General features: G+C 41.8%; 12 protein-coding genes and 4 long non-coding RNA genes across 36 annotated transcripts in view; 7 read left to right on the top strand and 9 right to left on the bottom strand.

Annotated features, from left to right (window-relative positions):
* The window catches only part of LOC110357150 (uncharacterized), a 69,157-nt gene extending 43,497 nt beyond the window's left edge, over window positions 1-25,660 (bottom strand). For both annotated transcript variants that reach the window (XR_010473525.1, XR_002410626.2), the window contains exons 1-2: window positions 24,943-25,660; window positions 21,457-21,556 (exon numbers count right to left, since the gene is read on the bottom strand). This is a non-coding gene — a long non-coding RNA (uncharacterized LOC110357150). The remainder of the gene's footprint in view (window positions 1-21,456; window positions 21,557-24,942) is intronic.
* On the bottom strand, window positions 3,927-17,029 carry LOC110357146 (uncharacterized). 2 transcript variants are annotated; one of them, XR_002410621.2, is made up of 4 exons: window positions 16,589-17,029; window positions 14,490-14,648; window positions 10,859-11,117; window positions 3,927-8,997 (listed from the first exon to the last, which is right to left on the bottom strand). It is a non-coding gene; the product is annotated as an uncharacterized LOC110357146 (long non-coding RNA). The 2 variants fall into 2 exon arrangements; XR_002410618.2 differs by having other exon boundaries at window positions 3,927-11,117; window positions 16,589-17,028.
* A 32,884-nt stretch (window positions 25,661-58,544) lies between the features above and the next one.
* HIF1AN (hypoxia inducible factor 1 subunit alpha inhibitor) lies at window positions 58,545-68,032 on the bottom strand. Its single transcript, XM_065067471.1, has 8 exons — window positions 67,769-68,032; window positions 66,391-66,641; window positions 65,500-65,648; window positions 63,579-63,724; window positions 62,993-63,099; window positions 62,481-62,544; window positions 62,127-62,237; window positions 58,545-60,955 (listed from the first exon to the last, which is right to left on the bottom strand). Exons 1-8 carry the CDS (start codon window positions 68,015-68,017, stop codon window positions 60,911-60,913), a joined length of 1,122 nt encoding a protein of 373 aa, XP_064923543.1. The 5' UTR covers window positions 68,018-68,032; the 3' UTR covers window positions 58,545-60,910.
* Window positions 68,033-69,935: 1,903 nt separating this feature from the next.
* On the top strand, window positions 69,936-73,739 carry NDUFB8 (NADH:ubiquinone oxidoreductase subunit B8). Its single transcript, XM_065067472.1, has 5 exons — window positions 69,936-70,102; window positions 70,272-70,398; window positions 70,998-71,097; window positions 72,668-72,823; window positions 73,511-73,739. The coding sequence occupies exons 1-5, from the start codon at window positions 70,006-70,008 to the stop codon at window positions 73,601-73,603; spliced, it is 573 nt and encodes a 190-aa protein (XP_064923544.1). The 5' UTR covers window positions 69,936-70,005; the 3' UTR covers window positions 73,604-73,739.
* A 2,167-nt stretch (window positions 73,740-75,906) lies between these two features.
* Window positions 75,907-109,873, top strand: SEC31B (SEC31 homolog B, COPII coat complex component). 5 transcript variants are annotated; one of them, XM_065067466.1, is made up of 27 exons: window positions 75,907-76,041; window positions 80,587-80,675; window positions 82,212-82,335; window positions 83,121-83,316; window positions 84,120-84,215; window positions 85,291-85,431; window positions 85,966-86,108; window positions 86,360-86,459; window positions 88,245-88,406; window positions 90,323-90,475; window positions 91,197-91,427; window positions 92,680-92,754; window positions 93,340-93,423; window positions 94,381-94,486; window positions 94,873-95,051; window positions 95,731-95,857; window positions 96,980-97,125; window positions 98,321-98,494; window positions 99,127-99,315; window positions 99,988-100,201; window positions 100,584-100,910; window positions 101,924-101,962; window positions 104,792-104,847; window positions 106,097-106,243; window positions 106,663-106,779; window positions 107,274-107,345; window positions 108,059-109,873. In XM_065067466.1, the coding sequence occupies exons 2-27, from the start codon at window positions 80,597-80,599 to the stop codon at window positions 108,236-108,238; spliced, it is 3,657 nt and encodes a 1,218-aa protein (XP_064923538.1). In that variant the 5' UTR covers window positions 75,907-76,041; window positions 80,587-80,596; the 3' UTR covers window positions 108,239-109,873. The 5 variants fall into 5 exon arrangements, with proteins under 5 accessions (XP_064923538.1, XP_064923541.1, XP_064923542.1 ...); XM_065067467.1 differs by lacking the exon at window positions 75,907-76,041 and adding an exon at window positions 77,387-77,467; XM_065067468.1 differs by lacking the exon at window positions 75,907-76,041 and adding an exon at window positions 77,836-78,092.
* Window positions 109,874-113,122: 3,249 nt separating this feature from the next.
* On the bottom strand, window positions 113,123-126,711 carry WNT8B (Wnt family member 8B). The gene is made up of 6 exons (XM_021284276.2): window positions 126,369-126,711; window positions 120,463-120,496; window positions 119,026-119,164; window positions 117,526-117,651; window positions 115,479-115,621; window positions 113,123-115,050 (listed from the first exon to the last, which is right to left on the bottom strand). Exons 1-6 carry the CDS (start codon window positions 126,425-126,427, stop codon window positions 114,493-114,495), a joined length of 1,059 nt encoding a protein of 352 aa, XP_021139951.1. The 5' UTR covers window positions 126,428-126,711; the 3' UTR covers window positions 113,123-114,492.
* Window positions 126,712-152,488: 25,777 nt separating this feature from the next.
* Window positions 152,489-173,801, bottom strand: SCD (stearoyl-CoA desaturase). The gene is made up of 6 exons (XM_005500035.3): window positions 173,499-173,801; window positions 169,432-169,717; window positions 162,628-162,758; window positions 158,990-159,195; window positions 157,486-157,718; window positions 152,489-156,252 (listed from the first exon to the last, which is right to left on the bottom strand). Exons 1-6 carry the CDS (start codon window positions 173,523-173,525, stop codon window positions 156,053-156,055), a joined length of 1,083 nt encoding a protein of 360 aa, XP_005500092.1. The 5' UTR covers window positions 173,526-173,801; the 3' UTR covers window positions 152,489-156,052.
* Window positions 173,802-186,781: 12,980 nt separating this feature from the next.
* LOC135579769 (uncharacterized) lies at window positions 186,782-188,702 on the top strand. Its single transcript, XR_010473518.1, has 2 exons — window positions 186,782-187,055; window positions 187,644-188,702. It is a non-coding gene; the product is annotated as an uncharacterized LOC135579769 (long non-coding RNA).
* Window positions 188,703-194,338: 5,636 nt separating this feature from the next.
* PLCE1 (phospholipase C epsilon 1) lies at window positions 194,339-349,267 on the top strand. 12 transcript variants are annotated; one of them, XR_010473517.1, is made up of 36 exons: window positions 194,339-194,543; window positions 222,064-223,656; window positions 263,787-264,072; window positions 293,068-293,384; window positions 306,371-306,516; window positions 308,325-308,583; window positions 309,304-309,512; window positions 311,976-312,017; window positions 313,694-314,360; window positions 314,848-315,030; window positions 315,926-316,043; window positions 316,405-316,561; window positions 321,841-321,963; window positions 322,050-322,186; window positions 323,109-323,347; window positions 324,363-324,424; window positions 324,572-324,737; window positions 326,595-326,702; window positions 327,136-327,252; window positions 327,334-327,492; window positions 328,429-328,555; window positions 331,378-331,419; window positions 332,174-332,298; window positions 333,016-333,133; window positions 337,293-337,424; window positions 338,556-338,846; window positions 339,636-339,799; window positions 340,729-340,990; window positions 341,585-341,703; window positions 342,766-342,894; window positions 343,648-343,857; window positions 345,618-345,779; window positions 345,908-346,126; window positions 346,886-347,095; window positions 347,622-347,701; window positions 348,154-348,294. XR_010473517.1 is itself a non-coding variant. In XM_065067453.1 (35 exons), the coding sequence occupies exons 2-34, from the start codon at window positions 222,475-222,477 to the stop codon at window positions 347,063-347,065; spliced, it is 6,945 nt and encodes a 2,314-aa protein (XP_064923525.1). In that variant the 5' UTR covers window positions 194,339-194,543; window positions 222,064-222,474; the 3' UTR covers window positions 347,066-347,095; window positions 348,154-349,267. The 12 variants fall into 12 exon arrangements, 11 of the variants coding, with proteins under 11 accessions (XP_064923525.1, XP_064923522.1, XP_064923524.1 ...); XM_065067453.1 differs by lacking the exon at window positions 347,622-347,701 and having other exon boundaries at window positions 314,848-315,018; window positions 348,154-349,267; XM_065067450.1 differs by lacking the exon at window positions 347,622-347,701 and having other exon boundaries at window positions 348,154-349,267.
* LOC135579770 (uncharacterized) lies at window positions 348,749-350,403 on the bottom strand. Its single transcript, XR_010473520.1, has 2 exons — window positions 350,266-350,403; window positions 348,749-349,313 (listed from the first exon to the last, which is right to left on the bottom strand). It is a non-coding gene; the product is annotated as an uncharacterized LOC135579770 (long non-coding RNA).
* Window positions 350,404-353,105: 2,702 nt separating this feature from the next.
* NOC3L (NOC3 like DNA replication regulator) lies at window positions 353,106-370,236 on the bottom strand. The gene is made up of 21 exons (XM_065067465.1): window positions 370,081-370,236; window positions 368,605-368,812; window positions 368,080-368,206; window positions 365,702-365,859; window positions 365,540-365,596; window positions 364,387-364,517; window positions 363,577-363,738; window positions 362,727-362,820; window positions 362,342-362,517; window positions 361,995-362,123; window positions 361,412-361,543; window positions 360,936-361,016; window positions 360,249-360,349; window positions 359,708-359,780; window positions 359,567-359,630; window positions 359,408-359,479; window positions 358,234-358,415; window positions 357,879-358,007; window positions 357,142-357,239; window positions 355,293-355,377; window positions 353,106-353,615 (listed from the first exon to the last, which is right to left on the bottom strand). Exons 1-21 carry the CDS (start codon window positions 370,087-370,089, stop codon window positions 353,484-353,486), a joined length of 2,400 nt encoding a protein of 799 aa, XP_064923537.1. The 5' UTR covers window positions 370,090-370,236; the 3' UTR covers window positions 353,106-353,483.
* Window positions 370,237-370,374: 138 nt separating this feature from the next.
* On the bottom strand, window positions 370,375-415,630 carry TBC1D12 (TBC1 domain family member 12). Of its 4 annotated transcripts, none has more exons than XM_021288361.2 (14): window positions 415,557-415,630; window positions 397,148-397,271; window positions 391,783-391,839; window positions 385,296-385,411; window positions 383,130-383,212; window positions 381,396-381,513; window positions 381,107-381,213; window positions 380,418-380,498; window positions 377,528-377,622; window positions 376,737-376,808; window positions 374,683-374,811; window positions 374,278-374,387; window positions 372,327-372,585; window positions 370,375-372,072 (listed from the first exon to the last, which is right to left on the bottom strand). In XM_021288361.2, exons 1-14 carry the CDS (start codon window positions 415,613-415,615, stop codon window positions 372,004-372,006), a joined length of 1,479 nt encoding a protein of 492 aa, XP_021144036.1. In that variant the 5' UTR covers window positions 415,616-415,630; the 3' UTR covers window positions 370,375-372,003. The 4 variants fall into 4 exon arrangements, with proteins under 4 accessions (XP_021144036.1, XP_064923535.1, XP_021144038.1 ...); XM_065067463.1 differs by lacking the exon at window positions 415,557-415,630 and adding an exon at window positions 413,699-414,768; XM_021288363.2 differs by lacking the exon at window positions 391,783-391,839.
* Window positions 415,631-431,484: 15,854 nt separating this feature from the next.
* LOC102088684 (D(1)-like dopamine receptor) lies at window positions 431,485-439,007 on the top strand. Its single transcript, XM_065067449.1, has one exon. The coding sequence runs from the start codon at window positions 432,230-432,232 to the stop codon at window positions 433,589-433,591; it is 1,362 nt and encodes a 453-aa protein (XP_064923521.1). The 5' UTR covers window positions 431,485-432,229; the 3' UTR covers window positions 433,592-439,007.
* An 18,225-nt stretch (window positions 439,008-457,232) lies between these two features.
* On the top strand, window positions 457,233-458,571 carry FGFBP3 (fibroblast growth factor binding protein 3). The gene is made up of 2 exons (XM_065068643.1): window positions 457,233-457,383; window positions 457,805-458,571. The coding sequence occupies exon 2, from the start codon at window positions 457,893-457,895 to the stop codon at window positions 458,400-458,402; it is 510 nt and encodes a 169-aa protein (XP_064924715.1). The 5' UTR covers window positions 457,233-457,383; window positions 457,805-457,892; the 3' UTR covers window positions 458,403-458,571.
* A 17,184-nt stretch (window positions 458,572-475,755) lies between these two features.
* On the bottom strand, window positions 475,756-505,843 carry TNKS2 (tankyrase 2). The gene is made up of 27 exons (XM_065067448.1): window positions 505,463-505,843; window positions 499,020-499,244; window positions 497,945-498,040; window positions 497,589-497,625; window positions 497,182-497,257; window positions 496,015-496,109; window positions 494,797-494,863; window positions 492,970-493,156; window positions 491,929-492,050; window positions 491,331-491,422; window positions 491,161-491,239; window positions 490,320-490,491; window positions 489,524-489,603; window positions 488,948-489,093; window positions 488,362-488,527; window positions 487,848-488,067; window positions 487,319-487,428; window positions 486,415-486,603; window positions 485,400-485,652; window positions 484,718-484,800; window positions 484,016-484,136; window positions 481,813-481,910; window positions 481,107-481,181; window positions 479,951-480,056; window positions 478,648-478,834; window positions 478,311-478,467; window positions 475,756-477,990 (listed from the first exon to the last, which is right to left on the bottom strand). The coding sequence occupies exons 1-27, from the start codon at window positions 505,662-505,664 to the stop codon at window positions 477,928-477,930; spliced, it is 3,504 nt and encodes a 1,167-aa protein (XP_064923520.1). The 5' UTR covers window positions 505,665-505,843; the 3' UTR covers window positions 475,756-477,927.
* Window positions 505,844-530,554: 24,711 nt separating this feature from the next.
* Window positions 530,555-534,963, top strand: PPP1R3C (protein phosphatase 1 regulatory subunit 3C). Its single transcript, XM_065067447.1, has 2 exons — window positions 530,555-530,712; window positions 532,407-534,963. Exons 1-2 carry the CDS (start codon window positions 530,699-530,701, stop codon window positions 533,350-533,352), a joined length of 960 nt encoding a protein of 319 aa, XP_064923519.1. The 5' UTR covers window positions 530,555-530,698; the 3' UTR covers window positions 533,353-534,963.
* The last annotated feature ends 29,311 nt before the right edge of the window (window positions 534,964-564,274 follow it).

Raw genomic sequence — 564,274 nt, 5'->3', positions numbered from 1 at the left:
CTTCAGACTGGACCTGGAAGACAGTATCCTCATGTAGGCTGACAGAGCCAGAAGGAGTCAGTCAGTGTGCACATGAACAAGATATCACTGGAGGCTTTGGATGAACATCCCTCCTATCTGGAAGTCCCTGTCTCTCAAGCACTACACATGACCACCAGACACATTGGACATCCCAAATGGAAATCCCTGGCAATAAGAGGTTCCCCATTTCCCATCCAGCTACCAAAGATCCAAGATAAGTGGTGCCACACAGATTCACCAGAAAAAAAACCAACAACCACACCTTATAGAGAATAGTTGCACTGAATTCAGAGGGTCCAAGCCCATGCCCATCACTAGTAGTTTTTGATCTACTCTGTCTTTGGTGTTCATGATACACTTACTGCAGCATTCTCTAAAAGACTCTCTGCAACCTTGTTTCAGAATCAACCATGGTAATTATCAGGAGCAGAAGTCTTTTCCACAATAACATAAATATACTCCAACTGGGAGTGGTGTCGCTTGAGAAAATTCCATGGAGCTTTGCTGAACCAGCAGGATGTTCCTGCAAGATCATTCAAACGCCCTGTTTTTATGGCTCTGCTCATAGTCCAGATGCCACTGAGAGATACAGCTAAACCTGCGCTTTGTCGGCAGACTGAAATTGAAAACGTTTATCAATCTCTGTAGACTAAAAGACATGCTGAATTCTCCTAGAATCATTTTGACCATTAGTGAGTGAAAGTGCAGATAGTTTGCTATTCATCCCACTGGTTCTCTGCAGAGACGCATTCACTCTGACACAGGTGTGGGGAGCTTGTCTAGAGACTCCATCCAGATAAAGCAGTCAAGAGATGCGTTATCTTTGGACTTCTCTTGTTCAATCTAAAATACCAGTATCTGACCAACTACCCTAGCAAAATTTTTAAACCACCTTTACAGAACCAAAGCGATAAGGGTAATAGCAGGTCTGAAGCTTGCAAAACATGAGGACACATAATCACACGGGGAGAGCTCGTTTGAAACATGGCTTGGTGCAGGATCACCAGGACGAGGTGTGGGGTAGCAGACTTGGAGAGGAATGCAAGTTACTGCGAGGAATCTCAGCAGGGTATCCTGGCCAAGGACCATGTCTGTGTCCTCTCCAAGTCACCTGTCTGAGCCGTTATTGCAGAATGCGAGCATCTCTCAGTCTCTGAAGAATTACTCCCCACTGCTGCCAATGAGACATGGCACTCCTCTTATCTCCAGTGTATGAGAGACCAAGTGATTTACCCAGGGACACCTAAAAGGTGATGGCAGAACAAAGACCTGAACCAGAGGTTTTCTGAACTTCCAAAGCATCCTCCCTGCCTGTCAGCCCAGCCACACAACTGCATATTTCTGTCACCTCCATGTTCAACCATTCCTCCACAAATGTATCACACATCTATCTTTCTATCTGCCCCACACACCTGTGCTCTACCCAAATCTGCCCATCTGCTTCCCACAGCCCTTTGGACATCCAGACCTATGCCTTTCCACATGGCCCCATCCATTCTGCACTTAATGAGATCTGCACAAGAAATCTAATTTTTCTGTTATTGGGGTCTTTCATAGCAGTAGGTTTTTCTTCTGTGAATTACTAATTCCTCTAAACTTTATTGTTTTTCTTTTATGGTGTTCAGCCACCCCCTGTGGCTAAATCAGTATAACCCCCCTCAGACTGTGAGCACAGTTATACTGGTATATGTGTACCTAATACCTGTGTAGCTTAATTTCATGCCTACAAGAGAATAAAGTTAAACTGGTAAAAAGCCTATTTATACCAGTGTGAATGCTAGAGGGAAATTTTCTGTGTTTACCCTGCTGCTACAGTTAAAACTTCTTGTATAGATAAAGTCTAAATGGGAATCCTGCCCATCCACTGTTTCTCTCCTTTTCCTTGTGCATCCCTTCTGCCCCCGTGTTTCTGTCAGCCTTTCCTCCTCTAGAAATCCCCCTCACTCACGCTTGTGGGACAACCTCATTTTGGAGACCACATCTGTCACCAAGGGACAGTCCTGTCTCCCTGCGGAGCCCGACACCCAGCTCTGCACTGCCGAGCAGGGGTGAGGGCAGAATGGTGCACACCTATGGGAAGCGATAGGGTTCTTTTTTCTCCCAGCTCTAAAATTCAGCTTTTCCTGCTAGTTTGTTTTAAGACCAGGAATAACCCTGGATTTTGTGAAGTAAGAAGGAAAGAAATTATGTTTCAGCAAAGAGAAGAACAGATTTTTGTAAGATATTTACTAAGTGGGTAAGACCCAGGGAGGCTGAAACTGCAGGAAGACAGAATCCACTCTGGGGAATGTGTAATCCTCTATCTAAAGGCTGGACTCCCGGCTTATTCCCTTCCCGCACTTGGCCCTCTTGGCTATTTAACTTACAAGATTTTTGTGGCAGAGAATATCTGTACAGCTCTAACACAAGTCCTGGAAGGTTTTCACTTGGCTCTTTACAGCTGTCTGAGGGGTAAAAAGGAAACTGTGCTTTAACATCATACGACACAGGTCAGAGATGGAGCAGCTGGACTCAAGGAAAAAAGATTAAAAGGCTCTGCCAAAGTCATCCCATTAGGCACTGGCACAATTGAGGCATCCAACCTGCCACATCCTATGTCCTCTATGTGAAGCAAGAGTGTTAAGGAGAGACAAAAAATAACCTGCTAGAATGACAGAAGTATCCTGTTACCATGCAGAAGACACTGCAGCCTTTAATGGCTCACATTGGATGTGAAACCCATCTAACTCTTTGACTGTCTCCTCATTTTCAAACATACATATAAATCCACCCAAGACATGCTTTAGATCTGGGCTTGCAGGCAGCCGACTAAAACCAGACAAGAAGCTTTCAGGACAAATTCATCACTGGAGTAACTCCATTGACTTCGGGGCAGTTAAATCGCAGAGGGACTTGGCCTGCTGCTTTTAATTGTAGTCACAAACCCAACCGCAGCCTGATGAGCAGAAAATAAGATGTTATTCAGAACCATGCACTCCTCTATCCTGCAGAAGGCAAAAACATGCAGGAACAAGAGCCTTAGCTGGACTGATCCCAAGGCCATATTGTTTGCAGGTCTCGGAATCTGGAGCAGCCCAGATGTCTGTGTTCTGTTTGCACCAGCATCAGGTCTAAAGTACTGCGACATCCAGGATCAGTTCAGCATCAGGTGATTTGCTCATTAATTTCATCTATAAATCATGTTCCTGCTTCTAAACTGGCAAGGACAATAAAACACACAGTAAAACGTATGAAAGACACACAGATACATATGGTGAGGGAAGATGTTTGCAAATATAACCTTCTATATATAAAATAAAGATAATTTTCAAAACTGTGTAAAAGGCACATAACACTCTCCTAGGGAGCGTCATCAAAAGGGGTGCAAACTTCAGGAACTTAGGGACTCTAGTAGAGGTTGGAAAAATGCAGTAATAGGACACCTAAACCATCACTGAAACAGAGTCACTCCTGGGGAGGAATTCAGCATCTTACTTACTAGTGCCACTCAGCAATTAAAGTTACTCTTTAAATCCCCAGAACTTCATGTGTTGGATCCCTAGCACACGCTGAAATCCTTCTCTGTTCAGGAATTATTAAATCCATGACAGGCAAAACAAAAAAGATAATTCATGAATGTTCAGTCCTTCTTTGGAAGGTTAGAGTTAAATATGCAGTTCTCCTACTAGTGTATTTTAATATTTAAATGCAAAAGAAACCAAAACATTATCACTGAAGAAGTTCTAACAACAATAAGAATCAGTATAGCTGTTCTCTCCATATTAGAATTAGCAAAAGCTTTATAGATGTGAAAAACAGAGCTGAACCTGATGAACAAAACAACAAAATTCTTACTATAATTTACAGGAATACACACACACAAACACCTATCTATCTGTGTATCTGTTATACCCAGTACCTGGTATATAAAAATTTTATTGCCAGATTGAATACCAAATAATAAGTTAAGCTGACAGAAACATAAAGATGAGTGTTAGATGGCACCCAAAGGAAGGCAGAATTTGCAATAGGAAATTGCTCGCTACCCCACTGTGTTTCATGGAGAATTTGTAAGGTACATGGGAGTCGCTGGGACATTTTGAAAGCATGGCTATATACATCCTGGGCAGAGAAACTGGGTCCTGATGAGGGAAGTGGCCTTTCTGTTTTCAGGGCACACATTTGAGCTGAACTCCATTGCAAGTGTTGAGTCCATGAACAATTCTTTCACTTTCTAAGAACTCAGCAAAGGGTTTCTAGGTACTTTGAGAAAAGCAAGGGAGAGAAGAGAGACCGACAGGCTGTTCTAGGTGTCGTGCTGTGGTGCTGCATTGTAGCACGAGATTGGGACCAAAGAAAAGCAGTGTAAGGCAAGAACCAACTTCTGATGTGCAGTGAGGCTGCACAAGCCCTCCCCTGTGTAGGTCCAGTGTGGCTTTGTTTGGCAGAGCATCCTTCAGCCCTCCCAGGGCTGCATCAGGCCAGTGGATATGGTGCAGCAGCTGCACTCAGACAGCAGGACAAGAGGAAATACAGGGAATTAACCAAGACCTGGAGATGTGGGGATATAGGGGGAAGAAGCTATGTTAGGAGGCAGTTTGGATAACATGTCCACAGCATTTGAACGGTTTGTCTGACACACTGGAGATGTATGGGGAATTACTGGCCCCACAGTGCACGCAAGGTGCCAGCTGATGGGAGGCTCGCTTCTCCAGGCTGGTCACTCCCCTTCAGGTGTTTCGGAGTGTGTGTCCCTTTGGAGGCACCCCTCCTCACTCAGCAGCCCGGGGCAGCGCTTGCAGTCCCTGCCAGGGGTGCTTCCTTGCTAGCTGGCAGGGGCAGCTGGTGGGCAGAGGCAGCTGCCTTGCTCCTGAGATGCAGTGAATGACAGGCATCACTGCCCCAGACACCAGAGGACACCTTTCCCAGTGTCCCTCATGGCCAGGAGGGGTGGGAAGCTACTGCCCTGTTGTTTTGAGCTGCCAGGCAGTGAGTGGAAACCCTGCAGATAGCAGAATGCAAAAAAACTGCAGGCAAACACAAGCCCTATTTTATGGCTGTAAGAGCCAGAATATAAAAGATTATGGATAAATTATTGATTTGCCTCTCCAGAAAAGCTGGTCCTGAAATCCCTACTTGTGAAGAGAAAGTAGTGTTTTAGACAGCCTCCAAACCCAGGGTAATCTGGTTCTTCTGTGGACAGAAGTGCTCCATCATTTGGAGCATCCAAATTCTGCCTGGAAATAAAGTGATCAGCTGTGTTATCCTGCATGGGTCCCACAAGTTCAGCGTGTAGCCTCATGGTTTTGTTCCAGGGCTTTGATCAGTCCTGTCCATCCCTGCTGGGCTTCCTATGGACTCCTGCCCCAAAGATACCAGCAGTGCAACACATCCAAAGGGAAATACACACCTCTGGATACAAAAAAGGAGCCCAGATATGAAGCCTCTCATGTCAAAACGGGAGGATCAAGTTCCACAAGCCTAATGTTAGTCTGCCCTGGTCAAGATGCTGAAATCAGCCAGGTAACTTGTATTACCTCTCAGTATAAGTTTTGAACCCTGTTACATTGAACTGAAAGCACCCATGGGGAAGCAACAGTGCCTTATTCAAGGGAATGGTGAGAGATACTACAGGGGTCCTTTCATGGGGGGGACAGTGACATGCTTCAAGAGCAATACAAAGCCCAGGCACTCTATGCCTTCAACATAAGCTGCTAAAAATGGGCTTTTCTTTCAGCCCAGAGGACAACAAGAATTAAAAAACAGAAAAACCCAACTCCCTGTGCCTTTGCTGCCACCTCCCTTGCTCTCCTCTGCTTGTGACAGCCAGCTCAGGCTGAAGACACGGTGCCGAGGTGAGTGTGTGTGCAGGCGTATGTGCACGCCTCTTGGTGCAATTCCTCCTTCCTTGCCAAAACATCTCTTGCTGTTTATTTATTTATTTCTCTCTGATAACGGAAGGGATCGTGTTTCCGGAAGAGTGCCAGCAGATGATACGAGCCCAAGACTGATACTGCCAGCAAACCCATGCCAGCCCTTTCTGCCGGAAAAATTTCATTTTTTCCAGAAGGAAGCCATGAGTGTGAAGCAGAATCCAAATCCGATTTCTCGGCATTTTTTGTTATCGCTCAGCAGCCCACCAGGTGGGGCAATGGAGGGAGCTCACTCAGCTGCAACTCAGTGCCTTAATCCAATTTACAGCTTCTCTTGGAGAGATAATTACAGCCCTGAAACCAGTTAACACTGTACAAAGAGGCTCTCGAACCAAAGCCCGATCCCGTCTTTCAAATATTCACCTAGAGTGTCAGGGATGCCTTGGAGAGGGAGGGGGACACTTGAGCTAAGCCACTGTGAATGGAGAAGTATGTACACAACAGCTCTCCCTGGGACACATGTGCCTCACACACTCATGCAGGTTTCCTAAAGCCCCATGGGGAGTGGCAGTGTAGAACTGTCACCCCCTGGTTCTCCAGCTATGGACACACAGGCAGTGGGAGGATGCAAAGCCTTCTCTGGCAAGTATCGCTGGCAGACTGAGGGGGTGAGATGGGTGGGGGGAAGAGAAGGTGGTCAGCCCTTTCCCTGGCCATGGCCACACCAGCTTTCCCATTGAGGTTGCTCCTGCAGCCACCCTAAGGAAGCCAAACCTGTTCAATTTTTACCCAGTGATCAGTAATTGCCCTTGGTTTAATTCAAATGTGCAACCTCACTTTGCAAAGGCACCACTGGCTTACAGCATCTCACCCACTGAGCTGGCTATCCCTGCAGTTGACTCCTTTCTTATGTTTCACAACAGCTGTGCCTGAATTTTGCACCCTCATTTATCCCCCCCACTTGGCTCTCATGCAGCTGGTCAGACTAGAATCTAAGCTGTGGAGCTCCAGGGCTACTCATGGATTTGCAAATGGTGAAAACAAGGAAGCCACAGCTCTCTGGCAGGGCAAAAGGCATGCAGAGGGATCTATGCTCCATGAATATCTAAAAAACACTTGTATTTTTCAGCACCACAGCCCTTCCCCATCACAAGACACAACAGGTCACATCTCTCCCAATACTGTAACAGCATTGCCTTGTGCATCCAGAAAAAAAAAACATCTGAGAAGATGAACAGTGGTAAAGTCTGTGCTGTACATAACTTTAAGATTTCTTGTTGTACTTGCACAGTGATGTGTGGGAAAGGGGACAAGCAGCCAGCATTTACCTGGTGACAGTTGGTAATGGACATACTGGACTCTATACAAATTATAAAGGATGAAGCTTGGGGATCCAGTGGGTTTCCTTAAGCCATGTTAACCAAGCTGTAAACAGTAAATTAATCTCCTCTGGCTTAAAGATCCTGATTTTCATCACTCTGATGTATTCTGGTAGGTTTTCCTTGCAGGTAATTTTCGCTCTGAGTGGCATAGCCTAGAGAAGAACCCAGCTCTTGGGATTTAAGCATTAAAAGGGAACAGAAAAGAAAGAAGCAGCCTCTTGATGGTAAGAATGGCAGCTGGTATAGAAGCAATTCAAAACCAAAACACAGAGTGTAAGTAATCCACTCAGGGGCTGAGGGGAACTTTCTTTCCCTGCCTCATGCAGAACTAAAGGAGTCAGGCTGGCTCCCTGGCAGAACATCCTCTTCCAATGGGCCAGAAAGACCATGGCAAGTCTGCAGCTACAGAGCTTTCCCGAGGGAAAAATAAGCTTCTTGTTGTTCAAACACTCAATCACAAGTGGAGAGTGTACTTGGTTGGGATCCAGGTTGAAGCCCTTACTCTTCCACTCCTTTCCTCTGTGTCCCTGGCCAAGTCTCTCCACTCAGCATCAACACTTGACAGCAGGCACTGTCTCTCTCTGGGTGTGCCTGTGCTGGCAGGTACAGTCAGAGCTGAGCTCTGAAGCATGGCAACATGCAGGAGAGTTCAGAGTTGGCTGGATTCAAGAGGCATGGCTTATTTGTTCATGCGTAGCCCTGGAGGAATGTGCCTAGACACAGGAGCTTGCAGAACTCTCTGCTTGGGCTATTTTGCAGGGCAGACATGCCTCCATATGGGCTTGTATCTGAATGGATGTTATTGCATAAACAATAGATGTTATTTTAATTGAAGCCTCCCAACAATTACCAGGACTCTGTGGGTTGGTCACATAGAAGTCTGTGTTTTCTCTAGCAGGAAAGGAAGTGGCAGAAATCAGATGTCAAGAGCAGAGGCACTCTGTTTGAAAGTCTTTGGTCTCTGAAGCATTTGCAGAAACACCTCTTTCTTATAACAGAAGCCCATTACTAGGCTTCAAAAAACATGTATCTGCTGTGTATTGGATACTCACACACTGGACAAGTTTATGAACTCCCCAGCTACCCTCACCCTGGCCATAGCTGCAATGTAAGGGCCACAAATATATTCTATGAAAGCAGCTGCTTATATTTCCTAGCAGTGTATTAGCATCTAATCCTCTTAGCTTCATCCCCTTTGCATAATATTGTCCAGTAATATCAAACACAGAAGGTCTATCTCAAACCATGATGTTCCTCCTTTGATTCAGGTCTTCTGAATCAATGTTTTAGCCATGACACTTGGTTTTTCCATTGACTGCTCCTGTGGCATTTCTGTCCCGCTAGGAATGTGGCTAAAGGGCAGCTTTCAGTGTGGTTCATCTGAAACATTGCGTACCACTCACAGGGATGCCACCCCTTGTACACGTGATATCTGTTTGTTTTTCATAGCACAGGTCTTTCAGAACCAGTCATCCTCCAAGAGTGTAACAGGGATATCTTACAGTTGATTTGCTTGTATAGATGCTTGCAAATACCTGGAATTTCCTGTATTTAAGAAGTCATCTGCCTCTCTATTGCAGCCACCTCTAATGTGGGACCCAATCATCCCATTAACAGGATATCACATGGTTCCTTGAGAGGCCTGGAGGGAAATTAAGTATATTGGTCTCAGCAGTCAATTGAGTTGAAATCCATGGATTCCTTCACTTGCATCCATTTGGCATCTGGGAGGTGATATTTCACTGGGAGCAGCAGAAAGACACAGGCACACAAAAATCACCATGCTGATCATGCAAGGGCTGGAGACCCACTTGCAGCAAACCAAAGCACTGGACCAATGCTGACCCAAAGGGGAGAGTAAGGCATTAGGCCCTCTACTTCTGACCCCTCTGGAAGCTCCACAGTGGATGGCCATACCCACTGCCCCTATCACAAGACTAATTGCACCCCAAATTAGACAGTATTGGGAAAGTCCAGGAGACTTTAGAGTCCCACATAATACCATGTCTTGTGAAGAACTCAGACCAATGAGACCTTATCCTCTGGAAAAAACTATGTGCTCTTCATCTCAGACTTTTTCCAATACATAGGCAAAATCCATAGCCACTAAAGGAGTGCTAGTATAGTCATTATATTAAATTGAATTACTATGCCTGGGCTTCAGGGTGTTTTCTTGTTGGTTTTGGTGCTTATATTGTTGGCAGGTTCTCTTATCAACAAAGCAGCTAAGGTACAAGAGGGGCTGGACCTCTCTAGGTGGAAGGGTGTGTATCCAGCAGCAACAGATCAGCAAACTTGTTTTAACCATGACCTTTTACAAATAACTGCATCTTTTAAAGAGTTTCTTATGCTAAGCCAAATTCTGAAAGTCTTGATTTATCTCAGAACTACATGATTAGGTCTGGAGTCTTTTTTAAGCTATATGCCTGGATCCATGGAGACATATTTCATAATCAGCACTGAAACCACACTGCCATTAAAAACATGGGAAATACAGAAGAGATTGTTGGAAAACAACATAGGGAAATGAAAACAGTCACCTCTGGTCAACCTGGTGACTTCAAAGGGCACTGAATGGTTCCAATCTGTGACACTCAAAAGCTGTGGTTCACATAGCCTCAAACTGGGTACATAATCCTTTTTTGAAACCTCATCTTTTGTTTCTGTTCTAGCTTTATCTAGGCTCTGAAAGCACCTGCATGCATAGAAGAGAGAAAAGCTAGGCACTCATCTAGAATAAACTGGTGAGCATCCCCTATTCCCAGCAGCCAATTAAGGGTTGGGAGGGAGGGACAGCATGATCTTCTCTCAAGCCTCCTTTGTCTGGTGTAAATGGCATCTTGAAGGATTACAGGAATTTTGCCCCTCTCTCTCACTGTGATCTAAATCAGGAATATTGCACTGAGGATGATGGAACTGAGTAAAACAGAGCAATGCAGCCAGAGCAGCTGCCAAGTGGCCATCAGGTGAGACTTCGTCAAGGGACCCAGGGACCTGGGCTAGGACCCAGCACATCCCTGTGGGCTTCTGACCCTTTCTACCAAGTCCAGGGCTCTTCCCATCTCTCTGGCAGCAGCACAGCTTCCCCCAGGCCTGCTGCTGCCACTGAGCTGTGCGGCTGGAGGGGATGGCACATTGAAGCAATTTTCCAGGCTGTGTGACAATTACTGACACAGATGCTCCTGTGTCAATATGGGCTCTTCTCTCCATTCTGGTTACAGCGATGGGTGTGCCTGGCGGGGACTCCTCTCAGCACAGGCCAGTAGGATTATGGGGTTGGGAAGGGGCCATCTCTGCCTGGGCTTACGAGGGCAGAAGCAGCCTCAGAGGCTGTCCCTACTCCCACACCTCCTCTAGCCTGTTTGTCAGGGTCTCCAGCTGCCTGACACCCCCACACATCGCTCCCTAGCCTCCACTACCCAAATACTGTGGGCTTCCCCCTGCAGCATCACTGCCTTACTGCCTGTTTGGTGGTTAGGTAGTTTTTAAGAGCGTCAGGACAGGCATAAGGAATTACAAACTCCTTCACCCTTTTAACAGCTCTGGGATCCACCCTCCCCTGCCAGTTTTTTGACTGGCAACAAACTCTATGTTTTTGCTCACCAAAACCTGAAAGATAGGGAAAATGCTCAGATCCAGTATTCAAATATTCTCAAACTCCATCCAATGAGAGAAATGTCATCAAGTTGATGTAAGGACCTCATTCAGGTGCTATTAACAGCACAGGTTGCCATCACCCAGCACACATCGTTGTCCTCCTGATTGCCTTGGATGATTCCAAGACCCCAGAGATGTAGCACAACTACTGATCAGGTCTGTATGAACACAAGAGTCTCTCCCCTGGCCGCAGCTTTAGCACCTGCTGGAGAGAAAAGCAGACTTGGGTCATTTGCTGTCCAGAGCTTCCTGACCGTGTGCCTGCAGAGGAGGACCAGAGGGGCTGTGTTCATGCATGATGAGCCTATGCCTCATGGCTACACCTTCACCAGTGTCTGTCCCAAATTTAGACACGGCAGTCAACGCTAAAGGCTGAGCCATGAAGCAAAACTGGGGGGAGATCACATCTGTGACAGACCTTGTTATCCACAGCCCAGCACAGCCCCACCAGAACAGTGCCTGCTAGTGCACACTGTCTAACACCGAGCCTTTCCTTCTGGAGAAGGCCACCACTGCTTTAACTCCAGGATGAAACCACCTCAGGATACATCCTTAGTGCCCTCTGTCCTCTGAGGAGGCCAGCATATGGGCTGCCATTACTTCCAGCACTGCATCAAAGCAAATAGGTCTCCCTCAGCCCCAAACCAGTTTCTTCCTCAGCCCTTCTCTGCCAAAAAAACCCAAAAAACTGCACGGCTCCTTTAAATGTGGTGCATGTTAACAAAAAATTGACAAGCTCCCTCACTCTCAAAAGAGTGAGAAATTTTCATTGATTGATTTCTTCATGGCTTCTTAAACAGATAATTAATTCACCGTGAACCTGTGGACACACCGTCGTGAGTCGTTAATATTGTAAATTCACATATACTTCAATAATCGCCTGACCCCCCCATCACCCCGAAAAACAGATAGCTGTGCAGCGAGGAGGAGGGGAATGGTGGAGAATCGATTTTCGAAGACATGAAGGGATCACCCAGCATAGGGAAGCTATTGATTCTCTTTTATAAGACACTGCTATAATATTTATTCTTTTGTAAACAGAATTAACCCAGCATCATGGGTCATTCCTATCGAACAACTTTCCTCACATGTGCACAGCAATGCTGATTGTATCAGATGAGGTAGAAACATCCAAACTGCACCACACCTCAGCATCTGCTCAGCTCACACTTGCTGGGTCCTACCACAAACCCAGCTGGTGCTGGGCTGGCTGCAGCAGGGCTGGGGCTGTGCAGGCAATAGCAGCCCAAGAAGCAGCTGCGCTTTTCTGACTGAGTGCTGCTGGCACCACGGTGGTCCTGGGATGCCTCATGCTGGGAGGAAATGGATGGTGTAAGGACCCCATCACATTCAATCTCCTTCCTGCCCACCCATGCAGGGGCTGCAGACCAAAAGGTCCATGCATTAGATGCAGACCAAAGGGTCCAATGCAGGGCATCATACACCAGAGCCCCAACTCTTGGCAGCCCATCACATGGGGACAAGGAACAACAGAGCTGCCTGCCACTGAGGCACAAGCTGTTGTTTCTAGGGGAACAAGTGCACTTCACCTGAATAAAAGGTCATCTCAAAAGGAAATTAGGGCCTTGATATCGAAGGCAATAAGCTAACACCAAGGGGAGGATTCTGGATCAAGCATCCCAAGGAAGATCCAACAAGATGAGATTTAGTCTGGGAAGGATTTGTACATCCTGGCTGGAGCAGCTTTCTTTCCTTGTATTTATCTGCACAAACATAACATCTCACTTCTCCATAAGAAACTAGTGCATCCACTGTCACTGAGGTCCCCTGAAGATGTATCTGTGTGGGACACCGAAGTGTGTTTTGTGTAGAAGAAGACACAAAACTCTGCCTCGGTTACAGACTCACCAGGGGTGTGGAGAAGTCTAGAGGATGTGACTATGAAACTCCTGGATGCCCATCAACTACTGAATTGCCCATCAACTACCCAGTCCCATGAAATTCAAAGCAAAGAAAGAAACCGTAAAAAACTATGGGATTCCTTTCTTTTGCCTCCCAAATATGAAATCATGTTTTCCAATAATGTCTTCCCAAGAACTTCTAATTCCAGGACCTGTCTCCTAAAAGCTGCCAACACACCACAATAGATATAATTCATACTTTTAAAAAAAAAAAAAAAAATCACGTCTCAGTCACATTTCATGGGCTAAACATGCATTTAACCACCCAGAGCCCATGGGGTAGGGAGGTGGCATGGGGGTTTTAAGCTGTGAGCATTCTCTCCAGATGAACCCTTACAAAGGTGGTCAAGCTCCCCAGGCCCACAGCCCATGGGACGGTGGCACACCAGGCGGGACATGCTGGCTTTGTCCAGGGCTCGCAGTGCTGAGATGGCCCCATGCCTGTCCCTCCGGCTGAGATCCGGACGTGCCAGGCCACTGGCTCTCCGGCTGGCTTCTCTTTGCCTTCCTCCCATCCTGTCCGGCAGCCAGGGCAAGTGAGAGCGAGCGCTAAGTTGTGTCAAAGAATTAAAAAGCGGCGGAGGGAGAGGCAGAGGGGGGCTGGGCAGCAGCGGAGGGGCAGGCATGGGCAGCGGAAGCCCTAATTAAAAGCAAGGCCGCAGGCAGGCATGGCTCCCATTCAGAGGGCTGACAAAAGGAGGGTCTGTGGAGCAGAACCAGGAGGCAGTGAAAGGAGAGGGCCCCGCGGTGCCCCTCGCCCGCCGGCACAGCGCGGCAGCCCAGTCAGCAGTGCCTGGCTGACCCGGCCTCTCCAGCTGCCTGCGCTCCTGCCACTACCGGACGCCATCCCCTGCAAATTAGCTGAGCCACCGCTTGCAAAGGGAAGCCATGGTGGCCTTTCCCGTTCTCACACCCCTTCCTCCCACCCTTCCCAGCAGCTGCCTCCCTTTGCCCTGGCTGACACAGAGGAGACCTGGCCAACGGCGTGGAAGGAGGAGAGTGGGGAGCACCAGCCCCCCAGGTCACCTCCCAGCTCCCCACTGCCAGACAAGCGTCTTTCCACTCCAGCAGTGCCCCTGAATGTGCTAATTAGCCCCCAAGCCTGGTTCTGGGAACGGCCACACAAGTCATATGACAACCACAAGTAGCCCTAAAGGGAGCATCAATGTGCCCTACTCCTCCCCACATCCTCAGGTGGGGACATAGCGGAGGGAAGCCCAGGATGGGGGGGCGCCAGCCCTGTGGTACACCCCTCTGTAAGGGCACCCAGTGGTGTGGGGGCTCAGGAAGGGGTCCGCCTCCTGCTGCTGGCCCCAGAGGTGCAGCAGAAGGGTGAAGCGGGGCTGCCCAGCCCTGCTGTTTCTGGGGGTCTATGCTGTGAAAGGCTGGGGAAAGAAAACAATAAGAGGCCCAGAGCTTGTTGAAGGGCAGCCTGTACATCACAATTAATTCAGGGATCTTTCCAAAACAAAGGCTCTCTATGGCTTTCAACATGTTTACACAATAGTGCACAGAAAGAGCAGCAAAGTATAATCTCAAGGGCCCCCTCTCCATCTCCTGCCTCTTCACCTTCCCTCCCCACACATTCAGCAAATCTTCAGCATTGTCTCCTTCTCTTCAGACCCTTTCTTCCTCCAAATTCACATTTTTCTCACCTGCCACACACACTTAGCCTTCTAGGGACTTGCCAAAGCTTCACTGTGAGGCATCCACAGCTGCGACACCCCACGCACTCTCATTCAGCGACACTGAGTGCAGGCAAGTTCATGGCTGCTTCAGAAGTCCATCCTAGCTCTGGCCTCTTTCCTCTGGACCTGAAAAGCATGAGACTCAAGCCTTAGCAGAGGTCACCCTATTATATGTCCCAAAGAGGGTTCTGTAAAAAGAAGGGAGAAGACCATGTGCTTTAGGTCAAATAGGAATCCCTAGGTTAAATCAGTGGCTGTATGAGGGCTACATGGTCTTCTCCATCTAAAGAAGAAGACAGCACACCAGCCTTCACTTCCTAGCAAACAGAAGAGAGGTACAGGGAGATACATGAGATCCCAGGGATAGTGGTGGAATTTGTGACAAAGCCATGGTGAGAGGAAGGTCACACACAAAGACCAGGGAAGGTGGTTGGGTCATAAATTCCTCCCCAGTTCTGTCCCACTTGTCTCCCCCATAAACACAAAGGTGATGGCAAACAGTTTCCTCCACCTCATGGTCTCCATCAAGAATCAGCCCAGGCAGAGGACATCTCAGTGCACATCTACACCTCCATATGATACCTTCTCTTTGGGGACCGCACCCTAAGCAGACCCCAAGACTTCATATCCTTGCAGTAAGCACATGCCAGTCTCACTTAACTAATGTGTATCAGTTAAACCAGGCTGATATATCAGCTTTTGCCCCTGTGCCAACACAAAACAAAACATATCACCTGATTTAGCTGACCATGTTATGAAGCCCAAGGATTCACCAGCTCCCAGACCCTCTGTTATGGTGCTTGCAGCCCTCACAGCCGTATGGCGTCCCTCACCAGCTCTCAGAGCACTCCAAAAACCTAACAGGAGTCAAAGCCCTTCACAAGGTCTGACATGCTGGTGCAGAAAAAACAGCATGGTATAGAGGAGTAAACAGCAGGCAGCAAACCAAGGCCATGGATTAACCAATTCATCTTTGATTTTCTTCCCTCCCTCACGTCTTCTCTATCCAGATTCCAAGGGCTTCCAGCTGGGGCCCCTTTCTTACCTGTACCCCCCTGAGCCCCAGAGGCCACCAACACACTCCGGGACTCTGAGAGTGACTGCAAACAGCCAGGAGGCCTCACACAGAAACCCAACAACCCTAGAAAGAATGTAATTGCCCTCAAAGCTTGCAGTGCTGCTGTGAGAGACTGCCTTCAGTATGAACAGCCTTTCCAGCATCACCCGCCTCACCCAGGTGCACAACATCTTTTGCAAAGGCCCAAGGGACTGAAACAGCTCTGCAAGGACTTAAGAGAAGGGAAATTGCTATCAGAGACTCCTGTTGACTCCACAGCCCACCAAGGAGGCTGCTGGCTTCTACAGGCCGTCCCCCATCTGTTGGAATAGCAGGAAGTTTTATGTTAGCAATAAAAAATAAAAAATGCTGGAGTCCAACTGGTGACTGAAGTCTGGTACCAGGCTCTGCTGCAGAGACATCACAGCTGCTTATAGTGTCTACTCTGAAATAGGTGCTCATTAAACATTTGCCTTGGGTTTATTTTCCCTGTTTGCTAAAATCAAACATTCACAACAAAAAACTATAAGGGAAGGCTGCAAATCAAAAGTTTCATTTCATGAAAACAAGTACTACCAGCCATCTGATTCTGGGTTCTTCTTTCTTTGCCCTCTGTTTTTAGCCTTTAGTGGTTACTTTGAAAAGCTCACAGTCACATGCACTAGAAATGATTTTTATTTTCTAATTGAGAAACCTGAGACTTTCAACTGAGAGATTGGGCTTTTTCAGAAGGCCCCAAACAGCTGATATGTTCTTTAGAGCTGGCAAAAAGGGTTTCATGTCACAGAATTACTTCATGATGCAGAAAGGACTGTTTTCTAAGCCGAATATTTTTGGCAGAGTTCCTGCCTTTTTGCTCAACTGCTGAGATGTTTTCAATAACTGCAAATACCTTCCATACATGACCCATGAATACCAGCAGATCAAGGCTGAGAAGCTGGTCAACAAACTGGTCTCCCCAAACACAGGACACACACCAATACCAGGTTGCTAGTAGAAAAGCTCTTACCTGCAGGACCAAAACAGTAGAGCTGTAGACAGAATTCAGAAATCCCAACATGCAAATGTCAACAACACATCAGACCTCCAAGAGCAGTGGGAAGCCTACTACTAACAAGCTATACAGAGCTCTCAGCTTTACATTATATAGCCCAAGAGCACCTGAGCTTTTTCCTCATTAAATTTCATTCAGCTGCACCTGAAGCCATTTGCAAAGTTTACTTAGCAGGTTCCCCACCCTACCCTGGAGCCTGGGAAGTTCTTGCAAGCTCACATGCTGCCAGACTAAGGGCTGAGCCTCCACATCTCCTACTGCCACCATCTCAGGAAGCTAGTGCTGCCCAGGCACTGCTGCTTTCCTTACACACCATGCTGGAGCACTGCTGTGCAGCATCTATGGGAGCATATCACCTGCCCTTGCACTTCAGGATCCAGCTCTCCTCAGGCCCACCCTTCTCCATACCAAGCCCATCTCTTCCAGCTCTCTGAGCACCTGGGGGAAGGCAGCCTCTGTGCTGGGAGGCACTGACACGGATCGATCCACAAGCTGCCCCCATGTTCTCCGCTTCTGATTGCTACATTTTTTGTGACAAATTGATAAACTGCATCTCCGCTCAGTTAAAGATTTGATCTTGCTCTCTTAATCCACTATCAATAAGATATTAATCGTGTACCCGACCCGTTCTGTTCCCCGCCTGCCTGCAAATCCAATAATCATTTCAGAATTCACAGCTGAGTGGGGCACTCCCTTCAAATAATTAATTTTGGGGGAGTCTCATTTATTTTCTCTGTAACCCTCTGCCCCTCCCCTGTCTGCCTGTCTGTCCCCTCCTCTCCCCCACCATCTACCCATCTGAAGCTCCTACTCAGCAGAGACAGGAGGTGGGAGCACAACTTTGGGAGCTGGAGAGATACCGCTGAACTCCCTTCCCTTTGCTGCTCCACACAACTGATTAAATGCCCCTTAACTGGCGCCTAGGTTTCTTTAAAGGTGGAGGCCAAATTCACCCTGAATTTAATGCCCTGTGCCTGCAGCCTGCTGCCCTGCAGGGCAGAGGGCCACGTCCTCGTCTGTGTGGAAAGATGGTGGATCTGGGAGCTGCAGCTCCAGCTGCAAACTGTGTTCAGCAGACAGAGCCTTGCCAGTGGGACAAAGGCTTGAACCTCCACCCCCTGGGGGTTCAGCCTCCACATGTCCCTGTAAGGAAGTCAAAGGAGACCTCCCTCCCTCTCAGGTCATGCCAATGTATCCACCCCACAGACCGGAGGCAGAGCTCCCCTGGCATCACCCTTGCACTGTGAGTGTTGGTACCCATGCAAGAAACCGTTGGTGCTTGCTCACCAATCCCACAGTGACAGAAGGAAAGACAGTCGCTAAAATCGGATAATCATCAGTACTGCATAGCCTCTTTGCCATCTCCTCAGGCTTAGTTCTGCCAGTGGCTCCAGGTTTACAGCCCTGGGCAGCCAGGGCAGGGTTTGTCCATGCCCAGAGCCATGTGTCTCAGGGAAGCCTAGATAAAGGGCAGTTGGGCAGGAAGTCTCTGTGTGGGCCATGAGGATGGTGACAACTGATGACAACAGAGACTTATCCTCGTATGCCCTTGACATCTTTTCTTAATATACCACACTGCAATTTGCGCACTTCTTGATTTGGACTTCAGAGGTTTTACCTTCTCCTTATGGTCCAGAAGAGAACTAGGCTTCTTGGACAGCTGTGCTCTCAGGTGAGATCTCATTAGAATCATTTGGTTGGGAAAGACCTTTAAGATCATTGGCTCCAACCATTAACCCAATACTGCGAAGTCCACCTCTAAACCATATCCCTAAGAACCTCATCTATATGTCTCTTAAATACCTCCAGGGATGGTGACTGAACCACTTCCCTGGGCAGCCTTGAACCATTCCGTCCCCATCCAGCCTCTTCTGGCATTGCATCTCAACAGCCAGCACATTTCTGGTGGTTCTTGTAGGCAAATTAGTCTATGCAATCATTTCTAGCCACAACGTTCACGTGAAGGCCAACTACACAAATTAATTTATGCCTCTAACTTGCTACCAAAAGTGCTGGAGACCAAGCACAGAGCCCGTGAGGAGGTAAAAGGCTGCAGAAAGCACCACAGAACATGCAAAGTCCTTCATTGTCCATGTAATAAATATTAGGGGAAAAGTCCAAATTAAGATTGTCCCTCGCTGTCAAAGGACTCCCTCCTGATATGCTTCTTTTTCTTCATCCTCTTTGTCATCCTTCCCCTTTACCTCAAAACCCACAGGAGACAGAAGCGCTATGACCAGAGACAGGAAGGGCTGGGAGAGCAGAGCTGTCGCCAGCAATAGCTGCTGTTGGCATCAGCAGGAAGGCGAGAGGAAAGAGCATCTCTGCTCCTGTGCAGGGACAAGAACAGGGCCCTGACAAGCTCTTTAAGCTCCCCAGGCTCCAGAAAATGCTGCGCAAAGTGTTTTAGCAACAAAAGTCTTGAGAAGAACAAACACTCTAATCCCTTAATGAGCCGGCTGATCCCCCATTTTGGCTCTGGCTTCTCTAAAGAGCCACACGCTCCCCTCCTCCCCAGCCGCTGGCCCCCCCCAGAGCAACCCACCGCGGCCGCCTCAGAACCAATTCAAGGTGCTCTTTGGGCTCCAATCCAATTACCCTGCGTCCTGCTGAGCGGCCCCACAGACCGACGGCTCTTTCAGGGCTGAGTCTTATGGCCTGTTAATCCTCCCCTCATTAAGAAACCTTGTTCCTCCCTCCTCAGAGATGAAAAAAAAAAAAATCCAACACAAAAAAACCTCAGCCCCACACTGGGAAAACTTTGTGCAAGACAGCCCGAAAGCAGAGCATGAAAACGAAAGCTGTCCTGCAAGCTGTGGGCTCTCCCTGCTTTCAGGGGTCACCTCTGTGTAACTTGGGGGTGTCCCTGTCTCCTTCTGCCTCGAGACCTGGCTCACATATGAAGAAGACAGGCAGGCAGCCGGCCCTCGCACTGTTCTTGCACTGTGGCTTTATTGGCTTCTCTTTAATGGGCCTGTCATTAAGCCAGGAGGAAGCCGGGTGGGAGGGTTCCCATAAAACTAAGGCCTCACAGCTAATGAACGCAGCACCCAGGGGAAAGGAGAGAGGAGCAGCAGTTGTAGTTGGTCACGCAGGGCTGAGCTGGCCTTCGACAGCCTCACAAGGACGGGGACCCTCCTTGCTGGGAGAGGAAATGTCAGAGCAGCCTCCTCTGCCATCCACCCCTCTGGTTGCACACACACAGGAGGGACTGAGGTCTCCAGCCCACAGGGTGGCCATTCCCACACCCAGGAACTCTCCTCAACACTTAGCTGGAGGGATGAACTCAGCATCAGTTAGCTGCAACCACCTCCTAACAAATGTACAATGCTGCCTCCCTTGGGGTGATTTTGCTCCTCTTTGCTTTCTCCTGTCCTGAATATGCAGTTGCAAACCCCAGTATTTTCCCTCCAGGTGCACACGTTATCTAAAGTCTGATCAGCTCAGATTCAAATCCACTAGTCTTGCTCTAGCTACTGCTACCAGTGCCAGTACCCATTAGTCCACCAACAGAATGTAATGAAGAGCAAGACTGCTCCTCTTATGAAGGAAGATCTGCATATATGCAAGCCAGTCCCTCCCTGCAGCAGGTATCTGCGACTTACAGGGCAATAAGGAAATATGGTAATACTTCACAGTCAGGATTTTCCAAAACAAACAGTAATTCTGATCGTCGCTGTCTGGTAAACTGGATTTACAACCCCACCAACACATCAGAGAGCAGAATTTCAGTCTCAGGTCCCAAGATGTTAAAAAACATTGCAAAAGATGGAGACAAACCTGGAAGTTCGGGTGGAAGATAATAACAAGAACAAGGTTAGGTAGGACAGTAGGATAACAGGAGAGACTTCTCTCTAAAGATAAGCAGACAAAAATCAATCAGAATAAAACTAAGGTTGAAACTTCTTGTCAGCAAAACTCACTAGGAATCCTCACTATCTAAAGCTTTTGAAGATTGCATTGGGGAGAAAAGGCTACAGGGAATATTTTGGTTCCAGAAAAGCCTGCATGGATGTTTTGGTACAATAGGTAACACAGGGCCTGGGGAATTAGAGTTTTTGTTCTTGATCCTGATATCAGTTTACAGTAAAGCCTTACCACAGACCAAATTCAACACATGCTCAGATGTTGCTCCCATCCTTCCTACCATCTACATACAGAAGTCTCTTGCAAATTTAGCCTAGCTAGTCAGACTCCTGCTTAGAGATAATCTAAGCATCATGACTTCTTGGCCCAGGAGAATGATAATAATTCCCCCAAGTCTTCTCAGAATTGAGGCAGGCTCACAATTCACTTGAATGCAACTGCAGAGTTGGTCAGCTTCTCCCCCGAGTTGCAAGAGTTCCTGGCAGTTGTAACAACATGTACAAAAAGGAGCCACAAGAATGAAGCAACTCATTTTTGTGGGACAAATGGCTCATCACAGCTTGGGCTAACCCATGCACTGGTGAGTCAGGCTCTGCTCTGGCTGTGCACTATTAGGAAAATTTGTAACGCCACACCTGTGATGCTCTGATGACATAGGGCTCAGCATTACATGTGGCTGAGAAGGATTTCTGTGATAACAAGAGGCATGATTAGGTCTTCCTAGAATTTTGTCATAGCAAGAAATTGGAGGATTGACTTACTGAACATTTTCACAGTCATTATCTGAATTTTTTTCAGACAGTCAGGGGGAGCAAACAAATGAAGCCAGAAATGATATTTTTCAGTGGGGTTTTGTTTTAAGTTAGGGAGAAGAAAAGAAAATAAAAGAAAAGAAAAAAAGTTTCTTGAATTTCTGACAACTACTTCTTTCCCTCCCCAGCAGAAAAATTCCTTACCAGTCTGTCATGGGTCCCAGGGAGGTGAACTGCATGATCTAATTGGGCATTATCTCAGTCTTCTCCAATTTCTCTCTTGTCACACAGTCTGCTTTTTGACCTATGCCAAGAGAAACAACGTTGGCATGCATCCTTTTTGGCTTTGACAGAGCCTGTTTCTGCTCAGCTCTCTTCCACAAATTCTTTCTAGTTATGCCATCTCATCCGTTCACTTCGCACTTGCACATTTAACACCATAATTACAACACACAAGATTAGAAATCAGACTCACCTTTTCCCACCTAGTGCTGTTTGTTTCTTGTTCTTTGTACTCCCTTCAGTAGGACCACTGAAACTCAGCTACTCTGGTTCACATTTTGTTAATGATCAGGTTCATTTTTTATCCTTTCCTATTGAGTCCAACCTTCTGCAGAGAACTATTTTGCTCAAGAACTTGGTCTCTTTCTCTGCTCATCAGTTGTCTGTCATCAGCTGATAATTCCTCCTCACTCGGTGTTTGAAATTATTTTCTAAATCATTTCTGTGAATTATTCAAACTATCTTGGTCAGCTTTGACTGGATGGGTGGTCACGCACTTCATTTCTTTCCCTGTGGGTTTTCACTCACTTTTGAAGTCAGGTTTTGGGTAAAAATCTTGGAATTTTTAGAACAAAATGATTTTCCATTAGCTCCCACTAAATTGTACTTAAAAGTGCCTTATTTCACAAATAGTCTGGCTAGTAAACCTGTCTGCTAGAACACCATCAGAAAACACACATCCAAAAGAAAAATCCCAAGGAAATCTGGTTTTGTTGGATAGTACATTAACAGAAAATGCTTTCTGTGTGATGACTAAAATTGTAGGCTCAGTTCAGCAATGCTGCTGCAAACACAGAGCTGATCCTTTGACACCACACAGTATGCTGAGAGTCCTGGACTTGATCCAGCAAAATATTTAAGCACATGAATAGCCTAAGAAATGAAGGGCATGGTCAAATATCTAGCTAGATCAGGGCCAAAACATTTGGCATCTCGCAGGATTGCTCCATAAAAAATACTTTTCACTCTTTTAAAAAAGGTCTATTTTTCATCAAAAAATAGATTAGGAATTACTGGCTTTCTACTCAGATGCAAATGAACATGGTTATGTAACTTAATATCACACCCTTTACCCTTCTCTTTGCAGGCAGTTATTTGGAGGAAAGGTTCTTATATGTTGTCACTCAGTTACACCACGAAGCTTATTTCTTGCTGAGATTTCAACCTGGGAAGCCCCACACAGTTGTGATCAGTCTCAGCAGGTCCCAGTAAGGAATGAAGGTGGTCTGAAGGACACAAATACGCAAAGACTCATAATTTACAAGGAGTATATTCCAAAACAGTGTTTGTAGCTGGACATGAAGCAGCTGGCCCAGATGCGGAGGTCAGATACACATGTATAAGCCAGACTTGCGCTCTCTCTTTGTCGAGCAATTACTTGCACTGTGGTTGGCACAGAATACTGTGAGATAGAGATCAGAGCCCTCTGTGCTAGCTACCAGAGTGAACGCAGAGTTACTGTCCCATAGACAGTCTATCACAATAATCATGGCAAAGACTGGGAGGGAAAACTGAGCCTTTCCAATGGGCAGAGCAAAGAGTTTTCTTGTCTTTCTGCCCAGAAACAGTTACTAGGGCTAGCGGTGGAGGAGATGTTGGCAAGATCTATTCCTTTCTGCATAAAATACCACCTCATGGGTTTAATGGATCAGACATATGGCCCACTGAATTCTCCTCTGCCCACTGACACCTTCACCAGTCTATCCCATTGTCCAGCCACTGGGGACACTGCATGCCCATGGGGGCAGTGAGGTACACCAGTATCTCCCAGAAGGGACAGGTCAAGAGGAAGTTAAGTTGGATGGCATTTTACTGAATTCTCCCTCTCAAGGCCATAAATAGCTCTTTCCTCTGTGACCCTCGGCCTCCCGTAGCCCTTCCCACTTCCACCCCCACCCCAGAACAGGCTGCTCCTTGCCCTCTGCAGATCATTGTCTCCCTGCTAATTGCCGTGTCTAGGAGAAACAGGTCAGCAGCTTCAGGTGAGAGCCAGAGAGAGCTGTTAATAAGTAAATGATAAAAAAAAAAGAAGTTACAGAATGAACTTGTTTCTTGCAAGGACTTGCCTTAAAATTTGGCAGCCACAAGTGTCCTGTTGCAAAATGGCTCAAGCTCTTTTCCTCTCCTTGACTGAAAATCATGGCAGTAACATCAAGCTCAAAGAGGGGACCCCAGCTCCAAAAAGTGAGCATGTGTGTTTTCATGTGTGTGGGCCTTGCCAGCTCAGAGTGGCAGCTGCACTGTATGGCTGTGTCTGTGTCACTAAATAAAACTAAGCCTGCAAACAACATGCCCCCAGCTCATCCATGATGTTTAATTAACTACAGGTTCTCTGGCTGGGAAATGATCAGGTCTCTCAGGCCATTCCTGGGCATGGCATGTGCCACCAACCAGCCCCACCCGACAGTAAGGACAAAACCTCCCGTGCCACGCTAGCGGGCCTTGCACTCATTGCATGCCACACCTCAGGCCCCCATTGTGCTCTGGAGAGGCTGGTTCCTGAGATGTAGTGGGGAGGTGCAGCACTTTGCCGTGATGGCCTTTCTCAGCATGAGGCCAATGCCATGCAGGAGCCATGGTGCTGCAGAACCAGCAGTCACAGCGATCCATTGCTGCCTCTAAGTGTTGCAGAACACACTGAGCACACAGGAAAACTCTCAAAACCAAATGCAACAAGAAAGTGATCTGCTCCCCAGCCAGCAGCTCCATTCCACAGGAGACATTGCAGGAAGAAACCTCTGACATTAAGACACCTCAGAGCAGACTTGTTCCCAGCCCCAGAATCGAGCATCGGCCAAAAGGCCCATATTGCCCCTGAAGACACCACCCTGGACTCTCTGCCATCTGTCTCACAGGAGATGCTGTGGCTTCTGTCCCTCTCTGGGGCACAGTCACTCCTCTTGCTGCCCCTTTCCAGGAGAAGGTGCTGCAGGGTGGTGTCCAGACTCCTCCACTCCCTGCTTTTGTGAGCCTAACCCTGTGGGGTCTTGTATTCCTTTGAAACCCAAGTTGTGTTGATGGATATATTTGCTGGGTGCCTCCCGTCTCTCCTAGGCTCAGGCAGTCCTGTCTGGAGGTTCTGTGAGGGAGAGGGGTCTGGAGTTTAAGAGCGTTATTGTTACCGGAGGAAGGAATTTTCGGTCCTATAAATCAGAGGCAGGCAGCAGTAGGGCCAGCATACTTGGGCTGTGTGAACAAACTTCATTTCCTGGGAGACTGGCCTTCAATCACCCTCTGTCATACTCCACTGATCAGAGGTGGACATGAGAGGAGTTCATTAAGGTGGAAGAAAAATAATATAATAGGTCCTCCCCATGCATGCACTATTCCCGACCCCTGGGGGTGGCAAGACACCCCTTCCTTGCGCTGAGATCCAAAACACACACGCACACACACAGAGTCACTCACCCTGAATATGCTGGTATTCCTCTGCCTGAGCAAATTTCCTTCTAAAAATGGACACCTCGAACATAGCCCGAGGCTTTTTCTGGCTACTTTTCAGATGAACTCAGTTCCACTGTCTGTTGACTCGCTTTGTAATTCTTGGCTGCACTCTGCCGGAGAAGAATCAGGCCCAGCACTTGGTGCAAAAGGAATCGACAACTTTCCCGAGCAAAACAGAAAGCCCAAAGCTCTCCTTGTTGATTTTGTTTCCTGGCTTTCTGAATGGATCTTTTTTATATTTTTTAGGGGGATAATCTCTACTGGTTTTCTTTGCCATCCTTCAGCATTACTGATTTTGAAAATGATTGGAATTAGGAAAAGGGGCAAGAATGAAAAGTAGGTGAAAATTAAGAAATTCAACTCAGTGAATAGAAAGAGAAAATATTTTGAGTAAGGGATATGAAAAAAAAAAAATCCAAAGGGGGCAATTGTTTACAAAAAGCCTTGTGTTTTCAAGAACAGATTGTGAGTTGACTTGCTATAGGGAAACACAGAAAAGAGTTCTAATGCTACCCAAGAGACTGAGCTGGTGTCTGCTGTGGAGTGGTGCAGTGGTGATACCAAGTGGAATAAAAGCTCTTCAGACTTCTGATCTCAGTTGAGCTGATGGCATCTATTTATATGCTTTTCACAGAAAGCAGAAATTAAAGACACAAACAATTGTTCTGATCACTTAGAAAACACTTTTCTTAGGAATTCTTAAAATATACAAATACAAACCAGAGTGTCTGGGCCCACAGGACTCAGACAACTGACACAAGACAAATTACATTATTTTTGAGGTGCTGCCTGAGCCCAACTTGAGGCTGGTGGACAGCTGGTGCTCTCCTCCTCCTGCGTGGTAAATAGAGGCACCTATGAGTTAGTGAGCTCCTTGCAGGCAGTTTGAACTGATGCCTGGTTGTGCCACTGGACTCAGCCCTTGGAGAGATATGTGGTTCTGACCAGGCAGACAAGGGAGCACAGGCACAGACATACCCATTGGCTTGACTTTCCATCTGTGATGTCTAGAAGCACCAAATCCACCCAAGAGGAAACAAGAGAAGGATTTTGCCTGAACTGATCCTGAGAACAGACAGCTCTGGAACCTGGAGAGTGCACCGTGGAGTGGGAGCCTCTACTCACAACCCTGACTTCACATGGCAGCACCTCCCTTTCCTCACCTTCGCACAGTTCTGCTGTTGATGGTTGTGCACATCCCAGCAGAGGTGGCTGGCTGCTGCAGAAGCATTCCTACAGTTTCTGTTGGCAAGGGAAAGCCCAGAGACCCACATCTTTTGGGAAAAAAAACCCCGAAAGTTGGTGACTTTACACAGACTGAGGGATACACAGATTCAGTGCATCCTCTGTGAAGATCGTACCAAGGAAATTCCTTTCCTTATGATCTCTTTTGAGAGTCACAGTCTCCAAAGAAGGCAGCAAGGTACCTCCACAAGCAGGTGAGCTATTCTAAGAAGCAGCAGACTGCTGGTTTGAGAAGCAGCTCTTATATTGGTGGGTATACAATAAATCGTTTCTGTTTAATATCAAGAGGCTGGGTCTGGATGGTCAGGCAAAACATAGTATTTAATCATCCCAGAAAATGCTGGAGGATATTCTCAGAAGGGTTCTTGTAGGGACACTTACTGCATAGAAAACATAGAACTGTGTGGTACCAACGTCTTCTCTAGAGAGCTAGATAGACATTTTAGTGGCACTTGATGAATAATCACTGAAGGATTTCACAAGCCTCCCAGATGAAAGTGGTTGCTGGAAAACAGGACTATAGGGTGACTTTTCCACCCTGGCTGTTCATCACCAGACAGGAGGTTTGCAAACCTGCCTTTTTATTTACTGTGTGAAATCTGATTTTTTTACACTATTATCTAAAAGGACAGCTGTGCTGTTGTTAATGAGTATACATCTCTGTTGGCTTTGATGCTGTTTAGCATATCTGCATTAAAGAAAAGTTCACTAGGTTTGTTGAGAGGTGCCAGAGAACAAGGATAAATTAACTCCAAGTTCTGCTGGACTGAAAAGCAAAGGGAATAGAAAAAATTAGCTAAAAAGCTACTGCCATTGCTGCAGCAGAGGGGAGAGAACAGCATGCAATACCAGTGTACTGGTGATGCACTGGGGCACACTGGCTGGGGTGAAGGGACTACGGCTGGTAGATATCCAAGGACACTGTCAGAAGAAAGAAAGTATGTGATAGAGGTGTACCCTGTACCCAAACACGGCTATATGCCCCAGCCCACTCCCACTACATCAGAGCTCTGTTTGGGTCATTAGTGCTTGTTTTAATTTATTTAGCCAATTTTATCGCTGGAAACACACGGTGATTTACAACCTTTCCTGAGTGCACAGATTAATAAGCCTTCTCCTCACTTCCCCTAGAGACAATTAGCATGTAGCCATGATGGGAAATGACTATGAGGAACACACGGGCAATATGCTGAGAGAGCTAGACATCAGGTTGAATTCTCCCTACAGACAAGGTCACTTGAAAACTACCACCCATGCTCAAATCCTTACCTGGAGAGAAAAGCTTCCCCCATCACTGATCAGAATGCACAACAAAACAGACTGAACTGCTCTAGGGGTACATCTGGCTGCAGGGCAGAGAATTTGGATACAGAGTCCTACGGGGAGTTGGCATCTACTGTCCAGAAAAAGACAGACACCCAGCCTCCTGCCTGTTATGCCATTGGAGCCCCTTCTACTTGCTTAGACTGCTACTGTTTTTGGAGAGAAGAGTGGCTTCTTACTGTGTCTGATTTGGGGGTTGACCCTGCTTTGGGCAGAGGCTAATCTAGACACCTTCTGGGGTCTCTTCCAAGCTGAACTCTTCTGTGACTCTGAGACACTCTGCTCTAAACACAATAAGACCTCAAGTTAAACTCAGTCCAAGGAAGCATTGTAGCAACTGTCCTTAAAGCTACAGACTTGACTGCCAGCCTCAGAAGGCTTTATAATTAGAGATGAAGCAGAGCCAACAGGAGACTGAAAAAAAAAAAATAAATCTGGTTATCTTCCTCTTTTTATTTCAGGTTCATCTGTTGTTTTCTTTTCCTGAGCTGTCACTGTTTTCCCCTTCCCTTCTTTTGTTTTGTGTCAGTGGCTTCTGCCACAGGCAGAACATGCCTGGCATGAACTGGGCCCCATTGCCTGGCCAGGAAAGGACTACCATTTTGTTGTGGGCTCCTCCAGTGATGTGGGCACCACAGTGCCACTGGGGATTGTAGGTCCTGTCAGTCTACAAACATCGTGGATGGACAAACCAAGCACTCAGTAGGGAGGAGACAAAGCCCTGAACATGGAGGTGTGTGCAGGGAAGAGGAGGGATGAAGGGGCTTTCTGAAGGCAAGCAAATCAAAATCCCACGTCAGTGCACTTCTTAGGAATGGTAAAGAGTACTCTGTGTGCCTGTGATACTTGGTCCACCATCCCTCTCATGTTTCCAGGCAGCTCTCTCCCTATGAGTGCTCTTAAAATTGGATTTTGAAACAAGCACCAAGTATTCCAACTCACTCTTTCAAAATCTAAGGGAAGAGAGATGGCAAAAATGTGTTGTCTTGCTCCCCTCCCAAAATGCCATCTACAAGCATTTCAGTCTAAGCCAGAAGCCCTAAGGAAAGCCTGGGTGTGACTCCGGTGGCAGCCCAGCACCTTCTTGGAGTTTGCTGGTCAACTTGTACTTTCCTGTGCCTCAGGGCACCTGATCATTGGCCATCAGCTCTGTATGTGCCCACTGTCTTTCTGATAGCTGCAGCTCACAGGTCTTGCGGGGCATATACCCACAGCAATGGTATAGCCTCTTGAATAACATTGCTGTGATTTTGTTCTCCCATTCAGGTTCCAGCGACTGCATTGTCCTGGCACATTGTCCATGGCCCTCCATGGACTTCTTTGCCATAGCAGGGCCCACATGGATGTCTGAAGGACTCTTTCTAGGGCTAACTTCAACATCATCGAGGAAAATAGTTTCTTTTTTGGAGTGTCTTGTCTCAGCCAACAGCTCTTCCTTCTCATTGCTCAGACTGCCCAGGGTTGCTTTCGCCCCCGGTCTCCACAGAACCCCCTCTCCCTTCCCAGAGCAGCAACCAGGTCTGAGGTGGCAGCAGGACTACAGCATGATTCTCCAGCAGATGATGGGTCAGAAAGGCCGAGGCTTTTGGGTTGTAACTATGCAGACTGTGTTGCCTTTCCCTCCTCTCTGAACCCAGCCCCGCTGATCGACACGAGCGGGTGGGAGGCTGGCTCACTCCAGAGAGCCTTTGACATAAAGGGAGTTTTCACCCCACCTCTCCATCCGTCAAAACTTAAACTTATTTGTGCTTATATGCTACTTCTTAAGTAGAGAAAATAAAAACTGGGTTTAGGAGAGTGCAAATATTTAACAATAAAAAAACCACATTAATTTACCCTCTTTCATTTCTACAGAAGGAACCTTAATGGAGTCACATGACTCTTATTCTAAGTGATAAACCACAGGTCATAAAGCACCACTTTATCACTCTGCACAAGCAGTATAAATAACAGCTATTACCCAACCTCACTCCATCTGATAAGCTCTGAGATTTTCTAATATACATTTCTGATTTTTTAAATAATATTCATGATCATTTCCTCTTGAGCGTTATGAGTCTCTGGCTATGTGGCCCTTGAAACCAGGGCCTGCAAGCCCTTGTACCATCTCCCTGATTTATGGCCATGGTGGTTGGCACTGACGCCCTAATGAAATCTGTGACACTGCATTAATGGGGCTGTTTGTTACCACCGGAATTCAGCGCCTGGCGGTGGTCTCAGAGATGTGCTTGGTAGGCACACGCAGAGTCTATAAAACCCACCCAGTGGGCAGCAAACCCACCCTACCTGCCCACGCCGTAGCACCAGCCCACGCAGCAGCTGCCTGGCCAGGTCTGTGACAGCCGTGGAGGGTGCACAGGGCAGGTCATGGCTCTACACTGCACGCCGCAGCTGCACAAACACAGGGAGCATGAAACACACTCAGGGTCTTCCCCGGGACCGCAGCTACACATCCAGACACATGTCTCTCAAGCGTGTAATTAATACCCAGCCCCCTGTGCGCAGTCATTCAGTTGCACAAGCCCCAGCGAGTGTGCACGATCAGATAACCCACTAACAAGCACGTGTGTACAGAGTGTAATCAACACACATCCCTTCTACCTGCAGGAGCTCTGCAGCCTCAACACGACACGCGGACAAACAAAAATTGCCCCACACCTCTCTAACGTCCTCCCCGGGCTGGTTTCCCTCTGGCTCCAGACCAAAGCCACAGGATAGCATGTACACAACAGAGATCTTTTGGGTATCCACAGCACAATAAAACATTTCTGCAAGACAGTTATTTTAATACCAATACATCCTATATAGAGACACGTTATCACAAACTCAATCTTGAAGCTACCATGGTAAGCAGAGAGAACTCCAGTGTTCAGTAAGCAGGGTGGGTAGGTACCTCTCCTTGGGCTAAGTAATCACCTAGAATATTTTAACATATGTATGCACTTGAGTATCTAGACCTACTCTAGACTGGATAAAGCTGCTAGTCCCTTTCTTTGCAATAAATCAGCACATACTTTATCTTGAGTTTTATTTGTTCCCATCTTTGTTTCATTTTTCATTTTTTTAAAACAGTTTATGAAATCAAACGCAAAAATTCATGTTTGTGCAATGCAGAATCCTGTGCAACAAGAAATAAAAATGCTCAAAGAGAATATTTAGCCTTAGTTCTGCCCTGGGATAAAACACCTAATACCATGAGCTGCTATAACCGTATATTACCTACCAAATAACGCAACACAGTAGATACTTTCTTCTACCTTAGGTACACAAATGGAAGAATCTTCATTCCTCTGTGCTTCGTTTTACGGCTTTTAATGCAGGCCGATTCATTGAACTGAAAGCCTTCTTCAGAAACATTTTGATGTGAAAAGTGACAATACTAAGGAATATTTTGTTGTGCCCCTTAAATTCTGTGCCTTTTTTCAGAATGGCTTTCATAATATTTTCAATAGTCAAAATGGAAATGGCTTTCTGAGAAATCAGGGGTTTTAACAATTCACGTCTGCTGGAATTACTAAATAATTACAAATAATAAAGCATTGAGCTTAAAAATGACAATTTAAAATCAGTAATATTGATATGTCTGAGTTTCATTTATCCTGGAAAGGAAACGGCTCTGACAAGCCCATATTTTTTAATAAAATGAGTGTGCCGTTTTTCTATCAGGTCTCTCTAATTCCAGCATCATAAAAATGTGGTATATCTTTATTGATAGACTTTATCTGGTGAATTCTCTTTTCTACAGCATATATATGTTAATGATTTTCTCAACACTGACATACAATATGTTTAACCAGACGATTTTTCCTTTCACTCAGAGTTACTTCTCTGAGCAGTAATTTAGTGGGCAGTTCTCAAATGACGATTCTGATAAATACACACACCACATCTTGTTAAGAGTGCATTTTAATGATGCTCTTGCTTGACCATGTTTCTTTTTTGCAGAATTGTAAATAATTCTTGCTCTTCTTGTGACCTATAGCTGGCGGGACATAGGCTGGAGCATACCAAGTATCTGATTGAGTCCACTGCATTTGCAGTCACAGGTGACTTTGCAGCAGGTGTTTAGTCCAAAAGAAACCACAATATCCCTCTCTATGCCACCAGCCACAGATTTCCCAAAATCCTGAACCAATCCTACTAGAGCTCAAAAGACAAAAGTAAGAGGCGGGGGTTGGAGGGTAGCACATCACAGGAAAGAGCAGAAGATACCTAGAGCCAGAGCATCACCCACTGCTGGGAGCCGCATGGGCAAGGAAGTGTGGTAAGTGAATAGTCACAGCTGATCTCAGCGCATTGCAAATATACCTCTAGTCAGGCAGTAGGTGTACTCTCTTTAATGATATTACTGAGCAGATTACATAAATGAGTGAGAATTTATGTACAGAATTTGCATGTGTTTGCAACTTATCTGAAACTTATAAATACATTTCTGTATTTACACGCACAAGTAAATTAATATTGATTTCCAACCAGCAGCACCACCAAAATGGCATTCAAGTGCATGTTTCCAGGTGCGAAGTATTTAGCTGGAGAGCAAAGCAAGTGAATTTGCAATGAGAACAGTGAACCTGTGGATGCTGATCTGGAAAGGATGATTTGCATTGTTTGTGTTGGCAGCAGCGCTGGGGGGCTGCAGACACCCTGGGTCTCTCCTGTGCAAGGCACTCTGCAATCGCATTGCAAAGACGCTTCTCCCCAGCACCCGCTAGTGAGGCAAGTGCCTCATCACAGCAACAGAGGTCTAATTCCCAAGTGGGTGCTCATTCCCTGCCCAAAGAGCTTTATTATATTGGGTGCACAGCTCAGCTAAATGGGTAGGCCATTAAAGATTTACAAGCCATTGACACTAGCTAGCTCAGGGACATTGTGGCTACTTGCAAGTACCATGCCTACTCCTGCATTGCTTCATTTTCAAACCCCTGCACTTCATTAGCTCCCTGGATAGCTGCCATCTGCACACACTCAGCACTCCTGCTCCCTGGCTTCCCACCCCTCCAAGCCCAAACATACCCATGCATTCACCAAAGAGGACTCTCTCCCCAACTACCCACTTTCGTGAGCCTGTATCCGCTCCTTCCCTCACCTTCCTACTTACCCTTTTACCTTTCCCAGAGCCCTGAGTGTAGACGCTGAGGTCCCTCCCTGTCCTCCTGCTGGGTTGGGTGTTTCAGGACAGGGCTGGAGAGGGCAGGGGGAAGAGGAGCTGCTGGGACTGTGTGAGTCCAGTCTAAGCCCCTCGCCACTGGGGAAGGCAATTACTTTACCAAGGCTTTGGTTTTTAACCAAGGTTTTACAGTCACGTCTCTCTGGATTTTTTTTTTCCTCCTCTCTCTGAAACTCCTCCTGATGTTTGGTGCATTTTTCCTGGGTATGCTTTGTTGGTTTTGGGTTGTTTTGTTGTTATTGTTGCTTGCAGCCACTAGAGAGTTCCCCTTCCCCTGGTTAATGGCCCGTTAACTAGCTCTCTCCGTGCAGGGGTAGGGCCTGGGAATTGCTGAGTTCTGGAAAATCTTCACCAGCAAGGAACCTTTCACCAGCAACAAAATCGTCTTTTCAGAGGGGGTTGTGTGAAATGGGGCAGCTAGGGGGACAGTCCCTGGGTGGAAGGGATGGGGAGAGAGCCCACAAGAGCATGGGGTGCAGGCAGGAGGGAGCCTGTGTTGTTGCTGTTTCTTGAAAAAAGGTGCTGGCTGTGGGGAAGAGGAGGGAGAGGAGATAGGAGCCGGATTGTTAAAGGATTCAATGAGCTGTGCCCAATGTATTCGAAAGGTGCTTAAGACAGCCAAAGCTCCTCACCAAACACACACCACTGCGAAACAGCACAGTGTGCACCCACCGACTGCAGAGAGGCAGCCTAGCTCCCCCCACCCTTGCACATCACATCCCCCCAAAAAAAGTGGCATCCCCTCAGCCTGTGCCCCATGCCAGCAGACCATGGCCAAGGTGGCAATGCTCGCACCCAGGAGCACACACACCTGGACCCATGACCTCCCCAAACCATCCCTGATATGTTCAGGTGTACCCCCCACATGGGCACCCCACACCAGGGGCAAAGAGAAGCCCAGCTCAGACCTTTCCCCTCCCTCCCATCTCCTTCCTCCCAGTTGCACCTTTCCAGGTAATGTGCTGTCACTGGCTACAAGCCATGTGCTAGTGGGCCACTGGGCATGGAAGTGTTGTTGGCCAGCAGAGAAGACAAGTGGAGTAGTCCATCGTTGCCACCAGTATGAACCTCTCTTCTTTACCCCATCATTAACTTTGACACATGCGCAGAATAGTTTGGTGGGCTCTGTCCTTGTGTCCAGTACGGCTGACATTGAGACATAGGTTAAATATTGTGATGAGGAATGGGACAAATGACAGACCGTGCAATTGCTTAAGCTGCGTTACCTGAGTTTAAACTTAAAGACGATGATGGTTCCAGTTTCATCAGTGTCAAAATGTATCCTCACCTGCATCTACAGAACACAGCACAGCTCAGGCTTATGACCACAAGCGATCAGCTTGCCACAGTTTAATCAAGCAACTCCCATAAGCTAAGCTGCAGAAATCACTACTTTTGAGGGTCTTGTGGCCTGGCTGCACTGCACAGATGAATGTCAGTGTCAGTGTCAGTGTTCCTCCTGCCAGTTTCCATGCTCAGCCAACCCATCCTGAACACTGCAAACACATGAAGCCACTGTCACCATTTCTGGTGCCATATAGATGCCTACCTGCAGCATCTCTCAGTATAGGAAATTTTTACTCTCTCAACACGGCTATGATAGTCTGGTACTAAGCCCTCTGGACCAAGATTATGAAAAGGAGAGGGTCAGGCTAGGTCTTAAGGCCATGTAGGAAGTCTGTATCAGAAAAGAGGAGTGAAGCCCAAACCTGGATCTCCTTATCTTTTGGAGCAATCCTGCAGACTGCCTGCACACACCAGAGCACGCGTGTGTGACACACCACAGTGGTGCTGGCTCTGGTGTTGAGGGGTACGTGGCTGTGCTCATCTGGAACACAGAAAAGCCAGATGCCTGATGCTGCTTTTACAAGGGATGGTGATACCAAAACCACAGCCCTTCTTGAGCTGAGTGTGATACCACCAGCCAGTACATACACTCACAGACACACACAACCAGCACCTTCCTAGGGTTCTTCTCATGCAGCATGAGGGGTACAAGGTGCTGCACAGAAGACAACCCCACAGCAGAACCTGCTGCCACCCTCATGTGCAAGTGAGACCCACACGTGGGTGCCTGCACAGAGCACACTGCAGCTGTGCACAGCTGATACTGCCTGCCCTTGCCGAGATAGTCCACAGCCACAGCGGAGATGCGCGAAAGCTGATGCCACGAGTGCACTGGCCCCATGGCAACACTTGCCACCACTTGCTGCTCCGAAGTCACCTGCCTTTGTGGCCATGGTCCCAGCATAGTCAGCTACCTCTTTAAGAGGCATTTTTGATTTGCACAGTATCCGTTCACCTGAAGATTACCATGACTGATAATAGGAACAGTTTCTTACCTTGCATTTTTCATATATCCCAAAGTTCATCACAAATTAAGTAATCATGATCTCCACCATTTTAAAGGCAGGGAACTGAGGCACTGAGTGGTGGATGACCCAGTGACTCCCAACAGACTGGTGGCAGGGACCACAGAGACACCCAGGTTCCCTAAATTTCAATCCAGTGCACAGGGACCAGATTATCATGTGGACAGTATTCATGGTGTGGGCCCACACCCACACTAGTCTAGGTGACAGCTTGTGCAAGAGCAGCTTTAGACCCAGGGTGGTCTAGGACTTGAGGGTGGCAGGATGGGAAGGAGACATTCCCTGACAAGCTTTTGCCTGAGAGAAAACCCTGAAAAAAAGTTCAGCTCGAGGTCTTGGTGAAAGGATGCCTGCAGGGCCACCCGCACCGCTCTCTAGTCCCAAGCAGTGAATTCATCTGGCTGCAGTTGTGGCGAAAGTGAAAAAAATACATTTGTGGAGACAGAAACTGGCCCCACCGACCACTCACACTGTTTGACATTAAAAAGTGCTGACAGCGAAGAGGGAGGAAAGGAATGGACGAAGGGCCACTTTCATCTCATGACAGTCTCCTGCCAGCCCCAGCCACTGTGTCTCCCTCTCACCCCCCCTCCTGGCCCCTTGCTTTCCTAGGCATTTTATTAAATAGGGTCACAGCCCGCACTAAAGTCCCTCCCACGGCCTGGGCAAAATGAAAACACTCTCCCACCCCCATGACCCCCACTCTCCCAGATCTCTGGCTTCTTTGCCATTTCCCCCCTCTCCAGAACTGAGATCTCCACCCCACTGCAACCTTGAAGTTTCGTAACAAAACATCAAGGCAAAGGGCTCCAGGGAGGGAGAAGGTCTACCCCATTTTTTTTCCTCTTACATTAATTATCTCATTTAGTTGAAAGAAAAGTCCAAAAATGGATCTTTCCCTTGGTAATTTATGATGCTGGAGTAGTAATTTATAGCTCAATACAACTTTATTTTGCTCCTTCTTTACATATGCACACAGAGAGACACACACACATACATACACTTAAGGAGACACTAACCTGAATTTATCACACTAAGTACCTGCCTTCTAAAAGTAAAGAACTGAACATAATTTACAAGGCAGGATGGGGAGTGGTTCACATGTGGGGGGAAACATTTAGAAGAGTTAATGTTTGAAAGTTACTCTTTGAAGATAGGAGGCTCCTCTGGATAGAAAGAGAAAACCTAACTAATTAAAACTGATGTATCAGTTTCAGAAGAAGAATGTGCTGGTAATGAAACTGTGCATGGGCAAAAACAACAGGCGTCCAGGTTAGCCACAGTGGCTTAGCACCCTCTGGGGAGAAGATCGTGATTTCAGCATCAGACCAACAGGTTATGAGATCTAATTCACTGGGACAATAGCCAAAACCTCTTGTCAAAGTGGCTGGTCTGACACAGGACACACAATTTGGGTGCAGAAGCAAATGTGGGTCATCAGGAGGCTTTGAATCATAGCCATGATGTGCCAGCAATGTGCTCACCTGTTAATGAAGGCTTACCTTTCCCAGATCCTGTGCTGGCTGAAACCTGAGTTGCCACACTCCCAGCTTTCCAGGCTGTACCGCCTCCAGGGACAATGTGAAAGAGACAACAAAGGGGAATATCTTGGCTTCATCTCTGTATTTTCCAGTGTACATTCCTGAATCGTCTTCTTCCCACCTAGAGTTTCCTCTGGGGGTTCCCCTAGCACCTTCCCCAGCCAGCCCTCTTCTCCAGACCTCTGTGACTGATGTCCAAGGGAGAAGTCCTGCCACACGCTGCATCCAGGAATATAAAGGCCATGAAGTCTCAGCAATTAAGAATGCCAAGACAAGAAACATGTGAAAAGAATCTCAACTGCCAGTTGCTTTTTTTTCTGCACACATGAAATTTCCTAACTTCACGAGGCATCTCTATCTTCCAGCTAGGAATCTGAGCCATAGGACTCATCCAGTAACTTGGACCTGGGTCACAGAGCAAGCAAATGCCTTTAAATCTATGTCAGCTGAGTGCCAGGTGAAAACCCTGCAGCCAGGCAATTCTGCTCAGGGGGACCTGCACTTGATTTGGTCCAGCACCAACTTTAACCTCTATTAGACAGACCCACTGCCTTTGTACAGGACCACATACACAGTTTCCTCCATATCACAGAATCCTTTTGCCCTCACAACTCTCAAACCCCTAAAACCATTAGGATGGGAGGTAAGCATGGGTATGAAGGAAGAAGGCAATAAATGACATTTTGTAAAAAAAAAAAAAAAAAAAAAGGAATCATAAAAACTATTTGAGAAATGCTCAAATGCTCATTAGCCAAATGCAGGTTCTTTCCAAAATGTACCTTGCTGAAAACTGTGGTCAAGCTGTGTCACTTTAAAGCTATGGGGCTCTACATTCTCAAAAGTACACCAGACAATAGCCCCTGCTTGTCAATTCATCCAGCAAATTTTTAGAGCAAACCAACAAAACTCCCAGAAGGTGATTTGTATGTAAACACAGAATTCCTGCTCATTTTGGTAGGGAAGGTGTTATTTTTCTTGCTGCTTTCTCTCGTAGACATCAGCTTGTTCACAAATCTTACAGTAACCCACAGCCATGGCATTAAACAGGTGGGGAAAATAAGGCTCTTTTCTTATTGATTTAGAGATGGTTTCATTTGTAAGCGAAAGGGCAGCTGTCAATAGACTGCGTGATCTAAGGCACCAATCCAGAGAAATCTTAAGCACGTGGGTGCTCGGGAGCAAGCATGGGATTCAGGGCTGTTGAATCGGGGCCAGCAGACTAAACCAGGCTTTATTTCATGTTGCATCATAACTCTGTTGCACGAATGAGAGGAAAGTGCTATTAAATGGGAGGATGAAAGGGAAAGAAGAAGAAAACATGTCTCTTTCTTGTCTGATAATGTTAGCAATATATTTATAAAAAAGAAACAAGACTAATCTTCATTCTTCTGGGCTTCTCGGGGAGTCCTGTCTGTGCTGTCCATTTTGTTTAGATTGCGCACTCTTCATAACAGATATTATCTGTATTTTGTGTCTTGTAAAGCAGTGGACATTTTTATATAATGGTAATAATCTATAAAGTACACAAATAAAAGGATCAGAGCAAGCGAGTGATGTTGCAGAATTGTTTCTGCCTGAAAAGAGCAGCAAAAATCCAGTTAAAAACAGCTGTTTACTTTGATAATAAAACATGTGTGCTTGTGATTGTGCATGCACATGCAGATATATGTATCTATATGTGCATACTGTAGGGAAAGAGAGTCAGGGAAAGAATAAGTCCATCACATCCATAAGTATGTGGCACCTAAGCATCATGCAAAGTACCCTGGGTGCAATCAAAGCCTTCCGACGCTCTGAGGGACTCACTGGAAGTGTGGAGAATATTAAGAGTGACAAGCCATCAGGACTGCAATATCAGACCAGTGGGGAAGGAAAACTGAAGCAGGGTGTCAGCTCGAATTGTCGTTATCCCTGTTCAGGAAATGGCATCGAGCAATGCAAAGTAGTGGCAGGAAGAAAGGAGGTCGGGACATCTGGGAACTAATCCCCCATCCCCCAGGGATGCTGCACCCATTCAGGACCTGGAACCGACTGACCTCCGCATCACTCCCGGTCCTGCTTTTGTCATCCTGAACACGGGGGTGACCATTTGCTCCTGGGGTGGGGGAGCGAGGGGGCGGACACATCCCCCCGCCCAGGGCTGGGTGCCGCCGCCGTGGAGGAGCCGAGTGGCACAGTGGGAGCGTGTGGCACCGGGCAGCACCCGGGGTGGGGGGGAGGAAGGGAGCTGGGGAGGGGAAGGCCTATAATCCCCTTGGTAAATCCACGCCTGAACTATAAAAGGATAATCCATGTGCAACCCTGGCCCCACTTATAGGATTTAGCTCTTAGTGTAGAATACTAATATTTGGCTGTTTGTTTACCCCTGTGAACTAATTTGGCAGATTCTTATGATTCTCACAGGGAGAATTTATTTCGATTTTGATATTACTCAAAGCCTTGGGTCCTGGAGTCATAGGATTATATGCAAAGCTCTGAGCAGACTTTTTAAATCCTTTTTCTTAAGAAATAACTATTTGTTGTGGATACAGCAAAAAGCTTGAAAGCTGGCCTGCTGTTCCACAACACAATGGCATCAGAAAGGAAGCCACTTGCTAATTCCTTTTTCTTTTTTTTTTTCCCCCCCCTCTTTTTTTAACATGGTGATTTTAAAACCAGTCTTGCAACTGTGAAAGGTGAATGGGGATAAAGCCCATGAGTTTTGAAGAGTCGGCACGGTCAAGCTGGGCTCTGCTTGTAGATTCACGCTGGCTTGGGGAGCTGGAGTGCCCAGTTGCCTGCTCCTCTCGCAATGGCATTGCCTTGAGAGAGTGGTGTCACGGGCAGAAATGAGACCCTCCCAGCTAAAATAATATGTGAACTTTGGGAAAGAAGGGAGCACAGGAAGAAAAAGGGCATGTGTTAGGATCAGAAATTCAGCCTTCAATTAAAAAGTAACTTTCTAACCTTTGACAATGCAGAGAATGGCTTGAAAATGTGACATACGCAGCCCCTTAAAAGAGAAACCTAGTACAGGAATCCCAACTATGTTATTTTTATAATATTGCTGGTTGGAGGGCTTGCTCTCTGATTTTTGAACAGCTGACGTTGTGAATACTAGTGAAGAGGTGTCCTTTTTTAAAATGTAAAAGCATTTCATTGCAAAGTGTAAAGAAATGGAAGGAAAAAAAACAGTTCTCTCTGAATGTATTTGTGGTTGTCTCAGGACTCTCCCAGTGTCCTGAGAGAAATTAAAGGTTGCAAATGTAATCACAATTAGGAGCAGTGCAAGTCGGGATATTTGCCCAAGATTTGACTCTCAGTTTAGGAAAACATTTCATTTTAATTCTGTGCACAAAACCATTTCTGCTGAGGTTTAAGCACATACCTAAAGCAGAATAGCTGCAGAACAGCTTCACCAAATCAGGACCTTGAGAAGAAAGCTGGCAGAAAAATAACAAAATTTATCATTATAAAAAAACTATTTTTGTTAGTAAAAATGGAAGTAATTCATGGAAAGGAAAGGAAAGGAAAGGAAAGGAAAGGAAAGGAAAGGAAAGGAAAGGAAAGGAAAGGAAAGGAAAGGAAAGGAAAGGAAAGGAAAGGAAAGGAAAGGAAAGGAAAGGAAAGGAAAGGAAAGGAAAGGAAAGGAAAGGAAAGGAAAGGAAAGGAAAGGAAAGGAAAAAAAGAAAAGAAAGAAAAGAAAAGAAAAGAAAAGAAAAGAAAAGAAAAGAAAAGAAAAGAAAAGAAAAGAAAAGAAAAGAAAAGAAAAGAAAAGAAAAGAAAAGAAAAGAAGGGGAGAAAGGGAAAGAGAGAAAGAAAGAAAAAGAAAGAGAGAAAATAAAGAGAGAAAGAGAAAGAGAGAAAGAAGAAAGAAAGAAAGAGAGAAAGAAAGAAAGAAAGAGAAAGAAAGAAAGGAAAGAGAGAGAAAAAGGAGCCTTCATAAATCAGGCAAACAAGACAGGCAGATGAAAATTATATCAGACAGTGGAAATGAGGCAAAAATAATGTAGATTATTCACACATTTTGAAACTTTGCAGGACTGAGGAGAGAGGGTGAAAACTTGGTGAATAAATCCGGGACATGAGCAGAATTTGTGCCTGGCAGTTTAAACTGGAAACACTCGGTACAGCTCCTAGGAGACCAGCAGCAGGAAGTTTTCAGCAGGCGCGTGTGCATCACTGGTACCTGCTTCATTTTCCTGCTCCCCAGACCCTGCCGTGACCGGCTGTCCCGCAGAACCGCAGCTCCCCAGGCGGCCTCGTCCCAGAGCTGCCCGAGAGCAAACTCCCGTCGGGGCAGGTTCTCTCGCCGCCCCAGCGGGGCTCCGTGCCCGAGCAGCACGGCAGAGCCGGAGGAGATGCTCGGGCAGCCCACAACCCCTCCTGTAATTCCCAACAAGACCCTGAAAATCTGTGTCTGCTGAAATACACAGAGCCGTTGTCATTTTTACCCTACACTCAAATGCTGGCAGCCAGTTCCATCTCTGGTAATAGCTGTTAATAATTAATCTGAAATCACATAGAGATTAGGAAAATATCTTTCGGGTGAGTGACGTTTTCCCAAATTTGTTCCAAAGACAACAAGAAGGGAAACAATGTATTCGTACAGACAAAGGGAAGGGAGGGTTTGGCTGTCTGATTTTCCAGGGCTTTGGACTTATTTCTGTTTTCTCCTCTTCTCTTCTCAGCTTGTTTCTGGTGGCGGGATTGAAGAGCCCCAAACATTACTCCAAACTGGGGGAAAAACATACTACATACTACAGATTTGAAGGGAGCCATTTGTTTAGTTTATTAAAAAGAACAAGTGGTGACTTGCTTCCTGCATATAAATTTCTTCCTGGGGAAGAAATATCAGGTACTAAAAAACTCTTTAATCTGCCAGAGAAAGCCGTAACAAGAGGCAATGGATAAATGCTGAAGCCAGACAAGACCCAATTAAAAATAAAGTACTGAACCTTTTTTATTTTGTTTTACTTTGTCTGAGGAAGTCAGGGTGATTAACCGCTAGAGCAGGCTGTTACGGGAAGCGCTGGAGTCGCCCTTTCTCAACATCTTCGGCTCAAGACTTGTGTTCTTTCGGGAAGAAAGTTATTGTATTCAATAAAGGCATAGCAGGGACAATCTCTGGCCCATGTTACACAGGCAATCCAATAAAATAATCTGAAAGTGTTTTGTGAATATAAACTGAATAAACAACTTTATGTCCTCCAGCCTACTTTAGGAAAAAAAAAATCAGGAAAGCAAGAAAAAAATCCTCTACAACTGAACAATCATTCCTATTACAGAAAGAAAAAAAAAAAAAAAAAAAAAAGAAAAAGGAAAAAGTGAAAAATTTGTAGCAGCGAGAAGGGATCTGAAGCAAAACGGATGCCAGGATCCAGGACAGAGCGAGGCAGCGCGTTCGCTGCTGCTGGTCGGGCTACGGGGCTCCCCCCAAGCGCCGCGGGCCTTTGGGAAGGAGCTGCTCAGGCTCCATGGAGAATCCTGCCCTGCTGATTTCCAGCTGAGCAGCTTTCCACACTCAATGGCTGTCCCTGCTGCTTTCATGCAGGGATGTACTCTAGCTCGGAAGAGAGCAGTTCTGTTTAGATAGCCCCCAATCCTAGCTTTACCTCATCCCTTCCAGCAGAGTCACTGTAATTAAGATTTGTTAAGGTTTGGAAGAAATCTCATTAATCAGATAAGATCTGAACTTTATTTTCTTTTTAAAGACCCAATTTGATCTCTCTTGCTTGTGATAATTGCTCTCCTCTTCTGACATGGAAATTCATTTTCCAGGCACATAAAACACAATAGATTTCCATTGTCAACAGCAGCAACCCCAGGAGAGTTAAAAATATTTCTCCAAAGGCTAAAAAGAGCATTAGGAACAAATCCAGACGCAGGGAGGAAGAGAGAGCATGAGACGGGGTGCTGTCAGAGAGAGGCTGGGAGGGAGGAAGTGGTTTGTATGGTCCCAAAAAGGGGCAGAGATGCACCAGGAAAAAGGAGGGCACCCGGACCTCCACTGTGACCGTCAGTATATGGTGCTGAGCTGGTAGGTCCTACTGAGGGACTCTGTCTAGAGAGGAAAAAAACTAGTTACCACTCTTGGTCCCTGACCTGGGGGGAAAAGCATCCTTCTCCCGAGTTTATCAGAAACCACTACTTCAAAGAGCGATCAGAAAAGCTCCTGGACGGCTGACATTTCACATGAGGCAGCACCAGGATAAATGACATGGTGTGAAATATACTCCACCACATCAAATCCTATCCATCAGCAGGATTCCTGGTTTCTAAATGTCAGGTGTGGAATAGGAACTCCTCGGGAACATCTGAATCAGAGGGCAGCTCTGTTCCCTGCCAGCCACTCCCCAGCTCTGCTCAGACCCCAGTGTACCTCGGGGGACTCTGCCTCCCCGTCCACCCCAGCACGGCACCACGCCAAGCCCAGCAGGTGCTGGGCTGGGAGATGTGCACATGCAGCCCCGGGACAGGGCAGGGGGTAGGTGTAACACCTCTTGCCCCAGGGCCTGCAGTCCCCAGGAGGGGCAGGACAGAAGCATGTGGCATCCCCCTGTTCATCCTTCAGCGTCAACCCGTCACATCAGCCCAGTCAGCGGGCAACAAGCCAGGCACTGGGCTCACCATCTTCCCCAGGGCCCTGCTGCCCAGCAGGCACACCGGTCCCTCCAGCCTGTGCCTGTTCCTTACACCACCACATCCCTGATTTCAACCTGGACCAGGAGAGTCTGCACCAAGAGGCCAGTGGCTACAAGCAGCTTCCGTTGTCCTGAACTGTCACAGGGAAAATAACACTGAGCTGCAGATTTTCAGCACTTCCAGGGCTTCACAGGATCCTGTGGTAGCAGCAGCAGTCTCCAGCACAGCTTGGCCCAGCCACTTTCTGGAGATGCTGAAACTTTGGGGAAGCAGAGAGAGAGTGAAACCACTACTGGGCACTTCGTGGCCTCCCAGAAATGGGATCTCTCCGGGGCAGCTGGCTAGCAAGGCTGGCTGTGGGTGACCAGGGAGGCCAAAGCAGGAAGAGTCCCCACACCACTGGCCTGGGGAGGCAGAGATCGGGCTTGGCTGGTGCACACAGAGGTGCTAATAGAGATCTAGGGCAAATGTCCCAGCCCTGCCTGCCTCTCTCCCTCTCTTTGCAGAGAGAATCTGCAAACACATTAATCTCATCTCACACACAAACCCTCCGTCCTGATCCCAGAATCCATATATTAGGAGATTTACATAAATTACCAGCTATCAATAGGGCACATGAGGTGCAGGGGCTGACAGCCAGCACCCTTGCCAAGAAAACCATACAAGAGGATTGGAAAGGAGGGGAAGGGAGGGGGCTGCAGAAACAGGCTGGGAGCACAGCCTTAGTGAGCAGAGGTCTGGGATGGTGGTGGCTGGCTGTGCTGTTTGGGTCTCTGAGTTGCTCATTGCAGCTGCCGTACCCTGCTTTGCGGAAAAAAAGGCCTGGCCTCCTTCGCTGTACACCCTGCGGTGGCACCTTCCCTCTATATCTCCCTCACGAAGGAAGGGCAAGCAGCCCTCCTTGCCCTCTGCTGCTCACCCCAAGGGAGTGCTGGGGAGCACCTGCCGGGCCCAGGCCCATAGCCTGGGTGTTGTGGTAGATATATAACTAGCAGGGAAAAGGGGATTCACAGGACTGCCTTGCTTTATCTGGGGCTTTGTATTTGCAGACTAGTTCAGAGCTCGCCCTATTCTCTGGCATCCCCAAGTCTCAGGTGCTCTGGAGACCCAGAGCTGTGTGGCTTCACCAGGGAATTCAACAAATCTTTGACTCCGTCTTGTTTCTCCCTGAGGGGCTTTACCTCTGCTGGGAGCAGAGGAAGGCGAACCTTGGCCACCACCCCCACCTGGCCAGTGGCAGGGTGCTCTCCCTGTTATGTGCACTGAAAAGGGAATTCAAGCTTCTCTGAGTCATAAAAAACATAGGTGATGCTTGGTGAGGATCGTGAGAGCTATCTACAGAACCCTGGCATGCAGATGCAAAGAAAACCACCAAAACAGACCCCCTTCCAATGTGTTTTCCAGGACAAGACCTGCTCTGTGAGGGGGACAATGGTTGAGCATAAGTCAGACCCAGAAGTGCTCCAACAGGCCCCATGGCCAGGGCACACCAGTGAGACACTGGTTTGCCTGCTCCATGTCCTTGTCATCAGGGCCTGTGGCACAGCCCCATTACTACCACCCGAAGTCTCAGATGCACAAAATAGACCCTGGGCAAGCCTGAGGTGAGCCCTGGTCCCAAGAAGGGACGGGACTGGGTCCCTCCCGGGGCGGGCAGCGTGCCTGACCTCTCCTGCAGCATCTTCTGAGCCTCCCAGACGGCAGCCCTGGAAACCCCCCGGCCGGTGAAGCGCCCCAACTCGGGATCCCGTTTGCCACCAGCCGCCTCTCCCGCAGTGTGCTGCTGCCCTCGCGGGTCCAGCGCGCACATTGCAGCCCCGCACCGCCCCGGCCCGCACCCTCCCCTGCGGAGAGCCCAGGCACAGGGTGCTCCTTCTACTGCCGGCAGGTAGAGCAAGGGAACAAAGGCAGGCACCCCGCTGGTTGGGGTCTGGACCAGGGGAATAGAGGAAGCAAGCATTCAGTGGGGACCCAGGGAAGACACGGGGCAAGTCCCAGTCCCAGCCCCACTGGTGGTGGAAAAGAGGGTGAAGAAGCCCCCTCTGCACCAGAGAGAGTGTTCACAAGAGCGTCACCTCTGCTCTGGAAGGGTTACCACAGGTCATCTGTCCTTCCTCCTTTTCTCTGAACAGGCAGACATCACAGCTGAGCCCAATATGTCCACAGACTGCTGGGACTGCTCGATGGACAGCTGTGAGTACAACAAGGTCCCAGAAGCTTCTTCTGAGCCTGAAATACACCCCAATGTTATTTCTAGTGCTGGGAAAGATGGAAAAGCAGCCAGTAATGCAAGGTAACAAAGCAATGTGAGCCAAATAAAACAGGCCTGGACTTGATTTACCTGCTGGAGAAGCAGATTAAATGGGAGAACTTTTGTTTTACGGTAATGAGGAGGAAAAAGAAAACCAAACACTCACTAAGGAAAATGTGAGTAGCCAATATTAGCTCTCATATACACAAAATCTCCTCCCAGCAGTGCCACTAGAAGCACACACAGACCTCAGCAGGGTTGTGTTGATACAGGACAACATACGTGGCACAATGGAAATATGTCTTGAATAATATGTTTGTAATCGTACAGCACCTAGTAGACCAGTCAGCATCCTCATGCTGCAATACCAGTGTTCAGGTGTAGGTACCTGTTCTTGTGTACGTCCCCAGCACCTGTATGTACAGTCTAGAAGAGGCAAGCCCAATCCACGTCTAGCATCTGGGTTCCAAAGCTGAGGCTGAAATTGGATTCAGGTTCATGCCTAGTGCCTCTGACACATCAGGACTCTGTGCCAGGAGGGAGGATTTTCACGTGAAAGCTGCTCCTGTGAGACCCCAGTTCAGGATTAGGATGTTGACCCTCCTGATAGCTCAGCCTGAAACCCCTGCAGCGGCTTGGGCACCGCTGCAAGCCGAGAGCATCGCCCCGCGGGCAGCCCCGTCCCCGCGGGCAGCGCCGCAGAGCTCCGCACGGACCGCGGGCTCCACGCTGTGGCCAGAGCGCAGCAGCGCAGGGCAGCTCCGGGACGGGACTGCCAGCCCCGCGCCGGCGGGGCACCCGCCGCTGTGCCCGCACGGACACCGCCCGTGTCACTGCCGCACACCCACACAGCGGCAGGTCCCCGTCACTTCCCTCGCCACCTGTCTTACAAGGGAGGGTGGTGGGTTCGTCTGTCTGTGCCTTCCTCTTAGGTGGGTTTTTTCATTGCCCTCTCCCCTCTGCTTACCTCACACACCTTGTTCTTCATCAACACTGGTGTTCCCAAACCTGATCACAGCCCAGACGCTTTAAAACTCAGCCACTTGAGGTCTGAGCTCTCCTCTCTTTGGAGCCAGAGGATGGCTCCTCATTTGCTCTCTCATTCTCCAATTATTCAGCTGCCTTTAAGAACTTGAAAAACAGTTCCATGCCCTGAACTGTCAGATCCTGGGGCTTTCCTATCCCATCACAGCCACCACCTTTCATCATGCAGGGCCAGATGGTTGGAATTTGTCCACCCACCCCTCTTCTTTTGCTGTCCCACTGTGCATGGGTGCTTGCAGACACAGCTGGCATCAGGTATTAATAGATGTGTTTGTCCCAGGGCCAGTCTGGTTGTGCCCAGGTGCAAGACCAGCATTTGATAGTGCCTTTCCATGTCAATATCTAATAAACCAGCAACAACAGCCCAGCCTCTTGCATGCAGGAGGCAATACCTGCATCATCAGGCGCTAGCAGCAGCTCTACCCCGCTCAGCAAGGAGCAAGAGGGTCTGATGGCTGTACAGCAAATGCCAGAGGGGACAGCAGTGCCTTGGTGGCTGCACCAGGGGAGACAGCTCATCACAGCTGCTCCCAAGGAGCAGAGTGATCCTCGCAGAGCTGGAGAGCCACTTTGGGAAAGGCAGGTCGTCATCACAGCACCGGAGGCTGCAGGCAGGGTTAAAGGCAGCAGCCGGCCTGAGGGCAAATCCTCTTGCATGCTGGGCCAGGCTGGCCAGCAAGGTCTGGCTGCTGCCCAGCATGGACAGCTGCAGGCCAGATAAACCAAAAAACAGCACAGCAGGTGAGGCAGCACCCAGAGATCAAAGGCAACTTGAGTATTGGGGTCCAGGGGAGTATGCCTATTTCCACACAGGTGCCTGATGCTGACAGAGAAAGAGAAGAACCTACAGTAAAGCCAGACAAATTTCAGTCAAAAAATGAGATCCAGTGATGGGTTTTATATGAAGTGATGAGGGCCTTTCACCTCTGGAGCAAATTCCTCAGAGCAGCAGCAGATTTTCTGTCCCAGTGCCTTCAAACCTTGACAGGAAGCCCTTTGGGAGGGAGGGGTTTAGACAAAAGAAACCAGGAGAATTCCCTCAGTTACCCACAAGCTTACACTGAGTGACTGAACAGCTGCTTTTTGACTTAAAATCTCTCCCTGGCTGTTCTTGTGCTGTACAGCTCTTTCAGGTGTGACAGGCAGACCTGCCTGCAGTACCATAGCCTCCATGTGGGTGGGGACAATGGGACAGTGACTCAAGTGGCTTCATAATCTGTCACAGGAACAGTCAGCACATGCACTCTATCAACCCCACCACAGGCAAGAGGATCATTTTTCTGTTCTTGATCTGCAGAAAGAATACCAGCAGTTACCTGTCTCAGAAGAGCACTTGAGCCATGGGAGCAGTGGAGGTGACTGTATCTGCTCAAAGAGAGCAGTCTTCTAGTTCATCAGCTATCTGCAAAGTCTCTCATACAATTGTCCATGGACTTTCTTCCCTCCCCTGGTCATGAGCCAGAAGACAGACCCATGTGTGATCCTCCAAAGGACCTTCACCAAGGTGACAGCAACTGCACTGTAACCCCTGTGCACAGAAGCAGCTGCCGGTGCAGGTAGGAACTATCTGCACTTGAGGTCTGGAGGCAGATACTGGTTTTCCACAGGGAACCATAAAGTCCCCTCTCTATTAGTCTTCCTCAGAAGCACCTCAGCCTTGTGAGCAGCTCAGCAAAGTCTCTCCCTACTAAGCACACATTTTCCCAGCAACTCTCTGAGGAAACCGGCACACATAAGCTCGAAAGCACAGGGCCTTGCTTCAGCCTGTTGTTCGTTCACTCATGCTGAAGGGCAATGCCATGACTGAGAGCTCTTGTAGAAGCCCCCTATGATGCCAGACACTCCAGACCTCTAGCTGGGCCAATGCATGCCTCAGGCAAACACACTATAACAACACCTCCAGGAAAATCCAGCCATCACGCATTTACTTGCATCTGTACTTGAGTCCCCTCAACGCCCACCACAGTTCTGCTCCCTTCACCTGGAGGCTTCCTTCCTACCAGTGAACTGACTCCAGCTCAAGGGCAGGATGGATGAAATTACCTCTGATGTATTTGAAATTCAAGGAACTTGAAGCAAACACAAATAACAGTGAAGAGCCTTGAGTGGTCCATAGGTCCTGAGGATGAATTTTCATGTAATACCGTGCATGCAGGGCTCACAAGAGGATTTATATGATGGACAGAGAAGGCAGCAGATATTAGCTGGGACTGATGATACCAATGCACCCAGAAATAGTAAGCCTTATTGTTCTACAGTCCTGCACTTCCCCGCAGAAACTGAGCATTACATCACCTAAATCTCAGCAGATATGATCCCCACTCTCAGCTGGCAGGAGGTAAGAGCTGATGTTCTCAGCAGAGAACTGAGGTAGGTAAAGACTGGCAACAAGCTACAGTCCGTAGGCAGCAAAGCAGAGAGTGGAACAGGCAGGGAAGAAGCTCAAGGAAATGCAGAGCCCTTTAGAAGTGGCAAGTCTTGATACAAACTTCACATTTGAATTTGACCACAGTAGCACATTTTGTGGGTTTTCTGGGCAGTCCTTTGAGGGCTGGCTGCATCTGAAGGTTATAAAGACAGGGGAATTCTGAAGGTAAAAGTAGCCCTAATCAATAGAAGTAGGCATGCCTCACCAGCTTAATTTGATAGTAGGACAATGAGTTCCCTATAGTACTCATGTATCAGCAAGTGCAGGAATGCTTATAGATGTAAATACCATGAGTGCCTAAACCAGCAGATGACACAAGGCAAGAAATATAATCCTTTTTTCTAATATACCACATTTAAGCAGATAAGTTTAAAAGCAGGAATTTCTCAAATTGATAAAAAAAATATGTAATAAAACAAATATTATTAATAGCAATTCATTAAAAGCTTCTCCCACCGTTATTCTTGCCAATTCTATGCAGAGCTGAATACACAAGTGTGGCAGGTAGGCTGTCTTACTGAAGTTCAGCCTTAGGCAGTTCGCCAGCTTAAGTTGAAGGCATCAATATAGTAATCTCACTGAAGTTACATTTTGCTCAGTTTCCAGGTTCAGATCCAAGAAAAAGCATGTTCCATGGTTGTGTACAAGTTAGCAGGAAAATGAAAGGTCCTGTGCAGATAGACTAAGAGAATCTACTCAACTCACATCAGCTTAGGGCCCCAATATGTTCCTTACATTCTTGGAAAGCAGTCACTTATGGCCCAGAAACACTGATTTTGTTTATTTTTGTTTCATTCGGGCAGTTCTTACTGACACCGGTTATTTTGGGAAGTTTTTTTCCGCAGACAGGATGGGAATCAGCCAGGCTTTGTTGGACCAAGCTGCAATACCCTTGGGACTTCCCATTTGGTGCCTTCTTTATTCCTTCTTCAGAAGCTCTTCCCTCATCAACTGCTGAGCAAGTTTGGCCACTAGATCCAGGATCTCAGGGCAGTCAGTAGAGCCACCAAAGCTATATTCCCCCTCATATTCAAGCTGCTTTCCTGTATCCATTAGGAAAGGTACAGCCGGGTGACACTGGCAAGGTGCATTTATCCTCCCACTCACAGGTAACCTTCTCCATGTCAGAAAAAGGGAAGTCAACACACAGCAAGAGAAGAAAAACACCTTTCTGGTACTTCTGTTACTCAGCAAAAAATCACTTTCATATTCTGGCCTGACATGCCTTTGTCCCCTCTAAGCAGCAGGATCGAAAGGAGAGTTTTGGAGATGGACAGCTAGCTCAGGCAGTGAAGTCCTATGGTGTTAGATGTGAAAGATCCACATGCCGTTCCAATAGATGACAGAGCTCCCTGGCAGTGTGCAGAAGCGTTGCCCTCAGGAAGGATTTGGACTGCTGCAGGCTCTGCAATAGCTGGGAAGGTGCTATCCCAGGCAGCATAAGCAGATGGAGCCTGTAGGCACAGGAGGTGGACAGGACCCAGTGCTCCCTTTCTGGGAGGCCAAGCCAGCAGTTAACCTGCAGAGCCTCCATGGCTCCCAACCTGAGCCAGCCCTGATCCACCTAGCTCATCAGTTCTGCCTCATTGACCACATGCAACCTCTTCCAAACGTTGCTGTAAACAGCAGGCTCTTGGAGGAGGCTGGAAGGTGGCACTGGTAAGGTTCACGGGCCACCTCCTGGCTCTCTCCTCTCCAAGCACAGCCACCTTGCCACGTGAAGGAAACCTTTGGCAGCTGTCTTGTGCTGGGAGACAGGGCTTGTTGAGCTTGGCTGAGTAATCCCAGCCGCTCCCGTCACTGCAGCTGCATGCATCCTCGTTCTTCCAACTCAAGGATCGCTGCCTCGCTGAATCACCCCATTAAATTGCTAATATCTTATTGTTCTTTAAGATTTCGAAACTTGCTGCGAAACATTTACAGATAATTTTTTTTTTGCCTGCAGTCACTGTGCCTAATGCCCAGTCATTGAGTGCCATATGTGTTTATATGCACTGCAATTTTCCACTTGATTACATTTTACCACAAACACTTTCATCCACTCCGCAAAGACAGCAGCAACACATCCATAACGTTCAGAGCAGCCCAGATAGACAGAGCCTAGACATAAATGTCTCTGCTGGCCAAGGCACCTCGAAATGTGAGATTCCTCAATCCAACCGAACCAGCCTTTAATTCTGAAGTCCCCAAGGGCACAAGCACCTCTGTCACCTAAAGGAACATGCAAAGTTTGCTTCACGCTCCACAACTTTCCCATTAAGGACCAGGTACTGCTTGTAAGTCTGGAACATCTGCACAACACAGAGATATTTGCCAATAACCAAGGATATCTCAGATTTTCCAGGAGACAGGGCATGGCCCAGGCCACTACAAGGGTGCTTAGCAACTGAAGCTGCAGAAATCCATAGGGACAGCAAAGTGCAGCATGTAGCACAGACCAGTTCTGAAATTAGATCCCACACTGGGCATAGTCCAGCTTGTCCACAGTGGGGATCACAGCTCCTGATTGCAACACCTTCCCATTTGCAACTAGGCAAGTCATCTCATCGCCTCGTCACAGCCTGGCCAGAAGGTCAGGCCCTGGCTGAGGAAGGGGATGCCCTTAACTCCAGCTCAGTCAGGGCCACAACCTTTCAGGATACGACAGGCAACAGACACATCTACAAATCAACACTGAGCTCATTTATTTCACCACTTCAGCACAGCACTGAGCAGAAGACACCAGCTCAGCTGCAGTGGTAAGTCCTCTGCAATATTGAGCCAAGCCTTAACACTATGCTGATGTGGTGATGCTGCTTTGGTTCTGCAGTCAAACAGCTTTGTCTTTGCCCTGCGATGTCCCACCCTTTTGACTGCATGGTACGGACACTCATAGGGGGAGGAAGTGACAAGCATCTGCCACGTGATCTACCCAAGCCTGCCTCAGTAGCCAGCTCTGCTGACAGACACAGTGCAAGTTCAGGGAGGGAGTTCTTCATAATCCTGGACACCAGAGAAAGTAGCCTACAACATCAAGGCACAAAGGCTTCTACATAGAAAAACAGAATAATCTGATACTTGTCTTACATTTTGGGTTATCTGGTCTCAATAATCATTTTATGGGGTGGGATGAAATACAGCGATTCAAAGCCTCAGGTGCATGCAACAGGCAGGAACTCTCAAAGACCTAGACCTCACTAGGGCTGTTGATGATTTAAAACAGGCTTTCTAGGATAGCCAGCATTAACTGCATTGGTTGGACTTTTTCTGACTATCTCATACATTTTCTCTGAAAATTATCAGCCCTGACATAAACAGTTTTAAACTTCTGCCATGTTTCCTTCTTATGTTATATTCAAGAAAGAAACATTACTACCTATTACTGGATGTAAACTGCCCAGGGACGGGCCATTTTCTGCTACTAATGGACATCTCCCATTCCTGACTAAACACAAGGGAGCAAACATAACTACCCCACACTTAGAGAAGAAGCACTGAAGCCTTTAGTGGTCACTAGCTTGGAAGCCCAAAGCCAGTGTTCCTCACCCTGGACCCATGAGCACAAGCTTGCAGAAAGCAAGCCAGATTAGTGAGTCTAGCTGCCAAGAAGGGCCACCACTGTTCTGCCAAGCATTTACAGCCTCTCGTTCAACAGCACTGCTTAGCACCACCAGCACAAAATCAATACTTCCTTGAGAGAAATGTTAGTTTAGAGAAACTCAGCAGTGACCTTGGCAGAGGCCACTCCCGAGACATGGGCAACACGTCTGTCAGAAGTAGCACTCGCTGCCTTTTCATCTGCTGGGAAGTGCCTGTTGACTCCTCTTTAGTTCAAGTCTTCCTACCTTCCAGACATCTGAGGCAGTCAGCCCACAAGGAGCAAAGATGTTTATTCCAGATGAGTTCACTGCCCTCCGCTTGGACTCAGGCTATATCAGCTTTTAGGGCTGTAGCTGAAGGGCAACCTTTTCACAAGGAGAAAACAAACAGGGAGGTGTAGGAGTGAGGCTGTGTTTTTTCCTTAGCATCTTCACTAAACCCATCCAGCCTGCTGCTAGAACTGACTCTCATGCTTTTCACATAGGGAAAGAACTCAAGCTCCTGTGGTGAACTGTGAGCAGTGACGTTTCATAAGAGGGTGTGAGCTCGCCAGAGTCAATTGGGAACTATCACCAGCCTGGCTACTCCTCCCAGAGGCATAGCTGCATTGGGCTAGGGGGCTTGGCCTTGTGTTGCTGCCTTTTATCATTTCAAAACATGGTGACTTCAAAACAGACACCTCATTCCATCTGCCCTGTTCTTTGGCTTACTTGAAGAGTTGGGGCAGTCTTACTCTAGGGCCTTTCATCCAGGATGAGCCTATTCACTGTCTTCTAGGCTCAGCTCAGGGCTTATTTACTTGTTTAACGGAACCATGAGACTAGAGAGGATCCCTTGGGGTCACTATATCCAGTCTCCTGCCTTATGATACCTGACCACCTTATGCAAGATCTTTTCCATCTGACTTCTAGTACATCATCTTCAACTTCTTTCTCTCCTTCCCTGTCTCCTCCACTTCTGTAAATGTTAGTTATAATCCACTGCTCTGCACAAAGGGCATCTAAATATCTCCAGAAGTCCTGGGCAGAATAGTTGTTCCTGGGTCTCTCCTTCCCACCGTGGAGGATATCTGCTTTCACACTAAAAGGAAGAAGGATAACTCTAGAAGTACAGCATTCCTTGGTTCCATGCCAAGGGGACAGTGGATGCTTTAAAGGTTCATTAAAGCAGATAAAAAAATCCTTTGGGGAACATCACACACCCTGATCCACCCCATTTTCGTTCTAGGTAGGTAGCAGAGCATTTGCAATCTCAAAGTACTGTGGCCTGAGAGCTCTCCTGGCTGCAGGTGAATGGAAGGCATCCTCATGAAAAGACGACTAGTCCAGGTGAACCATGACAGACTCACAGGCAACCTCCTTCCTGCACAAGACAAAGGGGAGTTTCCCAGGAAGGCTTCAACATCCATCTGCAAGATCATCCCCATTCTTTTTCCCTTGATGATCCCAGCCTGATCTTCTTTCTTCTCTGACAGCTTTTCCCTCCAGCCACTCTGTTGGGGCTGATATTTTTCTGAGCAGCCCAATCTCTTCCCCACTGCCTTTGCACTGAAACCGAGATTTGAAGGGGGGCCTGGGGAGAGGGAGGGAGCGAAGTATGACACATTCAAGCTATAGTGAAATGACATATTCATCACAGCTAACAGGGGCCCACATGGCACCCCAACTGGATGCTGCCCCACTGCCCATTTCCCCAGCTGGCTCTGCTGGAGTTCCCCCCCTGCTCCCCTTCACACATTTCTGGTGGTGTCACTCCAAGCGAAGTGGCTTATCTGATTGGCGAGAGAACACGAGGGGTGTCAGAGAAGGTGCTCACAGACATTTCTTGGCTGCCTCAAGGAAATAAAGGCCATCGCCGAGCCTGTCAAAATGATTAATCGCTTACAGGGAATGAAGGGGAGGAGGGAAGGAAAAGGAAGGGGAGGAAGGAGGAGAGAAAGACAGATGGGATGGGGAGAGCTATAAACAAACAGCAAAAGCAGGAGACACAGGATTGCCTCTGTGCTGGGGAGGAGATAGAAGCAAGGGGCCCCAGGCTGTGCTTGGAGCAAACTGGTGGCACATGAATGGTTCCTTGAGAGCCCCAAAAACTCCACTTGGAGATTCACACCCCAGCTCACTCCCCAGTTATGCACCACCCCTGAACACAGGCTCAGGGAGCACTAAGGTCTGCCCTGCCAGAGCGGTGTCAGACCTGACAGCCCAAGTATCATGGTCACACAACTCCCCAGCTCCACAGATCTCGGCAGTTCACGTGGGCTGACAGACCAGAAGCTTATTACCCCGAATGCCAAGCAAGGCCTTACCACCCCATACCCTCCAGCTCTGCAGCTTGTAGTGGCTGGAATTTGACCTAAATACCCACCAGCACCAGTAATTCTTTGCTGCCAGAAGCATTTTATCCCAGTGAAACAGATGGATAAGAGCAGCTTCTGAGAGACTGTCAGAAGTCCTGGCAGAGGAACATAGAGCAGAATCAGTCCATTGCCGGTGGTACTAAACTCCCCCACAGAAACTACCCTCTTGGATGCTGTTTTAACCCCATGTGCCCTCTCTGTGGGCACAGGGACTGTCCTTTTGTAGAAGGAAATGATTTGACCTCACTCCCTTAGCTGCTTTCAGCCCAGCTGGAGCCCTCACACAGCTCACTGCATGAGGCCAGCGGTGCTTAAGCAGCTCAGGGAGCACAGAGCATGCAGCAGATCTTGTAACACATCACCTGTGCACAGGATGGCACACACTCTGTGGCTGCTGGCTTCCCAAGCAGGTTTCAACTCATATCCAGGGGTTCTCCCTGTCAAAGCATTCAATGGCAAATCCTGACTATTCAGGAAACAACCACAACTGAAAATCTGAGCTGAAAGTCACACTTGTTGCTCCTGCCATCCAGCACAGTGACATTTCCTACGGCGAGGGCAATACCCTGCCATGTTAAAGTCTGGGCTTTTTCAGGGTTTACTGCAAGTTTGCAAGGTGAATTTCAAGAGCCAGCCCACACCATCGGAAACTGCCTTACCATCCACAAAAACTGTTAGGTGGACTCCTCCAAATGTAAGCATGCATTTAAATGTTACTGTGAATGAGAAGCAGCCCTCCCCTCACACATTTAAGAAGGGATAAAAGTCACTGCCTGACATAGCTCCCCACCCTAAGCAATGTGACCAGTGATTCTCCTAACTTGTCTCATTATGAGTGCTGGATGAAAAGCCACGTTAGATCCTGTCCTGACACCCACCATTTTCTCTTTCATTTTGAGCTTCTGTTTTGAACAATACTAGTCATGGGAAGAGGCTGAAAATCCAAGCTGCTATAATTTGGCCAAGTTCAGAGCCAGCTGGGAACAAGACAACGTGGCTTCAGCTCTCCCCTTTCAAGGTATCTGCTTTGATTTCCAGTCACAGAAAGAATAATCACACTGATGGAGACCTCTGCCTCAAGTGAATGACCCAGCCTTGCAAAGCCAGGAGTTCGTCACTGAAATCAATGAATCCAGTAAGCTTAAGACTTGAGATGCACCAACAAACATTATATGCCCCACAAATGGTCTGTCATTCCCCCTCCCAAGTTACAGCTGTTGATGTAATCAGAGGCAATGCCTCTTTTCATAAACTACATCAAAATGTTTAACCTGACAAGACCTCGAACGACAGCTGTACAAAAAACAGGTGCCATAGATTTCATGTGTACTGATAATGTGATCAAAACCCACAAAACCCAAACAAATGCATATACTGGATTGCACGCGGCTGGATGATGAGCTAAGCCAGCGCACAACAGCCACAGAGAAGTCACAACTGCCTTCTTTTCTTCACCTGTCATGCAGCCCATCAGGTTCCTCCATGCTCTTGTAGGAAATGACATTATCAGGACAGAGCCTGGAACTGCTTTTATGTCGCTCATCCTAGTCTTTCTGTGTGCCCGTCAAGGCCCATCCCTGCTCTCCTCTGCACCAGAGACTGCAAGGCTGCATGCAAGGTGTGGGGAAAGGAGAGAACAAAACTTTAAGAAGTTGTTTCTGTTTGTTTGTTTTCCTGGCAGTCCGCAGCCAGGCACTGAGAAGGAAACACAAGGTGTTGATGAGGCAAGGAGAGGGCTCCAAGACGTGCTCTCTACCTTACTAAGCAGATATCTGAGAATCACTGAACAGCACGAGAGGCATTTTGCCCAGCTGCCTTCCCCCACAAGCCTTCCCACCCAGCCAAGAGCCTTGCTGCCGCTCCGTACCTTGGCAGAGGGGGCTCTGTAGAGCAACAGCAGCACTCAGTTACGCATCTCATGGACTTCACTGTGGCTCTAGTGGAAACCTCCATTGTTTGTGGGATATTCTCCCCCCCTTCCCTCCTTCTAACAAAGATTCTGATTAATGATCGCTCATTCCTAATTGTCAAATTTCTTTTCCTTCATCCTGTGTCTAATCACCAGTGACAGAAGCCATTACGCAAATGAGAGCAGACGACTTCCCACAACTGTTCTCGTTGGTAAAAGCCTTGTAATTTAAAGCTCCGATTTGTAGAGGAAAGCTGCGTTTCCCCAAGGCGTCCAGGCATCTGTTCCACTTAGACTCCAAGAGCCTCGACTTCCGCTCCCTCCCCCCACAATTAGTCCTCTGCTCGCAACAAATATTTGACTTTGCGAGGCAGTAATTAGAACTTACTTTGCATGTGTTTGTCACAGAAACAGCATTTCTTTCCCTTTCCTTCTAGGCAGCACCAAAGCAGAAAAGCATCCAGGGAAGGTGGTGGCTTCAGGACTTCCTAGCGCACTGATAAGAGAGGTGACTTCTCCAAAACAGGAACGGAAGACAAAGATCATAAACCAGAGGGCAAGGAAGCTCCTCACCCACACACAGCAGGAGCAAGGCTTAGAGAACTGCACCTTGAAAAAAACACGCAAAGGCAGCACTCCCTGTTGCAGTTGCTGTGCTGTCTTCTCAGGGCTGGCACGGCAGCATGGGCTGATCACGCATCAACACAGAGGCCTGCCACAAGACTGTAGAGACCCTGAGTGCACCATCTCCATTCGAGGACTAAAGAGCAGCTGACTGAGTTCAGGGTCAGCTTGCTCATTGGTAAGAACTGCTGTAAAGAAACAGCAGTCTCAGCCCAGGCCTGCTCCTCTTTTCCTCAATAGCCGCTTTGATGCTGAGTGTCTCCTTCCCCTTCACCTTCCCCTGTCTTGGATTGTCCCAGCTGTGTCTCATATCTCCTCTGCCCTGGCCCTGATCCTGACCTGCTGGCTTCACCTTGGACCTGCTTTTTCCCCCGAGGGTGTGAGAATGCCGGTTCTGATACATCAGGTTCAGCCAGTCATCTCTTTCTCTCTCTCCCCATCACCCCAACATCCCTAATCTCTATTCAACTCTTCCTATTTTACTACACATAAAATATTTGTTCAGATTTAGCCAACATTTCACTGATGGTTAGATGCCAAAACTGCTCTAGTTAATATTACCATAAAATAACCTGTGTCTTTTATTAGGTAGAGAGGACTCTGCCACCCAAGGCTGCTAACATACAGCAGAAGTACATACAGGAAGCCTCCTCTGAAAATCTCCTTGACCCAAGTATGTATCGGATAAACCACCAAATGGAGAACAAGCTATCCCAAAGGGTAAGCAACTGATAGAACTCTTTAGACCTAGTAGTGTAGTTTGCTCCGTCATCCCATCAGTGACCAGAGCATGGTGACACCACTTAGGTGAGTAGGGAGAATTCCCTCCTTCCCCATGAACACTTCTTGTTGACAGGGTTCAAGGATACCATCTTATCCCCAGCCTTCCTTTCAGACTTCCAGAAGTAGTATGAGGAAAGCTGTGAAGAGACACAATAGTACAGTTGGTGTTGCTGTTTTGAAGGCAGTTCTGGAGACCAGCAGCTTTCACCAGTGAAGAACCCAAGTGGAGTTACTAGGAAGACTAAAAGGTAGCTTTATATGCACATCTCCTTATACAGCCCTCCCAGACAGAAACTCACAAAGTAAAAGCCACACAGTTCTGTTGTTCAACATTGGTTGTATTTAAGAACTACACTTCAGAAGGTACCGTGTGTTTGTCACACCCCACCCCCTGCACACACACCCCCAGCAGAGAACACACACAGCTTCCCAAGACCATGGCAAGGGGCACTGAAAGCACAAGGTGAAAAGGGAAGGGGGGGAGTCAGTTCATCAGTGCATTGTAAATGAGCTTTCACAAAGTCAAGTGCAGCAAAACCTGTTCAGACACTTTGAAAGTTAGACCTTTGGCAAATAAAGAAAAAAAGGATCCTAAAGTTCTCTAAGTACCATTCTCTCTCCACATGGGATATGAACTCCCACCCTGAGCTTCAAGAGTTGATGGTGTCTAACAACTAGTACTGGAGATTACCATGTGCTGAATAAATAGCACAGAGATGGGATTTCATGTAAGCATCTTTCAGCCAAGGGCATGTGCCCAGGATTCCTGGGAAGGCCTTGCTTTTGGCCAGAGTCAGAAGCTTAGCCTGCTTCCCCACCTGCCCAAAGGCTGAGCATTGCTAAGTATCCAGTTGAGCGACCTTCGTCTGGATCTAACCACAGCTCTGGAGAGTCTGCAACAAGTAACATGGCAGTCAGACTACTCAGTGACACAGATATATTTCTTAAACAAGGACCCTGCAGCTACCAATTACACTTCATTTCCTCTGACGTACAAAGCAGCCAGAAAACTAGCCCCGGGACCTCCTGCTTGAGAAGCTCTTTACCTTTGTACAAGACAAGCTCACTGCAAGTGGTGCATGAGCTGTCCCAACAAACGATGGGACCTGAGGCCAAAGACAGAGCACTTCTTGAGTGCCACGTCCTCAACACTTTTATCAGAATCCTGTGTCAGAACACACCCTGAAGAACAACAGGGAAAACACTGCCAAGTCTCAACAGAACAAATCCCTCACTATTCTCTGGGATGAGATACATAGGCTATGAAACAGCTTTTCCCACCTCTAGCTCTTGGGATCTATTACAACCGCATCAAATACACAGGACCTTTGCACCACCCCCCAAAGCAGGGTGCAGCACTCCTCAGGGAACAAAAAGTTAGCCTCCACATGAGCCTAAAGCTTTCATATGGAAGAGGAAAAAGAAAGCAAAATCATTTTTCATCAGGGTGCTTGCTGAGGACTCTTAAACAGAGGCTTGTCTGGTTCCTGTGACCTGGTCTTGTCACTTACCAGCCTGCCACGTCAAGTCCCAGAACACAAAAAGGATCAAGATAAACTTAACCACTTTTAAGCAGAAAGCCCTGACCTCTTTAACATGACTGTACAAGGAAGGGAACCACACACTGGCATGGATTTAACTGATGGACAGGAGCCACACAACATCACACAAACATGCGCACCTGTGCACAGCCACACACACTTGAGTTCTTGCAGTTTCAGTAAAAAAGGGCACTTTCCCATGTTAGTCCGAGGAGCCTGCACCCCTGGTGGGGAGCAAGTAGGCTCTGTACCTATCTGACACTGCATTTCGACAGTCTAGCTTGGCACCCCTGGGGGAATTTCATTTAAAAATGTGGCTTCATCATTCAAGACTTGGAGAGTGCCCTGGCATTTATGCATCTCCCTTCATAATGCTACATCCCCTTTTAACCACACTGCAGCTTCACAAGAGGGGGAGAGAAGCCTTTGCTCTCCGGAGAGAGCTGTCAGAAAGGAGGTTTATCTAGATTCCTACAACACAGATGTTGTTTGGGGAACAGAGGATTTGGTGCTCACACTCTAGATGAATTGACTCTGGTCTCTACCCTGTACTAAGTCCAAAGCATAAATGTCTTAAGTTGAAGAAGTTGCATCATTTGTCCAGTTGCTCATCACACACAGGCCATCTCACATGCTCATTTCCATTACACAAAAAGGTGCCAGAGTTGAGCGTGGACAGGTCCCCTAACAACAGAGGACTGTGAAACCTGTCACTTCCCATCTTATATCCACTGCAGGCACCAACACATAAACCCAGCCAGGAGGCCCAAGAAACAAGATCACTCCTGGTTCTCCTCCAAGCTTGTCTTCAAATGCCTGAAAATCCTGAAGTGACACATCTGCGTGCCAGAAGCCCTGGTCCTTGTGGCAAGCAGGGCAGAGGGACAAAAACCAAGTTAGTGAGCATGAATCCAGCTTCCAATAAGTGCAGACTCTTTCTCGGGAGGTTTGGTTAGATGACAGTGGAGGATGAATGGGGTACTAACGGTTTTGCAGTTCCAGTAGCCCCCTTTATTGTAGTGGGGCAGGGATGGGCTATGCAACCCATCAGTCTGTTAAGTGCTGCGTGCAATACTAGCGCTCAGTATCTTCCGTTGCTTGTGAACAAAGCAGCTCCAACATCAGCCACCTGGGGCAGTCAGGCATTAGTCATACCGCCCCTTAATCATCATATTCAACAAGGGACCCACCTGTTGAAAGCAAAAACAGACTGTTAGCTGGGACAGTTACACAGAAATGGCAGCTGCAAAGCCTACTGCCTCTGCATCACAACACCTTATCAGCTGACCGCCCCGGGGCAGGGGGTGTCAGCACACAAACTGAGCCTGAGGTACATCGAACCAGTTTCAAAGTATTTTCTAGATAAAACACTAGGGCACCCTTGAGCACACCTTCAAATACTCTATCAAAATTGCAGGGTTCTCTGCCAACATCCAGCTTCAGTTGCCACCAAACCATCGCATTCATAGTAGTAGTTTGAAACTTTTTCACTTCTCAGCCTAGATTTGTGATTTCTCGGTAGATATTACTAAAAGGAGCCAACAGTCCTCAGGTTGCTTATTTTCAGGGCAGAGAAAGAACATTCTTATTCACTGAATGCCCTCTGGTATTTGGGGTCACTTGGAAGGAAGGACAGGACTGATGATTTTGCTAACGTTTTGTTTTCAGTTAAGATCACTCACATTTCTCAGCACTTGGTGGTCACTGAGAGAAGTTCAGCAGTAAGATAATCTCAGGGGAGAAGCATGACCCCACTTAAGTGTGCTAAAAAGCAGGTTCTGCACAATGGTAAGGGTTACAGACCATTCACATGCAGTATTTACACCTTCAGATCAGCAGGAGAGCCTCAAAAGCATATTCTTATTACTTCAATCTGTTTGTTTGAAATAACAGTTGGTGAAAATTGCAAGGAATTCAGAAATCACTAAGGTGTGCATTAAGAGGGAAGCACACAACTTAATAGAAGATACTTCTCTTATTTAAGAGATTTGGATTCAACAGGTAAAACAGTTTCATTGTTTTGGCACATACTGGGTACCGTTGCTGCAGAAGGTTGAGGAGAGTTTGGGAGCAACACTTCCCTAGCAGTGCCCAAAGCCAAAGTACACCTTCCCCCACATCCAAGAACAATTACTCCATTGTTTGTAGTGGTCCTCTCCAGAATGATAAATTAAAGAGCTTGCCTTTTTGTAGCCAAAGGACCTTCTGAAGACAGCAGGAAGAACCATTCACAGCAACAGAGCAAGCTTGCTTTCTCCTACCCTCACTGTGACACCTGCAGAGCCAAATAGTTGGCATCTCGAGTTCTGCATCAAGCTATAACTATTTCAACAGCAGTGACTATATGGTTCTTTTTTGTACCTCTTGTGGATTTCCTAAGGCTTCTCCCAACATCTTCTCAATGTTCCTCATTATGGCCACTTTCTGATGAGCCTTTAATGGATATTCAATTCTCTTAGGGGTTGGGGCACCCTGAAATATCAAAAATAGCTCATTGCATGCATTCCAAATTGGCAGATTATTCCACCTTCTCCCAGCCACACAGTTCTTCATGCACCACTCAAAAAGGAGAAAGTAGCTTTCAGCTTTAAAGCAAAAGATTCGGTGCAATGAAGTTCTCATACTGACAACAGGTGCCGATACATCTCTACCTGAAAAAAAACAATCCTCTGGGATAGAGCTATCCAAGCTGCGCAGGAAGGTGCTTGTACTCACCTTGTACCAGAAGTTCACAGTGATGGTAATCCCCCCGTTCAGGAGAGACTCAATGTGATGCCACCTGCATGGAAACCACACACAAAAAAAAAAAAAAAAAAAAGAAAAAAAAAAAAAGAAAAAAAAGAAAAAAGAAAAAAAAAGAAACTATGGCTGTAGTTTACAGTGAAATATCTTGGATGGATGAGTTCAGACAGCACTAGACAGGCCTTGCCCTATCCCTCCATCATCTAGACCTCAGAACTTCCGGAAAGCTCTCCCTATTCAGATACAGATCCTTTTCTCATACACATTAGTGGAGTACTCACACAATCACGTAGTGTCAGGGAGAACTACCACTCCCATCCAACAGACAGGAAGTAGAGGCAGATTGGCTCAAGATATCACAGAAAATATCACACTTGCTGAAGAAGTCAAAACAAAATTCTCTTAAGAGCCAACCCAAAACTTTAAGCAGAAGACCTTTAAACCTCTCTTTGCTGGTCACTGTGCAGTCTCACCATGCTCCTTACCAGTACATAGGTATGTACAGCACATCCCCCGGACCCACCACCGTCTCATAGCCAACCACACTTCGGAAGTTCGGAAACTTCTCATAGTCAGGATTGTCAAAGTCCACCTAACAGAAGAAAACATTAAGAAATTCAGAACAACTTCCTGCAGTGACCGTCCTCATTATTGGTTCTCTGCATCAAATCATCCTGATCTTCCCTATATGGCTTTTACACTCCTATTTGTGTCCTAAATCCACTGCAAGGTCCCTGCAGCTCCCCACAAAGTACCACCAATTTCAACAGGAGTCCTGTCATTTTTCTCTGAGCAAATCTGTGTTTGAGCAAGTGATCAATGAAACAGAACAGAGAAGGCAGCAACTGCAAGCCAGTTGTGCTGGATGTTTATAGCACTTGAAAGTCAGGACAAGACACAAAGAGAAACACCAGCCCTTCTATCTGTTCTCAGTGTATTCACCACTTAACAGATCTGAACACAGGTTTTGCAAAAGCTCAGCAAGCAGTATCCAGTGTAGCTTCCTCCACCCAGCGTCTCCATAAATGCCCTCTTTCGGCATGGAGCAGAGAACAGATCTGCCACTCTCACCTGACTCTGTCTGTCGCATGGATGGTGCACAGGATAAGGGTAGAGGCATTCAAATTGATCAGGAGGGAACAGGATACACCTCTTGTATCCCTTAATCTGAGCAAAGAAGTTCTGCTGCTCATCATAATGAGCTGGTGTCACATTCCCTACAGAGACAGAAAAGATGATAATCAAGACACTCTCATGCACAGGTTCGAAAGACGGAAGCAAGTTACATTCTATGCTAAGGACAATAAATACACTCTCACATATTCAGAAAACTAAACAAGGAAAATGACCGCAGGAATGTTACAAACTGATCACTGTATCAGTCAGCCTTTATTAAGCAGTTGCTGTCCCACTTAAAATCCATTCTAAATCCATATTCAGCAACTTATGCTCTACAGGATTAAGATTCCCAGCTTGTTTCCATGAACAGCAGATGGTGAATGTTGATGGGAAGCTTTTTCATAAAACACTCTGTTTAGATGACAAGCTGTGGAATGGACTTTCAAAAATTATTTGTCTAGAGAAAATAAGTCTAACAGTCTGATCTTGAAAAAAGTCCTAGTAGTTTTGCAAGAAAATAAGTAAACAAATCTCTTTGTCATTGAAGCTCCCAACAGTGCCTCTTCAGTCTGATTAACAATTATGAAGCTTGACTGTCACCACTAGATCTTAAATTTAATCAAACATTTAAATACAGTAGGTCATTTTGTATCTCTCACAACTATGTTTTTCAGGCTGTTTGCCAATTCAGAGATTATTCTTTGAGCCTGCTCTTTATATATATATTTTACTAAAGAGAATTAAGATAACAGTTAACCCCATAACGTTTTATTTAAAGAGATCATACAATCACGCGTCCCTGTAAAAACAGACGCTTTTCTAGCACACACACTGGTTCAAGGCAATGCCTTGGTTCTTGTGCGTAACCTGCTGATAACAGGATTTCAGTAATCATATTATGACCTCTATGGATGTGTCGGTACGGTGCTTTTATATGAAGTTTTTTATATGTCTCAGCAAGTAAAACAAGTGGAAAAGTAGTGTAAGTTGAGTATGACTTGTCGTAAATAGGAAAAACTATCTGCTGTCAGAACTGAACAGCCATGAATTGCCAAATAATTATAATTGGACAATTATAATTGGATGTGACAGCCACATTGATTATAAGCCATCCCACTTCACAAAACTTTGTATGTTCCTTGCCCAGTTTTTGAGATTACTTTCTACTGGAATGCTCTCCTTGTCAACAGCGTAGTAGTACCTCTGTCTTCTAAGGCACCTGACTATGAGTCAGTCTCCACATGGATTTTGAATTCCACTCTATCCAGATATTTTTAGGATTTATCCATCTTCAAGTTCTGCAGTGCCCTCTAACCTTCCAAGGAGAAATTCAGCTCTTAATTGAAAGAATTCCTCCCCAGCGCCCCAGCTCAAATAAGAACAAATGTTTCACAGAATAATCGGCATTTCCTCCTGGGCAGACATCGCGCATGCTAAGAAAAGTCCAGAAGACTAACTTTGCTTAACTTGCAAACCCTTTTGCATTTTAAATCTGCAGACTCTGAGCATTTTAAATTTACAGCATCTGAATCATTCCGACAATAAACAGGTCTCAGAATATGATTAGCAATTACTGAAAACACTGCCCTACCAGCACCTACCGTACCTCACACAGAGCCTTTCCACAAGAAGACTACATCCAGGCACTTACAGTACAGCCTTGGGGAAACACAGGCTATTCCTTTGGTTGCTTCCTCTCTACAACCCAAGTTGTGACAACAGTCCCTTCCCACCCTAAAGCTTTAAACCGCCTGCTCTGAAGAAACACTTAGAAACTAGTGGAAAAAACATTTGAAAGACCTTCTGGAACTGAAATACACAACTGCTGAGCAAATCTTCTCCCCTTCTCCTCCAGCCAGAGGAACCTGCTTACCTTCCATGCCAATAAGAAGCAAGTTAGAAGTGAGCTGACCCCAGCCACGTTTCCCTTGCTGTTTGTTAATCCAGTTCCAGTTGAAGCCAAGGAAATCCACCACAATCTTTCTTCCAACTGTGTCATTCAGGGTTTGCTGCAGATATAGCCTGTATTTTCCCAGAGAAAAGCAGAAACCAAGTATTAAGCTTTGTCATGAACATAAAGACTTATCTTTGTATCTCTTCAAATAGATTCAAAAACAAAGAGACATAACTTCTAGAGATTCTGTTCTAACATCACACACCATGAACACCCATGAAAATAAACGGTTTCAAAAAGTCCCCAAACTTTCCTGAAGGATTTCCCAGTAGAGAAAGGAACAGAATTTAGTTCTGCTTCAACAATCACAAGGTAAAAAGAGAATTTTAGAGCAAGAACAACTCCCTCACAGTGCAGGAAGAGGAAACTGCAAACAGACCGGCCACTATCAAACATCAAACTCACTCATGCATAATCGCCAGATAAATGTCACCACTCCAACTCATCTACAATGAGTTACCTCTTATGCTAGAAGTGCGTGAGGGCAGAAAAGGGCTCAGGAAACCCAGTGCATTTCAGCACCAAGTTACTTTAAAACCACACTTACATTTAGACATAGAGGATCAGAGGAATGAAAACAAACAAACAAACAAAACACAAACAAAAGGTCTCTGCAGACAATATGAACAGCTAACTAATGGTATGACTTTTTTATCAGGTGACAAGGCTGCTGTCAAGTAGCAGCCCTGTAGGAAAAGCAGGGTGATAAAAAAATGAAAAGTTTGAGAGGTTTTAATCATCACTCACTGGAGAGAAACTTACTTCCTACTTAGACCTGCAGAATCAGAGAAACCTCCGTGTATCACTTACCGCTCCGCACTCCCTTTTTGTTGTATTTCTTTGAGTCTGTCCACAAACTCAGAAAACTTCATCTCTTCCCTGCTAGACTTGGGTTTGAAATTCTTAAAATTGGCCATCTTCTTCTCATCGTAATACAAAAACTTGTGTGTGCTGGCACTGTACACTGAGAAGTCCCCATTGCCAATGTTTTCCTGGAGGTAGTCCAGGTCCCATTTCAGAGCAGGATAAACCAGATTTGTATCTGTCAGCACCACCGGCTCCTGGAGAGAAACAGATAGTTTATTGATTGAAGGATCTCTTGAACCTGAGAATGATCATATCCAGTATTGCAACCACACAAGCTCTTTTTGAAAACAGGGAATTAGAAAAAGCATTTAGAGTAATCAGATACCTTGTTCTAGGGAGAAAAACAAGCAAAACATGATGGGGAGTTTTAAGAAAAGTGGTGGCTTGCTCCTACAGCAAGCTCCTGGTGTCAGTGGGACAGATTCCACTATCTACTTAGCTAATCTGTAACATGAGGTTAGACACGCACCAGCTGGGAACAGTTTTAGGCCTACTTGATCCTGCCATGTAGCAAAGAGACACAGCAGGTTCTGTCTGGTCACTTCCAGCCTCAGCTATGAAGGGGTCGATACTGGCAGAATGATACCTCTGAATCCAGAAACAGCACTTACATATTTTCTTAATGGATCACAGACAACCTTCAGCCATTAAAAAACTGACACTACCCTCTCTTTTCTACACCAAAACAAAAACCATTACAAAAGGAAGACAAAGGTCCACCTGTCTCCTCACCTATAAATAGCAGACAACCTAGACAAGAATGATATCTGCTGTGTTTCCAAGTTGTGCATATAAAATTTCCTTTCTTGCAGGCTTTATCAAACAAACAAACAAAACACACACACACAAAAAAACCCAACCAATAAACAAAACACCACCACCACCACACTAGCAATCTTACCAAAACTAGATTGAGCTTGTCCAGAACCAATACAAAACCTGCTATTGCCAGGCAACCTTCACGACTGTGGCCACTCTCGCTTAGAAAACAACCAACACGTGCTCGTGGTTTCACACATTTCCACGATCTTCATCTACACAACAAAGCACTTAAGCCAAACGTTTCCTGTGCATTTCACGACTGAACACCGCGGCACCGAAAAGAAACGTCCGCTACGGCTGAGAGGGACGGGGCGGCGGCAACAACGACCGGCCCCGCGCGGGGGGGCCCGGCAGGCAGAGCAGCCGGGACGGCAGCAGGACCCGGGAGAGCCCCGCACCCCGCTCCGCGGGCCCGCTCTGCCCGGCCCGGCACCCCGGCGCGGCGGAGCGAAGCCTCCCAGCCCCGCCGCAGCCCCTGGGCCGCCGCTGCCCAGCGCACCTCATTCTCGATGAGCTCCTCGGCGCGGGGGTCACTGTGGCTGAGCCGCGGGATGGGCCGCGTCTCGAAGGAGTAACGACGGAACTGGGAGTCGCTCCAGCCGGGCCCCGCGCCCGCCGCCGACGAGGAAGCCGCCGCCATCGCCGCCTCCACCGGAGAACCCGGAACCAGAAAGTCGGAAGCGGAAGTTTCCCGCCCGTGGCAACGCCGGAAGTGAAGGGCGCAGGGGGGAAGCACGGGGAGTACCATGGAGAGGGCAGGAGGGAGGGGCAGCCGCGCCGAGCAGCGGCCTCGCGCGGGGGGAGGCTGGGGTGGCCTCTGGTGGCCTCTGCTCCGCGCTGCCTTTCACACCGTTTTTGGGAACGTCTGTGGGGGCTGGAGCCCCCGCGGGAGAAAACCCACGGCAGAAAGGGGACGGGAGCGTCTGTGAAGCCTCGTGCCGGCCCTCGCGGCCCCGCGCCCCGCCACCCGGTGTGCCCGCAGCTGGGGGCCCTTCCCCGGAGCGCCGCTGCTCCGCCGCCCGGCCCTGGGGGAGCCGCGAAGCGCCGTGCCCAGGGGCCGGCCCCGGAGAACGTACAGCTGGGGTTCGTGCCTTGAAACCAGAGGCTGGATTAACACTTGCTACAAGAAAAAAATACGTACTGCAGCTCACTGTAACTAACATCCACTTTCTGATGACGAACGGACATCATGCGGCTACATCATTTTAGCAGGACTGCATGAACTGCGTGCCTGGGGCTGGAGCTATTGATGAGACAAAGCCTACATTTGGCTTTTAATCTGGAAGCAGCAAGAATGGTGATTGCTCATTTATAAGAATGAGTGTCGCAGGAGGCACCAGCTCTTCAGAAAATTTCTATCTCTGGTATTCAATCGTTTTCACCTTATGGTGGATGAATTTTCTGTTCCAGCTGTATAAAGCTTTGCCTTCATGAGAATAACGAAATCTGTTTTCCTCTGCTATTCCAAAACTTATTAATATAATTAGTTCTAAGAAAATGAGCACCCTCCCACCCTTTCAATCTACAACACTACTGGCTAAGAAAATTTTTACAACATACTTGGAAGCATATTTGGGTGCTTAGGAAGTAAATAGCCAGCAGTGAAGAGCTGATGTAAGGAGCAGCTGACCACAACCCGAGCCTACAGCAAGCTCTGAGCCCCGACCGGGGCCGCTGCCAAGAGCCCAAGGTTCCCCCTTCCAGCATGACGCCGCTGTCCCCAAAGCTCCGTGTGCGGCAGGGGTGGGACGGGCACCCCGTGCTGCCCCGTGGAAAACACCAGCGGCCTCTGTAGCAGAGGGCTGGGCTCTGAGTTAGTAACTTTATTAAATAACTAATTTACACACTAACTTTACTGCATGCTCAGTTGTAAAGGAGTTGGCTAAATTGAGACACTGGCCATAAAACAACACAACAAGGCCTTTCTTTGGGATAAGTGAAAGGATCCCATTCTAGCCTGCAACAGTGCCCCCACCTCAAGCATGTTAAGTATCACATATATTTTTGTGGTTTACTGCTATCTTCATTCAATTAGTAGGTTTACAATTAATGTTGTTATTAGAAGGAATGACTTTAATGACAAATGGTCCATGATAGTTTTCTGATCCGCGGAGGTTTATAATGTAGATTGTTATAGAGACATTACCCATTATGGTTGATGTGAATAACCGAAGGAAAATGAGTTCAACTACTACAGAGTTTACATAATGAAGTAAACTGCAAAATCCATTAACGTTCATATTGATTTTATCTACAATAATATATTGCTCACATTTGAAGAATAGCATCACTAAATTAACATGCTGTTTCAGCTGTTCACGTTCCCCTGGCTCCACAGAGATAAGACGATTACCTTTGGGTATTAACATTAATAATATCGGTACTGATACAAAGAAGGCAATTTGCATAGCGCTGCCAACCGTGGCACTGACCCAATGGAGCATCGACCTGGCTGCCCTGCGTCTGGACCTAACACCTGCCATCAATTCCCATCACCCCCCTCCAGACTGCGACAGCCAGAGCGAAATACCGCACTGATGCCCTTTCCGTCCATTCGCTTTTCTGTCAGTATTACAGGAACAGCAGCTGGTTAATTAGTGCCCTGGCCGGGGGGTTTGTTCCTCGGAGGGCAGGCGGTGGCTGGGGCCGCCCCGCCCCCGCGCTGGCCCCGCCCCGCCCCGTCCCGGCCCTGGGTCCCTACCGGCCACCGTCGGCCGCGCCTGCGCGCTGGAGGCGATGGCGGCTGCCGGGCTCCGCGGTGTCCTTTGGCAGCGGGCGGCTGCCCGGCTGTGGGCGGCGCGGGCCGTGGCGGCGCCCCCGGGGGCGCGGGCAGGTGAGCGGGGAGGCCGGAGCGGAGGAGAACCGACCGGCGGCGGGCGGGTGTCGGGGGGAGGCGGGCTGGTGACTCCGGGGCCGGGCTGTGAGGACGGTGCGACCTCCCCGGCCTGGCTGCGTCTGCCGGCGGGGCCCGCGCCCACCCGGCCTTGCTGCTCTCCCGCCAGCCTCGGAAATGTCCAAGGACTTGCTGCCCGGGCCGTACCCGCGGACGCCGGAGGAGCGGGCGGCTGCCGCCAAGAAGTACAACATGCGGGTGGAGGACTACGAGCCCTACCCCGACGACGGCTTCGGGTGAGCTGGGGGTCCCGTGGCGCTGCAGCGGGGAGGCGGCCAAGGGCAGTGCCTCCGGCCCTGCGGGGTGGTCCCGCAGCCTCTGGCGAACGCCCGGTGATGCTATGCAGTGAGCTTAGAGCTCTGAAGGCACACGTCTGTGTTTTAAAACAGGAATTAATGGAACGAGTTGGAGGCCTGTGTGAATAGAATATTGTATGACAGACTGTATGCTGTTGTAATGCAGGGCTAAGAGGGATGAACCAAATGCCATCTCTGGAATACAGACTTCAGATGCTTAAAAGTTGGGCAATGCTTTGAGATGTGCAAAGTGCTAGACAACTAGAGTTCTGTATTTCAGTTAAGCTTGCATTTTCATCCAGCTAGCATAGCCTCAAAAGGCCACTTTCAGGATCTCTGTTACAATGACTGGTATCAAGGTGATGATTGTGCTAGTGGCATGTATGCATTTTAAAAAATATATATATGTAGTAGCTATAAAAACAAAGTAACGTTTAAATCTTAGATTTCCGTTGGACTATCCTGTAGTGTCGCATACAAAATGTATCTAAATTAATACAGATTTCTTGTGTGTTTGGGCTTTTGTCTGTTTCTCACAGGTATGGTGACTATCCCAAGCTCCCTAATAAGTCTCTTCATGAGAGAGACCCTTGGTACCAGTGGGACCAGCCGGACATGAGGCATAACTGGGGACAGCCGGTAGGAATGCTAGTAGAACTTTTTGTTATGACTACAATGCTACTGTCACTGAAAACTAACGTGCATATCTTGTTAGTGCTTTCTGTTTAGTTGCTTGTGTAACTGCATCGTCAAGCGCAGGTGTGTGTTGCTTGTGCAAGCAGGAACAGTCAGTTGGAGGGAAACAGACTGTGGTCATCGGGGTGAATATTTTGAAGGTGCTGGGGAATGTTAACCTCATATGTGAGGAGGGAGATTTTACAGACTTAAGTTTCTCTGTGGGAACAGGAAAATCTCATCCATTTTCTTTGCCTGTTCTGAGTTAGTATGAGAGCTTAGTTCAGAATCACTTAGCAAAGAAGCCATTATTTGAGTAAAGTCCTCTTAGTACAGTGGAAGTAGCTATTGCTGTTCTATTACTCCAGGGTTGTTCTGGGATAGAATACAAATAAGGAGGCTTCTCTGAAGAAACTTTGCAAGATATCCTTAAGAAAAATGAATGAATAGAGCACTTACGTCAGCTTTCAAAATCTTAAGTTCCTCAAACTCCTCATCAGGACTAACTTTTCAGTTAGTGCATGGTCTTTCTATGAATGACTGCAATCTGTGATTACTGAACTTGATAATTGAATTGAGATCTCATCAATGAAAGCAGAGGTTATATAAGCATGTATATGTAATATATCATAGTGTAAACATGCAAGAACATCATAGCATGTGTACCATGGTAAAGTTTGAAGTGCATGTTGTAATGATTGTAGAGGCATGTGAAAAAACCCTGTGGTGATTCTGTGTTATCGTGGTGCTTGGTACAGGAAGGCCTGTGTTGGTGCCCTTGCACACGGGGTTGGCAGTGACAGGGGCGTCAGCCCAAGTGTCAGCAGATTCCTCTGTTCAGGCAACTGGATTCTGCTCAGACTGGCTCTCTGGGTTTGACAGCAAACAGCTGTGTCCAAAGGGGGCAGCTGGGGAGCTAGAGGCAGTACTTGAGCTACAAATTAATGAGTCCCTGCTCTCATTAATGTGATTGCAGACTATAGGCAGAACATGCTTGGGACTCTTCCCTATGTATACTCCAAGGCAGAAGCTTAAATGCCCTTCTGCTTGCTACCAGCCCTGCACTTGCCACAGAGTAACAGTGGCAGGTGCTCTGTCTCTTTTGAGGTACCAGCTTCTAAGTGGCAGGTAGTTGCTTCTTTGCTTGAAGTAACACTGCTGCTTCTATTTGAGTGTGTGACTGAACTTCCGTAAATGCAGGTACCAGTTTATACCATGCCTTTTCAACAGTACTGGGGAACAAATTGGAGGTGGAGTGATTATATATATATATATATAAATAAAAACTGCTGCTGTTGTACAATTAAGCATATTGCCTGGTATAAACATAGGAGGGAGTTTGGAGTCCTGAGTTTGTGTAAGTGAAAACTTGCAGTGACTGTAGGTAGATCACTCATCTCCTTCGAGCCACTTCTGAGGTGGAGATGAAGCAGCTTCTGGCAGTTTTGTAAATGTTGTAAAGCATTTTTTTTCCTTCTTAAAAGCAGCATGAGCACTGTTGGTAAATGTGCAGCCATTTTCCTTTGTTCTTTAGATGCATTGGGACTTTGACATGTATATTCGGAACCGTGTTGATACATCCCCCACTCCAGTTCCCTGGCACATCATGCGCAGACACTTCCTTATCTTTTTGAGTACCATGCTGATCATGTTTGGTCTTGGAGAGCTCTATCCATCTTACAGGCCTGTGGTGAGTGACACACTGGGGCAAAGGGAAGAGAAGTAGCTGTGCTTACTGTCACTGCTGATGCCCAGAAGAGTGACTTTGCTGAAGCTAAGTGATGAGTGTGAATGCAAAACCTTGCTGCTGGCAGGGGCTGAGACAAGGGATGTCCTGGGACCTCATCCAGTCTGAGCTGTTCTGCTGACTGGCTGGGCGCAGCTCACAGGTTCTGTTCCATAGTGAGGAGTTCCTGTTCACAGGGAACTAATTTTAAGTTATGCTTCTTGCAGTATCCCTTTTTTGGTCTAGATATTCTCCCCTCTGGGCATCTGCATGAGGGAGATGTTTCTCTCTTCTCTTGCCCTGTATTTTTAGTTATCTCATGATCTGGGTTGTTTGGAATGTACTTCTGAAAAATACATCTGAATACATAGACAGCTTCTGCAGTATATTATCCTGATGCTGTGAGACAAACTGTTGGTCAAGATGAAATGCAAGACCACCTTGATGTTTCTGTTAAAGGACCTGTATTTGTACAAAGAAATCTGTCTCTGAATTTTCTTTCCTTTTACTCTACTATTTCTGCCGAAGCGCTTAAGAAATAGAAATTTTAGTTGTAAGCCTTGATTTGGGTGGGAGTGGGATGGGATGAGACACTTTCCTCGACCCTTTAAGCTGCTTGGTGAATTTGCCACTCTTTATCTCTCCTTGTAGGGACCGAAGCAATATCCCTTCAATGACCTGTATCTGGAGAGAGGAGGAGACCCCAATAAAGAGCCACCAGTGGTGACGCACTATGAAATCTGAAAGTTGTTGGAAGTGCCATGTTTCTCCTGTTTCTGCTGGGGATGGCATCTTCTCTAGTGTTCACTGTGGCATATGTTAATGCTTGTTCTTCAATGTTCAGCCACTAACTGCAGTGAAATATATTGATGATACCTACTGTGCTAGTTGTCTTGTGTTGGTTTCAGAGGGCTGAGCAATGTCAATGAAATTGAATGACCTTTGCCATTTTTCTAAACAGGCTAATGCCTGTGGGGCAAAGTTCTGAGTGCAGTCCTGGGACTGCTGCTAGTTTGTGTACCCTGTGCACAAACATTGCTTGGCTAAGCCTGTTTATGTAGGAGATGCTGTCTGTTACCAAGTGGCTTACTGCAGGTGCTGCTTGGAGTTGGACAAGTGTCATCATTTCATGTGAAATGACAGAATCAGACTGGCAAATACCAGTGCTTGAGAGTCTCATACAGTGGGGATAACTGTCTGTCTTTGCTGGGATTTGGCCTTGGTCTCTTCCTGGTCTAGATGACCTCTCCAGTACAGCTTGCACAACTGGTAGGGAGCACTAGCAAGGCACAGAGACTGTAGACAGCAGTGATAGAAAAAGGCTAGTGAGCTCTGGCCAGACTTGTTCTTTTGTGCTTGCACTTTTGTGCAAGAGCACAGATGCCCAAGCTGCTCCTGTATGGCCTGCGCTCATCCGTCAGGGCTGGAGTTCTGTCTGACCCATGAAGCCTGCCTGTCTTTCTGCAAACCATGGGTCTAGGGCCTCCTGTAGCTTCAGCAGCAGTTTGCTTGGGAAAGTTATATGTGCAATTTTAGTAACCTCCTAGATTTTTCCAGCTCCACTCTTCTCGTAACGTTATTTTTTCCTCTTGTTGCTGGAGGGGACAGTACCTTGAGCACTGATTGGCAATTAAAGTTGCCTCAGCTCCCCTGTGCTGTGTGTTAGATCCCGCTGTCTGGCTGCAGGATGATGGACAGATAAAGGCTTGGGCTCCTCTGGGTGCTCCTAGGAATGGGATGCTGTGCCCTGCTCTCAACACACTGTCATGACTCATAGGTTTGTGCTATAAGAGAAGCAGATATATGAAGACAGTGATTCATGATTTTTCATTCTATAAAGGTTTTTAAGCCCAGATTCTAAAGGACAGCTTGATCTCTGTGCAGGGGTTTCTATAAGGGTATATGTTCAAGGGAATTACATGATTGAATGCTGGGACATACAAATACTTGTGTGTAAATAAAACTAACTTCTTTGGAGGTGCTGAGCGATCACTATTCCTTCTGGCTTTTGTAAGCTGTCCTCTTCTACTTACAGAAGTGCTTACATTTAAGTTATGGACAATGATGTTTTAACCCCAGAAGGCTTTAAGTATTTTTTTGAGCTATGGAGACCTTGAAACTGAATTGTGTTACAAAGTGGTCGGCAGGAGAAAATGCTCCTTGGGGATGCTTGAGTAAGAATTAGCATTCCACAGCAGCTGTGTGACAGTGCTACATACGATGTTGTGACAGTTGTAAGAACCTTCAAGTAAGATGAAAACGGTTGGGGCGGCAATAGGAGCCTTGTCTCAGTGTGTGTAGAATTACAGCGCAGCAGTTGCAGAGGCGGGTTGGGGCCCATCCGGCTGACTGCGGTACCCGCCTCGCGGCCGCCCTGCCCGGGTGCCACATGCCGCCAATTTGGGCAGCTTCGCACCCTGTCTGCATCTAACCGGTAACGTGGTGATGTTTTTCTTCATGGGGAAGGCATAGTGGGTTTGGCTGAGAATATGGCTCAGAAACTCTTAAAAATGGGGTTTGTAGCATAGGCAATTCTTTTTTTCAAGATGAGAGGCAGGGGAGGGAGGGAGGTCTGGGCCTTTCTGTGTTGTGTTTTGTGTTGGTTGGTCGGTTTGTTTTTCTGGCAACTCTGATGTTTTTAGGAAAATATATTCCCAAGCCCTGTGCCTTTCCCTGCTGCCTGCCCTCCCAGGATGGCTTGAATTTGTACCGAGGCAAAGTTCTGAGGGGTGGCCCTTGTCCTACAGCGTGGATCACTTCAGAGCAGTGGATGGAGCAAATTCAAGTATCTCAAAAAGCAGAGAAGTTGTCCGAGAGCCTCTTGTCTTGGGAGCCCCGCGCGGGGTCCCGGCCGCGGTGGCGCCAGAGACACCCCGCACCCTGTCAGCAAGGCCCGTCAGCGCCCCGCACGCTTTGGGACGCACCTGAGGGGCGGAGGCCCGGCCCCGCACGGCCACGGGCTCCCGTCCCTGTGCCTGCGGTGGCGGGTCCCGCCCCAGAGCGCGCCACGGCGGCTGTGGCTGCAGCTGCGCAGGCGCGGTGGGACAGGCAGCACGCGCTCCTTCCGGCGCCGCGGGGGCGGGGCCGCGGGCGGCATTTCGCGGGCGGGGGCTTTTCGGCTCCCGGCGGCCACCGTCGCGAGGGCTCAGCTGCGTGAGCCGCTCGGGACAGCCAGCGAGCCGGTAAGGGCAGCGCCCGCCTTCCCTTCCCTTTCCCTCCCCTCCCCGCCGCTCCGCCTGGTGCCAGCGGCTGCTGCTGCCCCGGCCCTCAGCCCCGCCACCGCGGACAGGGGCTGGGAGCCGCCCCCGGGCCGGCCCAGCCCCGCCTGCCGCGCCCCCGTCCCGCCGGGCCCCTCGTCACCGTCCCCACCCGCCAAGGCTTTGCTGCCCTGCCCTGCCTGCCCCGGTGTCGCTGTGCCAGCTCCGTCTGCAGGTCCTGGGGCTCCGTCCCTGCCTCGGCAGCCCCGGAGCTCGCTTCCCCCCTTGCCGGGGGCAGGTTCCGCAGCGGCAGGCGGTAGCGCCTGGCGGGGCCGGGCTGTTTGACCGGGGCCGCGGAGAGGCCTCTGGCGTAGTCCAGAGCCTGTTTGGTGACTCCCGGTGTCAGGAGCTGTCATGCTTTCTTCCGGGACCTTCCCTCTTCTTCACCGTCACACAGTGTAACGCGGTTGTGCAGGGCAGGCTGGCAGAGGTGCTGCGGCACTCGGCAATGGCTTTGGGAAGTGCTCAGGGCACAAGGAGTTTCTCTGTGTGCCATGGGAGCTGTCGCGGAGGAATGTGCTGAGCCTTACCCTGTAACAACCCCGCCTCGCAGCCACCAGCGATTAGTTGAGATTAGTGCCTGTGCCTTCTGCCCTCGTTAATCGGGGTTTATAATAAGCACTCATGAGAACAGCCTGGCTGTGGGGTACCGGGGAGCTGCGAAAAGAGAGCGTCCGCTCAGCGCAAAGGGAAGGGACAGGACAAAGATTTGTGGGGTGTGGAGATTGTAGGATGGTGTCTTAACCATTGTGTCACGGCTGGGAGGCCTTTTTGAATTTGTAGGGTGGCTGCTTGTCACCTGGGTGACCTTGCACAAGTCCTCTCTGTTCTGCCCAAGTTTCACTTTTAGCTGAGGGGGGTCAGACTATCAAGCCCAGTATCAGCAGGAACTTTTTGAAGAGGAATGATTGGGTGCCCAGTGGAAGGAGGAGGGCTGGGAAGGTCAGTAGGAGGAGATTTCTGATTGACAGTGTTTGAGTGGTGCAAGAGAGAAGGCTTTGCTAGGGTGATGCCAGAGAGGATTATCATGATGGCTTTGAGGATCGATTGGTTGATGCAACACCCACGGTCTTTTACAATGTGCTGTAAAGCCACAAGTATTTCGAGTTAGCGTAGGTGAGGAATTTTTGCCTCTGTCAGCATTGTCTGCGTGGTCCATCCTGATTTGAGAACACATACTTTTACTCTTTGCTGTTCAGCTGTTTGTTCTCCATTTCCCAGTGGTGGGGAGCGCTCTGACCCACTGGGTTTTGCTTTGCAGTGTTGCCTTTTAAAGACTCTGTGCAGGAAATCACGGCGGGGGAGGCTGCGGGGATACACTGCTTGTCCTGCGACTCCCGTTGGGGCCAAGGTTCGTTAATACGTTAGATCTGTAATCGGATGTCTGTAGAAGGAGGAGTAGGCGCAATTGTCTTGATTAATTAATTAGAAGTCCTGAGAAAAGCACGAGCTTTTTCAGAAGTCTGAGGTGCTTTTTTGCGAGATGGCAGCAGGTGGCAGCCTCTCCGTAAAAGTTCTGCCGTGGAAGCGCTCACTGCTTGTGTTTTTTTCTCAGGCAGCCACAAGAGGTTGCTATAGAAGGGCTTTTGCCTGCTTTAAGGACTGTGAGTCTTGACGTGCACAGTGTATAAAAGCACCACTTTTAGAAGAATAAGACTCAAATCAGGCTTCGTTTGTTTGTTTGTTTGTTTTTTCTTTTTCCTTCCCTTCCAAACTCAGAGCCCACTGATTTAAGGAGGAGATGCTGCTGCAATGGAGCTGAACTGATAGGGGATGCTGAAAAGATGATGTGATACTGTGATCTTTTGCCTTTTTATGCATCTCCTGTGGGCCTTCTTGAGTCTGTTGGCCCTACTGCTGCTTGGCCTTGGGGACCAGGAACGCAGTGTACCTATTCGGTACCTGTGATCCTGCACTTCTACAGTTGTTCTGTTGCAACTGAGCCACGGGTGCCTTGTTTGTTTTCCCATGCCTAGGTGAGCTACCACAGCCAAGACACTTTATCTTCATGTTCTGTCCTGACTGAAGTCTGTGGAAAGAGAACAGTAATATTAACCTTCTTGTGCAAAATACTCTGTTGATGAGAAAAACTAGACAATTGGTCAATACTATTCTGCACATTTTTGTGGCGTGTCTTTGTGTGTTAAGTGCAAATTGTGCCAGCCGTGCCGTCAGTCCAGCACAGAGGGTGAGAAGTGGGAGCTTGTACCATTCACCTAGCTAAGTTTGTGATGGTTGCACTCTTCATTGTTTCCTTACCAGTTAATTTACTAGAGGGAAGAGGTCTCATGGCCATTGTCTAATAATGTTTGCAGGGAAGTTGCTCTCTTGAGGCCTGTATGTACAGCCAGCTCAGCTCCTCCAGCTGATGCATTGTAGCTGGAGGAGGAGCAGGTGAGAAAGGGACTGGTGAGGAACACACCAGCTGTGGAGTCAGGCAGTGCCTGGCGCAGTAGGCTATTGCTAGCAGGTTCACCTTTTCATTCCCCCCTGCTGATAGAGGAGACCTGAACAGTGTTGCTGCACTAGTATGGGAGACAGATGAGTGGGCACTGGAGCATCTAGGCAGACAGAATGTGATGGAGCTCTAACGCCTACCCTGCAAAGGGTGTGCTAGAATATAGGAAAGGAAGCTTTAGAGGTCTGTTACCGTGATGAGGAGGTGACCTTTCCACCTGTGTTCCTGGGCTGCACAAGTAAATAGTTGCATTTGTTTTATTGTACAAGCATTCTGTTCAGATTCCTCTGGGCCTTAGCTAATTTGAGATAAGGTTGATGTGAGAATATCAATGGGCAGTTTAAGCTTTGAGAGATACTGGTACAGATTTAATACTAAAAAGCATTACATAAATTCTAATCAAACAGCATATTCTGATAGTGCATGTGGGAGAGAGAGGATGCCCGTATCTTCTGACTGTGGTGGAAAGGAAACCCTAAAAAGGGTGTGGAGCTATTAGCCAGGAGGTCCAAGCCCAATAAGTAACACTGATCAGATTTTCTCTTGTGTGGGTCTCAGGAGGCCACAGCTTTGTATCAGCCACAACATGACAGAATGCTTTTTCGAATCTGGGTGGGTTTTTTGGGGGGTAGTTTGACCAAACAGGGAGCTGGCCAGAGCAAGCTGCCTTTGTGAACCTGGTTATGAATACGCATCTGTACTCTGGCCTGAGTAAGGCCAAACTCGGAAGCACTGACACTTGTAGCCCTGCATGTGAAGAGAGGGCCAGGGAATGCAGACTGTCGTTTAACCACCAGCCCGGCTAACACAAACAGTGTCAAGTCACCAGGAGAGGTTAATCACAGCGAGCTGGCAAGCGAGAGTGTTTTGCTGTGCTGCCTGCTGACAGTTTTACTGTCTTCAGCATGATATAATCTGAGTGTGTAGTTAGCAGCTCTGATCAGCTAGAGTGAAAAGACTGCACTGCAGCCAAGCTCGAAAGGTTTGGGAACTGCTCATGAGAGCAGTTACGACTCCACTAGCCTGTGAGTGATATGTCTGCACATAGCTTACATTGCTGACATGCCTAGAAGGCCTGGGCACAGTCTGGGGTGGAGAGGTGCTGGGTGCTTCCTCCTCAGCAAAAATGGGATACAAGTGGAACAATATTTTGTATTTATACTCAGTTTTGCAGCCTCCTGGCTGCCTGCTGTTGATGTTTGATTTTCAGTTAACCTGCTACGTTATTGCCTAACTTACCTCTGTCCAGTGACATGGGGAAGTTGTGTTCTTGTGTTTTACAGGTGTCAATTGATCTATCTAGAGTAAATAAAAAGAATTGTTGTCAGAGCTGAGATTGAAATGCAGAAGATACTTCTGGATCACTTCTTCTCACCTTCTCCTACCATTTACAACCTTAAGGAGAAAGTCAAACGATTTTTTTTTTCCTTTTGCGTCTGAGAGGAGCGAGAACAAAGTACATTAGCTGAATTGGCACATGATAACATTGCACTTTGTTTTCTGTTGCCACATTACTTTTCTGCTTGGAGTTTAGCCTGCCCTGAGATTTCTTCTGTTCCCTTTTTGCCTGTATTTGTACTGACATCAGGTTGTCCAGAGAGAGAGCAATTAGTACTTTGCAAACACATTTGTTCATATTAATTTCTGCAGCTGATTTAAAACAGCCTGAACTGAAGACTTGAGCACGTTGTTTAATTTACATCACCTTCCTTTTTCTGAAACTCTCCTACTCTCACGTAATTGGGATATACGAAAAAGCGAGTGCTATATATGAAAGAAAATATAGGATCAGACAGATGGGAATGTGTTTTTTTTTTCATTAATTCTAGAATACCCTAATTCACTCCAGTAAAACAGTATTCATTGCTTCAGGAAGTAGCAAGTAGCTTCTCTCTATTGAGAGAAATTTGTTCTTGTGATACCTTGGTAAGGGGCATATTTTGTCACTGGTGCAATTATTTTCATGTTGACTTTATCTGGCTATTTTAACCACTGTGTGAAATTCCTTCTAGAGCCTAGAAAATGAAGTTAAAGGAAATTGAGCGAACAGCTGTCCAGGCATGGAGTCCAGCAAGGAACCACCCCATTTATTTAGCAACAGGTAAAGTTCTTCACAGTTTGTTAGTATTGAAGTATGAGTCACAGGGAGATTTTATGTAGAGTTGTATTGATTGCAACTTTCAACAATTTCCATCTTAATAATCTCTGGAAAACTTATAAGCAATATACCGAAAACATTGGAGTCTTTACTTTTTTTAAAGTGACTGGTAGAAGTTTACTTTTGTGCTCAACCTCGACACCTTAAAGGGTAGTGATTTTTCAAAGAGTGAATACACAGCTTTTTTATTACATCTCACTTCTAACTAAGTCTGTATGAACTCCAGCACTTGCTTGCTATGAAAAATAAAACAAAATAAGGCTACGTACTTGACAAGTTCATTCTAATTATGTTCATTTAAGTTCACTTTTATTTTTGTTGATCTTCAGACGTTATCACGTGGCTTCACAATCAAATAATAGAAACCTCTTCTTCCTAAAGTTGCCTGATTTGGTTAACATTTGACTTTCATTACTTCTGCAGAACCGTAAAGTTGCATTTTGTTGATATTCATTATTCACTATTGTTATAGTAATCATACTTCCTGAGACACAGTCAGCCTGTTCACTTTGTTGGCAATAGGTGAGTTTAGTGTCTGTGTGGAACTGAGAGCCTGGGTTGTCTGTCCAGCCTGAGAACTCAGCTCTGTCTCCTGCCTGGGTTTGCAGCTCTGCCATATTGCTTTGATTGGGTGCTTGTCAAAAGAAAGTGGCAAAAGTTCAGCTGTTGCTTTAAAAACAACATTACTATTTTGGGGGTAGACAGTCTATTTTGTTTTTCTCTAATAAGGCCAGAGTTTTGGTTGGACCAAAGATTTTGGCTTCAGTCTGCTTTCGATCAGAAACTGCATAGTTTCATAATTTGTACTGCCTTTTAATAATCTCCTGGGCACTTTCCATGCCATAGGCAGTTACAAAGCATCCCACTGGTAACTGGGTGACCACTTGCCTGTCAGTGTCCCATTAGGCAATGTTAAATATATTTTTAGCTTTTATTCTGTAATCGAGGGCAAAGGAAGGAAGCCACCACTGTGTGACTGCCAGCTGTCTCTGGGTCATTGCGGGGCGTTTAGCTGGCTAAGAAGAAAGAACTTCAGCTGTAGGCTAAGTTTAGAACGTCTGATCAAGATAGCTGATCGCGGTTGAGGAACGGTATACAAAAGGGTTTGGATCATAATGGTAGCTGCGTTTCATGGTGCGACTGCACTTTTAATTTAGATAAGGACTCAATGTCAGAAATTCTGGCTGCTTGGAAGAGGGTATAAGAATTATATCTAAAGAGAGAAGGTTATTTGTGTAACAGTGACCCTGGTGCCCAGAATTTCTTTCAGTTCTAATTTCTTTCAAAGTCTTTGTCATAATTGTTGGTTCCTTTTTCTGAGGTGTTCACACATGTCCCTTCCTTGATCAGGCACACCACCAGGGTTGTGTTGAAGTATTGCATTGTGTATGAAGAGCAGGTTTCTAAGTGCCTTGCTTTTTTTGTATCTTGTGCTCTTGAAAGAAGTGCCCACTTGTGTTGCGCTTATACTTTTGCTAGGAACATCTGCCCAGCAGCTGGATGCATCCTTCAGTACAAATGCCACCTTGGAAATATTTGAAGTTGACTTCAGGGATCCCGCTCTGGACATGAAGCAGAAAGGAACACTGTCTGCCTCAAACAGGTACTAGAGTCTCATACTGATGTATCAATTGGTGGAACTGAAAAGGGCTTTTCTGGTTCAAGAAAGGAGAGGAAGAGATAATGTTTTGAGGGTATAAAGTGTGATCTTTTTGGATCAGTTGACCTCTGTCTTCAAGAATTGAACGTTTTCACTGACACAAATCATGTTGGGTGTGAAAGTACAGAAGTTGGACCGTTGGAGAAATCTGAAAGGACTTATATGGTGGTCACTCATTAGAGTTATTCCATATCATGAGAATTAGCTGAAGCTAATGAATTGCGGTAAAGACACTAGAGGCAGTGAAGCTTATCTTCCAGATTCTTGATGCAAGTTGATTTATTAGGCTCATCAGTGTGGGTGACATTTGCATCCACTGTTAAATGCAGCCGTGATTTGTAACTAGCAGGTTTTAAAGGGGATAAACATATTTTTCAGATAACAGCTTTGGAAAGGAAGGCACATAGTCCTTTAATCTAATTTTCTTTATAGTGTAGGTTAAAGGATTTCACCCACCAAATTCCATATAAGGTCCTAAGCATTTTAAGAAAAAAAAAAAAAAGAGAGAGAGACAAGTTTTTCCTTTGCAAGTTCCCTTTAAAAGTCTTTGGAAGGAAACTATTTCTTTTTGCATGCAGAAGCCAGAGTCCTCTTAAAAAGGGAAATGGTGCGGACGGATGGTTATGTTTGATAGATCAGAACGTGGATGTGGTTTTCAGTAATGCAGAGGGTGTCTTGACTTCCACCAAATATTGGGGCCTACACCAGCTTTATTTCTTCTTTTTTAGGTTTCATAAGCTGATCTGGGGTAACTTTGGAAATGGCTCTCCAGAGTCCTCTGGAGTGATCATTGGTGGAGGGGATAATGGTGTCCTGACAATGTACAGCGTGCACCGGATCTTGGCTTCAAAGAGTGAGCCCGTAATTGGGCAGACAGAGAAGCATTCAGGTCCTGTGCGAGCTCTTGACTTGAACCCTTTCCAGGTATGTAACATTAAGATTCTTCTAACCAAAGGAAAGTTAACCTCCATGTTAAAAAAATTGTTTTTCCCTTGTGTATAGAGATTTATAAACTGAAGGAACCGTTTTTAACTTGAAAGAGGCACGGTGGTTGTGACACAAGTTGGTTTGGGTCTTGGATTCGAGATCTGTTCACAGCTTTGCCACTGAATTCCCCTGTGATCTTGATCAAGTCTCTTACTTCTCTGTAAAAACATGTCTTCTAATACTGTTACGTGTTAGAGCATTACTTGTCTGAAATCAGAACTAGTTTTTTTGTTTGTCATTTGACGTCTAATTCAGATGTCTCTAATCACTCTTGAATTGACTGCAGCATAAGCAAGTGATGAACAGAACACAAATTCTCATGGCTGCACAAAGGCAAACCGAAAGTTGCCTGCAGACCCTTGTGGAAAGTTGCCTGCAGACCCTTTTCTCTGAAGAAATGTCTTTCGTGCTGGGATGCAGGACAAAGCCTCAGCTGGCCAGAGACAGTGGCCTCCATGCCTGTGGCAGAGTTTCATGATAAGTAACAGCAGCCACCTGTGCATGTAGCTCCCCAGACAAATTTTAAGCCGGTCTGTACTATGGCACAGCTCAAGGCACAGAGGCTAGAGACGTGCTTGGTTTATAATCCAGTTATATCTTTCTACTTACCAGTGGCTGTGAAATGTGGCTCTCATCTGACTTTGGAAGATTTTGGGTATTTTGCTTACATGTATTTTTAAGAAGTCTGTCCTCTTTCCCTGTGAGCAGGAAACTCTGCTGAGCTTTCCTTTTTTCTACAGAGTAACCTCTTGGCTTCTGGAGCCAATGATTCTGAAATTTTCATTTGGGACTTGAATAACTTCAGTGTGCCTATGACTCCAGGGGCTAAATCACAGGTAAATGAGTTTTCCTGTGGCCAGTACTTCTGCAGTTTTATATCTCAGTAGACAAAGCAAAAAGATGTGAGTGTGTGGAGTCCTGCTGGTCTAGTCAGTCTGTGAAGGGGGAATGACCTTGATGTCTGTCAGGAGAAAGATGAATCGGAAGTGACTGATCAGCTTCATTCTGGGGAGGTGGAAAATGTTGTAAAGGGAGGGGGGAGGTAGGCCAGCAAGCTCTGGAAGGATGTGCTTTGCATGCATGGGTAAGCTCTTTGTGGATTTGAATCAAGTAACTGGCCAGTTTATCTTGTGATCCAGCTGGGGCATGTGTGATGGATTAAGAATGCTTATGGGACTTTCTCTGAGGAAAGAATTTATTTCAGGCTTCAGCTGAAGCTTTTCATATCTTATGAAAGTAATATCCCTAGCAGAGCCAGCGAGCCATTTAATGTATCTTGGCTATTACTCCCAGATAATGTTTCCTGAGTTTGAAAAGGAAGAAGCTTCTGATGCTCATTATGTTATTCAGGGCAATCAACTCCTGAAACTGGAAAAATCATAGTAAGCTTGCCTAAAAGCAGGCCCAGTTTTTCCTCCAATAAGCCTCCCATTTGTTTTGTTGCCTGTCTCCTGCATTGCAGTAGATACAGTAACAGCAATTAGCCTTGAATGCTTCATCATTTTCCATCTCGCTGCACTCCTGGAATGTTGCACAAGGTCATCTTTCCATTTAAGTACATCACAGGAGCTGAAGCATCTATATTCTTGCAGTTACAGTTCTCTGTGGACCATTTTATAACACATTTGGCCAATGAAGATTCCAGTACCTACCCCCAAAATGCAAAGGTGCTTTTCCAGGTGACATTTGGCCATCAAATTTGACTGTCCACTGTACTCTCCTACTAAAGGACTTCCCATGTTCCCTAGTCTTTCTGGTCAGTGCTGCTGATGTTTCCAGTTAGTTGATCAGTGATAGAAGAGAGGAATCTATGTATCATCAAATCCCTTAGTTAAGCCAGTGACAGAACCCTGTGATTATTGTTCTCTCAACATGGGGGTAATGGATGTGTGGCCTTTCCTGTCTTGGCAGCCTCATGAAGATATCAGTGTGGTGTCCTGGAACCGACAGGTGCAGCACATCCTGTCCTCTGCCCACCCCAGCGGCAAGGCTGTGGTTTGGGACCTCAGGAAGAACGAGCCTATCATCAAAGTCAGTGACCACAGCAACAGAGTGAGTGGAGGAACAACTGTGATTCTAACTAGCTTGCAACACGCCATGTGTGACTGCGAAACAGTGGCACACGCTCTTGGGATCAAGTGGTTTTATTGTGAGAGCTGTTGGGGCTGGTTCTCTTGGAGCTGTAACATCGAAACACCTCTTCTCTTTTTTTCCCTAATGTAATGAAGAAACAAGAGCCCCAGCTGTTTCTAAAATTAGGGCACCCTTGCATTCATTTTTTGTGTTTGCAGCTCATTTGTGAGAAGTCTCCTGCTTTTTAATCCGAGCTGTCTTCCTAGACAAAATCAACTGTCAGCTTTGTTTCTATCAACTTTGAACTAGTCTTTCAATCTCTGTATGGTTAATGGGTTTTTTTGCTGGGTGGGGAAGGTAGAAGTACTTGCTTCCCATAGCAAGACATTGCTAGACTTGCTTTATGTCAAGCATTTTAGGTTGGTTAAGTGCAAGATAACATGGCTCTGGGCCATTTGTGCTATTGCCACCTTGCCTTGCTGAATTTTCAGCCTGTGCTATTTTTGTCCCTAGATGCATTGCTCAGGAATGGCCTGGCATCCAGAAGTTGCAACCCAGCTAGTCCTTTCCTCTGAGGATGACCGCTTGCCAGTGATCCAAATATGGGATTTACGTTTTGCTACTTCTCCTTTGAGCCAGCTGGAAGGGCACACGAGGTAGGGCCTGCTTGTTTTGTTGCCTTTTCAACGATCTCCACCTTTAAAAGGCAGACATCTGGGAGACTGGACTTAGGAGAACCATGATTTTTTGCTAGACCTGCTTTGTTTTACAGTTGAGTCTGGTTGAGGATATAAATGAGCACTAGCATTTCTGAGCGTGAGTGCTGGTGCATAGTACTTGCTTGGTGACAGGGTGGGAGAGTGGACTGGGTATGATATATGACTGGTTTCTTTCTGATCTGTTACAGGGGAGTTCTCTCTGTCTCTTGGTGCCAGGCTGACCCTGAACTGCTGTTGAGCAGTGCCAAAGACAACCGGATCTTGTGCTGGAACCCAAGTATGGGGCAGGTACATAACCACAACCATAAGTACACATAATCTGCTTGATACAGAGTTGTGTGCTATGTGTGTGTCCCTCTGTACCCCTGTGGAGTGCCAATGTAATTTTCTCCAGTATATTTTCTGCACTTTTCCTCTCTTGAGTGAATGAGAATGTTGTCCATATCCTGACTGAAAACAACAGAGACAGGCAGAGATTTTCCGTGATGTATCTGTGCTCAGAGGTCATGGAGAAAAGAAAGCTTTAACTACTTTTTACTCTTGCTGTGTTCACACATGTAGTGTTCTCTGTGTCCATTTGTTTCTTCTTCTTTCTCCTAGGGAAATAAGTTTTTGGGGGGAGAAACTTGAGGCAGGATGAACATCATTTGTTAGGGTCATTGAGAAGGGAACAATGTAATTAAGTACGTGTGTACACTTTATTTATATTACAGTGGTGTTACATGTATGTGCTTATCTAGTCATGTATCTCAAAATTACCATATTTGAAATATTTAAGAGCACCTGAATTAAAATAGGACTGTGAATTCTGAACTTTGAACAAAGTTTATGCAGTTGATCTTGATAATAGACTGGGGAAAGCAGCTCTAACGATACTGAATGAAGTCCAGCTGGGAGCTCCAGGCTGGATTCATTTCATGGGACCATTTCACTTAGCTGACCACCTTTGCCTTGAAGGCATGGAAAAAATGAATCAATTTTCATAAAATGCAGAAATGCTGCTGTTGTGGTTTCATGGGATTTGATGCTCACTCGGTACAGAGTCTAATGGTTAAAAGAGAATCAGATTCAGAAATGTTCCTGATGTCTAATTTTTACAGAAGTCTTTTCACTGTATTTTAGTGGAAAATTTTTGAAAAAGCAATTTTAGTGCAGCTGGCTCATCTTTTTGTGTGCTGCTGTAGATTTGCAAAATCCTCTAGTTCAGGTTATGCATTTCTGCACAACTATTGTTAGGAGGCTCTACTTGTATTTGTACCAATGAACAGAAAATTTTCAGATGTGGGGTTTGTTGCTTTGTTTGTTTGTTTTTCTTAAGTTAACAGTTCAGATTTTGGTACACAAAAGTGCAAGATTTTATGCCTGAGAAAAGAAAACCAGCTCTTTTTTCCACAGACAAGGAAGCTGTGATCCTCTGTGCTTTGTGCCTGTGAGGCATAAAGGAAATACCTTAATTTTACAAACTGGACGTTCAAAGTCAAGGTTGTGTTAGTGAGTTGCCCAGCATCCGTGAATTGAACTTTGGATTTTTGAGTACTGGACCAGAAACTAGTTGGCTGCAATTATCCTTCATAGTTATCTGCAGCTATTACAGTCCTCTCTTGTTCTGCTTTTTCCCGTAGGCTTTTATTTTCCTTGTTAAATTTGTTGTTCTAGTCTATTCTTTCTGTTTACATGTTCTTGCTCATGACACCTTCTTACCCTTTGGCTTCTGTTTTTCTGTGTTGTTTTCTGGTGTATCTCCCTTGGTTAACAGCACGTGTGACAATGCTGTAGTATTCTGATACAGTAGTACTTAGAAAGCGCAGCAAAACTGACTTGTTTTTTTTGTTGTTTGTTTGTTTTCCTACAATCAGAATCCTGTTGTACAGCACTTTTCTGTGGCTTTCTGCTGTTTGGGCTCAATGCACTGTAATTTAGTCGCAAATGCGTCCTTCAAAAAAACAAAAATAAGATACTCATATACAATGGTGAAATAGAAATAAAGTGTGACACAATTGCCATGGGCAAGTAGTTTGGGGAAAGCAGGGGACTATTTGTGTTGTGCTTCTGCCTCTTCTTTTTCTGTGATAGGTGGTTTATGAGTTACCCATTCGGAGTCAGTGGTGCTTTGATGTCCAGTGGTGTCCCAGGAATCCTTCAGTCTTCTCTGCTGCTACATTCGATGGCTGGATCAACATTTATTCTGTTATGGGTGGCAACTTAGAAGCTCAGCAGAAGACCCAGGCTGACAAGGTAAAGTCCTGTGAACGTCTTATACCTCGAGAGATTGGCAGGTACTCATGTCACTGCTGAGAGCGTCAGAAGCACACATACCACAGGATGACTGAGTGACACAGTCTGTCCTGCCCACCGGGATGTGTAGCTGTAAGGTGTGGAAACCAGAAGCTACCTCTGTGGGGACTTAATATCCACCACGTCCCAAATGGACTGCATTGCCTCTTGGCAAAGGTGTCTCAGTACTTCTTGCAAAATTAATTGTAGTGTGTGAAGAGAAGCAAGATCAACTGTAGTTTTGATGCTATATGTATTTTATAGTTATTATTACTAGACTGAAAATAAAGCAGCACACCTGTTAGAGTAACAAGCTTGTCTTGTCATTAGGTTAAAATTAAATGCATTGATACTAATTAATACAACACATTATTCTTTATTAGTTCGGAAGAGAATGTTTATAAGTAGCTTATAAGCACTATTAGCAATTTTCCTCATCAGCTGGCTATAACTTGGAGCATGTTAGTATTTTGATACTGAAACCCATTACTCAGCCATTGAATAGGTGGACAAACTCTGAATGGATTAAATGTCAGTACTGTCTAAAATTTTAGCTTTAATCTGGTGTCTAGTCTTTTAATTCCCTCCCTCTCTCCCAAACAACAAATGCCTTACAGTACAGATTTTAAGGGAATACATATGAGCTGGCTTAAGTGTTATTTATATAGTCATTTACAACTGTCTGGGTTCAGTTTCATAGGATTTGCAGGAGACAGAAAATACTTTATCAAGCAGCAGCTGTAGAAGATTAATGATTTATTTAACCTATGGAGAATTTTCTTTCTGTGCATTCTTCATGTGCACGTGCCACACTTTCACTCTTCAAAACTGGAGGACAGTAGGGCAGAACAATTCCTCGATAAACAGAACAACAAGAAAGAACAAACATAAGAGGAGATAATGACAATTCTGGAGGCGGGGAGTTCATTACCAGGAAGTCTCTTTCCTCTGGGTTCCATGGTATCAGGACAGAAACTTTGTTGAAGACGTGGTTGGTGTTACTGGTACCCTGGTAGTGTGTATTTATTTTTTGAAGGTTTAGGGTGATTGATCTGTTAGGTATAAGCTGTTCCTTCAGGAAATGATCTGTCTTTGGAATTGGCTTCCCCTCAAAAGAGACATGTAGGTCTTGCCTGTGATTGTTTGGCAACCTTAGCTTGATGAGCCCTGTGATGCTTCTTATCAGGTATGCAGGTCAGTTGTATTTTGGAGCAATGCCCTATGGTTCAGTCAAACTTGAACAGGGTTATCTTTAGCAAACAACAAATATATGCCAGCAATGTTAAAAATTAAGAATGCATGTGAACAGCATTGTATGTATGCTCCATGTCAGAAATCCAGACCAGAGGCCACTTTTGACCCTCTCTTCTATAGGCAAAAAAGTCTGGAGAGATTATTTCACCAGCCTCATCTAAGCTGTAAAAGCTTGAGACAATCCTTAAAACTAACCCATTTGAAAGACCCCAGCAACGGAAAGGGTGTCAGCATTCCTTTGTGAGCAAAACAAGAAATAAGTTGGATAACTTTTGACCATATGTGGTCACTGTCTTGCCTAAAACAAGTAATTTTGTAACTTCTGTGTTTATAAGCTCGGTGCTAAGCAAAGCAGTATTTGTTAGGGCATTTGCACCTTGCTAAGGGAAAATTACTTGAAAATCTCCCATGGTGGAGCTTTCTTGAGAAATAATTTCTGGAATTCTTTGGAAATACTAAGTCTGTCGCATAGAGGCTTGGTGGTGTTCCAGGAAGAGGTGCTGTAATAGCCTCTTTCTTCATCAGCAAGGAAAGTGACTAATTACTAAGCAATTGGTTTTTGTGCTTACTCCATACAGAGAGGAATTGAATCATACCTTATTCCTTTCTCCATCTGATTCTAGATCTCTTCCTCCTTTAACAACCTGGATCCCTTTGGCACAGGACAGATCCTTCCTCCTCTGCAGGTGCCAGAGCAAGTAGCTCAGACCACCGTGATTCCACCATTAAAAAAGCCACCCAAGTGGATTCGCAGACCTGTGGGTGTTTCATTTGCAGTAAGTTAATGGAGCATCCTTACCTTAAAATGCAATAGATGTCATCTTGTGACACAATCCTTTTCTTTCTCTAGGGAAACCTTTTTATCTTCTTGTTGCTAGTTGTTTTAATACCTGTTTAAGGTGCAGTGTGATGTCCCATAGACCCAAAGCTCTTTTTCTCAACATTCAGATATATTTCTAACAAGAAAGAGTCCTGTAGCAGAGAACAGGAGTTCATAAGTGGGAGTTAACGAAGCTATCTTGTAGGCTGTGATGTGCATTCCCATCCTTCTCTTTCTCCTTCCTATCCAGATATTTGATTTTCTTCACCTTTTCACTCCTGAATCAAAAGGCTGAAAGTTCTTTTAACCTTTGGCTTGTCTTGTTCTCTGTCTGTCTAGTGGCTGCCGTTTATATTGTAGTTTTTATCATTGCAGCCTGCCTCTCCACGTCAGAAAAGAACAAACAGTTCCAAATGGTACTTTTTCCTCTGTGTCTCTCAGCTATTTGCAGTTGACTAGGCCTGATAGCACATGTACAAGTGTAATGGTTATCAGTCTTCAGCTGAAGGGCTTGTGATGTGAAGTCCCTCAATGTCCCTGCCATCCATACACATTAAACTGTTTTGGTTCCTTGTGATCACAGCTGGAGATTGAGTCCACCTCACTGAATGAAGAGCTGAATTCCTTTTACCTTTGTTTATAAGAATGCTCACTGTGTCTCCCTCTGTCTTTTTCAGTTTGGAGGAAAACTGGTTACCTTTGGTCTTACCAAAGCTCCTGGACAGCAAATACAGCAAGCCTACCCACACGAGGTGTTCATCAGTCAAGTCACTACTGAAACTGAATTCCTGCTGCGGTCCAGAGAACTGCAGATGGCCTTGCAGTCAGGGAACCTACTTGATTACTGCCAGGGCAAGATCCAGAAAGCCAAGCTACCATTTGATGAGAACCTTTGGAACTTCTTGAAGGTAGGATGGCTGTGTTGAAACACAAATATAAGTTCTTTTAGAGTCCTGGGGTGAAATGTGTTCATTATGGTCCTCTCTAGCCTTTTATATTTGGGGTTTTTTAAAGATATAAAATGGAACCAAGTAGGCTAGTTAGTTTTGTCTAAAGAAAAGTTTTTGCAGTTGAGGTATTAGAGGTTTTCTTATTTTTCAGTAGGAGTGGTCTTTTCAGTGAACTTGTTTGGGTTTCCTGTCAAGGTACTAAAGAGGATTTTTCTCATCTTAACCCATTGCCAGGCTATCTCTGCCTGCTACTTGTGGAGCTCTACTGTTGTTACTTCTCAAGGCAAAGTCCAAAGGGGCAACGAGATTCCCCAGTAAAAAAGAAGAGACCTGTCGTGGCACGAGGACTGACTGTAGCGCTATGTAGGACAATGGTTTCATTGGCAAATTGGTAATATGAAAGTGTTCGGTAGTGAGGAGTGGCAGGGCTTAGACTTGGTAGTGGCTTACAGACACTTGTAGGCAGGCTGTGTGTGGGGTGAAATATTTGGAATAGTGTTACACTTGCATGGAGAATCCTGTCCCTTGAATAGGTTGTCTAGGTAGTCACAGTAGTCTCCGTCGCAAGGGTTGTTGCAATAAGGGTCTTCAGCTGCATTGGCTGAGATACATCAAACTGTCATTCTAGTGGATTTTCATAATCCAGCTGGCCCATGGTCCAGTGAAACCACTTTGACATGTACAAGATCTATTACTATTGGTTGTCTTAAACTACAAATCAAGCTTCTGTACAGAAGGCTGTCCTGCTTGACCATTTCTGCATCTGTCTCCCGTCAGTCTCCTCTTCTTCAGGCTGAACAAACCAAGTGAAGCCAGCTAGGAGTTCAGGCAACCACCTTGTCTCAGTTTCATCCGAGCTGAAATCACTCCCTAGTCTCTATGCAGAGATGAGCTTGGCAATTCCTATACCATCCAGGGAATCAATGACCAAGTACACTACACATGCATACAGTCATAGCCCTGATATGCAGTTGTACCTCAGTTGTAACTACATGACAAACTTGAATTCCACCCTTTTATCATTATTATAACTTAAATTCCATAGATTTTCCCACAGTAGTCATTAGGTGGACTTGTCATAGTTGAGTTCCTTATCTATAAACTGAGCTCTAAACTCTGATGCTTCCAAAAGTAGCCAACTGTTGGCAGTGTGTAGCTGTCTAGGATTTTACATGTTTTCTTGTCTTTTTTAATATCTTTTGGGACTCAGGTGAATCTGGAGCAGGATTCCAGGACTAAACTCCTCAAGCTGCTGGGCTACAGTAAAGAGGATCTGCAAAAAAAGGTAAAGGGTCTTTCCAATAGAGAGAAACATTTACAGGACAGAAGCTGCTGCAGGAGAGTTGTAGGGTCCCTACTGGAAATGACCGAGTGATCTCACAGCACACAAAAGACCAAACTGTAGGAAATGCAGTTGAGAGGCACCTCGAGTATCCCCCATTAAAAAACAACGGGCACCTCTAAGGGTATAACTGTAGCTGTACTGGATCAAACCAAGGGGGTCTTGAGCCCTGTTATCTTGCTTCCAGTTGTTGGTGCTCTGGGAAGTGTGTAACAATGGTGCAGTTGTGAGAACTTCTTTGAGTGTCCAGCTCTCAGGGGATTCCTCAGCCAGGAAGAAGGTGACAGACAGGCTGGCATAGCACTGATGGAGCTGCAGGGGAGGAGACTCTTGCAGCAGCATGGATAATGCTCTGAAAAGGACAAATAACCTCCAATAGGCAGCCAGCCAGGAACAGGGAGAGGAAGAGCTTCCAAACGGGTGAAAGACCTGGGGGAATTATGTCTGGGGCTTGCCAGTCACCTGGTGGCTTTGCTGCCCAGGTGTTTAGCTTTGGTAGGGGCTTCACTCTGTCTGTTGCTTTTACAGATCACCTCGTGTTTGAGTAACAGGATCCCAGATAAACAGACCCTTCCTGAAGCAGATGAGACAAACACTGCACAGCCAGATCGGGTATGTCCTGTACATCTTGTCAGCTGAGAAAGCAGTGGAGGGCAAAATGAACAGGAAGGTTTAATTCCAACCACAAGTTGTTGGGCTTGATGCAGGCATCACAGAGGGCAGTTCACAGGCCTGTCAGCCACTCACAGGGTCAGACTAAGCGATTGTAGCGGTTCCTTCTGGCTTTAAAACAAATCAGTGGATGATGAAGATGGACTTCTGGCTGCCAGCACCGCAAGAAGGCTTGCTTCACAAGTGCATTCTATCTTCAGTGATAGAATTAGCCTCACCCCAGCTTAACTTCATGCTGCAGTTCTGGATTTCCTCTGTGAAGCTTCTGCTGTGGTATTTCTTTTGAATTTCTTTCCTTTTTACCTCTGTCCTTTGAAATGTATTCTCACATGATTTTGGGATGCCCATCTTGAGATGCCTTCCAAGGCCTGGTTCACTATGCACTGTAAATTTTATTCCTCTAAAGTATCTAAAATTGCTGTCCTCAAATTAGGAACTTTCTTCACAAACCTTAAACACTGGCTGAGATATTCTAGGGGTAGCAATTGTGTCCTGCATTTCAACAGAGCACCAAGCATGACTGTGATTCTACCTGTTAGTTACAGATATCACTTGTGCTTGTCCCTATTCCGTCTAAAATTGTTCAGCTTACTCAAGGGCTGGCGGTTGAGTTGATGAATGCTGGCCAGCAGTACTGTTGGCATTGCATGTGTTATACTGTCAGTCTCCTAAGATTTGTCAGTAGCAGCGCTGCTCTTGTTGCTACCCTGGTGAAACTGTGCATGTTGATAGAGCAGTGACAGGAGGCATGATGGGTTTTCAAGTTGCAATCAGATTTATATGAGCATGCTTAACCAAATGGAAGGCAGCCCCATCTCACTCAGTAATCCATTACACTGTTTTGGGCAGGATCTGTGTGTTCAATGGATTAGTTAACCTCTTGCCCTCTTTGCACAGCTTTTGATAAATTCCAGTGATGATGTAGCTGCTGTTTCCTCTTCAGCCTTTTTTGACAACCTCATCCCCCAGAATATGAGCACATTGGAGATTCCTGTCACAGAAGGTATGTTACATGAAATGTGCTTCTGTCCTTTTAGGAAAAGGGGAGAAGAAGGGAAACCAGAAAATTAGAGATACCAGGAAGAATCTGTTCCACTTCTAAAACACATGACCCATCCCAGTGTCATGCAACGTCTATCAGCATTGTGCAAGGAAATACTCTTCACATATAAGAGACCTATTAAAAGTACAGAAGAATCTTTTAGATTATGGAAGACTTACTGTCAAGTCAGTGGTGTTTTTTTAAGTACAAAACCTGATTTGGCTTTCCACATCTTTTAGCTGGGCTTCCATACATTAGTGGTTTTTGCTGCCTGCTCTTTAAAATGAACATCATCAATGCATTTGGATGGTGCCCCTGTGGATTAACTCTGCTTCTCACCTCTGTAGATACAGATGGACTCATCAGCCAAGCCCTTTTGTTGGGCAATTTTGAGGGTGCAGTGGAGCTGTGCTTGAGGGCAGAACGCTTTGCTGATGCCATCATCTTAGCTATAGCTGGTGGGGAGAACCTCCTAAAGGAGACCCAGAAGCGCTATTTTGCCAAGAATAAGACAAAACTCTCCGTGGTAAGTGACAGTTTTGTGTAGCTACTGAGCAGGGCAAGGTGTGTGGTATCTTGGCAGATGTTTGTCTGAATATATGTGCAAATGCTTTGGCAGGTAATAGAATGTCTGCAGACTCTGTGCATCTCCTCTTTGCTAGACGTTTACTCTAATCTCTTGGTAGTTTTATGACAGATTAATGTTGCCTACCTAGCATGTCTGTTCTGCATTCCTTTTCTTTTTTTTTTAATTCAGTGGTTTCTGCCTCAGCTCCCCATGCTTGTAGCCTGTGGAGCATCCTGCCCCTTTACAGCCCAGCCAGGAAGGTCCTAGCTTATTAACTGACGAATGAGGAAGTCTAAGAGGGCTTGGGATAGATTCCTAACACTATATTCCCATTCATTGATGCTAGCTGCTCTGAAACAAGAAATGTGTTAGACAGATCTTTAGTCTTGCCTAATGCGGCTGTTTTCATATTCTTTTAAGTGCTTTGTTGGGCTTTTTTTTACTTTCTTTAGGGCATTGGATTCCAATTACTGTTAACACTGGGATGCTGGGATTGGTGGACCTTAATGTACAGTGAGGTAGCTGATGCATAGTGGGAAGCGTGCCTGAGAGTGAGCTATCCCTGTGGGTGCACTTGCTTAAACAGTCGGCTTATCTTTGTCTTCAGTGACTGACAGGCCTTCTGCTTCTCTTACAGCTGCTTTCCTCCATCGTGCAGCAGAACTGGCAAGATATTGTTTGCACATGTGATCTACAGAGCTGGAAGGAGGCACTGGCCATCTTGTTAACATACTCAAAGCATGAGGACTATACCCAACTCTGTGGTATGCAGTGTACTACGTTTTGGTAGGATTTCCCTTAGGGGAAGGCAACTTGGGACTGCTTACAGAAAGAAATGGATACTGTTGAGGAAGAAAAGTATTCCTTACTCATTACAGCTAACTGGAACTTTTTGAATAAGCAGGGACTGTTCAGTTAGCAGAATGATTTATGCACTCTATAGCTGAGAATCATAATGTAAAGTTATATATGCTGACATTTCCTGTCACCTCTACCAACAGCATGGAAGAAAATAGGATAGGCACTAGACTGAGACACTAAGAGGTTGATATTTATTATTTTATTTTGCAGGGAAGGGGATTTCCTTGACAGTAAAAGGTCAAGTGGCTTCACTCCATCTGAAAGAGGTTTACCATTCCAGCACATTTCCCTCCCTTTTAAGCTCAGAAACAGGGGTTAATGAATATTTGATTGCCTCAGTAGTTTCTACAGTCCTATTAATAGTCCAACATGCTCAGCAACTGGTTGTTCTGAGAGTCAGAATACAGGGACAATCTAGTGACTGAATCTGATGAAGTTACTCGTGTTGCTGGGAACCAGCTCCTGGCTGATGGGAACAGCCAAGTGCTGTTGGAGAAATGCCAGCACTTTATACAAGATGACACAAGTTGAAATGCAAGAAAGCATGACATCTTTTACAGATCAGATTGGAGGTTTGGAAAGTGGTGGTGTGTTAGTGAGATAGTTCCAGCTCACCTTTATCTCCTAGTGTTTGCTAAACATTACCACTACCAGATTACTAGCAGTTCCTGATACTGGACACTACTGTTGCCTGGAGATTTCTTTAGGAAAGAAAAAGCATTAGATTTTTTTCACTGAATTCATCTGTCATTTTTTTATGGGTTTTTCTTTCTTTTGTATGTCTGGGCAGGCATATAAAAATTAGCAGATATTTTTAAAATTATTTCTTTTCTCAACCAAGTTGGCTTTGGGATTCCTTAATGATGCTTATTTCTCTGTGTTATGCAAGAATTAAGTGCAGATGCAAAGCTGTCAATGCGTTTTCATTCCGAGACAGAGCAAGATTGCTAAGAGATGAGCATTGGGGTTAATGAGCTCTTCAAAAAGAGAGTGTTTAAGTGTTGGCTGTATTTCTTTCTCTCTAGACATGCTGGGTGCCCGCCTGGAGTCAGAGGGAGATGCAGCCCTGTCCAATGATGCCTGTCTCTGCTACATCTCATCGGGCAATGTGGAGAGGCTGGTGGAATGCTGGGTGAAAAACCATGAGACTTCGTCACCCCTTGCCTTGCAGGTATTGGTTTGACTCCTCTTTAGGCCAGTCTGGTAGCCCTGATCTGTTTGCGTTATCCTGTCAAGCAGGATATCTGACTCCCAGCTGACAGTGGAGACCTGTTCATAGTCACCAAGATATCTCCTTCTAGCCTGGATTACAGGCTTACATCTAAAGGAGACCTGCACTCTTAAAAGTTAAGGGTTCATGTGTTTAGAGAGTACTAATTACACTGCACATAAATCCAGCCATGGACAGGAGTTACAGCCTACCTGCCTGTCTTTGTATACCAGTGTCATCTCTGAGCTTCCTTTTAGTCAGAGGAGTTTAGACTGTACCTGTTTTCTTACCAGTAGTTGCCTGGGAGTACATTTGCTGCTGTGCTTATCATGTGTCCAGTTATGGTCGAGTTATCTGGCTTACCTTCAAAACAACCTCTGGCAAAATAAAGTCTAGACTGTATTATTCCCACTGCAAGTAGAATGATCATTTGTAGGAAATCACAATTTGCAGATGAATTGGGGCTTCTAAGTGTTGTTTTTAACTACCTGTTACACCTAAACCTGTCCTGACTAAAGCACTAAACCCAGTTGTGTCCAGCAGTCACTAGAATGAACAAGACAAGTCTTCCACTCAGATATCTGCAGATAATGCCCTCTGCTACAGAGTTCCCGGGTTTTGCAACCCGGTGGTGAATAACAGCAACAAAAAGACATCTTCAGCATTCCTGGTTGTGTTTGTAACTGGCCTCCTCCCAATTATCAGCCAATGATGCATATATCATTCTAAAGATATAAACATAACTTTGATTGAAGGAGCTTTGAATAACTAAAAATCTTCTGGTCTGTTTGTCAGCACCAGTAGTTTTTCCTAGCGAATTTCTCCTGGTGTGATTTTAATCCTTCCTCCAAGCTGGTAGCTTGTAATTCATAGAGTTACAGTACAAATTTCCTATTAAAAAGATGGCAGTTGTTTGGAATGTCCTTGTGGCTTCTGATTTTCTTTTTCCCTTGCCATAAAAGTAGCAATGTCAGGGTTTGCTTTCTGGTTCCTGTTTTTTCTCCACAAAGTGCATCTAAGGGAATGGTAATCAGTGGTAGTAACTGATACAGAGTGGAGTAACTTCTGTTCACATTGGACCTGATGTCATTTGAAGGTGGGAAAAGCCAGTTGGATTCTGAGTGGTCTGTTTCTTCCCTCCCCCTGGCTTATTCAGGATCTCATAGAGAAGGTGATGGTGCTGAGCAGGTCCATTGAGATGCTCCGAGGCACAGCAGGACCGGCGCCAGGCCCTGTCTTGGCAGAACGAATCACCCAATATGCCAGTCTCCTGGCATCACAAGGATGCTTGGCAGCTGCAATGAATTACCTACCTAGCAGCTCTAAAGAGGTGAGTGAGAAACGAGTTGTTCTGGGAAGGAGCAGGATATGGGGAAAAATGGCACTTTGTCTGAGAAGGTGCTTGAGTTTTGACATGCATCAGGACTTTAAGTTTCACCTTAACTATGGTAATTTGTGAACAGAGTTATGTGGGTTTTTTTCTAGGACACAGCTTTTGTCTTCATTTGTTTTCTCTTTGTGTAGTCCCTTTGATTCGGGGAAAAGGAAGGGAACTATAGAACTATAAAATGGTTCCTGGAGAACAATGCGGAGAAGCAGCTCCCTAGGGAAGCTGCATCTATTCCTGAAACTAGCTGGTAGAGGGAGGGAATGGGGAGGTCACCTTGTAGTTTGAAACAGATCTGTTGAGTGCCCAAATATGGGCAGAGGTTGCAGAGGGAAAATTCTAAAGATTGGGGGAAGGAACAGTGAGACTTCGTCTGCCTGGGAATATGGCAGGTGAAGTCCCAGATTGTCACTTACAGGTGTTTGGGTTTTTTTTCCCTGGTGGCTGTTGGGGAAATGGTTAGTTTTGCAGGTTGATGCTGGGTGCTTTGGGGTCAGGGTCTGCTTTGAGTGCCTCCCCAGCACCTTCCATCTGCGGCTCTCAAGGCACTTCTCCTAAAGCATAGTTTGTTTCAGCTCCTGATCGAACAGCTTCGAGACCGGCTTTTCCATGCTCAAGGAGAGAATGTAGCTGATCAGCAGCCACCACCTTTTCCCTACACTCGTGTCAGTGTAGGTGTCATTAAACACGTATCTCCAGCAGCCAAGGGTGGTTCAGCCCCTGAAGGAGCAGCCCACAAAACAAGTCCCAGACATCCAGAGAAGGTAGGCCTTAAACTCAGGGGTTTGTGGCTTGAGGAGGGGAAGGGAGGTTTACTGGGTTATGGAAGGCATGTAAAGTAATATGACGTGATGCAGATTGCAGGCACTGAAGAACTCATCGGTGATGTCCTTCACTGAAGCAAACAGAAGCTCTATGATAATCTAAAGTAGGATGTCAGGCATCTTTTCACAAAGCCCTGTCCCACATGCAGTCACTGGAGGAAACTCTTAACAGGTGTAGTGATCCACTGAGATCTCACATACTGAGGGAAAAGGGGGCTGTGGTTCATTCTTCTATAGCCATCTCACCCTCATGTCTCGGTAAAGTTAGTGTAGCATGGTATAATCTCAGTTCTTGCACAAGAAAACTGTTCAGGAAGTTTTGCGTCCAGCCTCTGTTACTTCATTATTGTTCCTTCATTATTTCCTCTGGTTGTGCTTCAAGGAAATTACTGTATGGAAACTGGCTCCTGAGGACTAATTCTTTTGAGAGCCAGAGAAAACTGAGGAGTGTGGTGCCCAGCTTGTTGACCAAGTTACATGGTGGGAAAGGCCTTTGATCCATACAGGACACTGACAGCAACAGGATCTTCTCTTGCCTGAGAAGTGACAGGGATAGAAAGCATCTGCTTATGTCTGTCAGCCATTTGCAAGTTCTTTGTTTTTTGATTGCAGCCAAACTATCAGTCATCATTTGCCCCTTCAGCACCTCCTCAGCCTTCAGTGCCTTCCCTCTTCACACCTCAGCCAGTGCCAGCGATGTCTATGACACCTCACCATGTTGTCCCTCCCCAGACCAGCCCAGGTCCACAAACAAGTGTCTATTCCAGAGGGCCCCCATACCCACAGTACAACTTGGGCTTGGCTCCAGCAACCGTTTCAGGGCCAGGTAAGCATTGTCTCTTAGTCACATCCATTCTCCAGGTTTTTGTAGACTAAAGCCTTCAGCCTGGATGGCTGCTCTGCTTTCTTCCTCAGAAGCCTATTGTATTTGCAAAGAACAAGTCAGCTGTCTGAGAGGCTTTTCAGTGCTTCTGACACATTTAGTTCTAGCAACTGCTGCTGCATGTCCACTGATATTAAACATATACAGGGCTGGAGAAGCCACAGCCAATTTTGTGGTAGAATTTGACTGATGTAGCCTGGATTGTGGGAGATATACCTGGTATGGATATTCTAGGGTATGGCTTGGAGGAGGGCAGACTTAACAGCATGGAGAGCATCAGGAGTAGTTTTCACATGAAACAAGTGATGCTCTTTCTCATTTGCAGCTGTCTCACAGTCTCAGCCATTTGGACCAGCAGGGGTCAGACCTGTTGGTCCTGCTCCCTTCCCCAGCCAGCCTTCTCTGCCGGGACAGTCCATGCCCATGACATCTCCTGGTGTTCCGCCACCCAGACCTGCTGTCTTCACCCCAGCCTCCGTCCCATCATCTCAGCTTCCTGCAGCTTGTCCTCTCCCTGTGCCAAGCCAGCCTCCTCTGGGTTTCTCTGCAGCACCCTTCAACTGTCCCATGAACATGAGTTATCCTCAGGGAGGTCCTGGAGCTCCATCTACTAAACCCCTGCCAGCAGCCAACATTGCTCCTCCTCCCACGGGTAAGTACTGCTTGTGTGACTCAAGTGTCCAGGACACTCCTGGATGGGGTTTGTAGTACATAATGGACACAGACCTTCTGAGTTCTGGTCTGTCACCATAAAGGCTGAGACTAACCTTACAGGCACATTGCTGTGGGAGTGAAACACAGCAAAGATGACAGTTTCATTCAGCCTGCTCAGCTGCTCTGTCCTCCAGATTGTGGCTGCAAGATGCTGTCTCCTCAGGTCCCTAGTGCACCCTGAGTAGTCATCTACTCCAGAGGCATCTGCTCTGACTGAAAGAGTGGTGGTTCATAGGGAATATGTGGTGAAAGGCTTTCTGATCTTGATACTGCTTGTGTAACTTACACAAGAAGTGCATTTGAAATGCTGGGAGAGCAGGATACCCCTTGCTTAGCTTCACAATGAAGTTCCTCAGTCTACTGTGCTCTAGTTCTCCTGGTTTTTCCTGTTGCCACAAAGTGCTTGCCTGGGAAGCACTTCTGGGTTCTTCTGTGCAGTGCTCTAGACCTGGAGCCTTTCCCTTCTGGGTCTGTAGTTTGAATCCAGCCCAGCCTGCAAGTACTGTGAAGTCCTTGCTAGCATGATGAAGAAAAAGAGAGTGTTGTTGGACCTAGTCCCCAGTGGATATGCATTCCCTCTTTCTATTTCCCACAACATCACCACATCTGGTACTTGTTAATTCTTTGTTTGCTGTCTCAGGGGACAGGTTTAGTCAGGCTGGGGACATCTGTAACAACAAGGCTGACAATCCTTAAATTTTTGAGCAGATGCTTCTTCAAGCCACATATATTCTGAGAGCAAGGGAACTGCAGCTTTCAGGTTTGCCTTCACCTGGAGTCCTTTGCTGAGCTGTCTTTAACGAAGAACAGCAAATCCCATTGTGTGAAGCTCTGTGCCAGAGGCTGGACAAATTCCTTCTGAGAAGCTATCAGAGATAGTATCCAGGGATGTTACTCAATAAGTAAAAGCTGTTGGTGCTGATGACTCTCCCACCCTGCCTTGATTTTCAGGTTTCTTCCCTTGGCTAGATCCCCACATGGATCATGCAGGTAGTACTCAGAGAAGCCTCCAGACCTCAGGGGGAGGCAATGTTGCTGTTTTCTGTGAAACGTGGGGTGTGTGCACATCTTGCTGTGTGTGCATGCGTGCATGCTCATTGCTATTTTTTGTTGCTTTGCATGCCTGGGGAGCTATAGAGCTGGGGGAGTGGACATACTTGTCCTGAGGACTAGTAAGTAACAGCTGGGGTGTTGAAAGTGAAGTGAAAGCACTGTGCTCGCACTGATGAGTTGGGTACAGCTTCTTCCTTCTCTACTTTACATCAGTCCTGGAGGAATTAGAGCATTCTCAGTCTCTGTGTCCCTTTGGGCAGTTTCTGGGTCAGCAGGACAGGGAAGCCCGCTGTTTTCCTTCCTCGGGTCTCTAGGCAAGGAACAGGCCAGTGGGTTTTTTCTCCCCGTTACACCCCCAGCCTTATGTGTGGCTTTGCTTGTGCTTTCCCCAGGTGGTTTGAAAGAGGTGGGTCCCAGCATGAGCAGTGGTGGAGTAGAGCTTCCCAAGCAGAATTTGGTGGCTCTGTTCCAAGAGGAAGTGGAAAACTCTTTTGACTTTAGTTACAGGGCAAAGTTTGGCTTCAAATCTCAGCCCATCTGTTGAGGAGAATTTGGGTGGTAGAGTTTTTCTGACTGATACTTTGTACTGATTTATCTCCTTGGGATTCATTGACGATGAAGAGCAGGATATCTTCCAATCTATCTTGTCAGTACATTGTGGTATATTGTGGGCTGTCTCTGCACAGTGACTGCTTCTTGCACCACAGGCCACCTGCCAGGCACAAAAGATTATCTAGAGAGTCTCAGCTTTACCTAGGGAATGTGAATACTCCATATGCACTTAAACCAGGAAGCAAGACTTGCTGTGTGGAGTGGGACTCTAGAAAAGGAGTTTTCCCTTCAGCAGAGAAACAAAAACCACAGTGTTTCCCTTTTAAAGGCAAGATGATTCCATGAAAGGATTTCAAGCACTTCCTCATGCTGAAGATGCCCTGTGGGAATTCTCTGCTGGGAATTTTGCTTCTGGCAACATTTACCCTCAGTTTTAATGGCAGCAGATGACACGTCCAGGTCAGCGGTGCAGATTGGCTTCCTTGAGAGGGATTTCTTGCCTGCTATTTTTGTTCTTGTCTTGAAGGGACCTGTAAGTTCATTCAATCTGACTGGCCAAACTTGCTGTGGAAATTCCTGAACATGATCTGAACAGCTCATGAACACATTCACACTAGCACAATGAAGGGAGATCTCCACTTGTAGAAATCTTGTGCTCCTGGGGAGCATCAGGGGCAGGGTGAAGGACAGCGTGTAGGCTGATCTCCCGTCTGGCTGGGATAATCCCTGACTCCAGCCTGTGATGGTCTTGCTTCTTCTAGGACAGGCATTGCTGGTGATCACTGCCATGGGGCACTCCTTTCAGGGTTGATGAGAAATCTTTCACGACTAACATAGGCCAGATAGTCAGAGTTTCATCCAAGCAAACTGCAGCAAGGTCCTCTTGTCTCATGTCTGATGATTTAAGTGCCTGGTTTAAAGACTGTAATTTAAATAGCTGTTTCCTGTGAGGATTCAAAGTGCCACTGGGTTGGAGTAGTGCCAAGGGCTGCTAGGCCACAGGCTCGGTGGGGGCCATCAGAGTTCTAGGACACAGAATCCTCAAGCTAGAAATAAGTGCCAACTTAATTAAACTACTGATCCAAATTCATCTGAGAGAGAGTCTTGAAATCATGGGAAAAGGGAGGGCAAAAAGAAGCTGCCAGAATTTTAATAATAAAGGTAATTAAAGTAATGAAGCACCTTTTGCATCTTTCCCCTGAGATTTTTAAAGCTCAGTTCAGGATCAGTGGCTCATTAAAGTGTGGCACTGAGCTCCAGCAATTCTGATATTGCCCCTTAGAATTATGCCACTTTCTCACAGATTATTTCTGTCTCATGTGCTTGAGGTTATTAGTACTGGGATGACAAAAGAAGCACTGGTTTTTTGTCTAGAGATGCAGGTACCGTTACAGGAGAGCAGCAGACAAGGTAGTTGGAATTTGACCGTCACAGAATGAAGCGTAGTCACAAGTGTTTTGATGTCATGTTGTCTGATGGATTTTTAATTACCTGAAGGGAGGTTAGAGGCTAGGTACCACAGAAGCATCTGCTGAGACACGCCTTGGCTCCCAAGGTCGTTATTGGTTAAGTCTGTCCTCTTCTAGTTGAGAAGCCAGCAAATTTTGCCAAGCTTTGGTTCTGAACATTGATTTTGGAAGGGGAAAATTTCAACCCACTCCTGAGTTTCCCCCCTTTATCACAGCAGCTGGCACTGCTGTGGACTGCCACCATGAGGCACTCCCATGAATGCTGCTGAGCAGCCTCCTCTCACCCCTAACGCAGCCCTCGCTGTGGTAGGTCAGCACTCAATGCTGTGTTTGGGGAACCCCAGGAATTCCCTGAACCCTGATGTGCACACACATGCAGGTCCCAAACAAGGTCTGACTTGTGCAGCCTGTGCAGGATGCAGAAAGCTTCAGGTAGTTGCAAAAAAGCTTTCTTTGTTAGAGTAGGTATGCACCAGGGCAATCTGATCAGACATCACCTCTTGAAGCCTCTGCACATACTCAGATGCTAAGCATGTAATTAAGAAAGATAAGGGGAAGCAAGAGCAGTTCTTGAGCCTGTGAGCTGGGCCTGAAATTCCTCAGCAAAATTGATCTGAAGGTGCAGTAATGAGGGAATTAGAGCCATGGGCCCTTTTGCTGAGGGAAGTTCCAAACCACGCAAGAAACCATGATTTTTTGCTGTGGCCACCTTCTGACATTTGTGTTGTCTTGTCTCTCCTGGCAGCTCAGGAATCTTGGACTGATCCCTCTGCTGGAAGAGGAGGCCTTCAAAAGAAAAAGGTAAGCTTTCAGTTGCAATATGTCTGTTGTCTTTTAGCTGGGGAGCTCCATGCAACAGATGCATTCCTATAAATGCTCCCTGTCCTGCTCAGTAGGTCTCATTCCATGTTGGTCTGCCTACTGCATTACATGCTTAGCTACGACTGGAGTCTAAGGCATCTTGACCCTTTGCCATCCAAACTCGCGTGCTGTTCTCCAGGATGGCTGTGTTGTAACATGGTTATCATCTGTGCTGCTGCATCCTGTCACTGCTTCCCAGGCTGACTACAGTCACCTGTTGCTAGAAATATGGGTTTAATCTCATCCCTTTGCCCATGCACCTTTTTTGATAGTGGCCAGGGAGATCGTGCTCACTTCACACCTGACAGCTGGGGGCAGCATTTCCCCTCAGCACAGTGAGACCCACAGGGATTTTATTCGGATACTCACTGATGAGACACCTTTGCTGGAAGAAGCTGGGAAAGGTGTAGCTGTGAGCTGCCTGCCATGTTGGCCCTGCTGCTCTCTGCCTTGTAGTGATTGCACTGGAGCACCTGTGAGCTGAGCTCCTTTTCAACAAATGCTCTCAGTACCCCATTTCTATCACTGCTGCCTGCTGGCAGGTGTGATGAGAAGCTTCTTTGGCACCATTCCCACCCCCCACTCCTCTTCTTTAGCTTGGAACAGACTTCTCGCCCTTTTTCTGGCAGCATAGCTGGGAACCTGCTTCAGGCTGTGCTCACTACAACAGGATTAGCCTCTTGTTAAAGCCATCTCCTTTTGATCTAGCCCCGTTGGAGTGAATCTATCCTGACTCTGTGGCTTAGCAGGGGCATGATGAAGTGTTTGCAAGAGGATTCTCCCCCCATGTCGTGGGATTTTCCCCAACACTTGCGCTGTTGGACACTTTACTGCTGCTAATCTCTGCATTCAGGACTCGTGCCGTTGCAGAGCCAAGGCGGCTTTCTGAGGACCAGTGCTTTCATTGGCAACAGATCTGTTTGATTGAACAATTCCAGAGGAGTTTTCTTGCTGTCGCTTTGACTGTTCATCTAGGATGCAAGAGGAAGGGCCCCATGCTTTGGGGCAGAGGGCTGGAAGAACAGGGTTGTGTTATGCATCATCTTGAGAACTCAGCACTGTGCAATTGAGAAAGGGAGTTGAATTTGGCTGCAGAGAGTGTAACCAACTCTCCTTCCTGAGACTTGGTTTTCTTGATTTTTTTTTTTTAATTATTTTTTTTTTTTCTTTTCATTCATTTTGCTGACAGTTGCCTGAGAAATTTACTCCTCCAGCCCCCATCACAGCTCCAGTAATGAACCTGCCTGCTGAGCCCCAAGGGATCCATCCTCAGCTGTCTAGGTTGCAAGAATCTGGCCAGTCACCCCCAGGAGCACCCAAGGAAGGCAACCTGCAGGTACCCAGGGAGAGTGGGATGCTCCCCAGCCACAAGTTCCTTGTCAAGTAGAAAAACAAATCAGCTTTTGAGATTCCTATTGCTTGGCAGCTGCAGGGCTTATGTTGCTCCCTGGCCCTTATAAGACATCTCTGCCTGCCTGTTAGAGAAATTGCCAGGTTGGAAAATGACACCTGGGTATGGCTGGGAGAGAGGCAGGGAGGCCGGGCAGGCTGTCAGCCTGTTGGAATTGGGAATCCACAGTGACCTGAAGTTGTACCGCAGTCTGAATATGATAATCTAACTCCGTGCTTCCAGGTATTCTCTGGGTGTGTGAGGGAGTGAAATTCTTTTGTGTTCATAGTTGCAGGAGAGGAATCTCTCTGCTCTAGCCCTTTATGCTCCTGTTGCATTAATTCAGCTCTTTCTTTCTCTGTCAGTATCACCAGCTACCTGTGGAGAGGGTTGAGAAGAAAGAGGTGCCCCCTGAGCACCAGGCTCTGAAGACCACATTTGAAGGGCTGGTGCAACGCTGCTCTGCTGTTGCCACTGATCCAGTAAGTCCTCCCTTCTCTGATCTTTGGATTTTTTGCCCTCATAGATGTTTGACTGGTGACAAACCTAGAGTGGGAAGGATATTCCCTCTTTTCCTCAAGGAGACCAAGAGGTCTCCTGTTTAGGTCAGTCAGGGTGAGGCTGTCTGAATGTCCCTTGGGTCACCTAGTGGATATTTCTCAAGCTTTGGAAGTTGTCACTCTCTCCTGTGGTCTGCATACACTGTCAGAAGGGAGGAACACCTGAGCTGGGAGATGGGAAAAGGGGCAAATCCACCTTCCTGTTTTGGGAGAGAACATGTGCATTAATATGTGCACAGTGAGGGCATGGCTGGCTTGTGTCACAGTCCCTGGTTGGCAAAGGCTGAGATGCAGCTGACTTGTAAGGTGCTGTGGGAAGAACAGAGAAGAGGGGAGGGACTGAGAGAGAACAACTTTGTTCTGGGAGAGGTGGCTTGGAAGCTCTGACAGAGCTAGCAATAACTGTTTCACTTCAGAAAACCCGAAGGAAGCTGGAGGATGCATTGCAGCGGCTGGAGTGTTTGTATGAGAAGCTCCGTGAGCAGGCAGTAAGTAGATGCCACTATTCCCTTATGGTCTACCCAGGTTCCTGACCTCACCTTTGCACTGGGTTGTGGGCCTTGGTATCTGTCCCAGTGCTACCAGCACAAACCCTCTTGAGAAAGCTAAGGGAGTGCCAAACCTTATAACATACCTTGAATCCATCTCATCTTACTTAACCTTGGTCCAGACAGCTGAAGAGCTATTTGCAGAGTCCCTTTGCCCCCAGGAAGTACACTGGCGTATAGACAGGTTCCAGATGGGAATGGGCAATTGGGGGTAGTTGTTAAGTGTGAACCTAGTGTAACCTCTGGCTTAGAAAACTCTGCAACTGCTGATGCCACTTGCTGGAGGAATAGCTATCAAGAGAAGAATTCTTTTAGCATACACCCTTTTCCTTAGTGTCCATATTAGGCCTGAACAGAGCCAGGGTTCTGTGCTAGATGGGCCTTTGACCTCCTCAGATACCTCAGATATTCAATTTATGTTGAAATGTTATTACTTAGGACCTGCATTCTCTGTAAACCAGCCTGGGTATTAGATTAGTGTTTGTGGGCTGGGAAACCAAGGGAAGAAGCAGGCTGTCCTTCCTGTCAGTGCTTGACTGTGTAGGTGCTGTTTGTTGAGGATGAGGTGGGGAACAAGAGGGAAGGGTGTGGAGGTTGGGGGCTCTGTGTTACAGTGCTGAGCATGCTGACTCATTTCTGCTCCCTCCCCACAGCTTTCTCCAACCATCCTCATGGGGCTCCATGAAATTGCCCGCTGCATTGAGGCTAGGAACTACCAACAGGGTCTCCTGGTTCACACCCAGGTGGTGAGCAGCAGCAGTTTCAGTGAGGTGTCTGGTTTCATGCCCATCCTGAAAGTCCTCATGACCATTGCTGGCAAGCTGAATGTGTAAACAGTGTGGAGCAGCTGGAACAGTGCACGCTGAGAGCTGGTGGACTCCCTCACCTGTTGACATGCTGCAGGTCATGGACTCTCCTTCTGACTCAGGAGAAATAAGTCTGGGCCAGTGCCTGGAACTGTGCTGGGCCAGTGTGTGTGGCCTCACCTGCTCTCCAGACAGCCAACTGGGGCCTGGGACTCCTGGAGACTGTTCTTTCTCTCTCTACTCTCTTAGTAGTCTGAGGCTGCTTCCCAGTTTCAGGCTGCCTAGGTTGCAGAGATCTTCCCTCTTCCCTGTTTACCTGGCACAAAGGGGAAACTGTTTCCTGACCAGGGTGAGATCGCTTTATTTTTTTAGGAGACAAACAGGGCTGGCACCTGCAGTGCCACCAGACAGAAGAGCCTCAGGCTCTATTCCCTGCTCTAGTGTAAGCTGCCTGAGTGGTAGCTGGGCTCCCTTGGGACCTAAGCTGGGGTGTCCCTGTTCTGCTGGGCTGCAGTGGGGATCTCTCCTCTGGTTCCTTCTCCTTTGTTCTCATCTCTTGCCCCTCTGCACCTATATCCTGCTACAACTAGGGCTAACTGCCAGCCTGCTCTGGCCTAGTTTTGGTTCACTCTTCTTCACCCAGCCCTTTCTTTTCATAGTCGAGTCTCCTGTTCACCATCTGTCCCACTTTTATGTTTTTTTCCCCCATAAGCTGCAAGCTTGAGCCCTTTAAATTTCAGGCTCAGGGCTGTTTTCCCTCCTCTAGCTCGTGGTACTCTCCCATTCAGGAATACTAGCAGGTTGGACCGCTCTGTGTGCTCCTTCCCAGAGCTGGTTGCATCCTGTGTTTGGACTAAAAGTTACACTCTCTGGCTCCTGGCCCTTTTCACTTATTTTATGTTGGTACAGTTGGCCTTTTGCCCACTGGCATTATCTGAAGGCTGCCTACATTGGGCTTTTCAGACAGTCTAGGGGCTTTAAGAGTAGCATGGATTGTTCAGGTCCCAGAAAGAATCCCCTCAAGCTACTCTAACCAGCCCAGACTTGAACAGGGGGAAACAGGTCATTGCTCCAAGTGTGGTGAAGTCACTCTGCCAACAGTGACAGATATGTGCAAAGGTGGTTCTTCAAGGCCCCTTAGCATCACCTCGTGCAACGTACATGCCATCAGGTCTCAAGGATACGGTTGTGCTGATGGTTTTTGTCACTTTGGCATTTCCTCTGTGGTAAAACAGATGCATGAAGCCTATCTGTCCTGGGGAAGAAGTCTGGGAAGGCAGATGGGATTTTAGGGCACATCTATGTGTGTCTTTCCCTCTCTTCCTCTCACCCTTTCATTCTAACCAGGCAGTGTAATTCTTGGGCCCTAGCTGGGAGCAAGGCTTCTTCCCCATGTTTGGCTGAAGCCAGCCCCTGCTTCCTCTGCTTGCTACTGGAGTGATAATGCCATCGTGGGCCAGTGGTTCAGTGATTTACATGGATCAGCCTGCTCTACCACAAGACTCAGGAGGGAGTGGATTCAGAGAAGGGAGGGAGAGAACATGTCTCATTCTCACCTTTCCAGGTCAAAGTGCCTCCTTGTTGCTGCTGTGTTGTTTCTATTGCTGCGGTTTGATGCACTGAGAAATTACAGAACAGTGAAATAAAAGCTGTGTTTTGTGATGCTGCTAGCTTTTTTCATGAACTTATCACCTCCAGCTACAGGGGACTTGCCTCAGTCTGCAGGGCCACCCACTGAGTTCTTGGGGGGTGATGGGGGGTGGGATTGAGAATGGTGTGGGGCAAACCAGGATCTGGGCTCTGCTCATGTGGGTAGCAAGGGTCCTTGTGTGGGGACACCTCACACCTTACCCACTCCCTAAAGCTGCAGGGTCAGAGAACTGATCTCCTCCAGATCACCCACCTTGTTGTGACTGTTCATCTGTATCAGACACAAGGGGGCCCCTGGGATGGCTGACCTTCTCTTGGGGAATCACAGCAGCATTGGGGATTTTACACTTGACATTGAGAGTTGGAGGTATGTCAGTAAGTAACCAGCCTGTGATGAGATCCTCTCTGGTTTGGAGGAACTAAAGGTTGAGAAAGACTGTTTGGCTGGGAAAGATTTGAAGGGCTATTGCTGGGAAGGTTTGTGAAGGTTCTGGGGTACTATGGACACAGCACACACACAGATTCAGGGAAGAACAGCCTTTGCTAGTTCTGCTGCTGGCAGAGGCAAACGTGAAGCATCACGGTGTCTTGCAGGTGGCTTTTGCAGCCCAGACTGGGAGCAGTTAGCAGTCTGGCCCGCTAGCCATCCCCTATCAGGAAGATGAAACAACTTGTGTTATGACCCTTCTGATGCTGAACGAGCGAGCAGGTAACCCTGGAGGCACACACATGCTTAACAAGTATGTAAGGAAAGTCCTAGCTTTCTGAGGTAATTTAAGGAGCCTGATACTTCTCAGATTCTGCCTTTCTGGATCCAGTTATAGTACCCTGTGCAGCACAGCCTCTCTCTAACTCAGGCCGCTTGTACCACTGAGAAATAAGCATGCATTCTCCATGTATTTCTCAGGTGTGTTTGACTTGAGTTCCTTCCAGCATGCACCACTCCTGCTAGCCATGGGCTCATGCAGGGACTGGCTATTTATCCTGCCTTTGCTGCATGTCCTTCCTGCTTGCCCCTTTGTCCCACTGTTGCTCAGTTTTGCTTCAGGTTTACCCCAGTGAGCGCTGTCCCTAAAACTCTCATAGGGAAACCAGGTGGGAGCAGTGAGACAACCCACCTGAGGGGTTTTGAGAGGCTTGTGGCAGAAGCCCTGTCCCTGTGGCCCCGCTCCGGTATGCGTCCTCACAAGCCGCCTGGGAAAGCGCTCCTCCAGTTTAGCACTGTCTGTGGGCTGGCTACAGCTTCTGGTCTACAGGCAGGGGCTGCTTGGCATGTCCTCCCGCAGCATCCCTGTGCTGCTCAACAGCGAAAGTGTTTTCTGCTGGGTGAGAAGGCCTTTGGGTTGACAAAGAACTGGGGGAGGAGGGAGTGGTAGGAAAGGATCCCTGGGCGCAGAGAACAGAGCTCTAATCCTGTTGCAGATAACATCATGTCTGCAGGCGAGGCTTGTGTGTGTTTGGGGGAGCTGGAGGGGCAGAGGTTGTTAGGCAGTATTTGTTTGTAAAGCCACTTGCTCTGAAGATAATGCTTGCACTAACTTGTATTGAGGGAGCAGTGTGAGTCCCCACAAAGTCCTTTCCCAAAGTGTCTTTGAAGCCAAGAACCCATTGAAAGGAAGAAAGGCCAAGAGAGGGGATTAGTTTGTTCAGCAGCTGTGAGTTTCAGTGGGAGGCTGATGAACTCCAAAGTCTTTGTTGAGATTTTTTTTGTGAGGAGCCCGGCTGGAGGGAGAGACCCGCACGGGGCCGCGGCCTTAGACAAGAAGGAATCCGAAGCGGCAGGGAGCTGTAAACGGGCCACAAGGACTTTTCCCAAACACTTTTCGGAAAAGGTGTTGTGAAGAGAGCGGAGGGGGATTAGCATGTGAAATGACACTTTCCATTGACTCCGCAGAGGGGAGGGGAAAAGGGCTGGCTGGCTGATTTATTAGCATTTTGTTCCCTTCTCTATTCTACTCCCCAGCAGCCCCCCTCTCCTTGCCCCCCTCCTCCTTGAGCCCTCTAAAGAGGTTTGGATTGGAAAAGGGAGCCGGGGGGGGAGCTGCCTGTTTGTGTGTCATCTGGGCGAAGGTGACCACCTGGGAAGCTGAATGTAAATATTTCTCCTCTGAGGAATGCGCCTTCATTAAAGCGAAATGAATACATGGAAGCATCCAATCCTGCCGCACAATGGCAGCAGTGCCTTTGCCGCTAAGGGCTCCCTGTGCCGGGGAGGGGGGACCCCTCGGCCCGACCCGCTGCTGAGGTCAGCACATTTTGCAGCTGCCTGTCGCCATTTTCTCCCAGAGAAAGAAGCGAGTGGCAGTGGGTCCTGCTTGTGCTGCTCCCAGCGTGTCCCCTTCAACAACGGGCGTCACTGTGCCCAGCGGGCACATCCTGTGGGGCAGTTGTGGGGCTCAATAATGTCAGAAGGGCAGGGATGGGGTGGCACAGCCTGGCATGTGCTGGGGAGGGGGAGGAAATGGGAAACAGCCTCCACATTTTCTCCTTATGTTTCCAGCTAGCTATGGAATGGGGGGCGCAGGGGGACAAGGGGACAGAAGCTGTCCTCTGTGCCTTGCAGTGGTCCTCAAGCCAGCCTGTGCTGGAGCTTTCCCAGCTGGGTGAGAGGCTCTCACCACCTCTTTGCTTTCCTGCCCAGGGATGTGTCCCCATTGCAGGGGAAAGGAGGAACTGCTGATGGAGATGCAAGGGAGACCCAGGGAAGGGTCACTGTATTAATAAGAACCTTTGTGTAAATGACTGGTGGATTGTGTGTGAAGTGAAAGTGTTTCAGCTTTCCTTGAGAATGGGACAAGATTGTTTCTTGCAATTTTTGAAGGGCCAGACTATTGCTTGGCATGCATGCTCTTGCTCTGGTGAGATCCCAGCTTGCCGTAGGTCCAAATTCCCACCCCCAGTGAAGTAGTCCTGGCACCGAGGGGATATTTGATAACTAAGAGACACATACGGACCACTGAGCATCTTTAAAGCACGGTTTCTGAAATGGGCAACGGGCCCCTGTCTGCCCCTCCCACCCCTCTTCCCTCGGACAGCTGCATTGCAGTTGGATGCAAACCTCAGACAAGCTGCAGGAGAGAGCAGGGCCTTTCCCCTCCTGGCAGGGGCTGTGCTGGCGCTGCGTGAGGGAATTGGTCAGCTCTTCTTGTGCTCAACAGGTGGGCAAGTGGCTGGGTTTTAGTCTCCAGAACTGCAACTATCTGCATCCACACATGCAATTGGATGAGAAGAAACCACACAGCTATTTAGCCACAAAAAGCATTTTGCAAGCACTTGGCTACTGATTTATTGCATTGGCTATTGGTTTACAAATATTGGCTACAAGACAGGTCTAATGGCCAGTAACTTAGCTCTGCTGGCTTCTTATCTGGCTAAAGGACACTTCAAACAGCAAAGTAGATGATAACCTCACAGCCCGGGGGGAGATTACTGTGACAGTGCAGTGAGCTTCCACAGGCCCTGCCACTGATGGCTTCTTCCCTCCCTACCCCAGCCGTTGCAAGGGAACAGAGATGCATCAAGCAAATCTTTCTGCTGCTTGCTTAGCCTATAGAATATATACAATAAGCAGTAGAGGAAAAACTGTTATGTATACATCACAGTAACTGTGCAATAAATTAAACTTCAAAGTGCTTCACTTTCCTATTTACAACACCATTAAATAGTAACTGACATTATTTTCTCAGACTAGGAGGAAGTATTTAGTTAGTTAGCTGACAGGGTAAGAGTGCTTGGCAAGTACACCAGGAGGCGGGGAACGGACTCAGCTGGCAGCTCCTCTCTGGGAGAGATTTGGGAGGAACAAGGGACTGGAGAAGCGTGAAGGCATCTTTATGGCGCCAATCAAGGGCTTTGGCAGGGGTGCACGGGTGAAAAGGGAGACCAGACCTGGAGGCTTAGAAGATACAGAGTGTAAAAAGCAAGTGATGGGACTCCTTTTTCAGATAACAGTTCAATAGGCAGGTGAAGCAGCAGCTTCAGTCTTGCTGTTGCCATCTCAAATGCAAAGTAAGCACTGGAGAGCTTAGCAAAGCTGTCAAAGGATGGGGAGCGATGCTGTGGCCTCCTGGAGGCTGGCTTACTGCAGGAAGGAGCTTCGTACTTTTCTCTCATAGTGTAGGGCTTAATAAAGGACAATAACAATTTTATCTGAGTGCCTCTACTTTTTGGGGGGTACTAGATGCTGCTTCTGTTTTAGGGATTACCACTCTGAGTTGCCATCTCGGCTTCCTTGTGCTTTCCTAAGTGCTGATCTCACTCAAAAGCCCAGGGCAGGTGCTTGTCTGGGGAACTGACAAACTCAAAAGAGCAGGAGCCACCAAGACCAGCTGTGTTTTCAGTCATAAAACGATACTCACTGGATAGAGTGACTCTGAGTTGAAGGGACCAAATCTCACCTTGTTTTGTCAACATTTGAGGGTCTTCCCAGAAGTCATCACCCACTGCACTAATGGGAAATGCCCTGTATGGCCAAGGGCTATGGCCTCATGCAAGCCCTTTTGCCTTGCCCCAGCCCCCGTGAGGTGCAATAGGAATAGCCAAAACTAAGCCAAAGGGAACTGGTGCCGGGGGCTGGTGGGGAAGGCAGGAGAGGAGAGGGGTAGACAGGACCATGGAGGAGCAGAGGCAAGTTAGAGTTTTCTCTTGAGCTTGCGGCTGGCCCCGCCACCCCCGCTCCGCTCCCGCTTCTCCTTGCGGACGCAGAAGTACTTGGTGACCCTCTTGCGGCACTGCTCGCACCGCACGGCGCAGCACCAGTGGAACTTGCAATTGCAGCTGGACACCATCTCAGCTCGCCGCTCCTCCACCGCCAGCCCGCAGTCCCCGCACAGCCGCCGGCAGCTCCGCTTCTCCCACTTGCTGAGCGCCTTGCCCCTCTTCAGGCACTCCCTGCCCTCTGTGCCCAGCAGCCCCAGCGTCTTGTTCTCCAGGCAGTAGTCGGGAGAGTCTTCTAAATGAACCAGCTCCTTCTTGGAGATGGAGCTGAAGGTCTCGGCGATGGCACCTCGGTTAGCAGCACTGTTCCCTGCCCCCTGCAGCAAGTCCACCTTCAGGGCTTTGTGGTACCTCTCCTTGAGGTAAGTGCCAACCTCCCGAAACTCGGGCAGCTGTAGCCAGCAGGTCTGGGTGGTGCAGCTCCCTGACACTCCATGGCATTTGCAAGTCCGCTTCATGGTCCCTTTCACAGCCTACAGGGTGAGGAGAGAGAGGGGGTTCAGGAAAAAGCCCAGAGGGGTCATTTCTGTACTGCAGCACATGGAGAAACATGGCTCAGGTCTGTGGAGGAGTCTGTCATGGACCCTCCCTGTGCAATAGCCCTGTCTGGGGTGGTAGGTTTAAAGCTCACAGATTTGCTTCTCCAAGGTACTCCCCAGTTTGAACTGGGAGAATGAAAACGACTGAAGCCATTAACAGTGTAATCATGGAAAGTTTGCTACCATGGACCAAACACCACCCACCATGTCAGTACTGCTGCCATGCCCCACTTTCTCCTCAGCAGGGTAGTTGTTTCTTCTGGACACGTGCTTGTAGCCACAGCAAGTCGTGACCCTTCACAGTGAACAGCCAGAGCAAATCTGGTAGGTGCTGTCAGGTCTGGAGGGAGGGAAGGGCTCACCTTTCTACCTGCCTCGTTGTTATGCAGGTTCATAGCAGCTCTGGCATCTTGTCCAGTCTCCAGGGCATCCACAAACTGCTTGGAAATGGCTTCCCCAAAGCCCACATTATCACTGCAGCCTCCCCACAGCCAGCCTTGCCCCCCTACAAAAGGAGATGAGATGCACACTGTGAGGGAAACAGAGCCTGGCTTGTGGCTCTGGGGACAAGAAAGTGTCTCAGAAGGGATGGGAGGGAACAAAGGCTGTGGGTCAAATCCAGCCATTCGCTTCGCAATGCTCTCCGAATTTCCCCGGCTTGGGATTTCTGCTGAGGCCTGGGCAGTAAGCAGCAGCTCATGCAGGCAGTGAAGGGCTATGTCCCACATGACAAACAGGGATTTATGGACTTCCTAGAGCAGGATTCAGAAGCTGTTTATTATGGATTAGCAGTCATCTAGATGAGACTTTGGGTCTTCAATCACCTTCCCTCAAACCCTGACTCGACCTGATTCCGTCTGACTTGCAAGGACAGCATCTTGCTAATGTGGGTTAGCAAACTGCAGCACACGTCCTGGTCAGAGGGGACAGATTCCCCTCTGCTGGGAAACAGCCCAAGTCTGGCACACATGTATCGAGGAGGTCCTCTTTTTTGTACACCCGAAATCCTGGGATGACCTTGGGCATTTCAGAAGGGTCTGATTTTGCAGTTATCATAAAGAAACAAAGGAGTCAGCACAGAGCGGGGAAACTGCACAGCAAGATGTGGAGGGTACTTTTCTTAACTGCATGAGAGGTTGATAACTTAGCTCAGCTGCCTAGAAAAACATCATGTGGTTTGCTTCTTTTCCTCTGAGAGAAAAAGGCCAAATTCTTTATGAAGATTTAAAATCTGGAATATTCTGACCCTAATGTGCCTTGGCGGTACATCTTGGGATCTGTGTCTTAATGGCCCTGTGCCTCTCTTCTCCCTGAAAGACATGGCCATTGCTCAGACATGTAAAATTGAATCACACAGTTTCAGACAAGCCCAAAAGTTTCCTTTGCCTTCCATGGTTTTTAAGTTTACGATGGAAAATTTTCATTAAAAATAGATATTTTTGGGGAAAATAATTGTAGTGTGACTAACTCAGTTTTCCGGAGAACATAAAATTTGGTGTGTCATTGCCCAAACATCTTGCTCTGCTAGAGATGGGCCATCCCATGCCTTGGACACCTAAGAAGCAGAGGCTGTTTTTAAAACTATTAGCCAATAAAGCAAATTACTAAATACTGGGCACTCTAGCAGAGTTTGTCATAAACTGACATGTACCAACTGTCCAGTACATCTGGGCAGGGAAGGGCTTTTAAAACATTTTGATAATTTGAAATGTGACTTTTGTCCATTCAAAACAAAGCTCCAAAATGTCAATGTTTTCTGTGAAAGTGGAGCAGAGAGCTTGAGCGGTGCATCTGGGGGTTCCACACCCAGGGCTGCCTGGCAGCTGTGGGCCTGGGCTCCGCTGCGATTGACAGGGTGAAGGCCATGGGTTGACACAGTGGTTCTCCTGGTTGTGCTTTCGTGTGCCAGCCATGCTGACAAACACTGATGGGGTCTTATAGGTGCCACCATGCTTTGCCTCCTCGTAATTCTGCTCTGGGGCCACCCTGGTCCTGCAGACACTGGAAGCCTCGAGGTCCCTGATCAGTGCTGCTCTAACCAGACCTGCCATTTAGATGCACAGCATCAGATCTTCTCTGCCTGTATGATGTGGTCATTCCACCCAGCAGCTTAAACAGAGTTGTTCTTGATATGAACCAGGGAAACAGCAACCCCCTTCTACTTTTCTTCTCATTTACAAAGTAATGGTAGACATTAAGGGCTCGGCTTCAGCTGGTTGTAAATTGAAGGTGGCCCCATTAGCTTCCACAGAGCTATTTTGGTTTGAGCCAGGCAAAGCTCTGCTCTGGGCATTATTTCCAGGTGTGGGGACCAGGAGAAGGAGCTGTTTCTGCATGCCTCAGTGGAGAGAGTAGCTGTCTCTTGCTGCCTGGGTCATGAGAGGGGGGTGGCAGCTCGACTCTCCTTACCCAGCTGTCCATTGCGGGAGTCATCACAGCCACAGTTGTCAAAATCCCCCAGGCTGCAGTTCCGGGTCAGCGTGTACATGACGCCCGCAGAGCTGATGGCATGGACAAAAGCAGTTTCTCGGTTTGCTGTCAAGTGGGAATACAAGGAGAGCAGACATACTAAATATTTCACGGCTAGACCAGTGTTAGAAACTACTCCTGCCATGCAGGAGGGTGTGTAGGAAGAGATATGCAATAGGCAGGGCTTTGTGTGGTGGGGAGGAGGCTTTCCGTGTCAGCTTAGCTTAGTCTTGGCTTGAACTGCATGAAGACAGAAGCTCCCAAATTTAATCCAGACTCATACCATTTCCAAGGGCATGGATGAGTTTAGCAGTGGAAGTTCAGCAGTGGGGATACAGCACAGACAGCCAAATGTCCCCCACATTTCACTAATACATCCCAGAGGAGAAGGGGCCCTCTCCAAGGGTCAAAGAGCTCCTTCCCCACAGCCCCCTTAAGCCTTCCCTTCTGCTGGGCACTGTGCAGGGCTCAGGGCAGTGACCATACCTACCACCAGCATCAGTGTGCTGATCATCAGCTCACATTGCTGAGCCTTTGCCTTTCACTTAATACCAGCAAGGTCTAGATTTGAGCAGATAACCTTGATGGGAACAGTTCAGGGACTCACTCCCAGTGACAGGGTGTTATTTTGTGGTGCAATTTCCTCCTCAAGGCCCCACTTTGAAACGTCTGCCTGGGGCCCTCATCCCTTGTCTGCTGACAGTCCCTCTAAGGGCTCTCCTACAAACTAAGATCCTGCTTATACAGGACAGAGATGAGCTCAGCCCAGCAGCATACACAGGTCTAAAGGACCACATATGTACTGAAACATTTCCTGGCACCTGCAAATGGGTAAGGAATGGGATGCAGTGACAAGACCACAGCCCCACACCTTGTGGTGGCACAGGTCATGGATGCTGGAGTTCTCCCCGAGGTGATTCTGACATCAGGAAGCTGTGGGAAGACTTTGCTCCTGCCTCTTCACCAGAGCACAGCTGCTGATGAACTCTTTCCTGCCCTGTTTAGCCATATCCCTCTGCTTGCCACCCCACCACCCCGTGCTGGTTCTCAGCCTCCCTGGGACACCCTGGTGAGAGGCACCACTCAGACATGATGTGTCCAGCAGCTCATGTCACGGGTAGTGGTGATGCATCCTTGTGGGGAGCCAGTTTTGCAAGGCTTGGTGGGACACTCCTGTCCTGCACCAGTTGGGGCTTGGCAGGTCTGGAGGTGACTCTGGCATTGCAGGGCTGCCTTGTCTTGAAGCCAGCTCCCAATGTGTGTCTGGGAGCCGACAGGTGAAGGGGTGTGCTGGAAAGATATCTCCTGGGCATTTCGGGGAGAGGGACATTCCAGGTGGGCATGGGGAAGAAAAGGAGGCTCTTGGGAAGAGAGGAGGCGCCCACAGGCTCCAACCTGCAGTGAGAGGGTCCCCTTAGTGGTATCCAATGCTTTCCTTACCACTGCGCAGCCCACCATGGCTGGAAAGCTGCAGTGCCCTCTCAGGGCAGTTCCAGCGATCCCAGGCGAACTGGAACTTGCACTCCTCAATGCCGCTCTGAGCCCCGGCTGCCACGCTGCTGGAGTAGATGAGATAGGCCTAGGAGCAGAGCAGCGGGTCAGGAGTGAGGACAATGTGTGCCCTGCTTCAGCCCCCCAGCATTAGGCATTAGCTTGCAAAACCAAGTCAGGATGAGTTGGCCAGCAAGCAGAATCAGCCTTGTGAGCAACAGGCTGGGACTGTCCTAGGCTGCTCCCAGGGTCCAGGAGAGTCACTCAGCAGCTCTCGTTTCCATCATAGGCAGTGTAAAGCTGGTGTAGCCCCAGCTGCTCCCCACACAGTGCTGTGGCTGATGCAGGCGCAGCTTTCCTGTACTGCATATTGTGGGCCCTCCTGCTTTGGGGTCTAGAAGGATGTGGAAGCACAGTGCAAAACACGAGGGCTCAGGCTCCCCAGGAGGCTGGCATTCAGCTGAAAATAATCTGCATGCCACCTTAAGGAGACAAGATGTAGAGAGCTGAGGAGGTCTCTCGGGCTTGGCTCCCCTGGGGAGCGGTGAGCAGCAGCAGCAGCAGCAGCAGCAGCAGGGAATGCATTTTCTGCTGTGCTGGGTCAGAGTCTGAGCCTCCCTGGGAGAGAAGGCCAAGCAGAACTGTTGGCTGTTAGCCACATTAGGAGATGTGCCAGCCAGTCTCTGTGATGGGAAACCCTTTATCTCTCCAGTGTGAGAGGAGGCAGAGTCTTCTGCTCAGAGAGCAGGGAGCCTACAGGCCAGCAGGTGCCCAGCCTGCCTCCTCCTTCCCTAGAGCCCCAGGGGGACAGCCAGTGCTTTGGGGCAAGGTTGCTCCACCACAGCATCGAGAGCTGTTGCAAGAGCTAGATGGGCTTGGGGTGATCCTGGGGAATAGTCAGGAACAAAAACTGGGTGATTTTACAGTTAGTCCAAGCTAGGAGGAAAAAAAATATAGCCTCTGAACAAAGGGTGCAAGGAGGAAAGGAATCAGAAACACTGAAAAAGGTCCTGGAAATTCCAGTTGTGCTTCTCAGGGAAGTATGTTTTGTAGGACTTACAGAAAGTGGCCTTCCAGCTGGCTGAATGTGGGTCCTGATGCTAACCTGATCATCAGGAAGCAACAGATGACAGGTGAGATGCCAAGCTGCTGCTTGGCACATCTGCAGAATCTGGCCACAACCAGCCTAAAAGGACCCCAAGCCAGCTTTGCTGAGGGCTGACACAGTCCAGGGAGCTGCAGCTTGTAGGAGATCATTCCTGGCTCTTTGCATTTTGGTGCTAGAAACCTGGGGGTGAGGGGAGCTCTGGATCAAGAAGTGGAGCCCCTCCCTCCCTTCCCTGCTTTAGTGGAATCAGGGACAGAGATCAAAGGGATTTCTCTTACCTTGGGGCCCGTCATCAGGAAATTATTCACTGACCTGGAAGACAGAGACAGTGTCAGCAGGGAGGGGGTGATGGTGGAGGGGTCTAGGGAATGCCAGGCATCCCAGGGCTCTCCCCTCGCCCCCAGAAGCCTGCCTGTCTCCTGGCTGCAGGCACCTTTGGTCTCTCCCCCTGTATCCACTCACTGCTCCCTGCAAGCCAGGATGGTGTATTCTCCATGTCCCCAGCCAGGCTGTACCAGTCTTCAACCCCCTCACCGCTCCCTCCTTTTGCTTTCTTCCACACAGCTGCCTTTCCTACCACTCCCCTTTTTTTAGGGTTTTCCTGTTCCCTCGGCATTGCTTTTGTCTTACCAAGCTGCTGCTCAACTTAACTTAGAGTAGCATTGCCCCTAGCTCTGGGAGGGCCCCGGTTTGTCCCGCAGCCCCGGGAGATGAGCTGTGTGCCAGCCCTGCGCTCCCCACAGGACCATGCCAAGAGAACGGGCAGGTCACACTGCTGCTCCCTCACAGTGGGTGTCCTGGCAGCAACCCCACAGATCATGGTCCCTTGTTACCCTGTGGTGCCAGCTCTGGCTGCCCACATTCTGCTCTGGTCACGTTAGGGTGATGGCTGAGCACAAACACACTTGTCCTTCCCATCCTGCTGGGCATCGTGTGGGGAGTAGTAGGGGCACAAGTGAAGTAGTCCTACCCAAAATTAAACTTTCTGGTGTTTTCCAACTAAAACATGAAAAATTGATGTGAACAGTTTCCAGAAGTGCTTGCTTTAAAGTATTTCTGTGAAATGTTTAACTCTGCCACTGTCCATGGAAAACTGTTCTACTGGAAATGCCAAGGTCTGTTCCAGTAATCTTAAATTTCAGGCTCCTGAAATCTCCAGCTCTGGGGGCCTCATGATCTCTCTCTTTGTTCTATAGGTCAGTAACTCCTTGTATGGAAGAGGAACACTGGAGGCCAGAGAGGTGGCACAAGCTGATTGAGATCTTGCAGTGAGTGAGTGATAGGGCAAAAGCTAGAGCATGCACTGAGAGAAGCTGGGCTCTTCAGCTTCCTCTTGAAACGATGTCCTACTTCAAAGGCTGGTCACCTCCCAGTGGGGAATGCCTCTTATTTTCAGCAAGCCTTAACCTGCACTGTGTCCCCTCAGCAGAGCTGCATGCTCTGCTCTGCAGTTGGGCTACCAGGCATGCAGTGATGCCTGCTGCTTTTCTAGCTTCTCTCCAGTCCCTGAAAATCCCAAGGTGGACCTTGGCTGGATGAATGAGGAGAAAGGCACAGGTTAGGGTAAGGTTTTTTCCTCCCTGTGTGTCTTCAAGCAACGTATCCCTAGTAAGGGAGAGAAAGGCGCTGTCCTGTTGTGCACGGACAGCGCAAGGGCATCCCAAGGTGGACTTGAGCACAGGCAAAAGCAGGCACAGCTGTCCCAAGCCAGGGGACAAAGTGTAGCTGTGCTGCGATCCTGCCATGGACACACACTGACAGGGTGTAGCTTGGTCAAAACCTCAAAACAGCTGGTCTTTGCTATTACTCACAGTTGAGAGAACTAGTTTGCAAAGTTTCACTCTGACAAGTCTAACTTTTCTTTTTGGTGGAATTGTGTCCATATTGATAAATCTTGTGCTGGGAAAGATTCCCTTGAGTCAAAACGGAAGGGAGAGGGCTGTCCCACGGTACCACGAGAGCAGGAGATCCTTTCCCTTTGTTCCAGGCCTGGTATTCAGACCCGGCTGCGCTTCAGCCCCTGTGGGTACTTTAGCACGAAGTCGATGGCTGTTTTGCAGAGGAATTTTCCTTTGGGAGCCGCTTCTGCATTGTAGAGCTAATTAAATATTTCCTGGGACTTGGAGAGACGGCATCTGTAGCCGAGTGATTAGAGCATCGGGTGACCTGAATCACACAGGGCCATGAACCTGGAGCTTTTCAGACTGTGTAAGCTCTGTGGGTCCCCATCCTAATGCAACTGGGTAGCAGCATGAACAAGTCATTTTTCCATCTGGTTTCCCTCCTGTCCTTTGCCTTGCCCTTAAGTGCTTTGCTATGGGGACCACACTCAGGATGGCGTCAGCGTGAATCTGAGCCCCTGCCAGTGGCTGTGAGAAAACTTTGGTAAAATGCTCCTGTGTAGGCAAGATCTAGAGAGTGGCAAGTCCTCTCTTATCTTGCTTTTGTGACCAAAACAAGAGATACATCCCATCTGCATTGCTTCCCGCCTCAGTAGGAAAAGCCAAATTCACAGTGTGCAAGGAGGATTTGCTTCAAACCTTTGCTGGCCTCATCTTAGATTAGGAACATCTGAGCAGTTGCAGGAGTGGCTTTAGGAAGAGGACAGTAATCCGCAAGTTCAGGGTTTACAGCAAACCAGCCTGTTAGCAGGTGTCATTTGACATAACTGCATTGAAGCATGGGATCTGTTCCTCCGGGATAAACCTCAAGGTTCACAAGAAGGCCAAGTTCAGGATATGCCAATTCTCCATCTGCAGCTGAGCAAATGGTACAGTAGCAATTTCCCAGCAGGATATTCTAAACATTTTTATTAAGTCAGAGAGACAGAAGGCATTTTGCCTGAGCTCTCTGATCAACAGGCAGGCACGCTGCTGGGCGGGTTTGTAGGACTTAGACAAGTAAAGGATTCATTTAGACTGGTATACTTGACCCCCCACATTTAACTCTTGCAGCTCCAGGTAGATTCAGGAGAAAGGGTGATGGAATTGCCGTATGGCTGGAAGCTAGCTGAGACTTTTCTTATTTATGCTGAGAGAGAAGGAAAGATAATAATGGAGACAAAATCTGCATGCTTTTTCTTTGCTTGTATGATCTAGCTGAGAAAAATGCATCTCTATTCTGGATATAGTCTTCAGCAAGGGCAGAGCGTAATTAAGCCACTTGTTTCACAGATGTAGTACAATATAGACAATGCTGTGAGAATCACCTCTGTGCTGCAACTAGGAAAATGAATTTCTTTTCATTTTTGTCTCTGTAGTGTGATTTTCTTTATTTATTTATTTCTACTAATTTTTTATACTACTTTAAAGGAAAGCAGAATGTAATCCTAACCAAACTAGCTAGCTACATCCACCATGGGTGTAAAGCAGCCCAATTCGATGACTTGGGTGTCACCACACTGATTTAAAACTTTTTGAAATCACATACATGAAAGGAAATGCTTGAAATTATTTCACTTCTCTGAGAAAGATACAGGGTTTCTAGCTATCTAAATAAACCCCTTTACGTCCACCTTCAAACTGCAGGACAGCGTTACACAGACTGAAGTGGAGCAGAGACAGACCTGAAGAGGTAGCGAGAGGGTCCCACTGAGTCCTGGGGCCCTGGGCAGGGCGCGCTGCTTCCCTCACTGTGACTCTGTGCTTCCAGGTAAAAGGCAAATCTCAGGCAAGTCATTTTTGTTGCATCCGGTATTAGCAAATTACCTCAAAGTTAATGAATATTTATAGCAGGAGTTCTGTATCATAGTTTTATTGAAACTGAAAGCAAATAACCATGCCAAGCAGCTGTCCCATTATATTTTACACATATCAAATACTAATAAGCCTCTGATAACTTCTGCTCAGTTACGACTTTAACCAATAACAGCACTCCGCTTCTCAGTTTAATATGCCCCGAGAGCCTTATTGAATGTCCCATTAAAGTATTTGTTTGATACCTGATCACCCACCCATGCTACTGTGCTGCCAGTTTAGCTCTTGAGAAAATTGTAAAGCTATATTTAGATCTTCACTGTCATTATTGTAAATAGAGAATGGGTACAATTTCACTTTGGATCTGAGTTTTGTTCTCAAGTACAAATGCCCCCAAGTTATTAGAAAACCAGTGACACTGGAAACTAAAGGCAATCCCACAGCTGAAGTGTAAAAATCCATCTATAAACAAGCTGCTGCATTAGAGATTTTTACATTATTCGCACAGGATAATAGACCAGGAGGCAGCTCATTAACATTTGGAGCTTTAACTTTTTGTTTTTTCTTTTTTTCTTCTCCCTTCATTTCTCTCTATTTTATTCTATTTATTAGTTTTTTTAGTTCCTAAATGGAACCCTGACATTTTGCTCATCCAGAATCATGCTGACCATTCAACCTAGTTGACACGGCAGAATCCAATCCACACTCACAGAAGGAAAATGGCCGCATATATATAAAAAAATAAAATTGTTGATCTACATTGCCCCCCGCTCCCAATTCTCGTGATTAAATCACAGGAAAAAATAATCTTGTTGCATTTTAAGCTGTTGGATCAGATAAAGAAGACCAGCAAGAACTGCAAGCAGGATTATTGCATGTTTCCCACGAACCTCACTTTTTTCTCCTCAAGAGTTAAGGAACAGGGTCTGTAACATGACAATTTCAAATACAGTTTGCAGTTTTCCTTTCTTTCAGGAAATCATGACCTATGAGCAACATGCAGAGAGAGGCAGGGCTATCTTGATTTATAAACTTTTCTCTGAGATAAAAAATTCTGAAAGGCAGATAGGGAATTTAGACATCAAATGTCCATTGAAAATGTCTGTCAATTCTGTATTTAAGTCTACTTTGGGCTCTGAAATTTCTCTCCTTTGAACTATTTTTTAAAAATGCTGATTTCCACCCCCTCCCTCCTTTTAATATATTCTAAACCTGTTGAAATTGAGGAAAGCGAGAGACATATACAGAGCGGGAAATAAAGTCTGTGTGAGTTCTTGCACAACCTCTCTGCATAACATACATATTCCCCTTGTTCCAGAAGCTAGTTTTATCTTGAGCTTGCTACTGTATTATATTTATACATATACAAACTGTTGCACATTCCTTTAACAAAGCGGGAAGAAAATCTCTGAAATAACATAAATTTCACTCCTAGCATAGCAGAAATGGGCTCCCGTTTAGCTGAGTTTCTCTTTCTGTAATTTTGGTTTCTCCATCCATGGTAATAACCTTAGTGATCTGCTATGGGGGAGGCAGGAGATTTTAGTAAATGACCAGGAAGACTTTCCTTGCTGTTAGGGATACATCCGTAACCCACTGAGCAGATTCCCCAGGGCACCACAGAAATGCAAGAATAAAGTTTGGGTACTCAGTAAAAATTACATAGGAAAAAACACCTATAGAGGCAGGTCATTTGAGTCCATCTCCACCGGAGCATGGGATAGATACATTCCACAAGGAATGATACGAGATTTTGTGCAAGTGTAATCTCTTTCTGTTCACCCTTATAAAACATTTCTGGAAATAAATGTAAAAGCACATAGAGGCCCACAGGAGACAAGCACAGGTTTGTGTACGGGGGGACTGGTCTGACGGGACCCGGCCGGTTGGGAGCCAAGCCGTAGCAATCTCCATATCGAAAGCTTCTCCCCAGGAAATCCTAATACATGAATTTCAGACATGTGTAATCCTGACCCTGTGCCTGCCAAGGCGCCCAGGTCTCCAGCTGCTCCTCCGGAGTGACTCTCCTGTGGGTCTAACTCACCCCGCCAGCTCTGAGCTCTTAATCGGGGACTGTCCTCCTCAGGGAGTGTGGGAGAAGCCTCATTTGATTTGATTAAGACAAGAGACAAGCAGACTGTGAGCCTCTGGAAAAACAGAAATCCTTGTCTGTCCTGTTGGGTTATCTTCCCAGCTGGAAGTGAGGGGCTAGATCTTACGCTCTCCTCTGCTCTGTTTTACCCCAGCTCAGGATTTGGCCCATGGACTTATTGCTGGGAGGAGAGGGGGGAAAAGGGGACTTTCTCTGCTCAGATTTAATCTCTGCCAGTGAGTGTGTTGAGACTTAGTTAAATGTCTGGTCCCATTAAAGACCAGAACTGAGCTAAGTGGAAAAGAAGGGACATTTAGGAAGGTGAAGAGGAATTTCCTTAGGGTGTCCGGGAAGAGCACCTGCCTGTGATACAGACTGAGGTGCTCTTGATACTCACCAGGCACAGCAGGACTGGAAGAAGGGAGTGAGGAAGAAGATGCCCAGATATGGGTCCATGTGAAATATAAGATCCAAACAAAGAAGGAAAAAGGAGATTCTAAAAAACCCCAAACTTGGGTACCACCACCACCAGAGAAAAGGAAAAAAAAAAAAAAGAAAAAAGAAAAAAAAAAGGAGAAAAAGACAACAAAACCAGAGAAGGGATGGATGGAGTTATTTCCACCCGGCACTGCTGGTGTGATGAAGAGGCGTATGCCCCCTGAATCCCAACTTCTGCGAAGGGTAACCAATCCTAAAGTAAGAGCTAAAGGGGGTTGGTGAAATGGAGCCGCAGAACTTCCTAAGAAGAGATTATCTACTTAATTAAAGATTTTTTTTTTCCCTAAGTCCTTCAGCCAATCAGGACTCAAGTGCCAGAGAGAGATTGAACTGATGAAAAGAACACCCCAGGTTCCTCGAAGACAAATGCACCACGAAAGGGATAAGTAAGAGGGAGGGAAAAGGGGAAAACAAAAAAAAAAAAAAAGAAAAAGAGAGAGAGGGATAAGGAAAGAGACAGCAAATCCCTTAAAGTAATCACTAGAATCAATCTCCACCAGCACTGCCCTGCCTCTCCATCCCCTGGAAGGGCTGCTTTTGGCATGCCCTCACCTCCTCCTGCCTTGGAGACATCGCTGGGGCTGGGGTGTGCTGGGTGCCACAGGATGGGGAGCTTGGGTTCGAGCTGTCACGCCTGCTTTGTGGAGGCCATGCAGCGTACTTCAGGGAGAAGCTGGGAAGCAGATATGTGAACATCGTCTCTGCCTCAGTCCCCCCCAGAAGGTTGAGAATTGGGGCCCTTCCTACCTTCATCTGCTACTCCTTCACCATGATGACCTGCTCTTTCTTCCCACCTCCTTTTTGCCACATGCCATCCTCACCCTGGGAGAAAGGTCTCTGATTAAATCTTAACTTTTTGCTTTTAAGGTTTCAAATAAAGTCCATGAGAGGGGTTCTTTGGTTTGGAAGCATCAGCAGTCTCCCAGTGAGAGCTACTTAGAAGTGCATCCAGACTGTCTCTTCTGGCCATGTGGGACATCCCATTTATGACCACACTGCCCACCACAGCCACTCTGACCAGCCCCAGGGCAACAGGACCAATCTTGCCCCCCTGTCCCAGAGCTGTAAGAGCATCTTCACCATGCTGCACAGCTGATTTTTGTGCTGTAAATGTTACCAGCTAAAATGTGGGCTGAGACCACTCAAACTCCTTCTACCAGGGGTGCAGCCGCTGGGTAAAAAGGCCAGGGCAGGATTTGAAGGGGTGTGAGACTGCACGGCTGGGCCATCAGGCAGGGCTGGCTAGAGGCTGAACTTTGCTCAGGACCACCTCAGGCAGATAAAATGTCCCTCCTGTGTTGCACAGTATCAGAGACGGAAACCTGCCCAGCAGAGATTTGCTCTCAGCTGGACTTTGGCCATGGCAAGACCAGCTCTGGCAGGACACAGCACGCTGGCAAAACCCTACCCTTGCCCCAAGCACTGCCCACCCAACCAGGGGGGACTCTCACCCTGGGAGGTAGCTGGGCAGTTTGCAAGCACCCAGGTGAGGAGAAAATGCAGCCACCAGCAATTGCTCCCAGGGCCAGCTGTGCCTGTCAGCTGCATCCTATCACGGCAAGGCTGATGGTATTTGCACTAATTAAAGCCCCAGATCCTGAAGCCATGAGCATTTTAAAGACCAAGGTGTTACTTACACTGAGAAAAAGCTTGAAAATTTATCTAGTAGAAGATAAAGCCCTAGAAACTGAAAGGCAAGGGAAATAAGTCCTTTTAAAATTTTTTATTATTTGTTATATTGAAATAGTATTTCAATGCTTTGATGTTTATTACAGTTTAATGGTTTTGATGGGCTAATTCAAGTACTGAGGTTACTGTGCTCTCCCTGCTAGAAGAGGCTGTCCCTGGTCTGTTGTAGGGAGCAGCTGCAGAGGCTGATGCTTCCCTGGGGAAGCTGAGGGGCTGCTGAGAGGCTGCTCACTCTGTGGGGCTCAGCCCCACCAGGACAGTGCTGGTGGGATGCAGGGGATGCTGCCACTCTCCACTTGGCATTTATTTCTGATGGCAGGAAGAAGGATTTTCTGTTGTTTCTTGTAATTGCCCAAATGTCTGTTTCAGGACTCTTGAACCAGAGTTTTCTCATTCTTCAGGTCCAGAAGAAACAGCATTTTGAAATCATGCAACGCTTCAGACGTGTCTTGACCAACAAGGAAAGGAAGGACACACTGGGTCTGCTGGGGTGAGGTATTTTTGTTTACTCCCACACAAATTAAGTAAGGGGATTGCAAAAAATAGGAAAGAAATAATTGTGGGTGGGTCAAAAATAGAGAGGAGGAAATTATTTTTTATTAGTTGTTACAAAAGGCAGCTGGGCCTTCTTCCAAGCTTACAGAAGCACCGGCAGCACCAGGGTGCTTTGGAGCCAGCAGCCTCCCCAGTCAGCTTCTAATTTCAATTAAATGCTATAGTCACTTTCCTGGAAATAAGCATGTTTTTCAAGCCAAAGAGGCTGGAGGCAAAGCCTGAAACAAAACTGTCCCAAACATGTTTCAAAGCAATTAATTACAGTTTTCAAAGGCTGTTTCATAGACTCTATGAGGTACTCTCTAAAGAAATGGGATCCAAAAGTGTTTTATAATGTCCCTCAAATTTTCTTATTGTTACTAACAAAAGTTCTGTAAATTTTCCGAAATGGGCCCAGAGAGCATTAAAATACATTTTATGGCCAGAGGGACTTGTATATTATCCCATCTGATCTGTTGGCCAATACAGATCTCTACTGACCCTTGCACTGAGTGCTGTAATATATATTTGACTATTTGCTCATCTCCCAGAATTGCAGACGTGGTTTGAGGACAACATAAGATAGGGAACCTACCACCATCTATGGTAATTTGTTCCAGTTTGTTAAAAAAACAAATCATTAATATAAGACATCAAGGTTTAACTTCCAGAGTACAAAGAAGATCTGAACTGTCCTAAAAGACCTTGTACAAATAATCACAGAAAGACTAAAAAATAAAGCCTCTGTTGCTCTTCCTGCATTTCACCCTGGTACCAACGGATGGATATAAAAAATGAGATTAAGAAGTTGGGGTAAAAATTCCAAACCTGGCTCACAGATATCCCAAAAATTTCTTGGTGTCAATGCAAAGTGCCCAAAGGGCAGATTTATTTAATTTTTTTAATGACCATTAAAAAGACCAAGAAGGCATTAGAAGTCTCTTACTTTAAAAGATATGCAAAAGGTATGAGACAAAAATAAAAAGAAACTAACCTTCTCTAGAGAACACACAGAATTCAACCTTGAAAGAGCTGAAAAAGTCTCAGGAAGATCTGGCTTCCCACAGCAGTAAGCAGACTTTAACAGACTTGACTGCAGCTTTGCCTTCCACATCAGCTAAATGTGGCTTCAGTAGTATCTAATGCCTGCAAAAACATCTGCTAGGACCCTATAAAAGTGTAAGTGTTGCTTGCAGTCCTGTACTAAACATGCCCTGTGCTATTCTCCTCCTACAGTCAAGTGGTTCCAGAAGAAGAGCAAGAAAAAGGCTGTGGGTGTTTAATATCTTTTGTAAGAATAATTGATATGCAATGGAAGAAGCAGACATGTATTTTGAACGTTTTCGCTCTGAAGAGGCATGTAAGGTGCTGGTGTGCCCAGAAGCCTGACTGTTTATTTTTTATTTTTAGCTATATCAATGTGAGATTTAGCTGTCGAAGATGGTATTGACACACAAGGACATGCAAACAGCTGCGTGCCCACTTCACTGTAAGCTTGACTGTGTAACCTTTGTGTTCCCTAACACTGTTCTCTGCGTAGGTGACGCACACTGAGCAGCCTCCCATAAGGTCTGCTTGTGCATTACTGGTATGGAACATATCCTTACATTTGCAGGTTCTCCTTATGGCTCATGCAGGGACAGCTGAGGGGATCCTTCCCTACTGCAGTGAGCTGTGTGACTGGACACATCCAGCACACATCTCCTAGGAAGTGACTTCTGTCGAACTGGGGAAAGGCAGGAGGGGCAGATGTTTAGGCTCTTCTTCAGTTGCTAGAGAAAAGCTTAAGGTGTGTGCAAGAAACCAATAAAATTATTTTATATTAAAAGAGATAGAAAAGTTACAGTGGTTACAGAGGCTCTGTTCAGGGTTCAAGGTGTGGACATTTACAAAGCAGCCAGTTTCAGGGAAAAGCCAAAGATCTCTTGGGAAACAACCTCTTTAGCTGTGGTTCTCAGAAGTAGGTTGTGCCCCCAAGCAAGTGAGCTTAGAGCGCTTCACAAGCTCCAGTTCTTACTTAGCCTGCACTACAATGGTTGCTTTATCGTATACTCTCACTTATAGTACCAGAGAATATTCACTCTGAATGGTCTTGACTTGCCATGGCAGTGACTTGCACAGGCTCATGCTGTGTTGCCCAAAAAATATTTCTTTTGAGAGTCCAGAAAGCAAGTATGGGTCCAGGGCGTCTTTTGCCAGCACCCACTGACCGGGTGGCTGAAGGCTGTGAGAAGAAAAAGGACAGACGGTGGGGTATCTGGGGCTGAAAATGGAAGGAATGTGAGGAGGTGGTGTGCCAATAAAGGACAAGCAAGATCAGCTTGGAGGGAAGGGACTGTGAAGGTGGGAGGGGAGTTATGGATAGCACTCCTGGAAGATATAATTAGGAGGAGCAGGACTGAGCGAGTCAAAGCACATTCTCACAGAATCTCATTGCTGGCTGACTGGCAGGAGGTGAGATAACCCTGCAGGTGAGAAGGACCATAGTGAGCTCCCAGGTCTAGCAGCATACCGCCTGCCAGCCACACCTCGCTCCTGTCCCTGTGCACCTCGAAGGAAAGCCAGATTCCCATGCAGAGCAGCAGCTGCAGCCAGAGGATGAGGTGGGTAAAGCAGGAAAATGGGTCAGCAGAGTGGTGTGAATAATTGCTAGTTTGGGCCTTTGGCAGATCTGAGGAAACCAAGAAAAATCTACTCAGGAGCCACTTAAATGGATCCACTGTTGCACCAGAGACATACATTCTGTTTCCTTTTCAGGCTCCCTGTGCTTCCCTCAATACTATTATTATTAGGAATATTTGGAAACAAAACCACATTTCAAACAGAACAAAATCAAGCCTTTTTATTAAGCAAACTGCCCAGTGACATGCTTTGATCTTTTTTAGTTGAAACCATCCACGAGCTCTGCAGAAGCTGTAAATAGCTCCAGCTGGCTTAAAACAGGATATCCTTCACCCAAGCGATTTTTCTCAGCTCTAGTGCAAAGAGACTGGTTTGGAGCCCCTTTTGTAATGCAGACAGAAGGAGGTTTAGCTGCGGATTTTACACAAACCTGCGGTCTTTTTCATCTGTAATTTGCTATGTGGCTTAATGACCGTGCAGTGGCCTACGGCATACGTAGCTCTGAATCACCCTGCAATTTGTCCCTCTGGGGAGCCAGCTCACTGTTTCGCAGCCAGCAGATGGTGCTCCCGGCTCGGCTGGGGCTCAGTGCTGCCGCTGCAGAGCATCGCTGGATCCCGGGGTGCAGGGAAATGAGCCTGTGCTGGGCATCGTCACATTCAGCAAAGACAACAGGCTTTGCAGAGCATCCGGATTTAAAAATCTCCTCTCCTCCTCCCACCTTCTCTAGGCCAAACACCTTGAGGCCTCAGCAGGGATTATGTCCAAAGACGATAATGAATGATTCCATGTTCATAGCCAGGTGGAAAGGCCAGCAGTGCCCTGATGTGAGCTCTCTGCCATGGTGTGCCTTGGTGCAGCCACCACTCATGTACTGTGGCACATGTCCCTGTGGGCCAACCACTGCGGCAGCCAGTGAGCCTCCTACCAACACCTGGCCCTGTCTCAGGAAGGATCAGGTGCTCAGCCACCCTCGGCAGAGATATGGATATAAAACCATCAGAGGCAGGCACAGAAGATCTGGATCCACCTTTTTCACAGCTGTGGCCCCTAATAGGTCCTAGGATAAATCTGAAGGTCAAAGACCTGGCTTAGTTCTCTGCCCTAAAACAGCAATAAAAAAGGCACTGGTGTAAGTCTAGTGAGTTCCTTCCTCTTTGTCTAGAGATGACTAACGTGACCAGCCCTCAGCATTTACCCGGAATGAGTCAGGCCTGCAAAATCATGAGACTGGCTTGAAAATAATACACAGTGGGAGCTATTTGTGTCCAAGACTTTATGGTACTCTTGGGGCTTGTTTCGTCTGGAATCTGCAGGGCTGGGAACATGCTGTTCTCTCGCATGAAAGGTAAGCTGACAGTCTTGGGCTGTGGCTGATTTGGCTTTCTGATGAACACCGAATGTCAAAACACTTGCCACAAATCACAGGAGGTAGCGAAGCTGAGAAGGTACATAGGACCTCTCTGCATTGCCCAAAACTTGCTGAGTGTGGGTCCTGGCTGTTCGCCTGAGAGATCTCATACGTTCAGTGTTTGTACATTAAAATAGTGGATCTTTTGTGCTCTGCCCTTGGCCAAGAACTCCTTTTGGCCTTCAGTGTGTTACTTGTTGCTACTCTTCACCAGGGGAGTGGCTGTGATTCAGTGGTGAGCATTAGATTAGCCCACAGGGTACTGTAAGGAAAGTTGAATTGTTTCCCAATAAAACCCAAGGCTCAAGATCTGGCTCCAGCTCCAGTGTTCCCCAGTGTCATCTGCACTGCCTGGGACCAGCTGTTACGCCAAAATAGTCAGTCAGTCAGTCCCAATAAATTGTGATGATGATGATGAATTCGGGGGCTGAATCAGACAGCCAAGATGAAGAAACAGCTTCTAGACAGCCAGGATAAACTAGCACCCCAAAATCTATCACCAATCCTTTGCAAATGCCATTGCTGACAGAGCCAGAATCCAGCTTCCTGTCAAAATCTTAAGCACAAGGTACTTTTATTGATGGTTGTTGGACAAACGTGACGCCAATCTACAGGAAAGACTGGAAGAAGGATTTGGGGAATTACAGGCCTGTCAATCTGACCTTGGTGCCAGGGAAGGTCATGGAACAGATAATCCTGAGTGCCATCACACAGCACATAGAAGACAACCAAGCAATCAGGCCCAGTCACCATGGGTTTATGAAAGGCAGGTCCTGCTTGATCAACCTGATGATCTTCTATGACAAGGTGACCCCCTCAGTGGATGAGGGAAAGGCAGTGGATGTTGTGTACGTAGACTTTAGTAAAGCCTTTGACACTGTTTCCCACAACATACTCCTGGAGAAACTGGCAGCTCATGGCTTAGATGTTGGCCTGTTGGGGACAAGTCCCTTTGCTTTCATAGTGTTAGCCTGGACAAGGTTTCACCACTGATGTGGGCCACCACAAAAAGGTGCTTTATTGAAGCATAGCACTCTCTGAAGGAGGTGTTTCTTTTCCTGTCTGAAGGGACAAGACATTTTGGTTACACGCTAAGTGCATGGTCTGTGGCCTGATCAAGATTTTTCACCAAGCCATAAAAAACAATAACCCTTTTCTGAGTGCCAGTGTGGAAGGAGCCAGAAAAGAGGGCTTCATGCTGGTCAGGTGCTGCTGAGGGGAGTCATTCCATTCCAGTGAACTTTGTTCTGGCCGACTATGTTCATTTGTCACAACTGATACCTGTCAAGCTTGCTTTCTCTGGATGTTTTACAGTCATCCTTATCCGACCTCCATCACTGCAGCATCCCAGGACACGGTCTACTGCAACCTCTCAGTGCACCTATGAACTGTCACCTGCTGGCTAGAGGCTGGTAAATGAGGCATGGCACAGATTACGACTTGCCCAGACTCAGGCAGCAAGATGGTGTATTGTATGATGCATCTGAGCTGAAAACAGACCAGAGAACAGCCTGCTACTAGGGAGAGGAAGAGTAGGGTATCCTTACAACATGTCAATACTGAGAAGTGGGGTACTGTACTGAAGAAGATGCAAGAACATCCTGGCTTCTGGCCAGAGGTTGCTGGGACCCCAGTATAAGAGTACATGATGCACTTTAGGTAGTTTTGTCCTTACCTGTTGCACTGTGAAAGATGTGTTAACTCCCAACTTTCTGCTGTCAGATTTCATTGCAGTACCTGTTTGGAGGCAGAGTTCCACCCTTTCTCTTCTAATTTTTCAGAAATATGGCAACATGATTCAGACCTCATGCCATCAGGCTGAGCAAAGAGGAATATATAACACACAGTGGCACTAAAGGCACCAATTTCTGATGCATTTCCCCTGCAGTTCCCTCTCCAACTCAGGGATGGCGATGCTGCCTCAGCTCTTAATTCAGCTAATAATGCACACTGTGCACTCTGGGAAGGGTTTTTTTTGTTAGCACCACAGAGTGTGCTGATAGATGACTGCATGTGACAGGAGTCATTCTCACAGCCGCAGCCCGCCTGCTGTTGCTATGTCCAAAGTCTTGCACGCAACTGCTGGAACAGCCCTTACCTGCTTTTTTGTAACCACAAAAAGAACAAAACGTCCTCAGGAATTAAGTGTGGCTTGTTTCTGGGTGGCCTTTTATTACAGGTATTTACACGCCGTATCAGTCATTGGTAGGTGGTGATGCTAAGAGAAGATAGCAGATCCCACTCAGTACACAGGGGCTTCTAATTTCAGCTCAGCCTTTAACCATAGGCAATTATTTCTTTTTCACATGCCTCAGTCTCCCTCCCCATTCAAGTATCTACTTAGACTGTAAGGTTTGGAGTCAGTAAAGTATCTCCCAGCATGGGTTTGTACAGCACCCAGCACAATGGAGATATTAATCTTGATGGCAGCATTCACTCATTATCCTATTAATGAGTATCAAAGTCTTTATATGAATTAATTTACCTGAACAATCCTTTGGCTATATTGACTCCAGATCATGTGTGATAAGAAATGACAGAGGAAAGTGTGTGTGTAAAACCACTCTCTGGGTTTGGAGTGACTGAAGGTGTAACAGGTGGGTTGTGAGTGGAGGAGAGTGCCCTCCACAGGGCAGCGCTGCACCTCAGACACGATGCGTATGCCGTCTCCACTGCCTGCTGGAAGCTGTCATCTGTGTGGGAAGAAGTCAGCTCCTGATCTTAGATCCCAAAGTGCAATTTAGTGGCAATTGCGGCGGTCCTCCGCAGAGAGCAGCACCTTAGGGAGCAGGGCTAAGAGCACACTGGCACCGGAGAATGAATTGGTACCTTCATTACAAAGGGATATCCTTGACCTGTCTGAAGAGGGAGCAAAAACCAAAGGTTTGAGGACCCTCCAGTCCCTTTTCCGTTTTTAACCACTCACTAGAAACACCATGGGAGGTGGCAGGTATCAGTTCATATGGGAAACTCTCCTTTGTCTAAAAGAAGCCAGACAAATGACATTTTAAACAGGGGGGTTTTGTCAGTTACCATAAATAGTTTGAGGACCACTAATACTGCTCTGTCTGTCAGTAAGAGAGTGAACTTCCCATCCAGCTTGGTGGAAGAGTGGACACCACTGTGGACCTCACCTCCAATGGCATCTCTCCTAGCTTTGTTGGGCTGCAAGGAGCAGACCTGCGTGCAGTCTCTACCAGAAAGAGCCTGTTTCCCTGGCTTACCATCTCTCTTGATCAAGACATCAATCAGTTATCCAAAAGACCTGGTGCTTTTCACTGTACTTCCTCAGGCCAATCTTGTGTCTTCTGTGTCTCCTCTGCCCCAGCTTAGAAGACCCACATTAGCACTGTGCATAATCTTTCTGGCAACACGAGGCGTCCCGAAGTGACAGAGAACCTCTGTTCCTCATCTGCCACCCAGTTTCTAATCCAAGCCTTGCTATTTTTTATCTGGTTAGGATTTCTTCACTCCCTTAATAAATATATAATGTGGCACTCTATAAAATGTCTGGCCAAGGTAGAGCAGTTGGCAATCATTTCTGGCCATACCAGCACAGAAAACAACTGACTAATCAAATGGCATCTTGTTTGCTGAGTTGACTCCAATGGAAAAGTCTGCTCTCAGAGGAAGGTTCTGGATATCAGGAGTCTGTCAGCATTTCCACCAAAGTGGGGGTCTCTCCCCTTTATCCCAAAGCAACTGCATTAATGATATAACAGAGGAGAGTTCAACAGCATCCTACCATGCCCACCATCTTCCCCATGCGCCGAAGGAGCAAGTGCCCTACACGTCACAGGTAAGGTTATAGGAGCTCAAATAAAATCACTCAGTCTTCTGAGATTTCTGCCCTCAATGTCCCAACAAATGGGAACAGTGTCCACTGCCATGTCCTCTCATAACCTCAGGCCCAGCATCTCTTTCATGAGTTATCTCTCATGCAGAGCTGACTCTTCTGTTTGGACCACCAGCAGACATTGCTGGGGCTTAATGTGAGCTGAGCTGTGAGAATGAGCACACACATTCAGAATGTCATAAACCCTATAAACCAGAAAGAAGCTAGCCTTAAATATGTTGTTTGTAGCATCAGCTAAACAGCAATTTGGCGCTGTTCTTCCTCCCCATTTGCTGGACTATTTTGAGAGGATAAATGCCAGAATTCCTAAGGAACTAGTGATTTCTTGTGAGTTGCCAAGAACAGAACTCAGGAACATCTAAGGAAAAAAAGATCTCATAAAACCCTTTGTAATCCTGATTTCCAGAAAAAAAAAAAAAAAAATAGAGCCCTTCCCATCCCCTGCCCCCTCCCCCACCACCTCTTAAAACTGGGTACTTCACAGTTTCTCACTACAAGAAAGACATCGAGGTGCTGGAGAGAGTTTGGAGAAGGGCAGTGAAGCTGAAGCACCAGCAAAGCTGGTGGAGCACAAGTCTGATGAGGAGCGGCTGAGGGAGCTGGGGCTGTTCAGCCTGGAGAAAAGGAGGCTGAGGGGAGACCTTATCACTGTCTACAACTACCTGAAATGAGGCTGTAGCATGGAGGGTGTTGGTCTCTTCTCCCAAGTAACATGTGATAGTATGAGCGGAAATGGCCTTAGGTTGCACCAGAGAAGGTTCAGATTGGATATTAGGAAACATTTCTTCATGGAAAGGGTTGTAAAGCATCAGAGCAGGCTGCCCAGGGAAGTGGTAGAGTTGCCATCCCTGGAGGTGTTTAAATGACATATAGATGAAACTCTCAGGGACATGGTTTAGTGTTAGATTTAGGTTATGGCTGGACTTGATGATCTTGAGGGTCTCTTCCAACGAAAATGATTCTATGATTCTATGATCTTTGGCAGGATTTCCAAAATCACCTTCTGCATATGTAAAACTTGGGCTGGATGCCCTCTATGTAAGCCTAAGAGGCAGATCATTCTCTTATGCTCACCCAAATATGCTAATATATTTCTTTTGGGCACAGTTAGGAGCTCAGTCTGTGCATTTTTGAGAGCTTGTACTAAAATTAGCATAAGTTTCTAACTTCTCTGCTGAGGAAAGGTGGACTGAGCCCTTGGGAGGACCCAGGCTGAGCCTCAGCTGTGCCTGCTCCCCACTTCCAGGTGGGGTGATCAGCAGAGGGTAGAGGGCAGCTGAGCAGTGGGGCTTTCCTATAAAAGGAGCCTCCTGGGATAGGAGCTTCTGGAAGGTTATCTGGGAAATAAGAGTATGTAGCTGATATTATGTGCTGGGAAAATGATGGACTGCAGCAAAACTCTAGTGCAGGTTTAGAGATTAAGCTTCAGAAATTCTGGCTGTGGTTTAGGCAGTTGTTTAAGCCGCTGCTAGAGAAAAGGGGAAGCAGATGTATTTGGGGACTATCTATTAGAACTAGTGCCATGTAGGTGAAGGGGAGCCAAGCGATTCATAGTCTGCTCTCAGGAAAGAAAGTATACTTTGAGTAAGGAGCTACATATTTTCTGGGATTAGGTAGGCTCTGGGCAATGTGAAAGAGAAGCTTTTAGGCTCTGATATTGGGGACCTGAAGCAGTCATGAGGCTCAGGAGCCTGTATGTGTTTCTGAAAGTCTGGAGTCTCTTGCCCTTGGGGAATGCAGTGCCTTTGTGTGCCTGGCCTTTCATGTAATCAAGGCTTCTGAAAGTCTCTCTCCTGATGATGATGCGACAGTCTGGCCTCTTACCTGGCATTTCTCTGCTTGTTGTTGGGATATCATTAGGGTCTAGAAGGTTATGAATTAGTTTTGGGGACATAGCTGCTATTATAAGTGTCTTTGTCCACTCTCCTGGGGGCATAGGAGAGCTTTGTTTCTCGGGTCTCTGAACAACGTAGTAATTGATCTGCAGGTTCTTCCCTATGCCAGAACAGGTTTACTGTGGGGTCTCTTTGGCCATGTCAGAACTATTTTTCAGCTGATGACCTCACAGACACTTGAGTGGAGGTGCAGAGCTCGGGAGGTGTTACCTGAGGAGGTCTGTCCCTGAGCTGCTGTCTTGGTTGGGTGATTTCAGCCGTGGTGTTTGTGTGCTGGCAGTGCCTGATCAGGTCATTTCACTTAAGTAACCCCTTGTTCCTCCCATGTGTGTGAAGTGAGTGAGCATCAGTCAGCTGCTTTCCTCGTTGCCTGGCACCAGTCTTATCACCCATGAAGTTTACTGTTCTCAGGGTTTCTGTGGTCAGCCAAAGATTTAGCAACTCTCTGGTGCTTGCAGACAAACAGAAAATCTGTCACTTTTGTTAGTGTGACCATGTCCCTGAAGTGGCTGGCAGGATGAGGGAAAGTTACAGGTGTTTGGTTTTCAAACAGTGTCCATAGGGAATCTGAGTAAATCTGAAAAGCTACCAGCTCTTCTGATATCTCAAGAACAGATATCTTAGCTGAAAGGCTTCCAGTAGCTCTATCCTCTGCTGTTTCATCACTAAGCAAATAAACCTGTTGCAAACCTTTATCCTACTTAATGATGGCAAGGTTTTAAAAGGATTTTGGTCTGAAATTGATATATCTTTTTCTCCATCTGCAAAAACATCTTACTCAAGAATGCAGAATCAAATAGGCCTTGGGATGGTTCAAACCCAACTAATTCCCAAGTCTCTAGCCATCTAGGACAGGCCCAATTATTCCTTTAATGGGTGCAGCAGTATCACAAAATCTGCAGCAGGGGCATGTTGCATAAGGCTCAGTGAAGTGGGGATTATTCCTTCTCGTGAAGAACAAACAAGAGGGCATGGCCATAGTTGCCAGCTGATCAGTGGCAGAGTGGGAAGGAGCATCTGAACTTCCTGAGCCCCAGTCCTGTGCAGGTTTCATGCACCAGGTGAAAAACAAAACAAACAAAAAACAACAAAAACATTTTAAACCTCATCAGAATGAGGGAGAGAAAGGGGAGTCAGGAATTTTTACCCTGTTGGTGAAGAAGCTGGTATGTTCACCTTGTTACCTTGTTGTATATAGGCACAAACCAGAGACACTTCTCTGAGGGGAGGGAATGGATGTCACAGGGGCTTAACTTGAGTAGGTGTATTGCTTAATTACTTCATGCAGGTTCTCTCACACACTCCATCTGGACTGTAATTAATTAAATTCCTAAAGTGATGGGATTTAATCTTAAGGTTCTTGTTGGCGCCTCTCTAGCATGTCTGGTGATACAGCTTTAGGGAACTCCCACTTGATACCCTGTGGGTTTCTAAATGCCACCTTGCCAGACAAAGGTGGCATCTGCTTGGGTGCCTCACTTTGGAAGCTTAGAGGGCACTGGAGCCATGCCATCAGCCACCCTGCTAGCTGATGCACAGGGGGAGGTAGAGGAAAAGGCATGTTGGTTTCTGAAGTAGGAAGGCTTCTGCTTGAAATGTGGGGATTTGACAATGTTTTGACACTGGTAGAGAGGATTGGAAAGGAGTCCCTTTAGCTTTAGAGCTGCTGACATCCCACAGGCTTTCCTTGAACTCTCAGGTAAAGGTGGATGTGTCAAAGGTAAGCAAAGTATTCAGGATTGTCTCAGCAGGGTTGACATCACCTATGTTTCACACAGATGAAAGAGATAAGAGGGGAAAAAAGGAAAGCAAGCTTTGAGAACTTTGAGTGAGTAAAATTCATGACTAATATCATTAAAGCAGAGCTGAGCCGTCTCACTTTTCTCCCGTTCTTCAATCACACACAATTTGACGACTTCTGTTCAGGCACGGAACAAATCCAACAGCTGTAGGTCATGCATGGGCTTAGGAAGTCCCATGGGCTGAGGGACCTTCTTTTGCCCTTGTGGCAAGGTGCTGGGCACAAAAGTGAAGCACTTCATTGTCTGCCTGAGCAGGCAAGTGACAGTGGGAGGTCAGCTGCTGATGGCAAATGTTTGCTGACCACAGCTCACCAGGGGTGCCAGCTCCAGCTGCCTGAACACAGAAATCTCTCAAAGCTAGGATGTCATCAGTGATGACAATGGCATTTGGGCGGAAAAGAACTCACTGGAAAAACACTGCTCCACATCTTAATAAATAAGGATGTTGCAGATATCAGAGGGCTGGGATTGAAGGAGTTACTGGAGACAAGAGGAAGTACGGTCATCAAGCAGAAGGTTTTGCTTGAATGGTGTTTCAGTGAGGTGTGTGTTAGCACCGTGCTCACGTGCTCACAGAGGACAGGTGTGCACGTGAAATTTCAGTGATCAAGGCTGGAACACTGCCAGAAAATCTGGAAGGAAGTTTCATGTGTCAAAGCCTTTGTTTCTTTAGTTCGATATTTTCCATCATGGTTTGGACAGACAGTTTTGAAAATACAACCCAGTTTCAAGAGACTGCATTTGATTCTCAACTTTGCCATGAATGCTTCTGGCTGCCTCTTGCAAGGCAGCTCTGTGCCCGCATCTGTGTATGGGGGTTTTGCCTCTTGGGTTAAAAACTCTCTGTAGGGTAGGAGCTGCTTTTATGTGCAAGACTGTGTGATCTGGTTCAAGCCTTTAAGCACCAGGAATGCTTCACAGAGAATGAGGCTGTTGGTAGTTATTAAAAATAAAGGTCCAGATACAATCTGACTGTTCTTCTGATAGGCCTCTAAGCATCTGCTGCTGGCTGTGGTTACCAGAGATGGGAATGCAGGTTACCTGGAGGCAGACTGAGTGGGAGGCTTACAAGATAAAATGTTGTGGATCTCATTTTTTTGTGGCAGTGTGACTTGTAACACGTGATGTTTTTCTGCATTACGAGTGCTGAGTCTGCATAGTTTCTCTGGACATCAGTGGCGGTTGCAGGGCATCACCTAAGAAGATGCTTTAGAAAAATAGCAGACTCAAGCAACAACCCATGTCTGTAGAGTGACTACATGGCAGAGTTGAGTCTGTCAGATCATGGTCCCCAGCCATAGACTGAAGCATGCAGAGAAGACAATGTGTGGGTGATGGAGCAGACAGTGGTTATCACAGTATCACAGTATGTTTGGAACTGGAAGGGACCTCAAAAGATCATCTAGTCCAATCCCCCTGCTGGAGCAGGAATCCCCCTGTTAGCTGGCTTTTATGTGGGACCTTCTGCCTTTGAACAGATCTTGCCATTACAAATGTGCATATGGATCTTGTCAAGTCCCTGCACAGGGCCTCATTTCACTGAATTTCCTGTAATACATTTCAAGAGGAGGAATATATTCCCCACAGCCACCTATTTCCTCTGGCAAGCAGTGGCAAGGATTTCACTGCAATTTCAACTAACTGTTTAATGGCTACTGGGTTGGTTGGTCAAAGAAGCAGTCCTGTGCTAAGGCTGTCTGTCCTAGCTGGGTCTGCAGGTCCCACCACGAAGAGGTATGAGTGACACTCTGTCTTTAGCATGTTTCTCCCAAACAGGTGGTATACATTCATTTTTCCTTGATAGGGGATAGTGTTGAGGGAAAACAGAGATTACAACCGGTATTTCTTACAATATCTTTTATTAATTAGCTGCTGTTGTTAATAGAATCAAGGTGTTATTAGTAACAGCAGATAACTATTCACATAATACACCATTCATTCATCTTCACTCATTAGCTGGAGCAACCATTGGGAGGCCAACCCCTGTGTGCACACTCAGAACGTCATCCTGATGCACCAGTGGTTTCTAGGTAGGTCTTTAGAAATTCCTTCAGAGGGCACTTTGTTTCACCACCCGTATACATAACTGTAGTCTTCATCTATGTAGAGCAGCCACCGCCCTCCTGGCTGTGGTCCAAGTTATACAACCTGTTGTCGATGCTGATGTGTGCTAGCAGTCTTGTACAGCACTAGACTCTGGAGATCTAAGTTTATCAGTTCTTGCAAATTCATCAGGATTGCTTGTCTCTAAAGCTTATCACTCCTTGGGAAACTTTCATATAATATCTTCTTAGCATATATCTTTCTTTGGCTTGTGATATTTTCTGGTAACTATTTCTCCACCCAAATCTATAGAAACATATAGAACTTAAACACACAAACTTGTACAAAGGTGGCTTTTATGATACCAGGAGGTAGCGCTTTACTGGGGTGGCAGATGATATATGTCCTTGGCAGAGTATGTGATAGTGTGGCATGAGGTAGGCTCAAATTCATAGGGAGTCAGCTGGATAGATCAGTACTTGGGCACACTGACACCATCAGCTTTACATGGATGTAGTGGACATTTATCTACTTCAACTGGTCTAAAAGCCTATATGTGACACAAAAAAAAGACCCCCTGCAACAGCTCTCCTTTATGTTTTGCAGACTGTTTGGGGACCCCCTTTGCTGTTCCCTGGATCTCTCCATCCATGGAGATGCCATTCCCTTCCCATTTTAAAGTGTGTGCTCAGGCTTGTGACCAACCCTACAACAAATCTTCCTGTATCCTCTGTTGACCAAAATAATTCAGTTATAACCTTCAGAGACGCATAAACACGTAACAAGCTCAGATGGACCAATTCTGGTTCCTGATTTTTAATAGTATCTATGGAGTTTTGCCCTGTCTCAGCATTTCTTTTTTTCAGGACACTCCTTCTAACAGACTTATGGAATTGAATCTGGAAATGCAGAGGTTTTTCCTGGTGGTCTAGCCGTCTCATATATGGAGCGATGGCCTCCTCTGATAGCTGTGTTGTAATGCCCAGCCTGACTGCTGGTGAAGAACAGAGCTTCTTGCAGACTCTAGAAGGGTTAAGAGAAGCACTGTAACTCAGCACCTAGAAAATTACATCTCTGCCATACATGGGAATGTAGTAGAGAGGGATGGCCCACGCTTTCAAACCAGGAGCAAGCTCTCTGGGATCTTAGCCATACAGCATGCTGTGCTGATTACTTGTGAAGAGGTTCACTTGAGGGTTTTCTGCATATGTGGTTAATGAGGTAGTCTACTCCTTCAGCAGGTCTCAATTAGTCTGGCTACTTTGTGAGCAGCACTGGCTCACTCTGGCAGCTTCACCAATGGTCTTGGTTGGCTCTCTCTGGTTTTGCCCAGACAAGTCTTGGTTTCCTGTTGCTGAAAGAGGAAACACCTTTGCTGGCTGCACAGCAAGGGTCTCCAAAGAAGTATGGGCTGTAGCTGGCAAGTCTGAATTAAACGCCAGCCAGCAAGCCTGGAGAAAGGAGTGTTTATCATCTTGGGTGTTCACAGAGGAGGAAATGGGTAAGTGCTCTGAAACTCTTCCTAATTCCAGCCCTGCCTTTTCCCCTCCATGGAGTCTGACCCTCCAAAAGGGCTCCTGCCCTGAGCAGCCACAGTGGCTGGGAATAAGGGTTGGGTGAAGGGACACTGTATCAGAGAAGTCTGTGGGCTCCTGGTCACTATTACATGGGCCCTTCCTACTGCAGGATCCCTCGGGTCTTGTTCCTGGTTTTACCAGGAGGGCTGGCTTTCAGGGCGACTGGAGCAGCCAGGAGGGAGCAAGGACCCAGTCAGTCTGATATGCCAGCAGCCCCATGCTCTGACCCACGTCATGGTCAGCTGCAGCGAGCACAGGGAGACTCTCATTAGTGTAACCAACAAAACAGGAGAAGCTGGCCTTTTAGAGGAAACCGGAATGGAGTAACACTTGGAATTAATAACTTCATTTTTGGTGGGGAAAACTGAGAGGGTTGTACTGCTGTGTTTGGCAGCTAGCTGTGCGGCTGTTACCTGTGATAGTGGAGGTGAGGTTGGCAAGTGTGTAGGTTAGCATACGTTGCATGTCTTTATACTGCTGGTGTTTTCTGTTAGGTTTTAAAAACATTCAGAAGTCCCCCACAGAATTATAAATTTAAAACTGGTGATGGCTTGTGGTTCATATGATAAAAAATATAAATCACCAGGAAAGAATGAAAAGGCCATGCTGACACGTCAGTGAAGTCACTAGCTGTGGATTTAAGCACTAAGTGAAGTGCTACAGGTTGTTTCATAAAGCCAAGTTTCTTACTCAGCTTATTACAGAGCCATCATTTGAGAAATCAGAGGCATGTGCAGCCCTTATTGACAGACCTTGCTTTGCATGGACTTTGCTGGTGGCTTGCAGTGCCAAGACCCTTCTCTTTTTTATTTGTTTATGTCACTGTGAGAGACACCCTGCCAGCCATGGCAACTGTGCCATTTGTTACCTGTCATGCCCTTAACTGGAATTAGCTCCCACCCCCGTTTCCCTGCTGGCTCAGTCAAACAGCTCATCAGCAGCCAGGTTATTTCTCAGCCTCTGCTACTGGTTTCTTGGAGATGGTATTCTCGTAATCACTATCTTGAACTAAGAACATTTTTGTATCCATGTCCCCATCTGCCCCAACAGGAAGAGCTGTCTAACCCTGTCTTCTCAGCCATGGAAAAGCTATTTCCAAATAAAGCAGGAAGGCGGCACTTTTTCAGTAGATAAAAATCTGAGCTTTTACTGGGATGCTTTATCTATGCTAGCTAATCTAGAGTGTCCCAGTATTTTTTACTGAGGATGGGGGGAATTATCTGTGAGGAGGTGGACTACTTTAAGTTAATGCACTCCCTAAGCGAGCACTGCTCTCTTTTACTGCTGTACTGGGGTCCCCTTACAACCAGGAATGGATTCTTTTCTCTCCAGTAGCCTTTTAAAGAAGGGAAGAGAGTGCATTTAATAGGGTAAAGTGCTCTGAAGTGGGCTTTGCATGAAAGAAGCAATGCCTGATCCCAGCCTGACCTTATAAAGATCTACTACTTGATATGCCTTGAGCAGTCCTATGCATTTAATCATGGCAGTGGACAGCAAGCACATGTGTGGTACTACCCCTTGTGATAGAACTGAAGTCAGGAGGCCAGGAAAGCAATCTGCCCTACCTCTGGGAGACCAGAGAAGGTCGGGGGCCATTGGCACCGACACCATATGCTATGCCCAGGCAAATATTTGGGTTTGAAATATTTGCATGTGCTGGCCATATGGAAAGGAGGTGTATCTTTATTGTGCAACTAAAGGGTAAAGAGCCTGTCCTGAGCATTCGCTGAAGAGTTTGACTGTTCCCCAGCTGAGTGACTGTGCCGCTGGGTGGTAGAGTAGGGCTGGGCAGGAGACAGAGAAGAGTTTCTTCAGTTGAATAGAAATCTGTTACAAGACAACATGATACTGTGGCTGAATGAAAGTAGCTCAGTGGGCCAGGGAAAATTCAGCTGTGCTGGTTACTGACAAAGACGTGTCTGGCAACTAGTAATCCCTGCAGTATGTCCTGTACCTGCTCAGGTAGAAGAAGGAGCTGACAGTAAACATGCTGCTAAGGAATTAAATGTGTCCTGCTCCCATGGCAGAGACATTCGTTGTCAGTCTGTGCTTGTTTTGTTAGCTTGAGACATCCAGATGAGGATGCAGGAATAGAACACACCAGGTATTAGGAGAGCTGTACCTTAACCCATCAATCATTCAAAAGCATTAAGTATTTAAATGTGCAGTTAGAACTGATTTGAGTCTCTTGAGAGAAAAACCTCTGTGTGCACCTTCTAGGAGAGGGTGCTTTAGTTTCGGTGCTTCAGTGTTTCACATTGCATGGGAGTTTGGTTCTGTCAAGGATTTCTGCAGCAGCAAAGGATGAGATACTATTCTGCTCTGGTTTTCCTCAAAGGCTGAGGGGTAGCCCAAGGACCTGCATTATGAACCTCACAGAAATGGGAATGGCTGAACTCTACATAGAGCAGATAAAACAGAGGTTTCTACCACGGATATTTTGGTTATAACATTCTTAACCACACTCTGGTTTTCCTGTGCTGGGTGTGGAACGTGAAGTCTCTCCTCCACATAGCACAACAGGAAATCTGGGAAGGAGGAAAGCAGCACCTGCACCAGTTCCTGGAGCATTAGGAGACATGCCCAGTATCCTGTAAGAACCGTCAGCAGAGTGGGAACTAAACAAATGCATTAATAGTGATTCAGACTCCAGGCTGGCCCAGCCTAAAGGGTATAAACTACATCATCCTGACCAGATAAATTCCACTGAGGAGAGGATTTCTTGCCAATAGAAAATGTGGTCATCATAACTGAAACACTGCCTGAAACCAGAAATATCATCTTAGAGGAGAAAAAAAATGTTCTATCTATTTTGAAATGTTCTGGTTGTGGTATTTTCAAAATAAAAGGCTTGTTGCTTTTGCTTGGAAAAGACTTTTCAGCTCTGTTTGTGTCCAAATGTGCTGATTGTGTATATTATGATGGAAGGAGTCAAATCAAAAAGAAAGGAAGAAAAACACTGTTGAGGCTGAAAGAGACAAGAGTCTCAGGAACAAGCAACCAGACAAGACATCTGGGAGATGGTATCTTTTTGTCTGCATTCAGATAAATCTGAAAAGACTGGAAGTTTTTCCTTTGTTTTTCCACCTTTCTGAATCCAAATGAAAGCCAGTAGTGGTATCGATAGTTTCTGAGAAACAAAAATTTCCATTTTTGATGCTTCTCTAATACAACTCTTTATGCTCTGCCTGCACATGACTCAGCTTAATTGCTATTGGAGAGACTAGAGACAAAGAAAAATCTCATAAACACTGAAAATAAATCCCACACGGATATTAAAACAAAGCTAGTGCATTGTTAGTAGCGGTTCTAAAGAGCCTTGATATTTCCTGAAAACTCCCATGTGTCTGCAATATCTTCCACAACATCAATCCCAGCATGTTATGTGGTCATTAGTCCAAAGAACATACTCTTTCATTTATGAGTTTGAGATGGGCTTGTTAGTCAGGAGTGGCAAACTGAGTTACGAGCTTCATTCCCGAAGATTCAATATTTATTGTGTGCCATCAGACATCTTGATAATTTGATGGCTGGACTTCTCAGAAGCCTGCAGTATTAAAAACAAAGCCTGGGGGAAGTGAACTGGAAATCTGGAAGGAATTACATGGGAGAAGAGGAGTGCTACGTCCAAAGCCAGGTGGGATCCTGGGGCTGTGACTCCCACCCTCTGTGTCCCCATGCTGCAACAGGGGCCATCATGAGAGCAGAATTTAGAGGAGGGTAACTACTGGCAACTGTTCCTCATCTTGCTGTACCTGCCTGACAACGGTGTGAAGACTTCGCATTGATGATCCACCCTGTCCCATGTCATTATCTGCCACCAGTGGCAACTGGAGAGGCTGCTTAGGGAGAGGCTGCAAGCCTGGGGGCTGTTTGCTGCACTTAGACCTGTGTCCGCAAACCTTTTGCATTTGCGTGTTAGAGGGCACATCTCTACTTTTACCATCTCATTATGGACCTTGTTTACTGTGAGCGTTTCTAAACCCTTTGTGAACCTGTTGATGCTGTCTGCAGCCACGACATCTTACGGCAACAATCTCCAGAAGTTTATCACCTCTTGTGTAAAAACCAAAAGTACTCTTATCCGTGAAATGCATCTAAAATTTTCCAGTTTCAAGTTTCCAGTAATTCTTGGGTCATTTTGAATCTCTTTAGCTCCAAACAAGAAAGCTGAGACGCAGACCAAAGCCACCAGGATGCCTCAGATGGCGTTTCTCGCTCTGAGCACTCAGAGCTTGCACTTCTGTGGGTCACTGCTGGAGAGCCGAGGGCTCTCTTCATTAAAATCCAAGTGTGGAACTCATTGCACCAAACTCATCACCTAAGAGACAGCCATCCAACAACTAATCCAGGTATCCGTATATAGAAATTACAGATGCATCAGCAGCAGGTGATTCATGCTTTTCTAAAACAGGTATCTGAGATTACTGCTGTGAGTCACTGCAGGAACCGCCTCCCTGTCTCTTGACTCTAGAGGATGCTTATTTAACCAGAGTGGATTTCATACGTAAGTTAAAAATTGCTGAAGTTAGTTTAAACCTGCCCGCAGCATTTTTGCCATGTGAAAAGAGACACCTGAACTCTAACTCATCTTGGAAGAATTTTGGCTGAAGGGGGATCAGTGGGGAGCTGAGTGCAGGGCAGCTTAATGCTCCATCACCTGCTTGAGGTGGCAAAACATCCTGACCTCAGTCAAAGCTGTAGCCTTTCAGGGCATTTAAACTAATTATCTTGGCTTTCTAATGATGGACTTCCCAGTGGTCCCCCAAGAACAATGTATTTAAGCGTAGTTCCTTTGGGATTCAGGGTCAGGCAAAATCTATTGTAGGTGATAAAATGGCAGTTAAATGCATGATATTTGAATCACCAGTATAAGTCAGCCCAAAAAGGCAAGGAAGAAAAGCAATATTGTGACTAAGTTTCTCCTGTTTCTGAATATTAAAAATCACATGGCAGGTGTCACAAGAATTAGATAATTAGCTAAGATACCATGAATTTTATATATCTGTGTAAACATGACAGAATGTGAATCCTCTTTGTAGACAGACAGACAAGTATTTACAATCATTTTGTCAAAATGACAATTTCACTTAGGTTATAAAGTGACTGAAGGTCACAGGCATTTTCAAAAGGGGTAGGTGTTTCTTCTGTTTGAGTGCTGAAGATCAGGGTTTTGTAAAATGCTATTTTAGGAGAACAGGAAAAAAATGTAAAACAAGCAGATGTGTTTGCCAAATTGTCATGTAACAGCTGTCGTCATTATGGTCTCCGTTATGAAATACTATTTGTTCTGCAATGTGCTGTGTTTTTCCATGCAGTTTAAAACTAAATAAAAGACATGGTTTTATGTTTTTCAGTTGAGAATTCCAAGTAAGCAAGGATTTGATTGTTTTCATGTAATGCCAGCTTTCAATATACAGTCACAAAATGACCAGATTGTAACACAACTAACACTTATGTGATGGGTTTTTTTTAGAGCCTCTCTCCCAAATTTTGCTTTATGATTGATACTTGTGTGTTTATAGATCTGTATATACACGAGTGTGATGGTGTGTCCTCATGCATAATGGAGAGTCATTTTTTGTCTCCTGGATTATTCGTCCCATCTCTTCAAAGCTAAAGCCACAGCTCATTTTCACATTAAAGCTGAAGTGCTTGTACAGGATGTTTAAAAAAGATGGACCCAGTTTCAAAACAGTACAGATTTCAAATTGGGTCCATCTTTTTGAAACGCCCTCTATTTCCCAGGACTCCAGCACCTGATGCTTTAAGTCCTAACACGAGTACCAGCTGGCGGCGATGGTGCTGATTAGAGGGGGCCGTGCCCACGAGGGGCACCAGGAGAGCAGCAAACGTCTTTTCCGGTGGAGCAACCCGCTGGCTGCTCTCCTGGCGTGTTACTCCCGGTTCGGCTCTTGCAGCCCGTGAGCGGCCGGCAGAACGGCCGCGGGCAGCACTGGGTGGGTAAAACCCCTGCAAGCGCCGCGGGGCCCCGCAGGGCGGCACAGGCAGGGCTTCAGGCTGGGTTTTCCCGCGGGACGGGGCGTCACGGCGGGCGCTGGGGCGGCGTGGGCCTGGACCCGGCCGGGGCTGCGGCGCAGGCGCCGGGGCGCGGATTGGGCCGGGCGGCATCAGCCAAGGCCGGCGCGCCGCGATTGGCCCTGCCCGGGTCAGGCGCTGTGGGCTGCGGCGGTGACCGGCAGTAACCCTCCGGGAAACCCAGCCCGCTGCGTGTTTGGTTTGGGTTGGTTTTTTCGCTTTCCGCTTTGTGCACCGTCAGCCGGTTGCAGCCCAGCCAATGGCCGGGGGGTGCGCGTGGCAGGTCCCCACTCGCCCTCGGCGGCCAAGCAAGGGGCACAGCTAGCGCGGCCGCTGCGGCCAAACCGTCTTTTGTGCCAGTGGCTCTTTCAAGCCCGAGCAGGTGGGGCTCCCCTCCTTTGTGTGAGCCAGCACCGCGGGAGGTGGGCGTTTGTGGTGGGTCGAGCGTCCCCCGAGGCTGTGTTAGTGCGGGGTACAGCCTGCGGGCACCCACAGCCCCACTGCTGGCAGTGGCAGCCACGCGTTGGAGCGCCGGCCGCCAGGGGAATGCCCCGTGCCGGGTGGCTGTCAGGCTCCCCAGGAGAAAGGGTCCCTCTGGGGCAGGGCTGAGGCTATTTGGCTGGTCATTAGGCAAATGCCGCCCACTCCTCCATGTGGCGCGCACGGCTGCTGTGCTGCTATCTCCCCTGCATACTCCACTGGACTTTGTCCGCTTTCCCCGCCCTGCCCCCCAGGAGGTCCTCACAGCCTTTCTGGGTACTTGGCTTCGGAGGCGTAGCTGCAGCTGCGGGGTTCTTGCTGCGGTGGGAGCCTGTGGCTCGGTGCAGAGCTGGCACCCAGCTGTGCTGCTCGGCAGCTCCCAGTGGGACTGCTGCCCTCCCCAAAGCGTTCTCCCCTGGTCCTGTGCCCAGGGTCCTGGGCTGGGGATGCCGGGCTCCTCGCAGCTGTGGTCACTGCATCCCAGCCTTGGAGTGGGAGTTGCAGCTGAGGCGTGTTTCCCCCCCACCCCCCAAAGACCACACTGGCATCTCCTGCATGTTGTGTCCTGGGTGAGAAGATGCAGCAAACCATCCACCTCGGTGCTGACAGCCAGCAGTGCCAGCCGCAGCCTTTCCTAAGCTCACTTGGCTGGATCTGAACAAGCAAGCGCTTGTTTGTCTGTCCTCTCTTCCCAGCAGAGCTGGCAGGCGTATTAACCCTCCTCCTTCCTCCTCTTCCCTAGCAGGTGGGAGATCTTCAGAGAAACAAAGTTGGGGTACATGGGGATTGCAACCCTAATTCCTGGATTACAGAGGAAACCAGAAGCATTGATTGTGCAGAAAACAATTCCATGCAACAAGCTCAAAATGCTGAGCTGGTGCTGCTGAAGAGCTTGATAGTACAGGAAAACATATTTTGGGCAGGGGATTTAATAACAACTTTTAACAAAGAGGGAGAGGCTGAGATCTGAGTTCCACTCATGAAATCCAGACAGAGGGATAATTAACTTTATTTTTAGGCTTGGCTGAATAATCAGGAAGTTTGAGGGTTTGCCTTCGTGTCGCTTGTTTGAGGAGGGGCTGTGCTGGCATAGCTGGGATCAAAAGCACACCGGATTATCGGAAGCAGCACCTCTCTGTCACTGCCAGGGATGGACTTCTGTGACTAGAGCATTTCTACAGCTGCAGGGCAGCCACACATCACATTGCCAGGGCTGGTCATACACCTGCAGGTTGGAGAATGTGACTGTGGAAGAGCCCAGACTTTCCTCCCAAATTACCCTCTTCTTCCTCCCTCCCTCCTGCAGGCACAGGCTCCCGTGCTCTGATCTGCAGTGCCGTTCCACCCAAAGGGCTTTCTGGCAGCAGAAGATGCGTCTGGAAACCAAAGCGTGGGTGAATTTTGCTGAGGAATTTAGCATGCCAGCTGCAAGGAGCTGGCCGTGCCAGTGACTGTGGGCTGGCTCAGCAGTCCCAGGGTGCTACAGGTGGTGAAGTTGCTGCGAACAAGGCCGTCCCCTCTGCCTGCTCCCTCATGGAGCAAAGGAGTGCCATGTAGAGGCGGCCTTATTCGTTCAAAAGGCAGTTGGGTGGGGGTGTGGGGAAGCAAACATCAATTAAAGTGAGATTTGGTCTGGGGATTTCCCCCTTCCCCTTTCGCTTCCCGCCAGATGTAAAAGGGGTGGGGAGATCAGGGATGGTCACTCTTGCAGGATGAAAATTCCCCCTCCCTGAGTTTAATGAACCCGCTCGACACAGTGGCAGCCGTGCCGTGCTGTGGAGATGGGCTGCCAGTATTACGTGTTATGCTGCATGTACATCCGCCAGCCGCAAGGCTCTGGCAAGAGGCCCCGGCTGGATTTAACCTGCAGTAACCCCGCAGCGCAGGGGCAGCCTGGGCGGGTGTGCCGGCTGCGCTGCGCCCGACTATGAAAGCTTTATAATCCACTCATTCAGGGCCCTTAAGGAGCCTGAGGTTTTTTCACTGGTTCTACTGGAAGGGAGGAGGGTTTGGGAAATGGTAACATGTAGCCTTCTCCAGCCCCAGCCTGCCATGTCATCGGTCCAACAAGTTTTAAAGTAACATTTTTATTATGAACAAATAAAATTTCAGATAGCACAACCAGATGTCTGCTTCCGTATTAGTAGAAATTATTTCAAAAAGGTTTTTTTATTTGTTTTCCAGTACACAAAACAGAGATACTACTATGCAGAAATCCCTAAGCTGTGAAAAATAGTATCCTACTCACATTTCAACAGTGACAGAGCTTAGACAATGTGCAGATTCAACTTTCCAATCCTTCTCTGAACACCCAACACTCGGACATCTGCTCTTCACAATACCAGCGGCGCTGGGAACAGTTTTGGAAAACAAACCGGTCCGTGCTTCTGCGGGCAGCAGTGTGCGTGTGGTCCGTACGCCTCCCTGCCCTGCGCTCGGCCGGCCGGCAGCGAGCATCGCCACGCGGCTGGGAGGCAGGGTGTTGCCCCCTGCTACGGATAGGGGAAACTGAGGCACAGAGAATTTTTAAGTGACTGTCCCAAATCACGCAGTGAGCGAGTAGCTGAGCCGTGAACAGGTCCCCGGAGAACGGCTGCCCACTCTAGCCGCACGTTCCCACTGCTGCCTTCTCTGCTTCCACATCTCTCAGACTCATTTAAGCTAAACATACAGACAACGCGTCCAGGATACAAACATGCCACCAAAAATATATATATATATTTATAGTTGTGTGTATATATATATATATCTCAAACAAAGTTCTACTTGAAGTGTTGTATCTGTTTCTTAATCTAACAAAAATTCTAACTCAAATACATTCAAAATCACCTGCACCCACAGTTCAATGTAGGCAATTAAATAATTAAGAAACCCCTCAAATGTTCATAATTCAGAAAAACAAAACAAAAACAAAACCACAACAGCAAATATCTGTCAATACTCCTATGTATATTAAAGAAAGATTTAAGGCACCCAGAGATATTTGCCAATCTACCTTTAAAGCGACTGGGCAAACACCAGGACTGTTTGGTTACCGCTCCTCATCTTCTACCCTAATTCCAGATTCTGGACCCAAATCAGCACTTGAAATTTGAAAGGAACCCTTGATGTCAAACCCTGCTTCTCTGCTGAGAGGATGTGAACTATTGCAACATGTCACAGCACGCTTCTCTACTGTAGGGTATGCCACACAACATGTAAATGGCACCAGGAGCACGGAAATAATTTTCACCTGCTCTTCTCCACCACACACCCCTTTCCAATGACTGGGTGGAGCAAATTTATCCTCTGGAGACTTTCCATGAGTTCAGAGGGGTTTAGACTGCAGCAAAGTCAGCCTGAAACTACAGAGCTAACACTGTTTGTTTTTTTTGTTGTTGTTTTTGAGGGCTTTTTCTTTTTAATGGTAGGATACAATTCCAGCCACAACCCCTTTGCCCCAGGCAGTCATGAGCCTCACAGCACAAAGGATGCTGTCTCCTGACACCATGAGCTGCAGGGCTCACTGCTCCGTTCCTCCCTCTTGTACCTCTTGGTTTGAGACCACATGGCTCCTAATGGCTCAAAGCCTTAGAGGATGCCATTGCTAAGCAGTAAAAAGGCTGTGGCAGTGGCAGGGAAGGGAAAGGAGAGGGCTTCTTTTCCCAGTAACAAGCATGCTCTTGTTAAGGAGAGCATCGCAGAGCTGTCGTGGCTTCTGGTGAGTTTCACAGCAGAAGAAAGCAAAGCTGCAGAGACTTGCTCCTGTGAAGCTTACCTGGCTGCTATGTGGCAGAGGTGATGTGAGGAACCTAGCATCTGCTCCGCCTCTGCCCTCCCTGGCCTGCCTGAATAAGGGAGATGCTGCAAACCCCACTCCAACATGACCTCGTTCCAGGCACCTCCTGTGCTTTCCTCCAGCTCAATTTGGTGCATTTAAGCAACAAAAATTATACTATTGCTACAACTAATAATAATAATAAAAATTAATACTAATAAGAGGAGTTAAGAGGGGACAAAAAAAGCAAGCGCAGCCCAGTGAGAGGCTCGGGGCCATGATGCCCAGAATCTAACCCACTATCTGAACTCAAGCTGTGGTCTCTGCAACTTGCAGGAAACAACACCCACAAGGGCTTTTTCCCCCAGCACACCCTCCAGCTGTATGCCCACATCAGCTCGGTGATACAACTGACCTTTCTGCAGGCTCAGCCGCCTTACTGCCTGCCTTGTGGGCAAAGAAATGACGTGGTGAGATTGCTTGCTGAGGGGGCTGCGAGTCAGGCTAAGGGACAAACGAGGAGCTGCTTTCTCCTTCCCTTCCCACTCCCTCAGGAGAGACCAGAGGTGGCTCACGCTGGCAGCAGTGCCTTGCATTGGTGCTCTCGACTCCCTTGAGACCTCTGTGCTACTTGGCCCTGCGTTGGTTTTTCTCAGGCACTTGTTAATTGACTGAGCAGAGCCCACGTGGAGGGAGAGACTACTCCCATGGACACCCTCACCCTCCCTATGCCACAGGTGCTCCTGCGCCCCACCCCTGCGCTCAGCTCAGGATGTGTATCTGCAGGACAGGCACAGACACCAGGACATCCACCTGCCACCCAGAGGGGAGCCGGTTCCTCCAGCACATAAAGCAGCTTAACTCAGCAGTGGAGCTTTGGTTTACATCCTTTTCCCCCTTTCCATTTTGGAAAAGTCCCATTTGCAAGCAAAAATCTTGTCGTTGTTGGTGAACAAAACCAGTCTGGGTTGGTGCTGCCCCACGGCAGCTGGCAGCACACCCCTCTGTCTGTCCCCCTCCTCGCTGTGGCTCTCCAAAGGGGCTGTGGAGCTCAGAGCCAGGCTCTGCCTTCAGTCCCTGGTGGCATGAGGCACAGAGGGCAGTGCAGGGAGGGAAGCTGTGATGCCAGAGGGAAGAGGTAATATGGCCACCAAGGCTCCCCCTCCAGTGCCCGCTGCTGCCACCAGACCCTCCTGGCCTCCGGCAGGCCTGGCTCTGAGAGAGACTGGGGGCTCTCATCTCCCCAGCCAGAGAGGCTGTGCAGTGGGGAGGAGGAGAGAACACTTCCCAAGAGACACCTTGGAAAGAGACAACTCTCTTTCTGAGGCAAGGGAAGGGACAGGGCTGCTTTTCCCAGGGAGAGCAATTCAGCCATGCTACGTCTGTCAGCAGCCCTTGAGAAAGGACGAGGGACAGAGGAAGGAGTTTTGGGGGGAAGGTGTGGGGGGAAGGTGTGGGGGGAAGGTCACTGACTTTGGCTCAACTCTTCAGCTGGCTGGTACAGGCTTCCATTAACTCCATGGTACACAGCTGGCTGTGAAGGGCCACCCTGGGCTGCTTCCTATCAGTTCCTCTGCTAGGGAGATACTGGGGGGACGTAAAGTGGGAGATGGGCTAGAGGGGCCACAGAGAAAGAACAGAAAAGGAAAGAAGGGAAGAGGGTGGCCTTGTGTTATAAAGGCAGAGTCCTAGATCATCACATAAAACACAGCGTGGGAGGGGGGTTAAAACTCATCAGTAATTAAGCAAACTGGTAACATTATTCAGTAGTTAGTAAACAGAACATTAAACCTTTGTCCAGCGTATTTGGAGGGGTCAGGAAGGGAGAAAAAAGGAGGAAGGAGAGGCGTGGATGTGTGCGTGAAGGGAAGCAGGAACTCAGCCACTCTTGTGACTTCCATCTCCAGTCCGCATTTTCCGAGCCAAGATGACCTCCTTGGAGACCCTCTTGCGATCGCTGGCCAGCCCCAGTAGGCACATGAGGTCAATGAAGGCTGTGGTTAAGTTGAAGCGCCAGCCAAACTCACTTGTGGAATAGTCATAGGGGAAGGTGTGGTGGTAGTTATGGAAGCCTTCTCCTGCAAAACATGACCAGGGAGAGGATATTGCAGAGCTATAGATGATGACCCCCTTTTCTCTTGGCCCAAAGCACCGCATTCCTGAAACAGGCTCTGAATTGAATCCAGGTTCCTTTCTCCAGTCAGCACAATTTCACTTCTCTACAATCTACCCTGTCTCATTTGGGCATGCTCCAGCATGCCCAGGCTGGCGCAGATGAGGCAATGACAGTCACAGAGAACCTATGGTGTTTTAGAGGAAAATGAGCATGTGGCAAGGAACTGAGAAAGGCTCTGGCTCACTGACTGCACCAAAACACCAGGGGAACCCTAACGGCTTTTCCTCTGTCACCACAAGAAACCTTCTTGTACTGAGCTATCAGCTACACCTGCAGCAAGTCCCCAACAAGCCAGGCCAATCAACACTCCAACACTGTCAGTGCTAATGTCAAAACACAAAAGGTGTTTCCAGATGGGAGTAATGCAGACAGACTTCCACTAAGCAATCTACCCCAGTCAGCCACCCTCTGCTCCCAACATTGTCAATGCTGGCTTCAGTGCTCCCCGCTTCAATTACATTGGCTGGACTCCTGCTCCTAACCCAGAGTCTCTGCAGTTCAAATCACTCCCTACCAAAAATCCAGGAGCACACCCTTCAGTGGTGGAAACCAGTGCAGCCCCAGGGACATACAGTGGTGCAAACCAGCTGAAGATTTGGGGTTGGGAGAACAGATCAGGGCAAATGCTGACCCTGGGATGTACTTTTCTGAGTCCTCAAAATTTCAGGGAAACACATGAGTTGATCTGGCTGGTCTAATCCTCAAATACCCCCAAAATTACCAGCTGCCCTGCAAACATGTCCAAATTCGTATCTGCTGGTTTTCAAGTTGACAAATCTAAGACAGATAAGCAGAGACCACAGCACACATTTTTCAATCTGGTGAATGGGTCAGAGAGACCTTCGATCAGGGTAAATAAAATATTGCTATTGAGATAAAGAGGTGCTAAGAGTAGCTGAGTCCTTTCCAGCCTGGAGAGAGGCTGGTGGGAGCTGATAACCCCACTGCCCTTATGTACTCACTGGCCAGCCTGCAACTGGCCACCCCTAGATAGATGCAAAGGCTGGAGGAGAAGGGTGCGGGGGGAAATGGGGACACCTGGATTCACAGAAATTCTTAGAAGCAGCTGTAGCCCAAAGGGGCAGTCCCCACTCTACAGTCTACCCACAGCAAAAGAGACAGATACTGAACATACCTAGAGCCCCCAGGCTGACTAGGGGGTTCTCCCGTGGGTTGATGTACTGATCATACGGCCGGTTGCCAAACATGTGAGCAGCACTGTTCACTAGCCAAGTGGCATTGAGCCCTAAGGCGTAGCGCAGGATGGTTGGAATGAAGAAGCTGATGACGATGGATTCATCCCAGAAGTACCAGGGCACTAGAGTGGGCATCACGAAGCACAGCAACACCACCGAGGGCTTGTAGTATCTGGAAAGGAAGGGACCAGGAGGAGAGTGCTCAGTGGCAGAGGCAGGACAGGAAGAGTTGGTTCAGTCCTCCCTTTGGAGGATTCATGCTCAGCTATACAGGGGAAACCATATGCAGAAATACCTCACTCCTGAGCCCTGTATCATTTGCCCTGGATGTGCAGAAGCCATTCCTGGAGACTCATCTCCAGGGTCTTATCACTTGGACTCAACTCCTGCCCTCCCTGTCTCAGTCTCATGTGTGCACAAAGCAATGTCCTCATCATAATGAGTCTGGACACCAGCTGCTGTGTTTGACCTCATCTGCCATTTTGCTTCTCCGCTATGTTGGTCCCCATAAAGGCAATCCCATGCTTTGCGGAGAAGGTCCCTTCCCTAGCTCTGGCCCAGTGCTACAACTCCTCCTTGCAGACTTGGCCCTGCCTACCAATACATTACACCAACAAGTGTAAGCAAGGGATACTTGCACCATCAAACAGATAAGCGTGTGGTGTCTCTCACGCTAGAGGGATGGGAGTAGAGGAAGCTGAACCACTCTGATGATGCACAAGAAAAAATCCAGGCACAAAAAGGAGGGAAACCATAAACCTTGCTTCATTCATCCGGGACCAAACTAGGGAGCTCCCAAGTGATGGTGGTTACTATATGGGTTCAGTCTCTCATCTCTGCAGCCCTGGTGACAGACTCACCTCCTCTAGGGATCAGTCCCAGTATAGCTCCGGACAGCTGACAGATACCCCATCCAAGAGGCACCAGTGAATCAAGCCTGTCCTTCCCAGTAACAGCCTCTCTCATGTCCCCATTTTCAACTCCTCTTTCACCACACTATTTCCAGGAGACTAATGGGAGAGGAGTAGAGGCATGGCCTGGAAAGTGCACCACAACATCTCCAAGGATGGTCCAGAGGCACCCACAGATGGGCTCCAGGCCAACCAAAGCATCAGCTGGGCTGTGGGCAGACAGGCATGGAGGTGCTTTGCGGTGGGAAGCTCAGACTGCTGGTGGCAACATGCTACAGGGCAAGCAGGCAAGAAGGAGGTGTGGGAGGGCTGGAGGTAGCACTAGGTCCTCAGTACTTCTTATAGAAGAGGCCCAACTCAGTTCTCTCAGCTCATCCCACAGCAAAGTCTTGGGTAGACCAAAGACTCACATTTTTCACGATACCCCCAATCCCCTCATGTTCCATCAAAGGTGCTTGGGGTCCCCAGCCCATTTGCAGAGTCCCTGCTCCATCCCATACAGTTCTGTGCTGGGGCTGACCCCACCACTCACCTCCGCTGGAACATCACCACTTTGTCAGCCTTTATGTCACTCAGGTCCAGCTTCTGGCCCTTCTCTATGACATCCGGGTGCTTGCGCACCAGCAGCCAGCCGATGTGGGAGAAGAAGAAGCCCCGCATGGCATTGTGAGGGTCTGCATCTGTCTCAGAGAACTTGTGATGGACACGGTGGTCCCGGACCCACTCATAGATGTCATTCTGCAAGGCAACAGGAGTGGAGACTTAGGGACAGGGCTGGAGATGTTCCCCTCAAATTAACAAAAGAGTCTAAAATATTTAGACTCCTAAACCCCATTGACCTGAACTCATATCAATCATTTTATCTTTATTTAAAGTTTGGGGTTCTTGGCTTTTAAAAGAGAGGGTGGCTCTTCCTTGCTTGACCACTTCAATTTTTTTTGAAATCTGCTTCGCTGGTGAGCCACCTTTTCTGTTTTTTTTTTTTTTTTTTAATTTGGTTAACTTTAGGCTTTGGTTTGCACAACCTCTACAGCATCACAGGCTCTGATTAATCAGCCTGTTCCCCCACCCTGCAATAGCCAGCCCTCATTGGTCAGGTGGTGCTTCTCCCTCACATGCTAGGCTCTTGTTGGTCACTTGTCCCCATCCCTACATGGTGCCAACTGGGATTGATCAATCTGTCCCTTTCCTTCGCCCTGCCGTTTTCCATGGGTCAGCCTGCCTTGCTTTTCCTGGGATTGCCAAATCAGACATATTTGTTTAACTTGGGGCTGAGTTTTTTTAGTGATTTTTTTTTTCTTTGGAAATCAAAGAGTCTTAAAACAAAGGCCTCTCTTTAGAAATAGAATAAACACACCATTTCAGTGACAGCTATCAAAAATATCCCCCTTCAGCCCCATAACTGCTCTGTTTAAGATGCAAAATCAATGCAGTTTGGAAAATGTTAAAGCTTTCATCATTTGTATTAAGAAATTATTGTTTTGGTTAGTTTAAAGAGCAGATCCTGCATTTATTCCTTTATACCAAGATTTCGATGTGATAAAGCCAGGTATTACACCATCCTAGAAAACAAGAAACTGAGATCCAAGCAAGCCTCTCTTGCCTGTGTTACACACGAGGCTTCTTAATATCCTAAGTACATAGGACTTTTTCTCAAAACACTTTGAAGGCAGGGAAGTGGCATAATCATCCCTATTTCTTGCCTGGAAAGACCAAGTGACTTATCCACACAGGGAGCCTGTAGCAGAGACACAACTCCTCAAGTCCCTCTCAAGGGCTGTAACCACTCCTCCTTCAACTGAGATAAAGTGATTTACCTGCAGGCCATGCAATAAAGCAATGACAGACATGGGCCAAGATTCAACTCTCAGTAATACTGGGAGCTGCTGCCTTCCTTCCAGTCAAATCCTGAGCACCTCCCTGTACCACCAGCTCTCACTGATGTTACCCAGAGCTTGGTCACTCAGCATTCTCTCAGAAGAGGATGGCCCAGCAGCCTTCTCTATCTAGTAAACAGAGAAACACAACCACTACTCATACTGGAAATGTTTCACCTGTGACACAAAGTCTTTTTCACATTCCAGACCCTACACAGCATCATGTAACATGAGAAAGCACAGTCTGAAGGCAGACAGACAGCTTTGGTTTGCACAACTGAAGAGGCTTTCTCTGTCTCCTGGAAATCCTTTTGTTGGAGGCAGGAGGCACAGTTTTGGAAAGAGACCATGTACCGCAGCTGGAGCGTGGTACCATCCCAACCCCCACACCCTGTGCACAAATACAAATCAGGGGTCTCAAAGATGAAAAGTCAATATCTTGACCCAAACTTTAGCTTTTCTACAGATCTTATTTTGGAACCACCTCTAACTGCAACACTGTCTGAAAATTGTGACTTTCTGAGGCCAGCAGGCAGAGCACAGGAGCATAGGAGAATGCCTCCTTTCCAGCTGCAGACTATAACCAGGAGAGCTTCTGCTGTGCTACAGTTGCCTGATCTTGGGGGTGGAAGAGACAACTAGGGGCAGAATTCCCAAATTCTCTGCAATCACAAGCCACAGGTCTTTGAACAACAAACAGGCATTTTCTGGAGGACTCACATAAGATAATCTATAGTCTTCTCTGGCCTTAAAAGTTACCAGTCTCATCTTAGAGCTGCTGCCACTAACAGGAATGAGATAAGTTAAAAATCAACCTTCTCTTGATCTCATTGAAAGTAACTATTAAGAAAATACATCCATAGGGAATGGTACTGAATTTTCAGCAAAACTTTGGATTAGTTCCTATTGAAGCTGAAATATCTGTCTGTCTCTCATCTTTGTCTATTACTATCCCCTACAACAATAGCTCAGCAAATTCTTTCCCCCTCTGCCCTATAACCCTGTGAAAGATGGTCACTGTATGGGACTAGCCAACACACAGCAAACCACCCCATTCCCTTGCTGAGTGCTGGACCAGTAGCTGGAATCAGCAGCTTGGTCCTGCCTCTTTCCCCATGAAAGATTCTGGTTTGGTACTAACAGACAACAGGAAAGTGAATGGTGTTTTAGAAAGTTTTCCAATGCTGAAAAAGCCCATCCCCATCCTGTTCTGATTACATGTCAGTGTCCTCTATGGCTACACTGGGAGGGGGAGGAGGGGGGGGAAGAAGATAATGCCTCTAAAACACCTGGTCCACTTGGGCTTTACCCTTCCCTCATACTTAAGCTGGAGAATTACCTATGGGCACAGCACTGGTACTTTTCTGTTCACCTTCTTGTAGCAGTAAGTGCTGCACCTTGTCACCCTCCAAGGTACTTCCTACACATGAGCAAGCCTGTATGAAGTCCCTTCAAGTACAGTTGAATGATGGAGTGCCATTAGAGCTGCCTCACAGCAGCAAATCCGAGAGACCGCCAGGATTTTTTGCCATGCTAACCTGGGTTTTCACTGTGACTTCTAAAGGGACATCTCTGCTACTCTCCACAATTCCTAAGGACTTCCTGGTTTGTCTGCATTGTGGACTGTGCAGTGTGCTCATGAGTGGTTAGGCAATACCCTGAGGTGCTTATCACTTGGGCTGCTCTGAATGGGCTCAGCCCTCCTCTCCTGGAAACATCACTGACCTGGGATGACTCTCTGGTAGCCAATGGTGTGACTTATAACTGGGTTATTCCTAAGTATCACTCTTCGGAACCAGAGAAGCATCCCCCTAACTGCATAATCTCAACAAGTTCTTGGTCCTTCTGTAGCAACAAGTTCCACAGCCTGGCTCCCTGGGCTGTGCAGGTGTCTGCCCCCTTATCAGCCATGCAGCAAGAGGAATGTGAAGCAATTGGAATGCCAGCAGAGCACTTTGCACTTCCACGCCTCTTTCACAGGACCTGAAGCAAGTAGAGAGAGACCACACCTCGAGGGAAGGGTACATTCCTGCTTTGGAGAGCTTTCCTACCCAGGTCTTTGCCAACAGTCCTCTCCTCACCCAGTTTGTCTCAGTCACCCTCTGATGAGACAAGGTGAAGATAAGAAGAAGGACTCTAGCATCACAGTGTTAGATGGAAGGGGCTGGTTGTTTTCTAATAAGAGGCAATAGGAGAGAGGAACTTCTCCATCAGCTTGTGCCCGGTCTCTGAGACAGGGATTCAGTGGAGCACTTCCTTCTGAGGACCAGCGGCACACTGAGGAGGTGCTTACCTGGAAGGCCATGGAGTTTACAATAGTCAAGAAGATCCGCAGGGGCAGCGTGGCTTTGTAGGACCGATGGCTCCAGAGGCGGTGAGATCCAGCTGTTATTCCCAGAGCACTCAACACGAAACACAGGACACCTGGAGAAGAACACAAAGTGTTGGAGCAGTTAGAGCAAGTTGGCCTGCAGCAAAGTTGCCCCAGTCTGTGCTCCCCATGGGTGAGCAGCTCATACAGCTCCAGGGGAAGGCCTGCCTTTTTATTGCCCTGCACCATTTACAGAAGGAAACTTCAATGCCAGCAATTCATTGCAAGTCATGCCCAAGGCAGAGGCATATGCTGCTGGGCCCAGTTGAGCTTCCAGGCTGCTTCATGCATTCCTTCTCCACACAGGTCAGAAGGAATTCCTTGCTCCTCTGATAGTTAGTAAAAAATCACATCCTTTTCCCTCTGGATCATGTGTTCAGGTCTGCCCTGGTCTGTGTGTCCTCCTGGGACCTCTGGAATTTAACCTGGGTTTCAGCATCTGGTTATAGAGCTAAAATGGAGAAAAAGCCCTGACAGGGTCATAGCAGCAATACACTCAGAAGCTAAGGATAAGGAGAAAATTTGATCTGAAAATTAACTCTTTCTGTAGGAAGGAAGAGTCAGGAACTCCGGCAGATAGGAATCACTGGTATGCTTGACAATACCATTCAGTCGAGGCAAATGGCTCTAATCAACCTTATGTTGAACCCAGAAAATAGATGCTCTGCCAGAAACTTGTCTGGAATCAGAGACCTGAGACATGCAAGGCATTGTCGCCCTGTTCTTTCATTCAAATAACCCAACTTTATTTCCTACTATCTCCTACTCCCTCCTGTCACCTCCTTTTTGTTTTTGTACATTCCAAACCTAATTTCTTATCCACTAAAAGCTGGCCTCTGCCAATTTAACATCCTCCTCTAAACCCCTAAATTTCTATGAACCCTCCTCACTCCCACCCTGCTGTATGACAGTGACCTTCCCTGTCAGCTGATCTGACTGTGACTTCCCATCCCCAACTTTTCCCTTGGCTTCCCCACCTGCTGCCAAGCCTCAGACCAGCACACCTCTGCCTTGTGTCTCCCAGCACCTCTGCAGTCTCTCAGAGGAGACAAGCGGTCACTGGTCATAGCTGATTTATAGGGCATGAAGAGGGATGAAAAGGCATGCAAATGCAGCAGGATCCAGCCTTTGCAAGAGACAATGGAGCTGAGCAAAGCAGAAATCTGGCCAAGCCAGGAAGGGGAGAAGGGAGCGATGCTGGAGCAAGGTGGTTTTTTAAGGTCTCCTTTTGGCCTTACTGACAGAAAAGTACTTATGCTGGACAGCTTGAAGGTCTTATCCAACCCCACGATACTGATTTGAAACTTATAAACTAGCTCATGACCAGTTCCCCATTGGTTCTAGATTTTTAAGTCTCATTTTAAACCAGTCACTATCCCCACAGATTCATGCAGAAGAGCAAACCTTGAAAAAGAACCTAACATACAACTGATTTGCAGAACCTCTCTGGCCTCAGACACTGCAAGAACAACAAACCCCACTCCTGGATGTTTCAGACACTTCCTACTAGTAGAAGAGGTGTGACATACCACCATTCTCCCTTCAACATAAGCAGCTCTGGGCAACTTCACACCCATGGTACACACCTCAGTAGCTGAGATAGATTTCCAAGGGTGACAAGCAGTTCATGGCAGAGCTGAGAGCAGCATCTAGGAGTCTGCATTTAACCTCCAACCTATACAGAGAAGGATGCCATGGATATTGGATCAAGGATGTAGAGGCAACTTGCTGGCTCAAGAGCCCAGCTCTGCACTGTGGGGCAAGCAGGCATGAGTTAATGGTGCTCTGAGGACAGAAAAGCACTATGCAATCTTTCATGATCTTCAATGGCACTAGGAAGTAAAATCCAGGTTAGGTGAGTACAGGGCCTGAGTTCAGGCTTCCCTCTCTAGTGAATCCTCACAGGCTGACCGGGAATTTTTTGGTAAAAGAGGCCTCCCCGAAGATGACTCTGGCTGAGGACTGTGGTATTTAAGCTTTGCAAAAAGGAATCTCATCTGTATCTCTTTTATACAAGCAATTCTCAACCCCTCAGGAAAAGATGACACCAGTAACAAAGACATATGAGCAAGCACAAGGAATCACAAAAGAGACATGGCGGGAACACTGACAGACCCAGAAACCACACAACCCAGTATTTGCTTTCGGGTAGCTTTTGTTAAAAATTTGGAAGTATAACCACTGCTTTTGGGTGCCCTTGCACAAAACAGTCACGATCATCATCCAGAGCCCATTAACTTCAGCAGCTTATGTTGACTTCTCTTGGGGCTGCATCCCAGATCACTAAAATGGATACAACTCTCTAATGATAAACCTGTGCTGCCTTGTCTCTTCCCCATATACAGCAGCTGTAATTTATCTTTCTGTGGGAAATGAGCTGATTCTCAGTCTACGCATACATGGCACCTAACTCCACAGAAACCCAAACACTACTTGGAGGCTATTAGCTTCATCAGACATACCTAAGAGATGTTGCGACAGTGACAGGATATGGACAATAACATTGAAAAGCCTGGTGGAAAACAGAAAAATCCACCACCCTAATGATTCAGTAAGTTGATCACTGTGAACAGGTACAATGATGATCACTGCATATCCAAGGAAGGAGCATCACACGGGGAAGGAAGAAGAAAAGCTTTTCCAAGATCATCCACTCAGAATGAAATTGGAAAGGTATAGAGAAGGTGAAATAAAGTACCACAGATTTTCGTAGGTGCCTTGTGAAGATGCCCCAGACTGAAAGATTTAGGGACTACCAGCTGAGGGTTCAAAGTCATTTTTCACACCATGCTTTGAAGTACCCAAGTCCAAAAGATTGTCAGTTCACAGGTGATGTTCCCAATGACCCATTCAACTGGAATACAAAGAATCATGACCACCAGCATGTGATGCATGCACGCAGTGCTCCAAAAATTAAATCCAAAACATTCTGGATTCAGTCATGTCTATATGACTCGCTAGTCTTTATGTTTTCAGGGCCCTGATTCAGACCTCACGTTATGATGGGAAGCCAGGAATGTGCTAAAGGCATTGTTACCTGCAGTCAACACCAAAGATGTTTACATGAAGAGGTGTCCCTGCTCCAGCAAGTTTCCTCGGACTTCTGCTCAGTGCAAGGGAAAACTACAGCTTTAGACTAGTCTCTCCTTGCCTCCCAGCCCTGCTAGCCAGGTGGGTCACGCTACTCTCAGGAGAAAGATACCAAGAGCAAGAAAATGTGTGTGGGCTCTGTACGTGGGATAGTGTTTAGGAGGAACAATAGGAGCTACTGTTGCTAAAACCTAACTTCCCTATCTGGCAAAATCAGAACTTCCCCTCCACGCTCAGAGAAGCACACCACCTGCTAGTTAAGCCTGGAGAGGACACTAAGTGGTGAAGTGTTGCCAACAGTAGTCTTGATGGGCAAGTGACAAAAAAACGTGTAAACATTTTGCTGGACACATCCCTGGGGGTAGTACTGGCTGATATTTTCAGGCTGTCAAAATTGCCTAAATTATCCAGCAAGATCCTCCTTGGTCCAAAGCAGCAACAAAAAAAAATGTATTAACCCCTGTTGCTGCCACTGCTGGCACTGCACTGTCAGCACCACATCAGAAGGAACTGTCACTGTTCTATAGACATTGCTGGCCAGGGCAACAGGGGTTAACACAAATATAATTGGTCTGCTGCACCTGAGGGCCAAGAAGACAACCTGCAAATCATGTTTCCAGGGAGGCTCAGAGCAGCTAAAGAAGAAACTGCCAATCACCTTTGCATCCTGCCCTTCCAGATGCAGTCTCCACGGTGTTTGGCAAATGGCTTGAAATCTGCCCTTGATTCCTGAAAAGGCCGTGCAAGACTTTATCAAGTACAGTGGAGAAGACAGCAAATAAAAGGGGAGCTGGCTGGAAAGCCATAGTGCTGGAAGGGCTTGGAGAGCTCTTTTTATGGTGAGCTCTCACCTGATCAACAACCCCCGCTCGTTCTGGGAAGCTCTGTACCAGAAAGAGATCAGGGGATACAATGCACACAGCAGTGCAGAACAGCAAACAATGATGAAGGCAGGGCTGGAGAGCTTGAGAGACAAAGAGGAATTAGCACACAGAGAAATGAAAACAAAAGAGGACACAGTCACCAATATAACTGGTTTCAGAGGGGCAGGAACATCAAGGAGATGGACGAAGAGGGTGTAAGCCGCAGTTTGCTCCTTATAATAAAATATAGAAGGCAGATCAGCTATGAGGCACCACAGCTGCCTGTAGTGTCACAGCAGAGAACATCTGGGGCCATGTTAATTTTATATTTTATATACACAGGCTAAGGAAGGAATGATCTGAAAAACAAACAAAGAAACAAGCAAAAACCCTACTAGGAGAGCTGCTCTGCCATGAGCCCATGGTGTATTGCTGGGAGCAAACTAAGTCTCTGCTGCTTTGTCCTTGTGTGTAAAATGGGAACTGTAGTCCTCTCCTTGCTACCAGACAGTGCTGGGAACATGACAGCACATCACTGAGATGGCAGCCACAGTTGCCTTGTATGTGCTAAAGAAAAGTATGAGCTGAGAAAAGGGCAATGCAAGGAGCAAGGAGCTTTTTTGAGAAGCCAGGCCTGTGGAGGATCAGACTATGCCAGCTCCGGTTAGTGCTGGAGGAGAAAGGACCATAGGAGAAAGCTCTGACTTGCCTGCAGGGTGCAGGGAAGGGTGGTCCCTTCTCAAACCAAGTGCCAGGGATGCAGGACAGGGAGCTCTGTGGAGCTACTCCAGCTTTGGTAAGGCAGGATGGAACTTCAGCCATGCCAAGCCAGTGCAGTTCCCCCAAACTCCCTGTCCTTTTCCCATTCCCAGAGAATCTGTCACTGCAGAAGCCACCGAGGAATTTCACAGTGCCTCACTGTGGCAGGAGAGCAACTTGGCACTTCAGCATCAGAACTGACTGAGGGAGGGGAGCAGGAGGGGCTGGCATCAGGTAAAGAACAAGGCAGATTCCCACAAAATGCCATGGGATGCCATACAGACATCTCAGGCATGTGGTTGCAAAAACATTGCCTCAGAGACCATTTTAGGGTAACGTGGGGGTTAGCAGAATGCAAAGCAGCATTAACCTTCTGGATCAAGATGCTTGAGCTCACTTAAGTACTGCAGGGAAGCTCAAGGGAGAAGGGTTGGATGGATTCGGAAATCACAGTGCATCTCAGCAGCTTGAAATGAAAACAGTAAATCCGACTCACCTTTTCCCTCCTCCTTGCCCCAGTGCCCTGAGGATATTTGGCTGGGGTTGGAGGACACAGGCTCTCAGCAAAGTGAGTGAGAGAAGGCAGCTACTTGTGCTGAGCTGACAGCTGACAGCCCAGGGATGGGACTCACAGAGCAGGACCGAGAGCCCTGAAATGCCCCTTCAAGGTCATGCTGAGGCTGCATGTTCTGCCCAGCCCTTCCACCCCAGGAAGAGTGCAGCCTATTAGTTTTTCACAAGGGAAAGGCCCAGCAAATCATTCACATCAGCCCCTTGAAAGGCCACACTGCCTGCACAGGGAACACATCGATGCCTCTGCTTTTGCAGATGCTGTAGCTGGGCTCTGAACGAGTCCAGTGGCCTCCAGTGATGCTTATCCCTCAGGCCTCTGCTTGTGAGAAGCTGAGGTGATTCAGGAGGGAAAGAGCCAGTCTGGTCACCTGGGGAATGAATCATCTCTTTCCCAGTCCAGCTGTGATCCTTGTTGCTCACAGCCACTGGGGGAACAGACTTTGAGAGTGTGACAGACCAGGTGGATATCCCCAGGGCCTGTCCACAGCTGGGCTGGCCAGGACCCTGATCCCAGATAAGCACTTCACAGGAGCACTGCTGAAACCAAAAGCCATGCCAGCAGGTCTCAATTAGACTTTCTGTCGCTCTATTTCACAGGAAGGCAGGAGCTGGATGCAATCTCTCCACCTCCCCACTGGGAGCCATTTGGCTTCTTGACTCTTCCAGGAGCTCACACAAAGCTCCTGGAAAGCGAGGCTCCCCTGCAGCCTGGGCCCTGCGCCCAGCTCTCTTTCGAGCAGTCAAAGGAGAAGTTTGGTTCCTACCCAGGGCAAGGTCTCTGAGAAAGCGGACCTTTGCCTAGCTACCTTCTGCTGGGTTGTGCTTTTCATTGGAATTTGCTGCCTGGAGAGATGCTTATTTATTTTTTGAAAGTTGTCAGGCTTAGTTCCGGGATGATGGGGGCAAATCTGTGCTTTTGTAAGACTGATGAAAGACCTGAGCTTCAGACTTAACTCTTGACTCTTATCTTCAGCACAACTGAATTTTGTCTTTTTCCCTTCACACACACATGGAGGCTCTGCAGGATTGTTAAGGATAGGAATGTTTCTTCTCTTTGGGCAGAAAAGTCAGGCCCTGTACCTTGCCTCCCCAGCCACCCCTTCAAGTGCTCCTTCTTCCTGACTTTCTGGGCCTGCCACAGTACTTCATCAAACATTTTCTGTGCTTCATCCCTGAAGTGGCTGCACATTCAGATGTGGGCTACTTCCAAGCCTAATGCCTGTGAATCAAGTTTCCTTTTCAGGCAGCCAAGCAGTCCCCTGCCAAATCCTTCCCTCACACTACCAAGCCCTCCCACAGCTTGCTATGAACCTGGCCAAGTGGCTTCTTCTAACAGAAGACCTTCACTTCCTTCTTTCTCCTGGTGGGCCTGGAGGAAAAAGAGTATCACCCAACAAATGGGTTTGCAGATGCCAGGAAACAAGTGGAAAAAAGTGCTTACCCCATGCCAATGTCTGGATCTTTGCAGAAGGTATCAGCGTCAACCCGAACAGGGCCCCTAGATGCAGCAGGCTCATGAGGATGATATTCCTCCAGACGTATCGCATGGGGGGCTTGGGGCCCTCCTTCTCCCGGTAGGTCTCATCAAAGATATCATCTATCATGCCCCGGTCTCCTGCCAAGTCCTCGTGATTGGGTAAGTCCTTCTCCATGACGGCATCCCCATTCCTGGTCACCCGGGAAGTGACAGTGCCAACCGTGGTGGTGCTGGAAGTGGAGGAGAACTCCTTGGAGAGGTAGCAATGAATATTTTCAAGAAAAGAAAAAGGGAAAACAAAACAAGAAGTTGGTGGTTACCAATGCAGGGAATTGAAACACAAACAGTTAGGCTGGCAGTACCAAGACCTGCAGCCTGCAGTTTCCCTGTCAGGCTGAGCCCTTGGCACCAAGAAGAGCCTGTTCTGGCCCCATGGAGTCATAGCCTGGAATGGAGAGGGCCTGATCTTTCCGGGGAGAGGGGGTGAATGGTGGACAGGACGCACAAAGTTAAGACTTGGAAAACACTCTTTTTTTCCACTGGTGGCTTTGGTGATATCATTTGAAAGCTGCAAGGATTTTATTTTTCTTTCAGTTTTATTAGCAGGCGTTTTTAGGTGGGCTTGTAGTCTGGGCTTGTGCATAAGCAGACAACAATAAAGGAAATCCTGTGAATGAACAAAGAGGTGGGAGAGAAATACAGTCTGAAACTCAGTTTTATAATAAATAATTGTGCTGCTCCTGATATCCTGGCTCTTTGTGTCACCCCACTAGGGATCACTGGAGGAGCATCAGGAAGATCCATAGGGGGATTCCTCTGGGGTGCTTCAACTCCCCCTGCCTCACCTTCCAGGCTGGGACATGGCAAGACCAATACACTTGGAGATCAGCAGATGGAAGCAGTTAAGTGGTGTGCTTCCAGTTAGACATCCTATCTCATGGCTGCTGCTAAGCCTCTCATCCCTCTCTTCTTTCCACTTACAGGTAAACTGAGGCATGGGAAGACAATCCTCTAAGCTGAGGCCATCAGCAAGCAGAGGAAGTATTAAGCAGCAGGTTGTCTCAGTGTGGCTCCCTCCTGTAACTGTGACACAACATTCCCTCTGCACACGCTTGTTTGTCCTGGCTGAGTGACAGCCTGCCCCATCAGGCATGCATGACGAAAGGAGCAGGCAGGACTGACCCTAATGAGACAGGTCACTGAACCCTGAATCACCGATTTCCATCTCCATCATGACAGCCACGTGCTTGCAGGTGCTCACAACCCTTTGTCGGGACCAAGCCCAAGTGCCCGACTGGGCTCGACATGGGGGTGCCCAGCACGTGGGATGTGAGTGGTGGGAGGGCATGCTGCCCTCATCTCCTCGCTGGTCGGGAACCTGCCCAAAGGACACGTCCCTCCGCTGCCCCCACCGCTGTCCCCATCTGCAAAGAGGCACTAACGGTCAGCGGCAGGAATGGCAGAGCTGGGACCAAGGGAGGAAGCATGGCCAAGCCAGGAAAGTTCCTTCCCCACTAGAAATCTCTCTTGAATTAACACCAGATTCCCACCCGGGTACATGGGACTCATAAAAGACCATCGTCCTGTCATGGCCTAGTTTCCTGAGGGAGGCATTAAAATCAGTCCAAGCAGCTTACGTGGCCACCCCAACTCCTCCCTTTCCCAAGGGTAGAAACTAGAGAGTTACAGACATACCTTCCTATGGGGAGGAGCTGGCAAAGCTGACAGATTCCCCATGGTTTGGGAAATAAAATGATCTCTACAAAGGGAGCTATCTAAGTTTTTCCTTCTGGAATCAAAGGTTAGAAAGGAAAAAAACTGAACATGAAGCATCCTGCTGCTTTCACTGAACCCAGGCAGCTGCTGAGCTCGGGACCAGCTATAGGCTCCTCTGCACCCCAGTTATGAGCTGTCTCCGCCTGCTTTCCTAATTAACGATACTCTGAGCTGCTGGAGAATTTAAAAGCAATTCCCCAAAAGAAGAGCCATGAGAAATGTCTTTTAATGCAGAGATTAGGCAAGGAAAAGTCCTGCCATTCCAGAGTGTCAAGATATTCTGATCTGACATTTTGTCAGGAAGGCAAAATTTTCTTCCTTGGCTGGAAGACAATCTACCAAAAAGACCTAAGACTTGTCTATGCAGGAAAAATTCCCAACAGAGATCTGGTGGTATAATTAGACGGGTAGCACTCCCCATATGGACATGCTGCTTCCAGAGTAAGAATGTGGGGTTGGAGCTGCATTTTTCTCCTCCATGATAGCTTATGTCACTGTCAAAGTTGCACAGGGGCACAGGAGGAGGAGGGAGACCACAAAGGAAACAGCAGAGACGAAAAAAACCTCTTCTTCCAGACTTGTAGTAGCTGCATGGGGAATTTTACTAGCATACCTATGCTGCTGGAATTACACTGATAAAATCAAACTGGTCATTTCTAACATGTAAACTAACCTTAAATCAAAAGGGCTTTAAATCAGCTGTGAAAGTCAGCTCCACCATTGCAGACTTGGTGAGGAGAGCATGGGGGGAAGAGGGAGGAAGAGTGGGCAGTTATTTAGCTGGAGACTAGGGAAATGAGGAGGAAAGGAGGAGAATTTTTACCCCCTCATGGCCATAGTGGCTCCTGTGGCTCCTACTGAGAAAAGTGGTGTGGGGATTGATATGAGGTCTAGAGCTGAGGTGGAAGCCAACTAAATCATTTTCATGAGCTCTCCATCATTTCTGAATGACTTTGCAGCTCTCATCTGCAGAACAGATGTGTTCCCCCATCACCACCCCCACCACTCTTCCAGCACTGAACACGCCATAGGTGATCCTGGCACGCATCCAGCTTATACAACCAACTGCAGCTCAAAGGCTCCCGTGCTGGGTTCAGCCTAGGGGCCCCAGGGCACTCGCTCTTGAGTCCAGTATATTTGAATATGCCCAACGTGAGCCAGGGACAAGTTTCTTTCCAGCCTCCAGGATATGCCCCAAAATACATGTCAAGACCATGAAATGTGGTCTAAGCACACCGCCCTTGGCATCTGTTTCAGGTGAGGAGAGGAGTAAAGTTCTTTACATCACAGCATCCTTGGAAGGTCAGAGCACCTGCACAAAGGACCAGGGGAGACCCCACATGCTGGCAACAGGCAAGAGAGCAGGGCTGTGATTTACCTTTACCTCTCAGCATAGGTAGAACTGGGAAGTATGACAAGGTGAGAGCATGAATACCAGAATCAAGTCTCTGCCTCCCCTTGGGCAAAGGGTGGCTGCCAGAAGGCACAAAAATAAAATCTCTACAGGTTGTTATTCAGACCTTCTTATGCCAAAAATGGGCAGTCTCCCTATTGTATGTTTGCTTGGCTCAGGCAATGCAGACACAGTCATTCATTTCATCTGGGCAGCTGGCCACTTTCACCTTGTGTCTGTCCTAGAGACACTCCCTGCTGCAACATTTGCCTTAAAAACGCTGTAAGTGAAAGCCCTTTCTTATTAAAAAAAAAAAAAACAAACAAACACACACACACACAAAACCCCCAAAACACACAAAGAAAAACAGCAACAAAACACAAAAAACCTCCAAACAAAACAAACCAAAAACCCTAAAAAAAAATCACAGTTTGAGCATTACCAAAAACCTCATGACTTTTCGGCACAGAAGACCTTCCTGAACAGCCCTTACCAGCATGCTTAGATGGATGCTTTTAAGAGGAAGCTGTATTTCATGCTCAGTCTATCCGAGGGCATAGGCTCTGCGGAGATAATCGCAGCAGCGGAGATCCCCACTTCAATTATGGTCCCCCCCTGGGGCTTGGGTGATGTCTTAAGTTAGCAGTGAATGACTTGCCTGATGACTGAGATGCGGCACAGAGAGGGCATACGCACACACATATGTGTGCGTACGTGTGTGCATGGACACGCGTGGATGCCCAGACCCTTTTTCCCCAAGAGAGCAGCAGCGCTGCGCTGCCGGAGCCGCAGAGATGGAGGATGGGGCGAGGGGAAGACAAAGCACCCACACCCCCCGGCCCGCCGGCAGCCCCCCGCTTACCTCCTCCTGCAGCAAGTGCGCAGGCATGGGGCGGCCCTGTCTCTGCTCCTCGGCGGCGGTATGCGGGCGCGCAAGTCCCCGGCGGTGGCGGCGGAGGGAGGCTGGTTCTTGTCGGCCCCTCGCCCGGCGAGCTGTGCGGCCCGGGGAGGCGGGCGCGGAGGTTTTTAAGCGGAGTTGCTCGCTCGGCGGCTGGCGGGGCCGGACTTTCTGTGCCCCGGCCTCCCGGTGACCCCCTGCTCGCAGTCGGGATGCGCGGGGTCAGCACGGAGGGCGGCGAGTCGCGGCGGGGGCCCGGCTCTCAGCGTACCCGGGAGGGGAGGCGGGGCGGACCGGGGGGCGGGAGGAAGGATGCTGAGGAAGAGGAGGATGGCGAGGGCCAGGCTCTCTCATGATGCCTGGCTGCTTTTTTTCTTTTTTTTTTCTGCATTTTTTTCCCCTTCGCCTCGCCAGCCAATTGGCTGCGGGAAATTTGGTGCCACCTCGGCCTGCCCTCGCCATTGGCTGTCCGCAATCTGCTGTTCGCTCCCCGCGGCGCGCACCCTCCGCTCCCGCCGCTATCTGCGCGCACCGCTCCGCGCACGCCCGGGGGAGCGCGGCGGGGCCGGGACGGGGGGGCTGCGCCCCTGCGCGGGCGCCGGGGGTGGGCAACCGGCCCTGCGCACCCCCCCTGCAACGCGGGGAATGCCCCTGGTGAAATTAGAGGCGCCCGTGGGGTGCCGGGGAGCAGCGATGGAGCCCCGCACCCCTTCCCCAGATGGCTGCAGATGCGGCGGCAAAAGGAGGGGGTTCGGGGTAAAACATCTGCTCTGTACAGGCTGGCTTTATGGGGAGCATGATATATATGTGTATATAAATCATATATCTCTGCAAAGAAAAGCACACCCATAACGTCTGGGTAAGAATGTATATCTCTGTAGGTGTTCATCTTGATACGCAAAAACAGTCTGGTAAATGTTGGCTGTAATGTCTTTAAAAGAATCCTGGCCGTTTTCCCCCAGAACAGTTTATTTTGGTGGAGGGCGGAAGGAAAAAGGAGCAGCTCGGTTTACTATCAGCTGTTTTCCATAACAACCTCCTCGCTAGCCAGTAATGCCAGCAACAGGAAAATCCAACCTCTATACCAAGGAAACCTTCACCATTAAAAGTGAAAAAGAGAGATCTTAACAATACAACTTTGCCGGTGGCAGGGCCTGGAGGCAGCTCTCCTAACCCCACCATGTGGTTACTGCGCCAGGCACCCTCATCCGTTTAGCACCAAGGCTTGGTGTGCTGTAGTGCCCTCACCCTGGCCAAGACCTGTTTCAGGTCCTTGCCCCACTAATGGTGTGTCCCGTGTTCAGTCTCTGCCCCCTGCTAACATGAGTCATTCTGGGAGCAGAACAGGGATGTCAAAAGCCATTTTGAAGTGTCTCCATATCCTGTCACACATATCCTGGCCAGGCAGCTATCCTGTAGTGATGGAGCTGACCACAGGAGGTGCAGACAGACAACCAAGATCTTGCAGGGTCTGTCCCTGTGCTGATCATGCTCTGACATAGTGGGGCTGAGTCAGTGGAAGCTGTCAAAAATGAGCTGCATTGTACTCACTGGGATGGAAAAATGACAATGAAAAATAACAGTAGCACATTTGCTCGCTGGATTTAGAGGTGTCCAGCAAAGGGGGAAAAATAGGTGTCTCCTTTTTCATTTTGCTGTGATGGATGAAGAGGTCTGAAAAGAGTTTGTGTTTTAGTTTTACATTAGGAACTCAAGCCTTGCCTACTTTCTGAGACACAGTATTAGAACAGAGAACCCACGTCAGAAGATGTTCCTAGATGGTGAAAGCTGACATGAGTCAGAGACGGACTTCTAACCGTCCCTTTTAAGACTCCCTGTTAATAATTTGGTTAACAACACTGAGGGTTACTGAACACTGGGGAGAAATGTTGTTTTAATTAAAGATTCTACCTACTTTCTATGTGAGTATTGGAAAAAACTATGAACTGCTAAAAACTACCCTAAGTAAATCAGACTCCTGCTATTTCCAAAAGAAAACCAGAAAGCAAATAAACAAATAATAAAAAGAAGGTAGTACATGGAGAAAAAAAATCTGCAGCTCATGCCACATGGGGAAAATAATCTCAGTGCCATGAAGCAGGGGGAGAACTGGAAATGCTGCTGGTGGTTGACAATAAGGCTTTTGGAGATTTAAGGTTTGCCATTTTTCAGACATTCAGACCCACCAGAGCCCTTTCCTTTCCCACCCATTTCTTTCCCCAGATGCAGAGGAAGGCTAAGAGGGAACTTACAGAGCAGCTAGTCTTAGTCATCCTCTGAAATTAACACCACAGCTGGCTGCTTCCGCACAACTGGAGTAAGGTTTCTGAACACTCCCCTGCATGTTATCCTGGGAGGTGAACACCACATTTTTTCTTGGACAGAGGGAGAGATGGATCTTGACCATCACTGGGGCTGTGCTCACCAGGCAGGTTTCAAGTCTTATGCACTAAATATAGCCCTGAGGAAGGCCTTTCACAGCATAGTCAGTTTCTCAAGCTGGCATTTTGATCACTTTTGAAACAGGTTAATGCTCTTGAATGTGGCCACGAGGTTCAGGCATTAACTTCTTGTCAAGGTGTTCAGAGTAGTTTGTTTTTCCAGTGTTTAAATTGCAGCAGCTGCAGCCTTGCCTGTCAAAAGGCATTTGGGCCATTTGCTGCCTGGAGGCTTGGCTGCACCGTGCATGGAATGCTGCTGGCCACGGCGATGGCCAGCACCCCAGCCAGAATTCTTCCCATGGAGAGCTGATGGTCGGGGCAATGGACAGCACCCTGCGCACCCCTGGCCCCACAGCTTGGCCCTGCCCGTCTGAGTCTCTGCTGCAGACTCCTGCCTCAGCTCTGCTGCTCAAGGCTTGAGACAAAAAGGGGGATCCCTGGGCAGCCCAGGTGGGAAACCAGAAATGTCTAGTGTAGATACAGCAATACAGCTTAAGCTGGGCTTTTTCTGCTCTTCTTTGTATCTCTCCAGACAGGCTCTTCTCTCCATCCAGGGAGAGCTGCCCAGCGGAGCCTTCAGCAGAAGTACATTGCTGGTGGAGTTCACTGACACTGCTTAGCAAAGATTTGTCTTCAGACGTCGTCCCCAGGAAACTAATTCAATTCTTCTGCATCTGGTGACTGCTGCCTGAGGTCGCGATCTTTCACAAATGAGCTGATGCAATGCCGGGGCCATGGCACGGGGCAGTGATGGGCAGAGCTATACCATGGGCAGCACAGTCCGTGAACTTCAGCATGGGATTTATTTAGAAATGCATGGTCTAATGTATGGCTCTTTCCACCTTCCTGAGAAGTCCTTCCCACAGATTCATGATCCAGCCAAGGCACTGTGCTAGTGAAAAGCTCTTGAAGAGTACTTTTTGTCAGAGAGTCTCAAAGTTTTTTATCAAGATTGGGGCAAAGAGAGGCACAAACCAGCAGTGGGGTTTATCACAAGACACTGTCTGTGATCAGAGCCCAGGTGAGAAAGAACGGTTGCATCCCTCTCCCAGGATACACTAACCAGCCTGGGTTTGCTTCCACAGTCTAGGATGCAGAAGAAAAACGTCAAGCTAAGGATGTTTCACCAAAACGTTTTCCTCCCTATTCTCCACCCCCGGAAAAAAGAAAAAAAAAGTATTGTTTTTTCATGTAGCAGTAAGTTTTGCAAGGAGATTTCATCCGATGTTGACATCTTGGAAATTTTAGTGAATCTCCTCAGTTACCCCCTCCAAAAATAATGAAAAAGCCACACACACAGAAAGGCTTGCTGCAAGGGCTTTTTGCAAGGTTTGTTTCATGTTATTTTTATTTTCTTTAACAGCATTCCCTGTCTCCTCCTTTTCCTTCTATTTCACAACTGGAGGTTGGAAAAAAGAGAAAAAACAAAAACAAAAACAAAAATAAAATAAAATAAAAAAAAAGAAGATATTGAAATAAGGAGGGAATTGGCTGAAAACTGGGGAAAGAGCCAGACACTACCCCTTCCCCTCTGCTAAAAAGAAAAGTTTTCAAAAATTCTCCTAGAATTATTTTCTGCATCTTCTGCATTGTTTTTCTGAAGAAGTATGAAGCAATTTCAGGTTTAGAGCTTTTTCTAAGGGTAGGAGAATTATGTCATGGGCTTTTCATCCAAGGAGATAAAAGGAGATGGCTTTATGTCATTTCACTGATCCTCCTTTCTTCCTCTTTCTTCTTCTCTTGAAGAATCTGCCCTTCAAAGGCATCGAGCCCTCTGTGCAAAGCAGGTGAACACCAGTGTGGCTCATCACTGCTGCCAGCAGTTTCAGAGGATAATGTTCCCCCTGCTTTTGACAGGGTTGACTTCTGAGCACAGTGAAGTGTTGCGGAGAAATGAGGTGGTGGCCCATGGCTACAGAATGAGTTAGGACAAGACCTTCCTCAGACTACAGGAGTTCAGAGTTTATGCCTGCTTGAAAGATAAGGTGATGGCAGCTGCAGCTCTTTCAGGATTGTCAGTCACAGGAGTCCAGATGCCAAGGGATCAGATGCCAGCTCACGGGGTCTCCACCCTTGTTTAATGTTGCTTTCTGCCCCATGCTCTCTTGTGGGATCTGGTGACCCTGTGTTATATTTTCACATGCTCTGTCTTGGCCAGGAGAGGTAGCAAATGGCTTTCCTTTTGAAATGGAAAGCTGACTCCTGTGTGGTCACCTGGATACAGAAACTGCAACTGGAGGAGTCTGATATCATGGCATTTAAAAAAAGTGAGATTTATGTTTACAAGAACTGGCATCATCTTGCTCGTTTCTGTCAGGTTTCCCCCACTCCTTAAAACATCATCTGCTGCTTTATAAATTCAGTGGATCCTACAAACTCCTGAAGTTCCCCTGTTCCATCCTCAGCCTTAAAGCATGATTAAATTCAGGATGGGTTACCTGAGCAGCTCAGTTAACAGCTGCTATTGGGAGCTCCCAGTAGAACAGCAGTGGCCAAATCCCCAGCTGCCTTCACACAACTGCCTGGGGAAGAGCCAGGGCTGAAAGAAGCAGCTGATGCTCACTTTGCTACCCCACTGCTGCTGAGTGGAAATGTGGCGTTAGAGGGAGGCAATAAGGTAGAAGAAATCACTGGTGTCCCATTGCCAGGGTCAGAGGGAAAGCAGATGTAAGTGGAGTGATGGGCCATGCCTCCAGGCTGTGACCAGGATGGCTAAATTCCCTGTCACTGGTGCAGTAATCTTATCAGCACCAAGAATTAGGCTGATAACAGGCTGATGACTGAGATAGGGTGCTTATCTCTACACTTTGCCCCATCCGTTGCTGCCTGGCTCAGTGCCATTACCCCTGCCCATCCTCCTCTCCTCCTGTTACCCCAAACAGGCTTTGCTCCCCGTCCTCAGGCTGCCAGCAGCAAGAACCCAGCCAGTATTGTCTAAACAGGGCCATACAATGGGCAGCATTGTTGACACTGGATTTTTGCCCTCATTAAAGATGACCTCACAGCCCACCCCTAGGCACTTCAGCCAGCCCCTCGGGACTGTGAGGCTGTCTTCTGAACTCGGGTAAATAAGTTGGGAGGGGAGGGGGAGAAAGGGATGGGGAGCAGGGGAACACAGCAGTCTTTGTGTTGCCACCCTCTCTCCAGCGCTGGTGCTCTTTGGTGTCTTTCTGCCCACATCAGACATGGCAGGCCAGGTGCCAAGGAGCCGGCATGCTGAGCACCCTTCCCCACCCTCCTTGGCCTCTGTGGTTCTGCAGCCTCCCTCCTTCGGTCGGGCTGCAGTTTGCTCTGATCATCTCGGCTGTCCTTTCTACTCCTTCAGGCCTTCTGTGCTTTCCTTCCCACACCTGCAGCCCACACCTTCTGCGCCTTCTCTTCAGGCTGAGACCATCCTCTCAGCATCCCCTGCTGCCAGCACCGTGGAAGTGCCAAGCAGGGACCTAGGCAAATGGCACCTCCTAGTGGCAGATCTGACCCAGTTTGGGTGGCATGGGCAGTGCCACACTGTCTCCTGCTCCATGGTGTCACCCAGGTTTAGATGCAGCTAATGCACCTAAGATGCCAGATACATCTAAGGGTGACACTCCCTGTCTGTGTGCGGAGAGAGGTGATGCTGCGGGACTGCAAGTGTGAGCCCTGGGGATGGATTGCCACGTAGTCAGCACAGAGGCAAACTGCAGCACCAGGAAACAACGTGGGCAAATCCAAGGTCAGTTTGCTGCTGCTCCTGTTGGGCAGAACATGGTGTTCCATGCCACTGGGACAGTAACTTGGTGAGATAGCAGCTCTGCAGAGGAGGGTCACAGCTTGATCTCAGGAGGTGTCAGGCCCTCAGATGCAGGGACCCAGCTCTTCCCCTGCTGCTGCTGGATCTGTCACGGACATTTCTTTCACCGTTGGGGACAGGGTCCCTCCTCTTCAGCATGTGGGTGCTAATGTTAATCTTAGCCAGGGACTATGGGTAAAACCAGCACCAAAATGTCAGTAGTTGACACCTGAGGGAGGGTACTCTTGCAGCATCAGAGGTGCTCAAGGTTTTGCTCTGGATGTCCCTGATCAAATTGTGTCTAATCTCTAGTTTGCTCCAGGCATGACAGGAACAGACAGGGCAAGTTCCCCTGGCCAGATATGAGTTACATGACAGTTAACCAGTGCTGAGGATATAGGTTTGAAGTGCTAATCCAGGTTTATCCCCCAGCCCTAGCCCTTGGACTTTCCCTAACTTATCTGCATGGGATATCTGCATTGTCTGCCCCTGCCAGAAGGCCCTGAGAGGTGGAAGTGTTCCCCAGGTCTCTTGACCAGCCCCTCTCAACATGCAATGGTTTAACTGCAAAGACCCGGGCAACTTTCAGCAGGTGGCTGCTGGTGGGGACTGTGGTACTGCCCTCCATGGCATGTGTCTGCTCCTCACACTGCAGCATGTGGGTGATGTGCAGGGAGCAGCAAACTGCTGGAAAAAGCTTTCCCAGGTGGAATAAATTGCACTCCCTTCATTCCAAACACTTGCACTTGTCCTCAGGCACGACTGACAGCTGAGTGCTCTGCCTAGCTCTTGAAGAAGACTGGCTGCCTTTCACCTAGTAGGCAGATGTCTCTGTAGCTCTGTCCTGGTAGTGACAGGATGGGTCCTGCTGAGGCAGTGCTGGCTCTGTCCATATAGTCTTTATTAACCAGGGTGACTGAGTAGGCAGTAATTGACTGAGTTTAGCAGAGGACAACACCAATCTGGTGTGGGAGGTGAGTGCTGGTGGGACCAAGATTCTCAGTGCTTGTGGCTGCTAGGGAATGTGGTCCCAGGCAGTAGGAGCCAACTGAGGAGGAGGCCGTGTAGACAGGACCAGCTGCACAAAGTGAACGAGGCAGCAAGTGCCCAGGCAGCTGTCCTGCGCTGCCTGGCCCAGGATGCCTTGTGGAGCTGCAGCTGAACCCAAGTCAGCAGTGCCAGAAGGTTGCTAAATAAGCTAACAAAACTCGACCTGTGGCAGCAGGAGCAGCAGAGGTCACTATGTGAAGTCACCCTGACATCGGGAAGGCACTAGTAGGAGAATTGTGCTCAGCAGTGTGCACTGTGCCCTCAGAGAGGGAGCAAATTTTGGGACAATTCAGAAGGGAGTGAGGAAAATAGGAAGGAATGCAAGGTGTGTTCTCAGCCAGAAGAAGCTAATTTGTGGTGGCCACAGGAGAAATTAAAGGAGGCAGGGACAAGGCTTGAGGGAGGCAATAATCTGCTTCCTCTCTGTACTGAACAAGAGAGAGAACCAGGTTATGTTACAGTAAATGAAATTTTCACCAGCCTAACTCTGGCTCACAAATCATACTACGCCTGCTTGGGCTGTGGTCCAGCCTGTGCCCCGCTCCTGCTGTCCTCTGGCCTGAAACGAGAACATCTGTGAAAGTCAGTGGATGAGATGGTTTGCTGTCGCCCAGAAGTGCCATCTCTGTTTGCACCCATTACCTGCCTGGCACTGGGGGAACCCCTGTGGAAAAGGCAGCATCCCCAAAACCTGGGGGCCCTTGGGACAGCAGTAGAGACTTGCTGTGTACAGGCTTTGCTGTGTGGGCATCGGAGGTCTGGGCCAGCTCTGCTCCTGTGGAAGGACCAACCAACAAGGTGGTTTCGATGGGAAAACGGCGTTATCCGGCTGGGGTGAAAAGCACACGGTAGCCCCTCCACCACGGTTCACAAGCGGATGCTCCCTGTGGGCACTGCCCCAGCCGCTGGGGCTGCGGCGGCTCTGCCGTGTCCCCGGGCGGTGGGAGGACGGAGCGCTGCTGCCGCCTGGTGGCCGTGCCCGGGAGGCACCTCGGAGATGCCGGGGCAGAGAGCCCGGGGAAGGTGCGAGCCCACCCGCTTTCCCAGCTGAGTCACCGGCTCCCCAGACGGTGACGGGGAGGGGAGCGGGGATGGGAGAGGGGAAGGATCCGCTACCACCTGGCGCGGGCTCTGCTGGTGCTCTGCCCTCGTCCTGCCCATCACACTGCCACTTCCCTGTTCCGTGTGGTCCTGTGCTGCCACACGGCCCCACAAGATCATGTGTTCATAGACAATTCTACATTTTGGCTGTTTGTGGGGGAAAGGGGAAAATATTGAGAGACTTCTGCAGGGTTGCTGAGGTCCAGCAAAAATTGGAACAATAGAGCTGCAGCCCTCGAAGCATCCCACAGATCTCAGATGCTGAATTGCACCCCAGTTCGGAGGGCAAGAGTCTGCACCCAGATTGCTGAGAGATTTGAACACCAATCTCATGGGGTGCACCCAGAAAGTCCAAAAGGTCAATGATGCTCCCAGCAAGCTTTCCCAAACAAGGCAGTCCTGTGCTGGTTTGTAGCCAAGAGCAACACGCTATAAAATATGTGGGAGCCACCCAGCAAAACTAAGTGGCCTCAATAGTGAGTTCCAGAACTTTACTAAACTCATAAGCCTGTAATCAGTGAGCAAATGGAAAGCAGTGAAGTACAAATAATAGTTAACTAAACCACACAATATTTTGTTGCAAAATTTACTGTGAATAAACTGAAAAGAGCATATGCCTCACTGATGTTTCAGAGAATAAATTCTCTAAAAAGTGCTGGTGCATCTGAAGGTGGGAACACCAGCAGGAACGCAAGTTCAGTGAGAGGGTAACAATCTCACAACAGAGACCTTCTTTTACTAGTGTCCTATTACATGAATTATGGTACTGCACCAGGGAGGTGGACATAGTGATGCTGATTTCCGCCGTGCTTGCTTCTGTTAACAAAGCTCATGGGAAGTGTGATTTCATCTCTCACTTGTGATTCCTCCTGTTACTTTTTCCTTTGCATTCCTGATTACTAGAAAGGCCTTTATGTTGTAATGACTTTCTCTAGTTGTATAAGACATTACATACCAGCTGGTTCTTCATTTTGTGCATAGAGATACCAAAAGAAAGCAGCAAGCAATCTGTCTGAAGAGCCAGTGGCTAGGGTGAAAGGTTCAGAGGAAAAGGCCTTCCCAACAGGCATTTAAAAACCAGCCTCTGCCCTCTTCAGGAACAAACCGAAGAAGAGTGATCAGCCTGCCTTCCTCTCATCACGCTTACTCAAAATGAGCTTGCAACCTGCTGTATTCTTACGGGTATTATGCAGGGACCCACCTGCATCTGTCAGATAGCTGGGTTGGGAAAGAAATCTTTGATATGTGAGTCCTGCTTTGTCTTTGGCAGCGATGCTGGCAGGTGTTTGCTTGTGATATGCCGTGGGACACAGGCAGTGTGTGCTCTTCCCTCTGCTGGCTGTGCTAAATCTGTGATGAAGGAGCAGCCTGTAACCAAAGACCATGCCATGGGCACTGACAGCACCCCAGCCTACAGGAAGCTGCTCTTTGAGCCCCTTGAAGGAAGCTGCTTGGCTCTCTAAGCATGGGTCACCTCTGGGAGTGTCCTGCTGGTTGTTTGCTATGCCAGAGCCTGTTGCATTGCACAGGAAGATGCACCTTTTGCTTTCAAGCCAGGCCCTTAGGGCACTTGTGCTTCTTTAGGTGTGATGCCTACCTGGGTGCTCATTCTTGCCCATAGTGTTTCAAAGATGGACTTTCCTTTCCCTAATGTGAGCACAAGGTTGGCCCAAACAGCTCCTGTGAGCACATGCTTGAGCAGAGATGTTGCATCGGAGCTGTTAGCCAGCTTCTGGTTGTTCTTTCACTGCCATTGCGTCACATCAGGGCTCACCAAGGCTGGACAGGCCCTACTGGAATTGGGGCTATGGCAGCTGTGTGGCTGTTGGAGATTCACTGGTGCAGAAGTGCTCAAGACCAGTGGGAGCCATGGGCCATGAGGGCGTCCCATTCTAGACCCCATTTGCTTCAGCAAGCTGAGACTGCCATGTTCAATGTCCTGGGTAAAACCAGAGGGAAAGATGCCTGCAAGGACTCAAGTTTAGAGAGGGAATGGAGGTTGGAAGTGCAGGCTCTAATGCTTTTTAGCTGATGTGGAACCCAATAGAGAATACTGTAGTAGATGTGTGGGTGTATATGCACCCACACGCATGTGCACATCTGCATGTATTGCAATGGAAGTTTAAGAAAACAACACCCTGCAGAGCGACAGTAAAGGTCATTCATCATCAGACTAAGAGTTCAAGCATATTTAGTTGTTCTATTCTGAAAAGAGGAAAGATGACCCTTGTCTTGTAAAGGTCCTTTGCCTGCTTCTTTCTGCTCCGCCAGGGTTACACAGGGCGTTCAGTGCGAGTCTGCAGCCAGCCAGTGAAATCCTCACTAAGGGCCATTTGCACAGGCACATGAATGCAAGAGAGCTTTCTAGTGTGTTAGGAAAAGTGTTAGTATTTGTTTATACACACACAAACATTTATGTTATTCTTAAGTTGTACAACACAGAAACAAGTTTCTCCTAACAAGTTCAATTTCACTCTGTGCTGTCTAAGATGCAGTTTTCTCCCTCTCCAGCTTCTCCTCTTCAGATAGATTTATCTTGATGGACTGGATACACAGAGGGGTGCTCACTGGTGCAGTTTCTACCCCTTGGTCTGCAGATAGCAGCTTTCACCTTTTGTGTTAGTTCCTCAACGAGCCTCTCATTAGATGGTTTGCTATCTTAGCTTCTGCACATTCCTAGAATGAGAATGATATCAAGTAATTCAAAGGCAGAGTAAATCCAGTTGTTTGATGCTAAAATGGAGATAGAGAAGACTTGGTTTAAATGAAAGGTAATGAAAACATGTCTGTATTAATACACTGTTCTGGGAAAATTTTCCAAATGCAGCATAAACAGCTTAATCAGTACCAAGGTACTCTGCCTGGAAGCCTAGGTGTTTTTTCTGATGTTTAACAGTTGGTTAGTATTGCCACCACCACTTTCCCATCCTCTCACTCTCATGCAATCTCCAGGGATAACCTCCAGCTCAGCTCATGTTGTCTGGAACTGGGAACCAAATGCTTATGTATGAGCTGCATGGGAGTCTGCCAAAAATGGATTATCGCCAAGAGAATGAACATAGCACCATAAATAAGAAAATGGGAACTTTGGTGTTTATTTATCTATGGCTGTGTCTTTTTTGTTTTAGTCGCAGCAAGGGGTGACTATAATATATTGTGTAGTGCTAGAACTTTGTTGTACGAGGCTTCTCAAGAATGAGACATCTGGGAAACCTTAAACCTCTGTGACAATTATTAAGGTCCTGGAAAAAAACTAAAAGGACTATTCAAAATCCAGCCACAAGCCAGTTATGATCTAGAGCTGAGCATTTCAGTCCTGGTCCTCCAGCAAGGGTGTAGGGGTGGGGAAGTGAAAACCTCCAGAGCTGAGCTTCCAGTCCTGCTCAGCAGAGAGTTAGTCTATAGCTGGTGTCCAAGTATCATCTCTAACTGGAAAAATAAGTTCCTCTCAGAGTTGCTTCAGCAGTTGCTGGTGAGCTTCTGGAGAGGTTGTGCTCTCAGGTCTGGCAAGTGGATTTGCCTTTAGTTCTCAACAAGTGTCTGCTCTCTATTGATTGATTGGACCCTTTTCTAACCATGAAATGCTTTGTAGTTCTAATTCATGGTTCAATTCTACTGTTTTGGGGAATTTATGAGGTCTTTGGTGCTCTCTTCTCCTTGCACTAAGGATCTGAGTGGGACACTGCCTAAAGCCATGTATACTTGGCTCAGCAATCAATGAGATCTTTTTCTCTAGCTACATGGCTTCATGATGCGTGCTAAGTTTCACCTCATATTTTCCCTCTTGTAATTATTTCAGCATCTCTGACCATCTTGTCCTTTAGACTTCCGTATTTAGTAGCGTGGAAGCGAGCACTTTGTATGCAAGGACTGTGTGTGTTGCAGCTGCCTTTCTCACCTGGGGCCTGGGTGGAGGACACCGGGAGTGCTGCAGCTGGGGAGGAGAAGTGGGAGGATGAGCTCTACACCAGGGACTGGAGGTGTCCCAAGGCAGACAGAACATTCACATGAGGTGGAAAAGAACAAGGTAATTTGCACATGCAATCTTGACTCTGCAGCAGTGGGAGTGTTTTGGCTGTGGTGTGGACAGCGTGTCTCTGTCAGCAGTTAGAGTGGGGTGGACTCTCCAGGAGAGCGTGAGGGTTTTCACACAGGTATTTGCTGATGCTGGATTATGATGCAGGAAGAGAGTCTGGCTTTGCATAGACGTGCCTGTGAGCTGTAGTACGGAGAGTAAGAGGGCAAGTGGATGTGAAGGGATGAAAATTGGTAGGTAGGTAGTTTGTAAATAGTTTTTTTGGACAGTTTGTAGGTACCTGTTAGATCCAACATAGGGCTGAAAGTTGACTTTGTGTGGTTCAATTTGGATTGGTGCAGAAGGATAATCCAAAGTGAATTTTTGCAAGTGTTGACTGCTATGCAATTAGTGGTAAGAAAGATGCCTGAGCTGCACCAGCAGGAAGGATGCAGTCCTGTAACCTGGGAGGTGGCAACGGCACGCAATCTGCCGTTTCGTGCTGTCCCGAGACCCCTCCCCTCCCACTGTGGTGCAGACGGTGGCACCTTCACGCTCAGGCTGTCCCGGGGCCGCCTCTGCCCGGGCGGGGAGCAACCCGAGACCCAATTCCCGCCTGCCGAGGGACCGGGCACGCGCTCCGCGCGGCACACGGAGGGAGGCGGGGCCTGGTGCTGGGCTTGGACGCGATTGGCGTGTACGCGGGATGGGCGGGTACATAACGGCACAGGTGCGCAGCGCGTGGGTTCGGTGGCGCCTGCTGTTAGTTGAGGCGGCGGCGCGAGGTGGCAGCAGTGCCTGTGAGGGGCGGGAGAGCGCTGGGGAGACCTGGCGGGGCCGCCCTGACACCGGCTGAGGGCGCGGCTGGAGCGGGAAGGACGAGGTGGTTTGGGGAGGGCGAGGGGCAGCCAGCCCATGGGCGGCGTGGAGAGGTGTCGGGTGCTGCACCAGCCGCGGCCCCGGGCGGGAGAGGGGCCCCGAGGGAGACGGGAAACACGCGAGTAGTCGTGAAAGAAGGGAGCCACGGGATGAGCGCCGTGCGGGGCTCAGGTGCTGGCGGCGGGGATGAGGGTGAAGCCCGCAATGGGCAGCGGCTGTGAGGGGACAGCGCCGGGTCGTGACGGGGAACGCGGGAGCGGCGCAGGGTGAGGACGAGCCCGCTGCCGGGCGCTAGAGGGCGCGAGGGGCGGGGCTGCGGTACCTCCGGGAGGGAGGGGACAGCACCGGGGGGTTCGGCGGGAAAGGCTGAGGTACCGCGGGCAGGGGATGTTCCAGGGAGCGGCTTCGGGGGAAGCGCTGAAGAACCGCGCGGGAGAAGGGAGGGGACGGCGCCGAAGGAGCTTTTCTGGGAAAGTGCCTCGGAGAGGGGCTGACGCCGAGCGGGCTTCAGGGAGAACGACCGAGTTACCTCAGGGAGGGGACGAGGTCAGGGGAGGCTTTGGTAGGAATGGCTGAGGTAGGCCAGGGAGGGGTTGGCACTAAGGTGTGGTTTCAAAGGGAACTGCTGAGGTACCTTGATGAAGGGATGCTGGGGTAGGAACTTTGAAGCACTTCGGATGGGTGAAGAGAATGTTTACGGCAGACGTTTCTGCAGTAATACATCACGGTAAAGAGGGGGAGAGTGGCAAAGCTTTAGATCAAGCCTGCTAGGATGCCTGAAGGCTTTGGGACAAGGAAGTTGAAGTTGTTAGTCCTGTACTAAGCATTTCTTTTTTTCTCTCTCTCTCTGGCAGTGCCTTATTGAATGGAGAAGCAAGTGGACAAGAAGTTCCTGTGCCACAAGACAGATAAAATTTATTACTCTCAGGTTTAGAGACCTGGAGCACAATTCCCATCTTGCCTTAAAGCAGCCTTTGCTTATACACTTCTCCCAAGCAGAACACAAGCTGCCAATAAAAAGCTGTATTAAACCCCAGGGCGTACACTCTGCAGCTTTCAAGCCCAGCTCTGTGTTAGCTCACACCTACAATTTTGTACCACACACACAAACTTGACAGTGGTTGTTGCAGTGTTCGGCTTTGGTGAGGACAGTGTGTGTTTGTCAGCAGCCAGTGTGGAGTGGAATCTGAAGGAGGAAGTGATGTTTTCCATGGTAGAACTCATTGATGTTGGGGTTTTATTGTGGAAGTTGTGATGCAGGTGTTTGGTGTTGGTGTATTATTGCAGGATGAGTGGATTTGTAAAGGCTTGTCTAGGCAATGCAGTAGGGAGAGCAGTTCAGAGTGCAAGGAGGAGATGTGTCAGGGTTTTGGATGATTGTCAGTTGAAGAGTTGGATGCTTGCAGGTTAGGTGTAGGATAGGGGGTGAAGCTGACTTTGCCTGGGTGGTGCAATTGGATGGTGTGGAAAGCTGATGTGAAACAGGCTTCTGCAAGTGACTCTAAAACTCAAGATCCAGCTGGCAGCACCAGACACTTCCTGCTGCCAGGCAGGGCTGGGGGCTGTGCAGAGCTGCAGCATTACCAGAGCGCACTGGAGTGATGCACCACGAGCCTGAACCTCTGCACGCTCCAGAGAAATTGTACCATGGTGGGCGATAATGTCTCATACAGGGATGGCGAGTTCTTCTCTGGCCAGGAAGACTAAGACAAACATGCCTCTTTGTCTATTTCTGAAATTACGGTTTAGACGGTATTCATATCATAAATAAAAAGCTTCCCCCCACTAATTGTTTATCATGTTTTTGTAAGTAGAATTAGTAGAGATATTGAAGCTTGTCCTAGCTAAACTGGAAGAAAGGCAACAGCTGTGTGTACTTTTTTAATAAAGATTAAATCAAATCTGCCATCTCAGTATCTTTGAGTGTTTTCTTGTGGTTAACTCCCTCCTAATGTGTTGTGCATATTAAGGCCTGACAGGAACTGCACCTGTTTGCTGTCTAGGATATCTACTCCAGCAGACTTTTTTTTATTAGCAAAAGAGCACATTCTGAAACTGAAGAATCATTGAATTGCGTCATAGATATTAATTTCCCTTTATTCTGCTTTATGCTGTTTATAGCTTTTTAAAATTGATTTTTTAGAAAGGATTTTTATTTTAGCTCTGCAGAGGCAGCCTGATATTCCTTTACCAAGGGCCTTCTACCCAACTTTACCACACCCACATATCGTATGATAATTGCAAATCAGCTGTGCCTTATGTTTCTCCTGTAAAATAGTTAGAAAGATAACCATATAATGATCATGCCAGGAACTATCTTCACAATGAATAGTTGAAGGAAACTACTGCTGATAGATTTTAAATTGTTATTTGGATTATTTAGATGCAAGAAAAATCCATACTTTCTTGTATCCTTTGCTATACAGAAGGTGATTGAGCTTTTTTTTTTTTTATAGCAGATTCAATCACCTGTTGTAAAGCAAAATTGTTATCTCCTGTGAAGAAGCAGGGAAGATTTATTCATGCTGTATAAGTACCATAGAATAGCTATATAGAGGAACAGTTTAAAAATAAACAACAAAAGACTAACAAAGAAATAAAACCAACAACAATAAGGAAGGCAAAAAAAACAAAAACAAAAACCAAACCCCTAAACAAATAAACAAACCAAACCACACAAAAACTGCAAAGGCTTGTGCATACCCACCTGGTGGTGTCAGTTTTCCTGAGGGCCTATGAGCAGGTACCCCCATAATTACAAACACAGGTAAGCCCAACTGTATGATGCCACTGAGAGAAAGATTCTTTATTTCCTCAGCCAGACTGGCTGCCAGCCCTGTGAGAAGCTGGTGAAAAAGGGCAGATTTGGGTCAGGCCAAGAGGTGGGCCACAGGCTCATGGCAACATGTGCTCTGTATTCACAAACTTACACAGCACTTGCTAGAACAGTTGTGAGCACAGGGCATACACCTGGCATGTGTGGTCCTTGTCCCACTGTCATGTTCTGTTCTGTTTCTGGAGATCTTTGTGCAGGATTGTTCAAAAACTATTTCTGAAGGATGCAAAGCTTCCAGAGCTGCAATGCCTGCCCGGCTGCTGCTCAGCCCTGCGTAAGTTACTCCACTGAAGTGTGAAATCTGTCAGACTAAAACTTGTGTAGCCAAAAAAGCGATAATGCAATTATTCCATATTTATAATTAATGATCCTTATCAGAAATATTCTATCCTAGAGACATTTGTAAATAGTGTATGGGAATTTTTAAAGTTTGCTCCAAAATCTTCTGTATCTCTTGCAAAGTCTAAGTGATAGTCTTTTTTTTTTTTTTTTTATATAATAATAATTTGAAAGTCAAGCAGCTGATGTAAATTCTAAACCTCTAAATTAAGTGTTTTGGCTAATTCATCTCTTTAAACAGTTATTTATTTTATCTAGTTTATTTTCACATTCCTAATTGAAATGTCTGAAAGTCTTTGAGCATGCCTGTTAGGCTTTCAGAACTGCCTCAGTGACTGCTGGTGTTTATAATAGTTGGATGAGCAAAAGAGACTTCACATCACGTAAAGTGACATTAAATCTTTACTATAGCTACAAAGCCTGTAGAACATTTATAGTACAGCAGGCTTGATAAGAAACCTCCAGACAAGAGTTAATAATTTAAAAACTTTCTGAAATTCAAGTAGTTTGTCCTCTGTATGTATATTATTTTGCAGCAGTATCGAAATTGTACTGGTTTTGATTATTTATCTAGCAATCACAATAAAATAGTCTCAAAATTGGGCTTTTACTAAAATAATAGTTGTCTTAAGTGAAACTGTCTTTCCATAAAAACCCTTCTCATAGGGCAGAATCACCTTATGCTTGAAATAGCATTGTGCTTTATAGAGGGACCTGACCTCACCAGACAGAGCAGTCCCTGCCCTGCGTCCGCTGGCTGTACTTGTGTAGAATGACAATAGGTCTAACGGAAGGGAAGCATTAATTGTGGATAAGGCCTATGTGTTCCTTCACAAGAAAAATTGCTATCCATTAGTAAATCAATGAAAATTTTGCTGTACTGAAACCAGAATGCAGTTAAGAAAATGCTCTGAGTCCTTATTTTCATATGTTTCTAATTTTCTTTCAGAATTTCTGTTTGCATGTGCACAAGCATGCGTGCTTTTCTTTAGTCCTGGCTGAAGGGTAGATTTTGGAGCAAAGCCCAAGGAAAAGTCTTTTGGCTATTTTTTTAATTTAAAGCATATTTTAAGTGTTTTATGTAATTTGTTAAATAAATTGTTAGAAAATATTGCTGTAGAATACCACAATTAAAGACAAAATATTCCTTTATACACTATACTGCAGAGCTTAGGCAAGTGATGTACAGTTCAGACTAAGAACAGAAAAAACCCCAAGTATTCTTGAGTTCTGATCCTACTGCTGTAGCTGCTTTTTCTTCCTGACATTGTGAAAATCGTTCAAGTAAACTCACATTGCTTTAATTTCCCCATCTGTATAATGTGAATAATACCATGTTGCAGGAATGTGTGGAATTTAATATTTATGCACCACTTTGAATTTCATATCTAAATCAGTTTTGTAACCCAAACTCCAAAGTACACAGTCAGTAGAAGACTGTTACCTGGTAAGTGCTGAAAGACACATCGATATTTTCTGGAAGTCCTGCATTTTTCTCAACATATAGATACTGTTTGTAGAATCCCAGATTAGTGAAACTTCATACCTGAATCTCCACTTTGAGCTTATATGTTGCGAATGAATCTAGCAATACAGTTAATCTGAGCTGCGTGTGTTGTCTCTATGTGGTCAAGCCTGGTCCAGTAGGGCACAGTATGGTGACTCTCAGACAATTCTCATGAAAACACAACGGACATTGATGTGAAATGGGAGAGAAAAGAAAACTGAAGCATTCTCGAAGCACTTTCCGCTTGGCTGGGAATGTTAAAACTGTGACCCACGAGTCAAGTCCAGCGCAGAAAAAATAGTTTCTTCATCTGCTTAGTGCTGAGGTCAGGCAGCTCAAAACTCACTTGTGCAGAACTCAGGCATGGGAGTCCCCTGCGGAGGAAGCGGCATCCTGGATGCCAACGAGCACCTGCAGACCGGTCCCAACCTGGGAACAAACCAGTTTTGAAAGCAGGTCAGTGACTGCTATTGAGAGGAGTTACTTCTGTTGTGCACAGCCAGGAAGAGAGGTCCAAACCCAGTGAATCTTGCAGTAATGGGGGCAGATTACCTGGGTAACTTATAGGCAGCTTTCCAACGTGTCACCAAGGAAATGAAGTTCTTCCCAAGTAAATCTGCTTGCACCACCTCAGTGGATCATGCACCTCTGTTGGAATTGGAAGATGATGGCTTTTCTCAACTGTAAATGTTGCTGTAATTTAATGTTTCTCAGGATCTGTGCATAACTTCTGACTTGTTTTTAAATACTAAAATCACATGTGAAACATTAATTAGCAGCTTATTTTTGTTAGGCATATTATTCTTTCATATTTATTTTTTTCTCAGTCTACGTTACTTTTCAGGGATGCAATTTCTGAACTATCAATCACATAAATACACTTTAGGAAGAGGCCAGCTATGTCAGCAGCGTTGTCATCTTGGCAATTTCTTCTTTCCTACAGTATTCAGACAAGTAAATGTCATCCCAGAGGAAAGGAGAAGCTAGTTATTTTGTAGAGAGCACCTGTCACCACTGTATCTGACTTACAACTTCTGCATTGTTAGAAGTTTTTTGACATCTTCCATTATCATAGTGTTTGAAAATCTTATTGTTATTAAATAATCTTCCAGCTTCGCGGTGTAACATGGAAATCTTCAATTTACAGGTGAGGAGCTGGATCTCAGAAAGAGACCCGTAATGCAACAACTTGTTTGAGCATATTATTGATCCTAGCTATGCTAAGTTTGCTCATTGACATTTGCCTGAAGTTAGACAGATGCCTTAGTCTTCTGTCCAGTTAAGGATATGGTAATTTCTCCAAATTTTACATTCTTTCAAATGTATCACTTTCTTTTCACTACAGAATACCTTTTTATGATCGGAGTTTTGCAAGCTGAAAAAAATAGTATGAACACACCGTGAAGGAAAATTTATATACATTTTCCAGTGGAATAACGTGATAATAACTTTCCTGCACTCTTTAAAACAACTGGAAAAGAAGAAACTGGAAAAAACTTCCATGGAAAAGTTCCTGTTGCCTGTGTGTTTACAGGGTAATTAATTATTACTATTGTAGTGCTGAAAATACATTCTATGGTTTGTTATGAAGTAACTCCTATACCTCTGACACTCACAAAATGTGAAGTACACACAGGTAGTATTAATTGAATTGGGTCAATATTCAGTATATGAATATATGGGTGTACTGAAAAATATACAGATCAGACAGAGCAGGAATTTGAAAAGATTGTCTACTTAAATTTGACTTTTTGTAAAATATTGTATTATGGCATTTTTTGGGTACTACATGCAGTGAATGAAATCCAGGCCACGCTGGAGGCAAAGGGAATATTAAATTTTTTTTTGTAGAACCTGGATTTTATCAAACGTGTACTATATTTCAGTATAGAATAATCAACATTCTGACTTAATTAACTGTATTAATTCCAATTGGCCATGTCTCATGTCTCCCAAGCAATAAATGATTTTGACATTACACTGCTAGAAAGATCAAGGTACTTTACTAAGGTGGATGTATTTTCTTTCACTCATTTAATTATCAGAACGTGTAAACCACTGAAACAGTCAGAGTAGATATTAAAGCCAGGAAATAGTAAGTTAATAAATACAATGACATTATATCTGACCTAATTTGCTACACCCCCCCACCTCCCCCCAATATAAACTTTTTGAAGATACGTAACTTCTGTACTTTCAGTGGATAACACCATTGACTTTTGATGTATTTGTTGAACTGCTAACAGACTTCCTCTGCTGTGATTACTATCTACAAGGCATCAATATGATTGTACTTGTATTATCCCCACAAGACAATTATTGTAACGAAGTCTGGAGTGTTTGCTGAGGTAAGAGAGTAGAACATAAAGTAATAAATCTCACTTTCAAGCGTTAGGATTTGTTTTTCCCTTAGAAAATAGTACTACAAGTTCCTTACACTGGAAGGGAAGGAGGTAAATTAACTGTAAGTTTTACAGCCCTGTCCTGGGACACAATTTCCACATACCTTAGTTATGAGAATTGGTGCCCTTCACATAAAAATGTCCAAAATAACACATCCATTGCCAACTTGCCTGTTTAAAAATGAGAATGCTGCCTTTAAAATGAAAACTTATGATACTGCTTTTTCTTCGTGTTGTACTCTGCGTGGAAGAGGTCGCATGCAAAGATGCACAGCTGAGTTGACCAAAACCGCAGTTAACCGCAGTTAGTTTTCCACAGCACCGGTGGAAACAGTGCGGTATTTCCCCCTCCCTTTCCCGAGCTCCGCTCTCTCTCTCCAGAGATAATGGCTGGCAGCGGGCACCGGGCAGGGGCTGTGGCTGCGCTGCTCAATCGAGCCCTTGTTTCCGCTGCCGCGGGGGAACCAGCACCTTGTGCGGGTGCTGCTGCTGGGGGGGCAGCATTCCGATGCGGTGAGGCAGCCGCGGCCCGGCCCGCCCCCGCCCCGGCTCGGAGGGCGCGCACGGCGATGGCGCTGGACCGGCTCCCGCCGCGGGGGACGGCGCCGTTACTCAGCGGTGCGGAGGCGCAGGGCTGGGGCGCTTGGGCGATGCTGCCCGTTGGCGGGAGGTAGGAGGATCTTCGCGGGTGACTCCTGGGGTGCGCTTTCTGGCTTCGGGGATCCCCTCTGTGGGCGCTGTCTGGTCCTTCATGAGAAGCCACACGCGCACCGGGGAGAGCAGCAGCTCAGTTTGTGGCGTTCAGGGGTACTGCAGGCAGGGTTACCCGCCAAACTTATAGGACGTGGATCGCCCGGAGGGAGCGGAGCGGCAGCGGGCAGCCGCCGCGGACCGCGCATCCCGGTGCTGCGGCGGGTGCGCAGCCCTCGCGGTGCGGGACGAGCGCCTCGCCTGTGGGGGCTGCAAACCCCCGTGCGCTGCAGCCCCTCGTGCCCCCGCCCCGCAGTGCCTGTGCGAGCGCGGGGCTGCCATGGGGCAGGACGAGGAGGAGCTGCCCGCGACGGGCTGGCCCGCATCCCGCCTCTCGCGTGTGCGGAGGACGAGCCCAGCGGGGACTGCCGTCTGGCGGGGGGATCTCCCCCTCTCCCCCGCCGCTGAGGAGGGGCGGTCCCGGGGGAACCCGCCCCGGCGGCTCCACGGCTGAGTCAGCCGGCGGCGCTGCCCCGCGGCACCTCCTCCCTCCATCGACCCGGCGGGGCGGTGCGCGCCCGCAGCCCCCGCCCCCGGCCCGCCGGGGCAGGCGCCTCGATCGCTCCGCCGCCCCGGGCAGCGGCGGCCGCGGAGCGCTGCGGAGCCGGGGACTGTCCCGTCCCGCAGACCGCTCCGCCGCCAAGGCCCTGCCGCCGCTGGAGTCGACGGCCGGCCCGAGGAGGAGGAAGATGCCGGGGGGACGCTGAAAGGTGCGTCCCCAGCTCGCCCCCGCCCGCTTTCACGGGCCCCTTCCCCGGCTCCCGAGCGAGGCTGGCGCCTGCCCTAAGGGCTCCCAGGGGCAGGGCTCCGGCTCCCCGGTCCCGGTTCCTCGGGCTCCGGCGGGGGCCGCGGAGGGCTGCTCACTGAAGCCGTGCCCGGGCGGGGGCTTCGCTTTCGGCCACGTTCCGCAGCCCCGGGCGGGACCCGATGGCCCCCGCTGCCGGCGCCCTCCCTGCCTGCCCTGTGCTTCGGGGCTCCCCCTCTTCCTCCGGGAGGGTTCAAGAAAATCCTAAATACAAAAGCAAACTGGGGTGGGTTGTTCTTATCCCACAAGATATAAATTTTTATAAATAATCCCTCACTTTCTATGTTCTCTTTTTTTTTACTCATTGCGATTGTACAAACAGTTGCGGTGGTGTGGTTTTTATTTTTATTTTTTTTTTATTAGAGCCTGGCTAATTGACAAGAGCAGTGTAGCTCACAGGAGATCTGTCGGAAGGAGCCTCTGGTTGTAAGCGGCAGTGGTGACGTTTCTCCCCACTCAGTGGGTCTTGTTGAGCCCCTCTTGTGGGCTTTAAGCACTCTTTGTGGGCACTGCAGGCCCTGGCACCCAGGCACGAAAGGCAGATGCCTTCCTTCCAGCTCCAGACTTCTCTCTGGCCTGCTCAGTGAAGTGTGGTTGAGTTACAAAGACTGTAAGTCTGCAAACACTTACAAAAGTAGTTTTGCTTAAGTGTTTGTAGGATCAGGACCAAAGTGTCTGGGACTGATACATATCAGTTCTGCTGCACAGTCTTGGGATGCCACCAGCACAGATGATGCAGAGAGGAGCCTGTGAAGTGTGCTTCTGATGAAGGAAGTGTAAGAGTTGGATACGGTGGTAGAGAAATGCATAAAAGATCAGCTGGGCTTCAAGGAACAGTCAAACATTTCGTGTTTCACAGGTGCTTGTGTGAAGAGCAGAACTGGACTTGCTATTGTGTTTATATAACAAAAGTTTTCTAAATGTTTCAATCCTGTACGTTTTATATATTTGTATATTTGAAAGGGGATCAGAGAACCTGCCCATTATGAAAGAGCCACTTAGCGATTACTGCAAAGCAGTGACCATTATGTAGTTTAAGAAGTCATGCGTTTCCAACTAGAGATAATTATCTGTGATCCGTGGTATCTCATCCTGTGAAAAGTCAATGGTAAACAACCAATGTTTGTGGTTGTTACAAAACCAAAATGAAAAATGCGTAAACAAATCTGGGAGCAATGAAACAAACAAGGTGAAACCAGAAACAGACGCAGCATTTTGTGTATTAGGAAATGCTTCAGAGAGAAATGCCCAAGTCATGAAAGATCATGTCTAGTCTGTGCATAAATTTGCACAGATTTAGTAAAATCAATCATTCTTAGTCATCTAAATATAATTTATTTGTGTTATGCCATATTGAGTTATTAATCTAATGTACTGTAATGAGTTCAATCCTATTTTCTTATGTGGTAAGGAGTTTGTTATTAAGACTTCGTAACTGCAGACCAGACAGTGCATTTCTGGTCCTCTCAGTTCACACTGCTTTAGTGTGATGCCTCTTTACCAGTGAAGTGTGATGTTCAAGCCAGAGTTCCAGCAATTTAACAAGAAAAAAAAAAACACAACAAACTTTGAGTTCAAGAAACATGAAAGCCCTACTGCAGAATCAAAAATACTGAAAACTGTATTTACTGAAAATCGTAGAACAGGTTCATGAGAGAGATTATAAGGAAGTTTGAGGTTTGGGAGATTTGTGAAATGAGAAAAAAAAAATGTGTTTAGGTCATCCAAAATAATGTTGAGAAACAATCTGAGCATCATTTGTAAGTACCTATAGAATAGGGTATTTCTTGTATTAAAGGGCTGTTCTATTTAAGACAAATATGAAATATTACGATCCAGTGACTTGAATCTATATTGAAATCCAGTATAGAAGCAAGACACATATTGGAAAGTGACAGTTTAACTGTTCATGAAGGATTGTGGTAGATTTATAATGACTGGAAATGTTTACCTCAAGTTATAGAATCATAGAATCATTTTGATTGGAAGAGACTCTTAAGATCATCAAGTCCAAACATAACCTAACTCAGGCACTAAACCACGTCCTTAAGAACCTCATCTACACATCTTTTAAACACCTCCAGGGATGGTGACTCCACCACTTCCCTGGGCAGCCTGTTCCAATGCTTCATGGCTCTTTCCATGAAGAAATGTTTCCTAATATCCAATCTGAACCTTCCCTAGCGCAACTTGGGGCCATTTCCTCTTGTCCTATCACTTGCTACTCTGAAGAAGAGACCAACACCCTCCATGCTACAGCCTCATTTCAGGTAGTTGTAGACAGTGATAAGGTCTCCCCTCAGCCTCCTTTTCTCCAGGCTAAACAGCCCCAGCTCCCTCAGCCGCTCCTCGTCAGACTTGTGCTTCAGGCCCCCCACCAGCTTCATCACCCTCCTCTGAACTCTCTCCAGCACCTCAATGTCTTTCTTGTAGTGAGGGGCTCAAAACTGAATACAGGATTCGAGGTGCGGCCTCACCGGCACCGAGTACAGTGGAGCGATCACTTCGCTAGTCCTGCTGGCCACACTGTTCTTGATGTACCCAGCTCTTCCTTTTGGAGAAGAGCAGCTGTAACTTAGCAGTAGTTCTTGAATTTGAAACAAAAATTAGTTAAAGGAAGACTTGATTTATAAAGGAGTCATAAAGCAATTAATCTATTATTTCATTAGAAGTCTTATTTGCATAGGGATATTTCATGAAACATTAAAACTAAGTTTAAAAAGATATTATTTTTTTAGCGATCAGCTTAATTTACTGCATGTTTATAATAGTATTTCTTTGTGGATTTTATCTTCTAAAACACTAAAGACAGCACTTTAGGAAAAGGGTGGTTGTTTTGTTTTTCTGCCACAAAATGGATATTGGCTTATGACTATAAGCCCTAAGCTTGATATATGACAATGACAGTGTTATTAGCAATAATTCACATACTTTTTGTTTTTTTCTACTTTTTTGAGAATACCGGTAACTGAAACACTGGTACGAATCATGGCTCCAGCATGGGTAGACTTGCTCTCATGTCTGTTCACAATGCAGCCATTGATGGTTTTGTTTGAGTAATGGCTCTCATTTGATTATACAGACAGCAGGTTAGCGGCTGTCTGCACCTTTAGTATGCAGTTTGATTGATTTTTAAATAATACTTTTCATCATGGCTCTGTCATAGAAAGCTATTAGCATGCTAACCTGAAATCTGTGTTTTTCCTTAGGTAAATTCTGTCCCTTCTTAAACCTTCTTAATCTCACTTAGAAGAGAGTTGCTGCACGTGTACTTGAGGGCCTACATGACTAAGGACATATTATGTGAGAGCAGTCCAGCTTACTCTGCATAGTGCTTTATTTGTCTTGGCAAACCTATATGTATATCTGCTTGTGGGTGGGGTTCTGCCAGATATTGGTCGTATTTCACTCTGAATTTTTTTGAGTGAAACGCCCATCTACTGAAATGAGTCTTGTGTTTAAAGAGCTGGGGATAAAGTGGTGACAGGTTTTCTTTGCATTCCTATACTGGGAGCTTCCTAATATTTTTCTTCTGTTTTTGAGGCACAGAATTTTGTTCTTAACTGCCCAGTCATTCATAAATAATCTAACGTGTTCAAACACATGCTAGATGTGCCATCAGTTACTCCAAACTGATAAACTACAAGAGCTAGAAGGAATGGACTCAGTTCTCTACCGGAATTATCCTTCTTCCAGTGCCCATTGTATTTCTCCAATTTATCAGGTGTCAATGTTGGTGCCACAGGTAATACCAGCTCTTTCAGTGAATGATTTAAAGTAGCAGGGACACACACCTTGTGGAACACGTGATAGGCAGCGAGCTGCCTTCTTTACATCCAAAACTCTTGCGTACTCCAGCATAACTTTTGAGTGTGGAGGCAGCGCAGGCTTGAGTCTTGAACAAGGAACCATATTCGATAGGCCAGTATATTTACTGTAATATTTTAGTCACAGTAGTCCGAGGCATGTCACAATAGTTTAAATAGGCTGTCCACTCTAGGTTACTTTTTATTCTACATTGTTATCAGTAAGTAATATTTAATAATTTTAATGACATTTTCAGTGGAGCCACTCACTAAACAAAAAAGTATTATTGTATTTTTAAATTATTGTAACATTTCTTAAATAAATAAAATAAGTCTTTCAGTATTCTTTATGTTACTTGTTCAGATGTTCTAAGTGACACAAAGTGGAAACATGGAGTGCAAAGCTGAAGCTACCATTCGAAAACATTTATTTTTGGGGTAACAGTTTTATTCTATTAGCGTGCACAAGTGCTGCATAACTTGCATCTAATAATAGTGTGTTTTCTTAAACAGATGACTCTCCAGTTGCGTTGACCTTGCCTGGTGTAGTGGGACCTTGCTGTCTGCTGTTTCAGACAATGCTCTGATGTGAGGCTTTTCCTCCCACGGTATTTTTCTCTGTCTGTGCTACAGCATACAGCAAGAATGCTGCTGCAGGGATCTCTGGTATTTGAGGTCTTTGTTACACTGCATCTTCTTTCTAACATTTTCATAATGCATTCCTTTACTCCAAGTACAAAGCCATGTTTCTTGGATTAGGTTAATTTCTTTCTGTAGCAGTGCAAATATCTTTCCATGGTATTTGGGGAAACCCAACTTGGTTTCCCTTTGGAATTTAGCAAGATAAAAAGGGCGCATGTAGCCGGGGAGCTACTGCTTTGTGCACTACCCACAGCTGACATTAAAGAACAACCTGTAGATTTCCTCTTTAGGAACTTTCTTGATGTGAATGCCTCCTTTTAAATTCCTTTAGGGTTGCTACGATTGTTTTGGATTGCAGCTGGGTACCAAATTTAAAGGGAAGAAGAAAACCCAGTGTTTTAATATCCAGGCTGAATTGCCTTCTGAATACAGTATTCTGCTTCTGGCCTACTTTAGGTAATTTCCATACTCTGACATTTTTCAAAGATGTTTTTTTAACCAGCTAGTTATTGTTCAGTTTGGACAAGTATGTTAAAATGCATTTATAATCAGCTATTTTTTGTGAAAGCTTCAAGTTTCTGCTCACTCTGTGCACCTGTTTCAGTTCAACAGGCTTATGGGAAGCGGTAAAAGTGGAGGCAGCTGCAACCCCCCAAGTTTCTGATGGCAGGAGAGGCTGACAGCCAGGATGCCTCCATTTGATTCTGTAATTCACGTTCTCTCTTTAGCTGGGCCATGGGCTGCTGTTCTATAACACCCTGAGTGGCAAAGGTATCAAAGAGCACCAGGCAGATAACGCTTCTTGAAGTCTTTCGTACTGTGGTACTTCTGCATTTTTCAGATGAAAAATATTTCTTAATGTGGCACCTTTAGAGCCCTTGAAATTTCTTAGTGTAGCTGTTACATTTGTGAATGGTCTGTTGTTTGCATTTTTCTCCCAAAGAACAAAGTGGATTTACAAAAGGGAAGAATCTTGTGGAATTACCTTTGCTTTGTTGTGATTGCACCTTTTTTGTTTGTTTTTGCTTTTCTTAATAATGAATTTATGGAAGAGACAACAAAAATAGAAACAATAAAATTAAGCAGTTGATCAGCTGCTTATGTTGGAAATATTTTAATCTTAATATCCACTTAAAATGTTGCTGTTATTATTGATTTGAATATACATCTGCTCTTATTCTGTGCTTTAATTCAGTGAAGTATAAACCACTTTGGTGGTGTTGCTCACTCAGTAGATGTAGAAATGAAATATGGAGAAACTTATTATAAAATAAAAATGGATGGTTTCATATGCGTCATTAACTAAAACCTCCATGGTAGCCCCATGTAAAGGTGTTCTTAACGTCATTAGCTTGGGTAATTCAAGTATGTAAGTCCAATTATAGGGCTTTTTTTCTTTTTTTAGGACAGAGTTAGAAAGTAGCTATCACTGTATCATCTTCTGTCACTGTACAACAATTCCAACAAGTTATACCATCCAGACCTTGCTTTGAATAGTCTTGATATGTCTACCAGTATGAAATGGGTACACTTAATGTTTCAGTTGTGTTTGGTTTCATTTTGTTTGTTTTCAAGATGATCTTCTTGTAAGTGTCTTGGAGGACACTGTTGGAAGGCAGTAGTTACTGCTCAGTGCTCCCTGCCCAACAGTCATTAATTCGGTTTTGAATTTTGCTTTTGCTCCAGGTGTTTTCTAGTTTTTCCTTATTCTCCATAATGTCGGGTCTTGTGTCCTGTTACCGAGAGTCAGGCTGTAACAGAGAGTAGTTGATGCTTGGTGAGGGTGATACCATTTCATTCTTCTATTTCTTTGGTACTTTTGGTTTGACAGAACTGCATATAGCATTAGGTTGTTGCCAGGTGTTTCCTGATACTATAGCATGTAGAGTTACAGAGTGCTTTCCACAAGAGAAAATTCTGTGGTTGCATACTTTCAGTTTCCTGCAGTGTGAGTTTATGTGCGTGGAAGCGAGGAATATCTCTTTTCAGGTTGTGTTCCTATCAGAGATGCTTTCCTTGGTGAGAATGCTCTTGTATTTCTGCTGACTGGACACGTGCAGGAGCGACGTATCAGCTGAAACAGTCACATGAAATAGAAGGTTGGCTTTGTGTTTACACACATCAAAGTCTACTTGTCCAACAAGTGTATTGCTTAACAACACTGCTCCCTTTCTCCCCACGAGACCTCTCCCTAGGCTGGTATTTAGCAGAAAGGCTCAGTCGTGCCTTCCCCCCGCTCTGTGTGAAGTGTGCAGTGTTTCTGAAAAAGGAGAATTATTGTAATTTGCTGAGAAGGGAAAAGTGCACAGTTTTTTCTTTCCTAAGCATTAAAACTGCTCTGTCTGTACACCTGACTATCTATCTAAAAGCAGTTCTTTGCCTCTCTATCTTTGAAAATGCAAGCTCGAGTATACCATGTCGTAGAAACCTATATACACCTTTCCTAAATTTTGCGTAGGTATTTTATGTAATATGCCTCTGTTACAGATGAAATTATGAAATAGTTAACATAAAGATGTCACCATGCAACTAATTAAGCAGAGATTTAAAAATGCCAGCTGCATATATAGTGTTACCACGTATTTGAAAGGTTGAGAGGTTTCCTAATTTTGGAAAAGTCATGATGTTTGCTTTATATAATTATTCTCTTTTAAGGAACAGTAAAGCTTGGACCTGTAGTATATCTGTCAGAGTATTTCTGGATAGATTCTTCTTGCCTCTATTGAAAATTGTATTAGCTTAGCCCAAGTCCGTGTAGCATTGGATGCTGTTGTTTTTATTGCATTACTTATTCCACGTTGGCACAAATATGATGTGTATAAAAATACCGTTTTTGCTATCCAGTTGCCTTTTGGTTCCTTATTAAACAGATTTCAGAGACTGTATTACAAGATTCTACCACATGGTTGAACTAACTTACAGTATAAAAGAGAAATGTTTATTGTCTTTTGTTTTTTTTTCTAAGCCAAAGTAGCCTTCTTGGTACTTAACCAGCAGATGAAGACTTTAAGCTTGTTTGGGAATACAGTTGAATCTCAAAATGCACTATTTGTTTCCATTCTCTTCTAACTTTCCTGAAATAAAATGGAAGTATATAGATAGTACTCTGGTATCAGGAAGTTGTGATCATTACAAATCTAGCTTTAGTGGCCAATTTTGCTATAGAGGAAGAATACAATGTTCATACTGTTCTTTCGTGTTTGTGTTAAACAGATTCTGTCAACTACCAATCTAGTTGCAGAGATCAAATTTGTTTTTATATTGATATGGAAACATTTTGGATTTGCTACAATGAAATAATATTATTTTAAAGGTTTAGGGCCATGTGTAAGAGGGGTTTGTGAGTCTCTTAAATTATTAAATACCTTTTTTTTAGTGTTCAGCTGTAATTTTTATTGTTTCAACAAATTCTGAGCTGTGGCAAATGTTTATTTTTAACTGAATTTCTGTGATACTCAATTCTGAACATTTTTTGGAAGAATGTTTTGATTGTTGTTGTTATGCTCATGCAGCAAATTCTGGAACTCTTAAAACTTCGTATTTCTGTGTAATGGGGGGATAATGACGTGAGGAGATCAGGAAAATAGTAATTCTTCATTAATTTTTTCTAGATTAATTTGTATAAAGGAATAGGAATTTCTTGGAAATCACCAACAATTTGGGGTGTAAATGGTCGTTCCTACTTTTCAAGATAAGGAAATACTAAAACTTTAGATTTCTTTGGTAAAATCAGAAAAAAAGAATAGGCAATTTGTGATTTTAATAAATGGATCATATCTACAATCGAAACCTGTTCTCAGAGGTTTTTCTAGTCACTCCAACTAAATCCATTCTGGGGACATGCCAACAAACTGATTTTATTGTGAAAACTGTGCTGTCAGCATCAATTGTTTAGTGCATCAGTTTCCAAATCCTCATTATCCTTCCCATTCTATGATTAATTTCACTTAAAAATAATAAAAGTGAAACCTTTCTTTCTGTCTTAAAACTCTTAAGCTTTTATTGTTCCCATTTCCTCTTGTTTTTATAACTAAATGGTCTGTTTTTAAAGCTGAGATTATGAGTAATTATATAATGGTACAACTAGGGTCTTCTAGAAGAACGGTGTCTGTTCTGAGTACATGATTGTAAGAATCAGCAATGCTGTGAAGTGTGTTTAGAAATTAATTCTCCATACTATTTGAACTGCAATTCTAGATTTGCAAGCTAGGTTCAGTAGTGGTTTGTAGAAATAAACAGTTCCCTTGACAGCAGGCTATAAAACAGGTCAGTGTTAAAATATGCAGTAACATCTTTCAAATGGCTATATAATATTAGACTACTACGTCTGCCTGAATTCCCCTTCAGGATTCAGATCATAACATCTGTTGCAGTTTTGTTACCTGATAGACACAGGATTGGTAGAGATGCCTAAAGGTTTTTCAGGAGGTTTTCATGTTCATCCTTCCAGAAGAGACAAGTTTGCGTGTTCTCTTAAAATTTGCAAATATTATTCTACTTTGTAAAAAGCTTACCTCCATATTTTTGTCATCCCCTCATTTTGTTCATATACTCTTTATTATATTATGTAAGTTGATAACGTAAACCTTCATCCATAACAGTCAGTTGCTCTGTTGGCCAGGTATGTGAAAGTTGTTATTGAGGCTAACTTTTCTGAGGACAAAAGATACTGTACCACAGTTACAATGGTTCAGCACAGTATTATCCTGTCTAACAGCTTCTACACGCCCCTGAACTTCATCTCAACTGCGTGCTTTATTGAAAGCTGCATGGTGTTGACTTACGAGTTAGTCGGAGAGCTGTAAAAATGTTTAAGGAAGGTGTGTGCACAGATTTAAAGGAAAGCAAAATTGTTTGGTGTAACAGCACTGGAGCTGTGATGGCCAATAAAGAATCTAATCTGTACGTTCATTCTGCTCCAAACTTGTGTGGCTTCCTCTGTCTTGACATGGTGCTCTGATTATTTTTTTTTGCTTTATAATGCCATGCTAAGTCTTTTATCGGCTTCTTTTTTCTGTTCCCTTGAGCTCTAACGACACTATTGAGAAGAGCAGAAAACCCCAAACAAAAAGTAAAGAAAGCTTCACTTGCTGTTCTTGCTTGAATTTGTGTTTACCAAAACTCTCCCAAACATTTCAGGTACATTTGACTCAATGAAATCAATGGATAATTAATAATTATCCTGGTTTTTCCGCCTTACCCATCTTGCTCACAGTAAAGCTCTATTCTGTTAGCAACCATATGCATCCCAATAAAGGTTTTAAAGTTTGAATTGAGACAGAGACTGTCTCAGCTCTTGGCCAGCAAATGCAAAGAAACTTGGCCATGTTCCCTCTACTTGCCAGAAAAGCATGAAAAAGCTGGGGCCCTTCCTCTGTCAAAGGAAAAGGGAAGCTCTGATCTTTCTGTGTACAGATTTTTGCAAGCACTGGGTCCCTGACCTATTCTTGGTAGGACTTGTCTGTCTCTTGCTTGCAAGATGTAGCCCTAAGCCCCCAGGAAGAGACCTCAAATCTACAGTGAACTTGTACAGATCATCCAGGGCTTTTTCCTCTGATTATCACTTTGACTATATTTTTTTCCTATAGTTACAGTCTTAAATATCAACAAAAAAATCCCGTCTCTACAGCAGTATGTTTTTTATGCATGTGGCTTGTCTCTCTTACACTTTCTACTAAATCTAAATACCTGCTTGCTTCATTTTTTTAAAATTTGATATGTATATGAGTGTATAAGAACATAGATGTTGTTGTCATCTACTCTTGTGCTACTTATCGTATGTTTGGGTGTAGACACTTCCAGTACCTCGCCCGCCCTATATGGGCCTTTAAAGCTTTCATAATCTGACAATCCACTGAATGATGTATGACTGTATAAAATAAAGTAAGAACGTTAAGTTACAAAGGAAAATACCTGTAAAATTTAGGCTTATTTTTAATATGTATTGGTATGGTTTTAAAATATTTTAAAGTACTAGAAATCAGAATATTGAGTTTAAAAATAGTACAGTAACACCTCTTGCACATTCTCCTTATCATAACTGTACCTAAAACTATATAGAGGTTTCTGTGTAATTTTTTCTGGTGAGTAAATCATGAAAACCCAGCAAGGTTTTGTAGTTATTGTAGCCAATAGTTAAGCACACCTGAATTATGTACAACTATTACACAGTTGTATAAGTAAAGTACACCTGACCGTTGGCTTTTCCTCTATAGTTATGACGTATTTTCTGTAGTGAGTACAGTCTTTATTTTTCAGAGAGGTCATATGTAAAATAGGAAATGATGAAATGCATACAATGCATTTTCAAAAATATATTGAAATGTTACAGTACTATTAGCATTATTACTTTTATAGTTGTTTCTGCTTTTGTAACAGCGTTAGAATACTTAAATAAAAACAGCCACCATTAATGAACAGTTAATAAACCCAGAAAACTATACAGAATCTGCTAAGACCTTAATGCGAGGAGTGTACTGTCTGTTTCTAATTTAACCTGTTCTCAGATTACTCTCAGGAACTGTTCTAAGTTCATCAAATACTTTGAGAGGTCTACAGTAGGCTTTGGTTTTGAAGGTAGAGCTTGTATTTCCTCAACTAAACTTAATTCTACGGATATTATTTTTCTTAAATGTAGGTAAAAAAAAAAGGGGAAAGCAGTATTCAATAATTTTTGATAGCTTTGGAAGTCAATAAAAAGATGTCTTGAATATACAGGGGCTCTGAGTGTGACATAGACCCAGCTAAATTACCAGGAGCAGGTCTAAGGAGGCACTTCACAGTTTGCAAGATAATTACATAATAAATTAAGAGGAATACCGATTAAAACAAAACAAAACAAAATTAAAAAAAAAAAAAAAGAAAAGAAAAGCAAGCCCCAGAACTTAGAAGAGGAGAAATTCATGTTAGACATGAGGAAGAAATTTTTTATAAAGAGGGTGGTAAAATACTGGCCCAGGTTGCCCAGAGAGGGGTGGATGCGCAATCCCTGGAGACATTCCAGACCAGGCTGGACAGGGCTCTGAGCAACCTGAGCTGGTGAAGATGTCCCTGCTCATGGCACTGGGGTTGGTTGGACTAGATGAGCTTGGATGGTCCCTTCCAGCCCAAACTATTCTATGATTCTTATGGGATGCCAATTGATTTGGAAAGGACGGAGATGAAAAAGATCTGTATGAGCAGGAGATTTTGACATGTGGCAGTAGCATTCCTAAGAGGACAAATGAACAATATATAATTTGAAATCTCAAAGGACAGGTTAGTCTGCTTTCATTTACGTATGCTGGTTTTATATGTTGTTTCTTCATAGGTCATCTGCTGTTATCTATGAACTGTATTCTAGATGCATAGGTACTATTTTTTTTTCCTCCTCACCTCAGTTCTCACACATGACCTACTTCTTCCTTGTTGGCTTCCTAACAACCAGAAAGTGACACACGGGAAAGCAATACCATCCACATTAGAAACTGTTATTATTTAAACAAATAACTCCATCTAGTATGCAAAATATTAGTTGGGAAATTGGAGAGCTTCAGACTGCCTGTTGTGCCTCGTGTGTGCTGGTACAGGTGGTGATACCCTCCCTGAGTTACCATTTAAAACCACTTTCTCTAATTATCATCGCGGAACTTGACCAGTTGTGGTAAGCCACTGATACACATCACCTTACAAACTGTCCTGAAACAGTTCTTTGTTTTAACACTGTTTTGAAACATCACGTAGGTTTTTGTCTTATGCAGAGCACTGTTGCTAGCATCAGCCGTTGTTTTGTTCTAAACTGTGGAGATTGCGCAGACCATTAGTTTTCCTTGCTGCTTTGCTTCCCCTCAGGGATCATTTCTTGTGCCAGTTATTACTTCATAACGCACTCAGCTGCCTGCTAAGGTCATCACTGAAGGATCAGTCCTGCAGGTGAACCTTCCGCTTCTAGGCTACAGGTTTTTCCCTCAACAGGATGAAGTCAGTGTTGTCATCTTGCCCAGGAGGATCCTGATTACAAATCCTTGGGCTGCTTCTTATCTTTCAATTTGCTGCCTCAGTACTGGCCTGATAATGTTTGATTCAGTGTTCCAGAGTAACATTCTCGTTCCTGCTACTGGGCTTGCTGGAGACACGTGAAAGTCTATATTCATTGTGCTGTTCAGGTGTTATCTGATCATTAAATTTCCTCAACTTCTTTTTATCATTTGTGGTGAGAACGTGGTAGTGGCTGATGATGAGGCCAATGATCTCCCTCCTTGAGGAGCTGCAGGAGGGGGCAGTGGGAGGACAGGCTGAGGACTGATGCTCTACCCCAGCCTGCTTGTCCTGAGAGCAGCTCCAGCAGGTGAGGCTGGTCCCACGTTGGCCTGATGAGTCTGTTTGAAAGGTCAGGAGCAGCAGAGAACATGGCCCAAGTCCAGAGCTGCCAATGATGTTGTTCAGCCTGGGACTGGGAGTACAAGCCTGACCTGAAATGGCTCCTGGGCCCATTTGGGAGGGTCACAGGTGGGGCTGGTTGTGACATTTAGGGACTTGTTGTCCTCAGGGCCCTGACGCTCCCTCGCTCCTCCGTCCCAGGTTAACATCGCATATCGCTGTGCTAGTTGCAACACTGGTTTGTCATTATCATGCTCAAGTACATTACAGAAAGCAGAGTAGTTAATCTTCTTTAACTGTTACAGCAGAAATAACCTTGAGCATTTCAGCCTGCGTTGGCTGCTTAATTATCTTGTACAGTCCTTTTGTGGTTGGGTTTTTTGGCTTGACTGTGACACTGACTGTGACTTCTCTGGTGCTTTCCCTTGTGCTCAATCTTAGGGTATACATCAGGCATATGTATATGCCTTCTCACTTCTAGGACCTTTTGGACCTAAATATAAGGATATTAAGTAATATGTTAGCAGCAGGAATGCACAATCAAATAGATGCAAACTAATCTTTCTGCTTGACTGAGAAAGTGTAGCCTGTATATGTAACACCACCTTTTTATATAATTTGTTATTACTGAGGCATATGAATATTGGAATGTAGCATATCTAGTTTAGGCAAAAAAAATCCAACAAGATTCCCTGGTAGCATTTTCAGATTTTAATGAAGCAGTGTTGTTTGGATACTAGTGGAGTCTCTGGCACATATTACTGCTTATGTCAAGATAAAAAAAGGGTGTTCCAGAGAAGGAAGTGTCCTTTTCCAAATTATGACTGCATTTTTTAACTTGGTTTCTTACGGAACGACTTTGCAAAGTTACATTGTGTGTCTGTACACCTTTTCTTCCAACTTTTAATTTGGCCTGTAGCAATCAAGTTTATTACAAAAGTGCAGATCTCAAAGGTGCTAAAGACTCAACAAATTTAATGCAAATTTTACTCAGGTACAGAAGAGCAGTTCTGTAAGTCATTTTGACTGTGAACAAGTTGCTCTGAGAGGTCACAGAGTAGAGGGGGGGACATATAGGAGAAAGTCCTTAATAGTACCCCAACTAAGAAAAACTTCAATTGGAACTGCATTTCCTTAAACATCATGATTGTTTAGAATTCATCACTTCTAGAAGTAACTAAGATATGTAATGCTTGGTTATCATGTGTTTGTGTTTTTCAGTGTACCGTCAGGTACTGAATACTTGAAATACTTGTCCATTAATTTTACCAATAACTTCTCTGTTAAAATTTCATTCCGTATATTCAGCTGAAAGTAAAATAACTTTTAAGAAATGGAACAAACTGTGAACAAGTGATTGTTTGCATTAGATAAGTATAGAATTAGCTTTTGCCACACATTCTTATCCCAATTAACTATATTTTGAAGACTGAAGTAGACTGAAAATCTGGGGTAAAGTCCCATCTTATCAAGGAAGCAGATTTTCATGTTTAGAATTCCGAATTCTTACTATTCTTGAAACAAGGAGCTTAATAGTACTACCCAAGAGTGTGTTGTTTTATGATGACTGCAGCTAAGTTGAACACGTCCTGAAGGTTATCTTTTATCCCGAAAGAAAGGGTGAAGTCCAAACGCACAGTTGCAAGCCACAGGTTCTAAACAGGAATGTCACAAGTAGGTAGAAATCCTTGGTTGACTGCTTTCATAGAGGCTCTGAAAGATAACCAGGAAAAACAAATGAATCTGTATTTTCTCAGCAAGGATGTAGACATTAATTGCAACCATTTTAAAGATCCTCAAATACAGGGTCACCTAAATGTGTCATAATCATATATGGAGACATGCTATGTTGATCTTCAGGCATGTTTCTCCTTCAAATAACTTGTTAAAGAAATGCAAGTAGAACTTAACTCTATGTGTACAGCAACTTCCTTTTCTCTATGCCTGTTTCCGTTTATCTTAGAAGACACGATGGTATATTCTAAAAGAAACCTCTCAATTGTGACCCTGGGTGTACTTACATCCTGTCTATTTATTGAATAGTCCTGAATTACTGGTATTTATAATGTGAATTACAGTGATGCCTACAAGAGTTTTAAAATATTAAAACATTTAATTTAAAATGATAACTTAAAATTTATTATGTTGGTAATGACCTCTTATGTTAACACAGTAAATACCTTGCAACATTGTGAAAAAATAATTTACCGTTGTGGAGTGACTGTCTGCTTGCACATTTAATTCTGACAGGCATCAATGACTTGGAGATTACTTCATGGCTTGACTGAGTCAGATGTCTCCCAGAGAATGATCATAGAATGGTTTAGGTTGGAATGGACCTTAAGGATTATCTAGTTCCAACCCCACTGCCGTGGGCAGGGACACCTTTTACTAGACCAGGTTGCTCAAAACCCCGTCTAACATGGCCTTGAACACTTCCAGGTGTGGGGCATCCACAGCTTCTTGGGCAGCCTTTTCTAATGCCTCACCACCCTCATGGTGAAGAATCTCTTCCTTATATCTAATCTAAATTTACCCTCTTTCAGCTTAAAGCCATTACTCCTTGTCCTATCACTCCATGCCCTTGTAAGAAGTCCCTCTCCATCTTTCTTGTAGGTCCCCTTCAGGTACTGAAAGGATGCAATAAGGTCTCTCTGGAGCCTTCTCTTCTCCAGGCTGAACAGCCCCAACTCTCTCAGCCTGTCTTCATAGGAGAGGTGCTTCAGCCCTCTGATGATCTTGGTGGCCTCCTCTGGACTCATTCCAACATGACCCTCTTATGTTGGGGCCCCAGAGCAGAATGCAGGACTCCAGGTGGGGTCTCCTGAGAATGGAGTAGAGGGGGAGAATCACCTCTCTCGACCTGCTGGTTGATGCAGTTGATGAAGCCATTGTAGGCAAAAAATTAATGTAGTGTTGAATTGTTGAGCAATTATTTACTGTATTTGAGCAGTGCTGTTTTCCGTGTTACAGTGCTTAAAATTTAGAAATGTTAGATTAGTAGTAATAATATAGAAATTGCTTGATGTATTCTCAGGGGTGCTTGATCAGTGGTCTTCTGAAAACAACATGTTTCTCAAGCAGATAATTAGTTACCCTCTCAGCAAAAAAAAGCTTATTTTCTTTTGTCTTGCATTCTCTGGTAGGCATGACAATAATATGCAGATGACATAGCAGATGTTCAAAAGAGAAAGTAAAAATAATAAGAGACTAACTATTATGATTCCTGAATGAGTGGCATGCATAGGTCAGGAGTGGTATACAAAGAAAATGTATTTTGAGGAAGTGCGAGAGTGGTGCAGTAATTTAATGATGTCAGTGTTCAGCATGTGAAATCTTTTTCTTTGCTTTTCTAGAGCTGAAGTGTAGCTGCATTGATTGACAAATAACTGAACTGTTGTTCATATCCAGATTAGCTTTTAATTTTTATTTGAAACATATGTTGGGGTTGCAGACTTACTCATATTGCAGTTATGACAACTGAGCAATAATATATAAGTTATGACTCAAGTAATGTTTTTAATAGGACTGCTGTGACTTAGCATAATGTGAAAAAAAAGTGTTAGCTTGGGTTTACAGATGATAAACTGTAGTGATATATGTGCCTCTAACATATCATCAGACATTTTAGTAGTCAGAAATATTTTTATTACAGGTTTTAGTTCTTTTCACACTATTGTGGCTAGAATTACAACTAATGCAGGACAGCGAAAGGGAAATGAGAGGAGACAAGTGTTCACACAAGAAAAATACTGTGAGGAAGAATGAACAAGACAAGGAGCCTCACATGTTGTTCTTACTCACTGTGTGACCTGGTTCGGAGTAATTTTAAAAAATTGGCATGGTGACAGTTTTTCATAACAAGGTGCAATTGCAGTTTATTGAAATACATGGGGTTTTTGCAAGTAAAGGTCTGCAATCAGTTTCCTGCTTGTTTATGCTTTGCATTCAGGAACTCATCTGGTTTTCAAATAATGTAATTTTTCATGCTAACATACTGAGTTTATGTGTGATAATGATTCTTTGAAGAGAAAATTTGTTAGAAACTAGAATGGAGGGAGTATACCACGTTTACAGAGACGTTAGTATGTAGTCCCAGGTTACTGTTCACTTTTTAGAGTTGCAAACAGTTCATGTTTCAAAGTGGCAGATTTTGAATGTGGTAAGTTCTCAGAACAGTAATGTTTACATGTAAGCATTCCATTTTTATTAACATTTTAAGCCCATAAAAGTGGCAAATGACAGGAAATATATACAGTCATTTTTCCCATATTTATTATTTTTGTTTTGATGGCAACAATAATTTTCATTCATATTTTAACAGAAACAGCATTTGCAATATTTTAAAAATCATTTTTAGTTGCAATTTATTGTGTACAAAACCCCTTCTGTTTGCGGGACTTAGAGTCCTGATCAGTAGACGACCTTCCAACATATTTAACACTGGATGGCCTCAATGAGGGAACTTGCTGTGCTTTGTCAACTCAGGAGAAATGGTGTAAACTGACTAAGGAGAAACCACATGAATGAAGATGTGTGTGTGAAGAACTTGGTAACTTGTTGAAGGATGAAATGAAGATATGAATGATGGCATTGAGTCCAGGGGAACCGCAAAATCTTTATAGGTGGACAAAGCCTTGAAAGAGGATGATGGTGGAGTTATTTCCCAGTTTGAAGCTGTAGATGTTTCAAAGCATCTTAGTGATTGATTGTTTGTACTCAAACACACACAGAACACATGGGCAGTGCTGTGAACAAGATACTTGCTGTTCACTGCAGATCTGTACAGGATCCTCAGTGGTGCTGTGTGAGGCAGTTCTGACCTTGTGGTGAGAGTGATGACTAGGTGAGAGATTGACTAGGCTCAGTCAATCCCCATATTAAATACTAAACTAACTAGCTGTACACTTGCTCGAGGTTGAAAGAGAGAAACCTGTAACTTGCCCATGTATTTTCCTGTTGTGTCCAGTGCATATGTTCCTTCTTAGCACTTTGGTTCAGGGCCAAACTGAAGTTGGAATTAAATTAGAAAAAGGTAGCTTGTACAGAAGCTGGGAAGGAGTATTGGGGTTTCTGATGTTTTCACATTGAAACACACCCCCTTTCCTCAGGCTGGTAATCATGCAAAAAAAGGAGGGCAGTGAGGATGCTCTGATTGGTGTAGGGATCATCTGTGAAGAACTGATGGCAGACCTCCACTGTATGGAACTGAAGGTGGACAAATCACCATCTGCATAGTGCAAGTTATTGCCAGGTGAAAAGGCTAATAAACTTGCTGCCCAATTAAACCATGCCCCTTGCATTTTGTTTCTGCATGTCTGAGACAGGTTTCAGCTGCTCTTCAGTCGCTTCAGCTCACATTTGACTTCAAGGTGAAGAGTTTTCAGTAGACTATATGGATGGATTTTGAATACAGTTATCTTTAATCCTGATGGATATAGTGAACATAAGAAATTGAAGATGTTGTAGGGCGGTTGACCAAAACTTTTCTGAACAAGTCTTGCAAGTTGCCTAGATAAAAATGTGTGAAACTAGGAAAGTGGTCCTGCTCAGCTGATTCTGTTTAAGCTGTTAAAGAAGTCGGTTCTCTCATCTAGGATTTCTTTCTGCCCTTTTTATCCTTAGTTTTTACAAGACATATTAATTGTATTATAGTAGTTTGCACTGTTGATCAAGAAGGTTACTTTGTTCGTTTTCCTTTACTGAATGGCATTTCCTGGTTTTATTTGCTTGTTTGAGGAGTTTACAGTCTTGTTTCATTTTTTCTAACAGGAATTCCTTAGATTTTACTTTTTAAAGTTTTGCCTGGCTTATGATGCATCTTCTCTGTTGTTTTCAGCTGAATTTCCTGTAGTGAAAATGTAGCCTTGTAGGAAAGTTAGAATTACGCTCTTCCTTTTGAGAACACGTTCTCTTTCTTTAGATAATCAGGTACCCTTAAATCCATGCAGCAGTTGCACTAGAGAAAATCTGAGGATTAAAAATTGAGATAGCATAAGATGTGTAATTCTTTGTATTAGCTTCGAACAGGTTTAGCTCTAATTTGACAATCTGATAGGGCAGATAAATAATTGATTCATTTAGTAATTAGTTATTAACTCTGGAGAAGAAAACTGAAGAATTGAGTTGATGCTCTTGGTTTTGAAGGCCACAGTGGTACATATTTGTTCTTTGTGGTAGAGTTTTCAAGTCTCTTTCAGAGCAAGGTGATTCTCTAGCTGTGTTGAAAACATAAATAATAAATTAAGTGAGTAATTCCAGTGAAGCAGAGGATAACATCTGAGCTCTGAAAAATGATTGAACATTTCAGCTGCTACCAATCGTACTGTTTCTTATTATATTTAAGTAATGGAAACTTCTTTATGGTCTTTTCTTTGTTGTATCTTATTGGTTAGCTGTAACTTGTGTTGCCTTAACATCTCAGATTTTTATGCTCACATGTCTCTGTTCCCATAGATAAATCTTTAGGATGTATTTTGATGAGTCATTTAAGCTATCTCAATGTGAGATGCTGTAGATTCATTTCCACTCTGGTCTTGTCTTCCTCTGTTCTCCACCCTGCTTTGTTCTTGTGCGATCTCTGTCAGCTTGCATCATCGTGCTGCAAGTGGCATCAGATAATCCTGCCTGAAGACTGGTCTTTCCTTTTTTCCTGGGTTGTTTTTTCTCTGGATCAGTTGATTTCCCCCCTCACTGCAGGTGTTCCTGTTCAGCAGATGGTGAAAATACATCACTGAAGGTGACAGGGAACAAGGAATCAGCTGCTTTGGCTGATGCCTTCCAGTGGGTCAGCTTAAACCTCAAACCTCATTTTTAATCGTGTCCTTTTTTACATGGTTTGTATGATTCCTTTTTTAATTCTCAGATCTTAAAATAAATCCTGAGGCACTTGTCTATTTGTCTTCTGATTTTTTTAAATGTTTATTTCTTACTCTATTTCCTATTTTTCTTCTGCATAAGCATTATTTGTCCTTGTCTTTTATATAATATCTTTTATTAATTGTCAATGTTCCTTTAAAGTTTATCTAATCTTTCCAAGAGATTCTACTTAACAGTGTCAAGTTTGTTGAATTCTGCACTCGGAAGATTTTTGTTTTAATTTCTGCTGCACTGGCTTTTCCTTTGAGTGTGAGACTCAGTGCTCAAAAATATTTCTCACCCGTTTAAGACAATTTTCTTAACTTTTTGAAGGATTGTGAAAACAATTACAGAAGAACTTGTTCAAAGATGAAGAAGGATGATTTTGCCTTCAATGATTAGAGTTGTCGTGTGTGTCTCAGATAGAAGGACTCGTTCATTTGAGTGTTGATGATGAAATTACAGCTTTCAGATCAGGTCACTTAGCATGAAATTCAAGTAACCACTGAACAGAAAGTTTGTTTAAACAGGTTATTGCAGGTCAGATTTAGAAGGAAATAAAGAACTGATCCTGACAGTAAGGTAAACTCAGTCTTGGGTTCTCTCAGTGTGTCTCTTCATACAGAAAAGGAATTTCTGTAAAGAACTGAAGAGTGGAGCTGGTATCTGGCAGTAGCTTCAGATTCTGCCTGATGCAGTGATGAATGATGAGACAATTGAGAGGGTTCACCATCTGGCAGCCACTTGCATAGTTTTAGACATCACATACTTGGTCGTGTTTAGATAAGTATTCTAGAAATTAGAAAAAAGACTCTTTAACTTGACAGGATATATAAATACTGTAGTTCCTTGAGATTTTTTTGGTGTTGAAACATGGACACGGGTGGTAAATCTGAGGTTCTGCCTGATGCTCTCTGCCAAATAAAATGTTGTTATAACTTGCTCCAACTGTTCAAACAGAGTTTGTGAACATCTTGAGTGATTCTTAAGAGTCTGACTCTTTCTCCTTACTGTTTGCCTGTGGTTCCTTGGGCAGAAGAAATGTTTAGAAAACTGATGACAACACACTGGTGCCCTGTTTTTGTACTGGTATCTTCTGCATTGTAATGAAAAACTAATACTGTGCATGATACCAGATAAATTAGAGATGAAGTAATAAATGTAGGTTTCTTATTCGCTTCAAGGAATTGGCCTGAAACAAACTGTAGCTTATTAACTGAAATAAAAAATACTCATTACAGTGTTTTGAATTGTAAATGGGTAGTTGTAATATGCAAACAGCTTTCCTCGTGAATCAATTGTTTCCTTAAGAGCTTGAACTGGGATTATATTGTTTAAACACTGTTGTTGGGGTGATGAAAGTCAGATGTTCGATAGTTTTGTATCTACTTACTGTGCCAAATTTTCTGTAGTTTACTGCTTCCCAAGGATCTCTTATTCATGGCTTAGATGCTGTGCAAATATTTATTAATTTGAATTAATTAATGTAACTGTGTGGTGGTGGCAGTCTGTGTGTGGTGGTGTGCTTTTTTTGTTTGTTTGTTTGTTTTTTCTTTGTTTTGCTTTTGTTTTTTCTTGTATGCTGAAACATCTTTTGTTTAGAATAGGTAGTCACCGTGTATATGTAGCATGTAGGACAGAAGTTGAATCTATAGATGTCCCAACGTAGCCAGGGAAGAAGGGAAGATTGCCAGGCTGCCTCCATTTGCCCTTTAGCTGTCTTGAATTATCTTCTGTCCCAGTCCAATAGCCATTTGCCCATGGAAGACCCCAGTATGTGTTGTGTAATGTCACATATCTGTCAGTCCCACTCATTCTCTGCACCCATAATCTTGATGCCTACCAAGTGTTCACTGAGTTCCCTGTGAAGCTCCCACATCATCCTACATACTGAATTGCATTGGGCATCTCTTGCAGCACACAACTTCTCTAAATAATCCCCATCTTTACCATGAGACACATCCCCTAGGGCAAGCAGGTTGCTGCTTCTTCCCACAGTCCAACCAGCATCCTCAAATATTTATGTAATAATCTTTTCCTTGACAGCCTAGAACTGAAAGATTTTCTAACTTACCACATCATGTGATGGTTCTGATCCTTCATATGCCTTTCCGTAGACTAAATAATAGTGTCTTAACGTACTCTCTCTTTTTTTTTTTCCTCTTAAGTAGAATTCCTACTTTATAGTCTTTATAGTCTTTGATTATGTTGGATGTTTTGCCTAGACCGTTGTAGAGTTTAATCCGAAATGGTTGAGGAATAAGAAATTATTAAACATTATTATTAATACTATTAATGACTAGAACCAGCTTGCACTTTAAATTTTAAAGTGCATGCTACAGTGTCGTGTTTTGTGTCATGTTTTCAGACTTAATACATTTTGTGAATGTGTGTGCTGAAAGGTTGCCAGATTGTTTATTTTCATTATTCATTCGTCTTTGTTGGCTGACCTCTGCAACCAGGATGATTCACTAATGCTGGATCTAGTTTGTTATATTTTTACTTTCCTTTGCTGATAGAAGGAGCACATTACATTTTTGACATAACTTAAGCCTCATAAAATGAACCAGTGTAGTTATTAATGGATTTCATCAGCTAATCTAGTGGCTTTAGAAAATGTCAGCATGTGTTGAATACAGTGCAGGCTTAGCTGTCTGCTTCATGTGTTTTTATATTCAGATTTAACTGTGAATCAGTTTGAGTGTTGAGTGTGCAACAGGAAGAATATGATTTTGAATAATTTCAGCATAGCTTTTATATGCAAATACATGTATATATGTGTATGAGGATGTAGCCTTTGGCCACCCATATGCAGATAGGCAAGTAAGAGAAGCCAGAGGGTGTGATAATTCTGCAGTTTTGCACTAAGTTAAAAAATAATGTTTTATTGGTTGAATGTGTGAGTTTTACACTTGATAGCATTTATAACACTGTGTTAACACACTTCATAACATGTCAAATTAATTCAAATGGTTTAAAGAATTTGCTGGGCACAGTGAATTGAAATCTGTTTATTACAGTGGAAGCAGAGGCAGAGTGTAATGGGGGACACATGGAACCCTTGTCATCTGTTCAGCAGAGCCACAGCCTCAGATACTTTTGCAGTTGTCCGTAGATCAGAGGCTCCATCATGATGGCTTTTACTTGCTATTCCATGAGATTTTAGCATACTTGTACACTAGATAACTTTTCTCTTAGTCTGTTGTGTCTGGGGTGCACATAGACATCATAGCAAACGTGATCTAAACCGAAGCTACTACTGAGGCGTGTGGTCCCTACTAGGCATTCCTAATATTTCCTTTTTGTGGAATATCGTGATCATATAGTGGCCACAAAGTAGTCAATTCATTTGGGTGAAAAGAATAGTTTCCTGACAAATCAGTCGGCTGAATCAACTCTGTGGACTCATGATCCATGATGCATGAGATGGGGGAAATGGGGACTGAAGGTCAAGAGTGAAGCATGGAGTGAGTTGCCAGCTTTGGTGGCAGCTACCTGCTAGACTGACATCTTGCAGATTGCGGAAGTGTATAAACCAAGTTAAGCAGCATTTTCCTCTCTTCTCTACGCTGTTCATTTTCTCCCTTGAGCACACATGTTAGTACAACAATATCTGAACTGGATTGGGGGAATGATACAGCTGTGAAGTAACTTGAGCAAAACTCTTGAGATGGATCAGTTCCCTATCAGGTTCCAGTGGTCATGATGGGAATAACTGGACATAGACAGGGAGTTCCTTAAGCAGACATTATTCTTGATTAGAGATGGATTTCAAACACAGGCATGGATAGACAGAGAAGATTGATGCTGGTAGAGAGAAAAGGGCAGGCATGTAGCCTCTAGAGTTGATGAGAGAGGTGACCAACAAAACCACTGATGAAGATTTGAGGTAAAGTTTCAGGAGAAAAGAAAAAGATCTGGGAGGAGCAGTTTTGGGAGGACACATGTGGAGACGCTTGAGCCTGAGGGAGAGGTGGGAGAATGATGTTGAAGGAAGGCAGGCTTTGGAAGAGGAGTCCTGGCCTCGGAATGAGCTTTTTGGGCAGTCTTGGATATTAATGGGCCTCTTATTTAAGTAGCTTTCCATTTACAGAGGCAAATTATTATTATTATTATTATTATTATTATTATTATTATTATTATTATTATTATTATTAATGTTTCTCCATAAAGAACAATGTAAAAAAATTCCAGTTAACATGCATGGTCAGTTTTGTGATCTCAGATTCATTGTGTGATGTTAAAGTTGCATAATGATGTTGTCTTTTTGCCTTATGGAGTGATGTTGTTTTGTAAGAATTTCATTTGTTGACCAGTGTAATAAGCAGCATGTTCTTTGCAGTGATAATCCATTCAATTAATTTTTACTCCTGGCTAGCAATACTACAGGGAGTACATTTATGAATATATTTTGGTGGCTTGTATTTTCATTTGCTAGCCTGGAATTTTTCTGGTGCAAACAGGAAAGATGAATCAGCAGACTGCGATGTTTTGATAGGTGACATAAATCCTTCAAAAATCAGTGCTGAAGACTGTTACTAATTCATGTACGTGTTTTACACGTTTTACAAGGTTGATACAGCAACAAAGAAACTTAAGAGTAGAACAAGAAAAATACAGCTGCTTCTCCTTGTAGCTCCTCCTGCATCTTTCTCCATTGGTCAGCATCATCGTGTGTAGATTTGAAGCTGAAGGCACAGAATGGTTGCCAGAAGAAGTAAGATGGGGTCATTTCTAGATGGATTGCTTGCAGTTTTCCTCCGGTGTGCAGTGGCACAAAGTTTCATAAGCTGTTTTCTGGAGATGGTTTTGAAGAGTAAGTATGACAGGGGAAAGGGGTAGGAAATGATAAAAATAATTGCCGAGGTACTTTCCTCTTGTATGTGTGTGCGCATAAGTGTGTGGTGGTGGTTTTTATTGTTGTTTGGTTGGGTTTTTTTGTTGTTGTTTGGTTGTTTGTTTTTTTGTTGTTGCTTTTTTTTAAGTTAGTGAAGATTGAAGAAAGTGAACTAAAATGATGTTCAGGGTACAATTTAATGAAATTTAATGATATAGGGACTATAGTCTTACAGAATTCCCTGGATGTTGTTTTCTCATAGTATCTCCTCTACAGTTGTGCAGTTGCAGTATTTTATAGGGTGCTCTGTGAATTGTGTTGGTAATGCGACCTCAGTTTAAGTCCTGTCCCCGCCACTCTATCCAACTGCTGCTATCTCCTCCTACACAACTTTCCAATGAACTGTAGCTTGTATTTTCCTTTCTGGTGCTAAATCTCTCTCTTGTACAGGATCTGAGTTTCCCGTCTTTGCTCTCCTCTGGCTGCTCTGGCATGCGAACGCATTTTGTAATGCACGGAGAATGTAAAGCTTCTGTCTCTTTGTTTTGTCTCTGTCACTTTCCTTTGCGATCCTCCCTGATCTCTCTACTGTTGTCAAACCAATAAAATGTCAATCTTGATTGAAATCTTACTTCCCCCTCTCCCCCAATGTGTTTACTGTCTGAAGAAAGAATACCGTTCACTGGCTTGCACACTTTGAAGCCGTAGATTTGTAGCAAAATGTAACTTTTCTTAAATTTGTTTTTCCTTTGTGATGGGCAGGGAAAATGATACGTTTCGTTACACTTTTCCATTTCATTGTGTGAGAAAATCGCGTCTCAAATATCTTGTTAACTAAAGGGTGTGTTTTACCTTTTGATTTGTGCTGAACTGCTTATAGATGAAGATTAGTAATAAAAAAAATAAGACCTGACACTCTAAAGTGATTTAAAATAAAATTGTTAATCATAGTTACTTGACAAGAGTATAAAAATATATTTTACACTTCAGATTACTTTCATTATTCAGCTTTCCTGATTTCCCTCCTCCCCCACCATTCCGAGTTGTTTTGTCAACTACAGATGATTTAGTTATCATGCTTAGCTAAATTGCATGAACTGAATTGATGAAGGTGGTCTCTTCTGCTTATGTAGATAGTGCCTGGGTCAATATTTGATTGGTGAGTTCAGTAATCTCTAGTTGTTGTACCTACCCAGTGATTTGCCCCAGTTTTGTGATATATTCTGCTACTGAAGTTTCAAAGTAGTTTTTTTTTGCTTGTTTCTATTGACTTTAGACCGTTTTAGTAAACTTAGACCTTAATATAACCTTCTTCATTTTTCACATTTTAGTAATACACTTATTGTTTCTAAACATTAAATATGATAAATTGAAATATAAGCATAAATTAGTTTAATTCACCATGATTTATCTGGATCTGTCTCTTTTATTCTTCTGTTTCCTTTGTTGAACCATCTGTAACCTCTTATGTTTTGATTCCAAGATTTACTTCTACCATGCTATTTGCAGGAAAGAAGCTGAGAATTAATTGCAAAGTTGAAGGGCAGGTTTACTTTTTAGCTTAAGGCATGTAAGTAAAGGAGTCAAAAAGATTATTGATAATATTTCAGTTTTTACCCTACTCTACCTTCATGTTTTTTATGTCATAATCTTCTGGCAAAAATATTGTTTTTTCCTCATGCTTTCACAGAAATAACATAAAGTTTAATGAAAACAAACCCCACATAATATCAAAACAATTGTAGTTGTGATAGACTTCAGTTCTGAACAGGAAAGTAATTAGTTTTAACAGACAGTGTAGGTTTAAAAATGATTTTGTTCTTCCAAATATTTTGACTTATCCTGGCTGTAAGTCAGAAAAATTATAGAAAAGACATTTCCTTTTTCTGTAGCTTTCTATAGTAAAGGCAGCTATTTAAATATCTAAAACATGACTATGATTTCCCTAAATTGTAAAATGAGACTTTAAGACAGATTTAAATGCATATTTTGGAATTCTCTAGTTCTCAGTGTAATTACATTCTGTTGTTTTGTATTCCTTTGTTTTACGTTTAAAAAATGTTTTGTAGTTATGATGGTGGATTTATTGCAATGGCTTTGTTCAATATGTATGTATTTTTTCTTCTCTTTATAGAAAACCAACTTTTTGGATGCTTTATCGGAAGATGTGTCTTTGACATGGATCATGTGTTTGTTCATCTTCTACAACCTGGATCAACAGTGTGTGTGCTACATATGATAGAAAAATTAATCATGGGAAGAGACAAGCCAAATGACTACATCACAATAAGGAGCTGGCTTGAAAACTTGTGTATTTCATGCCAATAACTCAAGGCTAGAAAAGCATAGTAGTCCAACAGTCAGAAAAATACTTTTTTTTAAAACCCAGGTCAAAAAGAACTACTAGTCAACGTGTATGTTACTGTGTGTTCCCTGATTATGTAGCACTGAATCTTTTATTAGATTAAAATCATGGTGTGACCATTGATAGACACGCCTCCCCCCCATCCCAGACACACATCCTGCAACTAAAGACCGTGTCAGGATGACCTCTGAGGAAATGACAGCGTCTGTTCTCGTCTCTGTGGCAGAGGGTAAAGTGATACCTGCTCAGTCAGCTGGAGATGAAAATACTGAAAATGCTTTGGACACCAGTGTTATAAAAAGACGTACTGCCAGCCCGGGAAGGCAAAGCACACATGCTCTCTCATACTTACACAGACTTGAAGAGGAAAGTCTTAAGGGCTCAGTGCCCAAAATATTCTCTCTGGCGAAAGAACAACTGACTAATGACAATAGTAATGAAAACTTCTGGGAGAGGAACAGCTCCATCCCTGATTCAGTGGAATTTCTTAACATTAACTGTAACATTGTACAGAACTACAAGAGCGATATCCCGTGCAGCCAACTGTATAAATCTTGTGATCCTTTAGCGGGGAGAGAGGCATCCCTGGAAACTGGAATTCCTGGTTCACTGGAAAGAGCCATGCTTGCCAAAATTCAGCTGAAAATGAATGGCCCTTCGTTAAGAAGCCAGACAGCACTAAATAAGAATGACAGCAATGACATGGATAAAGTGGCCTTTTTTCACTTTCATTGTGCTAGTGAAAGGAATATATCAAGGGCTCTGTGCAGTTCACACAACTGCTTCATTTTGGGTGACTGTTTGCAGCCAGTAAGTATTGTTGATGATAGCGCCACTGGATCCCCAGCCTGTGCTTGTGGATTAATGGAGTTGACAAATAGTTGTGAGAATGAACATGGGCAGCAGTTGTATGAAGACGCTTTAAGGGATAAGTATTTATGTCTGGAAAGAGCACCACGAAAAGTTAAAGTGGCGTGCTCAGGTCACACCTTCTGTGGAAATAACTTTACTGGAAGGATGCCCTCAAAGTCCTTTCTGAGCCATTTTGAAGACTGTAATGATAACTGTGAAGAGGTGGAAGAGGAGTTTTTTAGAAACAAAAAGGAACGTTCTACTTTATTAATAAGGCGTTTCTGTAAAAATGATAAAGAGATTAAAAAATCAGTTTATACTGGAACGAGAGCAATTGTTAGGACTTTACCTTCAGGGCACATAGGAACCGTTGCTTGGAATTATGTTGAGCAAAGGAGAAGCAACAGTGGCTTGAAGCTTTCTAGAATTACGACAGAACAGCTAACTATAATTCAGTCCTTAATAAAATGGGAATTTAATTCCTTTCTTGAGAAGTCTTTATGGTGTGAGGTAAGCTTTTCATAGTGTTGGTTTGCGGTGCTTTTTTTTCCTTGGAAGTTTTGATACCCTGATGACCTTTTCATTAAAAAAAAATTGCTTCATCTACTGATCACTTAGTACCACAGAATAGGATATATCACTTAACCATGTTGAACCTTATGTTGAACACTTTTTTAGAAGAATATATTCCCATCCCTTAAAATTTATTTTGTTTTAAAATGTATAATTTTTATCTCTATGAAATGTATACATACATATGTGTGTGTATACATATGTATCTATATAAAATGTATATAATTACATATTTATACATACTTGCATTTATAAATTTATTTCTTGATATTTATTATTTATAGATAAGAATGTAATATACCCATATACAGATATAAAAATATATACACATTTTATAGATATTTATATTTTAAGTAGAAAATGTATATAATATGCATTTATATTTATACATATATGTAAAAATAGATGTACTAATATATATTATAGATATACATAGTTGAAATATAAATGTGTATATTAATGATATAATAATTTCATCGAATAAATTGTATAAAATGATAAGTGGCAGTATTAGATCACAGTGATGGTTTTTTTTTCTCTGAAAAAGATAGCATAGTATTTTCCCCAAGTTACAGATATTTATAATGCTTCTACACTTGCAAATAATTTAAACATTATGTAATAGTTGAAAAACGTACCTTAATATGTTCATATTGCCCTGATTAGTTTTCTCTTAAATTTGATAATACAAAAAATTCTAAGTTTAGACTGAAATCATTAATGTATAAATTATTATTTTAGAAATGACATAGCACATCCTTAGCAAATTATTTTAAGTAGGAAAATGTTTTCTGTGATGGTAGGATTTAAATAGGTTTTGATCGCTGATTCTCAGGGATTCATCTAAAATGTGGCTACTGAGAAAGACCAGCAGGATGATCACAGCAAGAGAAACTTTCAAGAAGAGGAAAAGAGAGGTTTACTGAGCTTAGCAAAAAAAGGAGGTGTGATATTTATCTGTTAAAATGTGTGAATAAGCTCTAGGGAGGGGAAAATAACAAAGGTAAATAAGAGTTTGGTCAGATCAGCTACGCTTATAAACTGCTCATGAGTAAGCGTAGGTTGAAAACTGGAAGAAACTTCTAGCGGTTAGTGCGCAGACTTTGCAACAGTTATCAGTAGGACTGACATGGAGGAAAACTTACTTAATTGTTTAGAATCATAGAATCGTATAGTCCAACCATAAAATTGATGAAATGGATTATATGAAATTTTGTCAGTGATAACAGAAGAGTCAACTTGGTGGCTCAGGAGCTCCGTGACAATTGTGCCCTCCAGTAATATCCTCATATCCTAGAAACTAATAGTTGATTGAAAAGTTCTATGACCATGTGTATGTCAGGTGTCTGCACTAGATTGCAAAGGTTTGTGATGCTGTTCATGACTGTGATGTTTGATGTCCTGGCCAGTGGAAGTACAAAGATGCTGGTACAGCACATGCCCTGTGTGGTGCAGAGTCACGGTCCCGTGAAGGGATGAATGAGCCGTGTATTTGCCTATCATGAGGTGTGCTCAGTACATTGGTATTCTCATTATGAGGTTTTTTTGGGGCAAGGAAGGGAGAGTCTTCTAGCATAATTTTCATTTATATAGGTATGGAAAGGGAAGGATGTGTTTAGGTTTCTTCATTGGGCGTTTCCAATTTGAGTTGAGTTCCTTAGCTTGTAACATGCGTGCCTGTTTCACCGGTTTCCACCACTGCTGCGTAATACTGAATGCATAGCATTTTGAGGTGTGAGGGCTTTAATTAGAAGATATTTTTGTAGTACATATAGAAACTTAGAAATAAATGTAGTAAATACTCACTGAATAATTATTTAAATAGGAAAAGTTCTGACTACAAATGAACAAAGGAGTAGCAGGCACGGTACTCTATAATTATAATGCACAGAATGTTTTATCATGGTAAGAGAAAGCTTAAAGCCTCATGTTTCTAAATTTTCTTCTGAATAGTGACTACAAATATTTTTCCTCTTATTAACCTTCATATTTATTCTCTTTATGTATAATATGCATCTATCATTCATAGCATTATTTTTCTGTCGCTTTAGTGTCAAATATTTCTGCAATAATATTTCTATATGTTTATGGCTTATTAGCATTATAAATGGCTTTTACATGAACATAGAAATTAACTCCCAATGGATGTGACAAATATGGACCTGTTGAACATATGCACTGGGTTAAAATAATGAATTATGAGCATTTGCGGGAAGCTTTCATGCCAATAATCAAAGGAAGAAGGAGAAAGAAGTAAATGAATGTGGTAATTTGTTCTTTCTTTCCCCTTATCTCACCCTTTGAGCATGCATTCTGTTTGGAACAGCTAAGGGAACAGTAGTTCTGTTCTTCAAGGGGAAAAAAAATTGGAGAAATTAAGTTTTCATAGCAGTACTGGTGTAACATGGAACAATAGAGACCTTTATGTTTTAAGTAGGAAAATGTGGGTCTCATTTGTGCATATCCCTTACATAAAAATTCTAGTGCTAATGAAGGAAATGCAATGGACTGTTGTCTTGCTCAATGATTTTTTTTCTTTTTTCTTTCCCTGCATAGGAAGGTGGGACTGAGGGTTTGCATTATATAGAAAATACATGAAATTATATATTTTCTTAATGTAGCGTATGATTGATGTTTGTAGATATTTTATATGCAGATTTAGACTCCTCTGCTTTGGGTTTAATATATGTGTTGTAGGAAGAGAGAAGATTTTTATGTTGAATGCTTTTTCTAGTTTTGCACAGTTTTTGCAGCTATATATGGTGCAGTACTTACCCTTATCAGATGGATGTGTGTAACATGGCTGTTGCGTCCATTTGTGAGAAGTTTGTTTGTCTGTGTTGGAACAGTGCAAGCCTGTCACATTGGTACATGTTAAATATGTCACAAATACAAAGAATTTGCCAGAAACAAATACTGAGAGTGCAAGCTTTGGAGTTAGCTTTGCTTGATCTGGCACAACCTATCCACCGCTTTGGTTCAGCTCAGCTGCATCGTATTAGCAATCTGGCTAATTACGAAAGTCAGAGTTCCTGGGATTATTAAACGACTTATGTCTGTGAGATATTAGGTTTGTAGTGCTGCTTTGTTTCCTGATGTGATGGAGTTTCTCCAGTAGTGGTAATGCAATACAACAAAAGTAGCCAGGTCCACCATTGACTAAGATACTAAATTTGAGCAGCTCAGTAAACCACCACTGTGTGATTCTCTCAAACAAGGTAAGTGACCTTGAGATCTCCAGATGACAGCTCCAATGACATAGTTGCAATGCCTAATAGCTGAATTCTTTAGTTAAGTTTATTTTGTAGGCGTCAGTACCATCTTTGCTGTGTTGTTACATTCCTAATGCCAGTAGTTTGAGCTTTAAGAAGCAAGAATTCTGCTGGCTCGCTTAACACTGCTCGGATAGACGTGAGCACACTGATAGATCTCCCACTCTTTGTAGCTTCTAAGGCACTACTGAAATACCAAATACTAATATGGCAACACTTAAAAAAACCCTTGATTTCCTCCACATCTGTTTCCAGATAGAATAATGATTTTATTACAGCTTTATCTTGTAGGAATAGTTCATAGTTAATGTAATGAATTTGTATAGTAGTTCAACATTTGTTAGCATCAAGTATTTTTTACATATAGTGTCCATAGTAATTTTATGATTCATGTGTAAAATCAGTGTCATGCAAGGATCTTTGATTATGCATGGCTAATACAAGAAGCCTTACATTAAGATTTCATTATTTCCTTAAAGTTGAGCTGTAGTCAGTGGCATCTGTTGACAAAAAGTTAAGGAGAGAAAAAAGATTTGGAGATAAAAAATTTTTACTATCCTGTTTTATTGGTGTGATATCTAAAATAGTCACCTTGGATAGTATTTTTAAAGAAACAGAGCCCAGCACAAGTAGTTTCCTGCTTAATATATAGTATTTGTCTGATATTTTTTTTTTAAATTGATTATTAATTCTGCATACATTCAGAATTAAAATTAATATTTTGTAATTAATACAAATGTTAATTTTAATTCTGAACCTACAGAGAGCTCGACTTCCTCCCCCTGCAACCTCTTTACTCCCTGCCAGAGGTGTATCAGCAACTGTGGTCAGTATATCTTTATGTTGCAAGCTTTTCTAGCATTTCTGAAAATATAGATGATAGAGTATTTCACTATCAGTCATGGAAGTAGAATCTGCTTTGACTGTTTTGACAACCAGTTGCACTAACTAAATACAGCAGCACTTTACATCAAATGCTAACATACATTTATGAACAAAGGAAGGGTTAGTCATGCTGTATGTTCAGGAGAACATTTTTTTTGTTTGCTTTTCTCAGGGGTTGGATTAATTGCAACCTGTTATTGTTAATATTTTGTTAGAATAAATAGTATAACCCTCTTTTTTATCTTGTAGTATCTTGGAAGATACTACTGTTTCAAGTGTAGTCAAAACATAATTTATATAATGAAGAGGCCTATGTTGATTTTAAGAAGTGAAACAAAAACTTGAAATCATCGAACCCTCTAGACTAATTATAATAATAAGCAGCATAAGAGTCCTTGTCTGTGTGCTGTGGTTCCCTCAGATAACTGATCTGATTTGGTAGAACAGACATGAAGTTGCTTGGAGTGGCCACATGAAATCACCTGGGAATAGAAGCCTTAGCAGTGAGGTTATTCTGCTGAACTCTGTTGTAGGAATTTCAGGTCTAGATTTGCTTTGATATCTTTCTGTTAGGATTATGTGGTTTTCCCACAGGTTTTTCCTTCTTGCTCCATATTTAAAAAGATGGAATTCTTTAAATGGACTTTTACTCTTTTCCCTCCCAGTTTTGCATACATACCTAAAATGTGGCACTGCTCTTTCTGCAATAGTTTATGCGACACTTGTACTTTCATTAAAAAAAAAAAAAAGTTTGCCATTCTGTTTTGTGGATTACAGACAAATTTGGGGTTTGGGATTTTTTGGTTTTCCACTTTGAAATAAAATTTCTAGTCCAAAACACTGGAAGGAATTTACATGGAAAAAAATGACATAAAGCAAATAATCTGTAAGTGGTTGGGGTTCTCCTCCACTCTAGCAGTAATGTTTTTATCTGATTGTGCATGAGTATTTTGCCTGTTATTAATGTGACCATGTTTTCAGACATAAAGGTTTATATTCATGTTGAAGTAGTTGGTAGGTGTGTATGAGCTGGTTTTTGTTCTACCTGGACCCTGTGTTCCTCAGGTTTTTTTGCATAAGAGTTGCAGTCTTGTTTAAAGAAAAAAGTTCATGATCAAAATTGACTATTTGGAAAAAAAACAGGGAAGCAGAAGAGAAGCCAAATAGGCATGAAATTATGTTTTCCCTTCAGTAAGTGCTGTAAAAAGAAATTGAATTTTGTGAAATGAAGCTCTATACTTATATTTGCTTTGGGTTGAGTTATTCCAGTTTTAAAGTTAGCTTTAAAAATAGAAAATTTACCCTCTGTCTGTAAAAGTAGTCAGTTTTATTAGAATAATGTGTGATAGAATTAGAGATAAATATCTTCATTTTTTCTATTATTTTGCAGTTGCCTTATAGCTTTAACAATTTTGGGCCAAAATATGAACAATAAGTTTTAGCTGTGAGCACACTTAGGTATTCAGAGCCAATAGTGTGGGAGTCTTGGCAAGAGCAATATATTATGCCTTCAGTTTTTCCACATTTTCTGACTTTCCTTCTAGTGACTGTTCATTAACTGTAAAGAAGCATGAAGATATGTTTTAGAAAATCTCCGTGCAGCACATTAAAGTGTTCATTTTAGAGTGTTAGAGTTGGACACTCTTCTAAATTCTTTCTCAGTTGAAACCAAGTTATCTCCATTACTTATATGAACTGTTGAAAAGTTTGGATTGTTTACTCTGGTATGAGTGAATAAAAACTGTGCCATATAAAGATCACTCTGTTAGTGGATAATTAAAATCTGAATTTATGAGATTTCATATACATTTTAATTTATCTTGCTTTTCTACAGTTATTTGGGATCTTTTAGAAAGAAAGTTTTCTAAAATGGAGTAAGCTTGGGTCGACAATAACCGTTAGGCAAGTATCTTATCAGTATGAAATTTCAGGAAGGACTTACAGGAAAAATCTCTACTCTAAAATTACACTTGTCACAATCTCTAAGGCATCATCCATGAGATATGAAGCTATTTGGTTTCTCTGTTTGTGAAAAGTGATTTGATACAGTATAGTTATGAGCTTCTGGTCACAAAGAATTTTGCTTGAAAATACAGGCTGTTGAATATAATACAGCTGTTAGGTACCATCCAAGCGCATGTGAGCGGGAGTACCAAGGGACAGCTCTGGGGTGCTCCCACACCGACCAAAGCCGATTACATCAGTGCAGCAGTTGGAACCAGGGTGACTCAGGGCGGTGTGACAGCACACGGCTTTCAGCAGGAATGTCGGAAGTGGAGCAGTGCTGGAAACATCAATATTCAGTCCTGGCATTCGTAACTTCTTTCTTCTTTTATTTTTTCTTCTTTTTTTTTCTTTTTCTTTTTTTACGTTTGAATTCTCCTAATAATTTCACTAGAAAACTGTACAGTTAGAAGCTATTCCTTACCTGCAAACACATGTATCAGACAGTGCCCATGTTGTCCTGCAAATTATGCGGAAATAAACTTTTTTAAGGTTTTGAACTGTAACCAGATACCGTAATTTTTGAACTGAGATTGAATACTCGCTTTTGAGATACACTCATCAACCCCTTAGCTGAGTATGAGAGAGAAAAATATGTTGGATTTGCTTGGGATCACTCTTACTTACAGATAATATTCTTGTCTTCCCATTGGTATGAAGTTTAGAAGTCTTTTTATCTCTGAAATTATGACACTTATTGTAAAAACTTAAGATTTCCTTAGTATAGCAAATACTCAAAGACAGTTACCTACATGTGCAACAGTAATGAAAAGTTTCATTTTCATCTAGAAGTCACCACATGCGCTTGTTGCAGGACTGAATAATCTAATTAACTCTTGTGAAACAGGAGATTTTTCTTCTTTTTTCCCTTAGCTTTTCAGCAACTGTAATGCCTGTTGACTATTGTCACCATTTAGACTTTGAATCCACAGTAAAATAACGTGAGCTTCTCTTATGTATTCTCATAATTATTTTTATTTTATTCTCCTGACACTGTAAAAATTGTTTTCATGAAATCACAACAGATACAGACCTTCATTAATAAAGTTTGGGCGAAACAAAGGATGTATTATGAGCTGCTCTAGTTTCATGTTACAGCAGTCTTAGTTCTTAAAGTCTTTAGGAATTCCCTTCAAGTATTAGAGAATGGGTGAAATCCTGGTCATATTGTAATCTATTTAAAATCTCCTATTGGGATAAAGTTACTTGGAGGGAGAAAAAGAAGTGTGTGCAAAACAGAGCTATTGCCTTCATGGGAACCATAGTTTTACATCAAACATTGTAATAGAGAGATACATGCCAAACTTACATTAAGCAGTTTTAGAAATACAGTTTTAAACTACAAATGTTGTCTATAAATATGTATAATTCATATAATTCAGGTTCGATCATTAACTTGATATATAAAACTTCCTTCAGTACCCTTCAATTGCATATGCTGTTATTCGCTGTTGATGTTACCACGCTGCTCGGAAGTCCTGCTTCTGGACCTGAATCTGAGTCCTGGCTGTTTCACAAACAAGGGATGATCTCATCTGCTCTATAGACTGAGAGGCAGGCAGTTGTTAGCGAGTGAGCTCAGGTTTTGGAGAAGATAAACTTCTCCCAAACACTCTCCATATGCTGTGGCTAAATTTTGTTTGATCTCAGCAGGCTTAGTGGCTGTGTGTTGCCTTGTAGCCTGTGGATGAGACATATCCTAAATTTCTAGTGGAACAGAAAAAAAGATAAACACTTTCCCACCAGCTCTGACTGCTAATATTTGGTAATTTTAGAGTAAGAGCAAAGAGCAAAAATTTTTTTTAAGGTATGTAGCTAATCAACACTGAAATACTTCTAGGCTGAATAAAGCTCTGAATGATAACTCTGGATAGTTTATCTTTAAGCAAAAACATAAGAATGTATCTGAGCCATGGAGAATTGGTCTAAATGTGGTTGTGAGTTGGCGCAAGAAAAAGACCCCTGAGAGAAAACTGTCATCAGTCTTCTCTGTTTTAAATTAGGAATTTATCTTGAGTAATTTTGCAGATTTAACAGTATCATGCTACAAAATTGAGGCCATTATAGTTCTGACTCTGTGTTTGTGTAAGATATTTTACATTATAGAAGCACATTACAGTTGCCATGGGAACCATAACATTGGCCTTCCTGTCTGTGGTTTACAAACTTGGGATTGCACTAGGTGGCGTGTGTGTATATGTATATATCTCAAAGGGAAAAAAATATTTCATGAGTATACAGAATATACCCCTTTTATGAAATTAACTTGTATTCTGGCATGTTTTTTTGAAACTTACCTTACTTAAAATACAGTCAGGGAGAGCCACAGGAGTGCAAAATCTTTTGCTATGTGAAGATTTCATTGCCATCTAGTGATTTGCCACCAGCATAACGGTGGCTATGGTCAGTTAACAACAGGTCATTTAACAGGTTGAGGCTGTAGAAGAGATAGGTAGACATTACCCATGAGCAGGAAATGTAACATGGATCATAAATAAACCAGCAGCATATTACTTTTTATTATTCCCTGGCAGTCCAGAAATAGAGGTGTGTTTTGTTTTTCATTTAACCAACAGGTTGGAGATGGACTTACAAGGGTTTGAATGCTTCCTTTGAGCACACAAAGTTCTTCACACTTTCATCTTCAGCAAGCATTTGTGAATCATGGAATATTTAGTTTAGCTTGCACAGTGTTTCTTTGCCATTGGTTTGGAAAAACTGCAGATCCAGCCTTTGTAAATTATGATCAGGTTTAAGTGATTTTTATTTTGGTTTTGAACATATTTCTCATCACACTTCAGCTTTGACCAGCTGTTTCCTGTTTTTCCTCCCAGTGGTTTAGCTGCTGAGGAGATAAATGCATCAATGGTTTGTTTCAGAATTAAAATTACCTTTATGGAATGATGAAATATTTAAACAAATAAGTTGGGCACCATTACAAATGAAGTTATGGTGAAATTCAGTAGATGAAATATTGTTTGCTGTACCTAGATCTTTCACAGATTACAAAGGTTTTGCTACATAGGGAGCTCATTTGATACAAGAAAATTAATCCAGCATCGGAAACACCAGGGTGAAGCTTTGTGTGGGGAATTTGGGTGTGTGTGATGGAATTTTTCAACCGTTCCAAGTTTTTGTGTTCATATGAGAATATTTTGATTTATCTGATCTGATCTACGTATTGACCTGTCCATTACATCATATTTGTCCTGTTCAACCTCCTCCCCCCGCCCCCCAAATTTTTGGGACTTATTTGGATAGAGGTTTTGTTCATTTTTGTAATCATACAAACTATTTTTGAATTTTAGAGCTGAGTTTGTGTATGTATTTTTGCAGAATAAAGCAGGGCAGGTTTACCAGGGAAGATGGGGAAGAGTTGGTACATTGTCTGTTAGGACTGGCTTGTGCAATGCACTCTGTTTCTTTTTGTTGATAGTGAGCTTACTCCACATCCACACAGATAGTGGATATGTTTTATCCTGGCTACAGACATCATTCTTTGGGACCTTTAAATGAGTTTCACTAACATGAAAGGTGTTTACATAGATAGTGATGAAAATATTGCCTTCTCTCTTCAGAATTGAGGTTGTCACTGTGTAGGATTGTGGAAGGATCACTCATTGATTCTTGTAGCAGGCTGTTCAGTGGAATCCAGCATTGCCTGTCCCTCACTCTGCTTCAGTGCTCTCTGTGACCTAAGTGGTCAGATCTTATTTAGTCTGCACCCTCTGGCATGACAGAAAAAAACAGTCAGAGACAGTTGATAGCATGTCAGCTACCATGACCAGTGATCCTCCGTGGATTGAGGGCTTTAAATATTCCTTACCTGGTAGGTAACCAAGTTTCTTACCACCGAGTAGCAGCAGCAGAGCTGGGCTTTTGTCTGTGGTGAAGGTCCCAGCTCCAGAACCTTGGACCATGCATTTGCTCCCCTGGGTAAGGTATCTGTCAACTGTTTTTTATCTTAACCCATTTATAGACCATATCCCATACCATTTTTAGGGCCCTGCAGACTTCTCCAAATGCCATCCTTAATAGCATTTATCTCAGGGTTTGGTCCAGCTGCTGCTGTTTGTAAATGACTCATGCCTGCAGCTTGCACTGTCTTGATTTCCCTATAGCTTTTTCAGGCTCCTTCTCCCCAGGTTCTTTTTGGTGGATGACTCCAAGATCTGCTGTTTCTTTCTAGGCTTCCTAACCTTGGAAGTCTCTGTAGGGTTTCTCATTAAATTCTGTGAAGGAAAGGGGGGACTGTTCTCCTCCCTGCCTTGAAAACGCTAGTTTTTTATAACACCTTCTAAGTAGTTTTGCTCTTTTTACTTCAAGCCTATCAGTAGTTGTCTTTTCTCGTTCACTAGTTACGTTCTTGAACTTACCTTCAGCTTGCTCACTATTCCCTGGACCAATGGTCTTTATGGAGCCTCTTTTATCCTTCAGTCTTAGAGCAGGCTTCTCAAAATATGTCCCATTAGTTCTCTACTACTTCATAGTATTTTTTCATAGTGTTCACAACCTGCTCTTGGCTGAGTCTGACAGTTAAAGCTGGAATTCCTTCTTCATGCAATTGTGTGGTCTTAATGGGCACTCCTGCTTCTATTAGTGTTACACCCAGCTTTGTTGAGCTCATTCAAATTTACATGTGGCATCTGTACCATTTATAGCTATTACATTTACATTTTAGGGGTTTTTTGGGGTCCTTTTACTTTCCATGTTCTTTTTGGAGATTTTTTTTTTTCCAGGGATGGTTAGTGAACAGTATTGAAACTTCATGTTGGATGGTTCATATGCACATAGTTGTAGTATTACACTTTTAGACTGCAATTTGCTTTCCAAAAGAGCTGGTATTTTTGGCTGAATTTAAATGTCCATTTCATCAAACTGTTGTAAAGAATAGTACATTTGTAACTGATTTCCTGTTGTACTCATCAGGAAAAAAAGACGTATTATCTAATCAGTACTTATATTAGGCAGTAGTGGCCAGATCCCTCTGATCGTTGCTTGATTTTAATTTCTCTGTTCTGCAAAGGAACACAAGGAAAACAACAGCCTAGATGAAAGCAGATTCACAGGAAATACCCATGTGGTGGTGACTCAGTGGATCCAAGAGAACAAAAACTGAAAGAAACATTTTTCATTAAGTAAAAGAAGTGGAAATTGATATAACAGTACTGGGCACAATTTGCTAATGAGATATGAAAGGTAGTTAACTGAAAGAACTAGTGAAAAGCAGCCAATTTTAGGAAAAGCTTGGGAGGAAAAGAAAAGAGAGAGTTGACAAAGAGTCCTTTGAGTGTTAGGACTTCAGAAATGTAGAGAGCAAAAAACAACAACAAAATCTTATTTCCAAACCTAACCAGAACTAAAGGTTTTACTGTTTTTCTATGCAACTAAGACATGTAAACCAGTGATCGTACTATTAGGATGGTTATGTACAAAAGTTGCACTTTCAAGTAGAAACAAAAAGAAAATTAAAAGAATTTGGAGAGACATTGTTCGTCGTCATCTGATTTCTAAACCATTATGAACTGAGGCACTCTGGCAAGACTTGATGTGCCAAAGCCAAGCGTGTGTGGCAAGGCTCAGTAGTTGGGCTATTTTGCTAGCTTCTTGGGGTTTTAATTAGATGATGTTTTATAGGATTTTTTTGCTGGGTATATTTTCTGCTATGGAAAATATCTGATGAAAATAACATACTATCTTAAATTGGTTGCTGGTTTAAAAAATTCAAATCTGCAAGCAGAGTTACTGAGTTTTGGTTTTGATAAAAATCAGTTTCAATTTCTTATCTGGGTAACAAATGAAATCAAATAATGAAATAGAAATAATGAAACTTAATTTTGGAAAGCTTAGAATAATAAAGTTTGTTAGAAGACTAAGATGATGCATGTCAGAAAATTCAGCACTGCAATTGATATCTTGAGTCTCCACATGGACTTCCACCTCTCTCCTGCAGATGAGGGGCAGAGCTTCCAAGTATATCTGTTTCATATGTTACCATTATCAGGCTAGCGGCAGTACTTAACATGTGCACATGGAAGAATTGTTAGGTTGCTTAGGTGTGTATCATTAGTAGTATGTGCACCACAGTTTGGAAACCCGTGACTGAGCCCATGATTTGGCTGGATCAAGTGTTGTAGTTTTTGACCGACATTATTTGCATCATGTTCTGTTGATAAATACTAGGTTGGCCCAAATCTAAAACAATCCAGACCATAATTTGGTTTCATTTTTTTTAAAGAAATGAAAATTAAAAACTTCGTATGTGTTGTATCTTTATCCTGTAGTCTAACTTATACCTCTGCCCCAGCCATGTCCATATTGTCCTGTTTTGTTGCCTCCTCTGCCCTCCAACCTGCAGTGTGTGTATCTTTAAACTTCAGATTTTAAACTGCTGCCTTCTTCACTATGTGGTCCTCTTGTCAAGCACACTGATTTCTTTCAACACTCTGAGTGGCCTGAGGGCATTGAAGCCCAGGGTCCAGCCCCACTAAAACTGTGGTTTGCTGAAACCTTGGTGACCTGGGCAGAGTCATTGCAGGGGCTCACACACCCTCCGCATCCACCATTTTATGTCCGGATTTAAAGAAGGGGAAAAGAAAATTCTGTTCCTTGTGTTAGCAAACCTGAGCTACTTGTCTCTTAGGGTCATCCCAGATCACATCCTGGAGCTTCTGTCTGTGCTGTTTGTGCCTGTGTCAGCTCCAGCTGTGTGGGAGGGAACCCCACAGCTGTCCCAGGGATGTGGAGAAGCTGCAGCTGCTAGGTGAGCAGGGGCTGGATGGCACAGCTTGCTTGCAGGGTAGTAGAACAAGTTTTCCAAATCTTCATTTTTTGAACAAACCCTTGCCATGCTGTTAGGCCAAAATGTTTGGCCATTAAAGTCTTTAAGACCCCTTAATGCTGGGAAACAACTTCTTAATGAACTGTCAAGGTTACCATTGTGGGAAAATAAGTAGTTTGTAGTGTATTTGTCTAGAATAGATTAATCATTATTGTGTAACACTGAAAACCATATTATTATGATTTTTTTTCCTAATAAGAAAGGTCCATAAAATTAGATTAAGTGCTGACAAGTTATTAACGGGAAATTTGAAACAATACTGTTTTTGTAAGATGGCAGTGTTGTTACCGCTGAACATTATGAAGTTTTAACTTTTGTGCTTTTGTATTTTTAGCTTATATATTGTATAAGCAAATCACCAATACCAGTTTAGCACAGAATATCTGCTTATTGAAGAACATTACCTGATTTTCTCTTCCATCCTCTGTTCAGGATCTTCTTATTAGTGTGTACATGTGGTCCAGCTGTTGATCCTCTCTATTTATTAACACACGACCTAGGTAAGAATGAAGGGCATAAAGGAAATTCTGTTTTGTGTTTCCTACCTGAGTCAAGTCTGATTGTGGGACTTGCTTGGAGCAAATGGCTCTAGGACCATGAGACCTTGTAGATCCCTGGTTCAAAGACTGGCCTGTTTTCTAATTGTTGCAAGTTGCTACTGTCCAACTGGCTGTTGACATGATGTCTAGTATGGTGCTTTTGTTGTAGCCAAATACCATGGACAGATGCAAACAATCTGACTGACATCAGTCAGAAAGGTTTGAACTGTTCTTTATCAGAGCTGATCCTCCAAAACCAGAGGTGGCTCATGTGAGAAAGCTTTGCTTATACAGGAATACTCATTATATTTTTTTGAAGGTAGAATTCGTGCTTCAGTACTATTCAAAAAAAGTTACAGCAAAAATTTTAAATACAGGCATTTAAATTAGACACCAAAAATTCATTATTGGTCTACTGGGTAAAAAAAAAAAATAATGATTTTAGAGATGCTGAAGGGCTTGTGTTTCTCATAATCAGACCAGCAACATTTAGAAGTCTTAGGGATTTGCAGGTTTGATTTTTAGGAGTCCAGTTTAAAAATCTGGGCATAAATTCCACTGAAACACTATCTGAAAATGCTGACAAGGTTTCTTTCTGGTTGACTACAATATCTGCGTAACTGTTATCACTGATTTTCACTTAGACCTAGTTTGTACACGTGTACACATTCACACGCATATGCACTCAAATGATAAGTAACTGAATATCTGATACCCATAATGATAAAATCTTTGTCTTGCTGCAGTTATTTTGACAAAACAATTAGAGAACCTGCACAAAGTATAGCGGTAGAAGAATCCTTATACTATAATGTATTTATCCTGAACAACGTCTCTGCAAGGGTAGTTTTACAGGTATAACTTTCCTGGTAGAACTGTATATAGCATGTCCTGCCTAGGAGGGAAAAGGCTGAGGTTTCAAAACAGCTCATAGATGACTGCATGTATTCTAAGTGTGGAAATTCATTTTCCATACCTCGATTACAGCACATGTCTGTTAATTTGGTGAAACGATATACATTCTAAGCCATTATTGAAATTTGTACATTAGAAGAAACACAGGAAGAGTCTGATCTTCATCCATGTCACTGAAGTTTGACTATATATGAAGCAAAATGTGAGGCCCATGCCATCTGGTGGAGAGAATTATTCGTACAGTTTTATTGGTAATCTTGATATATTTAACAAGCAGCTTCTCTAAGTATTTGTTATCCATTTCTGTTCTATGCTGTATTATCACTTTTAATTGGCATTGGTGGACATTTCTCTAGGCAGAAGTAAAGGGAAAAAAAATCTGAAAACTGAATTCCTGTGTTATTTCAAAGACAAAATGCAATCCCAAATTTGGCTTTGGTGTATGATTAGTGAACTGGATGCTTGGAAGAAAAACCTCAAAACCCAAATGGAAAAGTAACCATTTCCTTCTGCTGCAAATATTAATTTTAAAGGTTAAAAACATGTGTGCCAATTAGTCAAAGATCTTTTCTGATATACCTTTCTCAAGCCCCTGCCTTATTGTGAATTATGATCTGTTTAACGTGGTGGCAGGAAGACTGGATGTTGCTCTGTGTCTGCACCAGTGTTGCAGGTGAGACTGGAGGAGCCTTTTGGAGCCCACTGGCGTGTGTTCCACAGCCACTTTCAGGTTCCTTTGCCTGCAGGTCAGAATTGCTTTTTTTTCCAGCCATTTGGAGCAGTTTCATCAAGTGCCATTTTGTACAGGAAGCTGTGCTTTAAAAAATGTTAGACTGCTAGTAGATTTGAATGTAGATATGACTTGAATATTTTAAAAACCTAGATTAGGCAGATGCAGTGAAGAGTGGCCAGTATTAAATGTTGTTCTTTTCATACGATGGTGCATGACTTCAGGATATATATTTCAGGATAGTTTACAGAGTAGACACAGAGTGGGATAATAAGTGAAGCAGTCAAGATATATTGATTCTGATAGAGAATTTCTGTTATGTTGGTAGATAGTTTTTATTATTTGCTGTCTTGGAGGACATGGAGGAATCTATCATCCTGTTATCTACTGGCAGACTGATACTGCAGCTCCCTTATTTTTTATTTAGACTGATCAAACCTAAGGCATTAAATTTATTTTTTCTAAATGTATTCTTAGCATATTAAAAAATAATTGGAAAAGTACTTCATAATGTCTTTCACAGAGTGATTTACTATAGATCAGATTAAATAAAAGTAAGTTTGTGCTTACAGTCTGAGAAGGAATAAATTATGCAAATACATTGTAATCAATGCATGTGTGAAATGGCATTGTCATCACCATGTTATGTCATTCTTCCATTAGCTAATGTAATGGCAAGGAGAGAGCTGAAATACAACACAATGGAAAAAACAGGTACTGCTATTGCTTCCACATGCTCCTGATTTCACAGAGCTGGTTCAGGTGTCTGCGCTGTGCTGCACCACATTCCCAGCTCTGAAGGTTTATGAGTTCAGTCATGGAGCGCAAACAGGATAGAGGTTTAATTGCACATGGAAACATTCATGGTTTGTTTTATTACTGGAAGTAACTGGCTACTTTAGAAGTACGTAAAAAGGTTCTTCTTGACAGTAAATTTACTTACAGTAGACTCAACAGACTTAGTATATGTGAGTCCAAACTTCATGGCTCTGTTATTCCTCTTGTAACTAATTTATTTCTCAACATTTAAAGGTAAATAACATTTAAAAATCCAGACGAGTAAGTGTTCACATTATTTGCAAAAATTACTGCTGAAATGTTTTTGCACCTTAGTATAACAGAGCTTCTTTCTGAACTAAGCTGCTTTGGCACTTTTCTGTGTCGAATATTTCATGAAGGAACAGCATGTACAAGCTCACCCCGCTTTTAACTGTTTCACTGGTCGAGAAGCACGTGTTCAGTAGAGCATTGCTAAAATGGGCACAGGTTTATGCTTTTTCACATGGACCTGTATTCTTTCAGAAACATATGTATGCTACATTGGGATTAAATTATCTGGCTTGTGCTCTGAATGCTATAGTGTCTAAGATGTTTGATATGATTATTTACCCTCAAAAAGCCCACAGCACTCCAAAAGGTTTGACAAACACTTGTGTCTAAAAATGATTTGAAAAAGATCCTTTCCCATCATTTCTGAAGCATTTTCCACATGTTGCTGTTGTCTTTTCATGAAATGCTAAACGACTCTTACTGTATTATATTAAAAAAAAAAGAAAACGTGTTTTTCCCAATCTGATTGAATAATGGTCAGCTAAAGGAGAGAGAGACGTAAATTTTGTCCCAAAACAGGCCAAGAGATTTAAAAGAAAAGGGAGAAGAGGGGTAGATATGTTTTCCTAATGTTTGGTGGAGGAGGGAGATGTGTTTCTGGTATTTAAGAGGTATTCATGGATTTCTTTAGCCGATTTGTGGTGAAGTCCTCTTTCACTTTCATTGAAAAGCTGGGCAGAATTTTTCTTGTATTTATTTCCAACTTAAGAGGCACAGTTAGGGAGTTGGAGCTTTTCCTAAACTATGGACCAAACAGAAGAGTTAAGTCTTTTTTCAGGCTTTATGATGGCATGTTGGTCAATTAGTCTAGATGCCACTTTTTATTTAGAACAATAAGGTCCATGATGTAGATGTCAAACCTTGTTTTTCTGAGATTTTTTCTGCCTTTGATCAGCTTGGGAATCCTCACAAAATGGTTTAAAGTTCAGTTTGGTATTTTGCTGACTTTCTTCTACAAACCAGACAAAATAATCTTTCCCTGAGGTGAATTTGCCTATCATGGGGCCAACCTCCCTGGCTTTTTGTGCTTATATGGCTTGAACAGAGATAATATTTTCTCTTGCATAGTCTTATGTCATGGCAGTTATGTTTATATGAATATAAACAAAAGGATGGTTTATTCTAGGCAAATTATCTGAATATAAAAGATTTATCCAATTTAGTTTGTTTCGTTGCATAAAATGTGCTTTGTGTTCACATATATATTTGAAAAACATTTAAAAATCTGTATTTATTAAAATGTTGCCCTTGGCAAAATGATGAAAAGAAACATTTTTTCATGTAAAGGACAGTGCAAATACTAAATAAAATAGATTGTATAGAAGAAAATATCAAAATGGATTTTTTTTCCCTGATCTTCACTGCTATGTAGTTTAAACAAGTTTAGGCTTTAAAGTCGACATCTTTACAAAAAGTTAGTCAAGCCCAATACAGCCTATGAATTTCAAAAAACATTGGGATATCATTCCTTGAAGTCTTCATGAGCAGGTTTTTAAATGTTTGGTATCTGATTCCTTGTTGGAAAATCCTGATTGCCCATTTTAATTTCTACTAATTGAATAAGACTGTGAGCAAAGCGTTTTTGCTTGTTTGTGCCATTGTCGTGGCTGCAGAAAACAATTTTCCTACCAGTAGGTGGAATCAGATGAAAATCTTAACTATTAAACACAGTGTGTAGCTGTGCTTTCTGATCTGGCCAAAAGAAATAATCTGAATAGCTCAAATTTTGAATTTCACAACTAATAGAAGCTTTCTAAAAACCATTCTGCATTTATATTTAAGAAAAGTATGGCTTTGATACTCGTTCCCTGTGTGCACTTTTGGAAAGTACTCCTGGGTGGGTTGAAAATGTCCTGTTATTATATGATGTTTACCACTACAAACACTGACCCATATGATGCAAAAAATAAGGTGCCAAAAACTTAGGAACATAAGAGCTTTGTAGATGCTATTTTAGAAAATAATTCTGATCATCTTACTAACTTTTTAGAATTAGATTTGTTTTCAGACTTCTTACTAAGAAAACCAGTGTTGTAATTTCTTTTCTTTATACATATCAGAACATTCACACATTCACAGGAGGAAAAAAAAAAAGGAAAAGGAAATGAAGGTTTCCCAGTTACATTGTGTGTATGAAGTTTTGCCTGTGTTGATTCTTTGTTAGTTTTATGTGTAATTATTAAGATAACAGCATTGTCATGTACTTGTATCTGCTGGAAAATCTGAGTTAGTGCATAAAATTCATTCTAAGACTGATTGATTCATATACCAATTCATCTTCACCCAGCTCATCGAAAGAGATCTGTAATCCCTTGGAAAGGTCAGGCAGTAGACAATGGTTCTTCTGGCCTTGTAATTGTGGCAGTTGAAGAGTTGTTTGGTGAAGGGAGAGATTCTGGAAGTTAGAAGTTACAGATTTTCCTTCAGACCCTTCCTCTGAATAGTTCTTACTTTTGAGATGTTATTTATATACTTATTTTCTCCACTTCTGCTGTGTTTGTAAAACTGTAGTAGTATTATGTACTGATTTTGGGGTATAGTTTTTTCTCCTCCTGGGCATTTTGGAAAGTAAGAGAAAAAAAATCACTTACCCAGTACTAGTAAAACTTTTCAACAAACTTCAGATATTAGGAAATACACAGGAGAGAAAACGTTAAGTTTTTTAGTGATGGACATTGCTGGCAAGGCATTGACGCAGGCTTTCGGTTGGTCTTTGTCAGGTATAAGAAGTGCAAGCTAGGCTTCAGTCTGCTTTTCTGCATTCCTCTAAAATAGTCTTCTGAATTTTTGTCTTCCTTCCTTCTTACCAGTAATTTTATGAGCTGGAGAGTGTGCCCTTTTGTGTTCTTGGAGGAAATAATTTTTCATGGGAATGTTTTTCTCCTTTCACTGAGGAGAAGCTTTCCAGGGATGGTTTGGATCAAATCATACAGAATATTTGTCATGAAAAGTGTAAGTTACTGGAGCTCAAAACATAGCTCACACTTTCTCAGTGAAAGGACTGGAGTACTTAACATATTGCAAATGCATGTCTTGGTGCAGACGCAGGTTCCAAAATGTCTAAGAAGCTAAAGCCTTTTGGAACAAACCCACACAGACAAGTTTCATGAGAGGTATGTGGGAGAACTTGTAACACCAGAGTTCTGCATCTGGATTTTTCTGCTTTGGGACAGACTTGGCAAGCAGACCAAAGAGGATATGTTGGATGTTGCCTTTTTTTTTGTTCCTTCCCAGGCTGTATACTGTTATACCATTCCTTGCAGATACGTGGTCTCTCTGGTTCCCTTCGTACAGTGAAGTAGAAAGCTAATGAGACATGTATTTAATGATTTGTAGGAAATATGGAGTTACTTCTCTGCTATAGGACAATTTTTCTGGTATTTGAAGTGTCAAAGAAGCTCACTGTGAAATTAAAGCTATCTTAGAATTGACAGGCTCTTAATTAAGAGGTCATGTAGTCAGTCTTCTGCAGACATGGTTTGTTCTCTTTGGAAGGAGAACAAAGCTGAGTAATAGTGCACCTTCACCTTTTTGTCAAGAAAATCCTGCAGCTGGGGAGAAAGTCATCTTTTGCTAAAGCAGGATGCACTGTTTATGCCTCATGTGCTGGCACAATAAACTCTAAACTGTCATTCCCCAGGCATTTTGAAGTGGTTTGTTTACCTAAAATTCCTTGACATTAAGAAAACATAGTTCTTCTTCTTTAGGCTGGAAGATCAATAAATAGCAAAAAAAGTTGTTGATGTGGGTTGGAGGGAACAATGTTGTTCTTCTGTTGGATTAAACATATGAATCTCTTGTAAATCTTCTCATGCTATTAGGTCCATAAGTTGTGGTACTGAAAAATACACACAAAGTGTGTTCAACAAGAAAAACATTTGGTTTTCTTGCTAACCCTGTGCTAAGATGCGGAGAGCAAGGATGTCTCTCTCACTGGTGCCTGACTCCTGACTGGTTTAGTGTCCTGCATGTGATTCTTGGAGTTCCTGATGAGATCTTAGAAACAGATGAGTCTTCTTGTGTGTGCATGTGTGCGCGCGCCCTTAAGGGTGCTGTGAATTTCTTTAGTTCAACAAGCCGGTTTGTGTAGAAAATAATATGTTCAGGACCATGGGGACATGATGATCTTAAATTCAGCTGAGCATTACCAAACTATACTCGGAATTTAGATAGTGTTTTGTTCTTCTGCTCAAAGAGAATTTCATTGTTTATCTGCCAGAAGTGCACTTAAATTGTATTTGAACAAATCTGTTAGATTTTTGTTTTGTGGAGACTGCCAAGAACAGATTGGATGTCCTGAAGTATTTCTTTGCATAGTGGATCATGCTGCACATTAAAGAAGCTTAAAAGAGTAAAGCAGTTTCTGTACTAGATGGTATCAGGGTTCATGCTATTTGGATAATGATGTGGTCATAGGCACTTAGAGTGAAGTTTTTATTATGGATTCCAGGAGTTAGGACTTCTCAGTTCAAATTGTATCTTTTGTTCAGATGCTTTACTCTAAATTTTCAAAGAACACTTTTGCTGCAATTGTAAAGTAATAGCTATGAAAGAATGGAAACTTTAGCAGCATATAATATATAGGTAAAGGTACAGATTGTAGATCTGCTTAGCTAAATCCATTGCATGTTTTTAAGTCATTATTTGTTACTTTAGTCATGTTTCTTATACATTTTTTTTTCCAAACCATTTTGCTAACAAATCATTAATATGTCCTTTAAAATGTCCATAGACTAGAAAATGTCAAAATATCATAAACTAAGTGCTCATAGATGTTTGCCAACAAACTTGAAATATATCTTGGAATAAGTTCTCCTGTAGTTAAGAAAAGCAATTAAAACTACTTACCAAACTTTATTATATGCCCTAATTTGCTTAATTCAGAAGGATTCTTATTCCCCTATTTTACAATAGTAATAGAAGCTGCTGCTAGGACTAGAATGATTATAGCAAAGATGGGCATCTTTTCGTTAATCTCCCATATAGAAGTGGGGCTAGTCCTTGTGAATAAATTGGTTTCAATGACATGAAGGAACAAGTTTATAATGTTGGATGTCCATTTTCTAAATATTAGCAGGTAGAACATCTGTAGATGTTTCTCTTTGTTTCCACTAAAAGATTTGGCAGGCCAGCTAAGGAAGAATAGTTGTTTTTTGTAACTTGTAGTTGCAAGATGTGTAATGCTAGGGGATTTCTTTGAGGAGCTAATCTGTGCTGCAAACTGCAGTGTAGTTAGAAGAGTATCCAACAAGTTTTCTGTGGGAGAGGTATCTTTAAATATTTATATGATGTGTGTCTATCAAAGACTCTTGATTTTGACACATGCTCTTAACAGAATTAATTAGTAGCTAGAAAACAGCAGAGTTTATGTACCTACTACATTGCTGTTCTACCTAGAAACACACTCATGACTGGTCATAAAGTAGGCAAAGAAGTGACTACAGCTGTCCCCCTCACTGATTGCCCCCAGGGACTCTCCTTCCAGCGTATGTTTTCTGTTTTCCATTTGGTCAAATGTCATTGATGTATCCCTGTTTCCAAATGATGTAATGAAATTGATGTATGTGGAAGAGGTGTTTACCCTGTCTTTGCATGCTTGGGAATTCCATGTGAAGACTTCTGTCAAGACTGATACCATGAAAAGGGATTGTCTTCTAGACACACATCCTTGCAGGAAAAAAAACAGAATTTCAGAATATCTTGTCGTTATGACTTGTCAAGCAAAAGTACGTTTTCCCTAACAATGACAGGTAGGAAATTTCTTCTGGCTTACAGCACTTGAGAAAATAAACCACAAATTGGTATGAAGGAATTTAGGGTACCAGTGCAGGTGTTATAATGTCAAGGCAATACTAGAAAATCAGTGATTGGAGACAGACGATTTTTCCTGAAGAACAGTTCTCCACAGGTAGTTGTTGTATGGTATTCCTTTATTTTTAGTAAAAGTAAAGATTCTGTAGAAAAATAGATACAGGTCTTATTCAATAAAAACATGCACAATGACTGTAATTACTGATTTTTGGAGTATTGAATGACAAGGTTTTGTGAACTCTTGTAATTTTTTTTTTTTATAGAACTCAGCTATCTCCTGTTGCTTTTACATTATTTTCTAGATGACATGTTGTATTTAATGATGATAGTTCTGGTAAGTACTATTAGTATAAAAATATTAAAACATTTGTTACAGTTTTTTTCAGAAATCGTATCTCTGTGGATAGGAGAAGTCAAGAACAATGTTCTCTGCCATGTACCCTTTTCTGTATTTGTTGCTGTCTGTCTGTTAATTATTGTAAGAGGACACTGAGGGAAGTGATCAGGTTTTACTGATAGTTGGATGGTTTGCATGTTTACTTTTTCGACACTCTAGCATACAACTGTAGCATATCTGTTCACAGTTTTTCTTCTGTGTTAGTTTCTCCATAACTGTAAGGGAAGGTATTTTAAAGACAGTAAGGGGTGAGTCATCTTATTTAAAATATGTTTTCAGAAGATGTGCAACTGTCATGTTTACTGCACAGTTTCTGCTACTCGGTGGCTTTCTTACTTTTACCTTTATCATCATTGCCTTTATCACACATTTCTTTTTTCTTTTTCTTCTGTGACTAGTTATTCTCACCTATTGTTGATTATTCAGTCACTGTTTGTCCACAGATGAAGTTATTCAAGAGCAGTATTAGAAGGTAAACTAAATAGTGGCAAGGCCCTCTTCTGAGATAAAGTTACCCAGGTTACTAGATACGGATTTATTGAAGTTTATTTGAAGTGTGACCTGCTTAAGGAGTCTTCCTGAGGAATGTAAGGCCATGAAGCCACAAAGTACCCAGTGTGTTGTACTACTTCCATGTTGGCTCTGTCATCTATATTTTAATCTAAAAGAAAATGGATTTGTAAGGCTGCTTATTTGTAACGGCTTATTTCAGTTCCTGCACTAGGAAAAAATTACTTTCATCAACTTTGTGTTCCTCTGCGACCCTCTTAAAGTAGCATATAGTCACCCTTGGAATTTTTAGGTTTGCAAAAATGACTTGTGAAACAGGCTTGTCCTTTCTAAATGGTGCCCCCTTATGAAGAAATATGGTGAGTCAGTAGGAAAGGGCATCTGCAGCATTACAGCAGAGCGATGTGCAGCAACCTCAGTAATATGCTTGGGAACTGCTTCAAGAGGACAGTAATTACAAATAATCTTCTGGTGTTTGTGTAACTTGGCTCAAAGTTTTTTTCCTATTAATCTGTATGTTTTCTGCAATAATATAATTGCATTAGTAGCTTAGAGATGAGAAATCTAATGTGGGAAGAATTGTTTTACTTACAACGAGTTTACATCATGCCAGTGACATTCTTTTCTGTGTCTTAAATACATTTTAGAAATTACTTAATTGCTAACATTGAAAAATATTTTTTCTGTAAATTCATACAATACCAGGAGTAGAAGGCAGTGCTTTCAGATAAATTCAGCATTGCATCATTTCACTTGCAGTAATGTAAACATAAACTCCAGTATGTCAGCAAAATTAAATATTAAATATTTCAGATTTTATTATCTATGTGTCTGTGGTTAAACTAAAATGCTTATGGAGTTTTACAGTGAGCAGACTTCCACTGACTGTTGGAAAAGTAGACTTGTAGGAGCTGCAGAGGTGAGGCAGCACCATGTGAACTGCAGCAACGGGATTAAGATTTGGCAATGTACTTACTTTTCTCCCAGGCTCTTAGGCAGTCTCTGTAGACGAGAACAGACTGTCATCTTGTATTGCTGAAAGCTAACTTGCAGCTTCTGCTTGTGTCTGCTTGCTTCAGTTTCTATGCAGTTTCGTCATTTTTCCTACCAGTTGATATGATATGGACATGGTGAAACACAAGGGGAAAAGGTATGATTCATGTACTATAAAATATAAAAAAAGATTTTCTTACTGCAGTAATAACAGAAAGGCTTTTCTTCTTCAGAAAGAAGTATGTAGTGCTGCAGAAAAATATATTCTTGATATCTTAAGCAAGATATTGCATGCTGGAACATGCTGCTTTTTCAGTCAGTACTTACCCTCCAGATGTAAACAATTAGTAATTTCTAAAAGTCTGTGTTTCTTTTTTATTTAAAACAGGCTTACTGCATGTGCATGTTTACTAGCTTATTGTGTTTAATTGTTAGTAAAGCCAAGTACAGAATTTTAGTACTTAAAGTTATAATACTTGCATGAACTTCTGTCTACTTGTTTTGCTTAGTATTAGGTTCTAACTCTATAAATAAAGTAATATAATTACAGACTTTTCTTTTTCTTACATTGTTGTTTTGATAAAATACTTAGACACAGTTAATGAAGTCGGCATTAAAACCCCCATTGAGTACCTCACTCTTACTGTAAATTGGAAAGAAATATTGCGTGTACAGAAAGGCTTTACAGAAAATGTTTGCTGTTTTAATAGTAAAGTATATTGAAACCATAAAGTGATTATATAACATTTGGTTTTTTGAATATTCACTAAGAAATGAAAACAAATTCTCCTACCTATCACTTCACCCAGTGTTATAAATAGAAAAATGTTCAGTAGAAATACAATCAGGATGACATTTGATTAGTACATATGTTTTTATAAATACTAAAATATTGCTTTGTTTTACTCTCCTGCCATATGCAGTGAAACTAGAATTACAGGCATCCCACTACACACTAGTGATGATAATGAGACAATTGGTTCATTTTCTTAAGTGTGTTGTACTTATAAATAGTTGAATAAACTTGAAAACTGTGTAATGTTCAAGTGTACTAGTCTGGTTTCTGTGTACTAGTACTGTGTTTCAGGAATTTAAACTATGAGCAGTGTTTTTGACCTGGCCTAAGCAACTTATTGTGTAGGTTGGTTAATGAGGAATCCAAGTACCTACTTTTGAAAATAACATAGTAATCTTTTTCGTACATAAGCTGATTAGTAAGTTGTGATGGTTATACACAAACTGTGTCTCTGTGACAACTTGTCTTATTTTCTCTTACATTGTGGGAGGATGCTTTTTGTAGTTTAGTGTTGTAGCTTTACTATTTTAAAAACAAATAGGCTGGGAACATTATGAGAAAACTTTTGAGGTCTTTGGTAAAGAGCCCAAATATCTACTTTTTTCATTGTGCTGCTATGAAGTGATGAAACAAAAGGTATCTGAAGATTGATACATTATGAATAGTGTTAGAAGTCACATGTACTGTGATAATGTCTGGTAGCATTAGGCTGTGGGACTTATTTTCCAAGGAGCCGAATAAATGCATAGGAAGATAAAACTCCTGTTTTAAAGTGTGCACATAGTGATAAAAAAATATGAGCTGTGGGATATACAGATATAACACATTATTAAGTGACTATGCTGAGAAGTAGCATATATGTGAATGTGGGCTTTTGCTTGTGTATTAGTGAGTCCAGAGGAGTAATGCCACATGAAGAATGTATATACATAGGTAGCAGCCAGGAGATAGAAAAAGAAAGAGTAGACTAAAATGTTAAATTACAGTCACTGTTTTTTCAAGTAAATATTGAGAGTGCAGAGTTATGAAAACCATCTTAACTTATTTTGTGGCATAGTATTTGTTGCCATCTTTACTCCTTCTTACTTCTCTATTAATTTTGAGAAAGGCTGTGACACTTAAAAGTGTCATTTTTGTATCGGTTATTTTAATAATACTAAATTAGTGCCCAAACTTTCATCTTAAATTTTTATAAGCAACTAAACTTCCATCATGGCTTCATTTTCTGTTTTCATATGGTCTTTGATAGATAATTCTTCATAGGCAGGTTTCATTGTAGAAGAATATATTAGTATGGTTTGTAAAGTAACTTTTGGAATACAAAGACTCCATGTAAAAATAGTTTTTTGAAGTACACGTCTCAAAAGAAAATTACCTTTTTCCAGTACAGCATTGCTCTTTTCTATGCTAGTATTATAATAGGTTAATAATTTTATGTAACTTTGGGGTTTGATGAGACCTGTGTTATTAAAAGCATGTGGAAACTTCACCTTCCACAGGAATAGGTTGTCCTTGATATGCTGCTGAGAAAATAAGGTTCTGAAAATGATCTCTGCTTGTTTATTCTGTGCTACAGTAAAGATCCATTAGATCTATATAACCTTTATGAAGTACTGTTTGTTTGGTTGGGTTTTTTTGTGATTTTGTTTTGGTGTTTGGTTTTTGTTTTGTTTTGTCCCTGATGCCACCTCAAGTTCTGCTTGTAGCACTATTTGGATAAAAAAGGCTTCCTGCTTATTATCAGAATGATGCTACTGTGGCAAAAATCAAGTGTAGTGTGAGACTTGAGTAAAATGTTATGCCACTACTAGAGATTAATGGAAAACTACTGTGCTTTCAAGGTTTTTCTGTCCTTCTATGATAATTATTTAAAATGAGAGAGCAAGCAACCGTTTTTGCTTGGGAGTTAACTGAAACATCCACTAGCACTTTTCCTCCCTTAGGTACTTGAATACTTTATTATGTACATGAAAACTTGGTGCAGTTAATTAAAAACAAATCTGTACTCAGTTCTCCCAAAGCTGTTGAAGGCTACTATTTCTCACCAAGATGAAGCTTTTACAAAAAGTTTTAAAAAACGTTAGATTGGGCCTGTGTAATTATGGATAAATGAGTCAAAGATTTTTCAAAACTGGTGTGATGCTATGAAAGAGAAGTTTATAATAGTAATCTAGATTTTACCCTTCATTTTGAGAGGTTAGGCGTATACATAGGTCACTTACGCATGTAATTCAGTGTAATAAAATTGCAATTTATAAAAATGATTGCACTGAGCAGAGTGACTATGAATTTCGGTAAGGAAGCTGTTGTATATACAAAGTTTAGTTGAAGTTAATGCTAAAGCAAAATAAATCTCATGGATGACTAAACTGTAGTCCTTGGGTCTGTAACAGTCCCCAGAGAATAAGGAAAGTTAATTTAAAATATTTTTGTTCTTCTGGTCTTAGGCCAGATGCTTTAAATTCTAAAAATTAAGCCCCAAGTGACATTCCACTCCAGTGGGAAAAGAAAGAACAACATACACTCTGGTCCTGCAGAACTGTATTTACTTCATTAGCCTCATCTAGGTGTTCCTGCTCCGGCGAGGGGATTGGACTAGATGATCTTTTGAGGTCCCTTCCAATCCCAAACATATTGTGATTCTGTGTAATTAAAAAGTGTAATTTAGATACTGAACTAATTCTCTCTCATTCCCACTCCTTTGTTCAGTTGTTCTCTCTTTCTCACTCTCATTCTCTCCTAAAACATACATATTTACTTTAAAAAAAGCCAAACATGTTTTAGCTGTGATGAAAGCATTAGAACTTCCGAAAACTGCAGAATGTATCATCTATTTTGTGCATTTCAGGCAAGTAGAACTGAACCGGAAATAAAATGAAATGAATCATTGTCCCATGTTTAAATCCTGGAGTTGGCTTCCAAAACTCCACTCACCGATTTTAATGTAATCATAGTGTTACCATAATTTAATCTTTTTAGCAGATTCGGATAAAACTCAAAAACTCTTCCAGTAACAATTACTTCAGTAAACACAGTTTTATTCTAGTATACAATTATCTTAATACAAGTATGGCTGTTAGTGTGTTATTAGGTATCCATCATCGAATTTGTGTCATAAAATAAAAATATTATGTGAAAATTGAACATACTGTATTCCTCAGGACAATTATTTAGTTTTAGGCAGCATTTGAACGCACCAGCTAGAAACAAGGAAAGGAGCAAATTATTTTTTTAGGACATTGCCTTGTGTATTACCTGTTCACCTTGTCCTCTTATCTTAAACTTTCCTAACTTATCTTATATACTTTCTACTGATACGGCAGGGTCTTCCTTAGCAGCTGATGACTGGGAAAGACGAATAGTGTTGAAGGTATTTTACTATGTTACTGACTCACAATACTATGATCAGTAAAATTGCTTCATTGTACCCTGTTGGATTACTGTGATTGCTTAGCTTTCGGCAAAAATTTAGAAGATAGCCTTCCCCCCCCCGCCAGGATTGTTATTAAATGTTCATTGTGAGCAGTGATGAATAGAGACTTGCTTTTTATCAGTAAATTAAGATTAAATGTGTCATTTAAAAATTGAGGGTATCAATATTCTGCTGTTACTTGGGGCAAGGAATGATGCCTTTTCTATTTCTAGGTAATTAGAAAAAGAACAAAAACAAAACCCAACCACTTAAAATGGAAAATGCCTCTTTATAGAACAAAGTTATTTTGTTTCATAAAATCATGTTCTGTAGCCTGACCTAAAAGTCTATTAAACAATTCAGTCATGAAAACTCTGAGAATTTCCTGGCCTCTAAGTACTATCCAAAATAATCTTATAATTATTCATGTGACCCTATGAACCCAACAGCTGAAATACAAGCAAATAGGCATGGGTTCAATGTCTACAGAATTAGAAAATGAGAACTAGATTTCCCATGCTAAGGAATATGCTCAAAGTTCCTCTTTTATTAGCTATATGCCATGGGTAGGATGCATAAATTTTACAGCTGTAGTAATATGTCTACTGATCTCTTGCAACAATATGAATTAAAATTGATTATACATAAAAATATATAGAGATACAGCAAAGTTCTGTTGCACTTTACATCTATGTAGTACTAATGCTTCTGACTATAGTTCTAAACTGTAGACTGTTTCTAATAGATTTTGAAAGATCTGCTTTTCAATATAAGTCCAGAATGTATAGTACAATAAAATCCCAATATGAGTCTTTCTTTGGTACAAATAATAATAGTGATTGTATAAATATGAAGACAGTTTTATTATATCTACTTTGTTTTTGAGCTTTGACACATTTACTCTGAGGTTGAGACCTTCACAAGAAATTCTAAGCAGTTCCTTCAGTCACAGGGATGCAACATTGTGCTATGTGAAAACCGAATTGACCAGTGCTGTGAGCTTTAACCCCTACCATTGTGACTTTTAGAATCAGAGACATAGGAATGGACTATATGCTTTCTGAATCAGTTATGTAAGTATTAAAATAATATTTTAAAAGAACAGGTAAGGCCTGTTTTGTGGAAGTAGTTATAGCTGGCTTTTGCAAATAGGTGAGATTGTAGAAAGAGGATGACAAACCAAAGATTTAATGGCTGGTGAGACATGGTCTTCAACAGCCATAATTTTTAGGTTTTCTTTGGTTTTAAGGTGGTCTTGTTGACAGGAGATATCTTAAGGTTTTTTTGCTGTACTGTGGGTAACCCCTCAAACTTACTGTCAATTTGCAGTAAAGAAATATGCAACTAAGCTCATCTTTCAAAGTTCTTTAGATAATCAGTTCACATGTGTGGGGATGCAGTTATTTTTAAATATATGAGTTCTGTAGAAGCCTTCCCTCAAATGGGAAGTTTATGGTTGTTAGCAATGTACAAAACCATACAGATTTCTGCCTGTATCTTGTGTGTGGGGAGGGTTGTTTGTTTCTTGGAGAAAATCTAGACGCGCTATCACTCCACGAAGAGAAGAATAGTTGAAATAAATAGACATGCGGGAAGGGGGCTGTTTAACTGTCTTGATAGGGCAGATAGCGGGTTCCTCTGCATTGAACCCTCAGCATTCACCTGTCTTGAGTGTTTTGGAAATGAAAAACATGAACATGATATCAGTTTGAAACCTTTAATGACGTAATTAAAATAATTAGTTTATGTCTGCCTTTGAAAAAAATAAGCCTTTAAGGACGTATTAAATAGAGTTTTCGGTGGTGTCTGTTAATATTTCTTACTATTTTCTACTTGCATTTGGAAAGCTAAGAGATCCCATTTTAGTAGTAGCCTCCCGTTACACTTTGATATTCCAAAAACATAGAACGAAAGGTGGAATTTACAATGAAAATGTGCATCTCTCTTGAGCTGAAATTATTCAACCATGACACATTTAATATTCTAATATCTGAGTGGTTTGACTGTGAATTACTTCAGTCTGCTTTCTGACATGGAGTTTAAATCCTACTTACTGTCTGTTTTAAATAATGTACTTAGCTACAGTAAAACTTCTGTTTTCTATTGAAAAGTCAACCTGCTGGTACTTTTCTTGTTTTAACTACTTTCTTTAGCACACCTGAGAATGTTTATATGAATGGAATATCTTTGCTTCAAAAGTCATTATGAAAATACATTTTTAAAAAAGTAATATGATTTTAGAACAAAGGTGTGTGCGGTGCTTATATTTTTATGTTAAAAACTCAGTAGACAATTTTGAAAGCTGTTAACTCAAGAAATTCCAATCCACATGATCAGATGTTCAAAGAACACATCAGACTAGTGAAACTATCATCTTCTCAGTAAATAAATATGTACATTAGCTTAGTAGTTTTGTTTAGAGTAGATAGTTACTTTTATATTAAAGTCGAAGTAACACAGATGTTTGAATAAAGTGTATTTAATCTATAATTACTAAGTATATTGTTTGTAAGTGAAATTTTTGATACAAGTTTGGAGGAAGTAAGCAAGCACTCCTTTAGAAAACAAAGAGAGAATACTGGCTGCACAAAGAATTGCCAAGAGTATAGATAACAAAAATTTACCTCAGAATACAAAGTTGAAAAGTACTAGAAAAATATGAAAATCATGATCTTAACTGAAGAAGTTAGCGAGAGAATTTAGTAATAAAATAATTAGTAAGAAAAATATGTTTTCACATATCCTCTTCTGCAGACAGAAATATAGGTAGCTGACCTGGCCGACCAGAAAGAGATATGTTTGGCCTTTTCTGGGTAAGATTACAGAAGTCTCTCTCACTCGCTGGCAAGGACCTTGTTTCACATGACTGAAGAGTGGCGTGAGGAGCCTCCTGTGTTATGTTTGGTGTCATCCTTCATTTTCTCCTTAAGCAAGGTGAAATTTCAGGTACTTGAGAAAAATCTTTCAAAGGACAGTTAATTGATGTCAGCCTCTGTTTTATATCTTAAGGTGATTTATCTTAGTAGTTATTTAGATCTAGTGTATTACCTGCCGAGAGAAGTAACAAGCACCATATTTCCTATTCCTTCTTCACAGGAGTGATGATTCTTTAAGAGTAGAATTTCTTGGTGTGGAGGTGCTGTGGTAAATCTGTGTCCCATTTATATCACACTGCTTTTTTTGTCTTCCAAATCCATGAAGTCCATCTTTCCTTTGGTAATGGCTTTTAAAATAATTAGTACTGTTTCCTTACAGAAATGGAAAATCAGTGAGTAATAGCAACCAAGTTCTATCAGAAGTTAAAATGATGGCTTGTTGGAAGTTTAGGAGTACAGTTACAACTTCTTGTCATAAGTAAATCCAACTCTCAAATATATTAGTTTTGTTTGTTTTTTTTTTTTTACTTTATCATCATTTTTTTAACACAAATTTGCCTACTAAAGACACTGATCATATACCAGAGCTGAATGGGTATGGGTGATCACATTTCTGAAAAATGCCGATTTATGTTTAAGGATTGCCTCTGCAAGATGGCTGGATCCTCATTAAATTCAATTTCTGCTCCCTGAAATAATCTCATCCCCAACAGGATGCAGTTCATAAGAAATATTGGCTGGTGAGGTAGTGCACAGTCTGTAATTGCAATTGAAGCTGTAGAAAGTTCACAGAACATCAGTTAATGAGTATTAATATTTGCGCACATCTGTGCTTGTTCACTCTTCTGGCAACCTTCCAGCTGCCATCAGTACTGCTCCTTGTGTTACCAGGGTGAACTCATCAGTTTTCCTGTGTGTCCTCTGCTGCTCCGGGCCATGTTGCCCAGTTACGACTTACTCTGTAAAATTTGATACACAGCAAGAATTGCTGTTGAATAAGTGAGCATTATTGCTCTGTAGCGTGGTACTCTGTCTTGTGCTCCATCCTGGCATGGTAAAGATCTATGTCTTCCTAATCACCGAAGAAAGAGCTAAAGTTTGAAAAGCCTTTGAGAACAGATATTACAATAAGGATATTGACAGGACAGTTACTAGAAGGGTGACCAAAGGGGACAGGTCACTGCAGTATCTAAGTTGTTAGAACTTCAAGCTCATTTACAGAAAAGCATAGGAAACATATGGACCTCCCGTAGTAACTGTAACGCAAGTTGTTATTAAAAAAGCCATGAGTGAATTAGGGTTTGTTGTGAGTGTGCTGGAACAAGTATCAATTCCTATGGTGGAGACATTCCTGAAGACCACTATTCTTTTCCTGTGATGTGTTCTTTCCTTCAGGTGTGTAAGGGGGCTGGACAGACTCTGTTGCACTCATTTCATCTGCCAGTCATGCACACCCTGCCTGGGAAGGGCAGCTTCCTTTTGACTCAGTAGACTAATTCCAGTTGTAAGGGGAAAGTGATAGTATATGCCCAACTGTATCTTAGCAGCGTGTTCCCCCACCCCCTGCCCTGCAATTTCTGGGCAGTGAGGGCATAACATACAGCGTTTGCTTTTACTTACTGCCTGCAACTGGAAGTTGTGCAAGCAGAGATATTTTTTTAAACCATGATCTTGTTAAATGCATTGAAAAATGCATACAATGTAAAAACCAACCAAACAAAAAACCCACAAAACAAAAATAACCCCAAACAAACCGAACCAAAACCAAACAAACAACCCACCTTACTTCATTTTACTGTATTTCCTTTCTTCTTTTACTTCTTCTGTTGACTGCATTGAAAGCATCCTCAATGCAGTGACACATTCTTTCTGCCTCAGTGATCTACTTAGAAATCTTCACCTTTGTCTTTCCTGATGCTTTCATGCTGGTCTGGAGTTGCAGTAACCAAACCTTTCAATTTCTGAAGTTCTCAAAGTAATTCCTGGTTTACTTCTTAATAGTGTCCCAGACAAAAAACGAACGGTATTTGTGAACCACACCATCCTGAACGTGCCTGAACCACCCTATAGCAAATAGTGCATTTGTCAAGTACAGGGCAAAGTTGTAGCAGTATTGATTACTTTGTGTATGTATTTTGAGCAAGGTGGGGTCTTCACCCCCACCCCCTCCAAGACAATATTCCTGGTATGTTACAAGGTACACTTCAGGTTGTACCGTGGCACTGCATTCTCTTATTTTCTAGGTATATTTTCAAATACAAAACAGCATTTCAGCAGTCTAGGGATATTTTAAGGAATTTTTCCATTACGAAAATTAGGATCTCAGCAGTCAAGATACTCTGTTTAAGCACCATGTGAAAATACATAGAGCAAGATACAAGCAAATGAAGATATAGAGAACACTTTTAATCCCTGATGTTCTGAACCGTCTTTGCACGATTGTATGTATTTCACTGCAAACTTGTGCTTATAGCTCCAGCGTTTGCACTGACGAGTTGCTGCTGCAGCTCTGAGATTACCTGTGTACAGATCTATCAAGGCTGTTCTTTGTGATCTGGACATGCCATAGCAGGTGGTGGCCATGTCACACTGCCCTTTACTGCTGTTTGTTGAACACAAACCTGCACCAAAAGTCTGCGTTTCACCAAAAGTTCCTTCAGGTGATGACGGTTCTTTTTCTCCTGCTGGTAAAGCTGCAGGCAGACTGAATAGCAAGTGCTGTTGCTGAAACTGTCATCTGTTGTTTTGCAGGGCAGCTGTCGGCTTGCAGAGCCAACTGAAGGGTGAAATTCAAGTGCATCTCCAAAAACTGTTGCTTATGGAGATCAGCATAATGATATATAATACTTTATTTAATCTCAGATGGCTGTTAATACTTTAAGAATGTTGCCTGTTAGCCAAAAAAGATGGATCATGAGATGCTGGGAGAGAATTCATGGGAATTTTTGAGTTTGACCCCAACTTGTAAAACTGCAGTTGCTTCCAGATAGCTGTTTCTATATTTGCCACAGTGCACCTAGGGAGAGAGAAGCTGCAATGGTGTCATAACAAACAGGACATCAGAGGAGCTTGGGATAATCGCTAAATCTCATACAAATTTGAGTGGCAGTATGATTTACTAATGTTTGTGGATAACTATTTGTCATCATGCACTTCATCTTGAATAGTAGGTTAGGAATGGAACTTATTGAACACATGTCAGTGAACACAGCTAAGAAATAGTCCTAACAGAGCAGAGCTTTTTGCTGTTTACAGCATCATCTCTGTCAAACACAGCAACATCCTTTAGCTTTGAGCAACCTCTGTAACTTTTTGAGATATGGGGCTCTGGCATGTCTTCTTGTATCTTAAGTACATGATAGGAAGAAAGACAGATATATACACAGTTCTAGACATAACAGATAATGCATTCAGTGGTTAGTGTATTTCAGTTCTCATCATCGATATGTTAATAAAAAATTGTTACACCAGATTAATGTTTTATGAAGGCCATGGATTAAATATTTCCTTCTTCCTGAAAATAAGAAATGTATTAATAATAAACTTGTGGCACCCCATTCTTTTTCTTGTATGAGAGTCATGTAGAGATGGTTGATCTTTAATATTTTTGACTGCAGAACATTTGAAGTGATACACATTTTAACCCAGTACTTAATCACCTCCAGTCACTTCTTCTGGTATTTTCTTTATTTTTTAATTGTAATTTTTCTATCTGGAACCCCTGGAATCCGTACTTAATGAATAACATAAAGCTTTTCTTCTGAAACAGATTAGCTTTCCTGAAACAGACAGATGGTGTAAAATTGTCCAAAATACAGTAAATTTATCATTTTTTTTTTTTTAAAAGTTTATAGATTTCCAATTCTACCAAAGAGTTAACTTTTCGCAGGGGAATTTTGAGTTGAAATGAAGTTGCATACAGGTGTTTATTAATTGCTTTGCCTACAGATGTTTATTAACATGCTGTTCAATATTAAATAATTTTTAGGCATCTTTTATCTACATTTTCTTGCAGTGTAAGTAAAATAGTTTTAAAAATTTTGATTGGTGACTTTAGCAGTAATGATAAAAAATACAATACAACTGTTTTTGCTGTAGCTTTTAAAGTTTTATTTATTAAAAGAGGATTTTCCCCTTGGCATTGCAAACATCCGTCTGCTCAGAATCTGATTTCTTGCTGTTGTCTTAACCAAATTTTGTAGTGAATTTCTCTGCAGAAATGTCAGAGCTTTATGAGAGCACAGAGAGGAAGTTGATTCTGTGGTAACTAGATTCTGTGGTGCTGTAAGCAACAAGCAAGTAAACCATCTCAGAAATGAGATCTCTGGCAAACACGGTGCTGAGAAATGGAGGATTTGTTTGGAGCTTAAGTCAGAAAGCTGCAGTGCTTTTATGGAGCTGGCCTTCAGAGCACCATCCAAGTGTCTTTCTACCTGTCTTGTTTACTCGGACTTCTGCTTTCAGACGAGATGTTGAAGCGATATTCAAGACATATTGTCCTGAGAGTTATCACTTGTTAATGTACCTTTCTGGTTTACTGGTGTTTAAAATCGCTTTTAAAAGGTGCAACAAATGACGTCTTTGCATTGCAGGAATGCTGTACACAGACCATTGGCAGCGCTCTATGGTAGAAATGCTGTGTAGGTGTAAACAGTCAGGAAATCAGACTGGAATGCATAGTGTATATATATACACATATACACACATGCATCCTACATTTCACTGTTTAGTTTTGATCATTCAGATATATCAGTGGAGCTTTTTAGAAAGAGTTTGGACAGAAACAATGCAATGAATTATTGAAGCCCCATTAGGGCCTGTTTTCTGTTATTTTTGTAGCATAGTATCAATAAGGATAATTTTTTGTGGCTGTTCTTAACAATGAACTTTTTTGGGTACACTTATTCTTTATTATTATAATAAAGGTAGAGAAGTTAAGCCTGCTTCCTAATAACAGGAATAGAAATATTTTGCTGGTTCTTAATTTTAGTTTCTGTGTCTCATATGTGCCAAGCAACTGCTAGATGTTTGGCAAAACAATAACATGCCCCCAGGTTCTAAGCTTAATACTTGAGGCAGAAAAAAAACATGAAAAAAGGAACAGATCAAAGATTACAGTAAATAGGAAGAGATACCTGGAAGTTTAAGTAAGAAATCAGAACGATTATTTTTATAACTACTATATCCAATATTTCCAGTACAGCAGCACCTGTGAACTCCAGCTTCATTTTGAGGGACTATCTGCCATAGGCTATAGGGCTAAGAATGGCAGTGGTGTTCAGGTTTCTGCCACTTCGATGTAGTAAACCTACAGTAATGTGTGTGAAGGAAAGGGCTCAATGCAATTTGTGATGGTAGTGATGATTAAACAAACAAAAAGATTATAAGAGAAATATGTGAAATAGTTTGATATCCAGCATGAGTTGCTTTTCTTGTAGTTATTTTTAAAGTATATCTTAACAAAATATGTCTCTTGTTGCTGTAAGAAAGGTTTATTGCCTGAAGGTTATCAATAAATTAACTTTCAGATACTATTCTAAGTTACTAGAAGCAAAACTGAGTTGTTTTTAAAGTAAAGTTTTGATGATTTATTGCATGTGTTATTACGAGCTGAAAGATCTACTTGTTTCCACTTATTTTCCAAATATGGATGTGGTTGTAAAACTACAAGGATGGAATTCTGCCTGAACTTAATCTTTATTTTAACGCTAATTTTCATTTTTGCGTTAAGAGGACATGATTTTCTTCTGTAGTCTTCTGGAAAATGTTATGTTGCAAGTAATTTTTATTTTATTTTTACTTACTGTTAAAATCTGTTTAAAAATTAGAAGAAACTAAAAATCTATCAAAGCCATAGTATACTTTCATTGGAATGATGCTGTATCAGTATATGGGGAGACCTATTTCAGCTCATTTCTTAGTTTAAAAGTGTCATTTAAAAAAAAAAAGGGGGGGGGTGAGGGGAGAAAAGAAAAAGTATTTGAATGTATGCTTTTATTGTCTAAAGGAAATCTTGAGGTACTGTAGTTGCATATAAATTTTACCACTTATGTATATGCTTACTACAGTGGTATAGATATGAAGGTTCTCCTTAAACTCCTTCCTGTAAGCATCAGTACTTGCATTGCTTAAAAAGAAATTTGAAGTATGTTTAATACTGCAATGTCTTTAGATCTGGATGCTGTCCCCAGTTTCTTGTGCATTACTGCTTGATACGTAGTATATGAGAGACTGCAGCATCAGCTGCAGGTGGCCTTGAAGCCTGTAATTTGATGTGAAAAGCAGAAGTGAAGCAGGAGTGATGCACTGCTGTGAATCATTGCTTTTTGACAGGTAGCTCAGTTTAGTGTTGCATTTTACTCTTCTTTGGTTCACGTTAATTTGTAATTACAGTAATCATTCTTTGCTGGTGATACAGATCAGTATAACCACGTCTGCCGGGATGAACTCTAAGCCCTGGCTTGAAATCAACCTTTTTGTTTCCCAAGCAAGATTAAGTTTCCCCATTTGTCTGGTGCAATCCCACTGAAAGGTGGTTTTCCCTGTCAGTTACCTGCGGGATATGTTCCTATTCTGATTGTTTTGGTTCTTTTCAGTGGCTGATAAGTATACGCACTGCAAGTCTGTATTTTTTTGTAACCTCATCTGTGTGCAGCAAAAGTAACACATTCACAGCTTTAACACATCAAAACAAAGTGTTTGAGAGTGTTATATGAAGTGCAGAGTCTTTGGAGACAGCTAGTGCCCTGAAGTCTACTTTATACAAAAGAGATTAATACCATTATTCTATGTATAATCTCTCCAGCAAAACACTGTCGCCTATTTCTGTCAACAAAAGATTTCTTTGCTCTGGCAGCTGGAAGAAATTTCATTTGTGTAGGCAACAGAATGTGCCTTTAGAAGATGTGGAACCCAATTTTAAAAATATTTTGGAAAGTAACTGCAGTTTTGAGAAATTTAAATTACTTTCATTGACTAAATATTTTTTAAAAACAAGCTAAAAAGACTGATTATGTGTGCTACATGTGACAATACTCATAATCCATGTGTAAGGCAGGTTTACTATTTTACAGTACACCTTTTGGATACATGTGCACATCCCACTGTTCCTTGCAGACACTTAGCTGATTAAAAGCTCCGCACGTGTCCTATCCATGTAAGAGTGCATTTGCTTTCTGGATAATAGTAGAGATGAGCAGTGTTGTTACCGAGAATCTACAAGTCCATAGAACTGCTGTATACCTGAGAAGATAAAGAGGTTTTAATAAAGGCTTAATATTTCTAGAAGCCTCAGACCAAATCAGCTTTGGAAAATCTGAGAGAAGGGGAAGGCACCACAGCATTTCACTGTGTAATGAATCACAGAAGCCGTATTTCTAGTGGAATTGTGTTACATAAGTTATCGTCAACATGTGAAAGATTTTTTTTTTATGTTAATAAATGTCAGTGCTCTTTTTGAAATAATTGAATTACATTACTAGTTAATTATATTTATTATTATATTTTTAATAGAATCTTACTGTTTTCCTCAAGAAATTGCTAATACAAAAGTTAAAGCTAAGAAATACATACTTTAATAAATACTGTACTGTATTTGATTTTCTGGTTTATGGCAACAAATCAATACAAATTTTTGCCAAATTTTGAATTTAGTAGCTGAATCAAAGCTGCTGCTATTCTCAGTTTCTTGGCCTGGATGAAAGCATTGTATCATCGTTCACAACTTCTGTTTGCAAGGACGAGATACGTTGTGGGAATGGAGCATTTGAACTCTCCTATGGCAGGGTAGATGATGGTCTTGGGGCAGAATTGGCTGCACGTGCAGGTCCCTGTGCCAGGAGCCGCTTCCCTCTGTCGTGCCATGTCCTGCGTGCGCTGAGGGTGCTGGTGCCTCTGACATGCGGTGTGCACAGGCTGTGCAAACAGTTTCTTACCGTTTGACTGAACACATGTGTGCTTGCATCATGGAACTGGATGTGATTTCTGCCACATTGATAGATAGTTGTGTTTTGTTTATATGTGGGGTATGATGTCAACAAGAAACAAGCCATTAATCACAAAAAACAGTCATTAAGTCATCAGCTTATTTGTTGTAAAATTGTCTCAGCACCTGTCCTTATAATAGTTATAATGACTTTTTCCTATGTTAATTTTTAGTTTGGTAGTTTATGCTTTGTAATTACAAAGCACAGATCATCAAACAAATTATTAATGTTAACCAGTAAGTCAGCATACAAAAATGCAGAGTCAAGTCTCTCCTTGTATACTAAATGAAAAGATTTCTAGCAGATTCTTGCTTTGATCATTAGACTTTTAAATAAACAAACATTACTTAGTTGCTAAGCCACAGACTGAAGTTCATTAGTGTGTTAGCACAAATATTGGAAAAAGGGGACTAAACCAATATTAGATAGAGGACCTGGGCATAGGCTGGGAGTAATGCAATGAACCTGGCACCAGAACATTTTGAAAGATTGCTCACAGTGATTAAAACCACTTCTGTTTGCGAAAACCCGCCCTATTCCGCAAGAAAAATTGTGAACCCTTAGTAGATCTGTTTTTCTACTGCTGATATCTGTAAGACTTCACTGAAACTACAGCAGACTCAATAGTCTTATAAATGATTTTGTGTATATTCTTTATTTTAAATGTTGACTGGATGTAATGATGTGGCATTTTTTAATCTAAAGGTGATCCTTAAAACTGGTTTTCATTAGAATGTTTTTAATGATAGATTGAAATCCAGAATGCCATCTTATTTGAAAAGCCTGCTTGGGAGCCCAACTCAAAATCTTCAGAAATCAGGTTTTGGATTCATATATATTTCAGGTTTAATGCATGAGTGCAGAGTTTTAACACAGTGCCTTCTTGCAGAGGCTGTTGAACGTTATCAGACGTGATGCTAGTTAGGAGTTTTTGTTGTTCAGTTTCTTATCTTAAGCAAGCTAACAGTTCATGCTTTTGTATTTTTCACAGATCTTCCATACAGTGAGAGAAGAAGGAGCAGAAGATATTTTTGAATATTTTCCTCATCTTCTGAGAAAGCTCCCGACATTTGATACAGACTGTATGTGCAAAGGTGATGGTTTTTGTGTAAAACCATGTGTAACAGGTGCTCTCTGTCAATATCGTGCCACTTTACAGAGGACTGCACTCTCTAACTATGTAACTGGTGCTTTACTAGAAGCAACCACATCATTAGGAGCAAGAAGTGGTCTTTTAAATATCTTTGGAGGATCAACTGGAAGAACAATGCTGAAAGGTAATGAAGATTTAATTTTTTGAACCCTGTTCACTTTAAGTATAGGGTGTATTGAAAAATATGTAATACTATATAATGTTCTCTAGCTCTTATAGTCCTATCTGTAGTTGACAGCTAAGGAAGATATTCATGTTTCAAAGATTTTCCTTTGCAATCATTATGTGTTGTAATGACTAGCTCTATTTAATGATGTTAAAAAGGCATGCAAAACTGAAAAGACTCTTATTACAGAACAGACATATTTTCTTTTTTTGTTTTTTATAGACATGATCCTGTCTGCATCCAAAGTTAATGCCTTAGCTGTTGTTTTTAGGGTGTTCTTTTGTTTAGTATTTGTTATTTACCAAGTGCTCCTGCTTATGGTCTGACTTGGATCACGACTTCAGGACGGAGTGTATACTCTATGCGGTTATTATAGTTGCATTAGACAACCAGCTGTCAGTATAGCTCTGTGTGATAAGTATGTACAATTCTTTACCGATTTATTGTTGGTCTTCTCCGAGATCCATCATCTTTCCTAGTATTGGATCGTTTCAAATAATGTGGGTATTGTCTGTTTGGAAAATGCTTATTGGAGGGTGGATGTTATATACTAACTTTCCATGCTGATCGTCTTAGTGTTCAATAAGAATACCACTATATGATTTCGTTTGGTCAGTTTTGGAAGTTAAAAAGGACAAAGGCGTTTTGGTACAAATTCATTGCATTAAAAGTGATGTTTGTACAGAACAGTAATTGCATTTTAAATTCATTTTTAATTAATGCCTAGAGTATTCCCTAGGGTACTCATTTAGGGATTTGTCATCATCTGATCCACTGTAACAGAAGGGTGTAGTATCTCAGTTGTACAATTGTAAAATTGAAGTATGTGGGTATTGCAGCTTGCACAAAATTTTACAAGATTATGACAAAATCAGTACAGAATTCTCAGTGCAGTTCCTTAAGTAGTGCAAGATACTGACCTCATTTTTACAGAGAAATAATAATATATTTTTGTCTCAGGTCAGGTTATCTTATTTTTATCCCAAAGGATTTTCTAGTTTAAATTAGTCTCTCTTTAGGTGAATCAAATTGCAGAGAGAGGCACTAAAATGGTACAAGAACAACAGGTACAGATGGCAAGCTGTAGCATCTGAGTGAATTTCAGCAGTATGCTGAGCAGCAGTATGGAGCTTCACAGACCTCATCGTCTGTGAGAGACAGAGATGTGTACAACCCAGTGTCCTATTTTGGTAGGGTTTTCCCTTTTTATTTTGTTTTAATTTGTTCTGGGGCATTGAGTGCTTTAGAGCAATAAACACGTTCCTGCAGCAGCTCTGGAAAGCAAGGTTAAAAGAACTGAATCGTGTACTTGGTGGTAGAATATGGTAGACCTTCTTCCTGCAGAGTAGAAGGAGAGAGCACAGGGTTTTTAAGCCCCAGACCTGATTGGACTCTTAAGGATGCTCTGTCCCCTGAGTACAGATGTCAGCCTCCCATGGGGCATGTTGCTGCAGTGTGCCAAAGCCCAGCTGGTGACTGTCACCATAGAGCTGCTACTCTGAGTTCTGAAACTGGAAGCAGCAGCAGTAATTAGCTGAGGCTCACCACTGTGCTAATGTGGCTGTATCGTTTTACAGAGCCTGAGCTAGTGATGGCACATGTGTGCTCTGTGTACCAGCACGCTTTGCACTAATTTAGGGATCTCTGCACTGCCCGTGTTATATGATGTATGCTTCTGTTGTTGTATTCTGAGCCCAAGCAAGGACTTAAAAGAAAAGGCCAAGATCTTGAACTTGATTTGCAACCTGTGTGGATTGTAGAGATTTGATTTGCTGTACTCCCTATTGAGGAAGAGGTGTGCTGCAGCTTTGGGATACTGAAGTCTTCTGGATGTGGAAGGTTCATGTTCAAGTATATCAGAGTGGTTTAATATAGCTGAGAAATGACAAAGGTATCAGTAACAGCATCATCTCTAAAGACATTTACAGAGTGTTACTTGGCAATGTTATTAACTGAGACATTAGCATTAGCAAGGAACCCAACAGTATTCTGAATTCAGGGCTGCAGTTATCATTAATGTGTGTATAATTTTAAGAAAGAAAATAATAATTTCCATGCAGATTGATTTAAAAGGTTATTTTCATCTGTTCAGCATCCTCTCTTACTGCTGAATTTAACTTGTACCATAAGCAAATCTCATCTAAACCTAAGAACTTTTAATTGACATGGATAACAACTCTGTCGTCAAATGCAATGGAGGATTTATCGCAGGATACAGCATGTTATTAGAATACTTCACTTAGTAGTTGTTTGAAGGTGTTGAAAATGGAGTATACTGAACCGGGTGTGGCTTAATAGTTGCTGTGGTTTAACTCCGGTAGGTAGCTAAGTACCATGCTGCTGCTCACTTAATCTGCTGCAGTGGGATGGGGGAGTGAATTGGTACGAAAATTCGTGGACAGTTTAATAAATAAAGCAAAAGCCGTGAGCACAAACAAAGCAAAACAAGGAATTCGTTCACTGCTTCCCATGGGCAGGCAGGTGTTTAGCCCTGTCCAGGAAAGTAGGGCTCCATCACACTTAATGGTTGCTTGGGAAGACAAACGCAGTAACTCTGAATGTACACCCTTCCTTCTCTTTCCCTCACCTTCTTTATATGCTGAGCATGATGTTACATGGTGTGGAACACCCTTGGTTGGTTGGGGTCAGCTGTCCTGCCTGTGTTGCTTCCCAACTTCTCTGCACCCTCAGCGCACTTGCTGGCAGAGCGGCATGGGAACCAGGCAAGTCCTGACACTGTGTAAGCACTGTCCAGCAGTAACTGAAACATCCCTGTGTTATCAACACTGTTTTGGTCACAAATCCAAAACATAGCACTATGTGAGCTACTATGAAGAAAATTAACTCTGACCCAGCCAAAACCAGCACAATAGTGAAGGTGCTATTTCCATCAGCACTTGTGCTGTATAGCTCTCCAGAAATGGTTCAAACTGTTGTTTCATCCTGGCCCTACAAAGCTTTTTCAAACAAGATAGCAGTATATCTAAGTTAAGAGCATTGTATATTACAGGGAGATGAAAATAAATGTTTGCTCTGACAGTCAGAGGTTGTGAGTGCCCATGTAGCAGTGTCAGTGCTGTGCAGTGCCCTGAATTAATATCAGCGACAGGAAATTAAGATTATGTCTTTTCAGGAAGTGTTTCCACATGTTGCTCAGCCTGTTGAAGAACAGAGGGAAGACCCCTTCTCTGATTTTGTTTTTACTGTTTTGATCAAGAATAGCAAATGTTACTGTGTTTCACAAATTGTGACAAGACAGATTTTTCAAGTGTTGGCTTGCTCCCATAAAATATTAAAGCATGGATTCTCAGATCTTTGCATCTATCTATCTATTTATTTATTTATTTATTAGTAGAACATGTCTTACAGTTTTTCATTTAAAACTCCACTTGAGAAAGGATTTGTAGGAATATATCATAATCCAGGCAAAGGTCCAAGCATGAAGGTCCTGATGGAAGTTCAAGCAGGCACTGATGTGATGTTCGTTTCTTTCTGAAAGGAGGAAATCATGAACGCCTGGTTTGTGCAGGATAGTGCAGTGCACTTGACCTGTTGCTGACTCATTCAGACCTACACTGGGGTATTCTCCTGGTGCAGGGAAATCCCCTATAGTGGTTGGTTTGAAAGCAATCTAGGCAGCCCCAGATAATAATCCTTCAGAATATGACTCTTTCTTGTGGTAGCACTAGACTAAAGTGGAGGTAGTATGAGCATCATTGCACCATACTTCACTATACAGACGTAGGGATGCCCAAAGGTAGCAATTATATTGATTACTTGAAATAAATAAAAGGAACCACAAACAAATGAAAAAGTGAACACCAATAGGACTGATATAGGTGGAACTAGAATGCATTATGAAAACATAAAATTATATATTTATTTTAATATATTTTCAAAAGTAGTTGCAACATTTTGTGTACATAAATAAAAGAATTCTTGAACTATCTAGTTACTGCTCTGCCATTCAGAAATTTGTCCTATAAATTTTGTGATACCTAAAATCATTGTAAAGAAAAGCTGAAAGAAGTGGTTAATGATCATGAAATAATTATAGTAAAATATTCTTTGTGGTGGATACAGTTCAACAGATCTTTATTTTGTAAAGATGTGCTGCATAAAGGTGCTATTGAAGACTTGCTATATTGCATGTTACTACTTACAGTGTTAGACAATGACAAATACTTTTGCATATTAGAATAAAAGTTTACACATCTGAGGCTCTGAACCAATGGTAAGTGGCATTCCCAGCATCAACTTTAATTACCTCTCTCTCCTTCCTGTGTTCCTAGAAACTGATTTCACTTCAAAAAATCCTGTAAAAGAGGGGAACAATAAGCTATGAACTCACCTTGTCCTAGTGTTGCCACTGAGAGCTTCATTTTGTCAAATCATGTCCTAAGTTAGAGATCTCTAAATTGCCTTAGAGATTTTTATATCTATTATGGATTTCAGTTCCAAATATTTACCTATTACAAAACAAAATACTTTGTGTTTAAAACATGATGTGATTAATATTTTAGTTTTTCATGCCTGTATACATTGTCATGTATTTTAATTAAACATATCATTACCTTTTTGCAGGTATTATGCAAATATATTCTTAAGTGCAAGAGGACTATTTTTATTTTATTCAAAAATATGGATTAAATGGCTAATAGTTTAATTTTGTAAAATATTTGGGAGTTAGGGGGGTTCTATATGCATCTTACTCTAAAATTACCAGTGACAAATGATTTTGAAGGAAAAGGTCTTTTAATAGTGTATATGGAACAAGGTTTAGCTCAAAAGAGTTATCTTGCAAATAAACATAAAATTAAAGGCTTCAGTTTACTGGCTTTTAAAACATTTTTTTAAAAATAAGTATAGTTCTTTCTGTTCCAAATTAGGAAACAGCTTGGTCAAGCCTTCTTTTTAGGGCCAGGAAATATTGTCTATCTCCTTTGTTCTTTTGGAAGTTCTTGTGCTGTCACAGAAATGTGTCCCACTGGAGGAAGTAAAAACTAACAGATGTGTGACTGTACTGAAGGGAAAAGTTGAGTAACACACCTATGCAATTTTTTCAGTGAGGGTGATAGCTCTCTTAAGAATCAGTTTCCATCTGAACCTGAAAGGTATTGTAAAAATAATTATCGTACATTAGCTAATCATGAGTGGTTTATTATGGAGTTCATTTATAGGCTCAATGTAGTCATGTTGTTAGACATGTGACTGTGAACTGTAAAATATTACTTAATGGGCATGTGACTGGGCAGCAGGTATAGAGACGTGTTGCTTCTCCTCATGCCTTCTGGCTTTGTGGGAACCACTTTTCCACATTTTAGTCCCCTTTTTTTTGTTAACTCAGTGGTACTCAGAATTGCACCAAAGTGCTTCACTCACACAAGCTTTTTACTGTCTGGGTTTTTAATTGTGAAAATGTACAAAAGTGTCCCTATTTTTTGTCTAGAACATGATGACTTACTGTCAAACCTTGTCCAAAACAGTTAAAAGAGCCAGCAGAGCATAAACCTCCTCTTCTACCCTCTCATCTAGTCACTTGAAGCCCTCATAGCACATGGAACACAGTGTATGTACCTTTACTATTCAGACTGGGAATAGATGCTTTTTACAGAGGTGAGAGACTCTCAGGGAAAGTACTCGAAACTCTTCCTTTCTCTGACCAATTAAGAAAAATCACAACTGTTTTGTGCACTTGCGTTATCACTAGTTACACCAGCATGAGGAAGAATGAAGTTCTTCTGGTAAGAAAGTCACAAGCTGTTTAGAAAGTCACAGCTCAGACTAATAACTTCAGTCTTGAAAACTGTGAAAAGCTGACGCACTGGGATCACAGAGTGGGTGGACTGCTGAATTCCACACTTCATGATTTCTGAATTGCTCTACTGGGCAGCCCACATACAGATTATATTGCAGTATATCCAGTCTTGTGCCAAAGACATCTGTAACATGATCAAGGTCCATGTCATGTAGATGTGTATCTTCCACCAGATAAAACTATTCCTTAGCTTTGCTACAAGTTAAACTTCAGTACAGACATGAAACTGTGGACACAATTTAGATGGCTTTTAACTTCAAGAGTAATTATTACTGCACTTGGAATGATTTTCAAGACTGTTCTTAAAAAGCTTCAAAAGTAGAAGTGAATTTGTTTATTAAAACCAGTCTGTATCAGCCAGTCTTGAGAAGATCTCAAGGGCTGTTGGATTTGTGTTTGCAGGACCTCTTCTGGATCAGACAACATTCCACTACTTTTCTTTCAAAATGTTTGCAATTCCTGGAGATAAAGTTCAGCACTCTCTTGCATAATCTGTTTAAAGAGGAGCCCATTACTTTAATGGGGAGTGTCATTCATTATTTAAAAGGAAGACTTCTCAAAACCCTTGTGTGTGCTGTAGTTAGGGATTTTATGGAGTATCTGCCCCAGATATAGGGATTCTGCAAACACAGAGTCCCTAATGCTGGGATAGGCTTCTGGTTTTATGTCTCCCTAGCACTATTCACATTGTGAATTCTTTTAGTTCAGTCCTTCAGGAGTTATTTAGTGACCTGAGCTGCAAACCTTACAGTCACAACTAGTCCAGCTCCAGGAAATACTGTTCTAAGGTTTTGTTCAGTAGCTAAGGATGCTCTGAGTCCCCAGGGCTAGGATGGTCTTGCAGGCAGATCAGCTGCCAGTGTGGTAAGTTCCAGAGGAAGCTGGCAAACACGCTTAGACCTCCAAAGCCAGAATTCCCAGTCATGTGGATCTGAGACTGAGAGTCTTTACTCATGTAGGGCTTGCTCTGTAGGAGACTTATCTCTCAGGTCTGGAGCAGCGAGCCTGCAAGCCCTGCTCTCAGATGGCTCACAGGGATGTGAGGCTCCCGACTGAGGAGCTGCGATTCAGGTCCCAGTAGCACAGGGACAGTCTGAGAGTGGACTCCCGGGAAACACAGATGCCTAGAGTTCCCACAGCCGGTCAGTTACATTCACATCCTTGTCAGCATCTTTGTCACTACAGAGAACTTAATTTTCACGTATGAATGCTGAAGACTTTTCAGCTGCACTGTTAGCACCTCCGTATGTGACTCAAAATTTCTGGTTAGTAAGAAGTTATGAGAGTGTCTTTCAATGGGATTTGGATTGAAACCAGATTTCTTCCCGTAGAAAGGAAATCCTGCTTCTCAGCCTGTTCTGTTTCTCACAAATGGATTGTTACAGAAAGTTGTTCATAGTTGTGAATGGGCCAGAGCTTTCACTGGAATCATATTTGAAGACGCAGTCATTGTCACAGTTTATGTGGTGCTGACATTTTTATGCAGAATGTGGAAAAAAAATGGTTTGCTTTTTTTTTTTTTCATCCTAAAGAAGGAACTAGAGTATGTGAAAATGTGTGCTTTGTATTAAGAGTCATTGTTGGAAAGAAACTTTTATACCCTTCCTCCTCTGCCTCTCCCTCCCCCCTCACAAGGATAACTATGGCTTTGTAATCTAAGAAAAACAAAAATGAAGTGAAAAGGTGTCTGAGGATGGAGCAGACTGCAAACATTTTGTGTCGGTATTCTTTTCACTTTTGCATCTTTCAAAGCTATTAAAGCCTGATGCCACTTTCTTAAGTGACAGAAATTAGACTACATCCTTGTTCACTTTTCACCTTCCAGAGACAGCTCACTCAGATCTTGTTAAACAGACAACAATATTTGACAAAGAATAGAAGGAAACTAATTTGTCATAAAATGGAGGCAGACTATATTGACCTTAAGAAAACCTACTTCGTTCATCCCTCAGCAGTCAGAGGTTACCCTTCTTCTGTTATGAGACTTTGCCAGCAGCAAAGATTAGGTAGCAAACACGACCCAAGTGTCTGATTTTTTCCCGCTTCCCTTTCTTATTCCCTTTGCACAAGGCTTATTGTTACAATATTGGGGAAATTCCAGGATCCCTGAAGCTGGGGCAATTTTCTGACAGCTATATGTCAGAGTCGTGGGCAATAATAAGATTTATGTATGCATTTAGAAAGCCTAACATGATTTAGCTAGTCTATGTGTGTTTGGACCCAAAGTTTAAGACCAACTGGAGTAAGGGATAAAGACAAATGAGCTGAGATTAAGACATGAAAATATGAAATGTGTCTCAGGTTGAGAATCTAAGATAAGACGATGGGTAAGGCAATGAACTCTAGGAGAAGAAATCAAATCCAGGAGATAGACAGTAAGTAAATAATGTGGCCTGACGCAAGGGTGTGAATCAGGAAAGCGAGGATTTCATGCTACTTGTTTAGCTCCAGGACGTAGGTCAGGAGGACCAGGAACAAGTGCAGGTCACCTGGTCAGGGGCAGAATTAAGAGTGACATGGCAGGAAGCACAGATCAAGGCTTCCTTTAATCCAATGTGTTTAATTCGTTGTAGGCACCAGGAATTAAGCTCTGCCAGCAGAGCTTGTCTCATCCTTGTAGTCCTCTTTCTGAGTGCAGTAAGGTGAAAAGATGCTTCATGGTGCTGTATGGTGCTGCAAGATGAAAAGACACCTAATTGATCCAGGCAGTAGATTGAAGTTAACTAAGTAATCTAAGTAAAACAAAACAAAACATTTTCATCTGCAAAATCACTCCTTTGGGCAGAAGAGGTATCATACTCATGGTACAGGAAGGGACATGTTTATATAATGTGACCTAGATATTCTAACTAATGTATAGAGCGCTAAGCAATCAAGAAGCAGAACACGGAACTGAGTTTCAGATGGCTTTATATAGATTTTAGTTCCAATAGGATTATGTGGCAGTTTGGTACACTGATGATCCCTTAACTTGTGTAGCTGAGCCTCTACTGACAGCAATATTTTTGTTGGTAGTTTTTTCCACCAGCAGAAAAAAACAAGTTTAAACTCATAGAATGAATCTGACTCTGCTATTAGAGCTTTGCTGTGAGGAAGGGAAGAAGAATGTACTAATGTCTGCAGTTGAGAGATGAGAAGTTTGTGCAAAGTAATGTTAGTTTTAAAATAAAACTTATTTTTTTTATGAAGAGTAATTAGTCTTCAGGAAAAAAAAAAAGGGGTTCAATCTCTAAACTGCTTGTCATTGTTTATTGTCTTAAAAGTCTAAACATTTGTTTGAATGGGCCTTGTAAAAGTAATGTCCATGGGAACTTTTAAAGTGTAGAATGGAACTTTTTTGTTATGTTTATGTTAGCATGTCAATCAGAAGCCAAAAAAAAAAATCTGAGGACTTCAAGATGACTCGAGTCATCTCTAAAGATTCCCTTGAAGTTTTGTTTCTAGGAAACAAATTAGAAGAAAGTCAACTTTTATAGGATAATACTCTTATTTATAACCAGGCTCAATTTTTTTTTTTTATTAAATTCTAAAACGTACTGGACAATTTTCTTCATAGAATCAAAAACATTCTCAATTTTCTCTTTAGATTTTCAAATATTTGCTTTTATTAGTGAGAAATTCTTTACTATGGACCCTGTACTGATCAGAAATGTTTAATCTAATGTACTATTTTGTATTTTTGTAAGGAGGTAGCATAAATAAAATTGATACCATGGTGGTCCTTATATTGTCATATTTAACATGAATTCTTCAGAAATCTTAAGTGTGCCAGTTTTCAGCTGGAAGTTGGAAACAACACTAAATTGTCATTCTTCCAATTACGAAAGAATATGTTAGTATTGTCAATGAAGGAATAATGAATGGTGCGTTGGCCAGATTCCGTGATGGTTCCTCCGGTAGAGGATTTTCAGACAAGACGTATATTCACCGTATAAACAAAGTGACTCTAAGTGTACCACTCACATTCCAGTTCTGCACGGATCGTGCTCTCAGGCTTCCTGGGGAAATGGAGAAAGGCTTCTTGTGGTAGTGTTTTGTTTTTCAGCCTTGTGTACTCAAGCAAATTTCATAACTAACTTTTCACTGATGTAGTCCTGCTGCTTATAATAGTGATGTAAACTGTGAGTAGACAAGGCTAAGGTCTGAATGAAGAAAAGAAGTGATAAAAATGCCAGAACCTGATATTAACAGCTGGTGGGATCAGGGCAGAGTTTTGGTGTCCATGTAGTTCATTAACATAGATGCAGCCTGAAAGGCTGTGCTGTCTAGGTCCCTCTACTTGTAGTGTCTTTACAGTTAATCACAGTTCTGGAAGCCTCGGGAAGGTTTTCTTCTTCTTTGCCTCTCAAAGAAACTTTTTTGAATTGTTGGCTAAGTCATACCCTTTTGTCCCATAAAAACTAATGCTCTTGCCTTTTATTAGGGACTCTAGAGCAGAGTGCAGAATAGCTGTAAAGGTAGGGCATTTGCTAATAAAGAAATCCATGTCGCGGTTTTTGTAATGCTTCAGCTGAAGTTTCCTAAAACAAAACTAACTCGGTTTATTGCTTTTGGCCTTTTTAAACAACACTGATATAAATATAACTTGTACAAAAGCATGGGTCTAGGCTAGCTTATTTCTTAATATATTTAAAGACAAAAATCCAGCAGAATTTAAATCATGCTTGTTTGTAATTCTGCTGTCAAAATAAAATGCTTTTAGTCTTAGCAGGATGTATGCTCATCCTTAATTTCTAAACTTCCTTCCATTCGAATCCTAGTGTTTCAACTTTTATCTGGGGAGGTGGGTAACCTGACCTTTCAGCGAGCCAGCCAAATGCACGTCTTCTTCATGGCTTACACAAGGCATGTCAGTTATGCATTTTGCCACAGTTTGTAGCTTTAAACTGAGCAGCTGTTGCCTGACTGTTAGTTTGGACAAGTGCAGCGAGCAGACTTTCTGGGAGTACCTGCTCTTCTGGCATTTTAGGAGGAATCTAAGATTCCATGGAAGACACGATTGCTGGTAAGATTTGCGTTTCTATGGCTCATAGTACACAGTTCTGATTATCTGTAGGTGGTTTAAACAAAGTGATAGTTTTATTTCCAGAGTTAGAAGTAGATTTGGTAGTAGATTTCTAATCTAATGTTGGATCTATAACGTCTGCATTTAATAACGATGCTTTAAAGATACTTAAAACTATTGCTAGGTGGAAAATGAAGTAGGGATTTAATATAAACAGTAGGAATTTAAAGCCCTCTCTCAGTCTTAAGTCTGTATTTTGTGTTTAAAGTTGTTGGAAATGGAATGGAATATAAATATTTATAAGTAATTTAAGTATACTTTGCAGTTCACATAGCAGCTATTTTGATATGAAATTATGATTTGAGCCTTTGTTTCGTATTCTACAAATATAAGTGATTTACAAAAAATGCTGGACAAAATATGAATGTCAGATATAATAGAAGTTTTTTAAAGTAATAGAACTAGGTAATATTTTTTTCTTCCCTGAAGTTTATGTATTACTGAAATGCTACGAATTAGTAGCATATTTTTGAATATAAATCCACTTCTGTTTTTTTTCTTTAGCAAGCTTTTGTTTTTGAATATTCAGTATACAAGTTCATAACTTGTAACCAGTTTGTGTTTTGTGGATGCTTAAGTAATTTGGTTTTTTTCCCCCTTCTGAATGATGTGAGTGCATAGCAGCATGTAAAAGAAATGTTTTGTTACTGACTGGTCATAAAGAAACATCTGTATTTACATTTTTTTTTTTTGTAAACTGGGACATGTAACTTGAATTAATGTTCATAAAATTTTGCTCTGTGAAAGGAATGTCTTTCATCTGCTAACCCTCCGATTTCCCTAATCTGGCTGTTAGCTAAAGACTCTGACAAACACTCAGCATTCAAAGAGATGGTATCCCATTGCAATAGAAAGATTGTATTGGTTATCAACACCTTTATTTTCACCTCAGAGACTTAGGAAAAAAAAAAAAAAAGCCCTAATACTAAGTCTATCTGTATTAATTGCAAAATCTTGGGGTTTTTAAATCCCTTTATTCAGTCGGTGATAATGAATATATGATACCTAGTTGGATTACAAGAAATGGAAAGAAAATTCTATTAGTTAATTTTAGAAATATTAAAATTATAAATTCAGCTCAGACCCTTCCTTTGATTGCTGATTTGTGATGTTTTAGCTTTGATTTGAGCTAGAATGATGCAGGCTTTTTGTAGAAAATAAGCTGATACAAGAATTTTTGTTACAGCATAATTTGTTTAGTTTTCTTTTAAGGGGCTTCATATTGACGTAGTTTTCTAATGTCTAAGTGCTCACTTTGGAAATAGTTATGCATAAAAATGCATTTCTACACATTTTAATAATTCTGAAGTAAGTAAATTACCAGTGAGATTTATCAAGTGCAAATGGAAAATATTTTGCCTGCAAAAGACTAGGCAACAATAAAAGAACTAGAAATATGATGTAATGCGAAAAGTACCTTTAATTACTCCTAAGGTTTTTGCACAGCAGTTAAACTTTTTATCTTTAATTTCCCATGGACTTGGTACAACAGATTTCATACATGTTTTAAGCTTTCTTTATGAAGTGTTCAGACCTTCTAGAAAGGGGACAGGTCTGATGCTGTTGCGTTAGGTCTCTGCTCTCCCCCCCTCAATGACCGTTTCAGTGTCTCTTTCCTCTGATATTTTGGAGCAAAGCACTTTTTGACTTACCCTTTTTGCCTGCAGCAATATGGTTATCTTCTGAGAACATTTTTCTTTGCAGGAGGAAAAGAAATCTTGATCTGGAAAATCTATAGTTTTGAATGCCTTTCAATATGTTGCTGTTAGGTTTGGAGAAGATTTGATCTGAACTCTTCACCTATCTTTACTTGTTCAGAATTACATTGCAAAGCTCTGCGACGAAATTGAACAAAGATTTCTTTTACCATTTTCCTTATTAATGTGGAGTAGGGACTGAAGTAACATGAATATGTATGACCTTTTCTAAACATTCTTATAAGATTTTTTAAAAATAAATTGCTCCTCTAACAAGTTTCCAGAAGTTTCAGATTTGAATTCAGAAGAATTTGGATTGGAAACACTATTAGTCTTCAGGCCTTGATCCTGAAAATAGCTTTAGGAATAGCTATAGCTGTTAAACTACATGGGTTTTTGTTTTTTTCTTTTGACCATTCTTTGTTCTGTAGAATATTTGTGGGTAATACTATCATTTCCTACTACCTCCAGGTATGGAACTGTAGCCACTGGAACTGTATTGCAAGTTCTGCAAATCTCAGGAGGGCATAATGTGCCAAATGTCCAAGGTTATTTTCATCCTGAGCTGCACGAGGTCATGCTGGAACTTGTAGGTTGAAGACTTGATAGATCTTTTTAGAGATCTTAAAAATTTCACTTTTATTAGTGAATCAATTAAATAAAAATAGTGTTAACAAAATCCATAATAAACCATTATGGCATTAATGATTCAAGCTAAGAAAACAATACAGTAACTAATTTGAACGTTAAAAGATAAAAAATATCTAGTGTGGTCAGATGTGTGTGTCAGTATGTGTGATTTTACAGTATTTGCTGAGAGGAGTTACATCATAGAAATTAGTTCTGGTTTTGTGTCAGTGTAGGCACTTTCTTGACTGAGAAAAGTTAAGGTTTTATGAACTTATTTGTAGTGTCATACATTAAAATACCATGAAATAGTTTTGTTATTATTTAAGGTTAATAGTGTCTTCAATTTGAGAGAGAAAACAAACATTAAAAGTAGAATTTTCTTCTAGGTTTCAGATCTTAGTCATATGCTGTTCTGTAACTGCCATGAAGTGGAAGGGATCAAAAGAAATCATCTAGTTTTTGTCTACCTTGTAGGTAAAGGATTTGTGAATAATAAAACCTGCTAAAAGCTGTCAATAAACCATTCAAGTGTGTGAGTGGAACACAAAAGAGTTGCTGGCTTCAGGTACTGGTTGTCTCAAAGATGGTGGTAGGATTTTGCATGCAAGCTTAGTGTTTGGGAGGAAAAAACTTCAGGAATTTTCTATAACCATTTATAGAGTGAATTGCTTTTAAAAAGATAACAAGAGAAAACTAAAATATATTTTAAATTCCTGTATGCACAAAAAGCCTGAAAACTGTAGTTTTACATTTTGACTTAGAGCAGACTCTTCCAGACTACCACATTCCTGCATATTTAATCTCTTTCTCATATGATTGAAAGTCGAAGAACTGCAAGCACGCTGGGTGTCACAAAACAAAACCGCAATATTTGCATGGTTTGGAAACTCACTACATTTTTTAAAAGGGTAAACAAAATTGCCCTTGTTCTGTTACTTGCTGCCACAATGAATGGGAGTTACAACTGCTTTAACAAACAGTTTAATGATGGTAGAATGTTAGTACTTTAATATTTTTTTTTTCAGTCATAGCTACAATAAAAAAAACAATGGAGTCACAAAAGTAACAGTTTTCTGATCCTATTGGGCAGAAGATTATATCACTTTTTATGTCAGCATGGGAGGACTGGTGAGAAGCAGCCTGCAAAAAAGCATTTGTTGGTCACAGTGCGTCACGAGCTGTCTGTTGGTTAAATACACCATGTTGTGGTAATGTTTGTTGTTTTACTGGGAGGCAAAAATAAATAAGTTGTATGTAAAAGCCAGGGAGTATTCCTCTCAGTATTTTCATTGCTGACTGTCCAACTTTGTGCACTTTCTATGGAGAAAAGTTCAGGAGATAAATTATAACGTTTAGATAAATAATAATTACCACAGTACAGGAGAAAGTATTTTATGTCTGCTGGGAGTGGAACAATAAATGGATCCAAACAGCAAACACCTCACCGTAGGTATTGTGATAGAAGGGTGATTTGACAGATGGGTCTGGTTAAACTCAAGGACTTCTTGTGTCACTTGAAGAAAATGGACACAAGTGGTGTTGGCTGACTTAATAGAGAGGGACTAATTTCAGAAAGAGGTCTTACAGGAAAGGGAAAGCTTGAGATTAAAATACAATAACAAAACCCACAAAATACCCCAACCAACAGCAAAACAACAACAAATGAAAAAAACCCATTAGTGATTGCAGGGACATTGGCACATCAAATTTTAAGACAGGAGGGCAATAAGAGCATGTAGTTTGGGAAAGTAAGACAGCTTATAGAAATGCAAAGCCCAGTGTCAATGGAGATCACTAGCTATAGTCTGACATCCTTTTAAGATGTCATTTACTTAAACCAAATTGTCTTACATTTTAAGCTCTGGAGTTGAAAGGCAGCAGTGCTACTGTACAGCCTTTGGAGGATGCCTTAGAACTATGATCCGTGTGTCCAGCTTTTTCCAGTGTTCAGTGACACTCGCAAAGGTGGCCAACTTATTTCTAGTTTGAGTTTGACTGTCATCAAGGACCAACTGCTTGTTCTTGCTATGCCTTCTTTCTGCTGGGTTAAAGTATTTAAAAACTGACCTATTTTCCCAGTTGGAGGTGCTTACAAATTTACTACAGTGAAGTCTACTCTCAATTCTCACTTTATTTACCTAAAGTTATGCATTTCTGATCTATATCTCTTCCTCTAGGTCTCACTATTCAAGTGTGGAATAATTTTATAGCATTCTTCTGCACACACTGTGGTTTGTCTCTTCTTTAAAAACATTGAAAAAATGTGTTTCTGGCATCTCCTTTTCTGCCACCCCCAACTCCTTAAAAACATTTGGTTTTAGTGTCTCTTCTTATTTTTTCAGAGCCATGGCCTTTAGGAAAGCAGAACTCCATTCCATACACAGGATCTGCATTTCTTACATTGAGAATACTTTCTATTTCCAATGGATCTAAAATGTGTACACTAATGTGACCACTTTTTGCTTCACTGTTAAAGTGATACTTAAAAGTGAGGCAAAATGCTAAACTGCCACATAAAAATAATGGAGTCATCTGGGTGGAAGGGACTGTGCCAGTCATTTAGTCCAGCCCTGTTCATGGAAAAGCTGTTGTGTGTTATGTTTCTAGTTGTTTTGTTTTCTTACTATGTGAAAAATATTGTGGACAAAGTTGGCCCCAATTCCACTTTAAACCTTAACCACAGTACAAGCAGCAGTGGCACCACAAGAAAGGGAAAGAAAGAGAATGGTTAATTTTTACTGTGTCATTTTAAAGAAACAATTAGTTGCATTTGAAACTTCCAGATTAAGGGAGATATCTTAAAATCTGAGGACGTCATCTCAGAAGGTACTAATTTTGAGCTTGTTTTTGGACAGCAAAATCATTAGTTTTGAAAGTTTTCATGTTAGATAAGGGCTGCAAACACTTTTTCTAGTATAATCTGCTAAAGCTAACAACAAAGACAGAATTCATTAAAAGGTCTTGTGACTGTTTAGAAGAGCTTTTATGTAGTAAGTGTATTAATACTGTGAAAACCAAGTGGAATAAATACTTCCATTTTTAAAAGATAACTAGCTGCAACAGTGTAATACATATAGCTATGCTCTGTTTGCTTGAACACAATCTTGTATAACTGTGTCTTTGTTAATTTAGCTTACGCTAATTCCCAGATGAAATGAAGTAAACAGAAACAATTATAGAAAATAATTGCTTGTAGCAGGATTTAGTCTAGCACAACTATAGTAGTTCACTAGTGAGGCTGTAAAAAAGCTTGTATGGATAAATAATTATTTAAAACATTTTTGTTTGAGGTAGGAAGAAGTGATATTGAGGCAAGTCGTAGATGTTGAAATCTCTATTATGACGTTTACATTGATCTAAAATTTTGTGTAGTCTGTTGTTTTACTTCTTTTGGCTTCCAGACATATGTGTGCCTTGTTTGCTGCAGTCTGCTGTATTCCACTGATCCCTTCATGGCGTAAACTCCTGAGTCACTTAACTGATTTCAGTTCTAAGGCTAAATCATACAGGCTCTCCATTCTGTAATTTAAATTCATCTGAAGGAAAGAAAGAAAATCTTCTCAGCTTTGACTTCTTGGCAGTTCTTGTTGTTGTGCTGAGTGATTTTCATTAAGCTACATGATATTTTTGCTGTCTCAGGACTATAGATTCTTTCATGGACTTCACAGCTTTATTAAGCATAACAGTGCTTCCACTGCTTCCACTGAGGTAGATGAATTCTTTAGAACAGCTTTTGAGGCCATCAGTGAATTTCAACAGACAGCTTACTAGTTCACGTGTTTTGTGTCAGCAGGGTTAAATCATTACTATTGAAATAAAATTAATTGAGACAGCTAGTAGAAACAGAGTGGAAACTTCATAAGCCAAGTAGGGCTATATTTAATGGTTGTTTTCCAAAGGCAGGCAGTTTTCATTAAATAGTTCCTTGAATTTAGGCATTCCTGTTCTCTGCAGTACTTGAGTAACTGGACAAGATGGGAACAGACATTCCAAAAGGTCTAAAGTCAAGCAGGTGAGGCAAAAAGCTGGCTTGGCTAAGCAGGGATCTCCTTCTTGAACTATGGCAACAAAGGAAATATATGGTCAGTGGAAGCAAGGTCACACATCATGAGAGGACTACAGAGATGCTGCTTGCCACTGTAGGGAAGAAATTCTTGTGGCCAAAGCTCAATTAAAGTTGAAGATGGCCAGTACTGTGAGGAACAATAAAAAGGGCTTTTTTAAATATGTTAATAACAAACAGCAAGCCAAAAATAACATGGACCCATTACTTGATTAACATGGTCACCTTATAAACAGGGACATAGACAAGCCAAGACATTTAATACTTTCTTTGCCTCAGTCTTTAACACTGAAGATGGGCTCTGGGGCCCCAGAGCTCTGGACTAGAGAACCATGGCTGCAAGAACAATAAACTCCCAATCAATCTGGAAGTTGTACAGGATTTGCTACTCCAGCGAGATCCCTACAGGTCAATGAGGCCTGATGGCATTCATCCAAGGGTACTTAGAGAGCTGGCTGATGATGTCATAGCGAGACCTCTCTCCATGATTTTTCAATGCTCTTGGGAATCTGGAGAGGTCCCAGTTGACTGGAGGCTGCCAAACGTTGTCCCAGTCTTCAAGAAGGGCAGCAAGGATGACCCCAGCAGCTACAGGCCTGTCAGTCTCACTCACAGACTCACTTTGTGCCTGGCAAAATTAAGGAGAAGATTATTCTGGGAGCTATTGAAAAACATCTAAATGACAACAAAGTTATTGGTCCCAGCCAGCACAGGTTCATAAGAGGAAAGTCTTGCTGGACCAACTTAATTTATTTCTGTGACAAGGTTACCCACCTAGTTGACCAAGGCAAGCTGTCAGTGTGATATTTTTGGATTTCAGTAAAGCCTTTGATACTGTTTCTCACAGTATCCTTCTGCACAAGATGTCCAGCACACAGCTGGATAAACACACAATACAGTGGGTGAGCAGTTGGCTGATGGGCTGGGCTCAAAAGGTTCTAGTAAATGGGGTTATGTCGGGCTGGTGACCAGTCACTAGCGGCATTCCGCAGGGATCCATCTCATGGACAGCGCTCTTCAATGTCTTCTTAAATGACTTAGACAGAGGGACCTGAGGGAATGCTAAGGAATTTTGCCAATGACACAAAACTGGGAGGAGCTGTTGACACTCTCAAGGACAGAGAGGTTCTGCAGAGGGACCTGGACAAATTTGGAGAATTGGGTGATCACCCAACAGCATGAAGTTCAACAAGGGCAAGTGCCAGGTTTTGCACCTGGGACAGAGCAACCCTGGCTGTACATACAGACTGGGGGGTGAGATGCTGGAAAGCAGCTCTGTGGAGAGGGATCTGGGGGTTCTGGCTGATGGCAAGTTGAACATGAGCCAACAGTGTCCCTGGCAGCCAAGAGGGCCAACTGTGTCCTGGGTGCATCCAGCACAGCATTGCCAGCCAGGCAAGGGAGGTGATTGTCCTGCTCTGCCCTGCACTTGTGCAGCCTCACCTGGAGCATTGTGTGAAGTTCTGGACGCCACAGGATAAAAAAGATAAAGAGCTACTGGAGAGTGTCCAGAAAGGGGGCTACAAAGTTGGTGAAGGGTTTGGAGAGGAACCTGTATGAGGTGTGGCTAAAGTCACTATGTCTGTTCAACCTGGAGGAGACTGAGAAGAGACCTCATCATGGTTTACAGCTTCCTCACAAGGGGAGGAGAACTGGCAGGTGCTGATCTCTTCTCTCTGGTGACCAATGACAGGACCCAAGGGAATGGCAGGAAGATATGCCAGGGGAGATTTAGGCTGGACCAGGGTGGTGGAACAGGCTTCCCAGGGAGGCAGTCAGGGCCCCAAGCCTGACAGTGTTCACTAAGTGATTGGACAACACCCTCAGACACATGGTGCGACTTTTGAGGTTGTCACATGCAGGGACAGAAGTCGGACTCTATGATCCTTGTGGGTCCCTTCCAACTCAGGATGTTCTATGATTCTATGACTCCTCTTCCCGCTCTGTCCTAAAGGGTCTCTTGTCACATGTAATGAGACTTCAGGGTGAGACCAAAGCAAGGAAGGTAGTGCTTGTTACAAAATATATTTCTGAGGATCTTAAAGCTGAAAAGCAATTTGCTTTTGTGGTAATTGTTAAAAATTGTGCAGCCAAGGAGGACCCTGCAGCATATCATTAACTCAATGCAGGGATTGCTGATGTGGAAGATCAGTGCCCTCAGGATAGAAAGGAACACTTCAAGACTGGGGCTCTGAAACATTGAAAATATCTGTTGTTTCAGTTTTGCTGTTATTTACATAATGAATGCTATATTTTACTGCAACTACAGTTTGTATGGTCTTTTGAATTTAAAAACTGCCTAACAAAAGAGTAAAATATGAAAAATCGAGATAATGAACTTTAAGGGGTACCCAACTTTATATACATGTTATTTTTAACTTCCTTGTTTTCCATAGGTGTATGTGTATTCTCAAAATACATTTTTGTTTAACTTCCGTTCTCATTGATTCATAACAGTTGTTTTATTCTTAAAACTGAAAAATTACTTAATTTCTATTTTGTGTAAATGAAAAAAAAATCCAAATAAATTTAATTTATCAAAACCTTGATCAAAATACTAAAATATTGGAATCTGATCTGAGATTCTTGTGCTCTGTTTAGCTACTGGATATTTCTCCTTTGAGGGATTAACTCAAAGCTGTATGTGTTTTGATTTTGTTCCGTCAGCGCACAGAAACCCCTGCTTTGATTTTCGACATGCTTTGTATCAGTTTTTGTGGGTTAGGCTAAAGCTTGGGATCTGCTTTCACTCAGGCAGTTACTTGTTCATTTTGCAGTGAGAATTGTACAGTACTTTTTCTAGAACACTCTTCCAAAGTCAATTCATAAATCTTCCATTTTGACCATTTTTTTCTTATGTGCTGGAATTTATCTGGCAGTTTCTATATACGTTTATTTATCATTTGAACTTAACCTTCTGTGTGCTGTGCCGTGTTTGTATCCAGTATTTTAAAAGTATTTGAATACAGATCCTGCAGGGAGAATCCTCCTGCTGGTGTGTTGCTCAAGTCAAGCTTCTGATAGACCAGGATCACTTGGACAACCTTTAGCAGAAAGATTTATGAAATGAATATGAAAGTGGAATATTTCTGAAAACACATCCAGAAGATTGGCAGAAGAGGGGATTAATTAGATGAGATTTTGTTGTAGGAAAGTAACAAATAACCTGAGAATAGTTCAATGGCAAGTGTGGTGGTGTCATATTAACCTCTTTACAGCCTTTCCACGTATCTTTTACACTGTGATAGAAAGGTGTAGATTTACAAGTTAGCTGTTACTTCCCTTAATTCCTTCACCCAGCCTTCATGATGATAGTTGCCTCTGAAGCAATAGAGTCTTGTGTCTGCACTTGCACAGTGTGGGCTGCAGCATGCCACAGCAAGACAAATGGCATGTTGGTATCGAACAGCTTTTGAAATCTAATTTTCAGCCAGCCAATAGGACACTCACTGTGTGCCTACCCAACTTATAATTAAACGTTCTTCTGGCAAGGATTCTGAAACCAGGATATAGTTCAATGAACTATAGCAATAAGTGAAGGTCCCCTAAAGAGTAGGGCCCAGGGTGCTTATTGCCAGCTGTGCAGACTGGAAGCAATAAGGCTGATTTCTGACTAAACCTGTAGATGGTGAATCTTTTCAGACTTTTGGCAATACACACTGCTGATTCATCTCTTCTTAAGGTCTATGAACATGTCTATGTTCAGCCAAGCCTTGCATAACACTAGGTGCCCTTTGTGGCTGAGGTATCCATTTGCTACCATCTTAGCCTCAGGGTTGTGTGTTAGGACACTGCATAAAAAATGTTTGCTGTCTGGGGTTAACCCACAATATCACACCAATTCTTACACAGATGTTCTGGAGGCATTGCTGGTCATCCTGTGTGTGCATGAGGATGCAGTCCCAGCTCTTTGCCCGTTGCCCCAAAATGGAAAGCAATTAGGAAACCAGCACCAAATTTGATAAACTTTGTTCTGAGATCTGCTATTATTTTTGTAGAGTCAAAACTACTGTTAAAATGGTACTATTTGCATTTTTTTTCCTGGTGAGTATACAGCCAGAAGCAAAATGAATGGATCCGTTTATTATGGACAGGTCTGTGATTGTTTCTATCAGCTGTCGCCAGTACCAGCCAAACTGCACAGAGAGCAGGAAATGGTTAGTTAAATGTGTTGACAGTATATGGTAATTCAGAGACAAGCAGCCAAGTTCTTCTTTTGTACCCTGCAAAATATTTCCATGAATGACTCAGGCTAGTGGAGTGGTAAAAGCCCTGGGATACACTGCCAGAAATCTGAGCAGCAGCGTAGATGTAATGACCCGGGGCAGTGTGTAGCTGTAAACTGGGGATGATGGGAGGCCGGCATGGCAGTCTCAGGTGTGATGAAATCATGGTGATACTTTAAATTCCTTCCATATATTATGTTAGTGCTCATGTGTATAGTTTACAACCAGGATCTTCTGAATCCAACCACAAACAGAGTTTACATGGGTTTTCAAGTTCATACTTATGGGTAAGAACTTCTAAAAGTGTAAGAGTTGCTATGTGATTGTTAATTTAAAGTTCATGTTAACAAATTCTTCATGTTGATCTTTAACTCAGTTTTAAATCTGAATGAATGTTTCTCTGTGCATAGGTTTTGCCCTGTAAGTGTGTTTATACACAACTTTTGTGGTTAAAAAAAAATAAATATAGTTCCCATGCCTATACTTCTCAACTATCCTTATACGAATGTAATTTGTTTAGTCAACTTTAATCTGTTTGAAATCAGAAAATATATAGGCAGGTTGTATCTCTAACTATACAGTAGTTTCCATTTTTTTTCCTGGGATTTCATTTTACTGATGCTGTGATTGCAATAGATAAAGGGCAAACAGTTCAGAGTCTGGTTTTCAAAACTGAACTGTTTGCCATTTCCTACAGCAAGAAGTGATTTTAGGAGTAAGTGTTTGTTGTTACTAGAACTCTATATATTCCTGTTTGCTGAATTCTACTATGCTGGTCAGTTCATGAGTCAGGATTTTGTGGTATGTAACTGTTATTTAATTCAATAATAACTTAGTATGATTGCTGCCTTTAAAAAAAATCCTCTCTAGAGGTTTCAACACTCTATTCAACAAAAAAAACTCAGCCTCAACAGAAATATCTGTGTGTTATAGATTCATAGTGATCTATCTCTAGCAAAATTCTGTTCTAGAGGAGATCTCTACCTTTTTTTTTTCTTTGTACTGTAGAAATTATTGTTCTTTTCACCTGGCCCATTGTGATGACGTGCTGCTGCTCCACCAGAGAAGATCACCTTCTCCAATGTCCCTCTATTACCATGATCAAATTAAACTCAAAGCAGGTATTCTCATACTAGCTCTGAAGTTTACTGTTTCTGTTCCAAACCTGAAAACAATCTTGTGCACCCAGAGTGTATCTGTAATATTATTTGGTCTAATAAAAGTTTATTTTCCATATAGCCCTTGACCATATTAATCATCTTTGCATCAAGTTGTCATCTGGGAATCTTCCTTTGCCCACAGTATTATCTTCTGCTTACTGATACTCAGGTCATACTGGACTCCAGTTTTATTTAGTGCAAGTACCCTGTGGCTTTAGAGCTCCCCTGCTATTAATAATAATTTATAATCCATACTGATACACAGTTTTAATAGGTAACTCATTTTGCTAGATTTAGGGATATGGAGAGAGCATGTGCGTCTTCTGATTCTTTGATTACTTGACTCATAAGTTAATTTGAAGAAAAAATGGGATCTATTAATTTCACTGGTTTCTACAGTAAAATGAAACTTGAACTTGATCCTGTTGTGTGGCAAGCTTCCCACTGAGGCCCTTTGATAGTGGAGTGAGTTGTTTGCAGTCAAAATCGATAACAATGAATTCATGTTCATTAAAAGAGAGATGGAGGTGGTTTTAATTATACAGAAGAGGAACAGGAAATTAACAAAAGCGTGTTGGTTTGGTTATTGTGATACTAAGATATGTTGTATCCATGGGACAGCAAAACTATGCTAACCCAGTTAAGCTGATCTGTATCTGAACCTGGTGTTCAATTAAACAGCCATATGTTACATACTTATATTATGTATGAGGGAGTTTTTATTGTACTCTTCCTATTCTTTGAAAAGAACACTTCTCTGTTATATGTGTGTATTTTATATATTGACAGTTGTTCACCTGTGACTCTCTTTTGATTTTTTTTCCCATGGTCTGCTTTTAATATCAGCAGTGTAATTACTGTGTAATTTCAGTCCCAGTAGCATAACTTCATGGAAGCAGTCTGTTGTCAGAAAAACAACTGAGTTATAAGATGTTACCATAGGTTGAATAATTACTTTTACAGCTGTTGAAATCTGGTTTGTGCTTTAGCACCCAGTTTGTCATAGTCACAGGATCTTCCCCCAGTAGCCTTCCAGAGAGTGAGCACTTCTTTAGTGATTGCAGTTTTTACTTTACTGCTTTCAAACTGGTGGTTTTTGAATGTATAGAGAGAATACTTCTCTCTTTTTTTTTTTTTCTTCTCAAAGTGTAAAAAGAAAAGCAACCTAGAAGTAAAATGAATGCACAAATTCAGTTAACTCATTTGTCTATTCATCAAACTTTGTTGAAAGTTAATTTCCATGGTTTTGGCACATGTACTCTTTTGAGACTGTGCTTATTTAAAAAATATGGTGGCTTTTCCCTGGGTGTACTCCCATGTGCATCGCACATTCCTAGAAGTATCAGATGTAAGAGACGTTGTGTTTGAGTTGGGATGAAAGTAATTCTCTACCACAGTCCTTACTTGGTCACAATTCACATGGAAAGCAATGTGATTTTATCAAAGTACAAATTGCATGGTTGGCAACTGTAATTTTATGCAGCATTAACACTTTTGACATTGTTGTGATTACAGTTGGGGCTGTATTTATTTTCCTTCTGTCTTCAGCTGAATTTTTGCTGAGAGAAAATTGAGGGCAGCAGCCCAGCATTTGTATCATATTGTGTATTAATAAATTATATGTCCACAATGAAATAAAATTTAATAAATACTCACATTTTAATTTTAGCTTTACAAGAAATATGTACAGTGTACAGATAGTGTACAGATAGTTTTGATTTTATGATTATGACTTATCACATAACTACTCTATTTAATAGAACATACAAATGTCGAAAAATTCTATGAATTATTGCAGGTAATTAACACTAATGTTCTAGCAGTGTTTTTCATGGTTTTATTTATAAAAGTTTCTTTGCGTTTGTCTTTAAAGTGAACTCCGTGTTCTTCATATTAAAAAAATACTGAGTCAACTTCTTGCTAGTGCAGCAGCACAAACGTAATATGGTTCAATAGGGAAAAACACCAGAACAGTTTTTCAAGACTGTCTTTTAATATTTTTTGTATAGATACACAAAAATGCATGCACATTTTTTACATGTTTACATACCTGAAGTTTATTTTTTCAGAATGGACTTTTTAGAACCTACATATATATATATGTGTGTATATATATACAAGATGTATGGAAATTCTAAATTTTATAGTCATAAAGGCTAAGTTAATTTGAAGTTAATCTGTTGATAGGAGAACTCCTTACTAAACTTTACAGAAAGTTTTTTTAAAAATAAAAATTAGTAATTCTTGAAAATGGTTTTTAAAGTTTGTGACGAGCTTAGGCTGAGTAATATGCTGAAACAGGCATTCTGTATTTTTCTCCCATTCTTCAGTAGATTAGCCTTTTGTTAGAGAAGATGAGACCTTTTTGCTTCCATGTGCATCAGCAATGATTAAGTAAACCCAAGTCCTGTTTTTTTTAAAGCTAGACAGAGGTTATCTTGTTTTGATTAATAAAAGCCATGCTTGCTATTTAGAAGATTATCTGCTTCAGCTGTTTATCAGAAGGATAAGTAAAGCTATTAATTCCAGCTTCAGACAACTTGCAAATGAGTAGTTAGGGTCCTCATTTTCTTCTGCTAGATTTAGCATTAACTTGATGTGGTAGAGCACAAAGAATAATACCATTTACTCCAGAAGCAGCTGATTTAATGAGGATTGTATCCTTGACTCTAACAAAGCCTACTGTGATTTTGGCCTGAAAGCAATTCCATTCTGCAAGTTAATCTAAGGACCTGGTCTTTGAAGCACAGAAAGATAGGATCTACTTCCTGAAGAACATAAGATGACAACACAAAGCTAGAGGACTTGTGGATGAGACTAGTTAGGGAGTTTTATAGCATGAATGGGGAAGTGCAGATCAGTTCCTGCCATGAAAAATGAGACATGAAAAAGAGACAAAAAAAAAAAAAGTCCAGAAAAACATAATTGTTTAGTACAGGCAAATAAAAAGAGAGAAAGAAAAAGAAGCAGACTTGTACACAGTGTAAATCATGAAGGGTGGTGAAGCTGAAAATGAGGATCCTGGATTTTCTGTGATAAAAACCAGAAGACTGGAATAAGGAAGGATAAAAAATAAGAATCTGGAGAGGTGAAATCTTGTCAACAAGCAAGAATCGCAAAGATGTGAATTATGGATGAAAGAAATATTTATAGGTCAACAGAAATAAGTAATATTTCCACTTCTTCAGTATTTATATCCATACGTTAGCCATGAGCTGTGAATCTTTATTATTCTATTTGGCCTGTGCACCTTGCCTTGGACATCACCTGCACTCTTGCTGCAGCAGCTTGTTTGTGGTCTCTTACGTTAAAGATGCAGCACTTGTTTAATTCTTCCAGTTTAATGGAAAGTTGAGAAGTGCTGGTTTAAAATTCATTTTATTGAATCAGGAAAAGTTATATTTATTTTCTATCTTCTTTCAAATTCAGCAATACCAGTGACTGATCTTGTTTAGCCTGTAACTTGAATCATCTTGCCTTAGCTTCCACAAAAATATTTTATTTTTAATAGGTTCATTTTTCTATTAGAATGAATCTTTCTTGTGAAGCCTTCGTTACAGAAGATAATGATTTCATTAAAGGCTTTCAAAATCTCTGCATTAGCTTTCTTCTGGACTTGATCAGAAGTCAGTCAGTCTAGTGAAATAAAATTCAAATGAGATTGCTAGTGGTTACAGGCAGTCTGGAAATACACTGTGGAGCCACCTTCCTATCTCTGGTCACTTTAGTGTGTTGAGCCTTGTTCTTAGATATGAGAGGCTGTAAAAAGTGGAACCTGAAGGCTGATCATACTCGGGCAAAGCAGTGTGCAATAGGATCACAAACAGTGCTCTAGCCTATTGCAAATTCAGTGTCAACCTTTGCCAGTTTTTGAGGTCTTTGAGCAAAGCTGAATTTCTTAGACAATGTGGACTGTAGATCTGTTGGAAGTGTGAATGTGGGCTGGCTTTGTAGTTGATACTCTAATGGAGAAAGTGTATTACTGAGAACACACCGCTGAGTCTCAACAGCAAGTTTCAACATCAGGGAACAGCTCATCTTCACTTGCATGTTACTTCTCTTCAATCAGTCGCTACTTGACTGGGCAATCCTTATAGAGTTACACCTTCCTTTCCTTCTATGTTGACAGATACAAGGTGTATATAACGAGTTACCAAGTAAACTGAATTTGCAAAGCACCAGTATTTCTGTGGCATGGTGTTGTCCCTGCTACTTGCTGTCTTGTCTCCCTGTGATCACCCACAGCTGAGCCATGATCTGTGTTGTTTGGTCCAACTGTCCTTTCCTGGCCTGCGTCCTCTCCAGGGCTCAAATGCTACTAACAGCCACAGCTTGTTAGCAGTTGGGCTGTGTTAGTTGTCTTCTGGGAGAGCATCTTCTGGTGCAGTTTCATCTGAAAAGGATCCACTTTGTGTGCTCCAAGACTTGAAAGGTATCTGGGAGATTCTCTTCAAAAGTGCAATTCTGATCTAAAATAAATTGACAATGTAGACACAATGTGTGTACCCGCAGTTTCAGCAGTGAGGCACAGGAGAGGTGGTACAGGCTGTATTTTGCCTGCTCCTGCCCTCTCCTGCCTGGCAGGGCAGCTCATATTTCCGAGGAAAGTCCTTGGGTGAGAAGAGCTGTTATGCTTTCCATATCCTTCACATTCTGAGATAAAACGGGTTGGGACAGTGACAGTTTGGAAAACTGAATTGGAGTCTCGTGTAGAATCAAAGCAAACATGACTGAAAGGAATCCCAGAAGCTCACTGCACTTGATCTGCTGCCCAAAACAAGATTGGCATGTCAACATGGTGTTCTTAACTGTCTTTTTTCCCCCCGATCTTTTTTACAGGAGTTTTGGTGACACAGATTTCTTGATACCTGCAGATATTGTATAGCACTATCCTTGAGTTTATAGCTTTTCTCCACTATGAAACCAGGATATATTTTGTTGCAAATTAAGTCTATTACGTTTTTCCTTGCTAGTGTAAATACAGAAACATTTACTCCTTTACTCTTTCAGAAGCCTCTTGGGTATTTGGAAATTTCTTGACAGGTTCTGTTAGCCCAAAGGCTTTATTAAGTGCTGCTATAATTTATTTTTTTGGCTTTTAGGAGAATATATAAAGAAAAAGCAACTTTCTGTGTAACTTCCTGCTGATTGATGATATGGTTTGCATAAAATGAATATATCAAGGGAAACTTCATGCAGTGTGTTTTGTGTTTGTATAAGAGGGTGAATTGTAATCAGTCATTCTGATCTTGGGTTTCTTTTCGAGAACAGAAAGCATATTTACCCCCTCCATGAAATGAAAGCGTATTGGTACTAAAAAAAAAAAAGTGAAGTAAAAGCTAGATGTGGAGCATACCTCCATTATGCTGGCAAAAAATCTCTGAAGTTATTTTGTGAAGCAATGCAAAAATTATGAAATTTTCCTGTGAAGGAAGAAGAGTACAGAATATACTATTATGATTGCTTATACATTTAAGTAATTCTTGAAAAATTATTGTTCAGAGAACCCATTCTAAACCTATCTAGTTGGAAGACTAATACTCGCTGTTTTGGAATCATTATGTTGATGTTTCAGGCTTCCCACACGGTCTTACAAAGCTTGGCGTCTTCCTTCTTAGGAAAAGTTTTATTTTGCAAGGGACATCACTGCCAGGATATTATAAAACCACCATGAATCTCTTGTAATAACAGATAAAACATGCATACTCCCCAATATATGCATTTTCCCAAAGGAATGAAAAATGTTTTGTAACTTTAGACATTTAGTTTCACGATGCAGTGATCTCAGATCGATTATATCCTATATCAAGAGGAATATGAAGAAAAATGCTGACCCGTGTGGGTTTTATGTGATCGTTATACATTATTTCTTGTGGCAGCAGAGTCCTGGTGCCCTAGTTAAGGCCTCAAACCCCTTTGTACTGCAGACTCTAATATGGAGGCAGAACAGAGCCAGACCCTATGAGATGATCCTTATATTTGAAGTTTTGACAAGACTGCAGGTGACCAAAGCAGGCATGTGGAGAAGTCAGGAAGCAAGCGTGTTTTGGCAGGCAGCTTAACAATCTCAGAAGCCCCAATACAGCTATCTAGCTAATACCAGATATAGACATACACAGAAAGACCCCAACTAAAAGAATGAATTAGGTCGTTTAAATATAAAGTAGTTAGGATATAATGTACTGCTGAATAAATTAGTGAACAGTTTAACAGAACAAAAAGAACAAGTTGTGTTGCTTTTGCATGGCCCAGCTCAAGGTGAAACCTAGTAAATTCTTATTTGTTCTGTTTTAGAACGTCAAGCGTGTACATCTATGGCTGGCTCCAGTGCCCTTCCCTCCAATGTGGCTGGTATCAGCAAAGAGCTGGTGGAACTGCAACACCTCATCCAGTTCCCGGAGGAGGTTGCCAGCATTCTGACCGAGCAGGAGCAGGAGCTCTACCGGAAAGTCTTACCCATTGACTACCTCTGCTTTTTAACCAGGGATTTGGGTAATGCTGAATGTCAAAGCAAGCTGCCATCTATTAAAGCTTCCATATCTGCTACTATTCTTTCTTCCCCCAATGGTGAACATAATGCTGTAGAAGACCTTGTGACAAGGTTTAATGAGGTAAGACAAAACTTTTTAAAGGCTTTTCATAAGTGTTATTACCTGATTCGTGGGTTAGTTATTTCCTTTATCTCTCAGAGCTGAATTTAGCTGTAATGGCAAATTTTTAAAACATAAGTTGACCAGGGGATTTGGCTAAATGAATTGCACTGAATTTAATAGGAAGTATGTGACTGATTTGCTCAGTGAGTTTGGAAAACTGTGACCTAAGTTTATCTTGCACATTGTAAAGTAAACAGGAAGAAAAAAAAATCACAGACTTTAATTTTGTTGTATTTATAGTGACAGTATGGGGTATACTTTGTGTCAGTTTATTATTTTGTTCAGGAGCTGGAGTTTTATTTATTTGCTTTGGATTTTTGTAGACTAAGCATGATCCTAGGAGTCAGCAAAGAATTATTATAAACTAGAAGTTTCTGTATTCTGTATAACTACACTAATCTGCACTATTTATTGTTTTCTTTAATCGCTGTGTGTGTCTTAAATGTTGTTGTACAAAGAAGTGTCATTTGGCGTGACGCATTTACATAAGCCAAATTGTGAGGTTTTCTACTAAAATTTTACTTTATTTTTAGTAAGGTGATCTTCTGATGAGTTTAATAGGAAATTGATCAAGGATTGAGAAAAATGTAAAAAAAAATCCACCCCAAATAACCAACACAAAACAAAACAAAACAAAACAAACCTGAATAAAACCTCAGATTTTAGCTGCAGAAAAATCAACCATTTCTTTCTTCCTTTTTTGTGTGAAGAATATGCAATGTTAACAGTTTCTATATTCATAGAAGTAGAATAAAATGAAGACATTCTTTTAGTTTGTTATCCACTGCATTCTTGTGCTTTAATAAGAGATTAAAATCATGCGGGTATCAAAAAAACAACACAAAATTAAGTAGATAGAGCAGAATATGTATTAACCCCTAGTGAACTTCCTGCTTCCTGAGCAAATAAGAATCAGTGACTGAATATTTAGCATGTTTTGGAGTGTTCCTGTTTCTTGCATGTTACTGAGATTTAAGAACTAAAATAGTGTTAATATTCTTCTCTCACCTAATTCAATAGAATTAGGTGAACATTAAGTTGCAACTTACAATATGAAGTCTTTAGACAGAGACTAAAAATTGTTTAAATTAGCTCTAGTTACTGTATTTAGGAAAACACTGTGACTGTTGCATAGCTGGAGAGGAATCTTGCTGCTGACCCAGCTCGGACCCTCCTTCCTCTGGTGGTTCTCATACGGTGATCACCAGAGCAAGGGCAGTGGGAAAAAGGTGAAGTGATCAAGTTCTCATATGACCTGGTGGGGGATAACGCCAGAGCAGTTTGTCGGGGCATTTTGCAGTTAGCTGTAGCAATTAGATTCGCCGTCATGTGTTCTGACAGTGAACAGTCACGGGATTGAAGAGCAAGTAGGTGGTGAAGAAGTCTTGTCAGAAATGACTGAGAATATTCCATATCAATGAGGATTTTAAGATTAAAGTTGCCTTTTTGTAAAATAGTTGGCGTTCTCTTTTAATGTTAGAGGTTTGTGACTTCGCAGTTTTTGTAGTCTGGCATTACTTGCTTGGTACTGCTACAGGGTAATTTTTCATATAATTTTCGTTAATTCCTGGATATCTGGTGTGTAGATTATATAACATTCAGTGCAATGGATTATTTTAAGTATAATCGGGAATAATTTTTTAAAACAAAAATGTTATATGTTTAAATTGAGTTATTGTAAAATAGTTACTGCTTGTAATAAATCACTGTTTTGCTGTTTGCTTTATCTCATGGTGGAGTGTATCAGTTGCCATAGCCAATCACAAGTGTGAACTTTCAGAATGTCTTTGTTTATAAATGGCAAGAAAATTCTTGTGCAAAGAGTCATGCTTTTGTTGGCAAAAGTCAGTGAGCACTTGCTGATTTTTTTGGCATTGCTTATAGAAATACTGAGGTGTATTTACAGTGTGGGAGCCAGAATGACTTCTAGGATGACAGGCTTCTGATACATAATGGGAAAAAAATAATTTTGTGCTATTGTACTAACAGCGATTATAGTACATAGAGCTTTTTTCATAAAGCAATATGCTTTTCAGTAATTTTTGTGATACTACATCTTGAGGGATGCTTTATAACCGTTGTTTAGAATGACAGTATTTGCTGGTTTGTGACACAAAGAAACTTCTTTATTAAGTAGAAAAAATAGTGACATTTTCATGAAAGCTTAGAGTGAGTTAGGGCAGCAGAAGTATTATAAAATGAATTAATAAAATAATGAAGATTAAAATATTTTCAAAATATTAGAATATCTTTTTTAAAGTGAGTTTAAGTGAAAAGTAGGGGAAAAATTTGGTCTCATTGAGATAAATTTTACTAGTATTATTTACTGTTTAAATTCCAGTAACTCCCAGAAACCTCCATTCATAACTGAAGTTGTGAATTCCCACTGGCTGCAGGGTTCAAGATGAAGCGGTAGATATTGGGAAACATCAAATGGTTCCCTTATACTTTAAATATATTTGCTGTTGCAAAACTGTCTTTTTCTGGAGGCGAATGGTTTAAAAATTGTTGCTGGCAAGATTACATAGAGTAGGAATATCTTCTAATAGTTTGTTTAAACCTTTCTTTTTGGTTTGTGTTGCTTAATACAAATTACAGTGGTTAGACCCCACTGGAGTCCAACAGGTATAGGAAAGACTTACACAGGAGGAAGCACTTGTGTTGAGCCGTCAGCCCTAAGCATTTGGCATGGAAACAGTCTATGAAAAATTGCAGGACTGAATCAGAAATCAGTTGCCCTCTGCAGTAGTTGGTGCTTGAAGACAATCAACATGGTTGAATGTGCAATAAATAACTGCTGTTATTTTTTCCCACTTTGTTCACATTTGTCGAAAGTCCCAATAGTGGGATAGCCCAAAAGAGCTACATGATTTGTTTTTAATCTGCAACAATCTGAACACAGTTGTTATAATGTTAGTGGCTGCTCGAGGTATCAGTGGTCTGAGTCCTCTATGTTATGGAAAAGACACGGTTTGTTTACCTCTGGGAGCTGTGATAACTGCTCACCGTGCCCCGTTTTGCATTACTTCAGTCAGTGCTTTGACCTTAAATTCAGGGGTAGAGAAAGGAACTCTACAGCCGCTGGAGATACTGGATGAAACTAGTAACTGAGTGGCTTTTGTTTCTGATGTGTTAAGATCTTAAAAACCTAAGCAACAAAGATTGGAGACGTAGATTATCCTTACTAATATTCACCCAAGATGGAAATAGATCCTCTTCATGTACACATTTTTTCTTTTCACTGTCAAGAATGATGGGAAAAAAGTGCAGTAGTAAGTAGCGTAGAGACATATAAGATGGATAGCATGGATTAAAGCTGCTGTCAAGCACTCCATGAATAGTAGCACAAACATACAACTGGTAAATCCTGTGCTGCTGAGGCTGGGAAACAGAAACTGCCTTTGTTTAAGAGAGCGTGGTTACGGCTTTGACCTGACACACAGTTACTAGAAGGGATTCAGGCATTATGTATTTCCCTGTGTCTTTTCTTGCCATGGATTTCCAAGTATCAGTTTATTCCTTGCTATGTTAATAAAGGTGGCTTCCTTGACAAGGAGCTTGAATAATCAATAACTTGTATCAAAAATACATTGGAAGAAAGGTCAGTCATGAATAATCTGCTTGAATCCCACAAAATGGAATGAAATACATCCTTAGATTGTATTTCATTTGTGTTCTAAAAGTTTTGGGTCATTCCAGCTCTCAAGTCTGTACAGAAATTCACAGGAAAATAAAATATTCACAGGAAAAAAAGAATTGTATAGTCTCAATGTAGCAGTTTGTCTGCAGGATTTACTGTCTCTGATGGAGTTTTCAGACATATAGAAATTCATGTGACATGTAGCCCAGTCACTAAAAATTTGTAATGTTTACATACATAGACACATTTTTTCAGGTTTTGCTTCCCTAGGGGTACTATATAGAAAGATGACAGTCATGGTGGAGATTGCTACTGAAGTTTAAATAACTTCTGTGATGTTGCTATAGGAAGCCTGGTCACTAATGTTTAAGAAATAATTCATAAAACTACAGTTAAATTAAAAAATAATCAAATATTTAGAGGACTTTTCAACATGTGGAGTAGATGCAGTAGAATTGAAAAAGGAAAACTTAAAAATGGTGGATAACCACAGAAGAAAGAGAAACCCAGACAAAACCCAGAAACCCCCGATTATATGCTACACTGCAGAAAGAAGTAATAGCAGTAATGGTAGTAGTATATTCTTCTGCTATGATAGAGGACTGACTACTAGAAGTTTAGTTTTCATGGGTGTATAAAAACTGGAGGAGAAAACTATTAAGGAACTAAGGAGGTTCTGCAGAGTTAGCAGAGCCCTGGTAGCTGGGAAGAACTTAGGAAAATGGTACCAAAGTGTGTTTTAGGACTCTAAGAACTGTGACAACGTACTTTTTATTGCATATCTTTTTGTTGCCTACTGTGCCGTTCTCTTCTTCATTTAGTTCTTTTATCCGATTCCTTTATGGTATTATGAGTTGGCCCTGCTGCTTTACTCGAGTGCCATGTGGTCCTTACTCGGTATTGTACCTGCATGGTATGTTGCAGTCTTCCTGGGCACCTGTTTCTTTTTCTGTATCTTTACTCCCCATTTATGTCTCTTTCCTCCCAGCCACTCTTCTGCCTCTTGCCAGCAGAGCAACCACAGAAACACAAGTTCAATATACATGTTGTAAACATTTATGTTTATGTAAACGTTGTAAATATTTTCAAACATTGCTTTATATAAACATGAAAAGAGGCTCTTGTAACTTCGTCTCTCTGGCTGCAGCTTCAAGTAAAAGAAAAGGAAAAAGGAAAAAAACCCCAGCATTTAATTTTCCATGCTGATATGTGTACAAAGCAATTGTGCTGCCTTAGATTGAAAGTTGTACCAGATTGAAAGATCATTCAAACAGCTGTCTGAGCATAGTCCCGCTATGGAACTGAAAATGCAAAATAAGAAGTTCAATGCATGAGGTGATTATTTTGGAAAGATTGAATTACCAAAAAATAGGCTAAGAAGGTAAAAATGTTTGAATTGCTTCAGTATAGCACTGCTACTAGGGTAGTTTCATCATTCACCAAGTCATTTTCATATTCAGTAAAGTTAATTTCAAATACGGCTATTTAGGACATTGATTATAGTTTTATTTTAGGTGGTTTAAATTTATAAGTTTTCTTGATTGTTCATTCAAAAAACAATTTTAAACCCTCACTAGCAAAACAGAGATGTATCATTTTACTGAAATAACAGAATGTAAATAAATATTGTGCGCTCTCTCTCTTAGTTCAGCATTTTTTTGCAATGCCTAAATGGGTTTGCATAATACTTTTAAAATGATTGTGTTTGTACAAATATCAAACTGTTTCCAGTCCTTGTTTGGAATAGTGTTTAATCAGATTTAAAATGGTAAATGTTCTTTGTAAGGTTATATAATTTCACTCAAGTATGTGAAGGGAACCATCTGCTCATAAGTTATGCAGTTTAAAATACTCAGATTTAAAAAATGCACCTGAAAATTATATTGCATATTATACCAAAAGCCACCAAATTTTAATAATGACGACTTAGTGAAACCCATGTGAAATATATCAGTTCTGTGCATTCCTTATATTCATCCCTATACACTGATGGGTTTGTGCACATTAGCAATGCAAAGGAACACAGGATAGCCAGCTATTGATGCTAATGCTGTATGCTGCCGGTGTTTTAAAAACCCTCATAAATAGGAATCTGCTTCATAAAAATAAGAATAATATCCTTCACCAACACTTCTACTTTGTGGAAAGACTTTGTAGTGTTGTGAAACATGGATATTTTTTTTTAAGAGGGAGAAGTCAAGTACAACGATATACTAAGAATTCTGCTTTTAAACAAGACAATATATGTTTTTTCCCCCTCTTACCATAAATACTACATGACATCTGATGAGGGTTATTTATTTTTACATGGATTTTTCATGTTCTTCAGATTTTACATAAATTTATTGATTTTATCAAAACAAATCATTCAAACCAGAAAGGCTTGGTTAGATGGGTTACAAATTGTCATGCTTATCCTTTGGATACCAGAAAATTCCACTTCTTGTTTTGTATTCAGAGATTTCTCATACACATACTTAATTTTGTCAGTGGTAAAATTGCTTGCTTTCTTACTCCAGTGTAGGCACTAGTTCAATCAGCTACAATTTATTACAGAAAGATATCCATGGCTAATTTGTGCATATTAGGTATTAGAAAAGGTATGTATTGTAATTTTACGTTGTGGTAAATCAAAAGATTTTACTTGCTAGTAATGGTAAGTATTAAACTTCAGGTAGACAGCTGTGTTTGCTCATTTCACCTCTGAAAGCTGCATTTTTCAAGTATTATGAAGTTCCTAAAAAATGTGATATAAAAATAGAAGACGTAATTTCTTCCATGTAGCATCACCCCCTGAAGTATGTAGCTTGGGAATTGCTGTAAAAGCCTTATAAACTTTAGAGTGGAGGAAATGAGTGTGAAGCAGTACAAATAACAAAACGCTGGGCTTTGCAGGTGGAGATTCTTAATAGTTTCCTCCCTCAATACCACCTCTGTATGAAAGATGAAAGATACTACCTTCTGATAAAAGATAAACAATAAATTAATTCCTATTAAAAAAATTGCATAATACGTTCTCTAGCAACTAGATGAAGGCTAGTAAATACTTTTAAATATATATATGAATTATTATAATCTTGAGTACTAAAAGACTAAAAGAAGAAAAGGAGCAAAGTAAATCCATGGTAAATTTAGGGATACAGTTAATAATCCAAGATGCATTAAGCACTGTTCCATCCTGCGTTCTGCATGAAGCAGGATTCCTGTAGAGTAAATGGTAAACAGTCCGGTAGTTTACACTTGTAAGGACTTGAAGGTCATGTGCCATAACTTGAGGATCAAGTTCTGTCATGGGTGTCTCTTTTATGTCCCTCATATTTTATTGGTAAAAGCAGCTGAGCCTCACTAATAAGCTATATCCTGCCCCTGACAAATTGGGAGATTTTTGCCTGCATATAGACCTGATTTTAAATCAGTGGTTGTTCAGTGATTGGGTAATCAAATACAGGGGCTCATATTGTATGTTGAATGATTAATATAGATTTCCCATGTTTAAAAGTTCAGGGTGAGTTTGTTTAATTTTTGTGAAGAAAATCCTATACTTTAAAAATGTATATTTCTGCTAATAATTCTGACAGTTGAGTTATAGGAACTTGTCTTTCTAATTGCCTTAAAAAAATACAAATTAAAAAAAGAAATCTGAAAATCAGAACAGAATCTCTGAAGCCTTCTGGGAACATGATGTCCCGATTAATGAAGGTTTGTCTGTCCTAAATAAAGGTCTATCATTGCCACAGTTCTGAAAAATTTCAAGTTAAGTTAGTAGAAACATTGAATGACACTAATTCATTGACTTCAAAATATTCACAGTATGTTTGAAGATTAACACTGAGTTGTAATATGCCTTTCCCAAATGCATTAGCAATATCTAACTTGAATTCATTTATGAACTTTGATCAAAGTAAGATAAGCCTAAAAACCTTTTGAAAAAGTCTACTGAAAAGAATAGATCTCAGGTCTCTGCAGTTAAAATAGTAAGAGGTGATAGAAGAAGACAATTTAAAGAAACCTAAAGCTTTTACAGATATTTTTGTATTACTGTACTTGAGATCATTGCTAAGCTACAATTTGGCACAATGTTGTCAGTGCTTTTAGGGCACCAGAAAATATTTAAGTCTTAAATAAGTATTTAATTTGTTATTGTTTACTACTTAATATGCAGTAATCCTGAAGGACATTCATTTTTATCCATCTGAAGGATGAAAAGATGGATGTAATTATCAATTTAAGTGGATCGTTTTTCAATTTATGACTTTTCTTGTGTCTTATAATCATGTGGATTATAGTAATGAAGCCAGGATACTTTTTCTCATACTTTTGAGACTCATCAGCAATGCAGCGGAAATCTATTTATAGGTTTGCCGTGGTGATTTCTGTTCTGAAGGGAGTTTAAAATGAGCCATGTAAACAGAACTATGTAAGTAGATTGTGAAAAAAGTAAACTCAGGAAATAAGGGTTAATATGTTGATATGTAGGTTGTGATCTGACATTAAAGTTATATCTAACACAAAAACCTGGTCCAAAAAATGTTACTGCTCATGCTGATGAATCCTTGCAGTGTATTTTGATCTTCTTGGCAAGGCTACTACTGTCCGCTCTCTTGGCTGGGCTGTGCTGTCTCTGGTCCCGGAGCCAGCTGGTTCAGGCAGTGCCCGAGCTGTGAAGACCTCTCCCTGCCATAGCGTTCACCTGGTAACCAGGCAGCTGGTACCTGATGGTGCTTCATCTTCCAGTTAGGTGCTCCTCAGGTGTGATGCAGCTGGGGAGGTGGCTCTGCAAGCCAACCGAGAATGAACTGCTGGAAGAGGAGGTGCCATTCTGTATCCATCTGGCTGAGGTGTCCAGAAGTCAGAGCCTGCCAGGCTGGAGCTTCCCTTTCTTCTCTTCCCCTGCTGGAAAAACCCTTTTGGAGTTGGAGATCACACCCAGTTTTGGTGACAGAGAAATTGTGCTGCTTCAAAATACTGTCTGTGCTACTTGCTTGCCAAGTTGGAAAAAGCAAAGTTTTCAGTTCGACCTCCAGGTAAATTCCATTGCCACCAAGAAATAAATACATATACAGGGTTGTGCCCTGCTTTCTTTTGTGTGAGGTGCATCTAGCTCAGGTGTACACAGGAAGCAGCTGAGGAACTTTCATTTGAATGAAGATCTTGAAAACTTTGTTATTTCTTGTGGCAAAAAAGTAGTATATGCATTATTGGGTATTTTGGGGATCCTGTGGTAGCTCCACAGTCATTTGAGAATGTCAGTGATTCCTATGGAGGCATAACTTTGAAGATATACTCTAGATTGCTTACATATTTATCAATAAATAACAAAATCAAGAGTATGTTTATTGAGTGTTGTTTTAATTAATATAATAAAGTTTCCTGTAAGCCATCACACATTTTTCCTGAAGATCGCAGTCCTTTCAATTTACCTGCATTTCAGTGTTGTTTGTACACGGCTCATTTTACTGGTGGCCCTTATGAGTAATCACCTCAAATTAATGTCATACCCAAGCTATTCCTGTGTGCATTTATTTAAGACCTTTAGAATATTGTTCTTCGTGATAAAGTTCTTGGAACCATCAGTTCAGTCTGTCAGGGCAGAATAAAATCTTCAGGGTGTTCAGAGCTGGGAAGTGACCTCAGTCAGCTGAGGTCCAGCTTTGATTTTCTGCTCCTTTAAAGCCTATTGATTCAACCAGATCCCCCACCTTCAAAACTATGACAAAAATCCCCTATGGCATTTAAATGGATAACTGATAGTTCAGCTCATTAATTCTGTGTTTGTTTCCTAGCTGGGCTCCAGGACCACATTTAATTTGTGGGAAGTGCTCCCTCAGCACTGTTATCTGACTGAATTCTCTTCCCTTTCCAGCTGTCTTCACTAAAAAAGCTAGGGCTAGGAAAGCTGTTGCAGATGTTAGCCACAGCACTCAACAAAAACCTCACTGAATGTAATGACATGACCATTGTTCCCAGCTCCTGTCCTCTGCTCCCTCCTTTCTGACAGTACTGTTGCATTTTAATCATCTCTGTTCTAGTGTCAAACTGACGAAACCTTCCAATAAATCAGTTTTGGGATACCAGGCTATTCTGCTATTTGAGAAGCCCACGTGCTTTCTGAGAAGTCCCCCTTTCTGGGGCCTATATGATGCATTCAGATTCATCAACCAACAGTCTCTGAATAATTCACAGAAATACTTTATGGAGACCTGACACTATTCAGACCACGAGAAAGGTCAATTTATGCTCCTGGCAACTGCTAGTTATGACATAAAAGAACTCTAAATCCAAACAGTCTGTAGCATATGTACAGGAACAATTCTGTTTCATTCCTAAATTCATAAACGTGTATGGTGATATGATTGAAATTTTCCATTATCTGACTAAGTGTCTCCGCCTGCTCTTCGCACTTTTCCTCATCTCCAGGAAAAATGTAAATACTGAAGTTTCTAAAGCACGCATGTTCATTATTTTTCTGGGCTGGATGGTATCTTTAGATTCTCAGTTCTGTCCCCTGATTCTGCCCAATCCATTATATCTGCCTTTGCCCATTCTGTTTTTAAATTTAGAGATTTATACACTTTCTTTTTCCTTCTTGTTTAGTGAAAGATTTTATTAATGTTTTCTACTCTTCCTGTAAGTCTATTCTTGTCCTGCAAGAGGAGTGAGCATAAACTTCATGGGAGACCAGTGGCTTTTGCAACCTTATTTTGCTCTTACATACACGTATGCCATCTCAAGGCTGCAAAGGAGTGTTCATACTGACCTTTATCATTTTTTGTTTGCTTGTACAGAGTGTTTGTAGGAGTTTGTCATAACTGTTTATAGCAGTCCTAAACTCTCTATTAAATAAAATTTCAACAAGTAACTGTCCTAGTTTCAAGATTACTTCTTAGTGAGGAGTCTGAATTCAGTTGCCTTTTTAGACATTCTTAGTTAATTTTGATACTGTTTCTCCTGACCATTACATCTTTACTACCTTATATTAAAATGGATCTGTTAAAAATTGTATTATTGTTTAAAATGTTTAAACAAATATTAGTCAAACTGTCATTACCATGCTTGGTATTTTGTACCAAACAAATATTATTTTTCTGTGTGAGATTCCATGTTTAGCATTTACAGTATCTTAACAGAGCCATTTCTGGAAAATCAGAATAATATCCAAAAACAATATGTAATTTAATTCCAGCATACACGAACAAAACTATTCCAAACTTGAATCACAGATTTAACTGTTTTGTATTACAATTTTTGTTGTGTTTGTTTTTTTTTTTTTCTTTATCTTTGTTACCTTTTATTCTGGTTTTGCCCGTGTTTGACCCCCATGTCTTACAGTGCTCTGGTTTGTATTCAGGTGTTTGTTTGTTGTTGTTGTTTTTCTTCCTCCCATACCTTGTGCTCTTCAGGTGTACACTTCTGTGTACACTTCTGGTTTTACATTTTAGGAATAACCAATTGAGCACTTCAAATTAAATTTCAGCTAAATTCAAGTTCTCATTCAGAGCTCTTGCAGCAATTAGATATATCTTCTATAGGGCAGCCAATATTAATAGGTTTTGTTTATTTATTTTTGTATTGTGACCTCTACAGCAACAGTGCATTAAGTTTGTGTTTGGGAAGGCTACCCAAGCATGTTCACATGTACAACATTAGACTCTGGTAGTTCTACCTTGGTTGAATACTCTGTACCTGTTATCTGATCCTCATCTTTTCTGGTTTTTACCTGTTAGTTATAAACACCTACAGTAATTACTAAAACAGTAGTTAACCTATTTTCTTTCAATTATCACTAGAATTGAAGCAGGTTTCTTCCAGCTCTTGCCTTCCATACCGAAGTTTTTCAATGAGGGCTGGAGCAGGTAGAATACTGTGTCTTAACGGGTCTGTTGTCCCTTGATCCTCACATCCCATTAGAGCATCCCCATGGTATGCACTCCTGAGTATGTCCTTACCGCTTGAAATACAGAATGATTTTATAACCTCATTTCTTCAGGAATTCAGTCTTAAAAATGTGATTTGTTTGTACACACATGTACGTTGCATATACTGGAGCTATGGCTTGTCTTACCATCTGCACATTTCTCATTTATTGAACTTGATTGATTTGGGCATCAGAAAAATTAAATGGTAACTTAGATTTTTCATATTCTTTGGCTGTTCTTCATCAGGAGAGGCTCAGAACACTCTGTTCGTATAGATGTGCATAAATGGAACCCTTATATATTTTTTGTGGGTTTTTTTTCTTTTTTTTTTTTTTTCTGTTAGTACTAATGCATTTACATTTTATTCCACATGCTTGTTTTTTTAAATAAAAGTCTATGCCCCCTGAGGGGTGAACTAATGTTTTCTAATTTTTGTAAGCTTTTCCTTGCACTGGTATTGTCTGTAAACACTTGAATCCTTCAGGACCGAAGAATGGAACTCAGTGTCAGTAAACAAATCACGTTTATTTCTCCCTACATGTTTACACAATGACAAAAATCAAGCCCCCAGGGAATCATGTTGCAAAAAGAAACAGTTAGTTTAAATTAGGTTTCCATGTAAGATATAGCTACTTTTTATGGATGTTGTGGGAACATAAATTGGAAAAAAAAATCTGCACACTGATAAAATGCAGGATTGATTTTTATTTGTTTAAATACAAACAGAATAATGTACTAAGTTAATTTTTGATTCTGGCATTAAGTAACCACTGAACAGAAGTTGATAGTAAGGTCACACTTAGGAAGGTGGTGGTTTTTCTGTTTTGTTTCTTCTTTGTTACTTCATTTGTGGTCTTGCAAATAGTGTGAATGATTTTAAATGTTCAGTGCATATAGAAATTAGCAAATTTGTGAGTTACATACAGCTACCAGTTTTGTTAAGCAAAAATAAAAACTCCAGTTTATCAATTTGCACTGTCCATGTTGTAAGAAGCTGGGTTATTCAGTGCGAGGCTGAGATTTGTAAGCTGTTAATGAGAATTTACACTGGAGATCTCTCTTCTGGCTTTAGAAATCAGCACTACCTTAAGCTGTCCATTTTCTTCTGTGGCTTGAATGCATGTTCAGAATATCTTAACATGCAGTAGTTTTTTGTTTAGTATAAGTACTTCTAGAGTAGTTAATGATATGACTGTTCTAATGTATGTCTGTGTATAAGCTGTGTTTGCAATGCATGTATGATTTGGCCATGAGTGTGTAAGCAGAATTATGAGTGATACTCTCCTGATGGAAGGAAACAAAAAAATTCCACGTTATCCATCAAGTGTGAACGGAAGCTCCAAGTGACATTGTTTTGGCTGACTGTCCTGTCCGTTTTATTTTACAAGGTGAGCTCGTGGGTTACCTGGCTGATCCTGACTGCAGGTTCTATGGAGGAGAAACGAGAAGTCTTCTCATATTTAGTTCATGTGGCAAAATGCTGCTGGAATATGGGCAACTACAATGCTGTAATGGAATTTCTGGCAGGGCTAAGGTACTGGCAACTCTTATTTTAAATGGCTTTTCAGTGACAGATTACACTGCAGATTCTGTTAAGCAGGGATCTCTAGAGAACAATGGACTAAACAGAATCTGTGGCTAAATCACATCATCTCACCCTGTGACTTTCTAGTAATCCCCTTTGGACAAATGAATCATGCTAAAAGCTGTTTTTTTCAAAATGCTCTGGGGACACCATTTGTTTTCCTCATACATGCTAAATACGTTACATTAGAAAACATACTTTTTTTTTTTTTTTTTTTTAAAAAGATAATTTTTTTAAATGTGAAAAGAAAGTGGGAAAGCAGTTGTGGTTTATCTGATCAACCAAAACTAATGTAACTTGGGTTTGGAGTTTCCAGAACGTGAGTGAAACAGAATTGTGATAATGTTCTAAAAGTGTCAGTCTTGAATTGTAGGGGAAAAACCAAAACCAACAACAACAAGAAAACCCTAAACAAACATACACCAAAACTGACAAAACCAAACAAAGAGCTGTACCTCTTTTTTAACCCATCCAATTATACTGACTGATGTTGGGATCTCATGTGGTCATGGTCTTATATAGCCAGACCTGCAGTGTCTGAGGACAAAGGCAGCTTGTGGGGTTAAGGACAGTTTGTCTCTCAGCTTTCCCATGGAACTGCAGGTTCCCCCGGGCCGGGTGAGCGGGAACACTGTGCCTGTGCACGGGCAGCGAATAGGACTGAACAGGGGTCTTGGCTTTGACCTTCCTTGTAGTGTTTGTGTAACAAAGCTTTAAAGTGTTTGTATTGCCACTCTTCACAGTTCAGTAAGGATTCTTATTGAGCTATTTGTTTATATTTTTGGTTTATAAAACACATTTGAAACACTTGTAGGCACAGGGAGTCTTTGAGCAGAATGCATCCACAGCCTCCAAGCCATGTAATTTGTGAGGGAAAATACAAAGCCAGTTAAGGGCCTTATTTTATCTGTAATACATCTGCACAGCACAAGGGAAAAAAGAGAGGAAGGCTAGCGCTGATCAGCAGTGTTTCTGGAACAGGGACAGAAAGACGGGTTAAGGACATTCTCCTGTTAGCGTGTCTACAGACCTTTTGGTATGTCTGGGGCCAGGAGGGGGTGGAAAGGCCATCTCATTGCATAGACACACAGCTCACAAGGTAGGAGATCTCTCAGTGATACTCGCAGTCCTCAGAGAGCATCAGGAGCTGTTTCTGTTTGAAATCAAAGATTCCTTTCATCTCCCGTGCTGCATTGGTGCCTGAGAGCTGGAACATGGTCCTGACTTATTTCTGTGAAAAGAAACAATTTATTTTGTGAGACAAATGGCAAAAAAAAAAAAAAAAATCAATGTAAACTATTTTAAATAAATTGAATTTAAAAAAACCCCTTTTGCTAACTTGATGATTCTTCATAATACAACTAAATGAATTTGTAATAAACCATCTGGTTTATTTTTTGCCATTTCCTTAATCTTTTCTTATTTCTTCTCAAGCCGTTATAAATTTAAGGCTATTATACAATGAAAATGTTATAATGCCTGCTTGTATGTCTTATGCAGCTAGGCTTACATTAAAATGTCAAACGCTACTCCCATAGATCAGACTGCTTGTTTCTCCTTTTTATTTTTGTTCCTTAATAATTCAAAGAGGGGAAAATAGTCCAGAATTTTCATAAAAATAATGACCTTGATTTCATTCATTCATTTATGAGTAATGATGATAATTTCCTCTGTTACATATATGCTGAAGGTATTGGACTTAAATGTAAATAGTTTTTAAGTTTATTAAAAAATGTTGTGATCTCTTTTTGTAATAGGTCAAGGAAAGTTTTAAAAATGTGGCAATTTATGGACCAGTCTGATATTGAAACCATGCGAAGTCTGAAAGATGCTATGGCACAACATGAGTCATCATCTGAATACAGGAAAGTGGTCAACCGGGCACTCAATATCCCAGGCTTTAAAGTCGTTCCTTTCTGTGGTGTATTTTTAAAAGAGCTTTGTGAAGTTTTGGATGGAGCATCAAGCCTCATCAGACTCTGTCCACGGTATAACTGCCAGGATGAAACATTAGAGGTAAATGAGATTGATATTCTAAGAGGTTATGTTCATAGCCATCCTGTGTTTTCTTTTATATTATTTTTATTATTTTATTTTGTATTGTTTATTATTCTATACTAAGGCATCATCTAATTAAAGTTTTCTAAACCACTGTTGCCACATTGTTCAGTTACATGGACTTCCAATTTCATTCCCATAGTTACTGTAGCAATTTAGGTTTGGTTGTTTATATCTAGTTCAATATCAGGGTACTGAGAAATTAACATTAGTGCGAAAAAGATCATGTTTATGATTTGGGTAAAGTAAGTATGTAAATCTTTAAAGATGTAGCTATTTTCTGTTAAGTGCTCTGACCTTCCACATAACTCATTGGGAATTGGAAGTGTTTAATTTCCTTAAAAACAGAATTTAAAAGCTCAGTGGATCAAACTTCTCCTCTATGAAAAGAATAAATTCCTTTGAGTTTTATCATTTTGGTTTTAAAAGAAAAATGCCACTGTTACATGAAAAGATGAAGACTGAGGCTTTAAAAAAGTTTTTGGTAGTTAATGGAACTTACATTACTTGATTTATGGAATGATTTGGTCTGTTTAGGATTGGAAGCGGGTACAAAATCCCATTAGAAGCTAATAGGAAATACATGCTAAATATTGTGAATTCTTGTAAAAATGTCTCAAATGGGTAGATGACGCAATATTTTAGTTTTTACTATATTAATCTTTTAGATATCTCTAGTTTGTTTCAGATTACAGTGGACAAGATAATTTCTTGCAACGAGTAGGCCACGATGGTTTAAATAATCCAGAAAAAGAATCAACAGCAATCAGTATCTTTCAAACTATTCGGAGCTGCAGTCGCAGTTTGGAATCTGAAGAAAGTGAAGATAATTTTAGTGAAGGGAACAATTCAAGAAAAAACTCTTTGAAGGACAAAAACCGGTACCAGTAGGTCTCATTTTATTTTCTAGTGTCACCTGTATATTTCATGTTTTTAATCTTTAATTTCCTTTTACCCAGGCTCACTTTTAGAAATCAGGGTGACTTTAACATCTTCCCTTGTATTCATCTTCTTCCAATTCAGAACTTTTCTCCCCTGTACTTATGCTAAGTAGCTGATACTCAAATGCTTGGAAACTCTCTGTATAGTTATATTTTCCCTCATGATGTAATTACTTCCTCTCACGATAAGGGTAAATCCTTTTCGTCTTACACACGGAGCTTTAAAAATCCACAGTTACGATTACAATTTTGATCTGTGGTGACAGGAATAGCACCGGGACATATCTGTTATCAGAGCTGAGAACATTATATTCTGAATGCTCGGGCAATGTTCTGCCTCCTTCAAAGTAAAGGTTATTTATTATCCTTCAAAAGACCTCTGCTTTTAAGGACATGTTTGTTAGAGGCTTTTAAATTATGTCCAGAAAACTTCTTCAAGTCAGTGCACATTTTGAATTTACAAGTTGCTGTAGTCCTTCTATTTTGCATAGAAGTTTACTTAATTGCGCCCCATGTAAAAAAAGCCCGGTGTTCGGTAATCTCAGATTTTCACTTCGAAGACCTGGTGTATTATATACTATTCACCAGCAAGAAATATGGTAAATACAAAGTTCAAGACATCACTTGTTTTTCTAAAATGCTTCTTTCCAGTGAAGCTACAGCCCATATAGGCAAAGGTGGGTCAGCTTTAAACTAAGTAACTGTGTTAGGGTAACTTAAAATCGAGTAACAGAACTGTATTGTTCAGAGGTGAAGCACTGTAAAGTTACATGAGGGCTTGCAGAGAGCACGCTTTGGTCACTGCTTGAGTTATTTTACTGACAATGTGTATCAGAAGTATCCAACATATTTCAGCTACTTACACATAAAATCTAATAAGTGACTGCCTGAGAAGGAACTACTATCTTCCTGTTTTAAATGCATTTATTTCATTAACATGCAATTCTGAATTTAATTTCAAATAAATAATCATTATTTCCTGAAAGAATGGTTTCTAATAGAATTATTCTCATCTGGCTTTAGTTGCTTCTGGAAAGTGGAGTAGCAGAATAAGCCAAGAAAGACAGACCTACTTCTCTGTCCATTTATGCTGTCTCTTGACTTACTTCAGTTCAAATACTTTTTCCAGGAATTATTTTTATTAATTAATATGCTTTAAAACCAGCATGCAACTCGCAGCTCAAGTGGAGAATAAACTAGGGAAGTTAACATTTAACTTGGATGAACAAAGTAGAATTTAAATATAGCAGAACAGTATGGAGAAAATTAAGTTCTCTTTGCTAAGTGTTTATGAAATAATTTCTTGGTAAATTAGTTATTTATGCTTAATATTTAAATATAATCTAGTAAGTTCCACTTTAATTAAGGTAGAAAGTAAAAAAAAAAGGCTGAAATGAAAGTTTGAAATTTAAATGAACAAAACTGCAGGTAAGTAATTAAAGATATGTTTCCTGATTCAGGCTACTTACTCAGTTATTAGTATCTGCAGTTCTGGTGCAGTTTTTAATTTTAACAGTATAATTACTTGTAGAAAAATACTTCTGAAAGTATTAATTTAATCAAGTACCTCAAAGACTTTGGAAGTTCCTTATTCACCCTCTGTCTCTTTCCCGGGCATTCCAAGAGCTGGATGAGGCACAGGAGCAAACTGCTGCAGGGGCAGAAGGGCTGTATTCTGTGATGCCTCTTGCATGGAGGCTGCAATGTTTGGTTTATTTTTAATGCTATGAACAACTAAAGAGTTCTAAGGAAGAAACTAGGTCTCTTTCTTGTGAGACCTAAGTCATATTGGCATACAGTATAATAAAATCCGAATTATATAATAATTATATCTTACCTGATAATAGTAGTATTGTGGTCATAAAGGCAGAAAAATGTATAACAAGTTTCTCATTACTTTAAAATTGCAAGGAAGATTTTCAGTTAGTTTGCCTAATGCTGATTTGGAGGCTGGCAGGTTAGTTTGATTTGAAGAAAATGAAAGACATCTAATAAAATCAGTGGGCATAATTACTTTTCCATTTGTGTTATCAAATAAACTCTATCACTCTGTAATCAGTGACATGTCTAATCACCCTGAAATTCTGTACATGCCAGATAAATATAAAACTCTGGTCTTTATTAGAACAGTTCTCAAATAAATAGAAAGAGATAAGAAAAAAAAAAGTTTGAAATACAGTTTGTATAGAATTGTTCATCAAATGGCCTATTAATATACTCTGAAGTTTGAGGCATCACTTTATTAGCCTGATCGCATAATCAATTTAAACTTTCCTAATTACAGTAAATACCTTTTAAAATACTAAGGGAAACCTCAAGTTCTTTCCTTTTCATATCCTCTGCAATTTTCCTCTCTAAAACTGTTTTAACATTTTCTTTATCCTTTCTTTTCACTTCCTTGCATCTCAGTGCAGCACATGTAACGAAAGCTTCTGATTCAAACCGAGTTCTGTAAGTGTGTTCCAAATAACTAAGAGCTGTGTCGCTGCCGGCAGCTGATGTCAGAGTTTGTTTCTGTATCTGGTTGCGTGTGTGTGCTTGGCTTACCTGCTTCCTGTACATGTTATCTGCAGAATGCCAGTGCTATCAAAGGTGAAATAAGGCAAAAACGAAGCTCTGCTGTTTCTGTCTCCACTAAACAAGACTCTTCCAGCCATGCACATCTAGTCTCAGAATACATTTTCTAGCATTTTTGCAGAGACTTTTTTTGATTGCTTTGAGGGCATAGTGGAGAAAGAGCTGCTTAAAAATCTTAATCTTGTATAATACGGTTAAGTATTTTAATATACGTGTCTGTTAAGAGTCTAGTGAGACCGTTTATACCAGGTCCATTATAATGCATGACCTTTATTTTTAGGAAGATTTCTTAAGAAAATAGAGCTACAGTTAAGGCTTATACAGTTATTCTTCCTTTGTCACTCTTCTCACCACAAACAATAAATCCTCAACCTGTTGGCCAATTTTGACTAAATTGGGTAGAGAGGTAGAGATCTCACGGATAAATAAATTCATAGAGGAATCAGTAGATTTGATGTATGGAATAAGGGTAAAATTCAAATTAATTAGTGCCCTGGATAGGGAAGAGTTTGAGGAAGGAGCTAATGGTTATCCATGCTGTTTAGCTTTGGGAGGTAGTATATGTGACTTGGAATAAGTAACAACATGGATCATCTTTTGCTCAGCTGGCAGGACATGGGCAGATGCTGAGAGACTGTGGCAGTATGAAGGGGAAGCACTGAGGATATTAAGACAAGATGCCTTGAAGAATATGCAGAGGAAGCTGGTTTGGATTTTATTGGCCAGATATCCTTAGGAAAATGTGCTTCATTAGTTCTGCTGTGCATGGAACAGTTTGCTCTTTTTTGTGTTCATTAAAGGAGTATCAAAATATTGAACATTTGTGCATCCATACATGTTAGAAGCTTCTGCAGGGAAGAAATTTTATTTAAACTAGCTCATTTATTAGTTCAGTATTTTGCTCTGTATTTACTGTTTCTAATTATGGTAAAATATTTCAAAAATTTTAGTTGCTGCCTACAAGTTTCATGTTAATATTTTGCTTAAGTAAAAGTAAATTTTCTAACGGAAAGTATCTGATAAAATTCTTGGTGCATTCTTATGAGGGAGGTATGTATTTAACCTCTATTTTACAAATGTTAAACAGTGAATTATATAATGTGAAAGGTCTGCGTATTAAATCAATAACGGAACAGAGGTTAGAAGACCTGACTTCAGTCCACTAGATCCTACTAACAGTTTCCACTTATGATACTTGATAATTTCAACTGAAGCAATCTTATGCTGTGGATTTAGAAACTGGAATAATTTGGCTTTAGGATCCAAATGGACATTTTTTTATTGTTAATGTAATGTTTGGAAAGTTCTAAGAAAATACAATTATATTGTTACAGGAGTTATAATTAGTCATAGCAGCAACTATTAATTCATTCAAAATTGCAATAACATAAATTGTAATAATTCAAAAGCTACAAATGTTCCCCTAAGTCCAACTTATATTGCAATGATAGTATTCTTTTTATTTAAACTACAGCAGAAAAATATTCATCAATCATAGTATAAATCAGCACATGTATCACTGTAAGTCTCTCATCTTTGTTTACATACAGATTTATAATCGGAGATCTTTCAGATTCTGAAAGTGATATATTTGAGCAGTTGAAGGAGTGGGACACAAATTCAACAGAAGAGCAACAAAATGCTTTCCGCCATGGAATAGAACTCATCCCTTGGTACGTGTTGTCTATCAAGGCTGACGTCCATCAATTCATGCAACAAGGGGCAACCGTCATTCATTATGACCAGGAGACACATCTCTCAGCACGGTGCTTTCTTCAGCTTCAGCCTGACAATAGTACTTTGACTTGGACAAAACCCACAACGGTTTGCCCTGCAAATGCTAAGGCAAAACTGAGTGTGCTGGGTAATACTGCTGAGCTTGGTAAATACCAGTTTCCTGGTAATACTGGACTGGTGGAAGGTTTTTTGGACTTGTTTTCAGCCAAGGCGGTATATATGGGACATTCTGGCATTGATATGCACACTGTGTGTGTTCAAAATAAACTTTGTAATATGTCCCTTGAAGAAAATGGTATAACACTACTTTATGGACTTCAGACTACTGATAATAGGCTGCTGCACTTTGTTGCTCCAAAATATACTGCCAGAATGCTGTATGATGGATTGCTGGAATTGACTAAAGCTGTAAGAAAAATGAGGAGATTCCCTGATCAAAGACTGCAGTGGCTACGGAAACAGTATGTCAGCCTTTACCAGGTAAAAGATGCTGTGATTTTGTGTGAGAAAAGTTCAAATATGTCAACAACTTAATGTAATGCAGTTAGTTTATTTTATAAGCAAGCTAAGATTAAAGATGAGCACCAAAAATCTCCAACTTTGTAACACAACTTAAGTCAATAAGATCTGATTCTGTACATAATGTTCTGTCAAGCCTTGTATGTTTTCCATACACTGAAGTTAAATCTCTTTTTATTATGAAGCTCTTCATATGTTTGGAGTTTTGGAATAAGTATTTTATTAAAGAAAAAGCAATGACTGTACTTGAGCAGGATACTGAAGTACTGAGTGATGGGCCAAAAAAAAAAGCAAAGTAGCAAACAAAATAGCCCTTTGCAGTAATTAAAAATTGACTCCTCTTGATGTTTTGTCTTTAATTGGTTCCTTAGAGATGTCTACATTATTGCTTAAGAAAATGTGTCTGATTTTGTTCTCCTTGTTCTGTTAATGCTGGGAATTTTTGTAGGAGGATGGAAGGTTTGAAGGCCCAACCTTGGCTCAGGCTGTTGAACTGTTTGGAGGCAGACGATGGAGTGCAAGAAACACAAGCACGGGAACTCTCACCAAAAGCTCTGAGAAACCAGGTGTACAGAGGAACAACACTCTGGGAATAAGCACAGCTAAGAAAAAGAAAAAAGTACTCATGAGGGTAGAATATTTTGTTACTCATGTATTTTTTTGCTTATCTAGTTGATTTGTGTCCTTCCTGCAGTTACTGTGTAGCTAACTATATTCTGGACCAGAGATAAGAAGTTAGATGATAGTTTTAAAGCTCTTTATTGTACTTCCAGGTTTTGGGCTTATTTTCCATTAGTGTGTGTTTCTTTTCTCATGCTCGAAGTGTTCTCATGACATGGGGGCACTGGAGCTAGCAGGAGGGGACAGAATCTTGTTGAGACCTTTAGGTGCTACCTCAGTGTAAACGTAAAATATTGGCAATAATAAAAATATTCACATGCAAAATGATATTTGGAGGCTGGTGTCAGTTTCTTTGCTCCTTTTAAACTTTGCTCCTTTTAGTTTTCATGTTCCCAAACCCATCATCACAGTTATTCTCCTGCAGGCTAGCACACAGTTTTATCTTACGTGGCTGACAGGAACACTGAATTTCGTCTAGCAGTTTCCTTTTTTTTCCTGGACTCAACCACTTTTGGCAATAGCCAGGATGGAGGAAAATGCTGGGACTAGCAGCTCTAGGCTCTCCACATGTTCTAGTGGGCAGGTAGGGGAGATCCTCAGATGGCAAGATTCACCCTCTTAGGGCTTCCATGCACCAGCAGAATAGTGTAAAACCAGCTGCACCATTTTAGAGAGACGTGATCGTTGTCTTCTGTGTGACATCAAACTGAGGTAACACCTGATGGTCCCATAATTCACTATGTATCCTGTTTAGTTGTCTCTTTTCTGCTGACATCAGCCTTACACAGTAGTCTTTTTCAAAAAGAATAGCTGATTTATCTCATGGTTTTGTTAAAGATTGCGTTGATAAAGAATGGGAAAAGTAGTGTTTTGGGGATGTTTATTATGGTGCTCATTATTTCTAGGGTGAAAGTGGAGAGGCCACTGATGATGAAATGGCAACTCGGAAGGCAAAAAGCTGTAAGGAATATCGCAGTAGAAGTGGTTCAGATCCTCAAGATATTGATGAACAAGAAGAACCAGGTAGATATGTAGCTTCATTACTTAAAAGTCCCTCAGAGTTTTGCTGAAAGTCTTTCTATGCAGACATGTTTTATGGTGTTAAAAATACATTTAAGATAGAAAACTCTGGTTGAAACTCCAAATGCTATAAACTCTTAAATTAATTTCTGTTGTTCTGTTCTTTTGTTTAGTTTCAATAGTGCTTCCTTTCCATTCAGATGAAATGGGTGTATAAGTGGTGTATCTTTTTTAATATCTTGGGACAAATCTAGAATCCCTTTAGTGTCTTACTATGCGTTACTGAATTATAATATGGGTCTCTTGGATAAAAGCATTTTTATTGGGCCAGATGTTGTGCTGCAAGCTTTTGTTTTCTCCATAGATCAAAATATTATTGTTAGTGCTTCTCCATCTAACAACCTGCCATCAAGAAGAGCTCATTCTTTGACAGCATCTGGATCTCCTACTTTAGGAGCTACATCTTCACCAGCAAGACCAGTCTCCTCTCCTGTAATGTCTTCAAGCAAGAGTCAGTCTAGGTAAGGACAAAATCAATGCTTTGACTTAAAAAAAAGTTACTCTTACTTTATTATTATCAAACGTGAAGTTTGTGCCAAGCCATTGAAATGTGATAAAAACAATGCCAGAAATGTCATTAGCCTTTTGATAGACATCTAAAACATTGCAGAACAACATATAACATCTAAGCTGAAATCCCGTGAATATGTGGATGGTTTTGTAGCAATTCCCTGAGCAGCATGCTTCAGTTTGTGTCTGTTACAGAAGCAGATTGGAATGCTGTTCCAAAACTACACAAATATAGAGTTTAACTCTTTCTCCAGATCTTCTCCAAATCATAGTTACAGATGTCTTCTGTATAATGAAAAGCAACAGAAATGCTATAGATGTCTGAACTATAGTTCTGAGGTTTTTCAGCACAAGTAATTTCTACCTGGGGGAGTATTAATTTTTGCTGACATTCCTGGTGATGATTGCAGTACTGTCCCAGGGAACTGGAGGAAGAGGTTTTAAATCTTTCTCTTACAGGCCTTTCCTTGAATATTCATCCTTTTTGTGTCATTTAGGCAGTGCAAAAGGTCATGCTGTGGTTGTGCAGTGCTACAGTGCACTGGTATCGATTCTATGAGTGGTAATAATTGTGGTGTGATAGTAGTTGTAGTAATAATAATATAACAACAATGTGGGGCTTGTGGATGGTACTTTATGATTTACAAGAAGACAGTCTCAACAGAGGCCTTGCAGTGTCTTTTAACTGAATGAATATTTGAGGTATCATTATGAGTATGAATCTTGGGTTTTCCAGGAGACCAGTGGTGAACAATGGAAGAGATTAGAGACTACTGCTGCTGGTAGAATGTTATTTTTGAAGAGGCATGTCTTATGTAATGGTTTATGTTGTGTTTATCTTAGGGATTTTTTTTACACTTAAAAAATGTTTGGCAATAGCTGTGAGCAGTAGAGCCACCTGTGGACATCTGTGGTTGGCTGCTTCTCCTTTTAACACTGCTGAGAATCCTACTATGCTCTTTACTTTTTGTTCTTCACTGTCACTCACAACCATGGGATGAACATGATGGACTAGAATTTATCTCTGTAAGACACTTACCTTTATTTTTTTTAAAGATTGGAACAGCTTTCTTTTACATTAAACTGAAGAAATACTGCTTTACTGCCTCTTGAAAATGCATCTGTTTTGCAAATCTGTTTTTTGCTTTTATGCCAAAATAATTGTTGTTCTCTAAATGAGATTAAAAGGCTCCACAGAGAACTCGCATTCCTGGGGGAAGGACAGCTATTGTTCCTCTAAATCCTCTCAGTCCTGGGTTTCTGTACAGATCCCTGAACAGCTTAGCACTCTGGGCCTCCCCGAGCTAGGACACGTTTTCTCTGGTAAGGTTGTCTAGAAGCTCAATGGTGTCACTTGATAAAGCTCTCCCCGACTTGATATGACCTTTTTTGCTAGAATTTGTTCAGGATACAGCTATATGTCTGTTTCATCTGTCCTGAGGGAAATCTTCCTCAGAATGGCATTATGTGTTTTATCCGTTGCCTTGACCCAGTTTTCATGAGCTGTTAAGCGACTTGGAACACTGGAGAGTTTTATTCTTGGTATTTACCCTTCAGACCCTTCATAGGTCTGAATTGTGCTTGCCAGTTTTCATGTGTGTGGACATTTCACGTGTGCTGAAAGAAAAAAGTATCTGTAGTGCGTTAAGTGCAACCAGTAAGTCTAAGCTGTCAAATGGTTTGCTCTCTGTTGTGCTGCAAAGTCCTGTGATCATCCACCCTGTATTAATTCACTCCTGAGATCTCTTTTAGAATAAAGCAACTGGTTGCCTCCAAGAGGGAATTTAGGTGCAGTTCTGGGAATAATTGCTCCAGAGTCTTGTGTAATTAGATAGTATGCATGGAGAGCTTACTCAGTCTCAAACTACCTATAATATACTGTCTTGTAGGACATGATCCCCGCAAGAATTGTACCTTCAGGAAATCCACCCACACTCAGGGCATGTCTTGTTGCTTTGTGTTACATTATTCAAAGGCAGTCTGTCAGCCAAGAGCACATGCCACATCTAATTTCAGCTAGTTCAGATAAAACACACACCAAAAATGAAAATTATGTCTTAGAGACAGGCAAGCACCATGGTGGACCAAACAAGACCTTAGCCTATTATTGGGAAGTACAGAGCAATGTGAACTTGAGCTTTTCTGCCCCCCTCAGAAAAAGTGGCAGAATGGATGCCTTTGGCAGTGCAGATGTAACTGACAGAGGAGCAGACTGGGCACAGATCCACAAACTGTGGTACGCACAGACAGCAAGCAGTGCAATAGTCTTCTTGGAAGCTGCTACCCTTAACAGTAGTGACACATGAGCAAAGTAAGTTTGGAAACCCACACAGGCTGAACACAGACATCTTTTGTTTCCTTTTGCTTTGTTGTTGTTAGTTTTGCAGTCTCATAAAAATCAAGCTATATACTTAAGTTATACTCAACCAGTTTTGTCAGTAGCATCATAAATTAAGATAAATGAATACCCATTTTCCAAAGTAGCAAAGTTGGAATGACCTAGATAATGAAATAACTAGGAAATATGGGATCCGCTGGGAGTGCTCATGTGCATACTCTGCACAGATTAGAGCCAACAGAGTTTATAAATGCAGATTAGCATCTGGATTTAGACTCAAACATAGACAAGGCTTAATAGTTGGAGGCAGCGTTGGACGTGAGCTGGTTGTCCACATTAGGTAAGTGCATGATCCCTCACAGAACACAGAGCTTAGGAGAGCAGGGAGCAGAGGTTACTACGGGGCTCTGCAGAAGCCTTTTTGCAGCACAGAAAGCTGAGCTGGTAACAATGATGGTTAGCTGCAGTTTAGCAGCTAGGAGGAGGAGAACAAGAGAGATTTCTAGTCCCTTTTCTCTTTCTCTTGCCGTATATGTGCATTAAATTTCCCTGACCAGTCATGTAGATCAATGTCTCCAGCAAGTGAGAAGTGCTAAATAAAATAAAATTTCTTAAAATGAAAAAAAAATCTAAATACGATGATAGCCATCTTTGTTGTACGTTTTAAATAACAGTTCTTACAGGTGGAGAATGAAGAACAGTATTTTTATTTTTATAACTCAGAACCTTGATATTCCTGACCTCCTTACAAATAGTTTACATTGAGAATAAATCCTTATACAATCCAGATGTCCAGATAATTTCTAAACACAGGTAGCCTGCAGTTGTCTCCTGTCATTCTTTCAAAGCAGATGTGCATCCAGTAAATTCCCAAGTTCTTTGGAAATCTGATGCTGCCTGTTGTAAGGTGGAGGAAGCAGGAGAAATCATGGTAACACCACTGGGAAACAGCAGGTTATGGAAAATTGGAGATGGGGGCTGATTTGCAAAGAGAGGGTAAACTGCCCCTCTCATTATCTGTATACACATATAATCCAGACAGCTGCTAATTACAGTTTAGTTGTTGTTAGCAATAAGGTTTTCTTGGGTGGGGGTGAGGTTGGTGTTTCTTTGGCTTTTTTTAACCAACTTGTATTTATTACCTGTGGGATGATTGTGGAAAATACTGTTCAGTGATCAGATCTGGTGAAATGCTGAACGTTATTGTCTGCTGCTGGTCTTCCATTCAGTACTCTACAGTTCTAGTCTATTTTCTGGATTCAAGAGTATTTCCTCATCACAGTTTATTTTTCTTATCTGATAAAAATGTTAGGAATTATTTTAGCCAAAAAGTTATATGCAGCCTATCAGTACTTGCCATAGTGATGTCAAACAAATGGAACATTATCAACTGAAGTAGATGGTATTTTTAATACTTTTAAATCACATTCTGGTTTCAATTGCATGCATCCATCCCAGGCCAGGAGTGAACTGAGGAATCTGATCTAGCATATTTATGTAAAAAGTCATCTGCTTGTAGCAAGTGAACAGGAAAACAAGCTGATCCTGGTTTTCCATCACAGCTCTTGGAACTATTTGTACTGAACCTGACAGAACTCATAGATTAATGGATTTGTAGATTTGATTACAGAGCAATGAAGTCTGACATGTGGTCACCTAGTTTGACATTTTGAAAAAAATACTGTAACTTCTGGAGTTAGTTTTGATTTGAACTAGAAAACTCATTATATTTGTGCTGGCTGCTTAGATCCCTCAATTTTCAGGATGCTAATGGATCCCATTCCTGCAATGTGTGTCCATAGGTGTTTAGGCCCATCCTGCTGTCATCATTGCAAATCAGTACATGAAATTCACTTGTTCATACTGCTCAAGGAATAGTTCATGTCACAGCCTAACTACACTTACTAGTGTATATCCTGTAGTAGCCTCAAGATTTTGGGATGTGGTGTTTGGAAATGTACTGGTTCTGCTTCAAAAACTTTGTTCAGCTGCACGACTTAGGTTAGCAATTGCAGTTATAATGAAATTGGCTGGGCTTTGTGTTATGAAGTCAACTAAAATAATTAGCACCAAACAGGTAGTTGTTTGTGCGATCGTTTTATGCCTTTGCTCTCAAGAAATTCCAGCCTGCTTTCCTTCAGCCCACAAAGCTGAAAGGAGGAAATCATTAGAACCGAATTTCTAGAAGGAAATGGCCTCCAGAGGCTACTGTCCAAGCCTAGAAGAAGAGAACTGTAGCGTGACCTGTCTTTGAGGTATCTGGTGATAATCCTGACTGTTCTTGGGAAGTATTCAGGAAACCCATGGGCTGGGAAACAATGAGGGTTGAGTGCCAGGAAAGGGGAAGGGTTATCCTTCTTAAAATCTGCTCCTTAAATGATCCCAGATATAAAAAAAAAAACAGGTGCATAAGGAAAATATTTGTTTTTCATGTGTATCAAGTCTGAATAATACTATTTTATCTTAAAAGCACAGAGCTTTAAGGAATTCCATATCCTTTTTATTTTTCCCCTTAGCAAATCTTCAAGAAACCTCATAAACAGCCTGCACTACGGGAATGCTGAAATTGTTTTCTTTAAAGGGAAAATAAGAATGCTGTAATTTTGCTATTTCCATCAGGCCCTTTTGCACACGGGAGAGTTTTAAATACCATGCATATACATTACTAATTCTGACAAAGTCTGCAGTTGTCATGAGAGAATAGTTGCTATAAAAGAAGGTACAAACTGTCATTGTTCATCTTGTAATATACTGCTTTATTTGCTTCTTCCAGATATTGGTAATAAATACATTAAAGGAAAGCACAAATAAAGTGTTAATGCAGTAATGCGTAATATTTCAGTAAGTGGAAATTTAACAGAACCAAACTATAGCAGTGTCTTTCTGATTTAGCACATGGAGCAGCAGTAGCTGGCATGGCCGCGTTAAAGGAGGAATGAAGGGGTTTCAAAACTTCATGGTGTCCGATAGTAACATGACTTTTGTGGAGTTTGTAGAGCTCTTCAAATCTTTCAGGTAAAATATATTTTTATTCTGCACTGATCTCATTCATTCAAGTTTATAAAAGTGAAAAAAAATGAACTTTTCAACTCTTTTTGCAGTGTCCGTAGCCGCAAGGATCTGAAAGACCTATTTGATATCTATGCTGTGCCTTGCAATAGATCCAGTTCAGAGCCTGCTCCTCTTTACACTAATTTGAAGATTGATGAAAATAGCAGTGGATTCCAGCCTGATTTAGGTTTGTTGAAGAGGAAAATGCAGCTGTTAGAGTGCTGAACAGCTTCAGTTATTTGCCTTCAGAAAAAGCGTCTCAGTCAGTCTCATAAAGAGCTGTCAATTATAAGTTTAACTAAAGGATTCCTGCCATCCTGCTTAGCAGGATGTAAGACAGGTTCTCACTTCAGAAATGGAGGGGCAGAAAAGTATTCCTGCTTTATATTAGCCATATATATTTGTAACTGGTAGAGTAGAGGCATAGAACTCATGGCTGAGCCTCTGGGCCCAACACAGGGATATCTATCTGGTTGCAGGAGCTCTAGAAGTGCTAAAACACCAAGCAAATGTAGGGAAGAGAAATGAGGAGGCTGTGCCCTGTGTCTCATCTGGTTTCGTAGTAGATCTGCTTTATGTGAGACAAGGGGGAAAGAAACCTCTGTCCCCCTTTACATTCCCCACTTATCTTATTCTAAATCTGGAGGTTTGTCCACATTTAAGGAAAACAGTCTTTCTGCCAAGCAGCCTGTGGGGAGGGTACAGTACAATTGGCATATGGGGCTGCAAGAAGATAAATGGTGATTGCACAGGAAGGGTATGGGGTTGTACACAGCGAAGGAGAGTCTCTGAGGCTGGATGTGGTGGTGATGGGAAGCAGGAGAGTCCTGAGTGACAGTGCTTGAGAGGGGATGAATCCATATTAAAGTTTCCAGGATTTTGTTTGTAGTAATTGAACACTCCTAGTTCACTCCCACTATTTTCACACACCCTAAATGCTCTTTCTTCTATTAGTGAATAGAAGCAAGATGTTTTTCTTCTAATTTACTATGTCAGTGCTAAAATACGCAGATGATAATGTGTTTTATGTAGGTCATTATATGCTATATAGTATATATAGTAGACATATAGCTTGTATTTATATTTCCTTTTTTTTTTTTTTCTTTAAGATTTGTTGACTAGGAATGTTTCAGACCTTGGTTTGTTTATTAAGAGCAGGCAGCAGCTATCAGACAACCAGAGGCAAATATCTGATGCTATTGCTGCTGCCAGTATCGTAACCAATGGTACTGGAGTTGAAAGCACATCGCTAGGAATATTTGGAGTGGGAATCCAGCAGCTAAACGACTTCCTAGTGAATTGCCAAGGAGAACACTGCACCTATGATGAAATCCTCAGTATTATCCAGGTCTGTAATACAAACATCTTGCAAATTCTTTACTTGAAGTCTTGTAACTTCTGTTTTCTCCACTAGCATAGTGTGCCTTGTAGCCAGAACAGCATGTATGTGTGGATATCTCCTTTCACACTGATGTTGTCACTACAGTTTACTTGAATTAAAAAGTTAATACTGTCTTTATTCTGAGATATAAAATTGTGCAGATGTCCATTAATATGTTCATAAAAATAAAAAAATGCCAATAAACAGTTTTATTTGCTATGTATGCTTATCCAGAAAAGGGATTTCCCTAGTCACCACTTGGGAAAAGTGTTTATGACAGTGAATTGTTTTCTCCTTGTCTATGACCACCTTTGATAGAGCTTAACCCTAACTTGGAATTTAAAAGAAACACTGTATCCACATATTTCTATTTTATGGACATTTTATTCCCTTGTGTACAATGGCTGGAGTGATTAGAAAATATGTACAAAACTTTGAATTCCTCCAAACACGCATAATTAATATACTCCAAAATTAAGCCCCCATTTAGCAAGTAACAAAGACTAAAAATTATATTTCAGCTATCAGCATGTAATATAAAATTGCAAAGTTTAAAGAACAGAAATTCTAAAGAAACTCAAGTTAGCGTACCACAAGTCTCTTTAATTCAAGGTGGTGGTGTGTTGTGTTTAAGCACAAGAGCTTGGAGAAGAATGCCTGATTATACACCCTTTTTTATTTCACCTTAAGTGCTGGCTCTGCTTTGAACAGGAGATTGAATTAGATGACCTCGCAATGTACTTTTCAACCTGTATGATTCTATGATTTACAATTATGAGTTCAGTATGCTTGTTTAATGATTTGTAAAACAAGCGTGCGCATACTGCAGGCACCTACTTACTTTATCCACAAAAAGACTTGGGTTTACATACTACCTGATTAGTTCAATGACCAGATTACACTATGACAATATGAAGAAGCTGTATTTCTAAAAATTGTTGTTATATAGATATAGATATCTTGAATTTCTTCTTCTTTATAGAAATTTGAACCCAGTGTGAATATGTGCCAGCAGGGGCTGCTATCTTTTGAAGGATTTGCAAGGTAATGTGTTAAATTATATGTGTATATACTTATATATATATATATATATATATATATATGAAGATTACACCAATGTATTGATGTCTGTATGACAGTCACAAAATACTCAGCACAGCATTAAATTTCTTCACATCTTCTCACTTCTAGATTTTTGATGGATAAAGACAACTTTGCCTCCAAAAACGATGAGTCACAAGAGAATTCTGAGGACTTGCAGTTTCCGCTGTCATATTACTATATAGAATCTTCACACAATACTTACCTTACTGGCCATCAGCTTAAAGGAGAGTCCTCGGTAGAGCTCTACAGCCAGGTATGCAGAATTGGATCGTTGTGTAGTTTTCAACATGAACTTGTTCCTTTAACTGGCAAGTCAAAGAAACATGACCTTTTTGCTTTGAAAATCTAGATGTCCTAAACCCCTGCTTGCAAAATGTTGGAAAACAAGATGTGTGGGAAAGCTGCCTGTAAGCACAGTTGTGCTCAAATGCCTTTACTAAGGCAAAAAAATGGGTTTAGTTTGAGATTCATAGCATTTAGACACCAGTCGGTCTGACCCAACCTACTAAAATTAGACTTTCCCACAGGAAAGACTGATCTAATATTTTAGTTCATTCAGATGTCCAAAATGCTACTCAAATACTGTGCATTGCACTGCAAAGACAAATTGCAAATGGAACTATAACTTCTAAAAACATTACTTCTAGGAATATTCTACCATTTTTTAGACTTTATGCCTTATTCGTGGTAAACGGGAAAAGCACAGTTTCTCCCTAGGGCTTTTGGTTCTGTGTTTGTTTGCATATATATATATGCATGTGTATATATATGTATGTATGTATATATGTGTGTGTGTATATATATATATGTATGTATATGTGTGTGTGTATGTATATATATATTTGTGTGTCTGTGTATTTACCAAATGCTAGAGAAAGCATCAAACTTCCTGTGAGTAGTGTTATCATTACTCTAAATGTTAACGGTTCATCATTGAGAAGGGCTCATCTGGCATCTCATGTGCTGCTTTGCCTGGAGTTGCAAGATGGGTGAGGCTGTGTTAGGAAAGCCCAAATAACAGGATTGCATTGAATAGCACAATTGCAAAGGAGGTTCCAGCACTGCACAGAGCGATGTGAGTACTGTGTTGGTAATAGATGGGAACTGACACAGAGCTCAGCTGACTCCAAAATTTGCATGATGCAGAAGAGATTCTTTCTCTCTGTCGAGTAGTTGTCACCAGAAGAGAAGGGGCACTTCATCCTGGGTCAGTGTGTCTGGCTCTCACAGAAGTGGTGATGTGCCAGCTATGGACACAACCACCTGAAATGTAATTATTTGGATTTTGAATAGAAGTAATTTTTTATTTGTTCATGAATGTTTTTGCTGGAAATGGTTTTAATTGTCAAGATCTCTGTTGTCAGTAAAATATTTAATCATAGTAGAGATAACTCTTTGAATTATAAGCATACTAAATATTCATAGCAATAATAAGCTGGGCTGCCAACAGATGGGTTATCTTTCCCTCCGTCATTCCTCTTGGCTTTCTTCAGTGGTTTTCTAGCAAGTAGGGCTTTCTAAAATAAATAAAAAGTGGATGGATGGCTGTAAATTTTCTTAATATCATTAAATAAGATGACCTGGCACATTTCAGTTCTGACTATCCTTGTGGAAGCTGTTCGTAAGACATTATTTTCGGACCTTTTTCTATTTAAAAACCTAAAAACAACAACAAAAAGAACCAGTAAACAAACTGCAGATGCCATGCCTATAAGCTGTCATGGTAGCAACCTGGAATAAATTGCCATGTTGCTTTATAGTTGTTTTTGCAGGTAGAAATACAGAAATTATTCCCTCACAACATTAAGCCATACACTTAAGAACCACTTTCTGCAAACAGATTTCTTGTGTCCTGTGAGATACCATGGATTTCAAAGCTTTATGGTACTTCTCCTGTGAACATAAATGTTTTCTTAATTTTCCCACTCCTTCTCAACGTAGGGAATTCAGTTACCTGGGGGCTGTAGCTTCTGTGTACTGTGTTTATTCCACAGAGATTGCTCTTTTGCTTCATCACTGGGCTTTCATTTAGCTCTGCAATGTCCGTCTTCTGCCTTGATAGCATGAGACTGTGGTATATCCGTGCTTACACTGTTCAATTGCATTGTAGGTTCTTTTACAAGGCTGCAGAAGTGTAGAATTAGACTGCTGGGATGGTGATGATGGGATGCCTATCATTTATCACGGGCACACTCTTACTACTAAGATCTCTTTTAAGGTATGCTGGTAATTGCACATAGAAACAAAAAGTTAGAATAAAATCATTAACTTTTTCTGTAATTGAGGAAAAAAAATCACCTACTAGAAAAGTACAAATGGACTAAATCCTAAGAGAATATGAATTATGCACCATATCAGACATGAACTCCTCTGCTAAAAACATTATACTTTTCAAATTATTTTTTGTAGCATATGTACTGTAATTTTCTGTCTTTCACTGTCAACACAACTAACATAAGTAGCCATTACCAGTTCTGTTGTAACAAGATGCTAGGTTTATCTGTAGGAGCTTGTTTTGAAAACAAATTGTGGATTCCTCCTTCTTAGAGGGGAAAACAGATGCCTTCCTTTCTCCCCTTTCAGCTAACCCTAAGTTAACTGAATGCTGCAAAATAATCACATGTTCTTTCGATGACCTTTCTTTCTCATAGGAGGTGGTTGAAGCTATTGACCGCAATGCATTCATCACCTCCGACATGCCAATTATCATATCAATAGAAAACCACTGCTCATTGCCTCAACAGCGCAAGATGGCTGAAATTTTCAAGGTAGACCATAAGTTGTGGTGATTATTCTAAGCACATGATTTGGGATTTTCCATAATATGTCACATGTTCTCTATATTTCAGAATGTATTTGGAGACAAGCTGGTAACAAAGTTTTTATTTGAGAGTGACTTTTCTGATGATCCCATGCTTCCTTCACCTGGGCAACTGAAAAGAAAAATCCTGCTTAAAAACAAGAAGCTGAAAGCCCATCAAACACCAGTGGATATATTGAAACAAAAGGTAAAGTCCTTTCTTAGTAGCAAGCAGTGACATTCTAACTTTTGTTAGAAAAAGTTTGTGTTTGAAGTGGATTGTAACACTTCCAAATAAGTAGACAAGACATGTAGTAAAGTATAGGTACAGAGGCACAGCATAACAAAATTTGTGTATTTTAGTTTTATAATGCTTCATAATATTGTGATTAGCACCACATGCCCTATGTGATAAACATAAATGAAGTTTCATTCTGAGGCTATTTGCTGCTCATGTTTTTTGAGAAATAGATACATGAATTGAGTATGTGTGTATATATAATATACATTATGTCATATTTTTGGGTAGAATTCTGCTTGTTTCTTTTTTCATTTTCAAGCCAGGGAAATACTCTCTTACACCCATTTTGGAGGAACTCTGCTACTCAAGTAGTGCTTATACCTATATGAGAATATTTTTGGTTTCTGAAAATGAGGGATGCATCTCTGGTAGCCTCAACTTAACAATGTTTGTGGTTAGTCAGCAATTAGATTGAATCACTGAAAACTAACTGCTTTTATCCAAAATGTAAATACAATTGAATTAGAATTGAACTATTGTATCAGAATAAGTAAATCACACTAATTGTACCAGTGTATGGACATTCTCCATATTTTAAAAAAGTTTTAATATGTTTCCAAAACAGCATATCTCAGACTGGAAAAAGGTGGTCTTGCTCTGAATAATGTGCAAAATGGACATTTTCCCATAATGAATTAGGTTTCATATCTTATTGGGTATTTTTCTACCAGTTCAAGTTTTCTTTATATTCAAATCCTTAAATTAGTATTTTAGTTTGATCTTAATAATCCTACTTATTTCTCATTTTATAGATTCATCACTTTCACATAAGATGCAAACAGTGATGAAAACTTTTGTTTTTTAAAAATGCCAGTAATGTGATAAGTGGTTCTGTTGCTGTAGGCTCACCAGCTGGCGCACATGCAAGCACAGGCTAGCAATGGTGCTAGCAACCCCACCACACCTACCAATGAAGAGGACGAAGATGAAGAGGATGAATATGACTATGACTATGAATCTCTGTCTGATGGTAACTATATATATTTATTTATTTATTACAGTGCTGTTTTTAGAAGAGTAGCAATAAGGCATGTAAATATTCTGGTTCAGGAATGATGTAGTTAAGTTTATCTTACCTTGTAAGGAAGATGTACTGAATGTCCCTGGTGGCACTTTGGTGCAGTAGTTTATAATACCATGAAAATAATTTGACTCTGTAGAGGACTTATGTGTGACTTTAACTGCAGCCATTAGAGGTTTTAACTGTGCAGTGTATGCTAAACTTTAGTCTTGATAAATTATATTTTATTTTATTTGTTCAAAAATGGTTATGTTGATAGTATACTCTACCTACATTCACCTGTATTGTCTTTCGTAAGGAGTTTAGACACCTGAAAGCTCAAGGTTAACAACAGGCTTAGCTCTTTCATCTGTGTGACCACCATTAAATTGGTCTAAGATGCATATTCTCTGAGGTCCTCTTTAGTTACTGCCTAATCCCAGAGACCGCTGAAGTACTTATTTTAGTTACACTTTCAGCATCAGCTGTTCATTTCATGCATAAAGGTAGAGAAGCTACTGAATCCCTGGCTTGTTCAATACAGAAACTTTATTAAAGCTTTAAGCTGCTCGGTGAAAAAAGGACACAGCAGATCTGACTGACTTGCCTTGTAAGTTCATGTGCTCTCTGTGCTTCAGCTATCCCAGTCTTCAGGAACCAGCAGTTTAGCATAAGTCCACCTTTCGGAGCAATTTATAGATTGGATATAATGATTGGCATACCAGAGGTGATGAAAAGTACTGCAGTTAGTAACTTCCACTGCTTCCTTAGCTCTCTGGTTCAGTCAGACACATTTGATTCAACTACAGAGATGGACAGAATGTGCCACACTGAGGCAGCTGAGCTGAGGTCATGCATTCTTTTGCCTCTCTTGCTGCAGGGCTGGTAGATTCTGGTAAACAGCTGGAGTCAGAAATATTTAATCCTCTCAAGTTTTGTCAAAGGACATCTGTCAAAACCCCAATGCATGGGTTGAACACGCTGGATGCTTCTAAATGGGTTACTAGTTATTTTTAATTGGTAATTTTCAGAGACTATATCAAAGTAGATCACAGTGTGTTTTTCCAATGAGACAGCAGTGATGTTACAAATGATACTAAGCTCTCTGAGTAGCTAAATGCTCCACCATTCTTAAACTCCATAAACGGGTCACAAAACTGACCAAGGGAACAAACAAGTTACAGATGTGCTTCAGTGTAGATAAACGTAAGGTAATATATTTAGGGAAATAAACCTTGCTTATATGAATCTAAGCACAACAATGGCAATATCGATTTGGGAGATCATGGAATCATTGAAAGTTCTCTGAAATCCTCAGTTTGGTGTGCAGTAACAGCCAAAAGATGAGGATCATCAGGAACAGTATCGAAAACAGAACAACTTTTGCTTCTTTATGTAACCTTAATGTGCCACAACTTGAGTTCTGTGTCAAGGTCTTGCCTCCAGATCTTGAGAAGAATATGGTGGACTTAAGGAAGCTAGAGAGAAGGAAAAGGAAAAAAGTAAAGCGACTATGGCAGTGGCTTTGCATGAGTGTGAAAAGGCTGGAATTTTCCAGCTGGTAGAGAAGAGGACTGGGAGGTGAATTTGAAGCAGGTTTACTAAATCATGAAGTGGTAGATAAAGGGAGTACAGAACTCATTAGGTTGAGGAGGTGCTCAATATCATAAGTGGAAGATCAGTCCAAAAGAGGTGAAGTGTTTCTTTCTGCAGCCAGTAGTAAATTTCTGGAATTTGGCACCAATTAGAATTGCAGAAGCAAATGGTATCAGCAGATTGAAAAAAAAAAAAGGATTGGACAAATTCATGGACAGGTTTATAAGCAAATGTTATATGTAGAAATGTACAGTCCAACACCCTAATATTCAGCAATTGTGGATGTTGGGGTGGTTCTAGGGAGTCAGACCATGACCAGTGGCTGATGCGTTCTTTACACAGCATCTCCTGTTGCCACTGTCGGAAAGAGAATGCTGAGCTAGATGGACCATTGCGCTGATGCAGCTGGGCATGTTCTCGTAGGTAAACAGTAAAGTACTTTACACACTGAACCTTTAAATCTAATGGGTACTGGTTTAAGTTCTAGGCACTAAGTTCAAAGACGATGTAAGGCTTGAGCATGCCCTGCAGCACAGGACTTCTTTCCAGTTGGTCTCTTATTTACATTACTTGCTTCTGTGTTTAATGATTTAAAAAATAGTCACAAAATTAATTAATGCATTTCAGGACCTGACACTGCTTGTGGGATAGCAGTATTGTTTATGCTAATAGGAAAATTTTTCAAGTTGGGTGCCAGTGCTGCCTTCAGTTGCATTTAGCTAGATAGTTGACCTAACTGGCTGCTTGAGAATACTCCTTGTGTGGGACAGGGTGGAGATAGTGTAGATGTAAATTGCTGAGAAAAACTATGTCAACAGACTTGCCAGGAAAATGTTGCAAGCCAACTGCAGTAAGTGACTTTTGAGCAATATTCTAGATAAGAGGAGGTTTGAGAAATCTGAAGCTAGCAAGAAACATTCACACCTTCCAATATATGAAGGAATATGCAGCATGGTTTACTGCTTTATTACAGTGATTATTCTTTGGGATCTTTAATTAAGTTAATATTTTGGCAAAACTAATCTAAATAATGGTCTGTAAACTCTCTAAAAGATTTTCAGTTTTATTTTCCTTACTGATGCATTAGGTTTGCTTAAGGCTAAGCATTTTACAACTGACACTTAATTTTCATTTCTCTGGCTGTAAATCTTAATTTCCTTTACTCTTATTCCCTCTCTGACTTCATTTCCCTGTAGCTGATGTCCTTAATGCTTCTCCTGCTCCTAACAGCCTGGAAGGTAAAGGCCATTTGGTTGAGCATTTTAACTGCATGAAATCAACACTGTGTCTCCAGCCTGTTAAATGTGATGGTGTGAATATGTGGTTTCTACTTCATATTAAAAACTCAATCCGATATTTTTAAATGGCATTGCTAACTGGTCAGAAACTGTTAGAAGGCTGCATGTGTGACACTGCATAAAAAGAATATGTTCAAAGCATCAGGAATATCAGGAATGAAATAAAACCATTCCTTTTGTGACAGTTACGATATTTTGGTCCAGAGAGACCAAACTAATAAGTGTATTATTCTCTGATAACTATGTAGCTTTGAAGAGGAGTTTCTGTAGATGTAAAAAAATATTTCTTCATGGTGAATGTTAAGGACTAAAGCCAAAACTCACTGTACAAAGATGTGTTCATGTTTGATGTGGTTAATTGTGTTTGGACTTGAGCAATTCTTTGTTGTTCAGGAATATCAGCTGTTTTCAGATGGCAAGCTTAATTCACTAGATGATTTTGTTTTAAGCATCTTCTGAGCACAAAAGGATGGGCTTTAAAAGAAGTGCAACACATTAACCAAAGCCGAGCGTTAGATTTTTAAAGTAGAAAGTTACTACTAAAAGAGAATGCTCTGACCAGTAAATGCATTATTTTGGCATCTGGTTATTCAGATAAGATTCACAGCATTGTCCACAAATATTGTTAATTCAAATTAAATTTTCAGTTTAAGTAGTTTGGCTTTATGCTTATTAAAATCCCATTAATTTTTAGATAACATTCTTGAAGACCGACCTGAAAATAAATTATCAAGTGATAAACTGCAGTTTGAATATAATGAAGAGACTGCCAAACGAATAAAGAAGGCTGATTGTGCTACTTACAACATTAAAGGAAAGGTAGTTCTGCTTTTTCCCCCCTTTCTTCTCAGCCACACTTTGATATGTAACCAGCTTCAAAAGGATTTGAGCAGTTTAGGTAACTGAGACATCAGATGGGAAATGTGCTTGAATGAAGATAAATAGTAGAAAGAATGGAAACACACCAGAGAAAATAGATTAAATAGAGCAAACACTCAACATACTGTTCAAGAAAAGTCCTCAGAGGTTATTGTATATACAGGCTGTTTGGTTGAAAATTTTAACTGTCATTGCTCTCAATGGAAGACTTAATTGAAGCTAGATCCAGGAGTTTGTTTAGATATCTAATTTTCATTAACATCAATGGAACTGAAGATTTCATCTGAATATTCAGAATCTTTGTGTACCTAAAAAACTTTAAAATGCAGCACTATGATATCAGCCACATTACCTTCTGTTAAATCATTTCACAACTGAACCAGTGCATTGCTGTTTTGTAAACTGTAGTTCTTCTCAACATGGATCTTTTTTGTCTAAATGTTTGTAGAAATGACTCTGATTGAGGCCTTTGCACGCTACCACAGTATCAGTAACAGGTATTGATGCATAAACCCGCACACAGAGATGTGTGAGGTGAAGACAGCAAACTGCATAGGAAGAATGAGTTAAAGGATTTTAAGGACATAAGTAAGATATACAAGAGTACTTTCACATTCCATATTTTTATTATTATATGTTCTTGGAATTGTCACTTAGGTTTATGACATGGAGCTTGGTGAAGAGTTCTATCTTCCACAGAATAAGAAGGAAAGTAGACAGATAGCCCCAGAGCTATCAGATCTTGTAATTTACTGTCAAGCTGTGAAGTTCCCTGGTAAGTATGCTGCCTTGTTTTATTGCTTTAAGCTTTCTAATTCTTAGAGATGTTATGTTTATGTTTTGAATTAGTTAGTACAAGCATTTTCAAATTGAAGTAGTCAAGGAGTGTTTTTCTTGATGATTTGGTATTCTACATAATAACAGTTACTGGCTCAGAAGTAGTATTCATAAATTATGCAAAGACATATTGTTTGTCAAATGTTTACAAAAGAGAAATTTGCCAGTCTTCACAACTTAGACAACTGCTTCATTGCCAAATGACAGATGACAGAAAGGTTTATCTTAAGAGCTCCAAGTTCCATGTAAGGACCTACTGAATTAAGAAGGAAAATCTTTACAGGAAGAGCTTATCACATTTCTTTAGGTGACATCACTTTACCGTGTTTCACATTTGCCTACAGCTGCATCTTCTGTTCTTTCCTAAGTGGATGGGAAGGAGCCATTTTGGGGGGTAAAGCAGCTGTTCCTGGGGTGGGTGAGGACAGCGGGTTGGACACTCACGTGCACCCTTTGTGGAAGGGGTTAAGGAGATAGGATGGTCATCTTTGGTACAGTAGGAAGAATAATGTTTGCAGAGGAAAAGGAGAGGGAGTGACTGAAGAGGAGATCACTGATAGTTACTTGTACAGTCCTGAAACATGAGGGGTTGAGTATGTTTTGACTCACACTGTGTACATAAATACTTTTAAATTGAGAATTTATTGTTTATTGGTGTGTCTATGTTTTGAATGAAAAATCTGCTTTTTTATTGAATGGTTCTCTGTGAAAAAGTTAGTAATTCTGCCAAATTATAATCTTATACAAATAGAACTATAATCAGATTAGAGAAGCTAACCAAACATAAAATAGTGTCAAATAGGCAAGATAAACATGCTGAAAAATGGAGAAGCATTCTTTTCTAATCTTCTATAACTTTAAGAATTGTAGGTGTCACTTGTAAAAATAATAACTTCTAAAAATTCAAATCTGATACTCTTTTTAATGAAATCTGCAGTGAGATATCTTTCAAATAAAATATTTTCTTTTAAAGAATTATATTAAAGATTAAACAGAGATAGGCTTATCTTGTTCCAAGCACTTTGACACACAAAGAAGTTCTGACGTTCGAAGAAGAGTGTAAAATATTTCAGTTTTTTAATGTATTTTCAGTTATAAAAGAAATAACCTGCTTTGCTAATCAAATTTCTTCCTCTTGCTTTAAAGGGGACATGAATAAAACAATTATGAGAAATAGTTCCATTCACAGGTGAACACATGAAGCTGTAGAAATCAGTTTTCCAACAAACTTTGTCTCCTTTGAGACAAATACTGCCTTCTCTGTAAGGTATGAAGACTTCCATGGCCACCATGCTGCTGATTGGATTCCTCTGCTCAGCTGGAGGGCACAGACATGGGGCACTGCTGTACCCCAATATTGTCCATTAAAAGTGAGAACAAGGCTGGTAGATCCATGACTACGTAGCTCTATTGACCAGGTTCCTAACTAAGAAAATGCAAGAGTTTTGGAAATAGGGAAGGTGGAATTCATGTCAGTGGCTGCTCAGTGGTGTAAATATTTTATTTCTCCTGTCTTCGTGTAGGTCTGTTCTGTGTTTACAGTTGCCTATGTCCCTGAGTGTTAATCACTGATTTGTGACTTTAAAAAAAGACAAGGACCATTCTGTTCACTTATGCTAGCCTACTGCATAACACGGACTAAGTACTCCCTGGTCAAAACAGGATTTATCATGTGCAGAAAATAACATTTTGCTTAACTTCAGTTTCAGTCCGTTTGATATCATCATACTGTTATCTAAGATGGTGAAGATGTTCTTTTGGGTCACCCAGGATGAGGGCAGTGAAGCACACTTAAGGACAGCACTGCTATAACCCACTGGCATGTAGCTCATTGCCTTGGTGCTGAGGATCCTTATACAAAGAGTAAAGAAATTTGAGTACATAAATACAGGATCTGCACATTCAAGTGTGGAGAGCAGGGAGTTACCTGAACTCTCCAGCATGAAATTCAGTCACCATCTCCATTGTATCAGACTATCTGCCCCTATGGTATCACTTTTCAATAAATTAAAGTGAGCATGAAAAAGGGAACCCTACGTACAAAAGCACCTAAAATGGTTTTTCAAGATCTGCAAACATGAAGCCTAATGGCTGTTGGTCTGAAACACAAGGTGAGAAGGTGATAATTACAGTTTAACCTGTTAATTTAGCATGGTTGGGATAAGAAGGGCAGGGAAGTTTGCCATCCTGTGGATTAAAAATCTAAAAGCAGTAGAGCAGTGTAGTTATATCTAAAGTGAGAGACGGGCACTAAATTCTGTAATTCAAAGGGCATAGCATAGGGGTAGTAGGTAAATAGAAAACGTTTACTCTGTTGTTAACAGTTGTACAATAGGATCTCTGTGCAGTATGGTGAGATCTAAGCTGGTCATGGTTTGATCAGAGAACTGAACCAGATGACTTCCAGATCCTTGCCAATCTCCATTATTTTATGGATTTACGATCCTATGAATAAGTGATGCTACATTTTGGAGTCTAGTTTAAATTGGGGAGAAAAATTGAGCTTTCCTCTGGGACGAGGCATGTCACATGCAAAGCATGGCCATGGGAAGGATGGAAAGAAAACTCCCAGCTGCAACTTACCCTGTGGCCATCACCCTGAGTTCAGTTAACCCTGGCGTTTTGTGTTGCACTCGCTGGTGATTTATGAAGTTAGTCTGTTTCCTCAGTGACTGTCTCCACAACAGGATTTTGGAACCTGGATCTTGCTTGCCAAATCTATTTGATCCATTGAAAACCTGGATTAAATACTGCTGGAAGCACACAGTACATAACTCCTCATTCTTCTAGTCAGTTCATATTCCTTGATCTCAGCTCGTACCATCTTCTGTGGTTTGTGTGTATGCTTTGGCCCAAAGAGACAGTAAGTCTCCAACACTGAAAACATTTTTATATATCCTAAATTTTACTAACCCAAGCAGTTCCATTGAAACTACAAGCATAATTTTACTAAGTACACGTAGACATGCTGTAAAGATTAAGAGCTGAAAATTTACAGCTGTGGAAAGACTTCAGTAGAAGAGAGTCCAATGTATCCTCTTTGTGATTTACATTTGTAGCTGAAATATTAGTATTAAATCCAGAACTGTCTTTAGGCAGGTGTGAATTGATGTGAGTTCATGAGGGTCATTCTGTGAGTCACAGTTAGGCAAGTAACAGTGTACTTGCTTTGCTATATTTTATATCACAAGTACAGCTTAGGTCTCTGAGAGACCCATCTCTCACCTTCCCTGCTGTTGGTGTCAGAATAGTTGTTGTGTGTTTTGACTTAGTTTAATTTTGGCCGGCCATGTCCTCTCTCCAAGTCAACAGAAATAAACTGACCTTAAGCGGGATTGAGTTTGTTTACTTCACTGGGATTTAGATCATTATTTTAATGATTATTTTGCTAGAATGCATATGTTTGAATAACAGCTCTACTAGACCTTTCCAGCTCCACTTCTAGTACATATTTGCCATTAAATGCTTAATGGATTTTGCACACCTACTGTATTTCCCATCATTGCAATACAAATTCTAAACAGAAGAAGATAACTCTGAAAACATCTTGAGGTTAAACTGTTTAGCCAACAGCATTTTAGCTTTTTCCTTTACCTTAAATCTTGAAATAATATTCTTGCATTTATTCAATCATTTAGATGAATTCCACGATATTTGCTACTGTACAGATTTATTGCTTTTGTAGAAATTATTTGCTTTTAATTATTCTAAGGATGAATACATTAGGACTGTTACTGCATGGTTTTTTAGTATTAATTAGGACCATTTGGTAATTTGAGACAGAGCCACTACCTTCCTGAAGCCAAAAACTAATATGGAGAAAAGTTATATCACAAAGAGATAACTGTTTATTGTGTTGCTGCATATCAGTTTTTATATACATTATATATATAAACACACATAATATATACATATATAAAGGCATGTATGTATGTAAAGACGCTAAAATTAAATTATGGGGAAAGATACACTACTTGTCCTGTGTACTATATAAGAGGAGTACTCATGCCTTCCAAAATAATGTAAAATATGATGGAAAATGTCATGCCCCCTTGGTCATGTTTTTTGGCTCATTTATTTTACATTTATGGGAACAGGCTTGTCAACTCTAAACTCATCTGGCTCTAGCAGAGGAAAAGAAAGAAAAAGCAGGAAGTCCATTTTTGGCAACAATCCTGGCAGGCTGAGCCCTGGGGAATCAGCTGCTCTTGCCAAAGCATCTGGAAAAGGTAAAGTTAGCATCTTCTTTCACCAGTCACATGGAATGACTCTGTAATCCAACACATGTACCAGACCAAGTTGTTAAAGATCAAATACTTTACAATGTGTAAGATGTTGAACTTTGGAATGGTTTTTCATTAGTGCAGCAGCTATTACAGTAACACTATTATAACTGAAGTGTAGAGTGTGGAATGTTAAAATAGGATTACTTGATCAGGCATATGAGGACCCTAATTTGTAAATGATTCAAACCTAACATACATTTTAAGTGATGTATCTTAAAGTTTGTGTTTTAAAAGGTATTAATGAGTATTTTAAAGTACAAATGGAAGGCAGAAACTTTGGGCTGGATCCAGAAAAGGATTTTTAGTGTCTGAAGTAGGACTTAGTTGCCTAAAATTCAGCCAAGTACAAATGTGTAACTGTGCAAACTCCTGTGTTCCACCTTGGAGGTGTTTAGACTCCCCAGATGATTCAGTTTTTGAACTTGGAAATTGTACTTCTGCATATGAACAGATGTAAAGAATACAAAGAAAGTTCAGAAAAGGTTCTTGAGCAGAGATGAGACCCAGATTCCCTGCCTTTCAGGTGAATGCCATAAACAGAAGGTTACAGAGTTGTACCCTTTCTTGTATGTATTTTCTGGCTCAAGGAGCATTGCGTTTCTTTGAGCCCAAGGGCACAGCTGCAGCAGACCAGTTAGATTTCCCTTCTAGAGGCCAGTGTCCTAAAAATGAAGGAGCATAGTGCCTAATTCTAAAGGATATAAGTATTTTGCTGGCTTTGTTCCCTAACTCTTACAGCCTCTGTAGACTTCCTGTTTAGAGACTTAGCAGATAGGTTTCAATCTTTTCTTAGTCCTTTATTTTATTCAGGCAAATGCCAATTAAGTATTTATTTATGAAAAGGGTTGTTAGCACTTCTAATCACAGTGTCATTTCAATACTTAAACATCATGTATCCTCTCATGAATTGTTCTTACTGTCTAAGAAGGAATGTGGCACACTGATAGTGTCATTTTCCAGGACCACCTCTTTGTACTATAACCAAAGTGCGCACACATCTTTCACTAGAAAACATTGAAATTTTGGAGTCTCTGTATCTGTGGCTGTATCTTGAGCTTACTGTTTATTTTCTAGGTCCTTTTGATGTGATGCGGCAGACTGGAGAAGATCCTTGCTCTCCTTACAATTCTCCCGCTTCTCTCAGTGCTATCATAAGGACGCCCAAGTGCTATCACATCTCCTCGCTGAACGAGAACGCGGCCAAGCGGCTGTGCAGGCGGTACTCGCAGAAGCTGATCCAGCACACCACCTGTCAGCTCCTGAGGACCTACCCCGCTGCCACCCGCATTGACTCCTCAAATCCCCATCCGCTCATCTTCTGGCTCCATGGCGTACAGCTCGTGGCTCTTAACTACCAAACAGATGGTATGACTACATGAACACACATTTTAATACATTTAAAATGTGAAATGAGTCCTTAAACTGTGAATTTGTGTTTGGTGTTTGCTTTTACCTGCTACCACAAGCGAATGTACCTGTCTGTGAGCCCCAGCACAAGCAGGTTCATACCACGACAATCTGGTCCTTGAGAGGAGCGATCCCAGGGCTTAGGAGCTTTATGCCAATGCAGCAGATCTCCTGATAGCACAGAAGCCTGGACACCAACACTCTCCATTTTGATTTTATTGCCGAAGTTTCGTTTGTTTGTTTTCCCTAGTTCAAGTAGCTGTTATCCCTTTCTAATAATTCCAAGTACAAAAAGGTACTGAACTTTCTTTTACTTAGAAGTGCCACCTTGGATGCTGGTTTAACGTTGATCAAAACATTTTGGGGCCATTTTCTACCCTATCTTGTGTTTCTTCTCCTTTTCAATGGGGGATCTATTAGGTCATCTACAAGGGTACAGAGTGAATGCCTTTTCACTCTGCAGTACAGGGCAAATACCTGCTCCGAGAGCAGGTGCAGACAAGCCTTACAGTTGGATAAAGACAACAGAAAGGGATAGAAAAGAATTAACTGTTCTTATAGTTTCGTGTAATTAAGTATTGGATAGATTGGATACATGAATTACAGCTATCTGAAAACCAAGAATGATAGTACACAACTAAAATAAAGTTTTAAAAAAGATAGTTAAAACGTGTCTTTGCCTTCAGTGTTACAGTTTTTCCATTGTACTATTGCTCTTTGTCAGTTTTGGCTGCCTTCCTTTCACAGATCTTCCTCTGCAACTTAATGCAGCGATGTTTGAGGCTAATGGCGGCTGTGGATATGTTTTGAAACCTCCTGTTTTGTGGGATAAAAATTGCTCAATGTACCAGCAGTTTTGTCCGTTAGAAAGAGATCTTGATAATAAGGAGCCAGCTATATATTCTTTAACAGTAAGTACATTAAAAGGGAATTTAATACAGCCAAACAGATAGAAGCAGACAATGTTTAACTACAGTCTTTAACCATCATTACAGTCATGCTTCTGTATGGAAACACTGAACCTTTAATTGTTGGTTGTACTTCTGAAGGTCAGTATAACTCACAGAAACTGGAGGGGGAAGGAGCAAATAATTGTCTTTCTTTTATTGGCTGGTTTGTATCCATAGTTACTTTCACTGTTTCCTTCACAATATTTGTCAAAACCCAGTACTGAAAGCACTTTCCCTGGGACTACACAACTGTGTAAAATTATACATGTGCCTGGATGTTTCATGTTTGTGAACAATTGAGAAGCTACACAAAAAGATATTATGAAAAGCTGTAATGAACATTAAAAAATATTTTTAAAATTTATATAATAGGATATGTAGTTCATGCATTTATGGCCCAAAAAATGTATTCTAAGAAGCTAGTTCCTTCCAGGAAATGTTTAAAAAAAGTGAGATTCATAAAACTCAAAATTCTCCCGTCTGAGGTAACCACACACCTAATTTCTGTGTTGTGCGTGCCAAAGCAAGCCAGAGGTCAGTGCCATCAGCCCCAAGTAATGGAGAAGAAAATTTGATCCTTTTTGACTACATTACTGGTACATTCCTTCTGGATTAACTTTCAGATGCCTTGAATGGTTACACTCATGATGTGTAGTGTATTTTTTCAGAGGAAAGATACCGTGGCAACGGCATGGCGGGGGGGGGGTGGTGTTGAAGCAGCGCTGCTCCTGAAATTACTGCCCTGGCAACTACAAAAGTAGGGGAGCATTGTAATTAAATCAGCATGTTAACAAACTGTGCTTAGGGGTGTGCTAAACATTTATCTCAGAATCGTGACAATAAAAGAATTGCTCCACTAATTGGTTTCTCTGTGTACTCCTCGGCTTCAGATCGTGTCTGGACAGAACGTCTGCCCCAGCAACAGCACGGGCAGCCCGTGCATTGAGCTCGACGTGCTGGGGATGCCCCTGGACAGCTGCCATTTCCGGACAAAGCCCATTCACCGCAACACTCTGAACCCCATGTGGAATGAGCAGTTCCTTTTCCGGGTTCACTTTGAAGATTTGGTCTTTCTTCGCTTCGCGGTTGTTGAAAATAACAGTTCAGCTGTGGCAGCTCAGAGAATCATTCCCCTAAAAGCTCTCAAAAGAGGTACAGTATAGTTTGTAGTGATACCCTAGGCCAAAATGGTCCAGCAGATTCGTGGACTGATTCCTGCCGGAGGGATATTTTTAATCAGCTGGTTGAATCTTTCTAGAAGAGACAGGGAGCAAGTGTCAGACAACATACTCTGCCCTGGCAGTATGATGCTGATTAAACAGACTCCCTGGGAGCTGGAGGCTGCCCCAGTGACTTGGTAAAAAGTCACATCTTGTGCTGATGCAGAGACTGGGACATCCTGTACACAACAGTCTTAGCGTATGAGGAGGTCTGGCTGTAGACATGCCTTTTCCCAGTGAGAATTTGCCGTTGTTTCATTCATATTCAATATATTCATACATGAAATAGACAAATATATTGAATATTATGGCAAAACAAAAGTATGCAGCTATATGAGGCAGTCAGGATTTCATAGCATTTGGGTTACACTATTGTACAGACACTGTTCATGCAGTGTTATTACAGTGCTTTAAATCCTATTGGTGTGGCAAATTGTATCTATAAATATAGCAAATTTGAGTTTTACCTTGAGACTTGTATTCTAGGATGTGGCAAAGTACTTATAGAGGGTTTTTTTCTCTTTAGGCTATAGACATGTCCAGCTCCATAACCTGCACAACGAAGCATTAGAAATTTCTAGTCTGTTCATAAACAGTCGAAGAATGGAAGAAAGTCCCTCTGGAAACACTCTGCCTGCATCTGTGGTAATTTTCTTTTCTTTTTTGTGAATGCTGTGTATTCTTGTCTTAATGACTACTATGGTCTGAACCAGACTGTTCAAAGACATTAGCCCCTTAAACCTGCATGTTTTTTGAAAGTACCTCAATGCCCAGTTCTTTGGGAAGTAAGGTTCTGAAACTGTGGGAGTGTGAATCTTTTCAAAGTCTGGCGTTCGCTGTATTGAGGTACAGCACGAGGACCCCAGTGTGGAAGGAGTGTGGTTGAGCTGTAAGGTTTAGAGCTGCCTCCTGCATTCCTTTATGCATGAATCATAAGCACTGCATTTGGGATAAAAACCCCTGAAATATGCAAATTACCAACAACTTTGCAATAATGAGAGTAAAATTAAATTGTATTACAGGAAAAGATGGAGTCTATATTTGCATAAATACATATTTTTATATGTGTGTGTGCATATTTAGATGCACAAATATGTATACATACACGTATGTAATATATATGCATGTGATTTTTATTTTTTTTAATAGCCCTTAATGTTAGGTTACCTGGGTTACTTGTGTTTTAGGAACTTTAAGCTTGTATATTATGATTTTGCTGATTCCTAAAGTGTTAAGGTAAAACCTCCTGAGCTATTGTGTGAACAGTGGATGTGTTGCAGACGCTATCCCCCTGTGAATACATGACAAACGCTTACCTTGGGGAATTACCTTGGGCAGAAAGGAAGAACATAAATGGTTTGGAGGGTAAAACAAAGCTATAGATTTCCATCCAGTAATTTGTACACTGAATCCAAGTAGATGGAGCTCAGCTAATATGCAGACAGTGAGCAATGGAGATCTGCCCTGTGTCCAGTGGCAGTTTATGTTCTCCCTCTCTTCAGCTTCAAGCTGGGGTGGGGTCTTTTGGAGGGTTGGTTTGTTGCAGTTTTTAATGCCTTGATCTGTAGTCTAAGGTGCATGTATTAGCTGGAGAGCGTTGCTCTGTCGGGGTCCTTACAACTTGGGTGTACAGTTTATTTTATGCAACCTAAAAATAAGAGGCCTGTGTAAAAATGTTCAGTAACCTGTTGAATGTTGTCTGAACAGTTGTTTAGCACAGGGGAAAGGAAAGCTGCTGTGACTCACAAAGTGACAATTCATGGAATTCCAGGCCTGGAGCCTTTCACTGTTTTTAATGTAAGCGAGGGGACCATGGCTGCACAGCTTCTCCACCAGGTAAGCTGCCCTCTGAATTGCAGACTAATTGCAAGAATCCACACTAACATCCCTCTGGACATGGTTCTCCTGGCATTTCCCAGATCGCAGGGTCATTGTAGTTCATTCGTCACAGCCAGGAGGTGCTTCAGAAATGTGCTTTTGTGGAATTAATTTCATTACAAACACAGAGTGTCATGAGTGAAATTCCCCCAATCTTGGCTTCAGAAAATGGGTTTATAATCCTAGAACATATTCTTATTAGTTACTTTTAAATTTGGGCATATGCAGATAAGAAAAACAGTCTTTGTGAGTGATGGAGGCAGTGGGCTGTCCTTACAACAAGGACGAGCATTTCTGCACAGTTCTTTGAACTTGAGCACCATAGGAATACAGAGTAAAAGTTAGAGGGCGAAGTTCATGAGTAGAAAAACCAGTTAACTCAACAGGGATTGTTATTCTAGCAGTGGGAAAGGACTGTACTGTCCTGGGATTATGAATAAATTGTCTGGCCAGCCCAACAGGACAGAAATAAGCTTAAATAAGTACTGCCTTGTCTGGAATAGCTGAACTGCTTGGCTAGGCTAAAGAGAACAGTACATTACCCTGGAGTAAAATATCTGAATAATAAATAGCACATCAGAAGTCTTGCCTCCACTGTCAGAACAGTTACAGATTCTTAAAGCTTCTTTATTCAGTCTCATTTATAACTACTAATTATGCAGTTTATATTTAGCATTCTAATTGTCATGTGTTTATTGTGGTCTGTCTTAGATCTTGGCTACCACAAAAGGCACTGACTCATGTGCGGCAGACTATTTTCTGATGGAAGAGAAAAGCTTTATATCTAAAGAAAAGAGTGAATGCAGAAAACCACCATTCCAGAGAGTAATTGGTCCTGAAGAAGGGCTAGTGCAGCTTTTGAACAGTTGGTTCCCAGAAGAAGGATATGTTGGAAGGATTATCTTTAAAACCCGAGAGGAAGTAAGTCTGTTTTAAATAAATTGTTATTTACAAAGGTAACTAAAAATAGCTGTGACGACCAGGAAACAAAAGGGTGCAGTATTTGTTTCACTACTTGGTGAGTAATGTCAGTGCTGTGTACATTGTTTAAAAACATACGTAACTCTTGACTGAGGACAACTAGAGTTTGTTCACCTGCACAACACTAACTTGACTTCACTCAGCTTTAGGATCAGCTTTGTGGGTTTTGATCATTATCATTTAACAGTTCAGTGCCACTAGCTTACTGTTTTGACTGATAGTTCTAATGTAATGTAAGTCTAGATTTTGACATGAGAAGAAATTAATATAAAGAAGGGATAATAGTTAATACCAAAAGATCACAGGTAAGAGAACTCCAGACTACAACTATCAATCAGTGTAGATGGCACCAGCTTCTTTTCTGTTCAGAAAAATCAGGAAGGATTTTAATATTTAAGAACTCTAAAAGCCTCAACGGATGATGAAATTATCAATGATAGCCTAAAATAGCTGATTTCTTTAAATTTGAAGGAGGAAGACGGAGTGATTACTTCAGTTTAAACTATGAGCAAAACGTCCAAAGCTTGAAAATATGCCAGTGCCCAGGCTTGTGAAACACAAAAGCAGGAGAAAGACATTTAATGATCTCATTTTCAGAGACACTTCTTTGGTCAGTTCAGCATATAATGATGCTTGCTTAGCCTGAACATAGTAATATATGTATGTAGACGTATGTTTATATGCACACATATGTTTATATGCACAGATTTTACATGCACAGATGACACAGATGACATCCTCTGGGATCCTTTAAAATTAAAAAATATATTTAAACCGATTATTTTGACAAAATTTTTGATAAAGCTTCAATCTGACAAATTACCACTGTACTAGACTGATCAATATTTTATTTTCCTTTATTTCTAATATTTGGAGCAAAAATTACTAGGTAGGAATTTGCTCATGGAAATAGTAGCCTACTTAATTCAGTTGACTACACCATTACTTTGTAAGTGTATGTAACCACAAATGTGTCAATGCTGAACTTCGTTCTTTCAGAAAACATGTGTTAAATTATGCTGTAGTTTTGTCCTGTGATGCCAGTACCTCAAAGCATTATCTGTAATTTTGAGCTTCTCGGTAGACAGCAGCCTCAGATCTTGGAGGAGAAACAGAGCTGCAAATTTGCATGGAGAAACAAGGAGTGGGTCCATTTGTAGGGTGTGATACACAGCCCATGTTTACAGCTTATGAATTCAAGCTACGTTACAAGGGATTGGAGAGAAATGTGTTATCTGAGAGAAGGTGCAGGGAGGAATTCTGTCTAAAATCCGCCATAGTCAGAGAGTCTGTAAAAGGACAGCACAGCAGCCTTCCTCTTGATCCACAGGAAAATGTTGGCTCAGACTTCTTGCTCTCTAAATTATTTTGGCTTCAGTGCAGGGACAAGGAGAGAAAAGGACACCTTCTACCATCTCCCATCTTAATGCCACTATTACATGAGAAAACCTAATTTTTCATACATAAGGAAAGTGATCATTTTTGTGTAATGTGGTACGAGTGTCTCCACTCCCTGTCTACTATGAAAGGTATTTCAGCCACACAGAGATTTATTATTAGCAACAGTGGCTTGTCAAAACCCTTATATAATAAGACTTGCATTTAATGAAATGAAGCAGGGGCAGCAGAACCTTTTGTGACCACCAGCTATTAATCACTTCACTGAAGTAAATGAATTTGGCGTTCCTTTTTTTCTATAGAATTTAAATGAGAGAAATGTCTTTCAAGAAGCAAAGGAAGATGCAGCCATAAGCTCTGAGGATGACAGTTTCTTTGTTCAGGTACATGACGTTTCCCCAGAGCAGCCACGCACCGTCATCAAAGCTCCCCGCTTCAGCACAGCTCAGGATGTCATACAGCAGGTAAGCAGCATGTTTCCATTTGGTAGGTCTTTAACACGTGGGGTGGAGGTTATTCTCAGCACCGGCTGAGGAATCAGTTTAGTAACTTGAATCTGAAGAAATGCCTTTTTTTTCCTGCCTTTTAACAGACTCTTTGCAAAGCCAAATACTCCTACAGCATTTTGAGCAATCCAAATCCAAGTGATTATGTGCTCTTGGAAGAGGTGACAAAAGAGACAGCAAACAAAAAGTCCTCAACATCTAAACCATCTCAGAGGATTCTCTCTGATCAAGAGTCTGTGTTTCAGGCCCAAAGCAAATGGAAGGGAGCAGGAAAATTTATCCTTAAACTGAAAGAACAGGTTCAGGTAAAAGATTAAATACTTTGCAGCAGGTTTTACAGATGGTCTACGATCAGCTTAATGGGAACCTGCTTTCAGTGGGAGGGAGACAAGACTGACAGGAGGTTGGGTGGGGAGAAGACACTACAGCAAAAAGCAGATTCATCTTTTCTCCACAGCTCCATTTTTTTCTTTGCAAAACTGCATCAGTTACATCCAGCAACGCAATTCCCTCACAGCCTGCAAATCCCACGACAACCTCTGTCTTTTGCTGCAGCTTTCTGTTTTTCAAAATCTTCTGGATGTGTACGCCATGCTCCCCATCCCAGTGAAGCAGGACTGTGCAAATGGGCAGAACGGAAGAACTACTGGAACAAAATCCCCTTTATTTTTGCCCTGTGAAAAAGTTGTTCTGTTCATTTATCTCAGGCTTTGGAAAATAGCAGGAATTAAGTCTGTGCCTGCTGGGAGAAGGACCAGTGTTCTCCCTTCCAGCAGATGCCACCAGTCTACAGCAGTTGTTGCTTTAAAGTACCTGTGGCATAAGCACAGATTTTTAACAAGTTTATATCAAATTTGCTAAAAATATCTTTGACAATGCATAATTTAAAATTAATTTATTCAGAACAATTAGAAGAGTGTGCTTGGTTATGAAAGCACAGCCACGCTGAATTTCAAAAGGGAGGCCTGTTTAGAACTATGTTAAGTGGTTTTGTATTAATTCCATATTTCACAGCTAACAAACAGCCTGTTATAAACCACTTTTATGATTTATTTTTTTTACAGGCAGCACGAGATGACAAAAGAAAAGGCATTTCCTTTACCAGTGAACTCAAGAAGTTAACCAAGTCAAGCAAGCAGTATCGGGGATTCATCTCGGCACCTCTGCAGGTCTCGCCGGACAGTCCCCAGAGCAAGGACGAGAGATCTGTGTGCAGTTTGACTTTTAGTGACATCATGGAGTAACCACCACTGCCTACTGCACGGTCTGTCCAGGTAGGACATATTGATTCTGTCTCTGACCAATCATTTAATACCTGATTTACAGAGTATTTTTTTCAAAGTTGTAGCAGGTTAAACGACAGTGAGGTACAAGAGACTGCCAGAAAGATCCGTAAAAGCCTTACACAGTGGTGTGCAAAGGCACAATCAGATCAGCGTCGTCTCCACTTATTTATGGCATTTGCTACAGTGAATGAGAATGGTGTCAAGAATGGAGTTTCACCCACTTTCTCTGCCCATTAAAAAAAAAAAAAAAGTTGCATCCTGGTTGATTTTATAGCATGCATTTTAATCCAATAACTGTGCTTAATTAATAATGTCCTGTTACTCTTGCTCTAGGCCAAAGTAATTAGAAGTATCCAGTAGAGGTCTTGTTATTTTTTATTACATGCATATAATAAAATCAGCAGGGTTGACGATCTCCTTTTTAGCTACGAAAGTTTATAGTGTTAATTTCTCTCTGTGGAAATTCTGGCAGAAATGTTTAAACATTTTTACTATCCTTTCCGTATCACTTCAGTTTCTTCCATCTTGCTTGACTTAAAACAAACGAATTACACAACCTAAGACTGTCCTGTTTCTGTGAAGATGATAGTACATGTAAGTCGTCCACCGCATACTAACCAGATATTTGCGTGGTGCTATTACAGCACTGAGACATCATCTGAGTTATGGCTCATCGTAAATGAAGAAGAAATCGTTTAGTGTTGATAATCCCATCTCACATATAGCCAATTTAAGATTACATTTCTCTTTCCACATACAGCTAATTATTAAAGCATTATTTGACATGCACTGTCATACTACTGCTAAATCATTAAACTAACAGAATTCAAAAATAATATTTTCATTTGTAAAATAGTTCAAATATGAAGGGACAAATTTGATATTTCTAGACTACTAGAAATGCCCTAGAATCATCAAAACCGTTTGAATTCAAGAAAAGCAAAGTAAATTATGGAAAGAGCCCAGTCATTTTCCCTCTTCTTCTTCATTTGCTTTTACATTTTTGGAAAACTGGAATTTACATCAATCATTGAATCCTTCTGCAGTGCCTTTGAAGGAACCTGCTGTGGACTGAGCTGGTCAGCAATTGTGTGCCCCGTGCTATAGATGCTTAATCCAGGTAATGCTGCTGGATTAACATCCAGAGTCCGGGAAGGCTGAATGGGATGCTGTAGATTGGAAATACACCTGTCAACTAGTGGAAGATTCTCCTCTTCCCCTCCCTTCACATCTGCAGATCCTCGACAGGTGGATGAAGAAGTTTTCTTGGACTGTATGTTGCAAACAGATGTGTGTTGTCACCCTCCTCTTTTTAAACAAAAGATGATATTAGCTGGTTGCCTCTAGGGAAACTGAAGGCAGAGAACCAGAGCGTGCTTTTATGTGTATTATATTAAAATAATGCACTTTTACATGAAGATTTCTGTTAAACACTGTGTTAAGTGACTGTAAAGAGATTTAAATATACTGTAACTTCCTTTACTTCTCTGTTTAACTTTGGTGAATATACACAAAATGCTCAAATTATTTATAGTTTATTTACTTTAACAAAATAATGTACAATAGCTAAATACACCTAACTGGTAGTGATACTTCGACAAGGAACAACATTTTATTCTTAAGAATTCTAGTTTTCCAGGCTTGTGTTTAAAGAAAGAATATTTATTATCATGTTCCAAAGTATATGCTATTGTGTAATATATTTATCATACACTACTTTTTAGAAAATGCAGAATTTTTACCTCTCTCTGGATTTAGAGGAAAAAATGTTTGAACTTTTCTGGTTGTTTTTTCAGCACAAGATGTTTAATACCCAAAACTTACCCCACTCAAAACAATGCATTGATAAATGTAACTAACATTTTAAAATTTTGAATTCTAAATACATTTTTCCATATTGTCAGGAAATGTCTTTTTGTCTGTTACACCCAGAGAGTACAAAGAACTCTCACACTATAACTCTTGACATTTTTGTTTACATAGAAACACTGTTGGAAAGGTTTATGTTTGCTGAATTCATCTTCTGATATTTAAGTTAGTTGTGGTTGTCTCTTTTTTTTTTTCTCCATGGGAGTTACCAATGTGCTTAGTTAGTGAAAACAATCCATACTCATTTACAGGGGCACAAAAGAAACGAGTCATCCCTTTGGTTTCCCACAAGAAGTGTATCTGTGGTGAAGAAATTGCTCTGCACGTTCTTTTCTCCCTAGAGGAATCAATGAATAAAGCATTTCAGTCACCTGGTGTGACTACAGGGAGTGATTCATGCACTCAGTTATTCCACATCAACTTTAGCACAAAGTGCTGCTGCTCCAGAGAGAGGAGCTGCATCAGGCAAAGGATAAAGAAGCAGCACAACTAAAAGGATGTTTACTTTTGATAGTGCAAGGATGAAAGGAAGTTACAAGCAGCAGTCCTGTGACAACCAGCCCTCCTCTCCCAAGTCAGAAAATTAAATAAAAGCAAGCAAAGTCAGTCACTAACTGGCATATCAACATACAAACAGAAACCACGCTCTGTCACCAGAAGCTATGAAGTCTTTCACTATCCGCTGCAGAAAATTCCTATAAAGTAGCCATTACCAAAGCAAAAAAGTGCTCTTTTTAAGGTCATTTCCAGGGAAAATAACCACAGACACATAAAAAAGTCAAATTTCTCCATGCCATATCCTCCCAGAGACCATGCACTTCCCACTGCTTATCTTCAGTACTGATGTAGCAAAACAGAATTTTGCAATTCAGCAATCACGTTCCAATTAAAAAAGCCACACACCTCCCAGCTCAGCCCCTTCACTCACACATTACCAGTTCTAACTACACAGCTGGCCCTGTAAGAATGTGCTGTGCTCCCTCCCATCCCCACCCCAGGGCACGTGCATAATGCAAGACTGATAGTGAGTAAAACATTAGATGTGGCAACTTGTAGTTTTATATGCACGGTTTGCTTTGCAATACTTCTGAATTACTGGGAAATACTTACATCAACCTATTGCACAATTCTACTAATGCAATTTTTTTTTTTTTTTTTTTTAATGTTAGTTTCACTCTCTGTTACTTTAACACAGTAACAGTTTCACACCCTTAAGAATTTTTTTCTTCTGGTGTTGTTTCCATGATGTTTTAAAAACAATACTTACTTCCTATAGAGTTTGACCTTACCTGTTTGGCTTTTTTGTTTTGTTATATTCAGCAGCACTGAAAATAAAAGTATTAACATCACCTGGAGTATCACAGTAGTTTGGAAGACACATTTGCTAATTCATTAGAATCAGCATGGAAAGTTCATATACCCATGTCGGCATCCACTAATGGTTTTCTGTCACGTAGATTTAAAAAGAAAAACCCTTGGGAAATCAAGGGACAACAGCAGCCATGTCACATTGTGTAACACAGGTTTAACAGTAGCCTGACATCTAATGACAATTTAAAAACAGTAGTTTTGTACCATTTCTGCTAATACAATAATTTTCTAGCTGTGAGAATAGTTTATTCATATAACTATCTATCTTCCTCATCAGTCACAGTCTAAAGCTGCTTTTGCTGCTCTTTATCACAGTGAAAGAGAACAGCAAAGTATTTGGTTTTCTATATAAAACCTCCAACCTTATAGGCCTGTAGACATCTGGAATTGTGTAGGGCTAATTACACTTGTCCAGTATTTTCATTAATACAAATATATCACTTAATTGCAATTTTAGGTAAACATCAGAGTAAAGTTTTGTTGGTGAAATTAGGTACACTGGAATACAATATCCTTCCCTTCGCGTTTGTTTCAAGTATCCTAATAATGAAAATACAACACCACTTGAAGCATTAAACAGAGGTTTTTTTGTTAACTTTTGTGAAAGCCCAGTTAAACAAATTTCATGTGCTGAGTTATTATTCTAATAGGAAAGTTTATTCTGCTTAGCCAGATTTTATTTCTGCAGGAATACCTGTCTGCACATTCCTATGACAAGCCTGACAAAACAACTTTGTCCCTTTCTGTGCTTTTGGCTGGGCATCGACATCAATTAGGAAAATACATTCATTTTTACATTACAAACTATTTACAGGAAGCGACTTCCAGGATAAAGTTTGAAAGAAAGGAATGTAAATAATCAACACCTTCCAGAAACACGCAGTCTCTGAGTGGTAGCAGGCCCGATGCTGAACAGTTTACAGGCGGAAATCTCACGTTCTGTTGCCTATTGGCAAAAACACAGAAGTATTTTATTCTACACTATTTTAAAACCACTGTTACTTATCTACCAATGTCTTGTATTTTCCTTGCATAGCATGTGCTAATTTTTTAGTGGTGTGACTGTACGGGACAAGAGCTGGGCAGCTGCAGATCCTGGCCCTGCTGCAGGAACCGGGGCACACCAGGAGGTCCCTCCTACCGCCTGAAGGGTTTCCTGTTTCTATCTTACTAACCTCAAAATTAGCAGTTAGAAGAATAAAAGAGACTATGTCAGTTTTAATTTTTAAAACGTAATCACTTTTTTTTTAAAATTGCTACAAATACTACTAGATGAAGTGTCCAAATAGCCATCTTTAGAAACCCATCTGCTTCTAGAAATCATGTGCTTTCATGAATTGAAGACTTCAACATGGAAGTATCTACATATTTCATGAACACATTCTCTTACATTCATAGTTAGTGTTTTAAAAAAGAAGAAATTGCTGGTAGCTTTATAGTTCAGTGAAGGTTGAGTCTGCAGCTTCTGAAACCAAACTGTCTGTTCTGCTCTAGCTCTCTCAATGCCTCTGCTTACTCTTGGGTTTTAATCACTGGCTGTTACTATTCCACTATAAAACTCAGTTTACTTTTAGGGTAGCCCACTAAATGTAACAATGGTGGTGTTTTTTTTTTCCTGTCTGTGACAAATATTTTGTAACTTCAATAGTGATAGACCTTTGGCAGAGTTAGCAAATTAAACACAAAAATCAATAGCAGTAAATAGATTTAGCTCCAATACATGTATAGGAGATTTCAGAATGACTTAGTTGTACAGTTGTCTGCCTCTGCATGTCAAAGTATTCTGACAATGCAACATTAACATGTGCCAGTCTTTATTTTGTTTCAAAATTGTGTAAAATGAACAATTTTAAAAGTGACTTTTCCACCTGGACTATTTTCTCTCTGCTGACTTGAAGAATAAACTTGTATTTGTATATGTTGTAAAAAAAATAAAAGGTTTAAGATGCTGACTGTTGTTTTTGCCTTCCTGACCTAACTAAGTACCAGCAAATGTCCCCCTGTAATTTTCAGAACTTAAACCACATCCATATTTGCAACCACTTAACAATTAAAAAGAACTACTCAAAAGCTGTGGGATTGGCAACCTAAACAGAAACACATGTATTACCAGCAGTATTATGTAGGAAGTTTTGTAATCTACATAGTAAAATAGGTATTTTCTAATCCATTAAATAGAAATCAAGATTTAAAAAAAGAATTTCTGATTATTGTAAGAAGGTTAAGCAACTTGAACCAAAGCTTTGCAAACCTACCAACAGGTATCATTACCACTTCACGGACTAAACACTACAGAATGTATTAGCTGCCAGCCAGGGAGAGCCTACCACACTCCCTTGTAGAATGGAATTCACATAGAGCCAATACTCACTTGCATGTTATTTCATATATTTTATCTACTGTTCACAAAGCCAACATCCAGCTGGAAATGGATTCTAAAACAACCAGGCAATAACTAATATTTGGGGAATTAAGATAAAAAATAATTCAAATTCTTACCTTGAATTTGTCCGGTATTCTTGACAGCAATAGCTTATTAAAGACATTGTAGTAGGGCACTCAGTCATGATCGTTCAGAACTGGAATTCAGTAATCTCAATTTGTCAATACCAAGATTCATTGGAGAGAAAAAACCCACCAAGTGTAAAATCATTTCAAGATTAGATAAATGGTTAGGAGACATCAGAAAAAGAAACAGAAAAAAAAATGCAATACATACGCCAAATCTCTAGGTATCTCAAACAAAGTCACTACTATATTTACATTTCCAAAATATTTATTAATTTATCAACACAACCCTGTGATTTCTCAGAAACACATGCCTATATTCTGTTATAAAAAATTCAAAATATATAAACAAAAATACTTTAATGCATGGTTGCAAACAATTTTTAAATGACCTAGTTTTGCTTCTTTTTAGATTGCTGCTGTGACTGTTCATTGTGGTTCCCAGGCCCGGAGAACATGGGCTCGGTGGCTTTGTAATTTGGTGTGAAAAACTGCTGTTACATTTTTTTTGTGTTTCTGTAGTCAAACCAAAACCTACTTGAATTCCTTTAATGTGAGGGGAGATTTCCTTCAGCCAATCATTTTCCATAATTACAAGAAACCAACTGAACGTGGTTGATAGATAAATTTACGACAAGGATGATTCCTTCAAGTGTTTAGCAAAATCCAAGGGTTTGTGAACAACAGTCTCACTAATGTGTTGTTGAAGCCGTTTGTTTAGTTCTTCATCTATAAATGAATCCGTTGGTAAGAAAGTATCCTGAAAATTACAAAATATTAGGTGCATTACTAAACAAGGCCAGTATGTGTTTTCCATGCAAAGCTTCAATTAGCAGCCCTGTTTCTCTCCCATGCCCTTAGGTATCTAGACCAGACCTATGGATCTGGCAGCTCACATATATCTGGCATGCCAGGAAGCTTCACTTGGCCAGTAGCAAAGCAATGTGCAGGGCAGCCCTTTGTAAGTTCATGTTTTTGCTGAGGATTTTTTTGTTTTGTTGTAAGCTGGGCATTAGAAAAACACCTGCTACACACAGCCCCAGCTTCCAGCTCTGAAGGAGCTTATGCACTGTTTCCTGTTCAACACACCTTATCAACATAAATAAACTATCAGATCAAAAGGCTAGCGAGAACAATAATGCCAGCAGTGGAGACTGTCAGTTGGAAAGACATGTCCTGACCCTGCCTCACGAGATCCCTTGTGGCTGCAGCCAGCTCTGGAGGCCTCCCCTCCTTCCTAGTGCTCAGATGAGAAAGCTCATGCACTCAGTCTATACCTCCCTGTTAAAATCTTAACACTCACATAGTGCAGTACTTTCTGCACTCCAGGACAAACGAGATCCTCTCTTTAGTGGTACACAGGGAAAGAAAACAATTCAGAGCTTCTGTCAAGAGGGGAGAGTACTGACAGACAACGGCAGCATGGCACACAGAGAAAAACATGCACGACAGACAGGCTAAAACTTAGATACTGCCAAAATTTGTTAAAGTGAGCCAAACAACCAGGGAGAAGGCAAGACTCCAAGGTAATTTTCCCAGTTACATCCATCACAACCAGATAGGGACAGCTCTCTCTGTTCCCCTCTTCTTCCTTTGTTTTTGCTACCTTAACGAGCTTATGCACTTCTTTATTCAAGCACTATAAAATCTCTCTCTTATCTGCTCTTCCCAGCCCTGTTCTGTGAGAGCTGCTTACCCTGGTAGGACAGACACATCAAGAAGTCATTGTAAAAGGACAGAATAAGTAACTACATTTTCAGAAGCTGCTCGACATTACCGAGTTACAAATTGGAGGCACTAACAAGCTTAATAAGTTATAATGTTTTCATTAGGAAGAATAAAAATTAATTATCACCTTTTAAAGGACACACCACTCGCTGGACATTTAACGGAGGTTAGCATCTGGAACACATCCACTGCTGAGGATCTAAAAAGTTTTTACCCATTCCTTCTCTTTATACATTAGCTCTTTTTTCCCTTCAAATTTATACTTTATAAATTGACACCAACAGGGATCAGTGTCCTTCTACATACTGAATCAAAGGCTCTGGATGCCAACTACCCACACTGGGGAAAGAGAGCTGGCTTTTTGTTACTGCTTTTTGAACAGACATTAGTTCATCATTACAGAAAAGGGCCATGAACTCTGCACTGAACCACTGCAAAGTGCAAGAGATGAGTAAAATAATAACTACCACATTCATCTGGCTACATTAATTGTCTATGGGAGGTGGAACTATTCATATAGCCTTTTTTCCTTCTTTATAGTCAGTGCTATCTTATGCCAGTTAAAAAAAATATTTGACACAGAAAGGACAGATACCAAAAAGCCCAACTAAGTCTGCTAATGCTTGGGCACTGCATAGGTGAGCCAGCAGATACAGGTTATGTTGGTATGTCATGTGGTTAAAAAAGGACACAGAGAGATGGACAGTACCTTTCTTCTGGGTGTTACTGATGCAACAGGAGGATTAAAAGTCATTTCTCTCATACTGTATGCTTCAAAAAGTTCTGTAGCAGGCCTATAGCAAAAACCACATTGAAAGAAAAATGGCATTAGCTATAGCTTTTCCCACACACATGCCATTCACACCCACCACCATGCTATAAGAGAACTCCTCAGAGTAATGAGCATCACCTGGAAAAGACCAGAAGCCAACAGCTGGGGAACAATACAAGTAAAAGCAAGTAAAATGTGTCCAAATACTCAGGGGAGAGAAGAAGAAATGGGAGACAAGAAAACTGTTCTGTTGGCTTGCCAACGCTCTAAGCAGTCACTGTCTGTTTGCCCTGTACATGGTAAAAGTAAAAAAAAATGCAGATAAAGTTTACCTGGCTGATACAATCTGCCTGAATTTCCAACATTTCCTTAGCAAATGGTGTTAGAAAAACTAAGCAGCCATGGGAGAACAGGGAAGACCATTACATGGGAGAAGAACTGGTTAAAGGTCAGGAAACAGGATGGAAGTTAGTTTTTGCAAGAAGAAACTACGGATTTCCACATGGTCTGAGCCAGGAGCTGTGCTTTTCAACAAGATGAGCTGGAGGGTACCAAGTTCTTGCCTGTGAAGAACTGCTGTATGAGATGGTCAGTAAAATGGCAAATTAAATTTATTGGGGGGGAAAAAAAGCAAAACAAACATAGAGAAAAGCAATCTCAGCATCACATAAAAACAACAGGCTCTGAACTGACAGCACTATCACTTATGGAAAAAGAATACTGTTGTTATGACAGATACTTTCATGGGATTGTGACCTTAATGCTGTTCTGAGTTGGAAAGAAACAGAGAACAGAATAGAAGAACAGTTACATCAGTGTATAAATCCACGGACCACCTACATCTCAAATACTGCATCTGAGTCTCCAATTATGTCAAAATACATGAAATGGTTAAAGTTCAGGAACATGCAACAAAGATAATGCGAAGCAGAGAACAGCTCCTGTTTGGACCAGATCCCTTCAGCGACAACAGATGGCAGACGGAGGGACAACATGATAGAGGCTCCCCCAAGTCATGTGAGCCACAGAAAGAATGTATTAGAGCACAGTGTTCATTTCACCTCCCAGAGCAAGAACCAGGGACTGTTAAATGATCCATGCTGACACCAGGTTCAAAACAAAAGAAGGTACGTCTTAATGAGCTGTGGACTCATGGAATCTTTACCAAAAAATGCTGTATTTGCAAAATGCATACTTTGGTTCAAGTCAAAATGAACAGTTTTGAAAATAATTCTATGAAGAGGTACAAAACAGAAAATGGTATCGGGTTCAGGAAATCCACATGGCTGAAACCAGCTGGAGGCCAGCACACGGCTTGGAGCTTGCCCTGGTTTTACTTTTGCTGAAGCACCTGCCACCAGCTGCTGACAAAGACAGGATGCTGAATTAAATCTATAGTGTGAACCAGGATGGTCATCCTAACATTTTAACATGCTACAGACCTTATGTTGCAACTTGGTTTCCAGTTTACACAGTCACGGTCCAGTGATCCTGATCCATATTAAGATCAGGGCTGCTACTGAGGAAACACAGATATTTTGCTCTCATGGGAAGAAAGCACACTGCACTGTGAGATTTTTACCCTTGTCATAGCCTGGCAACAAGCCTCAAAAGGAAAAAAAAAGGCAGCCAACATTCTGTACTGGCAGAAGAACAAAGAAAGTGAGTTTGAAGAACAGAATCTTTTAATTTTATGTATAATTATTTTTAAGGATTCCTTTTAAGTATGAGTAACTGCTACTTTTCAGGGCAGTATTTTTAAGAACATAACTCCTTGATAACTCACCTTTGGCTCAAATCAAGTGAAAGAGCCCCTGAGCCTTCAGTTGGAGCTCCAACAATAAGGTGAGCTGCAAATTTCTGCACTATTGGATGATAGTGTCTCTAAAAGGAAGAAAGAAGGCATTTGGCTGAGGGATAATATATTAATCTATGGATTCTTGCACTTATTTCTATTTCAATAAGATGGAAGGTTCTGCTTTGGTTTTAGATAGAGAAACTGAGCACTCCAGAATCAGTCAGTTTCTGGGGTTAAGTTAATGAGAACACTCAGTCATACGTTTATTCACTAGTATGTCATGCTGTGAGCATAACTCTACACAGTTAATCTACCTCCTGCTCCCAGAAGGCAGAAGAAAGGGCAGAGGAAGCTCTCCCCAAGCCCCAAACTCTAAACCCTGGCTGGAATGACAGATCAGGGTGTCAGCTGCTCCCCAAAGAAGGGCTGGACTGCACAAGAACTTAACAGATGGAAAAAGCCTCCAAAGGGTCTTATTAGGCAACCTGCAGTAAGATCCAGTGTGGCACTATCATAAGGGATATATAATGTCCCCTTTTTGAACTCATTCCTTCCCTTTATCACTGTGCTGCTCTTCCTCTTTGTATGGAATAGGTCTATCACGTTGGCCACATTTGATTAATAAGCCTAAAGACCTTTGTTCTCTATTCTTCTGAAGCATATAAACATCTAGCAGCTATTTACTGCTGACTTCCACTTCTCTAATCACTCAGCTACTCACTGACCTGCAGTAAATGCAGCTCCCACAGAGCTGTGTTCTGAGCATTGCAGTGCTCTGGTTCCTCTAGTTCTGGGAGATAAACTCCACTGCCTTGAGATTCGTTGTCTAGTAAGAGGTCCATCTTTGGGAATATCTACAACACAAAAAAAAAGACTGAGTTGCTTGTATTACACACCCAACTACAACATGATTAAGTTCAGGATTCATTCCATGTTATTCAGTCTCAGCAGCATTTAAGGATAGTCTGTTTTCATCACTCTTGCTTAAGATGCTTCAATGTATTTTGCATAAAGTTAATTTGTCAAAAAATTCAAAAACCTTTAACTAGTACGCTAAACATTCCAACAAGTAAAACTTACTTGCATTAATACCCTGTTAGTTGCCAAGATCCCAACACTGGAGTTTGGAAGGACATGAAGAGTAAGCGTGGAAAGTCGCTTTAGGAAAGCAAGAGCTCGTTGCTGGGAAACTTGCTTTCTCCGTTTGGCAAACATGACATCCAGGCACTGGAGCACAATCCCCATGTCATCATTGGTACGACCTCAAAAGCAGAATTTCATATGAAGAGTAAATAACCATTTAGAGGAACATACAGCTAAATACTCTGGTACTGACTGTACACTGGAACCCGAGAAACAGCATGAAAGCTAAGGGGTTCAGACAGCACTAATGTGACACAGACACAAGCATCCATCCTTTTTTGGTAAAAATAGTCCAGCTTTGAACAGAAAAAAATGTATCATTGTTTCTGTGCTCCTATCTAAGAAAATATTTGTTCCATCAAAAATGTCTAAACATTAGAAGCAGTTAGTGTTTTAACCCTAAGTGCATTCATTACATCATCTTTTATAAATTGTTCAGTGGTGCAAAGATTTACTCTTTTAGCCATTCAGAACTGCAGACCTGTAGAATGTTTTTTTTCTCAAGCTTTTCTCCTCAGTGAATACAAATTTATGAAGTTCATTAAAATTACATTAATTTCAAACTTTATAAGTATATTTCTTTTCATAAACTATTCAACTTCTCAGAAGTATTAGAAAATTTATATTAGAAAATTAGAACATCAGAATTACAAAAATCAGAAATATAAACCAGAAGATTCTAGAAAACAGACTTTAAATTGAAATTGTTTTAAAAATTATATTAGAAAAAATAGACATTTTTCCCCAAAAGAGGAAAAATTGGGGGAAAACCAGACCATTTTTGAATTGCCACTGAAAGAAACTATTTTAAGGAAGTCAAAAAACTTCAACTAAGGACAAGATAAATGCTTATCCAAGGTCACATACTCAGCATTCCTTAATGAAGTGACCTGATTAGAACCTGTTACCATGTACTGCAATAATTCTAGTATTTGTACTACAGTAGTGCAGCGTGTAAATTGAGAAAAAAGTAGATTAAAACAAACAGTACTCTTTTCAGAACTCAGATATCTTAAACCAACTGAGGTTTATTAACATTATATTAAGGCTATGATATCGAATAAGCAGAACATTATCCAGGTAAATACTGAAAATAAGAATCTGGAGTTACCTGCATGTAGGCTGAACAGTGTCTTGTAAAGATGTGTGTAGAATTTCATTGGATCAATGTTAAGAACATCACCTATTAACATAAACCCAAATAAATATATTTACTTCATTAATTTATCAGACAATATTAAACAAAAGTATGTTTCTAAAGATCTCTTACCTTGGCCAGAGAGTATATGAAAAGCACTGAGAATGCAATGAAGACTCTCACGATAGCTTAAACCCTGAAAATACAAAACCAACTAAGTACCCAAAAGAATGCAATTTTAAGAAAACTGTAATAAAAGTAACTTCAACTTACCCCAGAAGCTATGAGAGAATGAAGGACAATCAACAGGTCATCAAAAAATTCCACATTTATGAGATGAGCAAACCTTGAATCAAAGAGATTTTAATGTTTAAGCTACAGACATTATCTGCAAACTCAGTTCAAAGTATTTTGAAATGCCAAAATCAACACCTTAAAAGCAGAGCTAAATAAAATGCCAAACATCTGTTATCTTCACACAGATGGATGATTCAGCCCCCAGCTGCTATCACAGCTACCCTATAGTACTAGAGACATGCTCGGTGTTCTTCAGGAAGCAATCAGACAAAATAATGGACTCATGTCACACCCTGCTGGGTTTGCATCGCATCAATTCTATAATGGGAAATTTCACATCACATTGAAATGTTTTTAGAAGTAGGTGAAAACTTCAGCAGAGAAATAAAAGAATTTCAACAAGCTTTTAAGGAACAGTCTTCTCTCACTGCTTATATATCCCTTTCAGAGTCAAAAATCCCTTTATGGCTTTATGTCTTTTCTAATACAAACAAAAGCAGGTGGACTCAGTTCTTACTTTGCAAGACCTTCTAGCACAGCCGGCAAAAGTGGAGACTTCTGAGCTTTCTTCAAGATTCTAAAGTATGTTACAAATACAATATTCAAGGTCTCTGTGTGCTGAAGGAAAGAAAACAAAATAAAATACTTAATCATGGAAAACAGACATTTCTACTTCAATTAAACTCAGTTGGAAATGTTCCTCTCCAAGTCTGCACTCAGGCCTTCCAAACCAGTCGTGGCACTGTCACCTCTGCTCTTCTTATGCTGAAAAGTTCAAGTCCTATTCTCCTGCCCCTTACTCTGTCCCCTCACCCTCTCCCAGATAAACAGCTTCTCTTACCCCAGTCCACGCTAAGCACACCCCTCTTCTGCCTAAAGGCCACTCTGAGAGGCTGGTAAGAGCCATTACACAGCATCATGCGGAACTGGGCACCTGCAGGACTTACGCCAATGGATTCAAATACTTTTTTTGTGCAGAGAACAGAAGGAAACAGGAATGCCCATGCTGGCTTTCCTGGGTAAACTGAGAGGGCTTGGTTTACTAAAACCTAGACCTCTGGCACAGGCAAAACATTTGTAGGTTGCCAACATTACCTAGAGGTGTGGAACACTGAAATGTTGGGATGGAAGGGAGAACCTCGTTACAAAAGTGTTCAGAGCTGCTACTTTGCAAAAACAGGAAAATAATCTCTGAACTACTCACCAGCTTCAGTTTTTTTTCTTTGCTTTCTGATGCTTCTGCTTCCAAGAGCTCTCGTTCCAGTTTCTCTTCTGCTTTCTTCCACTGAAAATATACAGTTAATTTTAAGACAACAGATAAAATGTTTCAAATCAGCCTGGACAACTGATTGCAAAGACACACAACAAATTTTCCATGCTTGGTGAGCTGCTTAAGTCACACTGTGATGCTACAAGGTAACCAACTTGGATATATTCCTTCCTATTAAGAAAAACCAATCAAAGGCATCATCAACACCAGAAAGAGAAAAAAAAATAGGAAAATAACAGGAAGATAATTAAATACCCTGTAGAATCCCATAAATGTTCAAGTACAACACAAATACTAATCACCAACGCTCAAGAGTTAACAATGGCAACAGAAGTGCAATCATTGCTACTAACGGAACAAATTGCTACATAAATTCACTGAGGTAGAGCATGAGAAAGCCCACCTCATACCTTTCTTTGCATTCTTGAAAGATTTTTTCTTTTCTCTTTGTAAGTCATGAACTTTTTCTTTGGTGCAATGTCTTCAGAATCTTTTTGTAATTCTACTTCCTTAATTCTTAAGTGAAGAAATACTTTTAACACCTATAGTAAAATAAAATAAATACAATGAATCTTGATCCACAACAGAGGAATGGAGGCTAAGAAATTCTGAATTCCATTCCAACTAGCAGGCTTTGCTGGACGAAGGTTCTGTTCCTTCATAGCCGTGTCTCCCATCTCTTCTCCCAGCTCCTCCCCCAGCACTGTCCCTTTCTATCCATGCCCCCATTTGCCCCTCTCACTTCAAGTCTCCCTGCCTGACTTAACCCATGTCTCTGTCGGAGTCTGATCTCCTCCTCCCAGTCTCCTTCCCTTGCCCCATATCCCTCTTTCTAACCATCTGGTTCAGCCCACTCCTAAGTTGCCCATGTTCTGACAGAGCGATGAAATTCTGCTTCTCTGTAACCAGCAGCTGCACTAACATTAACTTTCAAATTCTTTTTTAAAACCATTGACAGAAGAAAATTGTGTAGTAGAACAGAAAGTCTCTTACCTCTGGTCTGACATCGTAATTTCTACCTCTTACAAGGCCAGAAATGACCTTAACTACACCAAGTGAAGCATAGCCCAACTTGTCTTGTTTGAAGAGCTTCTTAACTGCCTCAACGCACAATTGAGAAATCTGAAAAGTGAATTCAAACAAATTCTTCTGTAAAGCCAGCTCCACGACAACAGATAACTGATAATACTGGTGGTATCTACTAATTAGAAAGTGGACACAGCCTGCACAACAGCAAAAAGATACGGCCACAAGATCTGGATATTGTGGAATAAAGCTCAGAAATAGATTATTTTTCATGCAAAACAAGAACTCTTTCCTCTAATCAGAAACTCACTTACCATTTTTGATGCATCATTCATGAGGGGAACAATGAGAACAATAATGTTGTTGTGGAAGTTGAAGTGGGGTAGGGCCACAAGCAGCTCACACAGGCACTTCACTGCAATCTCCGCTAGACCTTTATATGCTTTTAATGAGATGACATTGCTTTTCTTCAACTTTCTTTGTTTCCAATCTGCACAAAATATTATTTTTGGTGATTACAGATCAGAATGTAGGGGAGCTTCCAAATATTTACATTTTTAGTTATTGCAGGCATTCTCCCACGTACTTCATGCAGGTACTATTTCAAAGACGGCAAGTACCATTCAGTCTGAGGAAGTAAATTGTGATGCCATAAACAATTTTGCATTTACTACAAAAAATGGGAAGTGTTAACTGTACCTTTAATTGTTTGTTCCAGATTTTCCAAGTAAAATTTATATTGGCTCACAAGTCCTTCTTCAAATTCTCTCAGTTTCTGAGTTTCTTTTTTAACCTGTAATAACAATAATACAAATGAAATTTTATTTGGAGAGCTAAATCCTGAAACTAGCCAGTGGTGGGGAAAAAAAAAAGTTTTAAAACAAATATCAGATATCTAAGTAGATTCTTCTTCTAGACAGACATTCCTAGAAATGTACGAAAAGTAAAATGTTTCTACATATTTCTATACATGTTCTTGTGCTCAAAGGGCCATTTCATTTATAGGGACGGAAATGTAACTTGTAGCTAGATGTTATTTTAAAGCCATGACTCTAAACTGTATTACCTATATTAAAGAAACCATCTACAGAATTGGTTAAAAACAAGCTTCAGAAAACAAGTTACGTTGCATTTGTTCAGTAAATTATTGAATGCATTTCAAAGAAATCTGTGCCAGTTAGGTGACAATGACATATAAGTGGCTTTCTAGTTGTCTTCAGTGTGACACGAAACATCGTCTTATTGCAAGGTTTATGACGAAAGTCACCCAGGTTTGGTATATTACTTTCATATGCTATTTTTCCCCTCCATTACCACCAGGATGGCACCTGCTTATTGAAGGAATCACATAAGAATTAAAGGTTCAAAACAAAGACCTCTGCCCCTGAAAGTGTCGCAGTATCAGAACTTCCACAAGTACTCATGTATTTGTCACCTTTTGCTCAAAACTATAAACTCATACCAAACAAATCAGTATTAGTATTTGGCATAACTTAAAAAAAAAATCTGAACTACTCACAATACTCTATAAAGAAACTTGTTATTTCACCTTGGTAGCTTTTTCTGCTTCAGTCAGAGGCCGGATTTTGTAAGAAGGTGCAATATCTTTGAATATCTCCATCAAAGAAACCATGACCAGCTTCCGAACAATCACAGCCACATTAGGATCCTGTTCCATCAGCATGGCACGCAGCTCCTTTAACTTTTTAATCTGATTAAGAGGCAGACAAAGTCAGCTGAAGATCACCCCTAAACTAATTTACAAGCACAAGGTACATTTTAGCAAAAGTTTGCCACAAGAAACATGTCTCATTTTTAAATATTAGAAAGAGAAAACAACTAATTCAGCGGTTATTCAGCCTCTGCTTAGCACTGCACAAAGAGCCAAGAAATGCTAAATATCCCAAGAAAATTTTTATCTTGGGAATGTTCAAACTACCCTGCTATTACAAAGTTGCAAAGAATTAAAGAAAATTACTAGCATATCCTGAAACACTGAGAACTATCAGATACAATCCTGAAATCAGAGCTTAAATAAGGGTCATGCTTAAGGAACAAGGTAGCTTGGACATTAAATTTCACAGACATTCATAAATCCACAAGTATTCAGAGGGACAAATCACTCCTGAACAGAGCAAACACAGCTACCCGGATCTTCACCTGATTCCAATCCTTTGTACAAACCCATGTCAGTAGTTTCACTGTTTGCCAGCCCCAAAAAGTGATATGACACTGGCCTTTTACCTTGGTCAATTCAGGTACTTTTCTGCTTTTGCTATTGTTTGGTCACTTCAGGCCTTTCCCGCCCTACTGCACAACACTGGTGCACATACATGCATGTGAAGTAAATGTTACCCACGTTGTTGTCTGGCTCAGAGAGAATGGCCGACGCCAAGGCCGCTATGTGCATCTTCCTCTCCTGCAGCTTTTGTCTCCGTTGAGCAGCCATCTCCTCAGGAGTGAGCACAGGCAGGGGCTCTGCACTGAAGTCTGGCACAAGGTGTGAGAGTTAGAAAGGAGCATCACAAGTGAAGTTGCTTAACAAATACTGTATTCCAAACTGCAGTTCTAGACACTGCATTTCCAATGGGCACTGTGGCAACACCACACAAGAGTAACACATGCCCTTCCACAGTAAAAGAATCTTTAAGAAGGACCTTGCTAGAGCTTAGCTTAACCCAGAGATTCATTTTTGCTCTGCTCCAAAATCTTACACTTGCAAAAAAAAAAAAAGGGACCAAATGTTTTTGAATCTGCAAATCATGTTGCCTAAGTACAGTGGGAACATATACACTCAACATACAATCCCAACTGGACCAAGAAACTGCAGTGCTCTGCAATTTGCAGCGAATTATTCACCATTCACTTTTTCTTTTAAAAGCACAGTTGTATTATTTGTGTTTTCTGAGTATTACTTTCCTACAAGTATCTCCTTCCTTGCTTCAGATTTTATTTAGACAATAATGACCCAGAAGTGGCAGAGTTACAACTGCAACTGTTATTTGAATATGACTCAACTGGATAGCAAACTGCAAATCAAAATCTGAATTTCCTGGTATCCTGCAGGTTTAGGTAAAAAATTTCAAAGTCAAAGACAGTCACTTAAAAGCCTATACAAATCTGTATCCTGAACTGCATTTCAAAACGATCTCAGAGTAATCAAACTAGAACCACAGCATGTATTCTTTAAGTAAGACCAAGATTTCCCTTCTCACTAGCAAAGACAACACAAGTGCAAAGATCAGCTTCAGGTTAAAATCAAAATAATTTTAAATAAACAGGTTTTGAAAACAGCTGTTCCTCAGGTCCTGGGATCCTAACAGGCAAGAAAGCAAGCTCTGAATCACTGTTATGCTTTGGGGGCAACAGAGCATATTAAAAAACACCCTAAAGAAAATATACTTAAATTACAATCTTCCTTAGGGAACAGTAAAGTATCCTTCAGATATGTCAGTGATTTGGAAATAGAAATCCACCAAAAAAAGGAAAAGGCAAACATGATGTTTTATTACCCTCTGCTTCCTCCATTTCCTCTGTATCCTCTTCTTCATCCTGTGCAACATTGGAAACTGCAAAAACAGAGTGTGTCAAGCATGTCACAAACACAGTGGAATTTTAAAAAAATAAATTATATCCATCTTGGCTACTATACCAGTTCAGAATCTGTGTCCTACCTGGCTTTTCCATAGTTTGGGGAATAATGCCACCCTTGTCTTTGATGGGCAGGAGATGGATGAGTTCTTTTTCTGGCTCAGACTGCATACGTCTTGGCACCTTCTCATATTTGTCAATCACACTTTCGTGTTTTCGTTTTTTGACATGAACAGGTTCACTGAAAAGTGCAAGGCAAGCTAAATGAATTAGCCATCTACTTAGACATGAACCATCTATGACAGTATACTACCTGGATTAAGTCTCTCCACTCAGAAAAATAAATAATGACTGGTCTTACTAAGTGGAAGGTTTTAGTGTGTTTACCATTGACAGCATCAGTCACCACTCAATCAAATAATGTTAATGTAGCTCTGTACAGGATGTTTGAATTCAGGACAATACAGTGCTTCCCATGAGCAAAGACAAAATGAAATTTAGTTAATCTTAACAGGTCAGCCAACTTCATGGATTTTGAAATGCTGGCATATGAGCATAAACACGCATGCAAAAAACTTGCATTGATTTTCAATTTACAAAAGAAATTAACTAAATGGTATAATTGCTTATAGTACAGGCACACTATGAAATATGTTATCTGTTCATCTTATTAAAAAAATAAAAGCCAGGGATAAAGAATCACATTGTTGAAGCCACGTGGTCTGTCTTATAACAAGAACACTGCTGTTGTTCTTGTAAGGGGCAAAGTTTCAACTGTGGACATCTGAAGGACTCTGAAAGCCCTGGGCTCAGAGATTGCCAGGATTCAGAAAAGGAAATCACCTGTATGAGATGTACTTTCATACCCCAGAGTATACCCAGATTCGCTGCACACACAACACAGCCACCCTACACATGTATTGTAAGGACAGTGCACCAGCCTCAGCCCTGCTGTCCCTGTGCAGATCAAACCTTTCCTATGTACTTAAATCCTACTCAACAAGCACAAGATCCTACATATCTAGGATTGCTCTGTCGAGCCTGAAGAAAATACAGCTGCTGTGAAAACACAGGAAACTCTGGGTCATACCAAACATCTGGAGACCCTAGTACTAGTTGATGGGTTTTGAGGTGGCACTGTTCCCATTCATGCAGCACTAAGGGGACTCAGGGATCCTTCAAAGTAAGGCAACAGTGAACAAATCAGATGAAGCTTGTAAAGGCAAACATCCTTCAGAAACATGATTTCACCCCCAAAATATTAAAAATTTTTGAAAAACGTAAATGAAATTAAAATATGCAAAATATAAACTATTAAGATATCAGCACAGCCTGTCTCTCATCTAGACCAGAGCACCATTTTACCTACCCCCCTCCCCACTGTGCTTCCCAACTGCATGAGCAGGTGTCCTGGCATGGCTGAGGCTCACTGAAAACGTAACCCTGAGCAGCTCTGCCATGAAGGACTCCATGAGCAAGCAAGCAGGACTAGGACCTTCTCACTGGACACACAGTCCAGGGTCTTCCTTAAGGTGCCCCACAGCCTCACTCTGCCCTACCCTGCCTTCACTACTCAGGTGATGCTTAACCAGCATGTGAAAATGAGTGCATCAGTGCACATTTTTATTTATCCCTACTCCATGTTAACTTTTACCACTACTCCTATCACTTTTCTACTCTGCTCACTGGGAAAGCCTGTGTCACAGCTCACTCTTCAATGCAGTGTGGTGTGCTACCCTTCTGTAGGATATGTTCCTAACCTGCACATAAGTATATAAGAATATAAATATTTATTCTGTGCTAATATGAACATGTAATTTATAAGTGAGGTAGTATTTGACAAGTTCCTAAGAATGATTATGGCTGATCAGAATAAAGCAGATGAGAAAGACAACTCTCCAGTTTAAGGGGACACTATAAAAGCTAAAATCTAGTAACAGTAAAACAGGTAAAAGAGCAAATATCCTTCTATGTATTTCATTGTGAACTCTACCCTAACACCTTGCTCCAGAAAACTGGTAACAAATTTTCTGTATGAATGTTTTGGTGTTGCATGTGTTTACAGACATGGCTTCCAAAACCTCCATTTTTTCTTTTTTTTACAGCAATTTGCAATGCAATATGAAAGTATAGTGGCTCAAAGTCCAGGGAATGTCCTGAATACTCTATATGGAAAAAGGACTGTATACAGATTAACGCATTTCTTACAGCCAGGGACTTCACGGGAAGGAATACTGTGCAGAAACAGTACCCTGAAGACCAGGCAGAGCAGGTGAATGTACTGATATACATCAATACATTAATACTGAATGTACTGACAGACTAAGGAAACACTAAACTGGAACTGCAAAGAAACACCAGACTGAAAGTGACCTCCTGGTATATGTATTACATTACATATTAATTACATATTAACCACACATAACTGAGTACAAAAAGTAGATGTCACAACAATACTCACTTAGAAGAAAGATCTCTGGTTAAAAAGGATGCTTTTTGAGCCAAATCTTCCATTAATTTTAAGTCGTCTTCGTCCATCATGTCCAGTGGAAGCGCATCTTCTTCCTCCTCTTCTTCCCGTTTTTCAGCTGATTTAGAAGATGATATATATGTACAGATTAAGATCCTGAAAACCTAACCCTGCCTACACTTGCAAGACCATTTTACTCATTACTTCAATCCTGAACTCACCAGCCTTCAAGCACTTTGTGTCATCCCAGAAAACTGCCCCTTTATTGTGACACCCAATAACGATTAGAGCAAACACATTTCTGCCATCTTACATCACATCTTGCTGCCAGAATGGCTACATTTTATATTTTTCATAACCCTCCCTTTCTTTCCTTTAAACAAGAAAAGCAATTATTTGTACACAGAAAATGAAATGTTGTTTTCTTGAAACATAATTTTGAAACATGAAGCAGCAGGATATTTAGTAACCCTCCTACCTTTTCACTTACAAAAATAACTCTGAGCAAACACTTACCAATTTGCTTTTTCTTGTATACTTCCAATGGAAAAGGTTTGCTAGCGATAGCATCTCTGACAGCCTCCCTTAGCTTCTTTTGTTCTTTTCGATACTTCTTAGCAGCACTCTTCTGCTTGAACTGCTTATTCTTTAATTTGTTGTCAAGTTTTATCTGACTAGTTCTGAGTAACTTGCGAAAGCTTGGAACTCGTTTTGTGTTTTTTCTCTAGGAAACAAACAGAAAACTACAAGTAACTGACATGTCCATAGTCTCTGTGAAATCTATTTCACTGTTTCAGATCTCACTACATTTGTATTTCTATGAGGGCTGAAGAAGATGTTTCCTCCAAATGGTGTCATAAGTTAGTTCCCAGTGTACCCAAACATGTTAAGTTTTTAAGAGAGACCTGTGAAGAATGTTTTACGAAAATATTCTTTGTCAATTTTTTTATTAAACCCTATGTTCATGACACATGACACACAAACACTCAAAGTATGGTAAATATGTTATTAGGGCCCACTTCTTTGCCCTGCATGCTCCCAAGTTCTCTGTCTCCTCTCTTTACGATGCCCTTATTCCCCAGCACATGATAAGGTTCAGAGAGTCTGGTCCATGGCCATAGACCCAAGCAAGTATCTTCCTGCAAATCCCCTGCCCAAGCTGAGCTTTGTCTCCCTCCTGCCCTAAACTCTCAGTGACCGGCAGCTGCGTGGCAGTAACCAGGCTGCGGGCTGCAGGGCTCGGGACAGCACGAGGCACAGCTGTGTACCTGTCACAGGTGCCAACGCTCAGAGGGTCCCAGTGGCTATGCCAAAGAGGGCTCGGGGAAAGCCCAACGGAACGCATCAACACAGGCACCCTGTGCCAAAACTGCAAAAGGCTCAGAAGCATTCAAGATGGAGATGGACGCAGCACAGCGTCTGTACTGGGGGGCTTGGAAGGCAGGGGCTACAGAGGGAAAATGGGCCTGATGCTGGTAGGGGTGTCCCTTTGGTAAGGGAACAAGTGGCTGGAGTACCATGGGGCTCCTCGAACCTACAAGTTTTTTGCCAGTTCATGTTTACGGTTTTGTTGTTTTTTAGATTTCACTACCGGGACAGCAGCAACGCTGCCGCCACCGCCACCGCCACCGCGCTGGAGCAGCCGCGGGCAGCGCTGCCCCGCCGGGAGCCGGCTCGGGCTCTGCCCGGCCCCCGCCCCGCGCCTCTAAGCACCTCACAGCGGCGGCTCGCTCCTCCGCGCCCCGGTTTTGGCAAAACCACCCCCGAGGGTGAGGGCCGAAGGGCTGCTCTGCCCGGGACCCGCCGCGGAAAGGCTGGCCGCCGCGCCACCACCCGCCCCCCGGCGCTCCGCGTTCTATCGCTTCCTGCAGCCCACTAGGCCGCCCCGAGGGCAGGCGGAGCAGCAGGCCCCAGCCAGGCGCGCCCCGCGGCACCGCAAGGGCCAGCGGGAGCCCCGGGCACCGCTCCCCTGTCCCGCCCGCCCCGTCCTACCGACTTCATGGCGGCGGTCCGTGCGCGTGCTGTGCCGGGGTAGCGGAAGCGCCGCGCGGGGGCGGAGCCCTGCGCGGCCACAGCGCCCCCTGGCGGCGGAGAGCGGCAGCCGCCAGGGGTTGGGGGGAAGCTCCTCCCCTCACATCTGGTTTTAGTGCTCCGCCCTCTGCCCCGCACCCAAAAAGAAACGAAGTAACGCCGGGGCTGGCGCTCAGTTCAATCAGTACAACACTGTCCCTACAGCAGTCTCCTGCCACAGGTAGCCGCAGGTTACTGAGGAACGGAGAACCACACTGCACAGCTGCTATAAGTTTTATTTACACAGGAATTGGTACTAGTGGTTTTAAAGGACAGCTTGATCCTTCTATTTACAGTTATATACAGATTTATAGTTGAAAAGTAAGAAAACTGTACAAGATAAACACAAAAATATAAGACAAATTGGATCCAATTAAAGTAGTGAATACATAAGTTAAGAAAAATTTGACATTTAAATTTCAATTTGTAATGTTATGAGTAGTATATATGTAGTTTTTAAACCAGATAGCAATGTAAGTTACACCACACTAAATCTTTACCCCAGTTATGTAGACTCTGCTTTTAAACACCAGACAACTGGAAGCCTCCTGCACTTAAAAATACATAATGGTAAATTTTGACTTGATTTCCACAGAGGGACCAGTTACAAAAACCCACATGTAAGGAATTTATTTACATTAAATATTAGCAAAAATGGACCAAGAAAGTGCAAGTGTTCCTCACCTGCAGTGCTATCCATTTTAAATTTCCATCCCCTACAATCAGAAGTTGTTGTACAGCATCTTCGAGAATAGGAAATGTTTGCAAATATCTGCCATGACACATACAATATGACCTCATGTCTCACAGTTAAAAGATGTTAAAGAATTAAGTTTCACTAAACCAAATGCTTTTTGGATTTCAGTATTGCACACTAATAAAAGACAGTATCAAGAGTGATTCTGTGCCTGCATTATTCCAAAGTATTAAAAGTGGCTGCTCCTTTGACAACGCAAAGTCTGCAGATAACTCTGCCAGTTCCTAGTGTTCACCATTACATAAAAGTATCTCCTAGTTGGAAACGGCTCGGCAAAATAAAACTTCTGGTGGCAAAGCCCTTTCACAGAATACCTACTGCATTTCTAACAAGCCTCACAACCAATACACCAACACTAATGCTTAACACCACTTGCTTTGAAAACTGTACACACTGAAAATATTAGCGCTGATCTTACCACTGTTTAAAATTCAGATGATTTTTGCTCTAACAGGTTTGGGCACAATAATTCCACAGTTCCTGAGTTAATTACATTTGCCCAGACTGAAGAATGAAGCTGCAACTTAAAACAAAATAAAGACAAGTAAATAAGACAACACCCATTCCCAAATTTTAACCATCTTGGAACATAAACATATTAAACAACCTTATTTGGTCCCCAATACTTTCAAATGATTAATTTTGGAGGTAATATTTGTGCCAAAGCATTTGGTTTGGATAGCAGTTTTGGGGCCTTAAGATTTAACATTTCCCTCATCCCCCCAAAAAAGTGCCTTTGTGGTATTCGTAAAAAACGTTATGCCTCAAAATTTTTTTGAAGTACCAACAGAAGTTATTACAAATGTTTATTGCATTGAGCTGATTCTTTTAAAGTATTAAATATGAACTCCCCCACTTCTCAGTTTCATAGGTTTTAGTATTCTATCTGAAAACAAATCTTCCCACGACAAAAGCTAATACTGGCAAAAGGGTGAAGATTTCATCAGTTCATTACTCCACTGAGAACTGTGCTGGTTTTCCATCTCATTTTCACATTTTCTATAGTGCTTTTCCACATAGAAGTGATGTGAAAACTCTTATCATCAAGTGGTTTTCCACATTTTCAATTGACCTCAACATTACGACAATTAGCTTTTCAGTGCTGGGCTATGGTTCTTGTCCCCTTCTTTGTTGTCCTTCATCAGCGAGGCAAACACCTGGAAAAGTAAGTTATTTAATGAATATTTAAAAAGCCAGTCTTATAAAATAGATCAATATTAACCACCACAATATTATCACAGAAATTGATTTCTAGAGTAAGACACCAGATAGGAAGTGCCCATTGCCCAGAAGTCAGACATACAGCACAGTCATTAAGATAAGTGCCCCATAAATTCATGTGCCAACATGTCTGGTAATACATATATATATATATATATATACACACACACACTTCCTCCAAGAAACTCACCTGTGCCCATTTTTTGTTACTATTCTGCATCTGAATAGCTGCAATACAACTAAAAAGCTTTTCTGATGTAATGTCTTCTGGAAGTTTTGTTAGAAACTGTGCTATATGAATAAAGTCCATCTGTAGGAGAATATCTTCATATAACCGAAGGATTCCTAACCCTGTCCTAAATAAAAATTCTTCTCCATCTCTACAGAAAACGTCCCAGACACGACAGGCCAGATCAAGTGGTAATGACTTGCTGTAGAGTGTAAAAATCCTACAATTGAGAAAAAAAAGGCACAGTTATAACTTTAACCTATCTCAGAAAGAGCAAAACACAACCTCCTTTAAGTCTCAGTTACATTAGCTGAGAGTTATCAGATGACAAATTATTTCATACGTTCTTATTTTTTCCATTATTTCAAAGATCCACAAGTCTCCAGTTCTTGAAGTCTTGAACCCTGCTCTGAAACCCATGTCTTTTCATGCTACAGGGAACCTTGAATTTGAAAGCCATCTCCTTTAGAAAGCTCTGACTAGAGAAATTACAAACACCTTTACACTTAAACAGGGTAAAATAAATAAATAAGAACTTAACCCTTCACATTCTTTAAGCCAGAGTTTAGCAGCTCTGTAATCATTTGTTTTCTAAACTAAATCTAAATCATCTCAATAGGAGGCTACATCCCACTGATGTACTAGTGAGAACTCAATAACTACATTTCCATGATACATTTTGAGTTTCTATCCACGTTAAAAATTGCCAACATCTAAATACAGTTGGTGTTCTCCTCTCACAGGGAAGAGCCCACTTGCGCTTCTTATTGCAAAGTATATTTTTAAAAATGATACTCATTATACATGGGCAGAGTGTTCAGCCTGCTGCATGTACCATATTGGAGAAGCCCTCCCATAAATTTGTAGTGGTTCATTTGATACAAAGCATGGCGTTCTCTGTTTCCCCAGCATTCCTGCTGGGAAGCGATTCAGGAACCTCAGAGCGCTCCTTACTGCAGACTACCAGCACCTCTGCCACTCTCCTTTTACAAGAGGAACTCTTTCTACTTCAAGGCCATCTGTGGAACACGTGCAGGAATAAAGGTGTTCAGTTCTCATGGGTAACTGGAAGCAGAATATTCTAGCACTTCGTATAGCGGCACTATTTCCACAACACATATACCTCTCTCCATGTGCCTGAACTCTCAGGACTGCAGCACGCTCCTGACTCAATGCTGCTGTTGTATAACCTGCTCCTGCTGAGACCGATAAGCTGCATCTTATAGCCAAAGTTCTTCATTCTCCAGTACTCAGATGACATGATGGTTTTTATATTAGTTAATTCTACTCAATTCAATTTACTCTGTTAGAAACTTCTGACCTCTCTAATAATACTAAAATGAAGTACTTTTTATCCACACACAAACGCTTACGAATGACATTCTGTACTTCAAGGATGCTGCCTTTTGCTACAGGCACATAACATAGTTTGATACTCTCTACTTTAGAATGTTCATTACTTCAAAATATTCACTGTATTTCCAACCTTATCCCTTCCCAAACCAGGTCCTAAATTTTATCCTCCTCCTGCTTTGCAGTAGCTGATGATGTTCATTTCATCAAGTCACAATCAGTGCAGCAGCCTTCTCTCCGCTACTTATGTTACACACAGCTGTCTTATCTGCAGCAACAAGAAAATGAGACACAAGACACACAGGACTCTTGTGTGCCTCCTTTTCTATCTGAATAGATGTCGTTCCTAATCCCAGTTCATAAAATTTGAATCCTACCAGCGGAACTGCTGTTGCAGAAAACAGTTCACCACAACTTCACAAGACCTAGGAAGCTAAGGTACATAAGCACCTACTGAATGCTTTTTCTGTGCTGTATTTCTATTGCTGAAAAACCTATAACAAACTGGAAAGTGTTCCAATAGTTATAAGATTAGATTTGCTATGTTCTCTGAACTCACCAGTCTATCAAATATATGTCTGGAGTAAGACTGTATGATTTGAAATGAAGAAACAATTTGGGAAGATTTTCTTCAAAGAATACTTCAAAGGCTGCAAAGTATTTCAGCATCTGTAGAGACAGTAAAGCACCTCATAAGCAATCATCAAAAGAATGTTTAGTTGTAAAATAACAGAAACACTACCAAAAACTGAGTATGTCAAGATAGCACAATGCGACTTCTTAGGATAAGTACGAGTATTAAACAGTAGGATGTGTTCTATGGATTAGTATCTGGTATTTTCAGTTTTGTAACTAGAGGTAAAAGTTCTCCATTATTCAACAGAAGAAAAGGAAGTCACCAATAAATCAACTATGCTTCAAGTCAAAAGAATGTTATGGTTCAAAACCAGAAAACTGTGCATACCATGCTGTGATCCACACGGAAAAAGGCCAGCTGGCATGGCTTGTTTAGAAGGTTAGCAAAGGCAATGAAAGCATCTGCCTCTTCCAGATTGAGAATGAGCACAGCAGCAATGAAGGACATCCCTTGTACCTTCAAGTGGGAAAAGCATTGGGTAAATCTAGGTGAGTAGGTTCAGTACATCTTATATCTTTGGAAATGCAAATATTTACAGTCTGCAATACATAAAAAATCATTGCATAACACTTCCCGATGAACAGAAACAATACAGATAAATAATTTTTATGCATGCAGACAATTCTATTTCAGCAAGACAGTGTGTTTTTCTTCAGATGGCAGTTTTGGGTGACTGATGGAAGTTCTGGGAGGTCTCACGATCACAAGTCATTGGGACTCGGAATGTAAGAAATTAAAAACCACACAGGATGTACACAAAGCTCATAAAAGACAAAATTTTGCCATAAGTTCATTGTTAAGCTATGGGAAAAGCAGACATGGAGAAAAACCTCACATATGGGACAGTTTAGACCCAGACAGATATGTTGGAATTGAGACAAAGTTCTGTTTCAGAACAGTCAATATATAGCTTTCCACTTGCCAAACAGTGTTTGTTCACATACATAAAAGCACTTTTAAGTGGCTAGCTACAATGCAAGTTTACATTTTTCCACTATTACTCTCTCAAAAACACTTTAGCCTGCAGTAAAAGTGAAGAGCATTATTCTTGTCATTGTTAACTGATGAACTGAATACTCATTATTGCAAGAAATAGCAAATACTTATATATTATAAAAATAATTTTACCCATTTCGACTGCAACGATGTTTCAAATGCAACTTCTGCTGTTTCTAGGCATTTATGCATAAAAAAAAAAATGCACTTAGTATTTTAACCAACTAGGGAAAATGTTCCACAGCTTTCCATTTTTGCGCAACAGATGGGTGTGGAAATAACATTAAATTTACTGCCATATTCATGTTAAAAGAAAAAAAAAATCTATAATCAGCAATATCCAGGCTAGCTGTGTTCCTCAAGAAAAAGAGATGACCTATCCATGAAAAATTACTTATTTTCCTCTTAAAACTCCACCCTGAGAACTGCAGAGTTTGTAATCTCACTTAAAGAGCATGGGAGGGTCTCTGAAAATGAGGTCACAGATGACAGTACTCAGGGCTGAAAAACATTTGAACATGAAAAACCAACTAGGTATTGATGCAGAGTCCCAAGTATGTCTGATTTAGAGGAAAACACACCCTATGTAATGTTTTGTTACTTGGATCAGACTTAAAAGTCTTCAGGTTCTTTTCAGCTGAGAATCAATTAGAGCTTGTGAAAGGTGTTCCTAGCTACTGCTAGAAAGAAAAAGGAAAAACGCATTTGTTTGTTATTTAACTGCTTCTGTAAGCTGACACCATTCAGTGTTAGGTTTAGTTGGCTGGTTTGTGGGATTCTTGCCAATTTCTTATGGGTGGGTTTTGTTGGTGTTTTTGTGTTTGTGGCTTTTGTGTTTTTTGTTGGTTTTTTTTTTTTTTTTTTTTTTTTTTTTTTTTTTTTACACAGTAATGTTTGATGCAAACAATCTTATTTTCACTGTACTCAGCTGAAGCGATTAACTTCTGACAACACCAATAAGGATTTTCTGGAGTTCAGGACATGCGGTAGTGAAACAGAGAGTGTGAGTGTGGAAATGGCAGCAGTAGGAGCAACACTAGGACAGAAGAGGCCGAGGTCTCACTGTAAGTCTGCTAGCATTTTGGGTTTTCCTGTATGTACTGTGGGTTTGTCAAAACTACAATGCCTTGTGAACACACCCATTTAAAATTTTCCATGCAAGTCGGATAATATACTCACCCTTGACATCCAGTACATTTTCAGCTATTTCATTGTCTCTAAGAATTACCATCACTGTAACTGCTATGAAATGAATAAATGCCAAAGTTGACTTTTTTTAAGTGCCACTAGCGTAAAGTTTAGATAACCTACTTATTTAATACATTCTAATACAGGACATCCTACGTTTATTTACATGTTATAAACATTTTATAGTAAATACTTACATATCCCACATCTGGTCTGTAACATGTATATGCTCCTAAAACGCTATGCAGGAGATCATGATAAGGACCACCCTAATACAAGGAGAGGGAGTAGATAGAGTTTTTTTCAAAATCACCTTATAAATATAGGAAGGCAACAAGCTACTGCTTTAAAATACAAGTCAGCCAGTAAATTCTTGCTTTGTTCACATCTAGAACAGTGCTAGGTTTTACTCTATGCATTACCATGTATGGTTTTGAGATGTTAAAGGAAAAGTAACTGACCAATAATCCTATGAAATAATTAATCAGAAATCAGTACTTAATGGAAAATGAGGATATCTGGTACACATCCAGGGTTGGTTTTTCCTTTTCAGAAATAGTAGATGGTTTAATTCTTAATAGCACAAGTTGCTGTATTACAACAGTGAACGCTGTTTCAGACACACATGTATGCATATAGTCTATCTATATAAAAATCAAAAAGCCTGAAAATGTGTACTAAAACAAGATTTCAGTAGAAGCAGTGAGAATATTCTAAATTTGCATGTAATGTCATGAATATTAATAAGAACCACATGCATTTTTTCCAAGAGAAAGAGAGTTACAATCCAAAGTGTCCCTACTTTATTCTCACCAAAAAAAAAAATTACTATTTGCTGTTGTGTGTAGAAAAGAACTAATTCTACTTTTTGTTGTTTTATACAAATAGTTTCTAAAAACTATTCCAATATTTAGCCGGCTAGGTTTCTTTTCTTGTTTAACTATTCAGAAGTTTACAGTTGTCACAACTTAAGTTACAGAAATCTCACCTTCTGGAAAATATACAGGGATGGAAATGTGCGTGATATATCCAACTTAATTAGCTCCAGACTGGCCTCACGATCAGCAACAGATGCACCCACATCTGCAAGCAAAACCAACACTTATTAAAACTGATAAATTTTACAGACTTCAGAATAAAACTGTCATAGGCACTTAAAGACTTTTAGGATCTAAGGAGAAGTTACCTAGTTCAAACTCTTGGAGTGCATTTCTACAGTGCTGTACGTCAAGAGCTGAAGCTGCCCATTGATACCCGGTGTAGGCCATCAGCTCCAGAAACTGAGGGAAACGATCAGCAACTACTACCTGTCTACTCATTGTTTTGCAAGTCACCTTTATACCATTCAGACTTTAAAATAACAAGTTACCTTTTCCTTCTGTATCACGCTGTGTCCAGGCCCAGATTGGCCCTACATTCTCTAAAATTTGAACTTTGCCCAGCTCAGTCCTCAAACCCCTGTTTTCTTTCATATCTTCTACTGTGACTTCAGTTACTGAGTCTGTGCAAGGGCACAGAGAGCACTGCTCTTGATCTAAATGTGAGCCAGTGACACCTCAATTCTCAAATTTTTCATTCCTAATCAGCTCATTTGGTGGCTTATTTCAACCAGCAGCATTGAAATATACTCTGTATTCTAGAAAAAATAAAAGGATTAATTACATAATTATCACAAGAAGCTAGCACTTCTTCACCTGCAAAGTCAAGCAGATGACTTTCCAAGTCATGCTCTTCTCACGTCCCGCTTTTACTGAAGGTCACTAAACTATACAGAGCAACTTTACTGAAGTTTCCAGAATTGACCACACAGTTATGATCTGCAGAAGTTACATTACTTCTGAGCTCTCAATAGACTCAGACTTTTGTTGCATCCTTAGGAGGAGTGGCATTCCTCAAATGCAAGGAAAAAAGGCAACATTCACTGAAATTCAGCTGTCCCTTGAGTCATCTCTACCCTGTCCTCTACAAAGGGATATGATGCAAATGCTAGTGACAGCAAGGAGAAAAATACACTTGGCTCTTGGCACTTGGCTCTTTCAGAGGACTTAAACCAGTCAAGAGCCACCTGGGAAGTGGAAGATTGCAGAGTCTGATGAATAGGCTAAACAGAACCAGCTCTGCTAAAGCCTGGAAAGCAGCATTTTTGTCCAGTCCTCCTAAAGCTAAGATAGTTACATTCAGGAGTGAGTGGGACTGTTGCAGGTTGTGTTAGGGGAATTTGGGAGAAAGAAGGTGATTATTATTACAGAGAAAGAACATAATCTAAAATAAAACGTTCAAGAACTGCTGCTTCCCTCCTTTCTCTCTCAAAAGGAACAGGTATTACATTGGTTAATTTGGGATAGTATCCATTTAGTATATTCACAAGGAAGATTATAATCTACAGTACAGAGCATAAGAAACTCTGGATTTATGCAAGAAATTCAGTTCAACTCCAAAAGAGAAGTTGCTGGGGTCTTCTGAACAGAACTGACAGATAACACATCTTTTGCTGAATGTCTTGTCTTCAAGACACAAAAACGTATTTTTCATGCTTTAATCTTCATCTGCCAAAAGAGTGTGTTAAAGATATTTGAACAGGAAAAACCTTCAGAATGACTCATATATGTTAAATGAGGCTGAAATAATTGATCTTCCAGGTTTTGCTACCAAAGATCAGTAAAAAGCACAGTGAGCTGGGTTGCTTTTCAACCAGAGATGAAAATCCTATTACCCTAAGTTTTCCCTTATTACTACATTTCCCAGAACATCTGACATAATCAAATTGAACCCTTCCCCTTTTCATTCCCATCCAGAACTACTACCTTTCCAAAATAAACAGATTACCTAAGCCTTCCCCCACGCTCGGCCCACTCGGCCACAACAACAGAAAAAACAATCCACCACCCCACAAACCAAGGGGGACTGCAAATGTGTTTTCCAAGGATAAGCATATTTACAGTCTCATACACACACAGTTTTTTTAATACAAGTTTCAGATGAGTCACAGAGGTTGCCTAAAGAAGACCTGAATAATTTACAGTTAAAGTGGCAAACTAATCAGGACAGGCTACGGCAAGTGCAAACAAAAAAGCCTGGTTTGCATTACAATGATGTTTTCTTTCCCAAAAAATAGACGAGCTCAAAAAAAAAAAAAAAATATATATATAGCAGCTGGTGCTGACAGTATAACATAAGACAGCATTTTAAAAATTAACTGTTAATAGCACAAGGAGTTAATCTTTATAACAAGGATTTCTGTACCTTTAAAAACATCATTGATGTTATTTTTAACAGAGAGAATAGCCACAGAAGAAAGCAATATGCCAGTGATAAACCACCGTTATACATACAAGTGTGCTAACATCCCCACTTAATTGATCATGGTTGCTCAGACAGCCTTTCCTCCAGGGAAACCCAAGTGGGATCCAAAATGTGTACTATGTTATATGTTCTTCACCTTTCAGTTCCACAATCAAAAACCAGAGAATATTATTTTTCTTTTCCAAAATTGTGGCACTGATATCAACATAAGAATTATCTAAGCAGAGTTAAGCAACAACACATATACTGTAATTTAATTTTCCATTTCTTCTTTTGTATTTGATCTAAAATTTTCAGAGGAGTTTAGTCCTGGCATTTCAGGAATTCAGAGGAAAACACATTCATCTGAAAGTGAACTAGCACATGCAATATTTCAAGGCATCTTTCATTGATATAGTAAATACTGTTAAGCTACTCACTCACTGACTTGTTATAAGAAAACAAACATTTAAGTAGGGAATGCCCCAGAGCTGTTTTAACCTGTATTCCTAATGCTGCAATTGCAGCTGAACTTGTGAGACTTTCTGGGTTTGTAACAGTGAATAGGAGGCTGTCAAGCATTCAGGAGATCTCACCTTCTATGTCATTCTCAGAACTTGTCTCACTGAAGCTTTTCCATCGTTCCTTAGCTCTTGACAAGAAGATTTCATAAAGTTCTGCAAGAAAACAAAACCAAAGGAACAGATAAGAAAAGCACCCATCCAAAACAAAAGCACACGAAGTATTCTTGGCTTTGATTTTATTGCTTGGTTTCATCTGAACCACGGAGGGCGGGGGGAGAATCTATTAGATGGTCACTCCTAACCACTGGAGTGCCACTATGTCCAGTTTTACGCTGTGCACTGTATTTTGCTTTCTTCTATGGTGAACATGCAAATTACAAGAGGGAAATCATGTCTTAAATAATTCAGATGTTTATTTTTGTGAATAGGTTGGAACACTTCAAGTTCATCAAAATAATTAGTTATGAAATAAAGCAATTCCCCTTTCCATCTCCTTAAGAAAACAAAGCTACAAATTCTCAATATTAAATATAAAAAATATTTTTGGGGGGGAGCGTCACCTTAACTGAGACTGAAATGTTTTTGTAAGCAGGTCTGGATAGTTTCCATAATCTACGAGGATATAATGTTCAATGGTTTAAAAAATAAACAAAAAAAAAAGCCAGTATACTCTCATTTATATGTTTTTAACAAAGGTTTAAGTTTTTCTTTTAAAATAGCCAACTTAATTTTGCATTAAGATGAGATCTGTTAATGCATACCAGGAGTGATATTTAATTCGTTTCCCACAGCCAGACTCCAAACCTTGCCACGTACACTTGGGGGTAATCCCTGCCACCACAGCTCTCTAACTCTTCGGGTAGCACGCCTGAAATAGGAAAAAAAGCACATTTCCTATTGCTCTGTAATGACCTCTCACTATATCACTGCAACAAAAACTGACTTCTTGACAAAAAAGAAAGGAAAAGGAAAATAAGGTATGTGGTTCCTCTGTTTCCAGAGGAGAAACACACCAGCCTTGCCTCATTTACACAACAGAATTTTACTTACATGCCTTCCCAGTTAGGTAGTATTTCATTGACCCAGATCACCATAGCACTAGCGATATTCTCTTCTTGCTTGAAACGCTCTCTCATTATTTTTTTCCTTTTATGTGCTTCTTTAATTTCTGTTAAGCATAACATGTTAATAATTCCGTATTAGTGTATATAAAGTATTGGGTAAATATTTCAGCTATTAGCTAATTATTTAGATGATGCCTGAAAGATATCAAGGGTAAATTACAGTTGTGCAGGAACTAGCAGGTACTATTTTCTGTTGATTGTAGGTGCATTTCACAGGATTTTTTTAAAATTTAGGCTATCTTTAAGTTATTCAAATACACATCAATTTCAAAAAACAAAAATCTGGCTAAAAAACTCTTGGCACTCTTTTCCGCAGTACACAGAATGACTAAAAAGCAAGCACATCATTAGCAATGTTTTTCCTGCAATGAATTTCACAGCATGTTCTACCAAAACCTTACTTATTAAACTAATCAGGAATTCTTATAGATCAAATTATTATATAGAAGTGCAATTCTACACCCATTTTCAAAATTATTAAAATTTTAATGAATTTTCCACCTAAAAGGATTATATATTTTCTTTTCTGGAAAGAGGACCTGAGTATCTGAGACAAAGCCTCAATGCTGAACAGGAGAAAAGTATTCTGCCTTCTGTTAGAAGAGGATCATTTATAGATTCCTCTTATTAAAAAGGCTAAAAGAAAGACGGAGCAGTGCTATCTTGACATCACTAAGAACCACTATGAAATTGCAAGGCATTTTCTATTTATGGATGCATTAGACACATCAATAGAGTAAACATGCCATCCCCGCTAAACTCATACAGCTGACCAGCTTCATTAAGTTTTTACTGAAGCTTTGTGTGTAGCAATAGTTAACTTAATAAATACTAAGGCACACATACTAACACACCACACATGGCCGACCCTCCAAAGGTGCAGTTAAGAGACCACAGGCCACAGATCACACCTTGTAAGATGCACAACACAAGAGTGAAGTGAGTTGTCAAATGCCTGAAATTCTTATTACATCTTTCAGAGTAAGTTACCACAGATGCATAGAGGCTCAGTCAATACAGAAGCTTGTAACTCGGACAACAGCCCAAGTACAACATGCAGCATGGATTCTTAAAATAGCTTATTCCCTGGATACTAGGCACAAAAATACGGAAGTCCCTTCAACAAACTATTCAAAGACCTACACAGTACCAGATGCTATCGGTATGTTTAATTAAAAAAAAAAAAAGAAAAAAAAAAAGGAGATCTATCAGGAGTGAGATGGTTCACACAGGTATGGCTGGTTGGAAACAAAACAAAGTTTTAATCTGTCTTCACACTGGAATTTATCTCAAATTTCCCCCCAAAAAACCCCCAGATCTTTAGGTAGTCAGCTTTATTATACTTGGGCTCTCAGTGGCAACTGCAGCAACACAGCTTGAAAAAGAGTCCAAGTACACAGAAAGTTTCTAGCTGATCACATTACACAAGTATTAAAAAAAACATCATCAAAGTTTCTACTTAAAAATTAAAGAAAAGGTTAAACTGACTTCTGAACCTAGTTGTGTTCACTCTGGTGGAATAAGAAAACAATTTGATAACTGAGTTCTGTTACTGTGTGCACACGTGTACTAGAAAATAACCTAGATATTAAACAAGGATGTTGTTGACTGTACCTACTAGCCTAGAAGCCAGGAATTACTTTATTTTTGCTGTACATACCTCTTTTTTTTGCCTCTGCCACCATCTCGTCATATTCTTGTCGGTGACGTAAAGCCTCCTCCACTGATTTGGCAGGAAGATTTCTGAAAACAAGTTGTTCCTGAATTCAATACATACAAATGACATTCTGAACCATTTCAAAACAGGCTTTAAATTGGCTTCTAAGGTGAACTCTGGACTTGTTGTGTTTCAGTAACAGCAGTAGAAGCATTCAAACCTACCAGATGTTTACTACTTCTGTTTCAGTTCTCCTATAGCTTCCAAAGCAGGGTTATTAGATTGGTTGAAAAGCTGGAACGATGTTCAAATAAAGTTTGCATGAAGTAACAAAATGGAAATACTGATATTCTATCCAGATACTTATTCCAATGCATTTCTGCACAGGCAAATTTTAATCATTAAATATACCTGCATACTGATACTCCATTTGTTCATCTGAAATCTATGATGATGTATTTTTAATGAATGGTAAAGGGTTTTATTCATTACAGATAGCCCTTTAAAGCCTTCCTAAGAGAAGATAGGTTTGCTAAAGGAAGAAAGGACAGATCCCCATTAATGTCAAAGCTAAAGCTAAAGAATCTTACTGCAGAACTACAAGTTCACCAGCTTAAAATGTGTTTGGTTTTTGGCTGCATAGTGATCCCCTAATTGTCAAACACACACTTCCTTTCGACCAAGCAGACTAATTCCAAAGCAAACCTAAACACAATGTTTGGTCTCAGTCTCTTACCTCATCCCTAGTCTACTTTGGTTCAAATTAAACAGACGAAAGTTTTGTCATTTTAATATGAAAAAAAAATAAAAGCTTTCCATCTCCTCTTGCACAAGCAGGAAAAAAAAAAACCACACCAACACAAAAACAACAACAAACCCCAACCACAACAAAACAACACACACAAAAAAAAACCCAAAAGAACAAAAACCCAAAACTGTATTAATACTTCGAATGGAAGAGAGAACAGTATATATTTTCAAAGGATGAGACTGTGGCAATACATTGCACACTTGGGCTGGCACTCCAATTTGAAACAAGAAGTGTCATTTGTAAAAACATATTTATGTTAGTTTGTAAATTGTGATATTTTGAAAGTACAGAAAAGCATCAGCAAACCAGTTACTGCATATCTGACTAGCCACCCTATAGTAAAAGAAATAATGTATTTTTTCAAAAATAATAATAGCAATCCATACCTTCATTCAATATATTTCCATCTCAGCATGGAATGAGCTTATATACCACTACAGAGAGTATCAAAGGAAACACTACATGTTCTATTTTAGATTTCCCAATTCGAACTGCTTATAGCAAACATTTAACAGTGCCATCACGAGCTTTCTCACCGTAAAATATAAAAGCTTTGCTCCCTTTGCTTTCCTCACAGCACAGCACGCATTCCTAGTCAGCAGGTCCTCCTCATTCCTTCAAGTTGCTAAGACTGTACAGCTAAAAATACCGACCAATTTATTACCCATTTTTCATTACTATTCTTATCTGTACTTAATGCAGTTTTTGTTGCGTCTTCTTGCTGTTGCCTTGCCTTCAGCTGTAGTTTTAAGGAGCCACAAAAACAACTGAAACAGGGGCAAGGAACAGTTTCAGTGAACACGATCATCTTGCTGCCACCAAAGACTTCAACTGTAGTTGCCAGACACAAAATGAGCATTCAGCACTAGTGACAGGAAGGTATTTCTTGTGTTTCAAAGACAGTTCCCACTCCTGCAGCTACCTACCTAATACTTTTTTTCCTTTTTTAAAAACACTCTTCTGGTGAGGCAAGTCCAGGTTTACTGAAGTGACAACCACCACTGTCTTCCCGTCTGGTCTAGGAAATTAAGTTTCCAGAATGGAGGAAGGAGGAGGAGTGCACATTGAGAGGGCAGTGAAGAAATCCATAAAAGTCTCTGCGAACTTTCCTGATTGAGGATGCCCACAGCACTGTCACAGGCAGCTGTGATATACAGTAGGTAACAGAATGGTGGCCCCATTACAGTGAGAAATAATTCCTCATATAGACTATAGACCTCCTGGAGGTTTTTGTTAGTCTGTTATCTGGGATGGAATAATACAATGATACTTTCAGGTAAGACTTGAGGAGCTTAGCTCATCAGAAGCATATATAACAAATTCAGTCATCATCAGTTCCACAGCAGATTCGTACTTACGCTGGTCGATCCTCCAGAATCAAAGCAGTAGTTGAGAGTGGTTCAAATTCAATATTTTTACGTCTTGCTGATGGGGGTGGAGGTTTATACATTCTTCCTGTCCGTGCTTCATATTCCTAAATAACATCATTGATAAAAATTCAACCTCAGATTTCAACCTCACTTCTAGCTGCTAAGTATAATATTACTTGTTTAACTTACAAAACAATGTTAAAATATATAATATTAAATAATTTAAGACAGCAAGGAGCTAACAAGTTGTAACTGTTTATAGCAAGACTGCAGGTTTCCAAGACTGCTAAGTAAAGATGAATGAGAAAGCAGTTTTTTGTGTCAACTTAATCTTTGATCTATTCTAGTTCAACATTACTACTGAGCATCCAGTGATCAGTTACAATGAGGAAGTCTACACAATCTTCCTGAACTAATTAGCACACAAGTATATTTAAGTAATCTGAAGTTCACAAAACAAACAAACCACCACACGCCTCACACAACAAACACCAAAAACCACTAACCAAGAACACCCGTCTCTTTCCATTTCTTGCCCTTTGATTCTATAATAGTCACCTTAAGATCCGGTGCCTCTCAGGTTTCTGAAGCCTTTAGGAAGACCATCAAACTCACATTATCCAGACCTACCTACACTATACTCAGTGACAATGTAACAGTATTTATAATTAAAAGTCTGTTTCACATCATTTCTTTCTCAGAGGTTAAAACACGCAGTCTCCTTAGGAAAAAATATTTAGAGCCTCCAGTACACAGAAGATTCTGAGAAAGAAAGAATCCCATTCCTTTTTCAACAGAGCAACTCAACAAAACAGAAATATGAGACAGTCTTTAGCAAAAGGCTAGACAGAGCCAGGTGAAACTTCAAATCTCATGTTCCCTCTCTTTTAGCCTCGGTAAATGAAAATTTACTGCCAAGTTACTAGGAAACCCATTCTTACAATCCAGCAAAGCTTCAAAGGTTATCTGTGAGAAAACTTTCCACTTGTTCCCAACCAAGTGAGCTTGTGGGTTCACACTCTCCTTAGGCATGAAGGCCAATACTAGTTTCTCTGCAAGTCTTCCACATGCTGAATTTCAAACATAGAATACTAAGAGCTGAAAAGTAATCTTTTTTAAGAGAAGAAATTCAAGATATTTTAGTAATGTACTTTCACAGATCACACAGCTCTATTCTTAAGCACAGCCAAGTGAGCTCTAACTTGTCCAAGCTTTTTTGTTAATCTAAAGGCAGTTTGTTCTTGTACATCTGTTGCTTTAATAATTGTGTAAGTAAGTTCAGTCTCAGATTAACCACAATATCTTACGTGTAAGCCACCAAAAAGAAAAAGAATTATCATGTATCTTCCCAAACAAACTAGTCTTCTCTAGAAACTGTTCCCAAATGACTCTCACACCTAATATACAGCTTCTGGTGCACATTAGTTCTCCCAGGGAGAAACGGAGGGCTTTACATATTCTGTGTTCATTAGTAGCATCACAGAAACAGAGCTGACAACTCTAAAGCTATTATATAGCTTAAAAGTTCAGTACACAGTAAGTCCACAAAGTCAAATGGGAAAAGACCTCTCAAACATGACAATGCAGCCTCAGATTTCTAGAGAAGGCACAAAGTGTTTGCTCAACACTAAGGTTGCTAAAAGCTTTCTGCTCCACAGCCTCCTTACCCTGCCCATTTCACTGATCTCTAACAAAATTTCTATTCTTCCACATAGGGCATAACACATTAAGGGATCTGAAAAGTATAATCTCAATGATGCCATGTTAATCTAGTCTCAAGGGGAAGTTATCATAGAAAATCACTGAGGTTAGAAGAGACCTCTGGAGATCACCTAGTCCAGCCTCCCTGCTTGAAGCAACGTCATACAGCAGGTTGCACAGGGCCTTGTTCAGCACAATTTTGAGTATCATCAAGGATGGAGACTGCACTCTTGCTAGGCAGAGGCTACAGCAACTGGTATGCCCAAGTGGTTTCCCATCCAAGTACTAACCAGACCCAACCTTTTACCTTCAGAGCTCAGAGATCAGATGTCATCACAACACTAAGGGCATACACATTATATGCCTCTATACATATTTTCAGGTCCTGAGAAGTTATCTGGACTTCTTGCCCTTCTCTAGTTTGTGGGAGTCAGAACAACAGTTTAGCTCATGAGAAAAGGTGACCGCACCTCCACAAAACAAGGCAAAGAATAGTTTTGAAATATTTTCAGTATCTGTTGAAGTGATTCCCACCTCCACCCCAGCTATCCTTCCAGCCGTCCACCCCTTTAACTGCTGTATCTTACTCTACCCTGTGGCTGTGTACTAAATATCTCATTTTGTTAGCACCCTGGAAAGTCACACATTCCCACTAAAACCCTAATGCTTTGTAAACACAATGACTTCTAAATTACTAGCCAACAGTTCTTAAATACAACTTAGTTCTAAAATATTTCCAAGTCTAGCCAAGAAGAGTAGTTACAAAAATTGCCTAGAACATATTCCTCTCCTGAAGGGTAATACCCAAGACAACTTTTGATTGAAAATAATATGCATCCAACATAATTTGGCACATTCAAACAAGTATCTTGAACATCTGGACATATAGGATTGATAGAGTCCTGTTGTAATTCACAAAGGCATGAGAAAAAAACAAATTGGAAACTCACATTCACTGTATGAATGAATATACACATTAAGTGTAAAATTATTTCATCCACCTGAAACTATAGAAACATTATAGGCATTTCTGCTATGCTTTATACCTCAGGCTAACCCAGTATATTCTGAAGTTAGGAATGAATCCTCTGGTAGCATCCAGGCTGCAAGTACCACAGCAAGGCCACCCCTCATATTCTTGGTACAAGTTCTGATTTACTTTCACACTTTCCAACACTTTGTAATAGAAGCCACAAAATCAAGTTAATTTAGTGGTCAGAGATTAGGAAGCTCAAATGGTACCAAGCTTTTCAACATTCACCTAACTTGTATGAAAGTTAAATTTAAAAAGCATTGCAAGATGGCTGTTAGAAACGAAACTACTCTCACCTTTTTATTACAAGCAACACATCTGAATAATGCTAGTGCTTCTGGCTATTGTACATGCTAGGAACTGATATACTATTTCCAAGGCAACAAAGAAAGGGATTTTCACAAAAGGCAGAACTCATCACCCAACTGCGTTTCTGGAACTGTCCTTCATAAACAGTTGGTTTTTGCAAGAAAAGAACACATGCACAGAGGGAAAACACTAAGTGTTACTAGAAAGACTCAAAGCAGAGACCAAAATAGCTTCAAGCTCAAACTGTCATAGCTGCACATTCCTCAGGATGAAATACAGTCTAAAGTATCCGAACTTTCCAATAGAAGATGCTTCTTCTTCAAGAACCCGTGCTCTAGGAAACTTACTTGAAGGTGAGATCCCGGAACCATCAGACACGCACCAAACTCACTCATTTGCGCAACTAAAATATCTTCTTTTTTTTGTGGAATATTTTGCATTACTAGAAGCAAAGAATCCCATAGCCTTAACAATGCCTTTGATACAGAATCTAAAATTCTTCACACAGGATAAAAAGCTTCTGCTGACATAGAATTTCACTTAAAAAGATGTGAGCTAATACTCTTCTTTAAAAGGTAAAAATACAGTTTAAAGTTAAATGTCTTGTCAAATGTTTAACATGCAAGGTATATGCCAGAGCATAGAATTGTTGAAAACTAAGATTCAAGACTATGTAAGACTTGTTTATGGGGAAGAAAAAAAACAAAACAAAACAAAAAGTGTCACACATATGGTTTCAGTAGTTTAAGGAATGATGTTAAAAATATTGTTATTGCAGCATTAAAAGATACACAACACAATCCCAAAATAGATAAAGAAAAACAAATCTCAGCTTTAATACAAAGTAAGTATAGTTCTCTCCTTATTAAAGCTGGAACTGCATCGTCTAATCTACTGCCACTAATAAACTTGTTAACAGGCCAAAAGCACTTTTTTCCCAAAAAACACAGTGACAATATATTTAAAAGCACTTTAATATATGGAGGGATTTGTATTTCCTGTATTTATTCCTACAGAAATATAGATAAACATATTAACCTTCAGACAAGTAATACATGAATGGGGCTGGGGAAAAACGTCTTTTGTAACTTATTTTAATAAAGAAATAAAACTGGCATACACACAAACTATTCTGGTGTTTTAAACAAAAGAAAAATAATAAGCCTGCACAGGTCTTTATTGCCTGCACCTTTTTGATATCTACATTGAAAACATAAAAAACTGAAGTTTCTTTCATCCTCCTTCAGTAGAACCATATAGGACAGCTAGACCACTCTGGGCTATTTTGAATCTCTCTGAGCAGTACTGGATTACACTGTGTAACATACACCATAACTGCGCATCGCTGCTTCTTCCAGCATCTAAGCAAACTAACTTACAGAAAAGAAAACCAGCTGCATTGCAGCACTCCAAAAGCATTAGTTGACCCCAAGGAGGGCACACTTGTGGGTATAGAGTATGTAGCCAAGTGTGCACATAATGATTCAATTTTAGAAGATAAACTTGCATCTACAGTCCCCAAACCATACAGCTTTAAAGCAATAAATACTGACAATGGAATTTTACATGCATCTTGCTGGGATAAATTTTAATCTACCTAGGATCCAACAACGATAGCTGAACTCCTGGAAATGAGTGATAAAAGCCTTGGATTACAAGGATTGTGAGAGTACCCACAGTCCTGAAAGTACCAATAATACAGATTAAGCACCCCAGACCCAATTATGTTTTATGTATGCTGGAGAAGAAAATGACCCAATAGGCAACACTGAATTAACTTTCACTACCTTAAGGATTGCCTCTATTTCCAGTATGTCAAGGCTTATGAATACTCCTATTAAACAAAGCATACACCCCGTATATTACTGCTTCTCTTCACACGCTTTACTACCCCCAAATTCTAAACCTGATACTGAAACAGGTTTTGTTCAAGCAATCATGACTGCTGTCAAGGAAACAATGGGGAGTGCCGTATAATCTGCAAGTTGTTTTAAACCTCTCTCTACACACGTGTGCAACTCCAGAGCGGATGGGGGTCTAAAAACATCTATATGATTATTTTCACAGTGTTGTACAGCTAACTAGAAATATCAGAGAGATCATCTCCCTTCATTTCAAGCAGAGTTGATCATGCAAGAATGGAAACATTAATATAATTGCTTAGGAAGGTACCCATCTAAATCACTTCAATAAAAAGTAAGAAATTTTATGTAAGAAGGATTTCTGCTAATGCGTAAGGATTCACTCCAGTGTCATCATGTGTCGCCTTCAGGTTAAATGTTAAAATTGCTGAGCTAGAACTGGTTACAAGGTGATTAAAAATGAAGTGTTTATAGTAATAGTAAGTGCCAGTGAAAAATTCTGTGAGTCACACGCTGTACATTTTCCCAGAACTAAGAATGCCAAATGCTATAAGGACAGACAGAACAGTAATTTCTCTCCTAACTTGCCGGTGATATAGGAAGAACCTATATTGAAGGAGGGAAAAATACTAATCTTCACATAGTACAAGAGAAGAACCAAACAGACAGTGAAGAGTTTCTAGGTCAACCTTCAAAAGTAACATCATCCATCTTAAGATGTTCATTTACTTTATTTTTTCCTCAACTGGGCATTTAACAAGTTGCATCAAGTTTCATCTTTTGTTTATTACAAAACAGCAATAAAGAAGAGCTGAGAGTGGCTGGACCATGTAACATGAACCACAGGTATCACATACAGCTAGCAGTCACATTACTGCTTTACTTCACAAAGCCAGAGTAACAGACCCACAGAACTAAAAAGCTAAACTTGTACTATTCCTGTTCAACACAGGAATATTCCTGTTCAGCATAAAAAGTTTTCAAAGTAACAGGCATGTGCATTGGGCCAATTCCAGAAGGATACCAGCCACAGCAATTAGAAGACATAACAGCATCTAACAAGTCTCGGTAGTTATGCATTTCTAGGTTTCCAATTTTCTATTGGAAATAGAGACTAAAAGCCTCTGGAGTTCTAAAGTGCCGCTGTTAATAGCTTGTGTGACTTAGTGACGGGGGAAAAAAAAGATTCTAGGATATCAGTTTTCAAAGCTAATACAAGGTTTTCAAAAACATTACAAATTAAGCCTTTTAACAACTTTTACCATTAAGCAAGTTGGTACAGCAAACATAGAAAGTAGATTAACGTCAAGCTCTAGCATTACCTATTTCCCGCTATTCAAGAACATGCAACACAAACAATAATACTCTATCACTTTAAATTGTTAGTGAGACTCATGTGCGAGGTTTATTTATTTATTTTACTAATGGTATCTAATGAGTTGATGGTTAGTACCATAAAATATTCATGCTAATGTGAAAATGTGATGTTTGTTCTATTTTAATGAGTGCTACATAGTCCCATGCATGGCATTGAATACAACTAGAAAAAAAAATATATTAAATTTCATACCCCTGTGTTTAATAGACTGAGAGCAGATATTGACGCAACACTGCCAGAACTGTCATCCTAATGAGAGAAACAGAAGTAAAGCCTTAGTGAATATATGACAGAAAAGACCATTACAATACAGCAACATGTAAGCCAAAATTTCAATTCATATGTAGAGTATTTATACTCTGTGTTTGAAGAAACATAGATATGGCTGCTCCTCCTTCTCCAGCTCTCAAAACATACAAAAACACATACAAAGACTTCCCCCTTGTGCAAGATGTGTATAGACATCTATTGGACTATTTTTCTGGTTTAACTGAAGCTGTATATTTTCTACAGTCGGCACCTCTGTCCGAAAGGAGATCTTTTACTGTGGCACTTCAAGTGCATGACAGATGGTGTTCCCTGATACACTGTCTCTCCCTAGTCTAGATCACACATAAAAATTAAACTTACTTAGACACCGGCCTTGGAAGATAAACTGTTAAAAAGAAAAGAACAAAACATTTTCTATAGGCTGACACAAGAAAACAGAAACTGTTTGCTCTGAAAATTAATCTTGAAGACCTTGCTTTCATTTCTCATGGAAAAGCCAAACAAAGATGGGGAAGGGGGAAGACAAAAAAAAAAGCCATTGCTTTTATGCATCACATTATAGCACCTGGAAGAAGGAAAATTATCATGCCTTCAACATTATTTCTGAACACATCTGCAGTGTTCTTGTACCATGCATGGCCCAGACTAATAAAAAGCATTTTAAAGGCTTTCTTCTCCCTTGCTGTTTTCTCCTTTTCAGCACTAAAGTACCATACCAGGCTCAGAAGGATAAAAGCTACATTAAAACAAAAACAAACAAAAAAACCCCACCACCACCCACACACAAGGACCCACCCACCACAGGAAACACACACACCAAAAATAACCCCCCCACACACCACAACTTTTTAAAAGTCCACAAAAGACAGCATCTTTACTACACAAATCTTTTTGCTAAATCCTACCCTTTGGGAATTTCATACAGCCTACCTAGATTATGATTTTGCTATCACAGCACCTCGAGCTCAGTAGCATAAGTCTGCTTAACCTGCAGAAGCTCACGTCTTAAGAGAAGAAAAACCCATTACTTTTATCTGTGTCACCCTCTGCTATCCCTAAGTAAGTACCTGCTTAAGAATCACTCCTGTGAAAAAGCATCTAGCACTGTATTTACCTACTTCCTTCACATATTCAGTACCTAGATTTGTTGACAACCATGCCATATTCACTTTGCAAGCACTGTTAAACTGAAACACATTGCAGGGAAGAGTTAATATTGCAAGTTAGGTCTGTGTCATATGAAAACTGATTCAAAATGCATCTGTTCCTCTGACGAGAAACCTCCAACAACTCTTGTCCCTGAGAGACCATGGGAGTTCTCCTGATTCAGTGAATGCAATTTTTCCATTAGAGCTCAGGCTGGAGATAATGACATCAGAAAAATATACAAGTGAAGACACTGAGTTTTTTAGCCCTCAAGTACAATTTGGGTTGTTTTTTGTTGTTGGTTTTGTGTTCTTCCCCCACCTCCGATTTCAAAGCCACCCAAAAATATTTTCAGAGGTTAGTTGTAAGACAGTGACCTAGTCATCATAATCAGACTTAGTATTTAATGGAGTGTCTAAAATGAATACCTTCCATTTTCGAAAAGTATTGAAAGTATCAAAAAGTGCTTTAATAAAACCCAAGAGCTAAACTTAATAACTTGATATCCAGAATAATTTTGATCATAGATTTAAAGTTCTTTTCTTTAAGCATGAGCAAGAAAAAAAATGAAATCAAGCTTGCATTGTTGAACAGAACTTGTACTCCAGTCAATACACACCAAAATGTTACGCATCAGCCCACAAGTCATTTTCTGCTTTAAATGCTTCTGTATTAAAATATTTCAGCAGTCTAATTTAAAGCAGATTTCTGTACAGACCAAAAAGAATTTACCAGACTGATCATTAATGAACACATACGTCTTATAGTAGCCAGTGTTATTAACTGCAGTTCATGAAAGAAGGCACACTTCCTAAAACCAAACACATTTCACATTTGCAGTCCTAAGGAGTTGCTATTTTCCCTTTTTAAAAAACAGCGAAGGAAGGAAGCCCAGAGGAGGGAGATGTCCAGCAAAAGAGTTGGCCTCAATCACATCCTGCCTGGGCAGCTCTAAATCCGCGGAGAGCCGAGCGTGCCAGCAGCTGCAAGCGGGGAGATGCCGCTGCCAAGAACTTTCAACCCCTGACCCAGTTTGAGCTGGAGCATCTCGGCCCAGGCACGCTGCCGGCAGCACGGCTGCAGGGACCCTGCCGGACCCTGCCGGACCCCGCCACCTCCCCGGCCAGGAAAGCCATGCCGGCTGCTTTTCGACAAAAACATTTATCATCTTCCACACAGCCCAAGAAACTTGCAAAGAAAATTATTTACAGGAACTTTCATTCGACAGTCTCTGAAGGCAGAGCTGGCTAGCATCGCTGTCTGAAAAATGTCCGCAACAGCATCCCAAATTAAGTTTCCAGCTTTTCTTGGAAGTTATTCAGGATATTAGAATCACCACCTGAATTCTCTGTAGAGGCATATATAGCAATGTCTAGTTGATAGACAGTGACTGGGAGCCATAAGCATTCATTTAAATGTAATTATCAATTTACTACATCATCCTTACCAAAAAGATAACATGCGAAGCTTCCATCAAACAGGATGGAAATAGGGCACATGAGCTTTACCACCCTCTTGACTATAAATAATCTACAACAATGCAAGTTTTTTTCTTGTTTTACTAATAGGGAAGTCCTTTAAGTGTCAAAATATTGCCATAAAGCTTTGATATTAAGTATTATCTTTACCCAAAAGATTTCCTCCTCTTATTAATTACAAAGCTTTTCCTGTTGCGAGTTAATTTTTCCTGCAAAAAGACTTTTTGAGATGTCATCCTTCATCTCAAGGATGCTGACTCATTACTGAGTTTCCTTAATCAAGGGTTTATTTGCACCCTGCCAAATCTGGCCACTGGCACCAGTAAAGTCACACAAGTTTGTGTCCAGCCACAGAGAATGCCGTAGTGTCCAGGAATGGCAAGATTTTTTGCTAATAATAAACTACCATAAACTCCCTCACATGCAGTTTGCATACAGCTTAAGCCCATTGTGCTTGCATAGTCTTACACCTAGAAGCACATTTTACAAAAGTGCTAAACAGCAAGTAGCCACCGTTCTGACCAGACGGCTAAAAAAATATTGGGGAAAAAAAATGTGAGTTTTGTGCTTCAGATCACACTTGATCCATTGACTTCAATTTAGAAAGACAACATGGAAGTTTGTAGACACTCCACATAGGGTATGAAGTATTCACACAGAATTACTTGTGAAAAGAACATATTGAGCTTTAATCACATTTCTACCAACTTCTTAAAGGCTTCACAACTGCATTCTTGCCTATATTCTTCTCACATGTCCTGCATAGTGAGGAATTTAGTCTAGGGGCTTCAGTCAGCCATTCAAAAGTGAAGATACTATTTTCTACTGATCCTCAATAACCAAGTGTGCCTATATTCATTCTAACCCGTCGTCAGCTTAGCAAATTTGAAGGTTTTTGAGAAAAGAAACCATTGGCTTTTCTTCAAAGGCATATGCGCAAAGAGATACACTGTAAATTTTAAATACACATGCAAGAGATCTGACATATGTTGCACATGGAGACATTAGGGTCACCTCTCAATTTAAGAATCAAATTTTCTCAGGTATTGTAGAGCTAACTCTGTACAGAGTATACCATCAGTCTGGATCCTTCTTTGATAACTGTATATCTTAGCTCATGATGCTTTAGATAAAGACCACACATGCTTTAGCTAAATTAGAAGCTAAAAATATTAGCTATTACTGACACATTACTCAAGATTATATAAATCAAATAGTGACCCTAATCTGGCAACCATTGTAACAGAAACCACGACTAGTGGCCAGGACCAACTCAATCAAGTTTAGGAGATAATACATTGTTTTAATATATTTGCTTTTCTGCCACTACAGAGAGGTTAAAAAAATGGGAACACTACAGTTTAAAAGAAAAAGAGTCACTGAGGGACAGCAGGATAAGAAAATAAGACTATTTCTGCAGATTATGACTTGGTCTCCAGCACAAACACATTCATTACTAGAAAACGGGAAGCAGATGACTGGTATCATTGTACACATTCTCCATTCCTCAGGATGGAAGAGACATCTGGATTTTTACCACAGTGTTTTCATAGCACAAAGCCAAGACCATTTATCTGCAAGTAGACTAAGCAAGAACACTTGCCCTCTCTCACCCAAAAAGGGAAACCATTTAGATAAGAAAAATTGTATTTGAAAATGTTGAAAAAGCACCCAGTTTACTTCAGAGTAAATAGCACTTTCTGCAATCTCATAATTTTCCTACATTTCATTGTGTTTTGCACTTTAGTTGCTCCCAATAGGCCCTCTTCACCATGAAGCTCTTTCTAGCAGATCGCTCAACACGGCTTCATTCACAGCTACATTTGTACCTACCAAACACATCAGCTTATATGGAATTTGAGCAAGGAGACAAAGAGAAAGCTCTCAAGAGATTAAAGTTACTGTTTGCACCAACATGAGGGGCAATCATACTTCTTAGGTCAACAAATCCTTCAACTTCAGGATCACATGTTAACATGAAGTTAACGATGCATTACCAATTGCTTGTCTTTGAAGACTATGCCATTTTATTATTATTTTATCTAACTAAACAGAGATTCTGCAAGAACAAATATATGGAAGTACAACTCAGTATCAGGGGAAGGAAATCAGGATTACCTTTATGCGGTAACCTAGTAACTCTAAAACAAGTTCAACCTACAGTACTATTTTGAAACAAAAATACCTTGAGTGAGATTACAAGTGTAGATGAAACAGGATTACATGTTTCAGGAAGAACTCTAAGCGATTTGTCACAAGTTACACACATTGTAAGCCTTCCAGGCAAGAACAACTATGGGAAGATGAGTTAGATCACCAAAAAACAAAACCACACACACACACACAAAAAAAACCCACAACGACCACACACAAAAAAGCAACACCAAAACCAGTTTTGTAACACTAGAATGCCCAATAATGTTTTATGAGGATAAATTTTCCTAGATTAATATCTAGTTTGAAGACGATGAAAAACTGAATACGCAACTATGATGTTATTGCACTAAACAGGCAAAAGTAACTCAGAAGTGAACTTCATAAAGAGTCTTCCCAAAGCACTCCACAGTTGTGCAGTAACAGCATGGAGATAACAGCAGAGAACTAAAATACTATGCATTAATTTTTACAAGTTTTCTACCTGAAGCTGTGTGATCCTTACTCACCTGCTGAATAATTTTGGAATCTTTTGGAAGGTTTTCCCTGGGTGGAACTTTACCAAACAACTTCCATCCAGGAGCACTTTGGACAGCAGGTTTGAGTTCCTTCGTCCTTTTAGCAAAGAAGTTTCTGAAAAGAGAGAAGGATATTTTTTGTCTATTAACAACTTATAAACATGATATTTATACCTATTTACATTTCTTTAAACCAAGCTCAAAAATGTAGAGAATTACTTCTCAACAAATGCATAGTGTGCTACCTTAGCTTTTTCTTATACTTTCAAATAATTAACTTGAGCAGCTTTCGTTATGGGTGCTTTGATAATAATATCTGTACTTAACAGTCTGGTTTATTTCTGAATTCTAAGCTACTTAAGCAATATCAGCCCTCTTCTAGTAATATCGGACACTTTCTTAAATGTAAGTTAGCAGTGTGCAACAGTTCTTGGACTTTTGTCTGGGGTTTGTTTTAGTGTACCTTATGGAGATGAAAACAGACGGAAAACACTATGTAACTTACAGATTTAAGAAGAAATTGTGGAATATTACTTCTAATAATCCTTTCTGCAATCTTCACACCTTCAGCTCTCATAACATGGACTAGAAAACCAAGGACCATGCACATAGAAGATAACCTTTGCCAGTGCCTAAAGCAATTACACTCAAACAAGCAAATAACTGCATTGCCCTATTAGTTCTTAGAAAGCCAACCATTTGACTCTGATCACAAGCTCTCAGAAAGCATGCCATGTGCAAGTGCTTTGAAAGAGAAAGAAGTGCATTTATTCTGAATACTGGAAAGCTACTTTCCAGAAACTTATGAAAAACACAGAGGGATTAAAAGTTAGGTACCCTGTAAGGTTATTTCTCAGGATGCTTACAAGTTGACCTCTGAGCAAGCAGAATATGGAGCACTTCTATTGGAAGAGGTTTTTGAGCAGCACTAACCAGCCAACCTTGTGCTTTTGTGCTCTTCCTCTGGAAAGACATCCCCAGATTTATCCTTCATGTACAACATTTTGTTGTATTTTAAAATACATTTCCTTCTCAAACTGAATGCATTCACATTTGTGCACAGAAATCAGTCTCTTGGCTTTGCCCAGACAGAAGCAGCATGCTCCAACAACCGCAAACTGTCTGAAAAGCGTATAGTTGCTCTTAAATTCCAGCACTGTCAGGGTCTGACCATGAAGCATAGTTGTGCAATTAGGAACTGTCAGTGTTCGAAATACATTGTATAGCTTTCAAATACAAGCTGTCTTTTCAGCTAGCAGAAGGTTTTTTGTTATTTAGGAAATAAGCAAATGTGTGTCACAAAAATCTCTTCTGTGCAAGTCTGTGTGAATGGACTCTACGGATACTCCTGTGCTAGCTGAAGATCTAGCCACCAAAAAACAGCAAGCTGGGGAGTAGATGTTGATAAAGTGTGAAAGTCTCCCAAGAACTGTAAGCTCAAGACAAGCAGTCCTGTGGAATCCAGGAGAACTGAGAAACTCAGAACACTGAGACTCTGTTCAGTCTGTCCAAGGCCAGCAGCACACGCTAGCAACAACAGCTTGTTATAAAAAAAGGAAGACGACTGCGGTCAAGGAAGCAGCAGCTGCTTCAGGCAGGCAGGGAGTACAGGATTACATACACACCTGATGAAAGAGAAAGCACTTTGAGAGATATTTTTTTTTGGATGCCCACATAGAAGCTGTTGGTGCACCAGTACAGCCCTCCGAGTCTGTGGACGCCTCTCAGCTGCTGTTCCAACCCAGTAAGTGAGTAAGTACGCTTGGAAATAATTGCTTGCACTGCATTAATAGTTACCCGCCATTAATGAAATTCAGCTGTTGCTATTAATAATAGCTTAATTAGATATTAATAGCTAATTAATAACTTAATGGCTTAATCAATACAAGGTTTTCTAGTAAGCATTAGTTGTGATCCATGCGTCCCACAACTCTGTCCCCATCAGGGAAACTTGCGATATCTTAGTCCATCCCTGTGGAAGCAGAGTAAGTACCCAGAACCCCAAACTAGTGTTTCCTGACACATGACCTGGAAAGAGGGGCTGATGAAAAAGCCAAGCCATGGTACCAACATCTTTAAAACCAATTCCAAGACTGCATACCATTAGTGAAATGAACAGGTCCATCCATAACAGAAAAATACATTAAAAGTGTGCTTATGTAAACAACAATGGCTCGTTTCACATGCACAGGAAACCTTTCACAGTGCTTTACATTGTCTTCAGGAGGGAATGAGAAGTGTTCAAAAAATCATCAAAAAAACAAGACTAAGTATTCTAAAGACCAAGATGACAATAAATACTACACTACAGCCTTGGCCTTAAATCTGCAATTGCAGCAGCAGCTATATATGAAACTTAACTGGGAGAGATATTTTTCCAAAAGCAGGTACGCAGGAAGATACATTCTGGAGTACCATTCTTGAAATATGAAATAGCTGATGTGTCCTGACTTCATGGATAGCAGTAACCATTCAGTCTCTGCACATATTACAAAATGCTACCAGGATTACCTGGCAGTTCAGCTCCATTGCTTCCAGCACTTGTGGAAATGGAGATGATGTATGCCTTGAACAGTGATGGCAATCTGTCACTGTATCAAAGCTGGCTTATGATTAACCAGGAAGCTGGCAGATTTTAAAAGGAAAAATGTTTAAACACACAGAAGGTTTTAATTAATATATCTGTACAAAAGATTTACGCAGCCTCGTGGCTTTTACAAGATTGGATTTAAAAAAAACAAAAACCAAAAAACAAATATAACATTAAAACAAACTGTCCAGAACATAGCCTCCAACAAAACAAATCTTGGTTGTTTCTTTATTCTTCTTTGGTGTACTGAAATAAGCAAAAGCTTATTTCACTTTTTATGAATGCACAAGTGAAAATATGCAATTTTACTTTTATTGAGTAGAAATTCATTGAAGTCTTTTTCTTGTGAAGGCAAAATGTTGGTCAGACATTATATCATGTCAGAATAAACCTCACATAGGAATTCTAATCCAAGAGAAATTAATGGGAGGTTTACAAATAAGCTTTACTGAAGATGGAAGGGCACTTTAATACATTGTTTTGGCAGCTAACAGTATCACATCTGATGTGTTGTTGACAACAGTAAGACCTTATAAAAGCACCGTTAAGGAACAGCATCTGTGAAAGCTGACCAGTTGCATTCACTGAACTGCAGGAAGTGTACCAGATTTGATATATTTGTTGCTGCTTAGAATATTCATGAGTTTCACTGATCCCAGGAAAAGTCATCTATTGAAATGGACTGAAGAGTCAGTGGCATTTTGGTACAGAATCTCAAAATCCATCTGAAAACATCACATTTCCTTAAAAAGAAGCCTACACTTTAGAACTGAATAATGCTTTCTGTTGAAAGGACAAGTATTAAATTAGTTCACTGAATTCAGCTTTGGTTTACAAAAGCCCAGTGGAAAACTTGTAAGTTTTTTTCCCTGCTAGTTTTATATAACTACACTGGAACACATATTAACATTCTCAGTGACACTCAAAAACGTTCCAGTGGGTGCACTGAAGAGCCTGAAAAGTAACTGAAGCAAGACAGACTACAAAGCTGTTACTGGCACATACCAAGACATCTATTCCTGACATTGTTTGGATTATTCTATACAAAAACCTATGGGCAACCTGAAGTTGCTTTCCTTCCCACTCCAAATTTTAAGTCAAAGGAGCCTGCCAGAAGAATCATCTCTGATGATTCAGAGTTCTGATGTTGTTGAGATATAGTCCAGCATTATTGGAAGCAAGCAACTTTATTTACTTCCCATTTTTTCCTAAAACTCCCATTTGAGTCCAGCATTCTTAGCAATAACACTTGGAAACTGCATCCACAAGCCTGTATCTGCCCTTAGTTGTGAGCTTTAAAACAAGATACTGACTCAGATTCTGAGATTATGACTCACCTCCCCACTACCCATAAAACCGTAACCTGTAGCCTTCAAAGCCATACATTCAGCAATGCTTGTGAGGTGTTTAGAAAACAAACACAGTTTAGAAATATGTGAAGTGCAACAAAGTTGCAAAATGGCAAGCTAAAATGTAGTCCTGGCGTGTAGGGCTTAGCCTGCATTATTAAAGCACTTTTATGGTGACTGCCTTGAAAGCCATTCTAACTGTTTAGTCAGTGAATCAAGTAATGCACCTTCAATCAGGTTTGTAAAAGGCACAGCAAACTCAGAGGTAATTAGTCAGCCAAAGCAGGAAGCTGTCCTAATAAGGATTTACCTCCTCCACATTGAAGAAAAATCACAACATTGTTCTACTTATTAGGTGTTAAGAGAATCAAATCATTAGAACTCCACCTCCAGACCCAAGCTTCACCTGTTCTGCTGCTTTTAGTTCTCTATATACAAATTTCAAGTGCAGGGGAAGGTTGGATCTTATATGTGAGCTATTTAAGGTGAACATCAGTTCTGCACTATGAAAAGTGGCAAAAAATCAAGTGGTATCAACTACTGAAACCAGTATATGGTCTCAGAGGAAAGCATAAAACACAGGAACATCATTACTGTTACATCTGAGCAACAAAGCATGCTTCCTCTTTATGATTCACTTTCATATACAAATACATCTAATTCAAAATGCTGCACCATGTTAGACAACAACCAACTGTGGGCATCCCCAGAAAACAATCCTTGCAAAACTTGATGCACGGCACCAAACAATTTTTTTTCCAAATAAAATATTCAGAATTCAGGGTTATCTTAGAAATAAATGTGTTTCAATCCTGATGCTGAAAGCTAGAATACTATAATCTATTTCCTTTGCAAAGCAACTTTGACCTTGCTCAAAATGTTTACTCACTAATCCACAAATAAAATAGCTCCTACAAGTGACCTTCCTGTTAAAACATTTTTCTGACCTTTTTTACACACATAACAGTCTGGTTTACAGTAATTTTCAATCAACAATCATTTCTTGTCATTGCATCTACCTGTCAAGATCTCTGATAACAGGGAAGCACTGAGAAAACAAGCTTTGAAAGCCAGAAGAACTGATAAAGAAAGTGATGGCTGATTATATTTTCCTTTTTCTTAAGCATCTAGTTCCTGTTGTTACACACTGCATCAGACAACTGCCTCATGTTGAATCCAGTGAAGCAAGACACAAACAGGAAGGAATCAGCAGCACATCAAGACTATCCTCACTTTATCCTATTTAACTTTTCCTCCCAGAATCACACAGGCTTAGAGGGGGAATCCAGCATCGAATTAAAACTGTAAATGAGCACCAAGCTGGACAAGAAAAAAAGTTTCCTGTTTGGTTGTTTTAAATATAATTACAAAAATCCAGTTAAAAAAACTGGAAGTTGCATTTCTCTGCAATAATTAAATCACATTAAAAATCCACAGATTCCAAGAAAACCTCGGCATTTGTAAAATAAATACAAAATAATAAAACTCATTAAAAACTGCATATGTATTATGATACAATTTACTTTGCATCACCACAAAGAATAGAGTTCTGCTTGTGAAAAACACTCTGTTCTTGCTCCATCCCTATGCTAATTTTAAAATAAGCTTCCTAGGCATAAAAAACAAGTTTATGGTTGAAATCTGAATGAGCCAAAAGACAAACTGATAAGGAAACTACTTATGGATCTAACAATCTTTATCCAGAGAGCTGTATCACTGAGGAGTTAGAAAACATATGTCCAGAAATTGTTAGAGATGCATTTTAACTGGAATAGCATTAAAATCAGTCATTTAGGCCTAAAGTCATGCCTTCAGAACAGTATGCACAAATTCTGAAGACCCCTGCAAGTCTGTAATTCCATATTCCTACATGACTGAAACTGAGCACATAGCAAGAATTTTAACATTCACACTGGCATGTTTTTGCCATGTGTAAAACACAAGAGCTGCTTAAGAACACAACAGAATTCTTCTTCATACTCAAGACTTGTCCATTCTGTTAAGGTCTTACATGCAACGACTTGGAAGTAACACCAGAAAAACATTGCTTGATTACAGACAAGTAGCTCCTCTTAAACAAGACTTTTCAATAATTTACATACTGAAACAAGCGTATTTATGAAAGTGTCGAAAAAAATACAATGCATGTTCAAAGTGCACACAATAATTATTTCTTAGACCACTGGATAGGGTTATTTTAGATTTGAATTACATGACATTGTCAAGGAGCTGTTTGCTCACTTTCACATGCTCAGAAGTGTTTTCTCACGTTATTAGTTATGGCTGGAAAAGTGACATGAACATTAAAATATTAAGAGCAAATACCCCTACTTTAGAAATACACTTTTCAACTCATCCTTTACTCTCACATTTCAACCTTAAGATACAAGCATTTTCCAGTTTAAAATCCATAACACATAGATCTAGAACAAAACACTAATAAATTTAGAATTTATTACACATGCTATATTTTTATTTTCAATAACTTAGAACAACATCAGCCCATTTTGATTCCATACATTTATACAGTTGCTCTGGGCACAAGTTTCCAAGCTCTGTCCTCTTTCACCACCTTGCTGCAAGGAACAACTACACACCAGCTGAAGTCCTGTTCCCCCGGACACAGATCTACATATTACAGGATGTTTCACATTTCAGGACTTCATGGCAGTACAAAGATCTCTTCTTTCTCTCCACACCAAGGCAAGCCAGAGACTATCCCAAACCACCCTTCTTCAAAGGAATTTCAATGTTTGCATCTGTAATACTCTAGAAATATAGTCTTAAGTGCTACACAAGCAAGTTTTCAGTTTTCCTCTCCTCTCCCAAAAAAATTAAAATAAGGAAACAAAAAAAAACCCAAACTAGTAGAAGGCCCATCTTCAGCAAGACCAAGCTTGCAGTATTTTTTAATGAAGCTCTGACATTTCCATTGGTATTACTGGTTAACTAAAGCCTCACCTATAATACAATTAGGTATACCTGAAATCTAATGAACCATCAAGGAGTAGCTACTAAGGATTGAGGGGTAGGCAAGAAGGAGGTTTCTGGCCTCTTAAGAGGGAAAGATTAACAGTTGATACCAGTCCCAAAGTGGCTTTACAAACTCTGCTGCAGAACAGTTCTACTACAGGTACAAAAACACTTGAGAAGTTTTAACAGTTGAAACCATTTAGCAGTATCACAGAACACTCAGTACACAGCACTTTCTGGCAAACAGTATTTTAACAGTCTAAAAAATACTTCTAACAAAAATCTGTTGCACAAGTCAATTTTACAAACGTGCTCAAGCATGCCAAAACACACATGAACAAGCAGACATATGCCAAGGTGACAGACGTGGTTAAATTTCAAAATGCTTAAGTAAGCACTTTTCAGAGTGAACTAGCAAAACAGAGCCCTATGTCAAACTATTTTATCATCTTCATATCTAATCTGGTAGTTCAGCAGCTATTTTGATGCTACACCAAACATTTAACAATAACCAAATGTCACTTGTCCACAGAACCTAAACCAAAATCCTAGATCACAGCTGCAAGAAGTGGAGAATTTCTACCAGTTGACTACAGATGTTCTGCTATTTCTTTCATGGCTAGGTGTATCTACTCCAGCAAAGCCACATCTGCTTAACCAGCAATATACTCTGAGCAAAAAAACACTACAGGAGTAAGACCCCTTCCCTCCCACACACACACAACGGCTAAGCTATTTCAGCTCCACTAAAGGGGAAGCCCGTTTCTCTTCCTTGCAGCAGTCATGTCCTACAGCCCCTTTTTCTGCATCAATTCCCAAGACTCTCTATACCTTGCAAGTCAATTCAATTCACTAATCCCACAGAAAACCATCCACATTTTTTCACTCCGGAGCTTAACGAGCTATAGCAGCTCATAGAGGATCAAATAAATACCAGAAGCAGGGAAGAGACATTCCCTTTGTTTCCTGACAACAACAAATTTTTCAATCACCTTAACAAGATTTCTCACAAAAGAACAACATACTGAAGCAAACTACCTAAAACTGTTCTAGTAGAAACTCACTTTCAGTTAAGGCAAAAGTCTCACACTTTATCAGGGCAGTCATCTGTGTAGTCCGAATGTTCCTACACGAGACACATTTTCAAGACAAAGGTGAAAGATTTTCAGCCTTTGATACCACTACAAGTCTGTGAACTGTAAGTTCAAACACAGGGCAGAGTTTTATTTTTAAGACTGTCCCAAGAGCAGCAATGCTTACTGCTCCAAACAGCCTGGTTAAACCTCATTTACTATTTTTCCCTTCTGCTCCCAGAGTGCCTGTCAACTACTTGATTGTGTAATGTAGTACTACAAAATACTACACTACTAGTTTTGTAGCCACTTAGTGTATCTGGTTTATGCTGTGGTTAGCAATTCACAATAGATTTTATGTCACTCCTTCAGTGATAAATTGCAGAAATACTACAAAATTCAATAATCCATTTTTGATGTGTTAGACAGATGACATTAATATGCAAGAGCCTGATTCTTTCCAGTTTTGCCTGATGACGTTGTGTTTTACGAAGCAAGGAAGAGACTCCCCAGTCTATCACTCAGCTGCCCTCAGAATTTGAGGAACAGCAAGCAACTTGCAAAATACCTAAAGTTTACAACAACAAGCAGCTAGAATCATAAAATGATTTAGGTTGGAAAACACCTTTCAGATCAAGTCCAACTGTAAACCTAACACTGCCAAGCCACCACTAAACTATGTCCCTAAGCACTACATCTACACGTCTTTTAAACGTTTTGAGGGACGGCAACTCAACCACAACAGGCAACACAGCCCATTTCAATGCCTGACAACCCTTCTGCGAAGAAATTTTTCATAATATCCAATCTAAACCTGCCCTGGTACAACTTGAGTCCATCTCCTCTGTCCTATCACTTGTTACCTGTGAGAAAGAGACCCACATCCACCTCATTACAACCTCTTTTCAGGTAGTTGGAGAGAGTAGTAAGGTCTCCCCTCAGCCTCCCTTTCTCCAGACTGAACAACCCCAGTTCCCTCAGCCACCCACAACAGAGATACTTTGTGCTCTGGAATCTCCACTGCTTCCCAATCCACAGCTACAAACCCCTCCAATGCCTTTGGTAATTCACAGTTTGTTTGGGTTCTGTTGGTTGGTTGGGTTTTTTTTAAAGCATTCTGGCATCCAGCACACAAACAGCTTCATTATTACCCAGCAGCAAGAAAGACAAGATCCTACATTAATGGATGCATTAAGCAACTGAAGCGATACAGACAGGACTGAGCTTTGTGGGGTCTGAGACCTGGCCAGGGCCAACCTTCCTCTGCTGCAGAACACTGAGGAACTGGCATCAACAACTCTGTTTGCTGTTCTTGAAGCATATGTAAGATGCGTGAAGTACAATCACCATTGTCCCACTGCATCTTCCTCAGCACACCAAACCAGACCTCAGTGACTGGGGCGGCAGCAGCAGCAGCAAGCCTGGGCTTCATTTGCTACAGCAGAGGCAGAAGGGTTAAAGATGTTCTATTGCTTTCCATATCTCTGGTGTCTTTTCTCCCTCTAGACAATCACTTAGTTTGTTTCTACAGCTGGCCTTCAGGACATTTGTTTAGATCAACAGAACTGCCCTAGGCAAGGGGAGCCAACAAGGCAGCTTTTATTATACTGCCTGATCCAGAAAGACTGTTTCACTTCAAGAGTACATTAAATAAAAGTTCCCAATGTAACGACAAAAACAGAACACCATTTCTTCTTAATAAAGGAGTACCTTGGACAAGGATGGAGAAAAATCACAAAGAGCTTGCTCCCATAGGCTACAGGTGCTATTCTCAATGGGGAGTAATGGAATTTTCAGGAACACCAGTCTGAATGTTCGGCTCTCAGAAGTTCTGGAAGAATAAACTCATCTATGACCATCAAAACCAGCTTTCTACTCATTCAGATCATAAGTTCACCCACAACACATCCATCCACCTCTCACACTGCTACCCCCAATGCTGGGCCAGAAGCAATATGCTCTGCAGGTGGTTTGCACAGCTGACTGGTTACTCCAAATACAGAGGCAAATTAGCAGGGTCTCTCTTTTGCAGGTTCTTCTTATGCCCAGCCTTAATTCAAAAACCTGCAGGATTTCTATGTTTGAGTCCTCTCAGTCTCAGAGAAATGTGACTGAACCTGGCTAACAGGCTGCAGTACCAGAGAGATGAGGCAGTAGCTGCCTAAACTGCAGCTCCTTAGAAAGCAATACTAAAAAGGCTGAGAAGCACAGTACTGTCTGAGGCTGAGAAGCTTAAAGCAGTGTCTACCATCCAGTCTAACAAACCTAGTCCTTTCCCAGCTGAACAAACAACAACATCAAGAAGAGATAAAAAAAGGACAGGCTTTATATCATAAACATCTCAGCAGTTCCCAGGAACTCAAGAGAGGAATGATTTTTGCATCCATGTAAATGAAATGTGACCAAAATCCTTAAAATCCTCTTTTATTCTTAAACAATCAAGGCAAAATGGCCTAATGAATAATTGAACAGTCAGAAAAGCAAAAGCATAAAAGTATCATTTTCTTAGAGGCCAGCTGTGATTAAAGCGACCTCCTTTGGTTGTTCTTTTCCATGTAAAACATTCTCCTTTTAGTCACAAACTGTTCAGAAGAGAGGTCCCATTCATTTTGTCACACTATGCTCAATATATTGAGCCTTTAAGAAATTCTGTGGCATAAAATAAGCAGAAGAGACCATGGAATGAAAAAGGCCTTCTGTGAAACTAAGCAGGGAAGAAGATAATTTCAGGTTAAGTTTAAATACCTCTATACAACACTCCTTAGCAAAAAAAGCTACAACTCCAACAGTTTTGTGCACACTGAACAGTAATTTCAGCTGTTTGGCTTGGAAAAAAAAACAAACAAAACAAAACACTAAAAAAACCCACACAAATCCCCTTCCCCCCAAAAAAAACAAACAAACAACCACCAACCTACAGCATTAGTTTAAGGAAAACTCACTTCAATAAAAATCCTATTAGGATTATTAGACTCCCAGTGCAAATATCTGTACCAACGTCTACCAAGGAGAAAAGATAAATTTCTAATAACACACTGGGTAGTTGAAGTTGATGAAGATTATACACATGGCTGTACAGTCTTAGAAATCACATCTATTCAGTCGGGTGTGATGTTTTGGTTTTTTTCTTGGGAGGAGAGGGCAGGAAATGGGCTGCAGACAGAAGCTGGAGCAACCTGATACCTATCTAGAATTAAATCAGCATACGATTCTTCCGCTTGCACCCCGAAATCTAACTTTGATTTACTAATCAACAGACATTCTAGCCAAAATATCATGGGCACCATGGATGCACAGCATCCTACTTATGGTGAAACACCCATTGCTAATGTTTTTTCAGAAACACAAAACTCTTTAAAGTCTATACATCAAGAAACTTTCTCAAACAGCCATTTTTAACTCATAGACCTTGAGGACTTGCTCATTTTCATAAGCTGCTTGGAACTGGTTCACTAACAATAACAAGGCTGCTGTCATACAGATTCAGTTTTCGCAAGTGCAGATCCCACTGTAGAAACTTTACATGTGCCCAGTATTTCCTTGACCTTTTTATGAATAACAGTTTTCTATAATTTGGGTAAAATTTTCCATGTACACAGTTATTAAAATTTGGGAGCCAAAATAAAAAGTGCTGAGCTTTTATCTTCAAAGTTTGCTACAGTTTGTTTTGCTTAGGAGATTACCCTTACTTCAGTTGCCATTATATTTGTTATTCATATGACTGAAAGCCAGAAACTGGTAAACGTGTCAATACAACTTCATAAAATCATTCTTAGCAAACAGTGAATGAAGAATCCACAGAAAAGCTTCTCATTTTGACAAAATGAATGCTTTTTCCTATTTATATCAAGTTAATTATGCCTTTGAGGAAAAAGGAATACTGTTTGAAGTTAGTCACAGATTTAGGTCCAGGTGCTCTTGCCAAATTTCTCCAGTCAGCTTTAATTAAAATCAATCATAGGTATCTGCTTGTTCACTTAAGTTACAAGATTGCTTAGAGAAAGTAAAAAAAGTAGGTCGGACAAAGAGTGAAGGGTGTTCTCAAAACTTCTAGGGGAAGCTTTGTTATATTCCCTTAGCTCTTCTCTTCCAATTATCTTTCCAATATATTACCAGGATATTTCCTTGACATGTTAGAAGCACTCTGTAGCTTTTTTTTTTTCCCTTCTTATCTGGGAAAAACAACCCCAAAAACAAGCACACAAAGTCTTTCAGGTTGTCAGCAATATGGCCAAGGCATAGGCAACAGAGAAATATAAATGAAGCATTGTGAAGTGCCCCCAATATGTTCTTTGACCTTTACACAAACAGGAGATCTAGAATATCTATCAGAACTAGGATGGCTCATACCCCACCTGACTCTCTTTTTTGACCAAAAGCCCACAAAACAGATTTATTCTTCATAGAGGCACTGTACATACCCTGAAATTTCATGCTGATTTATGAAACAGAAGAGCTCTGGAAAAAGAAAAAAAAAAAATAACAACACACACAAAAAACCACCACACAACCACGTTGACTCTGGTATTAAACACTGACGAGATGCAACTGTAGACTAGGTACATGCCTATATAGCTCAAAGAGCTTCGACTGCTACTTAGAAATTTAAACTACAGCTCTACAGACATTACTAGTACACAGGTAACCATACTCAGGGAGGTAAACCTCTTCACAACTCTCTGCAGTCTCTGTCAAGGACATTAGTAGGAGCACAAAGATTAGCAGAGCTCTAACTACCCATTTACTGAAATCACAGAACTGTGTTTACAAAGAGGGAAAAAAAGATGCCGACTTCAGAGATTACACAGTTCTTTGCTCCTACATACACTGACTTCCTTCAACTTCCAATCATCTCCACAAGTGAAGATTTTTCAAAACTTCTGGACAATAAGCACAACCACTCTGACTGAGGAAGGAAAGATGAGACTAAAGACAGTTTTTGTAAGCATAAGCGTGCTAACTACCATCCATGTGTCCAACACCTTACACCTATAGGTCTTTAGGATGTGCTGTGATCTACACTAAGTGGTGGTTATGAATTAAGCTCTTTGCTATTTTATCAGTAAAACTTGTTAGATGAATTCTGGAAAACAAGTACTTGGGAAAATGCTGCTTTACTACAACAGTGTAAGTCTCACTGCTGTTGTCACCAGTAAACTTTGAATCCAGGAATGAGAAACTTTGCTAACTACAAGATATGTGCATTTATCTAGTTAAATACACAATCCAGAAAGGAACAACACCTTCATAAGTTTAGTACATACGTGTAGGACTATGAAATATAATCTTTATAAGACGTTCAGAATCACCATGGCTTTATCTCAGTCCCACAATACTCACTGCTGCTGGGCCTTTTTGGTTTACTGTTCTGCTCTATATGTTCTGCTTTGGGGGATAAAGTATACTGCAATCAAGGTAATCACCAGAGCTTTAACTCAACCATCCACACAACATTCCCGCTCACTGAACCATTCTGTACCCCATAACAATCTACTGGGGCTACCCAAAAGTGATCCAATAACCCAAGAACAGAGCATTACCCTTGTAAACTGCTACATAAGACCATAAACCACAAGAACAGTGCCTATATATGACCATATTATGAATCATACACAGGAGTACAAAGCAGTGACAGGTGACTTTCAAGAAGCCACTTAATGCTCTGACCGTAACAGTAGCTCAGTGGAGACAAGTGACCATAGTCATGCAATTTTCCTTGCCACAGCACTCTACTTCACATACCTCTGATTTACTTGAGACATCCCACTTCACATGCTGAGAGAAACAAAGAGAGCACAGCAAAAATTATTATTTTTCAGTTTAAAGTTGTTTGCATTGATTTGACAGGTTTATTAATTTGGCGCAAACACAACTTAAGAGCCCAGGGCCAAATACTACATCTAATACTTACCTAAAGAAAAAAGCTTTGATCACTGATGGAAACATTCCCATTATTGCTGACAATCTCAAGGGCACAGCAACTCTCCCTGTTACAGAGCTCAGGTAAGATGCCACTGTTGACAGCTGCTCACTTTTTCCCTTATCTCACCTCATGAGTTTCTCCTCTGGTTCAGTGAAATTAACACAGACAATTAACATGGATGATTTCAAGGAACTGCAAAGCAGGCCAGGCTGAAAACTGAAGGGGTGGAAATAAGCAGCTGGAAACAGCAGCCTCCTAACCCAGATCTGCCACAACCAACCAGTTTGACTGATTGGGCAATGACAACAACGAAGCTCTCACACTGAAGGCAGTAGGACTTCCCCCTTGGCTTCTCTCAGACTTTAAACAGCGAGAAACGTCCACCTTGTAAAGAATTTCCATGTGATTATGACTACTAGAAAAAACAGTGGAAGCTAACAAATTTTAGAGTTTGTAACCTAGACCAAGAGCATTACAAGTGCAAAACAGCCTGTAAGATGCTCCAGAGTGCTGAACTACCCGCACAATGTGGGAGCAGATACATGTGCCAACAAAACACAAACAAGTAGTTCTATCTTAGCGAGTACTTTTCATAGGACACAGTCACCCAGTACAAATTAAGTCTTGGGAAGTAACATAATTTATGGCTCTGTGCTCATCCAAAAATACAACCAATCATCTGCTGAGAGGTTTCACAAGGGGGTAGAGTTGCTATCAACATTCAATCACAGGACAGTTTTTAACAATTTAAGTCCTCATTCCTGAGAGCCAAGATATCTTTCTAGGGTATCTTTCTAAGAACTGGAAGAAAGTCCACTCACAGTGGCAACTGTCAGTTTGAAACAACAAGAACTAACTACTCGAAAGAATTTATGACAAGCAAGTTTTATTACCACTTCTCTAAGCAATGGAGACTACAAACTCTACTGTTACTTTATCTAGAGACCAATCTATCAAGGAAGGTAAGTCTGGGTTTGGTTTTGTGGTTTTTTGTTTGTTTGGGTTTGTTTGTTGTGGGGTTTTTTCCTCTCTCCAGTCAGTAACAGTGTTTTTTATTAATAAATCTCATTTTGGCTGCTCAGATGAATTCAGCTGTAACTAAGACACTTTTATGAACGTATAAGCAGAGCTGAAGGTAAAGTCACTGAAGACAACATTGCTCACCAGGCCAAACACGCAAGAGGCACAGACAGCTGGGCCAGTCAAGGGCTATGAAACTGGCTCTCTGTCAAGTCCTTTTTTTCACTGAGGCATCAGCACTATACCTTTTGCCAGGATAGAAACAATTACATTTTTCCATGCATTATCCAAGCCTTCACTAGAAACAGCGAACATGAGTATATACTGACAAAAACTTCTACTGCACACCAAGTTCAGTATTTTCTATGAAGAAAATTCTGCAGAATTTCATTAACCTTTCATTCCAGGGCAATAACCAGCAAGTACCAATGTTACTGGTGAAAGTGTTCAAGTAATGAGACAAAGAGAAAGTAATCTACCCCAGTCCACACAACATGGGGGAAAGAAAAAAAAAAAAAAAAAAAGGTGTGAGGAGAAAGAACGCTAATAGGAAATACTGGGACTAGAGTGACATCTCTCAATCCATCCTTGAAAGAAAGTGGTGGCATCAAACTTACCTGCAACTGCCAGCATCCCTGGGCAGGAATCCATCTCTCCCTTTCCTGAGGGCAGAAAGAGCCTATTTCTCAGTTTTGGATCCTGCCTCAAGAGCAAATCTCCCCACCTTTATCAATTCTTTAGTTAATAGATGTAATCTTATTCTGTCTCCTCTAAACACTTAGAGACCCACCATGCTATTAGAGTGACTGTCACACAGTAACTATAATCCTGGGGTTTTGGAGAGCAAAAACTGTTAGAAATTTGGGAAATCCCTTCTCCAAACATAACAAAAGTAACACAGAGTATGCTATAAACTATTATAGTCAAGATGCCCCTCCTGTGTAGTATGTTAAAGAGCAAGTGATTCTACAGAGTCCCCAGGTAATGAAGCTGGATGCCCTAGAGTTTTTGGGTTTGTGCTAGAAACTTAACAGAGGCTCAATTAATTTGAGCACAAAGCCTAGCCCTTGAAGCACGCCACACCACACTTTGGAATAAACAAGTAAACTGTATCTACATTGTCAACAAGCAGCATAGGTTTTACAAGCCTTTGTTACTTCCATGACTCTATTACACTAAAATAGCTTCCAACACCAACAATTTTCACCTTATTCCTCAAAGACTTTAATCAGTACCACTGTGTTCATTCAGACAGCAAAACGCTCTGGCACAGAAAGCAGATTCCAGTTTGAAGCCCGGATAGTTTGTAGCAGCACAAGTGACTTTATCACCTTACGCTCGCTTCCAACCCAAAGCCTCTTTCTTGCTGCAGCAGTATTTACCTGGTGGCAAAAGCCCAGGGGGGCTGGACTGGCTCATCACCTGACCAGCAGTAAGACACTGCTGGCGCCGAGACACGTCGCTTCAGACAAGCCCGGCGCCCCGTGAGCCGGTCCAGCAGACCTTCACCCCAGCCGCCGGCGCACCCGGCCCGCCGCGCCCCGCGGGGCAACCCCCGCCCCAGGCTCAAGGCCGGGCACTGCCGGTACCGGCCCCGCCGCCGCACGCCTTTACCTGGTGAAGAACTCGGCAAAGCTGCTGCCGGCGCTGGCGATGCCCGCCCGCCGGGACCTCTCCGCCGGCTCCTGCGGCGGCGGCGGGGCCGCGGGCGCCGTCCCTCCGTGGGGCAGGTGCTCCGGGGCGCTGCGGCGGCGGCTCACCTCGTAGGTGTTGCGGGAGTTCAGGTTCACGTCCGTGAAGCCAAGGGGCGGCGGGGCCACAGCAGCGGGCTCCGTCCGGCCCCGGGAGGTCCGCACAATGGGGGCGGCCTGTGACCGGCTGCCGGCATCGTCCCCCGGGCCGAGGGGCGGCGGGGAGCTGCCGGCCGCCGTCCCCCCGCGCCGCTCCGCCTCGCTCCGCAACCGGCAGCTCCTCAGCGGCTCTTCCAAGGCGGTTCCCACGGGGACACCGCCGCCCCCCGGGCCGGGCGGGCAGGGGACGAAGCCCCCGTTCTGCAGTTTCGCTTCCTCCTCCCCCGGCTCCGGCTCATCCCGCCCCGGCTCGGCCCGTCCTGCCCGACGGGGGGGCGACGGCGGCGACTCCTCGGGCGGCGGCAGCAGCAGGAAGCCGACGTCCCCGTTGGTCATCCTGCCGCGGGGGCCCACGGCGTAGGCGGCTCCGTTGGCGGGCTTCTCCGGACAGCGCTTCCCACCCGCCGCGGCGGGGCCGAGCGCCGCCAGGTACCGCTGCAGCAGCCGCTCCTGCCCCGGCCCGTCGCTCCTCCGGCTCAAGCCCCGGCTCCCATCCCGCTCTCCGTCCTCCTCCTCCTCCGCCTCCTCCGCCGCCGCCTCCTGCCGGCCCGCGGGAAGCACGGCTGCGCTGCCCGGAGCTCCGGCATCGTCCGGCCCCACCATTTGCCGCCGCGGAGTCCCGGGGATGCCAGCGGCGCAGCGGGGCGGGGGCGCGGCCCCCCCGGCGCGGCGGGGGCCCAGGGGGGCGGGGCGCGCGCGTTCCTCCGCACCGGCGGCGCCGCTCAGCGCCTGGGAGCGCGGCCTCGGCGGGGGGCGGCAGGCCCGGCTCACGCAGGCGCGCGGCGCCGGCGGCGGCCCTTCCCCCCGGAAAGTCACCATAGAGAGGCAGGCCGGAGCAGCGCGCCCGCCCTCTCCGGCGCAGCCACATCCGGGACCATAGAGTTGCCAACTAGACAGGATCTTCCCCGGCAGAGAGGTGCTGCGGAGGCCGTTCCCCCGCAGCCCCGCTACCGTATTCCAGCTAAAGGCTCGCCTCGCGCAGCATCTACCGTATTCCGCCGGCTTGCCGCGCCCCCTCCGTCACGGGAAAGCACAGCCCAGCTGCCGGCATCTCCTCCCTCCCCTGAACCGAGCTGCCACCCATGCCTGCCCGCTCCTGGCGGGGTTACACAAATCTACAGGACCCTCCGGCTGCCCCAGCACCCCCGCAGGTTTCGGGCACGCCGCTTCCAGCCGCGCCGGGGGCCGGTAGCCGGGCAGGCGCGCCGCACAGCCGCGCCCCGCGGTCACCGCCCCCCGCGCACCCAGCAACCTGCCCGCGACACGGAGATAGAAACGGGATGAGCGCTTTGCAATCACGGCGTGAATCCTCTCCAGAGCAGCGATGGGGTTTCAAAACTCCTTAGGCTGACACTAAGAAGTGGGTGGAGGGCGTGTAGGAAGGCAGGTGCCAGCACACGTTTCCTACTGTACCTCTCAGAGGAAAACAAAGTCATTACAGCCCCCTCGGCGTAGTGAGGAAGCAAGACCAAAAGTCATAGACAAAAGAAATGGCAAAGGAGCAGCAGTAACAACACAGGCCCTATGCAAGGTCTAGCAGGCTGCCACTCATCCTGGGCAAGCACCAAAGGTAGCACCTCAACCCAACAGGTGCCTTTGGGATTCCTACCGTAAATACTCACAGCTGGTAACAAGGGAGGTACCGTTCTCTTGGAAATCCTTGGCCAGAAAAGTCCTCCATTTGGTCATTCCACCTTCAAAGGTCCTGCTGCATTGTGGAGGTCCTTGCTTTTAAAGGCAGGCAAGTGGGGCATGCCCAGAGAGAGAGGCCTCACCCACCACATGGAAATGGAGACGAAACAGCCATCTTCTTTTCGTGTTTTGCCTTTTTTTTTTTCTTCCTAAAAATTGTGGCCATTTTAGAAAGAAAGGTTTAAACTGAGGATCTTCATCCAAATAAAAAGTTGATCAATTTCATTGCCTTATGACTTCTTGTTAGGATTTTGCAACATAAAGCCTTCTGGGTTTTGCTTTAGTAAGAAATAAACAAAAACATGAAATTTGTGAATTTTTTTCCCCTCTTGTAATCAGAGGTACATCACTGGATGTTTTACATGTAACAAGCAAGTCTGATCTCACCCCTTTTTACTCGAGTAGAATCATAGAATCATTTAGGTTGGAAAAGACCTTTAAGACCATCAAGTTCAACCATAAGCCTAGTGCTGCCAAGTCCACCTCTAAACCACGTCCCTAAGCATCATGTCTACATGCCTTTTAAGTATCTCCAGGGATGGTGACTGAACCACTTCCCAGGGTAAGCATGCAGCATATTGCAGGTAAATACAAGAATCTGACAAAAATGTCTGGCTTGGATCTCAGATGCTGGAGAAGAAACAAATCTTGATTTGTTTTTTTTTCCTTGCATATCTTGATAGCAGGCATGCAGCCCCACCAAGCTACAGCTAGTTCAGATAAAGGACCATTGGCCTCAGCTGCTCACAAAAATGCCCCATAAATGTTGCCAGGATTGCCTATCCTTTGGATAGGCCAGCTGGAGCACTTTGTAGGCTACTTTGGCCAAAACAAACACCTAGTAAAGATGATCTAATTTTTTGTTAACTAAGGCTTTTTAATTAAGCTTTTTGCTGTAACTAAGGTGGTGGATTTTCTGTTCACTGTAGTCCATGTCACCTCAAACACATGGGATCTAATCACCATGCCTGCTGAGTGAACATACATGCAGAGTGTTATAGAGACTATGCAACTCCTGTGCAGCATATGCTGTGGATCCTCTTTGAGACTAGAGGTCTGGGCAGGAGTCTTATCCATCCACCTTGAACTTCTGTTGGATTTTAGCTAAATTGATGCAGCAAGCAGAATTAAAAATCTTGGTGTTCTAACCATCTTGAATTGGTGACTTCATACACTGTAAGAAGGGATCAACAGTGATTTCACTTAATATCTACGTAGTCATTGTTACATGATGTGAATTGTTGTGGAAACACAGCACCACTCTATGCCTTGTAAGAAAGGAAGGGGTGGATACAGTGTGAATCCATTAAGCAGAAATTATCTGGCAGCTCATTCTGCACCAGGGCAAAATGAGAGATATGTCTGCCTTTACTGGTGAGGATTTTAGGTTTAAAGAAAGACTTGGAAATCCATTGAGTGTTTGTGCTCAGTTTCAACGGTGTTCACTGTTTACCTGGGATGCTGTGTGGCCATGTCACTCTTGAATAGACTCCTGTGATTTAATTTAATGCAGAACCTGCAAAACAGTATCAAATGTTAAACAAGCTAAGCAAAATGAAGATTGGCACTGAGATTGTAACACAAGATTGGCTTGTGGTGAACTTATTTTACTCATTGCGGCTGGGATAGTTGGTAATTATGCCAGGGATTCCAAAGAATAGTAGGTTGTCTTGCACAAAATAAAACCACTTGGTTCACTGCATTTGCATTAATTTCCACCTCTAGGACTTCCTAGACAGGCAGATTAATCTTATATACATATTTTATAACCCACAGATTTCCAAATAATAGTTTGAATTTTAGGTCACTCCTGTAGGATGGAGTTTAGAGCTGAATGAGCGTTTTTGAAGCTCTGTATTGTGTTTTCCAGAAATGCTCAATCCTGAGGAATACCTCAACGAACTAAAGAATTAAAGATGTAATTGTCAGGGATATGTATTATACAGTTTGCATGTAGCTGATAATGAAACAGCTTTGAGCCAAGTATCTGAAAGTCAAGGCAATAATTCACATCAAAGCACATGCTCCCATGTTAGAAGTTCATTCTGATTTGGATGAGCAGGTAATCTGGAGTCTGCAGAGGGTTGTCAGCAATCCACAGGGAAGAAGTGGGGACTAAACAGCAGATGGGTGTTTATAAAGTCCAGGAATATTAAGAGCAGGGTTGCTGAAAGGACTAGGTGTGCAGGAACTTATTTTGAGCCTTGTGAGGGCACTGTCTCACATTAGAATTATTACAGCATATCCATGAAATCATTTGGTTCAGAAAAATCAAAATCCCACATCATTTGATGGATTCATTTTATGGCAACCCCCTCCCAGAAAAAAAATGAATCATCACAAAGGAGAGTTAAACTGTGGCTGGAGGTTGGGAATGACTGGCCAGAGTGGGAATCTCTTCACCTTGACATTGAAGAAATTACAACATGGGATTCTACCCTAAACACACTGTATAGTAACTGTGCTCTTGCCTGATAGTGTGAAAAATGACATATTTATTATTTACACTATAGTTCTGATCTGGTAGTGAGATCCTTAGTATCCAAGGGTTTAGACGTAATCGCATGAGAAATAGCGTAATTTATTAGTGAAAATAGCTGCTTAGTTGAATATTGTGAATAACTTATCAGGCAGTGATTTTTGTATTGTCTTCAAACTGGTTACAGCAATCTGCATATATTAAGATCCTTTGTGCTTCTAGCTCTCTGAGGTGACCCTTATGACAGAGGCAACTTTACCAAATAAGATTCTGTGGAGAAAGAGTGAGTCACGTTACATAAACTTGAAGCTGAGTTCTTTTTCTTTTGCTAAAAACTTTTCTGCAGTAACAAAGCCTCCAGCTCCATTTATAAATTCAGCTATGGAGAAGATACTCCAGGCATTGTGGATGTCAGAAAGAAGAGAGCAGCATCTCTTCTGCCTTAGAAGTCTGTCAGCTCTGAGTGCTATGCCAGTTTTGGGGTGGTATCAGGAGAATACATATGAAACAGGAGCTAAGTGAAAGGAATCTGGCTAATTTGTTCTCACTGTTAGTCATTGGAAGAGAAAGGAAGCAATCTTCACTGGATTCATTATTTTATATTACAAACAGCACATACAACTTTCAGCTAAACAAGTCCTCACTGAGGCAGTGTACAAATAAATAACACATGTAGATTTTGTTCCAAAGAATTTACAATTAAAATATCATGTAAGGAAGAGGTCAGTCTTCTTAATACTTCTTACTTCAGGTTTGCACGAACTGCAACCCTGCCTCTTGTTCCGGAGATGTATAATGTGCTGCAGTGACCCAGAGTTGATGCCTGAGAGAAGCAGCCTTCTTGCCTGCAAAATACGCTGGCAACAGAGAACTAGACCCATCTGCATCCTTGACTGTTTTTGACAGCTGACCTTTTAATACCGTCCCTCATTAGGAATAGCCCCCGTCTATATCTGCACCCTTTCAAAGGTCTGCATGCTTAGGAAATGTCACACATCTCTCATATAATTAACACAATTCTAGGTCAGTAGTTTTAGCACTGGTTTCCATTTTGATCTGCGTTGCCTTATCTAGTTATGGGTTTTACCAATACAGATAATTTTTTACTATGAAGTTTAAAGCATAAGGAATATCGTGTAACGACATAAGCCAGGCAATTGTTTTCAAGGAGGCTGTGAACACAGGCAAAGGTTCTAATCTTGCAAACACTTATGACAAGGTATACTGTGAGCTTTGCATACTTTGGTGTGTGCTCCTTGCTGAGCTGGACTTACACAATGCTGCTGGCAGTACTGAGAAAGCCTTGAGGCATTCCTTGAGGAACAAGAACCAGTTGCTGAAATGCACAATGTAGTGATCTGATCTCCCCACTCTCTGGTTTAGGGGCAGGATACTGGCTTAAACAGACACTTAGTCTGATGGGAATGCCCTTTCTTATGTCATGCAAGTTCCTGTGCCCCTCCCTGATGCCCGTTTGCAGCTCACAAATCAGACATTCTCTGTAGGTCTGGAAATTATGAGCAAGGAAACTGACAATTTATAATGTGTTCCCAAGTGCTGAGAAACAAAGCTATTCTGACTACTCTGCTACTCTGTAAAAAACAAAAACAATAAACAAACAAAACCAACACTGAACTGTACAAAAAATAAGCCAATGTCCATCACTAGTTTCTCCATTTCAAAAGAACAACTAGCAAGGTTGCAGATACTAGTTTACCTCTTGTGCCAACCAATGCTGATAACTGAATACACATTTAATAGATACACACACCACCAATATGTAGCTATTGTTTTCCCTGTGCTGTTTTATTACTTCTGTAATTAAAATACAGAGTGATTTCTTCAAATCAATATATAGGAAGAACTGTACCCTAGGGTTCCCAAGACCTCGGATGTTCTTCTATTTGCAATATAGTTGTGCTCTTTGGCAGTTCACTCCAGAGGCTCTTGTTTCTTTGGAAATGCTACTTTGGCAAGAACATCTTTGCGCCCCACTGATAGCAGTTTGCACTTTTAATACAAAGCCTTCTGGACAAGATCTCACCACAAAGAACAACTAACAATTAATTAAGATGTTCAGAGACATGATGTTTGGCAGACTCCTGCACACTGCAAGCTTCTCCTTTGCACACTCCTATTTGTGTTGCAGTCCTGGAATTAAACTACACTGCTTGCACATCAAACATGTGGTATACCTGTATTAAGATAATTCAGCCCGTGATGCTTTGCTTGTGTATGCTTATACCTGCTGTGGTTCAAACAGAGCCAAAACCTCCCTGGGCACTGCAGTGGGATAAGCTATAATTGCCGTTGCTCTGCTAGGGACTAGAAGGCTTTCAAAATTATTGACAGTCACTGGAAGACTCTTGTTCCATGTAACCTCCATGTTTCTCACTGCCAGGCTGGTCTATGTGGATGACACACCTGTGCAGAGACTTCTGTTGCCCTCTGGATATCACCATCAAGATACTGAAAATCTAAAGACTGCTTACATATCCCAATATTCCTGGTTTAAATGTCACTAAACTCATACGGACAGAGAGTTATCGAGAAATCAACCTTATCTGAAACCAGACTGAGATAGAAAAAAACAGAATTATTTATCACCACATCCAAGCCAGAAATGTAATTACACTTATTCTTAATAGAAGAGAGAAATGAAAACAAAACAAAACTGCTTCTGCTGTGATACAAAAGGCTTTTACTTTCCTCTTTCTATCCAGATAATTGATTAGACAGTTAATCCACAGGCTCTGTCCACTTGGATGCTGGAAACCTCAAGTTGTGTTCACAAAGATTGTGAGTTTTCTCTTTCTTTTTTGATCAAATCCACCCTTTGGGACCCATTAAAGGAGTAGATGCAAGCTGGCAGAGAGCAGACACAAAGCAGGAGAAAAGAAAGAGATGAGGGTAAATGGCAACACAGGATCTCACATTTCTCAGCCTGAGATCCTCACTTGCTCAGGCAGTGGCCCCATGTTAGTGGAGGCATATTTGGGGAATGAAATGAAAGGGGAGTCACTTTAATGAAGCAGAGATCTGAGCTCTTTTCTTGGTTCCCCGTGAATATTTTGGCTAGTTATTCTCCACATAAACCTTTTGGTTTGGAGTTTTTTTTATGAGCAACAATAGTTCTTACTTCACTTATTTCATCCACTAATTAGACCCATTTTTAATCACTTACTTTCAGCCACAACCCTTTCCTGTTTTCAGGCAGGATATGGTCCTTAGCCTACCGCAGTAAATATTTTTGTGGGAACTCATTCAATTGCATGGAATATACTTTGCACTTTTCATACCAACATTTGTTACATGCAATGAGAGCGTTTTATAAGTTTTTTGTTTACTTTTCTAAAGTTAATATGTAGTTAATAAAGATTTGTTAGTCCTCCCCCATCATAGCATCATAGTTACAACCTTATCACAAATTCCTGTCTCAGCCTTGTGCTCTATTTGCTCACTGTGTCACTATTTAAAATCACTTCTATGGCTGATAAAATATAAGCAGAAAAAAAAAAGGGGGGGGGGAAGAAGGATTACTGGGATTTTCCTTTCCTCCTCCCCCTTAGTCATATTGGATTTGTATTCCTAAATTAAAAAAAAAAAAAATAAAAGGTGTTGTAATGCCCATTGGGGGCTATGAGAACAGGACTCTGTCTTTTCACTCTCCAAACATTCTCTTTGCTTCACAAGCTAAGTTCATATTAAATATTTAGGACTAATCTAATTGGTTTGATTTTATGCTGCCCTGAACCTACAGGTTCTATGTATACATACAGCATGACTGTAGAATGTTGCCGAAAGAGCATCAGGTCCTGGGCACTCTGGAATTCTGTTCACTAAATTTAGTGTCAAGAGAAGTCCACCAAGAAAAACAGATGGAACTTGAAAGTCTTTATTCCTGAATTCAGTGAGAACTGAATTTGGCTTAGGACTACTTGCAGATTAAATATTTTAATTGATTTTTATTAAAAAGTATTTTCTTGAGATATGACCAGCATAGAAGCTTTCAAACCTTTCACAGAAAGTTAAAGAAATTGTCACAGGGTATATAAGAGCACAAGGTATGAAGGGTAAAGAAGTTTTCAGTGACAATGTTGGTGTAAACAGACTTTCCTCTGTCCCAGCTCCGGTCGTGCATTCACCTTCCTAACCCTGCCTGCTGTCACGCCATCTCAGCTCTTTGTGTGGCAATGCAATGAATCAGACTGAGGAAGTAATATGAATGAAAAATAACTTATTTTTTTTGCTATGTTACTCTACAGCTCTAGCAGTTATGTGAAGGTAACATGAAGCTGAGTGATGCAGACACATGCGGGAGTTGCCTACCTCCGTTTACAAAGCGCTGCTTGTGAATGCTGAACCTGGTCCCAAATAGTAGTACACAAGAGTGTATCCTGGAAAGAGCAGGTCTCCCTTATCTTGGGCAAACAGGAGAACAGGGAGTGGTTGGAAGGGGTAAGGCTCAATTTACTGCTCTGTGTTTAAGCTGTGCTGAGCTGGGAGATGGTCCCTTAGGAAACGGTGCAGCCAGGCACAGCCAGTACGACTGGAGCTAATCACAGGCGGTGCAACAGGGGAGAAACTTCTTATGTGTATTATTATTAAAGACATTTGTTAAGTATACTTACTAAGAAATGTTTGTCTATTTATAAAAACCAACATGGAACATTTGGCACCATGGATGGAGAGGAATGAGGAAAATGAGAAAAAAATATATGAGGCGTATATTTACTATGAAGAAATATAAACTTCTAGTTATCCAGTGTTGCATCCTACACATATCCTAAGCTATTTTCCAGACAGTGCTGAAAGCTTGTGTTGCTTTCCATACAGTTTTAATGCAATTCTCATCACTGCATTATCCCAGTCCAGCACTGTAATGACTCTAAGTGCAGGCATTAGATAATGGCTATGTCTGAATTGTGGGACTATGGAACACTTCTCATTTCTCAGTTCCAGGGGTACAACTGATTTTATCCTGACTTGATGTTAAGAGCTGATCATACACCATACATCATGCCTCCACTTTTTCATGCAATGGTTTCCACAGGTGAAAAGCTAAGGAAAGACTGAAAGGGCCCTGCTTATAGCATCTCATGGGAAGCACTTCTCAATGCAGTCAAGACATAGCCAGTGCAACTAGTATTTGTAGTGTTCAATCACAGGGAAAGAAGCACATGCTACAAACAAAGATTTTTGTTTATTTGTTTTGTATTCAAACACAAATTTGCTCAGCTGCTGCTGAAAAAGAGGTGTGGAGCACTAGGTGACAAGGTGTGTGAGCTGCTGGAACTTCTGGGGTGAAGACTGCAAGCAAGCAGCTCTTGCAGGATGGATTTTTTTCTGAACAGGGACAGTTGCCAAGTAATTATTAACCATGATCTTTACTGTGACATTTTATATGGCCTTTACCAGCATGAAGTCTGGGAAAGCCTTGAAGATAAAGAACTCGAATCTGAATCAACTTCCAAGGTAGCCAGTGTAGGCTGCGGAGACCTTATCAGTTGTGCCCATGTATCTGTAAGTGTCCTTGAACATCAATGCTCCATTGCTTTAAATGCTGCAGTCCAGCCACAAGCTTGCAGTAAGTGAGTAAATCAGGCTGGCTATTGCTTGCCAGGATAGGCTAATAACATAGCTTAGATAATAGAAATTTTGAGAGGAATTCAAAGATTGTTCTAAAATACAGGTTAGATAGATTGTAGGAATGTGGAATCAGCAAAAAAATAGGAGTGAATATAGCATTGTGAAGCCTTCAAAAGCCTTTTGTCTGCCTCCTGGCATCACTTCTGCCTTGCTTGCATTCTGTGTACCTAATTGTTGTTGTTCCTCAAAGCCAAGTCAGCCAAGCACCGAGCCTTATTGGTGGTGGTGGCATGTCCATCTCTTCAGGACAGAAACAATTGCTCATCATCTCTGTGTTGTCTGTCCATGTAGTGGAAGCAGTTCTGATAGTGGCTGCATCTAGACTTCTAACAAGAATAGATTAAATGGTCCTTGTGTAACACTAAATTCAGTGGCTATCATGTTGGGTACTAGAAAGCTTACCAGCCTGCTGACAGGTTCTGTTTTACCCAATCTATAAAATAACACAAAACAAAACAAAGAGCAATGCCGTTGTTGTCTGAAATTCTTTAAAGTCAAATAATTTTGAATAGAGATTGAATTGCACTTCTTAATGCTGAGTGCCAGGCACTGTTCCATATAAACAGAAAATCCATTTGCAGTCTACTCTTTGAAAATATCACACATATCTCAAAAAACTGTTTACACATTGTGGGAACATGGACAAAAAGTAAGGAAAATTCACATTTATTTTCTTAATAATTAAAAGTTGTGTATTCTGAAGCAAACCAAAAGAGATACATTCCAAACTTAGCAGATAACTTTTTGTCAGAAGTGGAGCACAAATTATTAACAATAACTCCTATAGGAATCTGAATATTATTTGGTAGTAGTTCTGCCACATCACTTAGTAAAAGAGGATTTCAAAAATTTTTCGTTCTGCAAAGTGCTGTGTGTGCCCTCTATTGGAAACATACGATGGATGGCATTTTTTAATCTTAATTTTAAAGCCTGTTTTATAAAAGCAAGGACAGTCAATTTCAATTCAATGAAGCATTTATATCTTCAATGAAATTCAATTTCAGTGAAGTATTTATATCCTAAAGTATACAGAGGTAGCATTTTGGAATGGTGTACACTTTGTTATAGACTGGTTTTCACATTATTATTATCTTGATTACTTTAATCTAGATTAAACACTGATTAAAATAAAATAGATACTGATTAATATCACAATGTAATACACTTTGCATTTGTTTTAAAAGTAAAATCAAAAAGCTCTTTACTGTGCCCTACCTCTCTGGAAAAAAAGGCAGCCACTCGTAAAACACCCGAGCAGCTGAACATGTAGCTTTGTTCAACAGAGAAGGTGTTGGCTTTTGTGCTGCACAACTCAAAAATGCAGCTCATGTGCAAGAGGGCAAAGCTTGCATTAAAACCACCTCACATTTCTGCCTCCTAAACTATGGGCTGTGTCAGAAGGCAACTCAACCCCAACATTACTCCAACCAGCCTGTGTGCTGCTTTGCCTTACAGGGGTGCTTCATGGCTGCCCATGGATGGTGCTCATGATCAGAATAGTCAGGAGCACTGTCCCAGGGCTGCCTGGAGATTAAAGGTTCTGGTTTTACCTTCTGCATTTTTGACTGTACCTAAATGTCACACTGGGCATTCCATCTCTGCCCGAGTTGGAAGGGTACCCCCTCAAAGGTATTTGCCTTTGATGGTGCTGAGTGAAAAATACTGGTGTTCAGTCACCAGCACCCTCTCACCCAGGAAGGTCCAAGCCAGTGGCCCAGGGGTGATAAATTGCCAGCCCTGGTCTCTGGGCTGCTTTGGTGGAAGCAAATAACTAGAAATGTGCTGGGGAGGGACAAGCCAAGGGAGCTGATAAAAGCTAAGCCACTGAGAACACCAAACTGGGAGAAAGCAAGAGACTCAATTATGCTGGTTCTGAAGAATAATGGAAGGAATAATATCCTGATAAAATAAAACAATAGGATGACCTTATCAGTGTGATATCAACACAGAATTTCCCTGGAGAACAGGCTGGATTACTGAAGTTGATCAGAAAAGTGTCATCACCAAAGGTAACCTATTGAAAACCTGCAAAGCAGGATGCTCAAAACATGGATTTTACCTTTAAACTGAGCCTTACCCAGCAGACTAAAATAAAGGATCAAGACCCCTTTTAGCATTATCTGTGGTGAACTGAGAGCATGATTTTTCTGTTTAGTAATAAGTATTCACTTGCTTCTTGGCACAATACTGAACTCGTTTCGTCTAGAAGTGTTAAATCTCTTTGTGTATACTTATCAATAACAGAAAAGATTAAATAAAAATTTGAAATAATATATCTCAGGTTAAATGCAGTTATGAAATGTTGCTTTGTAAAGCAAACCCTTTCAAATTAGTTGTTTTCTTTCATGCTGTTCACAGTAAAGTTGCAATTCAAATGACAGTTGACTGCACCTCCCATGTTTATTTTTATAGTTTTTTTTAAAAAAAAGTCAATTTTTAAAAAGCTCAGTTTACTACCTAAATAGAATTTGTACCCTTTCGTTATTTACAGTACTATAATCATATGCTAATCACTTTAACTATATGTGAAGTGGTAGACTTCCATAAAATGACTAATAAAAATGCTCCAAAAAGAGAATAGTGAAGGAGGCAGAATCCTTATATCAGCACTAGCTATTACTTAAGGAAACCACAAAGACGTTCTAACAGATACGTACCTTGACTATGAGGAAAGCAATGTGCCAAAACCCCAATGTGGCTGAATGATGAATGTCCAGTATTAGCAAAGCCAAAGTGCAGCCCTTTACAACTCTGGGGTCCAGCTCCAAATCTAGCAACTGAAAACGGCCTCAGGAACACTAAACTACATCAGATAGAGGATAAGAAAGGAATGAGGAAGGTTGCTGTGGCCTGAAATGGATCTGTGCATTTCCCGTATCAACAGAGGTTAAAGGGAATAATCAAAGAAGATTTAGGAAGCCCTAGAAAGGACAATGTTGTCTTCTGTACCTTAGTTCTAAACTGGAGAACACAAGGGGAAGACAGCTACCCTTTACCTAATATTTTCTAGTAGTGAAAATAAGGCACTGTCTTAGACCGAAGACTAGCTATAAGATAAATTGGAGCAACCCTATAATTTCAAAAGCATAAAGTCATCATGTCCAGGCGGCATACCCAAGAACCCTGAAAACACAGGTGAAGTGGTTTGGCTGTTAGCAAAAATATGCAGCTTTTGTGTGAGACCCGAAAGGTCAAAATAATCCACATGGATTTAAATTATAACTACAGTGCTGTCTCCAGAGTCTCAAACAAATGCCTTGGTATCTGCTAGAAGCCAGTGTCAGGCACCTATCCCAAACCCATGATCTCTGCACTGAGGAAACTCTGAAAACTTCTGAACTTTTTGGTCCAGATATTCTTGTGTGTACTGCCTAGATATGGCCTGACACAGCCCCAGCGGGAGACTCCAGTGTGTGCTAACCTTGTCACTCCCTGGGCACACTGGCGTCCATGGGAAGGAGACTCAGGTACAACAGCAAGAAGGGAGCCAGGACATGCTCTTGTGGAGTTCCCAGTCTGGATGAGGATGTTGGATCATGCAGCAGTACACACCTATAGCTCAATTTAGGCAAAGCCTGAATGGTCCACTCACTAGAAGAACACAGAACCACTCTGTTTAGATTACATAAAACAGATACACAGATAATGCAGAGATCCTGCATCTAGTCAATTTATCAACCACACTGCAATAAAACACCTTATTGATTATGGAATGAAAAGATCTGATCAGCAAAGTTTCTACAAAGAGAGATCTCTTGCTAACCTGGTATAAAATACTGTCTTGATTTTGTCAAAATAGCAACAAAGGAGAGTTGATGGCATTCATTCTTTGACATTTAAAATTCCTTAAACATTATTCTTCATGAAAGTTTGCTAAAAAATTAAGAAATTTCTCCTTATCTCTCAAGGAAATCTGTTTAGCCACTTAGTTTTCCGAACTCACAAGAGGTAGCATCTTTACTGCTGAGTACCCATTGCGCTGTGATACCAGCAAGTGTTGTGGAAAAGCCATTTACCTGTAGTTATTGTTCTCCTAGCACACTGACACAGGAAATCCCAATTGTGGATAGGGACCATCTTCAGATTAAATCACATGAAAGCATCACAGCATCCCCACAGACTGGTATTCATAGCTATCATACAGTGGTGCTCGGAGGGTGTTTCTGAAAAGTGGATTTGTCTGTCACCTGGCCTTTATATCTGTGAGAGAAACCAGGCAGCTTTTCCAGAAAAGTCATTTAGTTAGATATTACATCACTTTTAGTCTTCCTTACATAACTTTAAAGGTATTCCAAACTCAAGAACCAATTTACTAAACAACTCATAGTGAAACCACTCTAAGAACCATATTAACTTTGAATGATGTGAAGAGCTACAGTGGACTCTAGATTGGACATCATGAATTCAAATTATTTCTGTTAAGTCTGAACAGGCTAAGCATGCTTTTGATACTTAGCTGTTGATTCAGTTATTCTTACTTGAACTTGTCTAGACAGTTTCTGAAATGATGAATTATTCAGTGACTTCCAGTTCTATCATACAGCTAATCCATATCTCTGTAATAAAAAGGTCATTTATTTTCAACAGTAAATGCTAATCTATATACCTAGATCAGCAGTCTTGTTATATGATCAAGTTCACGAAACTCACATAGCATTGAAAGCATGAATGCAATATTTAAAGCCAAAATGATACATATACACAGACATACACATATGTACGAAATGGGATAGATTATGTAGCTGTATAGAGAGATATAGATAGATAGATAGGTAGGTGCCTAGGTAGATAATAATCTTGGTTTCAGATGTAACATTATTGTCTTCAATGACATTTTCCTCCAAGATACCTAAAGTCAGCCACAAAAAGTAGCCATAAAGGTAATCACAAATCCTAGTTTAGTCTAATTCACATTACTACCAATGGTTTTTCAGACTGCGAGGAAGACAGCTTATTCAGAGCATCATTCTAGCAGTACCTTGATACATATTTATACAGTGTGATCACATTCCATTAAATGATACTAGTACATGAAGTTGGTTATAATAGTGCTCCCCCGTTTGGGAAAGATCTCAAAATTAAATGAACTATTTAATTGACCACTGTTGGTATTACATTCTTTTGATAAAGCAGTAATGATTGGCACTGAATAATCATGGTTGAAGTCTACAGTCACCGTCTTTATGAGACCGTGCAACGTCAGTGAGATCTGGCATTATTCTGGGTGCCAGGGCAGCGCGGGCCCTGCTGTTAATGGGGTGAAGGCTCATTGTCCCCAGCTGACTGCAGCATGACAGCACGGGACATGAGAACTGTGGTGCCCTTCCAGGAGGCACCTTGAGGGTTGGGTTGAGCCTCTTGAGTGCAGATTTTAACCTGTTTCAGCTGTCCAGCCAATGCATTAGGGACCCAGAGAGAGGTATGAGTTCCAAATGCAATTCTAGTAAACCATTAAAGGCTTAAGTTTAAGTTCTGAGTCAGATCTCCTCTTAATCATAATGTGCTATAAGCATGTGGGCACTGAGTCTAGGATGAGATAGTTCTACAAGGGAAAAGACAGACAAATGGAAGGAAAGAGGGAGGAGAAGGAAACTGATTTTGGTTTGTTATACGAGTCTGCCTGACCAGGCTTCCTTCTTTTTTTCGAGGGAAAGAGATTTTGAATACAGTGACTACAATATAGAGACATTCTAAACATTGACATATGCTTTATGTATAATCTCTAAGTAAGTGCTTGGTGGCTTTTTTTTTTTTTTCTCAGTTGGAATGAGATTGCACATTTTCTAGAGTCACAAGAGACCATTTTACCTAAACCACCACTATTTTTTGTATTATTTTGCCCAGACCCTTCCTGTTCTATCCTCTGTAAGATTAATTCAAGAAATAGCTACAGGCCTTAAAATCAAAGTTCACTGCATTTTCAATTCACTGCACACACTGGTTTTCATACAGCATTGTGTTTCCCCCCATGTCTCTCTTTCCTCCCTCTCCGATAAGCTTACACTTCACTCCACCATGCCCAATATAGGAATAAGAGCAGGGCAATGTTTCTATTCCTGTCTTTGCCACTGACTCACTGTAGAGTTTCTTAAGCATTTGCATCTTGCACTTGGATCCTCTGGTATCTAAGAAGATGAATGCGTCTGTTGATGTTTTCTTTAAGATAAGAGCATTCATAATGTCTCCCTCTGTGTGGATTCTCTTGTATTTAGTGAGCGTTGAGTCTGCAATGCAGCCTTCCTACCCAGATGCCTACTTAATTAAAACTGTAGAATATTAATTTTTCAAGACAACTGCCTCAGTCAGATCTGACTTCAGCCAACAACCTCTGAATTTTGAGGCAGGGCACTTACATAAAAACATATGCACACAAACCAGCATGATTACAAACACTTTCCTTTATAATACATGCTAAAAAGGAGCTAGAGATATTTGTAGAGCATAATGAGATCCTGGAAACTGAAGAGATACAGAGACATTGAAAACAGTTCTTTTTATAAGGAAAATGCTAGCTACCTTCCACTACAGAGCCCTGTAGCATTATAATCTGCTGAATATGCAACAGCATTGCTCTTTCCTTTTCAATGCTATATTGCCTTAATTCCATCTACTGTCCCATGTACAATTCTTCACAGATATATACTGTTCCTTTTATTGATTGTTAAATAAGAGTAAATGTATTGAGTCAAATTAGCAAGTGTGTAGAGAATTCTTATGAAGATTTAGTCCTTAGTATTGGAATGAAAATTAGAGACCCACTGTGGTTTGCAGATGTTCACAAAATCCATGTACATGGAACTACAGATGGTTAAAAATAAGACAAGGTGTGGAGTTGGCTCTTATCTTACAGATTATGATATTTTGACAGCTACTACTGTTTTAACAAAATATATATTTTATCAGAGAAGATAAATTGCCTGAATTATGAGTTAGTCTTATAGACAAAGACATCAAGAAATGTATTCCAATTTTCAGTGTCAGAGAAGGAGTAACAGTGGGCTGTATTATGAAGATTGTGGTCTCCAAGGCACAAAGCAACTAGAATCTTAAAAAACATGACCAAATGCTAACAATCTGTTATGAGCTGGTACAATCCTGCTAGTTTATCTCAAATGTACTGATTTTTACAGGCTAAGCTGCCAGCTTTGCTGTTCAAAATTTGTTTAAAGAATTTCCAGTCTCTCTTCAAATTACCAAAAATGTCATAACAGTACAGTGGAAATCAGATACTTACTGGCTTGAAAATTATTTGGCACTAGTGAATGAAGTAGTTTTAAGTATAATAGGAGGCAAAAAGAAAATATAAAATACCTTATCTAAAATAAATACCTGTTTGCCATGTTAATTACATGAGCTGATATTTTCTATTCAGATCCCAGTCTCTTTTTTCTCATAACAGGATTACTGTATAAATTCTTCAAAAATAAAGGATTATACCCTGTTTGCATTAGGATACTTTATTGAAAGTAGGCTGTAAATATATGCAAGGAATTTATATGACAACATGTATACACAATTACAACAGCAAATGGAAAACTATTGAAATGCATCTGAAAACACCTTTGGCTGAAAAACACAGAGACACGTTTTGAGTGTTTGTGGAAATACATGAACAAGCTTCTGCCAAAATGAAACAAATCCAAACTAGAGATGTCTTAGTTTTCTATGCTTTTGATTTCTTTATGAAGGATTTAAATTCAAAACAAAAAAAAACAAATAGCAAAATACTGTTTTGCTGAAAACGCATCTTCTAATACCCCAATTTGATAGCATTCTCAGTGTGAACAGATGTGAAGTGCTACCCTGCTCTTTAAGAAACCTGAAATTTGACCGTGGTCTCCCAAAGGAGGAGATACTTGGAAAGCGCCAGATCCTCGTCCCTGACACTTACGCAAGTACAAATTGCAGTCTGCAAAAAGACTCTTCCCAGGGCGATGCTGTGGGGACATCTCCCTCCGTGCAGTTACGAAGGTCGCTTGACCCTGGGGACTTCCCACGCCGTTCCCCACCCGGCAGCAAGCTCCGTCTGAGCGTGGGCTCGCCCTTCCGCTCCCTCCCGCTGCAGCGGAGCCTAGTCAAAGTTGCTGCTCGCCCATCGCAGCGCTCCGTGCAGGAGCCGCGGGTGTCCCCCCGGCACGACGCAGCTCCGCCGCCGCGGGGCTGCCAGCGCCGCCCGCTCCGCACTCGCACCGGGTGATCCCTTGCCGGGACGGAGCCGCAGCGAGGCGAAAGGCGGCGGCCCCAAGCAGCCGGTGCGGTGAGTATAACCGAGACGGCCCGTCCCGCCGAGGGGGAAACTGAGGCAGGCGGCGGGGGGCGGACGGAGATGCCCCTGCCAGCGACCGATCGCCCTGCGGCAGACGGCGCCGGCTGCCAGGGGTCCCGCGACCCCGTCCTGGGGCGTCCTGCCGGCAGGAGCGGCCGGGCCGGGCCCTTCCTCCAGGCGGAGCCGCGGCGGCCGGGGTTGTGCTGCTGATGGGGAACGCGGTGGCAGGGGACGGCCCGCGGACGCTGCAGGCCCTCACCGGGTGCCTGCTGGGCGCCCTGGTGCTGAGCACGCTAGTGGGCAATGCACTAGTCTGCCTGGCCGTCCTCCGCTTCCGCCACCTGCGCACCAAGGTCACCAACTGGTTCGTGCTGTCACTGGCCATCTCGGACCTCTGTGTGGCCCTCCTCGTGATGCCCTGGAGGGCAGTCACTGAGGTGGCTGGTGGCATCTGGATCTTCGGCAGCCACTTTTGTGACACCTGGGTGGCCTTCGACATCATGTGCTCCACTGCCTCCATCCTCCACCTCTGCATCATCAGCTTGGACCGGTACTGGGCCATCGCCAGCCCCTTTCGCTATGAGCGCAGGATGACACAGCGCCTTGCCTGCACCATGATAGCTGTGGCCTGGGTGCTCTCCATACTCATCTCCTTCGTCCCAGTGCAGCTGCACTGGCATAAAGCCAAGGATATGAGATACCCAGGCTCCTGGCTGCCTGGGACACCCCGCTGTGATGTCAGCCTGAACCGCACTTACGCCATCACCTCCTCCCTTATTAGCTTCTACATCCCTGTAGCCATCATGATCATCACCTATACCAGGATCTACCGAATTGCCCAGGCCCAGATCCGCCGCATCTCCACCCTCGAGAGGGCAGGGGGGCAGTGGCCAGCTCACAGCAAGGAGCCTACCTCCTCTTTGCGGAGTTCCCTGCGCAAGGAGACCAAGGTGCTGCAGACCCTCTCTATCATAATGGGAGTCTTTGTTTGCTGCTGGCTGCCATTCTTCCTACTCAACTGTCTGCTGCCTTTCTGCCAGCGCGAGCTGGAGAGCAACCATGAAGGACAGTCACCCTGCATTGACCAGACTACCTTCAACATCTTTGTGTGGTTTGGCTGGGCCAACTCCTCAGTGAACCCAGTTATCTATGCTTTCAATGCAGATTTCAGGCGGGCTTTCAGCAACCTGCTGGGCTGCAAATGCTTCTGCTGTGGCACACCCAGATCCAGTGTGGAGAGGGTCAACTTCAGCAATGAGCTCGTTTCCTATCACCATGACACCACCTGCCAGAAGGAAGGGGCTGCCTCATCATCCGCACCCCGCCCTGCCATCACTGCCTGGGTGCAGCCCATACCCCACACCGTAAGCCTGCAGGGAGAGGACAGCAGCGAGGAGATGTCTATGGAGAAGAGGCCTGTGACTTCTCAGACACAGGCTGCCCCTGGCAGCAGCCCCAAGAGCCATCAGACACCAGCCATTTTGCAGTTTGATTGCAAGGCAGAAACTACTAGCCCCTGTACAGGGCTTGGTCAGTGTGTGGAACCCGATCACCCTGTTCCAGAGGGATAAGAGTTTGTGCATTTGTCACACACACAGCCATCCCATGGGGGGAGTTCACTCTGCTTGCACATGAGATACACCTGTCCCCCAGCAAACAAAGTCCCCCTCTGGGATGGGGACCTGCAGCTCTTACCCCAGAGGGGCGATAGGTGTATGAAGTCCACCCCAAAATCATGCAGCAACTGTATATTAACCTCTTTCCACAGCCATCTTCACTTCTTACTCTCTTTCAGAGTCAGCAGACATTTCCCACGCATTTGTACACCTTCACAAAATCAAATTTGTGATATTTATTAAGAATATCAAGATAATGAGATCAAAACAAAAACATGTAGTTTGCAACTCTGTAATATAATCTTACATAGATAAGTTCATCTTAGATTTAGCTTACTTGCTAAAACACAGTTTCCAACTCCTCCTGGTTTCACATCATACATGCGCATAATTCTGGTCTTAAAGGTTGTGTTTGGTTTTACTTCTGTGTTTATTTCAAAGCTGCCTATCTGGATTTACATGTCTGAATCTGTGTTTAGGCTCTTAAAAATTGCTCTATTAAAACATCACTATCTTAGGTTCAGTCAAAAGACCGCTCAGAACCCTGGAAAATTATATTGCTTTTATGTAGGATGCCAGACAATTTCAGGTGCCAAATTTTGGTATCCAGGTTTAATGATACTGAGCTAGGATCTTCCTCATCCTCAAGTGTTAGAAAATGTAGCATTGTATTGAGCTGAAGTTACAGCAGGATGGTGTTTGAGAACTAACGCTACAACTCCAGTGAGATTTAAGCTGCTCTCAGCTGAAACAGCTGCAATCCTTCATTCTCTTAGTTCAGACAAGCAATCCTTCCAGAAAGCAAGTTGGTCCGTAAAATAAAAAGTGGTCAGATCATCTGTCTGAACCCATTTCAGTCCTTGTAAGCATAAACAACAGCAAAAGGCAGAGCAAATGGGTGTTGGATGGCTTGCAGGAGAGAAAATACCATGTGTAACTAATCTGCTCTTCATGGCCAAAACTGGCAGGACCAGAGGTCATGTACTTAACTGTAAGGAAGACCCCAGAAGAACTTTCTAAGAATAAGTATAATGAAGCACTGGAGTAGATTGCCTAGGGAGGTTATGACATCTCTCAGTAAAAGTCTTGAAGATGAGATTGCTAAATGTCTGTCTGAAAGCACACTCACATCATTAACCCTGTCTTAGGGCAGAGGCATAGTGTAATGGTCTCTTGAGATCTTTTCTAGTCCTGCTTCACTACGACAGCAGGACTCCTTAAAAATTCAGCTTAAGGTGTTTGATTTTTTTTTTTTTGAGAAATTTTCTTGAAGGCAGAAAAGCATACAGTTAAGAACTTTGAGACACCACTGTTATAACTCCCTTATCTTAGTGATTTTGCATTTTAATTAGCATTTAAAAACTATCATTCAGCATACCTGGTGCCTCATCTAGAGAGAAAACCTGAAATAAACCTAGTATTTCCTTGAAAAATATACAAAATATGTGAGTTTTATTTTGATTTCCCTTAATTATTTTCTAGGTGATTGTACGTGAACTGTACATAGATTCAGATGCTAAAGGGTCAATCAGTTTCTGAGAGAATTTTCCTTGCTACATCTCTTACTTCCTACATAAAGCAGAAACACCTGTTGTAAGAGTATCAGCATCTTTTATCTCGTCCAAAAAAATGAAATTATATCTTAGGGTTCTAAGAGACTTCTCATCCCACCCCCTCCACACTAAAACTCATCCTGGGGATATTACTGACACACCTGATAAGATGCTATGCTGAAGTGGGACTCCCTCACTGCCTGTTACGCTTCTGTTTCTGTTGCAATAGCTTCAGCTGATTCCATCCCTCAGAGAGTTAACTCTCACTGCCCACACACATCTTCCTTCTCTTGGGCAGACAGTCTTCTGGCAGTCAAGGCCACACATTAAATTATTATGCACAGGAGGTTTGTGTTTGGTGGGGATTTTGTTTCTTTGTTTTTTTGGTGTGTGTGGACAGCCCCATTATTAGTGATAAAAGCTGAAAATTGATGTAAGGTAAAGATTTACCTTCACACCAGGTTTGCTCTGCCTATGGGAGCCATCTCACCCAGATAGTAGTCTGGACTTAATACACAGAGTGATGAAAACAGTGTATGACAGAGTAGGTGGCAGAAGTTAAGCCATGAATATATTTGAATAATGTTTTATCTTAAGAATAATCAGAAATGCATGGTAACTTTGATTTATGGAACTGCTTGGGTTAAGAATGCAAAAACCTATTTGTGTCAGTGCTTGTGGCTGTAGTTAAATAAGTTTCATTAATAGGTCAGATTGTACCTGAAAATAAATGGATATTTACCTGAAGAAAAAAACATGGTCTTTACTGAAGCTTTTTTAAAGGGACAGTTTAAAATTGCTCTTTGAAAGTGATGCAGAAAATAATTGTTTGTACCTAATTGATAAAGGTCACTAATGATGTACAGATGGTACACATTACAATAGTCTACAGCTGTAACGTCCACTGTAGTTAAATGCAGTGTAGTGTTCAAGGCAGCAACAAATTTCACTCATTTTAAGTGGCATATTACTCAAAATACTTCGTATTAAAGCTACACTGCATCACCCTTCAGACTACGTGTTCTGCTGTTGCCAATTTAATAACACAAATATTGATGCTGTGTGTATTTTTGTTTTCCTAGACTGGGAAGGATCCTGAATGTTAAGCATTCTGCAGGTCACACAGTTCTGTGAACAGTAAATGAACAAGACTTACTTTCCCAATATTTTTTTCCAGTGATTAAATGTGGTCTCTAATTGATATTTTTCTTATGTCAGGGTAAGAAGCTGTGTTAAATTAGACAGAATTCAATTAGAATTGTTAGGTTTGAGTCTGGTGAGATAATTAAAATTATTACAAAAAATTATTAGAAAAAGCCAAAGGTTTACTTCAGCAGAAATTAAAAGGCAAAATTATTTCCTGTTTACACATTTGCAGTGACCCAAAAGAAGCACCTTCCAAAGCAGAATCTTGGCAGTACTTAGTTGGACAAAGTGAGTCAAAAATAATTAAGGTATTATTTCAGAGACATCTATGGCTATTCCTCAAACACCCGTCTTGTAACTCAGATGATCAGATCTACATACTACTTTATGTATTCACCACAATGTGTGTCAGATACTTTACTGACTAAAAGCAGTTCACTTCCATGCCTAGTGGTTCCACATTTACAATGGCCTAAAAAATAGTTTTTAAATAGCCTTGGTATCCAAACAGTCCAACCACACAGATACCTTTTCTAAACACTCTTGTTAACCAGTGCCTGAACGTCCAAATCAAAACATGTCCCAGTTCAGCAAAATAGAGCTTTACAACGTACACCAAATGCCTTCTCTGTTCAGTCAAATAATACCCATTTCCTTGTGTCAGTCTACGAAGTTCTCAACCAGCTACACTTCCCAAGAGCTCTTATTTCTGTTAAACAACTGAAATGAATACAAACTTTTTGTGGTCAGCTAAAAACTTAGTAGCCTAGCCAACAAGGCAGCCCTTCTCACTATTACATTGCACATGAGAAATAGGGATAATGTCTCTGTAGCCTCCTTGGGTGGATGTAGAGATGCTTATCCAGCTGGGAGCTTTTCCTTCCTGCCCGCTTTCTCTGAAATTGTTCATTGAGTTTAAAAGTTAAACACGGGGGTAAACAGAGACAGATATGTGGATGCACATGTACGTACCTTCATAGACAACTGTGCTAAAAGATGATCAGCATTCTTCAAGGAAAAGGAGATCTAAGCTTCAAGGGAGAGCTCTCTCGAGCTGAAGATATGGCAGGGTGAGGACAAGAACTCCCTCCTCATGAAAGACCAAGGCTGGTTCCCGCAACCATGTGTGGCAGAGATGCCAAGTCACATTTCCATAACCAGCCACCAGAGCGTTGGTTCTAAGACCAACTGTAGTGCCACCAGCTACAGCACCTTTGTGGCAGGATGTAACAGTCAGACAGCAAAGATGTATTTGAACATTGCATTGATGCAAAGTTTCAGCTTGTTTCCTAAGCAATATTTTAAAAATATTAATTACAACACACAGGCGTTCTTGACATTAAGCTTACGTTATTATATTCTGATGTTTATTGCTTATTGTTTGCCTGTCACTTATGTATTTATTTTGCATTACACATAGACTTTCAGGAGATCACTGTTGACTTTAGGAAGCTTGTTACAGCTACAGCACTGCCTCTATTCATATCAGTTTCAGGAACGAGAAGGGACTGAAAAAGCACGTCACTTGGCATGAGAAAACATAAAGCCCTGGGACAGTTCTACAATTCAAACCATAACAGCAGAAAAACATATTCTCAAAGGAACTTCCCATTAGCAAAATCTAAATAAGCAAAACCTAAAAAGATGAGATTTCCTCCCAGCCTCCTCCTCCCTTCAGATTAAAAGGCTACCCATATATCCAATCTCCAGGGAGAGTCTTCCAACTTCCTTCTCCTTCACAAATGCACACAGGCATGCAGATACTGCAGAGGGAAAGGGTTTCTTTCCCCTCTTCCAGCTCTAGCTTGTCCCCTGCTTCCCACAAGCCGCTGCCCTGTCTTTGAATAACAAGCAAAGCAGAAAAAGAAAAAAAGAAAATAAAAAGGAAATGTGGTCACCACCACAATGACAAATGACTCCACTTTCCAGGGTCTAAGCAGCCATTTATGAGGACAAAACCCAGTACAGTCATATGGGTATTCAGCTTTGTATTTGCACAAGCTTTTGGATTCCTCCACTTGGATGTTTTCAGGAAAGGCACTTCATAAAAGGCCATGAAAATTATTTTAGCCTTTATATATCACAAAATATATTACCAAGGCATCAAAGGAGATTATATTTTTCCAACATTAGTCTTCCCCCCTCATAATTTTATTTCTTGCTAAATTGTATTTCATTTTGCTGAGCTGAATATAGACTAAGTATCATTGTGTTTGTCCTTAGAAAGTCCAAATATATGTACAGATGGAAAATTAAATATTTCTAAAGATTTAGCAACTATTATATAAAGCTGCTATGATAAAGCTAAAAATATTAAATTTCATCCAGAAGTCTATAGTTAGGTATAACTTTAACAAATGCTAAATTCAGTGGAAATACCAATGTAAAGGAAGCCTCAGTTGTATATAACTTTTTCTTATTCTTCTAATAATAAGATGATGCCTTAGCATTTTGGTAAACTTTAATTTCAGTGAGAAACAGCTGACCTAGGTAGCAAAAAGAGAAATCTATTATAAAACCCAGTTGCCATAAGCATCTGTTGTTTCGCTTGTGCCAAAATTGTGCCTCTTGTGTTGGATTTCAGATGATGCACCTACATACATCATATTAAGTGTATTTCCATCAGTTGAATATTTCTCAGTAAAAATTATTTTGTGAAAAATTCTATTCTTCATAAACTGGTATTTTCCTCACTTGGGGGGCTGAAGTGGCTTTCTGGATGTTAAGCACTATGAGTCCAGTCCCTCTGTACTCTGATGCACTTAAGTGGTTTCATCACCATGGTTACAGACTCCCACCACATAATGCTTAACTTTATTTATCTCATTGTTATAATTTAGCTCACTTTCCTGAATCCTTTCCTACTACAAAGGGACACACAGCAGGATGCACTCCCAGGCATGGGCATAAAGGTGTTAGAATAATGAATTTTCCTAGCATATTTGGCTTTGGAAAAACACCACCACCACAACAAAACAAACAAAACAAAACACAAAACAAAAAAACACACCCCCCCCCCCCCCCCCCCCCAAACAACCAAACCAAACAAACAACCAAACCAACTCAAAACAAACCATCACACACACACAAAAACCCACACTTACTGAACTTATTGGCTTATTGTCCCTCACCAGTCCCTACTTGTGTCTAATCATTCAAGACATTTTAGAAAACCCTGGTTTTATATGTGCATTTCACATTTTTCTATGTTAAATAGTGACATGATGCCTAGAAAATGCCTAAACGACTGACAGCACTAAGTGAAGTGTGGACATGTATGCAGAATCTTCACATGTGCACAGCATGAAATGAATGAGGATGCTGGGGAAAATGTAGGTTTATCTTCAACTGGAGGAACACAATTTTGTCTTGAGCCTGCTTTTAGTTTAGATAGTGAGAAGACATTTCCATTTGTAAAATCTGCAGAAACCGTTGCTAGGTTCTCATTTTTCTTCAAAGATTATTTTCATAGAGTTTTCTGCAGTTTAACATTTTAAAATATTTTTAACTAGTGAAATTCATCTTTGTACCCACCCTCAGTAAGAGCACATCGCTTCATTTTACTCTTTTAATATTTAGTTCTGAAGTGGCTGAATGGAGTTTATACACATCATTTCATGGGCTTAAATCCTGTGATGACTTTTACACCAAAGGTGACTAACTGCATGTGAGCAAGGTGTCAGGGCTTCTTTTACAGTCAGTGGAGATCCCAAACAGTCAAATGTGTCTAGAAAGATTTACCTACTTTAGGATGAGAGGAAAAACTCCCTAGGCTCTGACTAGCTGAAGGAAAAACCAAACAAAAAAACCCAAAAACCACAATCAACACACAACACCAAAAATAAACCACAAACAAACAAAACCAAAACAACCCACAAAACCACCCCTCCTCCCACCGCCCCCCCCCCAAAAGCCCAAACCAAAATGAAAACACACACACAGGCAAACAAAAAAACCCACACCAAAACACCACAACAGTGATGCAGGATAGTAACAGACAGGAGATAAGATGATCAAGTGTGCAAACTAGTTCCATTTTTTGTATTGGTAGCAAGGACGAATCAGAGATCACACTAAAAACTTGACAAGAGGTAATGATATTTAATATGTACAAAGAACTAGATTTGATCTTTTGTTTGATGGCAGTCTGAAAAGTCTAACACCTCATTTAGATTTCAGGAAATTAAAATATATAAATGAAAGTGATAAGAACTGTCAATTTTCCAAAGTAGCTTAAATAAACAAATGCATAAAATAACACAGAGCATGAAATGTTTACTAATGCCTAAATCAATAACAGAGTCAGAGGCAGCACCACGGCAAATGTTCTTGGTATGCATTTGTTAACAGAGGGGAAATATATAACAACTGAGTTTCAAGACATCAAACTGGTAATTAGATGTTTTGTCTCTTATGTTTTGGACTATAGCAGAATATTAGTGCTGACAAACTACATTGTGACAAATTAATCAATAGTGGTAATTAATAACCATAATTTCTTGTCAGCAACATGGACAGTGGGCTTAAGTGCACCATTAGCAAGTTTCCTGATGACATGAAGTGGTCAACATGCCAGAGGGAAGGGATGCCATCCAATGGAACCTGCACAGACTTGAGAGGTGGGCCCATGTGAATATCATGAAGTTCAACAAGGCCAAGCACGAGGTCCTACACATGGGTCAGAGCAATCCCAAGCACAAATAAAGGCTGGGAGGAGAATGGATTGAGAGGAGCCTTGAGGAGGAGGACTTTGGGGTGTTGGTTAACAAGTTCAACGTGACCCAGCAATATGAGGTTGCAGCTCAGAAAGCCAACCGTATCCTGGTCTGCATCAAAACAAGTATGACCAGCAGGTCAAGGGAGACAGTTCTCCCCCTCTACTCCACTCTTGCAAGATGCTAGCTGGAGTACCGTGATCAGCTCTGGGGCTCCCTACACAAGAAGGACATGGACCTGTTGGAGCAAGTCCAAAGGAGGCCCACAAAGATGACCAGACGGCTGTGCAATATCTTTTGTGCTGCTCCAATAACTGACCCAAGACTGATAATACAAATCAACTCTGATTTCATTTGAAGCACAGGTCACTCCACTCACTACTACCACCACTTTTGCTTCCAGATAATGCACAATAGCTGCTTATCTGAATATATATTACCTTTATTTTATTTTTAAATATAGTAACATCATTTTATTTCACTTCTGAATAATCCTCTTAGCGAATTTAAGCCTAACTTTCAGAGACAGTCAAAACCCATGAATTGTAAATGTGTTGTTGAGCTTCGGTTGTTTTTTAGTATGTCTTATTTTATAAAGCTGAAATGTGTAATTTTGGAGTAGCACAAGCTGAGTTCAAACAATGCCTCAAGTCATGTGCTTCCAAATATAATTTCTTTTCTCCCCATGTGTTGCTACAACATGCCAGCTTCCCCTGCAGTCCAGTCAAAAGAGTCATTCTTTGGTAAAACACTAACAGAACATGAAGGAAATCTATACAGAATTTAAAAAATAAAATCAAATATACTTGAAGGCAAAAGAGTAGTACAGGGGATATTTTTCATCCAGTTTAATACCACTCAGTATTGGCACTAGTATTTCTACATTACTTAGAAAAAAACAATTATTTCCATTTAGAAAATGCTCATCACTGTCAGCCTCAGCTCTACTGTAGCTTGAATGAAACAGGCATTTTTCCATATTACCGTTATATTCTGACTTAGTCTACAGGATTTTAGAGGCAGAAAACACATCACCCTTGGTGAAGGTATCATGTGGTAAGAAAGGAAAAAACTGTTCATGCCATATTGCTCCAGGAACACAGACCTCTAACTTCAGCCTACTGACACACGTTACAACGGAAAATACTAAAAACTTCAGCACCCACCAGGACCTAACCTGGAAGAACTAGATGTACCTGTCAGGAGTCATTGTGATCTTAATAGCCTTTAGGCTGAGCATCTATCATCATGCATTCATAAAATTGATTTTCCTAACTTTCAGCCTGCCTACAGCCAATCCCACTGCTCTATATTGCCCATTACCATGCTAGCATGAATCTTCTGTACATTACAAGCAGCTCCTTCCCTGTCTGATACTGTGGTATTTGCTGTGATTCTGTTAACTCTTGACCTGGTAACTATAAAGGTCTCATCACTGCACCCTCCTAATAAACCACAGTGTGAAAAAAAATATTTTCCATTTCTGATGGAGCCTTTTAGACACAGAGAGACCAGGATACAGAAAAGAGAGGGCAACTATAATCTGCAAACAGAAGAAAAGACACATGGGTGTAGAAAGATTGCACAAAAGGACAAAAAGCATGCATGAGGTGGTTCATCCTGTGATGGAACTGACAGTCTGAACTCCACTTGTCTCCTGTCTCCAACAAGCAGCTTTCTTCTAGATGCACTCAGTCCATAGTGGGAAGGCTTGTTTTGGAAACATTGAGTCTTTAGAAAAATTAAAATGTAGATCCCAAAGAATGATCCTCTCCAGGCTTAAAAAGTCCTGGGTCCTGCTTGGAGGCTCAGTGGTCACCAAGCACTGTAGTCCACCACAGTAGCAGAGGGACAGTGGGCTGCAGCACAGGGACAGCAGAAGGGTGTCAGGGCAAAACTTCATTTATGTGACTTTTCTCCTTTGGAGAAATACAGCCAGAGCCAGCCCACATCTCCAGTGGGACAGGCTTGTCCAGCTGTCTGTCAGGATACTCATCTTTTTTTGACATTCTTGATTTAGGGATGAGAATATGTATTCTACCCGCATTTCAGTTTTACTGCATGTACCACAAAATTAATTCCTATTTCCTTCCTTGTAGAGCAAAGGGACATGAATCAACTCATTTATCTACAACTCTTTGGAGCTCACAAGAATAAAATACCATATTTTCTAACACAGAGAAGAAAATGCCGTTAAAAGAATGGCTTGAAAAAACTGTGCTTGCAGCAAAGGCTTGGTAACAGGATGCACATTTGTATCAAACCAGAAAACATCCTTTTGGAAACTTGGTGGCCTGTGTATTGTCAATGCAAACAAACACCAACAAGTACATGGCGCTCATCTGCTTTTCTTAATATTAAGTTCTGAGTTGTTTTAATCAAGTGTCTTTCTTTGATATTTGCTGCAGTGTTTTTATATTTGATGCTCAGGCTGTAGAGCTACTAAAAAAAACCAAAAAACAGACAAACTGGTTTTAATTTTGTAATACAAGAGCCATGAATCATATGTTGTCATAATACACACAAGCCCATGTATTTCTACTCCATAAAAATAATCAATTTATAGGCCACGGCTAACTTCATTTTTACCTGGTGTATAATACACCAACATTCTCCCTACCTCAGATCTCTAGATAAAACCACAGTATAAACAAAAATAAACACAGAACTCTATACAACCATTAAGTTGAGGGTTTTGGGGAAAAAAATATCCATCTTTTAGGTAAGTGACATGTATCATAATTATCTCTTAAGAGTTACTCTTCCTTGCAGTAGTCTACATATCAGCTCACATCATGGAAAAACAAGCTCCAGCCTTCAGTTTGTGAGTAGTTTGGTAAAAGAATTAAGCTCTAAATAAACAATGTCTGAACAAGCTGAACGTTAGAACTTGCTCCAGTTTCAGGTGAGGTACTTTGTTGTGATGATACACAGAAAGCACAATCAGTGTTATATTTTTTTCCTTGGAAAAAAATAGACTATTCCTATTATGTTTTATTAAATAAAAGTAGGCCTGATAGGCCAGTCTATTGTATGCTTAATACATTTGTCATTTAAGTTTCCTGGAATTTTAAGTGGAACATCATAGATCAGACCTTTTGTTATAGAAATTATTATTTTTCTAAAACTTGTATAATAGTATATGGGTTTGAATATTTCCATTCAAACAAGACATTTAATCTATTTTAAAGGATACTGCCTTCTGTTTACAACTTGGTTGTCAAATAATTAGAATGTTTCCTTTTGGAAGGGCTCTGCAGCTATATTTTGTTAATGAAGCCCTCACAATTTACATTTTCAGACTGTGAAATTTCCTCATGTTTCACAAAAAGAAGAAAACTAGGAAGCAATCCCACCCTTGAGTTTTCTGTGATCCGTACAACTCGTGGCCTCCCACACGTGGCGAATGAGGGGTTCATGCTGCAGTACCAGATTTTACATTACCAGCCGCCTGCCGTCCTCACGCTATGCCTGCTGCTTCTTGAATAGAAATGCTCTCTCACACCATCTGATACAAGCATTCTCTGGTAACAATTTAATAACTGATTTCCTGCATCATTTTAGCTTTTTCCCCCCTTTCTACTCTTTAGCTACTTTTCTCAAATAATGAAATAAGGCTTTTGGAGCATGTTAGGCATCTCCACCTCGTTGTGAAAGACTGCAAAGAAATGGTCTCAAGATGCATTTGTTGAGTTAATTTTAACACTTCGTATTTCTAGGAATGTTCAGATTAAATATTAGGTTTCCCCCCTCCCCTCCTGTCTATGTCTAAAACAAGTGGCCGAGATCAATTTAAAAGGCAACTCATTTTCATTCTACAAAACTTGCTTGTTTTTTAAACTGCCTAGTGTAGGTCTGTATGCACATTGCAACAGAGAGGAATATATATTCTGCTTCTTTAAATCAACTGTAGGATGACCAGATGTAAATTCTATGAAAGGAAATAGTCTTTTTTTGTTGTTGTTATTCTAATTAAGTCTGCTATTTAGTAGTACTTTAAATCAATTCTGTCTCAAATGTCCTTCACTATTATAGGGCAGAGGCTGATTTATTTTGAACCAGCTTAAATAATGGCAAAGGCAAAACTGAAGTTCAGCCTTTCACAAGACTTGAAGTTTTGATCAGCTGATAGAAAAGCACGGGGTGGTAGGGGTGTTTTTGCAGCTCCCATACCAAGCTCAACAAGGGGCATTGTCAATGTTGAGGTCAGTACTTTAATTATACAGTGAAGAATGAAGGTAGGAAATAGCGGTCATGTGGGTTCTCTGTGAAAGGAGACAACAATGACTCTTTGACAAACATTTGAGAAATATAAATGAAAAAGCTTCGTATGTTTGCTTATGAAGGTAAAGAACAAGCAAGGTAACCTTTACATGACTAATACAGAAGTGTCCTCACAGTGGAAGACAGATTATAGAAGAAAACATTCAAAGGTAGCATTTTAAATAATAAAAACACACTCGTAGAAAAATTAGCATGTAATTATGTATCTCTAATCAGAAATACAACAGTCTGAGTTGAGAATGTACAAGTCAAAGCAAGAAAGGAATATACACATGGTGCAAGGGACAAAGCAGTTCCTATGGGGCAATGGAACCACTACCAAAAACTCGTATCACTAAAATTTCCCGAGCTCCAGTGTGGAGAAAAAACAAACAAAAAAAACCCAACATACAAACCAACCCCACCAACCAACCAAACAAAAACAAACCAACAACCACAACAAAAAAACCCCCCACAAAACACAACCCAAAAACCAATGTTGGAGAACACAAGGTGAATGACTCAGAGCAGCTTGAGAAAAAACCTGCAGGGAATGTGAGACAGAAAAGATGGTGGAAACATATGTGGAACACTTTTTGTTAAAGCAAATGAACTGAGGAGGAGCGGTATTCTGGGATGACTCTGAGGCGCCCTGCAATGGCCTGACTTCCAAGAGAGCATTCAGCAGCAGCATGATCTGTTGACTGAAAGATGGGCATATGGATGATTTTAAGCAGATTCTGCAGCACAAGAAATTGACTTGTAAATCTTCTAGTCTCTGGTCAATACTATGCATTTTCTTTAACTTCTCTGCCATTTTGAAAAAAAAAACAAAACAAAACCAAAAACCATCTTTTGAATGAAAGGCTAGGTTGAAATGAATTGGAACTTTGTTGGCAGCAAAGGAAGGAACTAGCACACAAGCACACCAAAAACCCCGAGAAAGGCACCGTCTGACCCTTGAGAAGTGCTTAAATAAGATCTAAAAGAGACTTAAAAGGAAAACATGAGCAAGGAAATTCTTGTTTCACTTTGTTCCTTCTATGCTCTCATACAGGACACAAACCCCAGAAGTCCAGCTATCTGCAGGTTAAAGGCATTAATGATGGATTAACTGGTAAATAATCTTACAAAACTCTTTTCAATTGCCATGTTTATTTGCCAGCTTATGATGGAAGGAGGAAAGATGATGAAAAATGCTTCACGACTTTGCCTTGCAGTGCTCTAGCTCAGAGTGAGGGGCCATGGAACTGTTTGCATTCAGAAGATCCTCTAGCACAACTGAACATGAAGTGTTAGACAGCTCCACCAGTAAAGCCAGTAAATACATGATACCTTTAAGGGACTGGACTTCTGAGGTGCCCAGCACAGACGAATGGGACTGCAGGGTACCCTCCCAGTGTAAGGTAATAGTTTACTCTGCTCCATGGCCAAATGGAGAAATCTGTCTCTGCATGGCTCTTCAGCCATCAGCTTTTGTCTTTTACATCATGCAGAGCTTGGCTTGCCCTGAACAAAACCAGGTAATAGAGAAGGTCAGTCTATCTTATCTTCCTGTAGATGATGCCTATTATGACATTAAATATGACTTGATTCTCTTGAATCAGTAACAAGAAATCAGAAAACTGGTCACTCAAACAAGTAGGTTAAACACAGCTATGCTCATGTTGTGTATTTATAATAGAACAATTAAAGTTTTTGAATCAGTGTTCTTTACACTACCCACTTCCCTGAAAAGGAACTTTAAACAAAGGGCTGAAGACTGCAGCTATTTTCCACTTGTAATACAGAAGTATTCTGCAATCGTTATCAATTGTTGCTGCAATCCTGGGAGCTAAAAATAATAGGAATAGGTTTGATTTTTCACAGTGACCGGAGCTTTGATTAAAAAAAAAAAAAAAGGGTTAACTCAACTGGACTTTCAAAACTCAGAACCCTGAGGTTAAAGAATTAACCCAGTTCCTTGGACAGTATCTTCAATGAGGGTGAAATAGCCTATAAATGGAATACAGGCTTTTCAGTTCCTAGTTAAAATTTAACAAGGTAATTTATTCATTGGCCAATATATATATATATTCTCTTTATTTCATTTACTTAGATGGACGATCACTTACCTCCCCAGAGATTTGTTTCAGGCTCTCTGCAGATACAAGGCAAGCAGCTCTTCCATGGTGCACACTTTGATCACATTTTCAAAGCTGACTCCTATAACTATAAAGCTTATGTTCTAAGGTGAGGGGAATGATGGAGAAAGAAGTCAAACCCCGGCTACAGTAGCAAAACAGACTAACTAGATTATTTTAGCTGCAAATGCAGAACAAAAGGATACAGTGATTTTGGTAATGTAAGAATCTTTCCCCCCCACCCACCCCTCGTCCCCATCAAAACCAAGAGATAAAATTGTAGCATGTGCAGGAAAATTAATATAGAATTAATGAGTAAGATTAACATCTGCTTTTCTGTAAAAGATCAGTTGCAATCATGGAGGAAAATGTCTGTGTAAATATAGGTACTAGGAGAACATGGCAAAGAAAAATACAGGGGATAAAATTACTGTATGGGGAGTTTTGGCAAGTTTCATTCTGTTTCACTTTCTTTCCTTAGTTCACGAACAGTAATAGCTTGCATGAAATTTGAACTGTCCAAAAAGTGTAATAGCAAAACATTCATTAAAACGCAGTTATATATCACTACAAACCTGATATGCTTACGATAACCTACTATAAAAATGATCTCAAACGTATTAGAGAACTTCATTTCACTTTGCATAAATGCCAGTAAGAATGTGGAAAATGGACAAGGATCTCTGTCTAATAGCACATAGCAACTACAGGTGGTCACAACTTAATCTGAAAGCAACTCCAAGGTTTGCTGGACTAATAAGCTAACGCACATGATGTGCCTTATGCTCACTGGAGCCACAGAGGGTCTTAAAAGTCACAATGCAGTTCTTTATGATGCCTCATGGTACCCACAGCCCAAAGTTAGATGCCAAGATTCCTCCTACAGCCCACGGGAAGTCCTCAGCACCCCTGAAAGGTATTTATACAATCCAGCACGGTGGACAAGGAGCCATGCACAGCTAACAGTCAGCTATGCCTTGTTCTTCAGAGGTAGTTAGGTATGTAACTCTGCAACAGGAGATGCCAGCTTCCACTTCAAATTTCTGGTTGTAAACCTTCTCCTAGAGTTTGTTGCCTAAGTCATTGAATTTCTTTCCCCTGCTGTTTCAACTCCCACCTCAAACAACCAACTAAGGAAAGCAATGTCTCCATGCTCTAAGTATGAAATGCAGCTGGGAAATGAGAGCTCTCTGAAAATCCCCCTCTTTCCCTCAGTTAGAGAAAGCACTCTGCATCCCACATCTCCTCCAGCAGTCATTTTCTCAGCCTCTACAGAAGTCTTTCCTTTTCAGGACTTACTGCACAGAAATATAAATGAGTCAATATCAGCCTGTCTCCCCCCCTCAAGTCGTACTGAATAGTATTTGTTCAAAATAGAACAACTCCATGAGGAAAGATTAGAGGGGTACTGCCGAGAGAAAAATTCCATCAGAGTTCCAAACCCGAGCGGACGGAGGAAGGAATGCGGTCGACCCAATATGAGTGATAAGCATACCTCGCTTTATTGAGACACTAAGCTGGTTTATATAAGACTTACAGTAATTATGCCTACTTGTCATCTATTAATTGGATAGCATACAATAATTATGCCTACTCGTCTTCTATTAATTGGATAGTATACAATAATTATGCCTACTCATCTTCTATTAATTGGATAGTATACATAATGAGCTCAACCTTCTTGTGGTTTCTCTGGAATGCAACCTTCTCACCCTGCTAGAGATAATTCCCCAGCTTGTTTATCTTAGACGCTCAGCTAACCAGAGAGCGACCGCTCAGTACTTTTCCACTTATACTGCACCAGACTCATGCTAACTGAGGCCTACTCATGCTAACTTAGAACAAAATTCTCCTGATACAACGGATCAATAGAGCCATGCCCCTTCTCTATTAGCCATGTCCCAACAATTCCCCCTTTTTCTCTTTGGGCTAATAACACTTCCTTGCGAAAAGTAGCATCAATTATCTTTAAACATAATTGCCTAATACATGAAAGGCAACACATACCAATAAGCAATATAAGCAAAATAAAGGCAATTCCTACCAATACTGGTTTAAAGAATGACAACAGCCATGAAGGAAAACCTAGCGAGGTCCACCACCTAGCGATTGGAAAGCTAATCGACAAGATGCATTATTAAAGGGTAAATGAGCTAAACAAGCATCAGGTTCCCCCGTACAATTACAGTTGTTCCAAACAGACACATTATACAGTCCTGTAAGCATCTCAATAGATTCATTGACTGATAAAGGTATTCCAATTAGACACGTCTTGAATGGCTCTTGAGCTGAAGCGAGACTCAGACAGAAATTAGGATTGTGCGTCTTATTGGCCCAAGTTAACCAAATGTTCTGTTGCTTCATCAACAAATGCGGGACAGCTGTTGCACCAATGGCAGTCAAAATAAACACCATCAGTCCTTTAATGTTGGCCGAGTCCATTTTGCAGGTATCCATCTTGGCCCTGTAGGAGTAAGTACACACATGTATCCTCTGCCAATGTATTGAACTTCTGCAGGCCCTTTCCACTGTCCAGTTTCTGGATCTCGATAAAACACCTTCATTTGAACAGTTACTTTCTTTGAGAGACCTGAATGCACTTTTACTGGTGGCTCCTCATCTGATCCAAATATACAGAGGTAATTTAAAACAAACAATGTTTTCATAACCCTTTCTTGACTGTCCGTGATATCTTGAAATTTCTGCAAATATTGCTTCAGCGTTTGATTCATTCTCTCTACAATTGCTTGTCCCGTTGGGGAATGTGGAATCCCTGTAACATGTTGTACTCCCCATAACTGACAGAATTTACGCATCTTCTCACTACAATAAGCTGGCCCATTATCCGTTTTAATCTGTGCTGGTACCCCCATTACAGCAAAACACGCCGTCAAGTGACGAATCACATGACTAGCTTTTTCTCCTGCCTGTGGCGTTGCCCATACAAAATGACTATATGTATCAACTGTAATATGTACATATTTGAGCCTACCCATTGAGGGCACATGCGTCACGTCCATTTGCCATATCTCATTAGGACCCAACCCCCTAGGATTAACCCCTACGCCTAGACCAGAACCATGATGACTACACTGAGGGCAAGTCCGTACAATTCCCTTAGCTTCCTCTACAGTGATCTTAAACTGTGAATGTAATCCTTTCGCATTCTGATGGAACACACTATGTGATTCTCTAGCCTTGACAAAATCACTAACAGGGGCCGAACATGCTACCAACCTATCTGCTCTAGCATTCCCTTCCCCAAGGCCACAATCCCACATATGACTATGGATGTGAATCACTGCATATGGTTTTGTTCTTCCTTGAATTAATGTACGCAACTGTCTAAACAGTTCTCCCAAGCGCAGTTGCTTAACATCCTTAATCTGAGAATCTTCTATCCTGTGTAACACACCCGCGACATACAGCGAATCGGTCACAATATTAATTGTTTCCTCTCTCCATTTTCCCATGGCCCATACAACAGCAGCAAGCTCCAATGTCTGCAAGGAATCTCCCGGAACAGCTTCCAGCAAGTGGTGGTGCCACTCACCACAAGCGATCCAGGTAACTGCAGCTCTTCTGGACCTTTTTCCTGCATCCGTAAACACTGTCTGGGCATCTTCTAGGTGTGATTTACTGCGGAGAGGTTTCTGCATCCATTCATTGTGACCAATAAACTGCACTATTGCCGCCTTTACAGGAGACAAGGATATAGTTGTAGCTGATGAGAATAAACACTCACACAACTCCTCGCTATTCTGAAGGTACCACTCTATTGCTTCTTTTTTCATCGGAACATATATTGTCTGCAACTCTTGCCCTGTGATCTGAATTACACGCTTCCTACCCTTCCTTATTAAATCTGCTAAAGTTTCGACCTTTTGCTGTATTGACTTTCTTGGCTGTAGCTTTGGAAATACCCATTCAAGTATCCCAAGTTCCTCTCGCTCCCCTTTTTTTTCTTTGTGCTGTGTAAGAGCCCCAATTAAATGACCATCTGTTTGAAAAACAGAAAAATCTACAGGTATTGCAGGGTCACGTCTCCTTGTAAAACCCAATGTGATTAAGTGAGCTAAATTCTGGATCATTTGTTTTTGCTCCATAGAGAGATCCACCGGAGTGGAGGGATCGGTTCCACGCAGCAATGGTCGTAACACCTCTAACTGCGTATTGGTAATACCCACGACAGGCCTTAACCATTGTAAATCCCCCATGAGTTTCTGAACATCATGAAGTATCCTAATATCTGTGGTAATATGCAGTTTTTGCGGTCGAATTTGGGAGTCAGTAATTTTCCACCCTAAGTACAACCACGGTTCTTGTCGCTGAATTTTTTCCTTAGCAATTACTAAACCCTCCTTATACAACTGACAATGTAAAAATTGCAATTGTTGCTCAGTAAAGTCTTGTTCTTGTGCAATAAGAATATCATCCATGTAGTGATACACCATCGCTGTAGGCCAGGCATCACGAATAGGACGCAACGCATTGTCCACAAACAATTGACACAATGTCGGACTATTTTTCATTCCTTGCGGTAACACAGTCCACTCAAACCGCTGAGCAGGAGCTTCCCTATTTATTGCTGGCAAAGTGAAGGCAAATCGCTGTGTATTGAGGTGGTGCAAAGAAATAGTAAAAAAGCAATCCTTCAAATCCACAATTAACAACTTCCAGTGTTCAGGAAGCATTGCCGGATTCGGAAGACCAGGTTGTAATGCTCCCATCGGTTGCATTTGTGCATTTACAGCTCTCAAATCATGAAGCAGTCGGAACTTTCCTGATTTTTTCTTAATCACAAATATAGGCGTATTCCATGGGCTTGTTGACAGTTGCAAATGTCCTTGATCAAACTGTTCTTGTACCAACTGATGTGCTGCTGCAAGACTTTCCATCTTTAACGGCCACTGCTCGATCCATACAGGGTCATCTGAAGTCCATTTAAGAGGGATCGGGAAAGCCCATTTTGCAGTGACCGTTAGCGAAAAGCCCTTTCAGTTGTCAAAACAGCTCCTAGCTGATCCAATATATCTCGGCCTATTAGTCCATTTACACCTGCAGGAAGAGTCATCACTGTAACAAATGAATTGGCTTTTCGCCCGTCTATGATGAACAGGATACGTTAAATACTTTGACGTACTGATGAATGACCTCCTACTCCTTCAACGCCCCTGTCCATAGGTTTTGTTGGCCAATCCTGAGGCCAGGTGCCCTCATCTACGATGGTCAAATCAGCCCCAGTGTCCAGTAACATTGTAAGTAAAATAGATTGTCCTCTAGATTCCATTCGAACTGACGCAGTTGGTCGCCGGCTCATTGACATAGTTAGCATCACAGCAGGTCCTGTCGATCCAAATCCACCACCTCCTCTTTCTGAAGATAATGCTGGCGTCATGTCCTTTGTTAATTGCGGAAGTGGTATCAATTGTGCTATTTGACTACCCTTCGGAATGAAAATCGGAGGAAACAGTGTCTGAACCATAATTTGTACAATCCCTTTGTAATCGGCATCAATAAGTCCCGCGATAACCGTAAGGCCTTTCATACCACTCGACGAACGACCAATTAACAATGCCCCTTGTGATTGTCCATTAATTATTAAAGGTCCTTTAAAGGTGGATGGTATCTTTTGTGGCCGCTGATCGATCAAACTGATATCTACTGAGGTTGCCAAGTCCAATCCGAGGCTCCCGGCTGTTGCAGGTTGGAGCGTACCAGTGGAGCAGCTGTCACTGTCATGTGGTGCTCTCTCTGTAGATCCTCTGGTGTTTCGATTGCTGGAGCTGCCACTTTTGTCGGAGCGCGGCGGCTCGGCGCGCTCATTCTCCCGTTTCCCGAGAAACATGCTTCAGTATTATGACCGCTAGATTTACAGTTCTCACACCAAACTCGAGGCACCCGGCAGTCACGGCGAAAGTGACCTTCTTTTCCACATCTGAAGCATTTATTACTCTGTCTTCCCTCATTCGGGCGTGGTCGTCTTTCTACTTCCACAGCAGTAGCACGTAGCGGGGCTAATGCAGCAAATGCCTGTTGCTGGGCTTGCAGGAGGTCTCTCCCTAGCTTCTCCATAGCCTCTACCATCATGGCTTGTGGCCCTACCGGAACTCTGCTCATTCTGTCTAACATAGCTTCTATGGTAGCGTCTGCAGGTAACGTCACTAAGATACCTCTAGTTACTGAATTTGCATTCTGCAATGCACACTGTCTTAACAAAGCTGCCCTCATCCAGCCTGGTACATCTGATTGTTCTATTGCTGAAGTAATCCTGTCTATAAATTGTGCAAATGATTCATCCCTTTCTTGCTTAATACTCATGTACGACGGAGATGGCTGTGATGTTTTAACATGCTCAATGGCTTCTCGAGCTGTTCTCATAGCCTCAGCACATTTTTCGGGGCCCATTTCTAATTGAGCTCGAACTTGAAGGAATGGTCCTAACCCCATTAACTGTTCTACCGTTACATCACTTAAAGGATCATTAGGATTTCTCGCTTGCTGTACAGAAGCCTCACAAAATCTCTGCCAATGTGCTTGCCACAATAACAACTGTGACTGTGTCATTATCATTCTCATTATTACCTTAATGTCTTCTGGACACAATAACGTACTCCCAAACAAATAATTTAAAAGCTGTTTAGTCGGCTCTCCATGCAACCCTGATTCCGAAACTGTAGCTCTCAACTGCGACAATAATTTCCAACTAATCAGATTATACTGCCCGTGCATATCTCCATGTCTATCTCGCTCAAATAGTGCGGAGAACGCAAAAGGTGAATCTGGCACAAAATCTCCATTGTCTGCAGCATCCTCCATTACCTTTTTCCAATTAACTAGTGCTGGACACCTGACTGGTCTCTTAGATGTATCCTTTACAACTTTCTCCATCTCTGACTCACTTATAGCTTTCCGATCGTTATACTCCTCACAACTTTGTTTCTGCTGCTGCGACTGCTGTACTTGATCTACATTCCAACTAGAACTCAACTCTGCTTTCTTTTTTACACGCACCGATTGCCAGCACGGAGAAACAGGAGCCTTACATGTACTAAATAACAAATCGTCTTGTCCTGAGGGTGGCAGCGTTGGCCCCCCTGAAAACGCAGATATGCCTGTTTCCATCGGCGGAGCGGAAGGCTCCATTTTGCCGAGTTTCTGTGAAGCTACCGCGGCTAAATTCTTCTCCAGTTTATGACGCTTAATATTATTAATTACTTCCCTCCACGGTTTCATCAGTTTCTTAGCTGTTTTATCCTCGTCTATGATCATATCCCACAACACATCCCCCAATTTCCTCCATTCTCCTTCATCACACAATAAATCAGGATCCTGAAAACAGCCTTTAGTTTTTCCCAATGTTACTAGACCAGCTAGCTGTTTAACGTAACTATGATCAACACCTCGCTTTTCTAAAAAGCTTTGTAATAAATCTAGGGCTACTTCTAAATCCATTTCTCTGTTATTCATCATTTTAACCCGTTTCTCCGTTATTCATCACTTTTAATCCGTTTCTCTGTTATTTATCACTTTTAACCCGTTTCTCTGTTATTTATCACTTTTAACCCGTTTCTCTGTTATCTATCACTTTTAACCCATTTCTCTGTTATCTATCTCTCCGTTATTCATCATTTTTAATCTATTTCCCCGTTATTCATCATTATAGTACGGTACCTCTTGCTAAATTAAGAGACCTCTTGCAGCCCTTGTTTCCTGTAGCCCAGCACTGGCGAACTTCAGTCGGTTCAGGCTTCGGAGACGACACACCGTAGCACAGTGTTCGGTCGCTCTTGCCCGCCGGTCGCTGCTCTCCCGGCGCCTTTTGCTTCTATCCGCCGCTTCGGATCGCCGGTTCGGGCGCCAATTGCCGAGAGAAAAATTCCATCAGAGTTCCAAACCCGAGCGGACGGAGGAAGGAATGCGGTCGACCCAATATGAGTGATAAGCATACCTCGCTTTATTGAGACACTAAGCTGGTTTATATAAGACTTACAGTAATTATGCCTACTTGTCATCTATTAATTGGATAGCATACAATAATTATGCCTACTCGTCTTCTATTAATTGGATAGTATACAATAATTATGCCTACTCGTCTTCTATTAATTGGATAGTATACATAACGAGCTCAACCTTCTTGTGGTTTCTCTGGAATGCAACCTTCTCACCCTGCTAGAGATAATTCCCCAGCTTGTTTATCTTAGACGCTCAGCTAACCAGAGAGCGACCGCTCAGTACTTTTCCACTTATACTGCACCAGACTCATGCTAACTGAGGCCTACTCATGCTAACTTAGAACAAAATTCTCCTGATACAACGGATCAATAGAGCCATGCCCCTTCTCTATTAGCCATGTCCCAACAGGGTACGGTACGCCCAAGCACTCAGGAACAAATAAAGGCACTCTTTTGGGATGCTTTGCCAAAACCACTGCTCCAAATAACTTCCTTGCTCTGATCAACCAGGGCAGCTGCCCAGCAAAATAAAGTGTTCTTAGATCCAGCTCATACTACAACTAGTCCAGAGCTGGTGCCTCACAAAGACATGGGCAGCACTGGGAAGACAGGGAGGGAGCCATACCTAGACTGGACTAAGATGTTGATCAAACCACATACTCAGAAATGCGTATGAAAGCCAGCGTCTAAATGTCTGTGTGCAGGTGACTCCAGAAACACCCAGGCACACTTTATCCTCTGCAGCCACAGTTGCAAACACCTCCCACGCATACCTTGCTATAAGCACAGGGGATCTTTCAAGAAGTCACTGGAAAGTAGGGATGACACAAGAAGAAAGCCAAAAGATGTCCCTATACCACTCAGTCTTCATTACAACAACACTGACCTCGTTGTGCGAAGAAGGCTACGTTTTAGCTTTGCTCTCCCACCCCTCTGTCGCCGTGCCCCAGCCGTGCCTCAGGCGACTCCGCGCACCGGAACGGGGCGGCAGCAGGAGCTGCCTCGGCCGCGCCCGCGGTTCTGACCGCCTGGGGGCGGCCGCGGTTCGGCTACAGCGTTACACCGACAGCACAACGGTCTGTGTAGTATGTGCACATATTGAGGGGCATAGGAGAGTATTTGCATCTATAGCTCAGCAGTAATCTTTCCAAAAGCCTGTGACAGCTCAGGGGACAGCCCGGACTTCCCCTGCAAGCAGCGCAGGAGAAGAGTGTCTCTGCTGTGCAGGGCCGGGCTCGGCATGCTGAGCAGGGACACGCTCTTCTGCTGATCCGCTACTGCGGAGACAGCGGGGAGGTGCTGGGGAACTCGAGGGCTCGTTGACTTCGACGTTCGTAAAAGGGTCAGAGTGCTATTAAGAAGTTTGGAACAGAAGTGAAAAGTACATCATCACCCATGAAACTGAAGCACACACGGATCTTGTGCGTCTAATTCCACCCAGAGATTTCTGAAACTGCAGTAACAAAGATCACGTCTGCATTTTCTTGAAACTTCTGGCATTTTTTTAAAAAACACATCCTCCGTATATAGAAGCCTGTATCCACATAAATAACCGTCCTAGAATAATCTACGTTGGTATTTTACTTCCGAAATGAGAATCCCTTTTTGTGCAAGGGAAAAGAAAGAGATCGATTCTCATCCACCAGCATCCTGAAGGCAGGTCTCCGCACAGCCGCTGCTGCCCGACTCGGCACCCAGACCGTGGTCTGTCGGGCAGGGCACCTACCAAGTGCGCCGCGGCCCCGGGATGGTTTTGCGATACTGGCGTGAGATTTCCTCGACCGAAAGCGGGGGGGGAAAGGAGAGGGGGCAGTGAACTTCTCTCAAGTTGGGGCACAGAGCTCCTCGCGTGTCCCCCCGCGGGCGGCGGGCCGGGGAGGGGCGTCAGCGGGGGCAGCCCCCGGCCATTGATAACCCCCCTGCCCGGCCCCGCCGCCGCAGAGCGCCGCGCACGCCTGTCCCCGGGCACCTCCACCAACCCCACAGCGCACCGTGAGTGCCCTCGGGACAGACCGGTGGGGGGAAGCCGGGTTCGGGGTGCAACGACGGGTTTTTAGGGGAGCGGTTTGCCCTTAGCCAGCTCTGGCGATTGACCCGCGCCCGCTCGCTGCTTTGATGCTGCAAGCTGGCAGGTGCGGGCTCACGATGCGGCGCCCCGGGGTTACGACTTCCCGGCTGGGGTGGTCCCAGAGCCCCGCCGCCATCGGCGGTCCCTCAGCGGAGCCAGGGGGCGAGGGGGAAAAAAACAAGCTAAAAGCCCCGGGGGTTACGATTCTGAAGGGGCAAGCCCCTCCGCCGAAACAAATGCCACCCGGCTCAGCCTGGCGCGACCCCAGGGGCTGCGCTCCCGCCGGGGCAGGCAGCGGGTGGGAGCAGCGGGGGCACCCGCTCGCCAGTGTCCGTGTCTCCGCAGGGCGCGGAGGATGCGGCGGGTCGGCGGGCCCCGTGCCGGAACGCTCCGTCGCTGAGGCACCGGAGGAGGCTCCCACGGCGCCGAGGAGATGAGGCTGCCCCTGGTCTTGCTGGCCCTGGCTGCCCTAGGGGCTGTCGCCGCCGCGACGGGGCGAGAGGCCAAGGAGGCGGTGCAAGCGGGGCGCTTCTCCACGCCGGAGCAGCACCGATGCAGCTGGGAGCTGCGCTCGGAGGCGGGGGCCAGCGAGCTTCGGCTGAGCTGCCGGCCGCCGGCGGGCGGTGGGGCGGCGCGGAGCTGCGCGTACCGCGGAGAGCCGCGGCGCTGCCCCGCATACGACGCCCGCAGCCGCCAGTACTGGCGGCAGATCCTGGGCAAGCTGCGGCGGCGGCGGCACCCCTGCGCCCAGGGCGGCCCGCTCAGCGCCCGCCTGTGCGGCCCGGGCCGGGCGCCGCCCGAGGCGCAGCTCCGCCTGCTGCCCGCCCCTGGGCCCTCCCCGACGGCCGCCGCCCCGGGGCCCACGGGAGACCCAGCGGAGACCTACTGCGCCGAGCGCTGGCACTCGCTGTGCAGCTTCTTCGTCGGCTTCTTCGAGGGCTGAGCCGCTGAGAAGGAGCGCGGCTGCCTGTCCGCGGGCCAAGAATTGCTCTGTCCGGCTGGCGGCCACGGTCCACCCTCCCAGCCTTGCCTGTCCTCACCTGCCTGCCACGGGTGTCCCTCGACTTTGTCAGCTTTCCTCTTTCCTCTCCAATAAAGTGCCAACTATTTTACGACAAGTAGTGGACATAACTCTTTTCTCAAAGCCCTGCAATGCCTGTAGCACCGTTACACTGCTGAACAACGTGTGTGCCATGTCACCTAACGAAGGAGATGAGAGCCTCTAGAGTCAGTTCATGAGTTTTAGTACATTAAAGTTTTTCCAAGGACATAAACAAGACAGCTATTCCTTCCTCCAAATCTATTTCTATAAGCCTAAAGGTTAAAGTTACACTGAAATTGCCCAACTAGAAAAACAGACATTTATACCAAAAGAAGGAACAACTCAGAGTTCAATAAACAGTAAGTCCTAGAAAAAAAAAAAACCTGTATTGCTTACAAAAGCTTCACAAGCTAAACAAACCAGTCCAGTCCTGTTTCCACAGAGCAGATGATCACTGACTGACTTTGAACAGGAACATGAACAGAGTTGGGTGAGAAACCAGCTGTGAAAAGATTGAGAAACTCAGAAGCAGCTATGTATAGAGATGGTATTTTGGAGATTGTGTTTCATGTAGCCAGTGAGCTAAGGCCAAAGCAAGTCACTTTTAGAGGGACCATAATGTTCAAGTAGGTGAGTTGTCTTACCAAGGGGGAAGAGGAATTTTAGATGTTAACTACTTTATCTGCTCACTGAAGCACGATTCTGTGATACATTTTGGCAAGGAAAGCTCAGGCTTCCCTCAGTCTCGGTTTCTCTCCTTTATAAACATCCTGCTCAGATTCTGAAAAAAAGGGGATTGTAATTTCTACAGCACATACCCAGCTGCATGCCAGCAACTGCTCTGCCCCACTGCAGCTGTACAGAAAGTCAAGGTGGCACTTGAGGTGTGTGAAGGACCTTGTCCCTTCATACATAGAAAAGAAGCTCCTAGGGAGTGACTTGTGCAGAAACTGGAACGATACCTGTCTGCAGAGAGATGTGTGTTTAAGGATTAAATTAATTTAATTATTCTGCAGAGATATCTTGACATTACCCCTGCAGTCAGTCAGATGGCTGCTTCTCATACATTATTCCTGAACCAGATCAAGCACAGAGGAGCAGTATCTGAGCAGCAGTGAGGCACCTATCATGGTCACCTCACACACAACAGGACCAGCAATTAAACATCAAATCATTGACAGGTGCAGTAAAACAACTAAATAAACCATGGATAAATCAGACAGGGCAATGTCAAAAATAAAACCCAGTCTTCCTGATGTGACTGTTCCTCTGAACCCTCTTGTTTGAGGAAGCACCAGGCATATTTTCTTTTTAACCTGAAGAATTGTTTGGGGAAGCAGCAGGACTACAAGAGGAAAACGGCACTACTTTTGAAAGGTCACTGTGTAACCAGCTCTCTGTCTTAGCAAAATGCATCTCTCTCAAAACTCCAGCATTCTCATAGATGAGTGTTTAGCCAAGTTATATGTATTCTTATGGCAGCATTATTTACCTTGCTGGTTTACAGAATTTCACCTTTTCATACAAGGGAAATGGTAACAATGTGTTACAGAAATTTGAATTTCACGGTTAAATTGTTGGCAAACATATTATGACAAAGTGTTATTCAGCCTCACAGGTACGCACAGAAGCCTATGGACACGATGTGACTGAGCTAAACCAGAATATTGTCTCTTTGAAATTGAACTTAACCCAGGCAAGAGAGAAACTGTTGCTGACTTACAGCCCTTGCAACTTTTATGCTCAAAATGTGGCAAGATAACAAGTAGTGTTCACTTTCCTTAATGTAAGTTCATAACATTATTGTTCAGAGAGAGTTTCAGGTTGATAAAATACTGCCCAGAGACAAATTCAGTGTTAGTTTTGAAATTATCTTTTAAAAGCTGAACTACAGTGTTCAAAAAGTTTATGCAATTTGAGCTGCTTGTTCCTAGTCCTAAACATGGTCCCTTCCACAACCTCTAGATGAATTCAACCCACAACTCAACATGCTTGAAGAACACCACATGAAAAGGTAAAAAGCCAACAAAAGCTCCAAACCAGAACCATTGCTTAGGTAGCTCTGTAAAAGCATGTGTGCCTTCCCAATCTTTTCTAGCCCTTCTTTTTCACCGTTAATCTCTCTGTCTGACAGTGAAGGAGTACTCGAGTTGAAGCCCTTACTTGCAGTCCCCAGACCTGGTTCATATACCAAGTGCCACAGATGCACCCGAGTACTGTCACGGTGCGTGTGAGGGGTGGTAGGAGGGCAGCCACCAGCATGCCCCAGTCTGCAAACTGGCCCTCCTCAGCTGCCCCCAGACTGGTGCATTTAGGTGCCTGTGGTCCTACACAGCCACAGGTGCCTGCCAATGACTGGGAGCACTTGCAGACTCTTTCTATATGGATGGCTGTGAGGACACCACCTAGATGCAATAAGAATTTGCCAGTGGCTCTCTCAAGAGGATCCAGACTGCTCTATACAGCTCTTAGTGCCAAGGGATTTTTCTTTACAGCAAGTATCTTGGATAATCCTCAGCAGCACTCTGCAAAAGCTTGATCATCAATGTATGTGACTTACACAATTTTTTTTAACTGACAGCTCAATTTTCTTTCATGCCTATGTCATACAAACAGCCATACAGCAAACTGCTGGCTATAGCATTGCATAACATCTTGCAATAACATGCAGCTTAGTTTTACATCCATGACACTGGCACAGAAGTTTTGTGCAGTGCTGTTAGAGCTTACATGTCACACCATCAGATGCAAAAGTGGAACACCATGGCAACTGATCTGATTACCCACATTGCCCTGTGTTTAGAAACCCAATTAGAAACTCTGAACAAATTCATTGTTTTACTCAAGAGAGAGAAGAAAGAATAGGATCCTTTGTTCCAAGTTTTACCGCATTATTCCCCCGACACTCCAAAAGATCTCGAAGTCTTTTCTATAGCACCACCAAGTAATGAAACACAAGAACACAAGAGACTGTATTAACTGCATTTACTGTGCTTAATAACACTAAGGGCTAGAGCTGAATGGCAAAAAATAACCCAGTTTTTGTACTTCGGGTATTGCAGGTCCCAAAGGCTAGAAAACCACAGTCAGACCCCCAGATTTATTTTTAATGGGGAAGACTGTGACTTTTTGCTTCCTACCTCAACATTTTCATCTTCTCCTGTGGTTAGGTGGCAGCTGACACCACCAGCTAAGCCAACCAAACACAGAGAAGCTTTGAAGCCAAGATCTTCACCTCCAGCGGGATCTGTTCCTTTCCAACCCTGTGACAGCTCTACCACAGCACATACTTGTCACCCCTCCAGATTTAGTTCAGCCACCCAAATCTGCCCACGCCCCCACCCTGCAGCCAGCCTTACCTCTGCTCTTCCACTGCAGCTGTGGTGGTCCTTCTCCACTTCTCTGGTTCCTGGCTTGGCTGGCTCCTGTTGTCTCATCTTTCCCGCCTCATCTCTTCCTGGTCACTCAACATCCTCAGCAAGAACAGACACACCTCCAGGAGCAAGCCTGACTGTCTCCCCTGCAGGCCTGATAAGCTCTCCCATCTGAGAAGCAGGTGGTCCTGGGCATAATTAAGGAGAGGGCACCTTCTTCACATGCAGCTGCAAGGTTGGGTTGTCATCATGCAGGTGCTGCTCCCTAAATGTATCAGGATACTATATCTGTCTTTTGAGGAAAACCATGAGCTACCTTTTAAAAAAATATGGTATCAATTGACTTTTTAGTTTCTGGATTTTGTATTCTGGGAGCTCTAATTCTTTGGAAGTCTTCAAGGATAAAAAAAATTAAAATAAAATCAGCTTTGTGCTATATTGCACACAATTAGCATTGTTTTCTTTCCTTTGGCTGCTCAGTAGAAATGGCAGCCAGTTTGAACTCACAGTTCTTCACGTATTCATGCAACCATACTAACAAATATCTCACTGTCTCATAATCTCAAGAGCTGGCCATATCATTCATTGATTTTCCTTTGGAGAAAAGTCAGTGATGCTGAATCTGGGTATGTTTTTAATGCAGCTGGCTTTAATTACTTTTTTTACACATAGAAAACCTCAGGTCTTATTAAATAGCAAACTAACAACCTCTTTCACCACTTTCTGATTTTGAAGGCACAGTTACAAGATATTACTCTAATTTGTGAGGTTAAAGCAGACAGTAAGCTGTTTTGTTGTTTGCAACAATCCCTTCCTATAAAGTGACATCACAAAATCAATAAAATAAATAAATCTTTCTTCAATAACTGAGCAGAGCTGGATGAAGAACAGGAGTCTCCAAAGGTTCAGCACAGGAGTGAAGCTCACAGTGATGACACCTTTAGACAGACATGGCTGTGTCTTACTTGAAAGCATTTCAATTTCTGTAAGTCAGTCCGACACCTGTGAGTTATGCTGGAGTGAGGTAGGAGAAAAGTCCAGTATTCACAAAAGCAAAGACAGCACATGAGCTCTGCCCTATCTGGACGGTGAGACTAGCTCTTGTTCTGATGGACCACCCACTCATTTATTCTTGGTTTGTAAAAGCAAACTGAAACTAGAATAAGCCAATTCATGCCAATGTACTACAACATATAGTATACATATTGCAATTTAAGATGCCACAGTGTTACTCAATTGTTGTAGGCCTATTTTAAATACTTAGAGTTTTGATTTAACAGGCACAGGCTGTTGTCAGTCCTCAGTGGATTAGTTACCGCAGCAAAGCACACGAGTACTCTTGGGCACTTCTACATCACTAATATCGACTCTGCAAATTATTGTCTCTGATTTGTTATATACTCAGGACCTGCAGAAACAGTGCTGAGCTCTGCTCCAGTTCCTGCTCACCTCTTCCCAGCCCATTTTGGGAAACTCAGTTAGATGCAGAGTCTTGAAAGGCTGCAGGTTATGCTGTCTCAGTGCAGACAAGTAAAGGACAATGCGCTCACAAGTGACACTGGGTTGCTGCCAGCATCAAGCAACACAGTACTGTGGGAAGCAGCCTATGGAGGTCGATTTAAGAAAAATAACCCTTGAAATGGCTAAGCTGCAGAGAGTTTTGGCACAAACTGAGCTTAATTGTCAGGTGTTTGACACTGGGATTTAATTCTTCATTTCACAGTTTCAACAAGTCAAATGTGGTCAGGCAGTCTCAGTTCAGCTGGCAGCTCTACCAGCTATACCTGCCTGCCTTTGCTTATTTAATATTTCCACATCTGATCATTTGACATTGATGTTTGTTACCTGAGTTTAAGACCAATCTGTTCTGGGGGGGCCTACAAAGGAATGCTATGTTTTTGGAGACTTGTGGTGCAACTTAAAAGTCATCAGGCTATTAACAAATAAGAGACAGGTGGAGCCATAAAAAAAAAAAAAACAACAAAAAAAAAACCCCAAACCATTCAATTGGGAGCTGGTTGGATAATGGAACCTGAAATCCCTGAAATCTCTGGGAATTTCTCTTTAAATGCCTCTGACATATTCTAGGCAATCCCTTGTGCCATGAGCCCTATCGGGACTCACTGTAAAGCCAAGCAACACAGCAGGCAAGTGAATGGCAGCCTTTGTCATTTTGCCAAACACCAAGCCCCCTCTTTTGTAACAATTTGGATTTTTAAGAATTCCAAGCTCAGTTCATGAAAGCAGTTACATGAAAGAGGCTTTTAACTGTACAGTATTTCAGAGTTTAGATTAACTCTCCCAGCCCTCACGCTCATTCCGTATGTAGAAGGGATCAGTTAAGTACAAGTATGTATGAAATATCTACGGCTTTAGAAATAATTTGGTGTTTTAGGGCTTAGCCTTGTTTGGTATGTGCTGTGCTTTGTGAAGTGTGTACATTCTGCACTGGCCTCTTAGAAGGCAAATATTTCACTCAATCTATTTCAAGCACTCAGAAGGTTAATGATACTTGTTTCTCTGAGGGGGGAGAGGGGCAGCAAGGCGCGCTCAGCCCTCATTCCCGCTGGCTGAATAGCGGCACGGCCTGACCGCTGTGCTTGGATTTTACTGTTGGCTCCAGCCTTCCCACGGGAGAGACCGCTCTGCGCGCCGAGCAGCCCCTGGCTCTCCCGCTCTCCCACGCAGCCCCGGCCGGCAGGGACGCTGAGGGTCTCAGTGCACCAGGAAAACACATGGATGCTTCACAGAGAGCCCCCCAAAATAATCACATTTATATATCTAAATTGTATGTATTTATATATAAAAACTATGTACATTTATATATAAATTGTGTTTTTATATATCTATTTCAGAGCTCGGTCCTTGCTGCTGGCTCTCGCACCCTGGCTGGGTACACACACTCAGGGACTGTGTGCTCAGTGTGTGCCCCAGGCACAGGGTTCAACTGCTGCCAGGGTTGTGCCCGAGTCACTCAGCACCGCAGCCACGCCAGCACCTGTGCCGTGCAACACACTCACCCCTTCTACACCCACTGTAGAGCTGTTGGGTCAGCTGGAGAAGTTTTATGTTAATCCTTCAGCGGAAATCTAGCAATAATTGCTCCTTGTATAATAACACTTCTTAGGATTAAGTTGTAATTAATTTCAGACTCTAACATGACATAGTTTTTTATTTCAACTGCCATAAAATGAGAAAATGTTTGATGAATGGGTCATGGTGAACAGAGAATTAAATAATTTCTTATTACACATTCATGAACTACTAAAGCTAAAATATATATTTAACAAAGGGAATACATAGAACAAAATCTGGTGCAATAAAAGAGATCAAGATCTTAAAATGTAAAATTGCACGTAATATCTGTTTTGGCACACATTGTTAATGTAATAAAAAAGCTTCCAAAGCATTTTATTCTGCAAATTATATCCAGAGCCACTATTTAGTCTGACTACTGGATTCAGCAGATTTTCTTGCATGAGTAAGTGAAGGTCTTAGGCCCCAAAATGTCTACAGGGTTTGAAATCTTGGTTGAAAAAGAGCAAAAAGTCCTATAGTATTATTTTTTTCCAGACTGCACTTGCAACTAGAAAATACATGAGAACAATCATCATCAGAGTTAGTTTAGTGAAAAGCAGAAGAAAACCTCGTGGCTGACTTTTTAAAGCTGTGCTTCTTCTCAACTAAACAAAAGTACTGTGCACTTCCCAAAGTCACCATCCTTAGCAGCAGCACGATTTGCACTAACAGGAGTAAACCCTATGCATTTTCTTCTTCTCTTGATTTTAAGAGCAAAACCTTTCAAAATTATGAATTAATTTATCACTAGTATTCTTTTGATGGGAAAAGAGTAACAAGACAGTCACACAAGAGAGTATTATTTCATTTTAGTCGAGACAAGATGTTGAGGATTTAGAGCTGATCTTTTGTCTCTGCTCAAAGACAAACGGTATAAAATTTATATGCATGCTTCTGTCCTGACAGCAAAGGGCTTTGGCGTGACTCTCGCTGAGAGCTAACAGCTCTTGGGGATGCTGCTCTCTAAAGTCCCTCGGCATGAAATGGTCCCTTGCGATTCATCTCCCGTTAATAGTGGCTCCAAGACTATAGCGTCTCTCTTTTTGTTTTTGCGCTTTTTTTTTTTCTTTTAGTTCTTTTATCCCCAGCTGAAGCTGCCTGTGTTCTCATTGGATCCCAGAGGGTGCAGCGTGAAGGTTTTCTCCCCTTGGCTCTATTCTCTCGCAACCCTCAGCAGACGTTGGGGCAAGCTGGAGGCCCTATGGAAAGCGGGGCCTGATGTCATCCCACCCAGCATGGGGCCAATGATCATCCTCCTCGCCTGGCTCCGCCACACACGTACACATCAGCGGCATCTTAATAGCTTCTGGGGGCTTTTTAAGCTTTATTAGTCCACAGTAAATAGCAGCGGTAATGTGACAGTCCGTTTCAATGGATGTCCCTGAGCCAGGAACTTTACGGTGCCATAGTCATGTAGGAAAACAGTACCAGGAAACAAAAAATAGTTTGGTTTAAGGAGTTATTATAGGTCTAAGAGAGATAAAGGCTACTACTCTCATTTCTGGAAGACAAGGCAACCCTGGGGCTAGGGCCAGCCGTGTGTGGGCGGCACCTATGGGGACAACACATCAGTGGGTCACCAAGAGGCTCTGGTCGACTCCCTCTGCCAGTGCCAGGATGGTGGGGAGAGCCTGAGCTTCTTCCTTTTAATGTGTCCACACAGCAAATATGGCTTAGAAAAAAAAAATAACATCACGAAATTAGGAGTATACAGCCAATGCCACCAGAAAATAATCAGTCACAGCTTGCTCTGCCTTTTATGCCGTGGTCATGCAGGTTTCATTGCCTTCCCTATGCCCTTCGCTGCTGCAGGAAATTAGACTCCATTTACGTTTCTGCCTCTGTAGTTTCTTTGCTCACAATGTAACAGTGTGGTGGGACTCTTGGAGATGCTAAATCCGTTCAAGTTATTTAAACTAAGATGCCAGAGCAGAGTAGATTTCTTGTTGGGAGTTTGGAGCTAACTCCTGAGGTTAATGACAATATTTCCACCACACATCACCTGCAGCAAAAGTAATTGACTCTAGAGAGAAGGTACCAGCTAACTTTAAGTCAGAGTGGCAGTGAGTGTGAAAAATGGAAGTAAGGAAATCAGAAGACAAGGCTGGAAAAGTCATCATGTCCTGAAGAAGAGCTTGTTTATTTTATACTATTTTACAGGCTAAGGACTAAGTACATATAAGTACCCTTTAAAAATTTGAAATAGTGATTTGTTGGATACCCTCTCTTTTCTATGCACCTTGGAAGTCCCATCACTGTGTGTGTGCAGTTTATCTGGTTATCTCACACCGGCATCCCAAGGCTGGGGAACATTGTTTACGCCATCAGCTGCAGGCAGCAGAGACTGGCCTTGCAGCTGGAAGAGGCAGCCTTGTCCTTCTCCTTTTTTTGCTATTGCCCATCTTTCTATGTCAGTGCAAGTGTTTGTGCAGCCATATCACAAACGAGATCAGAGAACCAGTCGGTGTTGAAGCATTCTGGGGCAGGATAAGTTTTGGCTGGGTCAGAACCCTGAGATGGTCCTATCCTTATCAGGGAAGGTGTGGCACAGGAGCTGAAGTGAGTGTCCAAACGCAGGCGAGTCTGGCTTTTTCAGTGTCAGGACTGGTGAATTCTCATTTTAAATGGCTTTAAGTCTACAGCATAAGCTGTTAGTTTCTTGCAACTAAATGCAATTAGGGGTCTATGAAGACCCATTTATTTATGCTTTCCTATACCTGGTCTGAAGAAAGGGTGATTTCAAACTAACTAACAGCGATGTTTCACTTAAGGTCATGTATGCTGAATTACACAGCAGAGTTAAGCTGATCCAGTGTAACTACCAAACTCCCCACACATATTCACTAGAGCATCTAGTGGGTGCCAGGCTGTCCCAGAAGCAGCACAGAAGGGCCATGAATCTCTGGCTCTAAAGGTCAACAAAACCCTGATACCTGTGTGGTAACCCAGAATTAACTGCAGTTCTGTTTGCCTTCTACCTGTAAATGCTCCAAGTTGTGTCTTCTGGGCTTGGGCTGGCCACTTGCTGTCGTTTCCAAGCCCCAGAGGCAGTGAGCCTTCCAGCTTCCTGCCGCAGTGTCTCGCTTACACCGCATACTTCTATCTGGAAAACAAAACTAGAGGGCAGAAAAAAAGAGCTTCTTAAAGGGGTTGATAGCTCAGAGAAGTTCAATCAGTTAGACCATTGAAGAGAATAGGATATTTTTTTGTGGTGACAGACATCATAGCCTCACTGACACGAGCTAATAGCTTCCCTGCTAGTATCTTGATCGAAAGCGGAATGAAACACAGTCTTTGGTTTTGCATTTAATGGGGTTACAATGATGCATCTAAACTGCATTTTATAATATATCCTCCACTGTCACTCCTACCCACACCTGAAGGCTAAGAGCCACCCTAGAGTCTGGAAGCGATGGCCACAGTCTGTGGCCTGTGCTCTCATATGGCATCTTCCAGCACTGGCCTGCTCTGCCATTCCATGGGGGCCCCACAAGTCCCCTCTCCCACCCCAGCTGCCAGCCTTGCCCCGGTGCCGACCGGGCTCAGCATCTCCAGCCCAGACCCTTTCCCTGTCCCCCAGAAAGACGCTTTGCCCTGTGCCACCACCCAGGCAGGCCAGGAGCTGCTGAGGGGTGTACAGCCATCACATTCAGCGCACACGCAGCAACCTGAAACCATCTCCACTCTAGTGACAAGCACAGGCTATATTTTAGCAACACTAGATGACAGCATTGCCAAAAATACGGGAAGTGAGTCTTGTGGGTATTTGGGAGGAGGGGCAAAGAGAAAGGAACAGACATTTAATGCTAACAGTGTTTTTAGTTAAGTTTTTACTGCCGAAATTAAGCTTTTCAAGAACTTAATAATTGTTTGAGGCTGTAGAAAGTTAGCTTGGGTCAGAGCTTCTCTCTTTAGGGACTTCATGTGTGATCTCATGCCTAGTGAAGAGCATCCTTCCCTGAGTGAAAGATCTTATTACAACTACTGCTGCTCTTGATTTGCATTGAGATTGTAACTGGAAGAAGTCAGAGCAAGAAGTATGATTTCTGGTAGGTCTGTTAAACCAACACAGCTGCATCACTGTCAATAGCAACTAAACCCAGTAGGATGTAAAGGGAGAAAGCCCCCCACAAAAATCTATTAAAATGAGCCACAAGCACAATACTAATGTGGTAAGTCAGGGCAATATGCAAATGGCTGCATGTCCCAGAAACCCTAATCCTATCAAGAATGCAGAAGATGTTAATTTGACCATCTTTCACAGCTCATAAATCTATCTGTAGCAAAGCCAGGCTGCCAGATGTCATCCAGCAGCACTTCTTTGAGGCTGGCAGTCTCAGCATAGACGCCTGATCATGCCTCAGTAAAGACCAATAAAGAGCATTGTTTGTGTGGCCTGAGAGCAGCTTCTCACATTTTGCTACAATAGAAGAAAACAGTGGGAAACGTGAATGACTGATTGGCAGAACTGGTGGTCTTCGCTTGTGCTGCTTTCCACATATGGAGCTATACATTTCACATACATTTTACATTGTTAGTATGCAGATTAATCTATCTTGTTCTTAACAATTAGTGCTATATGTTCATCAACTTAATTTCTTAAATTGTAAACTATAAACACAGGCTGAACATGGTTCCTTTTCTCTCAGGCAGATAACTGCTTGCTTATTTGAGAAACTACTAAAAATGACAATCATCTTTTAGTATGATGTGATCTTACTCTTATGATTTGAGAATAGAAATACCCTATTTAAAAGCAAGCAAAGTTCTCAAATTGAAGACCTCTAGCAATACATACGCATTTTATCCTTCTCAAATATGAGATTTAAAATTACCAGTTGCAGTTTAAGTTCTCTAATATCAACCCAAATTAATCTAATTTGCTTTTACAGGGGGTAAAGAGCCACAGCAGATATTTTTACTTGAAGTTACAGGGATAAGTCTCACTTTTATCTGAAGTGAAATGCCTTTCAGCCTCTCAGTAGACATTATGACTATTACAGAATCCTGGGTTGAATCTCCTTGTTACAGAGCTGGGCTGAAAAAAGAAAGCAGGCAAAATTATGGAGAATGCTGTAGAGAAACAGGAATGTCCAGCAATAAAACTGACACTGCACTGTCTATAGGTACAGAGATCCTTATGGACATCGCTATTTATTTAGAATGTGTACATTCCTGTCACATGCCATCCACACCATCACTCACACGTTTTAGATCATGAAGCTTCAGCCGCACAGAACAGACTCCTGGTGCTTCTTCAGAGCGGGTGGAGAGCTTACAGCAGGGCAGACTTGGAACCAAGAAGCTGAGATACTTAATGCCAGCAAGTCCCTGTGGGCTGTAATAAGGGAGAAGGTGCCAGAGGCCACCCGCGAGGGTCAGTCTTTCAGGTGAACACAGGCTGCAACTCTGTTAGTGACATCTCTGGCAGCGGGGTCTCTGGAGCCACCTGTAGCAGTGACAGTGGGGGGAACGTGATAGGGACCCCTCGGTACCCCTCCGGGAAGATCGCCTACCCACCCGAACCCCCCTCACCTCCCCGTAAATCGCATCCTGGTGTGAACAAGCAAGAGCTTAGCTCAGGAAATAAAATTCTGACACAAAATGGGTGTACAGCCTTTCCCTTTAGTGTTACATGTCAAACCCAATTCTGATCTTGGTGTAAGGGAGAGCTAGTGACAGTGAAGTGAGGCTTTTGTTTAGGCAGCCATAGCTAAATAAAGTAATTCCACTGAGTCAAAACAGACAAAATGCTATAAAAAAGAAGAAACTAAAATAAAGGAAGTTTTAAAATTGAAGGTCATAATTCGCAGATTTTCCTGGGAAATCCCAGTTACGTCTTACCTCCAGAATTAGATACAACAGGGGCAAATGAATTGTGTTCGAGTTTGAGAAGCCAGCTGTTTCAGTTGATAACCTTAAAATACCTGTACCGCTAAATTAGGGTATATAAATATAGTTCTGATTTTTTTTTTTTTTTTTTCCCTGGGAATAACAGAATTCTGAGGCAAATATGTACAATTTTGTGTTTACAGAGATGAGAAAATTCATTATGCTAAAACTAGGTCAGTGAATCAAACCCACTATTTTAATAGCATTTCAAGTAGGTTAAAGACGCTGAGCCACAAACTCCCTGAAATCCATACGGTAAAATCAGTCCAGTGAAGGAGACATATTAAACATTATTTTAAAAAGTTCTTTCTTTCTTTTTTTAAAAGGAAAATGTTATTTATTGATATTGCAATAAACCATCTGTAATACATAACAATGCACCCAATTACACAATTTATATAATAATATTTAAGCTATTAATTGTACAACATGGCATCGTTACTCTTTCTTCTTTTCAAAAAAATAAACACAACCAAAACTTGATGCATGAAATATTTAACTCACACATTTTGTTCAACTCTTTTTACTGAAAAGCCGGCATTTTCCGGGAATGGGGAGGGAAGTCTCAGAAGACAGAAAGCAGGCATGCCTAAATTTTTGACTGTTCATTTATGGACCAGTTTGCACATGTCCTTGGCTATTAAAAGTCGCCACACGTAAATTACTGTCATGATTTCAATATTTCTGCTGGATTATTTCCTTACAGCAGACACATGGTAGTTATATACATAAACTGGTCCAAAGCTGGTTTTAACGCATGTCCCTGAATAAATCTTTCAATTTACAGTAGGTGTGAAATATTCCTTTTAATTGGTCCAGATCTGAAATTACTATTAATTCTTTCTTATATTTTACAAACAGCTGTTCTTTTAATTAGGTGTTTCCAAAATCATAATTAATTAAGTACACTTTTAATAGCAGGTGGTATTTCAGAAGTGCCTTGGAATGCGATCTAACACCCGATTACATAAAAAGAGCAGGTTTCCACTTTTATTTTTGTCCAATCCTATCTAGAACTGGTTATTCCCATTAGAATTGCCCCCCCTGGGGCCAGTCTGCTCGGTGCTACTCTTGAGGATTGCTTGAAATTCAGCAATCCGACTTACTCTTCGCTGCAGTTAAGAGCAGCCCTTTTCTCTATTTTTGTCTCCTAATCAAGACACTTAGTGCCTTTCAGTCTGATTTTGTGTAGGCTATTTCAGGTCTTCTGGCGTACCACTGACCAGGTTTTCTGCTAACCTATCTGCCAGCATTCCGAGACACTCAGTCACTCCCCCTGCACCCCCGTCTTTTTTTTAACCCCTTTTTTTTCTGCACCTTTAGAAATCCACCTTACTAGTAATGTGCTGACCTGTTCCTCCATTCATAGAGCTCTAGCCCATACAGAACATTTTCTGCTCTTCAAACCTAGGTTTTTGCAGCTTCTAGTGCATTTTCACATTCCTAGTATTTTGAAATAAGCTTTAGTCCCCTTATTGTCCCTTTATTTTGAAGTCATATTTATTTTGTCTGGTTACTGGTTTTAAAATCTTTGCATTAAATAAAACCTATACTACGTGCTTCAGAGGCCTCATGTTATTGCTGGGATTACGCTATCTGTGAAACTGCCCTTATTTATATAGTTTCTCAGTTATTTATAAATCTTTGTTTTAGTAACCTACGGCTAAACAGGTTCTTCCCCCAAAGTAGCTCCTTCCCAAAATCCTGAATTAGACTCCTTTATGAAAACAGGTGCTCTAATGAATAGATATCATTAAAAATGAATCCATTTAATACTAAACCAAATCTAATTTATACTATTGTATGTTTGCAATGCTTCAGTAAAATACTTCCAAACAGGGAACCGCTATCTATCAGGCAATTTGTCAGCATATAAAGATTTATTTATTTAAAAATGATACTTTTGGTCTGCCTGGTAGTTCACTCTCTCATTAATTAAAACAATAATTAATGTAACTGCTGTCAGCTTCCACTTTGACTACTTCAATAATTAAGAACTATTAGATACAATATCCTCAGTTGGGTCATAAATATTATATACACTAATTGATTTACTGTTACTAATTTTTGCAACAAAATCAATTTTTTCATTTGTTCATGTAATTTCAGTTCTATTTACATGACATTCCTACTTACTTATTTACCTGCTCAATTTATTTACCTGCTTCTTTATCAGGTTAGTAAGAAGTTCTACTTCTATACACATCTGTTGATCTACAATGGCCACTGCCTCACAAATTTGAATACCTTTCTTGTTGTGAAATACGCTTCCAAATATATTGCTGGAAAATATTACCTTTTGGAAGAGCAGCTACACAACATAAAACCACACACTGCTAGCCCAGAAATAAGTGACCACTTTCAAGTCAATTTCTCAGGCTATTTCTATCAGCTTCACCATTCAGTGTTAATCCCTTCCCACATGTACCAACTTAGATCTGTAAACATTATTATCATCTGACATAAAGCTCCTTTCCCAACTATAAAAAGCCTCAGTCATACATTCCTAGGCTCTAGTGCATATTCTTTTGCTCCTTAAACAATTTAAATCTATTTTAAATATTAAGCTTTGCAAATACTACTACAGTCTTTTGAAAACTCTGGAATGCCTTAACTTAAAAACTTTGCACGTAAGTGTTCCCTTAGCTGTGCTGCTGCACACTCGCTGTGCAGTGGTATCGCATACCATATCTTGTACCAAGACACCACCCCAGTCCTTGTCTCTGCCACCTGTGAAGATCCCAGCTGAAACATACCTGAGTTGCAAAGGAATAAATTTAGCAGTTACCAAGATTACAGATGGAGCGATGGATCTGACCTCCACCTCCTCCTTTGAATTCCCTAGCTGCATTAAAATTCCAAACCCCACACCCTCCATATATATCCTGCCACTAGACAGAATACAGGTAGATAAATTGATGTGACATACCTTACTCACATGCTATCTGCTGCCATTTTTCAGCTTGTCTCTGATAATTGATGCTTCAAAACCAATGTTTTTAAGGGCTATTGTATAGGACATTTGCCTTCAGTTTTTAAATTGTTTCTTTTTTCTTGCACACATTATTTCACAGGTCTAATGTTGATGTTTTGAATTGGCTGCAAATTTCTCCTCCGAAACACTGTGTTCCTCTCAAGAGGAGATATTCTGAAATCCCTGTAACGTCTACACATCAGCACTTGTTTGCTGTTTTAACTCAAACATAATTTGGGAAGTTGATGTATGATTATTTTGGCCGCTCCTAATAATTACATTACTTATTCCTACCATAATTTCTTAGTGTCTGTAGAACTTGCCTTTATTTCTTTACAGGCTATTCTTAGTTCTATTATTATCTCTCCCTTCCTGTCTGTCTTCTCTCAGTTACCAACATTGTCCCTTTTTAGGGCAGAACATGTTAACTCCAAACCACTGATCTACATGCTTTTTCCTTTTTCTTGCATTCTGTTCTGGCTGCCTGCAGCTTTTTCTGATCTACTGAGCCACAGGCAGAGGGAAGAAAGCCCTTGATACTCTCAGAAGTACCATTGCTTATGCTTGCTGGAGAGGGGCAAAAAGGGGCACACGCCTCCCTCCACACCCTCGTCTCTTGCTGACACTGTCTCCACTTCCGACTGCACCTTGAGTGGGTGCACAAGCCCAGCTCCAAGAACCCGTTCACTGGAGGTGAGAAAGCAGTCTTTGCTGTGTTGTTGCACTAGATGGGTACAAATAAAGCCTTTATATTTTTTTGACTGGCAGGCAGAAGGCAAGCCGCTCACGGGATGCTATTGTTTCCAGCAAAAACCTGTTCTACTACATTAAGTTCAGGAGATGGGCAGAAGAAGGGGAAATGGCTGCAGCACCCTCACTGACAGTGCTGACCTGCTGGAGAAATCACTTTTTAGAGTTTTTCTCAGCTTCTTGGTGAATGAAGTGAGAGAATGAACAAGTGTGTGTGTGTGTGTACTCATATATACATGCATATGGATACATGCACACAGAGCATTGTGTTTAATGAGCAAATTCAGGGAGAAAAGACAGCGGGAACTCCTTTTATATGGAGTTGTTTCTGTTCCAAATTTGTGCCAACGTACCCCTTGAACGTGCATTGTGGGGATAATCCTAAGTGTTTCAGGTACATACAACAGAAGAGTCTGGCTAAATTATGTTTTAATTTCTAAGAAATATGGTCTAAGTTATGAGTAAAGTTTTTAAGAAAAAATCCTAACATTTTCAATTTGCTTAGTTTCAGCACTTGTTTTTATACTAATTACTTAGTTTAAAAAACTAATGCAGAATGGAAAGTTAATTTTAATTTTTTTACAGCCTAGATAGGGGGAATTTTCAGAAACATTTTTATCAGAAGTTGTACGCCTAGGATACTTTAAAGATTTTCTTTACCCTTGATCTTAAACATTTGGTTTCCTGCCCTCTAGTGCTCATTTCTATTCAAATCTTCTACACAAGGCTGGCTTTGGAAACCTCCTACCATGTAAGAGAGCCTACGGAAATAAAATTACTTCCATATTGCAATACTACAAGTGATCTAGGCACCTGTGCTGCTGCTCATGTACGTATCATACTGCTTCCTCTGCAGTCATCTGAAAGGTAAGACTTTCCAGGTTACTTCTCATTTTACAAAACTAATGCAAGTCAGTCTTCTTTTTCAGTTTCAGAGTTTTAAATGCACAAATTGAAGCTTACTTTTGGATTTATTATTAAAACATTTTCAACAGCAGCTAAAGATGTTAGTTAGCCATATACCAAACTACAAGTTTCCACATTATTTACAGTTTTTTATCCACATTAAAAGCTTTGCTATTTAATGCAATTATTTTTGCCTCTAATTATGTAGTTTGTTATAGTACTGTACACACATTTAAAACAATGGGTTGACATACTATAATTACTCCCATGCTACCAAAAAAACAGTGAATGAAATTTATTTAGTGTTAAATGGATATGGAATGTTATACAGTACATGTAAAGACACTTCAAAATGAGTAAAGCAGAACTAATTGCACAAGAGATTAAAGGTACACCTCAATAGTCAGTATTATCAAATCAATACAGCTTCCATCTTCAGAGTGCAAGGTATGTCATGCAAAAAAAGAAGTTTAAAAAATCCCCAAACAGACAAAACCAACATTGTGGTACCCCTTAAAATGCTATTATACCACAATATTTTACAAGACATTAAGTGATCATTCAAAGAGAATGAAGCATTTTAGCAGTAACAAAAAAAAGTTTTAAACATACTTAACAGATTTTGCATGAACACCAATTCCAGCATTACTATACCTAAGGAACAGGCAGCATGCTGGGAGAAAGTACCTAAAAATCAAAGCCTTTTTTATTCATAGCCAATATCACTTTCTGCAAGAATTATACAATCTTATTATTCAGATTCCCCACATACCTGGGTAATGTTTGATACATTTTTACATAGAGCATAATCACATAACCACCACATCAGCAAGACAATTTCATTATCTTGACCAGTTACTACATTTAAAACCATGGTATGATAACATGCCCTGCAAACAAATTGTCTTCTGGGACAGTGTAGAAATATAAAACAACTAAAATACTCTCCTAACCACTTTAACCCCAAATTAACTATAATTTGTATTTACATATTTTTGAAATATGTAGGTAAAAACTGCAGATGGAAGAGAAGGAGAATACATGAGAGAGCTACGATAGAGCTGACTGAACTGGTCGGTGCATTCAGTAACCTCAAACGAGACTTGAACAGGGGACTGTACCTTTTGGACTCTTTCTCCACCCAAGTGGTCTTGCCAGAGCTGCCAAAGGCAGCTGCTGCCATGGAAGAGTCGCTCATCCCACCTGCAGCCTACCTGCCAGCCAGCCGAGCGCAGGGAGCAGAACCTTGCACCGGCCAGTACCACCTGGCCAAAAGCACTGCAGACAAACACACGGCTGTGCACCTGCTTCAACTACAGCTTGAACGTCAACATGGAAGAGACACAGGAGATGACAGGATGGTTTTTAACATTTCCTCCTCGCAATAATTGTATCCCGAGGGCACCAACAGGTAGATTAATTTACCAAAAGAAGCATACAAAAAAGACCAAGACGTTTGCCCTCATGTTAGGAATAAACTATTTAACTTCCTGGCTTAAATGTAAGCAAGAGGAACTCAAGAAAGACCTCCTTGAGGTTAATTTGCCAACTACATTCAAAGAAAATAATTTACTAAAACTGTAACTTGCACGGTCTACTAGCCTTCAAGTGAGGATACAGGTCAACTATACCTAAATAAAAAAACTTCAGAAGACATTTCTCAGAAATAAAATACGCAACTCAAAGAAGGAGGTGGAAAAGCACTTCAGTATTCAGCTGGAGCACTCTATTTTCATAGCCCATCGTTCTCAGGAATGTATATTTCATAAATAAAAATACAGAACAAAGATTTGCATATTCAATCTAAAGTTGGATATTTCTAAATGTCTTCAGATAAAATTTGCTGTCTCCCTCACAAATAAGTGATAAACCCTGAAAAAAATTGGCGTTTCAAATCTATTGCGCATGAGAAAACACAGATGAATAAACTAATATCTGGAAAAAACATTTTGTACAAGGTTGTAGTTCTAAAACACTTATATTACAAAGCAATGTAAATAAATACCAGGCTAGTACAAAAGCTCTTATTTACAGTTTTACAAATGAAAATGTTTTCAGTGTAAATGCAGTGTTTTAAAGAACACAATATAGTAAAATGATTTCCTGTATAGAGCATTACAGTTTCTGCTAAATTTCAATGCAGTATTGTATAAAACCATTGTTTCAAGTTATTTTTTTTTTTTTTTCTTTATAATTTAGTATAGCCAAACCCCAGTTTATGCCTGGAATGGTATCTGTTAAAGTGCTGAAAAAGAGGACATCTCTGAAATTTTAGAAAAACATACTGTACATTATTAAAGCTTTATCAAGTCAAAAATGGTATATTTTGTTCACATTTGCTACCGCACCACCTGTGGATGAAAGTTTTCCAACAACTCATTGTAATTAACAGGAGAACAGCCATTGGTATCTTTGCATCCAAAGTCTGATGGTTTCCCACAAATAATCTGTCTTAAGCTTCAGTGGTGGCTTCAGGTTTCATAATCTGGTAGGTAATCAAGTATTCTGGATAAGCCTGAAAGAGTGACATGCACATTCTTTATTATTATTTCATTTTCTGGACAAATTCAGTATGTTTGCTAGAGAGGGGGAAAAAAGTATTTATGCCAAAGAACAAAAGGCAAAACGTCAAAGGTAAAACGCCTGGAGCATTCAGGAAGCACAGTTCCTTTCATCTGCAACCACATCTGGAGTTTGTTTTAAGACAAAAGCAAGTCCTAGACCTTCGAAAGTAAGAAAAAACCCCAACACATTATATGCCTTAAAAAATAAACAAAACAACAAAACAAAACCAAAACCCAACAGTCTGAAAAACCAAACCAAAAAGCTATTTACCTGCTCCCCTCTGTAAATGACATATTCTGCCAATGCCAATCCATTTACACTGGGTCGTCCAGTAACTGAGTGATGTCCTGGGGGAGAATGAGCCATTTTCATAGCACTGAACTGCAGGAAAGACTTGCCCAGTGTTACACGGCAAAACAGCAACTGCCTGTGTTAAAAAGGAAAAAAAAAAAAGAATACAAAATGTTTGTGAAACTCCAGAAAGACTCTCTTAATAATTTGCATCTTTTACTTGAGAACCGTGGAACTTTAAAGCCACTTTAGTCACTCCTTGTATGATAGTTCACAAAATTCTGAAGGCAAAATCAGATTCTTTTGAAGGACTTACCTGTGGCAAACATAACAAGACCGGTCTTTGTGTATTGGACATCCAGTGCCACCTCCGATTCCATACACATACTGATTGCTTTTGGAAGAATTTTCAGCAAAATAAATCCCAGCTCCAAACATGCCGCCTATATATGCGTGTCTCTCATCAAAGCCTTTGTGAATGATCGCGTTTACAAATGGCGAGCCTGAGAGAAAGGAAGTAAAATATTGGAAATACAGTACATAAGAGACTTTTGTCACAATTCAGTCATCTATTTCCAACTCTTTTTTGGGTACAGTTCTTCTACACATACAAGGAAATCTGTCTCCAGCAATTCTGACCTCAGATTTACACAGCCAATTTGCTAGAAGTATTATACAAAGGACAGTAGCAAATAAATGTATATTTTTAACAAAGATCTACGAAGGATAATATTTGAGACAATTGCTTTTCATCTTCTGCAAGTGGTATACATGGTTTAAGACATATATCAATGCTTAAAAAAAATTATATAAACAAAAGACTTAGAACAAAACAAAACCAACCCAGAACGCTCATAAAACATTAATTGCTTTGTTCCAGGGATAATTTTGTTATGATCTAATTTAAGACTTGCCTTTAAAGACAGCTCTTTCCATTAAGAGGCCATTTCCTCTTACAGGGTTACAGACCACAGTGAAAAGACAGGATTTAGATATCTACAAGTTTGGGCAAGCAGTTAATTATTGTGTTATTGCTGCTTCCAACAGTAATGTACTATGTTGGGAACTACGTTGCTTTCATTGTAAGGATGTACTGTGAACTTACTTAAGTTGCTCATCAGGATAAACTACATATTTGTGTACAGGAGAGCTTTCCATTGGCTTTAATTTGCCAATTACAAGCTCTCTTTTCTGGAATGATGAACAAGAACTAAATTATCAAACTATAAAGACAAGAAAACAAAAATTCCCACCCCAAACCCCAAAACAACCCATAGCAGAATAAAGTTTGACACTTAATCATTTTGGTCATACAGCTGATAAAACAGAATTAGTAACTTAACCAAGAAGAAGGCAGCCTCCTTCATAATTGCTAAAATGTTTTCACTTAGATCTTTGAAGCCTCCTTTGGGGAGAGACAAGGAGATGCTTATTTCAGAAAGATGCAGTGCATGATATGTCCCCATTGTGATACATACAAACACTTGCTCGTTTACAACTGAGGCAAAATCCAGAACCTATTTCCACTGAGAAAATTTACTTCGTATGAGCCAGTAGAAACCCTCTAACAAAACACCGTTGACAGTGATGAATTCATAAGGTGCATTTCAATATCTCACCATGAAACAGCATCCTTTCATTAGCATGGTTATGATTCTCTTCAGAGACCTCTTTCCTTCTGTGGGTGTATCTTTCCCATAGTTTTTTGTTGCACACTTTCTGAATCTGAAACAGTCAAAGTGTAAGTTCCTCCCTGACACTAAAAAATTCTGTTTGCTTTGACAGATGTTTAACCTATAGCAGCTACACCACAGTACACAACGCTGCCACTTAAAGAATAATATTTTCCTTAGAACTCAATGAAACACAAACTCTCTAATTTATCCTGCAGAAGTTGACTGTTGTAGTATAACTTCAGTAAATGACAATTATACATTTAATTAAGAATCAACTAATTTTAAATATCTGTTGAGCAATACTCCTTAATTTAAATTTAGCAGGCTTAATCACAAGTCCACTTGAGTATAACTCCAAACACAGCTTGATGCCAAACCACTAGTAAAAATATCATCTAGTAACTTACGAAGTGTCTTCCATGAAGACTTCTAAAACACTTCTAAAAGAAAGTAAATGATGCACCCTCTGCAGAGGTATGCTGGACACTGGCAAAGCCTTATGTGTGTAGATATAACATTCTACTGGGGAAACTCCAACATCAGTTCAGAGCAAAACTTAGTACTACAAATCAAAATCTTTGTCATTTTAGTGAAAATGACAGTTTATTCAGAGGAAAAAACTATGAATACAAACCAGAATTCCCTTAAATTATTTAAATAAAGGTTGTCTACTGCCTGGTGTCTTAAGATTCTTTGGTGTTGAATCAAACCAGGTACTCCTTACTTCCATGCTTCAGAAGTTTTGCTTTCGCTTCTTGCTGTTTTTTCGCCTGCCATTCCCTCAACAGAAACCTTCTTTTGTTTCCTATAAAGCCTTCTGTCTCTTTCTTCAAACATTCTGCAGTTTTCTGTGAGTACCTTGTATGTCAATTTCTCACAAAACTTCTTAAAGACTATTAACCCATAAGCAGTTTTGCTGTATAATCTTACTCTTTGAATTTCCCTGGAAGACGGTATTTTTCCTGTGCATGTTTTAAAACAAGACATCTTATCACATTATGGAACTCAACAAACAAATCTTAGAACAAGTTCACGGACATTTTATTTTCAACCAAAACTCTAAAGGTGTAATCATGGACCACAAAAAAGCAACAGCTACCTTTAAGATGTTGTATCTGTTGAAGACTCCACCAGCATGTCCTCCATCTCTGTGCTCTCGGACCGTACTCTGCATCTGAAGAATGAGAATTTTAAGGAAGATCACTTTGTTTTAGAAGACATTCAAAACATATATCCTTCAAACAGTCAATCCAAAGAACTAATTCTATCTTGCAAAAATATAAAAATCATACAGGAAATTTTTAGGCAATGATATGTTAAGTAATGCCAGATTTTGTGGATGCACATGCACAGGTTTAATGTTTCAGTTTTTTTTAAAAACATATCTTGAATAGTCTATGGTCGAGTTTTCAAATTGAAAGAGATTTTCTCTCATCTATATAGAATATCGCTTCTTCAGAATTCTGTCCTGTGTGATTATGACACTTTGGAAGGAAGTGACTTAAAACTGTGTATAACAGACAGGCAATCGATAGTATAGAATTTTTGTGTTACATCAAAGTGCTTTTCTGTATAGTAGAGGTTTTAAAAACGCTACAAGCAGTAATAACATAGGAAAAAAGTTACAGATGTAATGAGCACAGATTACAAAGGGTGCAGTCAAAGTTGGAAATTCAAAGTATCCTTATGCAAGTTCTTCTTAGCTTAGCAATGTTTACTGCACTGTTAAAAGTATTACTAGACAACTTACCTGCATCTTTAGTAAAAATAACCAAAATACCAAGAGACTACAAAGAAAGGCATACCTCCTCTTCTACTGATTGAAATTCCTTATCTTCAGTGGAAAGATCTATGAGAATAGTTCCACTACCAGAAGTATTTAGAGTCAGGTATGGATTAAGTCCTGTGAATATAACAAAACACAATAGTTTCAGAAACTGCTTTAAGACCACCAATTTGGAATGATAACCAGCAAGAGGTTTTTCTTTTTAAAGGGAACATTCTCTCAAAACTCAGTTTAGAAGATGAAGAGCTACATACATTTTTGCGAATGTCAAAGCACAATCCCTCAAACCCTTCCATTAGCTTCAAACAAACTTCTACAGCATTTCTGTTTATAACCTCTATATACATTACCATGCGTACACCACAAATGCCATGAGAAGCACAGCACTTGAAGTGTTAATTCAGTAGGAATATTCTTCTCATGGATCATGCAGAAAGAGTTGAGGAAAGAACAAAGGCCCAAGCCTGATACTGAATGCTTAAAGGAAACTTCTCTATCATTCCAAATACAGAAAAACAAAAACAAAAAAAGGAGTTTTATGCAGAATCCAGAATCCATTGTCGATTTAAATACAGACTTCAATCATAACTGGCAAGTAGTGAGAATGCAATTACTGCGCATAAGAACACAGAACTTATTAGGCGTCTTTTTGCCCATGGTCTTCCCAGACAACTAGCAGGTGACATGAGTATGATGCTGGGTCTGTCATAACCTTTGTAGAAATAAATAACGTGGGGAAAAGGGAAATTACAGATTCATGCACAGCCAGGAGCCTCATGTTGGCAGTGTGCAACTGGAATAGTGTGTTCAGGGGCAACAAACTCTGGCAAGTAAGAAATAAAAAAAAGCTCCTCCACGAAAGCCCTACCCAACTGAGAATAATGGCTATACTGTCTCCAGGAAGAGATGGCAAAACACCAGGGCAAACATACTTGAGTGCAACAGCCCAAGGGCAAGATAAACTGATGGAACAACTGAGCAACAATAATCCTCCCTGCTCTATAAAGACAGCCTAGAAAAACAAAAAAAAAAAAAATCAAGAGCTGTTGAAATATTCAGTTGAAGTACTTGTGCCTGTGGTTAATGTTACAAAGGAAAATGTCAGTCCTTTTATGGCAAAACAGCAAGACCCTAGAAAGAACAGGGGCAGGAGCACTGAAGGATTTAGGTGTTTGACATTCTGTTTATGTACAGACAAATTAAAATATGTACAAATATATTTATGTGAAAAAATAAATCAGGCCTACTTGGAAAGCAAAACCAGTATATAAGTCTTTAGTTCTGTAAATTCAGAACTCAAACAGGACATGAGGCTGAAATGACACCTTAAAAGTAACTTCTATCCAAAATACTCAATAAACCTATCAAAAACAACTGACAATTGAGAGGAAAACTATGAAGATTTCCATTACCAGGAAAAAGGATTATCTTAATGGTTGGTGAACACTGTTTTAAGAAGTGCACAGAATGAGAATTTATAGCTGGTATCTCAATAATGGAAAAATTCCTACTAATTTCAACTAATTTATGCAATTTCTTTGAAACACAGCAAACCAACAGTAAGTGATATTTCAGTGAGACAAGCAGGGAAAAAAGGTTTGTGTGTTTTGTTGGTTTGTTTTTCTCTGTCTTATGCAGCCATAGTTAAAAGAAGCATGCTGTTCCCAAGACTGTCTTGGTATCAACAGTGCTGCACAAATAAAGAGGCTTTAGCAAAATCTTCAATACAAGCTGAAGCTGTTAAACAAAGCAATAATGTTAAATTTGGTTCACTGGACGCACACTGACTGTATTTTTAAAGAAAAGCATATATAAGAATTTCAGCTGACTTTATGAGAGAGCAAACACGATATTATTCTGCAGAACACAATGGAACAGTATGTAACAGGCCGTAACCCAACAATAGAGAATGTGCTCTGCTGTCCAGAGAGTGCTCTGATGAAGATAAGAAGATATAGATCCTATATCTCAAAACGGTTACAATAATTTTGAACTAGGTGTAACTTTACCTAAGCAAACACAAAACAGTGATCATGAAGAAAAAAAAATACAGAACTGAAAGGCAAGATTCACAGTAATCCACAGCACAAATAAAAGCACTCAGGTTTCAAGTCAGAACACATTCTTATAATTTGAAGTTCCATTTGCTAGGACAAGTTTTACTATCAATTCTTTGTAAGGAGATACAATTTGGAATAATCTAATTTGAAACAAGTATATACCTTGCTGTCCAGAAATAAGTCTTTCAACTCCTTTAATGATTTTGTGCCTATGACCATAAGCATTAATTCCGATTTCCTTCAATTCTTTGTGCCCCATTTCCACCAATACATCCAATGTTATCTACAATGAAAGCAACACCACTTTTTAGTACAACACAATAAACAGACCAGAACAGCTGCCAGTGACAGTGAAAATGTACCTCACAATAGCAGAGATAAAAAGCAAGTGTGAAAAGAACATGAACAGTGAAGACTTCAGTGTATTTGTTTTACTCAACTGTGTTCTCCAAATTTTTGCATTTAAATAAATAAGCTACAAACTACAATTGTGTAACTCGTATTTCTAGCAAGGATCATGTGTCTGATTGAGAAATACATTTTTCTAGATGTATTCAACTTAATAGAAACAAAACCAGAAATTACTAATCAACACTGGCTACTTACATCATCTACACCACATGAAAGGAAACATGCCTACACTCTCTCACTGATACAGACATTTTTGGCCCCAGATTTTTATATATACATATATTTTAATATATATATTATATAACAATTTTAAAACCCCATAGTTGCACTCCTTTCCTTCATTTCACTCATTTTGACATTCCCTCATTTTAAGTCTGTCTCATGTTATTCTAAACAGCCAGTATTTATTCCCTTGCTTTCTAGCTGAGTATCTGGAAATAAATAGCTACTCACCTGTTCTCTCTCAAATATGTCAATCAGATGTTCAAGGCCAAGGTTCCGCACAAACTGATTTATGCTAAAATCTACACCCGAAACTGCGTTAAAAAGAAAAACTCACAATGAACATTCATACATGTATTGCAAAATATACACATCTCACTGTCTCTGGCAATGAGAGAGACAGAAATTCCCAGTCTTCTGAAGATGGGGAATAAATATCTGTATCATTAACCAGTGGCAACTATTAATCAACCCTAGTACTCTAAGATTTCTGCCCCCTCTCCCCCAGGAGCTGTGCTTCCACAAAATAAGCAAATAACCAGCTACCAGAACAGAACATGTTTTGAGAACCAAAACATAATAGAAATAGAAACCTATAGAAATAGCCTCTTTGAAACTAGATAATTTTGTAGTAAAACACTGCTTGGTATAGAGCCAAATTTCATTTGACTTCTCCTTTAGAACACAATTCTGTACAGCAAAAAGGGAACATTTTAAAGATTCTGCAGGGGGAAAGTACTAAAATCTTATACTACAAGACTAAGACTTTTGTTCCTCATTAGTGACACCCTAAGGAATAGGGATACTGCATATGTCATAGTAACTGTGTGAACGTGTAGGAAACTTTACACTTGTGTACTCTTTTTACCATACGGTAGATAATGTTACTCATTCCTAACTGAGAAACCCTCACCTTCTTTTTTCTCCAGCACAGTAGCTCCCTCTGCACTGTTTGTACCAACAACAGAAGGAAGTTCAGAAAAACTACCAGACAAGTTGTCAAGACTACTTGCAGCAGACAGACTGGATGGACTGGATGGAACAGATGACAGAGAATCAGCTGTAGAAGCCGTAGTCTGAGACACGCTTATCACCTGAGGTTTGTAGCAAGTTGGTAAGGCGGAAGGAGGCATTGCCGCTGTCAATAATGCACTGACATCATCTGCCTAAATAGCAGAAAACAACTTATTAAAACAGATGAACACTTTTACACAACATTTTTGCCTGGAATGCACTATCATTATTCCTGACTTCTTAAGTATACTGCAAAATAAATAAATGCATATCAGAAAAATATGCAGTTCACAATGCAGTTTACAAATGGCCTTTTGTGCCAACTGCATACATGAAACTGTAAAATGCTTATTAACAAAAACTGTAATAAAGTAAAAAGTAAAGACTTCAATATTTTTAAAAAACTTAAAGGACGGTTAAACAGAATTCATTTGCTCGGAAAAATGAACAGAGGCTTCTACGGGCAAGCAGAATTTATGAAACAAAACACTTCGCAGTGTAGCTTTGAATTGTATTATATTACTTAGACAAAAAACCCACCCAAAAACTTAGCAGTCAGAGAGTTTCTTAATTCTGTTGCTACAAAGTCTACTTACATTTTATTTCTGCAATACTAGTCAAACTATAGGTACTGAATTAAAAACATCAAATTATAAGCATGAACTCCTTTTGTTGGTGCCTTTTTTCTTTTTTTACTCCATCTTGAAATAGAAGTCTTGAGCAAGAAAGTATTTAAAGAAGGTTTATAAAGGTTCTACTACTTTCCTTACAGGCACATATAAACACCAGAGAAACCACAGTATTCTAAATTTTGCATTAGTTGCTATATTACTATTCTTTTTAAAAAGGACAGTTTTTAGACGAGCTGCCACAAATAGCAGTACAGATTTCCCAAGAAGAGCCCCATCACTTACAGTGACAAGGTCCAATGGTGTTTGTCCTTCTTGGTTTTTCAGAGTAGGATCAGCCCCATGCGCCAGTAACAAGGCACAGAGCTGTGTCCTTCCTTTCTGCGCTGCTTCATGCAGGGGTGTGAAAGCCCATTTGTCTGTAGCATTCACACATGCATTATACTTTATAAGTAAAGCTGCTACATCAACATGCTGGAAAATAAAAACACCCATTAAATACCAAGGTACCACAGTATATTAAACTATTACTGGTACTTCTCTGTAATTCTCATTCTGAATTTTCTTAGAATACATTTACTTCTACATTGTGATTTTAAAAAGGTATTAAAAGATGGTGTTTTCTTCCTCACCTATAACATACCAATAAAAAGTCAAGATTTCTTCTCTTGTGAAAAAAGGACAGACTACAACAGAATCCCAAATCCAAGGGCAGCTAAAGGAAAAAAGCCTGAATTTGAACTTCCAGTTTGTAAAGTACTCCAACTGTTTTGATTAAAGAGTTGATGTAAGCACAGAGATCCAGGAAGTCCACAAATACAATTAATGTCTCAATACCAGTGAAATAAGTGAAAATGAGATCTTGCTGATAAAATTTGCCTGGCACAAGTAAGGAAATGCATTTTAGGGAACACCATTCAGGCTGCTGGCATTCTAAGCATTCGTGTTCAGAAAAATCAATTCTGTAAACTCCAATCATGATTTTACAAATTTAAGAGTCTTCACCTATAAAATGAGCTGACAACAATAGATTTGTGTGTGTGTGTGTGTTTCACAAATAAGATTACTTTACAACTCAAAGGCAAAGGTGTTCTGGGGAGTACTGGCTCACAGTGCTGACAATGAAATATACCACTTTATTTACTTATTTTAAAAATAAATAAAGCCTCAGAAAATTTGAGATATTTACCCCATAAGATGCTGCATTATGCAGAGGAATCAAACCTCCTTTATCCTGTGCATTCACATCTGCTCCATGTTGTAACAGGTATTCTGCAACCTCCAAATTGTTGTAACCAGCTGGAAGGTTGCAAAAAGACAGAATAAATAGAACTTACTAGAAAAGAAAAATCCTCAAACAAACTGTAGAAAAGTAATAATTCACTTAAATTACTTGAAAGTTAAGATGTTAATCCCAGTGAAGACAGCATGTTATCTCTTAGTGAAGACAGCTTTACTCTTTGTAAAAGTATTTGGTTTTAAAACCTCTGTTGATAAACAATAAAAGATCCTCTTTGGCTAGTGAAAATAGGAAATTAAAGTAATTAAATAGTTTAGAAGAGGAACATAAAATGAACATGTGTAAAATACTTTTTTTTTTAAAAAGAAAAAATACGGAATCCTCTAACTGGAGGCTACACTTTACAGTTGCTTAGACACAGGAAGTTCAGCCACAGTAACTAATAACTCTGATCAAAACAGTTAATTAAAACACTGACCCGCTAAATGTAGCGGTGTTGAATGCCGTCCTTGTGTGTCCCGACAGTTGACATTGTCAGGTGAACACAGCTTTTTCACTCGGGCCAAACAACCTTTCTTTGCAGCATCTAGCAGAGCTGCATCTCCTCTCAGTAGGTCTTGAATATCAGTATCGCCATCTTTAACAAGGTCTAGAGGAGTATTTCCATCTCTGTTTTTCTTTGTAGGGTCAGCTCCATGCTGTGCACATCAAAAACAGGTGTTAAGTAGAGAAGCAGAAAAAACATGTTGCATCTTTGGCATCTTATGCCTTATTGAGCAAATATCCTGACACATATTCGAATTCTTCAGACAGACCTTTTCATCTACTGTGTGAGAAAGGATAACATAGTTGCTAACAGTACCCCATGTACTGAAAACATACATTTAACTACAAGTTAGAAACTAGAAAACACAAGTCAGTTTCTCAGAGAAGTCAAACCACATTTCAGACTGAACAAGAAAGGAAAGAAATTTCTCTAGCACACGTGATACCTGTAACAGGAGTTTGCAAATCTCGTATTTTCCTTTCGCTGCAGCTTCATGCAAGGGAGTGAATTTCCACAAGTCAGCTACATTGACAACTGCACCATGTTTAACCAGCAATTCTGCAACTTCATAGTGACCATATGAGCAAGCGTTATGTAAAGGAACAAGACCTCTGGAAACAATTAAAAAAGAGAAAAAACCATATTTTGAAATAGGGTCTTTTTTCACAAAATTATATAAACTTAAAACATAATGCACCTTTAATAATTAAACCATAACTTTTAAATTTTTTTTTTCCACAATAGTCTAATGTAGTAGAAATATCTACCGTCAAAATGGTAAAAATGCCATCAGCAGTGGCACTTAAGAGAACAAAAAATACAGGGCAAGAGAAATTCTTGATGTTCTAGTCTCAAGTACTGCAAATGCTTTTGTAGATACTCTGAACATCCTCATTCTAACAGAACTTGCCAGGAAAACAAAAAAATGAATGTCTGAATAAAGATGGGATAGTTATCAGCTAGAAATATTCAAGAGCCTGACAGGTACCAGCAACTACAATTGCCATGAAAATGTACATTTGAGTATTTACCCCTTATCTTTCGCATGCACATCAGCTCCATGCTGGAGAAGATATTCAACAACAGACACCCTATTATATCCAGCTGCAAAATGAAGTGGTGTAGACTGACGTCCTTCAATATCTCTGCAGTTCACGCTTTGAACTGTACAAAGTTTCTGTGAAATCCCCAAAACAAAACATACATCACTATATACAGTGTTGGCACAGTTTCAGTTTAGTCACAAAATGTTGTTACATACCTAATTTTGAAAAGCTGCTTTCATTTAAAAGAGGGGTTATTTCTTCATTTATTTTTACATAAAACCTTTACTTTTCACAGATTGTGTCCCCCCAAAAAAATTAAATACTCCTTCCTCCCAAATCCACACCTTTGACTTCTTATTTACTCTTTTATAAAAGACAGGTTTCTGTAGGGAGTGAACATGAATTACATTTTGTCATCTACAATATTTGTGCAAAACAAAGGTTTTAGGACACAGATCACAACTCTAAAGCAGACAGTGAAGGGCTGTTTGATTGCTTGTTTTGAGAAATTACAGTTTGGGGTATAATTCCCTCTTATTTTTAGGACAGGTTTAGGCTTACTTTTACAGTATCCACATCTCCAGCCTTTGCAGCCTCCAGCAACTGTCGATCTGCATCAGAATTACCTAATGGGATACCTTCTGCAAAATAAAGGAGATTGCATGATAGGTAAGTGTATGTAGTTGAAGTCTTTTGTTAAGATGGGAAATCATTTAGTTATTTCAAGGATTTCCCTTAAAAAAAAAACAAAAAAAAAAACTTAACCAGCCACAGACAAGTTTTGTCTTTTCTTACTATCTACAGCTGTAGCTATTTGCTCTAACAGTATTTGCAAAGTTGCCTTCAGCAATGCACTTCCTATCTGTTTTGAAGTAGTGCAGTATGCACTAAACATTCTTATCTCAGTTTCAGAATTAGACTATATCAAGAAGCTTATCTATCTGTATGGTGTCCAAACCTTACACTTGAAAATCCATGTACCCTGTTGCCGCTGCTCACAAATACAAAGCAGCCATTTTTTTTGCTTTTGAAACTAATTTTCTGCTTACAAGATTCCCCCCTCCCTACATCAGGATTTCTCCAAAATTACCCCAGGTGGCTATACCATGAAATACTCTGAGGATTTCTGACAATCTATGTAGCTGAATACTAGAGAGTAAATTATATTGTTAACCACACCTGAGCAGGCACCCTCCCTGTGTACGTGGTTATGGAGTAAGAACTGCACAACCCAGTACTGTGTTTTACAGAAAGTACTTTTTTGTGTTTACTATTATTTCTTGACAGCACTTGAAATGGCAAGTAAAATGAAGCACCACATTACTTCAGAAGTGCATCCTGAATAAACCAGCTGTACCTTGTAGTAGCTGTTGCACACTTTCAGTCCCCATTTGTAAGGCTGTAAAGCCCTGCAGAGACACAATGGAAGGATCACATCCAGAACTCAACAGCAACCTGCAGGTCTGAAGATGACCACAATATGCTGCTCTATGAAGAGAGGTCTGGCCAAGATTATCTAATGCATTAACCTAAAAATAACACAGACAAGAAATATGACCATCAAAACTTAATAGTAAAGCTGTTTTCACTACTGACTGGGAGAGTTTTACAAGTATTCTTCTTACTTTAATTAAAAGAACATATTCAGTGTATTTCCAAAGGTCATGACATTTAGAAAGATAAAACCGAAACAAAAGCAGTTCATAAAGTTATAACTATTAATACATTTACTGAGAAAGAACAGTCCCCTTTTAGAGCCATGTGAATAATCCAGTAGAAACAAACAGTTACAGCAGTTTTACCACATACAGAAGTAGGCCATTATTTTGCTCATGACAACACAAATCCTCAGTGCTAACTTGTAGAATACCTTCTACCTGCATTGGCTTATTGAGGTCTTTCAAATTGAGGACTTCCTGTGTGTTTCAGTCAAGGTGTATTTAATAGCTTAAAACTCTGCACCCAAACGTTACTTGTATGTTCTACTGTTCCTCCGATTTTGATCACTGCTTTGGAAACTTGACAGCAGTCAGGCTGTACTGATGGACTGATGGCCTATGCCTTCAGTGTATAGATCTACAACCTTCCAAAATGAATTATTTCAGAAAAGTCTGTCTACTCAGCTGTCCATTCTCGTGCCATGAAAATCTATATAGTAGGCAAACCTCAACACAAAAAGTATGAATAATAACTCATACCTTAGCTTCATGTTTCACAACCACTTCGACAACATCATTATGAGCCTTTTCTGATGCCACATGCAGAGGAGTCAAGAAGCTTTAAAACAAACAAACAAAGAATAATTCAGAATGTATTTTGCAACATTTTCTAAACAAATACTTAGCAGTATACATTTGTAACCACTCACTCTTTTGTTTTTTCATTGATGTTGGCTCCTTTCCTCAGCAGCAATTCGCATACTTGTTTTCTCTTAGGGTATGGAGATGCGGCAGCACAGTGCTGAGAACATTGAAAATGGTAGCATTAACAACTAGCTAGCAATAGACAGGTTTTACTGCTTACTGATCAGCTGGCAGTTAAGAGCTGGTTTTGTGCAAAGACGACAGAAAAAAAACCCAAGCATGTAAAAGCTTATTATTTTGGGAGATCCACATGGGCTTTTGGATTTACTCTGGTATTTTCCAGAGCTCCATCTCCACTAGCTGCTGGAAACCTTCAAGCTTTACAAACAAAGCTAATGTACGTAGCTTGTTGTTGCTTAAAACTAGACTACTGTACAGAAAAAGAGTAATTTAGACAACCTCAAATAAACGGGAAATTTGGATCAGTCTTAACATGAAGAACAAAATATTAATCAATGTTACCTGTTTAAGCAGACACTGGATATTCCAGGTTAGTCTGAATTACACTGTTTGATGCTGAAATTTTTAGTCCTAAGCTATTACCTAGTATGTTTAGGTCAGCCACAACACATGCAAAATAATTAAGAGATCTTGTGGTATTACCAGTGCTGTCTCATGTGTTTGAGGATGTTTGAAGTTCACTGTCTCCAAAGAAAGATGTTTCTTTATACGAGCTACATCTGATTCTCTTGCAGCCTGTAGCAGTGAGTGACCTTTGAATTCATCTTTAAGAGAAACAAAAACACACCAGAAAGTTACACTCTCAACTCAAGAAGGATCAAGAGGATTGTTTCTTTCAGATAAAAATGCTCATTTCATTCAGCAGACCATGGTACAGGTATTTCCAACTCAGACTTAAGCTTTTACATGACTAGACAGAACTTGCTAACTAATTCAAAACACTACAGGAATTTGCTTTGTTTCTAAACCAAAGCCAGAGACATCTAAACTGGCTGAACAAGATTTGTTTCACTCACCACTGTTCTAAGTTCCACTCTTTGCACACATAAATCTCTACTCCTGACCTGTTTTTGCAAAAACGTTTCTAGATGCTATATGAAGGCTAATGTAGTATTTACTGATAATTTTTCTATGTATCCCAGAAAATTGTTGTTTGATTGCTCAAGGACAGAATTTGAGTGCATTGTTTTCAACTCCTTAAGTTTGCTGGACAAAAATCAATGCCTTCCATAAATTTATTTGATCTTTCAGCAATTGTGGCATACTCAAACACATTCACCATTCTGAACCGTTATGTTTTCTTTTCTTCAAACAAAAGACAATGGAAGAAAAAACATAATATTTCAACAGCATTGATGCAATGACAGGAGCAAGCATGGAAAATGAAAGTGTGAAAGTGCACTGGCAAGGCTGTGAGGGAAAGCATATATTCAGGAAAGAAAAGCCACAAATCCCATCACAACCACATGACTATAAAACTGACAATAAAATTATTTTAAATGCCTACATCTGGAAAATCTAGCAATCTCGATTTATAAACAGTGAAATGTACTGTCCAGCATTGCACAACTGCTTGGAAAGTGTAAACATCTTCCAAATCTGACTTTTGGCAGGTCACTGTCTAGAGAACCTAAGTATACATTACAATCTATAACCATAAAACTGATCTCACTTTATACTCACATGCTAATCGTTCTTTTAACTGAGGTGTTGGAGCCAAATCAATGGTGCTCTTGTTGTGACAGTTCAACAGTGTTGGGTCAGCACCATAACTTAACAAAAGAGAACACACTTCCACCCTGTTCTTAGAAGCTGCTTCATGCAGAGGGGTGAACTGCCACAGATCCATCGCATTGACACATGCTCCATGCTTGAAAAGAAAAGGAGTATAAAAGACACAATATCAGCAACAGGTAATTAGAAAGACTTCTGTCATTAGTTTCAATCCAGTAGACTGTTACAATAAAAATCAATGTTTGTATGCAAACTGTATGCATTCTCCAGACATTAATTTTCAGTATAACACAACATTTCAGCACATTGCGGTTTTTAATTCTTTATTGTCTCACAGGTTCATCCAAAGAAGCTAAAGGCAGACTAGTCTTTCCAGATTTTTTCCAGCATCTCTAAAAGGAGAGTAGCTCTGCTATAGGTCAAATCTGAGAAAGTGCCTAAAATTCATATACCTTCATATTCATAAAATTCAAATCACCTTTGAACAAGCATTTCTTACTGCTCTAGAAAAAGTCTAGAGTGAACAGCTGCACTAAAAATAAATACATGTTTTGTGAATAATCCCCAAGACATGAATGCCAAGATATCTAGGAGACAGGTAAAACTGAGTTCAATTCAAAGCTTTTAAGTACAAAGTTATGCAAACAATACTCTTGGATGTTTAATATTTGTGTAATTCTTCTCCAATAACATTTTGCGTGCCCCTTGAGTCCCGTGTGCAAGCAAGTCTGATAGGATATGCTCTTTCCCATTGCTCCTGTTAAAGCTGTAGTGCATTGCAAAAAATAAGTCAAAACTCACTGGAACAGAAATCCAACAGGGAATACAACTCTAGCTTAACAGTTAAGATATACAGTGGTGTCTAGGCAAGTGGTTTTTCTTTGTCTAGTACCACAACTGTAAAGATTCACTTTGCAATTGGCCTCTGAAGTAAAAAAAAAAAAAAAAAAAATCTGGACTATTTATGCTTACTATATGCTTATTTCAGTATCTTTTGCATAATTTTTGTTAAGTAAATAGAAAGACACATAGAATTACTGGGGACTGAGACACATAGGACAGAGTAACAACAGCTATTCCCTGAGCATCCAAACATCTAGAGCATTCCCAGCTGTTACAATGATCACAACTTGCTGCAGCAGCTGAGCATGGGCACAGTTGGGTGGACAATACTCTCAGATTTTTGCAGGCCACATGTTTGAGCCACTAGTTTGACAAGAATCATATTTTCTCTTCAAGACTAACACAATCCAGATAAGTCACTTCAGTTCTGAGAGAAAAAGTGACATATTTTTCTTTCTTTGGGGTAAAGGCCAGAACTGATAAAAAGTTCATTCCCTCAAGAGACTGATTACTCTCTAATGTTAAAACATTTATCATCTTTACTAGTATTCCATTCAAAAACCTCTTAATACTTTGCCTTCTGAAACAGTCTTCTATTGTCAAACTCATAATATTGCTCAGTTTTTGTGAGGTTTTTTTGGGTGAGGATGGGAAAGTTGAGGTAAGAATTACTTACTTGGTGATACAAAACCATTCAACTTTTGAGCAGAGAGAGTTAAAAGCAGAAAGCACACTTATAAGGAAAAAGCTTCCTTGCAAGCAGAAGATTCTATAGCTCCAGGTTTATAATCACTAACATGTAGAGCGAAAGCAATCTATCACTCTTTAAGTTTTGTAAATCTAAGTACAAAATAAAAAATATACAGCTTGTATGTGTCTATTATAAATAGTTCTTATTTAATAATATGCAATTTAAGCTCTTCAAAGACCAACCTTTACTAGAAGCTCTGTTACTTCATAATGACCATAGGAACAGGCATTGTGAAGTGGCACCAAATCTCTATATAGGAGAGAAAGGGGAAGGATTATTATCTTAGTGTGCATTTTTCAATTCCAAATGCATCTATAACATTACAGATTATGGTACTATGTTATACCTTGATAATTTTACAAAAATAGTACGAATAGTACATATAGTACAATCAGCATTTTTCAGAACAACAAACTTTTAAAACAATCAGAAGATGAGAAATTAATTGCACTGTCTTACTGCAAATGAAATTGTTCTGCTCAGAATCAGAAGCCTAAGCAGGAAGAACTATCTGCAGGGGGTTTTCAGGAGAGACAGTAATCATTTCCTTTTCCACAACAATATTGCTGTAAGATTATCTTCTCCCTTGGAAACTAAAGAAGTTTTACTGGCTAATGTTTAAGTAACTGTACATATTCTACACTAATGGCAGAGTTAGAGGTTTTAAAGCCACCTCTCTCAAACTCAGTGGTCTTAAGAGCAAATGAGAAATTGCCCAAAGCGAATACTTGCACTGTGGGCTAGCAAGGGAGAAATGACAAAAGAGAATTCCAAGCCCAAAGGGACAATTAAAGCTGTCTGATCAGGCAGCTCTTTATGTAGCTGTCAAGTAATCCTAGGAAAAACGAGGAATAAGAGTTTGCTTTCTAGGATCTTTAATGTACACAAATACACAATTTAAATATAGGGTTTTTGTTATATTTTATGTAATTAAATTAACTTAGCCTGTCTATATTTCACTACTTTTCCTGACATAACAACCAAATGCCTGAAAATGTAGTCCAAATAAAACCTCTGGGCAACAGATCTTATATTTTATCACATTATTTGCAAAAAGAAGTGTAGAAACTTAAATAGTAGAAAGAAAATTAGGATTGATTAAGTTATTAAAATATTTGCTGACTTCACAGGGGTGTATGAATGTATTTCATTAAACAAAAGATCATCATTTGGCTAATGATACCTAAAAGAATGATGTATGGTCAGCTTAATTTGGATTCTACTGATTCACAAAACTTAACCCTATACACTTTGTGTTTTTGTCATAACATAAAGGTTAAAGATTGCATTCTGGTCTCAAGCTAGAAATTCTTTATGTTTAAAATAGTATTACTGGTTTTTATATCATCTCAACTTTTAACAAATTCTGTTTATTCTGAACAAAGGAAAAATGAACCTACCCTTTATCCTTAGCATGTACATCAGCCCCATGTTGCAGTAAGAGCTGTACTATTTTTACACGGTTATACCCAGCCGCTAAATGTAAAGGAGTAGACTGAAACAACAGAATGTAAAAGCAATCAGTAACACAAAATCAAGGGTTCATTTCATATTTATTTTTTTCAAAACTTGTTAACAGTGCTAATTACTGAAGTCGTAAAAATACCTGCAACATAGGAAAAAGGAAAAAAAAGAGTGCTTGAAATCAGACATTTGATAACTGTGTTAATTGTTTACTGACAACTCTTAGAGTCACCATGAACACAAATCCTGATTAAGTTTAGACATTATCAACAGAGATTCTTGTTAATGTCAGTGAGTGCAGTATGTTCATGGGGTGAGGGGAAAACTTAAGTCTTCTCTTCTAAATTCTCATTCTCCACAGAGCAGTCAAATAACTGCTCTATGATCTTCCCTAGCAAACCCACTCAAGCATACCCATCAGCAGCACCAAGGGCAAAGCTGCAAATTAGTGAAATCTTATCCTCTTAATTTACAAACCAGGTTTGTACAGTTCCTATAAGAGGAGTCTTATAACTAGAAGATGTGAAAATAGAGATGCAAAGGCATTTTGGAGATCCCAACATCTTACCACAAAGCCTTAAATAGGAAAATTAATTCAAGCAAAACCTAAACGAATGAGTACACACAGTTAATGAAAATGTGGATGCCAAAAACTGATTCTCAGTGATCTGAAGCTCTGGTACGCTAGGGGCTGAACCCAGGAGACTATAAAGATATTTTAAAATGGAGATTTTGAACATTTTTATGTAGTTCTTTACCAATACTTACATCTATGAACATCTTGTTCCTGAAAGAGCAGTGACAACCTGCCTAGTGTGTATGGCAAATAAGGGGCCTGTGTGTCTCTAGGAAGTGACAAGAATCTATGAGAAGGCTTCTCTACTACTGCAGACATGAAGGTCAAACAGAAGTTCCAACTGAAAAGATACTTGTTTATTGCTTATAGATGGTAATACCTACATTGTCCTTTTAAGGCTGAACAAACAAAAAGAATCAGCTAGCTGCTAGAGAGGTACAATCTTATTTTCCCACATATATTAAAGAAAATAACTGGGAAACACATAAGAGTGAACTAATTCTGCAACAGGTTTAAACAAAAATACCTTTCTGCCATCACTTGCATGACAGTTAACGTTTAACGGTGTAAGAAGAGACATCATCTTTTCTTCATTTCCAGTCCTGGAAAACAAGATATGAAATGGACAGAATCCTTTTTATTCCAGTTTTTAGTAGCTTATTATGTTTTTATATTTTTACTTGCTATAATGTTCAGCAGATCTGTTCAGAAGTCATACATTACTTCTGTACTGTCAGCATTAAAGGAAAGGCAAAAGGCATTTACAGTATTATTTTTGTGGCTTTATTCACAGATAACAGCCCAAGTTCAGCATCTAGATGGAATGCCAGCTGGAAAGATATATATATATATATATACACATTCATTACATACAAACCCCCAGACAATTCTGAAAATATAACTAAATTCCTGATATCTTCCAAACATGCATACCTGGCGCTTTCTAAGAGCTCATCTTTCTTGTATTCACCTGGAAGATAAAAGTGAGATTCTTTAGTTGTTAAATAAATTATCTCTACTTGTGAAGTTCACTACTCATCCTCCTCTTTCAAATTTTAGAAAACATAAGTGCTAAAAATCTGACAGTTGATGACTGAGCTAGCACAATAAACTGTTTATGCAGAACACATTCCATGACTGAGATGATGAAGGCCATATGGGAACTTCTATTTAGAACTACAAAACAGTGAGAAGTTAAAGTAACATCAGAAAGAAAAAAAACTTAAAATACTGTATTACATTCATTTGACTGTTATTAGTCATAATGTAATCTAAAGATTATCACTTACCAGTCAGCACTGCTTTCGCAGACGGATCTGCTAAATCCAAAGCTGTTCTTCCATCTGTGTTCCGGATGGTTGGTTCAGCGCCATGCTGCAGCAGTACTACAAAATGCCAAAGTTTTCCATGACAAAACAATTCTACAAGACAAGGCTTATAAGATGTATCATTACTGTAAGCAACAAGCAACAAAAGAAAGATCCAGTTACTGATTCTAACTTCCCCTTGCAAATTTTTGATGATAGAATTCCCTAACATCAGCTATGAACAGTTTAACTAGTGAAACATGTCTGTACATATTTTATGAGAAAAGAGCAGAGCAGAAGTGGGACAATTACAGATTGGCAGGAGGCAATCTCAACTGAAAGACACTGACTGACGTACCACACAAAATGTAGCAGTAGCTACATTTTATCAGCTCCAGAGCACTCTGCCTCAAATCCACAAGTGCCTGTGCCTGCCCTACACTGTATGCAGCCATAGCAGGCCATGCATCTTGCAATGATATTGGGGACAAACAGGCAATGTTATATATGCAAGTCTCCATATGTTCTCCTTAATAAAGTAAATGGGAGCAAACCACACAATCACAAAATTAGTTTCTTGACCTCATACATAACTTTCTACCTCTTCCTAACTCTTAAGAACTGTGTAGGAAAAACAAGTGGTCAATAATTGAAGCTTAGCTCCTACCCTTAACTAATTTAATATGGTTGCTACATACAGAGCCAGAATGAATCCACTATTAAAACAAGTTTTGTTCTTTCCACTGCACTGCAAGCAGCAGCAGAAGACAGCATAAGAGTCTGGGCTGGAGTAGAAGAGAATCTAGCTCCATAATGTCACTCTAAAGCTCTTTTCCCATTATGTCAATGTGAACCTTTATACTTAGGTGATCATCAAAAACATCTAAAAACTTGTTTCTTATAAAACTAGCATATAAATTTAGGTTTATACAAGATTTTTAGTTTTAATCCTTATACCAACCACAGCTTCAGAGAGTAAAAATGGTCTTTAAAAGGTTCTTGATTTTTCACAGTGAAAAGAAATGACTCAGTCACAGAAAGAGTGGGAGAATATTACCAATGCAGACATCTGTCTTGCCCTTAATGGCAGCTTCATGAAGGGGAGTGTAATTCCAATTATCCCGAGCATTAGGATCTGCACCATGCCGCAACAGAAGATTGACAACTTCGGCATGACCAAAAGAGCAAGCATTGTGAAGAGGAATAAGGCCTCCATCATCTCGTGCGTGGACATTGGCACCACTTTGAAGTAAATATTCAACGACATCCTTCCGACCAAACCCTGGAAGACATAAAAGGAAGAAAGGTATCAGTGTGGGTTAAGAGAGTTCGTTGTCCCACACACACAGGTTAAACCAGCTAACAGTAACCACTCTAACAATCACAACTGGCATTCTTTACTAAAAGAACATTTACGCACTAAGGCTATTTTTGAAAACCCTAAAAATTACATTAAAACCAGCAGAAAAGTAACATTCAAGATTACCGGAACAATTAATATCTTGATAGGGCTCCCATGAGTCATCAGCTTATTGCAAACATAACAAAAAGAACAAAAAACTGACAACAAAACCTCTTTTTAAGTAATTTTATATGGCTATTAAGCCAAACTACATTTTGCATGATACTCTGCCCACTCAAAGCCAGTTTGTGGAAGGATCAATACTGAGCCCAGGGAGCAGTAAGATGAGACTGGCTACAAGCCAATGCACATACAGTTAATATTCTAAGCTTTTAAAAAAAGGTTCCTATAACATGACAAGTATTTTACAGAAACACGTTGCTTGTTGTGGGTTTTGTTTGGTTGTTTTTTTCAAGCACATAAGCAGCACTGTTTTCAGGTTAAAACTAGAAGTATGAATGGCTATTTGCTTTCTAAGGAATAATTAAGATAATGTGCACACAGCTGCCATCTTTGAAACAATCACTTAAGAAAACCCCTATGGACATATAAAGTTTATCTGAGACCATTCTCTATTGAAGAAATAGTCTTACGCATTCTGAGGCACTTTTTCACAATCGTGCGATTCAGTTTCATAGACAGCAAAAAAATAAGTCCACTTGCACATCTGGGGTTAGAAACATACCATAAATAAGGTAATTACTCTTATAAGCGCATTCTATAGTTACTATTGCTTAATTTCAGCTGTATCTTGCACATTTATATAACAGCAAATAAACTGGGACATCAAACTTACCAACTGCATCCATGTTTTCTCTAGTATCTTCACAAGACAACAGAATAACTTAGGACTTCTGACTGTAGTCATTACACCCATCTGATCACATTCCAAAGGCCACTGCCTACAGAAATCCCCCACAGGTTTCACACAGGTCTCTTTGCGTCTCAGGATTATTATGGCAGGTAAGAGCCATGTTTTGTATGTATCAGACTTGTACCAAGTACCTTCTGGGAAATAACCTGCATCTGCAGGACTTGGCATTCCTTGCTTTAAATATAAGTTGCAAACTGTTTTCCTGAAGAGGTGCAGAACTGGGTGGGGAGGAAGTCTTGGGCTTTTCCCTCAGCCTGAATCATGACACAGTTGCCAATACCAGTGATACAAAGACTGTAGCAAATTTGAACTGTGTTACAACTCATCCACGGAACATCAATAGGTAGGTATTAAGTCCATGCAATCCTAACCTAGAAATTTCAGTGACATTTCAGTGACAAAGTTACAGAAATGTAGGAGAAGTGCCAGCACCTTAGTTACAACTGAATGTCTTTGTTTAGTTGCAACTCAACTTTTTCATAGCGCATTAACTAAACCTGACTATTCAGTAAATCCTTCTCCCAGACTGACAGCAACCGGAATTTCAAAGTAAAAAGCACTTTTGCTACTCAGAGTTCGAGAAACAAACACTGCCATTATTAAGCAATTTCTGGATCCTGCTTTCTGAGTGATCTCGTATACAAGCTGTATAAGCAAAAACCAAAAAGGCTAGAAAAGGTATTCAGAAAAGCCTTTATTAAATTCTATTTTTCTCCCTCTTGCCTCAGAAGTCTGGTAAGAAAACCCATTTCCCACAGATTTCTGATTATTATAAAAATAATTTTATGTGGAACTTTTTAGCCCCAGAATGAACTCCAAGGTATTTTCAAGTAACAGCCACAAGACTAGACTGACGATGTGCTTCAATTTTTTAAAATACATTAGTAATAATACAAATCTTGGTTTGCTAGCACCTTGACTTCAATAGAACCACATACTGCACAGCAAATTCACTTCTGAGTCTCAACATTACAGTTACCCATCTCATAACTAACAGAAGGCACCCTGCCTGTCCTAACAGCAAACAGGAGCTCAGCACACTTCACATGAGAACTGGATCAGACCCATGGTCCATGCAAAAACAATTTACCTGCACAAGAAGTCATATTCAATGCACAGGCATGTATATTTCTGCTGCCAAAAAATATCAGTACCTATTAACATATACCCATGCAGCCATATTGTCTATAAATTACATGCAGCATATTTCTAATTATTAAATATATTTAGCTTTCATAACTAGATATTATAAATATTGTTGCCTTAAATGTGTCCTCCTGAATTCTCATCTTCAAAATTTCAATAAATTGTTTCTAGCCTGAATGTATTCTCTAAATTTGCTAAATTCTTCAACGATCTACTCAGATGAGACTTTTTACAAGTCCTACAAACACATCAAAGCTGTTACTTGATGACAGACTGCTTGGTATCATCTTCTTCTTCCCATACCGAAAAAGGTTTTCCAGAACTGCTTTAGTTATGTTAGAAAAGCCTCTGATCAAATTCTCTGTCCAGAAGCTACACTTCTGGTAGCTAAACATTGCTCTTTATTGTGGTTTAACCTGGCAGGCAGCTAAACACTACTGACAACCATTCGCTCACTGCTCCCCCACCGGAGGGATGAGGGAGAGAATCAGAAAAAAGGTAAACCTCATGCATTAAGATAAAGACAGTTTAATAGAACAGAAAGGGAAAATACTAATAGTAATAATAATAGAATATATAAAACAAGTGATGCACAATGGAATTGCTCACAACCTGTTGACAGATACCTAGCCAGTTACTGAGCAGCAGACGCAGCCCCCTGGCCAACTCCCCAGGTTTATACACTGAGCATGATGTCATTTGTTATGGAACATCCCTTTGGTCAGCCTGGGTCAGCTGTCCTGGCTGTGTCACCTCCCTGTTCACCTGCAGCCTTCTGGCTGAAAACTCCTTGACTTGGTATAAAACCTGCTTAGCAACAACCAAAACAACAGTGTATTACCAACATTCCTCTCATACTAAATCAAAAACACAGCACTATACCAGCTACTAGGAAGAATATTAACTCTATCCCAACCAAAACTAGGGCATTTGTACAGAAGAGATTCCTGACCCTCAAAGCTTTGAGGTATAGCCATGTTTTTGAATGGAAAATACCAGCCTTAGCAGGAATCAATACCATTATTGAAAATCAGCTGTAGTGAACCTCATGATAGGTGTAGAGAATTCCCCTGAATGTCCTCTATTTAGTATATAGGTTCAATCAGATACAGTTCACGAGCAACCCATTGCTTCTCTCAGTGCAGATCCTGCAACCATTCAAAAATAACCTAAGTAGTAAAGCAACACCCCTAAACTACTTAAAATTATTTTAAGATTGAGACAGGCTCATTTACATCATATCAATTTTTGCAACTTGTCTTCAGCACTGACTGCACAGCAGGGATTCCTTGCTTCCTTGTGGAAGCATCTGTACGAGAGGGCACCATATATGGAAAGATAAATACTCCCTCATTATTTTCTAAAGGATGTATATGCACAGAGGAAGTGGCCAAACTCTGTATGATGGTCTCCTTCCTCTCTCTTGTTTTCACTGAGAATGGAAAGAGGGGACAGACTTAGCCGACATAGGGAAGGGAGCCACTACCTACTGTAACAGTTCCTCTTTGCTATTAGTCCACTGCTGCAAAAAACTTTTCACTGCCTTTTTTTTTAAATACATTGTCATTTTTAAGGGGTGGATTTTTTTTTTTTGCTCTTGAGCTTCTATCAAAAGACCAATTATATGGTATCACAGCTTGCAACTGTGCAAGATAACTGTCTCTTCATCATGATCACTTTATTTCCTATTGCGAAGTAGAAGGGCTACCCATGGCCTCCAGCTGTCAACTCTTCTACTATCTATGACAGCCAAGCAGCTCGCTGCACTTATTGCTCCCTGAAAAGTTACCAACTTTTTAGCTGATAAATCCTGAATGTTAATCACAACAGAAACTCGTAGCTGTATATATATATATAAAATTTACTTATTTACAGTTGCTGTCATGTCATAATTGATATTCACCTAATTTTGATGGGACAAAAAGCTAACACAAACAACTGAGTGCCAGTTCTCCTCCTCTTCCCCAGGTGTTCTATTTTTAAACGAATTTTAGTTTGCAGGAAGGGCATTTTGGTTCCTGCTGAGTCCCTGAAACCTTGCGATACTTTCAAGTTTAACATCCACTGTGATGGAAAGGATTGACTTGAAGAAGTACATGTAGCATATGGTGAGAGAGGACTGAGCCTATTATGTTGCAAAGGGTGGTGGGCTCTTGACTTAAGCTTCAGTACAACTTATCTACCACCCACACAATTGTGCACTACAAAATCCAAAAAGCAACCTTCACTAGGATCCCAATATATATTGCTTCTAATAATGATGCACACCTAGGGAAAGCTTGTAATATTTAAAAAATATATTTAAAAATCCACCTTTACAAAATAATATATGAAAAAAAGAACAATTTGGTTTATTTCTTTAAATTGTTAGCTAAAATCTGCGAAAAGACTTAAAAAATGGAATGCAAGTTCAGACTCCAGAATGCCACTGCATTAAGAAAAAAGGGCAATACAAAACCTGCCTTCATACTTCAGGTCCCCCTCTTCCATAAAATAAGTCTTGAAACTGCATGAAACTAACTATAGAGTTTTGTTATGTATTTTCTAAGAACACACATCAAGAATAAACAAAGCAAGAACACAGCAGACTTTTGCTTTACTTCCTGGAATGTAATTTCCTTTAGAGACAGAAGATAAAAGAAGGTGTATTATTCCAACTGTGAATAATGGGGGAAAAGCAAAACAAAAACAATAACCCCCAAATCCAGGAGTTACTTATGTCCATCTTTCACACTGAGTCTACTACAAGTAGGCTGACAACAGCAGAGTTCTACCTGAAGCAGTGCAAGAGTGTTAATTCAAGCAGTTACACAAGTATTTTATGTCATGTGTTAACCAGAAACTTTTGGCATCTCTTACGGTCTTGTGAGAGGAGCATTTAACTTCTGTATATCAAGTCTGAAGTAGGCAATAAGCATGGCAATGGCCTCTCCCATTCACACACCAACTTGTTTAACATTAGAAGTCTAGCAACTACATTAATTGATTGCTATACATTTTTTTAAAGAAAAAGCTTTCTATAGACCAGGAATTCTGTTTTTAAAGTCACTTTTTCAAAATGCCGAAAATATACTCGTTTGTTTAGTAGTTCAGAGTTTAGTAGTGAACACGCAGGACTGTTGCATATAAAAAAAAGAGCTGCAAAAATGTTTTCCTCTGACAGGATATTTTGTCTCCTGGGATCTCTTGTCAATCGAGTTTCTTAAATCTGTGAAATGCAACTCCTAACGAGGCTTTCAAGAACTTAGACCTCTTAAGTCTACTGAACACAAGGAAAGGACACCTTAAGTAGAAACCTTCTCCAAAACAATTCAGTGAAGAAACAAACATCTTTATTACTATCCATGTTGTTTAGGTGAAAACAGGCTGCTGTCTTCTGCAGCTTGCCAGCCTCGGGGTCCCAAATCTAACACTGTAATCAAATCAAAACAAGCATCATGAAAACAACAGTCACAGTCAGGTCTTTGTCTGAAAAGGTGGGATGCAATCTTCTGGCCTGTTGCCAGTGAAAGCAGTTGTGCTGTGATGTCAGCTGTTTGCATATTTAAGTCCCAAATTAACAAAGCCTATTTGGTAAAGAGAAGAATACAAAAAAGCTTATGAACAGCATTATCCGACAGGCACCCTTCATGGGTGAAATTGCAAAAATAAGCGGGCTTACTGAAATCAATGGGAGCAGTACCCAGGACATATGTCACCTGTCAGAGCTCACACACAACACAACGAACAGTCAGAACCTCAGTACAGGTGTCCCCAACAGAAGAAACAAGACGCCACCTGTACCACGCAGCAAACAGTGGGTGACACCTCAGCAGCGAGGGTCGCGCCCAGGGCCGGTCACAGCCGCAGGACGGGCGCCGGATGCACACAGGGCCGCTGTGCCCAGCCTCCCCGCGCTGCTGCGGGGCCTGCGCGGAGCCTTCGCACCCAGCGCTTCCCCGCGGCCCGGCCCTGCCCAGGCCCCGCATCGAGAGAGAAGCGGAGCAGCGCGGCCCGGCAGCGGGCCTGGCGCCTGGCGGGGCTGTCCCCTGAGCTCCCCTTCCCCACAGAGGCGGTACCGGCGGCCTGAGGCCCGTACCTGCGGCGAAGTGCAGCGGGCTGGACTTCCTGCCTGCCGTGTCGCGGCTGTTCACGTTCTCGGGCCGCACCAGCCGCTTGACCCGCTCCACGTCCCCGTTCCGGCAGGCCTCGAAGAGCTCCCGGGCCGGCTCCCCGCCGGCGCCGCAGCCCGGCGCCTCGGCCAAGGCGGCCGCACCGCCTGCGCACCGCCGCGCCGCCATGCCGGGCCGGGCCCGCTGGAGGCGGCCGAGCAGCCCCCGCCGCCCCGCTCACAGGCCGCGGCCCTGCGCGGCGGCAGCTCCACACACGCGCCGCTGGGCGGGGCGCTCGGCCCGGCGCGGCGCTGCGCGGCGGAGGGATCCGGGCGGAGCAGCGGCGGCGCAGCTGCCGGCCTCCCTGCGCAGGCGCGCTCCGACAGGCTGGGCACGCGCAGGGCGTGCACGCGTGGGCAGTCGCACTGAGCACGCGCAGTGGCGCGGCTGCCCGCGGGGACGGTGGGTGGAGCCGGGCAGTGCCGGGCGCGCCGGGACGCGGCTCCTGCGGCCTCCGGGCGGCTCGGAGCGGAGTCCGGGGGCTGCGGGTCCACGGCGCTGCTCGGCTCTTACCTCGGCGGCGGGTGTTGCCCTTGCGCTCTGGAGGCGCTGCCGGGGCGGACGCCCATCGCTGGGGCCCAGAGCCGGGAATGCGCTGCGGCGGCTGCTGGGACTGCACGGAACTCGTGTGTCAAAGTGCTGTCTCGTCTCTGCTTCCCCGCGAAGGGCCTTACTGCTGCGAAAACGATCTGAAGCCGGGATTCCTGCTAGTGCAAAACAGAAACAGTTCTTCTGTCCATTTCTTTCAAACTTAGGGAGGAAACAAGATAAAAGACACCACTGATGCACATTGTCTTTAACCTGCTGCCTGCTTCTTTTTAAGAGAAGATTGTACTGCAAGAAATCAAATGCAGAGCTAGTAATTTGTCCTAGAAGAACAAGTGTCCTTTTGCTGCCTGCCTACAGTAATTAAATGTAGATTTGGAGGTGACAGCTATTGAGGGATATATTTTTTTTTGTCCTAATAACTTCATGATTTGATCAAAAGCCTTACATAGTTATTTACATAGCAAAATATGTTGCTCAAAAGGTAATTAACTATGAAGTGGAATTTATACAATATAAATTACACAGGTGTTTTTTTTTCCTAATCTCAGAAAGCAGCTATTAGAAAATACAGTTGCTTGGCTTTGCCAATTGAAGGCTTTAGAAAGGAAAAGAGAGCATCTTTCTCCTTCTTGTAAGCCTAATAAGCTTGTTGGGGACGCTAGGGACTAACTGAAGGATTCATTCAGTAATTTTGAAAAGTGTTTTTCCACTCATGCCATAATAGAACACTTTGGAAAATGCAGTTGAATCAAGTCAGCAGTTTCCTGTTCCAAAGTCAGGAAAGATAAGTGCCTCCAAACTCAATTGAAATTGTAGACTATTTTTGTACTTGTAAATTAAAGTGTGTAAGAACTAGGAAAGAGATCAGCTGCTAATTTGCACAGTTTAGTCACTTCCATTCTGTTACATATCCTTGTTTCTTGATCAAGGCAGTTACACCAAGTTGCCTCTCCCTGGTCCATGTAAATGCCTAAACTGTGCCCAGGAATGTTTTTTTGCGGAAATTACTAGTTGTCCCAGGCCAAACCGATGCTACAGTGACAGGTCAAGGTCCAATGCTTCTGTGTCCTGGCACTGTTTAGTTTAGTGATTTACACATAGTCACAGTAGAAGTGTAACAGAAAAATGTAGCCAGTGCCTGGATGGAAAGCCTGTGCTTTGACAAATGTGATGCCTTTGTCAGGTGTATTTTGTCACCCCACTGGCTTTTCTCCCCGTCACCACTTACATCATAAGCTGTGTTCAGCAGGCAAGGAAAACTCAGGCTATGACCAGGGTGCCTCTATCAGCTGCTTCATATACATAATTCTTCTGCTGCTTTGCATGTAGCCATAATGTTCTGGCATAAACTCTCATCTGTCTCGTAGGCCTGTAGCCACCTCAGACCTTTCCATCATCTCCCAAGCACATGTGATTAAAACTGCCCTTCTACACACAGGCTCCACAGACTGACACCAAGAGCTTCAGTGCTGCAGCTTGTGTCTTTATTAGCCTCACTAGCATAGCTGGAGAAAAATCCTTCTTCAGGCCTAGAGCAGGAGGAGCAAATGCATTAATTTGAAGTTGGCTGCTTTCAAAACTGAAGAAGGGGCTGTGTATCTGAAAGTGTGTGGAAGTGTAAATACCTGTGTACACAGAAACACATCCTGTTCCCAAGGTCTTCTAAAGAACTTTAAAACTAGAATGATTTTTCACTAGTTCTGTTCAAACTCTATGTTTCTTTCCTTGGCAAAAGCTATTATCAAATGCTAATGGAAAACCATTGAAGTGAATTAGAAGAAGAGTACGATTATAAAATATGTTACTGTTATATATCTTAAGTAAATAATTTCCTCATTCTTTCCACATCATTACACCAAAAAGATACTATTCTCAATTGCCTGTATCCTGACTTCCTTTTCCAGTATGGCTTCCTGAAAGCTTGAGTGTAAAACTATGGCAAGTGTCTGTGAGCAGAAAATAATTTTTGAATATGTGATGCTGTAAGAGCAGGATTCAATTAGACTTGAATTTAGTGAGTCAAAGACTCAGCATATTTTAGGATTGGTGTATTAATAGCCCTTACACTGACATTTGAGATTCACATTATGTAAAATAAATATAAATTTTATTTTATTTTATTTTATTTTTATTTTATTTTTATTTTATTTTATTTTATTTTATTTTATTTTATTTTATTTTATTTTATTTCTCTCTTTATTTATTCTATGGGAAAATGATACGTAAAATTCAGTGGTTTTTCTCCAGTCTTCTGTACAGTAGTATGGTTAGAAAACCAAAGCTGAAACATGTGCCAAATCTCACACAGTGTATGTAGTGGGTTTTTTTCCTAGAGAAAGCGGAGGTTATATCTTGCCTATCATTAACACCACCCAAAAGAACTCATTAACAGCTTGGAAACATTTAACTGCTGTTTTATTTTCAGTATAATTTGTGATACACTGATAACCTCTACCTTTGCAGCACGTTTATATTAGTGGCATGAGCTGGCCTGATAGAGACACAAAAGTATTTTTGAAGAGCTTAAACAGTTTGTTTAGAAACATGTTTGGTTGGTCGCTAGAGGGCAGAAGAGAAAAATTAAAAATGCAAAGAAAAATAAAGAGAAAGAAGAAAAGGGGACTGTTTGGTATGGACAGACTAAGGTAGCCTTAAAAACAAACCCTTTTTCTTTGTGTCTGGGAGATTAAAGTTTACTTCTGGGCAGAGACATCATCCATGCCAATCTGCAAGGCAGGCTATCAGATCATCATTTTGTGAGGATTTCTCAGCTCTTTCTAATTGGTCCCTGCAGTAGTTTGCTTTGCTCTTGGAAGCAAGGTAAAATGCTAGAATTAATATCAGTAGGACATTTCAAACGTTCAGAAGTTTAGCTTATTCCAAAAGAAGAATGATTTAAAATTTATTCCATTTGAAGTATTTCCAGATGAGACTTGGAAAGAAACCTCTAACCAACAATAATTAATGCTGTACACCAGGAAATAATAAAACATACCTATAAATGAAAGAGGTGAATCTGGACAGAAACAGAAACGGTGTATTGCTTAGTTACTACCTTTTTAAAACAATAAATAGAAACTTTCTCAGTGTACGTCTTTTTTTTTGCCTAAATGAAAAGACAGGCCAATTGATTTAAGAAATAAGAGCTCCCTGCAAAATCAAAGCCAAACAGCTTGTGCAGCGGTGAATGTTTGTACAACCAGATCTTTAAAGTCACTTACTTTCTCCCTTCCCCTTCTCATCCCATCTACCAAGTACTTTGACTACTTATCTTAAACAAGCAGGAGTAAGTTCCTTTTCTCTGCCAGTCACTCATCTGCAGTTAGAGACATATTATATGTGCCGGCCCTGTTGTACCAGCAGATGGAAGTAAAGTGAAAAAAATATAAAATGGAGAGGTGGAGATAGTGAAGCACTGAGAGAATGAGCATTGCAGAGAGGAGCAAACACAGAGCCAAGTGGTCCCTCTAGGAGAAGGGTTTACACTGTGAGATGTTGACAAGCTGTAACAGTAGGTGATTTAGTTATCAAAATACTGTATCCATGTATGCAGCAGCCAAGAGAACTGTTCAGCAGCTTGGTGACCAGCTGTGGAGATGGCAGTTCACATGATACATTTAGAGAAGATTCTTTTTAGTGGTAGGGAAAAACTTGTGATCCTCACACCAGAAGTACAGATAAGTGTATGAGAGTTCATGGAAACTACATCACACAGCAAAAAGGGCCTTTTGTCCAGGACCCTAGTGACTTCTTTAAAATGATTCCAGTTTTGCTGTCAAAGATGACTAGACAGACAAGTGTCTAGAGGGCTTAAAGGGAGATTTTGTGTGTTTTTCTCTAGTGCCTGGAACATGTCTGGGAGGACAAAGAGCTTTTTTAAAAGCATAGATTCCACTCATGCAAACCAGAATTACTTGGGCTGCCAGCATGTGAACATGGCAGAGACCTGGGAAATTATTATTTGTTTTTCAGAAGAAAGCCACAAGTAGCAGAGGAGCAGTAGGGCCAAAAATGAGCATTGATTGGGGATGCCAGCAAAATGGACTCATATCTCAAATAGTTACAATAATATGTAAAAGCTAAAAATAAATAAAGGCAAACTAGAAAAACTACCCAACCATGTCATTTGTGGCTATTCTGAAGCTGTACAAAAGGGAAAAAAAAATAGTGGGCTACTTAAGTTATAATCTGTCTAGAACTGACTGAGGTGGGAAGTAGTAATTGGCTTGTAAAAACCATCTTAGAGTGAGAAAATTTCAGAGGAGCAAGAACTAGTGAGAGATTATCCATGCATTTAAATTGCAGTTCAAGCATTATTTTAACAGATTTCAATATTTGTTTCCCGTCCCAACTGAAAAAACCAAACAAACAAGCAAAAGGCTTTGGGAAGGTTCAGGCATCTTCACAATCTATCCTGCACGCTTAACGGTAGTGTCCAAGTCCTCCAAGTAATTAACAAAGCAGGTAGGCTTCTCACTCATGTACTCTTAATTGCCCTCTGAAGCACTTCACCTCTTTCTGTTGATGGCATAAGAAACCTATACTTTTTATTTGGATACCTAAATTGCTTGTGTATAGTATGTAATTTAAATACCATGCAGAGTATGCAGCGTGAAGGAAAGCAAAGCACCAACTAAATGTAAAAGTTTTTTTAAAAGTGGTAGTGTACTGCTCCAACTACTGGCACATAGATTGGCAAAATGTTATTTCAGGACAAATCTTTGAGAGGCAATTTCTCAACAATTCAAATGATGGCTTCTTGGAACAGCTCGTTCCACAGTCTGGGGAAAAAAAGAAAAAAGGCAGCTATTCTTGACTTAAGCCCAAGCAACACAGTTACTTGGTTCAAGAAGTAACCATAACTTCACCATGAAGTAATAAAGATCAAATCCAAATAATTTCAACATTTCTAATGGAAGGCTCCTACTGAAAAGTAGTCCACGGCACTGATTCAGAAAGAATCATGATGAAAAGAAGGAATGTCATTACAGTGGTATTAAAATCAGATAAGAAAACATTAAAATCCTAAGATTTACTGTGAATAATGTGTAATGCACATAATTAATTAACTAATCCATTAATTAATTAATGCACATTATTAATAATGCACAATAATGAATAATTGTGCAGATTTTTAACCAAGTGACAGAAAGTAGGAAACGGGTCAAAAAAGTTATTGGAATCAAACTCTAATGTTCATAAATTGTCTGTAAAAAACATTAAAAATAGTGATTTTTTTGCTTTAAAAAAGGAGGATTCTTAAAAATGAACACAGTTGTCTGTATGTCCTGCTAAGCACAAGCTATCATGGAGCTAAACCAACACATGACAAATACAAACTTCTCCTTTGGGATGATTTTTCCAACATCTTATCACTTATTGTAATGTGTAATAATGTCTCAAGAAGGGTAGAATACATTTGGCCAGGAGTACTCTTGCAGAAAAAAAGTTTTGTGATCCATTAAAACAATTCTTCTATTCCTGCAAGTAAGGTTTAAAATCTGCTTCCAAATATATTTTTGCCTGTAACAAATAAATCTCAGAAGACTAAGACATTGACCTGGTAAATATATTGGTATTCCTACCTGAATGCATGGTAGGCAGCCACCCTGCATTGAAGGCACTAATTTCCACTTAAGAGACCTCTATTTCATTTATTTGTTCCATGAGTAAACTGAAGACTGAATCTGTTTATTAGACCTCTCAGACTGAAACAAAGTTAGACAAGAGCTGGTTATACCTTAAATTCAGTGTAGAATTTGGCCTAACAAAACTAAGAAAACCCTGAGTGGTCAAAAAGTTCTAAAGTATTTCTATCTTTTAACTTTTCTAAGAGCCAAACAAGTTTCAAAACTGAATTCATCAGTTTGGTTTTATTGTGAGATTCTGCCATGTAGGTCTCTATTTTTTTATGTATTGCCTGGCTAAGTGTGTGTGAGAAAAAACATCTTTGAACATTTTCACTGATGCTATACAAAAGGTTTGTTGGATTTTTACACTAGAGTATACTGCTACAAAGATTCAGTGAGTATTTAGCACAAGGATGGGCTCCGAAACATGGTAGTAAACTAACTCATCTGTAGCAGGTTTTCTTGTATCATGTCTACATAGGCTGCAAGAAAAGAATAATTCTTATTTTCAATTTGTTCATTGACATTATTAGTGGTAAGTTGGAAGAGACCTTAACAGCTACATGTGCTGATACACTATCAAAGTATAAACTATATAATTGTAATTTTTATATTTTCACTTGGATTACCTTTTACATGCAGGTTCACAAATTATCAAGTAGATAAATGAATTACTTCCCTTTCAACTGTCTACTAAAAATAGGTGTTAAGACATGTTAAAAGTAAAATATCTTGAGCATCAGTGCCACACACATAAAACCAACGTGTAAAGAAATTTTAAAATTTATTTTTTAGTTGAAAGAAAAGTTAGTATGTTGGTAGGCTTTATTTATTGCCAGCATTATACATTTAAAGGATGCGAAAATATTAGCAAATTAAGTATTGTATTCTGTCACAGTTGAGTGCTGTACATGAATGGCAACGTACCATTCATTTATGTACATATAAAGTCTTTTTCAGGATTTTGTATTTTATAGCAAGAGAGGGAAAACTTTGAGGACTTTGTTCAAATCGTTTATTCTAGGATTATTTCTGTTACATACTTTCTGTAATTCCTTATAAGCAGCTGAGACATTTCTTCTGCACATTCTATAGAAAGCCTTGTAACAGTAACTTATGTCTTTATTGATCCACAGAAAATAATTTTTCCATTAATACCAGAAAACTACTGTTTTTTCCTTGGACAGAACATACCTTGATTGTTGAAATGTCGCCTTATGGTCGCGCTCAAGATCATGGTTACACTTTGCTTAAAAATAGTAAACAGTAGTGCTTGTATTTCACCTGAGACTGTGATTAGTTTGCATAACATGTACTCACTATGTACTTGGCCAGTACAGCCAGTGCCTAACACCTGATAAATTCCTCTTCAGATGGCAACATTTTTGAGTGTATAAGGTAATCCTAAATGTCATGGGTTATTTAGTTGTCTGGGAAATATATTTAAAAGTTATCCTTTTTGTGTTTTAAAGGTGACTGAATGTATTTCTATAAAATTTAAAAATAGGCCCTTTTACTTAACAGACTTACATAAATGCAAACTACTGCTGTTAAGATGAAGTTACACAGGATGTCATTTCAACAGCAAGGTTACTTGGGGTTAAAACTAAATATATCTCAGGCTTTATCACTCTGGAATCCCTCCAGGAGAGTGAGTGGTCATCCTTCTCTCTTTCCTTCTCACTTATTTTCCCCATCTGGCCAGGGTCTTTCACCTTCAAGATGGGATCTCCAGTACGTGCCCAGTGGGAGCCTATGTTACTTTTCAGATCTAACTCATAACCCAAACAATTTCAAAACTGGAAACAGAACAACTGAATGGAAAATTAGATTGGTGGGAGGTAGTGGGCATGATTAAGATCTTAAAACCTTGAAGACATCTGAAATGCTCTCTCTGCACACAATATATGTCACACAAACTAAATGGCACATAGGCATGTGACAGTGAAATAGCTTTCTCCCAGTAAGTTAGTAACCGTTTTTCTTCAGAAACAGTTACACTGAAGATCCTTTTTTTTGTTGTTGTCTGGACAGCTCATGCAGCAGAGCTACTGCTGTCTTTCTTGATATTGTCCATGTATGGAAACTCTTCAGTGCGGACCAGAACAGCCCTTGCAATGTAGATGAGGACATGGCACCCAGCCGTTTTTGAGGCTCTTTTAGCCTGTAAACAAAAATCCTATGCAACAGATAAGCACTGGACAGAAGTTGGCCTCATTTGTATTTGGCCCAAAATAAATTACATTTCTTGAAAAAAAATATATGGAATACAAGCTAGCTACTAGGGATCTTTAATTGTAGGCAAACAAATATTTTTTATAATTTGAGTTAGTCTGAAACAACCAGCAAAGTGCCTAATGTCAGCCATGTATTCAGAGCGGTGCCAAGCACTGTAGGACCTATGAACGCACACGCAGCAGAGTACACAAATGACTCAGGGACTTTCTTCTCTGTTCAGACACTTCAGACTATAACAGTATCTAATAATTTTATTAGAAATACCAGTTTCCCATTTTATAGCTAGATTGAGTGATCTGAAAGAAGCCTACTTGCTCTAGCAGAGATTTGGGTGATGGAAGTGCAGACTGTTCTTAGAACAACTGATACATGCCTGGCCTCATGTTACTAACATTTTATCTGAGATACAATGATGACAGTAATGAAACATCAGGTCTTGGGAGTCCTCCATTTTAGCCAAAATAGCTTTTAGTAAACTGAACTTGGAACCAAATAAAATAATATATTTTTCTGAGCTATTCTGACTTGGCAGCTACTCAGGTAGCACAGAGAGGGCAGCTCTGGAAAGGTGGGCTCACCTTGTGGAGAGTAGGAAGTAGAAACTGTCCCTTGCATCCAACAGCACAGCAACACCAGCTTCTGGAGGAGAACTGCTTTGCCTTTCGTAGAGGTTTCATGGAGTCCTGTAGGTGTGGCCCACCTTAGCTAAGAGCTATATCAGTGTTTTTTCACCCAGATGGCTAAGCTCTGGCTAGCAAAGAATTATGGTATTTTCAATAGTCATGTTGACTTACATAGAGATACCTGTGTATGGGAAGCTCAGAAACATACCTACATGTTTTGCTAAATAAGCCAGCCAACTGCTAGTCCCTTTAGGACAGGAAAGGAAACCAAGGGCTTTGCTTCTGGGCCAGGTAGTTCTGCTGAGGGAGGCCTGAAATCCTGCACTGGCAGAAGAGACAGAGAAATGAATGAATCAGTCTTACTATAGATTCCCTTAGCTGAGATTCCTCCATCCTGTTTTATTTATCTATGGACAGATCTATAATGTACTTCGACAATGAGCTCATGACATTCTTGAAAGGCATACTTAATAAGCCCCTGAAGAAAAGAACCAGTTCTTCTATGAAATTGGAGACATTATGCTTCAGAAGAGTAAGAAATTAAACAAGTATTCATGCTACTTACATTGCTGACAAAAGCTATGGGAAACCATACTGGCTACACCTCAGCTATGCATTGATGGCAGCCCTGAGACCACGCTCTAAAGTGACAGTCTTGTCATTCAGATGCCAACTTGGAAGCAGTGACTAAGAGATGGTGTGAGCTGCTCCCTCACAGTGCTGAGTCCAGCACCTGAGGCCACAAAGGCTGCAGGCAGCTTGTGAGGCAGCAAGATGGATTGCAGATGCACAGGCAGTATGGCACTGCTCAAAGCAGCACATATACAGCTGTTTTGTCTTTTTTATGGAGGCAATTCACCTGTAGGGATGGTAGAAGAGTTCACTGTAGAGGTGGTAAAAGAGTTAACTCAAGAATGAAAGAAGAGTTAAAGTTGATGTGCTGCAAAGTAATATTAGAACCACCCAAGTAGCTATATTGGCAGAAAGGAGTAGTCATAACATTGCTATTATTATTGGTCTGAGCATCAGAAATGCATGAACTCCAAGCTATGCTCCCACACAAGCCAACCTCATAGTGTTACTCAAGCTAGAGATCTGTATGTATGGACAGAAGTTAGCTTGGGACAGCACTGAAACTCATCCTTTAGGAAAGAGAAGCCTAAGGAACCAGATGTGACCTTTAGTTACTGAACTACTTCAGAATTATATTTATTCTTTATGAAGAAACAAGGAATCCAAGATTGTCTATGTTTGTATTTTGAAATTGCCTGGTTACAGATTTCTTTAATTTCTCAGTTATGCTTTGTCCAAATACTTTAGACAGAGGATTTATTAGCAGTTATTTTTTCATAGGCAGAGTGCCAGTGTCCTCTTTTAAACCCCTTCTTTTGCTCCAGATGATCCCAGCACAAATGTGAAGGCTTAAGTGATTTCATACTCCCTAGACAGAGCTTCCAAACTTACATTGTGTTGAAGCTTGATATAGCACCCCTGTATCTATATTGGGAGAAGCTGTGTAAAACAGCTAGATATGTGAGTACTGGCAAATGAGCTGCTTTTTTTACTTCTGATGCCAAGCACTCTGATATATCTTGGAACACAGTCTGTGCCATTTGGAAATCCTGCCTTATGCCCACTGCTCAGGGAATAAGAAGTTGAGTGAAGAGAAACCAATACAAACATGATGTGTATGATGGGTCAAAAAGTTTCAAAACAAAAATTTTAAATCAGTGAAAGACCTTGATTTTTCAGGCCAAAACGGTGCTTTCGTTTTGATATCAGCTGCCTTAGAAATATGGCTCAGAAATTACCTTGTAATACTGAATGCAGGCAATTTTTTACCTTGATCTTTTGCAAAACACTGGGGCACTTGAAATTAATGGATGGAAACATTAACATAATTGTTAACTAAGAACAACAAAAACCAGCGAATATATTAAAAATGTCATGTAATTTCAAGGTAGGGTAGGGGGAATATTTTCAGCAGTATGTGTTAATGATCTGCATTTTGTGTCTGCCTTGTAGGAAAATTTACATAGCTTCTCTTATAGGAAAAAGTATGTTTGTGAGAAGACAAACAGGAACACCCTTCCCTGGGCTTGATCACAAAAGATGGAAAGACCTTTCACAGTTTCTTTGTATCTTGACTAGAGCCGATTTCACATCTTGCCTTTCAATCCAGGGATCTCGAAACAGCTTATTAACTCACAGTTTTTCCATCGGTGATCAGAAAGCTTTAAACCATCAAGTGATTAACAAGGAAAAGTATGACAGAGATATAGGAGCTGGTTTTTAGCTTTGCAGCTTAGCATGGGCAGGTTGTGTTGCACTGTGTTGAAACAGTGACTTGACATGCCAGGCTAAATTCAGAAAAAATTCAAAGCAAGGCCACAGTGACCTGCAGGGACTTATTAGTAAGTTCTTTTCCTTTGGTATGTGCCTTTTACTGCCTTATATCACTCATACATTTATACATATGAAACCAACACCCTCCTATTTTTACATTGCTGCTGAATTTGATCTAGACCCTTTCCTTCAGAAGACATGTTCACAGTTGTGCATTTGAGCTGCTGTATTTGAGCTTACTTGCAGTAGACCCAGTGACATGCAAACCTTGTTTTTGCATCTGATGTGTTAGCATGTGATACATCTAATAGCACCCTGAGAGCAAGACACCACTTTGTAGCTGACAGGCTGCTAACTTTTTAAGCTGACACTCAGCTGTAGCGAAGAACATGACTGTTCCTAGTCATTTTTCAAAGTAGTTCATCTGAAGTCCTGCTGTGGCTTCAGCAAACCTCAAATGAATTTAGAAACCAAAATGAATTTAGAAAAGCTCACTGAGTCGGTACAGGTAACAGGAGGCGAGGATGGATCTGATCCCTTCCCTCACATCCCCAGGGCAAGAATGGCAGGTTGAGTCCCCTGTTCTGTTCCCTCCAGCACCCTGCTTTGCCACAATTCAGTGATGAGTTTTCAACTGGGGAGTGTTTGTTGTGTGGATGTGTGAGCCCAGCCCCGAGGCTGGTACACACAGCAGCTACACGTGCTCGGGACTGGCACAGCTCCTCTAACTGCAGGGACAAAAAAAGAGCAGCAGCAGGAGGAATGGGATGGCAGGAAAATGTGCCTCTTAAAATGTCACGCACCATTTTAGCTCTCACCTTCTAACACTTGTGTTACATCACTTGAGGCACAAGGCAAAGAGAACAGAGCAAAGGAAGGGCAGTGGCCATCATCACCTCTGAGTTAGGGCCCTTGTGCTTAGCACTGCTCAAGGACACTGAAAGTTGTTTTTAAAATAAAATCAAAGAGGAAGTTTCTGCCAGAGTTTGGATAAAATCAAATGCACCTGCAAAACAGTTAACTGCAGTGAAAATACAGGATTTATAAAGACTTAGAATTTCCCTTCCTATTTAGACAATGTATCTAAATAAAAAGACTTTTGTTTAGTCCTTTCTTGGCACATATTACTTTTAAATTATGATATATGTGATGAGACAAAATGACCAACAAGAACTGGTAATGCTTTGTTCTGGTTCTCCTTTGAGGAAAGCATAGGACACCATAGCAAAGTGCTGTGTCAGTACCCATTGTGGTACACTGCTCAGAGGCAGAACAAAGCCTCCGAGAAATGGAGCCTCCAGCTTAACTTATTTCCTAGCCTGGCATCCATTTTTTGTTATCACCATTTCCTCCTGCTCTCCACCTCCAAGTTAGACCCAATTCTAGACATTCCTATTCAACACTGTCCCCTGGCAGGAAATGAGTGCCTCATTTTTCAGATTAAAAAAAAGGCAAACTAAGCATTTTCTCAGAATGTATGCTCATTGCTCTCTTACCCACTTTGAATCCATGCATACACTTTCTTGCATCAGCTGTCCTATCACCTGCCTTCTGAGCCAGGCTACCAAAGACAGATTTAAGGTGGATGAGTAGTCAATTTATCTGCAAGAATGAAGTCTCAGCAGGTAATTGAACTCATCTACTCATAAGACTTAAAAAGGAAGAAAACTGGTTTTAGATATGATGCTGTGTATCAGCAATAGACTCATAATAAGTTTCAGTAGTCTTACCATGCCAAAAGTATTCTGACTAAACAGTAAAAATATTGTACGACATAACAGTGGCTCAGAGAATTCTACAGTAGTTGGGCTATAGGTTGTTGGAGTGTACATAGTGTGGTATATCTGTAAGCCTCCTTTCCCTCCTGCTAGTAAGTCTTGCTCTAGGTTCCTGGTTTTAGATCTTTGACCATATGAATCTTCTAATAAGGCACGAAAACATCATCATTCAGCTGTGAAGCTTATACCAGTATTAATCTGCAGGGAAAGTAGCAGATTTTCTCAGCTGGTCTGCTGAACCACTTCTTCTTCTATAAGCTATACAGACAGATAAAATAAATATTAGGCAACACTTCTTGAAACTGTCACAGGTTTTTTATGGTGTTTCTTTTCAGCATTGCAACAGATTGGTGTTGGTTATCGCCATGCAAGCTGATTGAATTGTATTGGCACTGAAGTACAGAAACCCACGTATTCAATAGAACCTCATGCTCCATTAAATTTGTGTGAACTATTATGGCTGTGGGGATGATGCACAGTGAAAATAGAAAGTGAGCACATCCCACTTGAATGGCTTTCTAAGGATCTCCTTGCCCCATCAAGAAAAGACTGGTAGTAGGAGTTTCAAGTGGGAGTTTCTACCCTTGTTATTACTTGCATTGTAAGGGTTACACGCTGACTGTGGTAACATTGTTCAGGGAAAGATCTTCAGGAGTATAATTACTCTTTCGATTTCATATGGATAAAGAAAGGAAATGATCCTAAGAATACAAGACTTCAAAGACCCATGAAAAGCAAGAGGAATATCTCAGTTAACTTAGCTGAGAACCTATCATTAGAAATGTCAGCTGGCAAATCATGGCAGGGACCTTCTATATTCATACGGTAACAAGTTATTAATCAGTTCACACTAGTTCAATGTGCTTACACTGGAGTAGGTCTCATGTTTTTTTTTCAGAAAACCTGCAGTTTCACTAGGCATGGTTGTTTATAATCAACATTGCATCCAACTCTAACAAGCTTACACAGTTTAAACAAAATAGAGATTCATGCCTTATTTTGTCAAAAATGTTATTAAGAAGGTTTTGCTAATTTCAACAAACTGATGTAGAAAATAAAAAAAAAAAAAAAAGAAAAGCTGTCTGAGTTCAGGAAGCTCCCTGCCTTGGACAGAACAACCTTTACCTGCAAGAGAGATTCATTTGCCTTCATTTTTGTATATGGCTATCATAAAAAAACAGGGCACAAGCATGAGCCTGGAATGCAATTTACAAAAGCTATAGCATGGTATAGACTATGTTATGTATTTTTAAAGTTCTACATGCCATTAAAAAAAAAAAGGGGGACAAAACTAATGCTATACTACCTGTAAAGCTTGTAACAAGGGAGGCTAGAAGTAGGACATACTAGAACAGACCTAACATACCCATGAGTCTAAGGCTGATCTAGACCCTTTGATTTAGAACAAGATCAATGACAGAACACATGGGCACACTCCTGTGCACAGCATCTTTTTATAGAGATTTGACAGTAGTCAAGAGTACGTTTAGACTTGTGAAGCTTTAGGATGTAGCATATGAATCAGCAATCTTGGTTTTTGGATGAACAGATAATGAATCATCACTTCCTCTATCTGTACTTCCACTGTGTTACATAAAAGGGCCGGGTATAACGTTTTATTTTCTGGTATTATATCTGCAGGGCACTCATAACCTGATTTTGGACCTAGTAGCCCTGATAATAAGGTGTCATTTCTAAACCAGAGACATTCCATTGACCAACACCCCATCACGCTTTCAACATTACTGTGCTATGACTAGCAGAGAAGTTTCTGCTTAAATACCTTCTTCGTGGGATGTTCAAATAAAGAATTCTGAGTATTGCTATTATCTAGAGAAGACAAATGTGTAATGCATGATGGCATTAATAAAATGGATACATCATTTCTATGCTACCATTTTTATACATAGCCAGAATTTATTTTCTCTCATGCTCACTGTCTTTATGACTACCCTGAGAAAAAAGCTACAAATGGAGCAACTTTCCTTTCCTTTGGGGGATGGAGAGTTTAAGAAAGTTAGCATTCTGGGTTGGATGGAAATGGATTTATTAAACTTTGTTTTATAAATATTTTTCTTCCCTCCCTTACTCCCAAAGGACAGAATCACATCTTCTTCTCCCATTACAGTGAGTTGATATGGCCAGGCAGTTGCTGGCCCAGGAGAAAGCCTGCTGCTGCCCTGTCGACAGCCTGAAAACTGCCTTGACTGGAATCCTCTCTCAGTCTCACTTGTCAGAACTATGCAGTTTTGCATATGTAAATATACTGCAGAGAAATATATAAGCATATGAAAAAGGATCAGGAACTTTAGAAAGGGTTTCCCTACCCCAGGAAAAGGACATGAATGGCATGCCACCCATGCCATGTGCTATTTTCTGTCTAATCTCATTCTCTGGGAAGGGATCCCTGGTAGAACTCCTTGCTAAAGGCAAAGAGAAAGGGTTTTTGTTGTTGTGTGGCACTATTATTAAGTTATGTTTCTAAGAAAAACACTGATGAACATTTATTCCTTTAAACATTCCAATTTTGTAACAAAGAAAAATTTCTACCTACTTATGGTTAAGAGAAGTTTTTTCCTTTGCACTAATCTGCGAATAAAACCATATTTCCTTTTCCTATCCGACACATTTGGTGCTTCCTCCTTCAGACATAAGTCCTCAAATAACTCCTCATACCCTTAAATAGTACCTTATGACTAGCAAATATCTGTTTGTGTCACTGTGGTGAGATCTACTCTTTTGCAGTAGAGCGCAAGTTAGATAAAGTTAATGCATGAACTGTGTTTTGCTCAATGAACAAGGTCCATCCAGTTGCCTGGTTAACAACATGTGGCTAAAAAGAACTAGCCAGCAAGGACACGTGTGCCTTAGATTAGCATTTGAGTTTAAAGCAAATTTTTGTTGGTGTGATGTAGGAACAGCATGGTGAAAGAGCAGCTGTGATTTTTTTGCATTAGATGCCTTTTCAATAGGCTTCAGAAAGAAAAACTGAAAGGTTGTCAGCCTGAATATTTAAATGAAATGAGGTAAAGTAGTAAAAAAAAATCTTAGTGCTTTCGCTAAGCTAACAGGGCAATAAGCCTTGGGTAAACGATTAAGAAAGTGGAAGTGTGGTGAACCAGTTTAGTAGACTTGGAGCCAGAAGAGATGAGAAGGTAAAATATAAATGGACAGTATCAGAAGTCACACAACCAAAATGAATTAAAAGAAGAGATAGGAAGATGGAAGTAGCAACATGTGTGGGAATAGAGACGTGGAAGATCTTAAGATGTAGTGTTGGAGCAAAAGCCTCCAAAGAGGTTTGAAGTTGGCCTATCTGTGGCAGCAAGCAAAGCAAATGGTTTATGTATCAGCATTTGGGGGAATTTTTTTTTTTTTTTTTTAATTTTACAGATAAATGTCAACAGGTGTCATTTGGAAATGAAGGCAGATGTTAAAAGTCCTGAAGGCCTAAGAGAAAGATTGCAATAGTCTGTGTACAGAAGTGCAATATTCCTTCCATAGATGACTGTAATAAAATATGAAAGAATTATCTCCAAAACTACCAGATTTTGCACAAAGAGTGATAAAAAGAGAATCCTGCAACTGACAAATAAAAAGTAACTTAACTGTATGCCAAAGTACTGATAACTGCTGTTGCCCAAACAAACCAAGCAGTCCTGAAGAAATTGCACAAATTTCTCTGTATCAACCTATAGAGAGGCTTTCTTTGCTACAGTAAAGAAAGAAATTCTCCTTGTGTTCTGTTTATAAGAGAACACCATGGATCTTGTTTAAAATCCTGAAATAAAGGCCAAGGGAAGTGATCATTCCCCTTCACGGGGCACTTGTGAGGTTGTATCTGGAGAACTGTGTCCAATTTTGGGTCCCTCAATAAGCATATCTCATGGACTAACTGGGGTTAAAGAAGTGGAGGGTCACCAGGACAATTATGAGACCTGAACATGCTGCACAAGGTGAGGCTGAGGGAGCTGAGTTTGCTTAACTTGCAGAAGAACAGGCTAAGCAGCAGTGGGTCAGAGTGTAGTGTCCTGCTACTGGAAGAGGGAGCAGAGAGAAGATGAACCCAGACTTCCCCCCGAGATGTACCACAAAAGGAAAAAAGGCAGCAGTCTTGTGTTGCAGCAAAGGAATTCCAGATAGATAAATGGAAAAAATTACAAGAGTGGTTAAGCACGGGCACAGGTTGCCTGAAGAAGCTGAGGACTCTCTGTCCTTGGAGGTATTAAAAGCTCAGCTGGACAAGCAACCTGAACAGCCAGATCTAGCTTTGCAGCTAGTCCTGTTTTGAGGAGGAGACTGGTCCCTTGCAACCTCTGTTATTCTATGACTGTAATTCTCCATGATGCAAGATTTTTCTCATTGATTAAAACCATTTTAAAGATTGCAAAACTTATTGTAAGCATTATTACATCTATGGAGAAAGCACACTTTGACAGTAAGCTCTCTGTATTCCAGGAAGCAGCATCCAAGAACAAACAAAGGAAATAAATTTATTGCAAATATGTTATTCAGGCCACAGATCCTTCTACACTCAGAGGCCCTAACTACTTCCCCTCCCATTGCAGGGTGAAACAAGACTGATGCTGTTACAGCACTTGGATTTAAGAGCTTAATTCTTTCCAGCAAATATAAAAATGAAATAAAACTGCATGAAATTTGACTTCTGTGAAACTGGGGAAATATACATATATCTGTTGCGCATCCAAAAAGGATAATTAGGTAAGATCCTGGGAGACTCTAATGTTATGGCTGAAGTGATTAAAATCAGGCTAAATCTGAAAGAGAAAAGGTTCATTCATCTCTTAGACCTATGCCATAGGGGAGATTTTTCCCCCATATAGCAAATCCAAGAAAAACTTGACACAGAATTTCAGTGGAATGATTTCCAAGCCCTGTTCTTCCCTTGTGATACGTAAGAAAAAGAAGAACCTTGTAAGAGAACCAGAAGTACAGGAATGGATCATGTCTCTTGGGTGGCAGAACAAGAAAATGAGCATTATTCAGACCCTTCAAAGGCTTCTAAAAACTCTGGGTGAACATATTGCAGATGTTAGCTAGGCTGCTGTCAGATACAGCAATGCTCATTCAGGACAAAGGTTTTCATTCATTCTCCTTCTCTGGAGACATTCAAAATCCGCCTCGACACATTCCTGTGTAGCCTCATCTAGGTGTTCCTGCTCTGGCAGGGGGGTTGGACTGGATGATCTTTCGAGGTCCCTTCCAATCCCTGACATTCTGTGATTCTGTGATTCAAGCCTTAGGGGAGTAGTAATCATACTGAAAAATCATGTGGCTCCTGCAAGGTTGTAAGGAATTGTTCACATGTGGATAAAGAAATCACATTTTTGCTTGAAAGATTGCAAAGAACTAGAATACTTCCCACGTAGCTCACGGAAGTGTCTACTCAACCAACATTTGCTTGTTCACACAGGATTAAACATAAACCCAATTGCACAAAGCAGCATTTCACTTAATGTTACCTTTAGAAAAGACTACCGATCAGCAGAGGTAATTCCTCCACCTAGGCCTAGGAAAAAGACTAAACACCCATTACATATACATAAGAAAATGCTTTATATTTATGAAATAACTGGCCACAGAATCTCAAGATTCAACTTTCCTGGGTGTGTGGTTAAAAAAAACCCCACAAACAACCAAACAAAAAAAACAAACACTGAACAGAAAAATAATGCGAAAAGCAATGCAGTTGCAAAAAATACTGAAATATTGCATTTCTTTCAGACATCTAGGAGGGCCTTTGCATTATCAAAAAACTGGTCTGCATTTATAAGCCAGATCTATACTCACGTATAAAACATATGTATGTGTTTTGTTTTGTTTTGTTTTCCCCAGCACTTTTGTGAATCCTTCATTGATAATTGGTGATTTCAAGAATGAATACATAGATTCATGTTGTTCTTTCAGTTTTTCTTTCCCTTTTTACCCTAAGTAGCAGTAATTTATAAGTAACAAGGTATTGTCTTTATTTTCTTTTGCTTACTACATACAACTGAAGAAATCACACTTTTAAAAGGCTGCATTTTGCAAAAAAAGCTGTTTAGGGGAATCTTGCTCAAAATATCCTGAATTTAATATAATCATATTATACAAAACATTTGAGCAACCTGAGACACATTTTCTTGCCTTTTCTATGTCAGTTGTTTCAGAGAGCAATGCACTTCTCTTGCACTATACATTTCCAAAGTGATGACTCATCTACCATTGACTAATCTGTCATTAATCAGTCTTAATAAGATTAGATATTTAAAATCAATTTCTATCTTCTAAATCAGTACAAAGCCTTCAGTTTCTAGGAATCTAAATGCCTTTCAATTTAAATGTCTTTGAATTTAACCTTACGAAGTTCTGAGATCCAGTTCTGGCAAGAACTTTTGTTATTGACTTTAAAAGAACCAGACCCGGACCTCCTGCCAGTGCTTAAAGAATTAGGGCTACATTGTCTCCTGGTGAGTCTGATTATCCTTATAATTGCTGCAAAAGAGCATCAACCCATCCATCTTTGCATAATCTCTCTGTGAGTTTGGCTGCATGCCGCTTGCCCCTTTCTCTAGGGGATGGGATGGGTGTATTCTGCTGGGCAGATCTGCAAAAAGGCCCAATTTCTACAAGCAAGCTGCAAGTGGGCAGGAAAGGGATCTACTGTCCTGTCAAAGTCTGAGTTTTCAAACATTGGCTAACAGTTAAGTACCTGGAAAATTAAACATTTCTCAAAACTTACTATTCTCATCTCCAACACTACGTCATTTTGCCTTTTCAAAATGTTTCATTTTACCTTCCTTCCTTCAGAGTTAAAAGTTTATTCCAAAAGCAACATATCCCAAATAAACATGGTTTAACAGCAATTTCATCCTGAACAACACCAACAAAAAGTGATATCAGAGTTTCCCAAAACAGTATCATCAGGATAAAGAAGAGTTTTGTGGGCACTGGAATCCTTTTTTTTTCCTTCTGTGATTTGTCTCTTAACAAATGGTCACATGTGACTGATGTCCTCTTGGTGAGGAGATTCCAAAGGCTGAAGCATGTTAGGTCTGGTTGAACCACAAGGAACAGCGTAATAAAAATTCTAAAAATATAAAAAACTTATTTGTTCCTCATATGGAATGCGTCAGTGCTGAAGAAATCCCTGAAACAACAATGGAGTTTCCCAGGGTAAGTTTCCTCAGTATATATCCATAACCATCAGGAATTTCTAAAGTTTATCAAAGGGCTCTGAGAAGCAAGTAAAAATAATAACCTTCTGCTAAGACTAAATAAGACTTCTGCTCCCTGTATTTCATCAGATAAATCACTGATTTTATTTTTTCTAAGGCTCACAGGCTCAACTTGGTTTGGACTTCACTATCCTTGCTGTGTACCTGAGTAATTACTATTTGCATCACAGTCACATTTATATAAACCTGCTGTCCAACTTCATAGATAATACACACTTACAAAGATTAGTTTTAGTAGCAGAGAATGAATATTGAACAGAAGAGCTCCATTCCAGGAAAAAAAAAAAAAAGGCTGGTGTAAACCTTGTGTGACTGCACTGTCCTCTGACCTAAATGGCCACGTCTCTCTATTATCACAGATAATCTTTCACTATAGCTCTGCTTCATTCACAGGACTTGAGTGATGCTGCAGGAACCAAATATGTGCCAGCCAAAAGGAGGAGGATGCTTTCTGTTTTCTAGTAACCCCAGTATTTTGCCTTTGGCCTAGTAATTGATTTTAGTCTCAAGCCCAAAATAAAATAAAATACTTCCCTGTTAAATGGCATGCTGCAACTGCATTGAGCTATAATAGCATTGCTCTCCCACTCTGCAAACAGCACCAGTTTTTCAAGGGATGCATTACTATACAAGTGAAATGGAGACTTATATTTTTTTCTCTCTGGACTTTTTTTCCTGTAAATGTGGTTGTGACTTAACTGCTCTGAGAGAATGCTTGCTTATCTTTGCTTCAAAGGGCTTCAGTTAAATGCCAAAAGCTGTTCAATTCTTTCTATATCATCAACTGCAACATATCTCTTTTCTTCCCTCCTGGAGCTGTGGAGGAGAACTGCAAAGAACCACAGCAACCTGAAAGTAATAAAGTCCAAGTAAACCACAAAAACCTTGTTTAATTACTCAATTTCAGAACACAGTCTGAAAAAATCAGCTCTTTCATTCTACTCTGCCATAAAATGACCAGAGCCAACAAATGACCAAAGCAGTGCATTGCTGCCCAATAGCTGACAGAAAGGCACAATCACTCATTATCTGCACTCAGAGCTGCCGATTGAAAAGTGTTGGTTAATTTAGACAGGTGAAGAACAGCGAGACCTGCAGGGCTGTCCACATATAAAAGCATTCACTGTGGAGCTAATAGTATATATTTGTCTTTGAACAGAACAGTGTGAACCCAAATGCCTGCTTGTCACTGAGCAACCTCAGCGAACTCCTTGCAAAGTGAGCCTGTGCTTTACATTGCCTCTGGATCATAATCTAGGCTGCAAACTATTTTTAAAAACATACATTTAAAGTTTGCCAAAACTATGGTGAATATACTAAAACTATATTTACTGTAGCTGACTTGTTGCAATTAGCTTCTTCCATTTTAGCTTCAATGATTTCAGAAAAGGACAAAGAATTAGTCTAGGTGGTCAGTCTGTGTTTCCCTGTTACAGAAGCAGTTAGAGGTACAACCCCCTACGATGTGGCTTGATTTTATAAACAACACTGCCTCTTCCTATATGTGTATATATCTATTACTGCCATTGCTTCTATGTGCACCTACAAATGTCAGGAAAGTTGATATGGCACAAGGTGCTATCAAATGCACAGTAAGACAATGATTTTTTTCCTCTGGTGGTCTTCTTTTAGCAGCCCTATTTGAAAGGTAATACAGATGGATCTACGTTTTTAAGCTGCCGATGACAGGAGAGCTGCTGAACCAAAATAACTGGAAACCTGAGTCCTCTATAAAAAGCGCAACTAGGGAGCCATCACTGACAGTGCAAACTGGTGTGCTACCTCAGGTAACCCCATCAGTTTGCCTCGATGCAGAGGTGTCTCCTCGGATGAGGAAAGAGTTGCCCTGGCTCTGCACAATGTGCTCTGCTTGTATTGGCAACCGGAAACTGCAACACCACTCTGCGGCCATGAACGTGCTCCAAGTTGCCAAGTAGGCATGAAGCTGCTGTATCTAGTCCATATTTACTGACTTGGGCAATGATTTGCCCGTGAAAGGCTCTGTACCTAACTACTGTTTTTTTGCTAAGTATATCACCTTAAATAATCTTTCATAATGTTTTCAGAGTTGGGCAAAACAGGTATTTTAACACAAGAGGAACAAAATGTTTTACAGCAGCAAACAGTGCAATGAGTTACTACACAGTAGCAGAAGTGTGTGTAGCAAAAGCCTTGGGGTGAGTCCTTTTGTGCAAACTTCAGGCATGGAATAAAATAATTTCCCAGGTCTTATTTAATGCCTGCCCATAGGCAGTGTGATATAGCAGCCCCAGGTGCTGCACATGCTCCCAAATAACGCAGCAGCCCAGCTAAGTGGTGCTATGGGGAAAGCTGCATGGAGAAAGATTTGAGTAACACAAGCTCATAAAACTTCTCTAGAGTTATTCACTCATTTTTTTATAACAGGGAAATAGAGGAGATGTGGTAAGTGCCAGCCATGTGCTCAGTCCTCCCTTATGTCCATGGGGGATGTTGGGCCATGCTTACGGCTGCCAGCCAGGCAGCTGGGGCTGGAAGTATTTGTAGCTCTTCCTAAAGAGAAATAAAGCCCTTCCAGCTAGCAAGTTTTCCAAAGCACAGGTACTGTTTTCTAGCACTTTCCCTAGGCAAACAATGAGAATATATCATCTACCTTTCAAGAGGAAGTAGCAGTCATAAGGAAAATGGAGATGGGAAGGGAGAGGAAGAAGATGTGAGAAACTGGATGCGACTGGAGAAGCAGAGGACCAAGGAAGGTCAACCTGAATAACTGGTGCCAGGTAACGGAACAGTACTTTCCAAGACCTTGTCTGCATTGCCAGTTAGTACTTCAGGCTTCATCTGTGTGACACTTAGTGACATGTGCTGGCATGAAAGGCAGGAACTTCAGTCACCAAGGGTCTGAGCTAAGAAACTGAAGTCTTACTGTCCCATGAATACTCTCATTATACGTACAGAGACAGTGTACTGATCCATGTGCCATGCATCAGTCAGCAGAAATCTTCCCTCTCTAGCCCTTTCACGACCGTTTTTTCTCTCTGCTTCTGTGTATCTTGAGTCCAAAATGGAGGTGTCCTTGTTACCACCCTCCATGCTCACACACTATCTCCTAATAAATTCTCACACATTACAGTGGAGCTTTTATTTTTTGCTAACAAACGAAGAACAGAAAAATAATTTGTGTGAGCCAGAAAAATCCTGTAACGTCTGTTCATCACTGTAAGCCCCCTTTGATTCATGTAGAGCACAAGACTTCCTGCTGTTCATTTGCGCATGGTCCCATCCACTGGTAAAGAATATGATGTCAGAAAAGTACAGCTCAGAGACTCCATATCACATCTTATACGGTGACTGCAAGTCATCTGTTGTACTTGAGAAAGAGCAGATGGGCCAGCAAGAACGTGAAGTAAAACTGTTGATCCACAGAAGACCCACAGAGCCAGTCAGCAGACAGAGCATAGTCTTTGAAGAGTTGTAACTGGGGGATGGACCTTCTCTGGGTGACTCACAGCCTGCAGAAGACAGCGCACTGCCATCCATGTGCTGTCCACCTCTCCAACAGGCTTGTCAGCCTTGTGGATCCTGTGCAAGGGGCCTTCTGGGAGGCAGGACACAGCAGCAACACAGCATTGCTATGGCTAATGCTGCAGAGGCTGCATTCTACCAATTTTTGTCCCTTCACTCTGGAAACAGGCAACAGATCTAATGTGGGAACTACAGCAGGGCCTGTCACATCTTCAGACAGTGCAGATTGCCATGTGTGGGAGGTGAAAAGCCATCAGCACTGTTCAAATTAAATGTCCAAAAGTAGTTTTTCACTGGGGACAAGGACAGTTATATTCCAGGATGACAGATTTCTGGCCCTGGCAACATGATCTCACAATGTAGGGTGCAAGGTCCTTTTCAACGAAGCTGACAGTCTAAAACTTCACCTGGCTATTACTTTTGTTCCATTAGGTAACATCCTTTAGCAGCGACTTGAAGCAGCCCTAGTTTGACAGGTGAAACAATATCCACTTCACATGGGAATCCCACATAGCAAACGCCTGTTTGCTTTTCAGTTGCTTGAAAAGGTAGGTGTTTGAGAAAACCCACTTTGAATCTCCTGCCTGCCTTCCAGCTGCTCTGTTGAGGCCTTATCTCCTGCCTTTCTGAAGTAAGACAAGAGGGTAAGGCATAGTGTTGGCTCAAGTTCCTGCAGTGCTGTAGCTCCCTGCTCCCTCTGGCCCAGGTCAGGTAGACCAATTCCTGACAGGGAAGGGTCTGCTGGGTTACCCCTTCGGAACACTTGCAAGTAAGACATGAGAACCCTGAAAACACCATGAGTAAGTTCCCTTGGCCATAAGTAGGCAACATAGCAGGGCACTGAGCCTCGGCCCGGGGTGGGGGAAGAGAGAAAAAAAGAAGGGAAAAAAAAAGGAAAAAAGAAAATAAGAAAAAATAACAAAATGGGAAAAAGGAAAAGAAGGAGAAAATGGGAAAGAAGAAAAAGAGATTTAAAAGAAGGAAAAAAAGGAGGGGAAAAACGTGGGAAAAAAAGGAAAAATAAAAAGGCGACGGCGGGTGCCGCTGGGCGGGGGGCGGCACACAGCGCTCCGCAGGCTGCCTCACGACCGAGACACCCGAAGCGGCGGCAGCGCCCCCGGCCGCGCACACCCAGCGCGCTGGGCCCGACCGCACCCCCGCGGGGCCGGGGCCGCCCCTTGGCCGCCCGCCGCGGGAAGGGCCGATAAAAGCGGCGGCGCGGAACGGCCCCGAGAGCGGCAGCGGCGGCCCGGCCCCATGCACTGCAGCAGGTAAGCGCCGCCCGGCCCGGACAGCGCCCACAGCCGCGCGTTACCCCCTGCCCACCTTCGCTCTGCCTTTGCAGGTGCGCTCCTGCGGGCCCGCGGAAACAGCCGCCATCGAGCGCCGCCCATAAGGGGAATAAACCCCTAGAACTGGCCGTGCTCTCCTCCTCTCCCCTCTTGCGCTTTTACAGGTCCTGCAAAAAAGCCCTTCTGCTTTTGCAGTGCCTGCTCATACTGCTGAACCGGCCTCCTCTTTTGCTGGCACTTCATTTTTTTTTTTTTTACCTCTTCTAGCAGCCTGCCTCAATCAGGTTATGGTGGTTTTTTTTTTTTTTTTTTTTTTTTTTTTTTTTGGTGGCTGTTGTTGTTGCTTTGAGCTTCTTTTTTCCTCCCCTCCCTCATTTTTTGATACTATAAAAGCTTAGGAGCAGTTGTCCCAGGAGCTGGTCACACAAGTTGCAGAGTATTTTTGCAGCCTTAGTTCTTTTCCTATTAAAGCAAAGCACAACTTGATTAATTTGATGCTAGTATTCTCCTCGTCCTACTTATTATGGCAAATACCGTTACAATAAAAAAAGCAAGGAGTTACAAGGCCAGCACAGATTCTGCTCTTTTTGGCAGGGCTCTCAAATACTGGTAGAGAACCCTGGGAAGGAGAAAGCCATTTATTTAAGTGACAAAGCAAATGCTCCATCTTCCCATGACTCAACAAAAATCCACATTTCCAGCAAGGACTGCATCCTTCTCAGAAGAGATGTGCTGCAGTTGAAGCCCCTTACAAATATTCAAGCTAACAGGCTTTGAAGGGGCTGCATTCTTGCATAGTAATTGTGGTTTTCATCCCTGAGAGGGAGGGTTATGAAGAAACATTTACAAATAAAGCTGTAGTGTTCTTGTTTAATACCTGCTGTAGGTTTTTGGCATGGACTTCGGGGATTATAAAAAGATTGTTTAAAGACAGTTCTTAAAACATGAAGTGAAAAAAATAAAGTGTCATCCCCTCCTCTTTTTTTTTCCTCCTATTTACTCAGCAGTCAATGTTAACAGTGCAAAAGAGCTCAGTTACCTACACCTGGGTTAATAGCTCCTAGAAGGTATTTCTGAAGGTACTTTAGTGTTTTTATTCATCTGAAATAACCCAAACCTGAGTGCCTAACAAATGCATTTATGGTTGTTCAGAGCCACACTGTGATGGTTCTGTATCAAGGTACACAGCCTCCCATTTGATGCCATGATGGGACAGGTGACTTCCTTAATATAGTGCTGTCTCTGCTCAGAGATGAAGCAGCTGATCCAGCTTGCTGGAATTTTAAGACCTGGCTCAGAGGCTCTGAAAGGGAAACTAAAGTGGATGGGTACTTCCACTGGACCTGTTTTACTGGTTAGTTTAATGTTCTTTTCAGTGTTTTCAGGGAAATGTGCTTAATTAGCTGTCACTAAAATCTATTTTTCAGAGGTTCAGAGAAAAAGAAACAACTACATTTGAATTGAAAGAATTAAGAATTAGCAAGAAATGATGGAATGGTCTCACCCTAGTTCTTAGCTTGAGCTGTCCATTTTAATTTAGGCTGAATTATATGAGGCCATGCAAAGATGAGGCCATTAATAATTGAGACAAGAGATGAAGCAAATATGCGTTTTTAAGAAGCTTCTTACCCAATGTAACAAATAATAACATTCTGTCTTTCCGCTCCTTTCAGAATGATACAGATCTTGGACCCGAGACCCTTGCCAAGCTCCATCATGCCTGTGGACATGGCCATGAGGATTTGCTTAGCCCACTCTCCACCACTGAAGACCTTTCTCAGTCCCCGTGAGGACTGCCAAAGAAACAACTTTGTGAACAGATTCAAACCTCTCAGACCATGTCTTCACGTGAAACGTGATTCCGAAGCTCAGAAGACTGACTGGAATCACTCAGCAGCCCGAGCCAAGAAGCGAGTTGTGTTTGCAGACTCGAAAGGGCTGTCTCTGACAGCAATACACACCTTCTCTGAGTTCCAGGAGCACCCTGGTTGGGATCTTCAGTTTGACCTCTTAGGAATTGAAAACATAACATCTGGCTTAAAGCTATATGAGGAGAAAAACTTGATTCTGGGTTTCCCTCGACCCTCAGCTGACTACCTGGACTTCAGGAACCGCCTGCAGAAGAACTTGGTCTGCCTGGAGAACTGCACCCTGCAAGAGAAAGTGCTGTCAGGCACTGTGAAAGTAAAAAATGTCAGCTTTGAAAAAAAGGTTCAGGTTCGAATTACCTTTGATACATGGAAGACCTACACAGACATTGAGTGCATATACATGAACAATGTTTACAGCGATTCTGAAAATGACACGTTCTCATTTAGCATTGACTTGCCTCCTGCCATTTCGTCAGAAGACAAGATAGAATTTTGTGTTTCTTACCAAAGTGGAGATCACACCTTCTGGGACAATAATGAGGGTCAGAATTATAAGATTCTCCATACAGAGTGGAAGCCAGATGGTGTTCAAATACCATCAGCCAAGAAAGACTGTGTAGATCTTCAGACTCCAAGGAGAGGGCAAGACAGAGAGCCCGACCAGCTAGGCAGTCCGAGGCTGTCCAGTGGTCTCTTTCCTCAGTGGCAGAGCTTGGGTCAGATTGAAAATTCATCACCATATTGGTGATGAATACTAGCAAGGAAGGATCCTTCCATTTGGCAACAGAGCAGTGTTTTCTGGTTCACATACTACACACCAAAACCACCTGGCAGGTTTTGTTGGCTGTCTGAACAAATCCAGATTCACTAGTCTGTGGGCCTCATTAAACCATATTGTGCTACTGAAGTTCTTAGCCAAACCTTATCCTTGGAAGGAAAGAAAACCAAGACAAAACCCACGTGTATGCCATCAACTATAGAAATAGCATGCTCGTATCTTAAGTATACGCTGCTTGCTTTCTTCTCTCGACTCTCCTGAGTCACTAGAAAAGAGACTCTTGTGAGGAAGTATGGAAGGCAGCAGTATCATAGCAAGCTGTAGTAACTGCATGTGTGAGAGTATTTGTGTGCACAAAGATGTTACCTGAACAAAACATCACAATTCACTTTGCATCTATTAGGAGTGCAGTAGAGATGAGGTGATGCTATCAGGACAGAGGCTTGCTATGACCCTCTACGTGCTTGTAGCAGAGGCTGATAAGAATGCATGGCTAGGATTTGCGGCTTCAATACAGGTTAAGAAATTTGGAGAGGGCAATAGGAAGTGGGGAAGGGGAGAGGTAGGATGTGCTGTATAACTTGGAGATGGACAATGTTCTAATTTCTTCCTTCCAAACTTGGACTTCTAAATCCCAGAAAAAGATCTATGGGATGCAGAAGAGAATACAGAAGACTATGCAAAGTGAGTAGTGGAAGTGAAGGCTGCTTTGGGAAGACATCACTGTCCTCATTGGCTTTGTAAATAAGTGTCTTGCATTTGAGAACAAGTCTAGCCTTGACTTCATCATCCTACTCACTTAGCAGGCAGATGTTCACCTTTTAATGTTAGAAGAAATATGTGCCTTTAAAAACATTTTAAAACCACCTTACATGCCAAAAAATAGGGTTAGAGGAGAAAACAGACAAAGTGATCTGTAAACTTCATAGTCTGTGGCAGCATTAGATTATTTGACTCATGACCTGATCTAGTCTTACAGCATCTGATAGTTGAGTATCCTGCTCTCTATTGTAAAGTTGGTGACGACTTTTCACAATGTGTAACATAGGCAAGGTCCTTCATATTGAAGGCAGTGAATTCGCTGCCCTTTGTGAAAGCTAATTTCTTTAAAAGAGAAGGGTTGCTACTAGTTTTTTCTAGGCTGAATACAGGCTTGTGCATAAATAGAAAACTGCTCTGTTTTATTGTACCTCATTTTCTGAAGTTTTTTTTTTAGACTTCAGTAAACTAATGTATATTTTGTATCTTTATGCTTACAATTTGGCTTTCTGAACTGTCAAACTGTAATGATGATCTGTGTTTCATGAAAGACTAGTATGGGAAATTGTCGAATACATACTCAGCAGGTGTGAATACTGGCACACCTTTTAGCTGTACAGAAATGTTGTTAACATAAAAATATAAATCACATTTTTGCCCATTGCTAAGAGGTATAATATCCCAAGTCTGAAGCTATTTGCAATGCAGCGAGACAAAAAATAAGGTGAAATAAGACTCCTCCCCAATTGCACTTTTTCCCTACATAACCCTTGCTGTTATGTGTAAACTAGCCATTTTAAGAATAAACTGTGTTTTGATACACCTGTTTCTTACTGTATCAGCTCAATCTATTCAATCTCAGTCTATTTTCTCAACTTCTTTAGACAGTTTCAGTTGTGATACAAGGTACAACCAGTTTGCTCTGTGCTATAGGATGTTGCTATATCTGGCTATGGCATGGTAACTAGGTCAGCAGCTGGCATTACCCTGAAGATTAAATCCAAGCTCTTCACTAAATGAGAAGTCCTCAAAAATATTTGCCCTAAGATTTCTGTAGTTTAAAAAAACCCCTGTATCTCACCAATTTTAACTGGAATATTTTGCTTTGACACATTCTGTTGGGGATCTTGCTGTGCCACAGGCGAGTCTGTCTGGCAGGGGTCTGTCTTAATCCAATGGCCAGACCTACCTGCCAAGCTATAGCATATGTGTTACTTGCATGAGTGCATCAAGACAGCAGCGCTTAATGTCTTCTGGCTCGCTTTCACCTGGTACTTACAGTGCTCCTTTGGGGCACTGGCAGCTTGGATTCTCCTCTCACACCCAGGAACCCAGCTGAACTGCTATCAGTAGCAAACAATACCCTGCAAAATAAAGTGTCTGTCTTTGAGCCAGCCATTCACCTTGATACTGCAGCACAGACCTACCCTTGCAGTTACTTAGAATGGAGAAAATGGTATGCTGTTTCCCAAGGACCCTCGTTCCTGAGGGGCAGAGCGTTTTGTACACCTCTGTTTCTCCTAGGTGGCAATTTAGATGAGCACAAGAGTAAAAACAGATTAGCCAGCACCAGTTGCACACCAGATACTTTATATGGGATTTCTTAATACATCAGCTCAGTGACAAGACACAGTTCAGTTCAATCTGTTGCACACCAAGTCACAGGTTTCCCAGCAAGAAATCTAGTTTTCATTATGAAAAAGCAATTCCTGAAAGGCAAATGACAACACAGCACCGACAGCATGTTTCTGATCTGTGGAATGAATTCAGAGCTTTCACAATGCAAAACCTGCACAGAGGCCTCCTTTCTCCAACACCATCTACCAATCTCAAACTCTACCAAGTACTACGCTGTGTCTTTACTGCACAGGAGTTCTAATGATATATACGGCATCACCATCTCCCTGCTCCAGGAAAAACAAAAAAACAAAAGTGAACTGAAGAGAGATTTGTGACTTAGGTGGACTGAAGCCCCAAGGTGGGACTTTGCTTTGGCAAACCAGACAGAAGGCTACTGTGTAGAGCAGAAGCCTCCTAACATGAGGAAAAGTATCATCTCATATGCTCCAGCCAAGTTTTGTAACCAGCCATCACAACAGAAAATGCTTACTTGTCCACCTCTTGATCAAGACATAAATCTCTTAAAAACACAAGAAGACAAGTTCCTTTGACTTTAAGCCAGTTTCTTTGCAAAGATGCCTTACAAGATCTTATTTGCCCACCAGAGAGACGATGCGGTGCTGCAGTGTCACTCTCCAGCTTTAAAGCCCTTCTTCAGTCGAGAGAGAAAGGATTTGTCCTTTCTCCACTCTTTACCAAAGCTATACAGTTTCACTCCCTCCTCTTTTAAAACACAACTTGCGTTTAACACTAAACCTCACATCCATCACAAATGTCACAGGCTCCTAGAGGAAGGTATTAGCAACACTAATATATTAACTGAAGAAAAAAAAATTCCCCTTACGAATATGTTTATCAGACACTGAAAAAAAACGGTTACTCCCTTGGGAAACTGTCTTAGCCCACAGAATTCAAACATACATCTTAGACGTTGCACACCCTGCTCAAAACCTGAAAGTATAAAGCAGATGCAGTCCTAGGAACAGAGCTTGCAAACCTATAGCATAATCTCATTGCCTTAGTAAGTCATTTTTCCAGCTGCATTGTGGATTTGTATTTCCACCACTAAGCTGACAGAGTGGGTGACTAGATTCACTCCTGTAGCTCTGTAGGTCTGAGGTGTCTAACTTTCATTATAGCCTATGGGTGACACAGTTCTTAAAGACTTTCTTCTTCAAACATAAGTGTTTCAGGTGGGTTCCTGATAACTATACTCCATTTTGTAACACTAGGCCTAGCTTCACTATGCAAAATTAAATTGAAATTTGATGGTGTTTCATATTAATGAAGATCTGTCACCCTAGGAAGTCAGCATCCTATTTCCTGAGAACATAATTAGAATTTTCACAGGCAATTAGTGAATGGCTTTTTCTGTAATTACATATATCTAAAGAAATTATCACAATTTATATGGCAAATCTGATAAATTAGTGCTAATATGGTAGATGTTATAGTATCTACATATACATAAAACAGCAACTCCCATCCTCCTTAACACTTCAGAGCTTTAAAATGAAATGTAAACAGGAATAAAATGTTTCATCAAGGCCAAAATAAAAGAGAGGCTTCCCTAAATCCTCTTGAGAGGTCTCTACTCTTCTTTCAAGAATCACCCATACTTCAGCCATTTGCTTAACTTGTTTTTACAGCCCTCCAGAGATGGATGCTCCACAAGCTTTCCAAGTTTTTCTTTCTTCTACTTACCTTAAAAGAGGCTCCTGAGGTCTTAGCCTAATTAAAATTAAGCTCCTAATTACTTGTTTTATTCTGCATAGAAAAGGAGGCAAAACTGCTGCTTTCTTTTTGCATTGGGCTGTAAGTGCTTAGGAACAAAGAACAGCTTTCCTTCCTTTCCTCACTTCCCTTCTCTGCTACATAATACTCCATTTTGTGAGAAATGGCTATTTTGGTTTTTCAGCCTTGTTTGGAGAGGAACCTATTAGACCTCTGGATTTTCCTTAAGGCAGAAATATCACTCTCAGCTGGCTCCAGTAAAAGCCTTGTGGTGTGGTCCTCAGCTTCACCAATGCAAACTTAACACAGCTCGCTACCCATCTTTCATTGCTCAGCTGACTTCATCTGACTCATACAACAAGGCCTCAGGAATGTATGTATCAATTCTGCAGTGCTCAATAGACTGTCTGTGAAGCTTATGACAGCCGGGCAGATTAAATCAGTGATGCGCTTCACTGACGATTTATTCTAAGGATGGCATTTCCTCCATTAAAAACAGTCATCTTTTTCCCTGCTCCTCCTCCCTATATTGCGAACTGCTTCTAACACTCCAGCCTTTGTTTATCTCCTTCCTGGACTAGTCATTAAGTTGGTCAGCTTTCATTTCTTCCATGTGGAGAACAGTGTTTTCTGCTTCGGTGACACAATTTGTGCAAGCTTGATAGGATTCGTGCAGAAAAGGCAGACTGACTTTTGTTTTTGCAGTGTTCCCTGCAGGTGGCCCAGTGTTGATCTTGGTAAGTGCATCTTTCAAACAGTAAGGTAGAAAATACCAGAGTTAATTGTGTTGAGGCAAATGCAGCACTCTGGACCTGCTCAGTTGCTGATAATTTTGTAAGACACTCTAGGCATTTCAGTGCACTGAACGTATAGCAGTTGTGTACATTCCTTACATCTGCACAGGGGAAAAAAATAAGGCTGCTAAACAGCTAAAGACAGGGATTTCTGACAGGAGTGACTGTCAGTAACATTGTGGTTATGATAAGTTAGCAAACAGAACTGATTCAGGGGAAGGGAGTAAATCAAACATAGTATACCAGAAACTGGAAGCCTGCAAGAGAAGAAACTTGTCTACAGTTTACTATACTGTAAAAGAAATAAATTGGGAAAAATAAAAAATTATTTGCATCAAATGTGGTATTGGGGAAATACCTCTGCTATTTCTTAATATTTCAGATCATTGTAATATGCAAGATGCGTTTGGACTTGCAGCATCTTGCACCTTGCTTTTAGGAACAAAATGAAAGTGGCTGGTGCTATACACTTGACTGGGCAGTAATGGTACTGGTATGGCAATGCCCCTCTCTAGCAGAAATGGTAAAATAAAAAACCAAAAAGCTTCATGCATCACAACACCTGCCCTAAATAGCCCCTTCTTCCCCCAGTCGCACATACAACTGTAGTTAACCATGAACTGTAAAGTCAAAAGCAAATAGCTGAATTTCTTTTTTGAAAGAATGTGTCTCACTGATATTCCTTTGAGAAAATATCGTTTTAACAGACGGATTCATAGCATGCAGCAAGTATCATTAACTGAAATCAGGGAAAGCTCAGGATGAGGTGGTTTTGTGTGCACGTTTGAGTTTTGGGGGTTTTAAAGGCTTTTCTTTGCAAGGCGTAGCTTTTGTATCCTGCCTTCCTACTCACAATCTCCCTACAGTTTCCCATACCCGGAGCTAATTCAGCATCTAACCAGGAGACAGATAGGTTCTGAAAGCATCCAGCTGCCTTTAACCCAGCAGTTACAACAGAATTTATAGAGTTTTACAAAAAACCCCCAAACCTCAAGCACAAAACCACAACACACCAAACAAACAAGCCTAGCTCTATTCCTCATTTTAATTACATACTGCAGGTCCATCCAGCCAGGTCAGGTCAAGAATATTATGGTACAGCACAGACCTCTCTGACTTGGCTCTGAGCACTATAACAGATCCATTGACCCCAGAAAAACAGATGCATCCATGAACTCAGAATACAGCCACAACCATTAACTATTCTCATCTCCTCTGCCCATAAAAAGCTCAGGCCACACACTGATGCAGTGCAGAAACATGCAGGAGTTGCGGAGTTTGACAGGTGCAGTTAAAGATAATTTTCTGTGTTTAGGTGACAATCATATATCAAATATCAATACACTTCAAACTCTCCATCTAGCAAAGGTGAGTGATGTAAGAGCTCCTAACATTGTTTGCTGCACTTCATTTTTCCCTTCAAAGAGTCCTACCCTCCATTTTGCTCTCAAACGTGCACAGTCAAAACTAGCACATGGTCTTTGTGTCTGTAACTATCACCTCGGCAGCTGTACCAGCAAAACCATTTACCCTTTGCTCTGCATTAGAAGTCAGGAAATATTAACTTCCAAGCCATTCTTCCCAGCCTTAGAGCCTTATTTTTTTTTTTTTTTTTTTAAATCAGGCTATACGATCCTCCTTTTTTTACCTGACATAATCTTCTGGAAGACCAGGTGTCTCAGTTGCTGGACAGTATCACTTTCAGAGGTCTGACACTGCCTTTGCTCAGGAAGGACATCAGGGCAACATATAATCCCAGTACACAGGAATAGTCTGCTGGTGAAAAGCAGAGCCCAGCATTTGGGATGAGAATGGTTAGAAGCACTCACAGATCTCCAGGATAAGAGGTGAAATCCATCCCCACCAGCAGGAGATGGCAATGATCCTCTAGTGTTATTGCTGAAGTAAATCTTCTGCAGGCCTGATGTCAGCCTGGGAGTGGTCGGTTAGAGCCGAGTGCTGCATTAGCAGCAGCTGAGAAAATGGGAGCAGCAGATGCAGATTGTAAGGCACACATGGTGGTTATTTGCTAAATAACTGAATGTCATTCATTCCCCTCCAAACTAAACCTTTACTAAGCTAGAGAAAAACAAAAGAGGCATTTTTCAGGCCCCTGTCTCAGCATCCTAATTGTACTGGGACCAGTTGCCCAGCTTTTTTACGTTGGCTCATGTGAAAGCATAAGGTCAAGGCACCACTGAAGAAATAGTTGGGTCTGTGCTGAATGCAGTGTAGACCCTGACAGAGTAACGGGGTGGGTACAGGTTGTTTCTGCTCAGTTGGAAGTGGGAGTGATGGGGCAATACAGTCTGTGATGTGTAAGGGTGAAGGGTCTGCTCCTCTATTTCAAAATCCATGAGCAGCTGAATATTGAAGAACTTGACTCTGATATTCATTCTAGATATTAATTAGGAAAATATAGTATTTTGATATTTTCAGTGGACTGCAAATGTCAAATATTATGTTCTTATTCTCAAGATCAGTTACATAAATAACATTGCATTTTATTCTATCCAGTGAAAAATATGCTGCTTCTTAAGTATAAAATGTGATACAAATGCTATAAGTGTGCATTCTGGGCAAGTGCAGGTTAAGGTGTCATATAGTCATAGCCTCAAGCAGCTAACTGACAGTGGAGGTTGTGCTGGATTTCTCCTCCTGACACTTCGTCATTATTCAGAGAAGGAAAAAAAGAGAGTTGAAGTCTGTTTCTGAGATGCCATCTTGCTAGCTAGTTATTAGAACTCACATCTTACTCCTGCTGTCCCCAGGAGGTTGCCCTGGGCAAACACCTGAGCTGAGTCCAGGGTCACGGTGGCTTTGAAGCCGCTCGCCCTGGCAGCTGTAAGTCTGTCTTGTCTCTTGCGGTAATACGGTAAAGAATTACTTTCTGTCAGCGTGGCAGTGATGGGAAAAGAAAAGCCTGTGCAAGTCATTTTAAATAATCAGTCACCTTCCGTGGGCTAAAAGCTCCTTAGAGAAGGCAAGATTTTACCTTTTAGGATCTATGGTCCACAGGTATGTTCTAATGCCTTCCTCAGCCACTGGTGAACATAGGGCAGCAATACCTTTACAAGGAACAATTAGGCAAAGACAGATATTTATAGTTAATTATCATGTTAGGGCAGCAAGAGCAGAGCAAAGTGATTCCAAATGCAAAATACTGCCTTCCTTTCCTTTTCTGTATGGATTATATTATCCCCTCTGGCATTTGCTTATTCCTCTTGGGAGTCTTTTCAAAGCGTTCTCAGCTCTGGGATTTAATGCCTGGCATCACTGGCGTGCAGAATTAAAAATGTAAAGCACATTTGCCACCTTCCATTTTTAGAATAGCAAAAGAGAAAATAGTCCTTTGCCTGCATGTAAAACAGGAGGGCCCAAGGGATGGAGCTGCAGTGCGAGTGGAGGGGCAGGAGGAGAGCCCATGGTGGGGCAGCCCAGAGAGAGGGAGGCAAAAGTCTCTCTGGAGCTACAGGAGCAACCAGAGGAGAGGGAAGCTGCGGATAAAAGCTCCATCAAATGCTCGTTGCTACATGTGATCTGGCACAGAAACCTGTTGAAGTGTTGCTTCAGGAGGCAAGTATTTTTGTCTATAGCCCTTTGGCCAGGAAAAGGACTAGGTTTTAGCTTAACTGATATCTGCAGTTGTTAGCAATCAGAGTGGTTTGACAAAAGATCTTAAAAAGCCTGATTTTCACTGGATGGTCCTGATGTACAAAACTAAAAATCTTTTATTAATAAAAAAATACAGAGAATGGGAAGTGTGTTTTCTCCACTCATCATGGAATATTATTAACAGCTCTAGCATTTGCTTTCTGAAGTGGCCTACGGACATTTTCCAGACACCATTCTACCTGTTTTCCAATTTGTCTTGTTTACTGAGTATTTTTTAAACACTCAAGGCATAGCTATTAAAGTAGTACTTACAAAAATGGTCTCTCATAACACTTTTGAAGGGTCTTCTCAGACAGCAGGTTTACCACTACTGCAGCAAGACTGGAAACCAGTATAAATTTCTAATAATTTACCTTTATTTTTATACTGTTCCCTTGGTAAATAGAGCAAGGTAATTCATAGGCACATAACCTGTGGTTTATGTGCCACAGGGGCATTTGGCACAGATTTAAAATAATCTTGAGACTGTGTTGAGCTTTTTTTTCCATCCATGGTTTCAATTTTTGTCAGAGCAACTTCTTGCCTTTCCTGCTCTGAGTCACAAGTTTGTGCAGAGCAGAATGGGAGCCCCTGTGGTATTTTACATAAGGGTTTATTTGTGCACCTTTATAGAGACAGATCTGCACAGTGGTTGGTAATGTATTTTTTTCCAAATGATTTTAAATTCTGGCCTCTTGCAACTAACTTTTGGTATTACTACGAGTTTGCTGGTTTTGTGACTACACAACATATTCAGTCTGGCATCGCTGCTGAGGGAGAAGTATCTGTAGGGCAATTCCTCTTGAACTAAAGCCAGTCTCGCCAGAGTGACTTTGGTCCGTTATCATACAGCATCTTCTGTTCTCCAAAGGGCATTCCTTTTCAACACTGTGAGCCCACATGGTTTCCCTGACAGCATGGATTTCCCTTCACATAATGGTGCAAATTAAGTGTCTCCATCCTTCAATAAATTCGGGATGCGTGTGACTACCTTTCAAACTGGCAAGCAGCACAAAAGTGAAATAGGACAGAAGATGGACTGGAGTCCCTGGATATTTTCCACCATCCGGTCCGTAGCACTTGCTGTAGCTGCTCACTTCCCACGCTGGCTGCCAAACAGAGCCCGGCCAGCTCCAGACACAGGGCTAAGGGGACAGCTGGGTCAATGAGGGCTGAGCTGCAGCTTGGCGCTGCTAAAGGAAATATTCCTTTGCCCTAAGGAGACATGGAAACAGTTGTACTGCCAGCATCTGCTTCCTCTTAAGCATCTATTTTACTCCTACATTTGACAGATGGACCAGTGATGGGGGGATGAGTGCTGAGAGCCTCAGGCTAATTTCACTGATTTGGAAACATAACTAAGAAATACATATACTTTTATCTCTTTCTATTTTCACAGGGGTTTTACTTCTTTCGTTCAGCAAAGGCCAGAGCTACAAATCAAATTTGAATTTTGTTTATCAAGGAGTGGAGTAGAAGATGGAGGTGTGAAGGTGTGACTGATCTAAACCATTTCAACCATTTTCATGTTTCTGCAGGCTTGCTGAATGTTTCAAACAGAATTAACAAATATATTCCTAGTGCAAAGACTGCTTTCAGAGTAGAAGGAGCTATTTTGAATTTCCAGCTGGATTTCCCACCCTACACCGAATGTTCTGCAAATCGTTAAGATTTCTCTCTGATAGCCCTCAGTTTTGTTTGTCAGGTGACACAGTAATTCTGTCATCGTGCTTGCCTCCCTTCCTGGGCTCCCTATAATTTTTCCTCTCATGCACCCTCAATTCCCAAACTTGCAGCAGGGTTATTCTCACCTTATGCCCTACCTGAAATTCCCACGCTGCATGAGCTAAGTGTAAGTCAGCAGTAATTACACTTCGTCTTTAGGAAAGACAGTGGTGAAGGAATTGAAGGTGATTCAGCAGAACACTTCATTAGCAATATCACTCTGGAAGTCATCACACTTGAGTCATCAGGTCCAAGTTTCACAGTCACAGGCGATCGTGTAACAGATAGTTATCCTAAAGGCTTTCTGTAGTAGCCTGAAATAAACTATCCCATTATACTCACGGACTGCAAATTAGAGCACTACAAAGGGCAGGGATTCTGAGCAATTTCAGATTTGTCTATCATGTCAAAAGTTCTTCTCTCAATTCTCACAAAACACAGCACTGTGGTTAGAAATCAGTTTATTCTGATGAGTCAGTGCTCATAGTACTATGCTGGCACAGTTGAGGCACTAGCAATTAAATCTTATTCTCCAGTTGTTCTGCCTTTTTAATCACTGCCAGTTCTCATGTGTTTCTAGCTTATTACTTGCTCTGAAGGAGCTGGAGGCAGATGGCCGATCAGGTATCGCAGAAACATGCCATACTGATGTCAGTCTAACTGCAGAGTTAAAATCTACTGTCTGAACAAAAAAGATTGGACGGGTATAATGAATCCACCACGGGGTCATGTTGCAGCATCCATTAAAACAAGAGCGAAACAGTACTGCATACCAATACCATAAAAGGAACCAGCAGTTAATTGTCTGATTGGCATAGTTAATGTTTGTTATAAATTACAGTAATTAGCAATGTAAACTAAAGTCAAAGGCATTTCTTCCAAAATTTAAGAATTTCTAATTTCTTTTTAGATCTGTATGGCTGGGGGTAGCTATTTGTGAGGCTGATGGTGAACCACCATGGGACTGTTCTGCAGGACGTGCAAGTCTGCAGGCTTCCTCTACAGCCCTGCCAGTACACTGACCCTGTCAGCATCTTCCCCTTCTGGTCTGCTTTTCCAAACAAAGCCTGCTAATTATGTGATCTTTCATACAAGACGAATCAGTGAAGGGTCAGCATGAGACCAAGAAACTCCTAGTTTGTGGCTTAAGGAATGCAATGCTTAACATATTTTGCCTGTAAGTGTTTTACAGCAATGACATACTGTCCTCTCAGTGCTTTATAAGGCCAAGTGGATAATCTTTCCTTATCTCCTAAGTATGTTTTGCGTAATACCCTGAACAGCATTTGCAGCTGCTAATAAAGACAGTATTTTTAACGGATATTCTAATTTCACAAAATGGCATTTCATTATTTGTTTACTTAGTATAAAGATCTTACATTCTTCTTTAAGTCTGACAATATTTTGAAGGCGTGTCAGAATGGAAGTACTGGGTTTTTAGTGTAAGCAGAAGAGACCATCTGAATGCCAAGCAAGGAAAGGTGCGAGTGGAATGGACTGCTGTGGCTGTGCAGGGGAGCTCACATTTGAGAGCAGACATGAAGCCTCCTAAGGCTGTAGCTGGGTCTTGATCATGCAACAACTTTTCCCTGAGTTCAAAACTGGTCTTGTGCTTTTCCTAAGGAGAAACAGGGCATTTCAAAAATATCTCTGTAAAAGCTGTGTGGTTATGAAAGCCATTCGAGTTAGCCAATATGAATGCGTATGCCAAGCCTTGTTCCTCTCAGTAACTTATTTTGCATTTTACTTAATCGTACTTTAACAATTTCTCTTAATTCAGCACTGGCAAATACCTCAGTGCTTTGGGTTTTTCCCCTTTTGATTCCTTTCTTAAAAGTCTGAATTAAAACCTACCTATCTCCTTTCAAGACTCCCATTTCTGTTAAAAAGAAGAATCAGGAAGAAGGACATGAAGACAAGCAGAGAGAGACTAAGAATAAATGGAAATGGGATTTGGTAGCCTGGCTGTGATAACTCCACTGTTTCTTCTCTCTTTGCCTCTCAAGGGCTGAACCACAAACAGTGAAGGCATCAAGGCGTCCTTCTCCAAGCACAGAGTGTTACTGAACTTTCTGCTTGATACCTTTCCTCCCTCCAAGACTCTGACAAAACGGCAGGCGTCACATACTGTAAGCAGCATTAATCGTGCACGAACCTAATCAATGCCCTGATCACCAGCTCAGTGTTAGCACTTCACTGAGACCATAGAGAACGGTGAGCAATTCAGATGGCAAATTTGCCAGATGGAACACAAGCTGTGAGAGCTCTTGTGGCCACTGGTGTCTTAGACTCTCATTTCTGTGCCAAATTGTCACTAGCTAGCTCAGCCCCAATGGAGGGCATCATTTGATTCCCTTTCACATCTGATAAAATTAAAAGTAACGTCTTCTAGGAGAGTGTCCTGCCCATGAGCTAATGTTCCCTCCGGAACTGAGAGGAAATGGTTGCTGCTTTGGACTGCCTCCTGTCTGTGGGCTTAAGCATCAGCTAAATGGAGTTATGGAAGCAGAGGGATTTAGATGCTGAAGTTCCTTTCTGCATCTGGACCTCAGTGCAATGAAGTTTCCAGTGGATTCTAACCAAGGGTCTGTCGTTTGACCTCTGGTCCTCCGTCCACTTTCAAAAGAAAGGTGGATGCATAATAAGATTATCATATGCCCCTGATAATACTTGTAGTAGCAGCTAAAGCGATAATGGGGATTCATGGATAACTTGTATGCTCTCGGAGGAAATTGATTTTAATGGAGAAAATGGCACAGACCCTCTCTGAAATGTATACCATATTTGCCTTTTCCAGAAGAAAACACAGCTAATTTCTTTACATGGTTTTACAGAGTTCTTGAACAGCTCTTCAGTGTGAAAAGTTACATTTTTTCCAAGTACGTATGGATTTATTGAGCATTTAACAATAGCTAGAAACACAATATACACTGAAACATTTTTCCAGACTCCATGGATAAATACCTGGTTATAAACGTAGTTGTGATGCCACAGAATACTTTCCCTGATAAGAAATAAAGCATAGCCTTGTGTTATTCTGATTTCAGTGATGCTGATATAGCAAAATACGTATTAATAAATTCTCTTTACCAGGCAGTACCATAAGGACACACCTATCACGTCTCCAAGGTGATCCCACAACAGACACCATAGTGAACAATATTTCAGCTCATTTTCAATGAACAGGGTCTGTTTTTAATTTAAAAATGGGACATAATCTGAAAGGTACATACACTTACACAAGCCCTGCCTTCAGCTGATGCCTCTGTTATGGAGCTCATAACAGAAAATGTTTTATGCTTACCTCAGACATAGCTTTGCCTACTTTTAGTTAAAGCTCTTATTCCCTTTAGAGAGCTGATGGCAAAGGTGAACACATCCAGTATGTTCTTGTAGCCTCATTTACATATGTTGTATATCACAAGTCTTTTGCTTTATCTAGGTTGTCCCACCTCATCCTTATCGTGGGTAACTGAGCAGTGAGTGTACAGTAGAATCGGGTAATGAAGAAGAAATAATATCTTGGGAAAAGACTGTACCCCAGGAAGCTTCTCAGGGACTTTCAGGGAGCTAAAATCGTGTTAAGTCAGATTTGCATCTTCTGGATCTGTCCCCAGTGTAAGAACTCCTCAGCAAGGTGGGGTGCTGCTCTGGTTAATTGTGGCTTTGAGCAGCAGAGTGGGCTGCTCTGGAGTTACATGGAGTTGGTCCAGAGAGCACTTTTGGCACATTTCTGACTGTCCAGCTTGTCCTCCAGCCTGTTCCTGAGGCTGGCCTGAGTCACAGCCTGACACACAAGACTACGGGGCAATGCAGACACGCAGACTGTTGGGCACCATGGCTATATAAGGCTTCACAAATAGAGGAAAGTGGGATGTGGATCTTCTCCCAGGCTCCTTTATAGCACAAAGACTACGAAGTCCCCAGAATATGCAGGGTCAGGTTGTGGGCAACAAAGCACAGATATGAAACACATGGGAAGGAACCACAATTTTAGCTTCTTACAGGCTCAGAAGACAGATCTGTTTCTAGCCTTAAATCTTCAGAAAATGAAGGGTATGAGGTCTCACAGTTTGCCCTTTATATGCTAGGTGCTCCTGGGACCTAGCAGTCATATCATATCTCTCAGAACTGATAAATAAGCCTTTACCAAAAAAAAAAAAAAAAGCAATTTAAGACCTGAAGAAAAATGCTAGAAGTCTCAGTGGTAGGCATCCTTCCCTATCGCCAGCTCACCAGCTGTGCTCAGTGAGAGGCTTTCCTTGATGGAGCTGCATTAAAAACATTCTGTCCTAGGCTTGATTTCTATGAGGAGAAGGATTCCACATGCCCATGCCAGAGCCTCACCCCACGCTCACATTCCTACTCCCACAAGGTACTTTTTTATGCTCAATATCACAACTTAATTTCAACCTGCAAATCACAGAGAGGCCACAATCCTCTCAAAAAAAAAAAAAAAAAAAAAAAAAAAAAAAAAAAAAAAAAGAAAAAATATGAAAGCCTAATTTTGATACATAGAGTCCCAAGTTCTCTGCGTTTCTCAGGACAACAATGCTCAGAGGATCTGAAATTGAGGACAGCTGGCACTAACACTCCAGGCTGCAACCGTTCTGCACAGCAGCAAGCACAGTTGCATCTAAGCCATCCATCATATGTACTTATCTCACCAACATGAGTTAGGGTCACACAGTTGACATGCAAGGACTGTCAGTTAAGAGGACTTGATGTGGGGGTGTAGGGCTGCAAAAATGATCAGAGGGCTATAGCACCTGTCCTATGGGGACAGGCTGAGAAAGTTGGGGTTGTTCAGCCTGGAGCAGAGAAGTCTCTGGGAAGACCTTATGGCAGACTTTCAATAACTAAAGGAGGCTTATAAGAAAGATGGCACAAACTTTTTAGCAGGGCCTATAGCAATAGGACAAGGGGTAATGGTTTTAAACTAGAAGAGGGCAGATTTAGACTAGATATAAGGAAAAATTTTTATGATGAGGGTGGTCAAACACTGGAACAAGTTGGCCAGAGAGGTGGTAGATCCCTGGAAACATTCAAAATCAAGTTGGATGGGGTTCTGAGCAACCTGATCTAGTTGGAGATGTCCCTGCTCATTGCAGGGGGTATGAATTGGGTGACCTTTAAAGGTCCCTTCTAACCCAACTGTTCTATGATTCTGTGAATAAGTCAGTGGTAAAGATCACAGCCCAAAAGCTTGCCAAAGCTTTGTTGCAAGAGATGGCAATGGGTAAAAGGGGGTTGCAAGCCTCCTTGAAAAGCATGCCTCAAGTTGTACCAGGGAGGTTTAGATTGGGTATTAGGAAAAAAATTTCTTCACTGAAGGGGTTGTCAAGCAGTGGAACAGACTGCCCAGGGAAGTGATTGGCTCACCATCCCTGGAGGTATTTAAAAGACATGTAGATGTGGAATTTAGGGACATGGTTTAGAGGTGGACTTGACAGTGGTAATGGTTAGACTCTATGACCTTAAAGGTCTTTTCCAACCTAAATGATTCCATGATTAATTTTGAAATCTCTTGCCGACAGTGAGTGAGCCCTGATTCTCCTTTATGCTGCCATCCCCTTCTGAAAATTTCCCCTATATATCCCTAAGCTCAGTGCACACAAGTCCAACCCCTCCCCCCGTCCCTTGAAACCCAGATGCACTTTTTTGAGTTCTGGGGATTTTCTTGCTTTTAATAAGGGAGTGAATTCATGTGAAAGCCAAGTGCTATACTAAAATAAACATTCATTCTCTCTAGAGAAAATCAAGAAAGGGCCAGTGAGACAGCAGCAGGGAAGTAATTTTGTAGGACCCTGTGCTAGCCTCACTGGTTCTTGAGAAACATCTTTCTGAGTAGTTCTCTGAAAAACTCATTATTTCAACCAATGACTTGAATTTATCCTGTGTAAGCCAGATATATTTAGAAAAACTTGCAGTCAAAACCATGTGATGTCATCATTGATTTATGTGCAGAGGAGCAACAAATAAACAATAAAGTTAAAAAGTAATAAGAGAGGCCTAGCAGATGGGCAAAGCACCAAAATAAACATTCTGATAAAAACACAGATACAGCAAACCACCAAACCCAACACGTTCTTGGGAGTTTGGCTTTATTTGGGTTAACTAAGTAAATTTGCTGAATGTTGTTGAACTATTTTAATACTAAGGCACAGAACATGACCAAGGACACATAATCTAGATGTCAGAATACCAGGATATCAGAGATAAAATGCAGGTCTTACTGTAGCTCAGTTACACTTTCCCCTGTCATGCAAGCTTAAAAGTCTTTCTAGAAGAGCTTCCCTTTCCCACAGCCTGTGTCACCAAAAGCAGATGCAGCAATAGTATTTTTGCACCCAGAGCCCTCAGCTGCTGTTCCTCACACCGTGCATTCACATTGTGTGTGAAATTGCTTTCATTTCAGGAAAGTGGGCTCAAACTTGGGAAAAAAGTACAGTAATGCAAGTGTATAAAATACTGTGCTGTCTTAATGGGACATGGCAACTTGGCAAATAACTTCTCATTAGCAAGGTTTTTGGTCAACTTGGTCCTCGTTTTCTGCTGCAGTATAGGAAATGTTAGATAAATAATACTTTTGTTTTGGGGAATGTGGCCTCATTATAATGGAGGAATCCAGTGCCATTACTGCTAGTGGCTTGGGTGCAGATTCCGAAACTTGGCTGCTCCTTTATTTCCCATATGCCAGCTTTGAACCTGCTCAGAGATGAGGAAAGTGGGTAACCCTTCCTTTTGATCAGAAAGGACAGTCTCAGACTCTACTTTGTGATAATAATAATAAAAAAAATTAAGTGGACTGCACTGCTGCACAATCCATTACAATCTGCAAATGAAATAGTAGGATTTTCAGAGGCATGGTTTTCTTGTATATACAGTCTGTGTACAGAACTAACATTTAATTATATCTTTTTGGGGCAAAAACTTCTGAAAATAGCTTCCAACTGCAATTATAGCCCATGGATGGCAGATGTATTTCCTGAGATAATAATCTGTTCTGGGCAGAAAATGAGGCTTATATGGCCCAAGATCAAATTATAAAAACACTTTTAGACAAATAATTTCTAGGATGATGGTTTCTCAACAGCTCTAAATCAATCCAAGTGCAAGGTGCCAGCAAAAAATCTGCCCTGCCCTACACCTTCACCTGCACGTTTTGGTCCTGTGTGACCAGACAGTAAACAGAGCATGACACTCATCCAGCTGCAGAACAGACTCATTCTTTGCTGGGTTCAATTTTCAGCAGTCCAGGTTGGGATAATCCCAAACCAACAGTTTTAGGCTGAAAGGACCTGTCTATATGCTTCCAGCTATAACATCTGGGCCTGAGCAAACTTTTTAGCACTAGAACTCAGGATGAATAGACATTTGTAAAAGAACATATGGCAGGGAAGTGTTACAAGTAGCTTTAATCAGCAACAAAGATTGCATGCTGTACAAACAGGGAAACTCCAGTCACGGGAGACTGTATAGTGGTTTTCTCAACTATATGGCTTGTTGGATATGGCTGTCTCAATCTAGCAGATCAGTATTTTCTAAATTAAGAGGGATTAAACAGAGCATAGTCTCTAAGGTGCTCTTTATGGCCTGCCTGGTATAAATATTTATGACCATTCTAAAAGAAGTGGTTTTTCTAAAGTGTGCTTTTGTTTAATATAGCCCATGACAGTTTCTATGGTAAACATGCAGTTTTGTTTTTTTTAAGACATAAACAGACGCAACATAGAAACCCATTGTAAACAGTGCTACTACAGCAGCTGATCAACTGAAGGTTGTTCTTGTTTAATACTAAGCCTGCTTCTTGAGTGCAGTCTATTTGCTTTCAACCATAACTGGGAAGACTTGATCTTGGATATGGTAAGTACTCCAACATGCCTGGAGAAACAATAAACTTCCATGTGACATACTCTAGGTAAAGAGCTGCTGTTATGGCATAATTGTGTATGACAATACAGATAAATAAAATAATTAATAAACTTACATGGAAACAGTTTCCCTTCATGGAACCCTCCTTAGGCTTAGTAATCAGCTCCATCTGCCTGTTAAAAGAAAAAAAAAAGAAAAAAATCTTAAAATTCACCATGTGATGGTTAAAACCGGGCTTTTTCTGGGGACAGGTCCTAACACCATTTAGGACTGGATTTAATGTTGAGAGAAGTGCTGGCAGGGTTGGTGCTTCTGTAGCTGCAACTGTTCTCAGTTCTGGCACTCCAGGGTCCCGGCATCACCGTTACAGGGATAAAACAAAGTAGACATTCCATTTCCCTCAGGATTAAAAGTTTCCATGTAATATGTCTGCAGAATACACTGCAGCAAACCCCCCTTGACACAGTCTTCTGCTTCTCAGGTCTTTTTCATGACCAGGTAGTGCAAAAGGAACAGCAGCAGCTCTCTTAACTAGGACAAAAGGGACACAAGTTTCCCTTAAAGGATTTTGAAATATGGAGTTAATTTGCATCTCCCTTTGCTTTAACACATTGCTGCTTTGCGTAATTCTGGATTTTTCTGAATTTTCTTTTTGGATAGTAGTCTGCACAGTTTAGCAAGCTGTAGGCTGGCTGAAATTATTGTCTGTCTTTAATAACATCTCAGGTCAGAACATCTGAAAGTGACATAGTCTTATTTCCTTTTTCTTTTAAACACCTTGGTAAAAACAAATTCCAAATACTCTGACAGCAATAGCTTACAAGTCCTTATGCACAAATATAAAAGTATACCTAAATACCTATCAAAACCCAGAAATATTGAATTCACTGCCAGATGTATGTGGCACTTGCAGACTGTACAGTTCAGCACTCGCGTGTTAAAATTATGTTGAAATTTCACCTGTCTGTTCTGTTCAGTAGTGTCACCTATGTGTAAATACACGATTTGCAGGCTCACAGGTTTCACTATTTGAAAAACAGGCCCATCTTTATTCTCTGTTTATTAACTATACATCATTCATAAAGCACGCTATTATTATTTTAAATTATATATAACTCCTTGCAAGCTGTGTTGGGTAGGCTGCTTCCGGGTAACATAAACATCATAGTTTCTACTGCCAAAGTTGACAGCTGTATCTCAAATATGCTGAGAAGCAGCTTTTACCATTGACTGTACAGTACCAGGTTAGGGTTTCAGTTCGCTGCCGTAGAAAATATACCTTGTCCTAACATTCAGCCATGGCCAGAGCATCTGGTTCTTAAAAAGTAATGCAGGATTGCTAGGATTAGTTGTGCAATTTTTTTTGTTATCTTTCAGCCTGGTGGATTTTTTTTTTTTTTTCCAAAAGTATATTACTGTTCTTGCTTTCATCACATTAGCAACGGAAAAGTAGCTAGAGAACATAACTTCACTTGAAATTTTACTGGTGACTTGTACAACTTGTTTTCACAAGCCCATTTCTTAGTACTTTTTATCATTATTGCTGAATAAATTTTGTTCCAGTATGTTTGGAAAAACTGACAAATGTTTGCCAAATTGTCTGTAACAAAAAGACTATGAAATCAGTTGTGAGCTTTGCTGGAGTAATGAGAAAAGTTTATCTTTGATTACAATTCAAACATTGTAGATCAAATTATTTGACTATAAATAAAGTACCCCACAACTTCCAGTCTGATCTCAGCAACTGACCATCTCTCCTAAAGCCAAATGATTTGCTTATGCTTCAGGTTATTGAGATTGATCTTGGGCCATATTCTGCAGATGGCAATTACCAGATGCTGTGGAGAAAGCTGCTGAGTTTATGGAAGCTCAGCTATGAGTTCCGGCTCAAATCACCTTGTATTCTCTCTCCAGCTACTGGATCTACTCCAGATTTTTTTATTCATGTGTGCTGCTGCAATACCATGCTGGACTGACTCTGGTCAGAAAGAACATTGCATTCTGCTTCTTTCCTTTTCTGGCAGACACTCTGTGTACACAGCTAATTCAGTCCACCTTTTGCTAACTTGCTGTTTTTTTCATGCTGCCTTTTCCTTGACTCCCTTTTTAAAGCTCTTTTTCCTTTTACTAACATCTGTACAATTTTCAAATGTTTCTGATTATGTTAATCTCTTTTCCCTCTGATCTCTTGCAGCTTTTCCTTTGCAATGAGCTGCGTTTCCAGTGTTTCTCTCTCCTTGCTTGTAAGTCCTGTCAAAACTTGCTGCTGCCACTGTGCTGCTGCACAGCTCACTCTGCCAAGACTACTTGTTGTTATGTGGATGTTAGTCAGCCCTGGAGAGAAGGGCTGCATTGTGCTACGAGTGAGCTGGAACCTTGACCAAGTAAATCAAGCTCTATTTTGCTTCCTCTCAGAGATCAATTCATTTTGCTGCAGCACACAGCAAAACTAAAGGAATCAAGTCTGAAGGCCATTAGAAGACATGGAGGTTTCTGGAGTTTGTGTGCACAAGCTGGCTCAGATTATTTTCTTAATGTTGAACAAATATCAGGAAACCTCTTAAGAACAGCAGAAAAAAAAAATGCAAGTACACAGAAAGCCCAGCTGAGAATTAGCTTTTACTGATTTGACTACATGAGGATTGACTGTTGCCCACCAGCATCTCAAGAAATGTCTGAATCTGACAGCAGAATTGAAATCTCCTTCTAGAATATCACAAATGAAACTGTGAAAAAAAAAAGCCAGCAGCTACTCAGGGAGGTGTTAAGACAGACACAGAAATCATTCAGGCTTGAACAAAACCCTGCTGTTTTTTGGAGCTCAGCTCTTGTTTTGTTAGCAATAGCTCTCACACCTGGTCGTGTTCAGTTACCACCATTCAGTGATCCTGGATACTGTGCGCATCCCCCTTTGCCATTCTTTTGTTTTATCCCTCTTACTGAATGCCACATGAGAATGAGACTCCTGTCTGTAAAATCTACCTTTTGTTTATATCTGAATCAAAATATTTGGCTTTTTTGGGACCCAATATCCTCATTGTTGTTACTTCAGTTAGCATGAGAGACTGTGTGTAACTGATGCAATTTTTCAGCTAGGACCTGCAAGCTTTGCTCAGCTGCGAACTCCTGTGGACACTCTTCTCTCTGGAGAATAATTCACTCCCACGTACTTTTTCTAAGCTACATGATCCTTTTCCCACATGACAATGTAAGTGTATCCACAGCAGTATATATAGGAAGAGCGTACTGAGAGGAAGCACTGGAGTCTGCTGCTGCCTCCTGCAACAGGAGGAATGTGATCACATGAAGTGCATCTACTTACTCAGATCTGGTGTCAGAAGGATAATTCATGTCCGCTCTTCAGAAGTAAAAATAAATAGGGTTCAGGCTGTGTTCAAAAGCCAAAGATTGCATATTAGCAGCTCGCAGTTTTCCTGGGAGGTGAGGCCCTTTTAAGTTCCCGCCAACAGGAAAGCAGTCACATAAAAGCCCAGTGCATGGATGAAGGGCACGGTGCTCTCACTGAAGTGACTCATACTTTTTGGTCGTGACTTTAGTGGGCTTTTGTGATCCATGACTACAGCATCTTTTAGCAGGTTTGCCTTGAGTCACTGGCCTGTCTGTTCAAGATCTATAGATCTGTGGAACCTAAGCAAGTTTATAGAATAGACTGTTCCTGTTCATGCACTGCATTAAGAATTGTGAAGTGCAACTGTGGGTAGACTGTCAATTAATTTCTATCTTAATCTCTCTTTTAAATAACAAAGCTGTATTAGTAAGTAGTAACCATCCCTTTGCCATATCTTGCAAGTAAAATCTATCCTTAGTGTAGAAATACCAAACGAGAGTAGTAAAAAACTGCAGATTATTATGAACTTCCAAATCGCTGACCAAAATAGGTCATCCAAACAAAGTTCCTTCTTCCTCTGCCTCTTTTCCATTCCCATTCTTCTCCCTTGTTACACTGTGTAGGAACATGGACTTTAGAGCAATAGCAAAAGCAAGTTTGCTATGGTCCTCCACTTGAACCACTTCAGCAAACCTCAAACACAGAAACAATTTAAGTTGACGTATGACAACTTACCATGAAGATGGAGAGCTGGCGAACTGTAAAGTGGCCAGCCAACTGCTACAATTCAATCTGTATGATCTGATAAGCTGAATGATTATTTGTAATAATAAATGTGTATTTGCAAATGGGAATGAATTCACTCAAAATGGAAAAAGCTAGACAGTAGTCACTGAAGGGGGAAGAAATGGATTCTAAGAAGAATTTGGGATCACAAGAGATTCCACTTCAACATGAAAGGAAACTTCTTTGCAGTGAGGGTGACAGACAGTGGAACAGGATGCCCAGGGAGGTTGTGGAGTCTCCTTCTCTGGAGACATTCAAAACCCATCTGGACACATTCCTGTGTAACTTCATCTAGGTGTTCCTGCCCCAGTGCAGGGGATAGGACTGGATGATCTTCCGAGGTCCCTTCCAATCCCTGACATTCTGTGATTCTGTGATCACAGGGAGTAATTAATTGAACATTATATCATTGTTTATAAATACCTGATGGTTGTGGTGAGAAGTAAAGAAGAACGAGCCAGACTCTTCTCTGCAGTGACAGGACTGTGACAGGACGTGAGGCAATGTGCAAAACCTGAAAACCAGGAAATTCCCCTTGAGCAGAAGAAAAACATTTTCCCTGTGGGGTAATCAAACACTGGAAGAGGTCACCCAGAGAACTTGTGGAGTCTCCATCCTTGGATATATTCAAGGCCTGACAGGACAGTGCCCTGGGCAACTAGCTTTAGGTGGCCCTGCTTTGAGATGACCTCAGAGGTCCCTGCCAACATCCACGCCTCTGTGATTCTATAAGAAGTTGACTGTGGCTTTTCAGTTTCTACACAGAGATAGCAAATATGAGAAGATAAACTTACCCATGTGACAAGATTCAAGAACTAGGAGCTGATACTAAATTATGTAAGTAAACTGCAAAGTTTTGGCCATCTTACTTGCTGGAGCAATTTGCTGAGGACTATGGTGCATACTCAATTGATGCCAATTTTGAAATAAAATTAGACATTATTCTAAACACTACTATTTTATTCAACTAAAAAGTAATTCATTAATATCTCTGGTCTAAGCTGTAATGTGTTTATATTAGGTTCGTTTTAATAACGGTCCTTTTATTAGTGATCTATTCTATATAAAGTATGTTCTTATACTTTATAAAATCACATTACCAAATGGAGCCTGTGTTCCAGTGAACTTAAGTATCTTGGTATATCTTTTAGCTCATTATTTTCATTACATTATTTTGGCTTCAGAAAATTGAAAAATTACAAAATTTATTTTTTGCATAACATTGTCACCATGTAGAAAAAACCTACCATGAGAAGACTGGCTGATGTATTTTTTTAACATGTAAATATATCTTTGAAGCAATAAAAATACCTTTGAAAAAGAAAATATAGCACAAGAGAACCCTGTACAACTCATATTTCTCCCTGGGATACCCTGCAGTTTTGGTCTTCACAGGGGAAAAGTTATTGGTGCATTTTTTAGGCTGTTGTTTTAAGGGGATTTTGAGAATGAAGCAATCTCCAGAAGTGCAACTGATGATGCCAAACTTCAGTAATACTTGTAAATTTCTAACAAATGTGCCTCACTCCTTTTGACTACAGAGAATGATCAGGTATCATAGGCACAAAATGGAAGCCTTACAAAGATCTTTTGAATTTTAGCTAGCTCGAAACACGAGGGCAGGTGCATCTGAGTGGCATGTTTTCTAGTTCACTGTGTCACTAGGACAGCACTCAGTGTATGTAGCATGTTGCATGTAAAAAGAGTGCCTTAAGAGGCCTGATTTAGTTCAAAGATTTATTTTGCAGATTGTCCATTGGTGAGCTCTATGCAGCTTCCTTGACCATCTATAGCAAACTGTAACCATTCAGGTTACAGTGCCCCATTTGCTGCATGTCCTGCTTCTATGAAAAGCAGAATATCCTTCCCATTCGTCCTTTTGACTCTGGCAATTTTCAGAAGTGAAGGTGCTGCAGCTTGTCAGTGTCTTCTGTGGGACACCTGGGTAGTGACAGCCTGGGCTCCACACTGGCATGTGACAGACTGAGAGAGCTGAGGGGCTGTTTTTCACAGCCTTGTTTCAGTCAGCCAGACCAAATCCCTTTAGACACAAAGAGGACATTTTTAGAATAACTAATGTTCAAACAGTGACAGGCCAGACAAAATGATGTGTTTTAGAAAATTGCTGCTCAGGAAAGAAGACTGGATATATCAGGGAAAGAGGATTGTCAGCTTTTCAGAGCCGCATTAAATAGGTCCTAAATCTTTCCAAAAGAAAAGAAGTTAAACTAAGTTGGCTAAAACCTCCCAGTATGTTTGAGCCTTTTTCTTCATAAGTAAAATCTTAGACTTGAGCTGAAGTCTCCCACATATGAAAATAATATAAAAGAACTTGTTCTCTCTGGTACATTATTCCTTTCTAGAGATTGGGGAAGATAATGCACCTGATTGCAGGCTTCCACCCTAATTGACATGGCCAGAGACCTGTCCCCAGGTGGGACTGCAGGGCAGATCCGTCTCCCCACAGAATCAAAACTCTGCATTGCAAATGCTTTGGAACCCTGGAACAGACCTTTGAATCTGCAAGAATCAGGGCCCAGAAATGACCAATGCATCTTACCAGCCTCCCCCTGAACCTTTCACTCAACTTTCTACAACAGAAAAACAAATAAAAATACCACCAAAAAAGGTAAAGAAATGTAAAGAACATTTTTCACTGTTCAAATTTCAATGAACAGATTCAAATTTCAATGCCCCAGATTCCCCAGCCCCAAGTAAAAAAGACTGGGGAGGCTGCAGAAAACTGGCATGTGAGTGCAGACAGGGTATAACTCTTTTGGTTATATAGGCAATTTCTAAGTACCCAGTGAAGGTAAATTAAGTGCCAACATTATTTGCTGGGACTGGTGCTTTGTTTATGTGATTCATCTGCAAAGTTCATTTTTCAAAAGAAGTGCAAACAAGCACTGCCATTTCTTTTTTTCAAATCCAAGTCTGATGACTGGCAGAGCGTGCTGGTTTGGCTGAACAAAGGTAATTCTCCATGAGATTAATTAATTTTCTTATTGATAGTTAGCATGGCCTTCTGTTTTGAACGTAATTCAAAAATAATAAGATAGTACTCTGGGACAGAGTTAGTGTTTTCTTCCAGAAACTCTGCAGTGTTAGCATGAAAGAATGTAAGAACTCACTGATGTTGATACTTATTGATAGAGAAGCCAAGGTCATCCCTCAGTTTCTCATAGTTTGCAGGTAAGCAGGTGTGTAATGTGGGGAGGAACAGATCCAGGACAGCTGACTCAAGCTGGCCAACAGAAGTAGTCTATACCATGAACGTCACATTCCATCTTTAAGTGGGAAGTTGATGGGAATGGCCCTTTTTCCTCAATGGCCGCCATCCTTGAGGGGCTGCTGCTCCTGATCCAGAACCTTCCCTGTGCCCGGCTGTTGCTCTCCTCACCTTCACCGACCTGGCTGTGCTTGCGGTGCCGGCCTGCTGGCATTCATTGCTGGGAGTGTGTGTTCTAGTGCCCAAGAATATGCTTTGTATTGTTTTTCTTTTACTATTATATTCTTAAATCTGTTTCTATTTCAACCCACAAGTCTCTCCTCCTCTTTCCCTTCCTTCCCTCCACACAAGGAAAGGTGAGTGAGCGATGGTTTTGTTGTTTAGCTGCCAGTCCCACGCGAAACGGCAACACAGAGGTTTGTATCAGCCTCACAAGCTGCTGAATCGTGGGTCACCTGCCTGACACAGAGTTAAAAGAGTAGTTCACAACTTGTGAAAAACATTTTTTTTTCATTTCTGCCATTTATGGGCAAATGGAAAAGTAAAAAAAAAAACAGCCAACATTTCTAACTTTAAAATTTTGCTGATTTTCTAAATGAAGCCACATAATGCTTAACTAGCAATGGAGGGAAAAAATTCTTACAATCTATTAAAGATGAAACCATTCTTTTTTTTTTTTTTACAAAAAAAAAGCTGCATTCAAAACCCAGACAAGTGGAACTTTCTTGATCAGTCTCCATGTATTTACTAACAAGCAGATGTCTAAACATATGTATTTACCAATCAGAGATTACCTGAGTTTAACAGAAAGAAACTTTCAGTTAAAATTTAACAGTCATCTGCTAAATTGCGTGACTGCAGACTTTGAAGCCATGCCCAGAATAAAGTAGGAGTTCTCTATGGCAATAACCTGATTTGAGCATGGCTAGAGGGTAGCGTTTGAAGGACTGCCAATACAAATGATGCTTCTTGATAACATCTGCCTTGAGTGTGGTGAAATGTCTCTTGGATGCAATTCAGTAAATATTTCTGTCCTCTTTGAGCACCTTTCAAGTCTAAAAAAAAAAAAAAAAAGCAACAAACAAAACAGAAAAACCCCACAGAATCAAGGGTCATCAGGAGTCCTTGCATCTGGCTTAATAGTCATGTACCATTTTGCACATCTATTCATCCTGGGTAAAGATAGAAATCAGTAGCACAGAGTTGTGTGTTTCACCTTCCAGATTTGTTCTACTAATGCAATGCTCATAGACCATGTCCTGCAGAAAACTTTGGGAAATATGAAAACCCTTCTGCTTAAATATGGTGAAGAACCGGACAATAAATTATGCCATGTGTAAACAAAGTCTGCTACTTATTTAAGAACACCTTTTAAAAAGCTGAATATAGATCAATCTTAAGGGGGAATGGTAAAGAGCAACATATTTCTCGGGGTGAAAAGAGGACTGCCCTAATACTTATTCAGCATCATTCTTTGTTGACACTATCAGGTTTCAACAAGTGACTAGAAGACATGGGTTTAACATTCCTTAAGCATAAAAGCACCAGTGAAACACTATTTTAAGAAATTGCAGAGGATGCCCAGAAACACAAAGCTTGTTTCTTAGTCTATGAAGTCATAACTGGGAGTAGGCTGAACTAGATGCAGAGAAGTATGAAACAACCATATAAAGGCAAAGAAAGTCCATTGTAATCACTGGCTGGGTTAAATCTCTATTTGTAAGCAGCATACCACCACAGCCAACAGAAGTTGGCAGCTATGTATATGCAGTTAGTTTTTCTAAAGAAAGGCCAAAGAAAAACTAGAGTGTGTTTATTCTGGCACCAAGATATTCTCACCCCAGCCGAAAGCTCAGCTATGTTTGTTCTAAGTCCAGAATTATCTTCATTCTACTCTGTGTATTATAATTCCTTTCAAATACATATGCATTCTTAAAACAAATAATAATTTGCATCCAGAAATAATATTTTGGAGGAAGGTTCGTTCTGGTGAGATTACCTGACAACTCAGTAAGCAAAAGGGCACCTTTTGCAGTTCTCCGCTATCTGGTGTCCTTCAATATTGAGAGCTTTTACTAAAACCTTCACTGCTCCCACTATTTCATATGGGGAAACTGAACTCTAGGGAGGCTATCATCTGATTTACTGAAGGGTCAATAATTTCTAATCTTGTTGCAGCCTCATTTGAGAAAGTTGACAACATGCCATAATTCCCAGGTAAAGGCTATTGGTGTTAAAACCAGAGTAATAACTAAGAATACTGATGTTTACAAAAGTAACGTCACACACCAAATATGTAGCTCAGGGAATAAGTTGGCTGTACTAAACCCAAAAGCAAAATAATCACACTTACCTTATTAGAGAGAGATCTATGGCTGCCTCTATTTACACAGATGTTATCTGGAGGAGTTAACTGGGAGCTGCAATGAGATGAGCTTTGAGATGAGAAGAGTGTCGCTAGAGCTTTGGGAAAGGCTACAGGAGAATGACTGGAATATCACTGCAGTTGGGATAAATCCCTGGGGATCCCTCACCACCTAAACAGGAGCTGAGGCGGGTCAGTGGGATGCAGGTGAGACTGCTCAAACCTGTGTTAGCATCAGATGTGGTCCTGCCAGGTGCAGCTCAGTGCCCCCGGGCTTGGAGGCTGCTGCTGCATCTCCCGGCTAACAGTGAGGGGTAGTGCAGAGCTACCGAGCCCTGCCCAGAAACACGCTCCATGTCCAACATGTCCTGTCTGCTCCCCAGGACCCGCAGGGCTGTGCCTGGTGCCAGCTGCTGCCTGCTGCAGCTCACACAGGAGCCCTGGTACAGAGCCAGGTGCTCAGTCCACTTCTCCGGAGCTTCAGGCCTTCATCACAAAACCCCTTCATTTCCCCTCAAATCACTTGCACTTACTTTCCAAGGTATATGTATGTTTGTGAATAGGAAAAAGAAAAATCAAAAAATACTTAAACATTGTAATTACTTTATGGAAAAATCTCACAGAATACAAAAAAAAGAAGCAGAATTTTATAGACATAGGGTCCCACAGAAATTATAATAAGAAGTCTGCATAATTTTATCAAGAATTATTACTTGTTTCTTTCATCCAGACCTGTGTTCCTGCTAGGGTTCTGCAGCAAGCCTGAGAAGTCAAGTTGTAATGCACTAATTATCATTTGGACCTTACATAAAGATTGCCAGGGAAATGGTTTCCCTCTGCAAATCAGCAATTTGTTACTTGAATGAGAGCTCACCTTTAGCAAAGTTCACTGTTATCATTATAATTGAACAGTTCCATGAAATGTATTCTTTTGTTACCTTACAAATGCACTTCGGTGAAGTACTGCAAGATAGCAAAGTTTATTAGCTTTATATCTTCAGATATTTGCCCATTAAACACACCTTAAAATTTTTTTTTTTCTTCCCCGGGATACCCATTTAAATGATATATCACTCAATGTGAATGCACTTTGTCATACTAAGTCCCCACAAACATATTTTTTATTCATAGCATGATTTGAGTTAAATTTAGGGCTAGATTTGTATCATTATTCATATAAATGCCAGCCACAGTGGAAGTATGAGAGACATCAGTGCCCAATTGTCAGTCCTAAGTGAATTTGATAGCCTAATAAGTGGGTTTTAAATAAAGAGATGCTTTACTAGTTTTGGTTGACATAGCTACGTGCGGTGTGTGGTTGCTGGAAAAAAAGCCTTTGGCATCTCAGTGGTCCACAGGAGAATTCTTTCCCAGAGAAGGCAGACACACAAAAGGTATCAGAGCCTGAATCTAAAGTATGGTATCATTCAGCAAATTGTATTATGCAGGCTTATCACGCATGTATCAGTTTTGAATTTAATCTCTACATTAACTGACTTTCCCCCAGAGCATGTACCCTACCAGGAAGATGTATTTTCATTACCTTCCTATGTGATCTTTATAATACTAATCTTGAGGCAAGCTTGAAAAGGCAGAACAGCAGTTAGGTCCCCATCTGGGTTTTGCAGAAAGTTTGTGGAGGTTGGAAACAGGCTTAGGAAAGGATGATTTATCATCAGATACAGAGCTTTCAGATCAGATTTATTAGCAAGTCTGGTATGATGACCAGCCTTAGGGAAACAGGACAGGCTTTGCTAATGAAATCCTTTATATCCAAGACTTTGATTTGCATGAAATGCTGCCTCTTGCCATAGGCTGCTCAAGATGCTGACACTTTGCTTATCAGTGGTAAACTGACAACAGAGGGAGGAGCGGGCTCCTATTATGTGCTGTGGCTGACTGGATTTTTTTTATCTCCTGGCACTTGATAGATGAGTTTGCTTTTGTATTCTTCTGAATCTTGTGATCACTGTAGTCTTACTGAACTGGTAACAATACAGGACTTGGGAATGCATGGAGAAAGAAAAGGGTATTTTACCTTGTCTGCCATTTTCCTCCTGGTTTGTCTATGCTTGCTCAGGAAGTCCGGCTGCTGCTGCAAGAAAAAGCGTGTGAACCCAGGTGAGTGGACTCAGCCAAATACACTGTGCTCATGGGAGGCTCAGGAATAGTTGCTGTCAGAGTCAAGGCCTAATGCAAATAAAAATTCACAGAGTAAGAATAACGTAAAATCTGGTTTGTTTCACTGCATTCGCTGTCTCTCTGAAAGTTGCAAGAGAAGCATTTGCAATAAGATGTGACAGTGAGAATACTGGAAAGATGCTTCAAGAGAAGTCTGAAATAGTGTTTTCACTTGCCTGAAGCGTGCCTGGTGATTGCCAAGTCAACCAACACACTACTTGCAGAGCCTTGTTACGGAGAGGGCAGGCTGAGAGCCTCGGCACAAGAGGTTGTTCTTCCACCGGCAAATGCAATCCAGCTCACAAACAGGCTTTGGCCCTGTCCTGGAGCTGCAATGGTGGGTCACCTCCATCCCTTCCCCTGCAGATTGTTGCCAGAAGATTTGGAGGAGCACAGCAGCACTGCCAAGGGAGTGAGCTGTGGGGCAGGGAACAAAGGCACAGCTCTCTGCCAGGAGAAAGCTCCTGCTGATTTGGGCCAGACAGGACCCTGCAGGCAGAACACACAACCCCATCCTTACAGAGGGGGTGCCAGAGACACCAAGGTGCTCTGTGTCACAAGCAGCCTGATATCCCTAATGCATAAAACCCATTGTTAACTGGAATTTCTACTGTGTTTCAAGAATGCATTAATTATACTAAAAATGTGGTGTAATTAGGTGGTGAATAGGCCTCAGATAATGGAAAAGAAAACATTTATCAGTGATTTAAAAATTTATAATGCAAGACTGGTTATGTTTTTCTAGATTAAATCCTTTCAAGAATTTTTAAGCATAGATTTTTTTTTTTTTCCATTTTAACTGTCAACACTCCTCTGAGCAA

Source organism: Columba livia, chromosome 6, assembly GCF_036013475.1.
Source record: "Columba livia isolate bColLiv1 breed racing homer chromosome 6, bColLiv1.pat.W.v2, whole genome shotgun sequence".
NCBI lineage: Eukaryota > Metazoa > Chordata > Aves > Columbiformes > Columbidae > Columba > Columba livia.
This window is presented reverse-complemented; position numbering and strand designations above follow the sequence as displayed.

Coding starts and splice junctions, on each gene's coding strand:
- SCD (XM_005500035.3), bottom strand. CDS start 173,525: ATGCCTGCGCACTTGCTGCAGGAGGAG. Junction 157,719..158,989: donor GTGGTGATGTTCCAGCGGAG/GTGAGTGGTGGG, acceptor CTTCCTTTCCAG/ATACTACAAGCCCTCGGTGG. Junction 156,253..157,485: donor AGTCAGCCTGGGGGCTCTAG/GTATGTTCAGTA, acceptor CATGTTTTGCAG/GAGAAGGCTTCCATAACTAC.
- LOC102088684 (XM_065067449.1), top strand. CDS start 432,230: ATGGGGAACGCGGTGGCAGGGGACGGCCCGCGGACGCTGCAGGCCCTC.
- FGFBP3 (XM_065068643.1), top strand. CDS start 457,893: ATGAGGCTGCCCCTGGTCTTGCTGGCCCTGGCTGCCCTAGGGGCTGTC.
- TNKS2 (XM_065067448.1), bottom strand. CDS start 505,664: ATGGCGGCGCGGCGGTGCGCAGGCGGTGCGGCCGCCTTGGCCGAGGCG. Junction 497,626..497,944: donor TGCGAAAGCAGTGCTGACTG/GTAAGTGATAAT, acceptor TTTATCTTCCAG/GTGAATACAAGAAAGATGAG. Junction 477,991..478,310: donor TCATTTACAGAGGGGAGCAG/GTAAATAGCTTT, acceptor TCACTCTTTCAG/GCTTATCCAGAATACTTGAT.
- NDUFB8 (XM_065067472.1), top strand. CDS start 70,006: ATGGCGGCTGCCGGGCTCCGCGGTGTCCTTTGGCAGCGGGCGGCTGCC. Junction 70,103..70,271: donor GCCCCCGGGGGCGCGGGCAG/GTGAGCGGGGAG, acceptor CTCTCCCGCCAG/CCTCGGAAATGTCCAAGGAC. Junction 71,098..72,667: donor GGCATAACTGGGGACAGCCG/GTAGGAATGCTA, acceptor TTTGTTCTTTAG/ATGCATTGGGACTTTGACAT.
- WNT8B (XM_021284276.2), bottom strand. CDS start 126,427: ATGGACCCATATCTGGGCATCTTCTTCCTCACTCCCTTCTTCCAGTCC. Junction 117,652..119,025: donor CCATGGTGGGCTGCGCAGTG/GTAAGGAAAGCA, acceptor CCCACTTGACAG/CAAACCGAGAAACTGCTTTT. Junction 115,051..115,478: donor ACAACGAGGCAGGTAGAAAG/GTGAGCCCTTCC, acceptor CTCACCCTGTAG/GCTGTGAAAGGGACCATGAA.
- NOC3L (XM_065067465.1), bottom strand. Junction 363,739..364,386: donor TCTCTGAGCCAGACAACAAC/GTGGGTAACATT, acceptor CCTCTTAATCAG/ATTAAAAAGTTAAAGGAGCT. Junction 362,124..362,341: donor TGAATGATGCATCAAAAATG/GTAAGTGAGTTT, acceptor TTCACTTTTCAG/ATTTCTCAATTGTGCGTTGA.
- HIF1AN (XM_065067471.1), bottom strand. CDS start 68,017: ATGGTACTCCCCGTGCTTCCCCCCTGCGCCCTTCACTTCCGGCGTTGC. Junction 62,545..62,992: donor CTGTACATACCTATGTACTG/GTAAGGAGCATG, acceptor GTTTCCATGCAG/GTGGCATCACATTGAGTCTC. Junction 62,238..62,480: donor CTGTGAACTTCTGGTACAAG/GTGAGTACAAGC, acceptor TTGATATTTCAG/GGTGCCCCAACCCCTAAGAG.
- TBC1D12 (XM_065067463.1), bottom strand. CDS start 414,753: ATGGTGACTTTCCGGGGGGAAGGGCCGCCGCCGGCGCCGCGCGCCTGC. Junction 397,272..413,698: donor TTTGCCGAGTTCTTCACCAG/GTAAAGGCGTGC, acceptor CTCTCTTTTCAG/AAACTTCTTTGCTAAAAGGA. Junction 372,073..372,326: donor GTAACAAAAAATGGGCACAG/GTGAGTTTCTTG, acceptor TTACTTTTCCAG/GTGTTTGCCTCGCTGATGAA.
- PLCE1 (XM_065067450.1), top strand. CDS start 222,475: ATGACCTCTGAGGAAATGACAGCGTCTGTTCTCGTCTCTGTGGCAGAG. Junction 324,425..324,571: donor TCTTTTGAAGGATTTGCAAG/GTAATGTGTTAA, acceptor TCTCACTTCTAG/ATTTTTGATGGATAAAGACA. Junction 327,493..328,428: donor TGGATATATTGAAACAAAAG/GTAAAGTCCTTT, acceptor CTGTTGCTGTAG/GCTCACCAGCTGGCGCACAT.
- SEC31B (XM_065067466.1), top strand. CDS start 80,597: ATGAAGTTAAAGGAAATTGAGCGAACAGCTGTCCAGGCATGGAGTCCA. Junction 93,424..94,380: donor ACACTGCACAGCCAGATCGG/GTATGTCCTGTA, acceptor CTCTTTGCACAG/CTTTTGATAAATTCCAGTGA. Junction 97,126..98,320: donor CGTCACCCCTTGCCTTGCAG/GTATTGGTTTGA, acceptor TGGCTTATTCAG/GATCTCATAGAGAAGGTGAT.